At 44.8% G+C, this 576,716-nt stretch overlaps 13 protein-coding genes and 1 pseudogene across 26 annotated transcripts; 7 read left to right on the top strand and 7 right to left on the bottom strand.

Moving 5' to 3' along the window:
* Positions 1-3,776: 3,776 nt before the first annotated feature.
* On the bottom strand, positions 3,777-29,016 carry SHISA8 (shisa family member 8). Its single transcript, XM_090042913.1, has 4 exons — positions 27,849-29,016; positions 12,686-12,813; positions 9,182-9,331; positions 3,777-8,054 (listed from the first exon to the last, which is right to left on the bottom strand). Exons 1-4 carry the CDS (start codon positions 28,409-28,411, stop codon positions 7,669-7,671), a joined length of 1,227 nt encoding a protein of 408 aa, XP_089899039.1. The 5' UTR covers positions 28,412-29,016; the 3' UTR covers positions 3,777-7,668.
* Positions 29,017-82,183: 53,167 nt separating this feature from the next.
* TNFRSF13C (TNF receptor superfamily member 13C) lies at positions 82,184-95,792 on the bottom strand. 2 transcript variants are annotated; one of them, XM_090042912.1, is made up of 4 exons: positions 95,511-95,792; positions 94,737-94,934; positions 90,321-90,430; positions 89,165-89,401 (listed from the first exon to the last, which is right to left on the bottom strand). In XM_090042912.1, the coding sequence occupies exons 1-4, from the start codon at positions 95,635-95,637 to the stop codon at positions 89,303-89,305; spliced, it is 534 nt and encodes a 177-aa protein (XP_089899038.1). In that variant the 5' UTR covers positions 95,638-95,792; the 3' UTR covers positions 89,165-89,302. The 2 variants fall into 2 exon arrangements, with proteins under 2 accessions (XP_089899037.1, XP_089899038.1); XM_090042911.1 differs by lacking the exon at positions 90,321-90,430 and having other exon boundaries at positions 82,184-89,401.
* A 6,314-nt stretch (positions 95,793-102,106) lies between these two features.
* LOC149866096 (uncharacterized) lies at positions 102,107-103,310 on the top strand (annotated as a pseudogene).
* A 15,536-nt stretch (positions 103,311-118,846) lies between these two features.
* Positions 118,847-128,682, bottom strand: CENPM (centromere protein M). 2 transcript variants are annotated; one of them, XM_090042909.1, is made up of 6 exons: positions 128,524-128,681; positions 127,328-127,407; positions 123,319-123,417; positions 121,936-122,015; positions 121,375-121,466; positions 118,847-120,270 (listed from the first exon to the last, which is right to left on the bottom strand). In XM_090042909.1, exons 1-6 carry the CDS (start codon positions 128,626-128,628, stop codon positions 120,145-120,147), a joined length of 582 nt encoding a protein of 193 aa, XP_089899035.1. In that variant the 5' UTR covers positions 128,629-128,681; the 3' UTR covers positions 118,847-120,144. The 2 variants fall into 2 exon arrangements, with proteins under 2 accessions (XP_089899035.1, XP_089899036.1); XM_090042910.1 differs by lacking the exon at positions 121,375-121,466 and having other exon boundaries at positions 128,524-128,682.
* An 18,635-nt stretch (positions 128,683-147,317) lies between these two features.
* Positions 147,318-157,717, top strand: SMIM45 (small integral membrane protein 45). 2 transcript variants are annotated; one of them, XM_090042907.1, is made up of 3 exons: positions 147,318-147,662; positions 152,584-152,662; positions 153,148-157,717. In XM_090042907.1, exon 3 carries the CDS (start codon positions 153,150-153,152, stop codon positions 153,354-153,356), a length of 207 nt encoding a protein of 68 aa, XP_089899033.1. In that variant the 5' UTR covers positions 147,318-147,662; positions 152,584-152,662; positions 153,148-153,149; the 3' UTR covers positions 153,357-157,717. The 2 variants fall into 2 exon arrangements, with proteins under 2 accessions (XP_089899033.1, XP_089899034.1); XM_090042908.1 differs by lacking the exon at positions 152,584-152,662.
* An 8,168-nt stretch (positions 157,718-165,885) lies between these two features.
* Positions 165,886-188,812, top strand: SEPTIN3 (septin 3). Its single transcript, XM_090041058.1, has 10 exons — positions 165,886-166,197; positions 178,715-178,906; positions 179,470-179,598; positions 180,343-180,424; positions 182,145-182,282; positions 182,637-182,754; positions 184,986-185,081; positions 186,970-187,066; positions 187,507-187,558; positions 188,616-188,812. Exons 1-10 carry the CDS (start codon positions 166,188-166,190, stop codon positions 188,749-188,751), a joined length of 1,050 nt encoding a protein of 349 aa, XP_089897184.1. The 5' UTR covers positions 165,886-166,187; the 3' UTR covers positions 188,752-188,812.
* A 7,891-nt stretch (positions 188,813-196,703) lies between these two features.
* WBP2NL (WBP2 N-terminal like) lies at positions 196,704-209,133 on the top strand. 2 transcript variants are annotated; one of them, XM_090042905.1, is made up of 8 exons: positions 196,704-196,850; positions 200,553-200,661; positions 201,054-201,189; positions 202,983-203,075; positions 203,976-204,203; positions 204,793-204,900; positions 205,664-205,740; positions 207,163-209,133. In XM_090042905.1, the coding sequence occupies exons 1-8, from the start codon at positions 196,792-196,794 to the stop codon at positions 207,208-207,210; spliced, it is 858 nt and encodes a 285-aa protein (XP_089899031.1). In that variant the 5' UTR covers positions 196,704-196,791; the 3' UTR covers positions 207,211-209,133. The 2 variants fall into 2 exon arrangements, with proteins under 2 accessions (XP_089899031.1, XP_089899032.1); XM_090042906.1 differs by lacking the exon at positions 205,664-205,740.
* Positions 209,134-210,622: 1,489 nt separating this feature from the next.
* NAGA (alpha-N-acetylgalactosaminidase) lies at positions 210,623-230,114 on the bottom strand. Of its 3 annotated transcripts, XM_090042901.1 has the most exons (10): positions 229,912-229,955; positions 224,457-224,598; positions 223,895-224,072; positions 219,892-220,066; positions 219,419-219,596; positions 218,301-218,395; positions 216,270-216,431; positions 215,501-215,698; positions 214,727-214,870; positions 210,623-213,270 (listed from the first exon to the last, which is right to left on the bottom strand). In XM_090042901.1, the coding sequence occupies exons 3-10, from the start codon at positions 224,047-224,049 to the stop codon at positions 213,088-213,090; spliced, it is 1,290 nt and encodes a 429-aa protein (XP_089899027.1). In that variant the 5' UTR covers positions 224,050-224,072; positions 224,457-224,598; positions 229,912-229,955; the 3' UTR covers positions 210,623-213,087. The 3 variants fall into 3 exon arrangements, with proteins under 3 accessions (XP_089899027.1, XP_089899029.1, XP_089899028.1); XM_090042903.1 differs by lacking the exon at positions 224,457-224,598 and having other exon boundaries at positions 229,912-230,114; XM_090042902.1 differs by lacking the exons at positions 224,457-224,598; positions 229,912-229,955 and adding an exon at positions 228,594-228,892.
* A 3,282-nt stretch (positions 230,115-233,396) lies between these two features.
* On the top strand, positions 233,397-244,391 carry PHETA2 (PH domain containing endocytic trafficking adaptor 2). Its single transcript, XM_090042900.1, has 2 exons — positions 233,397-233,567; positions 239,432-244,391. The coding sequence occupies exon 2, from the start codon at positions 239,451-239,453 to the stop codon at positions 240,258-240,260; it is 810 nt and encodes a 269-aa protein (XP_089899026.1). The 5' UTR covers positions 233,397-233,567; positions 239,432-239,450; the 3' UTR covers positions 240,261-244,391.
* Positions 244,392-245,701: 1,310 nt separating this feature from the next.
* SMDT1 (single-pass membrane protein with aspartate rich tail 1) lies at positions 245,702-251,664 on the top strand. The gene is made up of 3 exons (XM_090042899.1): positions 245,702-245,940; positions 249,159-249,305; positions 251,351-251,664. Exons 1-2 carry the CDS (start codon positions 245,782-245,784, stop codon positions 249,294-249,296), a joined length of 297 nt encoding a protein of 98 aa, XP_089899025.1. The 5' UTR covers positions 245,702-245,781; the 3' UTR covers positions 249,297-249,305; positions 251,351-251,664.
* A 3,180-nt stretch (positions 251,665-254,844) lies between these two features.
* On the bottom strand, positions 254,845-259,626 carry NDUFA6 (NADH:ubiquinone oxidoreductase subunit A6). Its single transcript, XM_090042898.1, has 3 exons — positions 259,297-259,626; positions 256,643-256,758; positions 254,845-255,089 (listed from the first exon to the last, which is right to left on the bottom strand). Exons 1-3 carry the CDS (start codon positions 259,439-259,441, stop codon positions 254,958-254,960), a joined length of 393 nt encoding a protein of 130 aa, XP_089899024.1. The 5' UTR covers positions 259,442-259,626; the 3' UTR covers positions 254,845-254,957.
* A 2,623-nt stretch (positions 259,627-262,249) lies between these two features.
* Positions 262,250-354,429, bottom strand: NR2C1 (nuclear receptor subfamily 2 group C member 1). Of its 7 annotated transcripts, none has more exons than XM_090042892.1 (17): positions 354,210-354,420; positions 345,840-345,897; positions 322,273-322,348; positions 315,216-315,323; positions 308,153-308,383; positions 305,397-305,478; positions 303,103-303,282; positions 299,681-299,828; positions 298,306-298,396; positions 294,437-294,621; positions 293,586-293,693; positions 286,339-286,501; positions 284,657-284,778; positions 280,161-280,300; positions 276,232-276,369; positions 266,292-266,397; positions 262,250-265,272 (listed from the first exon to the last, which is right to left on the bottom strand). In XM_090042892.1, exons 3-17 carry the CDS (start codon positions 322,324-322,326, stop codon positions 265,098-265,100), a joined length of 2,031 nt encoding a protein of 676 aa, XP_089899018.1. In that variant the 5' UTR covers positions 322,327-322,348; positions 345,840-345,897; positions 354,210-354,420; the 3' UTR covers positions 262,250-265,097. The 7 variants fall into 7 exon arrangements, 6 of the variants coding, with proteins under 6 accessions (XP_089899018.1, XP_089899019.1, XP_089899020.1 ...); XM_090042893.1 differs by lacking the exon at positions 354,210-354,420 and adding an exon at positions 353,817-354,136; XR_016441828.1 differs by lacking the exon at positions 262,250-265,272 and adding an exon at positions 271,229-271,402 and having other exon boundaries at positions 354,210-354,425.
* Positions 354,430-365,071: 10,642 nt separating this feature from the next.
* FGD6 (FYVE, RhoGEF and PH domain containing 6) lies at positions 365,072-460,666 on the bottom strand. Its single transcript, XM_090042890.1, has 21 exons — positions 460,540-460,666; positions 451,042-453,466; positions 419,960-420,101; positions 414,601-414,668; positions 414,477-414,507; positions 401,165-401,316; positions 398,525-398,681; positions 396,733-396,820; positions 390,475-390,525; positions 389,259-389,317; positions 389,067-389,138; positions 387,636-387,704; positions 385,560-385,643; positions 383,982-384,061; positions 377,757-377,859; positions 377,100-377,246; positions 376,245-376,347; positions 374,858-374,985; positions 369,426-369,554; positions 367,185-367,333; positions 365,072-365,353 (listed from the first exon to the last, which is right to left on the bottom strand). Exons 1-21 carry the CDS (start codon positions 460,550-460,552, stop codon positions 365,317-365,319), a joined length of 4,287 nt encoding a protein of 1,428 aa, XP_089899016.1. The 5' UTR covers positions 460,553-460,666; the 3' UTR covers positions 365,072-365,316.
* Positions 460,667-460,816: 150 nt separating this feature from the next.
* Positions 460,817-568,429, top strand: VEZT (vezatin, adherens junctions transmembrane protein). Of its 2 annotated transcripts, none has more exons than XM_090042889.1 (12): positions 460,817-460,963; positions 494,224-494,358; positions 503,398-503,487; positions 505,672-505,847; positions 508,676-508,951; positions 516,776-516,913; positions 533,415-533,562; positions 539,363-539,694; positions 542,573-542,766; positions 549,990-550,090; positions 551,623-551,830; positions 565,289-568,429. In XM_090042889.1, exons 1-12 carry the CDS (start codon positions 460,928-460,930, stop codon positions 565,855-565,857), a joined length of 2,403 nt encoding a protein of 800 aa, XP_089899015.1. In that variant the 5' UTR covers positions 460,817-460,927; the 3' UTR covers positions 565,858-568,429. The 2 variants fall into 2 exon arrangements, with proteins under 2 accessions (XP_089899015.1, XP_089899014.1); XM_090042888.1 differs by having other exon boundaries at positions 516,764-516,913.
* The last annotated feature ends 8,287 nt before the right edge of the window (positions 568,430-576,716 follow it).

Below are 576,716 nucleotides of genomic sequence, written 5' to 3'. Positions count from 1 at the left end.
GCAACCCCCTCCATCCCCTGCCTCTCCTGCTCCCGACCTTGGAGACTACCTACGTGCCGCCTGCCTGACCAGCCTCACCTTCCAGCCCATGTCCAGTACAAACAGGTTTCCCGCACCTGTGGCCCTAGCGTCCCTGTCCGCTCCCACTTGGCCTCTGACTTCAGATGCTTTTTGGAAGTGCCTTGTTGTCACGATTGCTTCTGAAATGGGATAGCAGGCTGTGGTAGCGGTGTGGGAACAGCATCATGGGGCTGGCATGGAGGGAGGGGTGTGATGGGGGGCTGTGCAGACCTGTGGGGCCTGGAGAGCTTTTGCTCCTGCTCCCCTCTGCTTTCCACCTGCCCCCGTGCTGTACGTTTCAACAGGCGTTTCTCAGCGCCCCGGCAGTGTGCTGTCAGAGCTCAGCCCGGGTGCTGTGCCAAGACTGGTAGGGTGGAAGGTGCAGGTTCCCTCTGGGCCTTTCAGGACTTAATGATCAGGGCTCTGCCAAGTGCCTTGGAGGTGGGGTGGGTTTAGAGATGCCAGGGAGGGGATGCAGAGCAACCCTCCTGCAAGCTCAGGTTTTATATCATGCGTGTGGTGGTGGCACACAAGAGCGCGCGCGCGTGTGTGTGTGTGTGTGTGTGTTGCCCCTTACTCCAGGGGTGATGGACCGCCTCCTGGACTGTGGGGCAAGATGAGGGGCCTCCTGGACTGTGATCCAGACCCTCAAGCAAGGCAGGGTGAGATCTGCTCTTGTCCTGGATGGCAGAGCCTCATTGCAAGCCAGGTACTTCCCCGAGGACAGGGCCCATTCCCTGGAAGGCAAGCTTCCTTCTCCCCAGCTCAACAGAGAGCCGGCCATGGGTGCTGTGCTGTGGGGCAGGTGTATTTCAGTGGAGAAATGGAGCTTGGGCCCTGACGTCTGGCTCATTATTAAAGGCCTGGTATACTGCCGAACACTCCTCAGTTAGCTTCCACTGGAGAGGGTGTTCTCTGTTGTCCCCTTGACCCTGTGGGTCAGTATTGCCGTGCTGAGAAGGGCTGTGACCTGCCACCCCAGAGGTGGGCGCATCTTAGCAGGGGGCACCAGCCTTCCCTCTCAGAGGTCATGTGCGCTGGGAGCCTGAGGGAGGAACGGAGCTGATGAGAAATCACTTTCAGTTCATTTAGAAAAGCTGGGAGAGCTCCTCTGGGATTTGGCTGTGAGTCAGGCCCCCCCCAGTCAGCCCACAGCCCCCTTCTCAGGAAGTGAAATCAGGTTGGCAGCGACTTTCTCTCGCTCTTTCTCTCTGTGTGTTGTTAGTAGAGGGTCTGTGCCTGTGCTGCTATTAAAGATTAATACTCCAGCGGGACTCCTTGTTGGAAGACGCTCGAATGAGGACAGGAGACTGCTCTGGGGCTGGCTGCGCTCTGCCTCACGTTCCTGTGGCTGGTGTAAAATCCTTTGCTGCTCCCCAGTTCTGGCTGCGCAGCGAGGGGCAGCTTTTCTGCAGGAGAGGCTGGAACAGGCGCCTGCTCTCGTGCTCAGGGCAGCAGCAGGCTGGCAGCTGGTACCTGTGGGGGAATCCTCCCAAAGCGGGCTTTTAAGTCCTGCTTGAGAGGTGTGGACACATGTGCTGTGCCAGCAGGGACTGGCTGGGAGGAGTGGAGAGGGAGCAGGCTGGTTGGGGCAAACTGTGCCCTCCTCCCCTCTCCTCCGTCTAGGAATCAGCTGCCCGTGGGCCATACTGCAGCCCCACAAGGGAGCTGTGCAACACGGACCCTTTCCAGGAAACAGGGCCTGTTCTCCAGCAGTCCCCCCAAGGTAGACATGACTGGGGGGGTGGGATGGGAAGAAAGGGTCTACACCAGCCTCTGCTATCAATTCCCTTCAAGCTTTCTGGTCCAAGTGCATCACATCATGGCAGCTACAGTTTCCCTCTGCATTTAGGTGGTCTGACTGGACCCCCTTGGGGTGCTGTGAGATGCCCAGTGAGCGGCACATGGATTTGCAGTGAAGTTAGTCACACCGGCCTCCTGCCCCAGGTTTTCACGTAAGTGTAGGGAAGCCGCCTCTGAGGAGAGCCAGGAAGTCACCAATAAGGTGCCGTGGATGGTATATCCCAGAGTTTGGCAGAGAGGCTGAGGTGCTGAGCAGCCGGGATCTCAGGTTTGATAGGGACCTGGCTGTGGACAGGCGGGCAAGTGATCTCATGACTGCGAGGCCTAAGCAAGCACCTGTGCAGCCATGACGTGGGCGGTGGACTTGATGGTCCTCCACTGTCCCTGGCAGAAGCCAAAGTTTGGTCCTAAGATGCCTGTGCTATAATTGGTATTACTGCAGTGGTGCGCCAGCCTGGCAGGGTGGCTGTGAGGCAGGTTTGTGGGGAGAGGGGGAGCTGGGCTGTGTCTGGTTTGGGGCCTGAGCTGGTACTGGGCTGCCTATGGGACACGGTGGGCTGGTTCTGGCAGAGAGCATGGACAGGCTTGTGCCAGGCCCAGGGAAGTACAGTCCCTCCTGACCCACTTTGTACCCCACGTAGCCTGCGTAGTTTTATAAATGGCACAGAGCAGAGGCTGCCTCCCACCACAAAGCTAATGATGTCTCCTGAGCCCAGGGAGTTCGTCATCTTTCTTCCCCTTCTGCCACGAGCAGTTCCCGTCCCTGGGAACAGCTCTGGCAAGCAGGAAGACGGTGTCCCTTTGTGCCTGTCTCTGGTGCCGGGCAGCAGCATTGCCCCTTTGCACCTGGAGCCCTGCACCCCTTCACACCAGCACTCTGCTGCGTGGCCCTCACCTGTGGCCCGGGGCTGGTCAGACTGCCAGGAGCCTCGCAAAGGAAGCCGCTTGGGCAGATGGGCAGCATCAAGTGAGGAAAAGGCTTTTCTTCTTGCCACACCTGTTTCTAGGGCCTGCAGGTAAACAGTGTCAGGGTGAGTGCTTCCCATCAGGGCAGTTGCCCCAGGGCTGAGAGAGGTGCAGGGTGGGACAAGAGGAGTGGATTACTGCCATGCCTGCCTTGTCCTCATCACCGTTTGAAGCTCAGCGTTGCTGCGGCCAACCCAAGCGGTGGCCGTGGTAGGGCTAGGGCCAAGGCCAGGCTCCTTCCTAGGGCACCAGAGGGGGGCCCTGGCAGCCTCTTCTCCTCCCATGGCGGTCTGGAGGGGCTGCAGACACAGGCAGGAAGGTGTCTTAAATGCACATTTCCTCCTGCTTGACTTGCAACCAGAGCAAGAATTGATCCGCCCGCCAGAGGCCTTCGGTGACGCTGGGGTGGTTGTAGGGCAGTCTGCTCTGAACATAACATTGGCAGGGTGGCAGGAGTGTGGGGAGTGTCAGCAAGCCTGTGCCAGGGGGATGTGACATGTCTCCCTGTGTGAAGTTGGGGCCCGCTTTGTGCATGGGGGAGGTGGAGTCGGGGCTGATACCTCACCGCGCTTGCCTGTTGGGACGCTGAGCTCTCAAAGGGCTGCCGCAGCGCACTTGGCTGGTACCATCCTGGCACAGAAGGCAGGAAGGCCTTGAGGCTGTGTGAGCCTTTTTCCTTCAACCTTTCCACCCCCCTCACCACATGTGTCATGTGAAGGGTTTGTGATGCAGAGGGCACATGGCAGGTGTCTGCCTTGCCCCGTGACACAACCTGCCTAAGCATTTGAGCTCAGCTTTCAGCACCTGCAAGCCACGGCGTGGGCTGGTGCTTGTGCTCCTCTGTGATGCTGTCATGCCACTGCTTTGTGCCCCAGTGACACTGAGGTGGCCTCAGGGTGCTGGGATGTAGCTGTTCCCTTGAGCTGAGATGCTGTGAAGGACTGAAAGGAGAGCAGCCATGGGGGGCGGGGTGGGGGGAACCAGCGGCACCTCCCTGTGGGCTCAGGAAGGCAAGGGGAGGGCATGACCGTGTTGTGAAGCCTTGGTAGGGCTGAGCAGCTACATAAGAGTCTTCACCTAGGTTCCCCCCTCCCCGGGGCCCACCCCCAGCATCCAGCACTGGTGCCTAGTGGCTCTAGAGCTGGTGTGTCCCCTCTATCTGCAGGGCTGGGTTTTCCTGTTCTCGTCACCCCGCTGTGGTTGGACCTGAGCGTGCCCCTCAGCCAGACTGCTCCATCGATGCTTCTCTTCCCTCCATGCCACCCGGCTCAATGCCCTCCCAGGGGCTGTCAGGCCCCCAGTGTTGTAGGCGCACAAGTACAGCAGTGAGATGCGTGCCCAGTCTGGCAGTGGGTGGTGGTGGGGCACTTTTATTATTATTTTTTTCTTAGAACTGAAGAAAAATGTACAAATAACACTGACCCAGGCCTTGCAGGGCCTCTGGCATCAACCACCCATTGTCTGCACACCTGCCATGCCCCCCTGCCCCTCTCCCCGCCATTGCCACAGAGTCACATGTGTCCATGTGTTGTCTGCCCCTCTCCAGTCCTTGCTCGCTCAAGCCCTGTCACAGCCTGCAGCCTTCCTCATTCTCTGGGGCATAGTACCTGCATTTGTATGATTTCAGGGGCGTCCAAAGTCTCAAAGAAACTGAGGCTAGAGTGAAGATGTGAGGGAGCCTTGCCCTTTTTGGGCACTGGTTTGATGCCTTCGCTGCATGGGAGCAACTGAAAGTCATTGCCATCAGATTTCTGTTTGGGGGAGAAGGCAGGGTGAAATGAGTCGATGGCTTCATTCCAGCTCCTCTGGGGATGGATGGAGGGATAGGTAGCTGCTTGCAAGATACCCCTGAAAATACAAGTGCTCATGGAAGACCTAGTGTTGTGAGGGTAGGAGACGGAGAAGGTGACCAGCCTGCCCAGGCTTGGCTTGGCCTGTGTGTGCTGCCCTGTCTAGGAAGACCACATTGATGCTCTGCCATGGGTACCACTCACTGGGCAAGAAAGGGCCAGGAAGCAAATACTGTACAGCCCAGTCCAAGAACAGCTGGCCCAGCCCATGGCATTAGCGAGACCCCAGTTGCGCAGGAGAAGCTTTTCTGAGGAAGACAATGCGTAGTGTAAGGCATTCACACTACGCTGTAGGTGGTTGGTGGTTTGCATTGAATTCTAGCTCATCAGAGCCCTGCTGCCAGGCAGCACCTATTGAAGAGTAGGCAGCAGAGCTGGCAGGTGTTTCAGCTTGTGCACAGTCCTAAAGGGCTGAGCACTGCTGCCAAATCAGCAGTGGAGATGGGGAGAAAGCAAGCCAGGACCCAGGCCTTTCCTTTTCTTTTCTCCTCTCTAATGCTAATTCACTGTTTCTGACAGTTCTCTGAGGAGGGCGGGCTGGGGGGAGGTGAGGTGGATAAGAGGTAATTCATTGTTGACTGTGTGCATTACAGAGCTTCTGCTAGGGGCTGAGCCACAGAAACCACTGTTGAAGTGACTGCTGCTTTGAGCTAGAGGACTGACCTCTTAGCTCAAGCAGTAGTAGCTCCTGGTTTTAATGGTGATGCCCAGGTTCTCATGGGGTAAGGGCTCCTGAATCAACCCCACAACTCATATGTGTGGCTTGGAGCTGCTGTTGGCCAATCTTCCTGCCGTGTCCGTACAAAGAGCACATGTCAAGAGATGGCGGAGTAGATACCATTCTCTTCAGCATACCTTGTCCACACATGGGAACACACATTGACCCAGTACAAATAAAGCTCTGTTGAACAGGAGTGGGGTCAAGGAAAGGCGACTAAAATCAACAAGTGCAGGAAACAAATGATCAATGCAACAAAAAGTCCCAGACTCTTGAAGGGATGAGGGAAGCAGTTTCCAAGTGCCTAATTCCTCACTTGGCAGCGATTCTTGGGTGGGTGAGCCAGTGTCAGTGTAGCCCACTTCTGTCTCTCCACAAGGCAGGAGAGAGCTTAGAGTAGGTTTGCTCAGCTTCTCCCCTGCATCAGCAGCATAACACAGTAATTCCTGGCCTCAGGGGGCACGACCCCTCAAGGGCCAGGCTGCGTTCTACATGAGAGCCTCCATGTTGTCCTGGCAGGCATCTCCTTACGCAGGAGGTTTCTAAAAAGAGCCGGCCTGTTGATACCTCACGTACCTCCACACAGCGTGATGGAGAGATCCAGGGGGAAGAGGAAGGGGTAACGGGAATAGCAGAAGAGTGCCAAGAAGCAGGCTTGAGATGAAAAAGAGTGAGGCTCAGAGAGCCCTGCTGGATGGGCTGGGCTGAGTGGCGGCCACTTTCTGGCAGCATAGGACTGTTTATAGGTAGATGGTGGTCCCTGTCTGCCACTGTTCCCGGTGAGACTGGTTTCCCAACTGTTCAGTAAAGCCAGCCCTCCACAACAATATCAACTGAAGCAGCCAAAACCCCAGCTGCCACTTTGACATGGCACTGCTGGGGCTTGATGAGCAGTGCCATGCCCTTTTCTGGGGTTTCCTCTGGAAATGGGGAGCCACGTGGATGGCAGGAGAGGTGCATGAGAGCAAAGCTTCAGCTTCTGAGCGTCATGTCAGTGTCCTGCAGAGGCAGGGCCCCACAAGCAGCAGCATGTAGTGAAGAAGAAAGAACATGACACTGCAACTTCTCAGGAACAAGAAATGGCTGAGGGTGAGGAGCAAGCCTGATGAGTAATTGCATTCAGCATAGCATAGGTGGGTTGGGGCAGCACATGTCCTGGAGTGCACCCCTAGCTCCACAGCAAAGCCAGACTATGACCCACTGAGCTGGGACCTGGTGAGAGATAGCTTCAGGGCCTGGTGCTACAAGTAGCTGGAGACAGAAAGGGTCCACAGAAAGTGTGACAGAGGGGAGATACACAACTTTTGCATCCTTTACACTGTGACATCTTGATGTTCTGCTGGATTTGCAAAGCCAGTGATCATGAAATTATTATGCCTTATCAAGAGAGCCTCTCACAGGAACTTAAAACTCATCACTATCACCTCCCTAAGCCAGTGGTCACTGTTTACACAGGCGGTACTATGCCTTGCTTTGTTCCGTACTTCAAGAATAGCTTCTTCCCCAACCATTAAAACCACACCTAAGGTCCAAGGGTGCAGGATGCAAAAGGAGATACAGACTTAGTTAAGCTATTATTAGAAACATTCAAAAATGGGAGGGGAAAAAAGCCCCCAAACCCAGTACAGGATGTTTGCTAGAGGAATAAAGGGCTCAGCAGGAGATAAAGGGAGACGTCTAAAATTCGTCTCAAGCCCTTGACAGCTGCTTGTTTGTACAGTTTATTTATACTTTCGGTACTTGTGATTCTGTCGCCTGGTTTAAAAATGACATCAAGAGGAAGAGGGAGGGAACAGGGTAAGCAGGCAAACACCAAGGGACTTACTGGTTGTTGTTAGCTCCCATCTTCTAAGGGTTGTCCTTCCCCTAAGAGGTCTGTGCCTTCCTCTAGCAATGGTACAATGTGATTCCACGGGGAACCGCACTGGAGTCCCCTTGGCTTCCCCTCAGCACTGACCAGTCTGCTACACAAGTGACATGATGGACAGGTGAACTGGAAAAAAGAGCCGTGCATCAATCACAGGACAGCATGCATGCCTGTTTCACCATGCACGTTAACCAAGTACTCGGCGGGGGGGGGGGTGCACGGTGTGTCGGTTCTGGTGGGTTCTCCCACAACCCTTCTCTTGTCTCCTGCCGCACAACCTAGCAATGCCAGCTGTGACAGGCAAGCAGCTCTGGTACCTTGCCATCAGGTGTTCTCGACTGGCTAACTGCCAGCCCCAGAGGCTGCTGGGGTATTAAAAAAAAAAGAGAAGATGAAGGTCCTTTTTAGACGGTGACCTCAGTCTTGCTATTGGTGGAGAGGTGCCGCTGGGGAGGGACATAGTGGGATGGCGTCTGGCTGAAGACCTCAGGCAGCTTCTCAATGCTGAACTGGCGCTTGGTGGCATAGACCTGTCGGCGGATGTCAGGGTGGTGATGGTGGTGGCTAGGGTCCCAGCCTCCCTTGAAGGCAGGGCTGGCTGCCAGGGTGTGCGCGTTGGTTTTCACCACTTTTGCCTTCTGCCCAGGTGTGGCCAAGCCGACCAGGGGGTAGCCATCCTGCAGGGTAGATGTGTCTTTCTGATGCAGCCCCATGGGTGGGAAGGACAGCGTGCCTGGTGGCGGCATGTCCACGGCAGGAAACCGCTTGTAGAATTCCTCTGGGGCGCTTTCTGCAAAAGAGCCAGAAGATCCGATAAACCGGAGGACACCCAACCCTTCCTGGAACGACACGTTGTGATAGGCACGAAGGTAACCCCTCTGTCTGCCGGGATGACTTCTCCCCTTCCCCACCGCCTGACACGCTTGGTGCCAGCTCCCCATGGGGATGACTTTGGGAGGCTGGGTGCATCCCGGAGGCTGACTGCCTGGAAGAACAGGGTGTTGGAAACATGCAAAACTCCCAGCTTGTGATTGGCTCATACGAACATTCCGGAACCTTGTTAGGTTCCTGCCTGTTGATAGGTTCAGAGGAGGCTTTGGAATGTTGGGGAATTTGGGATGCTGATTGGGTGGTGACCACATGACCTCTCTCTAAGTCGTCCCCTGTTCCATGAAAGCAGCAGCCTTCCCTCCTTAAACTGCCCCTGCCCTTTGTCATCCCTGTGGGGCCCAGGGTGCAGCGCTCCCCCAGTAACGTCGCGATTTCGAAGCACAATTACGTCTGACTCGCGAGCTCACGCTAGAAGTCCCAAATCCCGGGATTCTTTCTCGCGGCCCCAACCGGGCTGGGGCCAGCTGCAAATTCCTGACAGCCCCGGGGGGGCCAGGCCGTGGGGGTGCAGGGAGCTCTGCCAGGTCAGCACCGAGCCAAGGCCACAAGGGGTGGGGGGGGCTGCTCAGGGCACATCTGCGATGAGTCAGAGGAAGGGGGCTTAAAACGGAGCATCTCATGATTCACATACCAAATCTCTTGATTTTTAAGAGTTTGTCTCTTGGTTTTTGACATGGTGGGGTTGGCAATACTGCTCCCCACAAACCTGTGCTAAGCTCTGACTGAGCCCAACTACACTTGCACTTCCTCCCACAAAAGTGTGCGTAAGAGCCATAGCTGGAGGCTGCATTGTTCTCCATCCTGTCACCAGTGCTGTCCCATTTCCTCCCCATCTCATCCCACTCCCACTGGCATTTGTGAAATCACAGTTGCTGCTGTCACTGGGGTGTGGGATGTCAGCAATATGGTGATGTCATGCAGTGAATTGGGTCAAAGAAAGGGGGAGGGAAAGCAGCACTTGAGGAAGCACAGTTGGATGAAGCAGTTCCACCCTGGCTCCGGACTTGCGGGTGTGGCAGCACCTACCTACAGCCTTGAGCGTGGCATACTTGGTGTAGTCTGGAGCCTGGAGGGGCATGGTGCTCGTCATTGGCAGGCGGTTGCTGTGGGAGTGTGGCAGGCCAATCTGGGGGATTATAGGGGTGCTGACCACAGCATTATTCAAATGCATCTTGTCTAGGAATGGAAAGAGAGACAGCAAAAGAGAGGGGCATAAGAGTCTTGTATTAGGTTTAAGGCTAGTCTGACATCCTGTGTAATACAGGCCATTACATTTCACCCAGTTGCTCCTAACTGAGCCAACATGCTTTAGTGGTCCAGAAACACATCTATGATATGAAGACTTTGAGAGAGGGAGAATCCACCATTTCCCTTGGTAGTATGGTTCAGTGAATACCATCATCCCTGTTAATGCCTTCTTTCTCATTTTGTTTTGTCTGGCTGCAGCTTCCCAACCTTGGCCCTCCTCATACTTTTCTCCACCAGATTCATAAGATCTTTAGTACCTGTTTTTCTTCTCCCTGCTGAGATCATGTTACCCCTCCCTCTTCTGTTTGACAGACTTAACAGATTAAGCTCTCTCTCTGTTTCTTTCTCTTTCTCCCTGTCTGAAAGGCATTTTCCCCAGTCCTCAAACCAGTTTTGTGGGTCTTTTTTGTACTTTGGATTTTGCAACATCCTTTAAAAATGTTGATACCAGTACCAGACACGATGTCCTAGCATGGTCACACAAAGGCTCAGTGCAGAGGGAAAAATCACCTCCCTGATCCTCCTTCCTTATTTATACATTGCATTAGCCTTTCTTTCACAGCATCACACTAGAAAGTCATATTGAAATGCTTGCCTGCTACAACCCTAAACCCTCTCCAGAGTCACTGCTTTCTAGGAGATATTTCTCCTTTCTCTGTAGGTATCGCCTGTGTTCCTTGTTACTTGATAAATAACTTTGCGTGAGGCTGTATAAAATGTTTTTGAATTTTAACAAGATTGGGCCTTCCCAACCATCAGTTTTGGGTAGTCCTTTCTACCAAGACAGCCCACATCTGTGCCTCTGCCTCCTGAGCCATCAGCAACCTGTTCTTATAGACAATATCATGTTTATATGCTCAACAAGACGGATGCCCCGGAGAATCAAAACCCGGCTCCAGAAGGTTTCGTGAATAGGGCTTTGGTTCTACCCTGGCTGCAAGTCACGAGCGACAGAAAGCCCTCTGTGACCAAGAGAGAACTGGCAGGCCTCATGAAAGGACTTCCAGTTCTCAGTCCAAGTAGGACACAGTCTCCCAGTACTGTAGCGACGACGTTTGGTGGCTGGGGGAAAGCCTGCAGCAGCAGCCTGCCCTTGCCCCATGCACAGATTTTGGGGGCACATGCCCCCCCCATGCTTGCCCAGGACTGCACTCAGCGGTGGGAGCCACCCTCCCCCCATCCCCATGCCACCCCAAATTAGCTCCCTGTGGCTCTGTCCCAGGCCCTGCTCCGGCTAGCCATCACCTGTTGGCACCGCTTTGCTTTGGTGCCTGGGGCAGTCACCCCGCTTGCCCCCACCCTTGCTACAGTATTGACCAGGCACCGGAGCAGCGGGGACAAGGGCTGCACAGCCCTCAGGCAATGTCTTTCATTCCTACAATAGCACCAGGGCTGAAGCAGGCCGGTGGGCAGCATGTGAGGGAAGCTGGCACTGTGGCTGCCTGGTGCACAGTTGTTCTCCAGGCCTCTCAGGCCAGCGCCATTCCCCAGCCCTGGCTCCAGAGCAGTGTGTTCACTCTCCTCCTTGAGCGTGGGACGAGTGTCACTGGCAGATTGACCAGACCCTCCTTCCCAGCCCCAGGCAGCTCAGTGTTGAAATAAAAGGGCCACTGGGTTAACAAGCAATTTCCCCGGGTCACACAGACTGGGAGCGCTATGCCACTGGTGCCACCTGGCCTCTCCATCCTCCTGCTGTCCAGATGGTTAACTGTAGAGATAAATCTGCTGCTCGGTGGCACAGGAGAGACACCTCCCACCTCTGCCTGGAGGCATATTGCCTACGGGCACCTCCTAGGAGTCACTCAGGCTCCATGTATACTGCAGTCTCTTCAGTGTTTGCGCAGACAGCCAGGGCTGGCTTTTAACTAGCTTGCTCAGGGAGTGGTAGTTGTCTAGCCATCACCTTACCGAGCACAGTGTGGGGAGCAAAACCCTCCTGAGGCTCTACCCTTGTCTCCTTGCTTTGTTTTGCAGACCACACTGAGTTCTGCTTGGCCAAAGCCACACAGCTATTGATCCCTGGGCCAGCTGGGTTCAAGCTGTGTCTGGTGCGTCCATCCTACCCAGCAGGGACTGTTGTGCAGAAGGACATGAACCTTGCCACCAATCTCACCGCAGCACTGGGGCTTGCTCCAGTTTCTGGGAGGCAGCCTGACACAAGCACTCCTGCTCTTAAATGACAAGAGGGAGGGAATGAGACCCTCCTGCCCCTTCTCCTCAAGTGATGGGTCCTACCCTTCTTGCTGCCTCATTGTGGTGTCTTCCCACCCTCCCTCCTCCATGCTGTGTTAGCCCCTCAGCTGGCATGGCTCTGGCAGCCTATCCGAGCCGGATAACTGCATTGAGTTCTGACCTGTGAGCCATGCATAGACGCAGGCTGCTGCCAGCGCAAGTGTCACTTCCTATCCTTCAGAGAAGCAAGCGGGGGCCTGTCTGCCTGCAGGCCAAGGCATCTCCCCTGAGGCTGTTGCATGGACAGCGGGGAGCATCCTGGGGAAGGAGCAGGGGCACACATGCCACCAATGCAGTCATCCAAAGCTGCCAGCCTGTAGCAGGGGCAGGCTCAAACAGAGGGAAGCAATGATGCTGCCCACCAGGCAGCTGCCTGCTCCAGCTCTTAGCAATGGTGGCTGTAGGACAGGCAGGGGCCTGACTGCCAGGGCTCTGCAGCCCCCTCAGTGGGCCCTCTTGGCTGCAGTGATGTCCATAGAGCAACAAAGAGAGTGGGCAGGGCAGGGAGATGCAGCTCTAGCTTCCAGGGTAGGAGGGGTCTATAAAGAGCAATTATAGGGGCCTAGGAAGAAAATCTGAGTCCTCCTGCAAAGGAAGAAACCTCCCATTTGAGACTAGGGCTTTGAAGAACAGGGAGCTACCTCACTCCCTAGGAGCCTCCTTGGCCCCCATGGTCCCGGCTGCAAGTGCCAGGAACTCTTTTCTGTAGTGCCTGGCATCAGGGATGAGCATTGCTCTCCTCAGGACCATTTTTGGGCTGGGGATGCCTTCTCCCCACTTCTCAACACAATACCCGACTCCCCCCCAAGCCCTTGAGCAGCACTTCATGCTCTACTTTCAATAAAATCACCCCAAAACACAGGAAACAAAGCCCTGGCGCTGAAACACGCTCTTCCCACACCTGTTCTGAGCTGACAGGCCTCTGAGCCACTGCCTGACCCTGACTGCTGTGCTCATGACATTGTGCCCTTCTCCCAAGCCCATTTGGAAAAGTAGAAAGAGATCGGAGGCCTTCTGCTGTCTCCAGGCTGGTCGGAGATGAGCGCTTACCTGTGCCGTTCCTGGGGGATCCCCGTGTGAGGCCCTCACCGAGTTGGAGCTGGACACTGCCTACGTGGCCGTCTGCCATGTGGTCGGAGGGGTTGTGGCCCGGCTGCTTCAGCAAGTCTGTGAGAGTCCTGGAGAAGACACAAGGGAAATTTGCCAGCCAGTGTCATAGGGACGGAGTCTCCCAGTCTCCCCACCCCCTGGTTTTGTGCTACCTCTGTTTCCCCCGTGCACCTTGATTTGACCCAAGGGAAAGCCTGGCTATTCCCACGCTGGGCTCAGTGCCCCTCTGCCCACGAGCCTCAGCTTGGCTCTGAAACACCTACTTCTCTTCTAGAAGTAGGGTACTGCATTGCTCTTCCCCGGCATCTCATCCCTATCCTGCTGAGCAGCCCTGGCTCTCTCCTGAACAGTGTTTCATGTTTCCTGAACCCAGCACCAGCCGCGGCAGAAGGGAGCCATCCTTTCTTTTTCAACTGAGTCTCCTTAGTGTGGCACACACTTGAGGCGCTTCCTCTGGAAAAACACAAACAGCTTGGAAAGGCCCAGTAATGACAGGAGGGAAGCTGCAGCCTCTGAGTATCAGGCAGACACTGCACACATGAATTACCTCGACACATGCGCACACACACGGGTTAGCTAGTGTAACCTGTGGGTTCATGAGAGCAGGGCACTCGTGCTGTCATTTCTCACACATGCACGTGTGCAGAACATGTTCTGAAAGGGGCTCGAAATCAAAGTTTAGAAAAACTGAACATGTGGAGGCCAGGCAAAAGGTAATGGCGTGAGGGACACAATAACTGAAACGCAGGAGTTTTGACGAGGGAGAGGAATTACGCAGGGTAATCCACGGGGATATAAATTCAGAAGTAAGGGGTGAAACTTAGGGGGAAACTGAAGCTGGAGGGCAGGGGCCGTTTCTTAAAAGCAATAGTTATCAGACTTCAGAAAAGGCTCCCAGGGGAAGCAATGGCAACCCCCTCACTTGAGTCATTTCAAACTGAAGTGGAGAAAGCTCTGGAGAACAGACTGCAGAGAACGGTGATGTGCCAGTAGGGCTGAGGATGAACTAATCATGACCTTTCCTGAGTATCCTACCCGTTTTTAATGATCACTTTATTAATAATGACATGAAACATTAAACAGCATTGCATAAGAACCGTCTCTAATTCCTTTAATATTCATGTTGGAAGACATCTCAGCAGCGTCATGGTGTCCAGGAGCTCCCAGAGCAAGGCACATACACAGAAACTGGTGCAGCTACAAACAGCGAGTCCCAGGATACAATATGGACAGCTCTATTTCCATTGAAATTAGCATAAAAAACCAGTTTATACTGCTAAAAATGGCCTTGTACTGGCTAGACAGTGAGTGGAGTAGAAAAGGGCTGTCCAGATAGATCTTCTCTGTCTCTAACCCCCACATGCCCCTCACCACTTCTTTTGGGCCAAACGCCATGCCTGGCTCTCTTATATGCACTGAGACCATCAGCTAAACCTCAGATATATTCAGGGTAACCTGGGACAGGGCACAGTGTGTGTTTTAAAAGCAAAAGCGTTGGCTAATGAACTTTTTGATGCCTGTGACTCGGGATAACCCTATAAGGGGCTTTCTTCCTCCCACCTGCTTCGGCAATAACTCAATATTGTATAAGTGGTTCTGAACACACTGCCCTATCCTATTCAGTTAACTGTGAATCTCCATCAATTGCCAGTACACTTTTTATAATTTAGCCACTAGGAGGTGGTATTAGCCCAACCACTACCTTGAGCAGGCCAGAGATTATAGCCGCATGAGGGCAGTAAGTGTGTGTTGGGGGGGGCATAATCACTAACACACCACTCTACCCTTTCCTCCTGAGCACAGATTCAATCCTTTTGCTCTCTATTTATCCATCTATTCCATTATGGACATTTCTGTTACAGCCTAGCCCAGCCCTCCTCTCTTGATGGACACCCACCAACCTGCTGTGAATGGATCCAATTGATGAATCCCAAGTGCTCCTACATCAGCTGCTCACTGCACTCTTCTAGTCTGGTACACCCCCTCCATGCTGGATCTCACCCATTCTGTCCCCCTGAGGTCTTGTCCATGGTTAGTGTCAGGCAGAGGCCCTCTGCTTTCCCTCTGTTCAGCCTGGTCATCTGACCTGCGGCTCCTCTTTGACAAAAATCATTCCCATTTTAAAGTCACTGACCTTTTTTGCCATGTTCCACCCTCCAGCCAGGCTTCTGTGTAGAGATTTCAGGCTCCACAGGGAACCTGAACTACCTCAACCAGTAGTCTAGACACAATCTCTTTGTGGGGTTTCTCAGTCTTAGGCTACTATCCCATGCCCTTAGCCAAGCAACTACACCCCTGCCAAGCATGGCACTAGCTGGAATTTAGCAGATCCGCCTTACCCAGGACAAGGTTAGATATGTTCAGCTCCTTACCCAAAATGAGTGTCCTAACCCCAAATGCAGGATAGAGTCTAAGAAGGGAAGTCCTAAAACCAAATGGAGTCCCCAGTTTGATACAGACATATTCCACAGTATTACAGGTAACACAAATGGGACATCAGTTCACCACTGTTCATTAAGTCCAAGCTGTCTGGGAACTCCTTAAATCCAAGAGCTGGGGAAACCCATTAGTGGAGTATAGAACCATGAGCTTTACTAGCCATATCTCCACTGCACAGGAAGTTTTACAACTGTGCCCAAGGAGCTTATGTCCTGTCCAAGCATATACACTACTCAACATAAAACCAGACACAGAGTCCTTGAAGCCAGTCCCCTTTTCAGTTGTCCCAGTCGGTCTGGAATATGGAAGGGCGGCCCTCAGGACATTCACATTTCATGCCAGCTTCTATCAGCCATCAATGAACTTTGACAACTAACCTTTAACAGAAGCCACAGAAGGCAATGCTAAAAAAGAGCATACCACTGGGCACTCATCCTGTACCATTCTCTGGGAGTTTATCAACCAAGATTTTTGCCTGTGTATTAATCTTGGAACGTGACAGGTCGATGATGGCTCTTCCAAGGGTATTTTTTCTGTTACTTCTCAGTCACCTTCTCTCGCTAGCTGGCTGTCCTTCTGCCATTTGGTTTTGGTCTCTAGTTGCATTTTGACTCACTTATCAATGCCAAAGGAGGGACGGTTTGCTGAGGAAGACTAACCTAACCACAAATCTACATGAGGTCTCCTTTGACTTGGCATCTTTCCATTGGCACAGCTGCTTACAACTTTCTTGGTCCTATCAGGCTTCTTTGTGGTTGGATCCACGTCTGTCATAACTGCTTTCATTTAGTCTTGCCTGACTTTTGTCTCTGGGTTCTCCTCTGCTTTAGAGCAGTCAGCAGTCTCTCTCGGTGGGGGTGGTTCACTTTCATTTTGCATCTGCAGACTGTTGGCAACAGCTACCTCCGTCCCATCCAGATGCTGAAATGTCTGGCCACGGGAAGCTTTAGCACAGCTCATGCACTGAGCCAGTCCCAAAGGGAAATTACTTGATCATAATGAAATGGTTTTAATTTCCTCCCTTTGTTAAAACATTGTCACCTTTTTAAAGAACTTAAGAATTGCCATTTCCTGGGTCAAACTGGCATATACCCACCTTGCCCAGTATCCTGTGCCACACAGGGAAAGAGAACGGATGCTGAAAGACAGAGTGAACTGGGAATGGCCAGGGTTTTTTTTTCCACTGGTCCTCTCTCAGTTTCAGCATCCAGGATTTAAGGGCTAGGAAGTTCTGATTCGGAGGCTGTGCCCCTCAGTCCCAGACTCAATAGTTAGTGATGTTCCTTTCCTCCAAGAATATGTCTATCCCCTTTTACAGCTAGAAGAGACCCATGGGTAACTTTCAATCAAGATCTCTCCACCTACAGGTGGGACAGGTTTCTCTTTTGTCCCAGGCAATGGGAAGACATAATTGTTCCCAAGGGCCATTCCACACTAGGTAGCTGTCATGCTCTGCACTCATCTTAGTAAATCAGCACTCAAACAGACCTGTTGCATCTGGAAGTTCAACATATTTGACCTACTTTTCCTTAGGTCTTTATGTGAGAGAGAAAAGGCACATGTAAAAAATTCAGCATTCTTTTTTTAAATAAAAACCAACATCCCCAAGACCCTACGAAGCAACGTAGGCAGCTGTTGGTAAGCAACAGTAAAACTGCAAAACCCAGCACCCATACAAGCAAAATTAAGCAGTTTGCAAAGCTCAGTGCTTACAAACAACCCACCAGGCACAAAACATTCTTGCAGCCTCACACTCCTGAACACCCCTGAAAAGCAAGCCGGGTGTGCAATTCAGAATTAGCTTAACCCTGTACCTTAGGATGGGCTGTCTGCTGCAAAGATTAAACCTACAAGTTCATCACATGAGCATCTCCTGAACTAAAGCATCCAGCTGTTAGCCCATGGGCACAGCAGCTCTTTGCCTTATGTGGCCAAGCCACCATCACAGTGGGAGAATGCCACATCCAGGCCATTTTACCCTTCCAAAAATCCTGAGCATTATAAGACAGCACAATGCAACTCAACAGCAAGCCTAGAATGCCATGCCAATGAGCATCCCTAGTAGTTGTGAGACTCCCACCCCTGACAGGCTGGCATAAGCATGTCAGCTTTGTAGGAAAACCAGCAACAACAAGCCAATCTCAGTAGGCCCTACATGGATAAGTCAGCGTGCATGGCCTCTTACCTGGCCAGAGCTCTATGAGAGCAAACCGGCATACATGGCCTGGTGGCCTAGTGCGCTTGAGTGAATGGAAAATGATCAGCCTGCATATGCATTGAAAGTAGTATATGTTTGGAAGAGTTGCTGAGCTGAAGAAGAAATTGGAGCCATGGCTCCAGTAATTCAGTTGACCCAAAGTCAAAACCAGCACCTGGCTTTTGGGGAGCTTTGGATCTCCCCAAAGAGTCACACTGGACTCTGCTGTTTGTGTCCATCTCTGAAAGGAAACATGGGCAATTCTTTTCTAAGCTATCAGCCAGAAGAGCAAGAGCAGAGGAATCTGGGTAAAGGAGACAGTATGGTCATCAAAGGACTGGAGCAGCAAATGAGTGACAGTCAGGGTGACATTGCCCAAAGCTGACAAGGATTCTTTGCCTCCATGCTCAGAGGGGAAGATGAAGGTCACAGGCTGCTGACTAAGAAGGCGGGGTGGTAGGCGAGTCAGTGGATCACTGGACAAGTAAGTAGCGTGGAGGCCCTCTGAGCAGGGACACACAGTACTTCAGGCCTGAGTGATGGATTGCCCTGGCCTGCAGGGTGCTGCAGAATTCAGGCAAGGCAGAGACTGGGGGACTGGGGGAAGGACTGGACTGAGGCATTGGGAAAGCCAGGTTTCTGCCAGACTTCTGGCGGTTCTTTTCTATTCTGGTGGTGCGTAGAGGACCATTGCACCAGATACCTCACAATCACTCTGTAAGAAATGGTCTCTGCTCTGCAGAGTTTATAATTCAAGGGCTGGGAAAGGAAACTGAGAAGAAGCAATTTGCCCAAGGCCACAGAGTAAATCAGTGGCAGAGCTGGAAATGAAACCGCTGTCTGTTAAGTCAGCACAGGGCCAGGTCCATTGGATCTCCCTGCCTGTCAAATCATATGGGCATCTCCTGGCCAATTAGGTAGGAACCACTGCTCTAGTTCAGGGTAGGCACCCTTAGGTGGATGGAGCAAGGGAGACAAGATGGCTGGCACTGAGCCATGACCCTGTCTATAAGTCTAAAGCAGGATCATTGAACCTGTTTGGCCCTCCTGGGCTGAATATGGACTGCAGGGCTCCTTGTGGGCTGCATTTGGACCATCCTTTGGCTGTTGAATCAGCCCAGGTTGCTGTGGGGGGTTAACACCATTATCAAGTTCTCAGCCCCTTCAGGAGCCCATGGCCTAGGCTGTAGTGACATTCCCGATCTAAAGCCTTCCTATGCCAGGAAATGTTACCCAGCATCAGCATAACAGGGTGACCAGGATTCCTGCAATGACTTTCATAGGAGCCCCTCTGTCCTGTTTTTTTCTTTGGCATTAGGAGTAATTCATTTTCTGGCAGGCTTTCAAATATTCCTCAGTTTGGAAGGAGCAATCTAAATCCCCACCCCCCGGACCTGGTTAGGGCTCCTTTCACCAATAAAGGAGGAAAAGCCCCTCCCCACCTGAGCTTTGCTCTTCCCCCTCCCCTCAGACTTGGCCAATTAACAGGATTTTACCTCTCTAGCGCCTTTGCCCACCCCACCCCACTTGGGTCTATCATCACCGCAAATGCCACTGGATAAATACACATCAGGAAATAGCATGCTGTCACTTCTGGCCTTTGGAAGGGAGAAACAGGAGCCACATTTAGAGCTCCCATCCTATACTTATGGAAGGAGAGATGGATGGAGAGAGACAGACAGATTGATGAAGCAGTGGGAGAAGAAAAGGAGGCGGAAAGGGCCCAATTCTGCTTTTGCACCAGTGTAAATCAGCAAGTCAGTGGGAGTCATAGCAGTCAGAGCCAGGGGAGACTCAGGCCCAGGCATGTGCAGGAGGAGCTCCAAGCACAGTGCTTCACAAACCATGCCCCAGTGCAGAGCACTCTTGGGCTAGGCTTTCTCCCACAGATGATTCCCAACAGCCAGTCCAGTCCAAACTGCACGTCTTCCTGACACCACAGTGCTGTGCAGTCAGAGGCAAACACAGGTTGAGGCCAGGAGGAGACAGGATGAAAATGGACTCCTTGTAATGTGATGGACGCAGCTGCCTGGTTTAGGGCTCTGAGACCATGGCAGGCTTGGATGCTGGTGTCCTTGCTCTTTCTTGGCAACTCTTGACACTGAGTAGCCTGCCAGGACCACAAGCACACACGGCCCTGCTCAGCATTACACAGAGGCAAAAACCCCACATCTACTTCCCCTGCCTCTCCCTTCCCCAGATCTGGTCTGTCTCCCCAGACCTAAGCCACTTTAGGGAGTGGGACTGGCCGTCTCCTTGTTGTCTTCAACCCCCAGGCTTTTCCCTCAGCTTTTTAGCTCACTCAGCAGTTGGTTCTTCCCTGCTGGGTCTCTGTTGCCTCTGCTACCACGGTGTCAGCCTCAGGGTGGGATCATGGTGGGATCTACCCTAAAGAACTGTCTGTCGCAGACCCACACACACAGAGTTGTGGGGCAGAGTTTAAGAGATGCAGTGGATCAGAAAAGCCCTAAGACATCTGGACAGGACTATGATTACCACTGCTTAAGAACTGATGGAAAACTTGCTTTTGCCTCAGGACCTGCACTGGCTGTTCTCGGGGTGCTCCATGAGCTGCTGCTCCAGCAGGTACCTAGCCCAGTTGTCCTTTGCAGTAAGCAGCTGGTCTGTGCCATAGAGGGTCCAAGATGCTGCTGGAGCTCACTATATAGACAGCTGTGCTATTCCATGAGTCCATGAGAATGTGGTGTAGAGCATGGGTGTCAAATTCACCTTGTGCCCTGGGCTGGATCTGGACTGCAGGGCTCCTCGCAGGCTGGATCCAGCCTGGACTATGCAGTGATGGCAGTGGCTCTGGCTGTGGCATGGAGCATGTGGTGCAGCTCTGGCTCCCACCTCACGTTCCATGCTGCAGCGGACACAGGGCACACGGTGGCACAGGGCACACGGTGGTAGTGGTGGTTGCAGGGCAGCCGTGGTGATGGGCAAAGTGGCTGAAGAGTGACAGGGCCGTATCAACCCTTGCTAGCCTGCCTGCTGCCAATTGCCATGTCCAGTGGTGCCCAAAGTCCCTGGTCTTCCCTAGTCTTCCCCCAGCCACTCTTCCCTGGTCACTTTCAATTTTTGGAGGCCCATTGGTAGCCCTGTGGTCCAGATAGAGCAGATCCACTGGCCAGATCCAGCCAGTCACTCCTATATTTGCCTCCCTCGGTGTAGAGCTTGGCCAATGCTCCCAGATCATAGAAAACTGGGCATGTGGCATGCTGACTGTGACCAGGAGAAGGGCATATGCTGCCTGCTTCCCCAAAGAAATGCAATTTAGAAAAGATCTCAAGAGTCAGGCTTCAAGACCCCTTCCACAGCTCTTGGCTAAGGACCTGGTTCCCCCCTCACAGCCTGACACCACCTCCTTCACCATATGCCCACCCACCTGGGTAAAACCAGAGCAAGGCTCTGTGCCTTCTGAAAGGGACTGGAGTTAAAGGGGAAGCCATGGAGAGCCACCACCTCTGGCCAGCAGTGGCTGTGGTGCGAGGTCACAGGAGACAGCCTCTTGCACCAAGCACAGAACTGCTAGGTTCATTGCTGGTTGCATGCAGCCTGTTGCGGCAGTGGTTGCTGTCCACATCTTTTTTACCAGGGATTGTCTCCAGCCATGGTTGCAGACAGTGCCATGGTGCCACTTAAGATCTCTTTGCACACAGACATACACAAACCAGACTTTGCTTTCCTTGTGCAGTCCAGACTCTGTTGTACCATTACCAATCTGAATCATCTGTCACTGCTAGGACACCTCATACACTCTCTCCTGGCCTGTACAATTTTCACATCAGCTATTACCTTCTCCCTCCAGTGTCTTTTGCTAGAGGCCCCTGTTCTGGGACTGGTTCCCAGACTAGACAGCTCTTGCTGTTGCGAATGAACTGCATGCTTCATCAGGCCACCTGAGTTTCTGCTCTGTGATGTGCATGCAGCTAGGCACCCTCCCCTCCGGTGCTGCACAGGAGTTTCCAGCCTATGTCAATGGGGTGAGCACCTACTGGTACTAGCACAACTGAAGAATTTCTCTCCCTTTTTTGGGGGACTAGCATGGTTTTAGAAAAAAACTGTAGGGAACTGGCTGGAATGTGTGTATGCTACTGGACCAAACTTTAGCCTGTTGACAGCCTGTCAGAGGCCCTTTGTCACTAGTAGAGATTCTCCTTTAGCTCTAGCTCTAGGAATGCTTTAGAAACCAGAGGATCCAGGTTCTGCCCTCACCTCCATTGCAAAAGTCCAAAGAGAATATGAAACTATAAAGAGTGCTAAGTGGCCAGAGATCAGCTGCAATGCTCTAGACACTGTTCAGCTGGATACGTGGCCCTACTTTTGATGCCCAGAAGCAGCACAAAGGAGAAAACAACTCTTTTCCCATTCCATTTGCTTCTGCCCCAAAACCTGGATCTTCTGGGGAAAAGATCTGTTTAGTGATGACCCACATATTTCAAAGAACAGTCTTGTGTGATCTCTGGGTGTGCTTTTGGGGAATGGGACCCCTACCAGGAGGTAGAATTAATTATCACTTTATTCTGTGAATGCTCTGATTTGCATTAGTGGAAAGAGAAATAAAAGCACACTCTCTGCTTTGGAATGGCAGAATTGAGGCTACGAGTCAAAATCAGGCTTCCCACCAGGACGGCTCACAACTTAAGCCAGAAATAGCAAGAAATGCTGGAGAACAAGCAGGACCCAAGATCATGTGCCTGGAGAAACATATGGTGGTTATTTACCTTCCATTCTCAGTACTGGCCTGTGAAGGCCTGATTCCCTCCAGCAGGCTAAGCATTTACATACCTGTTTATCACTGCTGGGTGTCACCGGCCAGAAATCTCTCTCTTTCCTACAAGACAACCCTGGTTGGCATTGTGCAGACATCAGGTACAGACCACAAGTGGAAAAATGGCCCCTGCCCTTTTATTATAAAACTAAAGAGACCATCGAAGGCCAGGCACGGGAAAAGCATGTAGTTCAAATCCCACCAGCTGATGCGGCAGTGTCCAGCTCTTGGGGTCTCACTGAAGAAGCTCCTAGGGCTCAGATGGCATCTAAGTTTAAGGGTGCAGTTAAGGTATTTCGGTCAGGGAGCCATACAGTTACTGAACACAATATCCACCAGAAGGTGCTTGCTCTACCTCTTGGGGTTTCTAAAACAACCCTTCCCTTCGCACACACATATGCATGCACACACGCTCCTTCCCCTATCCCAACCCCACAAAAAAAGCTCCTTTTCCATCTTAGAAACGGTAACAGGCTTTCTCCCTACGCGTGAGCAGAGCTGTGAAGGATGTGTTATGACAAGAGTAATTGTAGCACCCCTGGAGAAGGCCCATTTTCCATCCTCCCCATTGTCCCAGCCAGGGAAATGAGAGTGTACGGGTGTGTGCACTAACTAGCAACCCACTCAGCCACCCATCTGCCCTCGTGTGCACACCCCAACAGCTCAACAGTCTTCTCCCAAGGAGAAAAATAGCATCAGCAACTGAATGAAAGAGGAGTCGCAGTGGAGGGAGCTTGGCAGAGTTCGTATCGATTCTGTAGACCTGCCAGTGTTTCAGCAGACGACAGAGAAGGTGGAAGGGATGGGCACAGATACACAGAGACAGATATTTCCTTCCAGGGATGTGGATGGGTTGAGCTGAATCTGCACCCACCAAAATTTCAGGCTGCATGAACCAGTCAATCCATTGTAGCCACACCCAAGCCCCAGCAAGCTCCTGGCTTCTTCCTACTACTGAGGCCTTAGCCGTCCCTTAGAGACAGCTCTCATTTCAACAGGCAGCCGACCCGTGGCATTAAGGAAGGTGTCCCAGTCCTCTCAGCCTGCAGGGCTCAGTCCCCAAGAAACATCTTTGCCTGTTCCCGTCACCTCTTTAGCTTCTTGCGTCCTCCACTCCCTTTGTCTCTTCCCTCTCCCAGCTCTGCACTGCAGCTGCCTTTGAAAGGGTTTTGAAATCACTTTTCCACCCACCCCATCCTGCTCAACACCCATCACCTCCAGCTGCTCTGCTGAGTCAGCCCTTGCGGGGGGGGGGAGGGATTGGGAGGAGCCTGCCTGGCAGGGACTGGCAGGAGGCAGGGCTTCCACCCGTGCTGACTCACGGGCCACCAGTGATAGGGGCAGGGCTGGCCTTTGGGAAAATGGCGCCCTGGGTGAACTTATATTTTGGCAACCCCCCCACCCCACTGCCAAGCCAGTGGCACTGCTGAAGGCAGAGGCAGGCAGGCAGGGGTGTGGGGGTGGGGTAGTCTGGTGGGGAAGCAGAGTGGCATGGTGCACCAGGCAGGCTGGTGGGTGGGCACTGCTGCTCCTGTGCGGGGAGCAGGGCAGGTAGACTGGAGCAGGCATCACCCCACCTGCACGTGCCCAACCCAGCTCCTCCTGAGGCTGGAGGTGGGGGGCAGGTTGGGCTGCGCACCACTCCTCCTGCCTGGGGTGGGGATGGGACAGGCACAGGAGAAAGCACTGCTGTGAGTGTGTGCGCCTGTGTGTGTGGGGGGGGGGTGCGTGCGCCACGGCACCCTGGTGGTCACCCACGTTGCCCATCTCTACGGCTGGCTCTGGACAGGAGAGTAGGGGCTACTGTACTTTCGGACAGAAAACACCAGGCATTGAACTGCCACAAAAAATTACAAGCCAGAGAGCACAGGGTGCCAAGCCCTCTATCTCTTCCCTGCCCCCAAATGCAAAGGCTGAAGATGCCATCAGAGCCACCCATCTGGTGGTCCTACCTGTCCTGGTAGATCATTTCCTGGGGTGCTGGCTTTTTACCAAAGCCCTAATAAAACACCAACAACTAGATTTATTGCTGGATCTGGTTCCCTTGCCAGCAGTGCATGCTAGAACACATACCGTGCAGACTGGAAACTCATGGAAGCTCTGGGTCAACTCTGAGATGTCTCTCCTTCTTGGAGCCATCCCCTTTTCCCCATACCTCTCCACAGCCAGTTGCCTATACTTTGCCCTCATCTTTGTCTCCCACTTTGTTTCATATCACAAAGCTGCCCCAACAATTTGGCATAACTAGGGTTTTCTGCTGACAACAGCTCTTGCACTTAAATAGTAGGGGTGCAGCTGGTTTGGGCGGAGATGGCTTGGCACAACAGGGGCAGGTCCCAAGGCTTGAATAGTGGAAGGTGTTGCTCGTCAGGGAAGAGGGGCCCTGGCAGGGAGGACTGTGAGAGGGCCCAAGCGCAGATTAGGAGGGGCTGCTGCAGGTCAGTAATGTGATGCATTGGCAGGGCTGTATGTGTGAGCCTTGCCCTCTGCCTGGCTCCAGCTGCTTGTATTAGCTGCTCATGTTGAGAAGCACTGAACTCACTGACACGTTTTATTTAATGCAACAGTAAAAAACAAGCAAAAAATATCTACCCGAGGAGAAAATATCTACCTGAGGAGAGAAGCTGCAAAATGTGAAACAAAAAAATTTGTGTCAACTGCATTGTGCCTATTCCTGTTCTCTCTTCCCCTCTCACAGCTCTGCCAGTGCCACTGAGTCCTGACCGGCAGTGTGCCTTGCCACTCTGGTCACGTCCTACATCCTCTGCCAATACCCCTCCCTTCCAGCATAGAGCACCCATTGTTTTTCTGTTCCCTTTGCCAATGTGCCTCATCTCTGCCTTCTAACATCCATCCCCTGCTGCTCCAATCTGGCGAGACAAGGCCCCGTTGGGTGTGTGGCATCTCTGAGGAACCATTGTGATCATGTAGGGATTTGCCCAGTAAACACAATATGCCAGTGAGCAAAGACGGCACTGAGATACATCAATGGTAAAAACATTGTCTACTTCAACTTTCTTTTTCACACCAATGTGCTTTGCAAGGAATGCTTGGGGAAATCACTTGTCCAGAGAGGAAATGTAGCTGAGTCTACTCTTCACACCACAGAGCTCTGTGCTACCACGACATGACTAGTTCTGGGTCCCAGCTAACAGATTTAAAGTTAGTCTCTACACAACATTTCACCCGTCAGCGTAGATGTGTTCTGGAATACCACAGCCATATGAACTCAGCAGAAATACAACTGCCTCCAAACTACAGGGTGGAAAATCAGGATAGTTCCTTCCACCAAATCCAAGTATGTGGCCTGGGGGGAAAATATGGCTGAGGTGGCATTTGTAGCTGCTATATTATTGCAAAAAGGGTGGCAAGGTCCCTCCTGCCTGACTCTGTAGGCCTGATTCTCAGGGTGGTGTGAACTGAAGTTGGTGGAGCGGTGCTGTGCTGCTTTAGGCCAGAGGAGAATCTAGCCTCCACACATGGCCAAAGCAGAATTGGGATGTCCTGCTCCAGAGACGACACAAACATCACACGTGCTGCCTAGGGACGATTCACCATGCAGCTCCAGAGAGCACTCTCTGAAAGGCTCATCACACTAGCTTCTTGTTATTGCCCATGAGAGCAGCTCAGGACCCTTGGCATTGACCCTCCTGTCCCATCCCAACATACTTGGTGCACAGAAGCCAAGATCATTTTGGGTAGCTCTGCCCTGGAGCTGCTCTCCTTGACTTTAGCTCTCTTGCTGCTCTCTCCCTCCCTGCCACAGTGGACCAGGTGGTCAGAGAAACAAAGCTGAGCAGGTTCCCTTAGGTCACCATATGAGCTGGATGCTGGCAACCCAGTGAGCACATCACAAATGACACACTGTTGCCTTAACGGCATCTGAGTGGCCAAAGCAAACTGTGCCTCCCTGCCCATCCCCTCCTCTCACCGGCTCCACTGGTGTCATGAGCCAGGCTAGATCACATGGCCCCTATTCTGTCAGAGATGACAGTAATGGAGTGGTAGGGCACTGGCATTTCAAAGGGCTAGTACCTTGGGCGGCTTTGTCTTCCTGGGCTATTATGAGCATGTGAGTGCGTGGGCATGCACACACGCGCACGCACACACACACGCGCGCGCGCGCACACACACACACACACACACACACACTGCATTTCACCGTGGACAAGTCCCCGTGCTCATTCTGCACACAAACCAACAACTACTGCAAATGCTACGGTACAAAGCACGTTGTGCGCCTCGAGAGCTGTGGCTGGTACGTAATGCTGTGGCTGGAGGTGACAGAGCCCTGCCATAAACTGGGGGATTGAACCTTCCCTCCGTGCTTCTTGGGGGAACATTATCTCAGGGTGTGGGGGGGTGCTGAGTGCAAAGACTTCAAAACAAGCCGCCTTGCAAAATGTCAGTGACTCCGTGTGTGTGTGTGTGTGTGTGTGTGTGTGTGTGTGTATGGGAGGGGGCATGCGCCAGCAAGGGGGAGAGAGAGTGAGGGACAGAAATGGGACAAGAAGTATGTTTATTTAAAGTCAGAAACAGAAATAATAAGACAGAAAGTGCAGCAAAGAGAGAGAGAGACGTGCAGCCATACCGCAGCTGAGAGAAGGAGGGAGGGAAGGGTGTGGGGCATGATGTTGGGGGAGATTCAGTAACCCTTCCTCTCCCTGCTGCCCCTTCACTTAGCTGGGAAGTGAAACCTCTTGCACTTGCTGAACAAAACAGAGGAGATGCAGAGAAAAACAGAAGAGTAGTTTGGTCCCATCAATGCCGACTGGCTCTATCTCTTCCATCTGTAATCCTAATCCCCCTCTCCCCAGCTCCCAGGTAATAGCAGACCCATCCAGTCTGAGGTTGTAGGGAAAGGGGTGTCTAAACTTTCTCCCCAGGGCAAGATCAACTTCATTCCCAACAGGGTTTGTAGCCCCACTTCTCTGAGACTTGTGGGTCAGTGTGTGTGACGAGCATGTGGTCAGACACACACACACACACACACACACACACACACACACACACACACACACACACACACACACACACACACACACACACACACTCTTTCTCTCTCTCTTTGAGCTGTAACAAAGCTCCCTCCCAAAGCAGGTGAAAGCTGAGATACCTTCTGGTAGGAACTGTCCTACATGGAGCTGGACTCCCTTTGAAAGACCCCCAAAATGCAGGGCTGAAATGTGAGCTTTGCATTCAGAATCACAGAAATTAGGGCTGGAGAAGGTCTCTGCAGCAGATCATGTTGTGTCTGTCCCCACCACCCAGTGAGGGACTGTGGCCCTCAATGCACCCTCCAGTGATCTGCCCGGACCAGGGCTTTCCTCACTCCTCCCAGCAGACTGTTCCTTAGTTTAATAGCTCTCAGGTTCCTGATCACCAGCCCAATTTCCCCTTCGTTCAGCTTCTCCCCGTGTCTCAGATTTCTACCCACTCTGAGTCCTCGGTGTTCTGGATGCTAGACTCCCATCTTGATTTTCTCACGGCTCAGGGCCAAAGTCAAGAGGGCTCAGTGGGGGTGGGAGGCCCCTGCAGGGATTTGGCATTTGACTCGGGCTTGCCATCTGGTAGAGAAGGAGACAATGCAACCAAAAGGAGGCTATGGAGGCTATCACCTTCCCACCGCAGAGGGCGAGAGATGGTGTGGGGATGCAGAGGGTAAGAGAGGGAAGGAATAAGGCCCCTTTTACCTGGACATAGTCATCTCCGTCTGAGGGCTCTGCGATTTCTCCAGGCCCAGCTTGGTGAAGATGCCTATCAGTACCATGATGGCCACGACACCACAGATAATATACACAATCATGTTGGTCTTGTCCCGAGTGGGGTCCTCATGGGTCTCATCCACCCGGGATGGCGGCTGGCCTGTATTGACCCAGTCAGGTGTGTCGTAATTGGAGCATCCGCTCTGGTCCAGCCGTCCATGATTGAACTGACAGCAGAAGCGGTACCCACAGGTCCCACAGCAAAACCGATAGATCCCTGAATTACAATTAAATGGAGGGTCCCACTGCCCCATGACATCATAGTAACCAAGGCATCGGTCACCTCCTGGCATGACCTCGGTTGGGGCCACAGCAGTGTCTTCCAAGGTAGGACCCAAGCTGGTGTTGGCTTTGCCCCCCTTTTGTCCTTCCAACTCAGGATCCTTGGTGTTAGGAGCCCTGGTCCAAACTTGCCCGGGGTCCAAGAGAACCAGACAACAGAATCCAAAGATGTACCCACGCTCCATCCGTGCAGCGCTCCCACTCGCCATCCAAGTCACCTCGCCCCTTGGGTGGGTCACTAGCAAGCTCCACGCCCGCTGCCTCCAGGGAGGAAAATGCCGTCTCCTCCAGGTGCACAGCAAGGAAATCGTTCATAAATTCCCAGTCAGACACGAGGATGCAAACTGCATCGCGCCGTCTGCCCCTCTGGAGGGAACAGACAAGTCACCCCCCCTCACCACACAGGTTTCCTCGGGGCAAACCTCACGGGTGGAACAAGCCACTGTTTGAGGAAAGGTCTCGGGGACCTGGGGGGGTGGGGGTCGGGGGGGAGAAAGGAGGGAGGAGAGAAAAAAGCTATTCAGGACAAAAATAAAATAACATAAAATAAAAAGTATCACAGGAAAGTCAGCCCCACATCAGAACAACCCTCCCAAAATTCAGAGCCAGAGCCCGGACGCAAGGAAGCACAGACACCTCCTCTTCTCCTCGTCCTTAGGAGAGAATTTTGTATCTTTGTAACGCCAGGAGCAAGGCTTGGCTGGAAACCCCGCAGACCATTCCCATCTCGGCTGCTTTAGGCTGGGAGAGGATCCTGAAGGCAGGCAGGCAGCCAGTGCATCTCTCTCTCTCTCCCCCTTCCTCAGAGACACCGAGCTTCTGAAAAAAAAAAACCCTTCACACTAGAGAGGGAGGGGAGGAGGGAGCAACAGAGAGAGAGAGAGACACAGTGAGAGGGAGGGAGGGAGACAGAAAGAGAATGAAAAAGGAGAGAAATAGTCTTTATTCCTTACTAAAGCTAGGAGGGCTCCTGCTCTTCAACTGTCTGACAGTTTCCAAAGGAAATCAGAGAAGAAGCGTAGCCAAGTCCTCTAGCACATTTGCTGTCCTCTGTGCAGAGCCCTGGATGTCAGCCAGAGGTTGTCACTGGGCCAGAAAGGATGCAAGAGGACACTCACAGCTCCTTACTAGCTGTCCCCAGAGGCACCGGTGCACAAGTGGCACGAGTGAGAGAGACACCCATGCATGTGCACCCCGCTGCTGTCAAAGTGATGGAAGAAAGGGGTTGGAAGTGCCTGGATCTCCCTGCAGCTAATCCTGACATTGAATCATAGCCTCATAGAAAACTATGTTTGGCAGGGACCTCAGGAGGTCATCTAGTCCGACCCCCTGCTCAAAGCAGGACCATCTCCAACTAGATCATCCAAGCCAAAGCTTTGTCTAGCCAGGTCTTAAAAACTTCCAAGGATGGAGATCCCACCGCCTCTCTGGGTAACTCGTTCCAGTGCTTTACTACCCTCCTTGTGAGAAAGTTTTCCCTTATATCTAATCTAAATTTCTCTTGTTGCAACTTATGACCATTGCTCCTCATTCTTTCGTCTGCCACCACTGAGAACAGTCCAGCTCCCTTTCCAGACTAAATAAGCCCAGTTCCCACATCTTCCCCTGCCCTGCACAGGCTCTACTCTTCTCTGCTCTGGCAACTGCGGAGGGAGGTGGGCATGTGCCCCACCTTCCAGTTTGGAAACGGTGATCAGCCTACCTTCAGGTAGTTGAAGGCTGTTTTTAAATCTCCCCTTTCTGTAGTGGGGGGCCCAAGACTGCACACAGTTTGTCCAGTGTCTCCCACCCTCTCTTCCCCACCCCCCAGAGGAAAGTGTTGCCACCCATTGTTAAAAAGAAACACACTGGAGAAAGAGCACCAGCCCTACAGCACCACTTTTGCAGCCTGGCAGGTTTGGGGCTATTCCTAGAACACATTTCAGACACATCCCATTCAGGGCAATAGTCTCCCCCCACCATTTAGTTAGCTTGCACATGCCCTGGGGGGTTGGCATGCCTTCCAGGGGACTTGGAAGAACAAGCCATCAAGAGTGACAATAGCCCTCCATGGTCCTGACTCATTCAAAGTTTCCAGCTGAATGTTGTCTGAGTTGAACTCCAGGATCAACAAATCTCACCCTGCCCCCCTCGTACAGAAGGCATCCAAAAATGGATGTCTGCCAGGCGGCTCAGGAATCCATTTTTAGGCACCTCAATAAAAGGCTTTACTTCCAAGAGCACTGAGCTCCCAGCAGGATCTGATTCCCGAGGGAGCTACCAGCTGCTTAAAGACACGTATTTAGGCACCTACAACCAGATTTAGTCATCTCATTTTCAGTCACCTTGTTCTTGGAAATCTTGTTTTTGTTTAATAGGCTGAGGGCAACCTGTCACTGCTCTGGGGAGTCAGGGTTGTGGCATAGTGCCTTCCAGGGCAAAGCAAGAGGTTCAGGGCTCAGCCCTAGGTCACTAGAGACCAAATGCCCTTGCTATTGGGTTTTAGCCTGGCTCTTATACTATGCCCATGGCTCTGATTTGAATGTCAGTAAAGCTACAAGATTCGCCTCTTGCAACATCCTCTTCTTGATTCCTCTTTGTGGAAAGGAAAACCTGTGTGCACTGCTGTGGGGGAGGGCTGGTTTTTGCTTTCACATGCTACAGCAAAAGGCCCAGGGGGCACATATACTCCTTCCACTAGGAGCAGGGAGTGGCATGGTCTGAGGCAGGAGCAAACTGCCTAGTCCTGGATGAGTGTGCTGTCACCTTCTGGTGGTCCCTGGACAAATCCAGGCGTGTGCCAGTCTGTCTCCTTCTAGAGAGAGCCCAGGTGTCTCAGTGTAATCCTTAGGAAGTGATGACCCAGAACAAGGCACTGCCACACAGCGATGCCCCCAGCCAGTTCCATATGCCTTAGCCCTGGTGACAGTGTCCACATGCCATGCAGCATGGGCCCATTAACCCTTCCTAAAACCCTTTGCCAGCTCCAGCTAAATCCAGGATATTGACAGCCACCTTGTAGGTCACTGAGGAAATAGGGGATGAATTCAGCAGTGCACTTAAAACAGCATCGAAGCTACAGGAGCATCTGGCAGGCCACAGAGAAACATACAGGCGAGTGTATTGGCAGGACAAGGGATGTGTATTAGGAAAAGGCCTCTCTGTAGCCATTTCTTCTTCTATTTTGACCTTCCAGTTTTGCTTCTTTTACTTATTACTATTCTGGGACATGCTCTGGCCAGTGTGTAGCTTCCTCCATCACTACTTATTGCCAGAGGAGGAAGGAAAGCTTTGTGGTCAGAGACCTGGACTGCATCCTGAGAAGGCTGGACTGACTCTTACCTTTGCTATCGGTCTCTGGGGGTGAAATATTTACCCTTTTCTGCCTCAGTTCCTTGTCTGAAAAGTGAGGTTAATGCTTCCGCATTTCCTACTCCTGCATGTGCGTGCGTGTTGTCTATTTATATTGTCAGCTTCTCAGGGCAGGGGCTGTCTCTTGCTGTTTGTACAGTGCCCAGGACTAGGGAGCCCCAGGGTCCCCTACGCGCTGTGGTTGTATAAATAATTATAATAATAATATGAACAGAAAAGCAAAGGATTAAATGGGCCATGGAGACTCCGCTCCTCAATATTGAAGCCGAGCGGGGAGCTTGTCTTTACTGCCCTCATCCATCCTTGCAGATGAGGAGAGATCTGCACGGACAGGAACCTGGTTCTCTTCACCAGTGCCAAATTCACCATAAAATTGCCTGCCATAATTAGAAACTCAGTCCTTCCCAGAAACAGATCCTTCACCTGGGACATCCTGTACAGCAGCCAAATCACTCCCCCCCCCTTATGCTGTGAGGAGAGAGAGAGAAAGAGGGAGAGAGAAAGAGGGAGCTTCCCCACTCAGCTCACCTGACACAATCTACTCATCCTGCGTAAACCGCACAAAGCAGCATGACATGGAAGAACAGTGCCATACCATGCACTGCACAGGAAAAGTATCCCACTGGCCAAGGAGGGACAAAATACACACTTACCGTCCCCTTCATGAATGATAATGACATCCCCCCGCCTCTCATATAAGGCCAAAGCTTCTGGAAACCAGGCACAGGAATGGCTCCCTCCGCAGAAGGGGTGGGACGCGGCCGTGTTTCTGCGCAGGAGGAATTCAGTGCATAAAATACATAGGGAGAAGGGGATTAGGATAAACACTTGCAGCTTTGAATATCTACTTCACATTAGTGCCACATCAGCCTGTTTTGGCAGCATACAGCAACACAGGCATGACAGAATAATACTCAGTCTCTTCTTGTTTTGAGTTGGTTGAAATTACGGAAAAACATTAGGTAGGCAGAATTTAACCCCGGCCAAACAACTGACTGAACTTGCTACACTTAAACTAAATGCTATGGCATCTTTAATGACCATTAGAAAATGGGGCATCTTCTTTGACTCCTACCAGAGAAGGCCCAGCCGGCAGCTCTGGAACCACCACGAGGGATCACCGTTTCTTTGCTGCCTGTCTCGACAGCCAGACTGGCCGCCCTGCGGCAGGAGGGCCCCGAGTGGCATAGGTTGCCTCTGTGCATGGCGTGCAACAGATTAGGGAGGGAAGAGGCGGCAGTAGCAGATAGGGCAGGAAGCAGAAGGCGGAGCAGCAGGTCTGGCAGGGAGCGCAGGGCAGAAAGCATAACGCAGATGGGAAACGTGGACAGGGAGCACAGAGCAGGGAGCAGAAGCAGAGCAGAGAGAAGGAGGGAGCACTTGGGGCAGGTATGGGAGAAATTGGTGGCATGCCTGCCCAGAACGATTGGGCCCACTGCTCTATAGGAAGAGCCGCCCTTCCTGTAGCCTCCGGAGTTTTCTTTGGAAATCATACAGCCAAATAGTCACAAAACCCCAAATGACTTCTAGATACGTGTGTAGTATTACCAGGAGTTACCAGAGAACACCCTGGGCATACATTGCTCTGAACAGCCCCCTCGGAGGACAGACAGTTCAGGTTTTACAAGCAGAGCTGTGTTTGGTTCTGATACAGTTTTTCTTAACAGAAACTGTGCTAATCTCTAGGAAAGTTTGTTCGCTGTCTGAGTGCTGACTGCAATAATCTCTTAGCGTCAGGGCCGCAGTGACAGTCCCACACGCAAACAAAATCATCCCATGGCTCGGGCAGTGCACAAGCAGCCTAAGAAAGGAATTAGACAAAATGAAGGCGATTGCTGAAGTCTAGTTGCCTGGAATCAACTAGGAAAGAATGAATGTTTCTGAGGGCTGGTTGGATTTCATGCAGCTTGAAGCATTGATTTTCAAGGGTCCCCTTAAATCTGAAGAGGAGGAGGGAAAATGCTGCTAATCTGGGTTGGAGTGAAAGCTAGAGACATTTCTAATACTTGGATTAACAAGCCAGCTACAGGGGAGAAATGAGCCAATGGTGTGGTGGTCTGCCTTTGATTAATACTCCCTACCACTCTAACCCAAATGCTTGCAAATTTCACAGTCACAAGACCACAAGTGAACCCAAAGGATAGCATGGAGCAGGGTTCATGTTTCTATTTAGAAACTGCCTAGGATGCCCCAAAAGCATAGAGCCAGGTCCAGAGTCAGGGCACCACAGCCAAAACCTGGCTCAAGGTTCAAATGAGATGCCCAGCAAGTCTCTGCATTCCTCAAAATGAAGCAACTCATTACCAATGCAGGAGTATTGTGAAATAAATGACAAGGCGATATAATTAGGTGATGCTCCCAAGCAGGATGATCTATTTACTGTTTGAAGGAAAACCAGTAATCTGTGCATCCAAGCCCTAAACCTTCTTGCAAATAAACTGCCCAGAATGAGAAAGCAACGCCCTGTTTATGAGCACAGACAGGAAGGTGTATAGGGCAGAAGCAGACTCTGGACATAACCCTTTGAGGCCACTGTGAAGATAATCGGTTTTGTGCCAGCACCACCAAGACTACAAGAGGGTAATGTGCTTGCAGAAATGTGATCCTGTAGTTAAACAGAAACTAGGGAAGGATATACCAACTGCTGACACTATAAACAGATTGTTTATGGCAGGCCATAACAACATGGAGGTGTCACCTGAGGCCCTAGTCCTGGCCAGTTAACCTGAATCAGATAAGAAATCAGCCGAACTATGGGTGGTGACCAGGCTGGAGCCCTCAGTTATCCTCATAGCTGGAAACTTTCATTTCCAGAAAGAGAAAAGCATGAACTGCTGCCATTACAAACTAGTGAGGTGGGAGAACAAATAAAAAGGGACTACTTGCAGGCTGGGGACCCCACCAAACTATGGTATAATATCTCCTGCACACCCACTAAAGAAGCATTCTTTGTACCAACTTAGCCACTTATAAATTACCTGTTACTGCCGGAAGTCATCAGTTCAGATAAAGCTAAGAGAAACTTGAAGGCTAATGAAGGCTGTTAAACAGATATTATGGCAGCCACTTTAGAGCTATACCTCTTCTCCAGGAAGGACAGAAGGAGAATGCATTTGCAGAACCCTGAATATCAATGTTCCTGGTCATGCTACAGGCTCTGACAGCTTATTTGTGGTATCACCTGTGTCAGGTGCTGTTTAAATACATGTATCCAAGCCCTGGTTCTTCTCAAGTTTACACCAGTGTGAATCAAGGGAGTCACACCTGCACAATATGGGCATGAATAGCAAGGCAGGTGGTTCGTGCATGTAGGTTGGTGTGGATGGAATGCCCTTCCTCAGGGTAGTTGCATTATGGATTGCTTTCAGAGTAAAATGTAGCATTTTCTCAACAGTATATGAACATGTAAAAGTTGGTACCTCATAGTGCTGCCAGGTGTGGGATGCCACACTGGAGAGTCCTTGTCCTGAGGAGCTTATGAACTCAGTGGACCAGGTAATTGGGAAAAAGCATTAGTATCCTCATTGCACAGCTGGAGAACTGGGACAGAAAGGAACTGAGGATTTCCTCTGCCATTCATGGCACTCCCAGGCCATGGCTGATGCATGGTGTTTTTAGATGGCTTTCTTTCCTGCTCTGACTCCAATGGGCGTTCCCTTTGGCAACCACACGCCGGAAAATGGGCTGACATGTCCCTGTATAGGCTATACGTAGCCCTGTGCAACATGAGACATGGGTACATTGCTTACAGACCTGGCCATTTTCAAAGGGCCTGTGGCTAAGGGGCAAAAGCAGGCCTGAAGCCTGTCTTTGAGTGACGTACCATAATATGAATGGTTGCAGATGCTGTGGCTGGTTTGGTCAGCAGGTCAGAGAAACCCGTACATCTGTCTAACTGGACACAATCAGTAAGAACAAGGCAGCCTCATTAGACAGGGCTAGAACAGTTTCTGCTATGGGAAAAAAGGAGATAAGAAGCCCTCCCTATTGCCCTGTTACTTTCTCAGAGATATAACTAATTGGCACCATCTTGGCCCATAAAAAATCTAGTTTAATCTGGTTTGGGAAGTTTCAGTGAAACAAAAATAATTAAATAAAACTGATCAAGGATCATTTTTTTCAACTAGTAAGATTATTTACCAGCCATGTTTAACCTTCATACATTCCCATGGAGTAATTTCCTACCCCAGCTGCATATTTTGTGCAGTATCTTAAAGTTAATTAATTCTAAAAAATTTTCTTTTTAGGACATTGTCACTGGCACCGCAGTGCACAATATCCTAAAAGAACAGCCAGCTTACATGAATGGTTTGCTCTCTGTGGATGAAGAACTGCCCAGAGCAACATGTTACCCCAGGCATGAATGTGTTTTTCCATATGGGGTAACAACTTACCCTAAGCCCATGTTAATGTTAATTTCTGTATAAATGACACGCCTTGGTTTGGTCACTTTGGGTGGATGCATCTGAAAGGACAGCATGCATTCATTCACACCTCATTCTTGTCCACTTCAGTTATCCACAGTAGCTGATGGATGGCCATCCTCCACTCTGCTTTTGCTTTTGCTGGGGAACTCTCCTTATTTTCCTATGTTCCAAAGAAGTCCAAAGTTGTGCTGCTGTTGTCAAGCATGCACCATGAACTGTCAGTGGGTAGAGAGCAAAGAAAGCTGGACATTATCCATGACTACAATGAAAACAAGGGTGGGGTGGATAACCTTAACCACTTAATCTGTATGACCACCTGCAGATGGAAAATCAACAGGTGGCCAATGACACTATTTTTCAATATGCTGGATGTGGCTGCCATTGCCAGTCTCATCGTTTAGCTAGGCCACAAGGCAAACTGGAAGCAAAGAAGACGGCACTTTTTTTGCAGGAGCTGGAGAACAGTTCATTGACAGACAAAACAAAAAAGGATGGATACATTTAATCTGTCTAAGTCCATCAAGTCTGGTATGACTGCCCTAAATTACAAATTGCCATAGCACACCCCAGTAGAACCTTCTGCAAGTATGAGTGGACGTTGTGCTTTTTGTCCAAGGACAGATGACTGCAAAACCTGGAAACAATGCAAAGATTGTAAGCGATTTGCTTGTGTGCACCACAGTACATCACTGTTGCTTTGTGAGGAATGCAATATTTAGTTAAAACAGCTAGGAAATGTTTTTGGAAGTATTGCTAGTTTCAAAACAGTGTGAATTGCAGACTTGGAAAATTGTTCATTCACGTTTTGAAACTCTAAAACAAGTATAAATTTTGTTCATAGTTCTAGTTAAATAATATTTGCGGTTCAAATAATTATAAGTACTCTTTCACACAATCTGTATGTCTAATAAATAGTTTTTGGTACATTTATACTGTTGTCACTGGTTACATTTTGTTCATGTGGATGGGTTAACAAGTTACCCCATGAGACCAGCAATGGTTATGGTTTCATGAGAATGGATGAAGGTTAAATAGTGGGTACAGGCTGGGGGGAATATCTACATGATGCCTGCTGGACCATTTGCCTGCCTACAGGATTGTCTGGAGGACTCCCCTACTGTGGAGACCATAAGCCTGGCCAGCTTCACTTTGCAGCCGTCAAGACCCATCCAGTAAAATTACACTTCTTCATGGCACTAATCTTGCAATAACTCTGTTTGTCAATTAATCAATAAACTTCTCCTGTTGGTTAGAATGACCCAAGGGTCTGTGTTAGGTCTTTTTTACCTTCCACCCCATTTAAAAGTTATTAGCATCTGCCAACACTGAGGGTCACTCCTGTGGCTCCACAGTGTGTTAGCTGCTGCTGAGGGCTCTGCAGTGACCTGCCTGACCGGAGCCAGTGGATCCCAGAGTCCCGGATCCTTCTACATCAGCAACACAGTGATGGCAGAGAGGTTAAGCTGAGACCCTTAAGATCCAGGCCATGTGGACGGAGGGGGCCCAAACTTGGCAGCAAGTCAGAACAGCTGCCAGGCAGCTTCCTGCAGGCTGTCACCCAGGGGAGGGAGGGCAAGGACTTAGGAGTAGGGAGGGGGCAGCAAGAGGCTGGAAAGGTGGGTCTGTACAATGAAACTGAGAAGTGTTTTCAGAGCAGGGTCATAAACCTGGCATATGTGAAGGCTCCCTGGCATCTGGTACTCCCTGCCCCCAGCTCTTTTACATGCTCTTGCATAACTGCAATGGTATCCTTGCATGCACAGTTACAGACAAGTTATGGCCAGCTTGCAGTTACAAGTATTACAGACACTGACAGACAAGTGTCTGAGCACACCCAGCTGCAAACATAACTGCACTCTGGATCCACGTGAGCTTGGCACCTCCTTCGTGCCTGAAGAGCAGCTCTACTCTACCGTGCCTGAAGAGCTCCTGATGAGCTGTGGCGAAGGAAAGCCACATGCTGTTCTCTGCCATATGGTCTCCACCTCAGAAAGCTACCTCGGCAGACAGGAGCATTCAATGAAACTCACTATCGAGCAAATGTAAAACTGCAAAGCCACTGCACCACTTCCTGTTCCCTAAATCTGGGGAACCAGGCAGGCACACTGCTCTTGACTATGGCACTGCCACTCACATAAATACTGTTAAACCAGTCACAAACTTCATGGTGAGGAAGAACATTTCTCTCACTCGCTGAAACAGGCAATTTACTTTTTTTCTTGCCAAAAGCTGTTGGATAGGATCATGGAAAAATAGGGCTGACAGGGCCCCAAGAGGTCATTGAATTCATCCACAGTGACTACAGCCCCTTGGGAGTTAATTCCCTATACTACCAGGGTGGCATTGGGCATACAAGAGACTCAGGTCTTTCAGCCTTTGTACAGCATGTCCTGCCTGGCTGCTTTTCTATTATTTTTTTTCCAATAGCGCTTCGTGCTCTAAGCTGAGATCGGGGCATTATCATTCTGTAGGCTGCAGGAGCATGTAGATGAAGCAGTATGTGTGCCAGGGAGCCTGTGGCCACAGACAGGACAAACAAAGGATGGGGGAGAAATGGAGGCCCAAAAAGGTGGAGTCCAGGGCCACACAGCCAAGCCAGTATTAGGACCAAGGTTTTCTAAGTCTCAATACAGTGCTCTCCCCAGCAGGAAAGTACTGCTGTGCACGCCATGCCACATCCCTCCTTTCTGCAGACCATTGGCTTCACTGGGTCTGTCCATACTAACCTGGGCAAAATGCTGTTCCTCAGATACAGCTTTTTTCCTTCTGCGTCTCGTTTAACCTCACATCAGCAGGAACTGGACTGGCTGCAGGTCCCTGCAAAGAAGAGAGCAGGCAATGGTCAGTGCCAGGCTTGGTACGTTACTGAGTGCTGGATTCTTTTTCCCCTCATTGAATCTGACGCGTCACCCAATGTATTTGGCTGTTGCCTCTGTGCTGGCCCCATGTGCTACCTGTAGGCTCCTCTCCTCTGGTTCCAGATACGCTGCTGCACAAGGAAGCGCCCAGCCTCTCCTGGGATGGAGCTGGTGCCCAGAATCAGGCCAAGCGGGGCAGTGGGGGTAGCTGGGGAGAAGGGCAGAGCTGGAGAGGCCTAGGCTGGTTCTAGTGAAAGTGGAACAGACCCCATCTTTGTAAGAGCCTGCTGAAACATGGAGACTGTCCCACTCACCCCACCCATATGGTCCGAATCCCCGGACTCCAGAGCTCATGAAGGGATACGTGAAATGCAGCCTCCATCCTGCATCCCTTGTGCTACACAACAGTTCTCTGTGGGAGGGGAAGTGAAGAATAACTTCTCCAACTGCAACTGCATGAAGAATGCTAGGTCAGCACAATGCAATGAAGTGAGAGCTATTAATCCTCATGCTTCAGGGCCTACACTCATCACCAGATGGAGGCAGGGGGAAACGGCCCCCCACGGTACTGTATTGCACAGTGAGGTAAGGTGTGGAAGATTCGTGCCATCCGTTGAAGCATCAGGAACCGGCCATCAAGAGACAGACGAAATTCCAGTGGGATGGACCACTGGGCTGTTCTGCTGTTACAACTCCCATTTCAATTACCTCTCTGGAAATTAGTTAGGAGGCAGGACACAACAATTGCAACCCCCTGTTGGCACAAAATCCCCACGGAAACATTACTAGTCACAAGTAGTTGAGACCAGGACTGGGGAGCATATCCTCTGGAAAATGCTCTTTCCAGGAGCGTGGCACTGCAAGGCTCCCACAGATGAGACAATATGTCATTGGTGGGACCCTCCTGCAGCACTCAGGTTTCTTGGAGAGCTTCCACCCAGCACTGACCCAGCCTGGCGTGGCTGTCCCAGAGCCCAGGACAAAGTGGCATCACCAAGAAGCATGGAAAGGAGGTCAAGTGGAAGGACTACAGGATGTCAGGCCCCTCAGCTCACCTAGTATCCCCAGGTATAAAGGGCAGGGCAAGTGTCAGATCCCATTATCCTGTATAGGAATCTTGCAGACACTCCGACCCTCTCCAACCCTTCTCTGGGCCTCTGCAGTGTGAATCATATTGTACCTAGACCTGCCTCCTCCAGACCCCTGAGACTTTAGATGGGGTATTGTCATTCTCTCCACCTTTTATTCTCTTGTTTTGGGTATTTCTTGCTCTAAATTATTCACCATTTCTTAGCAGCTCCAGCTGTGGACGTTCACAGGAGAGTTTTAGCACTAGCTGTGAGTTTGCTTTCTTTTTCTGCAGTGCCAGTGCTTTGAGCTAGGATCTTTCTGTGTGAGGGGATCAGGGTGGGGGTGGGAGGGGCAGTGAGGGATGGATTCCCCTTTCAGCACTGCTCTACAGAAAGGTATCTCATATCAGAAAGCCTCTGCGACAGGCTTCCTACTCCATGACAGCTTGTGTCCCCTGTCTCATAGCACTGGGGTGAACGGCGATCGGAAAGGGACACGTGCAAATGCGCATGAGTCTCATAGTGTCATGGAGTTGTGGGTCAGGTGTGCAGCTTAGCAAGGCCCACCCTGTTGCAGAAACAGCCGTGGTTTGACTAGCGCTGTTGTTCCACCTGGCATTAGGCACGAGGAACCAAGGTGTGAAGAGGTCTCAACTCCTGTCTTAGACTCCCGTTCTCTTCTCATTGACTTCAGTGGGAGAAGAATTAAGCCCCAGATCAGCATCTCACATGAGATGTTCAGCATCTCACAAGTTCAGTAAAGGCTTCAGCCCTCTGCCCGTTAACTCTCAGGCTAGGTACAGACATTCAAAAATCCTGAGGCAGAATCCATCTAAGGTACACGGTTGTCTGTAAGTGGCGCAGTTTAGATTGGTAATGAATAACGTATCTTTGTCCCCTGATGCGGGGAGGCAGGGTGGGAATGGCAAATCTTAAATCGGGTTCTGCCATTTTTAAACCAGTTTGTGTGTGCTGAACTTCTGTCCTGTTATGGGTATAGACCAGTTGTGTGTGCCAAACATCTACTCTGTTATGGGTTTAGACTGGTTTCGGATCACTCTTACCAGTAAAGGTATAATGTCTGTACCTGACCTCAGGGGAAAGGTAAGTTCCCTCCATCCCACAAGATCAGGCCTAAAGCAACCTGTCCGGGGTGGCCTTCCTTCCCAGGTCATTGGAAAGGTTAGCCAGTGGCCAAAGTTTTAGTGGGGGCCTTAGAAATTGTGGGTTCATCTGCCCTGGGTAACATCGAGCAAGTCACTTAGCAGCAGATTTTAAATGTATTTATATGCCTGGCTCCTATGGAAACAATAGGTGCCTTATTTCCAAAGGCTCTTAAAAATCTCACCCCAGACCTCAGTGTGTCTCACTCATCCATCTGCAAAATGGGACTAGTAGTTTCATAGTTTCATAGTTTGTAGGGTCGGAAGGGACCTGAGCAGATCATCTAGTCCAACCTCCTGCCATGGCAGGAAAGAATACTGGGGTCAAATGACCCCAGCAAGATGTTCATCCAACCTCCTCTTAAACACCCCCAGGGTAGGAGCCTGCACCACTTCTCTTGGAAGTTGGTTCCAGACCCTAGCCGCCCTGACTGTGAAGTAGCGCCTCCTGATATCTAACCTAAACCTACCCTTTGCCAGCTTGTTATTCCTGGTCACTCCTGGCGGTGCTTGGGGAAACAGTGACTTCCCCAATGCCTCCTGATCCCCCCTGACTAGTTTATAACAGGCCACAAGATCCCCACTCAGCCTTTTCTTTTGGAGGCTGAACAGGTTCAGGTCCCGCAGCCTGTCCTCATAGAGCCTGCTCTGTTGTCCCCTGATCATACGAGTGGCCCTCCTCCGGACCCTCTCCATGCTGTCGACATCCCTCTTGAAGTGCGGCGCCCAGAACTGGACGCAGTACTCCAACTGCGGCCTGACCAGTGCCGCATAGAGGGGGAGGATCACCTCTTTGGACCTGCTTGAGATGCATCTGTGGATGCATGCCAAAGTGTGGTTGGCCTTCCTGACTGCCTCCCCACACTGCTGGCCCACATTCATCTTGGAGTCAATGATGACCCCCAGATCCCTTTCCGCCTCCGTGCTGACAAGAGGGGAGTTCCCCAACCTGTAGGTATGGTGCCGGTTGTTCCTCCCGAGGTGCATCACCTTACTCTTGTCTGTGTTGAAACCCATCCTATTCTCGTCCACCCACCCTTGTAACCTGTCGAGGTCTGATTGTAGCCTGTTGCATCCTTCCAATGTACCCACGTCCCCCTACATCTTAGTGTCATCAGCAAATTTGAACAGGGTGCTTTTTACCCCCTCGTCCAAATCACTGATGAAGATGTTGAACAGTGCGGGCCCGAGGACCGAGCCCTGCGGAGCCCCACTGCCCACGTCCTTCCAGGTTGAGAAGGACCCATCCACTACCACCCTCTGGGTGCGGCCCTCCAGCCAGTTGGCGACCCATTTGACTGTGTGGGTGTCTACACCACAGCCCCCCAGTTTCTTAATGAGAACAGGGTGAGAGACAGTGTCGAAGGCCTTCCGAAAGTCCAGGAAGACTATGTCCACTGCTACCCCTGCATCTAATGATCTGGTGATCTGATCGTAAAAGGCCACCAGGTTGGTCTGACAGGACCTGCCACTGATGAACCCATGTTGGTTGCCCCTAAGCATGCAGTCCCCTGCTGGCCCCTCCTGGATGTGTGCCAGCATAATTTTCTCGAACAGCTTGTCTAGGATCGAGGTAAGACTAACTGGCCTATAGTTTCCCGGGGCCTCCTTCCTGCCTTTTTTGAAGATGGGGACCACGTTGGCCCTCTTCCAGTCCTCCGGTACCTCACCAGAGCACCACGAATGCTCATAAAGTTGTGCCAGGGGACTTGCAATGACCCCGGCCAGTTCCTTTAGAACTCTAGCACTGCCCCATCTCACAAGAGATAGCATCAATATGTTACAGACGTTGAGGGGCCTGTAATGGAGGCAGGTAATGACCTTTAATGGATACAAGCAACACCTGGTATTTAAATATTGGCTAGGGATCTCCAGTTACCAGTGAGGCTCTGCTCAGGTTCCCATAATGACCCCCCTCCTGGGTTTTGTGTTTTCATAACTATGTGCAGTCTTCTCCTTTTTGCTGGAATTTTAATGTGCTTAGTCTCCATCTCCCACCCCTAGTCCACTCTTTTGGTTCTGTCACATCCCTGCAAAATCATTTTGTTGTGTGTGCAGTACGGGATTTCTAGTCTGTTCAGAGTTATGTTATTAACTGTTTTAAGGAATAGCAAAAATAGGGTCAAATTCTGCTGTCAGGGGCGCCAGTGCTAATCCAAAGTGATTTCACTACTTTCAGTGGGCTTATTTCAGATTTATGTCCAGGTAACTGAAAACAAGGTCTAGCTGAGAGTGTCCATGTTAGCTCTGTATACGGGGCTTAGTGTTGTGCTTTCACTGGGGAGCCTCACATTATTGTTATTTCTGTAGCACCATAAATTTCTGTCACACCAGCGGTGAGATGCTGTGAATGCTCTTCTCCCTCCCATCCCACCTCTCCCTGCTGGGCGCTCACACAACACTGAACAAAAGGAGACTTTTATTGCTGTTTTATTGGAATTTGCAACTTACAAGGGGTTTATGGAAGTTTCTTATGCAGAAATCGTGATGTCAAGATTTTAGCAGGCCCGTCATGGAAGGAAGGTCAGGACTGGCCGCTTCACTCTGCCTGCTTCTGCGCAATGCAACACCCCTGAAGTAAAAGTGGGAGGGGGGCTCTTCAATCCAGACATTGTGTAATTGCCCTGAGGTTGTGTTATGCTACTGCAGCAGAAAGGTCAGTAGCCAGCATCCTGCACTGATTTGCATTTGTCTCGCTCCCCTTTCAAACACCATTGCCCCTCTTTTACCTCCAGTGACTGGCAACGCTTGAGCTGCACTTCTATTGCAATAGTGCTGGACTTCCCTCAGGCACTCCAATGCTTTGAGCTTCTTCCTCATGTCTCCCTCACCCCGGACACCATCGCTCAACATGGTATCTTTGGGTTGGCTGAGATTGCTAGTTATACTATTAAATATAAACAGAATATGCAACCCGCCTCTTCTGCCTCTGGTGTTTGCACACAGCTCCCAATGTCTTCGGTAAGAGCTGCACAGACATATCTCTGGGTGAGACTGCTGCTCTTGCGTTTGCCATATACATAAGTCAAAGTTACAGGGCTGGATTCTGATCTTGGATATGGGAGAACAAATCTAGGTTAAATCCTCTGGTTTGATGGCCATATTCTTGATTTCTCCAGCTGTAACTGAGATCAGAATCTGACCTTCTGAATTTTCCATATCCCGACAAGGTTTGCATGCTGTACTCTTAATGTGAAATGTACAGGATTTTCTGTCACTAATCTCATCCTTTATGGGTATACACAGGCTCCAGTAGGATATTTTACAGCCAGAACTCTAAATGCAACATTGGCTATAACAGTCCAGTAAGGTGCTAGACTGGGACATGGGAACAGAACAACCTGTGTGACCTTGGATTAATCATTAAAAATTCTGAGACCTGATGGCACCTTTTGGGGTAATACCAACCCTCTGTTTTCCTCTCCACAGGGAGCCTCCTCTTGGGAAACAAAGCTATGAGGACCACAACCAAATCCACAGAGAAATGAATCTTGCAAAGCTGACAACCCAAACCTTCCCTTTGAATCCACAAGTTGCAATTCAACTGGAAGAGAGTGAAAGGATGAGATGGAGGCCAGAACTGCTCAAAGTTTGGATGTAGCATTCCCCCAGGGCTTAGGGACCACATTTTCTATCCCTAGAAAGGAGGCACCCACTCATTCATCTGTCCCTTTTAAGGAGGGCCACAGTGCAGGCTGAGGATGTGCTCTGTGAATAACAAAGCCATCACATGCTTCAAACTAGGGAGTACTCAGTTCAGTGTGTGACAAGAGAACAGGATCCTTACCAAGTCTGAAAGGGGGAAGAGTTAGAGGCAAGATAGCAATGGTATAGGAAACCCTGAATGGTGAAGACAAGGCCAGAAGGATGCTCCAATTTCCCCTTTCTGTGTTAGGCCACAAGGTAGAGCGGCACTAGCGAGGCAAATCAAAAGCACTGTGGGTTGGATAACAAGGAATCCCATTTTACCTTTGGAACTCATTGCTGCTGGATATTACCTGAGCAAATAACCCAGTGAGATGCTCAAAAGGGTCACATGCTTCTAGAAACACAAAGAGAATCTGCTTTGAAGATACAAATGAACCAGGTCTAACCTCTTGCTCCAGCTAATGGCAAGAAGTTTCATCCTCATCTTCTGGTACAACCTAGCAAACTCAAGTGCCCTGGGAGAGGGGCTGCTTCTGCCTAGTCACCAGCTGAGTTGAGACACTAAATTAGGGAGACCATTGGTCTGTAGCAGTGTTGCAAGGCAGATGGGGTGGCACAAGGAACTGGTGGAGAGAGCAGTCAGTCCTGCTTGGTTGAAGGAGTTAGGAATTGTTTGGGAGTCAGTGTGGTCCACACTCCTCCATGGGGTGCCACAGAGGGTTGTGCAGATGCCTCAGAGATGGCTTGGGGTGAGAGATGCACTCAGTCCCTTGAACCACTGAGTGCTCGTCCCCTTTGCTGAGACCATCAGAGGGGATCTCACAGCACCAAATGTGACAATGGAGGACAAGGGACAGATGACATGAGGAGAAGCTTGGGGTCAGAGACTGCTCTGCTCAAGCCCTCAGCTTCCTAAAAACTTGGTTTGGAATTCCTCCTTCTCAACTTCCTGCTTCTCTTTCTCTGAGGAGGGAAGATGCTCAGGAGAGGCTAAGTGGCAAGCGTAATGAGCCACCTAGCTCTGTGGCACACAGGGAAGAGAAGACAGTGACACTGGTTGCCCCTGAAGTGTTGGAGAACAGCAAGAGGCAGCAAAGCCCTGCTGGGCAGCGTGGAGCTCCCAGCAGGAAACTCTCTGTTCTGCAGCCCCAATGGTTCCTGCCAAGCTTGGGTGCCCGACTGCTTGCGTGTGTCACTTTTCCATCCGGATGCACAGAGCAGTGTGACAGATGCCTCAATCAGTTTCCCCCTCAGCATAATTGGCCATACGCACGTCCTGGAGCCCTCTGCCCCCTCACTCTGTGCCACACACACCCACATCCTCTTCTGTTTTGCTGCCCACCCAGGGCACTGTTTGTCCTTGGCTTGCAGAGGGCCATTCCCAGCTGGTAGAAGCACTTGCTGTTTTGTGTCTCACTTTCCTCTGGCTTTATGTATTGTAGAGGAGGGAAAAGGTCTTGCATGTAGGAAGCTAGGTGCAGATAGCCCTTCCCACCATTAGACTGTGGCCAATGCCCAGCAAATCATCTTAGATGATTTGCTAGGTGGTCTTTGGATGGGAGATTTGCTAGAGACACCATGATGCTACAGGTGGCAGCACCTGAAATTCACCAGCGTTCCCACAACAATGGTAATAGTAACAGTACATTGTCGTTTCTATGGCACCTCTTCCCTGAAGGTCCCAGAATGACTATAAAATGACATGCACATTTCTCATTCCTGTTTTACAGATGAAGAAACTGAGACATAGAAAGACCGACAGGTGACTTGCCCCTGTTCACACAGGAAATCTGGGGCAACCCTGGAATCAAAGTCCAGATGTCCTTGACCCTGACTCATGCGCCTGGGCACAGGAATGGTTTAATGACACCGAAATTAAATACAGCAGCTTGGATCCAGATTGATAGGTGGCCATGTTTCGAGCTGGGGAAGCATGACCAGTGGAATAGTATGGGAATCAGTTTAATCACAGGCCTTCCTTGCTTCACAGCTTCATTAATGACCTGGCATATGGAAGTAAACACCACACTGATGACGTTCACAGATGATACTGAGTTAAGATGCATGGGGCATGCCAAATGCAAGCTGTGTAAGAGAAATAAGACAGTGGACTAATCAACTTGAAAAGTAGGCTGCTGTGGAGACCACCATGCAAGGCACCAGACTAGCATTCAGGGGACTGAGGGTCTACCCTTACCTCAGCTATTAACCTGCTATAACTCATTGCCTCAGGTAACACTGCATTTCTCTATGTCCCTTCTATCTTTTTGATTGGAGGCTTTGCTGAGCAGGGACTGACTCTGAATGGTGTGTAAAGTGGTGATTGCAATGGGATCCTGAAGTTGTTTGGATCACTGAAGCACTGCTGTGACACTATTAGATCACAGAGAAACCGCTAGGGAAAATAAAGTGATGCTCAGCTTGGAAAAATTCAAGACAATACACCTGGGGGAAAAGCATCCCAAAAATGTCATATTGTGTGAGGCAAGGCGAAACCTAGAAACACTCAAAGTAGTTTAGGAGTCTGTTGTTGTTTGCCCTTCGAATTTCAAGATGACCGTGACATTGCTTTTTGGTTTGGTTTCTGTGAACATGTGAATGGCTAATCAGGCCAATTTGTGCTTTGAACTGTCTATGGCAGTGTCTTTGCGGCACAGAAGTGTGCTGTCAAAAGTGAACACAATTTTGCCATGGCAATGAGCTGCAATAGGTACGAGGATGGGGAATGTCTTAACAGGTGTACTGCAGAAAATTTGTATTAAAGTAAGTGTGCCTTGGGCTGGAAGAGGTTGGTAACCACTGGTCTGTGGCATGCTGTGCAAGAGATGCCACTTTGGGTTGTCTGATCAACAGCAGACATGCTGCTGTTGCGAGATTGGTGCTGTTTGCATTCTGCTCTGCCTCAGCAGGTCTGCTCTGCTCATACGGATGAGGCTTCACCAGCTGGAGTGATTATGAGTGAGATCTTTCCAGGACTTTGGCTCAATGTTGAAATGTTTCAGGGATGACTTGAGTGAGTTCTTGACATTTCTTCTAATCTCCCTGAGTGCACTTTCCCTCCATTAGCTCACCATAAAAGATCTTCTTTGGCAGTCGCTTATCTGACGTAGTGGTGACATGGCCTGCCCATCTCAACTGTGTCTACTCTGAGAGTGGACAGCAAATTAGACCATAGGTTTTGAATAAACATAGTTGTGTAAAGGCAAAGACTATGCTGCTTTCCATGGGGAAAAGCATTATACACTGCCTGGCTTCATAACTCAGGGTCGTAGCATACCAGAAGTCATGAATTCAGATGTCATTGGAGCTTTGAGTCAGAGGCATATCTGGGATGTCTGAGGAAAAGCCAATCTTGAATCTGTATGGGGTTAGATTTGAGGACACATTGTGCTGGTATGACTAAAAATTGTGTTCAGTTCTCAGCATCACACAACCTGAAAGATATTGATAAACAGGATGGAGATCAAGAATGATCAGTTTAAAATCTCCAGAATGGAGCAGAGGGAAAGTCTTCTGTGAACAGGACTTTTCCCCCCCACCCAAGCTAACTATATAAAGTGCTGCTGAGAGCTGAGAAGGACTATGATAATAGTCTGAAAATATCTGAAGGATGCAAACATGAAGGAGGGAGAGGAAGTTTTGAATGTGTGCTCACAGGGGTATAATAAAGAGAAACAGGATGAAATTATGAAAGGGAAAAAATAAGGAGAGCAGCAATAGAAATGTCCTGACAGGAAGAACTGTTTGGCTGTGAAAGAGTCTTAAACTGGAAGGAGCTAAACAAGTGAAAAATGCCCCAAAAGCAACAATCTCACTTCTGCTAGGATGGGCTGGAGGATCCAGGGACTGGGGCTCTCCCAAATTTGTATGAGTTACACATGCTAACAGCATGTGCTTGGACACCTGCCTTGCTCAAGTCAAGGAGCCCCTGCGTGCCATGGCTACGAGTGTACAGATGTAAATGTTAAGCCCACTGTGCATGTTCTTTTCGAATGCTGGCTAGGGCTAATATTGGGATTGTTAAACTTGGACCAAGAATGAGGGGAGTTCAAGATGAGCATGACACTTGTGCTGGCCAAAGCAGGCTAGGTTTTGTATAACATATTCTCCAATCCTTTATTCAATACAGCTTTAAAATAGTCTTCCAAAACATGTCATGGGAGTGTATTTCAAAACCCAGTAGATCCTGTCACTGGGAAACCTCCCCTGATATTCAATCTGATCTCAGTCACTGAGTTTCCCCTCATAATTATCTCCCCTGTGGACCATCCTGAACAAGTCTGCCTCCACACTGAAGCACACGCCCTCTGGGTATGTGGCTGGACACACCTGCTGTCAGCGAAGAAGCTCTGGGAACAGCTTTCAACTGTATGTATGAAGGCAATCACCTACCCAAAGGCTTTGGCTGTATACAACAGGCCCCCTCAAGAGGGGGTGTAGAGCACGAGGAGCGATCTGGGGAGCATAAAATGAAAGTGCTGCCTGGAAAAAACACTGTGGTTAATGAACTACAGCAGATCTCGTACAGCAGCTCCAGTCTGTTTCCTCCAAATGGCCACGGTGGGCCACTGTCAGCTTCTGTGGAAGGGTGGGAGAGGGAGAAACAGGAGTGCCTAGGGGGCTGGATAAATCTCCTCCCTCATCTTGAGCTCCCCACCACCCTCTTAAACCCTCTAGTACTAACTTCCATTCCCAAAGCACGTCACAAACACTCAGAAGACATCTCATTTGCCACTGCAAATGCTTGGATGGCAGGAGGGCAGCAGCCATTGTCCACAAGTAATGGCATACAGCAGTGTCCTAGGAGGAGGAGCAAAGGTCATCTGGCCAGTTGAAGCAGCAGCAGAGAGGAGTGGACCTTGGAAGCAGTCCTGAGTGTAGGAATCGGAGCAATCAACACACCAGACAAATAAAATCCACCCTACTGCAGCAGACACCAATTGTCCTAAATCAAATCACAGGGTGACTAGGAGGAGAGATTTTTCTTCTTCCTTCTCCATGATGGTGCTGGGGCCAGGGGGAGTCAGGCTTATTCAGCTGCTGCCCATGCTTCACCTGTTCTGGGGACAGAAAGGGCACATCAGCCTTCAGAGCCTTCCCCACTGTGAAGATTCACTGGGGATTGTCCTCAGCTGGTAGAAACTGAAGGACTGTGATTTGGGTAGGTGGGGGTGGGTGTGCAGGGGATTGGGTGCATTTCTTGTAACAGGAAGCATAGGTTTCTTAATGCAGTTTTAAGATGTGTGATGGAAAGCTTATGATAAAGGATGTATATATATATATAACTCTCTATATATAGAAATATATTTTAATAAAAAAACAACCTGCCCTAGATCCACAGTACAGTGATGGTGTTTTATACCAACTGAGGATCTGGCTTATTCACTTCAAAGCAAAGCAGAAAAACAGAGCTTCAAACCGAGAAGCAGTCTATGGAAAACAGCCTGTGAAAGGATGAATTGGAAATTATATGGTAAGCTGCATCACCTGCTCCCTCTCCCCTGCTGCTACACCCAGTGCAGGGTTGATCCTAGTGATCTCTGCTGCCTTGTTGTTCCCCAATATCAGGATTCAGATTCCCTCATTTCCTGCTCATATGCCTCCTTTGCTTTTTTCCTGTGATCATTTTTGTTGGCCAGCTCTCTTCTGGATTCCTGCTTTAGAATGGTTTTGAGCCCAGTTCTCTTGAGGAACGCTTCACAAAAGCCACTTGGAAGGAGACCATCTCCTTGCTCTATGACCTGATGCCAGGATGCAGTGGATGAAATACATTGGCTGTGTTTTGCTACTAGGTCACCATCCTATAGCATGTGGAAATGGTGCTGCTGAGATGCACACAAAACAGAACAGTATTTGCAGCCTGAAGTGGTGACTAGGACCTCCCTGAGTGAAGCTGTACACAAACCCATGGTATGGGATGACCCCTGCCCCAATATATTTACATCTAAGCAGACCAGACAAAAGGGAGAAGGGAAACAGAGAAGGGAAAAAGTGCTATGCCCAAGATTACACAGTAAATCAGTGGTATGGCAAGGGTTGGTGGACAACTAATCGTCCTTTTAAGTGCTCCAGTCTGTATTATGGATGATACTGGCAGGATTAATAACACGGCAATTTTAAAACTTATTTACTTTCATCACTGACATGGTTTTGATTTGCTGCCCTTTTTCAGTGTTTGTCAACCCCAAGAGTTCAAAAAATCAGGAATCAGACTTCCAAACTCAGGCCCATTTGTTATACACCAGATCTGTAGGCTAAGTCCTCTCAGAAACTGCAAGCCCTTCCCTGTTTCTGGAAGAAGGGCACTAAGTGTGTAATAAGTGTGAAAGCAGGGATGAGAGAGGAGGTCAAAAGCTCCAAGGGAAGACATGGAGCAGAGCACACTGGCTAGTTCCCACTGGTTCTCAAGCAAGTCTCCCAAAATCAGGAAGCTAGCTTAAAAATCCCAAGAATTTGTTAAATGATAATTATTGCTTCTCTTTTTTTGCCTGACTAATTTCAAGCTTGTGCATCACACCTGTGTGATATTTTCAAGCTTTCTCTTTCTCAGAAACAGCAAAACTTAAAAAAAAACCCCAAACTGGTTGACAAGCCTGCAAGGAGATCATGGCAGCAGCAGGGCCTGAGCTGAGACAGCAGAACTCAGCAGCTTTGCTTCAGTTTCTGTGTTTAGTTGTCTTGTATCCCCTCCCTGGCTTCTCATGTTTTGTGCTATCATCTTTTAATGCTGGGTACAGGAGAAGAAAGTTGTGATTCAGCAAGAAAACAATTTCTGTTTGAAAGGAAATTCCTCTTGAAAAGAAGTGAAACTTTTTTTGTTTTGTGTTAAAAAGATGAAGAAAAAGCCCTCAGAATTGTACTTAAAGTAGACAGGGCCCCCCCCTAAGCTGTGTGTGCATGTAGAGGGAGAGAGAACAGGAAAGGGCAGGGTGGCTAGTGGGGAAAACTCACAACTAAATGAGATCAGAGCTCTATTCCTGGCTCTGCCTCAGGGTACCTGTGTGACCTCAGGCAAGTCACTTAGGGTGACACTTCCAGAAATGCTCACTGACTTGTGCCTCAGGTGCTTAATTTGAGACACCTCAAACTTCACTGGCAGAGGGGATGAGTGCATACAGTTGCTCAGCACCTCAAAGATAATCAGATCCTGAGTGCCTTCAGTTGGGCACTGGAGACAGAGGACACCTGGCCCTTTTAGATGTATTTTCAAATACACCTACTTTTAGACATACTTGAATATCTGGGTCTTGGCCACTTTTTTTGCCTCAGTTTTTCCACCTTTAAAACTGAGATCAGAGGGATGTAATTAATGTGCATACAATCTGTTGAGATCCTTGGCAGAAGGGATGGTGGTCATGGGGTATTCTGCTGTTCTGCGGTGCCGAGATCCCACTGCGAGGAATGCATTAAGTCCTCCTCACATACACAGGATTTAGGGAGATTTTCTGTGATGTTTTTCCAGATCACTTTTCTATCTTAGCTAGGGGCCTTTCAGCCCATCTGCTTATGGAAACCCTTGCGTATCTCCCCCAGTCAGTTGGTGGCAGGGGTCAGTGGGTGAGGGGAGTGCACGAGTGTGTATGTGTGTGTGTGTCAGGAGAGGAGAGCTGCAAGGCGGGTGGTAGGAAATGGCATGCCTTGATGAGCAAAGTCAATTCATTTCTCTGCTGCCTTGTAAAGACAACAAGAAAGGGAAAAAAATAGTCTTAAAAATTAGCAACACCTGACCGGCCCCTCCGCTGTCTTCCACATCATCGCTGGAGACATTTTCTCGTTGCCTCTTTTTTCTGATTGTTTTACCTCCGGGGGATGAGACAGCGCGGTGGACTGCAGTGAACTCACCTCCTCTCTAATGCAGCTCACGCTTGCTGCCAGTCCTCCCCTCTCCACTCACACAATAGAGTCCTGGTAGCTTTTGAACTGGAGGCTTAATCTGCCGGAGCTTTTTGGAGGCTCCTGAGACACTTTATTTTTGTGTTCTCTGGTTGGTTCCCTCAAATTAAAAAAAAACCAACCCAAAAGAATAAAACAACACTGAGAGGAGCTGAGAAGAGGAATTTATTACTTGCTGAGGGGGAAGGAGGCAGCATGTGGTTTTTGCGGTCTGAGGATGGAATAAGGGCATGAGACAAAACAAGCAATATCCCCTCAAGTGTGAAAGGGAGGTACAGTGCAAGAGCACTGGGTTGGGATGAGCTGTCAGCTAGTACAGCCTCTTTTTCCAGGAACTCGTGTCCAGAAGAGTGAAGAGTAAGGGGCTTTGTGAGATTCAGGGCTGCACCAAGCACCGACGTTCTCCAGCAAGAATCGCTGTTAAGGGTAGTTTAGAACGGGGCTGGCCAAGCTGCAGCACAGGTACCACAAGCGGCATGGGCAGCCTCTGTGTGTGGCACATGGCAGACTGGGGAAGGGACAGGCAATGCAGTGGTAGATCAGGCAGGGAGCAGAAAACAGAGCATCAGATCAGGCAGGGAGCACAGGGCAGAAAACCAAAAGCAGAGTAGCAGCTTGGTCAGGGGGCACAGGGCAAGGTTTGGAAAGCTGAGCAGCAGATCAGGCAGTGGAAGGGGTTCAGAGTGACACTCTGGGACAGTGCAGGGCTAATTTGTGGCACACCTGCCAAAAAAGATGGCCCCCACTGGTCTAGCAGCACTGGCTATAAGGACTTTACAGCTGGGCTAGGCCTTATAGGGACTGCTGAGGGAACGTTGACTCTTGGGCCACTTTTCCAGACAAGAACCATGTGGGCACGTTCTCAACTAACTGCTGCATCCAGCTCTCTGCTGGCAGGAGGCGAAGTAGGCAATGGTGTAGTGAGCACCAATGGCAATGGTGCATGATGGTATGAAGCAAGTTGCTGATTGTTGCAAGGTCTGTAAGGGAGAGCATTACAAACTCTCCTTGGTTTATCAAGCATCTTATGAGAGCTGGTGATCTCCCTCGCCTCAGAGGTCAGAAGCAAAAATCTCAGCCTTCATTGAAAAAAGTAGGTTTTGAGTCTCCTTAGGGTTGCAGTGAGAAGCTTGCAAATGTGAAACCAGCATAGTATGAAGGCTTCAGCCCCATACTATGCTAGGGACAAACACAAGAACCCAAAACTTAAGGGGAAAAAATCTCATGGTTTCTAAGCCCCTCTCATGATTTTTGCAGGCCTTACTTACGAATTTCAAAGTGGGGTTAGCAGAACTGAGTGAGTTCACAGCTCGGTCTAGATGCTTCCCCTTCCAGCCTGCGATGTTGTGCTGATTAAGTGGAAGCTTCTCTACTCCCTTCTCCCAATCCTTTATGAATGATTTTTCCATGCTGGTTAGCAGCAGCCTTTAGTCCTTGGGAGAGGGAAGGAGGGGGAGTGCAAACCTGCAAATTAACTGTCAAAAATGTAGTGCTTTAAATGATTTGGAATTTGTTTCATGTGTTATTTCCTACCGGGGTGTTTTGCAGGTTTTAAGTGTTACACTTCTCAGCAAAAATCAAAACCCTGACACAGAGGATAGCTAAACTGACTGAGAAAAGGGGAAAAGGAGATGCGGCCGGTGGTGGGACTAAGCTCTGCCAGCTTCTTTCCAGATGCCTTAACAGTGTACTGGGAGCCAGATCCTGACTGATTCCCTGGCAGCAGTGTCCACAGAGGACCTCACTGTGAAGGGGTCATTCATAATGCAGAGTCAAAAAGTGTCTGGCTGCAATGCTGCCACATCACACCCCCTTGTGTGCTGCTGGGTACAAACCTGGGAGCCCTTACCAGTGTTAGCCCACTGGGCACCTAGGCTTGAGCAAACCTTTGACCCTGGAGTAGCTAAGTGGAAAGAAGAGCAGAATTTGGCCTTATGGCTGTGTGGGCCTAAGGATTCACTGTGGTAGAAAGCCATGAGTTGGCAGAGCTGTGAGTAGGACAGACAAACCAGGGCTGAAAAGGCAGGGTGGTGCAGTTGTATAGGACTATGGGTATATTCTGGCGGAGGAGTGAGCAGGGCAAGTCTGGGGCTGGAGTAGCAGAAGGGAGGCCACAGGCCACGATAAGGGGGTGGAGGGGAAAGGTGCAGTCCCAAAAGCATGGGGTGGACGTGCAGAGCTGCCTGCGGAGCCTGGTGCTGGGATGGGGGGATCACAGCAGCAGAGCAGCAGGGGAGCTGTAGGTTAGAGCTCTCAGAGGGACAGGAGGGGGCAGGACTGCTGGTGCAGCTTCTTCCTGTGCCCTGGCTGTCTTGACCCTGCTCCCCTGAGCACCACAAAGAAGAGACCACAGAAAGCCGCCTCCTTGGAGGGCTTGGGCAGGTTGTGTGCTCCATCAGGGTCTGTTATCTTCCACCTGCAGCCAGGGTGATGAATGTGCTGTGACACCAGCTGCCAGGACTAAGGAGAGCAGAGACAGCAGTGGGGAACGTACGCTGCCCCCAGCAGATGTCAGACCTGCCTGCCTCCCTGTCGCTGCCTTGTCCCCTGGCATTGTCAGTGATGGCATTGTCAGGGGGAAGCCAGTGCTGCTCCTTGGGATAAGGAGAGTATCCTGTGATGCTTGCTCGCATCTTCCCCTCCTCCCCCTCCCTGGGAACACCAGGCCCTGAGTCCCAGCCTCAGGTTATCCCCAGCCTTGCAATCTGTGGGGCTTACAGCCCAAGCCCTGTGCTGCCCCTCCCCCCACCCCAATTTTGCTGCAGGGGGAAGAGCCTGCCAATGAGCTGTTTCTTCCATGGCTGATACTCCTGCCAAAAAGGGAGATCGTTAATAACAGACCTTGCATTTGCCGGGGGTCTTCCAAACAGTAGATCCCCAGCTACCCACTTACTTTGTGGCTGGGAGACCCTTTAGCCGGCTGGGTCACTGGAAAGGAGGCTCAAAGCCATGGTGCTTTCAAAAGAAGCAAGGAAGTGGCTTCCTGCTTTGTGTCTCCAAAATGCAATACTGTATCTGTGTGTGTGTGTGTGTGTGTGTGTGTGCGCGCATGCGCGCGCGTGTGTGTAACATGATGGTTCTCAAGCTATTTCATTTTGTGAAGCACTTCTGCAGCTACAGCCCCTCTCATGGACATCTCCCAACCAGCCAATCTGATCCAAACCTCATATCTTCCCCGGGGCAACTGTATTGCTTGGTTACATGAAAGCACAGCATGAGGACAGATTTAAGGAGACAAGATGAAAATGAACTCCCTGTAACATGATGGAGGCAGCTGCCTGGATGTGCCCCCTCCCAGATTTTGTTTCGGCGCTATTTGTTCCCTCTCCCTGGGTATAAATTGTCACATTTATTAGGGCAGAATCTCCCCCTGCTGCCTGCAGCTCCCCCTACATTCATCTCTCAAGGTCACATTGCAGTTTGGTTTCTCCAAATTGGGAATCATTTGCAAATGCAACCACTGTTGAATTTATACCAACAGAATACTGGACAGGGACAGATGGAAGCTCCTACTCTGTGGGCAGAAAGGGGGCTGGTGTTAGTTGGCAGACTGTCAAAGAGTCCCGGCGTGGGCCAGCACCAGGGTCACTGCTTGAAGACTGACAGATGCTTCAGCGTTTTGACAGAACTGGGTGCACGTGCTTCCTGGGAGAGCCCTGTGGCCTACTGCTTGAGAGGCACATGTTGAGATGTGGTTAAAGCATGCTTTTCTCATCCAAGCACACCAGTTCAGTAAAGCAGGCACTGGATGGTACTTGGCTAGGAGGCTGGGTGCTATGGAATGGAGTAGCAATGGCTCAACAGATCGTTCTCTTTTCCTACTGACTCAGTGTTGGACCAGGAGCCCACCATGATGTGAGGGTGGGGGATAAGGTGCTGACTCTCCAGATGGGATGCTACAATAAAGGGCTGACTAGTAGCAAGTATTAACATCGTGAATGCAATTTTACAGGAACAAGCCTGCAGCATCAGTTCAAATGTCCATCCAAGCCAAGGTGGCCCATTGGGCTAGCATGGTTAAAACATGCCAGTTTTTGTAGCTAATGGTACCCAAATAGGAGATACAGATAGCATCATACCTCGCCCCTACTGTCTCCCCTCCTTGAATGACAAGGTACCCATTTACACATTGGCTGAGTGGAGTGGCTGGAATAAGGCTTGAAATCACACCTCTAGATCCTGGGTAAAGCATCTTCCTCCTCTGCTCAGGGTCAGACCAATGAATCGCCATACTGGGGGTCATGAAGGAATTTTACCCCATAGATTGGCATGGACTGTGGACGTTATTGCTTTCCTCTATAGAATGGGACATGGCCCTCTACCTGGGATTTCTTGAGTGTACATTAACAACCTTTTGTAGAAGCAGGATGCTGCCTACCATGGTTCCCCTGCTTTACTTGTGGCAGGTTAGGGTGTTATGTCTTGTGTTGTGTCAGGGTTGACTGTAATTTTATGAAGAGTTTAGATTTATGGATTTATGATTTGCATAGGGTGGTTTGGACAGGGATGATCCTGTCTCAGGCAGGGGGGTTGGACTAGAAGACCTCCGGAAGTCCTTTCCTGACCTGCTTCTTTGTGATCCCATGATCTGTGACTCGGTGCTGTAGCCACTCTGGCACCACAGCCCAGAGAAGTCCCTGCCGCTCTAGCCAAATTCAACTGCTGTAGGGTTAATTATTCTCTGCTTTGCTAAATTCCTCCTGAAGAGTCCTTTAGATTTTAATTTGCTTCCTGCCCCAAAGAGCTATGCAGTGCTGTCATGTCAGTTCCCATGCATTTCACTCCAGAAGTCGCTATGCTTCGCAGGCGGGTGATGTGATGCTCACAGACAGAGCATACATCTGGGCAGCAGCCATCCCTGTGGTGGCATTTCAGTTGAGGTATACCCAAGCCAACTTTAAAGCAGCTAGCTCAGGGACCACTAATCATGGTGCTCAATGCAGCAGCAAAAGCCACTCAAGAAGCTGAGTACAGTAGCCTGCACTACGCTACATGCTGCCACAGCTAGACAGTTACCAGTCCCTGAGCTTGCCAGTCCAAAGCTAACGCAGGTGTGTCTGTGTTATGTGGTGGTCACAGCTGGGATGACTGTGTAGCCATATCCCTAGTCTGCACAATCTGACAGTTAAGTGAGCGGAGACCCATTTGCATGAGTGATACTGTATTTCAGAAAGAGCAATACCACTTGGAGGTCATTAACGTCAAAAGCTGCAGCATGATGTTTCATCAGTTCTATTGTGCTCTGTCGTCTAACTAAGGTTTTGCATACATCTCAGGTGGGGTCCAGGCACAGCTCACAGAGCTTGAAAAGGGGCCAAGTAAGGACATGAGTTGCTCCACCCCACAAGCTGTAAGGGCCTTGCAGGGGCACTGAGCATCATCACCTTGCCTGGATGCTTCTATCCATGTGTCAGACAAAGCCAGTTATTGGGGAGCTCTTTCTTTTCCCCATTCTCCCCTTCCCTAAATCCTATTTCTGGCAGTGGGACACACTGCAGATGAGTTACATCTCACCTGTTCCTAAGGTTGAGAGGAGAACCTGGGACTTGTGCAAAGACTGTAAGCAGTAAAGTTAGTAGATGAGCTGAAATTGTGCCTCTGCCTGGCCTAGCTGGGGGGTGTGTTGAGCTATCTCAGCTGGGACCTGCTCTCTGCCTACTGGATGCCATGTTCCCTCCCAGCAGTCACAGGGGACAGCCTATCCTGTCCTGACATGTGGCACCTCTGCAGCAGGCTGCACCAGGGACCAGGCTTTTAATTGGAAGTTAATTGCCATTGACACAGCCCAACCAGAGGAGATGTCTCTGGGGTCTCTAACAGTCTGGGTCTGTGGCAGCATGAGGGCAAATCCACTGTGACAAAGCAGAGGACGAGGAGGGAAAGTCAGTGCTATTGATAAATGTGCTTTGAGACAGGCAGAAAAAATGAGTGAGCGAGCTACAGCATCTTTATTCCCTCTTGACCCATTTAAAGCAGAGATCAGTAACTGAGGGAGAGAGTGGCAGTGTGAAAATGCTTCCCACAGCCTGTTCCCCACTTAGTCTGGTACGGGGAGGTTGGCGCACACACTGGGGGCTGAAGCATGGAGGCCATCAGAGGGAGCATCTGCTTAGATACTGCTCCCCAGTCCTTCTCCTTCATCCACTGGACACTCTCAAAGACCTTTCTCTCCTCCTCCTAGCTTTCTCCCTCCCTCTCCATATTCTGCACCCCCTCTCTGGCAGTCCACATGTTGATAGGGCTTCCTGTGCTTCATTTCATGCAGCAAGCCAACCCCTGCACCTTTTTGTTTGCCCTGTCAGTTCAGGGTTTTCTCCTGGCTGATTTCCTTGACCTACCAGAGGTTGAAGGCCCTGTCTAGGCAATGGAAGAGCCTATTGTTTTTTGTACATGAAAAGAAAATGAGAACTCCAATTTTCTGCTCTGTCATGGCCAAACTGTGAGTCAGCGCTTTCATCCCTCTGGTCTGTCCAGAAACCGCTGCTAGCCACAATACGGCCTTTCCCAGGAAGGCTGGACAGGTAAGAGTAAAGATACAGATTTTATTTAGATTGTTTTTTTTTTAAATTTGTTTAATGAAGTCTGTTTTGTGGATCTGGCTATGGTGCCATAATCAGACCAGCACCCAATTTTAATGTTATTTCAAGTCAGGGAAGCCTTAGAGGATGTTAACCTGCTGGAGTTCCCTGAAAGGAAGAAGAAACAACATTTCCAGGCTAGTGGTCTGTCCCACCAATCTGTGATAAGGAGATTTGTCCACTGATTGAACAGCACATCAAGGAGTGGAGAGGATTTGCAAAGTATAGGGCAGCGATTGGAAATTTGCTTTGCCCAGATCTCATTGGTCCTGAGTTTTTCCTGTATGAAAAATTCTCAGGTACCAATTCCTGGGGGAGAGAGGGGGGAAATTTGGGGAAATTCTCTCCAGATGTTGAACCAGGATAGAAGGGATTGCCAGCCACAGAGAAGGGTCCTTTTTGCCTAGCCAGAGTGCTGTGAATAGAGAGCATTATTCCAGGTACTGCCATTCTCAAAAGGACCTTTTACTTAATGCAGCCACTGGGACTTATAACGCAGGCTGTCTGAAATATGTGCTCATGCTTGCTGAGCCTGTAATCTCATCTTTGATTCTTTAAAAAAAAAAGAATGCGTGCAAATGGATTATTAATCACATGTTTAAGTATTTTCTCACACTTGAAATTCATCTAGGATTGCATGTGGTGGTGGTGATGGACTTGTAGGAAGGGGCCAGGGAAATGGTGTGACTTCTGCCCACAACTGAAGGTAAAGGAATCTTGTACATCACACACCCTCCAGAAAAATCACTGCATTGGTTACAACCTATAAACTTCTCCCTTTTGGGCTGCAATTTTCCCTGTCACATCATAACATGATAATGACGTGGAGGATGCTGCAGCTCCTGCTTCTGCTCTGGTGCCACTTCCTGCAGAGGTTACTCCTCAGGCCCCTTCCCAAGTGGGATACATGCCCAGTCCATGTCTGCTCTGAGGCATGCTCCAAAGTGATGGTGTGCTCTGAGGACCTCCACCCCACCTGCCACCAGCGTTTGTAGTACTGCCACCATTGCCTCTCCTTCCAGTCTAAAAATCAGACTATCCCTGCTTCAGGCTCTGCCATACAGGACTGTGGGCTTCGTACTCAGGCAGCAGTGAGCACCCAGTCGACTTGTTGTAGCAGCAGGTAGATGGGGAGTGCTGGATTTGCAGTTGCTGTACTCTGCCTTGTGTTAGGGATCCTTTATGTTTTGAATGCTCTCCTTTAGTGCTGGGCAGCTGTCTGATCAATCCCTATCTCTGCCAGCCTCTTTGAGATGTTATTGTAACAGTACATATTTCATATGCTTGTTCCAAAGCCATGTTTTGTTGTAGTCATATGGAGGTTAGCCAGAACCCTTGCCTGCTCCTCTGTGAACAGCATCTGTTTGACTACATTGATCTGTGCAGCAAATGGAGCAAGCTATGTGGGATGAAGGGTAAAGCACCAACCAGGTATATATAAACTGGCAGATGGCTTCTGATGGATGGGAAGAAAGTAGGGAAGTTAATAGGTAGAAGGGCTGAAACACACATCCCTAGGGAATTGTGGGATGGGATTAGAGGTCTGTCAAAATCCATGTTGTCCACTCCTTGGGTTTTTGGTGCATCTTCTCTGCCTTGAAGTGAAACCTGGGCTCTAAGCTGGGCTTCCTGCTGCATGTATGAGCCCCAGTTCAAAGCATATGTAAACTCAGGCATAAAAGATTTGTATGAAGTTGACTATGGGGTTTGGCTAAAACTTAGGTACAAACTTTGTCAACATCTCCAAAGACAATGTTTTCCAAGAGCTTCTCAAAAGTGCAACATCACCGATCATTGAGTCACTAGTCCAACAGCGCTACACAGACACTGACCTAAAGAACCTTTGAGGTACATATTGTTATCTCCCTTCAGCAGATGGGAATGGTGGGACACAGAGGGTGCATCTACACATTAGCTTTACTGCAGAGATGACTAATGAGCTCCGCAGTAATGCATCACTCTCTACATGTGCGCCAACCTTAGGGCTCAGTAAATTAATTAACTCTACCATAAGATAGTACTGTTGGGGACAGTACTATCTTACAGCAGAGTCATTAAGTGCACTGCAATGCACATGTAGACAGTGACAGAGGCTGACTGGGGCACAAGGATGCTGAAGTATGGGGGCTGCCTGCCACCTAGCCCTGTGTTGTAGCACCCTTGTGCCCCAACCAGCCCCTTTGCTGCCCATCGCCACTATCCAGAGCCCAGGGCTGACCCCATGCCCCCTGTGAATCCAGGGCTGCTCTGTCGTGGCTCAAAGTGCTGCAGTCTCAGGCACACGTGCAGATGCTTCACCCAGGAGCAGGTGACTCCAGCACAAACTGCACTGATGTTTATTGTGTTGCGATAATTGCATGTGTAGATGCACACAGATGGTTTAAGCGACTCGCCCCAGGTAGCAGAAGAGTCAGAATTAGGTCTCAGTCCTGAAGACCACACCATCTTCTATTACTGGTGGAAGCTGCTTGGCTAAGTTCAGCTGCACTCTTGTTCTAGCCCATGGGCCTAGGACCGTACAGAAACCAGACTCTAGGTTTTACAGGAGCGACTGGCTGAATACTCTTCATGTCTGAAAGTGAAATGGTGTCCATAGCTGCCCTGGTTGCTTCCCCTTCCCCATTACCACAGGGAGAGTAGCAAAGGCAGATGGTGAATTGAGAAGCATAAAGAAAGATACTCGGTACCACCTCTGAGGGACATACACCTAGGAGACTGTGTGACACTGAGAGGGATGGAAGGAAAAGCAGGACCGGGCATGAAACAGGTCAGCAGTGGAAAGGCATGGGTGGAAAGTTAGCCAGTGATTCTGTCACTCGGATGTGTTTGGAGGGGGACTGGTGGGATGTTTCAGGCAGCAGGAAGGAGGTCAGGAATAGGTACCAGTGGGGTGGTTGCAGATGGTCAGACACAGGGAAAGGGTTGTTGGAAAACGGAGGCATTTGGTGGCGCTGAGCACTTCAGTAGCACCCACGCTGCGCTAGATGCTGTACATAAAACAAAGGCACGACCTTCCTCCTATAGAAGCTTTAAACTGGGATGGAGAAGATGGGTCTTTTGCCTGGAAGGGCCTGTGGGAGGGCCTATGTCTGCCTCTAGCGGTTCATGAAGGGGTATGGAGGGGGTACCACAAGGCTGAGCCCTGATCATTGGGCGATTCTCTTTCCCCCCCCCCCATGCAAAACCATTCACTTCCCTTGTGGGACGCTGCAGGACAGGCTGATGTGTGCCTGTTGGCTGCAGTGGGCCCCGTTGCTGTTACCAGGCAACAATCTCTCTTGTCAGCGAGCTGTCAGAGCCCTTTAGGCAGATACAGAGAGCCGCCACTGCTGCCACTGCAGAGAGGGGCGCTTTTCATTTCATGTTCCAGTTGCCATTTTGGATCCTGAGCCCCTTCGGTGCTCAGAGGAGAGCATGGGTGGGCTGGAGAGAGCCGGCGGGAAGCATTTGCAGGGCAGCATGGGGCGGGGGCGCTGGGGAGGGGCTTGTCCCCAGTGCCCAGCACATCCTCCCAGTGGATGGGTGCCTTACTTCTTTCCAAGTCACTTGAACCGCTTTACGATGTTGCCTCTAGCGAGAGGAACACGCGCACACACGTGCACGGATATAAACAGCACCTCCCACCCCCGCCACGCACATGGACGCACACGCTGAGCACGTGGAATGCCACACGCTCCAAACCAGCCAGCCAGAAACAATCACCAGGCAGCACTAAGGACTGCACTGCACTTCCTGCAGGCCTGACAGCACCCAGGAGGGAGCCGGCAGGACCCCAGGGGAAGGGCGATGCAGCTCCCGCTCCTGAGCACATACAGTCAGTTTCTTTCCTGCTCTGACAGGGCTGGGCTACAGTTGCCTGCCTGGGAGCAGGGGTTAAAAAAGCAAAATGCAGATAGCCCTTTGATGTGATGACAGGTGACCACTGCCTCTCTTCCCAGAGTCCCCGCAACTCAGCCTGACTCATGCATTGCTTGCTATGGAAATGCCCACAGCATTGGTGGTGCACTTGTCTCTCCTGTTTTCTTCCTGGAGCCCATTGCCAGTTCTTTTTTAGTGGGTGTTTTGTGGCAGCAGTGCACAAAGAGGGATGCAGCAGTTGTCATTCTGGGCTCTTTTGGTTTCTTGCAAATGTAGGGGCTGGGAACAAAGGCCCTGGAAGTCCCTCCTTACTCCTGCATTCCAAAGATGGATATTTAATACTTGTCCCAGACAAGCACTGCATTAAGGTGGGGTGAGAGAATGGATGATTAATCTGGGGCAAATGACATGATCTTGTCCTTAACTCCGTGCTGCGTTATAAACCTAGGAAAATCAGAGTAGAGGTTACAGCTAAAAGCAACCCTGAACAGGTTATGAGAAAGAAAGCACAGTCCAAGCACCCAACAACCTTAACTCTGCCCTCAGATGATGCTATAAATTAAGTAACCCTACTACATAGCAGTAGTTGTGATACCAAATTAAATTAAACTAAAGTTACTGATTGGCCTGATTTTTTCAGAGCTGTTCCAAATGTTGGGGCCATGTCTTAGTGTCTTCAGTAGTCCACTAAATATGCGTTTTGTCCTGAACTTGGAAAATTGGTCCTGAATCAGCTAATACCCCAGAGACTGCGCCTATGTACCAACTATCTGTATCTGTATTTGTATGCTGTATTTACTATGAGGTCGAGATGATTGACCCAGGTGCAGTGCTATGTGAAACCAGGTACACTGCTTTCATTTGGTAAGCAGCCTTCAGGATACCTCCAGAACCAGAAGTGCTTGTGTGATGTTATGCCCCAGCTAATTAGCTCAGTCTCTCAGCAGGACTAATTAGCCTGCTAATAGCACTGCACTGAAGTGGCCACACTACAGTCCCTTGGTTCTGGTGAAGTGATTTCTGGTTGCAGAAGGATGTAGTGGGCTCTTGTTCCGTGAAGTGTCCCAGATTTTGGATACAAAAAATTGGTTGTTTTAGATGCAATTGATTTTTAAAGACTCATGAGGTTGTTCCTCATAGCGTCAGTACAGACCAGAGTTGTTCGTTTTCTTGTTTCTTTCAGATTATCAATAATTTAATATGTTATTTAATAACAGGAAACCCAAAGGCAGTGTTACCATGGGACACTTTTAACGATTCCACGATCTATAGCCTTAAAGCTGTTTTTTAAATTAGTTTAACTTTTAGGGTCAGATTCCCTGGTATGTTCTGTCTATATTACTCCCATCAGAGGCAATACAAAGTCACCAAAGTATACTCTTCAATTATAATGGATTTACAACTTCTCTGCAGAGCAAAAACAGCATAAAGCAGCTGCAATGTATACCTCCATTCCCCTTTCCATTTTGTTTCCCTTGTTTCTATGGGCTCATCTTGCATACACACATGCACACAGACACATTCCTAGTCCTCCACCCCCAGCCACCCTCTTCTGTTCTCCTTAGTGAATACATCTGTAGCAATCAGCAATTTTTTGCAATGAAATATTTAGGAATAGTGGTTATTTTGTTGTTCTTTTTCTAACGGGATATTGCAGAGGTGCATGTATAACGTCACAGAACACTGCCCACTTCCAAAATGGCTGCCATCTTCTATTGTTCTGAGCAAGAATAGGCCACTTTTTACTCCCAGTTCACATATCCTCCTTCAAAATGACCCCTGGCTCCCATTTTTCTCAATAAGAGTAAAGTAAAGTTTTTCTCAGGGAAGACTGTGAACTCTGTTTTCAGGAGTTGAGGGGTGCCATGGGGAGCAGGTGAGCGGTGAATAGCAATGGCCATCTTTGGGGAGGAGAGCCTGTGTCCTCAATTCCACCGAGAGCAATAGGAGGGAGACAGCAGCCCATTTTGAACTAGGGCAGCTCTTTGTGGAATTTTCTGAAGAAGATTATTCCTCATCTGCTGCTGACAGAGAGCCTTTCAACAATGAATAACAACAAAAGATTACCAATAACCCTAACAAAAGTCTTGAAGTGTAGCCTGTGCACATGTTTTAAGGCAGAGGTATCAAACTCATTTGGCCCCTCAAGCCAGATAAGTGGTGTGGGGCTGGTCCACATTGAATCAGGTCCATGGATATCTGCCCCTGCCCACGTGCCTGGTCCTGAGTTGGTCTGGCCCATCGGCTAGAGTGGGAGGCATAGGCAGCATGGCATGGGACCTGGCCTAGGACCCAGCCCTAACAAGCATTGTGGGCAGCACAGCCCAGGACTCAGCCCCAATGAGTACCAAGTATGGGATCTGCCCCTGGCAAGTGCTGCAGGCAGTGTGGCCTGGGCACATTTCCTGGGCACTGTGTGCAGGGGTGGCCTGACACAGAAAAAGGGGCAGCACCAAGGGCTGAATTATGGGGCTCTGCAAGTCAGATCTGGCCCATAGGCTGTATGCTTGACACCCCTGCTTTAAGGAAGTGTAAGGTCCTCCATATGACAAAAGCCCCTTTTGCAGTATTTGCCCCCTTTTGGGGATGCTTTCTCTTTTTTACCTTTTCTTCCTTCCTCTCTTTTTCTTTTATTATATTATTATTATTTTTATATAGGGTGTACTTGTAGTGAAAATAGAGCTTGTAGATGCTTTTACAAATGTACTTTAGAAGTAAGTTGTACCACGTAATGATGTTAGCAAGGGCAGGAATCTCTATATGGAGTGGGTCCCGAACGAGTCATGGTTGATTGTGTAACACAGTAGCTAGTCTGGATAAACAAGTTAACAAGTGACAATTAACACCTACAAAACTACAGACCAAGAAGAGGAAAGGATCAATACAGAGCCAGGAACTCCCTGAAACAAAGCCCCCTTTGAACTAATCAACACTGGAAACAGACCCTTGGGGCTGAAATACCCCCAATCAACCACTTCCAGAGCTCTATTCATCATGGCAGTGAGTCAATCAAAATTCATCAACAGACTCCTGAGACTGCATGAACCTGCGGACTTGACCCCTAGGGCTGACAGCTGCCATCCAGCAGCTACCAAGAGGGATGTCCCTCGAGGTCAATGACTCCTGGATTGGGTAAGCCCAAGAATTGGGGAGTCACCAATGTCTGCCAGAGAGGGATAAAAGGTGGTGAACAATGACCCCCTAAGGGTGCCCTCTTTGACCTGACCAGCACCCTCCCTGTCCAGCCAGAAGGACCAGCTGGCGATCCCCTTCTGAAGCAATGTCACACTGAAAGAAGCCTCGACTGGCCATTGACGGTGGACTCCAGTGCTTGGGGATAGGTATATCTTGACACCAGTGCTTAGTGTTTATAGCTAGCTACTGTGAGTGTGTGTGTGTACATGAACGTGTATGTGTTTGAGGGGATCGGCACCAAGGTTTATGGTCTGACTTTTGCATCTGTCCAATAAACTAGAATTTTATGATGATCCTGTGAGTTGGTGCTTTGTAGCCAACATTATGACAAGTGTAAGGAGCCTGCACTATTCTTCTATTGCTAAATTTCTATGAGGACTTAAAATTATTTCATGAACTCATTAACATTGTTTTTAATTAAAAAATGAACTAACAGATTTGCTTGTTAAGTCTCAAAAAGTAATTTCTATTCTCAAAATTACCATAAGTATAGTAATTTAGGGGAAAAAGAATAGTATTTTCCTCTCCACACACAGCAAAGAGCTGAAGGTCCAAAATCAATTGAACTTTTGCTATGGAACAGTGACTTGTGCTTCCATCATAACCTGGTACTTTGATGCAAAGCCCCCTCACTTCCAGTGACTTTTTTTAGACTCTTTGCCACCAAATGAAGGTACTTACAGGTCAAAAAAGCAGCAGCTCTTTAATAGTACAAAGTCAAACTATCCCATAGTTACGGAAGGAAGTGAAGAAAACATTGATATGATTGAAACTTCACAGGAGAATTTAGGCTGGTAGAATCTCCTGAAAATCCCATGGGCTATTCACTGACCACAAATGGTCATTAGTTTTAGGTCTCGCCTGAAAGAGACTCCCACCAGTCACATGCACTGCTGCATTTGTACTGAGAAGGATGAGGCAAAAATTAGTAATACCTCTTTCTGCAACCTTTTGATTTCCCCTAGAGGCTTCCCATGCAAATGTCATGCTGTCCAGACCTGATCCAGTGCAGCCCAGGAGAGCTGACGATGTCACAGTCCAGGATAGTGTAGAACTGAAAAGCCATCTTGACCCCCCAACACCTCCCATTTTCTCCTCCCCTTCCCATTTGCTCCACTTTTGCTTTTATCATCCTGTACATTTTATAAGAGCAATACAAAATCAATCTTGCTGCTCTCATTCCCTTTCCCAAGTTCACACAGCCATCCCAGCTGCCTTGTATTCCACCCCCTGTCACTGAAAACCAGGCCCTGTACTGGGCCATTGATCTGTGCTTAAAATAGCTTCCAGGATTCAAGAACATCCAGTGAGCTGCTATTGGCAGACACCGGAGCCAGCAGGGGCAGGACATATTCCCACTGCCAGCATGAAGGGCACTATCTGCCACTCCCAGGAGGCACTGCTTTCATGAGTGTTTGGCGAAAAGGACAATTCAAGCATGGTTATGCCTGTATTCTTCACACTTTGCCCTCAAACCCACAATGGAGCAAAGGTCTCCCCAGCTGCACCTCTGTCCTACCATTTTCATTGCCCCATTATAAGGGCAAAATTTTCTTATACACATCTCCTGTGCAACCACCCTTTGCCGTTCCTGGCATACAGGTGACACAGCGCCAATGTCCCTTCTATTTTACATTACATCTGTTCTTGTCACTATCAGAAATGTTCTGTTTATGACCATTGCTCAGGAGATCTCTGTCAGGTTTGCAACCACTCATTCTTTGGGAATGAAGCAATAGTTCATCCTTCAGGGTTAACTTTTTACACCCAATCTTTTACATTACTTTCTCTCCCACCCACCTTTCATCAGCATGTATCTAAAACACATCTTGCTCTTGAGTTATCTCATGTGCTGGATTGGAAGTTGAAACTACATCTGGGAGCTCAGCATGATATTCCTTACACACACAAGCTCTAATTGTAAGTGTAATTAAATATCTCCTCTACAGGTGTTTTATTCTGACTCCGACTGTTACTTTCTATAAGACTTTCCTGTAAGGGAAGGTGGTGTGTACATGAAGTACACCAGAAGGATGGCAGCATTGTCTTTCTTTACCTGAAGAGCAATGGTCTCTGTGTACAACTCTTCCAAAAGAAGAACTGGATCTATAACTCTGCTGCCCATGAATAGGCTTTGGGGTGCAGAAGCTGAGGAGAGGAGACCCTGAGCTGTATTCCTTTGTCTACCTGAAGTAAATGCTGGAGTCAGCCCCTAAGAGGAAAGGAGCCTGAACTAGTTTTCTGCGCTCACCTGGTGCAGACTGTGGGATGGAGTGGTTCCTTCTGTTTTCAAGATTAATCCTGGTCTGAAGAGAGAAAAGAACACAGCCCATAATCTCATCCACACCCTCAGGGCCGGCTTTTCTACTCTGCCTTCTACCTCTCTCTAAACATTAGCTGACTTGCTGAAACAGGCCAATGTCCAGTATAGCCCAGCATTAGGCCTTCTAGGCAAGCATCCCGACTCCAATAGGCACCAGTGACAGATACCTCAAGCTATTTGAATGTGAATGAGTCATTTCATCAGCAGCTAAATCACCAGCTACAGTGGACAGTGGGAGCAGTTTTCATTGCTTCTGGGTGACAATCCATGCTGCCCCAGGTGGGAAAGGCTTAGTCCTGTGTTCATCCAATGCACTGGCACCAACCCAGACAGAATCTCTGCATAAGCTGCCTGTCCCCTTTAGTCATTTCAGGAGTCACGAAGCATTTGTGTTGCCCTAGAACAAGTTCCCCATATCATCTCCTTCAGAAAGGGCCCCACATCCTGTCTGATCCCTATATCCTTTGATCCTCATCCCCTGTCTGATCCTTATATTACCCCACAAAGCAAATTTTTTTTCCATACTGAGGGAGAGAGAGTCACCAGCTGGGGCAATGACAGAGAATGCAGAAGACGGATATAGGCTGACTTTGGATAAAATGAACCCTTAAATTCCAAAGGACAAGCAACGTTGTCCTTCTGCCCAGCTACTGATATGGCCCCTGGCCTCATTCTACTGGAGCAGCTCACAGCCAGGCAGGAATCTACACTCTCAGCGCTCCGGAGAAGTAGTGCCCTTGTTTCACAGAAGTGGAACAGACAGACACAGAGAAGAGGTAAGTACAGGATTCTTCCCCAACAGATTTCCTCCTTCTCAAGTGCTAGATGTGTGCTTTTCCTAAGATCCTGACAGCTAAGGTCCCACTGGAAACATACGGGTAATTAAAGAAGGAAATGTCCTCATGGGGAAGAAGGAATGTCTCAGGTGAATAGACTGACTCCTTTCAAGACTGGAGTAAAAGGATGGAGGGAAGTCCTTAGACAAATTCTAGTCCATCCAATTTGTAATCTTTTCTGACTGTCACAGAGCATTGGCATTAGGGTAACGTGCACTTTCATGGGATGCTGATATAGTCACAGGACTCTCAGAGTTGAAATGAGAAGACTGCAGAGGAAATATCAAGCTGATACTTAAAATACCCAGCTGCAGTTGATAGTGACTATGGGGGGCAACCAGGTAAGGCAGGAGTGGGCAATTATTTGGGCCACTTAAGAAGTTTTGGTGAGCTGTTGCAGGCCAGGGCAGGAGGGGGAGTGCTGACTAGGCCCAGCGTGGTGGGAAGAGAGGTGCTGACCCAGATGGTGTAGAGGTTTGGGGGCAAAGGGGAGTAAAAATCTTCTTATGTAGCCTCAGGCCCATCCACCCTACACTCACCGTCATGGGCACTGGATAGAGAAAGAGGGTGGGGTCTCCATGGAGACTGGCTTGGGACCCCCATACACTCAACCAAGCAGATGGGATGGGGCTGCAGGCAGGCAGGAAGTGGCATCCAGCAGCAGGAGTGGGGCTGGGATCACTGGGGGTGACAATGCGGGGCCAGGACCCAAGGCAGAGCCATGATCTGCTCCCTGCACATCCCTACAATGGGCACCAGTTCCATACCCGCCTGTCCTGCTCCTCGACACCCGCCCCTGCCCACCCACAGACCCATCCCACCCACCTCATGGAGCGCACCCTGCTCACAAGGGTCCTAAGCCAGTCTCCATGGACACCCTGCCTGCCCTCCCAGATGGGCCAGGGCCAGTTCTGGCGGCTGCAGTGGCAGAGATGCTGGCAGTGGCAACTGGGCAGAGTGAGCCACCTCACAGGACTAGCAAGAAACCAAGTCCAGCTGCTGCACCACCCTTGTCCCGCTGCATGCCCGGGGGTAGCAGGATTAGCCACATATGCCACAGCCCTGCCTGCTCCCTATGCGTGGACCAGACAGGGCCAAGTGACCTGCTGCAGGCCAGATAGAATCCCCTTGGTGGGTTGGATCCAGCTTATGGGCTATATTTTATCTACCCCTGAGCTAAGGGGAGATGTTTGGTTTCTTTGGGATAGATAACCCGTATACCTAGGTCTGCATGGTAAAGTGGGTGAGAATATACATGTTTGAGTCCATCCACAAGAAACTCTCTTTAGGTTAAGCTTTCCTAACCCTCCCCCTTCTGGTATCAGTGTTTTGATTGTGGAAGTGGTGAGGAAAGATCTGGAGCAAGCTGTCATACTGTCTAAGAGATTGATTCCCCTCTGCTATGTCACAATACCTCCATGCTTAGCTGTTATGTCTTATTATTTCTATAGCAACATTTGAGTGCTAGAAAGCAACAGATAAGGTCCATGTCCTGAGAAGCTTGCAGTCTAAAACAAAGAAAAGACCAAGGGGTGGACATTACAATCCTACCAATATGCATTGTGGGATTAGGTATCAGTTTTGTCACCCCCAGCATTTGTTGTAGGTTCATATGCAGACTGGTAAGATGATTCCTCTCTTGGAAACTCCTATGGCCATCTTCCAAAGGTAGAAATAATGAGGGGTGCTGTAGGCCAGGGGTAAGTAGAGTGGTGGGGCAGTTGCCACAGGCCAGATTGGAGAAGAGATGGCTATGGATGGGCAATGAAAGTGTGCGCAGCTCCAGGGGCTACTGTGTCACCTCTTAGTGTCACTTCCTCACTTTTCATCATGATTCACACTGAGGCACATGCTGGAGGGATGCATCCTCCTTGCAGACGGAAGCCACCCAGATCCAGCTCTAGCTTTAGCCAAGTTCTAAAGATGGTCTGGTGGGATGTTCCATCTCTCTCCATCCTTGGCTACTGGATGGCCTCACTGCAGCATCTGGAGACCACATGGCTGCTGATCAGGGAGCTGTGATCCACAGCTTCTTGAGCAATACAGTTCTTTACTTCTAAAGAAGTCTGATCGCTCATGTAGGTTCCTAGCCAAAATGCAGGACCTCCATCTAACCCAGGAGGTGCACAGCCCCACCAGGGGAGACACCTTGTTGGACCTGGTGCTGGCCACGGGTGACGACCTGGTGAGGGGGCTGTGGGTGCTCGACCACCTGGGTGGCAGCGATCATTGCCTGCTGGAATTCACCATCCAGCGCAAGGTGGCAAAGGCCTGCAGCAAGGCAGCAGCCCTAGATTTCAGGAGGGAGGACTTCAATGAGCTAAGGAGAATAGTCGGGGAAGCACTGAGGTCCGAGAGGGGAGGGGAGCCAGGTGTCCAAGAAAAGTGGTCACTCCTTAAGGAGATGATCCTCCAAGCCCAAAGGGAGGTAATCCCAACATGGATCAAAGGGAACAGGAGGGCACAAAAGCCCCCATGGCTCACCAAAAGCATCCGGGAATGTCTCCTAGCTAAAAGGGAGGCGCACACCTAATGGAAGGGAGGGTCCATCACCAGGGAGGACTATACTGCGGTTGCTCAAGGATGTAGGGGGGCAGCCAGGAAGGCCAAGGCGGAGATGGAACTGGGACTAGCAACCCGGATCAAGGACAACAAGAAGTCCTTTTTTAAATACATAGGGGCAAAAAGAAGGTACTGGGTAACATGGGGCCCCTGCAGGACATGGTAGGAAATTTGGTCCTCACACCAGACGACAAAGCTAACCTATTTAATGGCTTCTTTGCCTCCATTTTCCTGAGCAGGGACCAGATCAGCTCCCCCACTGGGCCCCCCTCAGGCCCCAGGAGGCACACCTAGGGAAAGAGTTAGTGAGGATCTAGTCAGGGAACTTCTGGAGAGACTGGATGTCTTTAAATCAGCTGGTCCAGACGAGCTCCACCCCAGAGTGCTGAAGGAATTAGCTGAGGTCATTGCGGGACCCCTGGCACGGCTTTATGAGCACTCGTGGTGCTCTGGTGTGGTGCCAAAGGACTGTAAGAGGGCCAGTGTGGTTCCCATCTTCAAAAAGGGGAAGAAGAAGGACCCGGGAAACTATAGGCCAGTTAGTCTTACCTCGATCCTAGGTAAGCTTTTTGAGAGAATTATCCTGGCGCATGTCCACGAGGAGCCAGCGGGGGAGGTTATGCTTAGGGGCAACCAACACGGGTTCATTAGCGGCCGGTCCTGTCAGACCAACCTGGGGGCCTTCTATGACCAGGTCACCAAATCCTTAGGTGCGGGGGTAGCAGTGGACATAGTCTTCCTGGACTTTCGGAAGCCCTTCAACACTGTCTTTCACCCTGTTCTCATTCAAAAAACTGGGGGACTGTGGTGTCGACACCTACACAGTCAAGTGGGTCGCCAACTGGCTGGAGGGCTGCACCCAGAGAGTGGTGGTGGACGGCTCATTTTCGACCTGAAGGGATGTGATCTGCTCAGGTCCCTTCCAACCCTACCAACTATGAAACTATAATGTAGGGAGAGTTTTGGAGAATCAATGTCTTGCAAATCTTAAGAGGCACCCAGCTACCTGTCATTATGAAGGTGGGACATTTTAGGCCTCTTGGGTAAAGGACTTTGTATTCTTTAGTTGCCCAGTGCAGAACAGAAAACAAGGAAAACTGAGATTAACCAGGAAGGATGACTGACTGTCTCACCCCCACAAGATAGTCTGAGCATCAGGAGCGCCATCTCCCTCCCTGCAGACATCCAAAGCCCAGAATAGACACCCATCTGTCAGCAGTAGTGGAAGGTAATGAGCCTTCATTCTCTGCTCTTGGGGTTCATTACCTCAGGCTTTTTGGGGCCCTGCACATGGCTGTCACAGACCTCCTAGGTCTGACCCACCTTTAGCCAGCTCTACCTGGGAGAACAGAGCTCATGAGGTCTGCCAAACAGGGCAGGGAGCAGGAGGTGGCTAGTGTGGGATCTGTCCGGTGCTCCTCTGAATGTGGGAGGAGGAAGGCAAAACAAAGCCTGCGTAGCCTTCCTTTTCCTAGCGGGATTTGGGAAGAACGACAGGGCCTTCCTTGCTCAAGCCATCTCTAGATAGCATAATTAGTGATGGGTTTAGTTCTCACCACTTCTGTGGAGAGGATCTGGAGTACTCTCCCAGTCAGTAAATGTTTCTTGACATCCAGCTTTCCCTGAGCTCCAGTTTTACTCCATAATGCCTGGTTAGAGCCCTGTGGGCTGCCTAGACCAGTTAATCTCCCTCCTCAGCTTCTGTTCTTACAGGTACTTTGTGGCACTGCCCATTTCCTTCCTTTTTTTCACTTTTGCAAAGGGAAAACTGCATGCGTCACTGCATAGCTCTCCTCTTTCTCAGAGGTCACCCCTCTCAGGACTAAGGAGTCCTTTCTTTCAAAGCACTCATAAGGACCTCTCACTAATTCATGGCAAGTCGTTTTGTTCTTTCCCTTGTTCTAGAATAACAGCAGCTCAGGCTCTGGGCCCCCTGCTTTTGCTCACAGTGGCACCTGTCCCCAAGTAGGACGGGGAAGCAATGGGGCTGTCCCTTTGCCTCCTGAAAGTGGATGCCTCTGACCTTTCAGAACCCCAGAAGCAATCCTTGCTCACTACAGCCCTTGACTGTGAGTCATCTCCTCTGCAGGGCACAGCTTGATGATAGGGGCTGTGAGTTTGTGGGCTGAGGGAGCCACAATGGCACATGGCATTAGAAAATGGGAGAGCTCTTCCTTCCAGAGACATCTCTGTGTTGGAGGAGTTACAGAGAGAGAGATAGGTTTTGAGAAGAAATGTGAGTGAAAGCAATACAGAGAGGAAGGCAGCAGCTGGCAATGCCACGAGTAGTGTAGGGCACAAGGGGCTGGGCAGTCCTGGCAGCACAAAGGCAACAGATAAATATCTCCTGTGGCAGAGGTTTGGATCCATCCCAGAGGCCTCCATCTGGCAGCCAGGGTGGCATTGTGTGGTCAAGGAAGTTGTACACCCCGTGACCATGGCGCCTGGTATGGACTGAATGGTGGAGAGGACCAAAGAGGCAGCTGCAAAGCTGGAACCTCCAGCCATGGGACAGCAGCATTGAATGTCCTACCCTTCCCACACATGGCCTGAAGCCCCTCATGATCCCCCCTCTCCTGTTCATTGACATTGTGGACCTGGCACAGCAGTAGCAGCAGCATGGCGGGTTCAGTTACATGATATGCCATTGCTCCCGACAACCATTTCCCGGGTAATAACTAGGTAAGAGACAGCCCATTGTTCCAGCAGACTCAAACGATGGAACCTGTTAATTATGGCTCTGGGATGACAGTGCAGCTCCTCCCTCACCAATGCATGGGCCAGACAGCCCCTTTTCTGCTCTCCAAGCCTCTCTTTTAATATCTTGCGAACGTGAGATGAAGGAGAAGGAAGGATATTTATATCACTGTTTTAGAAAGATAAATAATGGTTTCCCTGTCCCCTGGGGTGCAGGTCCTGGTACCACAGGGACTGCGTGGGCATGCACTCCAGCCCCTCTGTACACAGTGAAAGCCCACCTGCAGCACCAGGCCTTGGAAACAGCTCTGCCAAGTTGGGCTGGGCCTCAGTGGTTATCTCTGATTCATCTAAAAGAGGCCCAGGGCATCTCTTGCTTCCACCCAGGTGGGCTTCAGAGCTGGGCTGGAGGGAGCTTGGTTCAGAATGACGCAGCCCGCACCCTCCCCTCGTACTGCAGCATCAGCATATGAGCCCGCAGCCAATATGCCCATGGAGCAGTACTCTCTGAGCTGCGCTGATAGGCTGCAGCTCCTCTCCATGGATAAGCGGCTCCTTTCCTCAGCACCCAGGGCCAGCCTCCCACTGTCTTCCTTTGTGTCCCACCCCTCTCCTCTCTCCATGTTCGCACACCCAGTTCCCTCCCAAATCTTTCCTGCCCATTCAGTTTCCCTTCATTTTTCCACCTCTGCTCCTTTTCCCTGCATTCCCCAGCCTTCGTGGACTCATGGGGCATTAGGGTCTGATGGACAGACACGAGGTCCCTGGTATGTTGATCCAAAGACTAAGATGGTGGATTCAGGGCTACCGAGCTCTGGGTTGTCCTCTTTGGTCCTTGGGTGCTAAATTAGTCAGCACTGACACATTACAGGTCATACTTCTGCACGCACTGGGTGCTCTGCACACTGACCTGTGGAAATGTCAAGAGCTTTTGGAGGCTGTGCAGGGCCAAAGCGATTCTGACACTACAGAAATGGAAATGAAAGTGGAGTGTTGTGGTTTTTTTTGTTTAAATCTTTCCTTAAGTGCGAACACCATCTGGCTCCTCAAACTCCGTCAGCGCTTCCAGTCCTGAAGCAGTTTTGCTTTTCCTAATTACTGTCATTACGCAGTGGGTAGTGATTATGGACGGATGCTGCTGAGAGATACCAGGAAGGTCCTGTCCCTCCACAGGCTCTGCACATGGAACCAGCCAGCCTCTTCTTCCCAGCCGTTTAAGGAAGAGTAAAAAATAAAACAGGGCGGTTTAAGTTATGAAATGTTGCAGGTGGCAGAGGGTGGTGTCAGGCTGGGGTGGGGGCAAGCTGGCAGGTCAGACAATGGGATCTCTAGGGACAGCCAGAGCACTTCACTTGTATTTGCTCATAAGCACACAGGAGTAGGGGATAACACTGTAATTTTGTCAACATCAGGGCAAGGTCAAAAGAGACCAAACAGGAGCAATAACTAATGTTTGGTGCTTAGATGCCACGTCTCCTCACCAAAAACACATGCCAGTTCAAGCTCCCTGCCCTTGTACTGTTTGGGACTGGCCCTAACAATCCGAGAGATGCTTTCTCCCTTGGTGACCAGGAGTCCCTATGGCAGGATGCTTTACTGGCATGTGTATTCAGGAGACACAACTTTCTCAGGAGGCATTCAATCTGACAAGAGACAGGGAACTAGCCACCCTCTCAGCTGAATGCAAAAGGCATCTCCTCAGCTTCTCCTTCCCTCAGTAGCTTCTTCATGTGCTTAGCACGCTTCTGCTGTCTCTCATGCACTTCAGCCCAACAACTAATCTGGCCATTTTTCTGAGGAAGAGAAAGGTGTGGAAAGTGCCCTGATCCTGTGGGCATTATACAAAGACTTAGCTGGGCAGAAGGTAATACTGTGGACAAAAAGAAGTGCATAGAAGTAAGCCAGCTGTTACAATTTTCTTCTGCCCTGCTGTGCCAAAACTGGGCATCCTTATAATCCCAGCAGTGCACGTTTAGCCTGGGTGTGCAGCTCCTCTGGCTTCATTTCAGGACCGAATCTCAGAGGCTGACTGCTGTGCTACTTCTGTTTGCACAGACAGTACTGCATGGCCATCTAGTGGCATGAGGATGTGTCCTCCCTATTATCAATGTCAGACAGACCCTTGTTACATCCTTTTGCTACTAAGCAGGTTGAGAGAGATTTCACCAAACTGTCCTTCCCACAGCTTCCCTGCTTGTCTTCTAACTACTCTGTGGAGTTGGGTGGTAGAAGTGGGTGCTAGGGAGCCCCTCATTGAAGAAACCTGATGGCAGGATACTGAGCAGACAAGGAAACAGGGTGCCCATGGGGCGGTCCTCATGCTCTGTTAGCAGATGCTTGAAAAATGGTTATGCGTCAGAAAGATATCCACAGTATTTAGGACACGATGCTTGAAAAAAGTGCCCCCTGGACCAAAAGCCAGGCTTGTTGTTGTTAATAGCAAGGTATATGTAGTACATCAGAAGCTGAGGTGGGTCGAGTTTGCTCTACATCGAGAAGGATGTGGCAATTGGATGGGAGGGTTGAAATGTCCTTGGTGGGGAGTGAACAGATACTTGTTGTCCAAGATGCCAGTTTGCATTGGGTGCAGGTCACCTGGTGGGTGCAATCCCACAGCTGGGTGGAGATCACTTGGCGACCATAAGTGGGAAGTATCAAAGGTGGCTGGGAGGAGAACATTTTGGGGGCGGTTTGTGCTCAGGGTCTCTTTTAGAGGACTGAGGGCCAGGTAACTGGACAGATGACCTGACATGCTGGGGATTACTGAAGCATATCAGCAGCAAAGGTAGCAGTTTTTGTGGGGATTGGAGGAAAACTTAGCAGAAAGAACTGGTAGCTGCAGGTGAGGACCCTTAGCCTTGGCATCAGAAGAATGAAAGAAACCTGCAGTGTTTCAGGCTTCATAAGATCAAGGTGCTGCAACAGCATAGCCTTATGAGCTTTCTGGCCTCTTGTAAGCTAAGATCAAGGTCTGTTGCCCAGACTGAGATGGATTTGAATGGCACTGTGCAGTGGAGGGTGCACCCCTGTCCAATGCACTGTGGACAGGACACCCTACAAGAGTCTAGTAATTAGCTTCCTAGTGGCTAGCGTGTAGTGGGAGGATCTCAGCTACATGCCTACTTTATGGAAATGTGGGATTCCTCCCTAGCTTGCTCCTGTGGCCATTGGCTGAAAGCAAGTGAGACTCGGGAGCATCTGAACCCCAAGCCTCTGGGCTTGGGCCTGCAGGTAGGAGGCCCATGAATGGATTTAGGAATATCTGAAACCCCAGGCTGAAAAGTCTGGGGTGGAGGATACTTGCTGGGTGTAGTGCCACATATGGTGTTTGAACGATTGAGTTTTGCTCCATCAAAAGGATTTGGAACTGATTTGGCTAATTTGACCTGGAATTCAAAAAATCCCGCCCCCCCCATAAATAAATAAATACATAAAAAAATCAGCATAGAATGACGCGATGTCATAAGGTGGGAAGGCAGCATCCCCACAAACAGGCTGATGGAGCAGTTCGCTGCAGAGACTGTAGGGGCCCAGAGGGGGGGGTGTGAGAAAACATGCCTGGGTAATGGGTACTGTTTGTAGCCAAATTCTTCAGTGAGTCCCAAGGAAATAGGAAATTAAAAAACGATTGTGAATTATGCTCTGTGTGTTTGGCTTCATCTTGCAGTTGCCTTTGCTCTGAAGTAGCAGGGACTGAGGTATAACTTTGGGTTATTGTGTGGGTGGAATTTTCTTAGACCCTGGAGATGCTGCATCATTTGCTTTTTGCTTCTGTTTTGGGCTGGGCAGGGGGCTGTCATTGGCCAGAACCTGTTAAGGGGGGCTAAGGGACCGTACAGGCTGCTTCAAAGCTGAGGGACTTCAGCTTGGCAGACCAGTGGGGGTTCCTACTCTGCTTTAGACCTTCATGTAGTTAAACACTTGCTCCACCACTGTGAAGGGGTTCCCTTCCGGGAGTTCACTTTAATTAAAAGACTTAAACTAAGACAAAATCAGCTTCTCAGTTTCACTCAGGAATCCAGTTCTGCTTTGAAAGTTTAGCTCTTCTCAGAAGCGTGCTTTAGCCTCAGGGGGGATTATATGAGCTCAGAAAGTTACTTTGGTTTGAGGATCTTCCTGAATTCTGAAGAGCTGGTGGTTGGCAAGGTGGTTCAAGTAAAGGCTTCAGCTAGAAACTTTTCCTGTCAAAGTACAACCATGTGTGCACATGTGCACACACACACACACATGCACAGATCCATTATTTCCTGTGAAGCTGCTGCCAGAAATTTGTAACTCCAGTAGACATACTTCTTAGGAACTTCTGCATTTAAAATAATCTTTTTCTATATTTTTAATGTGTCCCAAGTTTTTTCCTAATGCACTCTTCTGGCTGTCTCTGATCAGCGGCTTGCATGCCGTGATTAGCAGGCCTCTGGGCTTTCCACTCTTGCAGAATGACGTCATGAGGATATGGTTCCCACGACGTCAAACTTTTGGTCAGATTCAGTGTACACAGAAGGCTGGTGCTCCCTTGTGTTTGGTAAAAACAAGGCAAAGAAGACGAGGTGAGGGGATGAGGTGGCTTCTCCTCTCATGGCTCTGCTTCCTCGGTAAATGTGGAAGGCAGGGGCAGATGCCACGTGGATATTCTGTACCTGAGCCCTGCAGAAGCGAGGAGTCTGCCAGCATGCAGAACTGGCTGATCATGTCACTAAGGTCCAGTGCCGTGCGTGAATGCTTTCATGAACCCTATAGCTGAGCCCCAGCTGCTTCCTGCCATGGAGGATGATGTCAACTCTGGGCCCAAGGGGTCGATCCTGGGACCACAGGCCTGCAGTAGGAGGCCTAGTGTTTGATGCCACCTCTGCACATTCTTAAGTTCAAAAGGCCTTGATTTCCCCTTGTGACCTGCCTTCCTGGAGCTGCCCCTGTCCACACCTGGCCGTGGAGAGGACTGTATTGGAACCACACTCCTGTTCCAGCAAGACCGAGAGGTTGCTTCTCAGCTGTATGATTAAAAATCCTCCTGCTTTTATTGTAAGGTGGGTTTCAGACCCCGCTCCATCAAACCTGTACTGGGGTTTCCACAGACTTTCCCCCCTACAACTCTGAAAAGCCCTCCCACACAAAACAGGTGAAGTCCCCCGACCTCCAGGCAGTTCAAGGTATATATACATGCTGAGGGGAAGGTCCTTGCAGCAGGGGGAGGAAGTGCACTTCCTGCTCAGGATGGGGAAGTGAAAAATTGCTGTGGAAACTCAGAGAGGGTGGGGAGGACAGTCAACTGTCAACACCCCCCACGTCTCCCCCCTCTCTGCCCTGTGCTCTTCACCGAGGAAAAGAAAGCTCTCATTAACTTCCCAAACTGCTGCACTGTTGCTGTGAAGGAAGGGTGCAACTTTCAGGAGCTCAGCCTTTCTATGTGACACCCTGCCCTTCTGTGTCAGGGAAAACAGAAACTTTAGCCTTATATCTATGTTGTGGCCAGGCCGCTGGAAGTGACGTGTTGAAAGGCACAAGAGCAGTTACATTTTTTAAGACTGTGTGGTAGTACCATATTATCTCACCCCCCCCCAAAGCTGATGGAAATCAGGGCGTGCATTATACATACAGAAATATGGTAAGAGCAGTTTCTGTCACTTAAGCTTCTGCAAGCAGAAGTGCAACTACATGCTTCACAGGGAGCAGAACAATGAGCAGGGATTTCCTACAGGGAAAGATCTTTTATTCTTCATTCTGCCTGTCGAAAAACAAGGTCTGTCCCTTACTCTAGGACATGTTGTATGCAAGAAAATGTGGTATTCATTGCTTGAGAAAGTGAGGGGCGGGAATTGTGCAGGACAGCAATAGAGCCGAAAGGATCCAAACCAGCCGCTGTCCTGTCTCCCCGGCCCTGACACCCCACTCAGGTCTCTTTCTGATCCTTTCCTCAGAGAACAGCATATTATCTGAACACAAGACAAAGCTTTTCCTGTGACCAAGGCAGGCTGCAGCCACTCAGAGGTGAGGGGACACCTAGGAGCCAAGCATTCCCTCTCCAGCTGAGTGCATTGGACCCTTTTTTAGGATGCACCCCTTACCTACCCAGATGGGTCTGACAGCTCAGGGTCTTGCTAGCCCCAGACCCATTGGGTCTGAAGGGGACAGAAGGCCCTGTTACAACCCTGGCCTGGAACAGCACACATAGGAAGAGGTGTTTTCTGCCCCGAAGAGTTCACTGTGTCAGCAGACAAGACCAGCAACAGGCTGGGTGAAAGTATTTTGTTCCAATTGTTACAACTGTGGCAGAGAGAGAGAGGAAGGGACTCAGCCCAGGTCCCACAGGGAGTCTTTGAAAGAGACGGGTTGGATCTGACTCCTGTGTCCTCATTTCCACTCCATGGCCTTACCTTGAGACCAGCTTTCTGCACAACTGTAGCTTATTTCATCATGATGGAGCTTAAGCTCCTTATCATTAGCCTATACGGAAGCCACACATACATTACATCATTGATGTGTAGCCATTTCAAACTTGCTCAGCATTTTTTTAAGAGCATGTGAGCAGTGTAGGACATCAGCTGAGGACAGAAAGTGAGGAGGAATGCTATGTTCATGTGGAACTGCAGGGACAATTTTAGGCAGGTGAGATATAGTAACCCTAACTAGGACTTGGACAGGGCATGGTGCTTAACACCCTGACTCTTACAATATGCCAGCAACAGGCAAGCATCCCTTATCCTTCATCATGGCAAGGATGGCCTCAGAAGCACACCTCACACCTGACCTTCAGCTACCTCCTAATCCAGTCTTTCCCAACTGTCCTTGCCAATGGTCTCTAACCCTGCCCTGTGCCAGACCCTGCTGTTTCCATCCTGTGCTCACAAATAGCTTTTGCCAGTGTAACTCAATGTTGGCTTACTACATGTCTTATGGTTCTTGCTCTTGCTCAGTATTAGTAGCTTTGTGTCATGGACAAGTGATAATTAAATGTGTGTCTGTTCAATCCACCACAGTTGTTTCTCGAGTGACTTAATCAAGATCACGAGATTAAAAAAAAACAGGCTGGCATATCTAAACCATATCATCACTGGCCTAGCACCATAGCAATTATACCACTACCACAGCTATCCACATCTCCTATCCATTTTTTCTATGGTGCTGATGCACAATTCAAGATGAAATGAACTGCTTGAAATAAGGAGGCAAGAAAAGGCATGTCTTTGGCTCATTTCAAATACTCTTCCCATTTGTCTACAGCCCTTTCTTCCCACAGTCCTGTCTTGAGGAGAACAAGAAGCTTGATGACAAAGTGATATGACAAGGACCTGGTGCTGAGGAACAGAAACCTCATCTTGTGGAGGAATCTCTTTAATCTCTCACTTTCCAGTATGACTCAAAGGCAGTGTGAGATGCTGCACCTGTTCCATGGAAAAAGGACTTGTGTACCAGACCTAGCTAAATTAGTAAGAACACCAGTATGAGAAGTGAGTATACCCTCCCCACATAAACCCCAGAAAGGCAGAAGAGGAGTTCACAGATTTGGGGCAGGTTCATTTTATTCTTCAATTCTACAGCTTTTTTCTTTGTTTTCCTTTCCCACTGTTCCCAATATACAATTAATAGACCCAGCCAGTCCCATGCCCTGGAAATAAAAGAGCAAGAAGCATCTACAATGGAATGGGCAGAGAGCAAACACCAGGAGGAAGAAACGCTGGGTCCTGGTGATCGGAGACTCCATCCTACGAGGACTGGAAGGTCCCATCTGCCAGCCCAACCCCTGGACACGACAGGTCTGCTTCATGCCTGGGGCTCGGGTCAGGGACACCATGGAAAGGATCCTGGCCTACATCCAACCTGCAGACCAGTACCCCATGGTTGTCGTCCATGTGGGTATGAACGACGCGGCCAGGGGCAACCCTGACCGCATTATGAAGGATTTCAAGGCTCTGGGAGACAAGCTAAAGGAGACGGGGGCACAGGTGGTATTTTCCTCTCTTCTGGAGTAGGCGGGGACGGTGACACGAGGCCTGCATTGCCGTGGTCAACCAGTTCTTATGCGGCTGGTGCCGCCAGGCAGGCTTTGGGTTCCTTGATAATGACCCATGCTTTCAGGTGGGGGACTTGCTGGGGTGGGATGGGGTTCATCTCTCTCCTAAAGGCAAGCATGTCTTCTCTTCCAGGTTGGCTGATCTCGTACGGTGAACTTTAAACTAGCCTTGCTGGGGGAGGGGACTGCAGGAAGACGAGGAGATGCCATCCGAGCAGGACAGGTGACAAAGGCAAGGAGTGCTAAGGTAAGAAACGGGGGTCCAGACAGTCTCCCTAAATGGGGGGTGGCACATGCAGTCTTGCAAGGCCTTAAATGCCTATATACCAATGCTTGCAGTATGGGGAATAAACAGGAGGAACTTGCCCTCAGAATAGCTAGTTCAAACCCAGATATCATACGGCTAACAGAAATGTGGTGGGATTCATCCCATGACTGGGCAGTTAGCATTAGGGGCTATAGGCTTTACAGGCGGGACAGAGAAGGAAGGAAAGGTGGGGGTGTGGCGCTCTATGTCAAGGAGCACTGCACATCCTCTGCCAGCAGAATGGGGTCAGAGGACGGGCAGGCTGAAGTGCTCTGGGTTAAGATTCAAGGGGACCGTGGGGAGAGTGATTTGACGGCGGGGGTCTACTACAGACCCCCCCAACCAAGCGGAGGAGCTGGACCGGGAATTTTCGGGCCAACTTGCAAAGGCACTTAGGGCAAGGGATGTAGTTGTCATGGGTGATTTTAATTACCCAGGCATCTGCTGGGAGGAACAGTCAGCCAGGACGGACCGTTCCAGGCGGTTCCTAGCTGAGATACAGGACCTCCACTTAATCCAGGAGGTGCACAGTCCCACCAGAGGAAACACCCTGTTGGACCTGGTCCTGGCCACAGGCAATGACCTGGTAAGGGGCCTCCAGGTTCTTGACCACCTGGGCGATAGCGATCATCGCTTGCTGGAATTCACCATCCAGCGCAGGGTGTCAAGGGCCTGCAGCAAGATGGTAGCCCTAGACTTTAGGAGGGCCAACTTCAACAAGTTGAGGAGACTAGCGGGTGAGGCGCTGGGGTCCTTGAGAGCAGGGGAACTCAGTGTCCAGGACGAGTGGTCGTTCCTTAAGGAGACGATACTCAGGGCCCAGGGGGAGTCCATCCCAACAAGAAGCAAGGGGGGCAAGAGTGCCCAGAAGCCCCGCTGGCTCACCAAGGGCGTCCAGAAATGCCTGCTTGCCAAAAAGGCGGCATACACCCAGTGGAAGGGGGGTGCTATCTCCAAAGAGGGGTATACTTCCCTGCTCGGGCCTGTAGGGGGGCTGTCAGGAAAGCTAAGGCAGACATAGAGCTAGGACTAGTGTCCAAGATCAAGGATAATAAAAAGTCCTTTTTCAAATACATAGGGAGGATGAAGAAGGCACCAGGTAACGTGGGGCCCCTGCAAGGTACGCTGGGCAATCTGGTGGTTGCGCCAGAGGAGAAAGCGGAACTCTTTAACCAATTCTTCTTAACCTGTTTTCTTGTGCACGGACCAGGACTTCCCTGCTGGGATGCCAGATGGACTCGAGGGGAACGCCTCCAGACCTCAGGTTGGGGAGGACCGGGTTAGAGAGCTTCTGGAGGGGCTGGACGTGTTCAAGTCAGCGGGTCCAGATGCTCTCCACCCCACGGTGTTGATGGAGCTAGCTGGGGTTATTGCAGGGCCCTTGGCACAGCTCTACGAGCACTCGTGGTGCTCGGGCCAGGTGCCAGATGACTGGAAGATAGCTAATGTGGTCCCCATCTTCAAAAAAGGGAAGAGGGAGGACCTGGGCAACTATAGGCCCGTCAGTCTTACCTCTATCCTTGGCAAACTCTTTGAGAAGATCCTCAAGGAGCACATCTGTGATGGGCCGGCTTCAGGGATGATGCTCAAGGGCAACCAGCATGGTTTCATTAGGGGCAGGTCATGTCAGACCAACCTGATTGCCTTTTATGATCAGGTCACAAAGGCAATGGATGCAGGTGTTGCCGTGGACGTAGTCTTTCTAGACTTCAGCAAGGCCTTTGACACTGTCTCCCACCACATCCTCATTAAAAAACTAGGCGACTCTGGCATTGATGCCTACACAGTCAGATGGATTGCAGATTGGCTCAAGGGTTGTACTCAGAGGGTGGTGGTGGATGGGTCATATTTGACCTGGGGGGAAGTGGGCAGCGGAGTCCCCCAGGGCTAGGTCCTGGGGCCTGCGCTGTTCAATTTCTTCATCAGCAATTTGGACGACGGGGTGAAATGCAACCTGTTTAAATTCACTGATGATACCAAAATTTGGGGTGAGGTGAGCATGCTAGTAGGGAGGGAAAGACTTCAACAAGACCTGAATAGGTTACAGGAGTGGGCTGACATAAACAAGATGCGTTTCAATACTGACAAGTGCAGGGTGCTGCACTTAGGCAGTAGAAACTAGCAGCACACTTACAGAATGGGAAACTCCCTTCTTGAGAGCACGGAGGCAGAAAGGGATCTTGGAGTCATTACTGACTCCAAGATGAACATGGGCCGACAATGCGAGGTCACGGTTGGCAGGGCTAACCGCACCTTGTTGTGCATCCACAGGTGCATCTCAAGTAGAGCCAGGGAGGTGATCCTCCCTCTCTATGCGACGCTGGTCAGGCCACAGCTGGAGTACTTCATTCAGTTCTGTGCACCTCATTTCAGGAGGGATGTGGACAACACTGAAAGGGTCCAGAGGAGGGCCACCCGCATGATCTGGGGACTACAGGGCAGACCCTACATTGAAAGACTGCGGGACCTAAACCTGTTCAGCCTTCACAAGAGAAGGCTGAGGGGGGACCTGGTGACTGTCTATAAACTCACTAGGGGGGACCAGAAGGATTTAGGGGAGATGCTGTTTCCCCTAGCGCCCCCTGGCATGACAAGGAACAATGGACACAAGTTATTAGAGAGTAGATTTAAATTAGACATCTGCAGAACTACTTCACAGTTAGGGCGGCTAGAAGTTGGAACCAACTTCCAAGGGAAGTGGTGCTGGCTCCTACCCTGGGGATCTTTAAGAAGAGGCTTGATGACTACCTGGCTGGACTCATTTGAGTCCAGTCTTTTTCTCCCGCCCAGGCGGGGGGTCGGGCTTGAAGATCTACAAGGTCCCTTCCGACCCTACTTCTATGATTCTATGATACAAAGAATGCTGCAGCAATGAGACAAATTGTCTCAATCTCCCTCATGGGCTTGCAGGGTGGAAAGGCTGAACTATTATTGGTGAATTATCCCTTATCATTGGCTCAGATGGTCAAGATAGTGAGCAAAAAAAGTGTATCCCAAAACAGATAGCAAGTGACTTGCCTCAGAATAATCCAATATGGATTGAAATGGTATGCAGGTATGGTCAAAGCTTAGTGATAGCTCACAAGGAAATTGTTTCACCGTGGTATTACAGGAGATGATGGAAGTTCCAGCACTTGCACCTTTTTGAACCACATAGGATGAACCCTGCAGAAGTGCACTGCAAGGAACAATTTTGCCATTACAAGCAGATGTGCTCATCCAATGTGCCTGTTCCATCACCACCTTCAGAGTTTGATTTAATTGCTCCTAAGAGAGAGTTTTTACATCCACAGTTCTCATCCTGGGAGTCAGAGGCAGTGGTCAGTGATGAAGTGGGGCTCAAGGGAGATATTTTGAATCCTGCTCCTGTTCTCTCTCTCCAGTTTTCCACTGAAGCAGATTTGCTCTAACCATGTATTATTTATATGTGCTAGGATTGCCCCATATATCATGATGTTAATTTCAATAGTGCTTCCCATGAAGCCACTATAGAAACTGGTGCAAAGGATACTGGGATAGCATGTGAAGAAAAGCTGCTGGGAATGGTTGATCACGGGGACCCTGGTACACAAAGATTATGAAGCTGTGTTTCATGGGGATGGTAGACTGTCCTTCAGTGGTAGCCAGTCCAGGAGCAGTACTAACTACAATAACCATGGTAGGGTGATATGAGGACTGCCTAGGAAGTGAGTGCCCATGCTTCCATTGCTCTTCTGGGCCACAGCAATGAAATGTAGAAGCAGGTGACCAAATCTGGTTTTCCTGTGAAGAAGCCGATCACTACTTAGCCCAGCTTGTGCGGCATTCTCTGTTGAGAGGCCATGGGAGATTGGGACTGGAATCCAGGTCACTTGCATGTTGCGACCATCCCAGTCAAAATGCATCTTGGTTAAAGCTCTTTGCTCTGTTGCTTTGTCATGGCTGCTGTGAGGAAGTTGGAGATACCAGTTGCAGTGAGTGGTTCAGCCCTTTGAGCCATATAGCAGCTTCTACAATTCTCCATACCAGGGCAATAAAACCAGCACTAATCCCCATGGTAAGCAAAAAGAGGGAGACAGCATCTTACAGTATAACCATGTAGGTGTCAGAGGTGCTGAAGGCAGATGAAGGCTTTGTCAAATCGAGTATAAGCAAGAGGGCATTTTGCTGTCACCACAGACAGATTCCCAGGCAAATGATGGCAAGGATAAACATACACAACTATAATTTTGCCTTTTCATGGCTGTTCCTAATCTACATTAAGTACCTTTAAAGCAGGCAAATGCCCTTTATAATGGAGCAATTTTTCAGCATTTCTATGGGGTTGGCTGTTTATGCATTATAAGTCTTCCCTTTCCATCCTATTGTCTGGATCACTGATATTGTCTCATAACCAGCCCCTTTAGCGCAGTAATGCTTGTCACCAGAGATACATTTGCCAAGCCTTGACTACACAAAGGGATTTGACTTGGATATTTATTCTGGAATAACTACTCTGCTGCAGCTATTCTGGTGTATTTTAGCCATGCTAGAAAAAGTCCCTCACGAGGATAACATTCAGGAATACAAGCAATATTATTCTGGGATAATTATGCCACTTCTAAAGCAGAGTAATGATTCCAGAGTCAAATCACATTTATTTTGCATAGAGCATCCCCAAGGGGAGTTATTCTGGAACAGCTATTTGTCCATTTCCACACATAGATGAGCCCTTAATGAAACAGCTATAAGCAAAACAGCCTATCCGGCACTCAAATCATGCTTAAGTCTTGTTTTACTTATCATGAAAATGTTCATTCCTATAAGCCTTGTATCAGGAGAGAGGCATGAAGAAATAGGAACTAAAGCAGTGGTGGCCTCAGGTGGATGTGATATGAAGTAACATAACAGATGAGTGAGCAGGGCACAAGCCTTGAGTGCTGCCTAAAGAGAAGGCACTGCAATGGAGTTAAGGGGGAGCCTCACCCTCCTGTCCCCCGTCCCCTTACTCTCCCCACACCTCACTGCTCTGGCTTCAGCAGTGGGAAGGGCAGAGTGGTGACAGCCATGTGTATTGCAGGAGCAGCAGCTGCAGATTTGGTGATGCTGCTGTGGGAGCTGTCACCTCCTTTTTTGCCACCCAGCACGCACATTGGCAGCCACTGCTCCTGCACTGCTGCCATTGCTCTTCTCTCCCCACTGTCAGACCTGGGAAGATTCAAGGTACAGGGGGTATAATATTGCCCAGGGTGCAGTACATCTCCAGAGGCAGGCGCATAGCTCCTGTTCCCTGTCCATGACCATCTGACACCAGTGTCACTTGGCCACATGAAAGAGAGATTTCCCCTCCTGCCTTCCCTTACTCCTTTCTTGGAAAGAGGCACTTCTCCATCTCTTGGCTTCCCACCCCTTGCAAGGAAATTCCCGGAGTCCTGCAAACAGATGGTAAAGTTCTGCCACTTGTGTGAGAGGCTTCTAGGAGGTGGATAACTGCATGTGCTGGTACACCAAAGCTCAAGGGGATCAGGAACATGATCATAAGGGAGACAGAAGTTGAATGTGGTCTGACAGACACCCTCCACACCTCCCCGGAACCTAAGACTGAATCTGCGTGAAGGGCTCAACTCTGTTCCCATGGACGTCAGTGATGAAACTCACTGAGGTCAATGGTGCAGGGTTTTGCCCTAATTTAACTCTCATGCTCCAGTTAAATGTTTATTCAATAGAAATTTTATCCTCCCCTTTGCAGTTCTCCGTCCCTCTTCTATAATATGCACCACCAACTTTAAAGTGCAATTACTAATTCATCCATGCCTGCTGATGCTGCAGTCACCTATGTGTTGGCTCTGAACAAAGTCTACATATGTTGGCTCTGAACAAAAATGCTTCTTCCCCAGACACAACTCTGCCCCAGCTAGACATGTCATGGGAACAAACAAGGGTAAGCTGGCTTTGTTCCACAGGGGTTCCTGATTTCAACGCGGCTGTGAAAGAGAATATATAGAAGGCAAAGAAGGCTGACCTTGCTTCAGACTAGTTCTGATTCAAGTCATTTCCATGCAACACCTTCTGCACTCCAATGAAGGCGATTTTCTCATCTGCACTGTGAGCCAGCTAGTGTCAGCCCAACTTTGCCAGTTCTCAGGGTCTCTCCTCATTTGGATAGCTGTTTTGAATGGTTTTGGTGGTCACCAGGACAGTGGCCCCCAGCTCAGTTGCTGGCAGTGGAAAGCCATGATCCCATTCTTCATTGCAGGGGGACAGGGCAGAGAGCTGAATGACCTCATTTCCCACACCTCCCTGGTAGGCTAGTTTCCACTTTGAGGTTTCTCCTCTTCCAGTTGGCCCAGCTGTCTTCAGGGAGCCATTCAGGTGCGGGCACATGGCCAGAACAAGATCATCTTCTTCTGGATGCTTTGGTCCTGTACAGGCCTGGCTTTCAAAGGAAATAACGCAGTCCTGATTTTCTACAGGGAAAGCAAAGAGATGGATTAGTAAGGTGTCATAAAGGTGAGGGTAGGAGCATAAAGGTGGGGGTAGACTGCATGGTACAGGGCACAAAGGCAGGAACCTTCTGCCACAATATCCTTATGTGAATCATGCAAAATGAGGCTGGAGTGGTGCCGTGAAGGAGGGGATTACAAACCTAGGGGATGTCATGAGCGGGCATTCCCCCTGCCTTCAATAGGCAGCTCCAAATGCCCTCTGGCTGTCGAATACTTCACCCCCAATATCTCATCCTTGCCTCTGCTGTCAAAATATCCTTGCACTTTCAGTGACAAATGGGAGATGTATGGCAAGGAAGAAATCCTGTCTTTCATCCCCACAAGAGGCATTAAAGAAGTTTTGCCAACAGATTCCAGTTCAGCCTCCAGACAGACACCTTACATCCACATCCTGAAGAGCTTCAGCAGTTGCCAGGCAGGCAGTGCATGTAATTTACCCCAATCCTTTAATAGGGGCATGAACTGGGATAGTCAGATTTGGAGTAGACTCAGACAATTGCATGCAAAGGAAAATGCAACATCCTGGCACAGTAGAAGCTTGGTGAGCCAACCAACAACTATACCAGCTTCTCCAGCAGACATGGGAGCGCTGCCTCAGCTCCCAGACCTGCTTCTTCAGAGACCTGCACCTCTCCAGAGAATCACTACAGAGGAAAGGAAATGAGAGACTAGCATATGCACTGGGGAGATAGGAGCATGTCTGAGGGAAGGGTATACTGAGGCAGGCTCTGGATGAAAACAGGTTATAGTCTCAGTGAGCAGGATACCCAGTGAGATTGCTGTTTGAGAGTCTGTGGAATACAGAAAGTGCATTTTGGGGGGTGGGATGGATGAAAGGTGTGGAGATGTAGAAGATGTTTCTGGGGAGGCTAGTACTTACGGGGGTGTAGGTGAAGGAGCAGAAAGGTGGACACTCAGTCAGCATATAAAGGAGCTTCATCACCTCAGAAATCTGTTTTCTGTCATAGATGACAACCACCTCCACTAAATCTATTTAAAACAATTAAAGGGTGAATGCAGAGGCAAACCTGCCACCAATTCAGAGGGCAATGACTGAACAACCAACTGCGTTAGCATTGACTGATACCTCTAATGTAGACAAGCCTCCAAGAGAGCCATCGGTCCTTCCAATGGTGCCATGACTATCCCTTACCAGCACGTCAAAGCCCATTGCTTTGCTGGACCTCCACATGCCCAGTGCCCTCTCAAAGACAGGAGGTAAAGAGGCAGATGGCTCTTTGGAGTTATGGCCTCAGCTGGGGTTCCCCTGCAACCTCAGTTTTCGCACCACTTCTTGCTTTGGAAAAGAAAAAAAAATATTTTTGCCTCAAATTATTTTTCGTTTGCTATTAGGGAAGAGAGATTTTCTTCTCTATAGTATTAGGAAGAGAGATTTTCTCCTGAAAGTATCACTTAAAAATAGAATTGTTTATGCACTCAAAGTAGGTGTTCTGGTGCTGAAACTTTTGGTTTGAAGTCATATGAAACTTTCTTTATGTGGTTAGGTCTTGGGCTCAGAGTCAAAGGTACATGCAAATGGAATACCTAATGCGTGGGGTCTCATTCAAGGATGTCTGAACACAGAATATTTGATTCTTCATGCTTATCGCCTCAACTTGTCATTTCCTAACTTGTTCATAGTTAGATTTCTTTTAGAAAATCTTTTAGATTTCTTTTAAGATTTTCCTAATTAAATTTGATAAATGTTCTGTCTCAAAATTGAAAGGACCCAAATGATTTTTCACCCTAGCTTTCACAAATACTCTGAGGAAGTTAGCTACATAACCAGCAACATCATATTGGGACCCACAGGGCTGGTTTAATCAATATGACTTTCACAGGGAATTTTCCTGTTCTTCCCCGACCACTCTCTCCCTCCATCTCCAAAACCTTGGCTTTGCAGAAACACACAAGCAGAAGCAGAAGGGTGAAAAACACAGGAAAGCACAGCTACATCTCTCTCCGGAAGACTCTGATATGCTCAGAGATGTGAAATGAAGCATAACAGTTTCCGAAATGAGAGCATGGGGTTGAGTCAGCGATGAGGCATGGGCTCCCTAGGGAAAAAAGACATGGCCACACCTTGCAATGGCCATGTCTTTCCATCAGGGAGCAGGACACCTGAGAAAAGCAGCAGGAAGGTCAGCTATGCCTCATCAGGAAGGGGGTGGGGAGGACGGAGCAGGACACCTATCCCCCTGAAAGTGGTGTCATGAACTTTTCATGGTGAAACAGATCTGCTGAATGGGGGATGGGGTGAGGTGGGGAGTTAGCAAATGAAATGAGGACAGAAGCCAAAGAAAGGAAAAAAGGGGGAGCAGGAAGCCTCACAGTAATGGCTGCTGATCCTCCCCCAGACACTAATATCCACGTAAGCTCTGTGCTGGGGGTCAAGAGTTCCTCCTGCTCCTCCATCCAAGCCCTCTTCAAAGACCCAGGAGTCAAAGGAGGAATGCAGGGGAGCGTGCCCTGTGTCCTCCTCATCCTCTAACCTGATGGCTGTTCACTCTCCTGCCCTTGGTTTCTGTTCCCCTTTCCCTGATGGCTCACTTTGGGCTGGCCCTGACCTATAGCCAGGGGTAATGAGAGAAAATAAAAAAAAAAGGAAAAGCATAGGGTGGGAAAAAAATCTGGGAACCCTTTCAGACTGTGAAGAGAATTTGCCTGTAGAGCGCCATCACAGGGGAAAAGCAGAGGTCGATGGCTTGGGACAAGGTTCTGGAGAACACATTGCAGGGAACGGCTCCCTGGGAAGGGAGAGACGGGCTGATGGGCACTTTTTTATTTCTAGTTTCTCTGATAAGCACAGAGCTGGAAGTTTCTGCAGAAATGATCATCAGCAAACCAGTGAATACTATTGATATATATTACCCCACTGAAAAAAGGTCTGAGGCCTATACAACTACCAGCTTTACTTACATATTTATAGTGCCTATATGCCTCCATTATTGTTTATTTTAAGATTAGACTCCACATTGTCATCTTCAAGTTTTAGAGCAGTGATTCTTAACCAGGATGCCACGACATCCTTTGGTACCTTGATATCCTTTCAGGGGTGCTGTGGGGTCCCTAACAAGGTTAGCACTGTTAGCTATGCACACATGATTCACAAGATAAACCCGGAGCTTTCAAATAGCAATCCATAGTGCCAAAAGCATTCTAATCGGCTGTAATCTTTCTGAGTTCTTTGCAACAGAAGAATGTATTTTCCTGTAGTCAAAAATCAAGTGAAAACTAAGAGCTGACATTTTCCGAGGGCTGCCTCAAGTCTAAAAATGTTGAGAACCATTGCTTTAGAGCCAACAGTCCATTGAGATGGAAGGAACAGCTCATGCCCCTGAGAGGGACTGATTCCTGTGCAGTGCTCAGAGCCCTGAACCCCCGCTGTGAATTGAGAGTTCCTAGCTTTTTAGAAGGCCAGCCTTGTAAACTATTTGTTTTTTTTATTTGCAGACCCAGGTCCATTTTGCTGCACTGAACACATTCAGAAATTTTTCTCTACAGAGAAAAAGTGCAAAAACTCAGGCCAGATTTTCAAATCCTGACATCCATTTGCACCAGTGCAGCTTTGAGAACATGAACACGTGTTGGCAAAAACGACAACTTTTCTATGGAGTTATGAGTCATTTTGTAGAATCAAATAGCAATTAATAACTCTGCAACCAAGTTTTGTAAGGCGTTTCACGAGACTGTGTATAAAAGATCTCCTTCTCTGTTCAAGTCTGTCAGTTTCTAGAGTATTTCCACATTTCCTACAGAACCCTACTGCATTTCCATGGAGCAGCCTGTGTAACAAGTAAGAGAACTCGTTACTCTGTGAATACAGATAAAAGTATGGAATATAGGAGTTGGACAACGTTTGTGCCCACAAAATTTCATCTGGGTTGAACCTGCTTTGGAAATATCACTCTTACTTTTTGAACAAAAGCTTTAAAACTTCTGCCTCAAATTGGCAGATCTGACAGAAGAAAGCTGGAATAGTATTTTGCCTTGACTTATCTCACCCAGAGTCCTGGAAGATCTTATCACCTTATGAATGGAGCCCAATTATTCACAGTAGTTTATGGAGGAGAAGGTTAAGAGTTAATTTAACCACTGCCTACAAGCAATTAGGCAGGAAGAAGTTATCAGATGGTGGAGGGTTCTAGAGCAGCGGGTCCCAATCTGTGGTACACGTGCCACTAGTGGTACACAGACAGCCTGTCAGTGGTACGCATTAACAGATTTAGTATAATGACTTTAGATGACAAAAATTTGCTGGTGGCACTTAAGGTTGTATCATTTTAAATTGGTGGTGCACAATCTGCCAGAGTTCGGGAACTGCTGTTCTAGAGTAAAGAACCCTCCAGCATCATAAATTTCATAGATTTTTAGGGTCAGAAGGGACCCTTAGTAGATCATTGAGTCCAACCCCTGCCCTAGGCAGGAAAGAGCACTGGGGTCAGATGACCCCAGCTAAGCCTATGACCTCTTAAAGACCTCCAGGGTAGGGGAGAGCACCACCTCCCTCAGAAGCCCATTCCAGATTTTGGCAACCCTCCCTGTAAAGAAATTTTTTGTAATGTCTAAACTATATCTACTCCCTGTCAGTTTATGGCCATTGTTCTTAGTAACCCCAAGGGGTGTCCTGGTGAACAGAGTGCCCCCTATTCCTTGCCGCCCCCCGATGAATTTGTAGATGGCCACAAGATCCCCTCTCAGCCTTCTTTTGCTGAGACTGAAGAGATTCAGGTCCCAATCTCTCGTTGTAGGATTTTACCTGCAGGCCCTTAACCATACAGGTAGCCCTCCTCTGGACCCTCTCAAGTTATCCAGATAACCTGTTCTTGCACAAGTTAACCAAGTTAACCAAAGCGGCCACTGGAAAGGGACTAAATCTGGACCACGTGCACCGTGAGAGAACCAGGGTGGAAACGGGTCTCAGATATCTTCTTTCTGTCTAGAAGACAAAGACCTAACAAAATCCAGTGGTTTGAAGAAAAAGTCAGCGGAGTGTATGCTGCAAGTAAGGCACAATATTTTAAGTGACAGTAATGAACCATTGGAAAGACTTCAGGGGATGTGAAAAACTGTCTTTCATGCTGAGTCTTTAGTCAATTAGGACAGAATATCTGTCCAGTGATAGCCCCTAATTCAGTTGCAAAGGGTTGGTCTTGACAAGGATACTACTGGTTGAGGTTCTAGGGCCTGTCATGTAGGAGATCAGGCTAGAGATGGTCCTGAAGGTCCTCTCCAGACCCTGAGTCTGTGTGTGGGAATACATATATGAGACAAGGGAGAGACAGGGGACACTTACCCTTGGATTCTTTGTTTGGTTTCTCCCTTTTCCTCCGCCTCCTTCTCATTTTCCAGGTAATAAATCCCCAAACTGATGCCAATACCAGGACTAGCCCCATGAGAACAGGGATGCCAAAGACCAAAACTGGGCTTGGCATGTTTCCTGAAGGATGTGGGGGTAGCTGAGTTGGCGTGGGGGCCATGCTGGTGAGGTCTCCTGTGGAAGGAAGCAAAGCAAGGCCAAAAACAGTCAGACTGAGGGGATCAGTGAGGACATAAAGGCAGCAGTCTTGCCACTTACTTTAGATGGGCTAGTGAGCTTTGAGGATGGGGGCTAGGGAGTTCAAACACATGGGGTAGCTCCAACATTTTCAAAGCAAGAAAGATAAACTGTTTTCCCGACACTTGCCCATCCACCACACACTGAAGTTCCTCATCTCCTTCATCTTCAAAAGGGTCCTTGCCAGGCTAACTCACATCCACAGCAAGAGGTGGGGAAACTTTCCCCTTACCAACTTTCCCATTTCCATGGGGGCAGGCATGGCAATCCTCTCATGTCTCCTTGAGTGTTAGGGCTATATACCCTTTTCTCCCCATCCCACTTCCCTGCCGGGGAATAACTGTCCTTTCCCTCCTACCAGGAGAAGCACCCCACCCCCTTAATTCTTTCCATCTCATTTCCACTTTTCCCATCCTCTGTGCAGTCCCTGGGATCCCTTTTGCTTTCAAATGGGGCCCAATCCCCACCACAGACCCCAATCAGGGGATACAGAGCCTGCTACCCTCCTCTCACTTGTGTCTGCGTTGGAGGTCCCATACAGATGGCAGCTGAGGCACTGCTTGATCAGCTTGTCGAAGCACAGGTCCTGGGGACAGTCAGAGCTGATGTCTGCATGTTTGTTTGTCCAGTCCAATGGCATCCTGGAGTCAGATTCAGAGCTGCGGTGCAGCGCAGCAAGTTAGGCAAGTGCCGCCCAAGTGTGAAATCACAAACCTGTGGCCCGTCAGAGGGAAATACAGTCTGTCAAGCTGGGTCCGTCCCTTGGGGCTTCTCTGCGCTTCCCCCAGGGCGTACTTTTATCTGTGGGAGGAGAAGAAACATGCATGCTGAAAACATCAGCCCAGCCTACCCATGTAACGCCCTGCAGCCAGTACTCCTCCCCTCTGGGCCTGTACTCCCTATGCCCAGCTCCTCCCCACTCTGCCTTTGCAACCCCATCTCAGCCTGAACCCTCTCCCGTCTTGCCAATGTGCCCCATAAACCTATCCTGCTCCCCAGGCTCAGTCCTGCAATGCCTTCTCAGCCTGCCCTCCCCACCCTTCAGCCCATTCTCCTCCACTGCCCTGCCCATGAAAAATTCCCTCAGACTAAAACTATCCCCCACCTTCATTTGCAATGCCCCATCATCTGTACCCCCCACCTGCTCAGCCTGGACAATGCCCCTCAGCTTGTACTGCCACCCCCCATCAGCCCCAGCAGTGCTCCTCTAACCCCATACCAGTGTCTCACCCAAGTCTCTCAGCCCCTTGCCTCCGGGAACGGAGTCTTAGTTGAATGTACATTTCATAAAATAATATGAAGTAAAACAAGCTGCAGAAACCCAGAGGCTTTTCCCTTCGAGTCTCCATCCCTTCCCTCTTCCCATCCCCAAACAAAAAGCTTTAGCAGAGTTTAAAGGAAAGATGTGCTAGGTGTTAAACAGCCAGCACTAAACCCTTTCTCACTCCTCCCACAACCCTCCAGGATGTGGTTCTGAACATCCTTTTCATCCAAGGGTCCTAACACTCAAGGAGACATGACAGGTGGGTGCTTCTCTTGGTAGGAGGGAAAGGACAGTTATTCCCCAGCAGGAAAGTGGGATGGGGGAAAAGGGGTATAGTATCACATACTAACTATACATTAGCTGGTAATGTTGCAGCATTTAGTAACATTTGTACCTCGCAGTAATTACAGTAGTTGCAAGCATTTGATCAGAAGATGTAAGACTTGGGCTAGTGAGGGAAAAATTCTAGCTGTCCCATGCTGGTCGACTTCAGCAGACCCAGCTAGTACTAGCAAAGATACCGTCCCTCCCTCTTGCTCTATTTTATTCTTTTTTCTAATTCTAAGCACATGCCACACTGACAACATTAGCAGTTTAACTCTCTTACTTTCTTTCTCATTACTTAATAAGCCAGGGCTTTCTGGAAATTTAGAGATTGTGTATGAGAGCAGGTACTTAGCAGATACAGGTATTTAGATATACCATTACCTCTTACATAAACTATGTTATATTTAGCTAACATATTATAACATCACCTTTGCATCCACTCCTGTGTTTTTTCTTACATGTTATTCTTCTCCCATTTGCAATGACAACCCATTTCCTGCTGTACTGGGAACAGACTTTTGAAATAAAGTAAAAAAGTCTGCTTCCATAAACCAACATGTTTTTCTTGTCTAAACCCACGTGCAACAAAATGCATTTCTCCCATGTCTGTTAGCATGCCAGGAGGTGCCAACAGTATTCTGATCTGATTGTAGGGGTCTAGTATATGATAAAAGCCTAGATCTGAAGACCAGGGTAGCCAAGGTTTACTCTCCCTTGGGGGTTGCAACCATGTCAGAGGTGTGTGCTTGGCAAGGAGTGGAAAAGGCAATAAATATCTAAAGAGACATTACCTAATTTATTGCTGAACACTCTGCACAACCAAATTATTCATCTTTGTGAGAAGGTGTATTCCCCTGAAGTGTAGCACAACTGCTCTTACTCTTCTACCTGCTGTGTGTGAGAGGATGATCCCAGGGCCCCATTCAGAGACATCTGTCTATAGCACAAACTCCATGGAGAAGTCTAGGCTACACAGCAGAGGATCCCTTTTGGTGTCCCAAAAAGCATCTGCATGAATAGAAAGTAAATGTATCTTCCATGGTTCCTAATTGGGCAGAGGACTTGTTAAGTGAGGTATTCCCAGGGAGAACTGAGGAATTAACCTTAAGAAGGATTTGACCTGTTATTTTGCAGGTAGGACCAAGGATTCTAGCAAGGCCAGAGACCTGACTGGTCTCTTCCCAGGGGAGCAACCTAACTTCTTGGGCCACATCCAGATGAGCACAGATGTGTGGTAAGTGGCACTGCAGACCTGTCTGTGGCACCACACACCACACATGCAGGTGTTCCCCACGCTGCTACCTTGCAGCATGAGGGGGTTTTTTTGACCCCGGAAGACCTTGTGTCTAATCTATTGCCCTGCAGGACTGTTGTACCTCTATAACCCTTCCACAGCTCTTTGGACTATACTCAAATAGGTTACGACCACCTCTTTGAGATAGACTTAATGATAGAAGTGTACCCAATCTACTAGCCACTCAAATAGAGCCAAAGTCAAAGAGCTGTGTCTGAAACTAGTATAATCCAAATGTGATAGCAAAGGTCATTATCTCCCTGGACTCTGGGATCAAGGGCAGTTGCTACTGTCTCTTGGCCAGGACCAGAGTGGTTATACATGTGACCTGTTTTTAGTCTCTCCAGTGTCTTGTCTATCTGAGGCATGTGACAGACATTCAAGTTGGATGTTGCATTTACTTTCTAAAGCCAATGCAGACTCAGATAATCTTACCTAGCTACAGAACCCATATAACTGGGCTGCTCTTAGGCTTCTCTGTTCTCCTAACTGGAGTGTACTCTTCAATTCCTTCTTCACTGTGTTGCACAGCAGCTCAGGGATTCAGAGCTGCCCCGTCTGAACTAGGTTCCCAAGCTTAAGGTGGATACAGAGGTCCAGCAAATGAGTCCTCTTTGGGAGGGCACTAAAGACGTCTGGTTCTGATGTCTGTGGCACCTGAATCCTGCTTTTATATCACTAGGTAGACAAACAAAGCTTCTGTCTTTCCCTGGTTTCAGTAGATTTACATGCTGTGTCTGCATAGTGCTTCCCTCAGCTATCATAATCCACTTTTCCTGTACAATGTAAGACCTCGGAGAGATATTGGCTTTTGGTAAACAGCTTGCTCTCAGCTAAGGGGAATTGTAGAAAAACCCTAACCCAGGGGTGGGCAAAATGCGGCCCGCGGGCCGAATGCAGCCCTTCAGTCCTGTGGGGTCCCTAAAAAAATTAGAAAACTAATATTAATCTGCCCTGGGCTGCCTGTCATGCAGCCCTGGATGGCTTGCCAAAACTCAGTAAGCGGCCCTCCACCCAAAATAATTGCCCACCCCTGCCCTAACACCAGGCTGCGCTTTTGGTACAGGACTAATCTTGGGAATGCTGGGCAGACTACAAGGTCTCCCAGGAAAGGCCCCTGCCGATGCCAGTACCTGTGGAATGAGATAGGGCGGGGAAAGGCAATGCCTTTGGGACCTTGGAATCTGGTTGTCCTAGGGGAATGAGTCTGGCTTTTGTTACTTTGCATTCAAATAATAAACTGTAACTTGAAGCAAGAGCTTGAAAGAGATTTGGATGTTGCTCTGGCTTGTTCTTGGGATAGTGAATGAATGAGTCCACCAGCTTGCCTGGGGATGTGATGGGATATGTGGCCTGCTTCCCCTGCCCTACCTCTGGAAAAAAGGACACATTTAATTCTTTTCCAGTCTGCTGACCCAGGTGACAGGCAAGTGCTGTTAACCCCTTCTAGGCTGTTTCATCTTCTCACAGTATCTTTCCTCCAATTTCTTCAGAGTGCCCGTCAGCCAGTACCCCTCTCTCAACCTATCCATGCATCACCCCCTTAGCCTCCACAGGTAACAGTCCTTTCAAGCCCCACTTGACATGTACACACATATATTCCCCAACACCAGCTTATCTCAAGCCACATACTCCCTGGCTTGACCAGACCTTCATTCAACATCACGTCCTGCCACTGAGTAACTCTTATTAAAATGTTCACCAACAGCAGTTATACAGGACCAGGCTGCCACACTGGAGAGTGCAGCCTCTCGTCACTAGTCAACAGTGGATAATTAAGATAATGCAAACAGTGACGTGGAAGGGGAGTCACTCATGGGAGGATGTGATGGGAACAAAGGAGCTTCCACATTGGATCAGACTATTAATCTTTCTTCTCCAGTATCCTACCAGGTTACATAAGCTGTCTCCAGCATGCTGTCTCTGGTCACCCTGACTCAGACCATGATCTGTCTTTTCTGGTATCCTGCTTCTGCCTGATGGGATGAAACAAGAAGGTCATTTTGTTGAGAAGACCCTTTGTTCATCCAGTTTGGTGTCTGACCATGCGGGGGAAGCATACAGGAGTATGATGTTCTATCCTAACCCTGCTGTGTGACCTGGGACTCTCATACTTGGTGCACCACTGCAGTGGAGTTAATAATGCCTTCTACCTGTCTCCATGAAAGGCTTTGGGTTACCTAGGATTATACACAGCATCAGACCACTAGTGTTATATCCCAGCACATGCCTTGTCTGAGCCAAGCATTCACTTCCTTTGTCCTCCTCTCCATTCTACCTCTGGAGAAGAGCATTGCGTGCTGAAGGAGTCCAGGCAAGTGAAAGTCGAGATTAAAACCCTCCTTTGGTCACTGTCCACTAGTCCCACATCTCATGCAATTTCACTTCCTTTTTCACTTGAAAATATATCATCTCATTCTCTGGGTTGCAGCTCTCACCGCCCCCTTCTCAGCTGGCTACTCACAGTTTCTGTTAAGCTTCTTGCTTTAGCTCACTCCGAATGGATTTCCTTACCAAATTAAGGTTTGTTTTCCCCTTAGAAGGGTCTGCAGATCTCCCTTTGGTATCTCAGTGGTGGTTTCTGTGCTTATGTTTCAATGCTGCACACAAGTATCGGGAAAACTAGAACTCTCGGAATGGGCCTGGGTTTACCAAACCCCTCCCCTCTCTGATCTTCAGAGCCACAGATGCCTCAGAACATAGTTGACTCATATGCAACATCACGTGTCTTTTATTTGTCTGTGTTGAACCAACTTATTTTGCTTCCCTTTTTCAGCTACCCAGCCTGTGTATTTAAACCACACTCTTCTCCTGGCCACAGAAGCACCTTCCTGCCTGTTACTTTGAATTTGCAACTTACTGGGCTGACAGCTAGAGTTAAAAAGGGGGCAAGAAGAGTGATACTTTCTGACCTTCATCTAGAGTTCCCTTTGGTCTCTCTCATCCATACAGCCCCAGCCTTATCTTCTCAGACCACTTGAAATAAAACCCCACAGCACTCAGAATTGTCCCACATGCAAGTTTGGTTTGGTTTAGTTGGAAAGAAAACAGCAGAAATATCTCTGCAGGCCTGAGGAAAGCTGGGAGGGATTCTTACATGGTTTCTCTTGCTCTGTTGCTTGGATATGAGGATATGCCCCTTTCCTGCCTTCTGCACTGTTCTCTGCTGCATGGCTATCCCTGCTGAAGGTCAGGACTATCAGGTGAAGCAAGGTGGGCGCATGCTTATTTCCAACAGCAGAGGGCATTGTGGGCATGCTTTTTATTGCCTTGATCCTACACTCTTAAAGGAGAGGGGTGAATGGATGTGGCGGAGAAAAAGGACTCCTCCAAAATCATGTGCTATAGTTATGAATGTAGGATTGGAAGGAGCCTGCCAGGCCATTAAGTCTAGTCCTCTGCACTCACCGACAACCTCTGTAATAGCAGGAAATGGTCAGATGATCTAAGAGGACCATATCTTGGGCTACAGAGGGGGCATGTCTACATGTGCTATTAAGGCAAAGCTTATCACGCTGGAGTTTATTGACACTGTTTGCACATGTGCCCGGGATTGCAACACGTTGAGCTGGGTTGGAGCAGCCCCAGCTGGCAGAGGACTTATGGAGTGGGGGAGGGGAAGGTCAGCTTGCTAGCCTGGGTCTGCTCCAACCCAGCTTAATGTGCTGCAGAGGGGCTGGCTGGTGCACAAGAGTGCTCCAGTGTAGGGCTAGCCAGCAGTCAGTCCCCACGCTGAATCACCCTTGTGGCCCAGCCAGCCCATATCAGCATCTACAAGTGAACTGCTGCAAAGTAAAAAAACCCTCTGCAGTAGGATAGTAGTTGTTTTTACAGGTACTACACTGCTGCAGAGCTAATTAGTTTTCTGCAGCACAATAGGGTTGCACATGTAGATGTGAGACATTTACTGCAGAGCTAATTAGTCTAATCCACAGTAAATGTGTTGTGTAGATATACCCAGGGAGGCCCAAAATCCCCTTCAATACACCCTGACCTGGTGGAAAAAAATTCCATCCTGACTCCAAACCTGGCAAATGGTTTGGCCCTGAGTCCATGAACAGAGCCATCTGGGAAGGTACCTGAGAGGCTGCTAAGTACCTGCAGAAGCACCAGTCAGCCCAGTTGTTCGGGCTGAGGGACATTAAAAAGAACCATTCTGACCTTATGCACTTCATCCTCACACACAACAATTTCACTTTTAATAATCAACACTTCCTCCAGACCATGGGAGCAGCTATGGACACCAAAATGGCCCCTCAGTATACCAAGCTTTTTATAAGCCACCTGGAAGAAGACTTCCTCAAGGACAGCATCATCAAACCCTTGCTATACTTAAGATATATCAATGACATCATCATTTGTACTGAAAACCTGCAATCTCTTATTGAGTTCCATCAGAAATTCAACAATCACCATCCCTCCATCTGACTATCTCTTGAATACTCCAGCACCAACATCTCCTTTTTAGACACGATGATCAGTATCCAGAATGATAAAATACAGACCACATTATACAAGAAACCCACAGACCAACATACATACCTGCACAGAACCAGCAATCACCCTAAACACATCAAAAAAGCTGTGATATGCAGCCAAGCCCTCAGATACCACCGAATTTGCACTGAGGAGAACACCCAGGATTGCCACCTCACCAATCTTAAAACGGCTTTCACCCAACAAGGACACTCCTCCGGAGAGATAGATCACACATTTGAAAGAGCCACCCGGATACCACGTGAAGAACTGCTGCAGTACAGAAGAAACCCCCCCCACAAATCGCACACCGTTGATTATGACATATCACCCCACCCTCGAACCCATATGGAAAATCCTCAAACAATTGCTACCCATACTAGAAAGAGACCCCCCTATTCTTAATGATATCTTCCCAGAGCCACCCATCCTAGCCTTCAAACAAGTACCAAACCTTGCTAACCTCATCACCAGAAGCAAACTTCCTCAGACCCAGAACACACCAAAAGGATCCAGACCATGCCATGACAAGAAATGTAAAATCTGCCAACACATATCCACCACCCCCACAATTACTACATCCGACAACAAAGCCATCAGCATTCCTGGATCTTACAGCTGCACCTCTAGAAATGTAATATATCTCATCCAATGCACCAAATACCCTGGTGGAAAATATGCAGGAGACACCAAACAACAACTGCGCACCAGAATGAACGCACACCGGAAATCTATCAAAGACTGGAATACCCAATTACCGGTGGGGGCACATTTCTCACAAGAAAACCACTCTCTCCCCAACCTCTCAGTCCTGATCCTCAAAGGAAACTTACTAAACACTTCCCAGAGATGAGCCTATGAACTCCGCTTCATCAACCTCCTGGATACTAAAACTCATGGACTAAATATAAACACTGGCTTTATGACACATTATAACCTGCCTGACATCTGACTCCCCAGGTACCTCTCCACTATTCATCCCCCTTCTCTCCCCACCACCTAGTCTGTTTCTCACCCACTGACTCCTCAGTTTACATCTTCACTGACTGCCTGTCTTGTATGCATACCAGCCCAGCCCCTGGCTTCTTTTCTTTTCATTCCATACTTTTCACTCATCCCCAGTACTGCCAATTCAGAGAATCCAGACATTGTAATCAATACCTCCCTGCCTCAGATCACACGTCTGAAAAATAATATTTAAATATATATATAATGGGTTTTTCCTTTGTTTTCTATTTGCTGAGGCTTTAGGGTTCTCCTGGGTTGTGTTTTCAAGCTTTTCTCCACACAAGGAGTGCTAGCAACTTAATCTAAGTATAACAGTGATTAAGCACTAGAGCACTGAGCTAGTATGGTTAAGATATGTCAGCTTGTAGAGTCAGCAGCACATAAAGCAGTGGTATGTTAAGAGCATCAGATCCAGCTATCTTTGACTCTCCAGCCTAAAAGACCAGGTCCCTACTTACAGCCAGTTTTACTGGCAAACTTTGGCATGGATCAAACCCATGCCTATGGAGCTGTAGTAAGATACCTAAACCACTCTGCTACCATGCACCAGCAAAGTTCAAAGACAGAGACTAGGAAATGAAAACCATTCCTGTGGCTGTGTGCAGCATGTCCAGGGCTGTAGTGTCAGCACACATTGTATGCCACATTTCAGAGAGCCAGGCAGAGATGGACTTACACAGGCCCCACTGATGCAATGGCTCTGTGAGAAGTCACAAATCTCTGCTACAGCCCTTTCAGAAAAAGAGTCTATTGCCAACAGCAGTAATCCAGCCCCAGCTTTTGTTGCTTCCAGAACACCAAGCCCAACATGTTTTCACTAAATAGTTACTCCAGCAGAGTTCCAGTGTCTCCATATACATGTATGTATAGACATATTGGTACAAATATATATGTATATATACATACATACACTGATTTAAATCCTGTTTCTCAAGCCCTTGGATGTGCACGTAGGGATCAGAAAAAAAAAAGATAATGCCTCGGTTCAGTTCGATGACACCATCACAGCCTTCATTAATAGTCATATCCCTGCCCCACCCACGGCTATGGGGTGATGCAGTGAGTCAGTTTAGTAGGCTGCTTACACCCATATAATGATTAACTACATTGGTTTTCAGACCCCCTTCTCTGAAAGTATGTATCAGCAGGCAAATAATTCAGAGTTCCTTTATCTTGCATTAATTATACTTCCTCTTGTCTTCACCAAGAGCAACATTTACCTACTACCAAGCTGGCTCTCTTTACCCTTATCCTCATACAGTCCATTTGTTTCTACTCTGTTCCAATTGTTTTTCTCTCAATGATCCCAAGCCCCCATTTTAGTATCTTCATTTCCCTCATCTCCCTCCACTCATCTCACCCTTCTCTTGTTCACAGATCTCGCTCTCCTCTGCTTCATTGCTCCTTTAGGAAGACAGGAATCCTGACTCCTAGTTTTATTTTCCCCGTGTATTAACTCTGGGACCTTGGACAACTCCCTCAGGGCCATATTTTCAAACTCAGGGGTCTAAATAAGGCATGTCAATCTGTATTTTGCCATGGGGTTTTTAATAGAGCTTGACTCCAAAATGTTCCTATTTGGGCACCTATATGAAAAAGAAGGGAATGATAATACTTAGTCCACAGCACAGGGATGCTGATTTGATGATGTTTGCAAATTGCTGCGAGATCCGACTGTGCTGAAAGATGCCACTGCCTAAGTATTAGTATTAGTGATTCTGATTAATTATTCTACTCTTTTCTGTCACTCTACAATTTTCCTTTCAGCTTCTGAGTCCTTTTATTTGCAGTTTCTCTTGCCATCTCCTTGCATGCTCCTTTCTCTGCCGCTAGAGAGCGAATTCTGTTTTCACATGGAGGAACACTTACTCAAGGAAAAAGCCTCAATGATTTTCTTGGAACTACTGGTAACTACCTATCACTGTGAGACTGGGGTTTACAGTTTGAGCCTGCATATGTGTCCCTTCCTCCATGGCCTCGCATATATCAATCTCTCTATATCCTGTAGGGACAATTGATCTTTTTGAATTGGCATAAGTTAAACGAGTAGTTAATGGCTGTAAAGTGTTTGCATCTAAATGTGCTATAATGAGAAGATATCTTGTTGATAATAACACAAATAAATAATTAAGTAGCAGAAAATGACTCACTGGATAGGGAGACTCACATTTATCTGAAAAGAACTGAATGTCCCGGGTGCTTTGTGGGGGGAAGGGGCGGGAGGAAGGGAAGGGGAGCAGATCTAGTTAACTGAGCAGTTTTATTAAACAAATAAAACAGCAAAATATCAAAACAACAATTAAAACCATGTTTCAGTACCAGATTGGCTAAATCACTCAAAATAATTGCCCCCAACATTCATTCGAATGAATCAACAAATGTATCTGCTTCAGCTGAGTTTCTATCTCAGGCAAGAGGCAAAATTGTAGGGGCGTCATATTTTTTATTGGACCAACTGCAAGATTGGGGGTCATTTTAGACAAGCTTTTAGGCTTCAAAGACCTGAGGAAGGGCACTCTGGGCATATCAACACATACCAATTTAAGGCACTTTAGCCTGACTTAAGGTGCATTAAGGGCACACATCGAGATGTGTGCACCCTTAATGTGCTTTAAAAATGGTGATTTTAAATTATTAATGTTTATATTTGATACATGCAAAAGCAGGTATCAAATTTATGTGTGAATAGCTGAAGTGCCTTAATGCACATGTAGACATGCTAAGGCACATTAATGATGTGTATGTTGACTGACTTGGGACTAACTTTAGTGCCAAGCTGGCCCCCACACTGCGTTAACACGCCTTAGCGTGTGCATGTGTGGACGTGCACTTAAATCGCCATAATGCACATTAGGAAAATGCGCATTAAGTTTAGGCATGCATAAAAGCACGTGTAGACATGCCCTCTGTGCTTAAAAGCTTGTCTAAAGTCTTACCCAATTACATAGTTGGTCCAATAAGAGATACAACACCCCCAAAAATCTGTGCCTCGCGTAGTTCCTGAACTATCACAATTACATCATTGTAACACCTTTGTATTCCATTGTGTTTGAGCCCTATAAATACTTAGCAAAGGACTCCATCAACAGGACTGTTCATGGAAACAGTGAGCAAAGAGCCTGATCCTAAAAAATGTTATACACAGGAGTAACTTGACACAGACAAGCAGTTCCTGTGATATCAGTGTAGAAGAATGTATCTACAGACCTCAGATACATGCCTGTATGCACAGGACACCTAATTCCTAAAACACTGGTTCCCAAATTAGGGTTGTAACCCCAAAGGATCAAGGTCATGATTCCAAAAGACATTTAATTAAAGTGAATAGGCTGTGATTGGAAGTAGGGTCCCAAGCACCGTGAGCTGCCTCAAAGTGGGATCACAAACTGACTAGAAGTGTCATCACAAGATTGGAAGTGGAGTCATGGCCCTAAAGATTTGGGAACTGCTAGTCTAAGTGGTCATTTACCTAGGGGAAAATGCACCAGTGGATCTAATCAGCTTAAAATGAATCTACTTATACCAGGGCAAACAAAAACCGAAAGCTGCTTTAAATGTGAATCTTGAGGTTTACACCAGTTTAGATGCATCTACATACATCTTTTCAGCCGATGTATTTTTAAATCATTTGGTTACACCTGGGTGGCTCTTCAAATGTAGCTGTAGCCTCAGACTCTAGGGCTTAGAGCAGTGATTCCCAGGGTACCCTGGGGTGCTGTGAAACCTTCTGAAGAGTGCCAAGAGATGTGAGGAGATAAACAGGTGTGAGGACATAAATGCAAGTTCTGGCTTTTCCATGCCTGCCCACTTCTCTGCACCCACTATTCAGCCCCCCTGCAAAGAGGTAAGAACTGTAATAAATACAGTTGCTTTTGAAATGGGGTATGGCTCAATTAATGAAATTTATGGAGATACCTCAAGTCTAAAAAGCTTGAGAACCACTGGTTTAGAGGCATGATTATTTAGCTTAATTTAAAGCCTGTTGGGATCAATGGGAAGCTTTCCTTTGATCTTAATGACCTTTGGAACAAGCCCCAAATCAGTGAACAGGAACACTCACTAAGGAGTCAAATCAACAAAACAGCTTAGGTTGAATTTTGCATATTAAATATCTGTAATGAAGTGCTTACAGGAAAATCACAGACAGAGGCCCATGCAGGGGATGGCCTGGTGAATATTTTTAAACAATGAGTAAATTTGAGAAAATAGTGGGCACATCTACACGAGACATTTACTTTGCACTAGACTGGTTAGCCCCATAGTAAACATTGCGTGTCTACATCTCATGTCTACATTGTATGTGCCCCTGTTAGACTGGAGTAACCTAATTAACTCTGCAGCAAGATAGTATTTACAAGTATTATTCTATGGCAGAGTTTTTTACTCCACAGCAAGTCAAGTGTAGATGCTGCTCCAGCTGGCTGGGGCCTGAGGGTGCTTCAGTGAGGGGGCTGCCTGCTGGCTAACAATGCCCTGAAGCACACTATGCCCTAGCCAGCCAAAATCCTGGGAACACATGCTAACAACGCACCTAAGAGCAATAAACTCTGGAGCAATTAGTTTTAGAGTTTATTCATGCTTATTAATTGCACGTGCAGATGTACCCAGTGAGATGTTTGTGGATAATTGTTGCCAGCTTTCGCCATTTTCAAGGGGCTTTGGCTAAGTTGCAGAACTGTTGCAGAAAGCCCAAAGCTTGTTTGTGAGTGACTATGGTGTGAACATTAGGAAATGAGACAACTAACTTGTTCAGCAAGTAAGGGAAACTATCAAACACAATTAAACAAAGCACGAGGCCTGAAAGGAGAGAAGGGAAGACCATACATTAAATAATCCATACACACTATATCATAACTTTATCTTTAAATAGTAATAATTGATGTAATCCAACGTATTAAATGTTATTTTGCTATAATAGATATTTTTGTTAAAACACTTAGATAATTTGTAAAAACAAAAAAACAGCCTTGCTAAGTTAGGTAAAGAAGAAACAGGAACAGCATTCCACAGTGGGGAAGGAAAAGAGATAAGAAACCCTCCTTTTTTCCCAAGGATATACATTCCAACTAATTGACACCTTCCAAGTCCACAAGACTGGTTCAGTCCAGTTCCAAAAGTTTCACTGAAACAAAGAAATTTAAATGCAACCAATCAGAGATCTTTTATTAGAACTAGCCATCTATAAATATTGGGCATAGACTAGAGGAGTATTTGGAGAACTCAGAAAATTCAAGAAAACCTGTTGTCAATCTGAGTGCCACCATCCTCCCACCTTTTAAGCCTCCCCAGCCAGTATAGGTGAGAATCTATGCAGGTACCTTGACAGATTTTGGGATAAACATTTGTTTTCATGTTTGAAGGTGCAAGCAAATTAATGGTTGAGCTGTAAACCTTTTTCTCCCTCTTTTATCAGTAGCCAACCCACAAGGCTACCTGTAATCTGGGTAACATAATTCCCACATAGAAAACAGGAGGCCACCTGTGTCAAAGAAATGATTTGCTGCAATTATTCACTCATTTCTCTGCAGTGTTGATGTCCCCAAGACATTGCTTGGAACTGTAGCCTGGTCACAGCTTGTCAGATTTTGCTTCATGTGAGCATGTGAACAGCTCCCCTGGAGACATTAGAATTACTCACATGATTCCAGTTAGACATGGGCTATAGTACTTTGCTGAACTGGGATCCATGTCAACAGCTAAATGGCAAACCAGCATTTCAGAGACAGATTTAAAGGTACAGGGGGGCAGCTAAACAGGAGCAAAAGCAACATGGACCTGTCTAGACAGCAGTAGTAAAGGCCCTCCAGCATCAGCCAGTGGTCTTAGGAAGGGAGTCTCTTGGGAACTCACCACCTGCCCATCCTGCTTCCACATGCCAAACCTGAAAATGCAGCTCCGAAGCTGCACTGAGGGTATCACCCTGCAGCTACTCCTAAGGCTTACTGGAGATGGAAAGCTGGAGGGTGGCCCTAGGTGCGGGTGCCATGGGAATCGGTTCCCTGATGCATTTCTCATATTGATGTGTCTGGGCATAGAGTGCCTTCCCTTAGTGTGCTGGGAAAGTGGTATAGCAGAGCTGTCAAACTCACCTGGGACTCTGGGTCAGATCCAGACTGCAGGGCTCCTCCTAGATCAAATCCAGCCCAGAGCACTGGTGTGACCACGGTGGCCATGGAGGCATGGGCAGGTGAGGCAGCAATGGCAAGGGGTCTAGAGGCAGCGAGGAATCTGGGGGAGGGGGTCCAAGTGTGCTGCAGCAGTCTAGGGGCAGCACCAGAGCCAAGCTTGCTGCCAATAGCCATGGTAAGCAAGGCCAAAGTACCCCAAATCCCAAGGCAGGCCATTCCCCCAACGTTCAGATCCATATACTTGACACCCCTATGGTATTGCCACCCCTGGAGGGTGTAAATCAGCATCGCTTTATTGGCTTGAACCTTAGAGATTTTCAAGGGACAAGACAGGTTCAGGGCTAGTTCAAGGAACAAAGGTGGGATGCCAAGTGAGACCATTTCCTTGGTATGCAAACTCACCCTATTGCTGGGTATGCCTCTCTGCAGGGCAGGCAGAGGGAAAATGCCATATCTCCAGAACCACATTTCTATCTACATGGAGCAGGGAGGCTGATTCTGCAAGCCACCACTTGGCTCTTTGCAAGTCCTCTGGAAAATTTTGATAATCATCTTCAAGCAAGTTAATTTCTAAAGCACCACCCTGTCTTTCCTTCTGCAGTGAAGGCTATCACTAGACAGGCCCTACTAGTTCAGCCATCAGTTAAAGCCAGGCAGCCCAAGTCCGAGCAGTCTGTCAAGTGAATACGTGTGACAACACAATTTTGCTTCAAATTCTTGAACCCAAACGAAGGGTGGCATCACATAGGCTAAGGCACTGTTTAGCAGAAGTGGTCATAAAGTAACTCAGAGATTCTGAGATAACTGAAAAATTCCAGCCACTTTGAATCAGAACTTTTCATTTGGCCTTTCCCTGCTCCTCCCAGTGGCTTTGGTGGGGTTTGTCCCCAAAGCAAATTTTCTGTGCATGTTTGCATGACTGCCTGACACCTTGTCATCTCCTCTAGGGCCCCTGCCAACACTTGGCTCTCCTAGCCAGTTTTAGCATAGAGAGTCATGAAAATGCAGACACAGCTGGATAGTTCACAGCCCCCTGCACACAGTTTTATGCAGAGAGGTCTGAGGGTGACCGCCAAATCTGACACTTTCAGGAAACCTCTAATTAGGGTATGGGGTAAGCCAGCATCCCTTTGCCCGGCTTTCTCTGCCCCCATTTTTTTTTGTGAATCACCCTGGGGCTTCATCTCCTTTTTTGCCTCTGTCCTATGTAGATTTATTGTCAAGTTCACTTCATTCAATATTCACTGCATTTTAGGTTCAATCAGTATCAAATTGGCCTTACTTGTTATTATTCACATCTTTGCTGTAATGTAAACCTGGCAACATTTCAACTATCACTTTGGGTACAATGAACATTGCAGCTTGGTCAAAGGATTTCCTCCTTACCAGACTGTATTAGAAACTCATTTAAAGGAGAAGCACACAGATTTTAGTGAAATTTGTACAGGGTTGTGCAGTGTGTGACCTACATAACTCTGAGCATTTAGCACAGAGCAGTTGGTAAAGGTACCTAACCATATTGTTATGTAGTACTGTCATTGTGTGTAAGCTATACAGCACAGGAGAATTGAGCCAAACATGTAACAGGTCCCTAGCCCACTGCAGGCAGAGAAGAAAAGCACATGTAGGTAAAGAACAGTGCAGCTTAGTGTGTAACACAGGCCAGAGGGCTCTGTTACAGGCTCTTAGACTTTATTGCCAGAGAAGACCATTTAGCTTGATCTCCTGTGGAGCACAGACCATATGGTTTTACCCAGTGATCTATGAAGATCCCCGCTACATAAGCAAATGTCCAGCCTTAATTTGCTATTGAACTAGATTGCCATTATGCAACCACCATACACAAATAGATCTCAGTGACTTCTTTAGAAGCAGCTCATACATAGGCAGTGGTTGCGTGATCAGATCCTGAGGGCTCCAATGCAATGGGTCCCATTGGGTCCTTCAAACTCAAGAACTACACTGGAATATCCCACAATGGAGCTTGGTACGACATTACAGCTGCAACGAAGCTTCACTTGAGAGGGCTTAGGTGTGGGAAAATGGCTGTTTCTTGAAGCTAAACAAGAAGCTGGAGAATTGAAGCCATCACATTCCAGACACTGCCGTAGTTCTCTTCCGTCTCCCCTCATCTTCATCCTCTGGCCTTACCCCTCCCCTATATATCCATGTGAATCATGTCTGTCCCTCAACCCAGTACTGAGAGACTGATGAAGGAAAACTGATAGGACCTGGTGGGTGCAGACGCAAGAGGTGAAATTGTGTAGGGTGCTTGCACCAGAGAGACTAAGGGAGCCACAGGATGGAAAACAGCAAAGTGAAACTTGGGGTAGTGGGAAAATTCCCTGTAGAAAGATAAAGTAGGCTCTGGAATAGTCTTTGAAGGTAACATGGATTCTGCCGCTTTTCCAAGTTGCTAAAAACTAGACTGGACAAAACCCTGGAGAACAGCATGCCAAGAACAACTGTGTTGCCCCAAGGCATGCCTTCATGGTGAATGCAATGGGAAACACTGCACTGTACCAGGACTTTTCCATCTTCCAAGCCTTTGATTCTCTGCTGCTCAGCATAACAACGCATGTTTCTTCATCACCTCTTTCCCCAGGGGTGCGGTGAAGATTAATTAGCTGATGTCTGCACAGTCAGTGCTTTGAAGACGAGAAGTGTTGTGCCGCAGTAAGAGCTACAGGTTGTGAGACACAGGATGAGGGCTGAGTTGAACGCAGCATGAGTGTCAGCTTTACTTGCCGCTTTTGAGAGCTATTACAAAGAGACATTAAAGAAGAAAACTATATGCAGGCATTTTAACTCTGGTTGTGTCTATACTGCAATGAAAGATTTCACTGCATTTCACGTAGACAGCATAGCAAAGCTCAACAGAGGCTGCAAAACCTTCCCAGTTCACCACTTAATACTCCAGCACCCAGCCTACACTGGGCTCCATTGCCACCAGGGCTACTAGCTGGCTAGTTTGAAGCTAGCTACAGATCTCTCTACACAGGCTGCAATTCACCCTTGGCTGCAAAGCAGACATACCCTTTGGCAAAACATAGTGAGGTCAAAGAGTTTTTGGGGAAGGACAGAGCTGAGAAACACCTAACATTGCCAAGAAATAGGAACATTTCCCACAAGTATGCTTGATGCATGCTACTATTCAGCTTTTTTAAATGCTTGCCATTGTCCACTGGCAGCACTCCGGGCTGGAAATTACCAGAGAGGGACTTTGGTGCTTTATAAATGAGAAGCGAAATCTACCACTTGAGTGTCTGTCTCTAATCCAAAACCAACTTGAATCGGGAAAAGGTTTGGGTTCAGGACTGGAGTCCAAACCCAGATGGCAACAGCCCAGCCATTGGACAGGGGAAGTTTGGGTTCAAAACCGGAGGCTTGTTTGAGCCCCATATGTACAAGACACAGAGGCCAAAGAAGTGTGAGGGACAGGGAGGCACAGGGAATACCACTACCCCCATGTTGGGGGAGGACTTCCCTGCAGGAGCTGGCTCTGCTTGCCTGCTTTTTTCTTTTCACCACCTTTCCTTTGGCTTCTCTTCTTGTGATGCAGAGCCCCCAAGAGCTCTTTCAACATGAATCACGGGTGCAGGTGTTGTCTACAGAGGAGGCAGCCAGCATGTATGTAAAATAAGGGTTTTCTTGTCACGCCCTGCTGACTCCACTGAGCCCTGAAAGGCTGAGAAAAGGACACCGGGGCAAGGAGGCCAGCTTTCCTGCCTTGTTTCATCTGTGGCTTACTATGATAACAACAGCGTAAGTAATATCCTGTAAAGCTGAGATTATCTTCCTTACACCCTCCACCGGGCATGGCTTACATGCAGAGGCTATGATGAAGGACAGTAAAAGGTACTAGACTGAGGGCATGGAAGTCTGGGTTCTGTTGCCACCTGTGCCACTGACCTATCATGTGATCCTGGATTAATTATAAGCTCTCTGGGGTAGAGATGGTCTCTTCCATGCCTAACCCATTGGGACCCCAACAACAACATGTTGCATCCTACATGCTGTACATGTATGATGCAGCATCTAGAGAGTTAAGATTTACCAGTAATGGAGGAACAGAAGCTGAGGCTTTACACTAGAACCAGCCAGAGAAAGGAAGTTCTGGCATGCGGAGGATTTCAGTGTTTTAAAATAGAAGAATGGAGAAACTTAGGGTTGGAAGGGACCTCAGGAGGTCATCTAGTCTAACCCCCTGCTCAAAGCAGGACCAGCCCCAACTAGATCATCCCATCCAAGGCTTTGTCTGGCTACATCTTACAAACCTCCAAGGACAGAAATTCTACAGCCTCTCTGGGTAGCCTGTTCCACTGCTCTGCTAGCCTCCAAGTGAGAAAATTTGTCCTGATATCTAAGCTTCCCTTGCTGCAACTTGAGTCCACTGCTCCTTGTTCTGTCATCTGCCACAACTGAAAACAATCTAGTTCCATCCTCTTTTGAACCCCCCTTCAGTAGTTGAAGGCTGCTATTAAATCCCCCCTCAGTCCTTTCTTCTCTAGACTAAGTAAGCCCAGTTCCCTTGGTCTTTCCTCAGAAGTCATGTCCTCCAGCCCCCTCACCATTTTTGCTACCCTTCACTGGACTCTCTCCAATTTGTCCACATCCTTTCTGTAGTGGGGTGCCCAAACCTGAACACAGTACTCCAGATGTTGCCCTGACCTAGTGATAACACACCAATGCAGCCCAGTATGCCATTATCCTTCTTGGCAATAAGGGCGCACTGCAGGCTCACATTCAGCTTATTAGCCACTGTAACCCCCAGGTCCTTTTCTGCAGAGCTGCTGCCCAGTCAGTCAGCCCCCAGCCTGTACTGGTGCATGGGATTGTTCTGTCCTAAGTGCAGGACTTTGCACTTGTCCCTGTTGGACCTCACGAAATTCCTTCTGGTCCAATCCCCCAATTTGTCTAGGTCATTATGAATCCTAGCCCTACCCTCCAGTGAATCTACTACTCCCCTCAGCAAACTTGCTGAGGGTGCACTCTATACCATCTTCCAGGTTGTTGATGAAGACACTGAACAAAACCAGTCCCAGGACTGACCCCTGGGGCACTCTACTTGACTCCAGCTGCCAATTAGACATTGAGCCATTGATTACTATCCTGTGTCCGATGCTCCAGCCAGTTTTCTCTCCACCTTACAGTTCATTCATCCAATACATACTTCCTTAGCTTACCTGCAAAAATGTTGTGGGAGACTACATCAAAAGCCTTGCTCAAATCAAGGTACACCACATCCACCGGCCTCCCCACATCCACAAAGCCAGTCACCCCTTTATAGAAGGCAATCAGGTTGGTCAGGCATGACTTGCCCCTGGTGAATCCATGCTGACTGTTCCTAATCACCTTTTTCTCCTTAAAGTGCTTAGAAATGGATTCCTTGAGGATCTGCTTCATTTTTCCAGGGACTGAGGTGAAGCTGACTGGTCTGTAGTTCCTTGGATCCTCCTTCTTCCCTTTCTTAAATATGAGCACTGTGCTTGCCCTTTTCCAATAATCTGGGACCTCTCCTGATCATTGTGAGTTTTCAAAGATGATGGCTAATGGCTCTGCAGACACATTAGCCAACTCCTTTACCACCCTCTGGTGCATCTCATCTGGCCCCATGAACTTGTACATGTCCAGCTTTTCTAAGCAGTCCCCATTGCACTTAAAAACCAGTTTTCTAACCTAGTGCTTTATGACTCGACACAACACTAGATTGATGAATAGCAGAAAGGTTTGCTTTAATAACTACCAACAAGTTAAAAAACTAAGTGACAGAAAAGATTCTTTCCCAATATAAAATAAGCTATTAGTCCTTAGTATTATCTTAGCTGCACTGAGATCTCTACCCAGTGCAGGCAGCAAGCAGTCCTTGTACAGCCTCAAAATATGGGTCCTTCGCTTGTTGGCTGGGTGGCAGGATGGCTTCTGGTTTGGACTGCACACACTTTGTTGACAAATCTGCTTAGTTTTTATAGTTTCTTCAAAGCATTTTCCTTGATGGTTGGTCAAGTAAAGTTCAAACAAAACAGGGAGGAAAAGGTTGATCGTCACATCATAACTGTTAATTGCCTGTCTCCTGTTCTCAATTATCTAGGTGTAAAGATTGTGCATTTCTGCAGACTGTGCAATTATAGGTTAATCACAGATGATGGGCCTCAAGTGTCAGACAGGATACTTAGGAGGTGTCATCAAACTTGTTTTTGGGTATTTATTTATCCATGAGGTACATTTATAGCAGCTCATAACTTTAGACATAAAAAAAATGTCTGAATCATTCAGTGTAACAACTTAGAGTGACATTGTTCTGCATGTGACATCCTCACATTTCTCAAAACAGGCATTCATTTGCCTTATAGTTAGTGCTCCTTGTACAGGTTTATTTTGAGATGGATAGTTAGTCTTTTTTTTTTTTTCTTTAGCTGCTAGGTCAATTGAACTGCATATGCAGTTTCCTTCCCTTCACTGGCTCAGCCTTTCTTTAAAGGGCTTTCTTAGGTATACATATGCATTGAGCGCATCAGGACTCTGCCAACAATTTAAACGACTTTTATTATGGCATGGATAGGGTATTGGGTACTGCAAGCACTCTGCTGTCTCAACACCCAACAGGTTGCAAGCCATTAGCAGTTTGATTTTCTTGTGGCAGTCTTGTTACCACAATCCAGTCTTGCCCCAGCCACTGTTCTACATTTTTATGCAAGAGACACTGTCCAAGCTTTCAGTTTTCATATGCAGCAGTCTCTAACCTGTTCTTTCAGCACTGAGGGCTGCTTACTTCCTCCCCAAACTGTGTTCCCCAGTGCAGCAGTCCGGGAGCCAACTATGCCTGTGAAGACTAAGGCAAAAAGGGAACTGAGTACTTCAGCCCTTTCTACATCCTGTCACTAGGTTACTGAATGGGGGAGGTAAGGGATCCACACGTTCCCTCATCCTCCTCTTACTACTGACATACTTGTAGAAACCCTTCTAGTTACCCTTCACATCCCTTGCTAGCTGCAACTCCGATTGCGCTTTGGCTTTCCTGCATGTCCAAGCAATGCTCTTATATTCTTCCCTAGTTATTTGTCCAAGTTTCCACTTCTTATAAGCTTCCTTTTTGTGGTTTAGTTTACTGAAGAGTTCTCTACTAATCCAAGCTGGTCTTCTGCCACACTTGCTAGTCTTCCTGCACATCAGGATGGTTTGTTCCTGTACTCTCAGTAAGGTTTCTTTGAAGTACAGCCAGCTCTCCCGGACTCCTCTCCCCCTCAGTCTGGCTTCCCAAGGGATCCTGCCCATGAGTTCCCCAAGTGAGTCAAAGTCTGCTTTTCTTAAGCCCAGGGTCCTTACTCTGCTGCTCCCCACCCTTCCTTTCCTCAGGATCCTGAGCTCATCTCATGGTCACTGCTGCCCAAGTTGTCATCCACTACTACATTCTCCACCAATTCTTCCTTGTTTTGTGAGCAACAGATAAAGAAGAGCATGGTCTCTAGCTGACCGCTTCAGCACTTGTACCAGGAAGTTGTCCCCAATATTCTCCCAGAACTTTCTGGATTGCCAGCGCACTGCTGTATTGCCCTCCCAGATGTCAGGGTGATTTGAAGTCCCCCATGAGAACCAGGGCCTGTGATCAGGAAGCTACCACTAGCTGTTTGAAGAAAGCCTCATCCACCACTTCCTCCTGGTCTAGTGGTCTATAGCAAAATGCAGTTTAAAAATGTTGCCGCTATTCTTAAAGGAATTGGATGTCATTCTAAACAGAAAATGTATCTGAAAGGAGACAGGACAAACAAGTTGCAGCATTCACACCCTTATTCCCCTTGACAGTAGTGGTGGGTATATTGTATTAAAAGCATATCTAATTCCAGATTTGAATCTGATGATACAACAGAAGTACTGGGCAAAGTAGTTCAAGTGGGAGATATGCTGGAAATATTTTAGGAAGCCTTAAAAGATCTCACTGGGGAATGTTTTTTCCCCTCCCACCAAGGACGCAATGGGTTTTAAATTACTTTCTGGCTTCAGTTGTCCAGCCCACTTCTAAATGAACTGGATTCGACAAAAGCACAGCAAACACAATAAGGATCCATCTTACATGAACCAGAAAAGGGAACAAGAACACTTAATTACCATTTTTCTATGACCCCTCCACTCCCTTCATCCTCCCTGCCCCCAACACAAGTTGCACCTGTGCTTCAAGAACAAATTGAAACCACTCAGTCTCTGAACTGTGCCCTGGTACGTGCTGAGAGACCCACAGGGAAGGCTAGCTCAGACAGCAAACTTAAAGCACTGGAAATATTTTCCCTCCCCACTTTCTGGCTTCACAATGCTGTCAGATAACAGGAAGGGCCTGAATTAGTGCAGCCAGGATCCACAAAGCAGGATATACCAACTGAGGCATTATAGGCTTCAAATCCTTTGTAGACACGGATACACTTGAGCTCCCCGTCATGGGCTGCAGCTAGAGTGGGTTTCTGCCTCCAGCAAAATGCAGTTTAAAAATGTTGCAGTTATTATTCTAGCTGACTGACAGAGTCCTCTTCATTCCCTTCACCTCAGTCCTACTGTCACAGTGAGAAGCCAGTTGTAGGTGGGATTTATGCAGCCCTTGAGCATGGATTTAGGACCCATGTCTTTTTGAGCCACCTGTGACCACTGCCAAAATGCATAGCTAATTAAGCCTGCATTGCTACTGTTGTTTTTTGCTGCTGAGAGAGAGAAAGAAAGGCTGGAGGCAAGCTATAGGGAAACTACAGCACTAGAAGCTGGGACTTCAAAGTTAGGAACATTAGAGCAGTCCAGATGTAAAGTAAACCCCCTAACAGTTTGACTTTTTATTCATTTCAAATAATGTCAAGCCTAAACCAAGACCTGTTTAGTAAGGACACTGCCTTTGCTTTGTACTGAGAGCAGTTTAGCACAGGGATATGTTTTAGCATATTGGTCTAAGAACACAGGCAGACAAGGTTGAGTAAATCCAATGTTTCTTATCAGACCAATTAAAATAGTGGGAAAAATTCTTCTTTGCGAGTGTTTGGGTACAAACACCCTTCACCAGGCTGAGGAAACACCTGCAGTTGGTCTGTGCTCTTCCTGGAGGATAGACCAACTGCAGAGGCTTCCTCAGCCTGACAAGGGTATTTGTACCCAAAAGATTAGCCGGGGAGATTTTCTACAATTAACAAGCTCTTGGCACCATCTCCTGGTTAAAGTGGAAATTGCAGTCCATTTCAAGTAACTGAAATTGCACTAAATCCTCAGTGTTACCGCACCACTGTCTATATCAGAACAGCGGCACCACTCATGAAAAGCAATCAGTTTTCCTTGCAAAGATACTCACAGCATGTAGCCATAATCAGAAAACAGCATGAGGTTGGATTAGTTTTTTTAATTATTGTACATTTTATTAAAATAAACTTCTAATCTCTGACATTAATTTGCATTGAGATTACTCCATTATTACTGCTATACAAGTCAAACCAGTCTGATCTAGAAAATTATTGACAGTGAAAATCTTGAGTCTGACTTGCAAGCAGCATGCACATTTTACACAGCACATTTCCAGCCAGGTTAGTCATATCCACCCCCATCCTCCCTTGGGAGATGCAGGGGTGGAATGCAAAGAAGTGCTAGGTCTGTGGAAGAGGGCGAGATAAAAGATCTCTCTCCAGATTTTACAGGCTTGAGTTGCAGAAGTGAATAAGAATTGGAGACAATCAACAAATTTGAGTTAGACCTTGAAAACAAAAGGTTTTTATGGGTCTTCATTCACAGGACTAAGACAAATTTCTACACACATTTTTAATAGCTGCACACTTTCCAAGCCTACTGGGCAAGTCTCAGTCCCTTCTAGACATCTTATCTATTCTTGAAATGCATGCAGTCCTGTGGGAGCTTTTGAGTTGTAGCATCCCAGCTATTCTTGCGACTCAGGAGCATAGTGAGGGTACAGTTTCCCCACCAAACACTGATTGCTGGTCCTGTCTCAGAGAATGTACTTTTTTCCTTGAAAGGAAACAAGCAAGCTAAGTTGCCAGACAGTCTCTTTTAATCCCTTCACAACCATCTTCTGTTAGATGTCAAAGCCTTAAAACAGCAGAGCCAGCTTGTCTTTGCTCACAAACACATCAGCAGCTGGTTTATTTTTGCCAACTGCTGCATGTCCGGCTCCTTCTAAACTTGGTTCCTTCCTTTCAGGCCATTGTTTGAGGAAGTGAATTTTTAATCCTAGTCAAGGGAGCCAAATTGTGATGAGGCAGTCAGTCAGATGCCAGGTGGGAGGGGAGCACTAGTACTCAAATGCTACTCTTCCTCACTGCAGTGCTTCTGAAGTACAGCTACCTGCTCCCGATATGCATTGACCTGATGAATTGTACCCCTCCTCCCTCAAAGCTCTGAGTGTTACATAGCTCCTGGTCACTAGAAAATAGTGGTGCTAACTGGAAAAAGGGGAACAGAGATTCAAAAGTAATAACAATGCATAAGGGCCTCCTTTCCGTAACTTTGGCCACTGAACAGGAACTCAGCCTTTTCCATAGGGGAAAAAATAGGCAGCTCTGGGCAAGGTGGCCTTATTACAGAACATAAGACACTTCCCAGCAGGGTACCTGTTTCAGTATCTTAACACCGAGTCAGAAAGGGGAAGAACATTACTGGACTGATGTTGGGAGGTTATTCATCATTGGAGCTTCTCATCAAGGAGCTGAAGAACAGGGCAGAAACTCCCGGTACATGACCAGCACAGATCTGCAACATCCGGAGCAGCCGCTGAGCTGTGGAGATTCTGATCCCTTCTAACTGGAAGAGAGAGGGGAGGAAACAAAGGGAGCAATAAGCCAAGCTTGCTGCTGTTGGGTTGAAGACAGAAACCCACATTAACTGTGGCCTGTACCAATTGGACAGAGCAGTTCCTAAGCCTGCCATTTATTTGCCTAGAGCCTACTAGAAGGCAGGGCAGGGTTACACAGTTTGAAGACATGATGGAGAACACCACCCACTTCTCTCTGATCAACAGGAGGGCAGAGTCAAAGTTGATCTCCTGAATGGAGGCCGAGAAGCATTCCACTCACCACAACCTCCCCCATTTTCAGAGCCCACCCCAAAACAAAAGTTGCCATTTGTATAACTCACTTGGCACTGTTGGTACTACATAATAAGTTTCTCTTTAAGCCCTATTTTATACTGTACTGTATCTCTACCCTTAAGTGATGCAGTAATTGTACAAACTAACTGCTCTCTCAAGTTTTACTGTATAGAATATGTGAGCCATTATATTCAGTATGGTATTCTATTATGCATCATGTGTAGTGCCCCACAAGATGCTGTGGTCACACTTATCCAGACAGTTTTTAGGGGCACCTTCCAAAAGGGTTTGGATAATCAAGGATATACCATAGGTTCACCAGTGACCACATGCAGAAGAAACAAGCCACGCTGAATTCTGAAGACTCTGTCCCTCAGACAAGTAATAAAAAAAAAATCAAAGTGACATGGCAGCCTGCAGAAGGAAGTTCCCTTCGGAAGCAGGACTGCCTCACTTCGCAGAGTCTGGGTGGTGAAAAGCGTCTTTCGTGGGCAGGGCAGAAGGGAATCTCATGACAGGTGGGGATGGTAGCTCAGGAGGGAGTCTGCTTTAGAGCTAGTGCACCCTTTAGCGGAGGAACTGGGTCTTCCTGTGCCTAACTTAAAGCAAGAACAAATTTCAAACCATGTATTGATTCCAGTATCCATCCTTCTAAAATGGACAAAGGAACTTAGCTTTTAGCAAAGATTTGGCTTAAGCTATATCCCTTGTCACGATTTGTTGCTGGCATACCAATACTGCTCTCAAGAAGAAAGTTTTGATCAACTCCCTTTCTCCCCACTCCATCCATTTGCAGCTACAAAATTAAGCATCCATACCTCTAACTCGCAGAATATGAGGGGGCTACAATAGACCTCTCCCAATTTCCGGACAGCACTCATCTCTACGCTGCAGCGATTCACCCGACCAACTATGGAGGGAAAGAGAGTTTGACCAGGTTTCAAGCCTCACTGCTGCTCTCCCATGGAATGTTCAGTTCCTCATAGAATCCAAAGCCAGTTTACACCATAGCCCTCATCATAGCAAAGTTAATTTAGGCAGTAACAAACAAAATGATGTTGATACCACCAGCGACGTAGGTCCATAGGGGGAGGAGCCCTCAAAAAATACCCCAAACAACCCCTCTTCAGCACCAAACAAATCAATATAGCAATTCAGATCTGAAGGGTGGGGATGCAAAGAGAAAAAGATCCAGGAGGAAGCAGCAAGACAGGATCCAAAGCAGCGGAAGTCAAAAGAAAACAACTATATCTAAAAAAAAGAGCTTGTGCTGCAAGCTGTAGGCTTTGCTTGTTTTAAAGAGAGGCTTTCCCACCTCTGATGCAGAGACTGAGCAAGACCAAAAGGGGAAACAGAAGTTGATACTTTGTTATACGTACCACCTGTAACGAGGAAGCAGACTTTCCCAAGGAAGAAGTTGGCATCAACATGGGCTAATGAAGCTTCAATATTCTTAAAGCTGTTGGAGAAAGGCACAACAAATCATCCAGTTAGACTAGGAGGCAAGACTAATGATAGTACCCTTATTACCACAACAGGAACCCAAGGCACAAATGACAGACCTAAGGATATCCATCTTCTACTGAGCATCAGTGGGGGCTGGGCAAATGCAAACTGCACAGCTGAAAATCATTCTTTTTTGCTTAGATAACAGTGCTGTTCATATAATAGGCAGGAAGAGATACACATGCAAAACAACATTGTCCAAACCAACCAACATCTTGGATGATATTTTCAGTAGTTAAGCGCTCAACTCCCACTGGGACTGAAGGAGAGAATTGGGTACCTAGCTCACTCAACCTCTGAAATTCCCAGCTTTTGTATATTTTAATACTTCCTTTCTTGATGGATGCTTGAAGCAACTCATTGTTTGCAAAGCCAAGTTTAAACCTGGAATCAGAGGTGACAAGTTTGGGAAACCAACATTTGCTAACTGAGTTGTTTTGCAAAACACATGTACCAGGGGAAACCGAAGACTGTAAGGCACTGGTGAAAAGGGAAGAGCAAGGGTGCAGAGAGAAGTAAATGGCAATTTCAGTTTGAGGTTCTGTTTTCAGGGCTAACTGAGAGAGCCCCCGTCCCATCGAGCAGACCTAGCTGGCAAATATCAAACAAAGGTGCACACACAACTACTGCCTCAAGTCCAATTAGACTGCCTAGCTTAAGCCTGCTTAACCACATATTACCAATACCTAAAAGAGGAAGCTACCCATCTTGGGTATACTACCTTTCCAGATTACAACCTGCATCCCTTCCACCACTGAGCACTACCTGGTATCAGGAAAAGTTCTGCTCTCCCCCATGATAGAGCAATTAGGTTTGTCGTTGAACAGCAGGTTCATCCATCTTCTCCACTTGCAGAGGAAAGATGACAGCTGTTTGTACTACAGGATTATTTTAGCACAGGGCTGCTCAATCCTCCCTGCCCCAGCTCACAGTGCCATGTCATCCAGCCCACGTCCAGAAACTTGGCAGTGGGGGAAATCAATGGGGAGGTCTGAGCTCTGTGCTGGGCTCCTGGGGCTCAATCCCAGCACAAGGGGTGGGGGTTTAACTCAGCCCACAGAACAGCCCCACAGGCCCAAAACATTGAGAACCACTGTTCTAGCCCAGTCAGTCTTGAATCCAGAAGTCAAATGGCTCTGGCTCTGTACTGCTGACCAACCCAATAGATTTTGCAGCTGGATCAGTTTCATTTCCAAGCTACACTCACTTCTTGCTTAACCCCTGCCTCCCCCCATTCCTACCCCTTCTGTATTTACCTGTATTTGCTTTGTACGTTAATCATAAACACAATAAGATCAATCCGGGGCCGAATGTGATCTCTCTCGGCAGGTAAAGGAAGAGAGGTTGCCAGATGGCTGAAAGACAAAAAGTTTTACAGGTTTAGTCAATTACTATGGATTGGTAAAGCAGATCCTGCTTTGCCAGCTAGCTGCTTGTCTAGGATAGCTACCAGGGAACATATTCACTGCTATGAGTTTTGGTGCCTAATCAGGTTAAAAGGAGACATTATCTGATGAAGCAACATAAGGGTCCCATGTTAGTCTGCTCACTACCATCAACAGCTACAATTGATATGCACCAGCATAAACTAGAGCTAGTAGCAAAGTGCTTAAGGAAGTCGTCTCACATGAAGAATTCTCTCCAAGGATTTTGGCTGTCCCCATTCTAATTGTTAAAGCAATTCTCAGTCCAATCAAACCTCCAATAATCAAATCCAAAGCTTTCATGGGCCATATTTCTTTTTCTGGCCATGTATGTCCTTTAAGAGGATCCCACCACATCCACTCCAATCCTGAATAGATTAGTCACATATCCCACTAGGGAAATTCACTTTATGTTCTGAACACACAGGTGCAAAGCGTAGTGTCATATCTAAGCTATGAGCCAGACATTAACTGCCAATGCAGCTTCACTAGCAGGATTCTGTAGCTTAGATAAAGCTCATACTGTTGCATTAAAGTCAGTATTTCCTTTTCTCCTACTGCCTCAGTGGTGATAAGATTAGCAGACAGTAGTCAAGAGACCAGGACTGAGTTTATGTCACAAACTTCCATTATTACCATCATTACTGAAGCTGCAGAAGGGAATTACATAATGTTCCTACTGTAAACAAAGTCAATGTAGCATGGCTCCCCATGATGTCTCTCAAGTTGCTGAAGGAGGGGGGGGGAAAGAGAGTGTGAAAGAGCCATTTTCCACCAATATGTAGAATAGAGATGGAACAAATCATGAACATAACCATCACTAAATGTGCCATAATACATCCATTATTACTGATTTCCTAGGGAAGTGGCAATATCTAGTCAATACATTGCAGTGACCTAGAATTCCCCCTGGAAAGAGAGCTGACTGGAGAATTTCCTTATCCTACTCAAAAGTAGCATCGCAGATGTCAGCAAACAGCATTCCACACCAGCCTACTTCAGTAACATGTGATCCAAGAAAGAAGAAAAACAACCAAAAACAAACCACAAAAAACAGTAACTATCATTTCACTACATAAACCGTAGAGTCTTCCATCCCTTCAGGTGGAATCAAATTGTGTAGGCAAACAGATGCTGCATGAAACCAAGCAGCACTAGCATCTAAGCTACATCAGAAGTAAGGTGAAGCAGAGACCAGAGAGATTAAGGGGTTGCTAGTTACTGGACACCATCCACAAGGAAGCCCTCACTGAATGAACTCTACAGGGTTTGCAAGGGATCAAAAGCATTTGGCTGCTGGAGTTAGCCAAGAACTTGCAAAAAAAGGATTTGCAAAGACAAAGCAGCAGAGGCTAAAAGCAGAAGAGTATGACTCTTTCTGTCCTGCACGAAGATCTAAGGTTGTCGGCATCTGGCCATACACTGGAAGTAAACAGATAAGGGGGCCTTCCTGTCCAAACCCAGGTCTGTCAACTTTGGCCAAGGCTAAAATTCATTCACAAGACCTCCCAGTTACAGGTAGACAGAGAAATGAAGGGAGTGCCTGAAATCCCAACCATATGCAACCAACATCTCTCGGAGATCACCCATGGTCAGCAGCTGGGCATAGCAAGTCGATAGGATTTTAGCTTGGCAGCTTTCAGTGACAGCGACAGAGACTGTCTAGGACAACCTCAATAACTAATGCATGTGTGTAAAGAATTCTCCTGGGGGCACTGCAGCTTGACAGGCACTTTGGGATGGCTCAGGAGGGCAAGGAGGAATATCCCAATTTCTGAAGGACTGAGCAAGTTCCAACAGCTTGGGAGACTCAGGAAAGTTTATAAGTGACACTGTGGATTCTGCACATGTGGCACTAGGAATGAGCAAACAAAAGAAACAGCAGCAGCACCAGCAATGCTGCAAACATGGTCCCTCCTTTGCTGGACAGAGCTGGAAAGGAAGGCATGCACCATGTTAAAGACTACACAGAAGTGGCAAACAGAGCTACAGAGTGCCTTGCCTCCTTCATGGAGAGGATTACCTCCTTGTTTATTTTAATAACAAACACACTTCAAATGCAGATTATTTTTGTATAACCTCTTTTGGGCAGAGGCTGTTCTACGTGTAGGATCAGTGTCAATGATGTTGCGAGTGATACAGTACTAATATGTAAAATAAAAACACCATCTTCTTAATGCCCATTTCACTGAAGGAAAATGGAAGCACTAGACAAGCCATAATTAGAACTTCTATAGGCCAGAGTGTGTAAGCATGTAAAATAATTCCTATTTCTGCAGTATACATGATCCAATAACCCCCCTAAAATTTCCTCTAAGACTACAAAGAAAATAATCCTGCAAACCTGAGAAATTCTCTACATTTCCAGAGTTCCTACCTAGGACTATCCTATAAAATATGAATATAGGAACTACTTTCTAACCTAAGATATTATCATTTACTTATATAAACCTGATCCTACACCAGAGCAAGAGGAGTGCGCTCAAGACCCCTTCCATCCCTATAGTTCTAAGGTCTATTATGGAAAGACATGTTTCTCTAGAAAGAGACAGATGTGTGGGGCCACTGAGATCTATGGACATCCATCCCCCAAACACTCAAAGGGATCTTTCTCCTTTAAGTAGAGGAAACAATGTATAGTTGGAAGAGAATTTTTGGCCAGATTTTGGGAAGGGGAGGGGGGGGCTGTAGAAGTTATTCTGAGATGTCAGAATTTAAAAGTTAAAGGCAAGTTATAAAATTAAATTTGAAACACTTTCCTTTGTAATCTCATTTGTAGAAGTGGTTAAAACAAGTGAGATTTACTGACAAGTCCAGGGAAAAGATCTAGTGTCTTTCGCCATGTTTAAGAATTGAAAGTATTCCATGGCTTAGCTATGAATGTCTCTCCAGCATCAAGTTCTACGGCTCCAGGAACAGAACAACATGTACTTTGAGTGCCAAGCTCCACTCACTCTTGGAGACAATTGACAAGGTCATCACATTAGCAACAAGCTAAGCAATCAGATTGCCAAGATAGAGTCATTCCATCTTGTAGCTGGAATTACAATTCCAAATGCTGCTCAGTGACCTGAAGAAGGCAAGCAACATGCATGCCCAGACGCTATGCTAGAAACTTTTGCCGAACAAGTACGAGATTCAGCTGACACCTTACAAAGAAACCTGAAATAAAGCAGTTTCAGGAAGCTATACTTGCCTTCAACTCCCTACCATTAATTTATGAGTCCGTATAGTGTTTTTTCCTCCTGCATGAAGGTGGAAATTAATTAATATGAATACACTACACCAGTGACAGTCAAATGCTCATACTACACATGGAGGACTGTCAAGCACTCATATTACTCAAAAAGAATGGGGTCAAGATCCCCCTTCCACACCTGCCCCCCAGCCTGAACTTTTGTTGCCTAAAGAAAAAGCTATTTGTGTCTTGTTCTACCTGTCAGTATCAGTCACAAAGACAAAGCAGGATAGAGCCTGCTCTGGGCACTCTGAAAAAGCAGTGAACTTAGCTGGGCTTTGCTGGCTCTCACTGTTACTACTAGCTTGCAAAAGTCAGCATTTAAGAAGCATGAGCCACAGTGCTTCCCACAACACCTCCACATTAACTCTGTCACCCATGCAAAGCAAGCCCAGGCTCTATACAACCTGCAAAGAGCTAACTGAGCAGACCTTGAGATGCGGGGCTCTGGGAACAGAGGGGATAGGAAGAAACCGTGACAAGGTGGGATTCTGGGAGCAGAGAGGATGTTGGGGGGTCTGAAAGCAGAGGGGAACTCTAAGAAGCCTCGAGGAGGCAGAACCAGGAAGGATTTCTGTCTCCTCTCCTTCCTTCATCACTCACATGCTGATCTTGAAGTCTTTTTTCTCCTTAAGAATAGTCTGTGCTAGCTGCTGCTGGAGATCTTCATCGGTGCCCACCAGCTGCTCAGCAAAAAAAAAGGCATTAGCATCTCTACCTAAAGACAAAGGGCAGCCAAGAGTAGAGTAAATGCACAGGCCTGGGGCACCAGGGGGAGCACGCAGACATCCTGGCCATGAGCATCTGGGGTGAGCAGTGCACGCTTCCTCCTTTCTAGCCTGGCCAGGGCCACACACAGGGCTCCCTGCCACTGGCAATGGCTTCCCCAGGCCATCTGCTGCCAGGTGGCCCCACTCCTGCTCCCTGCCGTCTGCAGGTAGCCACCAGCACCAGCACCATTGTGACAGGATGGGATATCCCCATCCCACCCTGCCCAGGCTAGCAGCAGGTCAGGTGAGCAGCCAGGGGCAGAGCTCATGCCTTCCACCCCATACCAGCCCTCGCCCATCCTTTGGTGCTGGGGGACCATAGCCCCAGCTGTATGATACACACTGGGCAGAGGAGCTGGGCTGGGGCTGCCTCCACCTCAGCAGTGCTTGCCCCCCGGCTTGCCCTAGACGCACTGAGGAGGCCAGGTAGGCCCAGCTGCAGCCCCCTGCAGGTGCAAAGAAAACCTGCCCTTGCCTCGTGGGAAGCCTCCAATTTTGTTTGCCCAACTCCCTGATAAATCTTAATCCACCCCCAAGGGCAGCCATAAACCAGTGTCCCGCACCTGGCCCTGGCAGAAGCCCCAGGCAGAGCCCAGGGACCAAGGCAAGAAGTGCAAGGGCGTGGGCAACAGAGCACAACAGACGGGAAGGGGCAGCCCCCGAGCCTTGCCCCTCAAGGCAGGATCATCTAGGCCTCGAGCCGGCCTGTCCCTCTGTCCCCGCGGGACGCCCGACACAGGCAACGGAGCCAACCCCGCGTCTGGACGCTCAGAGGAGCACGTGGCTCCTGACGCCAGCGCGCGCCCCACCCCGCAACAAGACCCGCCCACACCGCAAGGGGCGGGGCCAGGGAAAGGTATATTTGCATATTGAACGAAAGGCACCAACCGGGACCCTGGACGGGTCCCAGCGGCCGCCCGCGCTCGGCCGGGGCCAGGGAGCAGGGCTCGGGCTGGGGCTCGGGCCGGGGCCGGGGCCAGGAGCAGGAGCAGGGAGCAGGGAGCAGGGTTCGGGCCCCGCCAGGCTCACCAGGATGGCGGCGGAGTTGAGCACCGGCAGCTTGTCGAAGGGCCGCACCACAGACATTCCCGCGCGCTGGGATTCAAATTGCCGTCGCCGTCGCCGCCGCCGCATACAACGTCGTCGCTACGCAGCGTGCGTGGAGGCGGGGCCTGCGTCGGGAAGCGGAAGCGCTGCGGGCCAATGCGCATGCGTGCAGTCCACGGGCGTTTGGGAGGGTTTGTGGTCTTTTGGGTCGAAGAGATGGGGTAGGAGGCGGCTGCTGGGGCTGTGGCTGAGGCACTGGCCGCTCCTTGCGGGCGTCACGTGTTGCGACGCGCCGTGCACAGGCGATGGCGCCCTGCTCTTTTAGCGGTGCTTTCTGATGTCCTGCATCACCTGGCACCTCTGTCAGTCCTGGCCTCTCCACTGCGCTGGAGTTTTGAACTGATTGTGGCTTGGTGCTGGGACGATAACCCAGCTTTAGCACTGCACCTGAGTCTCCTCTCTCCTGATCATATTCCCTGATATTAGCTCAACATGTCTGAGGTAAAACGATGTGGAGATACTCCTTGTCAAAAAAGCCCTAACTGCTATACTACAATGGCACTTGGCACATGTTTTACTGCTTGAATGCTCCGATCCTACCATTTTAAATGCAGCTAAAGCACCCTAAACATAACGTGCGTCAAGGACCCTAGCAGTAGGAGTACACGACCACATAAAAACAGAATGCTATCCATGCATCTTCCTACTTCCCCTTCCTTACGACTTTGCAGCAATCTTTGGATGGGCCAGGATCATTAAGGGTCATCTAGGATCCTCCTGAAGATCATAGTATACCGTGTCTGAATCACAGCCTTTCTAGCTCAGCTCAGTTCAAACTTCTCTAACCTTAACTCATCCTACAGTTAGGACAGCCATCCATAAAACAAAAGCCTTTCTGTATCTTCCCCTTTCTGCCCTAAACCCCCAGTAAGCCTTGCCTTATTTATGCATCCTTTTTCACCACCTAGCTTCTTTGTTCTGCCTTCAGTAGTTTTATGCTGTTCCAGATCCATTTCCTACAGGGAGGTACACCTCCTAGGTTTCCTATCCTATTGGCAAACTAGTTTTTCAATCAATAGTCATTAGGTTAACTACTTCTCATTGTCCTTAGTTTGATGCATACATGTATCAGTAAAAACGAGGCAGACAAGGTTCTTTGGGTCGATCTGATATCTTTTATTAGACCAACTCAAATAGTTGGAAAAATTCTTCTTAGCAAGCTTTTGGGTTTAAATACCCTTCATCAGGCTGAGGAAGCATCTGCAGTTGGTGTGTGCTTTTCCTGGATACAATGATTAGTAAAGAAGCCAGAGGCTGGGCTGGTATGAATGCAAGACTGGCAGTCAGTAAAAATGAGTACACACAGAAAGAAAGATATTCCAAAAAGCAGCAATTTTTCCACAGAAACAAGTTCATAACATCAACCAGAATTTGTGAATTTGGGCAGATTCTTCCAATCATCATAGGACAAAAAGAAGACCAGGGCTATGATGGTTAGAGGAATCTGTTTCTGTACAGTTTATGAGTTCTGATTGGTACAGCAAAGTTACTATTATAAACACTGATCTACTTTTTGAATGCCCCTCAGTGTCTGTTCAGTACTGCCTGTTACCAGATTTGCCTACTACTTTGGGATGTACTCATTTATTAGGGCTAGGGTCTTGGTAATTCTATTAATGTGCTGCTTGTGTTACCTGTGTTTCTGTACGGAGCTGTATCTCTGCCCCTGCAAGCCCTCACCCCCAATGGAGCTATCTTGCAGGACTCAGTTCAGTGGGGCTGGGTTCCTCCAGTCCCCAAATCAGTGACACACACACACACACACACGCCTGACCTGGTGGGGTTGGTCAGCATGGACAGGCTGACACCCTCAAATGCCAAGAATCAGTTCATCAGAGCAACAATAACTGCAGTCAGACACAAGCACATAGTTAAACGAGAATCTGGCTGGGTGTCCAGATGACACCCTCATGGGCCAGCATTCAGTTCATTAGGGCACGTCTGAGCCAAACTGGGTCAATCAGCCTGTACAAGCTGATCCCCTTATGTGTTTCAAACTCAGCACATCCCAATCTTTTAGCCTCTTGATGAGCAGACCCTACAGTATTTTTGGGCTTCACAGGGATCTTTAGCTTAGGTAAAAGAAGCGTTGCTGCAGAGCAAGTGGGAAAGGAGAAATAAAGAAGGAAAAATATACCCAGTTACCACCAGTTTGACTATAGAAGTTATTTATTGCTAAGTATATGAAATATACAATGGCACTAGCAGTAATAGACATGCAAAGGAAAAACAAAAACAATCACAGTATACCCTGGTTTCACTAAGTATTTGGGGAAACCTTGCTCAAGCTTAACTAATACAGTTCAGGTTCAGAAATCTGTGCTTAGAGAGAGAGAAGAGAAAAGAGAGAGCGAGCTGTCATCTCACCAGCCCAAGGCACTTGGGTTGCAAAGGTGATAGGTTAAAGTTCTCAACAGAATCCTTGAAGGGAGATGATCTGCCTCCTGCAGCCTCTCGAGAAGAAAGTGGTGGTGTCAGCACACACACTGCTGCTTCTTTTACAGATTTTTATACCCTCAGTTCAGCTTCTTTCAAGCATTCTCAGTAGTGTAAATCAAATTGTCTTTTCTATTGACAAGGGGTTATCTGGTTGGAACATCTCAGGAAACTGATTGATACTCAGGAAACACATACTTGGGAGCCAGCTTGACATTCCAATGGATAGCAGATATACTTGATGGGACATCGCCTGGTGTCTTCAGCAACAATAGATAGCTTGCAGCATCAGGGTTTTGGATTTTTACTTGCTGTGAACAAGCCTCAGCTTAGCGTGACTTTTCCAGATCTTACTATAGCCTTTAACAGACTTAAGGCAATTATTGGAGTGTTCATAACTTGTTGTGGAGAGGACTTCCACCAGTCGTCCCGGGAAAAGTATGACAACACTTGCGGACAGAGCTCCAACGGGGTGGACACTGTGACGAACCCTGTACCATTGTTCAAATGTTGCCCATACCCCCTTCTGACTCGGTCTATTGCCTCAGCATTCCCTAACCCAGCAACTGAGTTTTAGCCAATTAAGTTTACACAGGCCTCCCATAGTGGGACCGGGGAATGTATGGCCCGAGATGCCTATTAAACTTACTTCTGCTTAGAGGTGTGTGTGTGTGGAAGGGAGTCCTTTGTAAATCCAGATTAGAACTGGTCTGATAAATGCTGAGCTGGGTGTGAGGGTTGATTAGCATCTGGAGCACAGACTCCCCATCATGCAGTGCTCCCCTGCTTCACTGGTCCCAGAATTCACTGCAGTCTCTGCTTCAGGCTTTCTGTTCTCCATCTCTCATGTAAATGAATGGTCATCTGGTCCCATCTCAGATGCAAATGAGACCTAGGGCAGTTGTTTCACTTTTGTCACCCTTATCCGGAGGGTTTTAGGTATGTGTCTCACTGCACTTTAATTAGTTTCTGTTTAGGTAGAGGGGCGGAGGGGGGAGGAATTCTTTGTGAGTCAGACAGTCTGCATTTGTGTCAGGGTTCCCCAAGAACATGGAGCTGAGAGGTAACAGCCAAGAAAGGCTTCATTATGTTTCTCTTGGACTACAGACAGTAGTGGTTAATTCTTAATGGTCAGCTCTTGAGATGGAAACACCATGAGATCAGGGATTATCTGTGTTGGACAGAGAAAAAGCTCAACCATAGCAGATTAGGTCAACCTGGTATTTATTAGCCAACACCAGAAACATAGGACACAGTCCTCTGAGTGGCAACCTCCACCCTTTCAGTTCTGATGTTCTGTCTATAGTCACTTCATAGTCTAGCTTCAGCAATCCTTTGTTAGGTTGGATCTTTATATCTTCCTTTTACATATGTATTAACTCCTAATTTCCCTTTCATCTGTCCTTCTGTGAGTACATGCTTACCACCTGATCAAACTGCATTTTCCCAGCTTTTTTGCTGTTTGTATCTTTTTTTCTCAATAAATATTTGCTTGCTATTTCTAATAAATGCACAGTCCTACTTGGGCTAAGCTGTCAGAAAGCTGTCAGCTGTTAGCTCACAGCAGGACCTGCTAACTTTTAATTTGTCTTTTTGCACCCAACAAGCTGAAATAAAAAAGTGGTATTACTGTATTAGAGAGACATCACCTAGCAATCAAGTTGCATGTTAAGGTTAATGAAGAGCTCTCTTTCAGGGGACTGGAAGATTATATAACAAGGCATGAGGACACTCTTGACAGGAACTGAAGCTCTACTTTCCGGAACACAAGCAAGCATAAGTAGCATTTTATTCAGGATGACTGAGTGTGCTTACACACCTGTCAGAGACATTGCTTGAACTTGATCAAGTATCTTAAAGCATAAATGATTGGGACCTACACTCTGGTGAATGCTCATGGGGGGAGCTTGACCAGCTCTATGATAGGGATAGGAAGTGGAAAAATGCACATGCTTGCTATAAAGGAGTCACATGGTCACTAAAACACAGCTGCTGTTAAAATAGAGTATGGAAGAGCCTAACAGTACCCATCAGCAGGAGTCAGCAACTAGGAGAAGGGAACAGAATAATATTTTCCGATCACCTGCCTCGGTTCCTGCAGCCTGGGGTTGCTTAGTACAATGCGCAGGTCTTGCTTGAGGAGTGAACCTGCGTAATCATCAACACCTAGAAAGAAACAATTTCATGAGAAAATGCAGAGCCAGGAATACCTTAATATTAAGCTTTGCTCTTGCACTGCTTCCCTCTGTGGCTGTCGGCAAGTTACTTGATGTTTTTGTGCCTCAGTTCCTCACCTGAGAAATGGGTTTAATAACACTAACCTGCCTCAGCAATTAAGCTGTGCAGATTCATGCATCAACATTTATGAGGACTTTTGAAGGTGAAGAGCAATGTAGGCACACCACATCTTATTGCCTGGATTTTTCTTGGAGCTCTCCCACTCCTATACTTACCAGACCACCAGGGGGCTTTACTGACAATATCTGTATTACTGACATAAAGTAGCACTTACACAGAATGCTTTGAAGTTGTAAAGCAAATGGAAATGTTTCATTTTATCACTGAATAGCTGACAAGCAAAATCTCTGGAAACTTCTCCAGGTCCCTGACCTCAGGGGGTAAAGCTGCGGTCTGTCTTTGCTCATTGCCTGCACCAGCTCTTTGCGGGGGGAGCTTTAATCTTGGATGCACAGTTAGCAGCCCGTTCTTGCTGTTTCTGCCAGCTCTTTAATCCTAGAGTTTCCAAATGGGGAGCATACTTGCCTGGGTTGGGGGCCCAGAAGGTAAAACTGGCTGTATATGGGATGATGTCATGGTCTAACAAAGACACCCCTCCCTTCGCAACCGAGCATTCGTGGTGGGGGCAGGGTGTGGGCTGGTGTTAATGTAGTCTGACATCATATGGCTCAAATGCTGTTTTTGATCCTGACAAAGGCAGACAGTTCAGTTCATTGCCAGCACTGGGCAAATTATAGGTGAAGCAGAAAAGATCAGAGAGTGTTTATGGTTCCCATCGTACTCATTTGGGGGCTGGGAGGATGAATTTAGGACAGGCATGTTTGGAAGGCTTGAGGCAGATACAAGCATTAAATAACCAGAGACTGCTGTAGCTGGAAATAGTTGGAACAATGGCTCTTTTATTGGCTGAAGAAACAGAAATGCACTAAAAGACACAGCACCAACTTGATCAAATAGATGGTTCTTTTCCTCCACACCCAACCCATTCCTCCCTTTTTCTGCTCTCTCCACTGGAAGACAGAGCTGCAGTTGGGATGAAGTCACTGCATGGTCTAAGACACACTTTTGCTAGCTCCATCCCATTTGTCACTGTAGGCATCCTAAATGTCCTCCCTAATGCGACAAGGATTTTTGCTGACACTTTGAGAGAGCTGGCATTGTACCCTGATTCCTCAGTTGTTTTTGTTTCTCATAGGCATTTCTGCTCCGCTCATTATCTTAAGGGTAGATGCTTCACCAATTCACTATTTCAGCCACAGAAAGATTTTCTCACATTTGTGTGTGGACAAGGAGGATTCTTTAAGTTCTTCCTCCATTTCCACCAATTTCCATTTTCATTCCATCTGGGCTGTCCCTTCATGGAAATCCTTTGCAGTGGGATCTCAACCCTGCCTTCACATGACATTATGAAAATTCACTCTCCGTTCTCCTCCTTCATGGATTTCTGTGCCTCTTCCTTGGTGACATTTAATTTAACCTTTTAAGTGGAGGCATTAACTCTCCTCAGCTGCCCACATATTTATACCTTGGAGCCTCTGTGGCAATTGCCAAGTAGTTCACAGAAAGGCAGGCATTTTCTCTCCAGTCCTGCTGCTGTAGGGCCCTTTCCCAAAGGATGTGCAAGGTAAGTTTCCTTTCTACCTGGGAGAAATTTTGCAATCTTTGAATTCTCCTTTGCCTGATGAAGGGCATGTGGGCCTGAAAACTTGCAAAAAAAAAAAAAAAAATTACAACCATTTAGCTGGTCTAATTAAATAAAAGATCACCTCTCCCCAAGAATTTTGTCTACCTCTCCAGACTGGCACTGGAGCAGCTACCTCTTCCTACTGAAGACTGAAGTGTTAATGACAATTATAAATGGCACAAAGAATAGAGACAAAAGCACATTTCATTTTCCTCTTAATTTCATTTTCATGAATGGGGGGCAGGGCAGTGCTCCATTAAAACCACTGCATGCTGAACCCCTTATTATGGATATAAAGAGGTACAAAGTTGGGCTAATTTTCCACTGCCTCACATTTTAGAGTGGCCACTTACCTGGGGCCAAAGAAACATGAAGCACATGCCTAAAATCAGCACGGCAGCATTTTATATCTGCATTTTTAGTGGTGTTAACAATGGCCTAAAGAGCAAGGCAATGCACTCGGGTTGCTACAAATCCTAGGTATTTGGTGGCTCTTGAAGGTCACTAAGGAGAGGAAGGCTTGATGTAAAAATCGCGGTTCGTTTCTCGGGAGGCGAAAAAAAACCTTCAGCCACAGACACACTCTATTAGCAACACAAAAGGTATATATTTGCAAATAGGGTCAGAGAGAGAGACAAAAGATCAAACACTCTGCTGCCCCCGAGGGAAGCTGCCCAGCTGGCTTTATCCCCTCTCTCCTGACCACGTGTGCAGAAGGAGGAACTTTTACAACTCATTTCCGATTCATACAAACATGTATGTGAATACGTCAAATCATACGTCGCATGTGTATTATAATTAACTACTTAAGTATGCGGGGCGGATAGGCTTATATCTCATTAGTTACTCATTGCGCATGGGTAGAAAGTATCTGAGGTTACAAGAGTTTGAATTTTCCTTGCTTCAAGGCTAGAATTGCAATTTACTCTTATCTGCATGAGAAAAGCTGAGGAGTATATGCTTTACTGTAACAAAGAGATAGTAACTTTGCAAAACAAAGAGAGAGTGATACCTTAATACAAAGAGCTCTCAGTAGCTCTCCCAGTTCTCTCACCAGGGAGGGCTGACAGCTGCGCTGTTTTAACAAGACTTATTGATAATGCATTTTTAATAATATTTCTAACAGGCTGGTCAGGGAGGAGGAGGTCAGGAGTACACAAAGCTCAGAGTCCGGATGGGGATTCTCTTCTCAGCTGTGTCACTGATTCACCATGTGAGCTGGGGCAAATCCCTGTACCTCTCATCCTGTACTCGGACAGGCATGAGACTGCCCCTGTGTGGAATTCTGTAGCTTAACTCATTAATGTTTGTAAAATGCTTTTGGATACTTGAGTGGAAGATAGGAATGCAAAGCATTTATAAAAGGGTCCGTTTCCTGGTTTTTACACTATAGGCCTTGCATAGTGTTTACACTCTGCCTATTTGGTTCAGTCATGCTAGCTAGAAGGAAGGACACTGCCCTGTAAAAAATAAGTTGTATGCCCTATTTTTCCCTCTGTACTGACACCCAAACCTGCACCCCCATTCAATTTGTCTTCTGTTTCATTCATCATTTTGGTGAATGACTCTCACAGATATATTTAAAATTAATTATTTCTCATTTTTTCCAAGCAACTATCTGGAGAAGTGCTGGAGATGGCTATTTGAATCACAGCATTTGGAACACAGCAAACTGTAAAAAGCACTCAGTCCAAATGATCTGAATACCATCAATTCAAGTCTCCCTATAAAAAAACCCCTCATAGCAATGGAAATGTGCACACAGGAGAATACTTACAAGAAGTGACAATAAAAGCTATAACAAACTGTGAAAAAATTCAAGTGTCTAGTACACAGCTTTGTCACAGACAAGGCTGCAAATGTATCAAAGATGAGAAGAAATCTAGAAGAACATGAAGAAAGCCCCAAGCTAATAACATATGGCTGCAGCGCTCATTTGGGATACCTCTTAGCCAAAGACTTCAGTGCTCCAGATATAAAAGCTAATGTTGCTGAAATTGCAAAATGCTCTTGTAACAACCACTTTGCAGCAGCTGCTCTGAAGGAAGCAGGAGGAACCAAACTAAGTCTCCAACAAGATATATGATGAAACTCAGTAGCAGGCTGTTTTGAGCAATATATTAAACACTAGCCTAATCTGATGATAATTGTAATTGTAATAAAATAAATGGAACTGTTATAGCCAAATTTTCAACATTGAGCTAAAGAGAAATGTAGAACATATGCTGACTATCCTGAAGCTTATTTCTGTAGCTTTGAAAAAAGTGCAGGGAAATCACTGTTTTATTGCTGATACTGTTGAAATTTGAAGTCATCCCTCCACAATACCAAATATAAATAAATTTCAGGGCTAAGGGTGAACCATTCAAGAAATATATGTTTGCTGATGAGGTTTTAAAGTCACACCAGTGTACTGGTGGAAGTCCAAGCACCTGGGTGCATCAGAGACTATTGAAGTGATAATCCAGTTTAACAGCAGTAGCTTCTGCAGGTGTAGGAAGAATATTGTCTTCCTTTGGACTAATTCATTCTAAATTGAGAAACTGCTTAGGAACTGAAAAAGCAGGAAAGCTTGTCTGTCTTTTTTTAGTCTATGAATAAACAGGAAGACGAAGGTGAAGACTGACTTTGCTGCATAACCCAGTATTTTACGTTTCTCATGTTGACTTGGCTGAAATAACCTATTTAATTTTTGTTAAAAACACATTTCACATTTATAACTAAAATAGTTTAAAAAAATAAAAAAATGCATATGCTTGTTATGTTAAAATAATTATACATGGTTGTTGTTGAAGAAAAATATCCAAAATATATAAGCTTGTTGCTTTACTTAAATAAAACAATTTAAATGTCTGTTGTTTTTGGTAATGGTTGTTATTGTCCTCCTGATACAGTATGGCAAAAATATCCCCCAAATATCCATGATTATTCTAGTGAATTGGAGATAGTTCACCTCCCAATGACTTTACAAGTGTCTGCTTCAATTAGCTTTGGTACATACAATAATCAGATCATAACTCAGTTTTGTAATGTAGCTGCAAAATTAATCTGAAAAAATATCAAAATAAATGTATACTGTGTACCTTCTAAAAGTGAAATCTACACCTATCTCTGAGTTGTTTATAATATGTATTAAGGTTATATCAAACAACAACAATGTGCATTTTTGTAGAAAACAATGATTAAATCAAGGCTTCCTGATCAGTTATTTAAATCATGATTTAAATCAAATCCACCCTGATGGGCAGCATCTCTTCTTCCCAAAAATTTCTGATTTTCCACAGATGTTGTAAGTCCCATCTACAGGCTATCACATTTTTTATGGGGAATTAGTTCCTTGATGACAAGCAGCTGCCCAAAAGTGAATTCAAGCAAAAATTAATGCTATCAGAAAAAGGAAACATATAGAAGAACTACCAGCAACACTGACCTCCCCTTCTGTTGAAGTTATCAGTCCCCCTTCATCAGAATGACTCTTAGACTCTTAAGTAGCCTTAAATGAGGAGGTAGTATCAGTTGGTAAATGTCTTCATCCACCTGAAGCTTGTGATGGACTAGTTCTTTCTTTCCATTTGAACATCTGACCACCTTGAGCCATCGTTGTTATCTAAGACAAAACTCCTTTAAGCTGTTTCTAGGACTGGAGTGGGAAGTAACATCAAGGCTACTGCTTTTGCAGAATGTGTCAGACCATGACTTCAGCAGGATGAACTGCTGAGAACTCTTCACTCCTCTTAAGGAGTTATGACCTGGTCATAATCAAGGTCATATAGCCTTGGTCTTGGTCCTGATCTTCTGAACTGTCCATTAATGAGGATACAGCCATAGTAGTGGCCATGTTTCTGTCTATGACCCATTAAAACATCCACACTCCACTGGAACAATACAAAGTACAGAATGCAGGATGAATTGCATTAAAGCTGGAGATAATGTGTAATTTGGGGGTGTGATTTAGCTCTGGAACAAACTGCTGGAAGAAGAGTTTAGGCCAGTGATTCTCAACCAGGTGCTACAACACCCTGGGTGCCTTGATACCCTTTTAAGGGTACTGCAGGGTCCCAGGGCTGGATCCAGGGGGTGCTGCAGAGCAGATGCACCACCCTTATGCTGCTGCCACTGCTGTCCCAGTGATCTGGATGCAGGGGGAGCTCCAAAGCAGCTTCTGCCCTGCTTCAGCCACAGGCTGCAGCTGTGTGGGCTGGTGGGCCAAGTAGGGGACGGTGCTGGCAGCGTATAGGTTTTTCCTCCCTGCACCTGCTCCTAGACAGCTGCAGGGGACCTGCAGGGGAGGGCAGGGCAGGGATCAGGCCCAGAAAGAAGGACCCTGTGCACTGCTGCCGCTGCCTCCGACTAAGCCTGGAACCCTGGGCAGCTGCTCCCTGCTCTGGCCCCCACCCCACCCTCAGGTCAGCTGGTGCCAGAGGCTGCAGTGTCAGGGGGGGAGGTCCCCACTTCGTGTGTCTGCTCCCTACCTGGCTCAGTATTTCTTAATGATCCGAGAGCTCCAGCCACACCTTGCCCCCATCCCCCATGGTCCGAGGGGCATTGTGCTGCACCCCCCTTTAGAGAATCCTGGATCCACCCATGTGGGATGCTACACAATGGTAGCACTGTTATGTGTATCCATATGATTCACAAGATGAAGCCAGAGATTTCAAATAGGAATCCATGGCCATTTGTACAGACCACAAAATTAACTTTTAAAGCAGCTTAATGCCCTTTTGCACCGCTTTAATGGTGCATCTGTTTGCACGTGTCGACAGTGTAAAGCATGTTAATGACATTGGGATGCACCAAAATAAAATAAAATATTTCTGAGGTGGTTTAATTTGCCACAGAGGGAAGCAGCAAGTCCCGTTCATCTCAGGGGCTGTGCAGGCAGCCTGGTGGCAACCTATACAGGCAGGCTCTACTGAAGGAAAAAAAAAAAATGGCGAGCCTGATCTTTTTTTTCCCTTCCTCAGAGCCTGCCTGAGCTGTGCAGGGGCCCAGTGCTTCCCTTCACAGCTGCGGTGCCCTCCGAGACTGCTCAGGCCAGATGCTTGCAGGCAGTTGCAACTTGGGGGGGCACCGCTGCTGCTGTGGAGGGAAGCACCAGCCCCCACAGCTCAGGGACCGCTGGGCCCACTGGCAGCTTGCCCTCCCCTACCCGCCGCCAGAGAAGCAGGTAAGGGTCCACCCAGCGCTTGTGCACACACCACGGGACTTTACTTTGCCCTAAACTGAAGCGGTATCTTTAAAGATCCACTGCTTCAATTTAGGGAGAATTAAATAGAAGTAACCCCCCTGTGGCATGTACAAATGTCCCATAGTGTTAAAAACATTCTGACCTATTGTGGTCTTCCGAGTCCTTTGCAACAGAAGAATTGCTTTATTACATTTCCATCAGTAATATAATGGAGGGAAGAGTGAAGCACCATCCCTGGGCACCAAACTATGAGGGAGCACCAGAATCCTGCCCCAGGAGTCCTTCCCAAGGTAGAGGCAGCCCTGTGTTGCCTAGCTATAGGAGCTGGGCAGTGCTGCCCTGCATCCCAAGCAGTGCATATTAGGGAGCGGAGCAAGTGGAGTGATGCATCTTCCCACCAGGGAGTTTTTCTTAAAGCAGACTTGAACCTAGAAGTATCTGGGGTGGAAGGGAGTAAATGGGGCCAAAAAACTCTACCACTGGGCTACTGCCAGAGGACTTTTGGTACTACTGTTGCTCAGGCTTTCTGCTCAGGGAAGGCAACTGTTAACAGCTACTGCTGCCACCGCTACAGAGTCCAGGCAGGTAAGAGTAATTCCTTGCCCAGGAGGGCCTTCCATCACCCATTCTACTGTGAAATATGAAACATCATAACAAGAAAGAAACATAACTCAACATCCTGCTTACCATCAGACAACTCTGAGGTAAATAGATTGTGTCAACTTTTACCTGAGCCTATTTTGCATAAAATGTACTTTTCCAACCAACAGATCTTGCACTACCTTTCAGCTCTCCTGTGAAATATGAACTTTCATTTTGACCTGGGAGAAATTTTACAATCCTTGCACTCTCCTATACCTGAGGAAAGGCACATGTGCCCAAAAGCTTGCAAATAAAGATTTTTTTTTTTTTTGCAATCAGCTAGTTGGTCTAATAAAAAATATCACCTCCCCAAGAGTTCTGCTTACTTTTCCTGGAGACCAGCACAGCTACAACCTGTATCCCTTGGCAGGTAAGACTTTCTTTTTCCTCTCCCCTACAGTGGTCAGCATATACCCTGCTCCCGTCTTGGCCATTGAATGAGCTTGCTACACCTTTGAGTCCTGTAATCAAAAAACAAGTGAAAACTAAGAGCTGGCATTTTCCAAGGGGTGTCTTGAATCTGAAAATGTTGAGAGCCACTGGTTTAAGCTAATGCAGACTGACCAAAGCACACTGCAAGACCTTCCTTTGAGAAAACATTTTCATCAGAGCAAGAATGAAGAGGGAAGAGAGGGAAGGAAAGAGAAAAACTACAAAGATATATCTCAAAAAGAACTCCTTGTACTAAATAATAGAGAATGTTTTATGAAGTGAAACAGAGAACTCTAAGCAGTTCAAATTTACATGTGAAACATATGATGGTGATGGGTATTACAGAAACTTACTCTTTTACAGATGATTAGTTAGACAAGTATTAAATATAATCATGACTAATTAAAAACTAAGATACATTTTTCGAAACAAATAGAAAAAAATACATTTTCAGATACAGTATCCCTCCTTCCTTTGTTGCAAGTTTTCACTTACTGATTTACAGAATGTAGTCATTTGCAGTGGGTGTTTGAGGCATTAGTAAAACCTAGCAATCTGTTTGGCACTTTGTGCATAAATTCAGTTTTTTTGGCAAATACCTTTTACAACAACAATCAAACCTAAGTCAGTTACTCCAGGTTTCTCAGATTAACTTCCTTAGATAAAACTGCAGTAGCATCCCAAAGTCAGATGGCTCCACATAAACACTGGAATATTGGATTTGTTATCCACTGCAGACATCCTGATCACTAGCTGTTCCTTGGGGAAAACAATTATATGCTGCAATAGGCCCATATGGCTATTTAAGCCTTAGTTTTAAGGGCAAGTATTTTTATGATTCTTGCTTGAGCTCCACCTGCTGGTAACTTGAGGCAAACCTTAGCTATGTAATCTAGTCAGTGCTGACTGTGATTTGATTTATAACAAATCCTGACTTTGGGTGACTGGATGAAGTTCACAGGGGTTGTTGCTACAAATTAACATTGATCGTTAGACCTAACTGGCTCAGGAACTTGCATTAGCAGCCACCTTTAGGTGAATTTTGGCAAACACGCTTCAGATCAAAAGAAAATGAGATCGTGCAGGTGCTAACTAATGCACTGTACCTCAGGGGAAATGCTTTAAAAGAAGTAAGTCTCTGTTATGTTTACTTAATGTATGTAGCAAAAAACCCCACCAACCCACCTCTGTGATAGCATTCTTGTCAAAGGGTGGGGGTGACAAGTCTGCAGAACAGAAGACTGAGGTGGGATTTGATAGTAGCTTTTAACTACCTGAAGGATGGTTACAAAGAAGCTGGAGCTAGACTGTTCTCAGTGGTGGCAGATGACAGAACAAGGAGCAATGGTCTCAAGTTGCAGCAAGGGAAGTTTAGGCTGGATATTAGGAAAAACTTTCTTGCTGGGAGGGTAGTAAAGCACTGGAATGGGTTACCTAGAAAGGTGATGGGATCACCATCCTTGGAGGTTTCTCAAGACAGGGCTTGACAAAATCTTGGGGATGGTTCTGCTTTGAGCAGGTTGGACTTAATGATTTCTTGAGGTCCCTTCCAGCCCTAACTTTCTATGATTTTAAGTTGAAGAGCCAAGTGTAGCGCAGAAGCTGTGGTCTCAGTGTCATTGCCCTATAGACTCTGCAAGTACACACAGCACCATCCTGGTTATGATGCTGCCTATGCTGAAAGCAGTACAGGTGACAAGACTGGTTGGCTAATCCTATTCTCTTCATCTATCATTTATCTTTTAGCAGCTCCTTGGATAAGGTAGGACTGGTCAGCATGGCATTTGTTCAGCCAGTACACTGTTTACTAGATCTCACCTACAGGCAAACCCATCAACGTGTTCCACAAAATCCTTTTCAACAGGGTGACAATTTGGGGCATCTGCCCATGTACAGCTCAGGACCTCTGCTTGATGAACTTGCTGTATTGCTGAATGATTCAGCGTGGGTAGAATCCACCAACTGCTGTTGGAGCTATGTCACATTTCTCCCAGACTGCAACAATGGAAAGACCTTGAACCTTAATTGCTTCTGTTCAAATGGGAGTGCCTTGGGATCATGGTACATCCCAGGTAAAGCTAGTTTTCTCCAACTTCACTGAAGGTGGCAGCAGGGGGTTAGAAAGCAAAAGAAATTTTGGTGTTAATGATGGGTCTTACAAATTACAAAGAGCCCGAGAGCTTCAGAAAGAACTCGGAGGGACTTGCAAAGATACCAGAAACAGAAGGGTCTGCTTTTGTAGAAAAGGTCTGACTGAAGGACTGTAACAGGGTGGTCCGGCCCTATAAGGGAGGCAGGCTCCTCTGGGATAGAAATCCAACTGTGCGTGATTTCCAGGCAGTTAAGAGCTCCAGGGAAAAAAGAGCTAGGAAAAAATGGTTTGCTGGTTGGTAGGATGCTGATGCCCAGAGGAGCTTCCATCTAGGAACGCCCTCTCCTACCACCTGGGAAAGGCTAAAGGTTTGCTAACTTATTTGTTTGGACCTAGGATTATTGTTTTATGTTATGAGGACTGGCTGAGGGGCTCCCAAGTGAGGCTGCCAGCACCCAAGCCTGCTTATGGACTATTGCTTGGACTTTTAGAAGCGTTTTCAAGAAGGAAAAGCCTGCCTACACTGCAGCAGGTGGATTGACCTGCTTGCAAGCAGCAGCCAGGGATGAAAGAAAATGGCTGTGTAGGACAGAGCACTGTAAATAAATTCTCTGTATTTTGTAGGATAAGTCATGTGCAGGAGAAGGCAGGTTGGACTTCCTAGGGGACTGTGAGCTAAGCCCAAAGAATGCTTTGGCTGGAAAAATGCATACAAGCGGACATCAACATCTGCATACTTCTTGTGCTAGTAAAGGCAAAGAGTGATTGGTTTTGGAATCCTTGCAAAGTCTGTGGCTGTGTTTGCCTTCTGTGCTGAGTCCCTGAAGAGGTGATTTGCACGCCTAGGTGCCTACCTGATTGGAACTTATATTACTGGAGGGCAGCTGCCCTGGGCCCTTTAACCAGCCTAATAACATTGCACAGTGGCATGTTAGCTAAAAATCATGCTAATAACCTACTGCACCGTAAGTTTCACAAAAAAACCATGTGCCGGTGCTACTGCACGGTAAATGTAGTTACTGCACATTCAGTTAGTATTTCATTAAGGAAGCACTAAATTAAATGCACAGTAACTATGGCACATTAATTAATGAATGTGTAGATGTGCCTATGGTGTGCTAGAATACATATAGCAGCCTGGTGTGTGCCCAGCAAAGGGAGCTCTACTTTGGACCAGTTTGGGCAAAAGGGCTTTATCCAACTGCATTCCAGTAATGATCAATCTGACTTCTTTGTTAAAAATCAGAAGTATATGTTAAAGAGCCAAAAAATTAAAATTCTTGGTTACTGGGTATGTATCTACATTATAGCCACTACAGCTCCCTTCCCATAGTTTCTCAGTCTCACTGGGACAGTATGTCCTGCTCACCTACTCCTACTCCTGCCTCAGCTGCATTAACTTGGGAGGCATTAAAGATGCTTCAAATTGCTGTTTCTCTTAAGCACATGGAAAACCCAGGTCTTGAGTGTGGTAACAGGAGCACCTCCAGGGCATCCTCTACCTCATGTCCAGGGTTGAATGAGTGGAGGGGGCTTGTTTCTTCAGAAATATGACTGAGCTGTCTGCTACGGTGGCATAGACACGTGCTTCATCTTGTCACTGCGAAAATGTAGCCTCTCGCTACTGCTGAAGCTAGTGTGAAGTCTTTCATATGTGCTACTTGGAACAAATGATCCTTTACGGTACAGGGTCTGCTAGCCACTGAAACGTGTCAAAAGAACTGCTATGTAATGCTTCACCTAGAAATGGCCCAAAGCTATGTTTGTTCCTGTCACTTCCTTTACATCTGTCAGGTATTTGGAAAGTGTTTTTTTTCCAGCTGACTTCTCAAGTGTACCTTGTACTGTTCTGCATTTAGATTTGTTCTAGGAACTTAATATCTCTACAATCTTGCAATTAAATCTCCCACTGCATTCCCCCTCTGCTCCCCCCTCACTTGCTTTAGTCTGTCTATGCATTTTTCTTCCTGGCATAATCAAAATTATGGCCTTGCAATGTATTCCCTCTGTAAACTGATTACTGAAGTGATAGCAATCCAAGTGATCAAGTATCAAGGGTCTTTCCAATGATGTTAAAGCCCTCAACCATATCTATAGTATGGTTTTTTCAAACCTTCTCTCCAGAAATAAACTGCCATCTCCTACGCAGCCAGTCTTCTTGGAACAAATTGGAAAGGAATTAACACTAACTGGTCCCTATTCTACATATTCTAAATATTCCCTCTTGTGTAAGAGAGAATCAGAAGCAGAAACTGAAAATGCCTTAACTAATGTTAACTTTTATTAAACATGGGAGAGGAAAACATGATGCGAAAGAAATCATACTTTCAACTGTAATAGCTCTCAGCATACCCCTTTCTCTGAACCAGGGGTGCTCAACCCCCAGCCTGCAGACCAGATCTGTCCCTGGTACCCTGTCAGCTAGCCCATGGGGCTTTCCAGGGGTCTGTGGGGAGCCCTACGAGCTGTTGCTCTGTGCACCACATCAGACATGTAGGATGACACAGGACCCCAATCCCAGTGGGCAGGAGTGGTGTGGGGCCCTGGGGCCCTGATCCCAGTGGCGCAGGGCCCAATCACAGCAGCGTTGGGGGAGCCCTGTGCCACTCATTTGGCCCATGAAAAATTAAGCACTGTTTCTTTTCTCCAGTTTTTTAGAAACGAATACAGACTAGAGATTGTTAACTGCTACAACATGTTAGTACCTTTCACTTTATTGTTAGACAGCTCTACCAGGAATAATTTGACTCTACTGGAGTCCATACACTTACTTTCTGAACTGATTAACTCTTTTGTTGCAGACACGTGAGGCTTATGTCTAAACATTGTTCTCCTTTTACATCTGTTGGCTTGGAGTGTTCGCAACCCACGTGACAAATTCATACAACTTCATCAACTTTGTTGGAGTTTCAACTAGTTGGACACGATCTAACTGCTACAACGTGTTAGTACCTTTTAAGCAAACTGAGACTGACTTGCAGGCCTCGGGGCTAGAGCTGACTGTTTGCTTGTGTATTGTCACCTTTTTTTCATGTGAAACCTGACTTGTTCCACAACATTTTCCACAGACTGTTCACGGTCATTGGATTTTTATTCCTGTTTTCAGTTTTTAAAAAAAATCATTTTTTGTTTTCAAAACCACTTTTATTGGACACTGAAACATTTTACCAAAAATGGGGGGAGGTTACGTTTCTTTTTAGGTTTCCTGCCAAACAAGCAAGCAAACAAACTCTATATTATATTTATGTATTTACCTATTGCAGGTAAATACATGCTTGTAAGTGGTATGTCTGTCTATGCTGGTAGTGCTACATTTTTGATCTGGGTCAAACCCTGTGACAAGTTGCCCCACCAAGAGTGCCGCATCTGTCCACACCCTTTGACTAGCTGTATTGAGAGCAGTGGAGTGAGGAAAGGCATGTGTGCAATGAGCATGACCACATGGTAAATGCTGATGACTTGCTCATACCCCACTCCCCAAATTCTTCCACAGTCCTCATGACAAGCTGCCAGGGGTAGCTGCCACCACTCAATACTCCCTGCATTTCCTACCCTGCTCTTGCATTTTGGTCACCCTCCATCCCAATACCCAAGTTACTCTAAAACCCAACATCTAGCTTCCCTCAAACTCACCCTTTTCTCCCCATTCTTTGCAGCCAGGTCCTCTGCCTCCTTGCTAAAACTCCCCTGGCACAAGGTAATAATCAGGAAGGATTGCTTTCAGATTTAAAAACAATCCCGGTCCAGCCCCAGGCTGTGCCCACCCCCTTGCCCTAGGCTGGGATCCAGGGGGAGGTTGAAACAACTCCCAGGGCTTCGGGGCTTAGAGCATCTCTCCCCCCCACAATTTCTCTCTGTACCACATGCACTGGTGATGAGCTCCCTGGGCTTGTTGCCATGGCAATAGCTGATATAAAGTGCTCAGCCTAAATGGCATTTTGATTGGTTGGTGAAGGTCCCTCCCCTCTGGAGAGGGTGAAGTGGGGGGGCTCCCTGAGCCCTGGGGAGGCTGGAGGGAAACCAGTTCAGAGTCATGTATGAGAGGGAGATGGGGGTCTTTTGCAGCAGCAGTGGTAGGTGAGGCAGAGTGCCTAGGTTCCTGCCCTCCTCGCGCACGTGCACAGCAGCAGCCGGCAGCAAGCTGCTCTTCTCTCCCTGCTCCCATCTCCTGGACTGCTTCATTGCCTCTCTTCTTTGGGTCTCTTCACCCGACACAAGCAGCAGTGTCATGAGAGAGGACAGCTCGGGATTTCTCTGTGGGAAATAAGACTTGTGCTCAGCTGCAACAGATACGGAAGGCAGCAGCAGCAGCAGCATCATCCCATAGGAGCTCACGTGTGGGGAGCGAGGTAGGTAGCATGTCCTAGGATGATTAGCAGTGCAGAGACCTTTCAAGTGGTGCTCAGGCTAGCAGCGCCCCGTCTGACACCCTGCGCCTGGTTTTGCTAGCTCATTGCTCCAAGTTGTAAGTTCCCCTGAATCTAAGATGTCCTAGACTGATGTCTGATGCTTCAGATGAGTCCGGCTCCCATTTTGGAACCACAGTTAGGAATCTGACCCCTACTGAACCTAGTCCTGGAAGGGTCAAGCTAATATTGCTTGCCGCTAATGGCATGTGCCAGTGTATCTAGCTCCTAGGGTCTTCCATAAACTAGTCTTCTGCATGTGCTCGCAAGCTGTCACTCACTCAAACTAAGCCGATGCAATGGAAGGCAGCTTGCTGCCGAGTGTGTGAGACCCTTGCGAGCTCATTCCCATTTTCTGCTCCAGGACTTCTGCCAAAATAGATTTTGCCCAGTCACTTGTGCCTGGTACTTGATGGGGGCACCCTTGCAATCTGCTATCAGGGGCATAGCTTGAGCTGCCTTAGTAACCAGCACAAAAGATACTGGGAGGAGTGGTGCAAGTGACTGGGTGTGATGGGTATTTAAAAGATTTGGAGCACCTTTGAGAGAAGGTAACTGGAATTTCAGCTGTAATGGGGCTGACTTTTTTCACCTTTAAGAAGGCACGAAAGTAACTAAAGTTAGAAAAAGAAGCTTTGGAAACATGAACACAGCAAGGCGTAGAGTGGGGTTCATATCAACACAGTCTTGGTTGAAACTGACACCTGCTCTAATCAGAATCCTGTTCTTCCAGTCAAATCTGTTTGTCCCTGATAAGTGCTGAACACTGTTGCCCCTGCAGAGCTGAGTGCTACCGGAGCAGGAGCTGGGTTCCAATCCACCTCATGTCTTGTCAGCAATATGTTCAGCTGGGATCCCTTTTCTAAGTCCTCAGTGTTATGTACCAAATGGAGAAGAAGCAGAGGGAATTTTAAAGTTGTGTTGGGCTGCACATGCCAAACAGATAGAAAAATCAATCTATTAATCAGTGAGCCTGGGATATATTGGGTCTTCAAGAACTGAGAGAGGGGAAATTGGGCATGGTGTGGGCCATTCATGCCGTGTCACTTTTTGGACTGTAACTTCACTTTCATATTTTGAAGGCAAATTAACGGGGGAGTTGCCCAACCATCCTATACCCACCCTCGGGATCTTGCAGTAGCTGCCGGTCAGGTTCTTCTGCTTTAGCTGCCATTCTGTTTGCCCGCTGGTGTCACTTCTTAGCATAAAATGCTCATGGCTCTATGCCATGCCTCCTGACACCTTTAGGAACTGGTCCTAGTGGGCATGTCCTCCCTTGGATTGCTCAGTTAAGTGGCTATGGCAGAGAATACAGGTGCATGTGTTATGCCTAAGAAGGGGTTTTAATGCCATAATCCATGTTTGAAAGCACTGGTATTGCTGAGAGAGGGTGGATAAAGAAGCAGCTAGTTTAGGGGAGTCTTCTTTCACATTTCAAGCCCCAGCCTGAGCTAGGTTTCCTAGCACAGAGGCCTGATTCCTTCCCCCACCATGAGGTGCTCTGTCATCCTTTACTGTAGGCTGGGGGACAGATGACAATCTGTTTTGAGCTGCAAGCTCTCTCCTCTCCACAAGAGATCTGCTGTCATCGTGCTGGTTTTTTTTTTTGGTCAAGTGATCTATATGAGGCATCCAGAAATTAGGCTGATGATAGCACTTCAGAGGCAGCATATTCTGTCCCAGGATATGAAGAGAGTCATGCCTCAGGCTGTTGAATGTTTTCTTGCATTGGCTGATGCTAAGAGGCTCTGCATGGGGTTCTGGCTAGTTTATTCTCAGTTAGAAGGAAAGTGGACCTAGCAAGGGGGAAGTGTCAATCATTTGAAAGCAAAGGAAGATCTCCTCAAGGACTTAACAAAGGAAAAGGGATGGCAAGGAAGCTGCACAAAGGTCAATTTATAGAAACATGACAGAAGACAATGGGCAGGACTAGAATCCAGGAGAGTCTATGTGAGATGAATCCATCTGCTTTCTCCCCACCTTGAACAAGGCTCTAGAGGGAAATAGATAAAATACCCAGGTCTCAGCCAATAAGCAGAAGGAGGAGAGATTCCTTCCCAGCCCCAGGTCTGACAATTCATTGTTTATCCCTGCGCAAACATGCAAGAATTGCGTGTAATTTGAGACCTAATCTTGTGAATCTGAGGTGACCAAAATTGTAATTGATAGGGTTGAAATGAATGCCATGTTCACTCTCACATTTCCTGCTGATAGTCTGTTAGCGGGCAAGTAGGAGGCTCTTTTTTTGCTGGGGGGATTCAGTAGGCAGACTGGGTGGGGAACAAACAGATTAGTTCCACATGCTTGCTTCTGATTAAATTTGATCGCATCCATTGCTTGAATATAAACAATCAGCAAGATCTGTATGAAATCAGCTAATCGGATACCAAACCAACTAACCCTTGTCATAGAAACTGGAGATGGAAGCAATCTGCCAGGTCATATCTTATCCCTTTCTCCGCTTGCAGCTGCTAGAGAATTGTTCAATACAGCACATTCTCTAGTGCTTTGTCTAATCAGTTTTGAGTAACTCGGTGATAAGGCTTCTGCCACCTTGCCATGGGAAACAATTATGTAGTCTAATACAGCAGAGCTCACTGTTACCAAAAATCACACTGATCTTCAGCTTCAATTTCTTTTAGATAGTCTCAGTTGCAACCTTATTCCTAAATTATCTGTAATAATTACTCACAACCCTGTGGTTACTGGCAACCAGATCCAGCAGAGAGAATAATTTTAGCATATCTTTGGGACTGGCTTCTCAGGAGGGGTTTTGTAAACGCTTTCATAAAATCCCAACGGTATGACATCTGGTTTTCAACCTACCTCCCTTCATGGGTAAGATCATTTAATACATCCATAGACTGAATGTGTTACAAGCAAAACAGTTAAAGAAGGCCTAACAGCGGGATCAGAGGATATGGATGACGCAACAGTGCAAGAGAGAGGGATTCTTGCTTCCTTTTCAGATACGAAGGATGCTGGGGAAATTCAGATGCTGTCCTTCTAGATTTCATAGATTTCATAGACATTTGGGCTGGAAGGGACCTCGGGAGATCATCGAGTCCAGCCCCCTGCCCAAAGGGCAGGAAGTCAGCTGGGGTCATAGGATCCCAGCAAGATAAGCATCCAATTTACTCCTGAAGGTGTTCAATGTAGGTGCTTGAACCACCTCCGCTGGCAGAGTGTTCCAGACCTTGGGGGCTCGGACAGTAAAGAAATTCTTCCTTATGTCCAGCCTGAAACGGTCTTGCAGGAGTTTGTGACCGTTCGACCTCGTCATCCCTTGGGGCACTCTGGTGAACAAACGTTCCCCCAGATCCTGGTGGTCACCCCTGATAAACTTATAGGTGGCCATCAGATCACCCCTGAGCCTGCGCTTTTCCAGGCTAAAGAGTCCCATGGCTCTCAGCCTGTCATCGTAAGATCTGTTTTCCTGACCTCTGATCATGCACGTGGCTCTCCTCTGGACTCTCTCAAGCTTCTCCACATCCTTTTTGAATTGTGGAGCCCAAAACTGGATGCAGTACTCCAGCTGCGGCTCACCAAGGCCGAGTACAAGGGGAGAATGACGTCCCGGGATTTGCTCGAGAAGCATCTATGGATGCAAGCCAGCGTTTTGGTCGCTTTACTAGCCGCCGCATAGCATTGCAGGCTCATGTTCATCTTGTGGTCAATGATGACCCCCAAGTCTTTTTCTTCTGTAGTGCTAACCAACGTAGCACTGCCAAGCCTATAAGGAAGCTGCAGGTTTTTCCTCCCAAGGTGGAGAACCTTGCATTTTTCGGTGTTAAACACCATGAGGTTCTCGTCTGCCCATTTGCTGAGCTTGTCCAGGTCAGCCTGGATCACCCGCCTATCTTCTGGCGTGGATGCTTTGCCCCAAAGTTTGGTGTCATCGGCGAACTTGGCCAGTCCACTCCTAACTCCAATGTCCACATCGTTAATGAAGAGTAACACATCGTTGAGTAGGGTGCAATGGTGTTACATCACTGTATCACAGGGCATGATATATGTTTGGAGGAGTACTAACAAACTAAGAAAAGGACAGGCAGCAGGCTGTTGGGCTAGGAACAGAGGATGTCTCAGGTGATTTGGTGTAGGGACATGAGAGATAATAATGGGCTGCAGTAGGTACAAGAGTAGAGGGCAACTTTCTCCCACCAACTAACAGTGAAGGGGTGAAGCTCATAGAATAGTAAGACTCTCTATTAGAGGTGGGATTTACACAAGTGCTCAACTTTGACTCCATGGGAGCTGTGTTCGGCCAGTGTGCAAGCATTTCACCACTGATTTTGGTGACTGCAGAAGGAGGGTGATGCTGGGTGCTCTTGAAAATCCATGCAAAATTGCCCTTTGCTGTGACTTGTGCCCAAATGCTGAACATTTCTCTGTTTGCCTTGTTTTCAAAGCCTCTTCTTCCAGGCCTGAGGGTTTTTGTTTTGGTCACCAAAGCCTACAGTAGTCAGAAGTGAAAACATAACCAAATGCTGTCTGTGCACAGCTCAGACCTGACATACATGCAGTTCCCATTGTTTTCAGGAAAAGTGGAGGTTGAACCTGTTTAGGAATTTGGGCTCCTGAATTTACACCTGTCTTTGAAACAGCAGGGAGGTATTTTGGGGAGGGCTGGAATCAAAAAGCCTGGACTGTGTTTTAAGCCTTGACACAAATGTCCCTTGGTAGCAGATAGTGGTCAAGCAGACATTTTCTCACCTTTTCCTGCCAACATGCATCACTCCAATGGGAAGGCAGAGAAGGAGGGTTTGGTCTCTGTCACCCAGTCAGCTCTTGGCCAAGAGAGAGGCCAAGGAGCTAATTTGTGCTGAAGGCCTGGGTAGGATTTTGCATCTGGCTTTCGCAGGGCTACACTGGTTTGAAAGAGAAGCATCACTCTTGGATTGTGTGTGAAGTCTGACGAGAAAAAAACCCAACTGTTCAAGGTAAGTCACTTTTGGGGCCTACTTTGTTGAAGGGCATTCTGTGAAATTTTTAAATAACTTTAGATGCAGTGCAGCTGGCAAAAGGTTTAACACCTGAGACCGCAGTCAAAAGGAACGAAAAGCAGACATTATAAACCTGAATAAAATAAAGGAAATTTGGCTTCTTTGGTGAAAAGTCTCAGTTCCATTTAGATGGGTCTAGGCCAGTGGTCTGGGGCATCAGTTGGCTCTGTACCCTCCAGGGTACAGTGCCAAATAGCATCTAAGGAGGGCATTGAACTAGGCTGGAGTGGAGCATTGCTAAGCATTAAACTAGGGCAACGCTGAGCTTTAAAGCTGATGCAATAAGAAATCAAGCAAAGCTGGAGAGGCATGGGACCCTTTTGGTGAAATAACAATTACATATCAGGAAGCATGGTAGAGATTTTCATATTGACACTGACCTTAATCCAACTACATTTGCTTCTCTCTCCTTCCTCTGGCAGTCATGCCTCATTTCTTGGATTGGTTCGTGCCGGTGTATCTAATGATCTCCATTCTCATCTTGGTGGGCTTCGGAGCTTGCATATACTACTTTGAGCCTGGGCTGCAGGAGGCCCACAAGTGGAGGACACAGAGGCCAATAATGGAACGAGACCTTCGGAAAACCCTGATGATTCGGGATAACCTCGCCTTTGGAGTGCCTGAGGTGTAATAATCTGCTTAGAAGGGCATGTGGAGTGTTTTGAGAAACTAAGTCAAGCAAACCCTTTTTTGTGCAGCCAGTAGCTAACAAGTCCTGGGCTGGATGTATGTTTCAATTCACTTAGGAGGATCTTCTGATGTACACTGACTGGAGTGGGGTGGTGAGCTCTCACATCATTCTTTGCTGACCTGGGTCTGTCACCTTTTTCCTCTTCTGCATTTCTAAAGCAAAGTGTGTGCACTACTGCTAACTCAGGATTTACAGGGTCAACCCTAAACAACATGTTCATGGTCCATTAGTCAGCAAAGGATGTCTTGCACCTTCCTTTGACTCAAATTTGTGGATCCATGAATGACAAAAGCTCTGTACTATTCTTTATTCAGTTAAGGATCCTCTGCACCTACTCATAACCTGTAAAATGAAAAGTCTCTGCAGGGGGACCCAGGGGTGACAGGACATGGAACCTTTTACTCCTAAATCACTGGATTAGATCTAGCTCTGTTTGGCCGAGTCTGAAAGTTATTCCCATCTGATGCCCCTGGTGATTTTACATGAATTGAACTTGGTGGGTCTCAGCCCACTTTCTCATGTAGAGAAGTGCATTTCAGAGAAATCACCACTGGCACTAAACTGGCAACTTTGCTGACTGTCTTGGCAGTCAGGCCAAGGGCTGACTGAGCCCTGGAGACTGAACCCCCTTCTCACTGCTAGCAGCAATCACGGGAGGTCAGGATTGAGACAGGGTGAGGGAAGATCATATGGCTGATGAGTATGTGGTATCTGTTTGTGGGACAGAGGGCTTCAGTCCCCAGGGCTGTACGTCTGGTATTTTCATGAGCGCTAAACTCATCTAAAAATTTCAGGTAAAGCAATCTGTATGGATCCATTGTCTAGCAGGGAATCCCTTGCATCTCTCCGTGACCTGCGACACTGGGATTTATCACAAAAGGTTGAGTGGATCCCTTAGCAGTCATTGAATCTTCTGCACCTGCTGAGGATGCAGGAGTCCAGGATTCTATGTTCTGAGTGCTCCTGCAGCCCTTGGTAGCGAGAGTGTTTTCTGAAGTGAATTGCTCAGTGCACTGGGTCTGGTGCTGCTCCGCCATGACTGCAGTCAGTGCTGGAAGCTGTGAAATATCTTTACAGCCTCACCCGCATGCATCTCCAATAAGGGACACTTAGCTGGACAGGTTGAGAAGGAACTGTTCCAATGACTAAGCTTTCTGAAGCCCACCTGTATTCTGTATACAGCAAACCGTGTTTATATTCTCTGTGCTTGCACTTGCCTCTGCTCCTCCCTCGGGTTGATGTGTTGCCAAACCACTATAAAAAAATGTGGGGAAGTGGAGCACCCAACACTTTTCCCCTTGTTGCTAGCTGCTGGCAAATCATAACAGATAACAATGTTGAATTCAGAGCCCTTAATGTGGGCTCTATTAGGGCACTGCTCAATATTACACAGAGTTTTCTATCCCTGTGGCTGTTATTACTTCTCACGTACTATGCTAACATGCAACTGCTTCCCCCACTGCATTCACTCCACATTATATAAAGTAACAAAACACCATGGCTGACCCATCAGAGTGTGTGCGCTCTGTGCAGCACCATTTCCCTACACAACCACTGCCAGTGTATTGTATGCCAGTGCAGCTCAGCCACTGCCATCCTCTGCTACACACACCTGTGAAGAGATAACACGCCACTGGTCCCCTAGCAGGCCCCTTCTGAACATTCCAGATTCTCGTAATGCGCACGTTGCTGTACACTTCAGATGCTCGGCACCCACCTTGTCCTGCCATTTTGCACATACTTCAATACATTCCATACTATCAGACTGCCCTTGTGGTGGTAGTTCAGTGCCATACTCCACTGGGCAGCTGAAGGCAATGGATTCAGGCTGGGGAAACTGGTTTCTTCCCTCATTTTGGCTCTGCAGCCAGCTCCCAGTGTGTATAGTCTCTAGGACATAGTGTGCTCTAATCCTTCATACAGTAACTGAGGGGGAAAAAAACTATGATGATTTAAGTGGGTGACAGGCCATTGATGGGTGTCTGGAGATAACGTTGATAGATGTCTGAGGATAGCATTAATATTAGCAGTAATAGCTTTGGTAGTCCCCACTGCCTTGTGGGTACTCCTTGGTTGGAGAAAGGCTAAGGGACATCACCCTGACAGGAACACGCCCTCGCTGATGCAGTAGGCAATCAGCAGCAGTTCTTATCTGTTGCTCTTTGGCAGAAGCTACAGCCATCAAGGCACTGAACATCTGGACTCAGTCTAGTCTTTGGATTCTGTTTCAATGGTTTAAAGGGGGGATGGTAGGTCTTGGGTGGCCTTCACTCCTCCACTCTTGCCTAGGCATACACGTTGAAGAACTTGGTGTGATGGTCGCAGTACTCCATACAAGCAGATTCATCGGGCACCTGAATAGACAGACCTCTTATGCATACCTTATGATCCAGAGGATTGACAGTTGCTTACTATGGGCTTTGGTGTAAGTTTTGAACGTGCGACAAATGTCTTTAGCCTTTATTGACCATTTGCATTTGCCTGCACCACAGTAAATGTCATCATCATGCACATCCAAATCAGTAGGACCCACTGGGGTCCATCTTCAACTCATGCATGGGATGAATTGAGGGTCCTTATAATGAACCAAAAACATAGTTATATGTTGCATAGGTGTCTTTGTCACAAACTGGGCCCTGATTCAGCAAAATGCTGAAGGACATGGGACTATTCACATGCTGCAAATTAGCCCCATTTTTAAGTACCTTGCTGCTTCAGGTCTCAAAGTAAAGATCTAAGTTCAAGCTTGTGAGTATTCCCATGTGCTTTGCTCCCTGGGTGGATTGTAGCTGTGAGGCTGCAGCTGTTACAAAGAAGCATCACATAGTATTGTGTGGCTGTTTTGTTTCTTAAGACAAATGCAGCCCTCTATCACATTGGCCACAGTTGTTGCCCATGAGTCACTCACTAAAATAGCCATAGTCTCTGAGTGTCAGCTTGGAGACCTGTTTCCTGGGCCTTGACTGTTCTAACTAATGGGTGGGCCAGCAATGCAAATAGACCCCAGGCTGAGCACCGGGATAGCAATAAAAGCTTTGTACTTGAGGACTGGAGCTCAGAGATGTCAGGGACAAGTTAAAATTTTTCTATAAAATCAAGGTTCCATGGTTTGGAAAGACCCAGAGAAGAACAAAATTTCTCTTATATGCATGTGCACATGCACTCACACAGACATACCTTTCTGATGTTCCCAGTTCCTTTCTCAAAGCATCGCCATTGCTCTGTGAAGTCTGGTTACCCCACAGGTCCAGCCTGTCCTTCCAAAATAGCTGGGTGTGGGTCCAGCCACCTATGTACATGTTGTCAGTGGTCTGACCTACCATAGAAACCAGACCCTCATCTTTTCCTGCTGGAGGTAATCCCTCCAGGCCAGGCAGAATGCCCCCAGCAGGACGTGATGGGACAGTGTCAAAGAGAAGTTTGTGCAATGCCATACCTGTCCTGAGGAAAGAATGGAGGATATTAGTCTGTGGGCCTGTCATCAGCATGAGCTCTGCTGTTTCTCTCATGTCTCCCCAGCACAAAATCTATTTTCATAAGCTGAGCCAAAAGGAGAAATAATGAAATGAGTGACTGCGATTTGTGCCAAGTCTCTGTGGGATGTGACAGGCAGAACGAATGTCTGTCACTGCCCCCACAGCATGTGGGGAAGCCCTACATGCATGCCCAGACTGGCTTGCAGAGGAATCCTCCCAAGCCCTACTCTCTAGGAAACTTTGCAAGATGCAAGGTCATAATGGGGTAGAGACTTGGCTGAATGATCTGTCCCCTCTGTCTCTGGACTTTTTTCCTGTTCTGTGGTGTTGTGTGTGTTCTTTCACAAGTGTTTAACTCCTTCCCCAGGCCCAGGATTCACTGAATGAAACTGAATGAAAGAAAATTGACTGAATGGGACTGAACAGAAAACATGTCCTAACAGTAGAATCTATCTGACTTTGGAATGATCTCACAAAAGAAATGGTGGGACATGTAAAGCTAGACCAGGCTGGGCATTGGAGGACAATGCCATACAGGAGAATCCTATGTGGGCAGGGGGATGTGACCTAGTAAGTATCTCTTGTCTCAAATATCTTTGATATTTGTGTGTGTTTGGTACCCCATCTTTATCCCCAGAGCCAAGGTGGGAACATACACAAGCTCTACAGCTTTATTTGACGTTTTGCAAACTATTTTTCCGTCAACTTATGTTTTGCACTGTCCTGTCTTGTTGGAATTGATGTTAACAGCCAGGTGTTTTCCACTGTGACTTAATACTTTATTGTCAATAGAGTCAAAATCCTACTGTATAGAAATAAAATGTGGATAGCAAGCTGAGTTTTCTAGTGCTTTATTGTTCTCCATAAGTTTTTTTTAACACTGTATATTGGGGTGTCTTTTATTCTCTTTGGAATCCTTCTGGGAGTTTAGGCAGACAGTTCAAAACAGCAGGCAAGTGCTCAGGGTGAATCTAAAGTGGGGTGGTTGCAGGCCTCTGCCCCCATTTCTGACTGGATCACCCCAGGGGAGCCTCTGGGGAATTTTTTTAAGCCCTAAAAGCAAGTGAGAATTCCCATCCCCACCCCTCTGCGCTCAGAGGTACATCTCTTTCCCTTCCCTGCTCCTTTGTGTGCTGTTGCTGCTGCTTGCCCTGCTGTCCCCAGGGTGGGGGAAACTTCAGAGCCACTGCATGAGGGTTGGGCTCAGCTGGGAAGACAACAGCAGCAATGGGTGGAAAGTTCCCCCTCCATGCATCTTCCTGTGGGGACCCAGCATCACTCTTGCTGCTGTTGCTGTCTCAGCTGAGCCCAGCTGTCTTGCAGCCTAGCTGGAGCAAGCAGGAACAGCTCTGAAGCTTCCTGAATCCTAGGACAGCAGGGAAAGGAGAATCAGCAGGCAGGGGAGCAGGGTTAGGAATGAGACGCACAATTTTCTGCATGGAGGGAAAGATGGGGGATTCTTACCTGCTTTTGGGACTTTAAAAAAGACCCAGAAACTCCATGGCACAGTCTGCTCACACTGGTAGGTAAGTGATGAAAACAGGCTGAGAGTAGCAGATGTCACCGCCCATGCCACACAGTTGCTGCTTCTGCATTGCCCTTTGCCAAATCCTAGATCTGTCCCTGCAAGGACTAGTCTGTAGATATATATATTCAAAGCAGCACCATTTGCTATCTTACTGGATTCAGTACCTTATCATAATTAAGCAAAAGGGAAATGCTAGCTGAATAGCAGGACATGTTTCCTCACAGTGGGATCTGTTCAACTAAAGAAGATTCTTCTAAGGGAAGGAGGAGTAAGCTGGACATTTGGAATACTTGTAACTAAACTGGATAAAACACCAGAGAAGATGACATAGTATTAGGAATAATCCTAGACCATCTACAAGTCTTTTCTGATTCTGAATTTCTATGATTCTGAGAGAAAGCCAGTGGTTTATACTAGTATTGTTTTATCTGTGGTCACCTTTTTCAAGTGGTAGTCTACTGTAAATTCAAATATTCAAGGCCTATCTCACTTTTAGGGCCAGATCCTATTCTACCTACTTGATGCTTAAGTGGATTGAAGCACCTGAGTGCAATCCTATTTGACCCTTCCTCCACATGTTATATCATTCTGACCCTAAGACCGAAGTCACAAAAAAAGTAGGGAGGAGGAGGAGAAGGACCCAAGCATCTTTTGTGTTAACAGATTTTCAGGGACTTCATTTTTCACTTTCCCTTTCCTCCTGTTTGCCAGTAAGTACACTAGAATGAATAGTGTCTGGGAGTTTTCCCCCACCATTTCCATTTTTTTTCTTACCACTTTGTAGTTTTTCAAAATTTCCTCCACTTTGGAAGTTATAGCAAAATGAAATTTTGTAACTCTGCTACTCTTCAATTTGTCCAAATTTGATGAAATGGCAAAAAATTATAAAGCAGCAAAGGAAAAGAAGGGGGACAAGTAAACAACACCCCCCCACACACACACACATTAAATTACCACTGGCATAATTCATTTTATTTGATATGATTTTAAAAAAGGAGCAGGAGAGAGGCTGACAATGAAATAGCAACGATTTTTTTGAAATGTTAAAATCATTTTTGCTAAAAAAGAACATTTTTGCAAAACTGCAAAATTGTTCCATTTTGACTCCTATGAAGCAGAAACAATTTGAACTTTTTCACCAAATTGTTCTTCTGTTTATTATAATTATTCCGTCAATTATTAGAAACCTGCCATCTCACTAATATAGCAAGCAGAGGCAAGTCTGTAGATGCATAGAAGTACAGCATGTCTTTTGTCATTTCACCTATCTCTGAAGACCCCAGACCTCTTGGGATAAGATGTGTGAGTGGACTCAGCCTTGTCTGGGAATGACAGGGTTAGGGAGGCAAGAATGTGCTGGGTCATAGGGCAGGAATGGATGTAATGCTAGGATTCTACGCCTTTCAGGCCTTCCACAGACAGCTCATTGTTCCACCCCCTGCTGCTCTTGTGTCCTGTAAACACTGGCTGTGGGTGGGAGAGGGGATAATGATGTTTCTCTTAATTACTGCAAGTAGGTTGAAGGCTGGAAATGGTTCAGGACTCTCAACTGAGACTTTAAGGCTACCCCCTAGCAAGACATAATGCTTGAAGGAGGAGCCAAGCCAACAGGAGCTGAAAAGCCAGACCAAGTCCAAGCTGAGCAGGATTATCCTCAAGGATAGGGAATATAGTTATGACCACCACCTGCACAGCTGCTGGATACCAAACCAGCTGCACTTGCTGCTGTTCCAGCAATGGGAATCTCACTACACATCTCAGTCAATCCACATGAATCCTGTCTTGCAGCACCTCCTCTTATGCATGTCAAGCTCAGCACACACAGCTCTGGCAATGCATGTCAACATTTCCTGCTAAACATATGCTAAGCATCATCTGGAACTTTTTCTGGGGTGCCTTCATACTGGTCTCCTATTCCAGTTCTGGGGAGCCTCCATTCATACAGGTATGCCAGTGCCTGGAGACCTCAGTCCTGGTCCCTAGCATCCCATGCCTTTTCAGTCCTGAGGTCCTGCTGACTTTGGGGGAAGTTGTTGTCAGTTCCCAGGAATGCTATGCAACCAGAGACAGGAAAGCCTGACCTTCCCCTTTGATGAAGAACCATGTCTCAGGTTCACACATTGAATCTGGCCATAACATTGCCAGAAAGAAGTCCCTATAACAGCAGTGGAGACCTTAACGCACCTTAAAAATGGCAATTTTAGGCTAATCCTGCTTAAGAGGGCCACATGTCGACAAGCCCAGTGAGAATTAGGGATGAAAGCCAATGCTTCTCTTACTTGTTAAGAGCATAGTTAGAGTTAGAAAGCATAACCCTGGACTTCTGGCGTGTGACATGCTCATAACTCAAGCAGGGCTGGGTCTGACCAGTTCTTGGCTAGAAAATCTTCAGATCTTCAAATATTCTTGGCCAGAAAACCCAAATGCAGCAGAAAGCAGTGCTAGGAGCTCAGCAGGTGACCTATGCTAGTACTTTAGCAATGTCCCACCATGTTTCTAGGTAATGCAGTGCTGACAGAGGCACCCATCTTTCAAAAGAGAGGTAAAGCCAAGGCCCTGAACTTCTCACACCCATTAAAGACCCTGTGACCAAATTTGTGCGAACAAGTGTCAACCCTGCTGTCCTGGCTCTGTTCTAACTTTGACCAGTACATTCTGATGCTCTAAAAATTCTCCTTTAGTCTCTGTTGAACCAGGTCCAATTCTAATTGCTGGACAGCACTGCTGCCAGAGAGGAGCTGCCATGTCCCTCCCTAGCAGAGGTGGAAGTAAGGGGAGTGCATGTGTGGTGAAGAAACATTGCTCCCCATTCTCTCCTTGGGCAGGGACTTGCAGTACTCCAAAACAGTGCCTTCTCCTTCAGAGCTGATACAGGAAGAATTCCTCTTCCTGTTTCAATGTATTTTACCTACTACACCCCAGAAGTGGTTGCAGTTAGTGGCTGAGCCAGCCTTATGAAGCTGGCCTATAAAAAGCTTTGTAGCCTGCAGCTGAAAGATGTTCTGTGGAAATGCCAGTCGCTAATATACTCATGTGACCCAAAGCCCTTTTGATTCCCTTGTCCTTGTTTTTCATTTCCTAGCCTGGCATTTCATGACTGTTCTCATTCACTCCCTGCCCACTCCCTCTGGCTGCTGGGGCCAGCTGTGTCCGTCTGGAGCTCTCCAACTCTCTTGCTCCCACTTCTGCCCTGAACAAAGCTGGGAAAAATCTCCTAGAATGAGGAGAGACAAGGAGAAGGTGCAGACATCAGGAGGGATGGGTAGAAAGTGGAAAGGGTCTGAACCCTTCTTTGTGCCTACTTCAGATAGAGAGGAAGCCAGGAGGCCTGGCTGCCTTCTGGTCAGTGCTCCCAGCAGGTGCTGATGTAGTTAAAGCCTCCCACCTGGAACCAACAGTCTGTGGGAGATTTGTGGATAGACTGCCGCCTCTTGTAGACGTGGAATAGACCTGACAAGCTGCCATCACAGTCACTGCTCTCCAAGAGCCAGGTAAGCTCTTACCTTTCTCCTTCATTGTACAATTCTCTTCTGAGAGCTGCATCAAGAGGCCAAAGAGTGGGGGAAATCTGAGACTTCCTTGAGCTGTTCAGGACTTTACATCTGAGGCTGTCCTTGCTCTGGCCAGCTAGTTCAGTATCCTGGGGAGATACTACAAAAAAGGCAAAGTAACCCCGAAGAACACTGCTGGATAATTCTGGTGGGCTTGGGGGAATTTCTTCCTGACCCTAGCTGCTGCTTAGTGCATGCCCAGAAGCAGGTCAGTTTACAGCCCCTGTAGTTGTCATTCTTCAAGGCAGGGTTGAGGTGTCCTGGTAGAGGGCAGTATGTGGAGGGATAAGTGATGACCTTGCCTATTTGGTCCAGCCAGCCCAGGCCTTGCCAGTAGCATTAATCTGCTCTGCTATGCAGATGGAGACTGATGCTTCCTTTGAATTTGTTTCTCTAGGAAACATAGAAGTACCAAGAGTTTGGGATGGACAAGGACTTGGCTTCCTCCCCTCACAGGGTCCGCAAATATAATCCCACTCTGGGAGCTGCTTCCAGCCCCAGTCGCATCCCAGGGTTGTCTGTCCGGCCCATGGGAAGTGGGGGACTGGTGCCTCTCAGTCCTGTGCTGAGGAAAGAAATCCGCCTGGACTCTTCCAGCCAGGATGCCACCCGGCCAATCCCCCTTGTGAAGGGGAGACCAAGCACCAAGCCCAGCTGCAGAGTTGGAAGCTCCAAGGAGCAGAGCAGAGTGGAGCTGCCCATCCCATGCCCTCTCCCTGCTGTCTCCAAAGCCCAACCATGGACAGCAGCCAATGGTTTGGCACCCAGGAAACTGACCGCCATCTCACTAACGCTTCGCCGCAGCAGCTGTGACCCTGCACCTGACCGGTGTCGCCTCTCACCAGGCACAATGAGGAGGGAGCTCCAGGCTCCGCTGGGGAAGGAAGCACTAGGAAGAGGGGAGGTGCCTTTGCCATGTCTGCAGCCATTACCAGGGTTACCAACACTGCCCCAGCGGATACCCCTTAGCTGCATGAAGATGAGAATGGACATCAGACAAAACAGTGCCCTAGCACCAGGCTCAGAGATGCCTACCGCTTTGCTACACTCTGGCCCACGCTTCCGGAGGTGTTTGGCCCCTATTTCTCCGCTTCCTCCTGTGCCACATCCCATGGACCCATCCATGACAGCAGTGGATAAAGAGGACCATGCGACTGCCATTCAGTACAGTGACCACCATAGCACAGAAGCTCCCCCAGGGCTTGCTGGCAGTGAGAGGATGCCAAGCCCTGTTTTTAAGTTGTGTCCGGAGAGGAAGGCTCTGAGGGGGCAGCTCTCTGCAGCAGATACCACAATGCCTAGTGTTATGGGCACAGCTGGGTCAGCATGTAAGTCCAAAGAAGGGAACTAGATTCAGTTGGGTTTGGAGGGAGAGTGGGGTGAGGGGGCCTTTCTTGAAACATGGGGACATATGAAGGAAATAAAAGGGAAGAGAGAACTGTTTGACATGTTCACAGTTCGTGGAATCATATCCTGACTTTATAATGTTTTGCATATTGATGTCCCAGCTACCACACAATCCTGCTGGAGCAAGAAATACTGCCGGCATGGGGCCAGTTGGTTGTTTCTTTGTCAGATTCTTCTGGAAGATTTTCCTTCCTTTGATATTTTTTAATCACACTTCATAATATTAACGGTACATTTATACATAGTACCTAAAGGGCTAATGAAGGATCAAAAGAGATAAACATGTTACTGGTATAAATAACATGTGAAACAGTACATCAGAAAAAAATGTTATAGATAGCTGCCTGCCTATCTATAACATGCAGTTGATGCTTCTTAGGTGTCACCTGGCTCCTGTTCTCTGCTCTTCCCTCCCTGTGCTAGTTATAGGGTCACAGTGATATGCTCTCTCAACACCCCTTAGTCTCTGAGACTGCCCAGGGACCTGATCTGCCCATCATATACCTCCTTGCCTATCACAGAGAGATCTAGTATCCTGTTAGATGCAAGAGCTATTGATTAACCATTTCATAACACATCCAGTATTCATTTATAAACAATTTATATTTTTCCCCTCAATATAAAGTAGATACAATCATGACTTGAAAAATAAGAGTTTTTTTTAAGCCTTATCAAGAAATAAGTCTGCTAGCACTTGTTGCCCACCCCTTCCTCCAAGGGGATTCCATCCCTGGTGCATGCCGGGATTTCACAGCAGGGATGGGCAAACTTTTTTTTGATTGTGCGTTGGTAACTTGAACAGAAAAGGCAGCTGATGCTTTTTAGGTGATTGTGTGACAAGCAGGGAAATAGCTAATTGAAATAACTAATGCTCCAGCTATCTCAGGCACCGCTCCTTCATCACGACACCTGCGCTTGATGAAACCAAGGGTGAATCTCTCGGGGGTTGGGGCCTGCGCACTTTCAGAGGAAAGCCCCTTTCCCAGGGAATTCCTGTCCACCAGATATGAGAAAAAGCATTTATGGTCAGGTTTCAAACTGATGTCTCTGAGCAGGCCCTTCCTGCAGGATGGTGATGCCACAGCAGCCTGGCAGAACTTCCCCTAGGCAATGAACAGTGGAATAATCCCACCCCTGAGAGTGGCAGATATTGTCGGAGGAACGGAGGGCATAGCCCTGTCAGGCAGAAATTAATTTCCTTAATCCTGTTTGTGGGGCCTAGGTAGCATGCTGCCAAGTGTAGTATAAATACGCAGACAGATGGGTGGACATTGTATGCTTGAAGCAGCAATTTGAGATCCGATTTGTAGTTAGACCCAAAATTCACTCTGACGTCAGGCAGACGCAAGCGGCCAGATTCGTGGGCAGCTGCTTACCCTCGTGGAAAATCCATGCGAAGTGCTGCCAGTCTGATTTAGCAGCGTTCTACACCCTGCCTTGTGCCAGCTGTCCCCCCGCTCTCTGCTCCTTCCTCCCTGTGCTAGACACAGGGTCATGGCCCTTTCAGCACCCCTTAGTCTCTGCTGCCTAAGGACCTAATGTGTCCCTTGTATAAGTGACAGAAGCTCACAGGCTCTTCTATGGCACTGCAGCCTGGAAAAGCAGGAAAGCAGTGTCCTCAGACTCCCTCCCACCTCATCTCTGCCCCCAGCACTTCTCTGCATCAGGGGCTGCAAGGAGGAGTGGCAGCACTGTGTCAGGTAGGTGAGGACCCTACATCAGATGGGAGAGGATTTCCCTGAGGGGTCAGTTTTGCCAATTCAGATGCCTTTTGTCTCCACCACTAGAGCAGCACAGAGTCAAAAAATCAAACCAGCTTTTCACAGGAGGAAGGCAAACCAGAATCTAGCCCAGCAATCCCCACAGAGATGCATGTTAGATCCATCCACCTCAATATTCATCCACAGACACAGGCAGGCTTGCACATGCACAAAGGCACAGACAGACACAGATGCCTACAGGCACACAAAGAGACATACTATATGCACAGTGACACAAAGACACAGATCTCCTTGCCCATGCTGACACACAGGTATTCGCCTGCAGACTCTGCTTCTCCATTGCCCTCCATACTCACATCCAGGGATGCGGGCTAACACTCTGCTTCTGTGTCTGGCCAGCATGGATAGCAACCAGATACCCTGGAGTGGTGGTGCCCAAGACAAAATCCCCAGGCTGGGATACCTGATTGGCTTCAGTTGAATTGCTCCTGATTTTCCATTGTGTCAGTGAGGCCAGAATCTAGCCTTGGGACTCAGATCCCCTACAGGATTCCCTGCCTATTCTTAGTGCTTTCTTAGCACAGCCCTCCAGCAGCCTGGGAAAGGGTTAAACATCCCTCTGAATAAACAAGTGGCTACATCTAGAGATGCTCTGCAGGCAGAAGCATATAAGAATCGCTTGGGAATAGGGAGGAGAAGAGGGAGGGAAAATGGGTGTGGGGGAAGCATTTTCAGGGCATGTCTAGCCCATTCATTACAGCACCTCCCTTCCCCACTCTCATCAGCAGCTGGGCTGAAGTCCTAGATCCTAGGAAAGGAGGGAGGCAGAGCCTAGGGGAGATTTTGCAGGGATGTTTAATATTCAGGTCACATGACCATGGCAGCAGCAGCAGCATCAGCAGCATCCTTGCTTATCTGAAATATCCAGTGGAGGAAAGGAAAAAAAAGAGCGAGAAGGAGAAAGAGAAAGAAAGAGAGAGAGAGAAAAGCAGAGCTTCTTAGCCAGCCAGGCTGCATCGGTGTCTGGATAAAGAAGTAGGGGGGAAATCCCACCCCTCAGGAGCAGATTCAAAGACAAAGAAAGATTCATGTTCAAAGGTAGGTGGTCCATGCGAATGCTGGCGTGGTTCTGGCAGGGCTCAGAGATGCTGGAGGGATACCCTGATGGTGCAACCTCGCACACATCACCACACACCTATACACCACCATGGGCACTCTGCATGCAGACTATGGGGGCTGGGGAAGGAGGGAAAAGCATTTCATTCATGCCTTTCTCTTTCAATGGCTAAATCTGGTATGAAGGAGAGAGCATAGGCAGTCGCGGCAGTGATGCTGAAGAGCGGTCACAGAAGCTGCTCCAAGGGAAGGAAATGATCCCAGCTGGTCTAGGGGTGGGAAAAAAATGCAAGCTGCTTTGTAACTGGCTTGGCCCTTGCCGTTCACTGGTGGTTGCTCTCTAGGCGATATGAATGTCACAGTCTAATCCCCAGGCGTCAGAGGGGACAGAGTGGGTGGGGCAGGGCTCCTAGACACACACATGGGCCCTGGGGGCTGATAGGGAATTAGAAGCTCATGATCCCAGGCCCCAGACTGGAGAGCACTCTCCGGGTTCCTGTGTCCCAAAGTGGGTGGTGGGATCCATTGACTGCAGGCTATCCATTGTCAGAGCCCTTTAAACCTAGGTTGGATGGGAGAACAAAGAGCAAGCCTAGAGCAGGAGTGGTGGACTGGGGAATGATGCCCTAGTAAGTCGCCTTTATTTCTGGTGTCTGTATCTTCACTGAGGCTCCAATATGCTCTGCCCTAAATTCACCACAGGTTGGGGAGATGGGTTTCTGTCCAGCATAGGCACAGCTGAATTCTGTGGAGGGCACAGCTGAAGAAGGTTGACTTTGGGGAGCAGCCTAAAGGAGGTGGAATAAGTTTCTCTTTCCCACTTGTAATGCCCTTGTCCTTAGTTGGTGGAGGAAAAAAAATTACTGCACTTATGACTATTCAATGTTGCTAGGTACTGGCTTGGACTGGAGTGACCTGCAGTGTAGACTGCACGATGATTATATGGAATAAACAGCTACTTTGAAATCCCAAGACCTGGGGGTTATTTTTCTAATGCATGGTCACATAAAGACAATGTTACATATACCACTTCTCTCTTTAAATTACTATTACTATAATACCTCTCTGTTTGAATAGTAAGGCCTGCAGGATGCATGGACATTTTGCTTTGATAGCAACCTTTTAGTTTCCCAGAGATGAAGATTAATGTATGTGGGGCTAAATCCTGTGACTGTGAAATCAAGGGGCCTCATTCTCATTTACAGACTGAGGCCTTTGAGCTATCTTGTCAGCAGAAAGGGCCTTCAAGAGCATGAGAGCTGCCAAGGCAGTGTATGGAGGACTTCATTTAAATGGGAATTTTGCCTCTGGCTTCAGTAAGGGCAGGCCTTTGCTGAATGGAAGGAGACAGACACTCTAGATGTATTACAGGAGGATTAAATAGTATTTCATTACCAGAAACTGGGTTTTTTGTGGGTGACTGGCTCTTCCTTTCCTTCTGTGATGCTACTCAGACACAGAACAGGAGGCAGAGGATGGCAATGGCGGGACTTTTTCATATCTAGGTTATTGGTTCTAATCTGCCCCTAGGACAAACTTAACTGAAAGTCATTTCCATCTGCTCTCCATTCAGCATCATGAGTTTGGGACTATCTTCAGGGCTAAGTGACTACTGTAAACGTAAGCGGTGGACACATTAGATGAATGAATGTTATTGATGCCGAACAGTAGGTGTGATGATGACTATTTATTATTTGGCAGCACTCACAGTGTTCTTATCCACAGACCTCAATGTACATGACTCAGTGTAAAGAACAGAGAGCCAGCTGTACCATTCTCTTTGAGCACATCCCCCCTGAGGCGTTAGACCCCTTGCTTTTACTTGCTTTGGGGTGAAATCTCACAATTCTCCTATTCTTAGGGCACAGACAATTTGCCATGAGGCAGAGGTGGGCAGGGTTTTACTATGTGTCAGCTGCTCTGCTGTAAGTTCCCATAGCCATCTGCTCACCCAGAAGTGTAACTAAGAATTTTGGCACCGGGGGGTTGGAGGTGCTGGGCTGGGGTGAGCTGGGGGTTGAAGTGCCACTAGAGAATCTCCCCTCATGTGAGTCACTGCCATGGCCATTGATGCTGTTGCCTTAGTGCAGGCTTCTGGCACACAGGCCACTGCTGCCATGCTGTGGGTTGCTTCTGTCACCCCAAGAGAGCCACTCTCCCGCCCCAGCTTGCCATTCTGGTGCCTCCTCTATATCAGTGTCCAGGGCTGGTGTCCCACTTGCCACCCCTATTTATGCTACTATGTTCACTTCATGATACATAAAAGTGAACCTGTGGTAGCTTAGCCCTCAAGTCAAGCCCAAAAGCCTTGAAACCACTGGCTTTATAGCTTTACTTACCTATGGGGAAGTGTGTTGAATTACCAGAAAGCATGTGCCCATTGTGTGCCAAAGCAACTGCTGGATGTGCATAAATGTCACACACTGAGATGTTTACTTGACTCTGACAGTCCAATACACTATCTTGGGAGTCAGATAAAGAAATACCACACTATATGAGATCAGTACTTGTTAGTGAACACCCCAACATTTGTCACAATACGGTAGTGCCATCCATGGGCAGATCTAAGATTTTGAAAAAGAGGGTAAAGGTGGTGTGGCACATCCTCACATAACACTACACACATATTTCTCCACTTAAAAAAAAGAACAAGCTTTACTAATATCGTAAGGGGCTAGACCTACATTTTTCAGTTTATGATCAAAGCAAAAAACAAACGTAATTATTGGAACATGTACTAATTTGCTACAGTATATATAAAGTTTTAAAAACCAGAACAAACTAGGCGAAAATAGGCAAAGGCTATTGTAACATTAGTCGTTTAGTCATTATAGTTACCCATACATCTCTTATTCAGATTGATAAAACAAAATCTAGCCTTCTTGAGTGTCTTGACAGTGCCCCCAATACTTTGCTATCAGTCATTTCTATACCTGAGTGACTATTACTACACCTGAGTTAAGGTTTTAGCTAGAGCTAAAAACAGCCTGCAGGGCTGGGAAACAGAAAAGACACATTAGCAGGAATAGCTAACAGTTGCAGAAGAAAGGACAGTTTGAACACTGAAACATCAAGACCATTAAAAAGGAGAGAGGGTTGTTAAAACCTGTGGAGCAGAGAGAGAATTACTGGAATTAGGAAGATGATAAATGCCATGAAGTGAACTGACTCAGCACTGCCTGACTAGAAATGCCACTGCCTCTCCCAAGCAGCTGGTTTTAAAGTTTAGGTCGGGGTTGGCAATGGTTTTGGGCAGAGCACCAAAAACACCCGCAACCACGACTTGTAAGATGCTGGCATGCCAGGGGCGGATGGCAGGGGAGCCGCAAGGGGCCTGAGCCTTCTTGTGGCAGTGCTGCTCTAGCTCCTTCCTTGCCATCTGCTCTGAGGTGCATGTGCACCTGCCACCAGCAAAGAGTCAGGCTGAGGCTCCGCAGACCCCAGTGCACCCACTTGCAGCCTCCTGGCTGCCTGCCACATCTGGCCCAGGCACTGGGCAGGCCCTTGCTGCCCGCCACAGTGTCTGAGCTGCTCACACTAGGCAGCAGGGAGGCTACAAGTAGCTGTACCAAACTCCTCAGAGCCCTGGCCCGGCTCATTGCCAGCAGCAGGTGCACGCGTACCTCGAAGCAGATGACAGGGAAGGGGCCAGGGCCACACTGCCACAACAAAGATTGGGCCTCTCACAGCTCCCCCGCTGTCTGCTCCAAGGCACACATGCCAGGCAAAATGCTTTCATGGCCATGCTCTGACACAGGTGCTGGGGGTTGTCTACCCCTGGTTTAGGTGAAGCAGGAATCAAAGGGGGCATTCAACTGCACCACTGTACCGCTCCTCCCCTCCCCACCCCTCCCCACTGCCCCAGATACGCTAATGGTACCACCCTTGTTTTACTGTTATAATGACAGTGGGACACATGTTCACGTCACAAAGACACCAGAGTAGGTCGCACTGTAGGCCCCACGCTGGCAATTTTATTACAAAGATCAAAGGTGGCTGGGTCATGGTAATTCTGCAAGCTCAGGGCTTCTGTATTGAATGGGATACAAGAAGGGAGAATAAGGAGCAATAGAGAGAGGCAATGAAGGATTGCCAAACTCAAACCCTATAAAATCATGAGCCAACCCCCACCCAAATCTTGAGATCTGTATAAAAGTCAGGAGATATGTTAAAAATTATAAGTGGGGAGATCTTTTCTTTTGATTTTGGGGTCTTTAGGGTGGAAGTCACTTTACAGTTTCAAACTTTCCTCAGCAACTGCAAGGATTAGAAACTTACAGTTTTAGATTGAGAAAGCTGAGATTCTCTCACAACCTTTTGACTCCAACAGGTTGGGCTGAAAGAAGAACACTAAATACATAAATAGACTCTCAGTTGAACCCCAAGAGCTGGCTTCCTTGGGGATGGGAGGACAAGGGCTCTAGCAATATGATGATAATACAGTTACTTGTGGCAAACTTCTTGGAGCCTTGTTTATGGCTTCCTCGTCACCAGCTAGAGTAGAAAAAAGGAAGATGATGAGTGAGTGACTCACTGGTGGTAGGCAGTGAAGGGCTCAAAGCCTGGAAGAGAGATGGGAACGCAATACACTTGTTTTCACGGATGTTCCCAGGCACTCCTGAGCTATACTTGTGCCTCAGCAAGATATGTCTGTTCAGCTTAGTGAGCTATATCATTAGAAACCAACCTTTTTGGCAGGCATGTCACAAATTGGCCCCACATACTCCCCAAATGTCATTTCAATGCCTTTCTCTTGCCCAATTTGCTGCTTTGCTTTCTGCTTCTTTCCCTCTGCTCCCTGCCCAATTTGTTTCTCTGTTTTCTGCTTCCTGCTCTGTCAGCCACTATTCTGCTTGTCCCCTGATCTGTTGTGTATCACATAAGAGAGGCTGCCCAATGCCCATGCCGCTTGTGGCACCTCTGCCATAAGTTGGCTGCCCCAGAGCTACATGGTAAGGACAAATATTGATTATTGAATATATTTCTCCCCATGCCTTGCTTTGATGGCCATGTATCTCAGGTATTTTCATGGCTCCCTTACATTCTTTAATAGTTTCAACCTTGAAGCACTCTGTGGGCTAGGGATGGGAAACAAAGGTACTAAGAGGCTAAGCAACTTGCCACATATCACCCAGGAGGTCAGTGACAGACAAGAGACATGACTCCCACCTCTTCTGAATCCCCAGTTTAGTCTCTAACCACTGGACCAGCTTTCTTTTTTCTTCTACTTCCTGTTGGAGGTAGGGGTATTTTCTAGTTTTTTTAAGGTCCTCCACTGCAGCCACCAACTTTCTAATGCAAATGCTTGCCCATTTCAGGATGCGGAGACTGACAGACGTTTCCCAGGGAGTGAGCAGGAGATGCCTCTGTGACTGTCATGTGGTGATGTCTCAAGGTGGAGAGCAGGAGGGAGCGCTGCTGGATGGTGCTGGCAGCAAACCATGGTGTAGAGGCCATCTGGCCACCAAGGGTCAGACAGGAGATGTTTCCACTTGGCTGGAAAAGTGGGGTCAGTTCAGGAGCACTTATGCCATGGGTCTGGGAGAAGTTTGTATGATTTAAGGGAGTGAATGAGTTGGACAACTAGGAGCAGTACAACGATCTGGTTTCTCTCATCTTTAGCCTTCCCTGTCCCTCTGCTTCCTTTCTCCTTATAGACCTCCTCTATGTCTTCATTCCTCTAAGGTCTCCCACCTTTCCCCTTCTTCCCCAGCCTTCCTGTTCCCTTCCATGTTGTTCTCGCTTCCCCAGGGCCAATATGCTTGCGTCTGTTAGGTCCTGATGAGACCCAGGATTTGAGCCAAAGGCTGGGACATCATCTGAGATCCTATCCATGTGCCTCAGCAGGAACAAGGCAAGTGACATTTCTCCATAGTCCAGCAGATGCAGCGGACTCCCCAATTCTGTTGAAGTCAGGTGTGGGCACAGATGGAGGTGAAGGCAGTCACAACAGGGAGAAGGGAGGGGCAGATTAAACTGAAACTAAGACAAAACTGGTTGAAATAGTAATGTAGGACTGGAAGGTGCTTCCCAAGCTATAGAGTCCAGTCCTCAGGCAATAACTAGTCCAAAGGGTCTGCAAGGACTTCCATGACCTTTCTTGAATATCACAACCACAAATCCCCAGGAAAAAACAAGCTAGCATGGGCTACAGGAAGACAGCAAAAGAGAGGGAAAGGCACTACCATGTGGAAGTTGTTAAGCAAAATGACATAAAATAGGTTGGGACACTGCTAGTCAAAACTAAGACAGTGAGCAAAGCTGTTTACTCACCCTAGAAAGGCTGCATTCAGGAACAATGTGTATCCACATTATTTTTGAATATTGTATCCACATAGCTGCAAGGCCTCAGACACAATGGTAGAAAATGGAAGAACTGCTGGGCCCAGCCTGAAGGTCACTGGTATTCCCACGTATGGGATGTCAAGGGGAAGGCGGTGAGTCAGGAGAGGAAGAGGAGGTTGATCAAACAGAGCGAGAGAGTTGGCTGGTTGAGTTCTTCCTGTTTTCTCTGATATCAGGGTTTCCTAGCTGGCAGCAGCTTTGAGAAAGCTGGGAAAAGGCAACCCGAGCCTCCAGGGATGGTCTGTCAGCATGAAAATCACAAACCAGTTGTGATGGGCGTACGAGTGAATTCCAGATGGGAAAAGCCCAGCTTGGCAGCTACTGCCACAACACAGCAGCTGTGGTAGGGAGGACAGGGAGTTCAGAGTTGCCCTAGTGGATATGACTGGGGGTCTTTCTAGCCTCTGTGTTCCCCAGCCAAGCTAAAGCCAAATGCTGTGGACAAGGGTAAAAACACCTGCTTGATTTGTAAATGCAGAAAGGGAGATTTGTTCCTGCCCCTCTTTCTTTCAACAAGCAAGGGTGGATTAAGGTTAAATGGAGTTGGATTAAGGCTAAATGGGGCCAGGAGGCCTCCTGAGTCAGGAGGCCCTGAGCCGTAATCTGCCTCAGCCACTACTTACAATGCAGCCCCGGGCAAGAACTGAGCCAGGGGGTTCTCAAAGGGCTCCAGGGAGGGCTTTGGAGAAAGTTGAAGCCCTTTGGTAAAAAAAGGTTTGTTTTTTCAGTCTTCTTCTCATTTCATAGATTTCATAGACATTAAGGCTGGAAGGGCCTCGGAAGATCATTGAGTCCAGTCCCCTGCCCAAAGGGCAGGAAGTCAGCTGGGGTCATAGGATCCCAGCAAGATAAGCATCCAATTTGCTCTTGAAGGTGTTCAATGTAGGTGCTTGAACCACCTCTGATGGCAGCCTGTTCCAGACCTTGGGGGCTCAGACAGTAAAGAAATTCTTCCTTATGTCCAGCCTGAAATGGTCTCGCAGTAGTTTATGACTGTTCGACCTCGTCATCCCTTGGGGCGCTCTGGTGAACAAACGTTTCCCCAGATCCTGATAAACTTATAGGTGGCCATCAGATCACCCCTGAGCCTGCGCTTTTCCAGGCTAAAGAGCCCCGTGGCTCTCAGCCTGTCATCATAAGGTCTGTCTTCCTGATCTCTTATCATGCGCGTGGCTCTTCTCTGGACTCTCTCAAGCTTCTCCACATCCTTTTTGAATCGTGGGGCCCAAAACTGGACGCAGTACTCCAGCTGTGGCCTCACCAAGGCTGAGTACAAGGGGAGAATGACGTCCCGGGATTTGCTTGAGAAGCATCTATGGATGCAAGCCAGTGTTTTGCTTGCTTTACTAGCCACAGCATCGCATTGCAGGCTCATGTTCATGTTGTGGTCAATGATGACCCCCAAGTCTCTTTCTTCTGTAGTGCTAACCAACGTAGCACTGCCGAGCCTATAAGGATGCTGCAGGTTTTTCTTCCCAAGGTGGAGAACCTTGCATTTTTCGGTGTTAAACACCATCAAGTTCTCGTCTGCCCATTTGCTGAGCCTGTCCAGGTCAGCCTGGATCACCCGTCTGTCTTCTGGTGTGGATGCTTTGCCCCAAAGTTTGGTGTCATTGGCAAACTTGGCCAGTCCGCTCCTGACTCCAATGTCTGCATCATTAACGAAGATGTTGAACAATATGGGTCCAAGGACAGAGCCTTGGGGGACCCCACTGGTCACAGGGCACCATGATGAGTGACTGCCATCAATTACAACCCTCTGGGTCCGACCACGGAGCCAATTTTCCAGCCAGTGGATTGTAGTAGACCCAAGGCTGCAATTGGCCAGTTTGGCCAAGAGGTGATCATGGGATACCAGACTGAAGGCTTTTTTGAAGTCAAGACATATAACACCAATCTCTTCTCCCTTGTCCAGGTGATAGGTCACCTGGTCGTAGAAGGAAATGAGATTGGTCAAGCAAGACCTACCCACAACAGACCCGTGCTGGCTATCCCTTAGGATGTTGGCATCGGCCAGTCCATTAAGGATGGCCTCTTTAATAAACTTTTCTAAGATCTTCCCCGGGATAGAAGTCAGGCTGATAGGCCTATAGTTAGCGGGATCCACTTTCCTCCCTTTCTTGAAGATAGGCACCACGTTGGCCTTCTTCCAGTCTTCGGGCACTACACCAGAGTGCCAGGAGTTTTCCATGCCAGAGACTGGACTATGATACTGGCCAGCTCCTTGAGTACCCTGGGGTGCAGATTGTCAGGGCTGGCTGACTTGAAGGTATCCAGCTTCTCAAGGTGTTCCTTCACGAGGTCAGCATTAATGGAGGGCAGGGGATCTCCCTCACCTGGACCTCCCTATCCCATAGTGGGCATGGGCATCTCATAGGACTGATGAAAGACTGATGCAAAGTACCCATTTAATAGGTTGGCTTTTTCCTGGGTGTCAGTTGTCAGTTGCCCCATCTGGTTCAGCAGGGGTCCAATGTTGCCCTTGCTTTTCCTCTGGCTCCCCACATATCTGAAAAAGGACTTTTTATTGTCCTTGATGCTCGAAGCTAGTTGGAGTTCAGTTGCAGCCTCGGCTTTCCTGCTTTGCTCCCTGCAGGACTGGACTAGCGCAAAATAATCCTCCCTGGAGGTGAATCCCATCCTCCATCCTTTGTAGGCCTTTCTTTTTAGCCTCAGGAGGTCTGCTAGGTCCCTGGAGAGCCAGCGGGGGCTGCTGTGCCCTCTTGCTGCCTTTCCTCCGAGATGGAATAGACTTAGCTTGTGCATTGAGGATCGCTCCCTTGAGGAGCAACCACTCTTCTTGAACTCCCCTCTCCCTGGGGTCATGGTCCCTTAGGGCCTCACTGACAAGCCTCCTGAGCTTGTTAAAGTCAGCTTTCCTGAAGTCAAGGACTTCTGTGTTGCTGACTGACTTGCCAGCTTTATGGCGGATGATGAAGATGATCAGCTCGTGGTCGCTGTCACCCAGCTTCCCATCGATCACTAGGTCGCCGATTAGGTCATCCCCAGTACCAGTACCAGGTCGAGCAGTGCTTTGCCTCTCATTGGCCCGTAGACTTCTTGAGTTAGGTAGAGATCATCCAAGCACAAGAGGAAGCTTTGCGACCGCTTGGATTTTGCTGAGTGATCCTCCCATGAGATATCGGGGTAATTAATGTAAACTGCTTCTGAAGTGCCTTAAACTGAAGTGGGAAAAGGGACTCTGATTCTGGGATAAGGCAGCTCACACTGGGCATTATACTTGCAGATTGATACGGGTTTATTTAAAGCAGGGGTGTTCAACTCATTTGGCTCAGCAGACCAGATGCAAGCTGTGGGGCTTCTTGCGAGGTGGATAACCCGCCTCTGGCAGTGGGGCAGCAGCTGGTCAGTTTGACTGTTGGAGCCACTGCACTGGCATGGCCCTAGAGCTCAGGGGATGAACACTGCTGCCAGTTGTCCCCACTTTTTCTCTGCTGCTGATTTTAGTCACCAATGACAACCAAAACCCTGAATTCAGCTGGTGGGGGGGAAAGTAGTGGTGGGATTCATTCCCTGGGTCATGGAGTCGTGCCAACACACTGATTCCAGCAAACATGCCAACAGCCCCGCCGGACAGCCTGGGCTTAAGGCATAGACCTATAAATAATTCACTGCAAGGAAAAGAAAGTAAGACTTTATAGCATATCAGCTACACCATGGTAACTGCTCATGTGCACACCCTTTGATAAGTGGTTGATAAAGCTCATTGGCTTGTCCTTTTCAATGAGGGCTAAGCTACTGTGAGTTTGCTTCCATTTTTTGTGAGGTGAGAATAAGTAAATAGGCAGTTTCTACAGAATGGCTAATGGTAAGTAAAGCCCCGTCCCTTTGTACCAGTGCCAATGGTTAACTATTTGTATGCCCATCCCCTTATAATGGCAAACTCGTGGTGGTAAATTCTTCCATGTAGACAAGTCCTGATTGTCTGCAGAGGGCTTTGAGAAGGGAAATGCCATTGTAAGTTCTTCAATCACCCAGAAAAACCCTTCCTCCTGGCTTAAGAATACCTCGAAACACTCCCTAAACTTCCTTCCACCCAACGCTCCTTCCATACCCTAGAAATGTATTACTGCTACAGCTTCTTCCCTAGATTTTTGTAATTGGTACCTCTAGTACAGAACAGGGGGAAACCTGCAGCAGAGGTGCCACAAGTGGCATGGGGAGCCTCTGTATATGGTACAGGGAGGGGACAGACAGCTGCAGGTAGGGCAGGAAGCAGAAAACAGAGCAGACAAGAAGCACAGAGCAGGGAGCAGAAAGCAGAGCAGCAGATTGGGCAGAGAAAGGGACTCAGAATGACACTTGGGAAGGCCACTCCTGCCAAAAAGGTTGACCTCCCTTGTTCTAGGCCTGCAATCTTGGCTGTCTGTTCCTCCAAAGGCAGTGCATATCATACACCAACCGGCAGTCACAGCACAGGATTGTCCAACTGCTGCTCTGGATTTCTGGCTGCTGACAGGTGCGTTAGGGGGGAGCAAGTGAACACATGGGAGGGACTGACCGAAAGGGATAATTTATCGTGTATCATTTTGACTGCAGTAGCATCCCAAATCTGCCAAGTGGTTTCTGATCAAAGACAGTCACTGTTCTCATACTGAAAAACTGACTACAAAAAGTTGGGGGGAAAGGGTCAATGTGTAGGATCAGAGTGACAATAGCCCTATGTCTCACTAGGTCATGCCTGCATTGTTTTCCTAAGTTTAAAACATTGTATTTCCTCACTTCAGCTTCTTTCCAGTTTCAGGCTTGGTGCCTTCCCTCACAACTAATTTCCAGCTTGAGTTCCAGTGTTCTCACACCCACTCTGTCCCAGCACTAGCCCGCTCCCTCTGAAGATATGAGCTACTCATTAATTGATGGAGATAAGTAAATGATTGATGACCCCAAGCAGAATCTGTTATAACCCAATAAAGGGAAAGAACCTCAGGCTCCATGAAGCCCATTTGGGAGAGATTTTGCTGTTGTCTATCTATTTTACAGAAGACCCTGCGAGACAGGGAAGGGGCGGCAAGAGAGAGATGGAGTCACTAAGTTTCTTTGTAGGCACTTCCAAGTATGTGGGTCTTCAGAAGAAATGTAAACAAGAAGGAGCTGGCCTTGTGAATCAGCTTGGAGAAGGTCTGCCTTGTAGACAGGCATGTAGAAGAAAGCATGGAGATTGTATGTGAGAGAAGCAGACAAATGGGTCCTCCCAGTGGGAGTGATGGAGCCAGGGGAGACATGAAAAGAGGCAAAAATAGATAAGCAGAGTGTGACCAGACTGCCTGGGGCCTTGATGGCAATTGAAAGAAGCTTAAATTCAGTATGGTAGCAAAGGGAAAGTGTTCAAAGGGGAGCTGAAGATCAGAGTGGCTGTGTTTAGGGTGGTCTGAGAGACTACAGTGCACGTACCAGGCTGGCTAAGAAGAGAGAGGTTGCAGTTATCAAGATAGAAAACAAGGGCACGTACAGAAGTTGTGCCTCAGCGTACAGAAAGACAAACTCAGCTATTACACACATATGGAAAAAAACCAGAAAGTTTGGGGTTCTGCCTGGATTTATGAGGTGAGACACAGAAGGGATGAATTAATAATGACACTTTGGTCTCCTGGTTTCAAGTTTGTCTAAGGCTTCCAAAGCTGAGTGAGGTGCTATCATTTATATTTGTTGCCAAATTTCCAAACCCAGTTGGGATGCTTTGGATGTACAGATGCAATATTAAATTCTGAACATGCCCTCCAGTCAACTGCAGTTTTTCAGAGAACACTCTAAGCACCAGTGAGCAGAAATCACTGTTGGTGAAAACTGGAAAAGTTGAAAGGGGAAAATGAGGGACACATTTGCTAAGTAGATACTACTAGCTTCAACTGCTAGTGTAATTGTTGGTCAATGGTAGCCACTGATACATTCCAGCCTCTGAGAACCTCAACCATAGGACCTCATAGGCTGTGATGGTGAAGAACAGTAAGTCAGAAAACTCAGATAGGTGCCAGTCCATAAAGGGCCCCAATGATAAAATCATGACCCTAATTCATGTCCAGCAAATGAATATTTAATACTACCCTCAACCTTACTGACCAGTAATATAGAAGGGCAGAGGGACTTTATAGAGCTGTCTCTTGAATAACAATTCCTTCCGCTGTCTCCTGTATAGGGCCAGCAGACACCAGGACTGACGCAGCTATGTCTGACCTGGTGCCGGAGCCCCGGCAAAAACCAGTAGTGCCGATGAAACCTGTTAGCATTAATTCCAACCTGCTGGGCTACATTGGGATTGACACCATCATTGAGCAAATGCGCAAGAAGACCATGAAGACAGGATTTGACTTCAACATCATGGTTGTAGGTAGGAAGGGTTATGGAGACTTATAGAGGTCTGTGGGGGAGTGTAAGCAATGCTTCACCCTGGCTTGGGGGGCAATCAATCCCAAAGGTACAGGCTGGAGGGATGATCAGGCACAGGGTGTTTTTGTGGATATGGGTGAAGAGATGCTTTAACATGAGACCAAGCCTAGTTCAAGTAGATCTCTAGTTCACTTTCAGTAATTCTCTTTAACATACATGTTTAGAGGGAAAAGTTCTCACCACACTGAACTGACATCTTCCATGGGGTTAAGTTCCTAGGCCTATTGTTATCATCACACAGCTGTGGTATATGCAGGATCACTTGTTCTCAACCTTTTAAGACTCAAGCCCCCCTTGGAAATTGCCAGCTCAGTTTTCAGTCATTTTTTGACTACAGAAAAATAATAGAGCAATTTTTCTGTTGCAAAGAACTCAGAAAGACTAAAACAGGTCAGAATTGTTTTAATACTATGGATTCCTACTAGAAATCTCAAGGCATGCAGGGTGCTATGGTACTCTAGTTGAGAACCACCGTGCTAGGTGCTTCCTCTTTCCCTTTACCAGGTCAAAGTGGGCTGGGGAAATCAACACTGGTGAATACTCTCTTCAAATCCCAGGTGAGCCGCAAGTCTTCAGGCTGGAACCGTGAGGAGAAGATCCCTAAGACAGTGGAGATTAAAGCTATAGGGCATGGTAAGAGCCAGGAGATCTATTGTGAAGGTGACCAGTAACAACCACAAAAGGATAGATGTGGCTTTTGCAACGTCTTGCAGAAGATCCCTACATTATGCATTTCTTGCTGAGTTGGGGTTCCCTAGGACAGGTTTGCTATGGTAAACCCTCCCCTTTCCAATGCAAACCTGTCAGCTCTAGAGGATAGTTCTTCAGAACTGGCAAGGTTCTGGGGACTGCATTGCTTAGAGCATGAGATTAGAGAAAGGCATAGACCTTGCCACTTGTAAGTCATCTGTTCAATTGTGTAGATGTGTTGAAACATGGCCCCAAGATCATCTGGGGTGAAAGTCGTTTCCATCTCTCGCTGTTTGGTGGCCTCTATGAACCAAGATGGCCAGTCTCAGCCAAGTACCTAGTAAGAGCACTCTCGTAATCCCAAGTGGGACTAATTGGCGGCAGCCTCAGCAACAGGAATAGGCTGACAGGGCTACTGGGGAGAGGACAGCCTCCTTTCAGACTTAGGCTGTAGATAAACAGAAAACTTCAGCAATACTGAGGCAGATTCTCATCAAGGTCTGTTTAGGCATTAAAGTGAGAGCAAATGTAATTTACTCTTACTTTACTTCAGGGCCCCTTTATGTTGCCAGAGTACTGTAAAGAGGCCTTAGCCTGTATTCTTGTAGTGAGTACCATAGAGCTGCACGCTGAGAGCAGATCGTGAGGAAGGGGGATATTGACATCATTTTTGCTTCTTTTCTTCAGTCATCGAAGAAGGTGGTGTCAAAATGAAGCTGACGGTAATTGATACCCCAGGATTTGGTGACCAGATCAACAATGAGAACTGGTGAGTGTTTCTGTATCCACCTCCTTCCTTCTATATTCTGTCCCCAGCTTTGTCTCTAGGGTGACTGCCAGGCCCTGGGGATGGGGACAAGGGGAAAGCCAGCACTAGAGCATCTATGCTTCAGGACAGACCCACAGAACACAGTGAAGAGGAGAGTATGGGCATGTCCACACCATGTCTCTGGTGTGTCCAGGCAGGGGTGATGGATCTTGGTGTTACCTCCAAGATCTCTTTCCAAAGTGCTTAAGAATGGCTCCAAGGACACCCCCAAAGCCACTTTATTGATATGTATCCATGTCTGGCACCTGTGAGTCAGGGTGTTTGGGTGAATGTTCTCCTAGATTTCTTCCCAGGTACACTGTGGATAGAGGGTAAATAGACCCTACAAGTGCCCATGCTGCAGATAGGTCAGCACTGCAAAAGGTGAGGGCTAGTGTTCTTCCTTATTTAGTCCTAAACTAATGCCCCAGCATGGTGCCAGAGGGATTTAGGATCAAAGTTGCTGCTTGTATCCAACATACAAGTCCAGTCCATGCTCACCTGCTTGTAGTCATTAAAGATCTCACAGTAAATTGGGTTGATATAGAGGTGTCAGCACTGTCATCCCTGCCAAATTCCAGTCTGGCTACCTTCGTTCTGGCCCCTGAAAAGGCAGCCTGGGGTTCCAAATGGACGTGGAATTCTTCTTCAGTTTCTTCTTATGGCCTGAGCCAGAGCCCACTGAAGTCAATGGAAAACTGTTGTATGACGTTACTGGGAATAGTTAAACGGCCAATGTGTTGTTCTCCAGAGGAGGCTGTACTTCACTGTTAGGTAGAATATGTAGTTTGTTAAGAGTTTGGTAGTCTACTAAAGCAGTGGTACCTGGCCTCTTGGTCCTGTCGGCCAGATAAGTGGCATGGGACTGGACCCCAGGCTGGAGTCAGCACATGGGGTCAGTCCATGGGCCTGATCCCATGTCAGCCTGATTAAGCCGTGCACCCAGATCAGGCTGAATGCCAGCCTAAACCTGTGCGGCTGGATCTGGCTCCGCAGCAGTGCAATCTGGCATGCAGGGCCATGTTATCTGGCCTGCAAGGCTCCCCACAGGTCCAGAAATTTGGCATCAGAGGACTAGCAATTAACAATGCCACTGCTCCCTCCCACCGAACTTCCAGAACCTTAAAGAACCCTATGAGGCGGATGACAGCACCACGGGCTGGATCTGTGAGCACAGTTTATTGGAGGAAAAGGAAAAGGGCCAGGAAATAGAATATTACTACAGTTATTGTTTGTTTAATTGGTTTGAATGTAGCACAGTTGGTACAACCCATTTCTAACAAATTAGGTAACCCTAAATCTTTCCTGGGCTAAGAGTTCAGAGGCCACCCTTACAGCCTTCCTGCTGTCTAAAGATCAGAAGATTCAGGCTATTTCAGACCAAAGTGGAGCAAAATCCAAAGACCAAGAGCCCTCACAGAACACCCTCCCAGCAGCACCTCACCCTGATTACCATAGAGGCTTTGGCTTGAGCACATCTGCTGATCTCAGATGTGGTGCATGCAAGAGTGAGTGCACAAATGTTTAAACACAGATGTCAGTAGCACTGGAAGGATCTGTTCCAGCTAATGGAGATGTCTTTCCTATCCAAAACCTTCCTCCTCCGTCAGTGCCAGCGACATTGCATATGTGATGCTGAGAAGGTAATGTGCTTCTCTCTCCCTCTTTCTGCTGCTCACAGTTGGGAGCCAATTGAGAAATACATCAATGAGCAATATGAAAAGTTTCTGAAGGAGGAAGTGAATATTGCGAGGAAGAAACGAATCCCAGACACGAGAGTCCACTGCTGCCTCTACTTCATTTCTCCCACAGGTCACTCGTATGTATCCCAGTGATGCCTCCCTTATGGGTCATTTTGTTGATCTGTCTCATTCATCCTTTCTCTATACCATCACATCCTGGTCTGCCTTTGTTTTATCCCCCCATGGGATATCCTGATACTGAAAGTTCAAAAGAAAAGGTCTTGGATGAGATAGCCAGGACAGGTGCCATCCCTTAGGTTTTCTAAGCAAAGAGCAAAAGAAAATTTGAAGAGCTCTAGCAGTGGGGTCTAGTTGAGGGTATTAAAAAAAGCTTTCATCCCTCAGTCCAGGAAGGGCGAAGAGTTGATGTCCTGCCATTATAGGTAATGTAATAAAATAACTCTTCCAGTTTTCTTTCTCATGGGTTACAGCTTGCGACCTTTGGACCTGGAGTTCATGAAGCATCTTAGCAAAGTAGTAAACATCATCCCTGTTATTGCCAAGGCAGACACCATGACCCTGGAAGAAAAGATTGAATTCAAGCAAAGGGTGAGTACCACTTCCTCCATGCAAAACATCCGAGGCAGAGCCTCCCTCTGTCCTTTTATGAAGGTGGAAGAGGTGGGATGTATTCCTTCTGCTGATCTCTGAGACACACTGGCTGCAACTACACATGCACTTTACTGCAGAGTAGACTAGCTGCAGAGTAAAGTGTAGCCATCTACATATGCAGTGGTACTAGGCCACAGTAAACTAATTTACACTGATCAGGAACAGTACTATCTTACATTGGGATAATTTTACTGTGATTAAACACATGTGTAGACACTGACCACAGGCATAAATTGTGTCTGGACAGCCCAGCCAGTAGGGTCCAGGCTCCTGCCTGCTGCCTAGCCACATGACTATGTACTTTCAGCAGCCTTGTGCCCCAGCCAGCTCCTTGGCTGCCTAACACCACCACGCAGAGCCTGGGGCTGACCCTTATGTCCCCTGACAGCCTGGGCTTGCTCTGCCCTGGCTCAAATTGTTGCTGTCTTGGGTGCACGTGTAGACGCTGCACCTGGGATTAGTTTACTCCACCTCAAACTGCTCCAGAGTGTATTGTTGTGCATTAATTGCATGTGTAGATGCACCCATTGATACTTTCCTTCATGCTTCAGCACCCCTCTCAGCTGATGTCACAGTGCTGGATTCACTGACTCAGACTTCAGTTATGCTGTAACTGTAACAAAACCTGATCATAGCTCTGTAGTGTGTTACAGTGTGGGGTGTGATGCTGTGTGGTAACTATGACAGTGCTTAGGCAGCAGTGGATGGCCCAGGTCACTCAGACTTGTATGGGAAAAGCCAGCTTGGCTGTTGGAAAAATCACAGCAACACAGCTGTTTCCAAGGTACCATGTGTCAGGGTTTCAGGACTAGCTCAAAGCCAAAGTCTGCCTTAGCTGGGGCTAATGAGATAAGAGCAGGCTGAGCTAGCCTTTTCTGCCATGCCTGGGGAAGCATGGGATTGGCTACTGGGAACTGCACCAAATATTGAATCCCTCTGTTGTTTGTAGGACTCAGGAAACACATCATGTAGTTCTCCTTGCTCCTGGTGCTAGCTGGTCTCTATCCACAGTGTTGTTGGGGAAGGACCTTCCAAAGCACAACCTGACCACTTGCTCCCATTTGCACATACCAAACCTGGAAATGCAGCTGTGAAACTGCTCCATGGGTGCTCCTTGAAGCTACTTTCGAGCCTGCTAGAGGCAGAGGCTTTGAAAAAGCTAGGGGGTGGTATGCATGACACTCACAGATTTCTGGATTTGGTATATGCAAGTGGAAGCAAGTGGGTGAGGTGTACTCAGGAGCTAGGGACACAGTGTAGGCATTCCCTATGCTATTCTTGCTCCAGACATTTGCTTGTTTCCGTGGTTCTTGTTCTAGGTCCTGGTTTTCAGCTTGCTTTCTGGTTCGGACCTTTGATTTGCTCCTGGCCCTCAATATGGACCCAAATTAGTGGTCAGGAGTGCCCGTGCTGGGGCAGTTACACCCTGCACATGTTACAAGATGGTCATTTCAAGAATGTGCTTCTCCTTTAAATCAGTGGTGGCCAACCTGTGGCACAAGTGCCATGAACAGCTTGGGCAGCCTTTGTGTGTCACCCAGCAGATCAGGAGAGGACAGGCAGCACAGCAGCCAGCAGGGCAGGAAGCAGAAAACAGAAGAGGAAATTAGTCAGGGAGTACAGAGCAGGGAGCGAAAAGCAGAGCAGATCATGCAGAAGAAAGGGATCAGAGTAGCACATGGGGAGGGCACGAGGCTAACTTGTGGCATGCCTGCCCAAAAGTTTGGCTCCCACTGCTTTAAATGAACTTTTGCAAAACATCAGCTAGCCATAGCAAACCTGTCCTAGGGAACCCCAACTCAGCTCTGACTAGGGTAAAGGAGAGTGTAGTGACCCACTCTGATCCCCTTCTGCTGACTTCTGTCATGTTACTAAGTTACTAATTCTTTGTGATCATGACGTATGTCTAGTAATTGGGTTAGGGCATAAACCCAGTGCACTGGTGGGGGGGGAAGCACCCACATGTCCACTGTAGCAGGGAGTGCCCGCATATTCTGTGCAATGGGAGTATGCTCAGGGGGCCCATGGCCCTTTCTGGTGCAGCCTCAGTGGCACATGGCCCCCTCTGGTGTGACCCATGGGATGTGCAACCCCTGGCCTTTAAAAAGTTGGGCAGCCCTGATTTAATGCTTCTGTTGCTTTTCACCTTAAAACGTTTCCCTGGACAGGTGCGCAAAGAACTAGAGGTGAATGGGATCGAGTTTTACCCTCAGAAGGAGTTTGATGAGGACCTGGAGGATAAAACAGAGAATGACAAAATCAGGGTAGGATGTCCTTTGGCATGGCTGTGGGCTGGGAGGTATTGGAATTTATGGAGTTCAAACTAGTGACAGATCACTCCAGTTTCTAAAGTGCGAGCCAGGGGAAAACTGGCTGTGAATGTAAAGTATTCTCACTGATGCTTCACAACCAGCAGGGAGGATGGGTCATTTCATCTTTTGTTCTTTAATTTGCTTTGTCCCCATTTCTCTTATCACCATGGTTCACTGTGATGGCTGAGCTGACAGGGATATTTGCTCCCCTCCATCTTGCTTGAACATAGCTTTGTTTTGGGTTGGATGAAGGAAGACAGGACTAGAAGGGACCTCATGGGTCAGAGAGTCCAGTCTCCCTCCATTCCAGGAAACCACGTCATAATACCCTTTTCACAAACTGATCAAATCCATCTAAAAAGTTGGTAGTTTTATTGTCCTCCACTACCCCTTTTGGGTGACTGTTCCAGAACCTCACTGATCTGATGGTTCCAAAACCTCCTAATTTCCAGCCTAATTTTTTTGTAAGGTCCTTTTATACCCATTTATTTTTATGGCAACACTGACTTTACTTTAAAGAGCTCTTTCCCTTCCCTGGTGTTATATCCCCCCACAATGTATTTAGAGAGAGCAGTCATAACCCTTCTCCACCTTCACTTTGCTAAGCTAAACAACCCAAGCTTTTTTAGATGTATCTTTTACAATAAGGTCTCCATTCCCCCCCCATCATCCAAGTAGTCATTCTTTATACTTCTTCCTGTTTGAATTCATTCTTGCTGAGTATGGGTGACTAGAGCTGTACATGGTATTCCAGATGAGGTCTCATGGGGTGTCAGTGCTTCCACATCTCTCCTGTCAGTGATGCCAAACTCATCTGGCCCTGTGAGCTGGAGGAGTAGTGCATGGCTAGTCCACAGGCTGAACAATTTGTGGGACTCATCCATGAGCTGGATTTAGAGTATGGGGCCATGTCATTTGTCTCCTAGGGCTGTCTGCGGGGCCAGAAATTTGGCAGCAGCAGTGTGACTCACCCTGGTTTCTAGAACTGCAGCAGGCACTACTCCTTCCACCATTGACTTTCCAGCTACTCAGGCAGTCCAGTGAGCCAGATGACACATCTCCATGCTCCAGATCTAGCTTGCAAGGCACCCCAGAGGGGCAGAAACTGGGCAGTGGAATGAACACTGGCAGTGTTAATGCCATCAAGTGCCTGCCTGGGGAGCCTGTGACCAAATTCTACATGTGGACAAGCTCTGAGTGCCTGTTGAATCTGGCTCCCCTGCCTGGCAGTTCAAAACAAAGTCCTTGTTAAACACTGTCAGCATTCTTTGTCCTGCAGGAGGCTTATTTTAGCACTGACATGATTTTACTCTTCATAGTCAGAGCAGGAGAATGAACTAGAACCACTCTGGTATTGTTAATAGCGCTCATATTATTCCTATTTTGAGCTATCTCCTCCTCCTTCTGGCCAGGAATGATTCTGACAGACCTTAGGGGAGGATGGAATACATCAAATTACTGCTATGAAGAACATGGGACCACCATGAAGTATAACACGTTATTACAGCTCCATATTCCTCATGCCTGCCATTCAGAAATGCTAGTTGTGCATGCAGACTGATCTAGAGAAGCACAGCACGTCTACTGAATTCATGGAACCACTGACAGCATCTGCAGACTGAACTATAGAAATAGTAGGAACATCTTCAAACCCAAGGACTGAAATGCAGGGAAAATGGCTTGTTTTGAAAGGGACAGTCATTGGATGTTTCTGTGTAAGAGCTGGGTGATGGGGGAGGAGATGAAAGAGTAGTAGCAGCATCTACCATCTCGGTCTTATTACTGGTAAATGTTCAGAGGAGTGGATTGATTACGTCTCTCCCCTGTCTCTCACCAGCAGGAAAGCATGCCATTTGCAGTGGTGGGCAGTGACAAGGAATACCAAGTGAATGGCAAAAGAGTCTTGGGAAGGAAAACACCCTGGGGAATCATTGAAGGTAAAAAGGTCCATCCTTTCATGTACTTGCCTAGGCTTGCTAAACACCATCTAAAGGTCTTAGTATATTTCCCAGCACTACCCTTAGTGCCTACACTTCCATGGGTTTTTTAACCAACACAAAAAGGATTTTCAAATTACTCCCTTTAGAGAAGCTGTAGCTCCCAGTGCTCAGTCACTGACAGCCGGGGTCCCGCTGTCCCTCTGGAACACTGATGCCAAGCAGAGACCCAGGAGGGCACCTCACTCCTCACAGGAAAGCATCCATACTGCTTCCTCCTATTTTTGACAACTGGCAAGCATGACAGCCTACTGGCAATCCACATATACCACTCTACAGTTCCTGCCCTTGCACCCCAGTCTTAACAACCATGCCCTAGACTGTGCTAACGAAGGCTTTAAAAGGAAACAAACAAACAAACACTTTTTTTGTCTTTTCAGTGGAAAACCTTAATCACTGCGAATTTGCCCTCCTTCGAGACTTTGTCATAAGGTGAGGCCAGGGGTTACACACTGGTTATTTCATGGTGAGGAATGCTTTTTCATGCAATGAATTTACAGATAGAATTTCCTACAGGTGTGATCACCTTAGATGGAAATATTCTTTGAAGGAAGGAGTGACAGCATGTTCTTGGAGGCAGACAGAACAGGACTGAATACTCCAAGGAAAAATCTAGGCTTAACTGATGGACAGCAGATCTTTAATCTGTGGGATCACTGTGCCAACAAGAAGCGAGTTGTAATCATAGCTTATGTGAAATAGGTGGCCTGTGTGGCAAGGGACTAGACTGGCATCTTCCCTGGGCCCCATGACACATGCAGCTGGAGAAAGCATATGAGACAGTAATTTCTGTCCCTTTAGGATTTTAAGAAAACCACAAGGAATTATTCCTCAAAGCAAGAAACAGATCCTCTGCATGCCTCCTCAGGGCATGATGTTTTGGCATTTGTGTTCGTTGTGACACAGTGTCATGACACGATAATGCTCTGCTTTTCTGTCCATTATGGCAAAGTCCTCTGGGTGGTCAGAAACAGGTTAATGACTGACTGAGAGGTGTTCATCAAGGGAGGCAACTGTTGATAGCAGGGCTACATGGGTTATGCTACCCATGTTGATCAGATGCATCCTGCAGAGATTTAATCTTCTTCTGGGTCATTACATTCTGGGCAAGGCAAGAAGTAGAATACAGGGCTTGAGGAATGAGTTGTCTGAACTGAGATGGCAGCACACCATGAGAGCTGACACCATGACCACAGCTTTGACCTAGAGGTAGGATATTGGACTGGCAAGGCTAATGACCTGATCAGTGTGACTTATCCTGCCTGACCCTTTTCTTTAGTTGCGTGATGCCACTTTAGCTGATCAACATGTTATGGCACCCATACAAAATGAATACCTGGCTTGTTAGCCAGCTTCAAGGGAAGACCCATCCCATTCAAGTTAGAAGATAAAATAGACCAGGAAGAGTAATTGTTGATACAAGACATGCTAATGTTTTCTTTCTTCACCCTCCTCCTCTCTATATCTTTCATCTCCTTATCTCATACAGGACCCACCTCCAAGACCTAAAAGAAGTGACACACAACATCCACTATGAGACTTACAGGGCCAAACGACTAAATGACAATGGGGGCCTCCCCCCAATGACCGTTGAGACAGAGGAAAACCATGAAAGTAACCCATGAATTACCCTCTTCTTGTCACCCACTGTCTCTGGATATTACCACCCACCCTGACTGCCCTTGTTTTTACTGTGGGCCTGTCTTTGAAGCATGTGGAACATCCTCTGTGTGTGTGTGTGTGTGTGTGTGTGTGTGCGTGCACGTGCGCACATGTGTGTGTAAGGGGTATGGACAAAGAGCGTTTCCTCTGTCCTCCCCAGAATGTGCTCCTTTCTGATTTTGCACAGTGGACTTTGTCACCTTTCTCTCTTTTCCGTACCATGGGTCAGTTATATGTCTTGGCTGTGGGAAGTCACAGAGAGAACTCTGGGAGGTGTAGTTTCTGGCGTTTGGGGTTCACTTTTTTGTCAGGGGCCCTGAGGGTCCTGTGCTTGCCCATATAAAAGCCATGGACTTACTGCAAGGACAGTGGAGTCCGTGTACCCAGTGTCTTCAAGATGGTGGTGGCAACCGTGAGCTTCATTCCGGGCAGAAGAGTAATTCCATGGTGGAGGTGAAGGGGGGTTTAATGGTCAGTCTGGGGGAAGTGATAAGTGGTGGTGTTGTATCCTCGCTTCTCATTGTGGCCATCAGAGGAGTTAGTTGTAAAAACATGGATGGGATGGAAAGAATATTATTGCCATGTTTTCCAGTCTGGCCACTGAATGGGAACATGTGGTGGTGGGAGGAAATAGCCAGTTAGATTAAGGACATTCAGATTTGATTTGAGAAGAATCCAAGTACGTTGAGGAACAGGAATATTTTCTAAGGAGCAAACCCTTGTAAACCATGCTGGAAAGAATCCATTTTTAAAAACATTTTAAAATCTATTTCCATGTGATGCCCAAAAGCTGCCTTTGATTGTCACGTAGTCTTGACCGTGCTTAGCCTCTGGCTTGCTCTGCTGTGACTACCCTCTTTGGCCTGTTGCAGCAGCCAAGAATAGTTGGAGTGCAGCATGTTCTGGTCCTGCTTGTCCCTTCCTTAGTGGATTCTTATGGTGAGAGGAGTCAGGAAGCTACTCTGTGCCAAGCAATAAGCTTCTACTTCACTGGGAGTATTTTCTGGGGACAAGTCCTGTCTATTATCCAGCCTCCATGCTGGCAGAGGAGCACTCATAGATTGCAGAGGAAAAGAGCAGAGGGTTAAAGTGTTTCTGCCTTTGATCTCTTGCATTGGAACCCAAGAGATACTTTCTGTTTGTGAAAGCATTTAATGTTTGCCGCCCAGAGGTCCCACTCTCTCTGCAGCTCCTTCCATCCGTGTTGTCCTTTACCTATATTTTTCTGCTTTTCTGTCTTTCTCCTGTGTTTGCTCTCCTCCTCCCTCTCATCTCCCTCTCTCTTCTTTCTTTCCCCTCATTCTTTCTGTCGTCGCTCTTCTGTGCCTCCCCCTTACTTTCCCAAACTGCTTTAGTTCTCCTTTCTCTTGATCTCTTCTCACATTACCTTACTTCCTTTTTGGCTGCCTATTCTTCTTCTGTAGCTGATATCTCCCAAAAGATCCTGTATGTATTACTGGTGTGAGTTCATTACATAACATCTAAAAGCTATTGTTTTACTTTCCCATCACAGGAGTGGGGTGGGGGAGAAGATAAAAACAATGAATATTAATTGAGGGACAAATACTGAGGCCTTTACTAAGGACCAGATTGTGGCATTTACCCACCGGCCAAAGGTAGACATGTAACAAATCAGCCAGGTGCCTGGGGCAGTGGGATGCCTGGGGACAGAGATGACTTCTAGCTGCTGCTGTGGTGCCAACATGGTGCCAACTGATATTTTTCTTCCCTTTACAAATCAGCACCTAAGGTAACTCCCCAAGTTGCCCCGACCTAGTAGTTACACTACTGGCCAAAGAACTGCTAAGGAATTCACTTTCCCCACTTTCCCAGTGGGCAGGGGGACTGTGCAGGCTCCACTATTTCCTCAGATACTTCTGCTTGCCCATCAGTCCTTGCCACACCCCACTAGGTTCCTGCTGAGACTGTTAGAGCAGGGGTTCCTGCCCTAACAGAAACAGTTCCTGATCCCGGGATCAATAGAGTACTGACAATCAACAGATACTCTTATGGACTACTGTGCACCAATTTTTCATTAGAAACTCTCTGAAGGTGCATGGGGGCTGGTGTGATCTCTGGGCTGTTGTCATGGCCTCATGAAAGTCCAGCAATCCATGGACCCTGGCCTGGGGACCATGCGTTAGAACATTCATAGAGGAAGAAGAGGATGTGTAAAGGAGTACTGATGGGAAGGGAAAAGGAGTTCTGTAAAGGAGAGGAACCCACTTTCCCAGGACTAGAATGAGTTCCCATATGACAGCAGTTCTCAGTTCTCTTTTGGAGCAGTATGGCATCCCTTTTATGCTGTAAAGGCTAGTGGTTTTAGGGAAGGGAGGTGAGAAAAAATAGACACTACCATCAGCTGCTCCATCTACTCCCTAGACTGGCCAGGACTACCTTGTTTGGGGTTGTGTTTTCTGGACCCACTGCCCTGAGGGAGTGAAGATTGTGGATATCTTGTGACCTTCCAGAGAGATACCCTGGGGAACCTCCTACTGGAATCTTCCACTGACATGCCACGTGGCCACTGGCATCCATTGCCCTGGGATCCTTTGGGATGAAAGACGGATGTCATAGGAATGTAAAATTGTTCTCTTTCTTATTAATTTATGAAGAAATGCTTTTTTATTTTTAATTCCAGGCTCCCTTGCATTAGTTATCTTCCTCCCTAGTCCTCCCCAGGCTCAGCCATTTTTATTATCTTTCTTCATATGCCAAACAAATGCAGAGGTTTAAGAGTAGGTTAGAAAAAATAACACTTGACTGGGATACTTTGGTCAGAAATTATCCTGTCTTGAGCAGGCGGTTGGACTAGAAGATTTCCTGAGGTCTCTGCCAGCCCTAATTTTCTATTATTAGTCGTCCCACAGCTTCCACACATGAATAGCTGTATTGGTTTTCCTTTCTTATCTTCAGGGAGATGACCTGGTTTATGATGTAAGGGCTGATCTTCTCAGCACTGAGACCAAGCCATGGGTTAAGAGTATATTTTATCATCAGGAGGTTATATGGTTTCTTTAACACCAATGCCTCTATATTCTAATACTTCTTTTCTACTACCACCTAACACTTTATAGTCTACCAATGGAGGGCTAGCATTGTTTCTTCTATTCAGTATCAAAAACAGTCATTTGGAATGCAGCAAGAATGAGAGGAAAATAAAAAAGAAGTGAAGCAGTCAATCAAACCTGATGTAAATCACAAGTGCAATGAGTTTAAGAATCTCTGCCTTATCCCAGGAGGATTCTCATCATATATCTGACAATCATCCCTTACTGCTCAAATAGCAGTAGGTCACACCTGAGGAGGATTAATGGAGCAGTGTGGATCATCCAGCTCTGCAACAAGCAGGAAATGTTGTGTGTCAAGACTGAGGTGCTTTGGAAGAGCTGTGTATGAGCATGCCAGCAACTGAATAAGCAGAGAGCGTTGTGGATCAAGACTGAGACATACTGACAGAACTGTATGGAGTCCAGGACTGGAAAAGCAGAGAGCAATTGAAGTGCTGTTCATTAGCAGAGCTGTGTAAGGGAATCTTGCATGGTGCCTGCCTATGGCCTTAGCTAGTGCCATCACTGCAGGGCAAAGGTCTCTTTAGCACATCTTTTGTCTATCCAAGCAAATCTTTTGTCTATTCTCAGCATCACTGGTGTGTGAAGGTCTCAGTAATGCAGTCCTGTCCTCCCACCCACTTCTGTAACTCTTAGTACTAATGAAGTTCTTGCATCCATACCAGATATTCTTGAACAGGATATAGGACAAAAGCCTTTGGCAGGGGTGGGCAATTATTTTGGGCAGAAGGCTGCTTACTGAGTTTTGGCAAGACATCGAGGGCCACATGACAAACAGATAGGGGAAGATTAATATTAATTTTCTAAATGTTTTAGGGGCCCTGAGGGCTGGATAAAATGTCCTGGCAGGCTGCATCCAGCCTGCAGGCTGCATTTTGCCCACCCCTGCTATTCAGTGTGCTGCAAGCTTCCATGTCATCTGTTCTCAGCTCCAGTGGGGGCTGAAAAACATCTTCTGTAAGGCTGTCTATCCATTTGTATCAGCTATTCACATGTCTAATGCAGGGTGAATGCTGCCACAGAACTACTTTTGTCCAGCCAATCATATCAGTCAGCCTCACCCCACTGCAGAGTGTAGGTCTGTTGATAATGGTGCCACACACAAACATTCATCTCACCTGCTGTGAGGTGAAGGGTCTTTCAGAAGCTGCTACTGTTCATAACAATATGTACCCTTTTAAGCCTGCAGCAGTGCAAAGACTTCATCAGTGCTTCTGCTGCCATTGTGCTGAAGGATGAAGCTGAAAATGGACATCTTTAGCCAGTTCACAGTGGGGAGGTTCTGAGACAATTACACTTGCTGTCCCGGTGGTATCACCCCTTGATGTGGACTGTGGCAGAGTATTATCAGTTCCAGTGAAATCAGAGTATTTTTGTGTCAGCAATAGGGTCCTGTACATGACTTGTACATGTAAGCCTGAACAATGAGTGCTACAGAATGCTGATACTTCCTTGCTAGAAAGACCTCATGCTCAAAAATGGGGTTTCCCTTTTTCCATATCTATCATTTGAATCACAGATATTGGGTGATGCACTGTGCTCAGTGGGGCTTGTCTATGTGGAATGTGAGTAATAGATACTGTCCTCGGGGAAGGAAGCTGGGCGTGGTGGTCCAACCTGGAAGAAGTCTTGATGGATTCCTGTTCACTCAGGTTATTCACTGACTTCCTGTATGATCCTGAGCCAGTAAAATCACCTTCCTTATCAGTCAGTATTTTAATAGGCCCCACAATATGCCAAACATTTGCCAGACAAACTAGGACAGAGTGCTCAAATTGTGCTCAAGGAGCTGTTTGTTTCTACAGAGTTCCACTGACTTCAAAGCCTCATTGACTACACACTACTGTAGATGTTCACCAGTATGAGCTGCAACAGTACAATCTATTAGGCTTTATACTGGAAAAATTATAGTTTCGTACTTGTTAGGGGCTTGATGGGACCTTACGGATCATTGGGTCCAGCCCCTCTGTACCTGAGCAGGAAATACTGCTGGAATCAGATGACCCCAGCAAGATGGGGCATCAAGACGCTTTTTAAAGATCACCAGGGTGGGTGACTGTATCATATTGGGGGAGGGGGGAGGGAGCCTGTTCCATGATGTTATCTATCATGTCCTGATTTTGCCTTGCACAGTGTGTTTAAAAGCATGTTAGCGCATTACAGTTAGTGATCAGCTAACACTGGCGATTGGTGGGGGGTGCACATGGGTACACATTCACCCCCTGAGTTCCACTGTGCACCCCCTGCAAGCGCCAGCCACAAAACCGGAAGTGCCAGTGGAAGTGCATTTCAAGTTTTGCTGCTGGCTCGGTGATCGGCCACAGGGGGGACACCCATGTCAGTGATCTGGTGCCTGCCCAGACTTAGGAAGCAACAGTTGCCCATGCCAGCTAACATTTTCACACACTAATATCTAATCTATCATGTTAGCCACTACATTTTTAATGGGATGCTTTTCTTTCCATAACAGACAAAACAAAAAAGAGTTTGGAAGGAGGTGTATACAGAAGTGAAGCACTGACCATGCTATTTAGCCATATCTTTTAATAGCACAGTGAATTGAAGTTTTTGGTAAAAAAGATAGATTTTCCTTTAAGTATGATTAACACTGTCTATCATAAATCCATCTGGGAAAATATTTGAACCTCACTGGAAATATGATGTGCTTTATCTGAATTTAGTTCTTCCCTGATGAAAATATACTATTTAATAAGATAATAAATAAGTTACAGTAATAACACTGTGCAAATATTTAGTGCTTGTTGTCCAGGGACCTCCTGATACTTTCAAAAGTGAGTAACTATAATTTGTCCCATTTTACAGAGGCAAACTGAGGTAAACAGATGACTTGACTTGCCTAGGGTCACACAGGAAATCAGGGGCAGAGTTGTGAATAGAATCCGTGCTGCCTTATTACCACTTCTCTGCTATAGCAACTAGACTTGCTGCCTTCCCTCTGTCCGTATGTGTTTTGAACAGTCAAGTCCATGTGGAAGGAACCAAATGTTGGTAGTGGTACAAAGAGTAAAGGGCCCAGGGTCATTTCCTAACAGATTACTTCTTCCTACCAAATGCAGCCTGTCCTTTGATGCTGGCCAGCATACCCACAGTTGTCTCACCTTTTTTCCCCTTTCCACTTTTGTTTATACTGCAACTCCATCAGCAGCACTAGGCTGAAGACAGGCCTGTTGCTTTCAGAGCAAATCCTGAAGCAGTGCAGGGGGTGAATTAATGATTCCCAAAAGCAGAACAGGCAACTGCCTCATTAAAGCTGAAGATCCAGTACAATTTTCATCACCAGCACAATACATACTACCAAATAGTAGGGAACAAAACACCCTGAGTTTTCCTTTCCCTCCAGTTCCAAGTGAAAACCATCAAATGCATCCTAAATTCTGATATTCTTTATTGTACTATAAAGAAGAAAGAAAATTTCCCTTAGAAATAAGGAGACATCTATTCACCTTCACCCTTTCAAAGTTACTTATGAATCCATGCAGAAGCTTTAGGGCACCAAGGCTTACACAGCACAGAGAAAAGAAAGAAAGATGATCCCCTGCCTTGCCTCTGACAATGACATTCCCACCATCACATATCCAGGAGCACCCAAAGGTTTTCAGAAACCTAGATCTGTCTCTTACCTGAAAGCAAGTGCACTAGAATTCAGTCTCACTGAGATCTGATGGAGCAAGAAATGAAAGCATGCATGAGTGAATGACACCTGGTTCCTGTCATTCCCTACCCCACGACAGTATCATGGTGGAGTCTTCTTGTATCAGTCCAGCACTGACTGAAAACCCCCCCAGAAACACACAACCTTAGTGGTGTAAAAGTTGCTAGACTTAACTTTCTATCTGTATTGTATCATTAAACAAAACAGTGCTGTTTGAACAAATGCCTGGCTTGTTTCTTTTTTATTCTTTGTACTTCATTCCCTCCTTCCCTTAACAGTTAGGATTCCTCCGGTCCTGCATTCAGTACCCTCCCAACACTATCCTTAGGTAGTACAACCCTGCACCTACAGGCAGCAAAGCTCCCATGCAGAGGAAATCTGTTCTCCTCTGCATGCTTAGTAGCTTGTATCTTACTGTGGGCTTTATCCAATGTGATGTTATAGGACTCTGGCAATGAGCTTCTTGGAAGATCATTTCTCTGGCTAATGCACTTCCTTGCTAGGCAGATCTCCTGAAATTGAGCCTAAATATTCCTTTCTTTCACAAAAATCACAGAGGTTAGCCACAAAAAAGACTCAGAGTTCCCAGACAGAGGGTGCATCGGACACCAAAACAGTAACACGGTATTATTCCTACATATATTTCCTTGACCACCTTGGACAGTTCCTCCCTCTCACTGCTTGGCGCTCGCACTTTTCAAGTACATTTGCAGTCTCAGTTATTTAGCCAAACCATTGCTCTCTCTTTATTTTACTTCACAAGACATGTTGGTTGCTTTTGCCCCTCAGTGTTTCAACTGCTCTCTGAAATCTGGTGATGTCACGAAGACCAAAATGAGCACAGCAAATCAAGGATGCGAGGTGGGATCAACTCTTCTGCCTGTCAGAAATCCCCGTACCCCCCTCCTCACAGCCAGCGCCGGGCAACAGCACTCCGAGCTCCCCCGAGGAGAGGGCGGGGCCTGATGAGGTCACGGGGAAGGGGCGGGGCCCGCGGCACAAGGCTGGGAGGGGTGGGGCGGGGCCCGATACGGTCACTGAAAGGGGCGGGGTCTGAAGGTAAGGGCGGGGGCGGGGCCCGATGAGGTCACGAGGAGGGGTGGGGCCTGAGGATATTGCTGGGGGAGGGGCCGATGGGGTCACGGGGCGGGGCCCGCTGCACAAGGCCGAGGGGTGGGGCGGGGCGAGGCGAGGCGAGGCGCGGTGCGGTCCGGTCCGGTCACGGGGAGGGGCGGGGCGTTGTCAGTTCGGGCTGGAAGATGGCACTGAACCGGAGCCATGCGCCGGGCGGTGGCGTCCTGTTGCCCCCGGGCGAGAGGTACTGGGCATGGCGGGGCGGGAACAGCGCTGCGCGTCCGTGTGTCCGCCCTTCGGCGCTGGGGGGTCCGGGAGGGGGTGGGGGGAGAAACACAAACAAGTCCCGACTGCGTCACGCGCGCAGCTGCGTCACAAAGCGTGACGTGCCCTTTCATGACGCGGCCCCATTCGATGTCAGATCAGCGGTGACGTCTGTGGGGGGCGTGTGGCGGGGCAGCGCCTGTGCCGGGAGCACCTGGCAGGCCCGGGGGCTGGTCCGGGCGGGGCGGGCTGAGCCCTGGTCCCCCCTCAGCTGGCTGGGAATGGAGCCTGAGCGCGGGGCGGGCACTGGGGCTCCAAGGTGCTTTTCAAGGCGGTGGGTGGTGTCCTGGGCCTGGGGCAAGATCCAGGTTCCCAGTAAGGTCCAGCGTCCCCCGTTGAGTCTGATCAGCCCGCTGGCTTCCCGGCCTTGCTCCCGGGACTGTGCTGGGCTGGGCGGGGAGTTGGCTTGCTGTCCATAGAGTTCAAGGCAGGGGAAGATTGTCCACAGGGATCAGAAGAGGGAGGAGGGGACGCTGCACCCTGGGATGCTGGAGGACTGAAATGTGGTGGCCTTACCTCCCCCCCTCCCCCCCAGTTAGCAGGGAGACAAGTCCTGGATAAACCAGCCCCAGGGGGTGTAGCTTTGAGACAGCAGAAGGGCGCTTGCAACTAGATTTCACCTTGTCACGTGGGGACAGTCAAGCACGTAGCCTAAAAATGAGGAGTAACACGGCCCTTTCACCAGCTGCAGGAGAGTAATTGGGAGGAGCCAGTTGTTTTCCTGGTTGGCTTCTGCGAGAAGGCCCGAGTGCTGGGAAGGGCTGTGCAATCCTCTGTGCAAAGCAACTGTTGGCAAAAAGCCTCACCCAACAAGATTTTACTTAGATTAACTCCTTGCTTGAGATTTCCTAGACTATCAAACCTCTCTTTTTTTTTTTTTTCTCTCCATCCTGCCTCACTGGGTTCAGAGGTAATCTTCATGCACGATCAGTTTAGTAAGAAGCACTGTCCCTGTCCCGTCTTGATTGTTGTTCATCAGAGCAGTGCAAAAGAGTTCTGAGTTTGGGAATAAGTCCATAGGAATTTCACCCCATGGTCAGATTGGTATGGACTGAAGGTTTTTGCCTTGCTCCGTAGCAGGGGACACTGCCCTCTGCCCTGGACCCTGTCAGCATATATTGACAGCATTTCACAAAAGCAGGACATTGGCTGCTGTGGTTCCCCTGGGGCAGATTAAGGCGTTAAGTCTGTATTGTGTCATGGCAGACTTATGTGGAGTTCAGATGATCGTTTGTATGGGATGGTTTGGATAGGGAAGATCCTGTCTCGGGCAGGGGGTTGGACTAGATGACCTCTAGAAGTCCCTTCCGGCCCTGCTTCTCTACGATTCTACGAGTAGGCAAGACCAGTGACAGTGTTATGTGAGGCTAGCGGCTTTTTAGAGTTTTAACTAAAGGTCAGTGTCTGGTCTTTAGTTATGATCTGTTGAGTACTAATTTAGGCCTTCTGTTTTATTTTGAAAAGGGAGTCTTCCCAAACCTGATGCAAACACTGTTGTCTGTACAATTTTAAAAAGAGTGTAGATGGTTTATACAGAGTTTGTTTTTACAAAACGTTTCTGTGCAGCATTAAAGCCCAAGTCCACTGTGTTTGCGCACAAAGAAGGAAGTTAATTTAGCTAAAGATTATGAAATGGCCCAGCCTAGTTTCATTGCTTAAGCTGGGTGTTTGCTTGTTGCATTTCAAGACCTGTCAAGATGGTAACTTCTGTGCAGAATACTTCAGTTGTAATAGATGAGGGTTGACTTATGCAGAGTTTAGATTATGGATTGTATAGGATGGTTTAGATATTGATGTTCCTGCCTGAGGCAGGGGGTTGGACTACACCTTTGGAGGTCCCTTCAGAGCCCTACTTCTCTATAATTTGAGTCTATGATAAAACATTTGCTTTTGATGTCCTGTACTGTTAATAGAAGCCACTAGAGAAGGTGTGAAAAAAGGCTTTTGTTCAGGGTTCTTTTAAGCTGGGTGACAGCTTGGTAAAGCCAGCTCTCGTTGGAGTTGGACTACCCGATGGCATCCCAGGTTGGTATGCAAAATTAAAACTGTTCAACAAACCTTAATTACAACATGCTGACTGCTGTTAATTGGCTTTTGTATATACTGTAGAAATAAATGAAGCTTTTTTAAAAAGGCAGACCTTAAAGTGGACCTGTAGGAATTCTTAATTTAAAACTGCCTTATGGAAGTTGCTGTCCCAGAACATTGTGGAGGCAAATGAATAGCTCTGTAGGATTCAGAACCAGAGCATAGCTATACATGACCTAGCTAGGAAGAAATGGCTCCCCACAGCATCCTAGAAGTGGCAAAGACCTGTTGCATCATTCACGCCATTCTTCCCAGCCATGGCAGAGAGGCTGGTTTTCTGTGGGAGACTATTAGACAGCCTGTTAGATTCATGGTTAGTTTTCTTTTTTCTTTAAGCTGAGTTTTTTTCTTTTAAATTTTAATGCCAGTAGTTTTAATGAATACCCTAAAGAATTCCCTCCTGGTGTGTCTCCCTCCCTAATGCCTGGGTCTTGTGGATTGTTATCCTTTTTTTTTATTCTTGCATAACTCACAGCAAGCCTACTTCATTTTCACTCTCTTCTCGTAAGACCCAGATTCTCTAACTTCTTTTCGCCAGTAGTTTTACTGGTCCCTGAATTCCTAGTAACTTCCCCAGGTGGGGCCATGTAATAGTATGGGTATATGTGTATGTAGCTACCTTCATCTGTGGTTCCTCTATGCTGCCAAAATGTGTACCATTCTACAAATCTGTCATTCCTAAATCTCTTTCAGTATTTCTGCTTCCCCAGCTTTTCTTTCTTCAAGATCTTTGTGGGCTCACTTACCCAGATTCACTGACATGCATTTTCCTAAGCTGGCTCTATCTTCTCACTATGTTTCTTACCTCTCCATGTACCTGTTTTTGTGTACTTATTAGTGCTCACAGTTCCTATCAGTTTAGTGCCCATAGCAAATGTTATTAAGACATTACTACCTGTCTTGTTCAGCAGTAATCTAGAACAGTCTTGTCACTGTACTCCGTGGTTCCTCAATTCATCATTTTCCATGCAGTTTTCTGAGTCATTAGCTTGCAGTTCTTACAAGTTTACACGTAACATCTGCACTTAGTCTAGCTGTAAAGTTACTTCCCCAGTAATATAGCTTACTTGGTGGGAATCGAATTATTGAAGATACTCATTTCCCTGTAGCATCTAAAATTGGACACTGGATATCAGGGTACTGGACTAATCAGGATAGTGGCGTGTTCTGAGAGAATTATTTTATTTCAAAAGAAAAGTTGCAGAAAATCCTGCTGCTTCCAATGAGAAGAGCACTGTTCCTCCCACAACTTCCCCTGCTGGTTTTGGAGATGTAGGGAGAAGCCAGTTGTCATGCAAAGTAAGGGGCTTCCTTTTTTCAGGGCCAGGTTGGCATCTGTGGTGGTTGAGGAGAGTTTTCAGATCTTCATAAACCATGCAGACATACTTGTGGGTCCAGTCTACTCTCCCCCATCAGAGCTGAGCCTTTCAGAGAAAGTTCAGAATTCGTGGTTACTTGTGGGATTGTTCATAGCTCAGGAATTTCACTTAGTTTGTGCACCTCTAATTTGTCTCTTCCCCACCCCTTCCTGCAGTATTCTTAAGCATTGTAAAGATGTGGAGCTCTCCTTCAGCGATGTGTCTGACAAGGCTGATCTGTTCAGAGGCACCAAGAAAGGAATGCTGTACCTTACTCCCTACAGGGTAAGTCTTGAGTCAGTGGGTTTCCCCTCTTTCCTCCAATGATTCCACAGGCCTCTAGTCCAGCAGACTTTCAAATGAAGCATGTGTCTTTTAGGAGAGAGAATTTCCAAAAGTATAATGTCTCAAACTGCACATTTGTTGTGGGAGGTAAGGGTGTGCTTCAGGTGGGTAAGCCTTGCATATAGTCAGCAAAGTATTTGAGGATGCTTCTGAGTGATAGAGATGGTAGCTATGCAAACTTGCACTTAAGCATATCACAGCTTTAGTTCTTCTCTCTAATAGCCTTCAGAACAGAACTGTCTTGAACATTTTAAAGTGTTTCTTTCACTGTAGGTATTTATAGACTGACTGATTGTAAATCAATTACTTCAATCTTCTTTCCTGTCTTGCAGATGATCTTTGTGTCAAAGGGCAAGGACCCCATGCTGTCCTTCATGATGCCATTCTACTTGGTAAAAGGGTGCTCCATTGAGCAGCCTGTCTTCTCTGCCAACTTCATCAAAGGAGTGATCCAGGCTGAGGCAGGAGGTAAGGCATTGCAGCTCCCAATAGCCTTACCGCCTTTGAGCTTCCCATGTGTCCTCTTTTCTTGGCCTATGTTTCTAATAAAAAGCTTGTTTACATGGGGAAGAATGACTGACAGAGCGATTGCATTATAATTGTGCTGGTGTGACTATGGATGTAGTATTCTGAAATAAGTGGCTTTACTTCTAGAATGGAGTAATAGTAGAATAATTGATTTGGCACAGGATATTTTTGTTAAAACTCTTAACTTCCTTGTTAACATCTAGGTCATAACTGTTCTCTGAATTTCTGTTTCTGTTGCCCTCATAGGTGTTATAGCTGTGGGGTAGGAGGGGCTGACATCAGTCACTGATTCTAGCAGTGGCTTGTAGTTTGCCTATACAAAGAGAGCTTGCTTTCCTGAAAATCATCAGATGCTTCCATGCTATACTGCCTGTATGTACCTCTTGCATAGGATGGTACAGCAGTGATTTGGATTTGATCCTGAGTTTTAATTTCTGAATGTAGTGATCATGTGATGGCTACATGATGTTGTGGTCTTGATCTGGTTCCTAGTAGGTGTCTACATCATAGAAACCACAGTTAGCACTTGGCAGTCACAGAGGTAAAAACTGACACACAACAACCATTGGGACAGCTCCCCCTCAGTTCTAGGTCTTGCCCCTGCCAGTGTGAAGTAGGTGGGTGGAATGAGGGATAGGAGTACACTACTACCACCTGCCTCTGTTCTAGCATGGCTAGGTTTTCAGGGTTGTGAATTTGGCACCTTTCACTGGCATCAAATTCCAGTTTGGGGAGATGCTCCTGTAGTAGTCATGATACCTTAGCACTGTAAGAAGCAGAATTGTAAGCATGCTTTGCACCTTTTACTGTGCCCTTCACTTGCTACATTCCTTTAACTTGTGAGCTCCCTGGACACCCACACCCACACCCACACCCACACTTTGACTTCCTCTAGTTTTTTCAGAGGAAAAATCCCCCCCTTCCAATTTCTTGAAGAGATTTTTGGGACAATTTCTGTTGTGTTTACTGGACAAAGGGGGTTGAAACTGAGCTATTATTAAGTCTAAGTAATTAATCCCCCATCTGAAAGCTTTTAAAAAAACTTGTACTGTTTTACTCAGTTGACCTCCAGTAAGATCAGTATTTTATCAAGAAGATGGACTTCTTTTTGGCCAGTCAGGTGGCTTATATTGGATTTCTTATTATATACTCAGAATTTCTGAAAAATCCCCTGAGACCAAAGATTTCATAATCTGTCTGAGCTCCTGTGGGTCAAAGGAGTTGGAGCCTGCTGATGAAGTATTTAATTCAGATCCTAACTTGAGTTTTAGGCCCTGATTCAAAGTCCATTGAGATCATCAGTAGTCTCCCATTCAAGAGGTTTTTTGTTTTGTTTTGTTTTTCAATCCAACCCCTTTAAATTCTATTAGCCTAACAAAAGATGACCTGGATCAGATCTATATCAACACTTTTACATATGCATGTAGCAGAAATTCCTTTTTTTTTAAAACTGAGGACATTTCCAGATAAGTCCTTCTGTTGGTTTTCTTAGTTGTGCACAGTAAGATGGGGGTGGAGGGGAACCCTGGTACTTTTTATGCTGTTGTTCTGCAGCCACAACAAGACTCTACTTAAACTTTTAAGTTTGTGACGTTCTGCAAACAGATTCAGCCAATATGACTGTACCTGCACCCTTATCTGAATTCATGTTTGTTGGTTGCTTCTTTGCTGTAACAATCACTTAAGAGCCTGGTATTATAAGGGCCTACTTTAATTCTAGCTTTCTCTCCTAGGTGGCTGGGAAGGGCAAGCTTCATTTAAACTGACCTTCAACAGCGGAGGAGCCATTGAGTTCGGGCAAATGATGTTCAAAGTTGCCACTAATGGTAAGGGATCTTCAGAGGCTTATGTGCTTTGTTGCTGAGCTGGTTAGACAACAGTAACTTTCATGGTGGCAAATTCCTCTGGAAAAATAGCCTCTTTAAACTTTTCAAGTTTGGATTTTCCACAGTGAGCCTTTGTTTTGGTTTTAAATGAGACAAAAATGAAACAAACATGGGAAGTTTGTTTTGGTTTGGGAAAATGTGTTTTAGATTTGGCTTATTTAAGAGATCCAATTAGGAGAGACTGCCTAACTGGAACAAATTAGAAAATATGAAGTTGTGTGGAAACCATGCTCATTTTCCCAATTGAGGAGAAAGTGTTAAAAGAGTTAAGGGTTACAGGGAGAAAAACAATGCTGGGGAGGGACAGTGACTGAAGCTTGGCTTCCAAAATATGAGTATATGGTCTTAAGTGGGGGAAAAAAGTTATGCTCCACTCAAACTAAAATGACTGTTTAGATTTTCCTGAATATTCTTTTTTAAGAAACTTTTTAATGGTATTTTGCTATGGGAAATGCTGATGTGTGAGGAGTGGGTTTTTGATTTAAAAACTACACTTTCCAAAAGAGAACTCTTTTTTTTTTTTAACTCAAATCTAGCTAGCAAAGGTGGGTACATAAATATGAAGAAGTTGCAGATTATTCAGTTTATTTCCATAGCCTCCACATTGCAGACTCTGCTTTTTGTTGTCAGCTGGGAGCTAGAGTGTAAAGTTGAGAGGAGAAAATAATTGCTAGATGTTTTTGGGCAGAGCAATTGCAGCAGGACTCAGTAGGTCACAATCCTGGATCCCAGGCAGATGGGACTAAATTCATGGGTTGTTTTTCCTTTACACACATTGCTACATTTTAAACTTAACTGCAATAGAGAAGAGTCTGACTTGCTCACCTTTGTCCTCATCAGCTTCCAGAGGGGCTCCTGTTCAGAATCCTAGCTATGGCTATATGCCAGCCTGTGGAGGCTATTCGCCTGCTCCCAGCGGCTATTCACCTGCCCCAGGCAGCTATTCACTTGCCCCAGGCGGCTATGCACCTCCACCAGCTAATGGACCATATCCTTATGTGCCTCCACCAATGAATGGATATGGACCTGTTTCACAACCGATGGGCTACCCATATCCACCACCTGCAGGTAATGCTTTTGTCAAATCAGTGTGCAGTATGCTAGTATAGTCTGAGAGAGTGTGCAGCATGAGATGTAAAAGGGCTGTGTTGGCAGAATGAAGAAGACTGTAATCTTCTGTCTGACTTTTTCTTTAAAATCCTGGGGATGTCTGACCACTGCCCTAGGCTTGATGATGTTGCAGCAGTCCTTCAGCAGAGAAATGCCTTCATCTCTGACCGGCACTGATAGATCTATGAGAACTTTGACTGCACGTGGCTTTTTTTTCCTGGGATTTTCTGGCAAGGAGTGACCCAAGGAAATCCAGATGGAATTGTATTGCATCTCCTTATTATGTCTCTCCAACCCTAGCAAGACAGGGAGGGAAGTCTGCAGTATTGCAAATCACGTCCATATTTGGAACATGAGCACTGCTGTCTGCAAAGTCCTTAAGGCTGTAGAGAAGTAGAAAGTCACTGATGTTGAACTCTTGTTCTCCAAACTTACGAGACTTCACCTTTGTCCTGTCAAGAGATGAAACACAACAGGGAGGGTTTACAGGAAGACTATAACACACAAGAATAGTTTGAAATGTAATTTTACTTTTGTGTTTCTTTAGGGATGAACCCTGTGTATATGCCGCCTCCTCCACCATATACTGGGCCTTCTCCTGCAGGACCATCAGCCCCCTCAGCCCCTGCAGCCTGGGTAGAACCTGGAATGTCAGGTACGGGGAAGGTCTGACTAGCTATGAACAGTGGAGTTGCTGTTGTTGCAGTAGTTGTGAAACATCCATTTCTTAGTCTCGTATATGAGCTGTTGGTAAGGGATGGAGAGGAAAGTTTCAGATTGCTGCTACTACTAGGAAAAGCTGTGCAGATTTCTTGCTTTTATGAACCAGTCCAAATAAAAGCTGGGAAAACTGGCTGCACTGAAATCTGTTTGTCCTTCATTTAGATACAGAAAGGTGAATACCTGGGAAGTGTGCAGAATGGCTTCTGTGCCATGACTTTTAATATAGCTACTAAAAGGGTTGAGGGAGTGTTTGAGTATTTTTGCAAAGGAAATGGGAGGTCTGGGTCAGTTTAATATAGATTGAATAGTAGCTTGTTATGGGCATATCCTTAGATTCCAGTGCTACTTTGTACAGTGTTATGCCAGGCTTACTGCACACATCTGGTATGCTCGTTAATCTCTTGGGTGAGAGGTGGGGAGGGCCTGGGAGCCTGGCCTTTCTCTCAGGGAGCTGTCAAACCCTAGATATTAATGAGGAAACAAGGTCTGGTAGGTAAAATCCAGAGCTGGGAGGTTTGCCACAGATTTGCCTTGATGTTGGGCCAATCTGTTAACCTTTCTGGGTGTGTCTTTTTTTTTCTTTTCCCCGCTATGTAAAGTAGAAATGTATTACAAATGTACATTGAGCCTCATGCTTTGAGATGTAGAACAACTTAGGAAGACACTTCTACCAATTTTCTTGCCTTATTCTGTAGGTGACAGTAAAGCAGCAGAAGCGGCTTCAAGTGCATATTATAACCCAGCCAACCCCCACAATGTTTACATGCCTATGGTAAGCATCTGGCTGTGTGGTCCTGTTGGGTCAGGAACTCTGCTTCTCTTGCTTGCATGCTGTTTGCTGTTCAGATTTGTTAGATCATAGCTTATAGCACAAGCCAGTTTTGCACTGGGAAGCAGGACACTTGGCTTGTTTTAGCAGAGCATGTTACTGACCCATACTTCCTGAGTCCCACAGGCAGTTGGTTTGCCTTTCACAGCAGTAGGTTGGCGTCACTTGACGTTTTAAGTTGAATGGCTAGGGACGTTGAGGGTAACAGAATGATCCTTATCTAGTGTTTAATGTTAGTTACCTTCCTCCTTGATTAAAACTGAGATGACACTAAGACATGTGCGACAGTGCCTTCTGTCTAGAAAATGTAGCATTCTCAACTTATTCTGGAATGGAAGGAGATGAAGACTAGATTTTTATAAAGGGAAAAGATGATACAGGTTTAGATTCTTTTGGTACTCTCTGGAGATGGCTAAGCATTCTTGTGGCTTTAGGAGCCTAGAACAGTGATCTACAGGTATAGAGCTTGATTCCACATATCTTGGGGTAGCCACAATCTTCTGCCTAGTCTTATTCCACCACAGCAGATCTACTTGAAAAAATGTTCACTTTTGTTTTTGTTTTTTTATAATGCACTGAGAGGAATAAGAAGACTGAGACTGGGGCCTGGGACTAAAGATCTTGTGTAACTGCTATGGGAAACACAAATTGTCCCCATGGCCTTAGGGAAGAGAAAGCAAGGATTAATGCAATTAATTAATGTCCAGTCACATTGCTTCGTGAGTACAAATGTTCATCTCTTCTTGGTGAAGCCTCATTTGAAGCATTGTTAAAATTGACACAAAGGGTTGAAGGGATGTAACTTAAGCCAGGGAGGTTAGAGTGTAACAATAACATAGAACAGTGTTTCTCAACCAGTGGTGTGTGTACCCCTGGGAGTACACAAGACACAGGCAGGGGGTACGCATTCTGGTCTTTGCCTGCTCAGGCTGGAAGTTCTGGCCACTGACCCTCCAGCCGTGTCCAGTGTGCTGGGGCTTTCACTCTCCAGCATCGGTGTGCCAGAGGATAGGGAGGGAGGCCCTGCGCAGGCTGCATTGCCCCAGGCTGTGGTGGATAAAGTGGGCCTTGGCTCACAGCAGTGAAATTGGAAGTGTCACAGTGGGACTTCCAGTTGCGCTTTTGCCTTGTCAGTCAGCAGAGGGCACATAAGGTACGAAAGGTTGAGAATCACTGGCCTAGAATATTGAATGCAAATCTGTTGCGAATTCAAAAGCTGCGAGTATATCTGTAAAGGTGTAACAGACAGGGAGGACTGGATATGTGAACTCACCCTGCAAATCCTTGGAAAGTGGAGCAGTTTCTAAAACCAGCAGTGCCTCGTGCTAGGCAGACTTGTTGACTGGCTATCCTCTTTGTTTTCAGGACCCACCACCTCCTTACGCTCCTCCCGAGGAGAAAAAGAACAACTAACAGAAGGCACCCAGCAAGCAACCTCCCACGATCTTCCTCCATGAAGACACTTTTGTCATCACCACCACCCCCTCAGTTTAGTGCATCTCTAGTTTGTGTGTACATTACATACCTAGTACTGAGTGGCATAAACACCCACTCTCCTTAAACATGCAGTATGGCAATACAAAGCAGAGCAGCAGTACTTTCTGCCTGTTGGCTCTATACTCCAGGTCTGAACAGAGTCCTTTTTAGGATGGCTTCTGTTCTCTTGCTTGAGAGGAGAGACACATTCTTCTCGATGCATTTCTTAGACCAACAGACAGAGCATGTACCTAATTTTAGGAATAAAGTATTAAGGCTTTCTGACTGAAGTGGAAACAACTTGAGGCAGAAGCTGCTGAACACTCTCTGAGGCAGCATTTGGAGGGAGCATGCTGCCACATTTCCCCCACAGCAGTCTATGCCTGGAACCTGTTGCAGTCTGGCACAGAAGATGAGACTGTAGAAGTGATGGGATATGCTAAATATGCATTGCCTTCCTGGTTCTGTTGAAGTGATGCAACTTTTTTAATTCAGGAAATGTCTCCTGAGAGACTTGGCTAGTTCAGAAGTATTTAGTAGCATATGTGCCAGGGGGGATGAGCGTTGTAGCACAGAGGCAGGCCTAACAGCTCTGCAGCAATGAAGACTGTGAACAGGCTTTGAGTAAATCAGTTTATATATAAATCCCTAAGGGTGAAAGAGGCAAACAGCAGTGCAATTGTATCTCTGTCAGTAAAATCCTCTGTGCATGGGTCTCTCTTCCCAGTCAACCCCCCCTTTCCCCCCCAAATCACAAAATGGTGGTTGAGGGACATACTGAGGTTCTCCACTCACTGGGGCATGTAGAGAACCAGTGGTGCCTGCCACCCTTCCTTTACTTTTCCTTTATTGAGAGCATGCTCTTGTATATGGAAGATATGTCCTTGAAGACGTGGCAACATATGCTAGCCTGGTGATAGACAAGACAATGGAGGGATCTTGGGGTTTGAACTGGAAATGGGCAAAGGCTTTATAAAGCCCACCTGCCTTTGTAAATAAAGTAAAACAACTAACGGGGTTGGGTAGAGGTGACTGGAATTTGGGCTGCACGTAGCACAAGCGTGGTGGCAGTGGGAATGAATCCAAGGCTTCCTTAGAGGCTCCCAGAAATTGGCTCTGCCTCTACACACTGATGCTATGTTTGGCAACAACCTACATTACCAGCTAGAGCTTGTTCCCTCTGATAAGGGGGGTGGGCACAGAGTCCTTTGTTCCACCCCAAGTGTGCTAGCTGAGTGAGACTTGGATCGTGGAGGACAGACTAGTTCACTTCACTGTGCTCCTCTTGCATTCACCCCTTGGCTCAAGTTATATGTGCATCCTAGTAGTGGTGAGGTGTGACACTGGAGTTCCACTGCACAGGGTTCATTCTGCTTCCTAAATGGAGCTGGTATCTTCATGCTTGCCCCTGGTAATGCAGCATCCTTTCAATAAGCAGATTTTTTTTTTTTTTGTGATATGGCTGTAATGCCCTCCCTTCTGTTACCAAAAATATAATGATACAGCTATGCCCTCTGCTCCCCTAGGAACCTTTGACCTTGCTCCAAGGGGCATATCTCACTTGTTTAATAGAAAACCATGTGATTCCTTGTGGGGTCTGATCACCCTTCTTCCCTTCAACAGTGAGTAAGGAATATTTTCCTGCCCCCTTTCCTCCCTGTGTAGCAGGGCTACTTTACAAGGCTTCCAATGTTACATAGATTTCTTGACAGCCCTTTGCAAAGGACTGATTTTCCTTTTCCTAAGAGACCTTTTTAATCGGAGTCTGAAATGCTCTAATCACTTTCTAGAACTAAGTGTTTAGCTATGAATGTTTGTAACTTTTGCATTGCACTTTAATACAGAAGCATTTAATCTTTAGCTGTGTGCCTCCATTCATTGTTTTATATGCTCATAGAGTGCAGCCCCTGCCCTTCCCTTGGTGGCTATGTAGTCCCTGTTCCCTTTTGTGCTACTTTTTATGACTGCATTTTACCCCTTGCCACCTGGGGAGAGGGAAGCTGCTTTAGGTAGTCTTGTGATCACAACTGCCACAGTCTCCTTCCCTGTGGTGTACCAAGCACCACAGCTGAGTGACTGCCACGTTGCAACTGCTAGTGCAGTAGTTGGGACTGTCTCCAATAAGCAGCTCCTTTTGAGGGGGAGGCCTATTTTCTCTGATTGCAGAGTTAGCACTGAATTCTTCCTTGCTTAAGATCAAAAGCAGGCCTGGATTTCTCTTGCTGCCATCATGCTTGGCTGTTCCATCTTCTGTGGTTACATATATAAGAAGAGAAGTTTTAAATTTCTTCCACATCACATTTAGCTGCTCTCAGCTGGTTTGTCTTGGATATCCCACACTTGCTTCAGAGGAAGATGTGGTGGATCAAAGTACACAAAAGAAATTGGGAAGAAGCAGTTGCATATAACTTGACTTAGCTGCTGCCACAAAAGAGGAGATAAGATAGTTTGCCAGCAAGTCTGCTGTCAGTCTAATATTCCAGGTTGGGAATTGCAATCTGTACTACAGCTGTTGAGCAATGTGGGTACACCACTCACTTGTAGTGGGAAAGACAGACTCCTGGCCACATCTATAGCTTGGTTGAAAGGCTAAAGCTGCCATAATCTAGCTATGCTTATAGGAAACCCTCACTATTTGTGGTTTCAAATATTCATGAATGGCAAACACACTTCTTAAATGCACATAAAGGAGCAACTCAGGAGCTCTGTACTTACTGCTGCCACTGGGCTCCCAGTCACCAGAACAGCTGCACCACTCCCCACCACAGGCCACTGAGTTCATGAACACAGTGCCTCCTTATTTGTGGATTTCACCATTTGCAGGAAATATCAGAATGTATCCCCACAAATGATGAAGGTTGCCTGTAGAAGGTCCCAGGTCCCATCTGTCCTAAAACTGGAACAACATAGGATTAACACAGCCTGTCACTCATCTATGATTTGCCTCACCGCAGCCAGAAATACTTTCTACAGAAGAGGAAGAACTGGCCGTCTGCAGCCCTGCTCCTTTCATACGAAAACTTTGGTCAGGAGCTAGCTATTGGGACAAAGATGGGCAGCAGCAACTATTATGCCTGGGTCCTGAGTGTATCTATTCAACGTAGTCAAAGGTTCCAGTCCAAAAAGAAAAAGTCTTAGATGCCCTTTGAAACTAAAAACAGGAGAGAGGAACCAGACTGATACTGCTCTGGGAATATCACCTAGGTAGCCAAGGTGGCACAAAAATAACTCTTAACATGCATCTCCTTCCCTCCATAAAAGCACTGACATTCAAACAGACTCCATCCTTCCATAACATTCTGAAACTGCAGATTCTTCCTTTGATTGTGAGTGAAAGACAGCAGGAAAATTAAGTGGCTGATTTTTTTTAATTAGAAAAGAATAACAAATCTGCTTGAATTCATAGTTATATTCTAGATAAAACTTTGAGATGAGAATTTACTTGCAAATGCCAAAGTTAGATTGTAGCAGTGAAAGCAGAAGCCTTCTTAAGCATTAATCTTCATGTAATAGCTTGAAAACTAGCCCTAGGTCTGTATCAACTAACCTCTGAAAGGTATACAGTTCTCTTTCCTAGTGTGGGAATTATGCATATATCCTGAGAAGGTGAAGTACAAGAGCACGTGAAAGATCAATTGACAGCTGGCAATGGATGTTTTACACAGCATACTTATCCAACAGTCACAGCAAGGTCTGAGACTTGCTTCCATTTTATTTAAGGAATTTCCAATTTAAAAAAAAAGAAACTAATCTGTCAGAGTTGCTTAGAAAGCAAAACTAATCCCTGTAGGATGTCAGGAAGTTTGACTTGTTTCAGTGTAAAGTGCAATGGCTGAGGATTTTTCTTGACAGCCAAAGCTGCCCTCTAATGCTTTGAGGCCACCACCTCCTGCTGATCTCAGGAAACTATAAGTGGAAGGCAGAACACTTTGCCTACTTAAGTGTCCAGTCCTTTTCCTAGCCTGGAAAATGCAAAGAGAAGTCCATATAAGTCACTAAGGTGGAAAGGAACAACCAGTGCTCTCCACCTCTGTAGTAAGCGGCCACCTCCAGCCTGTCTGCATTCTTTTTTAAGGTTTGGTAAGTGATTTTGAGAGGCTCAAGGAATAACCATGTCTGGGCAGGATTTAACACTACTTGGGCCTGTTCTGTGTGTATGGTTGTAGGGGCAAAGAAACCCAGAAGAACCTTGTTGTGGTTCTACCTAAAAGGTCAAGGCTAACTCTGGCAGTAGAATTTTCTAGGAATTACAGTAGTACTGCTCTCCTCTGCAGTGGTGTTACCTGATCAGGTGATGGTGATGATGGGAGCCATAGAGGCCTCATTTTGTTTTGGCACTGGACAGATGCAAAAGCCTGACTTAGACTATGGACAAATGTACATTTGAAGCAGCCTCAAAAGGGGAATGCAAACTGCTGCTCTGGACCATGTAGCTTGTAGTAGATGTCACACTGACTGTTACTTGTGCATGAGTCTGTAGCCATACAAAGTGTAGCAAAACTGCTCCAACTTCAATCCTGCTTTGTCCAGGGTCAAAACTGAGGCAGTCTAACTTATTTGTGTTGGTATGGGATCATGCACCTTTCTCCCCTTTTGAAGCTGCTGCAAGTCTAGATTTATTTTGAAAAGTTCTTTCACCAGCCATTTAGCACCCAGCGTTCTACACACTCCCACGCACCTCCAAAACAGCTTCCATCTTTCCTGCTAATCTATCACAATGTCTCCCTCTGGATCGCTACCTGTAAGAATCCCCTTTAGGAATGCCTTTCAGGGCTACTGTGTGCACTTGCTGGGATGGAAGATTCCAACAGGAGTATCCCATTTTGCCAATACAAATTAATTATTCAAACCAGGATAGAGACATGGATGTTCCTGTTCTAACCTTTGTACTGCCACTGCTGTATGGCAAAGTCTCTCAGTGCCTTACTGTTGGGACAAAATGAATGTTTAGCAGATGTGAGATTATAAGCAATGGATGAGCACACTGGTAGTTGAGATCACGTCTCATGCATCTGAGACATTATGTATCCGTTACAATTAATCCTCACAGAACCCATGTCCGGTAAGTAGAACTGTCCTCCCTTTATGGCTGCTGTATAATGAGAAGTTTGATAAAGGTGATAGATGGAGACTGGATTGAATGTCAGGAGCTGAATACCCAGTCATATGCTCTGAGGACAGCTCCATACTCCCAAAGGAGTGCTGTTGTCTCTGGAAGAGAGTAAGTCTCAGTTGGAAGTGGATGAGTCCTGCTGACTTTTTTTATATGTCATTCTGATCTAAAGAATATATTTTTTTTGGAGGCAGGAAGAGAAGAGAAAAAAAAGGTACCCCATATAGTATGTGTGTCTGCCTGTTCAGCACCTGTATGGAACTTAGGTCCTCATGATACTGAGATCAGATCTAAGGCCTTACTGAAAATCTATCCAAAAGAGCCTTTCCAGTGACTTGTGGTGATAATCCTTATCTAGAGAGGAATTAAGGCCAAATGGTTGAATAGTACTTAGCTCGTTCTTATCGCAGCTTTGCTCTGTGCTTGTGTGGCATCTGCCATAGGAGGGTCCCACAGCACTTTACAGTCATTAATGAATTAAGCTGGACATTATCCCCATGAGGTAGGCAACAGTTATTACTGCTTTACAGAGAGATTTAAGTATAAAATCACAGGCTTGAACAATATGAACAATTTAAACATCAGTTCCCTGTACGTGAAAAGTGTCAGCAAGAAGCTAATGGGTGCCAAAAAGAAGCCTGCACTCCAGCATCTTGCTGCTAAAACCTGAGCTGGCCCCCATCACCTTTCTTCAGTTGGTTTCACAGGACCAATGGATGAAAGCCCTTCATAGGGGATTGCTGTCTGACAAAGTTCAAGGGCTGTTCAAGGTACATGGTGGGATAGAGGTACCACATGACCACTCCTGAGGGGTTGACGATGACTGTGAAGTTGTGTTCGGGTGCCAAGCCACTGAGGATGTTTCCGCTGTACACATCTTGTGCCTGGAAAAGACATGGCTGTTACCAGTACTTCTACACACACTTCAATATGAAGTACTTGAAAGGCTCATCTATGCACAAGGCCCTGTTGTCACTGCTGATGTGCAGTCGTCTCTGGCAGGCTAAACAAAGCCATCTGGCAAGGCCTGAAGTATGGGATTACCAGACCCTTCCTGCACAGAGACTGAGTTTTCTGTCTTGATTCTCCTAGAAGCATGAATCCTTATTCCGTCACTGAGGAATAATGAATCTATTTGAGTGAATGGATATCCCTGCCCTCATATATGATTCCATTTTTCCTACTCCTTTCCACAGGACAAACACAACTTCCTGTGCACACCCCACACTTCCTTTTGGGCTTGGATCATCATGATGGATCCAAAAAAACACCCCCCCCAAAACAACTAATTGATTGTCAGGGTTAGTTCAAAATTTTAAACCAAGGCTCCAAGAGGCAGAACTGACTGATTAAAATGCAGAGTTGAGTTGGCCCTGAAATACATAGGACATGTGACCTCCTCTACTTCTAGGTCAGTGGTTCTCAATCTTTTTAGATGCTAGGCAACCCTTAGGAAAAAAAAAAAGTTTTGAGCTTTCACTCTCTTGTTTTGTCTATTAAAAAAAAAAAAATAATAGAGCAATTCTTCTGTTGCAAAAAGCTCAAAGACCACAGCAGGTCAAAATGTTTTGGACACTGTAGATTCCTATTTGGTATCTCTGAGTTTATCTTGTGAATCAATATTCCACATCTAACAGTGCTTACATTGCATGGCACCTGTAAAAGGATCTCAAGGCACCCAGGGTACTGCAGCACCATGGTTGAAAATCACTGCTGTAGGTTAAAGCACGCTCAGATGACACTAGGAAGAGGACAAACACCCACATAAAGGAAGGAAATTTCTCCCCCCTTACCAAGGTGACCTAGACTTAGGGACTGGTTTGACCATAAGCACATGGGTAAGACCCTCTGGCCACATACCAGACAGGTTTGTAAGTAACAGCAATGCCACCAGCACACCACAGGCAAGCTTCCACCCATAAATATAGTCAAAGTACAAGGCTTCAGAAGGTGAAAAGAACCCTCAGGTACCAAATAAAGCATTTGTTGGTGATTGGGATTTCTTTTTGGTCCCTAAAGGTGATGAGCACAATCCCTGAAATATGGGATTACCAGACTCTTCCTGCACAGAGACTGAGTTTTCTGTCTTGATTCTCCTAGAAGCATGAATCCATGTCCCAGTGGTGAATGTGAGTGGCTTGGGGCTGTAATCTCGAATGCTACCATACAATGCAAAAAGTTGAGAGCAGAGAGGTAGGCCAAACAGCATAGTGAGGGGTTGGTACCTGTTCTGCACTGAAATACCTGGAATGGAAGGATTCCCAGATGATCTTAGAACTGTACAGCAGATTATGGGGATAGAGCATGCAGTGCAGAGCTGACATGGCTTTTGTGTCTCACCTCATACACGGCATTCTCTGTGAAGTTGAGCCTGGCCAGGGAGGTAGTGTATCGGTATGGCATATCCGTCCGCCGACTGAAGAAAACCAGGGCACTGGCTGAGTGGGAAAGTGGGCGCAGGAACACCTCGATGTAAGATTTTTCCTAGGGAAGAAAAAGTGAGGTGTTTAGGTGTCACTGACAGGAACCACTTCTCCCTTCGTCGCTCTGGGAATGAGACAACCTCCCAGCTCCTCCCCAATACACTTGTTGGTTTTCAGGATGGCTCGTGAACCTGTATCTTCAGGACTGAAAAGCAGTGCTGAATACTCCTCTCTGTTGCACATGAGGTTTACAGCAGCAAACAGCAGGCAGAAATGGGCTGCGATTTCTCTATGGAAGGGGTCGGCAACCCCTGGCATGCATGCTGAGCATGGCACATGAAGCCATTTTGCTTGGCTCCGGGAAGCTGCTGCCAGCAATGGAGCCCAGGCTGCTCCGAGCAGGGCTTGCAATGTCCCAGCTGCCTGCTGGGAGCAGTGCGGGATCCCAGCTGGCAGCAGCTCCCCAGAGCTGGGGCAGCTGCAGCCGGGAGGCTCCAAACAGTTGCGCCGAGCTCTGGCACCGGCTCCACACCGGTGTGAGCAGGCGCACCTTGGAGTGGTCACCTTCTCCCTGATGCCCAGCCAGAACCTCTCAAATGTTGTTCCTCCATCTAGTTCCCCATTCCCAGCCTCATGTTCTCCAGCTCCTGGCCTCTAACCCACCCATGCACACGCACATTCCCTCGGATACCTTGAGGATCCTGCGTCCCTGGATTCCCAAGGGGTCTTGGTTGATTTTGATCATCAGCTGGTTCTGCAGGATCTCCTTGGCACTTTGGGAGAGCGTGCGGAGGTCATTGGACATTAAAAGGGGGGCAGCCAGCACTGTCCACAATGCCATCTGGGATCGAGACTGTTCAAAGCTGAGGCCAAAGTTCCCAATGATCAACTGTGGGACAAAGAAGGGAGCAGCGGGGAAGGGACAGTGAGATAAAAAGGGAAAGGTGTGGAAGAGCAGAAGGGTAAAACCAATCAGTGAGACAGCAATTCTACCCCAGGGCAGGATCCAACCCACCAGGTGGCAAGTGAGCACAGGAACCTGGTACGTCTTTCTGCTCCTTTTCAAGCAGGCTGAGACTAGGTAATGCAGCGGGTAAAAGTCTAGCACCTCACACAGGGAGGTTCAAAGTGATGTTCAGTGTGATGTGATGTTTACCCAATGCAAATCTATTAGCTAAAGCAACTAACTCCCTTTTCCCATTCCAGACTCTTTCAACATGTGGCAGGGTGATAAAGGAAGATCGGGACAGCTAGGCAGTGGGAGGGGTATGTGGAATGATTCTCTATGATTCTGTGAATGCAGATCAGGGCTGAACAGGGAGCAAGGCAGCTCTGTTGATCTGCAGATTTGAATCATGTTCCCTTGGACCCTTCCACCAACAATCACCAGCCCTGCATCTAGGAAGAAGGTCCTGAAGACCCTCACTACCTGCATCTCCATATCCGCAGCCCAAAGTTACCATGTCTGGGTCATTCCAGTGGCCAGGACCAGCCACTGCCTGCAGCACATCTTGATTTTCTGAATACCAGTCCAGAATGGCAAGGACACTGTCCCAGGAGTCCTGAATATCACCATAGTTACGCCAGAGGTTGCAGATGTTTGTCAGGAGAGTGTAGTTCACCTGGAAAGGAACAAGAAAAAAAGCAAGGGGGTATTAAGGGGAATGTCTGACAGACTGGTGGAGCATATCATCAGTTTCATAGTTGGTAGGGTTGGAAGGGACCTCGTCAGATCATCAAGTCTGACCCCATGCCATGGGCAGGAAAGAATGCAGGGGTCAAACGACCCCGGCTAGGTGAATGTCTAGCCTCCTTTTAAAGACCCCCAGGTTAGGAGTGTGCACCACTTCCCTTGGAAGTTGGTTCCAGCTCCTGGCCACGCTGACTGAAGTAGTGCTTCCTGACGTCTAGCCTGAATCTACTCTCAGTCAACTTATGGCCATTATTCCTTGTTACTCCTGGTGGTGCTCGGGGGAACAGGGACTCTCCCATTGCCTGCTTGTCCCCCTTGGCCAGTTTGCAGATGGCCACCAGATCCCCCCTCAGCCTTCTCTTGTGGAGGCTGAACAGGTTCGGATCCCATAGCCTCTCTTCATAAAGCCTACCCTGCTGCCCCCAATCACACGAGTGGCCCTCCTCTGGACCCTCTCAATGCTGTCCATGTCCCTCCTGAGGTGCGGCGCCCAGAACTGGACACAGTACTCCAGCTGCGGCCCTGACCAGTGTCGCATAGAGGGGGAGGATCACCTCCTTGGACCTGCTCATGATGTATCTACGGATACATGACAAGGTGCGGTTGGCCTTCCTGGCTGCGTCCCCACATTGGCGGCCCATGTTCATCTTGGAATCAATAGCGACTCCAAGATCCTTTTCTGCCTCTGTGCTGACGAGTTCCCTAGCCTGTAGGTACGGTGCTGGTTCTTCCTCCCCAGGTGCATCACCTTGCACTTGTCCGTATTGAAACCCATCCTATTCTCATCCGCCCACCTCTGTAACCTGTCTAGGTCTAGTTATAGCCTGTTCCTCACTTCTATCGTGCCCACTTCTCCCCAGGTCTTAGTTTCATCCGCGAATTTGAACAAGGTACTTTTCATCCCTCGTCCAAGTCGCTGATGAAGATGTTGAACAGCGCAGGCCCGAGGACTGAGCCCTGGGGGACCCCACTGCCCACATTCCTCCAGGTCAAAAATGACCCATCCACCACCACCCTCTGGGTGCGGCCCTCCAGCCAGTTTGTGACCCATCTGACTGTGTAGGCATCGACACCACAGTCACCAAATTTTTTAATCATGGAGGGCTGCTGGGAGAACTATTCTGGGAGCTTCAATGTCCGAAAGGTAATAGCAGATGCAATGGTCTTTTGAGAAGTGCAAATGGGTAATGGTCCGGGGAAATAGCTTGAGGAAAGAGCTGTAACTAAATAAACACAGTTTTGAGCTACAGAGGTGACGGAGAATACAGAAGTTGTACACCAGGTGGGGATATAGGGACAGTTTGGGGAGATGTAAAGGACTAGAGCAGGGGTCAGCAACTTGCAGGGCCTCTGCCTCTGGTTTGTGGAGTCATGGATCTGGCAACATTCAGCAGGGAAGGTGGGTAGGAGGGGGCTACACCCCGTCAGCAATTTAAGCTGTCACAGCCAGACACCAGGGACTTTGGTGACGGGGGAATTTCATGGCTCCCCACCCCCACAGAAAACACTGCTGACACCTGGACTACAGTATCAGGGATGATGTAAAAGCAAGCTCAAGGAAAACTCACCTGGGTATCATGAAATATTTAACAGTGAGCTCTGTCCCACCTGACATTCCCTTTCAGAGACTGGTGCCCACAAGCCCACCCTGACATGTGGAGTGAGGGAGCGGTGGAAAAAAGAGGCATAATGTATGGATCTGCATAACTCCAAATGGAAACCCTCCCAGGAGAATCAAGGCAGGACACTGATCAAGGAAAATCCAACAAGTCCTAGTGTGTGCCATGCTGTGCTTTACCTTGGGTGGAAGCCCTCCTCGGTAGGCTGGCCAGCTGCAGGAATAGGCAATGGGACGGCCCGTCATATTCAAGGCCTTTGTCATTCTAGGGTAGCCTTTGAGAGACAAAAAATCCGGCAAGTCAAGGAGATGGCTGGCACTGACCTAGATAAACAGATTTCCAAGCCAGAAGGGAAATTTGTGATCCTCTACTCTGACATTGGACATCCCTGGATGAATTCGTGTTTGAAGGAGAGCCTCCCTTATTGCTCCATCACCCCGTAGCTACAACCCATATACTATACCTCAGGAGAAAACTAAAACATTTGCTGAGGAACCTTTTCATATGTACTTCTTGTGAGATATTATAAATGACTCGTAAACAGAAGGGGAGGAGCAGGGGGCACCAGAGGAGAAAAACAAAAGCTGCCTCCTTAAGGATCAAATATTTGAGGCCCTCCCTACTCGTGTGCAGATCCCAAGGCTGGAACATGATCCCCATGGTCTAGACTCCTCACCCAAATACAAAGCCATAACACATTCATATTCTACTATTAATAGGATTTCTGAGGAAAGCGGTGCCACCTTATGGCCAGTAAGACAACTGCCTGCTCTGTACAGTCACCTCTCCCTTTGCAGTCACCTCTCCCTTTGCTGAGAAAGTATTTCATGCATCAGTCTCATCATCTCAGAGGGCTTGGATAATCTTCGAAAAGCCCAAGCAGGCAGAGGCCTAGAATGGAAGTCATTAGGACATGACCTCACAAAGCTTCAACATGAGCACAGCAGGGAACGCTAGCCTTTTGTCATGGCACAGCTCCATACTCAGCCATTTATGCACATCCGTTCTGAAATGTACCACCAGAGCCCTTTGAGGGTGCTCCTGTTTCCAAGGGCAGCATGTGGAGTCTCAGTGCCACGCGTTAACAGATGGAGACCAGAAGCAAAGTGGTCATGTCTCCCTTTACTGTGATACACAGAGCACCTACTGATTATAACCCACAGACTGAGACGGTGCCTGCTGTAGCACAGGGGAAGACCTTTGCCTCAGTCTCTCTGCCTTTAGTGAGAGGTGTGACTCCAAATCTAGGCAAGTTGGAGAAGAGATGGAAAGACAGACAGAGAACTACAGACATTACCCTGGGCCTGCTCATCCTCTGATGAGTAGCAGCCATCCAGCTTCAGCATGTCCACACCCCAGTGTGCAAAGGTTAAGGCATCCTGTTCGATCCGATCTAGTGTGGTTCCCGGGTAGCCACCACACGTGTAGGTGCCAAGGTCACCATAAATGCCCATTTTCAGTCCCCGGGAGTGCACCTGCAGGAGGGGGAAAGGCTATGAAAGCGAGACTGAAAGCCCTTGGGTTTTCATGAGGGGAAGTGTGAGCGTGAGAGAGAGCATGAGAGCAAGCAAGAATTCCAGGGGCTGGCACTTCACCAGCTCTCATAGTTTGAGACCATCACCTCCCATATGTCTTGGGGTTGGAGCCACTCAGCACCATGTCACAGACCTCACATCTTGAGGACATGACCTGAAATGCAGCTGATAGAAAAGGCACGTCCTCCTCTCCCCTCCTTTGGGCTCAAACTTTCCAGCAGAAGCAGATGCTCACATAATCTGCCAAGGCTTTGATCCCTCTGGGGAACCTCTCAGGATCTGGGACCAGTTGCCCTGATGCATCCCGGTGCTTTGCCATCCAGCAGTCATCGATGTTCACATACACATAGCCCAGCTCCTTCCAGCCATCGTCTGCCAGGCGGTCTGCCATGTCCATGAAGAGCCTCTCACTCAAGGAAGAGAAAAGAGACTCAGAAGAGGCAGAGGTAACAGGGCAATCCATTATATACTGTTCTACCAACAAAACTTAGTACCCTGCTACTCCTTACCCCAAATGTGGATTGAAAAATCAACTGACATTGATTTGTGTAAATCTTGAACAAAAACAAGAAAAAAAAAAACTTTGAGGCGCTACCTCTTCCCTGCCATTACCTGTGGCCTGGGCTCTGTACCAGACTCTCAAGGACTTTGTCCAGCCCTGTTTTAAAGCAACATGTGCTTTTCTTGGAAGACTACTCCACCACCCAGCAGAGCTTGACAACAGTAAAGGTTTCCCATCACTCCTACCCATGCCTCTCAAAACCTCAGTGATTCTATCTATCTAGGGTACCAACATGGCTGCATTACTGGAGTACTTCACAGGACAGTTGGGAGGATCAGTGCATGAAAAACTGTGAAGCACAGCAGTCCTATTATCCCCACTGTACAGATAGGAAACTGAGATACAAGGAGTCTAAGTTACTTGCCTATCAGCATGCGAGTACTCTGGGTGGGAGCAGGCTAGTACCCTAACTTCCCTAGCATCTTTGATCTCCTAACTCTACTTGCTATTCACACCCTTCAAATGTATGTTGGCAATTACCACCTGCCTCCCTTAGTCACGGCAAGGCCAGTGCAGATATCCATAGTTCATTCACTTTTCTAGGCCACAACTTCCTACCCCTACAGCAGTTTTGTTTTTTAAATTCCCTCCCATTTCTTACCCTCTTTGGGCTCCTGAGGTCCCAGAACTGAATCAGAGATTCTCACCAAGGTCTTAGGAGGGGCTCTGTGTTGAGGGCCCATCTCCTCCCTCATCAGCTATTAATACTACCTATTTGTTACATGAGCATCCAGTTTCTCATGTGGGGTATTATAAAAGTATAGAAACAATACTGGCCATCCATCAGAGCTTATGGTCTACGTATATTTGATTCTGAGTCTTTGTAGAGCCAGTAGAAAGGAGGATCTCTTGAGGTCCTGTTGCCCTATGATTTCCCCCAGACTATGACAATAAGTGGGTGCAAGGCAATTACGAGAGGGAGTGACAGGGTGGTTATGTAAGGGTAGCAGTGATGAGAACATACCTGCGTGGATCCAGGATTTCCTTAAAGGGGGTTCAACTCTCCCCTCAGACCATAAGGATGGGGGTGAGGCAGAGCTGGAGTCCCCAAGTTGACAGGGGACATCAGGGAGCAGGGCACAGATCAGTGAATCAGCAGTGAAGCTGGGGGGTGAGGGGCATAAAGGAGGACAGGGAAGGGGAAATGCTCCACCCCCTGCTGACACTGCTGCTACTACCCCCGGATGGCCTGAGGCCAGGGTCAAGGTCACAGAGCCACTCCTGTCCCACTTCAACCACGGGCTATGGAGGTCACTGCTCAGAGTGCCCGGCTCAGCTGTGGACGGAGGTAGTAGCACACAGTTTCCTCCTTCCAGTCCCTTCTCCCTGTCCCCTTTCCCTCCCAGTGTCCCCTACTGGCAGGGAGCTGGTGGTAGAGAGAGGAACCTGCATGCTACAGCACTGTCCCCAGCTGAACCAGACAACCCGCACAGCTCTTTCCTGCAGCACAGGGCAGGAGTAACTCTAGGTCCCCTTCCTAGTGCCTGCATCAGCTGGGGACAGCAACAACAGTGCATAGGTTCCTCCTTCCAGCACCTGCTCCCAACCAGTGGGAGACCCTGAGTGGGGGCTGAAGCAGGGGAGGGAGGGCAGGGAGCAGGCACTGGAGGGAGGAACCTGTTCACCATTACTGCTGTCCCCTGCTGAGCCTGATACCCTGCACAGCTGCAGCCTGTGGTTGGAGGAGGGCAGGAGCAGTTCTGGAGGTCCCCCTGTACCCAGATCAGCTGGGCACAGCAGCAGAAGAGGGTGTGCTCACACCACTGCACCTCCCCTGAATGCCCCCTGGGAACCCACAGTTACAGAAGCTAACCAAGCAGACAATTACATGTGTTGGGCTTAATTAAACTGATGTCATTTTGCCACCTGTCTTCACACTGGGAGTATTTATATAGAATCATAGAAAATTCAGGTTGGAAGGGACCTCAGGAGGTCATCTAGTCCAACCCCCTGCTCAAAGCAGGACCATCCCCAACTAGATCATTCCAACCAAGGCTTTGTCTGGCTGGGTCTTGAAAACCTCCAAGGATGGAGATTGCACAGCCTCTCTGGGTAACTTGTTCCAGTGCTTTACTACCCTCCTAGCGAGAACATTTTTCCTAATATCTAATGCAAGCTTCCTTTGCTGCGACGTGAGACCACTGCTCCTCGTTCTGTCATCTGCCACCACTGAAAACAGTCTGGCTCCATCTTCTTTTGAATCTCCCTTCAGGTAGTTGAAGGCTGCTATTAAGTCCCCTCTTAGTCTTCTCTAAACTAAAAAAAGCCCAGTTCCCTCAGTCTTTCCTCATAAGTCATGTCCCTCACCATTTTTGCTGTCCTCCACTGGACTCTAAAATTTGTTCACATCCTTTCTGTAGTGGAGGGCCCAAAACTGAACATAGTACTCCAAATGTGGCCTCACCAGTGCTGAATAGAGGGAAATTATCACTTCCTTGCACCTATTGGCAACACTGCTACCAATGCAACCCAGTATGCTGTTAGCCTTTTTGGCAACTAGGGCACACTGCCAGTTCATATTCAGCTTATTATCCACTTATCTACTATTTTCCTTGACAGTCAGTAGTGAGAGAAGACATTATATTAACATTTGTCTTGCGCACTTCACAATGGGATGGGCAGATCATATTTTTCAGATGCGTTTCTGCTGCTACAGAACATTTTTCTTGCTTTTGCTCTAAGCCCCCTTGCTTTTCATGCCTCAGCTTAGAAATGGCCAGCACGCCAATCCAGAATCCTGCGAGTTTCTGCTGGTGAGAGATGAAACAGGGCTCAATTTCTTCAAAAAGTATTTTGGTGCTACAGGAGGGGGGTCAAATCTTCTAGGATGGGTCAGGAGATCTCAAAACAGGATCTGTCATTTCTGTCACCAGAAAGAACAAAGGCACACCCCAGCCAAAATGAAATTGTAAATAAACCTGAGGCTTCAGTTGAAAAACTGCAGATTCATCTCATGGGTGGGAGGCCAGGAAGACATTTCTTTCCACAAAACATGTGTGTCTATTACTGCATGCTAGTGCAATCTTAAGTCTTTTTCTGGAGCATGAGATTTTGGTGCTGTGAGAGTTGGGAGACTGGCCTGGACTGCCTAGCATCTTAACTCAGGACAGCAGTCTTCCAGTTCAGGGTCTGGGTTCTTTGCCTTGTGGTGAACTTTGAGTCACGAGTGAAATGAGTTTGGGTGGTTATCTTGCCTCAGACCCCTCTAGGTGGGATTTCGCATCGCAGCCTACACCTTGCTCCTCCACACAATTAGTAGGCAAACTCTGGCACAACATGCCCACTCCTTCAGAGGTCTCTGCTCTTAACACCTCTACTCCTTTTACCCCTCCAGCTATCGAGTAGCTGTAGATGGAGGGAGGAAAAGGCTTGCTACCCAAGGACTGGGGTGGAGTGGGAGAGGGAAGGAAAGGAGGAGATACTGGCTCTGTTCAGGGTGTCCATGTGATGGGTTAGGGGATGATGACTCAGATTGGGTACCACCCTACCTTCCCTGGCACTGAAGGCAGCAGCTATCCAATCAAAACTTAACACTAAGCTGATGCTTTAGCTCTGGACATCTAGAGGGGAGCATGGCATTTCTCTGTGGCTCCCTCATTGGAAAAAGGAGCCAAATGGGTCTGAACTATTTAGGTAGACTGCCTTTTTGTCCTCATAAAGCACCTTCCCCACTCACCTAATGCAGTTCTGGGGGTCTGTTTTGCAGTCAATGTTGCAGCGAAATCTCTCCCAAGCCAGCCAGCCCATTGGGGGTGTCCGCATGAGCCCATTCTCTAGTGCTAGGGCACAGGCCACCAGGGCCAGGCCACAGACACAGGCCACCAACTTCATTGCCCTGGAGCAAGGGGTGAACACTAGGAGAGAGAGAGACACACACAAACCTGTCATTGGAAGGAGTCCCTTGCTGTCGCAGGGATCAGCAGGGTTGACTGGGGGAGTCCCCCTCTGCGGCAGGTCACCAGCAGGTAGCAAAACCTCCTGTGTCCCCTCATATAGGCCAGTTGCGAAGATAAAAATGAGGTACAGCATGTCCTACCCTACATAGCAGGACAAGATCCTCCAACTCTTCCCCGTGCAAATTATGGCCCTTTTGGCATATAAGAATTTGACTGTGTTAGGCCACCACAGGTCACGTGCATGCCAGATCCTGTGCCAGGATCCAGGTGGTCAGTCACTTCCTCTCAGCTAAAATAAACAATGTAGTAACACAGTAGGTGCCCTGCCTCTTGTAAACTCACCTAACACAGATGTGGCTTGGCCAGTCAGGTATGGAGCCCGAGAGCAGGCAGCCTGTCAGCAATTTAAGTATCACAACATCCAACTTGCTCTCAGCATAGAGATGGCATGGTACTCACAGCAAGGAAAGCATTGCTAAAGAGCCTGGGTGGGAATGCAGATGTTTAACATGTGGTTGGAGTTAGAAAAATGTTAACTCTTGCCCTTCTATTTGGGCTGTCATAGGATATCTGATAATCCCTACAGGACCCAGCTCCAGGAGTCATGTGAGTAAGACTTCCTTTTTTTTAAATCAGTTTCTAGCCCTGAGGGTCAAAGAGAAAAGTCCTTGTTTCAAATGCTGCAGCACCAGAAGACAAAAGGAACCCAAAAATTATTACTTAAAAAAATCCTGATATGTACGCTACTCTCAGGCCTGCTTTTTGAATGCCCGGAGTAGGCAATATCGAATACAGCTCTGTATAAATGGTACCTGCCCACTGTGGACCTCCCATTGCTGCCTGCTTAGGTTATAGACAAAGACAAATTGTGAGCACCATTCGCCAGGAGTCAGAACAGGGTTTGGCAGTGAAGGTGGGGAATACCCACAGTGTACAAACATTTCTATGGCAGGCTCAGATGGCTACGCTGGCTCTGCACCGCCCCAGCTTCACAGGAACTCCTGAGGCAGGAAACTGGTGGGAGGAACTCCTACATCCAGTACACTTACCAGCTGCCACAAGGCTCTTGGGATCCAGGGCAAGAGTTAAGACTGTCCCAAGGGCTGCTAGACCTCACATCACATGCCAAACCAGCCCCTGGCAACTCCAGCACAGGGGAGATCTTCCCTTCATCCCAGCACTGGGATCTGCACTAGTTTAGGGATGTATTAGGGCAGTAGTTCTCAATCTTTTTAGACTTGAGGCATCCCAAGAGAGACTCAAGGCACCCCTTGGAAAATGCCATCTCTTATTTTTCATACTTTTTTTGAGTGCAGAAAAATAATAGAGTAGTTTTTCTATTGCAAAGAATTCAGAAAGACCACAGCTATGGATGTTTACTTGAAATTCCTGGGGTCATCCCATGAATCATGTCTGTACACCTAACAGCCGACATTGTGCATCACCCTGTCACACCCCTGAAAGGATCTCCAGGCCCCCCTCAAGGCTGTGGCACCCTGGTTGAAATATAGTTAGAGCCTATTTGGCTGACCGAGAGCAACATCTTGAACACCACTAGGGAAATATTCATCCTAGAAGAAGGAGAGAGGTAGTCAAACAAGAGGTCACACCCTGTTGGTCCTATAGGCCCAGCAATATCTGAATAGAGACCTTGGTGGAGCTGTGGGAGCTAGAGAAGGGAGGCTGCCTTTATTGGGACCAGTATCCCCATTGGGTGTATGACTACAAGCATAAGCAACAAAGCAGCCAGCTCAAAGCTGCTGCCTACAACATGTGCAGGCAGAAGCGGAAGACATGCAGTCTGGGGTATCGCTTCACACAGTCATCTAAAAAGAGGAGTGTAGGTCACTGCAAAGCAGACTGAGGAAGTTGTGACAGGGGTGCAGGCAACTCTCAGCTTCTTCTTTTCTCTTTAACCAAATGTAAATCTTGGTCTCAAAACTGGGCGTCAAAGCCTGAAACGGTCATGAGTGCAGACAGACAGAAAACAGGGAGATTACTGTTGCTCAGACTGACTCTTCGCTTTTCTGCAATGTTAGCTGCAGATATCAAGGCAAAAGCTGCAGTCTATGGGTACTTTTATATGTGTTGTGGTGTGAGGGGGGACAGAGGTGCTTTAGTTATACCAGCTCCAAGAGCTGCTCTAATTAAAGCACTGCAGTGTCTCTTGTACCAGCATCCCTACACTTCAAAATGGCAGTAAGGGTGCTTGAACTAAAGCTTGTTTGACAACCACTGGTTCAAGCACACCGCCACCATTCTGAAGTGTGAGGATGCCGACACATGAGATGCAGAAGGCTGTTGGAACACAGTAATTACCACGATCCAGCAGATTCAATTAATTACAGCACATAAGAGCAGTAATTACAGTGCATCGGAGCAGCCTCCAAGCTCGTGTACAGGCACTAATAGGCATTTCTAGGTAAGATGATGAGTAGTAGGTGATGAGATTTGGGGGGGGGAAGGTCTCATTCAGTAGCTCAGGAGAGGCATCAGGGGGGGCTTCTTAAATGGTATGCAACTATTTCATCAAATAACCCCAGTACTGAATTATCTACCTGGCAGTCTGCCCCAGTCAGAAACATCTCCTAGAACCCTCCTGCAGCCTGCCCAGTCTTAGAGAACATAGTTGTTCTCATGGTCACCTGATCATAAATCATGCATGCTGCTCTAGTCTGCGAGGGGATGTATAACATGTTAATGAAAAAATATGTACTTATTGCACTGGGGGGCAAGGCCCTGCTTGGAATCATCTCCTAGCCTTGATCTGCATGCTTCTATTTAGATCTCAACAGGATCACAGACGGAGCAGTAAATCTGCTGTCTAGGATCACAATTCCACCCTACTAGCCCACTCCAGTGCTGGCTGGGGGGGAAATTAACAGAAGAATTTTAATTTTCATTGACTTCAATGGACACTCGATTTTGCACTCTCCCTTCACATAAAATTGGGGAAGATCCTCAGAAATCCATAGAGAGCTTAAGACCATCACTGTGGAAGCAAAACTTTGAGTAGATGCAGACTATGTCTAGAGGAGTGGGGAACGGGGTACAGAGCCTCCTATCCAGCTCATTTGTTCCAAACCAGCCCCAGGATAACAGTGACTGCAAGCCCATGAGCTGCACAGAAAATGCCTGGTTCAGTTCATAATGGGACAAATTCTCACATGGTAAAGATCAGCCCCGTAATTTGCACAAACTGCCTGTTTGTCAGCCGTCTCAACAGATGCCAAGAAGTCAGGGGACCTCAAGCCTAGCATGCTGTTCACAGCAAATGGTGTAGGTCATGCCAGGCATCAGTCTGGGATGCATCTGTGCAGGGGTAGAATTAGGTGACCATCTAACCTTAGGATTTTACAAACTTAATCCTGATTTCAAGAACGGTCCACAAGCAGTTACTGATTTTACTTCATCTTTGTTACTTATAACTGTGAACGTATTACAACCCACAGGGCATTCATTATTCAAGTTGTGACTGGATGTTTGAAACTTTAGTAACGAAAAGGCAGGCCCTGGATGCCATACTTAAGGCCGACTGTCTGTCTGCCCATGAAGCAGCAACTCTGCAGTTCCAGAAAGTGACATCAAAAACAGGGGGAGGGGGATCCTACTTTTTATATAGATAAAGCAGAGAGGTTTGGGTCACAAACCAACGGGCCAAAAAGAGGGAACAGATAAAAAGTAAAGGAACATCAACTGTGGTAATACACACTCAGCACCTTACTTTCCACCATACTTGTAGAGGTGTCTCTAGTCCAGCCTTTAGTCCCAGAGCACTCAAACAGCAGCAGTGTGCAGCTGCTTCCCCTCAGTCTGGGCCCTGCTCCTTCAGTCCACACAGTCTTAGCTGACCAAGCCAGTGGGACCCCCAGCTCAACTGTGCACTCCTCCTATACAGGGCCGACTAGTCTCCCTGGGCAGGGGCTGCACTGTACCCATCTCGCTGCAGCCACACATACCTCTCCAGCTTGTCTGCCTCCTCTCCACTGCTCCGCAGGTTGCATCCTGGTTCCACCTGCTCTCACCCACATCACTCATTATAAAGTGTTCAAACAAAGAGCAGCCACTCCCCAACTTTTGTGCTAACTAAAACCTACATGCAAGAACTTCCACAGGCAAAAACAGTGCATGGATGGACAGACTGAGGAACAATACAAGACTGGAGTCAGTATTTCTGAACAAGCACTTGCACCCATTCACAAATGGGAGCTCCAGGATAAGCAGGAAGTACACCCAGACCTAGATCACCTATTTTGTACCAGATCTTCGTAGTCTCCAAGCATATTCTAGTAGTGTTTTACAGGACATGACAACTAACATGTGATTATGTTTGTTCTCTCCAGTGGAAAGATATCCCATAGAGGGTTTTATTTTGGAATAAATGTCTACACCCAAAGAGCTATACATTTATGCTAGGAAAGGAAAGATTAGACATGTACCCCACATTTAAGAGTTCAGGGAAACAAAATAGTCTTTTACCTGAAGAGACAGTCCTGCCTCACAAGACTTGAGGAACATTTCTGGAAAGCAGGTGGGGCAGGTGAAGGGCACAAGTAAAGACTGCACTGCTGCCATCTGCACTTCATGTATTTTAGAAGACTATGCAGAGCGTGTTGGCTCATTTACTAATCATCTGGTACAATCTTCACCATGAAACAGCTGAACAACCCCAAGACAGAGTGACAGCTTCACACCAGATCAGCGGGAGAGCAGCCTCCAAACAGAAAACAATCCCAGCCCTGTACAGGGTGGAAAAGGGAACTTCCACATGAACAGAATAATCCCCCGTTAGTAGCCACGCTTCCCAGGGGAAACTCCACGCACACGCACCAGCATGGGACTCAGATCTGACTGCAACAGTGATTTTCAACCAGGGTCTTTTCAAGGGTGCTCGGACATGCCACACAACATTAGCACTATTAGGTGTGCAAACATGATTCATAGAGAAGCAGGGCTGGAAGGGACCTCCAGAGGTCATCTAGTCCAACCCCCTGCCTCAGGCAGGATCATCCCTCTTCAAACCAAGATAAGCCCAGATATTTCAAATAGGAATCCAAGGTGTTAAAAACATGCTGACCTGCTGCTATCTTCCTGAGCATTTTGCTACAGAATAAAGGCTCTAGTATCTGTCTGTGGACAAAATATAAGTAAAAACTAAGAGCTGGCATTTTCCAAGGGGTGCCCGGTGGCTAACAAGGGGTGCGCTGAATCTAATCAGGTGCGTCTAAAAAAGGCTGGGGATCGCTGCTCTACATAGAGCCTTTTATCCAACCAGTTCCAAAGCCCTTGGTTTGGCCATGTGGTGGGCTACACCACCCTGGTGCTGCAAATGAAAGAGCAGTGACTTAAATGTATAGCACATTATATATGCATACATGAGATACACGGGAGGGTATATATAATGTGCTATATGTTTAACACAACAAAAGAGCAGCAATTAAACATACACCACACACATACATATACGCCCACGCAAACAAATATGCATATACACACACATGCATATACACCAAGGGAAGGCCGCTTACTGAGTTTTGGCAAGCCATCGAGGGTCGCATGACAGGCAGCCCAGGGCAGATAAATATTAATTTTCTAAATATTTTAGGGGCCCTGTGGGCCAGATTTGGCCCATGGGCCACATTTTGCCCACCCCGACACACACACACACACACACACGCACGCACGCGCGCGCGGAGGAAGCTCCCGCGCCCTGGCCGGGGCTGGCTCCCTCCCTATCCCGCGCCATGGGAGGGGAAGCCCCGGGGTCCCGCCGCCCCCCGGCCCCGGCCGCACTCACCGCGCCGGAGCTCCGCGAGCCCCTGCCACCTCCCTTCCCTACTGATCGGCGGCTCCGCCCCGGCGCCGGTCACGTGCCCCGCCCCGGCCCGCCCCCGCCCCCGCGGAGGAGCAGAGCGGGAGGCGGCCGGGGTCTCGGGTTGCTGTGGGTCACGAGTCGAGCGGTGGCTGCAGAGCTGAGGTAGCGGGCGGGGACACCGCGGCTGGGAGAGCAGTGCTTCTTCCCTAAGGGGCGCCTCGTCTTCCTGCCTGTCCTCGGGCGGCCCCAGAGCCGTGCGCCTTGCGCCAGGCGGCGCCTCGCAACCTGGGCAGCCTCAAGGCCCCCCCAGCTCCAAGGTTCGCTCCGGTTTCTGCCTGTGGAGGAGTGCTAGAGCCGCTCAGCTGTGGCGCATCCCCCAGAGAGGCCACACAGGGGGCGATGGGGTCGGCAGGGTCCAACCCCTGCTCCGAGCAGCCCCAGCCCCAGCCGCCTCATCCTAGCCAAGGCTTCGCCTAACTCTAGCTTGAAAAAGGCCCCCGGTGCTAGAGATTCCACCACCACTCCGGGTAACCTGCTCCCTGCCTTTACCACCCAGCAGTGGGAAAGTGTTTCCTTTTATCTGAAGTAAACTTCCCTTACTTGCTCCTTGTCCTGACATCCACCACTACTGAGAGCAGTCTTTGGAGCCCCCTTCAGGCAGAGTGACCACCCATCCATCCACCCGTAATGGGGCAGGACAGTCCCGAAATGGGAACATCCTAGTCCTGGGCTACATGACTCTGGGTACAGCATTTGTCCCAGATTTGCTGTGTCATTCAGGGATCCGGGTTTTCCGTTCCATGTCCTGTCTTCCAGTTTGGAAAAGGTGGTTACCTGACCTCCAGGTGGTTGAACGCTGCTATTAATCCCCTTTTAGTCTTCTCTTCTCCAGATTAAATAAGTCGGGTCCCATCAGCCTCTTCTCACAAGTCATGTGCCCCAGCCCCCAAACCATTTTCGTTGCCCTCCACTGGACTCTCCAATTTGCCCACATCCTTTCTGTAGTGGGGGACCCAAAACTTGGACATACTCCAGATGTGGCCTCACCATTGCTGAATAGAGGGGAATAATCACTTCCTTCAATTGCTGGCAATCCTGCTAACGCAGCCCTGTATGCTGTTAGCCACCTTTGCAACAAGGGCACACTTGAAGCACCCACAGATCTAGGATTCTGATGGAGGTGGGGTGGATCAGAGAGTAAGGTGCATCTTCTCATATCGCACATATGTTTCACCATTTAAAAATAAACTAGAAGCTTTACTGACAGGCTGGGGCTGAGGGCTGGATGATTCTGTTTAAGATAGAAGCAAAAATAACTAACTTCATTGGAATAAATTCCAAACCATCTGCAGGGCTGTGAAATCAGAGCTTCCTTACCAGGAGCAGCGAAGAGGCAGCAGAATAGCAGAACAAAGGCCCACTTGAGGAGTGGAACATCAAGCCTGTTAAAAAGAAGAGGGTGATTAACTCCTATGGAATGAAGAGCTGAGAAAGGAGCAGGTAGATGATAATGAGCCATGAAGTCAATTGATTCCCTCAGCACTACCTGACTAGAAATACTGCTGCTGCTGCTGCCAGGCAGTTGGTTTTAACTATGGGTACAACAGGATTCAAAGTGGGGGGTTGCATGTGCATCAGTGCATCTTCCCTGGATCTGCCCCTGGTCAGAGTGGTTCCAACATTGTGGTTCAGATTCCTGTTTGAAATCTCTTGGTTTGTTTCATGAATCATATTCACACCCCTAGCACTGCTTACATTGTGCAGCATGGTCCAGCACCCTTGAAAGGATGTCAGGCCACTCTCTAATTGAAAATCACTGTATTAGCCAGTGTATAAACTTAAGGAGAATGGTCCAGTGGTTATGGTGCTAGGCTAGCCAGAGACCTGCATTCAATTCCCTGGTCCGTTCAGTGTTGGTCAAATCACTTGCCTTCCCTGGGCCTCAGTTCTCTGTCCATCAATCAGAAATAAAAGCACACCCTTAACTCATAGCAGTTCTGGGAGGATAACTGCCTTCCAGAGCATGAGATGTTCCTGTACTGCAGTAACAGCATTCATACCTTACATATGTATAAACAAGTCAGTCTCTGTTCTGAAGATCATATGTTCAAAGGTTACAGGCAAGAGGATAAATCAGGCAGCTGGAGCACAGGGAAATAATGGGACTGTGCTGTTGGCACAAAAGAGACCTGCTTACCTGCTGTTGGTGGATGCATGGGATATAACATATGTATGACATCAGCCATTTTGTAGTTCTGGCCTGTATTCCCAAGAATAGAAAATTCCACAATTTCTTTGGGGGCTTACCCCATTCCCCCATCAATACAATAATCATCAGGTTGTTCCCTCTGTGGTATATTTCTAGGTCACTTATTAGAGTAGCACGTAAAAGCCAAACAATGATTAAAATTTGTAAAATAATAATGATGTTATCATAGGGAAGAAAAATACTGAGTGTGTAATTATTGTGCGCCACAAGAGAACTACAAGGTGCGGTGCCTCCCAGTGTGTAGACGCATGGGATTGTTGGCTATCAGGCAAAGTTTCAGTTTGTTTGGAGTCTCAGAAGAAAAAAGGCAGATCAAGGATTATAAGACTTACTCCTTGCCTAAAGCTGGCTACTCCTTGTTATGACAGATGTGTTAGTGGGAAATGTGGGATGCTTGTACTGCTGATATCTTTGTCATATCTGTTCTGCAGATAAAGACAGGACTTTAGCCTCCAGCAGTGCCCAGAAAATGTTTTCTATGAGTTGTAAAATCAGACTGAACGATGTATCATGAAAGATGGCAGTTATGCTGAAAAATGTGAGCTGTATGGTGTTAAACCGTAATTAATTATGCTTCCCATCCCTGTTTACAGTTTGCTTCTATCATGTGTACATCCAAAATTATTAAGGTTTAAATTTGCACAAGGACTTCATAAACACCCTGTAGGGGTGTGTGTATATACATGCACACATGTATATGTGTGTGTATATATGCATATGTGTATATATATATGTGTGTGTGTATACAGACAAAGTTCTTTGGAAAATCTTTGATTAGACCAGCTCAAATAGTTGGAAAAATTATTTTCAGCAAGCTTTTTGGGCACTGCTGAGTGATTTCACGAATCGCATTCATGATCCTTACCCTCCGCACAGTGTAGGCTATGCTTAAAAAAAAACCTTAATGAAATATGATTCTAATAGCCGTTTAGGGTTTGCTTCTGTCCAGCGTGCATCCAAAGTTATTAAAGTTGCACGAGGACTTGATAAAGCTCCTGTATATACGGATGCATGTATACACGCACATGCACACATGTGCACATACACGTGACGCATGTCTTGTCTACATGGGCACGCAAGCCTGGTCGCTGCGTACCTCGGGCAGCACCCGGCAGGACCTGGCGCGGGCCGGCGCTGGAGAGGGCGGGGCGGGGCCAAAGGCAGCCAAGTCCCGCAGCAGCCGGCGCGCGGCGGAGTGGGGATTAGAGGTGGCTCCTCCCAGTAAGGGCGGAGAGGGGCCGGCGGAGGTGCTCGGGGCGGCCCGGCCAGCTCAGCCACTTGGGCGCCCTGGGGAGTAGCAGCCGGAGGCGGGCTAGGATGAACGCGCTGGCTGCCCCGGGCGGGCTCCCGGCGGGTCGGAGCTAGCGCGGTACGAACACCCCGGGCCGGGCCCCTGCTGGGCGCGGCTGGCGGGCGCGGGGGGGCCGGGCCGGGCCGGGCCGGGCCGGGCCGGGCCGGAGAGGACTACAGTTCACTTCAGCAGCACTGAAACCGCGGGGGAGCTGGGCTCTGGGGTCTCCCCGTGATGTCACAATGCTCCGTGTGTGACGTCGCAGTCTGCTCTGTAGCGCCGGTTCCGCCAGCTGGCTTCTGCCGGGCGCTGCCCGCAGGAGGCTGCTTCTGGCTCTCTGGCGTCAACAGCAGCTGGCGGGTGGTGATCATTTGGTGACGGGGCACAAGTCTGGTTTGCAAGTGGCTTTCCAGAGGTGGCTAAGAGTGTGCCAAGGAAGCAGGAATATAGTCTGGGCACGGGGGGGCGGGGGGCTGTGGGGAGTAGCAAGAAACTCATGTCCACCCCCAAGTGTGTGGGCCAGCTTGTTATAAGGCAGCTCGGGGTGAATGTGCTAGGTTGTGGTTGCAAGGTTGCTGTCAAAGCTTGCGCTGGTTTGCTGCTGAAAGACGGCTCCCTCACTGTAGGGCCCAGCACGAGCCTGCTGTGAGCTCCCCACCTTCTTTGTTGTGGTAGGAATGTTCCTGAGCACTGGGGCTGCAGGCGCTGATTTGTGCTTTCAGTCACGAGGGCTGGAGAGCCTGTGCTGGCTTGTTTTGGAAGGAGAAAGGTGAAGGCACTCTTTTTGGGACAGGGGCACTGGTTCCTGCCAAATGAGCCGCACAAGTACTGATGCTTTAAAATTGTTTTAATAGCTGGGCCGCAAGAGCTGGCAGGTTTTAAGGGAACTGGAATGTGCAAGTGGCTTGGCTGTCACAAATGCTGCTCTGTTTGGGTACTAATTCTAACTCTGTCTGTCTTGGGTACTCCTGTAGCTCTGTTAACCATAGTATCTGAGCAGGTAGCAATGTGTATAATGTGTTTGTTAGGCATTTGGCTTCTTACCTGAATTGTTTCAAAATATTTGGAATGAGCTTACCTCAGACGGCCTATGTAGTTGGCTCTGAAACACAGTCCTGCTCAAAGCCGATCAGTGTCTTTGCCCTGGAACAAAGAGCATGTATTGTTTGCAGCTCTTTCAGGCCAAACTCTGATTTTACTTTCCTTCTGTAGTATCTTAAGTTTGTAGAGTCGTAGAAAATTTGGGTTGGAAGCACTCAGGCCACAAAGGAGCAGAATCCTAGAATCACAGAAAATGAAGGCTGGAAGGGACCTCAGGAGGCTATCTAGTCTAACCCCTGCTCAAAGCAGGACCAGCCCCAACTATTTTACCCAGCCAAGGCTTTGCCTGTCTGCGTCTTAAAAATGTGCAAGGATGGAGATTTCACCACCTCTCAGGGTAACCTGTTCCAGTGTCTTACTACCCTCATGAGAGTTTTTCGTAATATCTAACTTAAACTTCCCTTGCTGCAACTTGAGACCATTGCTCCTTGTTTTGTCATCTGCCACCACTGGGAACAGTCCAGCTCCATCCTCTTTGGATCCCCCCTTTTGGTAGTTGAAGGCTGTTATCAAATCCCCCCTCAGTCTTCTCTCTTGCAGACTAAATAAGCACACTTCTCTCATCCTGTCCTCATAAGCCATGTGGCCCAGCCCCTGAACCGTTTTCATTGCTCTCCAGCTTGCACACATCCTTTCTATAGTGGGGGCCTAAAACTGGACACGGTACTCCAGATGTGGTCTCATTAGTACTTAATACAGGGGAAGAATCACTTCCCTCCATCTGTTATAGATTTCATTTGGTTGGCAACAGACCTCCTGCCAGAAGGCCCAATCCTTGAAGTCAAGGAGATGTGCATTGTCACCTATGTCTATTGTTAAATCAGGTTTGACGTGTATTCTGATTCTTTATGTCATTGTGCCATCAGAAAACCAGTGCAACTTCAGTGACACTGATGTTGTTTCCCATGGAACTGGCAGGCCAGATCCACAGCTGCTGTAAAGCTGGAATAGGTCATGTTGCAAGGCAAATCGAATCTGGTCATGTCAAGTTGACCAAACTCCCAGAAGTCTTTTCGAGATGACCCAAAATTGGCAGTGATTGTGGCCTAAAGTTAACCCCAGTAAAATGCCAGGGAACATGGAATATTTAAAACAATGGAACAATATAACCTTAAAATAAAATGGTAATGTGGTGATTTTTGGTAGTAGTTCATTTGGGGCTGGGAAAATAACTGGAAAATATTCTCAAGGTTCAAGGATGCGCTACTGTATTTTTAGGATCTGTGAGCCAAAATATTATATAACAGACTTGGCTAGCATTGATAATAGTGACATCACTAAAGGGTTAAATAGCCTAAATAAGTAAAGTCAGTGTTCCCTGTTTGCTATCTGAACCATTTGCATGGATTTCTGAGGGAGATATCTGCATGGATCTCTAAAGGAGGACCAAGTCTTTGGACTTGGAACAACAGCGCAACCCAGGAAGCTCTCCCAGAATGGCTGGCTGAGGGAAGTAACTCCTGCGTAACAGCTCTAGACGGACTATGAAGCGGTGAAGAGTCGTGTTAATGCGCTCAGTCTTTGGTAACCATCTGCTTATATTCTGGCAATCCCAGTAAAGTTGACTACTTGTATTCTGGCAACCCCAGTTGATGAAGTGCTTTGTGCTTAGTAGATATTTTGTAGTCAGTAAAGCTTCTGACTGTTTATTGGATGAGTGCCGGTGGTTAATCACAGAGTTCTTGCTCACAGAGAAGTAGGGCTTGAATGAGTTTAAGCCCAACAGCTCTAAGGGCTTCAGTGGGGTTATGATGGGTTGCATTAGCTGAGGCTGTGACCCAAGGTATTTCCTTTGTTTATTGGCTTTATCTCTCCTTTCCTGCATGGGAATTGCATGTCTTCTAGATTTTTATTTTTGCTGTGGGAGAGTATTGCCACAGTAGATGCTCCCTTTCCGGGAACCTGCTTAACAACATTCAGAGCCATGGGCTATTAAAATCAGTCACCACTGCCAGCCACTCAGAGGTAACAGCATCCTTTATGTTAGAAGGGATGTTGCTGTTGTGGTGTGCATAGCATTCAAAAAGTTGCCAGGTCACTTACAAAGCCCTTGCAATCCCCAGCGTTTCTGCCATGGCACAGCCTCCTGCAGTCAGCAGCAGGCTCCCTTTAATGGTTAGCAGTGTGGACTTGTGAAAGAGCTGGAAAGGATGCTAGGGGTTCTGGCCTATGTATTGTGAGGAAGAGCAAGGGATAGTCTTAATCCCGAAGGAGGCTTATTGCACCAAATCTAGGAGGATTGTGTAAATGATGTTGTTGAAAGGAAAATCTTACCCTTGGTATTCTCAGTGCTACATCAGTGGGGGCCAGCCTTTTGGGCCAGCATGCCACAAATGAGCTGTACCTCCCCAGATACCACTGATCCTCTTCCCTTGTCTGCTCTGCTTTCTCCTTCTTGTCTTGTGCCCCCTGCTTGATCTGCTGCTCCACTTTCTGCTCCCTGCCTTATCTACTGTTGTGCTTCCTATCTCATCCCCAATTTGCTGCGTGCCACTTGTGGAACGTGTGCATCAGGTTGGCCAGTCTTGTGCTAGATGTTACTGTGAGCAAATAAAGGACTTCAGGGGTGTAGGTTGTAGCTGTGTTGATCTAAGGACATAGGCAGACAAGGTTCTTTGGGTGAATCTGATATCTTTTATTAGACCAACTAAACAGTTGGAGAATATGCATACCAGCACAGCCTCTGGCTTTTTTACTTTTCACTCCATCCAGGAAGAGCACACATCAACTGCTGAAACTTCCTTAGTCTGACGAAGGGTTTTTGAACCCTAAAGCTTGCTTAAAATTTTTTCGCCAACTATTTAGTTGGTCTATTAAAAGATATCAGATTCACCCAAAGCACATTGTCTGCCTAAAGGACTTCAGGACACTTGGGAAATGGGGACTCATATAGGCTTATGTGCTAATGTATGTGTTCCTGTGATCCCTGCACTTCATGTGCTGACTGCTTGCTTACAAACACCCAGGACTTGACTCTCTTACTCTACACTAGTTAATGGAACTAAGTGGGCAGAGGATTACCCTATGTCCTGCCTGGAGAAGGGGGTATTGGTGCCTGATTGGCAGTGGAGTAGCACTTAAGAATGAGGAAGGATACTGTTTGGATGGCATGATGTATTGATTTCTAATGCAGTTCCCCCCTGTTGAACTGTATATGCAATTCCATACTTCCATTAGGTAGCTGGAGGTGGCTATATCATGCCATGCAGGGGCTGAGTTGAGAATCAGGTTCAGTGTTCCTATGCACAGCATTGCTCCCTTTCCACTCAAGTGACTGATGGCATGCCTATATTATGGGATTGCTACTGCCATTGTAGTTTTGGTGGCAGAAATATATCAGCAAATGTACCACACATAGCAGCAGAAGGGGGTTGCAATAGCAAATGTGCAATAGTGAAAAAAATGGCTGCTTGCTGGCAGCTGTGCATTTACTATTGCAGTGGCAACCAGAATCACCCCTTCTGCTTTGCCCTGGGTGCCTGGGCACATCTTTACACTACTGATGTCAGAAAAGGGGTGTGATTCTTTTTCTTCTACACTGGCAAACTTTCACTGTGTTGAGCAGACCAAGCCTAAGAGTCCAAGCTGTGCTCTCCACCAAGTTCTGCTACACAGCTGTTGACAGTGTGGTTCAGGGTAGGCCTTGTGGAGATGCGTTCAGCCCTGTTATCAGTGTGGAGTCTCTGTCCAGCTCCATTCTGTTGATTTCATGCTGGAAACGTACATGTGAGTGATTCAACATTGCATTTCACTTCCAAGCTGCCCTGAGTTTTGTTGCCCTGCTTTTGGTGGCTTCCTTCTGGTTGAACATGGAGGGCAGAAGGGTGAAGTACAGACGGCACATCTTTTGTGACACCATTAACCAGAGGAACTCACTGCTGTAGGATATTACTGAAGTACTGGTACATGGTTAGCAAAAGTCAAAAGAAGATCAGTTGTTCTTCAGATTAAGAGGCTGGGCCCTCAGCTGTGTAAATTCATGTAGCTCCATCGACTTCAGTGGCCCATTTTCTAGAATGAGTTGTTAGGGTAAACATTTCACAGCAGGCCTCAATGTGAGAAGTTGCTAGAGTTAGGGTAAAGTTTTTCTGTATCATACTGCTCCAGGAAAGGTAATGTGGGGATTTTATGCCTTACTCAACAGTGGTGGTGATCTCAGATAGGATATTTGGTCTGTTCCAAAGTGTGATTTTGAAAATGAAACTGATACCACATACTCAGGACCATTTGGCCTTCAGAGAGACAAGATTATAGCTGGTCTGTGATCAGGACCTCTTTTGCAAGCTTAGACACAGAATTAAGGTACAGTTACAATTCCCTTAATGATTACCCTTCCCAAACTTTAGCTTCTTTTCTACCTTGGAGAACTCATAATAGCAGCAGTCTCCCTATGCCTGAAGAAGGGTGTTTGTGCCTGAAAGCTTGCAAAGGACTTTTTTCCAACTATTTTAGTTGGTCTAATAAAAGATATCAGATTTACCAAAATAACTTTGCCTGCCTATACCTTTCCCAATGACCTTCCATTCTCTCCAGTAGGCAGGGTATTATTACCACCAAGCCAGATGCTCCTGTAAGTGGGGGAGAGGGAAAAAGGGGTATTTAATTAACATGTGTGCTGCCAGCATATCTTTAAAGCTGATAAAACGTAAGTTAACCAGTTAGTTGAATAGGCAGATTACTTTGCTGTCCAGGCTAATTGTAATGTCTGCAACACAGAAACAGGTTTTGAGGCCTTCTGCTTTAGCTACACTTTTGTAGCTTGTCCCAGGCCCCTTGAAAGTGGCCAAGGTGGGCAACAAGACCTAGAACTGACTCACTTGTGTTCTTCTTTTGTCCCTCAGGGAGAAGCTTGCCAAGAAGATGAAGCTGAATGAGCGCAGCGTGGTGCACTACGCCACATGCAGTTCTCCAGCAGACCATGCTGGCTTCCTACGGAAGCGTGTTGAGAAGCACCACCATCACCACCACCACCACCACACAACCTCCTACCACCGTCGCTGGTTCATCCTCAAGGGCAACCTGCTATTTTATTTTGAGGACCGAGACAGTCGGGAGCCCCTAGGGCTGGTTGTGCTGGAGGGCTGCACTGTGGAATTGTGTGAATCTGCCGAGGAGTTTGCCTTTGCCATACGCTTTGAAGATGCAGGTGCCAAAGCCTACGTGCTGGTCGCTGACTGCCATGCTGCCATGGAGGCCTGGGTGAAGGCGCTTTCCCGGGCCAGCTTTGACTACATGCGGCTGGTGGTGAAGGAGCTGGAGAGGCAGCTGGAGGATGCTCACAAAAGTTTGGCTGCTTGCCACAAATTGCCAAGGAAATCGTCATCTGGTAGGAAAAGGCATCTGTCCAATCCTGCTTTGTCACCTGTCCAGGAAAAGCCTCCCATCTTGGAGAATGGCTATTCCACCTGGGGCAGCAGTTGCATCCCTGCAGGAGCCTCTTGCTATGACCAGGATGGAGGGTTTTCAAAGCCTCCACCCCTCCCTCCACGCCGGCGCTCAGCAGGTGGCAGTCTGTACATAGCACCCACCTCTGGCCTCTCTTTGACTCTGCTGGAAAGCCCTGTGTCTCCAGAGACGGCTTGCTTTTCCAAACTGCACCACTGGTATGGTCAGGAGATTGTGGAGGTGAGAAGGGAGTGGCTGGAGAGCAAGAAAAGTGGAGAACTGTGAACATGGGAAAGAGAGGCACAAAGAGGCAAGCCGATTTGGACAGAAGTTTTGCTGCTGTTGGCCACACCTCTTCCATCCAAGAAACTGAGAAACATGGATTTTCCTCCTTTCTGCCTGGAGAGCAAGAGAGGGTGGATGCACACACAGGCAATGTAGGAGAAGTGTGGATAATCCTGAGACCTTGTTTTTTCACTTTATTTACTTTGGCATCCTTGTTTCCCTGAGGGATTCTGCAGTGGGCCCGTGTGAAATGGCAGGGGCACTAGAGACTGAATCTGGTCTGCAAGCTGTGAGAGGAGGAGTGACTAGACTTGCCTGCACAAAACAGGCATCACCCTACTTCCATTCAAGTGCTTGTTTTTTCTTCTCCATCAGTCTAGGGTAGTGGGTGGAATGGCATGTTTTATTGTCTCAGTTTTCTAATTAATCCCTTTGCTCTGATTTTTGGGGCTGAAAGTTTGCTTACATTTGAGGGAGGAAGAATCAATTCCCTGCTAGTTTTTAAAGCCGGTTTTAGCAAGACTCTTCTGAAGTGCCACATGATTGGTAGCAGACTAACAGCATGTTGCACAGAGTAGCCAAATTGAGCCCTTTGCTGTGCCTGATGTTTTGCAGTTGTGCTTCTGCTCACTAGCCTAAGTGCAAGCAGATTTGGGACCCTATAGCTTTGGCTGGTCCAGGGACTGTGGTTCACTCATTCCTGATGGTGCTTTACTCCAGTCCAGTGGCTGGTTGGATGCTTAATGCTTGGATTTCTCTGAATTGATGAGGCTCAGATTTATGAACCTAGGACTCCTACCCTTCAAAACTTGGCCTGGGTTCCTATAAAATCTACTCCATGATGCACTATATTGTGTGGGGCTGGGAGAAGAAAGGAAATGCGAGTGGCCACCTAAGGATTCTGGGTGTTTTGGTGTATCAGGCATGGGGACACAGCACATTACAGGAGGAATAATTGGGTATGGGAAAGTAGCTTCTTGCCAGGGTGAAGGAGGCTGGGATTTGTGCATCACTGCCTGCTTTGGTGTAAGTTCTACAATGTGCATATCAGTGCATGTATTTCAGGTGCCTTTGTGTTCATGGATATGGGGGTGGGGTGAGGAATAGTGTGATGGGTGGGTAGATCACGCTGGTTTTCATGTACATTAGAAACTCTTCCTTGCTAAGTCCCCTCTCCAGTTCTAAGTGCATTATGGAGACTCCACAAACTCATGCCTCTTCCAAACTAAGTATAAGCCTGACAACAAGTCTTCCATAAGGACAGCATGATCTAGACTCAGCCAAAGGTGGGGAGTCAGGAACTCCCAGATTCCAATCCAGGCTCTAACTCTGTGGCCTTCTCTGTCATCTAATTGCTCTGAGCGTGAGTTTCCCCTTTTGACAAATGGGGTAGATAATGTCTAGCTACCTCCCAAAGGCATAATTTGTCTGCCTCACTATAGCACATTGATTGTGGAAAGATTATATATGGTACGTGCTAACTGTTGCTTGAAGACCTTATCCAGAGCTGCTTTTTCATTGGGCCCTTTGGCTATAGAGCTCTGCCTTGGCTGCCAGATGTGCACAACAGGGGTGCCCTCCCTGAACTACCCTCTGCAAAAATGCAGGAAGTGGAGGAAGATCCCTTGAGGAAGAACATGGGTAACTGCACGTGGTAGGAATGGAGCATAACAGAGAGGGGCTGAAGGTGTGAACATGGGTTTTGTACTGCTCCCTGCCCCCACAATCCCAGGCTGCTCTTTTAGCAGCAGTTTTAACTTCTGCTAATGCAAAAGTTAAATTTCTGAGTCTTTCTTCCCCATTCTTCCCTCCAGCTGCTGATCTTCATGGTGTTTCACCAACTTAGAAGTGGAGGAACACAGTGCTGGATCAAGACCCTAGTGTTGAAATTGCTTGCTTGGCCACGAGCTGTTGCTAAAAGGATAGCTGGGTTTCTGGGGAATAAAGGTACATGGGCCAGGAGTCCAAGTAGCCCAGGGACTTGATGCAAAGGTATTCAGCGCAGAGCAGAGGCAGCACTTATCACTTTTGCTTACTCTTTTCTTCTGTACGCTTGCTAGGAATTGCATCTCATAGCAGGAGATTACATTGTGCAGACCTCTGTCACTTGCCACCCAAAACATTTTAAAATATAGTTTCTTGTGACTTGTACAGTCCTGCTATAAGAGCAATGAGCCACTCCACGTTGAGCATTAATAGGCTACTGGTGCATTTCTTGGTGGATAATGGAACTCCCCTTTTGCCTTGTGCTTTTCTAATATGCCAGGGAGGTTTTCAAAGGCACAAGTGGGAGGAGCTAGGCATCCAACATTCATTGACTTTGAATTCACCTTTGAAAAACCTTCCTGGAGGGGTGTAGCAATAGCATGCCTTCATACAGTGTAAGAATATACTAGAGGAACTTGGATCCTAAAAGAAACCACTTTGGACAATCAAATGGAGGGACCTTGAACTGTGAAAAATGTGATGTGTACATCTCTAGCTAACTTTTGCACTTCTGTTTCTTAATAGTAATCTCTGGCTGGTACTCTTTATCTGTACTGGATCTCCTATCCCAGTCATTTTTATTTGGTATGGTCAATTAATGAATCATCAGATTTTATTTTCTGTTGAGGTATTTGTGGCAGGAGCACTTTTCAGGGAAAGAGAGAGAAGCCAAAAGCACATTTCAGAAAGAAACCAAAAGCTTGAATGGTAGTTGCACCTGCTCTATGAGTCAGTCTATTCTGTGCTTCTGTTATATTTTGGAGTGCAGATGACTCCATTTTTTTTGGGGGGGGTGGGGGGAACGACTTTCATCTATCCCATCTATTTTGACAAGATATTGGCAACTAAAAAAATCACAGTTGGGTCTTTGTAATTAGTGTAGTCAGTTCTGTCCACTGACTGAGCAAAGGTTGTGGCTGTATTAGGCATGGGATCAATTGGCTAATGCCTTGTGTGTGTGACTTTTGTTGGATGGAATGTATCAGGCCTGCTCATCTGTGTATCAGTGCCCTTAAGATGCCTGCCCCCTGGGCTGACAGGCAGGATTTCTGTTCCTTGATATTGTGTGTTCATTTGGTTAACGTACTTGCAGGCCCAGGTAAGGAAGTTCAATGGTTTTCACTGCCTGCTACAGCATTTGCCCTACAGCAAAAAGAGGAGGATTGCTTAGAGCCAGACTTTCTTCTCCATGTCATTCAGGATTGCCTTTTTTTCCCATTATTCTAAGATGAAAATCTCAGTCCAGAACAGAACAGGATTCCTGATAAAAGGGGATTGACTACTTCACATTTGAATCATTGCCACTTCAAAGATACCTTTGCCATCTTTCTTTGGGACAATATAAAAAACTGGCACACAGTTGAGGGAAATGCTTGATTTAGAAATGTGACATTATGAAGAGAAAGAGATGTTCTGGTACGTATTTTTATTTCTTTCATGAACTCTGACAGAAAACGGATCTGATCCTACAAACCTAATCACAGAAGGCATTGTACTCTTTTCAGGAAAGGTTCAATCCATAGTTCTACTGTTTTGCACTTGGCATTTTTTTAAACCACTATGCTGTTTACCACTTGGTTTGAATCTAGGTTTGGGGTGCATGTAACTAGAAGACAGTCATATGATAGTCCTTTGTTGGACTTACTTGAGCTTTGGCTTGCAAACCATTTTCAAGATAGCTGTTGCTGTCTTTCTCACACACACAAGTCTAGTAACACTGCAGTTGGCTTGTTTAGCAGAGACCAAAGATATAAATAACAGTTGAAAAGTTCTCTCACTACATTTTCAAGGGAAGTGAAAGGAAATGGTGGTGGCTGTGGCTGTTGTGTGTGAAGCTTATGTTACTGCTGCTGCCTGGAACTAGTAATTTGGTCTCCAGTACTCTTACTCTGGTATCTTTCACCAGCACCTAATTTGCTCCTAAAATCTGTACAAATAACAAAGAACACTAAGCGTAATTTGAAGTATCACTCCTTTGTTTTGAAGTACTTTTACATGTAAGTAGGTATTGTCTTCCCCTTTTTAAAAGACAATTTTGCATGTGACTTTATTTTACATACAGAGCCAATATATATTTTGCGTTTCATTAAGTTAACAGTTGTATTTTTAGTTAGTGTTGCTGAATAAATCTTTTTGAGTTTGTAACTCCTGTGTGTTGATGTAAATTGAATAAGAGAGATGTTCCAAATTGCGAAAGGTTGCTTCCAGCAAGGTGAACAGTTCTTGCCATTGATGATCTGTTGCAGATTCAGCATCAGTTTTCCCTGGCTTAACTTCATGCTGCTTTCAAAACATTAGCACACTGTTTATGATAACAATAATGTAGTATCCACTGCTACAATTTTTTGTTCAGCTTTTTCCTTTGTACAGTAACCTGACAATGAAAAAGGATTTAAACAAGCTGAATGAAGGGATCACAGGAGCCAAATTTGTTATATAATGTTTCTCAGTATCTTCTAACGAGATTTGTGAAATGCTTATGCTTGATTCTTCTTTGTTCTGAGCCTGCTTTGGTTTCAAACAGGGGTGCTGTGGACTCAGGGCAGGAACATGCCACCTTTGCTGTACTCCCATGGGCACTGCTTTCAAGGATAGCTCAGCTACCCTCTCTGCTCTGCATGTCCCAATCCCAGAAATGAGGTAGTGAAGTTATGCTGGGGGAACCCACTCTCATGTCCCCCTCTGGCCCTCAAACACACCAGAGATGGAGATCAACAGAGCTGCAGTGAGGGGGCATCCTCAGTCAGCTCAGAGCAGGTTGGCAAGAACGCAGCCCTCCTGGGAGCAGAGGTGGTAGAAAGTCAATCCAGGTGTCTTTAATGTTTGGGGCTCTGTATTATAGCACAGCGGAGGTGGAATGCTAGCGATGGTGTGTAGAAGGGGCTGAGACCAGGCACTGCAGAGAAGCGGGTAGTCCTTCCAGTCTGCCATCAGGCAGGGCAGGGCTGGCACCTCAGGGCCCTGCCACATGGTTCATATGAAAACTGGATAGAAGCAAGCTCTGCAGTGGCTGTGCATTTTCAAGCAGTAAGTTTGTGGCAGGCTGGCTCTTTTCATAGCTGGACAGCCTTTTTTATAGCGTGGTAACTACTCTGCATGCCTGGCCTGTCTGCCTTTATTGCATGATGCATCTGTCAGTTGTGCCACGATCGTAATGTGTTTCTGGGGCCTTCCAGACCAGCTTGTTTCCAGAAGCAGGGCAGCCTGAGGAAACAGGCTGTGCCCAAGGAAAGCTGGTGCCCCTGAAAGTGTGGCACACAAGAGGAGGCGAGGAAGCACAGCCCCCCGAAGTCAATCGCCCAGCCCAGGCCTACGTGCTCTCTGTGCGCAGGCGCGGCAATGGGCAGCGCTGACGCAGCACTTCCCGACGTCCCCGGGTTTGCCTAGGAACACTCAGCAGCCCGGCCCCACCCTTCCCACCCGCGCATGCGCACTGGAAACTACACTCCCCTTTAACATCGCGAGATTTGACCTGACGCCGCTGCAAAAGCTCAGGCGCGTCGCCATAGCAACGCTGGGAGGGACAGCGAGGAAGATGGCGGCCGCGGCTGGGCGCTTGTTGGCGGCAGCGACTGGCTCCTGGGTGCGGGTGATGCCCAGCGGCGGGCTCCACAGAGGCCCCGCGCTGACCCTGGTGCCCTCGCGCAGCCTCACTGCCACCCGCAGCGGCGCCATTTTGCCCAAGCCCATTAAAGTGAGTGGGGGGGGCTAAGGGGGTGGCCGGCCGGGACAGCAACCAATCGCAAGGCGCTGCACGACGCCTGCTCTTTTCACGAGAGGGAGCATTGGCCAATCGAGAGAGAAGCGTTGTAGGGGTGGGAGCCGAGTGACAGGTGTTGGGTTATTGAGGCGCGGCAGAGCGCTCGGAACGCGGAAGTGCCCGCTGGCCGGGTCCAAGTCTCCCGTGCGGTGGCGCGGGGACGGGGGACTGTCAAGCGGGAATGGTCCCGCCCCGCGGGAGGCAAGGTGGCCCGGCCCGGCCCGGCTCAGCCCCTGCGGGGCAGTTGGGGGGTGCAGGGCGCGGCCCCAGGGTGCCTCTGCCAGACGGCGCTGCGCCTGCAGGTGGGGGCCAGGGCCCTCCTGGCCCTTGGTGCTGTGGGGGCACCAAGGAGGCCGCGACCCGCTCAGCTTTCCCCTTGCCAACTCTGTAGGCAGGGCCTGCGTTGGCAGCCTGTTGGCTTTGCTCTTTTCTGATGGGCAGCTGGGCCTTGGCGGGCATGAGCTGGCAGGAAAGGGGCTCTGTGGGAGTTGCACCAGGAAGAGGCAAGAGGTTGTCACATAAACTGTGGTGGGTTTTTGACATTGTTTCTTTGAAAATAAGGTCTTTTATAAAGAGAGGGTCCATGGCTTGGGGTAGCTTTTACAAGACACGTCACTGCTGCCATTGTGTTGTAAAGTAGGCCTGGCACAAAGTAGCCCTGCCCCTCTCCAAACACCAGTCCGATCCCCTCCCCCCTCTGCTGCTCTGCTTTCTGCTCTCATCTGCTGCCTGTCTCCTTGATCTGCCACATGCGCCACACACATGTTGCCGGTGCCACTTGTGCCACTCACACCACAGATTTGTCACCCCTGTTGTAAACAGCGATCTAGTGCTAAATTAAACTGCATCAGCTCAGGCTTGACAAATTCCATAAGCCAAAGGTGCTCAATCTCCGACCTGCAGGCCAAATGCGGCCTGCAGAGCCATTGCATCTGGCCTGCAGGGCTCCTCATGGGTCGGGAAATTTGGCAGCAGAGGAGCAGTAGCCATTAATACTGCCACCCTCCCACCTGCCAAATTCCCAAACCCCAAGCCCTGTGTGTCCAGTTGGAGCCAGGCCGTGTTCTCTTCCCCCCTCGGGGGCCAGGTTGGGGCTGGGCCATGCCTCTTTTGCCTTGTGAGGCCAGGCCATGCCTCCTTGGGGCCAGGTTAGGGCTGGGTCATGCCCCCTTATTGCTCACAGGAAAATTAGGGCTGGTAGGGACCTCAGGAGGTCATCTAGTCCAACCGCCTTCTCCAAGCAGGACCATCCACAACTGGATCATCCCAGCCAAGGCTTTGTCTAGTTGGGTCTTAAAAACCTCCAAGGATGGAGAGTCTACCACTTCTCTGGGTAACCTGTTCAGTGTTTTACTACCTTCCTCATGAGACAGTTTTTCCTAATATCCAACCTAAACTTCCCTTGCTGCAACTTGAGACCATTGCTCCCTGTTCTGTCATCTGCTGTCACTGAGAACAGCCTGCCTCCATCCTCTTTGGATCTTCCCTTCAGGTAGCTGAAGGCTACTATTAAGTCTCCCCATAATCTTGTCTTCTCCACACTATATAAACCCAGTTTCCTCAGCCTTTCCTCACAAGTCATGTTCCCCAAGCCATTTTTGTTGCCCTCCACTGAACTCCCTCCAATTTGTCCGCATCCATTCTGCAGCAGGGGGCCCAAAACTGAACACATCTGGGTACCCCAGATGTTGCCCCACCAGTGCCAAATAGAAGGGAAGACTCACTTCCCTCAGTCTGCTAGCAACACTTGTACTAATGCAGCCCTGTATGGTGTTAGCCTTCTCCACAACAAAGGCACACTGTTTCCTCATGTTCAGTGTATTGTCCAGTGTAACCCCTGGATCCTTTTCTACAGAGCTCCTGCTTAGCCAGTTGGTCTCCAGCCTGTACTGGTACATGGGATTGTTCTGACCTATGTGCAGGACTTTGCGCTTGTCCTTACTAAACTGCATGAGATTTCTTTTGGCCCAGTTCTCCAATTTGTCTAGGTCTCTCTGACTCCTAACCCTACCCTCCAATGTATCTACCTTGCCCCGCAACTTGGTGTTGTTTGCAAACTTGCTGAGGGTGTACTCTATGCCATCTTCCAGGTCATTCATGAAGATATTGAAGAAAACCAGCCCCAGGATTGACCCTTGGGGCACTCCATTTGATACTGATTGCCAACTAGATATCAAGGCATTGATTACTACACTCTGAGCCTGGAAATCCAGACAGTTTTCTATTCACCTTACAGTCCATTCATCCAACCCGTACTTCCTTAGCTTGCCTGCGAGAATGTTGTGAGAGACTGTATCAAAACCCTTGCTAAAGTCAAAGTATATCATGTCCACTGCTCTCCCTGCATCCACAGAGCTAGTTACCTCATCATAGAAGGTATTCAGGTTGGTGAGGCATGACTTGCCCCTGGTGAATCTATGCTGACTGTTCTTAATCACCTTTTTCTCCTCCAAGTGCTTAGAAATGGATTCCTTGGGAACCTGGTTCATGATTTTTCCAGGGACTGAGGTGAAGCTGACTGGTCTGTAGTTACCTGGATCCTCCTTCCCTTTCTTAAAGATGGGCACTATATTTGCCCTTTTCTAATCGCCTAGGACCTCTCCCAATTGCCATGATTTTTCAAAGATAATGGGCAGTTGCTTTGCAGTCACATTGGCTAATTTTCTTGGTCCTATATCCTTGCAAAGTTAAATAGTATAGTTCAGATGCATGGTTAAAATAAAGATAAGTCCCCTCTAACCTACCAGACTGATGTGAGTATCTGGAAATAGAATTACTATAGTTGAATCCATTAATTTAGCAGCTTTTTAGATGACGATTCCTGATTATTCAGTCTGCACCTCACCCCAAACTGTATCCCTTTGGGTGACGGTTACCACCCAAACTATTTCTTCCTTTCCCTCGCACATTTTTTTTTTCCCTTCCAGTCTTTAATTGATTTTATTTCTCTTCTCTGCAATTCCTGCAAATTAGCAATATCTTTATGGTACAGACATGAACAAAACAGCACGATGTTGTATTTATATTCTTGGCTTTCTGTGACATGAACTATCCTTCTGTGAGATGTCTCTGCCTATGGAGCCTGTATGTAAGTTGATCCAAAATTTAACATGCTGCTAGAGTTGAATTTGTTTTGATTTGACCCCATGTAGATGCCCTTTGGCCTCCTCCGAGTGTTTAGTGTTGTGATCCCTTTCCTGTACCTCGGGACTCAGATCAGTAAAAACTTTGCAGCGTTGCTGGAGGAGCATGATATCTTTGTTCCAGAAGACGACGATGATGATGATTAAGGACATGAGGTAAGTGCCACCAGTGATTTAATTGCTCCTGTTTCTTTTTCGGTTCAGGACAGGGAGGGCAGTTTATAATTTGCAAATAGCAACTCCTGGTTTTGGAAAGCTGCTCCACCTTCGATATTGGTGCTTGATCCCATAATCCCCTTGCAGGTGTACCACTATCACTGGGGAATGCACAAGCATTACTGATATATATCCAATACTCAGCTGTATTCTATGCTCTGTGGGTCATAGAAAGGAGACCTGAGGGATGGGCTTCTATAGAGTGCTCACTGGGCCCAGAATCCTCCAGCAGAAAGGGGAAGCCTGTGGGGAAGAAGAAACAAGTGAGTGTTTTTCAGATAAGCCAGCCACTCCTCAGTACCAAATGGTTTTCTGCATCAGTTCTCTGTGTACTGCCATATCCGTGCCAGTCCCACATCTTGACATCATAAGCAAGTAAAGAAAAAATTGTGGGGAGGAGGAAGGACAACCTCTAAGGAAAATACTAGGGCGTATGGATGGGTGGCTTCCACCACTGTGTGCACCCAGGGGATACATGGGGCGGGGGGAGTGCCTCCTGGATTTGTGTGCAGGGTGAGGGGGCCTGTGCCAGCCTCTTCCCAGCAGTGGGGCTGGGCAGGGACTGTGTTTGGGCAGGCAGTGCTGGTGCTGGGAGGAAGGGCGACGGGGAGTTTTGGGATGGCTATAACCCATCCCACAGCCACCCCTCCCAGCACCACCCGCCCTGAGTGCAGCCCTGGCCCAGCCTGTTGGGAAGAGGCCAACGCAGCCCCTGGCCCCCAAGCCTGCAGTGGGCAGCCAGCCCTCACCCCACGCACAAATCTGGGGGGCCGCATGCCCTCCATGCCTCCCCAAGGGGTGTGTGCAGTGTCAGGAGCCACCCCTGTGACCCCCAGACAAGCTGCCCGCAGCTCTGCCCTGTGCCCTGCCCTAGCTGAGCAGCATCTGCCCCAGCCCCACTCACTCCCTTACTCTGGGTGCCTCAATCTGCCCCCTATGCCTCTTTCCTCCCCACCCCCTCAGACTTACCAGCTGGACCCTGCTCTCCAAGCTGCAGGGCTGCATTTCTGGGTGTGTGCATGCTGTAGCTGCACTCATGCACATGGCATTTATCAGTGACATTATCAGCTACACTGGCCAAAAAATGTTGATTGCCAATACTGTCAATTTTCCTTTTATCAGTGCCAATCTGATATGGACTGATACATCAGAGCACCTCTAAAAAACAAATGCTGTAAATGACACTTCCTTCTGACATAGAACTAAATCGATGCTGTATTTTAAGTCTTGTCATTTGCATCAGATATGAAATAAGCAAAGATTCTTTGGTGTCACCATAGGATTTGATAGCTCATATTGCATGCATAGTGAGGGTGGCTTGGGGGTCCAGAGGTAATTCCAATATTAGTACATTCTACCTACTTAAAACCCCCGTTCCTTGAATGACTATTGTCTAGCATGCCAGAGCCTGTTTCACAGGTGGCAGTTGATCTGTATCGATACTATCTTGAGTACTCTGATCCTTCAAATCAAAGAATGCTATGTAAATTTTGTTATAATGACAGAAAGTGAGAGTTAGTCAACTATATGTTGCTTGCTCCTAGGCTTATATTACTCCAACCCTCTCATTTTCTTTGCTGCACCAAGTTGCAATGAGGACAGGACAAAATGGAAAAAATTTATTTTAGGCGAAGCATGTGTCATTCCTGTGGGGAGTCCAGCAGTGTGGACACCCTGCATGTGTCCCATATCTAGCTGGTGAATATGTTCTTTGCTAAACATGTCTGCCATAATCTCACTGGCCATATTTTTTTTCCCAAAGTTTGCTTTTGCTACCAAATTATGTAGCTGAAATCACGGTATGAAGCCAGGAGTTCAGGTTGCATGCTTTTAGAAGCATAGCACTGTATAGAAAAGTTGTTCGTTATGACTGTTTATGTTCTTTGCCCAAAACCTTTATGGACTGGAATCCATCCAGCATGACTGCAGAGTAATAGCACTGTTTTGTAGTGCAGGATAACATTATTTTTTCCACATCTTTGCAGGACTGTAATAGAAGCACAGAAAGGAGAAAGGCAAAGACAAGATGATTTTGACATCGCTGCCTCATGTTACACCATCTTTTTAAAGAGGAAGGGAAGGGTAGTTGGACCTTCTACTCTACCATTGACTGTTCTCTGCCTTTCTATAAGAGGAAAAGTGTAGATCGGGTGTGAAGTTTATACATACCATAGGTCTTGGTACCCTTGCATACTGTACCTTTCACCTCCTGAGAGACTGCTTGGGGTTCCTTTCATAATCAGCATGGGAAATTTAAGTGATTAGATCCCAAATAAAACAGGGAAAGACTACGACAAAGCTTCGTTGTTTATTGTCTTGCTTGTTAACTAAGTTCCTGTTATCTAGTATGGTTGTCTTGATCTATCCTTATTTCTCTGTAGATAATACATCAATCTTTACTTACTGTAAATGACAGGACCAAGTATACTGAAATTTTAACACTTGACTTAAAAGCTGTCAGCAGTCAATATACAAAAACAATTCAAGTAAGAATATAGAACGTCATTGCAGGTTGAAAAACATTCTTTGCGAGCTTTCGGGCACAAGCACCCTTCTTCAGGCATTGGGAAACTGTTCTGAGATCTCCAAGGTAGGAAAGGAGCTAAAAGTGTGACAGGAAGTCAGTGAAAATATAAATAGGTGGACGTCTGGAAAACAATGAGTAGAGAAGGAAGGGGGAGAGGGAGAAATAATGGGTGAAGGGAGTGATAATGGGGGGAAGCATGTTTCATTTTACACAGTGATGTGGCTGTACTTCCAAATGAAAAATATTTTAAAAAGAAATTGCATACCATGCAGACGGACAAATTGGGCTTGATGAATCCAAGCTTTTTTCCTGTATGTAGCTGTGAGAGTTTATTGTGTGCAACTTCTTTTAAACATGCAGGAAGTATTGTATGTTATCTCTTGTGCCTTTTTTTTTAAGGCAAGTAGTAACCTCCATGAGCACACAGAGATTTCTGTTTTACTGGGGGACAATGTTCAAACCTTCAATGGCTTTTATGCCTTCTTGAGAAGCCATCTATTGTGCTAAGGCCTATGGTGTGTTCTCAGGTGGTTTCTTGCTGCTGTCACTTTTACTGTGCAGGCTGTTGTTGCTGGTGTGTTCTGGAAGGTTAGTGCTGGCAAACAGCCTTCCAGATTCCAGAGGCAACACAGAAAGAATGACTTGAAGTATTCAGTGTCAAATCTCAGAGAGGTTTATTGTCACATGGAGTATCTACCAGCCGGTCTTGTTGACAGTGAAACTTGCCTGTAATAAGCAGGTCACTTACACTCCTTGGGGTCACTGTGAAAAACAAGTCTTGCAGCACCAGTTTTTATACCTGAAATGCCATAATTTTGTTCTGATTTTCCTCTCTAGGTTGAGATGTTTATGTCTACTTGTTTCTTTTGCTGAGTTTGCACACCTGCATCTCAGGTTCTTTCTATCTCTACCTCATTAGTGGGTTCTTTTGCTTCTTGAGTTATTCAGCTACTGCCTTTGCTACTTCTTTGGATCAACTTTTTCAATTATTCACGTTTTTTATTTTTGACTTTTATCAGGTCATTCAGCGGTCATGAGGCTTGTTCTTCTCAAGCTCTTTTTCAGAGCCTTAGGTACACCAGGCTATAGTTAAGCTATGGCTTACCATAACTGGAACTCTTACACCATCTCCTGAAGGAAGGACTGGATGATGATGCTTAGGTTAACAAGTCATTTAAACTTGTTTTGGGATTTTTGTAGTGCTGATGTGAAACTTCAGGGAGAAATCCATAGGTTATATTAGTCTGAAGAGCGCAATTGGAAAGGTACTTTAAGAGGGAAAATTGATGTAGTAAGGATCGGTGCTCTTTAAAGCATTGTTCATTCAATCTGAAGCCTTACATATGTTGAAAAGGGAGACTAAGTATGATCTGGCCAGAGAAGCTTACAGGAGAGACACCTCCCCATTTGAAATCATACCTGATTTCAAATCTAATGCTATACCTACCCAGAGGGGGTTTGTAGGCACCTCTACCTTACATGTTCTTAGCTGCTGTAGCAGAGCCTAAGTTAAACGTTCTCAGAGCAGAGAACTGGATAGAGGGATGAAAAAGTATGGACTGTCTCAACTGTTTACAGGCTGTCCTCTTAAGGAAGAGCAGATTTTTATGCTAACTATAAATTTGAATTAACGTGCTGGTGAAACTAGGTGAAAAGTGATAGCAAAGGGAGAAAACCTCTGTTAGTCCAGAAGAGCATCCAGTGGGGAGAGGATGGTAAAGTAGAAAAGTTGTATAGACCAGCATCCACTCCTAATGGAGCTGCATTCCAATTACCAGGGATGCAGATTTTCCATTTGTCACGGAAAAACTCAGATTTTCTCATTTTAAGGAGAAAAATGTGGGAAACAGTGCGTTTCCCCTTGAAGGTTAGCACAGTTCCAGCCTGCAAGGGGCTAGGAGGAGGGCGGTCAGGCAGGGGGTGCTATGTGCATGCACACACATATGCACATGGCCACTAGGCAGCCTGGAGAGCAGCTCCTGCAGGTAAATGTGGGCAGGGGGGCAGGGAATTGAGGCCACCATAGCGGAGGAGTTGGGAAGGGCTGGAGCTCCTGCCTAGCCTGGGTAGTGCTTGGGGCCTGGGGATAGAATACATGGCTGCAGGGTCTGGGTAGGGAGTAGAATGGAGCCACAGGCAGTTTGTCGGGGGGCCGCAGGGCAGGGCAGACTTCCCCCCGCCCCATGCACTCTGGGATGTGTCCCCATGATTTGTGCACAGGGCAGGGACAGGGGTGGGTTAGCTGCTGTGGGCTTGGGCTCCCCACTCTGCTGCCCTCTCCCTGGGGTCTCTGCAGCCTAGCCTGAACCCACAATGGGGAACCTGCTCTTGCCCTACCCACAGACTCCGCTCAGGCTGTGTGACTCATTGACAAGGGCTCTGTTTTCCATTGCACCATAGTAGCATCCAGGGCTCCAGCAGCAAGTGAGGGATTTTGGGGGGTTTAATTCAAATTTCTTCAACAGCGAAAACCAGGCTCCTTGATGACCATCTAGCTCTTACTCATGCATCTAGAGACCCCCAACTCCCATAGCTCCAGCTTAGGCTGAAGTCTATACCCCTAACATTTTCTTTGCTCTCACCAAAACATCCATCCAGCTTTCTGGTACTTCTAGAACAGCTAAGCTTTGAATGACTGAAATAAAATGACCAACATTACCTACTATAATAGTTACATTTTTTTCCTGTCATTGTGCTGGATTCTGCCTATTAATCAACTGCCTTCCAGGAAAGCTGTTCTCACTCCAGCATGGAATTCCAGTTATAGCTGCATGCAAAAGATTTTCCCAGCTTCTGAGGCAGTCTGTAATTAGGTGTCTTCTGTCTACATCAAGGATTTTACTTGTCTGAAGTACAGTTGAAGTAGGATGAGAAAGCATGATACTTCAAAGGAAGTTAGGAGCACAGAACAGTTTGTACACTCAGAAGATTCAGACTCAATGAACAAGACACTACACGTAACGCTGAAAGGAGGGTTACTTTCCTTCTTAAGAGCCTCTCTTCAGCATAGAGTTTTATTTGCAACAAGACAGTGAAATACATGTTCAGTTTTAAGTCAGTTTGTTTCAGGGATCATTGCCTGCATAGAACTTTGACAAAAAATCCGTGGGTCGCGGTGTTTCTGTCTCATGGAAATATCTCATGACATGTGTCCGCTGCTTCCATACATTAATAGTTTCCTGTAGCTCAATTTTCCCCTACACACACAAAAAAAATCAGAGACAAAATTCCAGTTACAGATCAGCTGTAGTTGCTTAAACTTTGGACTACTGGTTTTAAGTTTCTGAGAGGCACTGTTTTGCATCTCTTAGCATTAGGGAGGGGTGTCAGTGGCCTCTGTAGTTATTTACTGCTTTTAGTGAGTGACCTCACTCTTACAGCATTCTAGGCTCTACTACTGTCTCCTAACATCTGGTGCTAACAAGTTTAGACAACCTAACAACTTTGCTGGTCTTGACCCACTTTTGCAATGAGCAGGAAATCCATCCTTCTCTGTGACCTGCATGCCTAATATCCATCCACTCCTATATAGCCTGGCAGCAGAAGCAGCACGGAAAAGAAATGCCAAAACTAGCCTTTCTGCCAATCCCCCCTCCCCAAACAACAAAATGCCACACAATTTCTGAACTAACAGCTCCCCTTCTCCCCCCATTGTTTTTGGTTTCCAGGCACCTTCATCTTAAAAAGCCTCTTGCAATTCCAGATCAATCAGTAGATTTAGATATAGAATATTAACTGATAGCAAAAAAATAAAAAATAGCAGGTTTGTCATACTGAATACCATAACCTTATGTGTAGCGACGCCATGCAATAGCAATACAAGACAGACAAAGTAGTCTGGGTATCACAATTGTGCATTCTCCTACTTAACATGTTTGATTTGAGCAAATCTTTGAAGTATGATTTATTTTAGCTTTATAAATCTGGTTAAATTTTCAGGGATGGGGGAAAGAGATAGGAAGAAGAATCCCTATATTAATAACTTTTTTCTGCTTAAAGTAAACTCAATTCCATATTCATGTTTGCTTTTAATGCCATATTGACCTGTAGCAACTTGCAGTTATTTTTTTTCTGTTGCTTAACAACTTTACAGTTCAACTAAACTTGCATTAACAACCAATTCTAAAATGCAATGTTACTCCAGATGGAATGTACACACTCTTTGTTACCATTCGATATAGATAAAGCATAAAGCTTAATGTACACATCTGCAAACTTAGCTGTAAAAAATGAGCTAGTGTTATGCTAGACTTTTAAGCCCAAAGCTGTTTGTAACATGGGTTTCTTCTGGTTCAGGGACAAGAAGATAACAAGAGTGGGTAAGCTATGATATGAAATGGTAAATTCCATACTGAAAGCAGCCTTTCCGTGAGTCTTACAACACATCGTTTCTTAAAGAAGATGCACAGGAAGCTAGAGGCAATGTTTTTACATGCTTGACAATTCCTATTTGCAATTGCAGAACAAGGGAAGACTAGTTACCTGTGTTCCTCCAGTTTAGCAAGAAGTCCATTATAAAAGGAACTGGCCCCTTTAGTAGGGAAAAGCACAAGGTATTTTTACATCTAGTCATCATGACTGACGTATGTATTCAAGGAAGCCTGTTACTCCCAATCTAACGGGTTTATTTCTATTATCTTAGTTTGTTCTGTAGAACTCTGCTGAGCAAAGAATCTGCATCTCCACTCATTGCATGCCAAATTACTTGCTTCCTCTGCTACACAAAAACACTGTTTGTCATTTGTTTTACCTTGATAACCAGCAGGTCTATCACCCTTGGGTCTGTAACATGGGCATTCTTCATAAACATCTCCCGTACCTTGTCACGTCCCTGTTTCACTGTGATGTCCAGCTGGAACAAGTGTACTAGAAAGAGAAGAGAATACTCAAGAAGTCATTATCTGTGCTCTGAAGTTTCTAACCAAAGACTCAATTTTGACCTTATAAAATACTGCAAGGAAAAATTTGTTCTTGGGGTATTTGCCAGGTCAGCTGATAACAGCACTAAAAAGCTCTATTTGTTCTAATGGGATTTTGGAAGCCCAATTTTCCAGCAGCAGACAGTTAGGATAAATCTTTATGGTTTAGAATTAAACTAGCTTTATCCATCACTTGTCTGAAAAGATCAAAAATGCATGCAGTATCTGGTTCATTTCCCTTCTGTCTGTCTGAAGCACTAGGTTGGCACAGACACATTGAAAACTGCACTAAATAGCAACAAAAAAATGGCATGCAGCATTGTAAAGCAGAAGACAATGGCACATGGCATCCACACATTTTACCACCAAGGGGAAACAAGTACCACTTCCTGCCAGAGAGGAGCAGGCATTTGTACAGGTACGTGCATCTCTGGACACTAGCAGAGGCAAGATACTTAACTAGATCCTTCCAACAGCCTACCCAGCAGGTCTGACCTCACTGTTTTGAAGTGGGTATTCTAAAAAAGACAGAGCACCAGTCAGTGCCTGGACCTTGTTGGATACTTTTCTGTGCCACTTGACTGCTTTTCATGCCCCTGTTTTGAAGTCAAAAGACAGCAGGCCATGCTTAGAGCTGTGGTTCCCAGCTTCCATTGGACCAATGACCTTGATGATAGGCAGATCTAGGATTTTGAAGGGGGGGGCATGGTGTGGTGCATCATTGCATTTAAACACAAGATACCTTTTTGCTCCAGATAAAAGAAAGTAGAAGTATTAGTATTATGTGAGGGGCCCATGGCTATGTTACTCAGTTCAAGACTGAAGCAAAAGAAAAAAAAATACTGGAATATGCATTAAATTTGCTATATTATATATTACCTATAAAAGCCACAGCCACACAAAAGTAAGAGCCATGGTTTCATTAATCCTGTAGTCGTGATTAAATTCACATCTTTTTCAGACTCAGAACAAAATCCAGCCTTCTTGGGCATCTTGAAAATGCATCCAGTGCTTCACTGAAAGTTATTTTTGCACCAAAGTCAATGGTTTTATTTAGCCTTAAAAACAGCCTGTAGGGCTGTGAAACAGGAGCCACATTATCAGAAGCAGCACACAGAGAGCAGCATTGTACAAAGACTAGCTTGGTTAGTGAACATGAGAAATACCACACAAGGCTAGTCCGAGTAGCCCAATAGCCTGGGTTTTTTTTATACGCCCCTTTTCCACCTCCTCCTGAACCTTCTCCTGAGGTTCTGGCTGTACTTCTCCCCACATTTTATGCACTCTGCATCCATGGCCCCACCAGGTGCTGGGACCTCCTGGCCAACCTCCTCCAGGCCCTAGCCAAGCAGGCCATCATCTGACCAGGAAGGAGGCTCTGGGCAGGAGGACCCCTGAGGACTGCAAGGCTGTTTTCTGTCCCTTGTTTGCTCATATCTCCAGGCAGAGCTTCCCTGGGCAGTGTCTGGTGTGCTCTGCTCGGGGTTCCCCCTCAGCACACTTATTATTAACCTATGACCTCACTCCCAACCCTGTATTATTTCTCATTTGTCCCAAGGAATCTGCTGGGCACCTGTAGTGGCCTCCTTGCAAGGGAAGCTTATATTTTGCTTTGGTGGGCCTAGGCCCATGTTCCCTGGAACAACAAATAGGCGTGTGTCTGACAGGCCACTTTTCTACCTCAGGACCTCTCCTGAGAGTCTGGCTGCACTTCTCCCCACACCTCTTCTTTCATTCACTGCCCACCAGTCACCCCAGGACCTCTTGGCCCTGGCCAAGCTGCCCATCTATACAACCAGGGAGGAGGCTCTGGGCAGAGGAAGACAGGAGAGCACAGGGCCATCTTCCTGTAACTCCTCCACACATGTCTTGGGGCAGAGTTTTGTTGGGTTGTGCCCACTGGCTCCTTGCACTCATTTGGGGGCAGCAGGTGCTAGCCAGTGTGACCTGACCCAAGCCCCTCCTGGCTGCCTCGGTGCTCTTTGCTCCCTTCCCTCTCCCCAGTTGTGCCAAGCACACGTGCATCGCACCCCCAATGCGATACAGCAAACCAGCTGACGCACCCTTCATGACCTCCCTTAAAAGAGCCTCATCGTTTCTTTGACAGGCATTGGCTGACGTCTCCCCAGAGCGCATCCAACCAGGATGTCTGCCCATTGCCGGAGCAGACACTGGACAGGAAGGACATGGAAGCAGATCTCTGGTGGGTCCGGACACTTGGCAGTGGGAAAGAAGAGGCGTCAGGAGCCCAGGCCCCGTGCACTGGAGCTGGTGGCCAGCCCTGGCTGGGTGGGAGCAGGCCCCGGGGCAGCTGGGAGCTGCCAGGGTCGTTAACACCGGAGAGCAGAGTCGGGTCGGGTCACGTGATCCCCAGCGCTGCCAGAGTAGAAGCGCCGCAACCGCTCCCGGGCGCCAGGCGGAGGCGCGGTAGGGAGGGACGCGGAGCCGCCCTCGCCCATGACCTTGACTCCGCCCCGCCCCTCACCGGTGTTGGGCACCTCGCGGTACCAGGCTCGGTAAAGCTCCCGCACCCGCCGCCGCGCCTCGCCGAGGTCCCGGCTGAAGATGGGCTTCACCGCCGCGCCCACGGCCGGCGCCACTTTTCCGGCCCCAGCCCTGGCCGCCGCCATGTCGGTGCCGGAACTGCAACACCCCTCACGCCGCCTCAGCCACTGCGCAGGGTTCGAGTACGTCCGCGACGTCTTAATTGGCTTGGAGAGCTGCCGCTCCCCGGTTGCTGGGCAGGGCCCGCCACGCCCCGCCCCGCCGGGCAGTTGATTGGGAGGAAGTCCGAGGGCTTGCTCACTGATTGGGCGCAAGCCGCTGTCCATCTTCCCGCCCGCCCGCACGACTGTGGGGAGGAGGCGGTGGTGGTGGTGGTGATGCTCAGTGTAGGCTGCCCCCTCCCCCCCGGCCAAGGTCCGCACCTCCAGGAGCTTGCGGAGGCCTCGGGAGATGAACTGGGGGACATTTGTTGCAATCGCTAGTAAACGCTGCATCCCATTTGTGCAGCAGTCCAGCGGGGGTTTCAACTGTACTAGTGAGTCACCGGCACTTGCCTTCCTGAGGTAAAGCCCACGCCCCCTCGACCCTAATTGACCAGCACCACCACTTCGGATGTCATTACGTCATGGGATGAACTCCCCCCGCCCCCCATTAGACTCATGCAGAGCTGATCCGACACCCTTGAATGCATCCTGTGGCTCCCAACGGAGGAGTACCCTGCTAGATACCTCAGAGCAAAGCAACAAGTACAAACGCAGCTTCACCCAACAAGAAAGAAAAAAATGTTGGTGGGAGAAAAACGCTCTGGAGCCACAAGCTACAGCAGAGACATGCCAGCACACCCTTTCCAAACCATGTTTAGTTTGAAAACCAGTGGCACGATGCTGCCATGCCTGGCTGAGAGGTGGCACCTTCAAAATGCAAAGGAGAGGAATCCTGCTGTGATAAACATCTTGGCATCTTACTACTTGCCACTGTAGGAAGACTTGGGGGAATCCAACCAAGCAGATCTCATTTTCCGTCTTGCCACGCCATGGTTTCCCTTTGGGGGAGAGTGCCAGCAACATGGCATTGCCAAGTCTGGTAGCTATAAGAAAAATGCAGAGAACAAAACCAAGACTTATTCATGGTGTTTGGATTTCACGATGAGAATCTGTAGGCACTTCTGTGCAGATCTGGCTGCCCAGCTGAGCTGATCCCTGCAGTTCTTTTTTTTGATTGCACTTACAGTTGTTTCTCTGTTTTTTCCCTCTCCCCCCTTTTCTCAGTCTAGCAAAGAGAAGACTGAGGGGGGCTATAATAGTCTTCAACTAAAAACCCTGTCATAAAAGAGTGGCGATGGATTATTCCTTATGTCCCCAGAGGGAAGGACAGGTAGTAGTGAGCTTGCAAAATGTGTGCAGCCTTTGATGCTTGGTAGCTCAGCTTTGCAGCTGATGGAGGAAAGAGCATGGGGTCAAGGCTGCCCATGCCTGCTTGTTGAGCAAAGTGCCTACTGTTGAATGTACCAGTTGTAGCTAAATAGATATGAGGTTAGAAGGGCCTCACATGTGAGTGCTAATAGAAGGGAAAGGTATCAATGTTTTCATGTCTTGAGAGAAATTAAAGGGGCAGGACGAGGAAGGAATGAGTTAAAAAGGATGGATGGATGGCGAGTTAAAAATATGCTAAAAGTACAGGGGGAGAGTAGGAAAGAACAGGGGGAAAGTATGGAGGGAAAATGGATGCATGTGGAAGCAAACAATGGTGGAAGAAATAGTGCTTTTGCTGTGGCAGAAAGAAGCCAAAGCTGGAAGGGAGCTGTGCTCCAGCTGTTTTCTGTTATTCACCAGGGAAGCACTCCTGTCACAACCTCTCTTCTTCAGCCCTCCATTTAAAGTTGCATGTGTTGGAGGGATGTGGGAAGGAACATGGATTGAGAAGCAGGGCGGAGAGAGAGGAAGCACTGCAGCTGGTGAGGTAGCTGGAGAACAGGGCTCTGTGACAAGGTTGAGAAGAACCTAGCTTTGGCAGCTAGCAGACAGTTGGTCCAACTCTATTCCCTGCTCTTGCAACCAGTCACCCAGATCTCTCTCTACACTCAACACTGACTGGATGCATCTGCCATGAAGAAAACAGGTGGCAGATAGGTCATACAGGTATTTATATTGGGACATGTATTTCAGGCTTAAGAGCTTCTTGAAACAGATGGAATTTCACTTGGAGTTTTATTGCAGGTTTTCTGCAGTCTCAGGCAGACACTGAATTAGCTTACATTCAAAAACTTGTCCTTTGACTGAAAAAAACCTAAAGATAATGTTTTTATTTAAAGTATTTAGGCTACCAGTATGAAGCCTACCAGCAATTCTGGGTGGAGAAGGATCCTAGGGACTTTATAACATTAAACACGGAGCCCAGAGTAGATCAGGAATTTCTTCAATCACACTTAAAATCAATATAAACCAAGACCAGAATCAAAACTGCTGAAAATTGCATTTGTATCTCCTATCCAAACTAAGACTGATCCTTACTCTTTTAGCTCTAGAAGCACTGAATAAACATCCTTAAAACATACATCAACAGAACATGTGACCTGAAAATCCATTATTAGAATTCACTGCAGCAAGTAGTGTATTAGCCATCGATGCATTAGCCATTTTGCGCTGCTAAGTCAAAGTTTTATTATAAAGCAGCAAATCTATTATGTACCCAAACTCAGTGGTTAAAAAATAGGAACCATTGAAGCCAAAGGTTAATTAGAAAAGAAAGGTTATAAAACTGAGGGATAACGGTGAGATACCAGCAACAGTTAAAATACCAGTATTGTACATGACAATATTACACCGCCTAATAAGAGTCTGAACGTCATTGGACAGCCCTTCTACAATTGAATGCGCTGCTCTGGTCAATGTCTGTTTTCATTAAAAACTAACAAACTGATGGGTTATGTAGTCTATAATAAAAAGTTACAATTTATTTTAAAAAATACAGCCAAAATAGAATTTACAATCTTAGACAAGTTTCAGGACATTTACAGTAGCTTTTATACAACAACAAGACGATTACTGTGACATTCCAATGCTTACATTAAAACTCAACTACCAGTTAAGTTGTAGAAATGGAACAAAATGACCAAGCTAATGACTTCCACTGACACTCAAGATCAAAGACAGAACAAGTGTAGTGACAGGACAGGTTTGTTGTTGCAGTTGACAGTGCAATAAAATTCTTCTGAAATAGCTGAAAATGTAACTATAAGCTGTAGGAGTAAATACCCTCAGTAAAAAATACACTAACTAGTTATATGTAGATATGTCCAATATACATTTTTAAGAAAAAAAAGTTTTGTTTTAACTACTCAGTTCATTATTTAGAACAGTGCTCCCACCTTTAATAGATGGGATTCTGAAATGTATAAAACTATTAATTTTTCCATTCAAATAATTTTTTTTTTTTTTTACTAAAAATCATTTTTCTTGCTCTGTAAATCAAAAATTATAAAGCTGTTGAAAATAATCCTACCCCTCAACTGACAAAAGGACCATCTTTATTGGCTAATCAAACGCTAGAGTTTGGTAAGTGTAGACAGGCTACAAGCCAGTCAGATTTGTGAAGACTCAACACTGAAAATAAATTAATGTACTGGGAGAGAAGAAGGGTGGGGAAAAGTCTTATCCAGCTAGACTTTAAGAAAAATGCCTCTAAGTGTTCATGGAACAGCAACTTTCCATGTTTTAATTTTTGGTAATCGGTGCAGTGATGCTATTGGACAGTACAATTCAAGAATGAAAATGGCTAGTCTTTCTCCAACATCAGAGTGGCTCAGAAAAAATATTCACTAGAATGGAACTGAAAACAAATCGGACTGGCAGTAACGAGAGATTATCTGGTCATTTTTGGTCAGCAGGTTTTTAGAAAAGCAGAGGGCTTGAGTTGGAAGGTGGTCCGTTTATCTGAGCAGCAGTAGGTTTAAAACCTAACCTGCAATCTTAACTTGCAGATTTCTAGAAGTTAAAATAACTGCAAATAAGTGAACAATACTGATGTAAGAATTAAACAATCCCTATATTCCTGGATCTGTTTTAAGAGTTTAGGATTATCCATCTTACTAAACAAATCAATTGTCTGAAAGCTCCTTTTCAGAAGCATGAATCTGTATTCTAAGAACTGGAAATGATTTATGCAGAGGTAGATCTAGAGGGGATATCATGGTGCCATTGCACCTCCTGCCCCTCCCCATTTCAAGCCAGACTGCAGGAGCAGCAGCCAGGGATTCTTTAAGTCCCTGAAGCAGAAAAGGATCTTTCTCTCTTCCAGCACTCCTCTCTTCCTGTGCTCAGTGTCACTTCCCTTTCCTTCCCAACCCCCTCTCCCTACTCCCACTGAGGTTGTTCCCAGCTGAGTTGGGGGAAGGGGACCTTCAGAGGCCCCCAGGTGTTTCCTGGCAGCTGGGGCACGGAGCAGGAATGCACTCACCACTGCCCGTCTGAGGCCATGCAGCTGCTTTCCTGCAGCCTTGCTGATGCAGAGCAGGAACAGCTGGGATAGCTGTAGCAGCAGGTGGCACCCCCCTTCGCACAGCCACAGGCCTAAGTGTGGGGTGGGGGGAATGGAAGGGGAGGTGAAGTGCTGCTGAGCATGAAAGGGAAGGGGGATGCTGCTGACAGCGGGGCACGGTAGGATCAAGATACACGATTTGGGGACTTCAAAAATGTCCCTGGCTGTTGCTCTTGTGGGGTGGTCTGGAAGTAGGAGATGCAGTCACCCCTGCTATACTGACTGCGATCCCCTTTTCAAAATCCTGGATCTGCCTATGGATTTTATGCAAATCTTAGGAGAGGCAAACATCGGTGAAGAGACCAAAACCTGCATTTCTGGGACCCAGGTTTCAGATCAGGATGAACAGCAGCGTGATGGCCTGCCAGTCCGTGTTCTACGCTCAAACAATAGTGAATGTATTCAGTTAGAAAAATACAACTGGAAATTGGCATCATAAACGACCTCGGGGAAAGAGTTTATTCTTACGTTAGTTTTCCACAGTATAAAACAACTAGCTGCTACGCACCACTATACAACATTAAAATGTATTAGCCCCCTGATATCCAGAAAACCAGTAGTCATCAATATGGATCTCACTGCTGGCAACAGAGGTGCACTTTAACCAACTGTATCGAGGTATAAACAGAACGTTTAAAAAAGCAGTGAGCTTTCTATGATTTCCCTGTACTTTTAATGATATCAACTGTTTCATTCAACAAGAACTTCAGCTCTTCCCAAAGTTGCTAAAAAAGTGAATTTTATTAAAAAGGATTCATTTCAACAGAAATACTTTGGCCTTTTCAAGATTTCTGGCCAGCCTGTTTCATTCAGTCAGTGAGAATGGACTAGTAGCAAAACACTGAAAACACAATTCCAAGAAAGTTCATTTATTTAGCTTAACACATCAGACTAGGTTGTGACATTTTAGTTCAGTCAAGGTTTTGTGTTTCTTCTTCAGGGGGCTGGAGTTTTCTGTTTTGGGATTCATAAACAAATATGTTGGGTTCCTCTATCTACAAAAATAGGATGAACAATTCTTGATTTTCTTTAGATGCCAAATAATTTACAGGTCCTTGAAAACCAGATGCATAAAGGAAGCCGTCCTACATTCCTTAAGACACTCCACTGCATTTCCCATGTGGGCTGAAAAGGAAAAATTTTAGCCTTCTTTTAAAGTTGCATGGGAAGGCTTCTTGCCATCTCTTGGAGACAGAGTATGCATATACCATGACTGCCATGGTATAAAATCCTTGGTTTCCACTTTTATACAGCATGACCAATTATTTGAGAGTTGTAGTCTGCTGTCTCCATTCTAAGAATATATGGGATGATGCTGTCAATTTGAACGTTTCCAATTAATCCTGCAAAGAACAGTTCTTCTGTGATGGCTGCACTCATCAATCTCAGTGCAGGCAGTCTGAGAAGAAGTCTAGACAGCCTGAAAAACATGTTTGGCAGAAGAAGGTTATACAAGTTGTACAGGCAGAGGGGCTTCATTTTTATGTTAGCTTGTGTTATCAGCAAGAAAAGAAACAAAAAACTTGCTGGGTTATGCTGTTGGTAAAAGTTCAATAAAAAGGTCAGTTTCAGGGAGATCAAATATTAGCTTGTGGAAACATGGAAGATACAGTTTTATTTCACTGTGATCATATTGCACTCTGACAGTCCAAAGGTATTAGTAGGCATTTCACCATTTATAGATTGCATGTTAGGGTCTATAGCACACAAAATAAAACTAGAGGGGGAACCAAGCCTACAAATAATCCAGTAATTACAGTTCAGTTTTAAACTTCAACAAATAAACACTTTTTATCACTGAAAATGCATCAAGACATTTCTAAATTTGTGGAAGTAAGTAACATACATGCATCTGACAAGGACTGTTTCATAGGTTGCTGCCTATGAAAGCTCATGCCCCTCTGAACCAGTTAAGCCCTTGGCCTTCAGTTAAAGGCACAATGCACCCCTGACTGATGCTCTGTTTTTGGGGTGCACTGGGGCCAAGGGCTCTGGTATGTCCTTGAGGCTGAGAGCAGTAATCCTCACTCCTAGCACTGAGAGTGCACTAGAGTTCTTGACTCTGATGTGTTCCCCAAGCTGAGAGCCCCAATCAGCTGCTCAGCCTGGCTACACATTCAATTTAGGCACGATGGGAACCAACCACAAAGATCTTACATGTACTTTGTATAATAACTTTGTGGCTTATTCCATTTTAACCCACCATTAATTGAATTAATGTGCAGCCAGAGTTACTACTGAAGACACATTTAACTTGTTAATCCTGTCTTAAATGTAACATGTACCAGGGGCCTAAGGTGCGACCCTGGCCTGCCTTCAGGTATCTAACTACCCCCTGATTCCTTAAAACTGAAGTACTTTACAAATTGGGGTCACTGATGCTATGAAGAACAAAAACAAAAAGGATAATCAAGCAAATGATTACACAGATTTACATACCTGTAAGTATCATCTGGATATGCTTTTGTTACATAGTCCTGGAACTCCATGTAAGCCTTTTCTTGAAACTTCTCAATCTGTATTACGTTTTCTAGACCTGGATGATCTGAAAAACAGTCTACCTTGTTATACCTGCTGTGGACAAGATGCAAAAATACCTACAAAACCCACTCAAGCTATCCAAGGCAAATATCCTCTGTTAATTCTTTAGCAACTGTAGCAACTTCTGCTTTTTATATAATTCTAGAATTATAACAGATTCTATTGCTGGACCTCTCCCCTTATTTGTTTTTTTTTTTTCAGATGAAGTTGGTATATTTTATTCAAGGTGCTCAGATAAATATACCAGACAGCCCCAAAAGTTCCAGCAAATGCAGCACCTACAGTGTTTATGCCACCCTCATCCACAGCTGATCAGGTCTCCTGTCTCTGTGTTGCACTGGATTATGCCATTATTCTGACAGGCTGACAGTTCATTAGAAGCTGAGTGCTAAAGCATTCCAAGTCAAAACTGAAAGGGTTATAATTAACATAATTTTAAAAGCTGAAAAAGCTGTGGGGTAATTCTGGCTAATAATATAAAGCAGATACTTCTTTATCAATATTCTGATCTACATTTTTTTGAAAGCACATAAAATTACAATTCCAGGTATAACTTAGGTACTTCAGAATACAAGTGTTATTAAAAACAAAGACTCCTTAAGTTCTTAAATCTCTTTTGAAAATGAGACTTCGGTATCTTTGAACATTGTCGCTCTAGCCATAATCCCCACATGGTATCATGGGTGTTTCTTATTGAGAAAAAAATCATAAATGGGAGAATGGGGGCAGGCAATCTTGTGACAGAGGATGCAGAAAAGGCTGAAGTGCTCAATGCCTTTTTTTGCTTCAGTCTTCACAGGCAAGATCAGCTCCCAGACTACTGCACCAGGCAGCACAGCTTGGGGAGGAGGGGGAGCAGCCCTCAGTGCTGACAGAACAGGTTAGGGACTACTTAGAAAAGCTGGACATGTACAAGTCCATGGGACTGGATGGGATGCACCCAAGGGTGCTGAGGGAGTTGGCTCATGTGATTGCAGAGCCATTGGCCATCATCTCTGAAAACTCATGGCAATCAGGAGAGGTCCAAGATGATTGGAAAAGGAAAAACAGTGCCCATATTTAAGAAAGGGAAGGAGGAACCAGGGAACTACAGACCAGTTAGCCTCACCTCAGTCCCTGGAAAAATCATGGAGCAGATCCTCAAGGAATACACTTCTAAGCACTTGGAGGGAACAAGGTATTTAGGACCAGTCAGCATGGATTCACCAGGGGCAATTCACGCCTGACCAACCTGATCGCCTTCTATGACAAAGATGACTGGATCTGTGGATGTGGGGAGGCTGGTGGATGTGGTGTACCTTGATTTTAGCAAGGCTTTTGATATGGTCTCTCACAGCATTCTTGCAGGCAAGCTAAGGAAGTACAGGCTGGATGAATGGATAGAAAACTGGATGGAGCATCGGGCTCAGAGATTAGTAATCAATGGCTCTCTGTCTAGTTGGCAGCCAGTATCAAGTGGAGTGCCCCAGGGGTCAGTTTTGTTCAATGTCTTCATCAACAACCTGGAAGATGGCATAGAGATGGAAGATGGCCTCAGCATGTTTGCAGATGACACCGAGCTGAGGGGAGTAGTAGATATGCTGGAAGGTAGGCCTAGGATTCAGAGTGGCCTCGGCAAATTGGAGGATTGGGTCAAAAGGAATCTCATGAGGTTCAACAAGCAATGTTCCCTCTAAGGTCTGATGGTCCGTGAGCCGCTTAGAGGGAACACTGATGCCTGCTGTGTTTGCTGGAGGTCCCAGAGCTAGGCACGTCCAGAAAGAAAGGCTGTCCAGGAAGCCAGCTACTGGGCTTCTTCTCCTAAGGGATGGGACTTACAGTTCAGGCGCCTTGCTGCATGCACCACTGCTGCCTTTCAGTCATCTTGCGGCTGCTTTCCTGGGCTCCCAGGATCAGGTGCAGGGAGGAGGAAGAAAATGTGCAGCAGCCTGGGAAGCTGGGGAATCTTTTGTCTGGCTTCTGCCCATGCTCAGGCAGGTTTCTCTCTCTCTAGCACAGCATCGGAGAGAAAGCAGCTGCAAAGCCAACCTATTAAATAGGTACTTTGAGTCAGTCTTTCATCAGTCCCATGGGATGCCCATGCCTGCTATGGGACAGGGAGATCCGGGTGATGGGGATTCCCTACCCTCCATAAATGCTGACCTCGTGAAGGAACACCTTGAGAAGCTGGATACCTTCAAGTCAGCCGGCTCTGACAATCCCCAGGGTACTCAAGGAGCTGGCGAGCGTCATAGCCCAGCCCCTGGCACGGATCTTTGATAACTCCTGGCGCCCTGGTGTAGTGCCCGAAGACTGGAAGAAGGCCAATGTGGTGCTGATCTTCAAGAAAGGGAGGAGAGTGGATCCGGCTAACTACAGGCCCATTAGCCTGACTTCTATCCTGGGGAAGATCTTAGAAAAGTTTATTAAGGAGGCCATCCTTGAGGGACTGGCCCAGGCTAACATTCTAAGGGATAGCCAGCACGGGTTTGTTGTGCGTAGGTCTTGTTTGACCAATCTCATTTCCTTCTATGACCAGGTGACCTATCACCTGGACAAGGGAGAAGAGATGGATGTCATATATCTTGACTTCAAAAAAGCTTTTGATCTGGTATCCCATGATCACCTCTTGGCCAAACGGGCCAGTTGTGGCCTTGGCTCCATCGCGATCCGCTGGCTGGGAAACTGGCTCCGTGGTCGGGCCCAGAGGGTTGTAATTGATGGCAGTCACTCATCGTGGTGCCCTGTGACCAGTGGGGTCCCTCAAGGCTCTGTCCTTGGACCCATACTGTACAACATCTTCATTAATGATGTGGACATTGGAGTCAGGAGTGGACTGGCCAAGTTTGCCAATGACACCAAACTTTGGGGCAAAGCATCCACGCCAGAAGATAGGCGGGTGATCCAGGCTGACCTGGACAAGCTCAGCAAATGGGCAGACGAGAACCTGATGGTGTTTAACACCGAAAAATGCAAGGTTCTCCACCTTGGGAGGAAAAACCTGCAGCTTCCTTATAGGCTTGGCAGTGCTACGTTGGATAGCACTACAGAAGAAAGAGACTGGGGGGGTCATCACTGACCACAAGATGAACATGAGCCTGCAATGCGATGCTGCAGCTAGTAAAGCGACCAAAATGCTGGCTTGCATCCATAGATGCTTCTCGAGCAAATCCCGGGACGTCGTTCTCCCCTTGTACTCGGCCTTGGTGAGGCCGCAGCTGGAGTACTGCGTCCAGTTTTGGGCTCCACAATTCAAAAAGGATGTGGAGAAGCTTGAGAGAGTCCAGAGGAGAGCCACGCGCATGATCAGAGGTCAGGAAAACAGATCTTACGATGACAGGCTGAGAGCCATGGGACTCTTTAGCCTGGAAAAGCTCAGGCTCAGGGGTGATCTGATGGCCACCTATAAGTTTATCAAGGGTGACCACCAGGATCTGGGGGAACGTTTGTTCACCAGAGTGCCCCAAGGGATGACGAGGTCGAACGGTCACAAACTCCTGCAAGACCGTTTCAGGCTGGACATAAGGAAGAATTTCTTTACTGTCCGAGCCCCCAAGGTCTGGAACAGTCTGCCAGCGGAGGTGGTTCAAGCACCTACATTGAACACCTTCAAGAGTAAATTGGATGCTTATCTTGCTGGGATCCTATGACCCCAGCTGACTTCCTGCCCTTTGGGCAGGGGGCTGGACTCGATGATCTCCCGAGGTCCCTTCCAGCCCTAATGTCTATGAAGTCTATGAAAGATCCACCCCTTCCCCTCTCCTGTCCTCCCAGAGAGCCTAGAGCCAATGATGAATGTTACAGCCCTGGCAAGTCAGCCAGTGGGCTCGGGGCACCTCTGAGGCAGTGCTCATGTGAGCTTTTTAAAACACAACTCTGTCCTCAGAGAGCTGCCTCCTACCTCCCTGGGACCAGCTGCACGTGGCCATGCCTCCGCCATCACATTCTGTTCAGCACAGGCTGCCTGGGCTCCTGTCTTGCTCCATCTGGAGCAGCCGGGCAGTCCCCTGAACCAAACCCCACCAAGACAGTTCACAGCTCCCCACTGTGACTATCAGAAACCCATAGCCATCACCCTTAGCTCCCCACAAAAAGATCAGGCACCTTCATGCTGGTGATCTGGATTGGGAATGCACAGGTATCTCAGTGTGCCTGCCCTGCCACACTTCTGAAGCAGCCTGTGGCTGGGTTGGGGCAGGTGCGCAGCATTAAATAGTGTGCGGCAAGACTTCTTCTTGTGTGCAGCTGTGCATGCACACAGTTTATAGGGAACCTTGTCAACAAGGACAAGTGCAAAGTCCTTGCAGTTAGGATGGAATAATCCCATGCATCAGTGCAAGCTGTGGGCTGACTGGCTGGGCAGCAGCTCTGCAGAAAAGTTGATGGTGGACAATAAACTGAATATGAGCTAGCAGCATGCCCTAGTTGCCAAGAAGGCTAATGACCTACTGGGAACACTCCTACCAGTGCAGCCCAGTATGCCAAGGGAAGTGATTATTCCCTTCTATTTAGAACTGGTGAGGCCACATCTGGAGTAGCGTGTTCAGTTTTGGGCCCTCCACTACACATGGGGATGTGGAGATATTGGAGAAATCCAGTGGAGGGCAACAAAAATGGTGAGGCTGGGGGACATGACTTATGAGGAAAGACTGGGCTTATTTAATCTAGAGAAGAGAAGATTGAGGGGGCCTCAATAGCATCCTGAGGGCGGGGGGGTTGAAAGAGGATGCAGCTAGCCAGTTCTCAGTGGTGGCAGAAAAAGAAGCAACAGTCTTAAGTTGCAGCAAGGGAACTTTACGTTAGATATTAGGAAGAATTTTCTCACTGGAAGGTAGTAAAGCACTGGAACAGGTTACCCAAAGAGGTTGTGGAATCTGCATCCTTGGAGGTTTTCAGGTCTGGGTAGACAAAACGTTGGCTGGGATGATCTAGTTGGGGCTGGTCTTGCTCTGGGCAGGGGTATGGACTAGATGACTTCCTGAGGTCCCTTCCAATCCTTACTTTCTATGATTCTATAAAAAGTAGATGACCTGAAGGAATGCGGTCATAAATAAGCAGCTGAATTATATCAGAAAAAAAGTTATCAATAGCAATACTCATTCTCCAAATATACTGCCTGCATAACCTTACAACTGGGATTGCTGGTCTACCATATAGCCACAGAACTTTAAGCAACAAGATGGTATATGCAATTCTTTCAAACCCAACACATCATAGACCAATAACTTAAATATTCTGTTCTGTCTAGTCATTCCTTAACTTCAGAAACTGTATGAGCATGGCCTGAAAGTGAAGTATATCAGTGTAGTTGTGTAGGACCAGTTTATTCTGAGCATACTAATGCATTACATTGAACTCTACACGCTATTTGTAAAGGAATTAACTGAATTCATTTGCATCTGCTGGGACCTGACACACCTGAACTTGACAACTCTGGCCAAAGCCCTTGCTGTAGCATTCAAAGTATCAAAGAAAAGCCTTCAGGAAATTCTTAAATGTTTCCAAGCCCTCTGATACACTTTGCATGAGACACATATACATTGCCACTGAACAGGACACATCAGTAGGTAAACAAGCGTCACAATATTTAAGTCCTCAGCTAATACATGATGGATTCAGTCTTTTCCAGAGATACAGTTGACAACACAAGTCACTGTAAAAAAAAAAAAAAAGCATTTAAAATTTAAGAAACTTAAAAAAACCTGTGTTTCATTAAGTGGTAAAACTTCCTAGCAAAACGTTTTCTGGCCTCCAATAGAACAGGGCTCGATCTCTTCATACAGGAGAAAACATCCTGTCCTAAACCCTAGCACACACGTTGCTGGATCAAGGGATTTGAGGTATGCTTACATCATCTGGTTCTTCTACTGGAGAAAGCTGAGCCAACTAAGGACAGGCAAATGGACTATTTAAGGGAGACCAGAAATCTGAAAAAGCATCAAATCTGCTGCATGGCATGATCTATTCCCCCACTGTAAATTGAACTCCTCTGAGTCAACAGCTGTTGGCTTTCGGGCTATTACCTCATCTAACTAATGGCTGCTGCATCAGGTACTGGCACTGCTTGTACTTATTGAAATGTGGAGGTAAGAAAATTAACAGATTAAAAAACCGAACCAGTCTTAAGGGTTAAGAACAGAGGCAAAATTCAATTTAAGAGATCAAGAACAGAGTGAAGACCCTTCCTCCCTCTATTGTAAGATTCTGACACTACCTGAATGACACTTATTTCCAATATGTCCTTTTATCCCTATAGCTTTTCGTGAGGGGGACACTAAACCCCCCCCCCCAAAACATCTAGAAGCAGAGGTAGGCAAGATAACCAGGTTTTCAATTGCAGACAGTTACCCCACTGATGAGCTACAGGACTTACCTACCCTAAGAAATGGCCTGTCACTACAGGACTTACCTACCCTAAGAAATGGCCTGTCACAACTGAAAACACCAACAAGAGTCCAGAGTAGAGGAATCATTCCAGGTCTTCTCTCCCACCTGTGTAAGTAGGGAGTAAAGCCACAGGACCAATAGCCCAAGTAATGAAGTACAGGTAGAGAAAAAAGGCTAGATAAAACTTCATTTTGGCAATGTCTGCATTGACAACCAAAGCTCCAAAAGTCTTCCTGTGCCTGAAACCAAAGTTTCCCTTGAAGGGGAGCTGCAGCAAAGTGGGAAAGAAACCACTTTTCTCAGTTCTGAGAAACTTACAGCATCAAGCTTAGAACCGACAGGAACCGTGTTTCCCAGAGGTGTCAATCACATCTGACCCTCCCCTATGCTGGACCCAGCACAAGCAGTCCCCACACCTAGACTGTGCTGCACATGTCCAAGATGGGCCCTGCTCAGGCATTGCGTGCAGCACAGTGTCCACTCCAGCTGGTTCAGGATTTGCGTGCCACATGGCCCCCGTCCTGGCCTGCCCAGGGTGGGCACTACATGCAGCACAGGTCCTAGGCTGGCCAGAATGAGCACTGTGTGCATGGCCAGTCTGACATGTGCCACTTGCTGTATGTGGGTCAACTCTGAGACCCAGAGGCAGCACTGGGGACCGGATGATGGCACTCCGCAGACTGGATCCATCCCGTGGGCCATATCTTTGGCACCCCTGTTGTATCCAGTTGCACCACTGAAGACTTTTGCACATGACAAACCAGACCAGATCCTTTCTTTATTTCTCAGTGCAGCTTTTTAGAATGACCAGACTTGCATGAGCATTATCTTTAAATGGGGCTTATCTCCTTCATCAGCTCAAGATTCTGGCACAGGCTTCAACACTAAGGCAATCTCTACTGGCATATTACCTCACCTGGGAAGACGTTAGGTAAAGATCTCTCAGGTTCTTGCCCTATAATGTTGCTACCAAAGATTTTTTTCTGGAGCTGCCTATTGGGACATGTTCATACTTCCCTGAAGCAGAGAACTTTGTGGGGCAAAACAAACAGCCCATAAGTGTCCTTCTTTTAGACCACTGGTCCCCAACCTGTTTGCCTGGTGAGCTGGTTTGGCAGTGCCCAGTCTGTCCATGGGCCAGATTCAGCTGGTGGTCCCAATCTGGTGCCCAGGGTGGGCAAGGCAGGACCCCATCTGGCCACACAGGGAGGAAGGGGGAGAAGACAGGGGGTGTGGCCCAGCTCCACTGGTTGAGTGGGGAGGGAGTATGGCCTAGGCCCAACCTGGCTCTGTAGAGAGGGGAGAATAGGGGGTGGCCAGGCCCCAACCCACCCCAGTGGAGGGAAAGGGGGAATGGCTTGGCTTGGACCCTGTCCTGCAGCACTTGGTGGGGAGGGGGAATAGAATTTGAAAAGGGGTTGGGGAGGGTGGTGGTATTGCCACTGCATCCCTGCTCCCAAATTTATGACCTGTGGGGAGCTCCGCAGGCCACATGCCATAGCTCTGCAGGAATGGCCCATGGGCTGGACACTGAGCAACCCATGTTTTAGATAGATCTACCATTATATGCAAGGCCAAAAGTGACATAATACAGATTAATACTGAAAAGCAGAATATAAAACTTCCACTAAATTTGACTCTAATAATTCAGCTACTTATAACTAGCCTAAGACCAGAGGGAAAGAAGAGGTTCTTTCACTGTTTCATATGTGGCAGACTAAGGAAATATGAAGAGGCAGGGTGTTCATATTGTGGTCTATATCAAAGGCTGGTTGTGAGGAAATTGTGTGTTCCCCATAATTGCCATCTCTTACCCAAGAAACATCTGTGGTTAGGCATGTGACTCGTGAGGTGGGGCTCTGGTTTGATGCTGTCATGAAAAAACTAAAAGGCAGAGGCTGAAGGTAACTAAAACACGTTTGGCCTGCTACCCCTGCTCATTATCTACCTTCCAACTTCTGAAACAGATAAGGCAGGGTCCCTATAGATACCAGTATCATTACAGAACCTCGATTCATTCCCACAGCACATTCACTCTATACAAAGAAACATTAACTACTAGGGACAGGTATATTTTTTCTGTATCTTTTAGAACATCTTTTTACTTTGTTACAGTTAGAAATCAAAGCTGTAGTCTCTTTATTTTGTAGAAGTGTTTCTAAAGACAGCAATAATTATGCTGTGTTTTACAGAGCCTAGCACAATGGGGCCCTGCTTAGGGCTCCTACATTTTATGATAATACAAAGACATAATAATGATGCATATGTACAAAATAATTTGATTAAGGTTGTATAAGCAACTGTAATGCTAGCATTGGCTAACTTTTCAGTGCTTGACTTACTTTTGAACATGCTCTTTGGCTTGTCTGCCACCCCCAATCCCATCCCAGTTTTCCCCACACCGAAGCTTGTCATCTTAGTTTGCTTTCTCAACCAGTCCAACCCCAACACTTCACTTGCTCATCTGATTTCAGCTCCTGGCTGTCTGAATTGTCCCCCAAGTCTTCTCTTCTGCCACATCTCCCCACAACAGACAGATCAGACAGCACAATATAATAACACAGTAGAGGTTAATCTACATTTTCACTTTTTCCATTGATGGCAATGACTGAACTGCACTGGTGCTACAGCAATTGTGAGGAAGATGGTTAAAAACTTCTGTAAATCAGGGGTGTTAAACTTATCAGACCTAGCAGGCTGGATGAGTGGCACAGGGATAGTACACAGGTCAGATGAGTGGTATGGGACCGCTCTGTGGGCTGGACTGGCCCCACAGACTGCCCCACACATAGTGCACTGGGTCAGTCCACTGCATGTGCCACAAACATCCCATAACAGCCCTGTTCTCTGCACTGGATAAAATACTATATGCCAAATGAAGCACGTGCACTATTCCTGGCCCCACAAGCACCATGCAGTGCACCTATGGGTCCGTGCATGGTGTGCAGTGCGCTAGGTTGGTCAGGTGTGAACCAAATTAAGCATGTGGGTCCAGTGCAAGACCCATAGGTGACAGTGGGCTGGAAGACAGAGCGCTGTGGCCAGATCTGGCCTGTGAGCCATAAACTTTGACACCCCTGCTGTAAATGACCTAAAACTGTGATAGACTGACATTTATGTTTGAAACCAGAGTAACTAAACACTTAAAAATCACCTTCCAACCTAGAGTCTGAAAAATACAGCAACAAACAGTAAATACATCTGAGTATTTACTACTTGTTGCTGTATTTTCCAGACTCTAAACCAGTGGTTCCCAACCTTTTTTTTCCTGCACCCCAGTGCTGGGAGCAGAGTGTGGTGGCGGCAACAGCGGCCCAGGGGTGGGAGAGCTTCCACCACGGGGTGCAGCTCATCTTTTCTGTGCAGTGCTACTAGGATTGCCCCCACAACCCTCATTTGGGTTGGAAACCACTGCTCTAGATGTTTTTCTAGACATTGTCACAGCAAAAGTACATTTAAAATAATTACATACCAGGACTGAAGAGGACAATTGCTTTCAGATAAGCGTATTCATATCCATCTAGGCAAAGCTTAACCATGCTGTTACAGAACTCCTGCAGTTTAAAGATATGCTCCATCACTAGCTTTCCTCTGTCGGACGACAACTTATCTAGATTAATACAAGAAATAAATGCAGAATGGAGGTTTGTTTTTGGATTTTTTCTCTTTTTTTTTTTGCATAAATGTATTCCTGATTCATTCATTTGGAAATACATGCCTCTTCTGAAAAAACCCCAAGGCTCTAAATGATTTGAGACTAGTTGAAAATTGCTATGCTTTATGATTAGTTTGTTCATGTCATTAACATATCCAGTAATGAGAGGTGGACTGGAGCCTGATATAACCATCAAAGGTGTATGCAGGGAGAAGCTTATTTACCAGTAAAAGGAATTCCACAAATGCGCTGTACCTGCACTCGCTAAGAATCAGAGTGGTGCCAAACTCATTCAGTTTATCAGAGCTACTAGAAGCAGCAAACCCATACAAGCATTATGGATATTCTCAAACCAGAATCTGAATAAAGGATTCTTACTCCATGCCCATCTTAGGCAAATCATCAGATCAGACACACTAAAATGTTCACTTAAATGACAGGATACACGATTATTTTCTTGAAAGTGAGATAATTCAGTCCCCAGGGAATTCCAACCAACTTGCCTGGTGGCAAGATGCAAAACTCCCAAAATCTGAACTGGGGAATCTTTCCATGTTTAGAGAAAGATGAAATTAATACTATTAGCAGGATTATGGGGGTCCGCTGAAGAAATGTAAGAGTTTAATATCACAACAGCTTGTCATAGTTAACACTATATGATCCCCAAATTACAAAATAAAACTTTAATAACTTTCTGTATGCCTAAAAATCCATGACAGTTAAATGTCAATAAGAACAAGAGAGGGCAAAGTATGGAACTAAAGACTGAGATGCAAAGTACAGCTCACAAGTAAATTCAGTCCTACTAATAATTTTTTTACCAAAGTAATGTTATACAATCTGACATTTCAATAACAGGTATAAGGAGGCTTATACCTGTTAGTAGAGGACACATTTCTACAGATAAAGCAAAGGTGTATTTCAACAAACACAGATAGCTTATCAGAGTCCAGAACATAATAATGAGCCAGCAATTAGAAATTTTGAACTGAACAAGCCTCCTGGAAAATGGTTTTTATAGTGAAATAAATCAAGAACCATCACTTCATATTTTTTGGTGTTGTTCTCTCTTGTTTCATTTTGATAAAGGACACACAAAATCATGCAAATGATCCTGGCATTAGGTATGTATTAAAAAAAATCTACTCCTACAGACTGGGCATAATTCTTTCCTTTTTTGGTGTACAGGCAACGGTCAAAGGTGTTTGCCATACCTTCTGGTAGAATCCATCAAAATTTCACTAACTGTCAGGGCTGAAAGATACATGCTGACCAATCTGCCTTGTCCATCCTGGAATATGCTGAGACTCCAGCACCTTTTCTATAGAAACCTTGAAACTTTGCATAAAGGAGACTACAGTTTTTATTTGGAGAAGAAGGTGATAAGACTATAGGTTAAGCTATGTCTGCAGTTTCATTAAGTTCTTTTTTAAAATAAGCAAACTCCTGCAAATCAACTCAGAAGGACCACGTTGTAGAGCTGTATCAGAGGCTGACTTCTGAGAGGCAGTAAAAAAAAGACATGGCAAACTGGTCTGTATACACAGACTTCATAAAGACCATGATGTAGTATTACAGAGTAAGAGACTGAAGACCCCAGAGCTGGATACCAATACAAAGAACTATGCTGAAAATCTTGCATTATCTCCCTACACGGGGAATATAAGAACAGTCAGATTCGGGGGTATCTGTAGGAATAAAAAAATACTGCAGGTCCCAGTAACAAATGGAGTTTTTGCAATAGATGACAAAGAAAGGAGATTCAAGCTCCTCCAAACTTGCAAGTCTCCTGGTATCAAAGAATATAGTGTCACAAATCTCAGATCTCAGCTGGAGAACACTGGAGTTCACTGTGCCAAGGCAGCTAGCAAGAATACACTTGCTATCAAAGGGAGCCTCATGATCTTTGTCAGAACTAATAAGTATGACAATCCTGAAGGTGACCACAGAAAATCTTGGAAATGTCATTTAAGCTTTGTCCATAGCAAGGAACCAGCCAGTCCCCATTCAGCTTAGCATGCCAATGCAGTTCCATGCCCCCTCCAAGATCCTAAGTCATCTGTATTGGGCCATAAGGCCTTGTTAGAATGGAAGTAATGAAGAAAGACATTTTTTCCTAGTGAACTCTTCTATGCAAGATCAACTTCACTGTTTTAAAAAGGAGTAATGTTTTTTTTTCCCCTCATAAAATTGTCCTGCTACAGACAGAAGCTGGAGCTTTGGACAAGAGAGAAGTCTGTGCATCCTGCAACACTTCTCAAAAGCAGGTCTCATCCGATAAAAATGTCTGCAAACATTCTTCCTTGGCTTCTAAAATACTTTTTAATGATAATTTACCCATGGTATGGGACACCCTTAACCAAAATAGGTTCCTAGCTTGCCTGTCATTTTTAGGTGAGAGAGGCAGTAATTGAATCCCAGAGTCTTGAAGTTAACAAGTCTTTGGGAAAAGTGTATCTGTAAAAAATAAAACACAGTGAAGTGAAAAAGACCAGAACCTATTAAATGAATAGGCCAAAGGGCAATGAAATTGGTATTTAACAAAACTTGAATCTAATCCAGCAATAATATATACCAGCAAGTAAATTAACAAGGAAAGTGCATCAAGATGTGGACTCTAAGTTGCATTATTTCACAGCCAGGAGAGGTGAAGAGGAACTGAGGGGCAGACAGTTGCTGCTTTTTATGTCCCAGATGCACAGTACAAGGTCACCTAAAAGCATATATATGTCCTCCATAGACAATGCTGGCAAAGAGATACTAATATTGAATGGATGCGCACCAAGAATGAAACAATGGGTAAAGAATACAGATGTGTCTTACTGTTCCTCTAGTGCCTAACTTAAAAGGAGACTAATGATTGAATGGAAGCCACAGGCCAATCTTCACAGCACACGTATTATAATACTATAAAAGCCTAAGTCTGTTTGTCTGTCCATAATGCTTTGTTCACACTCCGATTAGCTGATGGGAAAAGCCAATTAGAGTGCTCCAAGTGTGGGGGAGTGCTGCCGTGACTCCAAAGCTGTGCCAAGGACTGGACAGAGGGTGGGGGAGCTGAGGCCAGCAGCTCTGGCCTCGGGTCCCCGACCTCGCTCCCTGCAAGCGGCATGGAGGACCAGCTGGCCTTTGCTCCCCCACCCCGCTCCCTGCAAACCACGCAGGCACCAGACCTAAACAAAAGCCACGTGAGATAGGGAGAGGGGGCGCAGTGGGAGAAAACAGCCTGGTTCTGAAGCGGCGACAGGAAGTTGGGGGAGGCCGGCTCCAAATCGGGGCAAAGAGGTGAGGGGGAGGTTGGGGGGAGACCAGCCCCAGAACTGGGGTGCTGGTGTGGCAGTGGTGGCCTTGCTCCCCCCTACCAACAAAAGCAAAAAAAAGTGAGAAAAGACAGAACAGTGACAGCATGGTGCGTTGTGTGGCAGCACTCCATCCTAACCACTCCCTCCCCCGTCATTCTTGATGGGCAATTGACTAGTTCCTTGAGAACAGTTAGTGTATCTTATTGAAGTGTCTATTTTTAGCAAGGGAGAACATTATTTTATGTACATTTTTGCTGGAGGTAGAAGGGGAGGGAATGGAAGAAACACAACGAAATAAAAACTAATGTGACTGACTTCTGCAGGTTTGCTAAAATTTACCATTTTTTAAAATGGACCTTATATTATACTTGCAATGGTGTGTAAATTCATAGACAAGTAGTTAATTAAATGCTTAATGCATCTGAAACACTTAATGCATCTTACCTTGCTGTAAACTACCATGAAGGTGATTAACAAATGCAGTTAATATAGTTGCCACATTCATCACTTGTGAACACTGTGCAAGACCAAGAGTAAAAAGTTCATTCCAGCAGGCTTTTACTAACGATATGCTGTTATCTTGCCTATTTAAAGGAACAAAATATTTTTTAGTTAATGGAATTGTCACTGGCATTTACAGAGTACTTCAAATGTACTGGGAAAACAGTATAAATTGTAATTATTCATCTAGTTCAACCATCTAGTACAACCACTTCCAGCAAAACAAGAACCAGATCAAACATTTTTTTAATTGCTAGAATTGAAATTTTAAGCTTTGTGTTAAGAGCCATTTATGTAAAAGTTGATATTTTTTTAAAAAGGGAATTAAAAAAATAGATACATCTCTAATGTAAGCAAGCTGATAGTCATCAGTGGATGCAGGTTCCATCATGTTAGTTGACTTAGGATTTACATTTCTTTTAAAATATTTACATACAGTAGCAAAGTTCAAATGGTTCCTATATTGCAGGTAGTCTATAACCAGTTGAAGGCTTTATTTTACTTTTGTTTTTCACCATTTTTGTTTTTTGTTGACTTTTTTTTTAAGGAAAAGTAAACATAGCAAAAATTCAACACTGAAATCAAGTCACTGGCATTCTTCATATCCCTTCCTTGTTAAGTCACCATTTTGAAATCTGGAAACTAGATTATGTAGAGAAATTAATTTTTGGCTGGTAAGCCCTAAACGAAATCTGTTATGCAAAAAATATATTTCCAAATGTATGCATCTAAAATTAGGTATCTAAATTCACACAGCTCAATAAAAGTAACCTGGTTTACTGCAGTGCTAAACATCTACAATTTAAGAAATGGCACCTCTGTGCCATTAATGAAAGCACAGCACCTCTGAAAAAAGTACTGCATTGAGGTGCCAGTTTCAGGTGCCCACGTTTCAAAATTCTGGAAAAACACAAATACTAGCAATGGAAAAAAAAACCCTCTTACGATCTGAAATATTTTAAAGCTAAGCTTTCGGTTTCAAAAACGTGATGGACACAACCTTTGCATGAAGGTTAATAAAATCCTAGCCCCCACAACAATTATGATTTATATTTACAAGCATATGCGAATTTATATTTACAAGCATGCATGAATAATTACTTAATGGAGAACTACCCTATACTGGATATAGGCTTACTAGGCCAAATCTTCTGGTTTGATCCACTGTACTTCAGACTATAACCTTTCAGTGGCCCTATGGCTGGAAGAAACTCCTATACCGCTTGCATTTCCCTGAAGCCCCCTCCTACCACCCACCTACCAGGACAGGTGGCATAGACAAGGTACACTGTGCCACTCTTTACTTAATATCTGCTTCTGCAGCATTTTAGCTCCCTAGAACACAACAGTTAAGGAGTTTTTAAACTGACTTCAATTAAATCAACACAGGGAGCTTGCAAGGCATGCAAAGCTGTAACCAACTTGATGAAGGCTCTACTTCCAACCTCTCCTGATGCCAGAAAGAATCTGGACCACTAATATTATATTAACCAACTCAGAACACCAAAACAATAAGCCAGGCTTGTTTTGGGTAAGGAGTCCAAACCAAGCTCCTTAAAACTCATAAATGGAGTTTAGGGGTATTGCTGCTGGGGAGAGGTGGGGATGGAGGACAGGAAGGCAGAAAAAGCAAACATGCTGAAGATGGTGCTGCTCTGAATGGGAAAACAGGCTGGATATGTTGTCTGTCTTCCTCAGTAACAAATGATCTTTGGCCTTGTTCTGGACCATCAGCTCCTCCCAAACAAGTAGCCACCAGGAATTTTTCTGCATTTTGATTATTGTTGCTTAACATGAAAAATAGAAAATGAAATATGATGTCAATTAAGACACAAGTCCCGGTCTTAAAACATTTTTCAGATACAGTACAAAAATGATGCTCAAAATAAAGATGTATTAACTTGTGATGACCTGCCTTCAAAAAAATACTGTCAAATCTTTCAGGAGAAAAAGTACAACTCAAGATAGCCTCCAACTCTGACCCGGGGGGGTGGGGGACAGAGAAGGAAAAGTTCCCTGATAAAAAAAAAGAAGGGAATACTTGTATTTGTTTATCTAATATATTTCCTTTCCTCACCGAAACATCCAAACATTTGAATAAAGGGTTACTGCTGAATAATTAAATGACAAGTTTTATGTTCGTTTCCTGTCAACTCTTTTGCAAAAATTCAGCTTCTATACTTTAGATAGCTTTTAAGCATGCTATACTTTGATTTTATTTTTGCACAGTTTTTATTATAAACCCTTTCCATTTACTGTATTAATGTGTAAACTGCTTTGAAATTCTGCTGGATGAAGAGTGCTATTTAAAAATCATCACTTTTAGACTTTATTCCATTTCTTTATCTTTTATATTATTTCATTTTATTGCATTTCAGGGCTTTTCTTTGTTAGGAAGGGAATTATTTAATTTTTTCTTTCCCCTTCAAAATGGAAGGTTTGCTACGTGAAATGTATCTTTCTTTATGATTATATTCTGTAGAAATCACCTTTATTCAAACACTTGAGCAAACACACATGACAATTACAAGTCATCTGTCCTTACAGCTAATTGACAATTCAAAAGCAATGCTCCTTGATACCACAGAAACATAAATTATTTTAACAGTACAGATGCCTCTAGCATTTACAGTCACAAAACATCTTCCTCCCAGTGCTCAGATGGATATCAGCAGGTATGTGAGACTACTTGCAATATTACCTATTGCCTTTCCATTCTCTCACGAAGTGCTTCATTATGTGATTTAGTCACAAAGAAGAAACAAAAACACCAATCAAGATAATCACACAGAATTTATCAAAGACATTATATACAAGAGCAGAGACCAGCATGAATTATGTCTGGCAGAAAGCACATTTTTTTTATTTCATTTTAATCATGGGTGCTCTAATACCACAGTTGCTCTAAGATCTGGGAAAATTCCAGAGAAATGGTTCCTTCTATTTAGGAACTAAGTATGCTCCCCCTCATATGAAAGGGAATTAAAACATAGGAAAAATAAATTTAAGAAATAATGTATTCTATTAGTGACAGTGGAAACTTTATCAAGCATGTCAACTGTTTTTAGTGAGCAGATGCAATTTAGTTCTCACAACTCCCATCCTCTTAAAAAACAAAACAAAACAAAACAACAACCCCTCCTTCAGTGCTTGCTAAACCTTGCTAACCCATCTCACATCTTCTGTAATAGGCTAATTGTATTAGTAGTAGTCCCACTAAATGATTTCCAAAAACAGAACAATATACATCCCAGAAATACAGTGAACCCCACTGCCTAGCTTTCTTTGATAAATCGGGATAAGCATCCTCATTGTGAATGCAGGCTGAGTGCAATCTCACCACATACAATTCAAGAACAACAGGAAGTCATGACTTGCCAGAAATTCACTAATCGAAAAAAGTGATATTATAAATATACAAGGTTAGTTCCCTGCCAACAGTCAAACATATATTTTCCTTTTCTGAAGTGACACAGCATAAATTCTGAAGCAGTTCTTCACTTTTTCACTTCCTGAATACAACTAGTAGGGTGGTATGAATAAACTGATTGTTTTGGTTTGCCAGCCAAAGTTAAAAAAAAAGTGAAGAAAAAAAGCCTGTTTGGATTGACTACATTTATTTTTTTGGACTGAATTTAATTGGGGGGGGGGATGTGGGTTCAAATTCCTTTCCTGAAATAGGCAGGACGTGATTTCAACTTGTGTCTTCCATCTCCCAGAAAAACATAAGAACTTCCAAGCTGGAAAGTATTCTCAGAGGGTTATTCTTCAACCTCTTCTGCTGAAGTTGTTATTCTTTGTATACGATCATGTATGTATTAAGAAACATGGCAAAATACAAACATGACTCTTCAACTGAGTGATAAAGAGTAAGCCTACCCCTGCATTCTAGTCCCTGGTCTAAAAAAATAATTATGCAAAGTAGACTATGCAAAGGAGGCAATGAGAGTGCCCTGCACCAGAATAATTTCTAGCCTGGTGCTTAGGACATTCACCTAAGCTGGGAGGTGGACGTAATGGTTCAAATTCTTTCAGGCAGCTGTGGGAATTGAACCCAGGCCTGCCACATCCTGGGTGAGTGTCTTAGCCACTGGGATATTGGATCAAAAAGGACACTGCCATGCCCGATACCTTTCCAACAGTTTTGTCAAACAAGGCTGAGAAAACTGGCTTGAACTTGTGAATACTTTTTTAATAAACCCGAATGGCATTTTTCACCAATTTTACTATTTGTTAGAGAATTTCCACAAAGCTCTACAAAACAATTCTAACAAATGTGTTAAATTTTTTTAAAAAAATTGCTGACAATACTTTTGAACAGAAAAATAGTGATTTTTTTCAAATGTGAAATTCAAACTGTTAAAACTTCTTGATGTAAAAATACGTATTTCAGAATAAGTGATTCATTTTAGTCATTTAAAGAATTTTGGAATACTCACCCTAGGGCTTGGAAGGAAGGAATGGAACGTGCCCAGTGCATGGACAAGAAGAGCAGTCTGGAAGCTGATTCACAGATATAATGAACATTCAGGTATTCAGGCATAGGAGAAGGCATGGTGAGCTGGTAGCAAAAGGAGTTGTACAGTTAGCTTTCTGCCTTCATATACTTTTAAATCAGAAAAAAAACTGAGGATCTTTCACATGGAAAAGTTTGATCATTTAAAAAAATAAAAATAATACAAGACACAATCTCAAAATAAATTTTATGACTGCCTTTGTTCAATATTAGCCACAATTGTTAAATTCATATATAATTACAAGCAACAAAAAATAGGGCAAATGTAATTGAATTCCATACATTAAACAAGTGATCATATCTAGGAAACTCAGAGATAAAAGATCCAAATTATGTTATAATGAAAACTTTTGAGACATTTTTAATAGAATTCTTTTTAGAAGATATGCCTTAAGTATATTTTGATCAAGTTCCTTACATTTTACAGAGATAGATAGATATATATATATACACACATATATGTATATTAAAAAAATTGGGAGGCATCATACCTTTCCATAGCTTTCCCCAGAGGAGTGGAATAAATGGCCTGAAAAATTAGGTGAATTGCCAAAATTACTAGTTTTAGGAAGAAAAGATATTTTAAAAGTTCTTTGGTTTGCAATTTTTAATTATTTACTTTACAAATATATATACTGTTCTCAGGTCTGAATACGATACACATGATGCTCAGCACATACAAGATGCCTGATGCTCTAGAACTGCTCAAGAAAATAAGGTTTTTACAACAACCAGCAATGGCTAAAAATCTCTTACAAGTAATTATACTAAAAAACAATGGGCTCACCTGCATGATTAAGGGAAGCAGGATTTGACCCAAAGTTACAAATTGCCCTCAGAGATTAACTTTTGGCTCTGTTATATAAACTAATGCAATTAAAACCACATGGATAAATGCAGTTTTTTAAGAAGAGAAAATTTTGTTCTAGGATTTACACTAAATTTGTGATTACCAGGCAACAAAACAAGGGCTGATTGTAAGGGACAAAAAGTCCAATGTAAGATTAGCATTGAAGAACCTTTCATGTGGTCATGTGGTCTGCACATGTTAATAAAAGGACAAACAGAGAAAGTTCTGTAGGCTCACAGAGTGGAAATAAAAATGTGTAGTATTTGGCGCCTTCTGGGGAAAAAAAAGGGTGTCGTTTTGTTGCCATTTTCCATAATGGTCAAAGTCAATGCCATATGGCAACTGGATATGCAAGCAAAGGAGAATCACTAAATACAAAGGCACCTCTGGGCCACAGATCTAACCAAGGAGCAAATGTAACTCATTTGTCTAGGATTAAACCATATAATATTTGTAAAATTTGACATTCTCTGCTGCTCTGCAACAACACAGAGGTTTAAAACCCCTAGTATTAGTTTGCCATCTGATTTTGAAGGAAATATAAGCTACATAATGAACTGTGCTACCAAAACAGTCAGGAGGCAAGTTAGTTTTCCTGAACAAGTAGCAGCTAACCATTGAACAAAAGCAGTGCATTCATCAGAACATGAATGCTAATAAAGTCAAACAACAAATATGCATCAAGTTCTTGAACTTCTAATATTGATAGGAATTTTGTTATAATATTTATAAATTGTTAAAAAGTATAAAAATACCCTGAAAGCTACATGTGCATCGCTGAGAAGTGGCCCCTCTATTTCAACAATATTCATGCTTGCTTCTCCGCCAAGCAAATGTACGCTGGCTTCAATACTTTCTGAATTTTGACATGTTGCATTCTCTCCAGGGTTTAATGCTTTTGCAAGAGTATCAAATGCCCTATGAGAAGACAAGAGAGAGAAAAATCTCAGTTTCATGTAGTCCTCAGCATAGACAGTCTGTATCAGCTTATCACTTATATTTAGATGTACACTTTGTTCCCCAGTCTTAACATGTTTGCTTTCCCTCCCCACTTTTTTTTTGTTTAACACAGGGGTTTTCAATCCCCAATCTGTGAGCCACATCTGGCCCACTGCACTTGTCATCCAGGCTGTGACACTCCCCAGCAGTCTGGAAATTTGCCAGCAGGAGAGCACTGATACTGTTCCCCAGTGCCAGGCTCGAGGGCCTGATCCTGGTGAACAGACTCCATGTGGTCCACAGACTAACCGTGAGCCACTAATCTGGACCCGCAGGGCCAAAAGGTTGAGCTCTTTTGGTCCAATAGAGGCATCATTTAAGAAAGACAGAGTAGAAAAGAAAGAGAATGAAATCTGTGGTCACAGGGTCCTTGAATCATAGAAAAGTAGGGCTGGACGAGACCTGCAAAGGTCATCTCGTAGTTCAACTCCCTGCCTGAAACAGGATCATTCCTATCTAAACCATCCCATACAAACCATAGTCTAAACTCTACATAATAGGCTATCATCAATTCTGACACAAAACAGACCTAATGCCCTAACCTGCCACAGGTAAAACAGGGAAACCATGGCAACCAACATCCTGCTTCCATAAAATGTTGTTAACATAGGCTCAAGAGATCCTGGGTAAAGGGCCACACCCCCTGCTACAGAACAAAGGAAAAAACCCCATAGTCTATACCAATCTGACCCTAAACATGGTGATCGGTCTGACCCCTAGTGGAGAAGCAAGACTCTAGCCAGGAACCTCCGCAGGTTTGGTCCCAGGAACGCTGGCACACCCCAGGAAGAGTCCCCAGCCTTTGCTGTAGCCAATACCCAATGGCTCCGAGGGAGGCTTAAAAACATCCTGACATGTAGTAAAATGATGGGGTAGGAGCAACCAGCAAAGCCCAGAAGCATGAGAAATCCCCATAGTAGAATATAGGAATAGCTACGCCTAGATCATCCCTGACCAGTGGCTGTCCAATCTTGCCTTGAACACCTCCAGTGATGGAAAGTCCACAGCTTCCCTAGGTGGTCTACTGCACTGGACTTACTATTTTATCAGTGAAGAAGTTTTTCCAGATGTCCAATCTCACCTTACTTTTCTGCAACTTCAAGCCATAAGTCTGTGCTCTCCTTTCTGCAGCAAAAAAGAAAAGGAGCTCTCCCTCTTCTTTATGGAAGCCCTTGAAGTGTTTGTAGACAGCTATCATGATCCCTCTTAAGCATCTTCCCACAAGCTGAACAAAACTAGCTTCTTCAGTCTCTCCTCATACAACTTGCTTTCCAAGCCCTTTACTGTCTTTGTTCCCACCTCTGGACCCTCTCTAACTTCTCCACGTCCTTTTTAAAATGTGGAACCCAGAACAGCACACAATACTCCAGACAAGGCCTAACTAGTGCCGAATAGAGAGGCACTATCACCTCCCATGTCCTGTACCTAATGCTTCTATTGAGGTACCCCAAAACTGCATTTGTCTTCCATGCGGCTGCATTACATTGCAGACTCATACCAAGTCTTGTGATCTACCAAGACCCCAAGTCCTTTTCCATAGCGCTGCCAACTACACAAGTGTCACTCATTTTATATTTGATTTTGATTGTTCTTCCCAAGGTGTAGCACCCTGCTTTTGTCTGTATCAAACTTCATCCTGTTAGCCCTAGCCTAACTTTCCAATCTGTCAAGATCCTTCCAATTGTGCTTGCATCCTCCAATGTTTGCAATCTTTCCCAATTTCACGTCATCTACAGACTTGCTCGGTAAGTTTTCTATGCCAGCATCGAAATCATTAATAATTGCATTGAACAGCACTGGGCCCAAGACAGACCTCTGTGGGATTTCACTTGATACCTCCTGCCATTCTGACACTGACCTGTTAATAATTACCCTTTGCTTGAGATTATTAAGCCAGTTATCTTTCCACCTTATAGCAGTTTTTGTCCAACCCACATTTCTCCAGTTACTTTGTGAGAATGTCATGTGGCACCTCATCAGAAGCCTTGCTGAAGTCCAGATACACTATATCCACACCACTCCCTTCATCCACCCAGCAGTTCCTTGGTTAAGGAGATCAAGTTTGTTGACACAATTTGTTTTTCATAAATCCATGCTGGCTGATGTTTTTTTTCTTAGGGTATTCTCCCAGAATTTCTCAAGTACTGAGGTGACGCTAAGCAGTCTGCAGTTCCCCAGGAACTCCTTTTTGGCTTTTTAAAAGAGGGGACATATACTGGCATTTTTCCAGTCCTCTGGAATCTGGCCCATCTCCCACAACTTCATAAAGATTACTGCCAACGGATCTCCTCTGCTAGTGCCTGCAGTACCCTGGGACAGAGTTCATTTGGCCCTGCTAACCTGAATTCACCCGGCCCCTTCAAAACCCCTCTGATTGTCTCCTTTGTTATCTCCTTCCTCAGCTTGTCCCCTTCCTTACCCAGATAATCCTTATCAGGTATCTGGCTGCAGCTTGCTTTGCCTCAATCTTTACAAAAAAACCCTAACTGTTAAGTAGATCCACTTCCTTTGTATTTTCTGTTAAGAGTCCCCCCCAGCTTGTTAACAGAGGACCCATAGGTTCTTGGTCTTTCTTTTCTGGCCGACATACATAGTACCTCTTCTTGTTGTTCTTAACTCCTTTCCCAGGCGCAACTTTTTTTTTTTTTTTTTTAACTTTGCCTTCCTGAGTTTGGCCCTGCAGGTTTTTGCTATTTCCTGGTATCCTTCCTTGGTGACCTGCCCATTCTTCCATTGCCTCCATGTTTTCCTGTTGCATTTGAGGCAATTTAGAAGCTCCTTCTGCAGCCACATTGGTCTCTTGCCACCATTATTCTTGTGCATCCACCATATTGGGACAGTTTCTCAGTGGGATTTCAATACTGTACCTTTTAGAGCCTCCAAGCCCTTCTGGGTGCCTTTACCCTTCAGTCCATTTTCCCACGGCCCCATGCCTATTAGTTCCCTCAGTCTGGTTAAAAACTGCTTTTTTGATATCTAGCATCTTAGTTTTGCTGACCTCAAGCTTTCCCTGCCTCAGGATCTGGAATTCTATCATATCATGATCACTTCCTCACAAGTTACCAATCATCTTCACATCCTCCACAAGTTCTTCCCTGCTTGTAGGACAAGAGCCAAGATAGATAATCCCCTAGTTGTATCCTCTGCTTTCTAGAACAGAGTTGTCCTCCACGCAAATTAGGAACTGGCTGGACATTTTATTTTCCAGCAGATGTCCAGAAAATTGATGTCTCCCATCAGTACCATCCCATGGCTCTTGGACAGATTTGTCACCTGCTTGAAGACTGCCTCATCCACCTTCTGATCCCTCAGTGCGACTGAAACAACCTCATGCACTGAACCAAAGGCCTAAAGGAGGATACATGACCAACCGCCACTCTTGTTCTTGCCATATTATGAGTCTCCACTTACCTATAGCATGGAAACCCAAAAACCAGGCAAAGGACGGCAGAAAGTGGAATGGACACTTATTGAAAAACTCCAGTTACTGAATGGCAAAAGTACCCTTTTTTCAAGTACTTGCCTCCACATGCATTCCCTAGGGAGAGACTCCCCAGCAGCGCACCAAGTAGGAGAATGGTGAATGCAGCTTTTATGAAGAACTAACTGCAACATTACCTTACTGTAGCTCCAGTCTGCTTTCCTGCACACATCTTAGGTTTGATATCTTTAGGCAGGCCACAAAGACTGCAATGGCTCTGAGTGAGCATTACCATTATCAGGAACTGGACAGAAGTTTGGAGAAGGAAACAAGAATTTCCATGGCCACAGAGAAGTTACTAGACTGAGCTTTACTCTATCCTGTTCAGCTTTCCTTTGGATCCTTAGTATTAATAGCATTGGCAAAAATGCGTAACCGCTGACTTGACCATTTGATCACAAAAGCCTCTCCCAAACAGCCTTGACTTGTGCCATTCCTGAAACAAAGTTTTTTAATAGTTCTTCCTCATACTGGTTGCAAACCAGTTACCCTAACTCTGAAACACCAGTTGTGCCACTAAATCAAGAACTACCTTTCATAATCTCCGTGATGCCTACAGGGACTGCTGACGACAATGTTCTATTAGGAAAGCATTAAGAAGGTAAATGGATGGTGCATACACCAATACAAGAGTCTTATTGCTCAGGTATGCGCCTGGGAGGACTGGGTTTCCTCAGATTTGTTTGTTTATCTGATAAGCTATGGCAGGGGTCAGCAACCCCTGGCATGCGTGCCCAGCGTGGCGCGCGAGGCCATTTTGCTTGGCACGCTGTGGCACAGCTGTTTGGAGCCTCCCGGCTGCAGCCGGCCCCAGCTCCAGGTAGCTGCTGCCAGCAACAGAGCCCAGGCTGCTCCCAGCAGGGCTTGCAGCGTCCCAGCTGCCTGCCCCAAGGTGCCCACGCAGTCATTCCCAGCACAGAGCAGAGGCCACAGCTGTGCAGCCTGGCAGAGCTGTTTGTACTCTGCCCACTGCAGCTGCCCAGAGCCCGGGCTGGCTCCAAACAGCTGTGCCGGGCTCATCACCTCCATGCTGGGAGCAGGGGAAAGACTGGGGCTGTGCTGCCTCAGGCCCCTCCCCCACCACCTGCTCCAAAGCATGCCTACACGCACTGGTGCGGAGCTGATGCCAGAGCCCAGCACAGCTGTTTGGAGCCTCCTGGCTGCAGCTGGCCCTGGCTCTGGGGAGCTGCTGGTAGCCACAGAGCCCGGGCTGTGGGGTAGGGGCACAAGCAGGGCATCCTGCCACGTACCCCTTGCCCTCATTTTGTTTTTCTTCCATGCTGGTACTCCAGCACCTTCCGAGGTAGGCGTTGTAGAGTTTTTCAGCACACTGGCCAAAAAACATTGCCTACCCAAGCTATATATATGTTGTCCAATAAGCTTGAACAGAAGTGCTTCTGCTTGAACAGGAATAAGTGTCCCTTGCATACCCCAGATACTGCTCTCAGTTCTTGTAAGGTGATGCGAAATAGTGTCTTCTGTGAAATGTAAGTACCCAGTAAAATTTGTACACTGCCTATGCACATTGGCTCAGTGGTTAAAACTGATTGTTTCCTACTGTTCTGGTTGGTACTGAGGGGTTAAAAGGGAACTCCTATGCATGCTATTCTCATAGCCAAATCTCAGCATTTAGAGGAACTAGGAACATCATACACATGCTGTGTGCACCAAAAATGTATATTAAGCTGATCCCTGTTTGTAGACAGAGGAGAGGTAATTCTGCATATGATGTCACATGCCTAGATGTTATGCGATGTAGAAAGAAAAGGCAACAGCATGAAACAGAAGACAACAAACACATCAAGGTACGAGCAATCAACTGACATGGATCCATCAGCATGGACACTGTGTTGTCTCTCTCCAGGAGCAAGGATGCATTTTATGCCATAGAAACCAAAATTGCTTCACAAAGTCTTGAAGTATAACCACACAGTTCTATTCTTCAGAATCCAGTCTCTCATGTTGGTGAACTGGGGCATTTGATGAAAGCTAGGGGTTTTCAACCTTTTTAAAAGAAGTGTACCCCTTCTGGTGCCAGTGGCCAGATATGGGGGGTGGGGAGGAGGGGGCAGAGAGAATGCATGAGGCAGCCACCGCACCCACCCACCATCCCATGCTGCCGCTGCCATGCCCCACTTTTCCACAGCCGGTCACACATGCAGCTCCGTAGGCTGTTGACAGCCCTTGCACCCAGCCCATCACACGCCGCCCATCAGCAGCCCACAGAACCGCACGTGCGACTGGCTGCAGGAAAGCGGCACGCCAGGTGGTGGATGGTGGCCGCTGCCCTTGCTCCCCACCCCCCCCGGCTCTGATCCCGGGAGGCAGTGGCACAGGGTGGTGGGTGGCGGTGCTCTGTCCCTGCCTGCCCAGGCGTACCCCCCAGGACCTTCCCAAGTACTCCTAGGGGTACATGTACCCTCAGTTGACAACCCTCGAGCTAGGGCTCACAAAAGCTTATAGACTAACTGAATCAGAGCTGCATAAGGTGCACCTCTATGCTGCCTACTTCATAAGTAGAAGTTGCAAGGTAACATTTGAAAGAAAGGAACATCTAGAGCAGGGGTTATCAACCAAGGGTATGTGCATCTCCAGGGGTACTTAGAAAGGTCTTTGGGGGTACGCCCGGGGCAGGTGGAGATGAAGAGCGCCTCAGGGTGCTGCGGCAGCATCTCCTCCAGAGCGTTTGCCTGTTACCTGGGGGAGGGGTGCACCAGGTGCCGCCAGCACACCGCGGCACCTCCCCACCCCAGCTCGCTCTCCTGAATGGTTGCTGTGAGGGTCTCAATGGCAGGGGGTTAGTGTGTTTCTATGCCCACTCCAAGGAGCAGGGCTGGAGGTTGGTTCAAGGGCAGCAGCAACCCTCTGCAGGCCATATAGGGGCCACCCAGCCTGATGGGGTGGGGGAAAAGGGGGGTTGCATGCGGCAGAGGCCACCGCCACCACCACCTCATGGCGGTTTCTCATGGCTGGTTGTGCATGCGACACTGCTGATGGGGGGCGCACAACTGGCCGGATGTGAAGCTTGTAAGCAGCCCATGGAGCTGCACGTGGAACTGGGTGTGGGAAAGCAGGGTGCAGTGGTGGCACAGTGGACATTTGTAGTGGCATGGAGCAGTGGACGGCAGTTGCATGCAAGTACCAACCCCCACCCTACATCCGGCCTCCGACACCAAAAGGGGTACACTTGCTAAAAAAGGTTGAAAACCCCTGATCTAGAATAACTGCCTGGCTAGAAGAAATTAAATCTGAGGTCATGAAATGAGAAAAAGGTCTACTCAGATTTGTTATGCATATCATAGCCTTCCTTTATTAAGGATAACTCTATTTTTCTTTTTATCTATCCGACTTATTGATAAGTATATACAGATCTGCCGAATACCCATAAAGAATGTATACGGACAATTGGGCTATTAGTTAGCTACAGACAACACAACAGATCTAACTGAAATATAAAGAGAATTAGATACAGTGAGGCTTAGATCAGTTTTGATTTTTGTGAAAAGTGAAGGCGAAGTTTACCTGTGCAACCTTATGTCTGGGTTCTTATAAGCATTCATCACAGAGTCTTGAAGTACATAATCACACACTGTTATAGTCTTCAGTATCCTCTCTCTCTCTTTTGGTGCACTGGTTGGACAAAGAATAGTAAAGGGCCAATCCAGCTCCTACTGAAGTCAATGGAAAAGACTCTCACTGACTTCAGTGGGGATTGTGTAAGACCCTGAGTGAGGTAGAGACACATAACACAAGAAAGTGCCAAAATCCACTTGCATTTATACTGTACAAAGTAAATTCACTAAATGTATAAGGCCAGACCATCTCCTGAAGTCAGAGCTGTGCTGGTTTACAGCAATCCTTGTCCCAGTGGATTTAGTCCAAATCTGCATTGGTATAATATAGCAGATTTTTGGTTCTCATAGAATGAAAAGTATGTAGTGAATGAATACTGCCTTGGTTACTCTTGGACCACTGCATGAGCTGCTGATAAAAGGGTGGGCAGGACGAGGACAGAAAAATTAACTGGATTAGTGCTGCTGTAATGCCAATTATCTTACTTACACCTACACCACCACTTACATGATTCAGATGAAAATAAATACAAAGGTTTGTACAATGTCTGCCACGTGAATGCCGTTGTTCAACCATAAATATGCTAGTATTTATTTCTACAAGGGAACTTAATTACCAAGTTACTTTATTGAGAACACAAGTAACAACCTTTGTATTATTATTCTTCAAGTTGTTCAGTTTGCCATTGTAATGATTTTTCCTAAAGATAAACTGCATTGTTTTGTGTAAAATGTAAGTACTGTACTGAAGTGGCAAGGAGACCATAAAAAATAACTATTTAAAGATGTAGTATGCCTTACCTTGTGACATCACTGCTCGCTTGTTCTTCTTGCTGGAGTTCAGACAATGACGTATCTCCATTGCTTAAACTTTCAATCATAGATAGCTCAGTACTACTTTGAGACATGTCTTTGGATTTACTGAGATTTGCTAATGAAGTTACCACATTTGCCAGCGTGCTTAAATCTCCTTGACACGCATCAACCTAAGAAAAAAATAGTTTTAATTCTTTCACATTAGTATCATATGGGAATGGAAAAATCCAGCTTTCACACTAAGGAATGAAGACGTAATCTTACATACAGAACATATTAAAATAATTATTTTCAGTAGCGGGTATAATATAACGCCTGTAATGCCATAAATAGAGACTGCAATCTAATTTTCAAAGTTTTTCCCCATTAGCTTTTTACCAGTAGTTAACATACACTTCTCACAATGGTGGTACTCGCAAAAACCAGAACAAGGTAAAAAAAAAAAAAAAAAAGTAAAAAAAGCTTACTGCTCCTTTGAAAAATTCTTATTGTGCAGTCATACACAGCATAGCTTGTATGGACTGAGCTCATTTCTGCACACCAGGGGCTCCTTGCACTCCATGTCCACTACAGGGATCTTGAGTGCCATCTCCTGCAATTTCAAGGACTTGTGCAATCTGTAATCCTCTTCTCTATCCCTATCTCCCTCCAAAACCAGTGGCTTAAGGATTTCTATTCACCCACACTTGTGGGTGGGTAGGGATTGGTCTGGGTGCTTCATATGTCCCCTCTTCCCCCCCGCCCCCAGGTCACAGATCACACGGCTTTCAAGGGAAGCTCTGCCTCGGACTCTGCAAGAAGAGGCCTTATTCAGTCTCCCTCTTCTGAAAGATCCCCTGAATCCAGCCCTGGTATGGCTTTACAAAGGCAAGCCTCTGGCTTTGAGACTCTGGCTCTTCTCTGGTGATCTGTAGCAGCTGTATCTCAGAGAGCTCCTTCTTTTTGGTCAGCTCCCAAGGAAGTCTTTTAAAGCGGAGAGGGCTTAAGAGTTCCTGTGTCCCACAGCACAGCAGACTGCTCAGCTTCAAATGGTTTTTTATTATGCCACTCAAGTTCCCTCTGTCCTCTCTGGGATTAATTCTTTCTTTCTACTCTCTATTCTCCTTTTTGGGGAAGATCCATGACACCCACCATTATTGCTGTTTCTTTCTATCTTGGAGATAAATCAATCTAGAGTGACAATCCATTAAACTCTACTGGAAGGAAATGGCAGGAGTTTTTGTTATGCTGTAAGGCATTAATGGGTGCCATTAACTGGCTGGAATTATTGATAATTAGACATGGCTCAAACTGATTTGTCTCCAAACACAATGCCAGATGCTCCCTCTTTCCCTTTCCAGTTTGTTGATAAATTGGATTCTGCCTACTAATGTCTTAAATGTTCCATAACATTTTGACATCAGTTTGACTCAGTGTTCAGCATTGTTACATAACAGGTGCCAAACATCTAAACAGATGGTAATATCAAACTGACTGTGGAGAGGTGGGCTCCTCTCAGGCCAGCCGTTGCCGCCCTCCCACCTGCCTCTGGGCATGCTGCCCACCTGTCTCGCCCACCACGACTTGTTGGAAGATCAGTAAGTTGTTAAATAAGGCAGGAGGCCGCTCATTTTTCTTTGCACCCCAATATAAGGGGGTGTCTGCAGCGCCGTACCACTCCTACAACGCAGCCCAAACCTCGCAGAGGGCATCCAGATGTTAACAGTCACACCAGCCACACAATAGGCTCCAGAATTCTCCTGGTAGGACCCTCCCTTTGATCCCTCCACTCAGGCGGCCTACATGGCCTTCATCTGGGCTGCCAAGTTCCCTGTAGCTGGCTCCCCTCTCGGGCATGGTCCCCACTTGGGACCTTCAGCCCTACACAGGCCCTGGCCTTACCTCCAAGGCCAGGCGGGGTCCCAGATCCACAACTCTGAGTGCCCCTCATGGCAGACACCTAACCCGTTGACCATCTTGGTCCTGGCCCCAGCACGGACCAGTTGAGAGGGCACTCTACTTCTGGCCTAAATAGCCCCACGTTCTCTCCGGGTCCACCTTCTTGGATGTAGGGAGCTGGGGTACCTCATACCACGACTGCTGCCCCAGGGTCTCACAGGAGACTTTCACTCCCCCCTGGGGCAGCAGGTCGTGGTGTTACTACAGATGTTACATTCAACCCACACTCAGCCTCCCAGCAGTGGAGGACTTACAGGGTCAGGACTCGCCTCTCTCACTCTGGGGTCGAGCCCCCTTCACTCAGCCTCTGGCCCAAACCTTGGCCTCAGGCTTCCGAAGACTTACCTGGGCCCCCTACCCTTGTTTGGGGCTCCACATCGCCCCCCTCACTTGGGGCTCTAGATCTCCACCCCTTACTTGCTGCTACCCCCTCAATGGGGCTCCGCAACTCTGCCCCCTCACTTAGGGCTACCACACCGCCCCTCGCTTGGGGCTACAGATCTCAGCCCCCTTCACTGGGGCTATTCCTCCCCTCACTGGGGTCCTAATTTCCGTCCCCTCTCACTTGGGGCTCCAGACCGCCCCCTCACTGGGGGGCCACAGGGTTTGCTCCCTGGTGGGCTCAGGTGGCCACAACCGTGCCTGGCCCCAACTACCTCTGATGGTACATAAACCCGCTCAAAGGCGAGGGCTAGGGTTAAGGCACACCTACCCACCTTTCACCGGGGTGATAACTGGCCTGGCATTTCCTGGGGGCTTCCGCGCCACTGAGAGCCCCACCAGGCCACCCACTCCCGGCAAGGTGCAGTTTTAGGTCATGACCAGGAGCCTTTTGACCATCCCCTACAGCTCCTGCCTTACCTCCAAACGATACCAGCAGCCCTGCAGCCAGGTGATGATGTTGCCTGGCCTTCAGCAGCAAAAATGCCCTGTTTATATGGGCAGCACCAGATCCAAAATGGCTGCCCCCATCAGGCACCTGCCAGCTGCTAGTTTCTCGCCCTTAAAGTGGTAGGCACCTACAGTGCCCTGCCATACGGACTTTGTATTAACACCTCATATCACTCAACCAATTCTACTATTTGGCACAGTAAAGTGGCCTGAATTTATGTTTTATTTCTTCCAGATTCTCAACTTGCAAAAATTGGAGCAAACTTTCACAAGACCAAATTTTTTAGCATACCTGCAGTACACATTCATGAGAACTGCATGTTGGGTTTGTTCCATTCAGGTTGGTAGTAGAAGGGGACAAAGTCTTAACCCTCCCTCCACTCCCAAACATTTTTTAGTATTAATTTAACTTGTTAGAGTGCATGCTCATCAGCCATCTCCATATTGGCACTGGAATTCTTCATTCTTTCTTACTGAGAAATTTGTGTGAGCCCAGATACATTTTCTCCCAATGGTTCTTTTTCTGCAATTCCTGTGTTCATGGCAGACATCTGCTTTTAGTTTTTTCTCCTAATCAAAGCTGGTATTTTAACTCTCTGATAATGTATAGGGTCCATATTCCCTAACAAATTTGAACGTGATACTCAACTATTTTTAGACCTACAAAATTCACTTGGTTTAATCTCTGAGCACCTCAAACATTAAAATTTACTAGTAAAAAGTACAAGAAAAGATCTAGCCATCAGTTTAAGCAATGTAAAATAGTCAAGCCCAGGACATGCTTTTCTAAAAAGAAGAGTGGACATATTTTTCAAAAAAGTATTTAGTACTTTTGTTAAGCAGGGCTATAGTCAGTTTTCAAAAAAAGGAAATATCTATAACAGTGGGTAACCTTGTAAAAGTTGGTCAATATTTCTAAAAGGAATCTTTTGACAACGGACACATCAGAACAACAAAACAAACAAAAAGCCCCTAATTGGTTGTATTCAAAGTTCATTTGGTATTTTAGGTATGTAATCATATACCTTATCTGGTGACATCAGCACAGTAGGCTCATTTTTTATTCCAGACTGATGAATATTAACAAACATTCCTGACTCTAGTAGGCCTGTTGACCTGAAAAACAAAAAAGGCATATATTTTACTCTTATGATGTCAAATCTTACTTTATTTAATGGCCCCTCTATATGTGCAGATAAAGGCATGTTGGGCTTTAATACACAATCCACACAACAGTGCCTCCTGCCAAACCACACATGCATGGCAGGAGGCATGACTAGGACTGTGAATTAGATCCCATCTCACTTTATTGCTAGTGCAGGAGGAGCCCAATCCCAGGCTCTCACTATGCTGGGAAGAAGCTACATCCTGCATCTGGGAGCCCCCTCAGCTGACGTGGCTCCCAGCTGTGTGGGTACCCCATGCACCCTTGTGACTGGGATATCGCAGTTGCTTCAATCTCTCAGCTGTGCAGGTGGTGGTGCATACTTACAGCTGGGAGATTGCAGCAGTCAAGGTCTCCCAGTCACAGGGGTGTATGGGAGCCCCCCTGAAGCTAGCAGCTCAGGTTGCACATGGGCCTCTCGGCTAAGATTTCAATCAACTGACAGGGCTCCCAGGCACAGGGGCCCCATGCCACACATTCAAATAATGGCATAATAGGAAGCAGCTACAAAGTTATTACATGTATTTTGTGGAATAATTTTATAGCTTATTCCTCGTTTATCACACCATTAACTGCTTGAACATGTGGTTGGGTGACCACTTAAGGCATGACTAACTGATTAATCATGCCTTAAAATGTAATGTGCAGAGGGGGTCTAAAACATGAAGCAAGATTTCCACTAAACTCAGGACTAGTAAGTTGTAATACTATGTCCAGTTTTAACATCATACTTCATGAAAGATGCCAACCAATAGACATGGTTCTGGGAAGAACAACACAAATAAGCAGAAGTCTAGAAAACATGGCATACAAGTAAATACTGAAATAACTAGTTTTGTTAAGGCCAGATAAAAGACTACCAAAGAGGGACAAAGTTATATTCCTCAAATATGTAAAAAGATACTGCAAATACGAAGGTAACAAACTGTTCTCCAGATCCACGGATGATAGGACAAGGAGTAATGGGCCTAAACTGCAACAACAGATTTACACTGGATATTAGGAAAAAAAACCTTTCTAGAAGCAGGGATTCTTAAGTACTGGAACAGATTAGCTAGGGAGGATGTAGTCTCCACCACCAGGTATTAAGATCAAACTGGAAAAGTATCAATTAGGAATGCTTCAGAGATTGCTGATTTCTTTGGAGCAAATGGCTGGGCTAGATGACCACTTAAGGACCCTTTTAACTCTAGGCCCCATGAATAACCCTATAATATCATACATGTTAAATGTACCTTGCTGTTTCATTGTCTGTTACAAAAGTTGGAGTTGCAGCTAATGGACTGCGCAGATCTTTCCGTATGTAGATCTTTTCCGTAGAAGCTGCACAATTTGAAGATTTTTCTCGTGATACTTCAATAGGCTTCCTCTCACACTGAACAGCTAACAAAATGGTGCATTAACTGTTAGGTGACAACTCAAAATTTAACAGATGTAACATCACAAACAACAGCCTAAGAAGTAACGCACTGTTTCCAATTACAGCAGAGAACCCTGCAGTTTAAAATACATCTTTGGAAATGCATCTTATACAGAAGTTAAAGCAATTAATAAAGACTTTAGGTAAACACATACATTTTGTTATGGCTACTAGAATGGCAAAGGTGTTAAATTCCCTACGCCAAACAACTTAAAGGGGCAATAATTTTTACATTTAAGATTAAATTTAAAAAAAAAAGAGGTGCACCAATAGAGATTTTTTTGGCTGATTCCAATGGCTGATTATTAACCAGCCATATCAGCTGATACCGATCCAATTGTCGATATGCAGCCTGGCATCTGGTCAGTAAGTCTGTGGCCGGGAGGGCAGATTGAGGCCCCCCACCATGGTGAAGGAGGGAGTAAGACAGCAGGCAGACACAGGTGCTGCCCAGCCGGTGCAGGGTGCAGGACAGAGCTGCAGGAGGTTTGTCTGGGGTACATGGGAGATGGGGAGGGAGTGGCAGCTCCTGGCTGCTGCATGCATCCCAAGGGAAGCGTGGTGGGCATGGTCCCCTCAGATCTGAGCAAAGGGAGAAGATGGGCTGCCTGTTGTGGGCTCGGGGCCAGCAGATGTGCTGGCCTCTTCCTGGTGGTGGGGAGGGGGCTGGGCAGGGGTTGTGTTTGGGGCGGGGGGGCAGCAAAAGCACTGGGAAGGGTGACTATGGGGTGGGCTACAGCCACCCCAAAAATTTCACTGTAGCCCTCCTCCCAGTGCTGCTGCTACCCTCCCCAAGTGCAGCTCTGGCCCAGGCCCCCCTGCCCAGAAGAGGCCAGTACAGTCCCCAGCCCCGAACCACATCAAGCAGCCAGCCCTCACCCTGCGCACAAATCCAGGGGGCACATGTCCCCCATACCTCCCCTGGGAGTTCATGCAATGGCTGGAAACGGCCCCCCCTACCCCCGCCCTTTGTGCCCCCTGGACAAGCCACCTATGGCTCCGTGTCCTGGCAGTGCCTGCCCCTGCCCAAGTCCTATTTCCTCCCTCACCGTGGGAACCTCTATCTACTCCCCCATACCCCATACCCCTTCCTCCCCACAGACTTACTGGCCAGATACTGCTCTCCAAGCTGCCGGGCGGCATTCCTGGTCGTATGCCTGTGCACATCTGCACGTAGCATTTATCAGTGATATCATTGGGTACACCGGCAAAAAAAGCCGATTGTCAATAACGTCAATTTTCCTTTTATCGATACCAAACATAGACTGCTTAAAAGAAAAGAAAAAGGGTGTTTTCTCCTGTCTGGATCCCTTCCTGGAAGCTGCTCCTTTCATTTGCAAAAGGGTACCACCATCTCCTTCTTTGTGCTGCCTATGGAAATTTGGTCTACTCGGGCTGGCCTCAAAGCTCAAAGTAGCAAGTCTGATTCTATGGGCTCTCATGGAAAATTTCTCTTAAGAAAAAATAGCTAGAAACAAACTATTAATGTAAGTATAGGTTTTTGTCATTGTAAAACAAAAATGCTGACTAAAAGTGTGGAACTTTTAAAAGTATTTGGAACTTATTTTTTCCTCTGTTAGAGCAGTTTTAAAATAATCTAACTCCACTTTCATTAATGGAACCACCACAGAAAAGTGCCATGAATCAGGCTTGTAAACTATAGTCTCAACAAATACATAATTTTAAATAGGCCTCAATCTACTTAGCTTATTTAAAGACATTAAAAAAGTTAGGAACCACTGGATAATACTCTATGAATAATCTGTCTTTATGGCTCCATTTGTGGAACTGTTTTAGGGCTCAGCCTGTACAGCCATGTCACCTGGCCTTTAGGGCTTCTCATTGGGTCTGGAAGTAGACAGTCAGCATGGATTCACCATGCCTGATCAACCTGATTGCCTTCTATGATGAGATAACTGGCTCTGTGGACGCAGGGAGACTAGTGGATGTGGTGTACCTTGACTTAAGTCTTTTGATACAATTTCCCACAACATTCTTGCACGGAAGCTAAGGAAATATGGGCTGGATAAACAGACTGGCTGAATAGAAAACTGGCTGGAGCACTGGGAAAGGGTAGCAATCAATGGCTCAATGTCTAGTTGGCAGTATTAAGTGGGGTGTCCCAGGGGTTGGTCCTGGGCTGCTTTTGTTCAATGTTGTTATCAATGACCTGGAAGATGGACTGGCTGGGCACCAGCTCTGCAGAAAAGGACCTGGGGGTTACAGTGGACAAGAAGCTGAATATGAGCCAATAGCGTGCCCTTGTTGCTAAGTCGGCTAATGGCAGACTGGGCTGCATTTGTAGGAGTGTCGCCAGTAGGTCAAGGGAAGTGATTATTCCCCTCTATTCAACACTGGTGAGGCCACTTCTGGAGTACTGTATTCAGTTTTGGGCCCCTCACTACAGAAAAGATGTGGACAATTTGGAGAGAGTCCAGTGGAGGGCAACAAAATGGTTAGGGGGCTGGGGCACATGACATATAAGGAGAGGCAGAGAGAACTGGGCTTATTTAGTTTGGAGAAGAGAAGATTGAGTCGGGATTTAATAGCAGCCTTCAATTACCTGAAGGGAGGTTTGAAAGAGGATGGAGCTGGACTGTTCTCAGTGACGGCAGATGACAGAATGAGGAGCAATGTTCTCAAGTTGCAGCAAGGGAAGTTTAGGTTAGATATTAAGAAAAAGATCCTCACTGGTGGTGGAATCTCCATTCTTGCAGGTTTTTAAGACCCAGATACACAAAGCTTTGGCTGGAATGCTCTAGTTGGGGATGATCCTGCTTTGAACAGGGGGTTGGACTAGATTACCTCCTGAGGTCCCTTCCAACCCTTATTTTCTATGATTCTATGACCGGCAGAGAGGCCCAGGGAGGGAGAAGAAAGGCAAGGCAGTCAGCATCTTGTCTGCTGCCCCCTTTGTGCCACTCTACCAGCCAGTGCCTTCCCCTCCAGGGCAGGTTGTGAGGCCCGCCAGGGAAGGGAAGACTTAATAAGAACTTATTAAGGTTTTTTCACTGGTTTCATGGGCAACCCTGGATTTTGTGGGCAACCGCAGATTTCATGGTTTGCACAAAATTCGTGAAACTATTTAGGTAGGCCTCTTATAGTACGTAATCCTGGGTACACCCCAATTTGATTTTAATATAATTAAGTATATGTTTTATAGCTCAAACCTTCCTAAGACTTGTTAAATGTAACATAATAAATCCATATCCTTTTACAATTCTTCTTCATACTTACAATCTTGTTTCATTCCAAAAGCAATACATCGTTGCAGCCTACAGTACTGACATCTGTTCCTGTGATGTTTGTTAATAACACAGTCTTTTGTTCCTCGGCATGAATAAACTAAATTTTTTCGTATACTTCTTTTAAAGAATCCTTTGCATCCCTCACATGTTACTGCTCCATAATGACGTCCTAGTCACAGAACAATATAAGACAAGACACTGCTATCATTCTCTCTCTTTATACTTGATATTTACTTAAATACATTTTCAGTTTTACAGACTTAAGTCTGAAAATATTGGTGATTTACACAGATCAGTCCTTGCAAAAGGCAAAGTATAGGCAACTATCAGACATGTCTCAAAAGTGGATTACTTCAAGATTTCAAGGAAAACACATTTTAATTTTCTATGTATTTTTCTTTCTTTACAAATTTCTGCTTCAGTATCTAAAATTCACAGCGTTTACCATTTGTTCAAAATGCTGTTAACCATTTCAAATGGCACAAGAATGTCATTTCACACGGCACAAGAATGTCATTTCACACAATGCTTAAAAAAAGAGAAAAGAAAAAGAGAGAATGCTTTTATGCAGTTTGAAATTAATGACTTAAAAATAAAACACTTGTTTGGTTTGGTTTATTTTCCAAAACACTTATTTTTCAACTTGAGTGCATCAAAAACAGCTCTACGTAGAGTACCTCCATTCTTTTATTCAAACTCACTGATAACAGAACTTGCTTAAAAAACCAACACCACCCCCCGAAAAAACAAACAAACAAAACCCCACACAATCTGGCTTTCCAGTCTGCAGGGTATTGATAAAAGCTAGTTTCAAACACTTGGCAAGCCAACAGCCATTTGGATCATGCAGCTGCTTTCCAAAAAATTTGGTGCTCTTGTAAATTTCAATATAAATGTCAGACAAGAATGCCAGTTTCACTGAGCAGTCCAAGACGGTCGCTAGGTTCCTTGGATGTGGGGTCAACCAGCTGGGAATCCAGGCATTTAGCAAAAGTTTGTCAAAAGTCTGTCAAACTTATGTTCTGAACGAAAGCTTTAGGCTCAACAAACCATCATTTTTTTGATGAAACTGTTTTACCAGCCCAAGTCCAAGTATTTTACTCCAACTCTTCCTTTCCTTTCCAGGAGAAACACTTTAGCAGCCCCTTAATGTTTGTCACCTCTATGTTCGCATCTTATCCATTCTCTTTCAGCCTCCCTCAGATATGGAAACTTTAATGGAAAGTGCCAGTGAAGGTACAGCTAAGGTCTGATGTACTAACTAAGGTCTATCATAGAGACTTCATAAAGACTGTTGGATGGGACAAATTACTTCCCCATAAGCTAAAATCTAGCCTTTTTTTTTTTAATATATAAACACTCAGCTAAGTCGTGTGTGTCCCCCACACACACGTCCTTTCGTGCAGAGTGTGCACAGACAGGATGAAAGTTTCAGCCAAACAATGCTGGAGAAGCAGAGATTGCAGCTCTGTGTAAGTGGCAGATTCTATTTTCCTGTTCTAACTGGGTTCAAATTCTGGCAGACTTTGGTTATGACAGAGCTGGCAAAAAGTCAGGATGGATACCAGAGCTCTCCATGGACTCCTCAGCCACCAGTGCATTCTTGACATTGGCTTTTTTCATACTGCTTGTCCATATTTTAAGCTCTCTGATAACACTGAGCAGAGCACTTCTTGTTTTTCCCTGTTTATCTTAACAGTTCATATGCACATTTTACTCTCCTGATTGTTAATTCAATTATAAAGTGTTCTTATAACTTCAGCTATTTCAAGGACCATGAATCAAACTACCTAGATCAAATAACTTGTAAGAACACTTTATAAAGTCTTCCTTTCCTGTTACACATTATGAGTAACCAACAACATTTTTTCACTGATACTTTTTCCTTTAAATTTTAAAGTCTTTCAGAAAACAGTAAAAATGAAACAGTTCATTTTACTTTTTTTTTTAATGTAGGTGCCTGAATGACTTGTCAACTTATTAATTTGAATGTTGCCCATTATGTCACGTGAACATGAAAAGGCTTTCATAAAAATACAAGCGAAAATAATTTTAAATCAAAAGTTTGAACAAATGCTAATTTATTAAAGCTACAGTTAAAAGCTCTCATTTCTGGACAGTTTTAGCTATGCTTGGTATGTTTTTATATGAAAGGACAATTCAATCAAATTATGTATTAAAGCATTCTAATGGAGAAAAGAATATACCTATGTATATAATCATGCAGTCTCTAAAGAATAACCTTAAATTGCTTCCAAAAAGTGTCAATGTAGAAGAAGTTACCTGATGCCTTGTCTCCACATACAACACAGAGATCAAATATTTTATTTAGGGTCTGTTCTGCAGAAGAGTTGTCTGTTAAAATCTGGAAAAAATATTACATTATTTTTCTTCTCTTTCTTACTTAAAAGAAGAAAAAATAAAAAGCAAATCTCATCCTTAAGAAGCCCCTTTCTAAAATGCAGATGTACAACGTGCCAAGTCCCCTCAATTACCATATATGACTTTGATAGCTGCCTGTGTTTAGACATACTAGTATGCTAAGGAAAAACAACAATCAGGGTAAGGTGAAAATTTTCAAGGGCCAAACTAAAACCTATCCAGATACTTTTTTTGCAGAAAGTATTTGTATTTTGAAAAACGTTTGTCATCTGAGCATGTTGCTTTCTGTGCTATATTGCATGCAAGGAAAATTAAGAATATTCCAATGACTAAATGTAATAATAAAGGCATCTATACACCTGTGCCGAGGTATGAGAAGGGGCGCTTGAAGTAAAGGAGCTCCAAGAGTCACTCTAAAGTGCCTGCAGTGTCATCTGTATTCAACGTCCCCAGCTTCAAAATGGTGGCTTTAGTTCAAGCGCCCCCACTGTTGTTTTGAAGCATGAGAATGCTGAATGGATGTGACATGGAGGCTGCTGGAGTGTGTTAATTAACATGCTCCAGGAGACTCTATTTGAGTATGCTCTGACCCGTGTTAATTAGCATATGTTAGAGCAGATGTCTGGCGCATGCATAGGTGTCCATAGGGATTAAGCTATTCACAGCAATAGTACCAGTAGATCATTAGCTCTACAACTTCAAATACTTCAAATATTATAACTAATGAAGCACACTGCATAATAAAAAGGACCATGTAACTGCATAATTAGCAAACATCAACTTGATGGTAAGAACTATGCAAAACAGAAATGAATAAAAATGGAAATCCCATTAGAAAGAGCTAAACACTGGGACACTTCAAAAGCATGTCTCATTTCCAATGCTTTCTTGTGGGACTGTTGAGTCTTTCACTCTTGTGTTGCCCAAATCAAAACAAGACCCTTCGGTGGGAAATTTTGATTAAAATAGGAACTTGGGCTGAAGCATTAACTTTAGTCAGTGAAGAGGGATAAGAGTTACAGGTATTTCTAAAACAGTTTTAAAATTCAATTCTTGGTAATGCTCATATAGATCAAAACATACACACATTCATTTCCGGTATAGTTAAACAAGCACTTACTATTTCAGGTACTACATCTGATTGCTAATATTTTTTGGTTATTTTTTTAAATAAATCACTTAAATAACAACTTATCTTAATGATAAAGCATAGAAAATGACCCTTTAATTTCACCACAGTTCCTATAATTCAGTACTATATATGATCATGACACTATATAGATCATGCAAGAAGTTCCTTGAGTCCTTCCATAGGCCAAACAAACTGAAATCAGGAGTTTTATTTAAGCAAGGTCAACAGGATTTGTCCCATGAGGAGGTCAAGTCCATACCTCCAAGAGTTCACAACCTATCTTGGATAACTGACAGACCAAACCAGCGTTGCCATGTGAGATGATGCAGAGTCACTTTGAGTAAAAAGATGAATGGAGAAAGGCTTTGAATAAAACATACATTTCAAAGTAGGATTTCAAAGATAGGAAGAGATTTTTGTGCACAGGACACGGTAGGTTGTTTCAAATGAAGGATGCAAAACCAAAGGAGGCATAAAACTACAGATGCAGGAACAAGTTAGGAGAAAAGATAGGAAAGAACATGAGGAGAATGTAGGATTAAATGAAAGCCTTGTGTTTTATGAAGGGAAAATTAGAAAGTAAATTGCCATTAAAAATAGTAATTACTGAAAAATTCATCAACAGAAAACAGAGTATGACTGCAAATACTCCAGAGGCCTTACCTCAGTGGCTGTCAACCTTTTTAGACTCAAGGACCCCTTGTTAAACTTAAGGCACCTTTCAGAAAATGCTAGCTCTTAATTTTCACTGGGTTTTTTTGACTACAGAAAAACAACAGAGCAATTCTTCTGTTGGAAAGAACTCCGAAGGACCACAGTAGGGCAGGGCGTTTTTAACACTATGGATTTCTAGTTGAAATTTCTGGGTTTATCTTGTGAATTGTATCTGTATACTTAACAGTACTAACATTGCATGATAACCTGGTTGAGAATCACTGCCTTGCATGATAACTTCTGAAAGTACAACAAATATTAAATACAGCCTTTCCATCTTCCCCCAAATTCTTTGCTTTACCCAACTTACACGGGGGCTGGGGTGGTGAGGGTGTCAAGGCTCATGGTTGACAGACCAGAGGTTGCAAGTTTGAGGCTACAGCAGAAGAACTTGTGACACAGCTTGTCAGATTTGAAAGACACGAGAAAAAAAAAGGAAAGGACACAACTACATTCACCTTTTTTGTCCTTCCATGCTTTCCATACATTTGGATCGGGCATCCCAACCCAATCTGACAGGCCTTCAATGTCTTCTCCCTCAAGCCTTCTTTTCAAAATAATTTATGCAACAAGCACTGTAAATGTTATCCCACTGACCCTTATACTTTTTGAGTTTTACTTAAAAGAGTACAAAAAAACATGACACTACAACACACACTGAAGAAGAAATCACTTCCTTCATTCTCAAATTCTATCAGGGATTATATACACTAAAAAGACTGAAAAGACAAAACCAGCACAGACAATATTTGAAAACAAACATCTCTTCTTATCCTATTTGAATATTATAAAATAAAAGTGGACGCTTTACCTGGATGTGTTGCGCAGATATATCAGGAGAGGCAAAAAACAGCTGATTGACACCTGCAGCATCTGGAGTTGCTAGGAAAACTTTTCCAGGAGTAGATTCTTGTCTGGCAAGGATCACCTTGCTTGGGGTAGAGCCATCATGATTTGTTAAGATGAACTGCTTGCCTGTTGTGCTGTGATCAAGTGCTGTAACAATCTGTATCTTCTGGCCCGTCTGCTGATCTGTGACTATCTGATAAATGCATTATCTCAAATTGTTATGGTATGTTAAGTTCATTTTGGGGCCCTAACTTGCACCAAAAAGAAAGGGACTTTTGTGTTTGATTTCTATGTACAGGACTGCCCTCTCCCAGTGAGTTAAGCTCAAGCAAAAAACCACTGAAAATAAAACATATCCATAAACAAACTTTAGAGGTGTTTGAAATCTTGATCTAAAACCACATTCAAATTTTGTAAATGGTCCACATTTTTTTTACAGATCACTGAACAAACTCAATACTCTCACTCCCATGAATTTTAGAACATTAGAAAACCTACTCTAAGTTCTAATGCTCATTCAATCACTCCTCTAGTAGCTCTAGTCCTCTAGCAACCACCAATGAACAGTAGAGCAAGCAAAAATGTTATTCTCAATTGAATATACCAGGGGTAACCAAGATCCAGTCCCTGGACCTGTGTATTCTGGGCCTATGTGGAGTTGGATATTTGGCAACAGGACAAATGGCAATAGTGTTACCAGGGAGTCATTTGAGTTGGGCACCACTGGAATACATGCATTTATTTAACATCCTTGCACATATGCCCCTGCTAAAGAAGATGAACTAAATATTATATTTCTCCCTGCCACCTTTTCTTTCTTTTAAGGAATGTTTCTGGCAATAAGTTTCCTTTAATAATCAAGAATATAATTTTTAAGGATAAAAATAAATATTTTTTCATTTATTTCTTATTTTCAAATAAAAATAAAGCGGGTCCATATTCATTTACGTTTTGCTAACTGTACATTTTGCCAACATGTCAGAAGATATGAATCTTAAAGATTTGGGTACAACAGTTAAGGCTGAAGCCAATTTCTATTATAAAACCTATTTCTAATTACTGCCAGTCTCTCTCTCAACTCTGTCCAGCAAAACAAGTCTTTGATGAAGGATGCTCAATTTATTTTAAAAAAAAAATCAAAGAGAATCTTTCTAAACAGAAATCCTCAGCCTATTGATGAGTTATAGGACAGTAGAAATAACCCTAATTTGAAGTTTTTACTTAAAGTTAACTTTAATGCCCACCTGTTCCTTGCAGATCCTTGTATGTTCTCTATTACTACAGGCAGTCCTCAGACTTACAACACAACTGGTTCCTGAAATTGCATCTTTAAGTTGTAACTCAGAACCAATTTTTCCCATAGGAACTATGTTATAAATTGGGGATTGGTTCCTTTACTACAGTCAACACAGCCAAATCCAGTTGGTAAGTCTGTTGTGGTGGGGGAGGGAAGGTGCTTGTGGGGGCAGATCAACACCTCCACAGAGGGAGGGACTGGGGCTGGGACATGGGTTGGGGCAAGCACTGCGCAGGGAGGGGGTGGGGTGGCTTGTGCTGCTGTGCGCCACCTGTCTGGGAGCTGCTTGTGTGGTGGCTTGTCCAGTGGCTCTCACCGCTGCTCCCACTGCCAGCCCCCTCCTCGCTCTCCTTCCTTCCCCACGAACACAACAGACTTACCAGCTGGATGCAGCTGTGTTGACCATTGTAAAGGCAAAACCGGAGTGGGAACCTCGAAACAGGGTGTCAATTTACAAATGTTGTAAATGCCGTTTGTCTTAACTCGAAAAGCCGTAAGTCGAGGACTGCCTGGTATAGTATTTTGAGCAGGGGTGTCAAACTCATCTGGCCCACAGATGAGTGGTTCAGAGCCAGTCTGACTGAACTGGACCCACAGACCAGCCCATTATTCTGGTCCTGCTCTGACTGCCACGTGGCTAGGTCATACAGCCCTGGAGACACCGCTGCGGCTGGCACAGAGCTGTGCTGCTTGGCCTAAGACCCACCCCTGCAAGCTGCACGTAACTACTCTGGGGCTGTGCTATACATAGTAGCCACTCCACAGGCATCATGCAGGGCCATCTAGTGCACACTGCATGCTACTTGTGGGTCACTGAGACCCACAGGCAGCACCAGGGGCTCTATCTTTGACACCCTTGATTTAGACACTTCAGTCTTTCACATGCTTATTACTCACAAGCCCCCTGGTGGCATGAGGTAGAAATAATGGGTGCCGCCAGATGGGGGTGGGGAATATGCTCTGTCGGGAGCAGAAGCCAGCAGTGTATTACTTCAAAGTGGCTCTGCAGCATCTGTATAGATCAGGTGCTTAAGTGGGGCTTCTTGGTGCTTTTATCTAATAGCTGATTCAATCAGCTATTACATAAAATTGCCAAAAAAAGACCACTAAAGCACCCAATCTTTACACATGCTGAGAAAGCCAGGTGCAACTAACACGCTACCTTTTCTGGGCATGTGCTGGGTTTGGCATGGGAGCATGCTGAGTCTAAAGTAAAGCACCATTTTTGGTTCTTTTGACATCTGCAAGCAGCCGATATTCCCATTCATGGGTTGGGAAAAAAGGGCATAAAAACTAGAGTGAAGCTCAAAGAGGACCAAGAAATCTCTGACTCACATGAAAACTGAAAAATAAGTCTCTCCCTGGCCCAGGCTAGCACATTTATTATTGCTTCCTCCTTTAAATTTTCACCCTGGTTAAAAATACATGCATAGTTTATATCAGTGGAGCCAACCTTTTTGACAAGAAGTGCCACACATTAGCCCTGCATCCTTCCTGAGTAACATTCCAATCTCCTCTTACCCAAGCAGCTGCTTTGCTTTCTGCTCCCTGCCCTATCTGCCACGGTGTTGCCTGTATCCTCCTCAATCTGACATTTTCCACACACATAGGCTGCCTGTCCCCTAGGCTGGCCACTTCTGATTTTTTTTAGGAAAACAAAGTGTACATATTATAATAAAGAATCACTTTCTCCAGTTCAATAGATGCTTTACATTATAGTTTATTTACCTGTACACTATAAAACCTGTACACTATAAAACTCAAAGAACTCCTTCCTGGAATTTTAGCAATCATTCAGACATATTTGACTGCTTATTTTTAATAGATTTCTACTGTATGTTATTTTTGTATGTCTATCAAATCTAGATAAACCCCCCCAAAATACACTGCAGTCAATAGGGTTCTGTGCAAAAGTACACAAATCCATCTAAGCAGACAACTTGAGGCTAAAAATCTATTAACTAGAAAAAAAGAAGAAAAATCGCTTATAAAGCCACCCTCCACTGTGAATATCTCAGAGTTCAATAAGGTATTGCATTTCTTAGTAATCTGAAGCTGAATTTTGCCACAGGATGCATTTGATTAAACAGGGAAATTAGTTCATTGCTTTGAGTAATGAATGCATGATTTTTCAGTTGTTATTTCATTTACAAAACTCTGTAGTACTCCAGGATAAGTTTCTTCTCACTGCTTTTCAAGTGGTATTTTTTTTTTTTTTATATTCAGAAGCCTTAGCTTCCAATTGGGCAGCTCTTTAATACATCTGTGAAACTGCTCCATGCATAAATTAGAGAAATATGAAGTTATTCAGTGTTTTGTTTTACTATGTTCAGGTATACAGAACCATAATTACAATATACTCCATGTAAACAGAGCCAGGTGGGAGCAAGTATTATCATCTAGTAGTAAAATGACATTTGAGGGGGTTTCTTTCCTGAAAAAAAAAATATCAAACACTTTCCACAAATTAAACTCCCAAAGTATTCTAATTTGGAACCACTGAAATATTTTGTTTCAACATTGCCAAAATGTTTTGTTCAGAATATTATCATTTTAAAATTAAATAAGTATAAATATATATATTAAATCAAAATTTAAAAAAATTAAATAAACTCGAAGTTAAACATTCTGAACATTTCCTATTGAAATTGTCTTTGAAACAGAAGTGCATTTTTCAATGGAAGACTACTAGAAAAATCTAGTAAATTTCTACCAGGTCTCTCTATTTATTATTGCTAAACATGATCTGTATTACTGTAGTGCCTGGAGACCCAATTCAGGATTTGGGTTCCATTCTGCTATGGTACATACTTTCACAGGATGGGGTCCTGCAGGATGGCCGTGATCTCCCCAAGGCTCCCTTACCGTGCCAAGTTGGCTCAATGGGCACCCTCTATTCACACCCACCACGTCTTTGATGGTATGAATGACAGGGAGGTTGCCTTTAAGTCCTCTTGGACACGGTCTTGATCAAGTCTCTGGACCCCGTGGGTTTTTTGGACCTCTGGTGAATCCCACTCCAGAAAACAGATGTCACAGGTGTTTCGGGGCACCCTAGCCTTATGGGCTATAAGTGGCTCCAACTACCCCTTTACTGTGCCCCAAGCCTCGCAGATGGTACTGACATTGTTTGGTCTGAGCCTTGTTGTAATTTGGCCCCCTTATCCTCCCTGGGCTCTCCGCAGCCCTGTCTCAGTCTGTGCCTCCCTGGCACTTGGCTTTCTGCAGCCCTGCAGAGTGCTGCGCCCTCTGGCACCTAGGCTTTCTCAGCCCTGCAAAGTGCTGCCCCCTCTCTGGCGCTGGGGTCTGTGACCCCAAATGCCGCAACCCCTCTGGCACCAGGGTCCCCATACTGCCATGGGCCCCCTATGAGGCCTTCTCCATCCCCCAATAGCCTCACCCAAACCACCAGTCTTGTAAACAAAAATCAACCTGCAAGCCCCAAGGCTATAACATAAATTCAAGCCGGCTGGCTTCATTCAAACTCTACCGGGGAATGCTCTGCCCCTCAACAGTATCAGAAGCCATTCCTGCAGTAAGGCCTCTCCCCTTTGCTTGCTCTGGGAGAGCTCCTTCCCCTTTGGCTACTGGCAGGGAACTACCTTTCTGGCCTCAGCCCTGGGGCTTATATGTGAGCCAGGCCCTGCCCCTTCTGGTCAGCTGACCGCTGGCAGGTGTGGGCCACTAGCTCGTTCTGGCTGCCCTGGTAACCAGCAGGCTTCCAACTCACTGCTAGGGCTCTTCCCCTAGCGGTTTCAGCTCTTTAAAGGAGCAGAGCACACTAGTGTTTTTTGTCTATTTTGAAACAATAGGCAATGAGTGACTGAGATGGGACAGAAAAGTAGACAGGAAAAGAAGACCATTCAGCTACCTTCAGTAGTAACTGCATGATTTGAGAATTCTTGAAAATACCAGTCCCTTTAGACACCAAACCCATCCCAAAATCTCCAATTGATACACAAGCAAATATTCAATTTAACAAATTCATTGTATGTGTACTCCCCACTTACAAAATATGTGCTTCCCCCTCCAGTGACTGGTTTACATGATGGTTTATGACTCTCTAGTGTTTTTATGCTAACTGAGCTGCATCATTTGGCTCAGGCAGTTTAGAGGCTTATGGTTTTACATCAAGAGGTCTATGTACAATCTTGATGTTGAGAGCACACAGGCACTGAGAAGGGATTTGGAAGATGACGATGAAGTGCCCTCATGGATAAAAAAAAGGGCTGGCAGTCCATAAATAATACCTAGGATAGAAGAAAGCATGGAGACAGTGAAAGAGAAGGGGACAAGAACAGATACAACTGATAATTCATATTGGTGGAGCAAAAAGGCAAGGGAGATATAGTAAGAGGCACAAGAAGAGAGGGGCTGAATCATGAAAGGCCTTGAAAGAGGAAAAAGCTTGCACACAAAGCAATGAATTAGGGAGCACTGCAAAAATAAGTGAAGGATGAAGTGAAAACCACAAGCAGTGACGATGACCTTAACAGCTGTATTTTGATTAGCGTGTTTATATGCAATCATAAATAAAAAATCATTTGCAAGACAAAGTGAAAAAGAATTTACAATGAGATCAGAATAGGACCCCTACCTCCCACTTGCAGGGCTTCAAATATACTTTTTTAAAGAAAGGTTTCTTTCCTAAAGTGCTCTAATCCACCTAAACATGGCAATGGCCTATACTAATATGTTAAATATCTACTGAATATTGTCTGTTGATAGAAAGTTGGGAAAAAAATAACCCTGATACCTAAGGTGTGATTTCTGATGAGAGTGCTAGGGTGAGTGATGTTTGTTAGTACATCCAAACAATATCCATATGGAGACTCTATCAAGGAGTTCAGAAAAGTTAGTAACACATTTTCGTCACACACATCCTCAACTATGATCCATACAGAATTTTCTAAAATACACTGCAAAACCTTTCAAACACTGCAATTGAATTATAAAAATATAAACATAATTAATCCTTTAAACAATATTATTTCTGTGACTATGCATAAAAACATCTTTGGTAATCAACAGGTATTTTCTTGGAATTCAGTGTTTTGTTCAGTTTTAAAGAAACAAGGCACTTACAAGAGTGCAGGCTGTGCAACCCTTCAACAGAAAGCAAGTGACAACATGAAGTCCAGTCACTATATACCACAGAGGAATTTGTCATCAAGGGTATATTTCTCTTTACATTGAAGTTACATTGAAGAAAAGATCAGGAAGTAATTAAAAAGGAAGGACATGTGAAAAAAAGAAAGAGGTAGGTAGGGACCTACCAAATTCATGGCGGAAGTGGCATGCACAGCATCTCCTTTAATTTTTAATGTTCCTCCACATGCCATCCCCCATCCCCAGCCGTTAATTGGCAGAGGTGTCCACCACTCCCCCCTGATTGGTAGGGAAGCAAAAACCATGGTTTTAAACATGGTACGGTTTTTGCCTCCTCGCCAGTCAGCAACAAACTTCAGGGCCTCCAGGGCCCCTCAGCCAATCAGTGGCAAGAGGTAAAAATGGCGCCATATTTAAAACCACAGTTTTTGTCTCCCTGTTGATTGGGAGCAAGGTGCAAGCACATGGCCTCTCCACCAGTCAGCTGGGTGGAGAAGTGTAAAGGGAAACCTGCAAAATTAAAGGTGATTCCACGCACCCCACTTCCACCATGAAGTAAGGGTAGGTCCCTAAAGATAAGTGTATCGTATTACTGCAAGATATTTTAGCTAACACACACCTGTATGCGTTGTGGTAAAGACAGTCCTGAATCACCTGGGACAATCTGTATTCTTTGTGCTGTTCCATCCATTAGTGTTTGTGTAGCACCTCCTTGGGAATGCGTAATCTAGAAAAAAAACAAATAAATAATCAGAATGACAGCTATGTGAACTTACTGATGCATCACCTTCAGATTCGGCCTATGTCAGCTACGGCAACAAAAGAGCTCTCAAAGTATGAAGGCAGCAGCCCACAACTTAATTTTACTAGTTAAATTCTGACAGCTAAAAAAAAATCTACTGGTTCTACAATATTAAAGTAATTCCAAATAACTTTGAATACAACATTTGGAATATGTTTTTTATGTAAAGCCTAACTGGGAGAATAATCAAGCCACATGGGTTAATCAGGCTGCTTATGTTCTGATTCACTTCAACTGTTACTGATGGAATAAATGCCCGGGTGTGATTTCAATCATTATTTGCTGTTTGATAGTGATGGCACTACTTCTATTGCTTCTGATAGCACAGACTATTCAGGAACAAGACTTCAGCTTTTTCCCCTCAAAGTTTTAAATAACTGCTGTTCTGTCTCAAAGGTGGGCAGAAAGGGAGGCATCCCTCTCTCAATTCCAAAGTATTTAGCTGCACTCTTTTATTTATTTATTTTTTGGAAGTCCACCTTTCCCTTCCCAGCTGTCAAAACATTCCGCTTCCCCTCTGGCAAATTTTACAAGGCAGTTACTCATTTACAATACAAAAAATATGTAGTGTATTAAGTGGGGAAGCAATGGAAAATAATTAGTAATTTTAAGCAATTGAAAATCATTCAAATTTGAATGTAAAAACCAAAACAAGCGATACTGCACTGAGCAATGCTGGCCCCTTCCCTACCATCCACCCCAAGGTGCAAGTGCAGCCCGTTCCACCACAGAGCCCAGCCGGGGTTCCAGGGCCTGGCCGGAGCCTGCTGTAACTGTTGGCAGCCTCCCAGCTACCTGTTGCAGTCAGCCGAGGCTTTGGCAGTTGCAGCAGGCAGCCAGGAGGCTGCCATTGTCTGCACTGTGGTCCAGAGCCCCAGCACTGGCTCCATGGTGGTGGTGGCTACACATGTACCTTGGGATGCACAGTGGAGGTGGGGCCAGGTTTGCTCTGCCCCAGTTCCCTTCCCAGCGGTGTGCCCCAAGGTGCACGTGCAGCTGCTGCTGCCACAGAGCGTAACTGGGGCTCCAAAGGTACGCAGTATTTGTATGCAGCTATTTGTAGCCTCCTGGCTGCCTGCCATAGCCAACCTGGACTTTGTGCAGCTGCTGCCTGCCACAGAGCCCAGGCTGCTCGCAGCAGGACTTGTAGCCCCTTGCCACCTGCTGTGAGCAGCCCAGGTTCCATGGCCAGCAGTAGCTGCCCAGAGCCCAGGCCAGCTGTGGTGCACCGAGCAAACTGGCCTCATGTGCTGCATGCCGGGGGTTTCTGAACTCTGGTTTAAGTTATGGTGGTATGCGATAATCCTGCCTCAGGCATGGGGTTGGATTAGATGACCTCTGGAGGTCTCTTCCAGCCCTACTTCTCTCTCACCCTGTGACTCCACATCAAAATCACTCTTAGTATGCTGATTTGGTAGAACACAATAAGAGAGACTGGTTAGAATACTTTGGACTTTGTAGCTTATATTGATAGAAGAGGCTTGCGTCTTTGGAGTAAGTTACCTAAAACATTTTTACACACCAATGAACTAAATGTACGACCTAATTCTTAGGCTAAGGATCATAAAGAAAGAAGACATGGGCTCATCATTGATACAATTGTACTTGTAAAGTACTTGTTAAAAAAAAAAAAAAAGATCCCTTCAGGGAATATATGATAACTCTCAAAATGACCTGTCCTGTTAGTACTTTACATAGTAGTTGTTGTTACTTCTATAATTGTATTTTATTTCAGACTTTTCTTTTTCACATTTTGCAGTACATATACATATTAATATGCATGAATGTCTTGCATTCAAAAGCTTGCCCAACTCTCCTATCTATGCAGCTGGTAGAATAAAAAGACATTGCCCTAAGAGATCCTTGCTTCTCACATAATTCTTGGACCATAAAAGCTACATAAACCTAATACTATATTAATTCATTCATGCATATATGTATGTAGGCAAGTGTGTGTGTATAAAATATACACACACATATATGTATGTATATATGCATACATACATACATATATGTGTGTGTGACTGCGTATGCGTATTTTACACACACGTGTGTATAGCTATCGATAGATATATACATATACACACATACAGTCTGTATATGAAGTTAGTTTTTTAATACTCCTGATTTCTTGTAGTTTATCCCACAGTCTTGAGATGATATCACCTCCCCACCCCGATCCCGCAAGAAAATCCTGTTTGGGGCAGAGATTAGCTTGTTAACTTTATCCTTGCAATAGACTGATTCTGCTCCAGAGGTTGAGTTTTTGACCAGTCTTCATCCAGGAGCTTTAAATCATCCTTTTTAATATCATAGGCCCCAGCCTTTCAACACTTTATGGATATATATAATGGACTGTGCAATGTGAAAAAAAGTCTTGAACTCTTGAACCAGAAGTAATGAAATGCTGAAAACACAAAATTACTTATGTATACCAGGATTAAATTGCAGCTGTTCTTTAAAGCTCTCTGCCTCAAACCTTTGCAGCAGAAGGAAAAGTGCTAATTATCCTCATAAAACAGTGCCCATTCCACACTTTTTTAGAACCATGTACTATATATGCATCTATTACTTCTGTTATAAAACCTTATTCTTGGTCACAATATAACCAGTGCATTTGTTAAAAATTGTGTTTTGAACAGAAGCTAATCTTTCTTATGAAATTGGAATTTGGCAGTACGTGCAAATGAATTGCTATGTAATTATACAGATTGACAGATTACAGACTGCTGCAGGCTTTTGATGGACAGAATTGCTTTACTAGACTTGAAGATGACCCTGGGGTGGGGATAAGAATTCCCATATGCTCAACAGGAGGTAGCTCAAGTTTTATGGAAAGTCCATTCTGTACAACAACTTCATACATGTTAATCTTCTTAAGATCCAGCTACAAAGTACTCTTTTTCTTTAAAAGAGCTTCAGTTTTTAAAGGATTTTACAAAAACACATACATCTTAGTGAACTGTTCCACTTATTTGATCAAGTATGATTAGAATCATGACTGTTATTTTGCAAATGTTTTATAAACAATACCTAGAAATTCAAACTCTAAGGGAGTTCTTGCTATGTTCTCTCATTTTCTTAAAAGCAAAAAATAAAATAAATCCTCTTTTGGGTTTATATGCCCTAAGCTGGATTTTGTTTCTGAACATAATAAAGACTGCCAATGTTCCAGAGAATTCTGAAAGCTATTGGAAAGAGTGGTTCAGCTTCCAAGCAACTTGAAACTGATCTTCAGTGGTGAAACTTGCATCAGATATGAGCACAAGCAGACAGAAGAATAATTTCATCCTGTAGGTCAATTACAGAAGAAAAATGTTTACAAACACAAGTTGATACCTGAAAATACTGGATCGTACCCCCAAGTTGCAAACAATATTGGCAAGGACTGAGCATATACTCAAATAGAAGGTATATCTGCCACCCAGTTAATTCTTCAAAATAAACCCTTCTGCTTATGACCATTGACCTTAAGTCAGCTTGAACTTTCCACTTCATTTCTTTCAAATGGTGAAAAAGGAAAGATACTCCTGCATTTGGAGGTAACAAGAGTATGCAAGTGTTATATGAATCAGGATGAAATTTTGACTAAAAATCACACTCTTGGTAACCATAAATACATATAGAATCAGAAAGACAGCAACTTATTGATAGTGCCAGAATTCCAAGAGAAAACACAACTTAGTGGTAGTGTTGGTAGTCTGCCAAATATAACAGGAGTCTCTGCACTACTGATACTGGTACAAGTTGGAGACACCCGTGAGTCAAGACAAAACTTAACTGCTCCAAACTAGACTTTTGCATCTGCTCCAGCATCCTTTTTTCAATAACAAAATCTAGCAATGGTAAATAAAAGCCTGAGCAATAAGAAATGAAAATATTCAATTAAGCAACATTTTTACCACTGCCTGGTTATTATGCTAGAAGTCTGCCATCACAAAGGGAAGCTGTAACAATAGTATGCAAGTCTAGTTGGACTTATTAGCAATCTGTTACATACCAGAAGCACTCTCCTACTTTTCACACACCAAAACAATCAAATCCACAAAGATGCAAGACACAAAACTAGCCACTGTGAAGAGTGTGCAGCTGTTCTCTCACTCTAGTTTAACTGTGTGATAAAGGAAGACAACTTTACTATTACTGAACAGTGACAGGTAAAATACAATAACTTAAACAACACTGCTTGCTGAGACACTGTCAGGGAGAGCAGATGGGCACTGTTACTCCAATAAAAGTGGCCTCTTCTCAATAGAAAAAAAAGATGTAGTTAAAGGCAGCTTGGCTGGCCCATCAGCTGAAGAATTTGGCTTATTTCTCTTTGTTTTGCTTTGTTTCTGATTTTGAAGTAAATTTGACTACTGTGAAAAGGATGAATTGGTACTGAATTTTTTTTTTTAAGTTATGTGCATCTGAAATTAGCCAAAGATAGATTGAATTCTAGAGTCATGCTTGACGTCTTGGGTCTGTATTCATACTGTGTTGAATGGATGGGGTCCATTATATTAAAAAGGATGATCTACAGGTTTTGGACAAGACTGTGGTCAAAAACTCAACCTTTCAGGCACAGTCAATCTATTGGAATAGCCGAGCTAACAACCTAATCTCTGCCTCAAACAGGATTTTTTGCACGTTGGGGGTGGCAGCCATTCAAGGCTCTAGAATGGACTATAAGAAGTCAAGAGTACTGAAAGCCTAACCTCTTATTGTCAGCCACCACAAGCCTTATTAGGAGTGGAATATAAATCAAATAAATAAATAACTTCCCATTCAAATGCAAACGGCACTTCAACCTGCTTTCTCTAATACACTGCTGCGCGCACGCACACACACACACACACACACGCACACGCACTTACCTGCAAACAAAGTGAAAGCAAAGAAAAGCCAGCCTCACTGCAATTTTTATGCATCTGAAAGCTGTGCTACCAAAACAAAACACTATCATCCATACACAGTTCTTGCCTGGGAACAGGATGAAACCCAAAATAAATCACATGGGAAAGAAGTTTGTGATGTCATTTACTGCACCACTGCAAAGTGCTCAGATGCTACTGTAATGATGGCAGTATAAGATCCCATACAGAACAAAACTAAGTCAGGAGAGGAAAGCTTTCTATTCAGCAGCATTAGAATCAATGGGAACCTGAAGCCTAGAGAAAACCTGACAATAAAGCAGGAAACCCTAAAATATACCAAAGAGCAAAGATTTCAAGTACAACTGTACCATTTTCATGAACCACATTTATCTGTATACAACACCCATTTCCTCCCAAAATCAGCTCTCTGAAACTCGGGAGTGTGTCTTAAGCAGGGAAGATAATTTAACTTTGCAAGAACAGAAGCAGGGAGACACTGTGGTCTAATGGCTGCCAAGACAGCTGTGGTTTCTGGCCCAGCAGGCAGAGGGGGTGAAGCCCTGTGTTAACCCTTTCATAGGTGCTACTGGCAGAGCTTTGTAGCTTGTCTCTGAGGCAGAAATGAGCTGGCTCTTGGCAAGTGAGCTGCAGTATGCTGTTTGTTGTATCTTAAATTTTGTGGTATGAAAATAACACTTTATTTTTTACAGAAACTTATATAAAGAACTATTTGCAGTAAAGAAGTAATGGTCTTGCTCTTGCAAGGGTTTGGGGCCTAGCCTTATTGCTGTCTTGCCACACCAGGACGCTCCTGTTGCCTCACTCAAAATGTCTCCTAGGAAGCCACATTCCTATACAGGACATATTTCCAGGGGACTTATTCTATATCAAAGTAATCCACGACTCCAGAAAAAAATCTTTTTTTTTTTTCCTAAATTCAGCCTTCCAAAAACAAGGTGCCATTCTTATTTGGAGGAGTGTGGTATGTGGGAAAATACAGTCTAGTCTTTTTTTTCTATTCATGCCTTAAATATTATCAGATTCATTATAATAGAGACTGCTCAAAACTAAGTGTTCTTCACTTGCTCTCTAATCTGTTCACGCAGTTCTAAAAGTGCTTATTTTAGACACTATTTAGTATTAAAGGATCTATAACAAGTGCTTCTCAGGAAGGAAAACTAACTTTCCATCCTCTTCTTTGCTTATGCCAAGCATTCCTGAAGACTTCTAAAGATGTGAACCACTGCCACTTCCAGTAGCATAATATAACATAATGGTAGCAATTACAGCAATTGCTTACACGGAAAAAGAGTAATGTATTTTTAAAGGTCTTCAATTCATTATTATAGGCAGAAGTGAGGAAAATCAGTACCATTTCAGTGGACAGATGGCTGATGACAAGTGGTCCATAGTACACAGCTGGAGAACCACTGGCTGAGAAGTTGGACAGTCCTGGACTAAGTGGTTTGGGTTCACATGCCCAGCAGATCACACCAGCAGGGAAGTACAGCAGACAGGCCAAACCAGTGCAAGCCCTAGCGCCTTCCCCATGCCACTCTTGCACAATGCACCCATATGGATCCATCCTCACCTTCCGCTCACCACACTGTACTGACCTGCTGCCTGGAGCAGGGACAGGAAGCGAAAGCCAGAAGGAGCTTGGAGATTCAGGCTGCTATTGTAGCCAGAGCAATGGGAGGGAGTGGTGATGATTGGGTGGGAGCCCAAGGGCTACAATTTAATGCCTTGTGGCCTGCATGTGGTCAGTGGTCCACCAGATGGCCAGCCATAACATAGCAACTTCTATCTTTAGGAAAGTTCTGGGGTTTCTTGGGGAGAAGCCATGGCCAATGTTTTACTCACAACCTGGAGATGCCAAGAACTCTCCTATGGGAGGCTTTGCTAGAGCTTTAGGCCAACTGAGATTATGGTTTCATGACTTTGGACTTTAGATAGCAAAGTACAAATGTTTTTGTGTTAATTCATCTCACACAGGTCTAAAAAAAATTAGGTACCTCTCCCATTTGCTGTTCAATAATTTGATGGGCCAGTTCCTCTATGGTTGCCATGATCTTTAATCACCAGAATTTCCTGTCAAAGAAAGAAGAAGATACTTAACAACTATAACCTTAGTTCTGAAAACATCTAGGTAATACAGAAAATATAGTTTATATAAAAATAAGTTATATGCACTAGCTTGGGGTGAGTCAACTAAAGAATTTAAAGTGTAAAAAAGCGTAAATGTGCTCTGAAAGTGATCCTACATTAGTGGTGCTATATAAGTTCTGTATTTATGTTAAAATCGCATCCATAACATTGTACCCGGCTGAGAAGTAGAGACTTAAGTCCTAAGAGCAGAACTGTATACTCACTATAAGATGTCAAAGGAGAATGTTGCTTTTTGACTATAATAATTACCAATAACACTGATCCAGGGAAGATGTAAATAAAGTTTTCGTAATTGCCAAAAATTGTGTTGAGGCACAAGTTAAAAAAAAAGTTTGACTTGTTCTCCTAAAGTTGTACTGGTCTGGTTGAACAATAAGGAACAATTTAAACTATTTTTGTCAATAACATGAAGAATTTCTTGGAAGTCAGGAAACAGATCAATTTAATTTCACAGTCATAGCATAATTTTAAGAGAAGAAATTTGGCATAGGTTGAGATTAGTTCCCCTCAAATATGAAGTGTGTAATGAATTATAGAATAGACTTTTACAGAGTTTATTTTAAAACATTTTATGTAGTATTACACTTTTGTATCTAAGCTATGTTTGTTTAGACATGTGTCTATATTTTCATCAGGCAAGTATATAAGAGGGATATAAGACTGCAATGAAGCTCCATAAATACACACTTAAAATCATAACAGAAAACTGTATTCTAGAGCTATATAAAGGTGCTTAATACTGGTATGGTTATTCCTATACAGAAAGAGGAAGAACCTGGCAGAATAAAAAGCAAGTTTCTAACTGTGTCCAAAAAGTGGATGGTAACAAGTAACTATGCTGGTTTCAAAAAAAACAAACCAAGCCAAGCAAATTCTACTACTACAAAATCTGTAAAAGACTAAACTTAAAATATGTAGGTTATTTCTTTTCTGTCTCTTTGATTCTTACAAAATCTCATCATCTCACACCTGCCATGTCAGAGGCCCTGGAAAGTGCCAACAACAAGTAAAGTGATAGAAGTGTTTTATTTTGGAGCTCAATCTGCTCTTAAAATTACCTGGAGTGGCCTTTATGAGTAAAAAGAGAAGTCCAGTCCCTAGCATTATAGTATGCTTAACTGGTACAGAGAGAAAGAGAAACAGCATGGAACAGCACTTCGTTATCCCACCAGAAAATCCAGTAATAAAGAACTTGTTAGCACAAAAGAGAGCAAGAACTAAAGCAAAACATCAGATGTTTAAGTAAAAGAAATTCTCACTCTATAAAGTTCAACAAACAGCACAGCAACAACACTATAGAAGCATGCTACTGTTCAAAAAAGAAACAGTGAAACTGAAACAATTACAAAATATCCTCAACAGCAGAATAGGGCTTTACTTCTTCTCTTACGGGCATGCACACAAACCATGATTTTAGAGGACTGTCTGAAGTAGTATAGACTGATCTATAGATGTTGCTTGAGATTATGGAACTGAGTTCAGTGGTAGATAACAACTCTGGCTAGATTTTGTTAATAAATGTCTTTTATTAATACAAAGACAAGGGTTCATTGTCTGAATCCTACTCATAATCTATATATTATTTGATCTGACACCGTGTGACTGAAACACTGAAAGAAACATATTCACTGCAAATGTAAAGGATATTCCCATTAGATTCTATAAATAAATATACTTAAATTGCAGTCAAGCAATTTATTTAAAATCAAGCTTTTGCCTTCAAGTAACTGACATAACTTTGCTACTGTAGCAAAACAAAAAAACCCAAAACATAAAAAACTGACCCAATTTGATTTTTTTTCCCTAGAAGATCATTCATTTCCTTCTCCTTTCTTTATGGTTAATGGTCTCTCTGCAAGAGAGAAGCTGTGCAAAATTTTAAACTTATTAGAAATAAAATTCTGTCAAATGCACAGAACAAACAAACAGAAACCCATTTCTAGGTATAATCACCTCAAGGGTAACTTGCTTGAAAAAGGAACAAAACTTTTGAAGCAGGTTAACCTGCAAATTAATTGTTCCCTTTAAATAGCTGAGTGTGCTTTCACATGCCTTAGTATAAGGCCTCTTACATGGATATTTTCCAGTAGGCATAAAATAAAAGATCACATAATTTTAAGCAATAGTTTTATTTCACTGAATTTCTATTTTAACAAGCAATATACATGAGAAGCTCATGCTAAGGAGTTCAGAGAGATTTTCCCCATCAGATAACTTGGTACAAGAAGATATTTTTTCTGAAGATAATTTTTTTATTTAATGTATAACAGGAAACCGGCTCCAGTCCGTTCCAAGTGATGAACGCCAGCAGGACGGGGTCAGAGAACAAACTTACCCTACAAGGACTGGTGGGGTTACAAGGTCACCACAGTGGCCAGAGAAGGGGTCCATATACAGTCCATGGAGAGGAAGCAAAATCCTGGCTGCACACTGTCACATGCATAGGGAGTAAGCCCTCAGGCTAGAAAAAGGAGACACAGACATCTCCTGGAGAGGGGAACACATAGCAGGCTTCGAGTGCCATGCACACTACATGGAGACATGAAGCTGGAACTTCCAGCAGCAACCTGGGGACATGGCAGCGTTGCCTGTTAAGCTGAGGAGACGGGACTTGGACCAGTGAGTGAGACCTGGCGAGTGAAGAGGAACTCGACCAGTGGAAGGGAAAATGCAGCTCCCAGGGAGGTAATGCATTAAGGGTGAGTGATTCCAGATAGCTGAAGAACTGATGGAATGATCCTGCAAGTTTGGAGCATTATTTATCCGTTAGAAGAAGAGAAAATTAATTGAGTTTGTAAAATGTCCTGAGACCGATGAGTCTGGGGATAACTATTTTATCTTCTATGAATTATGGGAGGCTGTTGAATTCATTGGTAATTAATTGATCTTCTATGGCATTATGAAACGAAGCAGCTAGAGGCAGGCCTACCTGACTAGACCAGGAACTAACTTAGGTACATCAGGTAAGGCTTGATGAGCTAATTGTGGCCAGCCCTGAAGGGAGAATTAGCCTGGACATGCCCAACTGGGAACTCAGTGGAAGTGCCTACTGAGTCCATGGAGAGGTGGGTGACTGGATAGTTCACTAGGCAGCAAAGGGGACTTCAAGTCTTGTTTATCCAGAGATGTCCAGTGGCCCTGCAACTGAACGATAGGGCTAATGAATTAAGGTGCTCGCCTTTCCAGGTACAAAAGGGAAGACACCTAACTGAAAACCCATAAAAGTTGGATATGTAATTTTGTAGAACATGGGAATGGGTGTATCCTGGACAGTGGACCCAGGGGAAATCACTGTCTGAAAGGCGACAGGAGCCCAGAGTTAAAGCCACAGATCTTGGCCCCAGTTGGGAGCTGTAAAGAGCAGGGGTTAGGGGGAGAGGAGCCCCCTGAGCTAGCAAAAAAAGAAGGTGGTGATGGAGGAGACCCAGTAGATCCGGAAAAGAGAAGCAGTCTCTGCTGCACCTTTGTACAGCATGATAATGCTGTATTTCAGGATCATTATCTTTTGCATCATCGCTATTCTTTTTCCTAAAGAAATTCAGGTAGTGCCAGTGCTATTATTTCTCTATCAGAAAGACTATGATTACAACCATTCCTATAACGAAGCCTACTACTTTGGTCATGTTCTTAGCAGGAAAGTTTTTCTTCTAGACTCACTCTCTCATGCTTCTGCAAATCGTTATAGGATTTGACCCTTGATTTATGAAGTACTCTCTTTTGGATCTTGACTTGCCAGGTGAATTTGAATGAGGAAACAGAAAAGAGACAATATACAGCCATGTGCGAAAAAAGCAGAAGGCTCTCCCCTTATACCAGCAAAAAGATGCTGAAGGAGAAGAGTATTCCATTCCCAGAAGGTATGAGGTTCTATAATGAGGACAAAAATAAAGCTTTCCCTTCCAGAGACTGGAGAGGGGGGAAGGAGGAGAAGGGTGAAGCTTCCAATTTACCAGACTCTTACTAGCAGGAAACTGTTATGATAGACTATTTTCAAGTAATAACTATTGACAGGAGCCTGAAAGAATATGTAGCATCCTTCTACCTTCGAATCATTTCAAGACTGATATAGATTTGGACGCTACACCAAGGTCTGACATTTACTCAACTCCAGGAACCTCCTTTCTTCCTCAGGTAATATCTGCAATGCACTGCAGTGTACAGTGCAGACAATGTTTAGAGTGGTTGATTTGGTCCTTCAACTAGGGGACAAATTTTTCAAGTGCAATCACAAAACAAAATGACAGGTTTTCATTTTGAAAGTATTTTTTGTTCCATGTAGCAATACAAGCTTTGCATACTAAGGTAAATGTACAATGATTAAAAGGAACTTCTATGCATTATTACTCTTCCCAGTGTTCACTAAACAGGTTGACTTTTACTGATTTCTAAGGTAAAAACCACAGGTAGAGTAATTAAATGCTGGTTTGTTTTTACATACTATTTGTTTTCCACAAACAGGATATTTTCCTTATACTAATCCCTTTTTAAAAAACAACAACAAATAATATCTGTTTTATATTCTTTTATGAAGGAAAAATCTCAGATTTTCTTCATTAACTAATCTTCATGGGAAATATATATAACAATGCTTTTTATTGCTGTGGTTGACTGCAGGAAGAAAACCATTGTTTCATTTGCCCACTAAATCCTGACCACCATAAACTAGTGGTTATGATGGAGAATGAAGTGAAAGTATTGATGGGTTAGGACAGTGATTCTCAACCAGGGCATGATGACACCCTGGGGTATTATGAGACTCTTCTGAGGGTGCTGCATGGTGCCATGCAGTATTAGCACTGATAGGTATGCAAACACATGATTCAAAAGGAATCCATAGTGTCAACAGCAGACCTCTTGTGGTCTTTTTTTACAAGTTCTTTGAAAGAAAAGAATTGTTCTGTTATTTTTCCATAGTCAAAAAAATGAGTGAAAGCTAAGAGCAGGCATTTTCTGAGGGGTGCTGAGTCTGACATTGGCTGCTTTGAGTCTAAAAAAGGTGAGAAGCACTCACTGGTTTAGGGTATATTACTTTGTCTCAGGGTGCATTGATTTAAATCAGGGCAATTTAAATCATGATTTAAATCACCAAGGGAAAAACCCTGATATAACAATTGATTTAAATCAAGTTTCCTACTGATACTTCTTCACGTATTTCTTATATAATGGCACAAATCTGATCACTAAAACATGTTAATTTACAACTCAAAACACAGCATTTTACAACATCTGTCCTTAAACTTTTCTTTAATTTTCAAATTTTATTAACTCCTATAGAAACGTCATCACAACACTAAACACACGCTGTCCTTAAAACTTCTATAATTAGATTTCATCTTCCCTGCTCCCACTATCATTTTTATTCATAGACTAAAACAGAAATACAAGTTTTCCTGCTTTTTCAACTCCCCGTTGATTTATCAGTTTTGAGTGAATACCAAATTATGAAAATAGTCTCTCTGTGCTTGCAGAGGAAACTACGGTTGTGAAAAGTTGGCTTAGCCACTGAAGGAACTCTGTTTCAAGGTGCCTGGCTAATGACTTCCACCTACTCAGGGGAGTGACTTTGTTCAAAACATCATCAGTAACCATGTACTGTTTAAATGGCTCCCCTCCAGCCCTGAAATTTATTATGACTGGCATAACTGAGGAGTGATTTTGAGATGCCCATGCCATGGCAGCAGCAGCATCTTCAGAAGTTATGCATCTACCTTTATATCTGAGGTTGAGAATGTTTGCAAGAAAATGAGGTAGAGTTAGCACTTGATCCATTCGTTTCTTTATTGCCTGCAGTTTAACTTTCTGGTTAGGTATTTCTTTCTTCGATGTCTCTTGAAGCGCTTTCCAAATTTCGACAGCATCAGCAATGCAACAACAATCTCTTTGAAGTTTGTTTAAGGCTATGGATATAGATTCCAGTATACTGAGCATATCCTCTACATTCCTTTTTAATCCAATGTGAGATACTTTGGATGAGATGCTTCCATCTATTTTATCACTGTTTTCTTCACAAATCTTTCTGAGAATAGGCCAGTTCTTAATAAATTGTTCCAAACAATCAGCCACAGAATTCCATCTAACGTCTTGGGGGAGAATTAGTTTGGAACCTCCTACTCTCTTCAGTGAAGATGAAGCAAAATGGTTGTTACAGAAGTATTTTGCAACTTCAACAACATTTTCTTTGATTCCTGGAGAAGTACTTAAGTCTTTGGCTAAAAGATACATTAAATGATCACTGCAGTCATGTTATTAAGGAGCATCCTTTCATTTCTTCTTCTAAGTACCTTCTCATCTTTGCCATGTTTGCAGCATTGTCTGTGACAAAACTGTGCATGCAACAGTCGAATTTTTGTTTACAGTTTATAACAGCTTTCACTGCCACTTTTTAAAATATTCTGCTGTGTGGGCATTTCTTGATGTAGCTATTGTTTCTGAAAGATATGCAACCCCATCTTCTGTGGTCACGCAAGCACATATAACTGAATCATTGTGTACATTGATCCACCCATCAAAACTTAAACTGGCAAATTTCCTTCCCCTCGGTATTTCTTGCACACTGCTCAAGTTCTTTCTTATACACTGTATGTAGCAACCCTCCACTGCTGTCTGCTCTACCAGATGGAGTGTAGCCTGGTCATAAGGACTCAACCATGTCAGTGAACTGTTTATTGTTAATGTGAAAAGCAGAATTTGTGGCATAAGTGAACTGAGCAATCTTTTCATCTACAGTGTCTTGCTGGTATTTGCTGGTCCTTACTACAAACCCATCCATGGTGGTGGTTTTACTGAATGACTGAAATCTTTTGCTTGTTACTGATACTCTGTTGTCTGAAATACTTTTAGCAGCAGTGCTGCAACTAAATGTACCAACAGATAACTCTGAAGTTGTCACACACAGACAGTCAAAGTCTGTTATGCTTAAACAGGATCCTGAAACAAAAATTATTTTTGAATAGTCATTCTTCTCAGTTCTTCTCACTCTATTATTCAGTTAATCATTTACATTTTTCAGCAAGGATGCAGATCCAATTCTAAATTACGAAAAATGCTAAGACTGACTGCACTTAGAGCACACTTAATTTTGGAGTAAGCCCTGTTGAACTCACTGGCACTTCTGTTTTTTGAGAAAACAAGTGTAGGATGGGGTTCCTTTGGGAAAGCTGAGTTATGCTGAAGTAAAATAGGGAATAGACTTATGGCATCACCATTATGATCTGGGGCCATGATGTTCCAAAATAAGGGGCATGCATTATGTAATATAAAATAAGAAAATGACACCCAGTGGTAACACCTTTCTGTACTGTAAACTTGGGTGACAGATTCTAAACCTAGTTAACTAATTAAACAAGCCGTAAGAATAAGCTAAATTTTTTTTTCTAGCAACATCCAACATAGCAAACAGCTTGGGAATGTACTTGTTAAAACACACTTATACTAAAAGGCACAGAGAGAGTCTTGAAGAACAAGGCATTGCAAAGTGAATTATTTAATTTACTAACCAGTTGATCCACATTGTTCTTCAGACATATCCATATCTTCATCCACATCATTTTCTCCCAATAAGCAGTTTTCATTATGATGTTTCATTGTTGCAACTAAACTCTGCATCTCCTTCTTGCACTACTTACACTTGACATGTTTTCCTTTTTTACCCACAGAAGGAATTTCTTCAAAATATTCTCAGATAGGGTCTCTCTTATACCCAGAAGCCATGACAGTTTTCTGTGGCAAAAGTGTGGGGGAAAGAGGAAGCTGTATGTACTAGTGAATAATGTCTTCCCATTTTTTCCCAGTCCACTCCACTATTCCTTTCTACTCTGCCTCCGTCCTTCCCTATATCGTGTCTCTGTCTTTAAGATAGCATCTTAACTAACTCCTCCACCTTGCTTGGCCCAGCTCCACCACCACATAAGCACGGAACAACAATCTTATCCAGCCTGTGTCTTTACATGTGACTTTAGTCTGCTGAGAAACAGAAACTGAAAGCCGAGAACTTTCAAGAAGCAAGAGCTGGTAGTTAGGCTGGACAAACAGACTAGAGCCATTTTCATGAGATGAAAAACTGAAATGCATGCCCATGTTAGACTGGTAGGTAACTTAATGTGCGCAAGTGCGACAGAGCCATCAATTCATTTTTATGAGACTGTAAGTGTAGGTTTAACATGTTTGTGATGAGATTTAACTATAACTGTTATTTTTTAAATGAGAGAAATTTAGTATTTTATTGATGATTAAAAAATAAAAAACACCAATAAATAAAAAAATCCATTTTTTTATTTAAAAAATTTATTTTTATCCACCCTGTTTTGTCTGCATGTGAAAAAACAAAAGCAAATTAGTTTACCCACAGACACCTGTGTGTATTTTTTCTCTTCAGACGTTCCCTTGGATAAATTATTTGGAAACTGCTGATTTGTTTTGTTTTCTAAAGCAAATCATGAATATTTTCACCATATACATTGTTCAAGAAGTAGACATACAAGGTGAACTGCACACACAAAACAAATCACAACAGGACCTGGATAGCAAACTTTATTCTCCAGAGCAGAGCCACCCAACTTATGGCCAGTGTAAGAGAGATGTGGACCCTGAAGGATAAGCATGAGGCGCACAGGGTCCTGCTGTGTTGCCACTTCCCTGCCCCACTCCTGACACAGCAGCTGGAAGGGGGCGGGGGTAGGGGGGAAAGTGTTCAAACTGTGCCCATGGCAAAGAAGGGAGTTTGTGTGCACTGCAGGTGGGAAATGTGGCCTGCATATGGGGTATTTGCATGTGACAGTGGAGAGCTAAGCTGCCTGTGCTGGGCAGGGGGGAAATGGGGGAGGGGACAGTTGCATGGTGCACACACCTAGGTGTGGGGAGATGCGCTGGGCTTCCAGGCTGCCTGTGCTATGAAGCTGCCTCTGTAGCATGCATGGCTAGGGGTGAGGAGCCAGCTGCCCAGTGTGCCCCAGCTCTGCATGGACAGCACTGGACAGCCTGGCTTCTGCCTTTCCCAGCAACCCTGTCAATTTTAGCCACACAGGCTAGAGCCAAGGTTGCCTGTTACAGTGGTGCATAGCAGGGCAGGAGTGCTGGGAAGCCCTGCTCCCCTTCCAGCTGTACATGCCACATGAACAGCATACCCTGCTCCCAGATGTGCTTATCACATAAGTGAAGCCAGGCTGCTTGTGCAGGGTGGGTGGAGGGAGGGGGTGGCCTGCAAGGTATGTGCAGCTCAGAGTCAGGGCAGGGGGCATGCTGCCCTCATGTGGGGAGGGAAGAAGGGGAGGGGGGTGCAAAAAGGAAGGAGAATAACTGGACAGCCCATACAGCATACTTTGAGAAAAAGAGGAAGACAGGCAGCCTGTGCTGCGCAGGGCACCCACACAGCATGTGGCTCCCAGGTTTGTGGTGTGTGCACAGCTTATGCCTGCTGCCTGGAAGTTGGACAGCCCTGCTCTGGAGGATAAATGTGGAGGGGAGGTGTGTGCATGCATGAATGCAACTGATTACTTTTATCTCCAGCTTAACAACTATTTGATAGGAGTGAACTGATGGAGATTTTCTTGGGCAATACCAATAGCTGATTATTCAAGAGGGATATATCAATCCAATAGCCGATTTACAGGAGCACAGCTGGGTAGTGTACAGAGCAGCCCCCTGCAGGCAAGTGTAGGGAGAGGAAGAGGTGGCGGGGGTGCAGATAGAGGCCCCCACAGTAAGGAAGGCAGTGGGGTGGGGACTGGAGCTGGGGGCACTGCCTACCCAGGGTGGTGAATAGGACCCCAGAGCTGGAATGGGGAACAGGATGGAGATGCAGGTGGGTCATCCAGGGATCAGCGTTCTGGTGCTTAAAAATGGTGGTGGGTGCACTTGAACTAAAGTTCATCAAGTGAGCTTTAGTTAAAGCACCACCTCTATCATTCTGAAGTGTGGGGACACTTTTAGGAGCAAAGTGAGGGCAGAGGCAGGCTGCCTGCTGCAGGCTTGGGGTTCCCCACCCTGTTGCCTTTGCTTCAGTAGCTGTATGCTGGCTGCACCACATCCCCTGGCTGCCCAGCAGTGGGAGGCACAACTTGCTGCCCCCACTGACAACGGATGGGCAGGGGATGCACGGCCAGTCCACAGATCCCAGGGCAAAGGTAGCCGGGCAGAAAGCCCCAAGCCCACAGTGAGCAGCCTGCCTCTGCCTCAAACAGAAATCTGGTGAGAGCACATGACCACCTGCCTCTCCCAGGGGTGTGCAATGACAGGGAGCCACCTTCTTCCACACCCACTCCCCTGCACCTCCTGGACAAGCCATCCACAGCTGTCCCACTCCCTGCCTGGGGTCCCATTCACTGCCCTGGCTGGGCAGTGCCCCTCGCCACAGCCCCTGCCCCACGCCATCCCTCACTGCAGAATCTGTACCACCCACACTTCTTCCCCTCCACAGACTTACCCACAGGGTGCTGCTCTCCATACTGGCTGGCTGTGCTCCTGAGCACATGTATGTATGTGGCTGTGCACATGCATATGGTGTCCAGGGGCTCCAGCCAGAACACATTTTATTTATCAATACAGTATCAGCTACACTGGCCAAAAAGGCTGATAACTGATTATTTTAATTTCCCTTTTATCAATGCTGATCCGATATGGCACTGAGATGTAGATGTACTTCTACTATTTAATCATTATTTGAGCCTTGCAGATTCCGTAATTGTGAGTGATATGGATACGGAATAGTTTTAAATATGCAAACATTTATTACTGTTGGGTAAGGCCAAAACACATTTTGAGCAGACGCTTCTTACTTATTCCAAATGGGTTGTGATATGAAATGTGGACAAGTGTTCCTTAAACCTATAAAATGAGATTTTTTGGGACCTAACCTGATGACAAATGCAGGACAGGATGGATGGATGGATGGATAACTACAGTTAATTGTTTCAGGTCACTACTTCAAAAACATTACATCTAAATAAAAAATGAAAAAGATGAACTGTGTTCCTGACAACTATAAAAGCAGGTGTAGACAAGGAGCTCATAATTATATTCATCTACACACAAAAGTTTGGTTCAAATTTGTGAATTCAGCTTTATGCTAGTAAAAAATTCTACAACAGCCTACAGAGTAGCATTACAGATTCATTGTAATTACAGTACATTTGCTTATAGTATAATTTGCCACTGTGGTTAATTTGATAGTCTTTTAACTTCCTGACAATTATTAATTCCTGATAATGGGTCACTAATGGATAATTTACCATTTTTTGTATTCCCCTTGGACCTTAACCACAATTTACTGCATTAACTTTCATAGCACTCTACTACACAAAAAGTTTGTTTTCTCGATGCGATTACTAAACCTAATTGCCTATAAGACAAAAGAAGTGCAGCAGAATAAAGGGCTCCTGGGATATGGGTTTTCCATTTCCCACAGAAAAAACAAAGTAAACCGCAGAGGCAAACACAGATTTCTTGTTCTGCCAGGCAAACCCGTGGATTTTGCAGTTTTGCAATGAGCTCCCTGCAGGCTGGCAGAGTTCCAGCCTACAGGAAGCTGAGAGGGACCGGGAGGAAGGCAGTGAGACGGGGCACCACATGCATGTACATGCACATAGCCTGAGGCAGCCTGCAGAGCAGCTCCAGCAGGTAAGTGGGGAGAGGAGATGGGGATTGAGGCCACTGTAGTAGGGAAGGGAGGGAGCTGGGCAGGTCTGGGCTACCGCCCAGCTGGGTGGTGTTTGGGGCCCAGGGCCACAGTCCATGGCTACAAGACCCTGGTGGGAAGCAGGACAGGGCCATGGGTGGCTCGTCTAGGGGAGGGCTGGCTCCGCGCTCCTGTGCACACTTCTGAGGGGTAGGGGGGGACCAGCACCCCCCAGATCTGTATGCAAGGCAGGCACAGGCTGCAGGATCGTGCAGTGAGAGCAGCAGCATGGGGTTGCACCCCCCAAAGCAGCAGCATGCTTAGATAATGACCACCTGCCTCTCCCAGGGGTGTGCAATAACAGGGAGCCACATGCATGCGGAGCTTGCAGTGACAAGCAGCTTCTCCACGCGGCCCCACTCTTCCCTGCCATGCCGAGTTGTGCCCGCTGGGTTACAGAGGCCCTGAATGAGGGAAACAGAGTAGGAGCCTGAGCCTCCCCCACGTACAGATCTGGGGGTCACGGGTCCCCCTGCCTGAGCCCACAGCAGGTGGTAGTGGGGGCAAGGGGCTGCAGGCTGAGGTCCATAGACCTGGCAGGGCTGGGGGAGCAGGGGCACCAGCAAAGCTGTGAGGGTTATGGGGGGGCAGGGAGGGAGTGAGAGGCATGAGCAGGGCTGGAAGGGCTATGGGGTGGCCTTTAATTTTAATAATGGATTTTGAGTTTTTTTTATTAGAAAATTTGTGATTTCTTTTTTAATAAGGGAAAAACATCCCTGGTGATAACACTTCTCCACTCCTAGTTCACAGCCATCCTCCATCCCTCCAGACAGATTTTTTGCATTTATATGGAGTCTTCTCTCTGGTATTTAGCTCAGCCTGTGTCTGCCTCTTAGACTTGAGGAAGGACATTTGATGCCCAAAAGCTTGTCCAACAGCTCTTGCACCTAGACAGTTGGCCCAATACACAACATATAAAAAAAAAAATCCTTGCCTTCCATACATTTCCCAGACCATCATGGCTACAACAACACTCCAACATTACTATACCCATGAGTTTCCATAAATGTAAATTTAAATTATAGATTTGACAGCATGGCTAAAGGAAAACCAGAATAATTTAAATAAAAAGCCATTTCACATGCTTGGTTAATGATATTACTTTCTTTCACTCTTCTTTAAATTACTATCCTTTCCTGCTGCTGTACCAACTTTCTTTCTTAAGTCTCTTCAAATATTTCACATTGTAGTTCTCACCTTAAAAGTCTCGTTCTAATTTTTTATTCCATTTCTCCTCCTGGTCACAATAGTCTTCCCAGTTCTAACAACCTTCTTCTGTTAGTTTTGTCAGCTTAGCTCCTTTTTTCATATCAATAGGGCACTTGACAAGAAAGATTTCTTCAATTACCTCCTTTCACAAGAAAGATTTCTTCAATGCTAATACAGCTGCATAAAGAATCGAGGTGTATTAGTGGTTTTATGGTCACTCAGGGTGGAATAGGATTGTGTTTAACAACTTACCTAGAGCCTGCATTACTACTACTTATGCTTGACAAACTATGTCTTGCATTCAAAAACCTAACTTTATCCCAACTATATAGTTGGTGTAATAAAAGATACCACCCTAAAAAATCCTTGCCTTCTGCGTAAGAACCACTTAAGCATCTTATAGGTGGAACAGAATCTAAAGCTACAAAAGCTGAAAATTGAGTCATCAACTCCGCTTGGCTAGTGGCATTTGACTCTGTTACAGCCAGGAGAGAGGAACTGAGGGACTGTCTTGTACTGTTAACTTGAGGTATAATTTCAGTTCTCCCCAATCTGACACTGGTCCACAGATAAAAAACAAAAAAACACTAACTCAAATTAAGCAGCGCTTTAAATTCAAACAGGTTGATTCATTAGAGGGAATGGGGTTAGATCATCTATCCAACCCCCTGCCTGAGACCAGATCATTCCTGTCTGAACCATCCTATACAAACCCATAAATTAACTTCTTAGTAAAACCAGTCAACCCTGACAAAAAAAACTGACAAGCCATAACACCCTAATCTGCCACAGGTAAAGCAAGAGGACCATGGCAACTAATGTCTTGCTTCTCTAAAAGGTTAATACACATTCAAGAGACCACAGGTAGAAGCCATGCCCTCACTACAAAAGCCTCATGGTCCATAGCAATCTGATCATCAAGTAAAACTCCTTCCTGATGCAAATATGATGACTGGTCTGACCCTGAGCAGAGGGACAAGACTCTCTAGGCAAGAATCTCTAGCTTTAAGTACCAGCACGAGCACTGGCACACCCCAGTCAAAATCCCTAACTTTGGCTGCCACCAATACTCAGTGCCTTGGAGGAAGGCTTAAAGCCTCCCTGTTGTCCATTCCCCCCCGCCCCCATGTAGTATCGGGGGGGGGGGGTGTGAAATTCCCTCTCAGACCCATGAGGCAACCAGCAAAGCCCAGAAGCATGAAAAATACCCATAGTCAGGGTTACCGTATTTCCAGTTCCAAAAAAAGATGACAGCTGTTGCAGGGAGCAGGAGGGAAGGCAAGTGCCCATCAGTCCAGACTCTCAGCCCCCTGGCGCTGCCAGTGCCCATCACTCCCAAACCCAGTTCCCCACCCCCCCGGGCAATGCTGGTGCCCCTCACTCCCAACCCACAGCCCCCCATCCCTGCTGGTGCCCCTCAATCCCAACTTGCAGCCCCCTAGTGCTACCAGTGCCATGCACTCCAAACCCACAGCCCCCTGCTCCCCACAGCCTTGCCAGAGGGGGCCCCCAGCTGCCCCCATCCTGACTGGGCTGGAGCATGGCAACTGCAGCTCATGCAGACAGCAGTGGAGCGAGTCTGGCCCTGGCGCAGGCTGGAGGGAGGAGGGGAGTCCTGTGGCCAGAGATGACCCAAGCAGGGTGTGGGGTGACAAGCAGCTGGAGGCAGCGAATTCAGCCGGGGGAAGAGGTGCCAAGCAGCCGGATCTGAAGCCCATGGGTGGCAGTGCAGAGTCACCGCGGCTGCACCACCCAGCTCCGTGGGCCCCCCACAAAGCATGGGGCCCAGGCTGCTCATCCCGATTTGTGCCCCCAAATGGCAGCCCTGCCTGCAGCACTCCCTGCCCTAGGCTGGGGCTCCCATACTGTGCCAGGAAGCCTGACCACAACTCCCACCCTCCCCAACCCCTGGGCAGCATCTCCCAGCTGCCCCGCCTCTGTGAGCATGGGCACTGACCCCAGTGCCACCAGCCCAGCCACGCAGCTCCCTGGCCCCCTTGCCCTGCCAGAGGGGCAGACACTTCCCCCAACCCCTGCCACACCCTCAGTACTTAGACACCATACCCCCGTGCTGGCAGGCATCTGCCCCCACCCCAGACAACAGTTCCCAAACCCTTGCCCTCCAATCCTCAACCCCATAGATTTACCTGCAGCCAGCTGCTGGGGCTGCTCCCACCACCATGCCTGGCTGCATGCTGGCCATGAGACTGTGCATGTGCAGATGCAGGTGGTGCCTCTTGCCTACAAATCGCCCCAAGCAGCTCCTTGCAAGCTGGAACGCTACCGGCCGGCAAGGGGAAACCCCTGGTTTCCTCCTTCATAGAGAAAATTTCCATTTTCCCACAGCAAATGGAAAACCCAGATCCCTGGTAAACAAGGATGCCTCCAAGGCAAACCAGGAAATGCATTTCCACCAGCAAAATCCCAGAGATTTGTTCATGTTTCAAAAAACTACCTGGAGAGCGATCCAAGGACCCAAAAAGACGACATGTCAAGGAAAACATGGATGTATGTTAATGCTACTCAGAGTATCACATAGACATATTTGCACCTAAATAATCTCCAATCCAACCTCATCTTTGAACACTGCCAGTGATGGAGAGTCCACAACTTTCCTAGGCAGCCTTTTGTTGCCTCACTGTTGTAACAAGGAAGAAGTTTAGAGTCTGGACCTACTTTGCTGCAACTTCAAGCCACTGCTCTGCATCTTACTCTCTGCATCAAAAGAGAAAATGTGTTCTCTCTCTTCTTTATGGCAGGCCTTCAAGTATTTGAAGACTGCTATCATGTACCCTCTTGAAAGCACCTTTTCCACAAACTGAACATGCTTAGTCCCTTCAGCCTCTTGTAGGACTTGCTTTCCAAGCCCTTTATCAGCTTTGTTGCCCACCTCTGGACCCTCTCTAACTTCTCCATGTCCTTTTTACAATGTGGAGCCCAAAACCACATGCAGTATTAGATGGGGCCTAAGCAATGCCAAGCGGAGAGGGACTATCACCTCCCACAACTTACCTACTGCATCTTCATCACACTGTATCCATATTGAGTCTGTTTTCTACCAAAACTCCTAGATCCTTCTCCACTGTGTCACCCATTTTGTAGTTGTATTTTTTGCTCATTCTTCCTGAGGCGCAGCCACTTTGCATCTGTTGAGACCCCTCTGAATTGCATTCCCATCTTACAACACGTTTGCAATTTTCCCAGTTTCACATCATCTACAAACTTTCTCAGGAAGCTTTCTATGCCAGCATCCAAATAATTACAAACACATTGAACAAAACTGGGTCCAGGACAGACCTGTGTATGACTTCATTAGAATCCTCCTGCCATTTTGAAGCTTGCTGTTGCATGAACTAATAACATAATGGAAATACACTAGCTCCAGTTCCAGTTCTTGTCAGCTGCTACTTTAACCAATCATACTGCTGGTCAAATTACTGTATGGCTGCAATGCAGTTCCTTTTGGGGTACTTTTGCAATATTTACGGTTACAACTAAAGGTCTACTTACATCACAGTTTCACAGTTTTTACAGAAACCACAAAAAAAAAAGGTAATTTTTCATGTGATCACTGTGAAAAATGTTTCTTGTGATTTTGTGAGACGTTGCCTGAAAAGAAAAAGCTTACCAGAATACAAAGAAAGCATGTCAATCCCTGCAGCCATACAGCATGTGGTTTGAGGGAGAGCTACTGAGAGGCTGAGCCAGTAACGTAGACTCAGAGGTACCAGTCAGGAAGGCGAAAGACTTTTGGCGCATCTTTTAAGAAACCAGATGCAATGCTGCGGCAATGCTGTAGTCTGAAGATGAGTGAAAAGAAATCCAAGAAAGCTAAATACATTTTAATTCAGGATCATGTAAGGCAGTTCCCCTGTAGGAACCTTGTATGCAGTTGGTGGTAAATTGTTTTGTTCATTGTGCAACGTGACTCTGGATGTTTTGAGGAAAAATAGCACTGCTTGGCACTTCAGGTTTGAATCGGATATAAAGTGAAAGGTTACTGTAGAGGCTGAAGGTCAGAACAAGAAAAAAGCGAGTATGTTCTCAACCTTTAAAAGAACCACTGAAAGCAGTTTGATAAGAAGAGAGGCTACATTTGTGCTACTGAAAGAATTAACAGCTGGCAACATTCTTCTGGAGAAAATTGATAGGACAAAATTAAGGGACTACTTGAACAAACACGTGCCAAATGCTGGCAGTTTCCCACATGCATACAAGTTTTGCCTGGGTTACCTACCAGGAGTAATTGCTTCACATGTTCAGTCTACAAAATCTGCATTGGCAGAATATGAATCAATCTTGATTCTAGAAGACAAAGCAACAGATGCCCAAAACAGCTGGACAAACCACAACCTGCCTGTTTTTCCAACTGAGCTGGTTTACCTTGTGTCTGTCAATTATTCCATCATGGCAAAAGCTATAGAGAAAGAAGGCTGTTGTCAACTACAGGTTAGAATTTAACAAGATCTCAGCATTTCTGTCTTATAATGCAACGTATGTACGCAAAACTTTTTGATGTGCTCCAGAGAATGATGCCTAATGCAATTCAAGTCACCTGCAATGCACACATCCTTTTTCTAGTAAGTGACATCTGGTGCACAAGTTTTCATGAGGTGCATAGCCTGGTTTCCTCTTCTAAAAAGGCATTCAAACATTGTCCAGGCTGTAAACTTTGATGCAGGGAGTACATCACCAATCAAAGCGGGGATCTACATGTGACTGTGTCACTTCAACCGGAGCTAGTGCTTACAAGGTGGAATCTGTGGTTTAACATAGTCTGTTACCACACAAAAAATAAGAAGTACTCCCAGCAATGTGTGCAAGGAGCTTGAAATCACATCTGGTACACAGTGCATGCTTAAGCTATGTGATCTTTTAAGACAGGATGACATTGAAGATCAAGTTTTGTGGCTAAAAATGTGATCCAGTTCACGGAGCTTCTAATGCGGTTTGAAGGCTGGCAAGCTGTGATCCACCAATAAAGCACACCATAAACTGATAGATTTGATAAACTGACTGAAAACATGGCATCACAGCAACTTTCAAACTGTCAACACAAAAACCAGCAGAGACAAGGACTGTTACAGGCAATAGCTGCAGAAGTTGAATCAGTACTACAAGTACAATCAAGTCACTACCACTGCAGTTTAAACAGTTGGCTGCCTCCTTTTTTAATGCTGTTTGCTTTTCTTACCTCAATCGGGTGCCTTTTCTGAGTTTTGATACTCAGCTACTGGAATCAATCCCTGAATGGCAGAAAGAATATGACAAGTAACATGCTGCTTACATAAACTTTGTCGAAGAGTGCCAGATGCCTTTGACTGACTGCATTTTGGGAGTCTGTTTCTCATTGGTTTCCATCTCTCTACAGCTTGGCAAAATGCTGCCTCACCATTCCAACCAATTCAGTGGATGCAGAACATGCAATTTCTGTGTATGGACAAGTGTTCATGTTGCAGTGACAGAGGATCTCAGTGGCAACTGCCAAAAGACGCTGCATGCTAGCATTTAACAACTAACATGAATAGTTTCAAATCAAGGTTAGCACTATTTAGTATCACTAAACTTTTTGTAGAACACCAATAATTAATTATGATATTAGATACAATTCATATGGTATACAAATTTATATTTGTAATATATTACCAGTTAGATTCAAATATAACACTTAGATTTACAATAATGCAATAATGTATTTGATATTTCCAGACTGCTATTTAATTATGCCACAGTTTTTGCCTCAGCCAATCAGCAGCAAAGGGTGGAGCCACAGAGCCCCTCAGCCAATCAGCAAAGGGGGCTCCACTGCAAAAATAAGGCAAAATTCGCTCAGTGTGCCACAAGCAGCCCACAAAAATCCCTTTGTCCTGCCATGATTTAGGTAGGTCCTTAGTCATAATCAATCAGAGATCACAATCAACCAGTTCATCCACCCTTCCATGGGTACATTTTTAGTCAACACAAAAGCCATCCACACTATTTTTCATAATCAAATCAGCAGACTACCCATCTCTCCTTTCAGACCTGTCCCTTATAAGCAGGAATAGAGAATTGCAGGACTATTGCTGGAAGAATTCCTGTTCTTGAGGCCTGTGCACATGGGCATGTTCCAACTATATTGCAGAGAGGGGCAGGCTAGGAGGCAAGCAGTGTCAAGGTAGATTTCATAAATAGAAATTCAAAATTGCCAGTACTGGGTTAGACATTCACTAAAAAGTTGAGCTCAAGGATTCACAAAACAGATCAGATCTGCAACCTTTTAAACAGAGGCAAGCTGAATTAAGGGAGCTTGGTCAGAAAGTGAACTACTCTTTCTGACCTAACTGCTGCTGCCACCAAAGTTCACCCTTCCTTTGCTGCATGCTGCCAACAATTCAGCTCACTGATAATGTCCCAGCTCTGTAGGTCAGATAACATTGCTTGGTGGGTTAGACCTGGCCTGTGGACTACAGGTTGTCAAGCCCTCGTATAAAAGGTCAGTAGGCATGGACTTTAGGATGAACATGACTTAATATAAGCATGTTTTACTCAACAGAAATCTGAGTGCACTGTCTCGAGTTAACTGCAGTAAAGAATCTTGCTCCCATACGCTGTGACCTTTGGTGAAAGATGCAAGCAGATTTCATCAGTAACCTCTCACCCAGTCAAGCAGCACTGTGATGAAACACGCTGCTGCATAGCTCTGCCTGGATTACCTCCTGCACCAAAAGAAGTATAACCACATTTTCATGGTGCCACTCCTGAGCTTCTTAGCTCACCCACAGAACTAAGGCAGCTTATGGTCCAGGAGGCAGTGTTCACACAGCAGCATGCATGTTTCAGCCAGGCACCGTCTGGTTCAAGTGCAGCCCCAGCAGGACATGTTCTGAACTCAGGCATGTAGGGAACATTCTTATGGTATATCAAGTCTAGGCAAAGGCAAATATTTACAAAGGCAACAAGTATTAAAAAGAAAGAATATTTTAAAGAGCCTGTAAGAGCCGTTGGCAAGCTGACATTGTAGCTCAGCCTAATCTGGTTAAAATGATAGAAGTTACCGCAGTTATGTGTATTAGGGCACCTGCTATTAGGCCTGGATTGCTGTTACTACCAACAGGAAATTTCAGGTGATAACATGCTACTGCAAGCAAGACTTCTGATTGCAAGTTTCTTAGGGCAGGAATTCAGTATCATGATAGCATTATTCTCAGGACTGTATAACAGTCAGGAAAAATAATAAAAATGTATCAGCCCTTTCACTGGGGCAATTAATACCAGTCAACAAATATTACGATACTCCAAAGTGATGGAAACTATTTTATAGAGAATGATAACAAGAGTCTGAGCCAAAGCTTACGTTTAGATACCTGGCAGGGGGGTGGGGTTTCATATACTACTACAGGGGCAGGTAATTATTTCAGGCGGAGGACCGCTTACCCAGTTTTGGCAAGTTGTTGAGGGCCGCATGGGTAGCCCCACCCCTTGACAGGTGCCCCACCCCCTGGTCACCATCTTGGGACCAATGTCCTAGGGTCTGCAAAGCAGCCCCTCACCCCTCCCCATGGCCGGTGCTTCCTGCTGCAGCTACTTGCAGCCTGCATGTGGCTGCCCTGAACAGGCACAGGCAGCTCCATGCGGGCTGAGTGGCTGCAGTACAGGGCGCCAGCCAAGGAGCAGGTGAGGGGCTGCTTTTCCCATGCTTAGCACCAGCTTGTAACCCAGGCCCTGCATGGGATCTGTGACGCAGCCCCAACGGGCGAGCCCAGTGGCAGCAGCTACAGTCCCTCTGCTTGCTGTGCTGGGGGCAAGCCCAAGGGCGGCGGTGGCAGCCTCACCGCAGCCCACCACAGCGCAAGCTCTGGGTGGACAGCAGCAGCAAATACTGCCTGGCGCAGCAAGTGGTGGGGCTGCAGCTGCTGCCACTGCAGCGCGGCCCCGATGGGCGAGCCCAGAGCAGGCGCAGGGCCAGATTACAAGCTGGTGCTGAGTGCAAGGGAAAAACAGCTTCTCGCCTGCCCTGTGGCCGGCAACCTATGCTGCAGCCACTCACAGCCCACATGGGGCTGCTTGTGCCTACTCAGGACAGCCCCACACAGGCTGCAAGCGGCTGCAGCAGGGAGCTCTGGCCACAGGGCAGGCTAGAGTCTGCTTTTCCCCGTGCTCTGCACCAGCTCCTTCCCTCCCCTCCCCTTTAACCTGAGGTTCCCGCACCAGGGCAGCCACATGGTTCCAGGCCAAAAGCTCCAGCTGGGGGGGCAGGACCAGGCAGGCCCTGCTGTTGCAGGAACTCACCAAGGACTCCCCTGGGTCCTACTGCCTTTGGTTCCTGTCATTTTTGACAGGAACCAAGAACAGAAATTTTAATTTTCAAAATTTTTTTAGGGGCCCCATGGTCCAGATAGAATGGCTTCATGGGCTGGATCCGACCCACGGGCCATATTTTGCCTACCCCTGTACTAGAATATGACAGCTTGCTGCCTGTTTATACATGGCTTTTATTGAAAAAGCTCACTGAGATTTGAAAAAAAAGGAAAAGGCATGGAAAAGCTTCTCGAAGCCATCACTGGAAAATAAAGTACATTGTTGTTTTAGTTTAGTCTCACGCCTAAACACTCAGGAGGTGCCTTTTTGGTAAAGCTTTAAAACTTTGTTTTCACTGTGGCTGTGATATACCTTCTCAGAAGCCTGGAAAGCCAGTCTTCTAATGTTTCATGTTTTATCAAATGCAGACATACTTCTCCACTCCTCCCTCCTAGCCATTTATCTTATAACTTGAAACACCTTTTCCTGTTGATGTAACCTCTAAATAAAAGTAAAAGGTGAACTGCTGAACAAAACTGTGTTTGTGACCCCTCTTTAAGCTACCTGCTGAATTAGAACAAAGGTCTGAATGATTTTCCTTTTCTCTAATGAGGTTTTTTTAATATATATTCAAAAACCGCTGGAACTTAAAAATAGGAAGCAGTCTGTGACTTTGTGCTTTCCTGAGTGAACCCAAGAAGCTGAAAGCTTTCTTGGCCTCAACTGAGTGGGGGACCTAGCAAAGAGCTTCTCTCTCAACTGCCTGTTAGATGTCTGAGTGAACAGATACCAAAGATTTAAGTAAGTCCACTCTATATGGACGCTATCCGAGGATAAACTTATGTTCTACATAAGAAGTTCCCCTGATGCACCTGATCTGTTGCAACATTACACCTTTGAACTTTTACCAAAAAAAAATCTTTACCCCAAAACTGAGCCAAGACAGTTTTAAGCTATTGTAAGTCCAAGAGAGGGATGTGGCTTAATCAAACAAAATAATTTGTAAACCTGACTTGACTTAGGCTTAATCCACAAAGTTACCCCAGTCAAACCAGGGACATAATCTTGTTCTGATTTTATTTAAACCAATAAAACTTCTTTGTGTAGAGACAAACTCTCAACTGTGGAAGTTTAAGTCCTCCCTTGTAGCCAGTGCTTCAACCCTATCGATTCTCTTACCACTCAGAAAAAAAAAAAAAAAAAAAAATGAGGCTTCTACATTAAAAATTAAAATTCTTGTCTAAGAAATACAATTACAACAAGTGCTATGGGGAAGAAGTTTTGTTTATTTTGTTTTTAAACAGGACCAATCAACAGGACCAATCTATTTTCACCTTCTTTCTGACATGGTCATCTTAGCAATTTGTGCATAAGCAACAAGAATATCAAAAGGTGTTGCCTGTCTTACAGAAATGGGGGCTGTTTTGTGAATTCACCAATGAGTGAATTTTAAGTTAAAAAATTACCCCCAGATTAAAAATTAAAATAATTTCAAAATGTATAATACTTATGTACACAGATTTCCAAATGTAACTCAAAAATCAGAGCTAGGCTTGAAAATCTGTTCTTAAAAAGAATGTGTCAATAGTTTAAGTTGAACTATAGACTACTAGTTTGATTTACCCAAAAAAAAAAAAAATCCTACTACCTGTAAAGTTCTTATTGACTTCAATGGACTTGTGGATTCCTAAAGACTTTGAAGTGGATAGATGCTGAATTCAGTTATATTCCAAACTATGCTTTTGTTTGAGCAAAATTTTGTATGTTGTTAGAATAGAATTACTCACTAAACAGACTGCTTCTAGTACATAAAGCATTATATAAAAGATACTTTACAAATACCTACACAGAAAACACTTTCCAATCTAGCATACAATGAATTTAAACAGTTTAATTATACTGATGCAATTCTCTTTGTATACACTATTTTTCAGAGTAAGCGGGGGTTTTTAGTTTAGTTTATGTGACTTGGAAAAGGGATTAAGAACTGAAGAAAGCTACTCTTATCTGGAAACAAGATCATCTACATGAACAGTACAACGGCACAGCTATGTTTCAGAAAGATTAAGCTTTACCATATCACGGCCAATTTACTCGCCTGAATGTGTTTTAATTCAAGCATATTAATTTTACACCTTTAGTTGATTCACCTTACCTCCCCATTTAGAAAAGTCCAACATATATGTGCACATGTATGTGGAGGGCGACGTAGCTGGGATTTATATAACAAGCTTTATGTTCATTTTTGCTTACCTATGGTATATACGTTATAACTTCACATCAGGGATCCATAATCACTCTCTGAAGACCCCTGCAGTTAAATAAACAAAAAGGAGACACTTTCAGTTGCACTGCCTAAAAAACAAAACAAAAAATTAACACAAGTTTAAAAAACTTTAAACCAAAACATTATGATTGTGCCTCTATAACTTCTTATTCCTGAATTAATCTGAACCATATTATTTTATTTCAACAATTTTTTCAACATGACATCCTCAACTAAAATAATTTTTTTTACCTGAGGTGTCTTCTGAAAGCACTTAATATAATAGCTGACATGAGAGAGAAAGGGCCACTCTAAAGAACATTACTTTCCTCACATGTACTACTAGGCTACATACGGTATGGTATTAGAAGAGAAAATAATGTACTACTCCAGGCATCAGCCAAGATAACCCAAAAGAAGACTGATCTTGGAAGCCCTCCAGTTGCTGAGCTCCTAGTTTTTCCACCTTCACATGAACGATTGATTGAAGCAAACAGAAGCAAGTCAGCCAGATCCCTGTGATAACATATGCACTGGTTTCCTTAGACATCATAAGAATTAGAAATGCTTTTCAACCATAAAGCTTTGCTACTCTACCATGTGCATAGCAATCCAAATCCCTGTATATCATACCTTACATACGTATTTTCTAGACTGGTAATAAAAAATTGGATTATTTTAAAATCGACGATGGTTTTTTATGACAATGACAGCTCCCCACCGCTCCTCCTAGCACTCAGTAAACTTTGTAGGCTGTGGGCCAGTGACACAGTTCAGGTCACAGAAAGGAGCTCCATTCTACAGTGGTGTGGGAAAACTGCTGAAGGCCTCTACTGCTAAAGCCCCACATCCACAAGACAGATCAAATGGCTCTGTGGGATAGATCCAGTCTACAGGTCACAGGTTGCTGACCCCTGGCACAGGTCAAAATATTACATGGCTAATACCAGTCAATGGCTTCTAAATTTCTTTTTTAACTATATCTGTCAGAAAGGAATAGGTAAGATCTGAAAACATAAGCTGCATCTGAGGAGTGCGAATGCAGCATTTTAATTAAGTTAATTAGAATACAGCATTTTACAAACTAAGCTTAGTTTTCTGAATTCTATTTAAAATATCTTAGACTGAATATAAATCACATGGTGGAATAACTACCTCTTGAAATGCTGTTACCATAAAAAATGCTATTCTCTGATGCAATCCTGTCCTGGTCACAGTTATTCCAAATACTGCTACAGAGATCCCTTTCCTACTCTAGTACTTTTGGCCCCATCAACACTTTTTCATTCTACTGCCTTCCTCTTTCACTGGAGCATCAAGCAACTTGCTTTGACATTCAAGGCCTTTCTTCATCAGTCCCTTCTCATTCACTACCAACACACTGACTACCAACCTTCAAGTAGCTACTGATGCTGCCTTCCATCTGAATTTTCAAACAAGGTCAAACAAGTTCCACATAAATATCTCCAAACCTAATGTGCTATCCTCCTTCAAATTTCACTTCAAACGCTCCTTCGCTCTGAAATCTATAGAAGAGTTGACAAAGGCTTAGGCTAGTGTTGCTCAGCCTCCTGTTTGCAGGCTAAATCCAATCCATGGAGCCAGGTTATCTGACCTGTGGGACTTTGTACAGGTCTAGAAAATTTAGTGGAAGAGGACGGGTGGCAGTGTTAACTGCTGCAGCTTCCAGTCACCACATTTCCTGACCTGTGAGGACCCTGAAGACCAGATGACATGGCTTCTGCCCTCTGAGCATCAACCTCACACTGGATCCAGCTTGTGGATTGGCTCCACACTACTCATCTGGCACATGGGACAGGAAGGCTGAGCACCACTAGTTTAGATTGCTGGCCACCACACTGACCAAGTCTATCCTCACTACTTCCCTTCTCCAACTGCTTGTAACCATTTGCCGTCTCTTGTCTCTGACTGCAGTCTCTGGAGCAGTGTTCACGTTTTTGTTCTGTGCCTCCATTTGGGGTGGACGGCAGGAGGGCTGTGCTGCCTCAGGTCCTATTCCCACTGTCTACCCTGAGGTGCACATGCACCCACTAGTATGGAGCCGATGCCAGAGCCTGGAGCAGCTGTTTGCAGCTTCCCGGCTCCAGCCAGCCCAGGCTCTGGTAGATGCTGCCAACCAGAGAGGCCAGGCTACTCACAGCAAGGCTTACAGCTGAGCCCACCTGATGCCCACCCGCCCCACACCAGGATGAGGTTGGTATTGCCCCTTGCCAGGAACACCGCACATTTCCAGGCTTAGCTGTGCGGGGTGGGTGGTTAGGCTGATGGGCAGGCTCCAGGCTGGGGCCTTGGCCAGCTGTGCTGCAGCCTGGGGCCTGGCTCCCCGGGGAAGCACAGGGGCTCTGGTGGGACCAGGGCATTGTTGGGTCAGACCTTGTCCAGTGGCCCAGGAGCCTGGCGCTGTGCACCTGCGCAACTGGTTCTGTGAGTTTGTCTGCCTCCGTCTGGTTCTGCGTGTCTGTGTGCACACACATATCTGGTTCTGGATGTGTGTGCATGTGTCTGTTCTGGGTATGTTTTGGTTCTCTGTGTTTGTGCACATGGTTCTCTGTGTGCATGTGTCTGGTTCTCTCTCTGATCTCCTTTTTCCTCTCTCTTCCGCTCTCTCTCGCTCCTGTTTCTCTTAGTCTCTTTTTGTCTCTCTCACTCTCTCATTGCAACATGCTCAAACAAAAGGAATACACAAAAAAAGGTAACACTTATAATTATTAATTATTATTAATATACAGTGCATCCTGCCATGTAATCCTCCCCCCGTTTTGTTTTTCTGGCATGCCGGCACTCCGGCATTTTCCAAGGTAGACATTGCGATTTCTTCAGCACTCCAGCCAAAAAACGTTGGCTACCCATGGGTTAGATATTTGTCTAAACCAATTTAAAAAACAAACAAACAAAAAAAATCAAGCTGCTTGTCTTGGTTCTTTTCAAACTTTGGAAAATGTAAAATCTGAAACGAAATTCTAAGAAGTTAAAGAACAATTTCTTAAGCAGCCTTGAAATAGTATTTAAAATACAAGGATTGTTTAAGACTGAACTGTAACAAAAGGAAAAATCTGCAGTTAAAAGAGGAATAAAAGCACAGCAAAACCAAAACCAAACAAAAACAAGTCCTCAGTGTATGCTCCAAGGCAAGGGGTGCTAAATTCCTGGCCAGGCTTCTACCTAGTGAGGCTGTCTGCATGCAGCTCCAATCCTGTGGCCATCTGCAGACCAGACAGCAAACCCATGGCAAGTTGAAGCTCAGGTAAGGATTTTCCCACTGGAGATGGGAGGAGTGCAGGGAGGAAGAAACCCACAGTTCCTGGCTCATCTGGGCTTCCTGGGCCAGGGCCAGGGCCTGGTAGAGGCACGGATGCCACTAAATGCAATGCTGCACTGTGTTCCCCCACACAGCTTTGGTTTCTGCCACATGGGCACAGCTGGAGCAGCTCCTGCCCAACCCCAAGTCCCCAGCACACGACCAGGTCGGGCAGGACTTATGCCAGCTGCATAAACCACATGGCCTGAAGCAGAAACCAGTGCAGCACTGGCCCAGCACTGAGTGCTGGGAACTCAGGGTGGGGGAAGGGAAGAAACAAAGGTTAGGTTTCCCTAACCTTTGTCCCACTCACCTTTCCGCCCTTAGATCAGAGGTGGGTGATTATTTGGGCTAGAGGGCCACTTAGGGAGTCTTGGTGAGCTGTTGTGGACTAGGGGACAGAAGGTGCTGACCTAGCCCATGACAGCTCACCAAAAACTCCCCAAGTGGTCCTCTGGCCCAAATAATTGCCAAGTCCCAATTTGGAGGATGGGACTAAGCACATGCTTAGCAAATCTGCAGACAATACCAAACTTCGTGAAGTAACAGATACTCCAGAGGGTATGGCTAGGATCCACAATGATCCAGATAGACTGCAGAAATGGTCTGCAATCAATCAAATGATTTTCAACAAAGAACAAATGCAAAGTCTTCTATTTAGGATAGAATAATTGCATGCACAAATACAGACAGGGGAATAACTGGCAAAGGTTCAGGATTGCAAAGTAAGACCTGGGGGCTACATAAGCTGAATACGAGCCAACAATGCACTCATTACAAAAAAAGCCCCAAAACCCACTGCACTGCATTAACAGGAATATCACTTGTAAATCAGGGGAAGTGATTCTTCCGCTATATTCAGCACTGGCGAGGGCTCACCTGGAGTTTTGCATCCAGTTTTGGGCCCCACACTTCAGGAAGGATCTGAACAGCTTGGAAAAGGTTCCCACATAACAATAAAAATCATTAGGGCCCTTGGAGGCAAGACTTAAAAGGAAAGGCTAAAAGAACTAGGGTTATTTGGTCTGGGAAAGAGAAAACTGAGGCAGGAGGGATATGATAACAGCCTTCAAATACCTGAAGCCCAATTATAGAGGACAGAGATGGTTTTTTTTCCCCATGGCCTCAAGCTTCAGATGGGGAAATTTAGGTCAGAGATTAGGAAGAACTGTCTATGACAGCGGTCAGACATTGGGACAGGCTACCTAGGTAAGTTGCTGTATCTTCATCCTTGGAAGCTTTCAAGAGTAGGCTAGACAGACACTTGGCAGGATGGTCTAGTCACACCCAGAAACCATGAAATAATAGCATTAAAGATTCTGAAGGAAGAAAACAAGAAGAGAATAAAGACAGTGGTGCTAAACAACTTAAAGAAACTGGTGGGCAGGATCTTACAAGTCTAAGGAGAAAAGGAGTCCAGGAGAGTTGGTTGTACCTTAAAGAGGCTATATTAACCAGGATAAACACAGGCTATTGCGATGCAAAGATAAACTAGAAAGTGAAGCAAGAGACTGGCCTGGATAAATACTGAACTTTTCAATGAAGTTGAAACTAAAATAGAAATATTTGAAAAAGTAAAAACTTGACCATATAATTAGGGATAAATAAAAAGCATCAGTATGCGGGGTGAAGAATCAGGTAGGCCACGACATAAGATGCAATTGGCAAGTCAACAACAAAAACACCATTCAATAGATATTTTAGAAGAAGACGACCAAGAAAAGTGTAGGTCCCTGAACAAATCAGGAGATGATTTAATAATGAATGATGCAGAGAAGGCTGAAGTATTTAATACCTTTTTTACTTCAGTCTTCATGAATCAGGTCAGCTACCAGGTGACAAACACAGCTAACAGCAAGGAAGAAAATAAGGTAAGTGCCTGTCATAGGGAAATAATAAGTTAAATTAAATCAAGAAGCTGAGTGTTTTAGAGTCTGCAAGGCCAAACACGATACAACCCAGAGTACTAAAGGAACTGGCAGAAATCATTTCAGCCACTGGCTTTTCTCTTTGAAAACTCACTGAGGATGGATGCTTGGATAACTGAAGAAGTGGGGACAGATACATCACCCTTTAAAAAAAAAAAAGAATAAGGATACAAGAGATTATAGACTAGTAATCTAACTTTGATATCCAGAATGATTTTTGAGCATGTTTTTAAAGAACTTTTAATGAACTTGTTTCTAGGCACCTAGAAGAAAACAAGGGCAATCAGGAACAGCCAACATGGATTTGTCAACTCAACCAACCTCATTTCCTTCTATAAAAGGCAACAGATTTTGTAGACAGTTGGAGGGGGAAGGGATAGAAAGAGTAGTATACATCATACTGTATATGTTTTTACCATCTATAATGTTCCCTGACCCTGAGGAAGGGCATGTGTGCCTAAAAGCTTGCAGAAAAAGATAATTTTTTTTCCAATTTCTTAGTTGGTCTAATAAAAGGTATTGCTGAACCTAGAATTCCAGAGTTTTGCATTTATTTTAGAGTAAGGCTTTTAATACTGTTGTCTCCCTATGACACTCTTTAGTGAACTGAAAAAGTACAGTCTAGATAAAAATATTGTAAAGTGGAATATGACTGTCTGCTCAAGAAGTAATCATCAATGGCTCAATGACACATTAGGAGGGGGGTATTGAATGGGGGCCTCCAGGGGTATATCCCGAGTCCAGTACTGCTCAGTATTTTCACTAATGACTTGAACAATAGGACTGCATGCACAGTCAGCAGATTTTCAAATGACATCAGATGGATGGAGCTGCATATGCTTAAAGATAGTATTTGGATGAGGAGTCAGAATGACCTTAAAGAACTAGAAAAATGGTCTAAAATAATTCAATTAAATTTAGTAAGGACACACACAAAGAGAGGAAGGTTAGATTGCCATCTATCATGATTTTTGCCCTCTTGAATATTATGGATGCATTTGGATATGGTGACATGTCATTTTAAGATGACAAAGTACAGGGAAAAAATACCTACTCCTTTCAGACAGGAAATATACTGCCTTCTGAAAAGCCATTTAGAAGCACAAGGATGTTACAGAAAGGAGGGAGGATGGGGGGGAAGAGGGGAATGTTAATTTGGTTACCGTAGGACAAAAAAGCCTTACAAAAATGAAACACAGGACACCAGAATAGCAACAGTCTCTTTTTGCACTGCAGTATTTACATATTGCAGCTCTTAAATTTATGTTAAGATTAACATAAGATTTGACACTCTTCCCATGACAAAAAAAAATTAACTCTCCATCTTCTAAGAAACAGCAACAAGAGCAATGCCAGTACATACAATACCATGTCCCCACCTGCCTTTAATGATATAACCACTACCACTTGCAGACTTGAGTTTGAACAAGGTTTTGAATGAAGTGTACTGCATTTGAAAACCTATTCAAGTTTATCCTAACCATACAGGGGACCTAATAAGTGTCACCCATGAACAAAAATATGTAGTTAGCCACATAAGCTGAAGCCAAGTAGAAGGCAGGGTAGATTTGTACCTTACAGAGCAGTGGCTCTTAACCTTTTTAGATTCAAGTTCCCCTTCCATAATGTTTCTGAACTGAGTACCACCCTATTTACAAAAAGAGAAAAAAAAAACCCAAAACTTATTTATTACAGAGTTTATTCTCCTTCCAGAGGAGCCAGTCATTAAGTTAGGGGACTGGGCCCGAGCTTATTTTTTCACACTTCTTTATACCCTTCAAAGGATCTCCCACCACCCTGGTTGAGAACCACTGTTACAGATTAACAAAAATAGGACACACACACACACACTCTCGTTCATGTAAGTGAGATTCAGCTCATGAAAGCTTGTACTACATATATGAAGTAAGCTTCAGCTCATGAAAACTTGTGCCATACACATGCATATGAAACCTACTTTGGTTAGTCTGCAAGGTGCACATCTACCCTGCCCTCCAATAAAAGGCATGACCCACAAAAAATCCTTACCTTTATTTCCTGAACCATCATGACTAACAACAACAATCCAATACCACCAGCAAATTAATTGGCTTATCAAGAATCCTAGCTACCAGTGCCCTGTAAAACCAAAACCAACTTCAGCAAGTTTATTTCTGCAAAGATCCTTTCTCCTCTCAAGCTCAGCCTCACTTGCTTCAAGGCTGAGAAATACTTCTGCACGTGAGCTCAGCTCAGCAAAGCTCGCGCTCCTCAGCTCCCACTAGTTGGTTTGTAACAAGAGCTTTTTTTTTTCTGCACCGATCCTGGAAGCACTGTTATACCAGGTCAATGCATGGAGTGGATGGAGCACACTCCGGTTCCAGCACCCAATACCAAAAAGAATCTGCTCAATATAAACCTCCTGTGGAGGACATATCAGCAGGCCAAAAGCCCCACATGAGCGGAATGCAGGGAGAGGCTGCGGGGCCAAGAGCTGTTAACCTTTGGAGGTGCCTGGCCTCTAGAAAACTCACAGAATCCTACAACAGGAGGGATCCCACCAGGGCACTTAAACCAACCCTCGTCTCCAGGTAGGACCAGCCCTAAATGCATCATCCCAGCCAAACCTGTGTCTAGCCAGATGCTAAAAGCCTCCAAGAATGGAGGCCACACCACCTCTCTGGGTCTCCTGTTCTAGTGCTTCACCACCCCCCGGGGGAGAAAGTTCTTCCAAATACCTGACCCAACTCCCCCTGGCCGCCACCCAGGCAGACGAGAGGCTCCCGACGCTGTCACTGCACCCGCAGCGCAGGACGAGCCGGGCCGCCCATCCGGACCGAGCGCTCGGGCACCGCCTGCCCCCGGGGCAGTCTGGGGCCTGTCTTGCAGGCGTCTCCCGTGCTCCGGCCGGGCCGAGCTACGGGGAGGAGCCGGCTCCAGCTCCTGGGGCAGCCGGGGTCTGGCCCCACTCCCACCACACCGGAGCCGCATAGGCCAAGCCCCGCGCGGGCAGGCCCCGGCCGGCCGGACACAAAGCGGGGCCGGGGCCGGGCCTCTCGCCCCCCGCGTCACACACAAAATGGCGGCTGCGGGGGAAAGGGGACAGATAAGGGCGGCGGCGAGCGCCTCACCTGAGCCCCGGCAGTAGCGGCAGCGGCTTCTGCAGGTTTATTTGGCGGCGGCGGCAGCTCCGGGAGGTCAGAGTTCGTGACCCCACCCCACCCCACCGGCGCATGCGCGGAGCGAACCCACGGCGCCGCCCTGTACTCGGAGCCAGAGGAGACAAGAACAGCGCCAGGCCCGCGGGGGGTGGGGCGGAACGCGCAGCTACTTGCAGGAAGGGGCGGAGCCTGAGACGGGCCGAGCGTGTGCAGCCGAGGGGCGGGGCCCAGCGGTCTCCCCGCCCCTGCGCCTGGCTCCGCCCACTTCTGCGTCGCTGTCACGTGCGAGGTGAGTGGTGCTGCCGCGGCCAGTGGGCGGGGCGAGAGCATGAGCTCACGTCAGGTCCCCGCTCTAGTCCGCCCGGGGCTAGCACTAGCCCCGTCCCTCTGGGACTGCTCCGTATCCCCCGGACGCAGAAGAGGAGGCAGCCTTCAAATAGAAATCCCATTCCAGCGCTTTATTAAAATATAAAAGGAGCTTCATTTCCGACACGAGCGGCTGCGGGGAGGGGAACGACAAATGGCCACAAAGCAGCGTGTTCAGATAAACCCGTCCGCGCTGCGGAGGCGCCCTCGCAGCACTTCCTGGTTCCAGACTCATGCCGGGTAGCTACTTACTGCAGCCGAGCCCGGCAGTCCCGCCCCCCGCTTTTGGCATTGGTCACAGTCTTGGGACCAGAAGCCCCGCCCCAACCCCTGGTCTCTGCCACCATAAGTCCTCCCCTTACGCCGGAAGTACTCCGTTTAGGAAGGAGCGTTGCTGTCCTGAAACTCGGGGGGTGGGGAAAGATTATACACTAAAAACAAAAATCAAACATCCACAATAACATAATTTTCTTTTTAAAAAATATTTTTGTCCTGATGTGTGAGGTTGTGTCGTATATACAGGTGATTGCTTAATAGCTCAACATTAAGCCTTACTCGTGTTGTGGGGATGTGTGTGGGGGATAGATGTGGGTGGGTATGGGGGGGGTTGTGGGGTGTGGACTGGGAGGGTGGCTGGGGGGCGTGTACCAGTGTGTGTGGGGGGGTGCACGTGTAGCTGTGAGCAGGGCTCCCCACCAGAGGCATGTGGAGGGCGGGGGGAGTGGTGGGATGTGTATGGGAGCCCACCTGCATGTGCCCCCCGAGCTGGTCTGCATCTGCCCCACAACAGCCCAGAGCCCATATGCCATGTGGCACCTCCCTGCCACTACCAGCAGCACCAACCCCAGCCCTGTCCTGCACCCTCTCTGGACTGACTCTGGCAGGAGTGGACCAGCTGGAACCCATGCCACAGCCAGCAGTAGCTTCCTCCACGTGCTGCTGCAGCTGGTGGACCCAGCTCCACAGTACTGGTGGGGACTTGCACCCCAGCCCCAACTCAGCCTGCCCTGCACCTGCACCTGCTCACAGTCAACAGCAGCAGCACTGGCTAAGCAGAAACTTGCTCAGCGCAGGGGGAAAAGCAGCTCCTCCCCCTTGCCGCTACTGAGTGCTTCCTTCAGCCTCGTGGAGCTTGTGCTTGGGCTGCCCAGTGGCTCCACAGCTGTCACCAGGCTGCCCTTGTGGCAGCACAGAGGAGCCGCAGGGCAGCCTATGCACGGGCTCTGGGCAGCTGCAGCAAGAAGCATCAGGCAGCAGCAAAGGGGAGGGGCTGTTTTTTCCTCACACTGAGCAATAGTTTCTGCCTGGCCGGCACTGCTGCTACCCCCGTTTAGTGTGAGCAAGTGAGCCTGGACCAAGCAGGGCAGGCCAGGCTGGGGCTGTGGTGTGGGTCCCCCCTGGACTGGGGCCACTGGTGGCAGCAGATAGAAGCTGCTGCTACCTGGTCTGCCTAGAAAGGGGGTGGCTGGACATGCAATGGCCAGACAGTGCCTGGGCCAGGTGGGACTGAGGGACCTGCTGCAGGCCTGACAAAGACCAGCCACCCTGCCCTAAATGGTGGACAAAGCCAGTATGTCTTGCCCCAAGCTGTCTGTCTGTTTCCAGCCTGGAGTACCCACTCAACCAACAGTCATTTTAGGACTGTGTTTCTTACCTGGTAAGGGCCAATGGGAAAGAACTAGTTTGGATAGTCAGCGATTCCCTTAAAGTGCAGCAAGGCTATATCCATGGCAGTTGCACAGAAAAGCAACACGCAATAGATAACCCAGGCAATTATTGTGATATATCACACACTTTATCATTGGATAACACTATGGTTGAGGTTGTAGCAAGATGATTCCCTAGTATTTTGATGTCTCATGTTTCCATGATCCCCACCATCAGCTTGGTTGTTTGGATAAAATTTAGCCTCATTGTTTCAGCATCCTAAATTTTCCACTTAACTTTAAACTCTTAAGTGGAAAGTTTCATTTGAAAATATGTGCCATCTTCTCTTTGCTGGCTTTCACTTCTCAGTTAAGCGGACTGTACATCCATACTTATCAACCAACTGGAACTTTTATACATGTAATTATATTATCTGAGATTTTTAAAACACTTAAACCAGGTTATACAATTAATCACTCAACTGAATAACATCAGCACTAATGCCCAGAAAATAGAAGTATGTGAAAATAACAGAAGAATGAGCAATTTTTTTCATGTTCTCTTTAAATTAAAACCTTTCAGAGTTTCTTATTTGCCTCCTAAATAGCTACAGCCCCACACAGCAAAGCGATATCTCAATGTTATCATCAAGATAGCTATTCATGTCACTGTTTCCATGCGAGTATCCTTGCAGGCATCATGTCTTGTTGTCTGATTGATCACACATGCACATTGTCCATAAAGCTAAATGCATTGTTTGTTTTAACATGTTAATAATGTTATGGAAAGAAATTAGTGTTAAAGACTCCTGAAAGTCATCAAGTTAGTTACATTCTCAGCTTAGTATTGACACTTCTGGAACTATGCTTGGATGCATATCCTTTTTCCAAAACAGTAGAGCTAATGTCATTATAACTCCAAAAATATCAAGGAAACAAATAGTTAGAACGCAACAACTTTTACATAAAGATTTTTGATGTACAACATTAGTCAGAAATAGCATGCTTATAAAACTTGTGAACTCACAACTTGTCTTTTTATAATTGGTTTTTGGTAACAGCTCCAATCCCATTTTGGCTTGTTCTATACTGTACTGCTAAATTCTCTAACCATGGTTGCAAGTTAGTAGCATGAAGGAAAAAAAACCAGGCTGCTTTGCCTACAGAAAACTCTGGTGGAGCAGCTGCTGTGCCGGCAGGAGGGTGATTCTGCTGGCTCTGTATGAGACAGCAAAATGGCTCTAAGGTGTCACTATGCTGGCAGAAAAAACAATCTTCTGCTACATATACTGTTTTCAGATGGGGCCTTAGCAGCATGACTGGGTAAACGTAACTTTATCATTAGAGGCTCTGTAGCACAGCTGTGCCCTTGTTTTGCATGTGAAAACAGGCAATGTCCTCTATGTTCATGTACTACATTTCTATTAAATGTTTTATTTCCCATCTGCTACACAGGTATCTCTATGGCTTGGGTGAACATTCACAGGTGCAAAATTTGTCCATTTTCTACCTTGATATCTTTTAAGGATGCTTTCATTCACATTTGTATGCCTTTGTGATAAAACGTAGTTCCACTGAAAGATAACCAAGCTAGTACAGCTACCATGATGCTGTCCTGGGCTAGATGCTGCCCTGACTGGCTGAGGCACAGGGTGTTTCAGTGCGGGGCTAGCTGGCAGCACATGGAACCCCATTCAGGGCAGTCAGCCTAGGGGTGCTCCAACTGGGCTCCATGTATTGCAGATGGGCTGGCTGAGGCACAAGGGGGCTCCAACTGGACTCCCTATGCTGCACATCAATAAACTCCAGAGGAATAAGCTCCAGCATTTATTTGTGTGCATTAATCAGATGTGTAGACATGCCCTGCTTGTCTTAATTTATGCAGGTGGACTGTATGGCTCTATGAGTACTTGTGGGGCACTGGCCAAGTACCAGAGGATTGGAAAAGGGCCAGTGTTGTCCCCATTTTCAGGAAGGCCAACCCTACCTTGTCATGCATCCACAGATGCATCTCAAGCAGGTCCAGGGAGGTGATCCTCCCCCTTTATGTGGCACTGGTCAGGCCACAGCTGGAGTACTGTGTCCAGGTCTGGGCGCCACACTTCAAGAGGGATGTGGACAACATGGAGAGGGTCCAGAGGAGGGCCACTCGCATGATCAGGGGGCAGCAGGGCAGGCCATATGAGGAGAGACGACGGGACCTGAACCTGTTTAGCCTCCACAAGAGAAGGCTGAGGGGGGATCTTGTGGCCTGTTATAAACTAGTCGGGGGGATCAGGAGGCATTGGGGGAGTCACTGTTCCCCTGAGCACCGCCAGGAGTGACCAGGAATAACGGTCACAAGCTGGCAGAGGGGAGATTCAGACTAGACATCAGGAGGCGCGACTTCATGGTCAGGGCGGCTAGGGTCTGGAACCAGCTTCCAAGAGAAGTGGTGCTGGCTCCTACCCTGGGGGTCTTTAAGAGGAGGTTAGATGAACATCTTGCTGGGGTCATTTGACCCCAGTACTCTTTCCTGCCATGGCAGGGGGTCGGACTAGATGATCTGCTCAGGTCCCTTCCAACCCTAGAAACTATGAAACTATAAGGGGAGAAAGGAGGACCCCAGCAATTATAGTCCACTTAGTCTTACCTTGGTCCTTGGGAAGACCTTTGAGAAAATTATCAAGGAGCACATCTGCAAGAACCCAGCAGGGGAGGTAATACTCAGGAGCAACCAATATCAGTTCACTGAGGGCAGGTCCTGCCCAATTAACCTGGTTTCTTTTTATAATCATGTCACAATGTCCCTGGACGAGGGTGTCAGGTTGGAAGTTGTCTTCCTGGACTTTAAGGCCTTTGGCATGGTTTCCTACCACATTCTCTTAAAAAAAATTAGGTGACTGCAGCATTGATGCCTACACAGTCAAATGGGTGACAAATTGGCTAGATGGCTGCACACACAGAGTGGTGGTGGATGGGCCGTTTTCAACGTGGAGGGATGTGGGCAGTGGAGTCCCCCAGGGCTCAGTCCTGCAGCCTGTACTGTTCAACATCTTTATCAGCAATCTGGACATGGAATGCATGCTGTGCAAATTCACTGATGACACCAAGTTGTGGGGCGAGGTGGGCACGCTGGAGGGGAGGGACAGAATCTAGCTAGATCTAAACAAATTACAGTGGTGGGCAGATGAGAATAGGATGGAATTCAACACTGACAAGTGCAAGGTGCTGCATCTAGGGAGAAGGAACCAGCAACCCATGTATAGGCTGGGGAACACCCTTCTTGTCAACACGGTGGCAGAAAGGGATCTTGGAGTCATTGTTGACTCCAGGATGAACATGAGCCACCAATGCGAGGAAGTGGTCAGAAAGGCTAACTGCACCTTGTCATGCATCTACAGATGCATCACAAATAGGTCCAGGGAGGTGATCCTCTCCTCTATGCGGCATCGCTTAGGCCACAGTTGGAGTTCTGGGTGCTGCACTTCAAGAGGGATGTGGCTAGCATTGAGAGGGTCCAGCGGAGGGCCACTCACATGTTCAAGGGGCAGCAGGGCAGGCCCTACAACAAGAGGCTAAAGGGCCTGAACCTATTCAGCCTCCACAAGAGAAGGCTGAGAGGGAATCTGGTGGTTGTTTACAAACTCACCAGGGGGACCAGCAGGAATTGAAGGAGGCTCTGTTCCCCCAGGCACCACGTGAGGTTACTAGGAATAATGGCCACAAATTGTTAGAGAAGGTTCAGGCTGGACATCAGGAGACACTACTTTACAGTTAGAGCTGCCAGGCTCTGGAATGGACTCCCAAGTGAGGTGGTGCTCTCTCCTACCTTGGGGGTCTTCAAGAGGAGGCTGGACAGATTTGGCTGGGATGATATGACCCTGGCACCTGTTCCTGCCCGAGGCAGGGGGTCGGATCTGATGATCTGTTTAGATCCCTTCCAACCCTAAGCGCTATAATACTGAGTAGTCAAACTAGCTTATTTAGTTGATCTCAGTTATCTTTACATGGCACTACACTGTATCATGTTAACACACTCATATGTCACCTAGAGCAGTGGTTTCCAACCTTTTTAGATCATGGACCAGCAAACTGCAGACTGGAAGTGACTGCGGATCGGTAAACTGCAGTCCAGAAGTGACTGATGTACTATTGAGCGGCAGCCAACCCTTTTTTTATACTCAGCACTCAGATGAGTAATATAGCTACATTAATGTATTCGTATTGTAAATAGCAATCATATTGGTTTGGAAGGACTTCTTTGAGGTGACTTTGCTGGACTTTTTGAAGGGCCCTTGTGGGGAGTCTTCTCAGGAGTCTTGGCTGCAGGCTTTTTTGGAGTCTTTTCTGCTTTTTTAAAGAAAGTGCCCAAGGAAGTTTGGACAGAAGGTCTCTAGGGAGATGGGCGATGCACTGAACCTGTTCACTGGTGTGCCATCGCATCAGATAAGCATTGTAAAGTTGAAACTGACATCAGAAAGTTGAAACAGGGTATCAATTTATAAACCTTGCAAGTGCAAAACATTGCAACTTGAAAAACTAAGTCAAGGACTGCCTGCATCAGGCAGTAGGATGGGAACCTTTGACTTAGACAGCCATGCTTCATTACTTATACCTTAGTTCTTGCAGAGCTCTCTGAAGGGACCAACTCAGAACAACTTCCCCTACTGTGTGCCATGAAAAGGCAGTTTGTAGATGGTTTCATTAATTCATGTTCCCTCCTGCTTGCTGTTCTAGAGGCAGACCAGCCAAGTACACCAGCCTATACCTTCAGCCTGTTCCATTTCTTTCTGCAGCCCAGCACTACCTACCAGCAGATTTGAGAGAGAACAGAAGGAGCATGACGTGTAATCCAGTTACGCTTGTTTGTGGGGGAAACTGAACAAAAAGCAGTCACAGACAAATCTCTCAGGGCAAGGAGATGGAAAACCAAAATATAAGACATTTGGTTGCAACAAAATAGCAAATATTACAGCTGCATAATTACACTGCACTGCACCCTGAATGAGATGGATGGAATAATTCATATTTCTTAGAGGTGTGAGTGAACCCAGGCAGACACAGCATTAGTTTACACACAGTTCATCACTTCCAGATTTTCTTGGCAACTCTAAGAATCAGAGCACTTAAAAAAAATTAAAAAATGAAACCAGTGATTCTGAAGGACAAGTCTTCAGCAAATTCTAGAACTGGAGAAATAAATAAATACACAAGATTCAGGTGACTGTAAAAATGCATAAAGAAAAAAGTTTACTATTAACTTTCAGGAATTTATTTTGTACACACATAATACATATCCACAACAACTATTTACAGTGACTTTCAACTCTTAATTTACAAAATAAAAGATTTTATTCTTTCATTTAGACCATACAGTACAGTCTAGGACTCTCCAAATAAAGTATATTTGGAAAACAAGTATAAATGAACAGCAGATATGGCAAACAAATGTACTAAATGCCTGTCTCTAACCCTGACAGATTTACTTACTAAAACACTTTTTGATAGATACTTTCCACAAAATTGCTTAATCTAGTTTACTAAAGTGTTGTTCATTGATAGTTAATCAATCCTTTTTTATAGTAAGTGTATTGTAGCAAATTTTTAAAAAGTTTTCAGCTTAGTTTTCTTATAAAACAGTAGAATTCTGCAATCTATTATCTTTACTTACCCAGCAAAAAAGATGTTCTAACTAATTTTTAATGCCAATGCTTATCAGACATTCTACTAATGAATCTTAAACATTAACTGTGGTTTCCAATACAGAGGTAGCCAGTTGTTTTAAAAACTGCTGGTTTACAAGTATTGCTTGATTGGCTGGTATGAGAATCAGATGAAAACCTGAACGTAGGACTTTGATCGTATTGGATCAAAGATGTGCTAAATCAACATATTAGCATGGATATTAAAACCTTTAAAACTTCAAGAGATATTGCCAGGTTCAAATGATATTTTTAGAAGGGAACATGCTAAATTTCATTACTATTATGTTTACAATTAATATCCTAACCTGCTATTATTTTTTTAATTATTAAAACAAAAAAGTGGTAATATAGTAATTATGTACTTTATGACTTTATTTTGATTTGTCAGTGAAAATAATACTAATCAGTTTCACTTTCTGGTCACTTACAATATGAATACAAAAATGACCATATTAGCTTGAAAAAACTGCAGAGGATTGTTTAACCAAACACTTGTTGTCTCTAACCATTGCCCATCATGTGCATCTTTTAAGTTTTCTTCACACATGACAGAAGGACAAATGTTGAGAAAGTTTGATAGCATTTAGACTGTCAAAATCTCATCTGTTTTACTTCATAAAGAAATTGTTTTATTTGTATGGGTGTTTTAGAGATACATATATACACACATTACTGAAGCAGTCAATTGAATCTAGAGCCAGTTTCTGTAGTATTTTTTATATAATTATATTATATATGCCATTACAGAATATTATAATATAATATATTACAGAAACTGGTTCTGGATTCAATCAACTGCCTCAGCAAGAACTCATGGAAGATGTTCTTTTACTTTGCATCAAGTCAGAGGTATATAGCAGATCAGGTGATACTGCCAGCTGTAAAACCCTATCAAGCAGGATACGTGCACCATATTCCTTGCTGGGTATTGACTTCATTGGGTTGGTTGTTTTGTAGTGAGGGAGTGACATAAAAACACACTGAAACTTAATAAGCTTCCTTTGTGTAGTGGATTTATTTTAGTTTTCAGTTCTGTTGAAGTCAGTGGAACTATTCATGCACTGAAATCAATGAAATTACTTGTGCACTAAAAGTTAGGAATATATTCAAGTACATTGCTGAATTATTACTCTAAACCTTTTACCAACAGAAGAAGAAATGTAACAACGCGAACATCCCTACAGTTGCCCAATGCATACATCTTAGTCTTAATCCTGAGGGACTACTACCAAGAAGGAAGAAATTATATTAGCTTCCATGTTTCTAGCTCCTCTGTTAAGACCACTGGCTGCTATTTCTGGTCCTGTATTGTGTGACGTTATCCACATACTGGGAACCGGAGCAAATCCACCAGTTCATTTCACAGAGAAAACCTTTGGATATAAACTGTTTTATAATATGGGATCTCTGCAAAGACAAAATTTCCACTGGCACTGCCATCAGTTCATCTTCATCAAGTAGAAGCTATAGGACAGATAAAAAGCTTCTAGCATTTTACCATTAAATCAGTGAAATCCAGTTAAGTCCTTGGCTCATCAAGATACTTAAATATGGGCCTATCTTCAAGCATGTGATCAATCCTATTAAAATTGGTTGGGGAGGTAGTGCTCAGATTCTTAAAATTAGTCACAACTTTAAAAACTGTCCTGAACTGGAGCTTTAATCAACACATCGGTAATAACATCAGGAGTTTACAAAGCCATGTCTATACTAGGACTCCCACTGCTACAGGAGAACTGATAAACCAAGGGAGAAGGTTTTTCTAAAATTCCCTTTTGTAGATAAGGACACAATTGGTAACATCCATCAACTACCTATTGGCATGGATTTGAATCAACAACCAAGAGGACAGTTCTTAATACCATTACCAAAACCCACACTCACCCAGATCTTTTCTTTTTAGATTTACACACAGTAAAAATGAACTGGACGGCTATACACAAGCTTCCTATTTTATATGTAAATACTGTTCCCCTGGGCTTTTCTTGATTTTTCATAGTGTTAGTTCCATTCATGATATACAGTTTAAAAAAAATAAATAGCATATATGCACCATAAAAAAAACCAAAACAAAACAAAAATCCCCAACCCCCCCAGTATAACGGTTTCCTAATGAGGTGTACTGACAATTTAAAAAAAACAAACAAACACACCCAAACAACAAAACTACCCATCGCACACACACAAAGCTGGAAGACTGGAGTTTAAAGTGTCAAGCAGAAGTTACCCAATAGTGTGAACAAAGGGCACTAAAATGAATGGTACACATTTTTAAAGTCACTTTCACTGAAATTATTGTGCTTTCTTGATATGATGATTCCAGTTTAAATAGTTAAATGTATAATATTTTCAGTTTTCAAAATATTCAGACCCTTCATTTCAAAATGGAACTGGCAATGGCATCAAATGACTTTTGAAACAATTGGTGGTAAGAGGTTTCATCTTTTAGCCACATACCAACAAAAATGAATATTTGGCTGTGCTTTATAATCCTACTGAAATTTGAACGAATTTCCCCTGCCATTTCTTGTTAGACAATATATTAATATACCTTTGGCATCCACAATTTGATAACAGCTGTGGTACATAATTTCTAGAACTGTAGGCTACATAAAGAACGATGCATTGATTTTTTTCCTTCTTTCCACTTCCTTTAATAACTAACTCAATACCTTGTTAGAAATGTTTGCTTTTGTTACAGAAGCTTCTACGAAGTAGCAGCCTTAATATTCAGGGCATACATGATGTAGAAAGTGTCTGTATGGATCAACAGCAGTGTCCCATGGGACTGGGGCTCTTAAACAGCAGCATCTCAGTTAAATGACTTCTTGTCAAAGGAGTTAACGTAACTCAACAAGCGTCCACATCTAACCTCTTTTGGAATGTTGGGGTTTTTTTGGTTTGTTTTTTTTGTTTTTAACTTTTATTGTTAAATTGCAAATGTGTATCAGCAATTCAAGAACTGCACAAAAGACATGCTGCAGCAAAGAGTGTAGTACATGTGTGTTCATGCATGGGTTTGTGTGGTTTTTTTGTTACAAACTTACTAACAGTTTTCTGACAAAGCTATCCACTATTCTAAACACAAGGGCACTTTGGAATTTCATATGAATCTCAGAAATGATTCTGACCATTAAGTAAACATTGGAATTTAATAAATAGCACATTGTATGAAAAACAAATACACACATTTCTTTAATAAAATATGACCTTACACCTAAAAAAGGCAACAACTTCCCTAATTTTGATAAATATACAATTTTGTTTAGGCTGATTCTAGCAGAATTCCATATTATTTTTAAACAGAGTTGCTATACTCTGTTTATTACCATACTTCAACATTTTGCTCCTTTAGACCGTGAGATGGGATTGAAGTCACTACAATACAGTGCCTTCTTGAAAAGCTTCTATCCACCTGTTAGAAAGAAAAACATTGTCAGGTTTGACTTGCATTTCTGTATTTTTAAAAATTACTTCATTTACATATTTTTCAATAAATTGTTGATTATGAAATCATTCAAAACATTACTAATCCACTGCAGAGCTAATGGTCATTTGGTATTAAAACAGTTTTAAAATTCCTGTACACTATTCAAATGAGTTGAGTGGTAGTGTAGCTACAAGCACTACTGTGCATTTTGGACGTTCTTTCCACTTTAGTCTTTAACCTCATAAAAATACATCTTCCTTTGTGCTTGGTAAACACCAGGCATTTTTTGAACATTATGCAATAACAAAATTTAAAAGTAAGTGCATTTTAACCAAACAAAAATATAAAAGCAAATCTTGTATTTTATAGGCAGCTTGAGTAAATATGTGAATTAGGGCTGTCAATCAATTTAAAAAATTGATCACAATTAGTTGTGCTATTAAAAAACATTGGTCTCAAGCGCAATTTTAATCACACCGTGAAAAACTGAAAATTATGCACAAAAAACTTCAAAACTATGCTGGAACTTTGTATGGTTGGGGGGGGTGGGGATTTGCGAAGGTGTGGGGATTGTAGATGTGTGTGGGGCTTGGAGCCAGGGAAGGGGGGTTGCCTGCAGGACTGGGGGGGTCTGGAGCTCAGAGGGAGGGCATCTCTGCATGCCCCGGCAGGATGCACAATGTGAGCTGGACCTCTGGAGCTTCTCCAGGCCTGGGGCACGGCCCCAGCAGCGGTCGGCTCACCCCGCCCGCCCTTGCCCCAGCAGTGGCAGCCACAGGCAGACCGGACTGGGGGCAGCTGCTCCGGCCCCAGCCCGGGTCCAAACTTCCCTGCTTATTTGCTCAGCGGGTCTCAGGTGGGCCTGAGGATGTCAGGCAGCCCTGAACCCCCAGTACTGCCAGGCCAGCTGCTCAGGGCCCTAGATATGGGTTGTGGGTTAATGTACCCCCCACCCGCTTCCTGCTGCAGCCATCTGGAGACCACATCCCACCAGCACCTGAATGAAGCTACCTCAGCAAGGCTGCCTGGCACCCTTGGGCCCATGGTTCAGGATCAAGGAGGGTCAGAAATTGCCTGGGAGCTCTGACACAAGCTGCCTCTGAGGCCATGGTTCCCTGTGCATCCTCAGTCCAGGGCCCCGGGCAGCAGTGGTGATGGTGGTCCTGTGCTCCCATGGAGGCAGCTGTTGCCAGCAGGCAGAAGCAGGATTCCCATGGAACCCACCCTGCAGTGCCACATGTCTGGCCCCAGCTTAGTGCTGCCGAAGCCTGAGCTGTGCCCAGTGCCACCAATGAGCCAGACAGAGCCACCATTCTCCTTCCTGCACTGCGTAGACTCCCACCAGGACCTGGCGGGTCTGTGAAGGTCCAGTGGAAGCACAGGCAGTGCAGGGAAGAGAGTGGTGGCTCTGCCTGGTGTGGTGGCAGTGGCAGCACTGGGCATGGCTTGGGCTCTGGTGGTGCTGGGCTAGGGCCAGGTGTGCAGTGCTGCGCGAGGGGCTACAGGAGGTGGTTCCGCAGGAATCCTGCTCCTTCCCACTGGCAGCAGCTGCCTCCACGGGGGGCTTGGGGCACACAGCCACCATCGATGCTGCTCCCTGGAGGCCCAGACTGGGGATACGCAGGGACCTGCATACAGCACATGCCAGAGCTCTCAGGCAGTCCCAACCCACCCCAAACCCAAGCTATGGGGCCCAAGGGTGCCAGGCAGCTGAGTTATTTCATGCAAGCACTATGACTCAAAACATTAATGAAATGACACCTGAAACATGTTCTATAGGGAAGAAAACAACAGAAAGGTTAAAATGGTTACTTACTTTTGAGCTGAATGGGGATCATCAGCTTTGAATATATAAAATAAAGTGTTTTTGTGCAGCAAATGGAAGACTTTAGAATCTGAGTTCTCATCCTTTACTTCAGTGACTGTGAATCCCAGTAAAGGCTGACTCTCTAATGCAGCTACATCCTAGTTTAACACACAAACATAACAGTAGAGCTGATATTAGTCTCAGTGTGGTAGTTTAGCTATCTAAACATTACACTATTTCATTGTTACCTGAACTGTAAGGGGATGAGCACACCAATTAATTACCATGAGGTAAATGAGGGTAGTGATTTACTTGTGTGTCAGCTGTTCCATTCCATCCGTCTGTGTACATGCTGTTCCCCCACAGAATGAAAGGTAAGTGGAAATAACTTAGCCCTCTTTCATTTCTATTATGATGTTCTTACTACTTCCTTTGATGAAGAATCTGATCTTGGAGACTACATGAACTTTTGGCCTGATCCATTATGACAATTCTTAAATTTTTAGATTGGGATACAAGTACAGTCTATCCAAGATTGAGAACACAAAACCACTCAAAGACAAACAAACAAACCAGTTTCACATAACTAAGTTTGTTGCACTGGTCTGTCTGTACCTCTATGCTTTTGTGTTACAGACAATAAAAAAAATAATATGTCACTACAAAAACATTGTAATATTTCCAATACCTTAATATATTCATTTTTTCAATTTTTCTTTTTCTTCCTTTTTGCTCCATTTATGTCCACTTGTTACACACATGCTGCAGGTTAGCCACCCCTACTCTAGAAATTTCTGTATACACTGGACTAGCTCAAAACTTTCGAAGTTACCATCTTTGTATATAATTTCTAAACAGTCTATTTTATTAGCTTAGGTTTGAAAGGATCTGGAAACCACTCAACTGGGGAGTACAATCCATTGCGGCTCCCCATACTGCAGATTGGCTGACAGACCTTGGTGGCCCAGCTGCTTGGTATTGACTGGCCAGGAGGCAAAAATGATACCATATTTATAACTCTGGTTTTCGCCTCCCTGCCAATCAGGAGTGAGCAGTGGGGCCTCTCTGCCACCTGGTGGGAGGAGGCACATGGGGGAACCTGCCAAATTAAAAGGAGCTGCTGTGCAGCCCACTTCCACTGTGAATTTGGTAGATCCCTAGTCACGTGTAAAGCAGAAGTGGATGGGTGGCATAGGTTTGAGAGTGGTATCCCCAACACTGCTAGGGAAGCAACATCAACATACCCCAAGAAGATGTGGAAGAATCTATAGGGAGGTTAGTTCTTATAGGAATCCAAGTAGAAAAAAGGTTAAACAAGTGACAGCATGCTTATATTCTGCTTTATCCTTTAATACCAATTTTCTCTAAAGTGCTTTTGTGTAAATAAATTATATGGGGTTTTAAGGATGTTATTATAACACTAATTGCCCTGGTATGACAGAATTTCAGGGTTCTGAGAAGCTAGGTCTGCTGAGGTAGTCATGGTTAGTACCAGGGACTACAACCCAGGTCTGAAAAATGCCCGATTCCAAGGCCAGAGACCTGAAGAGGTATACTTGAAAGTATCAGGAGAGGAGAGACATACCATTCCCTTAGTAACTGCAAGGGACTAAAGCATCTGTTAACAGATGCTTTGCATTTTCTGCTCAACATATGACTTATGAGAAAGAATACAAGCAGTATAAAAAAAAATAACTGCTGGCTTTCTGGTTTGTCCTGTATTGTAAAGCAGTACAACAAATTGAGGTTTATGGTGTTCACATCTACTGGCTATATAATACTATATTCTTCACTAATTTTAAACACTATTAAACAGAAAGGGACTGGGGTAGGGGACAATACATTTCTCCTTTTTAAGTAAGGGCATTGAACATTATGAAACTGTGGCAGGGTGTAGATAAAGAACAAGCCAAGAGATTCAATATGCTTTTCTACAGCCAGAGGGGTAAACCTAGCAGAAGAGCAAGCAAAGTTACTCCTAAAGGTTTTCACACTTTGGCAGCTACTATTATTGAAAGCTGATCCATAAAAACAGAAACTTACTTTAAAAGGTTACTACTGATTTGTTTAGTTCAAAAAAGGAAGACCATCTACCTAACAGATTAACACAAAGATTTTTCTGCTTCCTTCAAAGAAAACTCAAAATACTATATTAGAGTTACATGAACTAGTTTGCAATCTGGTAATATTATAAAGTATTTAAAAAACAAACATTCTCCCATGCTCATTTAGCTTTCAACACTGTCTTACCTCACTGGCAGCATACGTGTATAGCACCTTATTCTTAATGACAAACCAAAGATGTTTCCATGGTTTCTTGCTGCCCTTAGATCTATACAAATAACCACTCATTGTGGAGTCTTCTGTATTTGCTGAAACCTAAAAAGTAGAATATGAATATGACTTTGAATGCTTGCAATTTTTGGCTGGAATTTAAAGTAATATGAGTAACATCTAAAGCTTCAAACAGGCGCCTATACCTTCCACACAGTTTCTTCTGAAAAGCAGAACATGCAATTTTTCTGTAGCACAGATCATGACAAATTAACATATACAAGGAAAAGAAGTTATATTCAGCACTAAATTCCAAGCTTCCATATACTAAAGAGTCTTTGCTGTTGTAAATGTTGAGATATGGGTAATTTTTCAGTAGTATAAAATAGTTCAATAAGCTACAAAAACATTTTATATTATACATACCACATATACGTGTACATAGATTCAACTCCATACTCCAACAAATTAACTTTCTGCACTCTGCTACATGGCTTTCAGACAGCAGCTACCCATTTTCATCTTTGGACTACACTTTAAGAAGGTAAGACACCTATAATTGAAGACCTTCAGAAACATTTGGATCTTTTTAAAAATAGGTAATCTGCCAAGGGGAACAAAAGGGCAGAAACTTTTTAGAAATTAAAGTGTTGTTTTTAAATAGATCAATGAAAGTGAGCCCAAACTTACAATCTGTACCTGAGAGCAAAATTGTAAAAAGGTAGATCCTATTTGCAAAAGATTTAGCAGTTTAAAGCTAAACCTTTGTTTTTTATTGGCAGGTAGGAAACTTTCTTAGGAAAACATCTATATTCAAAGATCTCTGATCTTTTAGTGATGAGGTTTGTCAATTAAAAGCAATTAAGTAAACCCATGGCTTATTTTATTTATTTATTTACTTACTTCAGGAGAAACACCCTTTCACCAGTGACCATGTTTCACTTAAACTGTGAACATCATGACACTGTTAAAAGCCAAACTGCTGAGTATCAAAAGAGCAATTAAAGCAGGAACAACTAGAAAGGGAAACAGTTCTCTGTGGGTAAAAGAGGAACAACTGCTGTTTTTCTTGGATTTAAGTTTCAACATCTTGCTAACTTTGCATTTTTTAAAATTATTTTTGCACTTGACCTTTTTTTTTGGCAGTGGGGAATCGCTTCTCCTGGCATCCCCACTCCCCAGCTGGCACCCTTGGGGGGGGGGGGGGCACCAGCTCTCGCCTGTCCTCACTGCCCATCACCTAAGCAGGGAACATTGGCTTTCAGGGGGTGCACCAGTCCTCTCAGGGGGTGCACATGCACCCCTGTGCACCCCCTATGGGTCACCCCCAGAACTTGAAATAACGTCTGCAGGCCAATGATGGCATCAAATGTTAAAATACTGAATCTGCTGACTGACTGGCTACATACATTTGGATCTATGGACTTAAGCAGCCTGAAATAAAATGCGACTTGATTTAGCTCTACTGGGCAATGCCAGTGACTTCAGAAGGGGATTGCCCTATTCAAGGAAAAACCTCACATAATCCACTATATTTCAAAGTTCTTGTCTCCTCCGTATTTTATTCTAAGATTGCTTACCATAGCAGAATCCCAGACAACACCAGATACATTCATAAAAATAAGGACTACAGATAATTGGAATCAACAGGTAGAAATAGGATATAGAAATATACTGCCAGGTCACTGTATACAAAGAGGTTCAGAATACTGAAGTTTAAACAATAGAAGTTCACTGCACATCAACCGATACAACTGGCACATGAAAAAACTTGGGGAAAACTTACATTCTTAACAGTAAACAGCAGTTTCACAATTCTACCATAAAGATGTAGCTTGATATTAGACTGTGAATCAAGAATACAACTTGTGTGTCTAGGAAACAGGTAGCCACAGGGTGCAATTTTAAAATTAATGTTCATTACACTCCAATTAGAACAATTATCTTTGCAAATGACACACCTTTCATGGCTGACCATTACTATCTGTAAAGTGCATTTACAGAGCTCAAAAAAGTTCAAGCCCGAGTAGAAAACTTCTGTGGTTTTTCCTATGATTTTCCAGAAAAGGGCCCTTCAATTAGGAAAAAAGGAACAAGTTTCAAGGGAGGCCCTAGCTGTTTGCTCATGCCTCATGAAATGTCGACATGGCAGAGTCATATAGCAAAATTCAATATTGCTGCATACAGACATTGAGTTTTTACTGGGAGAATCACTGTTTTCCCAGTAGAAACCACGTGGGCAGACATTCAAGCTTTTTCTCCTGGAACAAAAACAGTCACACTGGGAGAAAAATAACTTAGGAACAAGCAGAGTGAAGTTGTTCCCAGGACAGTTCTGGGCTGACTGAACATCTGCACACTGGCCCCTGCCTTAACTCCTCTTGGGGACCAGGACGAGTTAAGTGAAAGGCTTCTGTGCCTTCCAGAGACCAGGGTCACAAGTCTGGACAAGGCATGGGGAGGCAGCTGCTCCCACCTGTTCTGCAGTCTAGGAGGGGAGTGGAGAAGCAGTGCCCAGCTACACCCTGCCTACTTCTCATGCTAGAATTCCCAGTGTAAAGAGCAGGCAGGGGCTTTGCCCTGCTGCTCCCTTTCAGAGCTGTCCCCTGCCAGCTCTTCCCACCTCCTCCCTGTTCAGCTGAGGAGGAGAGGTGCACAAGTGGAAGCTGGCCAGGGAGGAACTGGGCTCAGGGAGGCTCTCTGTAGGATAGCAGGGCAAGGCCCCTGCCCACTCCTCACAGATGCACTGGGTTAGGGAGCTTTGCCCCTGGTGCTCCTCTCCCTGCGTACAGCACTGGTCCCTACACTTGGCTCCCACAGACTGAGTAGAATGAAAGAGACTGCTCCCCACCCATTTCCCCAGAACTCAGTGGCTGACCAGAGGGAGGTGGGGGGCCAGTGGCTGATTGCTGAGCCCAGAAACACTGCTGGAGCTTCTCGAGGCCGGGGGGGGGGACGGGACGGGACACGACACTAGCTGGTGCTCCTCATTCCTCAGCCAGTGAAGGCCAATTTCAGGGAGGGGCACATGCTCCCCCATGCCTGCCCTATGCATTGCCTATGCATCTGTTTGTGGCCTATGTTACTGGTAGCACTGAAGGCCTGGTGTGTAACATTTTTCACACCAGATACATACAAAGGAATACATCAAAATATTCAAAGCTCGGGGAGCAAAGCTTTAATATGAAAGCAGATACCTCCTGATGTCCGCCTGAGTGTCAAAGAAAAACTGAAAATAAAAATCCTATTAATAAATCATGTCTGTGCAAGGACTAATGCATAAAATGACACGAGTGCACAACTTTGAAATTCATTTCCCAGACATTGGTTGGTGGGAGGTTAGTCTACAGAGAGCTGACACAAGTTGCCATTCACCAATGTTTTAGAAGTACTCTTATTTTTGAAAACAGCATTGCTTTCATTTGATATCAGAGCAAAGAACTTAGAATACTGTTAGTTTCAATAATGGTTAATTTTTTAAAATTTTATATGATCCTTCTTGAAACAATTAATGGACCTAAATGACATTATTAGTAGCAGAATGGGGAAAAAAAATCATTTAACCACGTATCAAAACTCTGTCTGAAAAAGAACACTATTTTACCAGTTGTTACACATGCATATTAATAACAACAGCTTTTAAGCAGTGCTTTTCTATTTTATATCAGTTCCACTGATGCACATCTCCTGTCACAAGCCTGTCCACAGAGTACCCACAGTGCCCCGAGTTTCTCTCCACTGTACCACTGCTTGTCCCAAGGAACAGACCAAGTTTTTCCCTGGGATAACTTATCTTCAAAAGCCTCAGCTCCACTGCCTTTATACCAGACCTCAGAGCTGCAGGGGAATCTTTGCTAGCTCCAGATGGCCTCCACTTTGGCTTGCGAAAGAAATTTTAGGTTCCCCTTTCTACAGAAAGAGCTAGCCTGGAATACCACTCACCCAGAGTTCACTCTTTCCATAGGCAATAAGGAGACAAAGCAATAAAAGAATTTTGCATCTAGGAAACAAGACTTATATAAGCAAAACTGACTATAAGTTTGGAAACAGAACAAAAAAAAAGATAGGTAAAGTTTCTTAACCTCTTCTCTGGCTACCCCCTAGCCTCCTGGGAGTACCACCAATGTTTCTAGAGAATCATCAGGAAGACTCACCTAATGGCCCTGACTGCCAGGACCTGGATCATCCAAAGCCTGGGTTGCAAAGAACACAATTCTAACCTGGCTAGGCTTTCTAGATATAAAAAAAAAAACAAACCAACCCCCACCACCAAAACAAAAACATAATAAACCTCAAAGTCAGTCTTTGCATCCCCCCCACCTCCAATCAGCATTCTTCTCATTGCTCATGAATCATCAGAATTCCATCCATCAATCCTCCCTCCCTTTCTGTGGCTGATGGGCCATTTCTTTTTTCTCCCATTACAGGGAAAAAAATTAGTTGGGTCTAATAATGGCTCTGTCTGTATGTAGAAGTGGCAATAGTTCTTACATATGTATCTCCAAGTCCCTTAGCTAAAACATTTCCAAAATCATCATGATAGACAGCACAACATAATCGATACAGTAATAAGTGACATAAATGGATACAGCATAACATGAGTTTTCCAGTGAGACCACATATACCATATCAGCACAACAAAACATCAGAAAACATTCAAGACACCTCACAAACACACAAAACATAAAAAGGTTTGACATCTCCCCATTTCTTCTTTAATGCTTTTCCAGAGCTCAGAGGATTTCACTTTTTTATTGCCATGCTCTCTCAGACTCTGACCTGATCCTAAGTTCTCTGTTAACTCACCCTCCTCCACATGATTTATTATGCCTAAATAAAAAATTACATGGACTGTGCCCATTCATTGGGCCTGCAAGTGAGTCTTGGCTCACAACTTGGATATAGATTTGAGCAACAGAAGAGGAGGAAGTTGAAACTACATTGCATGGGGTTTGGTGCTTATTTTTATATTTTCCTATACTGAAGCACATCCCATTTAGTGCAAGCAGGCTGCATTTTTAGCTCCACTTTCTGCATTTACTAGCCTGTACAACTGAACTGTTGTGACGTCATTGTAATTTGCCATTTCTCTCAGTCAGAAGTAAAATTGCTACATTCCTAGATGGTGGGGGGAAGCAGGGGAGGAAGAATTCTGACTCTGAAGTGTATGCATCCCATCTGTTACTGTGGACCAGCTTACACAAATTTTCAGTGTGGCTATATTCAAATCAAAACTGATCCCAGGTCAGTACTAAAGCTAAGCTTTAGTTGTCAGACTGAGTCAGCAGAAATATTTTAGATTCACTGAGAAAAGAACTAGGACATTATATAAGAGCTATATTTATTTTTATTGTTATTAACATGGACAATTTCACACCAATGAGATAAAGCATGAGGAAAACACTCACTTCTTTGAGAGCAGCAGGAATTTTTTTCTGTTTTCTTCCAGATGGAATACTATGCAATACTGTTGACAAGGCACTGGATGGAGATTTATGGGTCACTGGAGATCCACTCTTTGGAGTGCACTGGTTATCTAAAATGGATATAACATGTAGAGGGCTTTAATTTTGCAGATGATTAAGATATTTACAGAGGTCCTTAAAAAAAGTTTAAAACAAGAACTGACTTTCTGGTCAATGCATGTCAACTATCCTTTTAAAACAGAATACCTCTCTGACACTGCATAAAACACAGCTGAATTAAATTGAATTGCCTAAATATATGAAATTTAATAGGAATTTTGCTTCTCAGCAGTCAACTCTATCAATTCTAGAGGTTAAAAAAAAAGGTGTCAGAATCCACAAAAAAATCATGACTAAAAAGCCATGGTTTTTAAAAAAGCTCAAGTCATGGTTTTGTTGTATTGTCTTTGAACTCCCTTTGCCCACACACAGCACTATCAGACAACTACAGGGAGATCTACAGTCTTAAATGCAAAGAAAACATTCATTATGTGCAAAATGCAAACTCAATTTTCGTTGAACATCTGCTGTTCACACTCCCCAAACCAGTCTTCCCTACCTATCAGTTTCCCACTGGGTAGACTTCTAAGTTCCCTTCTCCTCACCAACCAAACTGATGGCTAGCAATTTAACCCTCGAGTTTAACTCAACTCCCTGAGAAAGTTTTTCTTCCCCCCATCACCCTGGGCATCTTCTCCATACCCCCCCTCTTCTCTAGCAGGCTTCCACAGCACTTCATGCCCCACTGTGTAGTCTCCTAGCAGCATCCACTGCTATTCCTTGTGTCTAACCTACAGCGAAGAAGGCTGTACTCGGCTCCCTCCGATTCGATTCGGAGAGATTAAAGGGTCTCCTGGTTTGATTTGGGTTCGGAGATTCAGCCACCAAAATGGGCCGAATCTCTGCCAAATCAAATCAGCAACCGAAGCTTTGCACAGCCCTAATAGGCACCAAAATCTTAGTCCAACCAAGATGATGGAATGACAACAGAACTTTAAGCACCTAAGTTAACTAGGGAAAATGTAGATGGCTGACAGTTTATAGGGTTGGTTCTACATGGTTAAGTGAGGTTTTGCAGATCTCTCTCTCCTAGACTTAAACACGCAAGTTCTACATAAGCTGCACATTAGGTACTCAAGCACTTTTTGGCTCTAAATCTTAGTGTCTATGCCTCAGAACCCCATTTGTAAAACAGGATAACAGTACCTTCTTACCTAACAAGCATGTTATAAAAAAAATGCAGTAGACACAGATGCATACATGCAGTAATAACAGGAGCTATAGAAGTGAGGGAAGAGAGGGGGATGGGTTAGGTAAAATTTTAATTTACCTTGTTTCTGTAGTTCTCTGAAGCAATGATCACATACTCTTGCTGGTTGGTTTTTCATATAGTCTAAGCCATGTTTATTTAATGAACAGGCCTGACAAACGATCTGGAAACATGTAAAGCATTACTGTATATGATGTGCACCTATAAAACTCCCAACCCCTTGAAGTCTGACATTTTAGCATCGTTATAATGATAAACAGCCTTCAAACAATTATGTTATATCGTAAAGGGTTTAAGGTATATCTATTCTAACCCAAAAGGGGAGTGCCACATACGTTACTTCTAGAACTGGTGTCATGTGACCAAAATTTTCTATAGTTCTTTAAAATATTCTTTACAAAATCATAATATAGAATAACTCAAAAGGACAATGATAAAAAGATTGAAAAGTGGAGTGAGGCTATATGAATCGGTAAAAACTACTGAATTTCTAGATTAGCAAACTGTAAATTAGCAAATTGTTACTGTATTGTCAAGCCTTTCATTCAGAATTTTCAATAAGTTCTTTCAAACAGAATGCTTTATTTTTAGATGTTCACAATACATTTCTAGTTATATTATCCTCTTGACAATTTCTCCATTATACAGAAATATCTTTACTATACTGAATACTAAATAATCACTTGATCAAACAAAGGTTTATTAGAGTAGCCATGTTTTACAGCAAGTAAATATAAAATAGTACTGCTTCAACCATGTTTCCTATGCTGAGTGTTCTTGTTTTTTAGCTAAAGTATCATACCAGAATACCAGTAGCCTCTCAGCATAGGTATAATAACAAAACTCTACCTCTACCGGAACATAAAAGTCTTAAATGACTAACAGAAAAGGAGAAAGTTATAAAAAATATCCAACCTTTCCACATGCTCTGCAGTGATGCCTTCTCCAGGTCAATGTGAATTCACTTGTACAGATCATGCACATAGTGGCTCTGGTATCTGGAATCCAGATAGGAGCCTTTGATCCAAGAGGACTATCCTCCTCCTCTTTCTCTGGATCCGTCTGAGAATGTAGTCATAATTCCATTAAAGTAGTAATGGATTTTCACCCCCAAATAAAACACAATTACAGACAAGAATGCAGTTTCTTGAGAATTATTCTTTGTTGCAACTGCTCCATGTTTTAATATATATTATCTTACTGATTTACCAATGATGCTATCATAATTCAGTTCTAAAGGAAGATGGTGGCATCATTTAATTAGATCATGTAAGTTTTGACAAATCTTATCTCTACTTATTGGCTACCAAGATATTTCAATTTGTTTAAATCAATTCCCTACCTATAATAATAGGTAAATCATTAGTAAAAGGATATTGAATATTTCCCTGTTCCTCCCAAATTTGTTCAGGATTAAGACCACAAATAATTTTAAGAATGAAGTTTTAATTTTATTAATCAAATGACATTATTATTCTATTATGTTCCAAATTCTGTTATATTACTACCACTTGCCATTTTCTACCAAACTATTGCAAAGAGAGAAAGAAGATCAATAAAAATCTGGTATACCTCTTCAAGACTTCTGCTAGGGTTAAAAGTGATTCTCTTCTTTGTATATTCTTCAATTGACCTGGAAATGGCTTCTAACCATTCATCTCTTTCTGTAGCAGAACTGTTGGTGTCAAAGACGTCAGGTTATAGTTAACATTCAAAATGGCTAAAAAGCTGATCCTATTATATTTTAGTCAAATTTCTATAGCATCAAATGTAAAAGTCTTTGCCACTATCCTTTTGTGACTCAAACGTGATCTGATGCACAGGATGACCTAGGCTTACTTAACTTTTGTTGTTCCTTCCTTTTCTCTATGTCAAGACAAAAGAAAAATGGTAGCTCTAATCTTTGGTTGCACCTGACAAATTAGTAGTTAAACTGGAGAAGATTAGTATAAGCAACACGAAGTGGGGAAGGAACTGGTGGAAGAAGAGAGAACAATGGCTTCTGCTGTAAGGGGCAATACTGCACTGGAGATGCATACTAGCAGAATAAGTATCAAGTGAGGTATTTCCATTATGGAAAGGAAATACAGTAGTAATGCAATTGTACAAGGTCTAATTTAGAATACTGCACATAACTTTGAATATGCATGTTCAAGAAAGATTAAGTCAAGCTGGAATGGGTACAGAGAAGGAAGACTAGTATGATTAGAGTTTATTTTACAAGGAAAAGGTTAAAGCAGCTTGGCTAATTCAGGCCAGTAAAATGAAGGCCTTGAGCAGGACTATAACTGACATTTAGATATTAATCAAAATAACCACCACCAGGGAGGGAGAAGAGTAATTTAACTGACAGGACAACACTTGCTCAGTAACAAAGGGATATAGGTCAGCCATGAATAAATGTAGGTTGGAAACTAGAAGATTCCTAACCATTAGAGCAGGGGTGGGCAAAATGTGGCCCGCAGGCCGCATCTGGCCCACCAGGCCATTCTATCCAGCACATGGGGCCCCTAAAAAAAATTAAAAAATTAATAGTTATCTGCCCCCGACTGCCTGTCATGTGGTCCACAATGGCTTGCCAAAAGTAAGTGGCCCTCCACCTGAAATAATTACCCATTTCTACTTTAGAGCCATGAGGTTCTGGGACAGCCTTCCAATAAGAGTAGTGGAGACAGGAACTTAATTAGTTTTAACGTAGACCTTGATCTGCTCATGAAAGAAACTGAGACACACGAGTACTATAAAAAGTTGAGGCTTGAACTTTCCTACGTTGCTATGAAGTTACTTTCAAGGAAGTCTTAAGGAAAAATAAATTCCTCCAAGATCCAGTTCTGAATTTAATTTCCATTATTACATTTTACCTTCCTAACTCAGTGTGTTTTACGTGATATCTTCACTTCCTGTCTTAAGAAATAGCAGCATGACAATTAGTTAACCAGCAGCATAGTGCTGATATGTGTTGATAAATGGATATCATATTCCTACTAAATTACTATGTTCCCCTTTCAGTGTAATGGATACTATATATTTTACTACTTGTGTGTAACAAAAGGTCAGTAACTTTTTTGGACAGACTGCCAAAAAACGGTGCAACCTTGACTTGTAAGATGTTGGTGTGCCAGTGACAGATGGCAGGGAGCTGCAAGGGGCCCAATCCTTGTTGCCCTGTGGAGCCCTGGGCCCCTTCCCTGCCGTCCACCCACCTCCAGCAACAAGCTGGGCTGGGCTTGCAGCCTCTCAGCCACCTGCTGTGAACAGCCTGGGCTCCATGGCTAGCAGAAGGGGCCTGCCCAAACCCCAAGCCAGCTATGGTTTAATGAGCACAATGGCTTCACATACCATGCACTGGAATGCATGCTGGGGGTTGCCGGCCCCTTGTGTATAGTATCGTTGGTACACATGACACTTTACAGAGAATAAAGACACTATAAAGAACCTACTGCTGACCTGAATAGGTTCTCTTAAACTCTTGTGTATGTCACCTGTCAGTACCGGCTGGCAAGGGAAGAGTCCTGTATTACTTACATTCTGACTATTCCCTTTAAATACAAAACATTTAGTCTAACTCATGATTATTTTTTACTTCATTGCCTAATAAGAACAGCTGTACTACATTAGTTCTGAAACATTCACTTCTCATTTGGCTGGGAGACTCTGGATAATGTATTCAAAACTTGGTTGCTGAACTCCATATATAAGCAACTAAGCAGTCACAGCTCACATTGTCTTTTGTGGGACCATCAGTAAAAAACATCCCTAATGCTTTCATTTAGTTTAGGAGTAAAGCTTCCTTATTTTTCCACATATTTAGCAGTTACTCACTTAGCAGCCCCTCTGAAATTAAGGCACTAAGTGCTCATAGCAATAGGTTCTTAGTGGTCTTTCTATTCATCTGTTAGAAATATTAGAAACGCATAATGAATAGAGTGTTGTTAGAACTGCACAGTTTGCATCTCGTACCTGATAAGAAGCAACACCACCAAGGACATTCCCCCCCCTCTTGGCCAATTTACTATCTCTTTCTTATACTAAATCACACACTCCCCCAGCCTCCCTCTAGCCTTTTCTCATGCAGATTACAGAAGCTGGAATTCAACTGACTGTGTCCTTGAAAGTGGGGGTGGGATTTCAACTCTTGGTGACCTAGAGAGCTTTCTGAGCGTGCGTAATTAGCTGATACATATATGCCTATCCGCCCCACATACTTAAGTAGTTAATTATAATGCACATGCGACGGATGACGTGACGTAATCACATGTATGTTTGTATGAACCGGAAATGAGTTGTAAGAGTTCCTGTTTCTGCACACGTGCCCAGGAGAAAAGAGATAAAAAGTCAGCTAAGAGTTTTCCTCGGTGGCAGAGTAATCTGAGATTTTCTGTCTCTGCTCTGACCCTATTTGCAAATACACCTTTTGTTCTGCTAATAGTGTGTGTCTGAGAGTTCTTCGCCTCCCGAGAAACGAACCGCAACATTTTGCAACACATCTATATATAAAAAGAAGTATTCTCCATATACCAAGCAAAGTCCTGTACACTAAACTGGTAATTAGATTAAGTTGGAACTCCTTCTCCCTCTTTGAATTGGGGAAAAAAATTGAGGGGTAAGGATTTTTGTGAGTGATGCCCTCTATTGACCCAGCTATATACGTGGGAGGGGTACAGACAAGATTTTCGGGACCAAGTACCCTTTTTCAAGGATCCCTCCTTTGGAAAAAAGGAAGTGCATTAGTTTTAAATTTTTAACCCCAAGAAAAATTTCCCTCCTTTGGAGTCACCTCAGAATCTGTATACAACCGCTTTTGTGTACAATGAATATACTGATTAAGGTTGTCAGCAAGAAGAGCAGAAAAAAGCACATTTCTCTGTAGCCAGGTAAGAGTAAATTCAAACAGTTTTGTAATATGGCATAAGCGTATATAATATAGTATGTCAGATGATTCTCTACACATCCATTGTCTATACTGTATCTCTTTGAGAGGGATAGACATTTGTATTTTCCCTTCAGCTTGCATATGCCTCTTCATCATAACACATGGGCATTTCCTGAGGATTAAATACAAGCTGGAGATTTTCAGCTGCACCTGGAGACCTCAGCTCCACCCAAACTGTCATTAATCCTCAGTAAATACCTTATGCCTCCACTACTGTTTAAATGATCCCTCTTGAAACAATAGTTTCCCATGATTTTTAAAAAGGGAAGGAGAATTGAAGGTTCTTGAAAGGTATATTGACAGTACTAGAAAATAGTCTTCTAAAAACACAGAATAGTAAAGGTAGCAGCAGTGCAAGTATCAATATGCTTTAAATTTTGACATTTGGGGCCCCTTCCTCCCCAGCTGTTAAATTTCAAATGATTTACCCAACCCCTGGCCTCTAACTAGACCAATGATTCTCAACCAGGGTGCTAAGGCATCCCAGGGTACCACGAGATCCTTTGAAGAGTGCCACAAGGTGTAGGAAATTAGCCAGGTGTGAGAAGATAAGCGGATAAGTGAAGGCTCAGTCCCCGTCAGACTATTCCCTCGCCCCCTCTGCCTGATCCCTCTGGAAGGAGGTAAGCCATGTAATAAATAAGTTATTTTTTAGATGGGATGCTGCTTAGTTCACAAAAGTTATGGAGAGGTGCTTCACATCTAACAAGGTAGAGAACCACTGGACTAGACTGTCCAAGAAGCATGCCACAAACAGCAGCATATAGTTTTTTTGAGTTCACTCTTTTTTCCATGTAAAGTAGATCAAAAGGTTTGATGGCAACAATTTTCAGGCACTCTAAATAAAATTGGAAGAAACAAATGTCATCCACTTATGCTTTAGAGATTATGATTTATTTTATATAGTATCTTATAAATAAAATCATCACAACACCACATTAGCCAAGGTCAGTCTGCATATGCAGTGGGATCAGTCACTTCAAAATGACTGTGCCCACACATCAGCATGAAACAGTTTTTTTCTTGTATAATAAAAAACAGACAAATCCAAATGTATGGGATTCACTACCTGATAACGCTAAGGATAAGTTACTATCTTTTCCAAAACCCTGAAGTGTCATACTAACAAATACAGGGAGGGCAAAGTAATATCTTGTATTTTTGCAAATGCTGTTTGCATGCCTTTAAGAGCTCTATCATCAGTGTATCTAAGTACTGCAGGTCCCATCCTGTGCCTACTGGGTGTAGAATCAAGCCCATGTTGTATGTAGTACATCTTTCCCGAAGATACAAAATTCCTATAAGACTTTTATCTAAAATCTAGTGTAAAGACAAAAAACTTCAATCTTCCATTATAAATAACAGTCATTACTCAGACAACTGTGATACTTGCTTTCACTACTCTGACAAGCAAATGTTGATTCCTCTCTGCTAGAGAGTATGGGTGCCTAAACATGAGTGTGGAGGCTGCTCCAACGCACTGTAATTACAATGCATTGAAGCAGACTTGATTAACTGAGCCTGCTGGAGCATGGTAATCACTGTACTCCAGTCAATATTCGCGTCTGGTGTATCAGTGTCCCCACGCTTCAAAATGGAGATGAAGGCATTTTAACTAAAGTCTCCACCCACTCCCAGAGCACATGTAAAAATGCCCTATGTTTGTGTTGTGCAAACATCCTGATGTCAGTTAATGCAAGGTCATCCAGTACACATAGCAGCCCATTCTAATTCTGCTTTAGTAAGGGAGGAGGAAATGTGTCCTCTTTTATTGACGTCAGGATTGTCACAAATGACACAATGTATAAAATTCACGGCTCAAATGCTTTAAGAACAGCATTGCCTTTGGCAAATGCAGCTTTGTAAAGGCAGACAAAAACTGTTCAAAGATGATTTATACTCTGAATGCTACCTTGGAAAATTTAGACAAGCACAATATCTGGGGGTTTTTTTATATATCTATAATTTAATGCCAATTTTAAGTTTGGCTTCAGTACTGCTCCACACTGTTTCCTGTTTCAATTACATCTGTATTAAAGCTAGATGACTCATAAAAACACCCTCAAATGTATATCATAAGCCCGGTTATCAAATCAGTTTATTATACAATTCACATCTCCCCTTATTAGTGATAAAGTAAACTAGTAGAGAAATGTGGTCACATATTGGTAACTTTGGAAGAGACAGAAGAGTCTAAATTAAAAAACTATATTTTCCTCTATCAAAACCCAAATTAAGACTACTGAAGTAAATCATTTTAAAAAGGAGTAATGTTTTTCCTTTCAACAAGTTACAAGAAATAAGATTTCAACTTACTTAAATATCAGTTTTTACAGGATATGGCCGACTTGAGGGAAACTCTCTCTTTCCACCTCAATTTGGTTAACAGTTCAGTGTTGTGATTATAGCAGCATCCCTATACAAGTGCAGTCATTGTCCAGTTCAAAAAGTAACCAATTAGTATAGAATCTGAGCTTTTCCCACCAGTGGCAAGGAAAGACAGAAGTTTTCCTTAAAAGTTAAGATGAGCTATATGTTGGTGGCAGTGGATACATATACAAACTAAGTGCACATAGTGCCTGGGACCCACTGCCTATGACTCCATCTTGTCTCACTCAATCAATGGCAATCTCATTTTGAAATTGGGTTTTAAGCAACTTTTAGATAGGAATTTAAACTAGTCCGTATTCATTGCAAACACTCCTTATACTCCTACAGTTACTATTCCAACCAAAAAGTGAAATTTGTTGCATTAATACAAAACAACGAGCACAATATTAACAAATATGCAGTTCCATATTGGATGGAATACTTTTGATAATGTAAGCTTTAAATATTCATTATTCACTTATGATATTATTTACCTCGCTGACAGAATAAAGGATCGCTCTACACTTTCTATGTTCAACTCATTCTGGTAAGCTTCATGGGTTGGTTTTCTAACCTACAGTGGGGACCAAGGAAACAAAAATACAAACTGAGTTAATGAGTCTTAAGAGTTATCTGTAACTATAGTCAAACTGAATCAATGCAATATCCCTTGCAGAAGGTGACAAAAGTGAAAAGAAGAACTCTTCAGTAGTTCATGCATTATCACATCACCTGCTTTACCTGTGACTAATTAAAGGGCATTTTTAATGTTTTTGAGCATTTTGCCTGGAAGATGAGTCTGAGGGATGATCCTGAAGTTTTTAATAACAGGTTAGAAAAATACTTGCCAAGGATAGTTTTGACGGGGATGAACCTGCCTTGAACAGGGGAATGGATTAGATGACCTCCTGAATTTCCCTTCTAGTCCCATTTTTCTACGATTCCAAATCACAAGGTTCAAATTTAACTGACTCTGCAAAATGGAAGAGTGAGATTCTCCTGACTTTAGCTTAGGGCAAATAGGTTCCTTGACACAATTCACAGGGGACATTGCTGAACTAAATCCACTGTTAGCCCTCAGAGATTTAGGAGGTAGAAGTCAGGTGTAAAATCCATATAGTATTGGTTGCTAATCGAAAAGCTACTGATGTGCACACTATCAATCCTTTCAACTCACCTCAACTGCTGTCAGCATTGTGCTAGCAGCAGCCCAGAACTGACCAATTACTGCTGAGGCAAGATGCTCCCAGTAATAATATGAGGAGACTTGCACTGAAGTGTAAACCCCTGAGAAGAAGCTAAGCACACACTCTGAATAATGCTAGTAAGTATTAATAAGGTGCCAAAGGTTGAGAAGCAGGCTGGTCAAGTGTGAATTAGTTTAAGTGGTGCCTTACTATCAATGCACATGAAATCAACGGAATCTGAAAAATAAGTACCATCCTCATGGTTTAAATGGCTGCCCACTTTGCCCACATGAATATTTTAATGAAACAAGAAAAACAGGTTCAACTCTGGTGCTTCTCTTGGAGGCACCATTTTAAATCCCCCTCTCCCTGCTTAATGCTTGCATTTCTCCCCCGCTAAGGATCAGCAGTCTTTGGAGCCTCAGTCACAGAGGATTTGGCCAATCAGGAAGTAATCAGACTGTCATAACTCTATGCGTTTTGGGGACAGACAAAAAGTTCAATGGCTGCTGGACAGGGGGAAGGGCGATTTAAAACTATACTCAAGAAATAGGAAGGTTTTCAGGGAAGCTCAATATTGAGCCAAATGGCAGTTAAAACTAACTTGTGATAACAGAACTGATTGAAGGGCCTGAAGAGCCTGGCACGTTAACAGCATATCTAGACCATGCTCTATACTGCTCACCTTTAGTCACATACCCCAAAGTAAGTTCTCTCTTAGCTGACTGCCCCTGTCCCCTAGTATTAACTGTACTCTTTAGTAGTCCAAGAACCACAGAAAACAAAAACTATGAATTTTAATATTTATGTTCAATAATGAACTTGTCTATGAGTTAAAGTAATTTTTGGCAGCAAGCTTCTCTAGCAGATACCTCAGTGACTCACCTTCATTCCAGTCAATGAAAGCATATTGTTGAGTTTATACATGCCAGATTGTACTGGAGTTGTATACAACAGGGCGTCATTAAACTGCAATGAAAAACACCATTTTTCAGTGACTAAAGGGTGCTTAAAGATGGACAGATTATTTCTGGTATACTGTATTAACAATACATGAAATATATAAAAAAATGACACACATATATTGAAAGATTAGACTAACAGGGTGTAATGGATACATTCCTGGACTACTGTTCTAGCAGGATCTGAGAAGAGGAGTCTATTTACTTGTAAATGAAGGTTACTTGTACTTACATTCTGACTATCTAAACATATTGGTCATATTTTTAAAGGCATTTTGAAGTGACTGAAGATACAGATAGTGGGATTTTCAGGAGTGCCAGAATATCTCTCTGTATTTTTAAGTACATAAATATCATTAAAAATCTAGCCCAATGAGATCAGAATCAAAGTTATCTACTAATTTTGGGTGCCCAATCTGAGTGCCTGATTTTTCAGAATACATGACAGTATGCACTTTATTCTGTCAAACCACAGCTCCCACTGACTTCACCTGCAACTACAAGAGCTCGGTACTTCTGCAAGTCAGGCCCCAGCATCTCAAACCAGGCACCCAGAAATGGGAAACACCTGATTGGTGTCCATTTGTGAAAAGTTCGCTTTATGTGAATTATTCAGCATTTGAGGCAAAGGCAGGTAAAGAATCCAATTCTCTCAGAGCAGCATTCAACTGTTTTAGCCCAAAGGCCCTGCTTCTTCCTGTAGTCCCATCTCACTGGCTATACCCCTTTCAATTTCTGCAAAAAGTGAGATCAATTGTCCTACAGACAGCAGCTTCAGGTACTACAAGCCTATGATTCTTTCCTAGAGCAGATAAACCTTGTGCACCGGATGAGACTGTGGTTTTATGAGAAAAAGTAGTATGGGATCTTAGAATTGTAACTGAAGACCTACCAACATACATATGCACAAGGTGGCCAATTTAAAGTTGCACAGACAATTTAACTAAATAGAAAATAAGGAAATTGTTTATTGAAGTCAAAATTATTTTCCTGCAATGGGAAAACTCAAAAGCTCACAAATGGAGAAAAACAGGCTCATACCAGCAGAGAGACCATTCCACTTGTGGAAGTGTTTGGGTATTTCCAAGTAAGTAGCAGATAGAACTTTTGCTGGGAGGCCAATTGTGAATGTGGCAGTAATGCTCAGGCAATTTCATATTTTTCAAATGAAGATGAACAATATCTCAAGTGAAAATTAAATCTTATAAAACTTATATAAACAGCTGTTGTGATCGTCTATAATCTTTTATTGCAACAACCTTTGTTAAAAAAACAAACACAAAAATACTGACCAAAGGCAGACATGTAAATACCTATACTCAGTAGATATGATCTTTAAATACTGAGTGAAATACCAATCTTTAAAATACTTTCGATGTTGAAAGGGGAAAACAAATACAAGTTACATTTACTGATATAACATATTACTAAGTTATTAATATTATTTGTTTGGCAGTAGCATCTCAGGTACCAGCTAAGACGGCAGCCTTATCGTGCTGAACACTGCATGAACAGTGAGGCGATCTCTACCTTAAAGTGTATGCAATTTGAAAGAAGTGCCAGACAGAAGGAAGTGGTGGTCTTCCACGAAGGAAAGGAGAAGGCCCAGAGAAGAAGTGACTTGTCTAAAGCCAAGAACATGTCAGCAGAACAGCCAAGACTAAAACCTTGAAATCAATCCCTACCCAATACTCCATCCAAAGATGTAAATATGTATTTTAAAAGATTGAGAAGTAATCCCTCAACCACCCAAACTTTAGGTTTCAAAATCTATTAATATTCAAGGAAGTAGAGGTGTTCTAAGTTTTTCAAGATTATGCTTTCTCCCGCAACAGTTATTAAAAAACCAGTAGCTGAGCCTTGTTCAAACAGTGGGAATGCTTGTTTGTTCTTTTTTTAGTGTACATGATACAGAATCTTGTTTAACTGTACTAAGAAGGCAAAACAGTGCTCAATTTACTCTGGCATTAGGCTTGCAGATATATACATGGCATCTCACCAGAAAAAACATTCGTGGCTGCATGACCTTCCTGGACAGCTTCATCAATGTTCCTTCTTTCAGGAAGACCTGGCAAGTCAAAGCAGATAAACAAATTGATTTAAAACTCAGCTGCTGAGGACTCAAACTGAACAAATAAGCTTCCTCTTTCTTTAAAGTTATTATTCACATAATGTATAAGTGCCCTTTTTACAGACAGAAATAATACACATAAAGCCCAAATGAGAAAAATTTGCTGTTCTGAAACAGAGTTTCTAACAATTTATTGTAAAAAAAACCACACTCCTGAATAAAACGTCCCTAATATCCTTAGGGGCTTAAGCCAATATAAAGATATGAATATGGGAAGACAACTATTTAGTCAAAATGTGCCTGTTTGTCACAATACACGAATCATACTTCAACAAATGAAAAAGATAGCTCCTATCAAAAGTGAATAACCAGACCTATCAACTAACCTAGTTTCCTGTGACAGGCTGAGTCTTCAATGCAAGATAAAATGCAACATCCAAACTGAATGGATCAATATCCAATTCAAATAAAATTGCTATCTTATTATGTATATGGCTGCTCATACAAACTCCAAAGACTGGGTTATGGGCTCATTTCTGCAAACATACAGATATGTAACTTCCTTCCTGTGAGAGTTGAAGTGTTGTTGTAGCAGTGAGGGTCCGGGAAACATGCTAGAGATGAAGAGTTCTGTGGATGTCCTTTTACTGGAGCAACAACATGGTTGGAATAGATTTAGACAAGCTTTCAAATACAATGTAACCTGAAGAAAGCATTGTATTCAAAGGCTTGTCTAAGTCTATTGCAACCATGCAGCTGGTCCAATAAAAGATCATCTGCAGACATTTTTGCCCCTCTCATTCTTCCTGCAAGTGCTTTCACCGAAATGAACAGAACTGCAACTGATAAGGCAGATCACAAGAATAAAGCCTCCCACATCTGCAACTCACTTAAGTCACAGTATGAACCAGTACAGTTCTTCAACAATGCACAGAAACTACCAAGCTCATACTATTCAAGTGTAACTATGACAAGGATAGAAAGGTTAGGAAATCCAGGCCGTCTTCAACTCAGCTGTTGCTGCTGATCCCCAGGTCTCATTAAAGTCAACACGAATGGTGTGCTCCAGCTTATCTTTAAGTCTTGAAGCAGAAGCAAGACTGGCAAGCACAGCTGGCAACAAAACACATGTATATGTGTAGGGCTTTATGTATTAAAACTGGTAGGTTCTCATAAGAACATTTTTTCCTCAGAAAGTTAAAACAACACTTGAGAAAAAACATGTGTTCTACAATCAGCAATTAAGCAAGGAATCATTTTTCTCTGCACTTTAAGAGTGGACTTCTATGCTTTGTACTACCACAGTTTGTACTGCAGTTTCCTTGCTGCTGTCTACTGACTGCTATGTGGGGCACTTACCCTTCCTGGTTGTACAATCTCATGGTGTCCATTTAAACTGTACTGAATCTGCATAAGCTTTTGAAAGTTATCCTACAAGGGGGAAAAAAAACACATGCACAAACAATTAGAACTGTTTTTAAAATTTAATTACAAAATCATTTTGTGATGACATGACTTCAATTAGTCACTTTCCACACACAGGATACTTACTCCTTGTTTCATGATGTCATTAGCATGGTTGGCTACTTCTATGACAACAGCCAAAGCATCTGAAGTATGAAGAAACAATACTTTCGTTATACAGCCTTGTCAGCGGTTCCTCCTTCAAAAATACATTGCTTTTTTTGAATTTCTCTCTAAACTAGTTTTCCAGTTTGCTCCTTTCACACATTTGACAGCTCTGTACATATGCTCCTTTTCACTGCTATATTGTTTAGTCTCCCTGGTTGACATAGCAAGTGGGGAGAGAACAACATTAGTTGACTTGGGAACCTGAAAAGTGTGTACAGAGTTCCAAATTACTTTCAACTCTTTTTTCTTAATGAACCAGTTTTTCCAGACTTGTTATTGATGGAAGACCACCACTGGACCTTTTGTCACTGAAAAAAAAAATTTCCACACAAAACAATCTAAACCTACTTTCCATCTGCTTACTTTAATAAAAAATGTGTGCTCCAATTTATTTCTGCTGCACAGCCAGACAAGTTTGAATGCGAGTTAGGTTCTCAAACACTCTTCTTTATTAAGATCTTATGTCCACGCAACCCTTCTGAAGATGGCAGGATTACAAGGGTGTCAGAGGGACAACACAACTGGGGATTTGCATGAAAATAACCAAGGGACCAATTTAGAGTCTTTACAATCAGTTATGATGCAAACAAAGGAAAAAAATCTTAGATTTCAGATTCTCAATTTTCTAGGGAAAGTGGATTTTATTTGTCAACTTTTAATATTCTCCAAGGGGGACAAACAATTATTTTTCAGATAAACTTGAAACTGAACAGATAACACCTCCATTTACCATACATTAATAGGGATCTACCCAATTTACAGGGGCTGCCCTCCTGCAAATTCATGGACAGAATGGAAGGCCTGGCAGCTATTTCGTGGGCAGAGTGCAGCACCTGCCTCTTACCATGGATTGGTGGAGGGCATGGGGTCACATAACAGCCAAAGAGCAGTGAGGGACAGGGGTGGCAGCCATCTTGCCAACAGCCTTTTTAGTGGTCAGCTGCCATCTTCCCCGCCCCAGCAGGCTCAGAACTGCTGGCTCCCTCTGTTTTTCCCCCCATGGATTTCCTGGGCACTGACCAGATTTCATGGAATCATGAATTCAGCAGGTCCCTATGCATCAAATGCTTAGAAATATTTTTGTTTCCCATATATTAGCAGTCTTTATGTCTTCAATCAAAATAAATACATTTACCTTGAGTATCCCTATAGTCTGCAGATTCCTCTAAAAGATTCTTTAAATAATCTGCATAAAAAATAGAAGGAAAATATATTAGAAACAAATCAAGCAGTACTAGAGAAAGGAGTAAAAGCATACAAATTTTGTTCAAGGAACTTACTTTTTATTAAACACATACTACAAGTAGCCCACACACTAGATTTTTTTTAAATCTCTTCAAATCCAAAAACCCAAGAAATTTTGTAACAGAAAAAACATGTTCTTAGCAGAAGCACAGGTAGTCAATATCTGCACACCACACATCTGCTATTTAAGTCTACTTTGGGGAATCAGGTATAAAAAGCATGAACAAACTATGAAATAAATAATGCATGCTTTCACAAACACAGTTTTCCCCTTTATGATATACTTTGAGGTCATCCAGAATAAGATCAACAAGCAGAAACTGTTCATTAAATAAATGCTGAGTGTAATAACATGCATCTATACCAAATTAGTATATGTGCTGCCGAAGCGAGCACAGAATCATTTACACTCAATTTTATGTGGGTAGATTTTAACAGTTACAAATAACAGTTCAGCTTTCATGTTAGCCTGATTATAATTATTTAACAGTATTTGACAACAACAGTTATGGTATGCTTAAGTTTTTTTTCAGTAAAAGGAAAAATAAAAAGAAACATGCTACAATTTTGTACTTTGTTCATTAGTGAGAAAAATCAGTACTTAACCACTAGGTGGCAGACTTGATCAACAGCATATTTGTAGCTTGGAGGTTTACAATCTTCTTTCCTGAAAGACCATCCAATCTGCAGTGCTGTTGGAGGGTCTTAGGATGGCACGTTTCATGCAGCACATGCTGGCCCTAGCCCCACCTGCTGCATGTGATGCACAGAGTCTATATGCAAGGATGCAAGCTGCGCACTGTAGAAGGGCTAGAGCTAGCACAAGACTGGCCCTGCACACCAGATCTATGGCTAGTCCAGATCAGGCACACGGTTCACCCCCATGTGCTATAACTGCTCTAGTTGGGCCAGAGGAATAGCCATATTTTATGAGATTTGGCACTCTCCCAATGTTCTTTTACTATTGTGCCTATCATGACACCAAACTTTCTCTCCCCCAGAATGGGGATTTACTTCTTCACCTTGAAGAAAACCTTTTCTGTACCAAAGATTAAGAAATTGTCAACTAAATCTAGTGTTCTTAAAAACAAATTTAAACAACTGCATGCACAAATGTTGAATGGGGAATGACTGGCTTGGCTATGAGGGGGCTACATACAGTGAGTTTCAGGGTAGCTACAGCCCCCACTGTAGCCCCCTCCCAGCAGTGCTATGCTACCCCCCACCATACCTGGCCCAGGCTCTGCTGGGAACAGGCCCTGGATCTATACGGCGTGGACTGGGGCCAGGGTAGTTCCCACTGGAGCCTGGGCCAGGCAGGGGGTGGGGGTGGGTGGGTGTACCACTGGGAGGGAGCTACAGCTACCTTGAATTTGCTGTAACCCCCTTATAGCCCCCTGCAGTACCACCACCTGCCCTGTGCCCTGCTTGGGCGGCCAAGGCTTCATGAGGAACAGCTTGGCCCCAGCCTGCCCCACCCAGCACAGATCCAGGGCCCACAAGCCTTCCTGTGCCCTCCTGGACAAGTGACAGCAGCAGTGTTGGAAGCCACTGGATGAGTCGCTGGACCAGCCACCTCCCCCTTCACCCGTACCTCCCAAATGAGCCCTTCTCTATCCCAAACCCCCAGAAGAGCTGTGGCTTCATCCCCAATCCCTCCCTGACTTGGCAGGGCTTGCCCCTGCCCCAGCCCCTGCCTGCCTCCCTCACGGTGTATTGATGAAATCTACATTTATAGCTTGCAACTTATGAGCCTATGTAAAGAATTTAAAAATGATGCAAATAATTACTTCAGTGCAAGTAGTATTGTCTCTAGCCTTGGGGTGATGTAACATTTCAGCAAGACATTTACAAAAACAATATAGTAAGATAAATAGACGATCTATGCAGAAGAGAAGCAACAGCGTCTACCATAACCAACATGCTCCCTTCCCTGTTCTGTATGCTGGACAGTTGAAGCATGGACTATGAAAGGGTTAGCACATGGAGAAGAGAAAGTTCATTCTGGTATACCACCAATGCAGTGAATCATGACTGCAATTTTATAATCCTCTGCCTCTTCCTCAGGCTTTGTGACTACAAGGTATAAATCGAAGCTTCTGTTCCCATCACGTCCCATTTTCCCCAAGACTTCCAGTAAAGGCTAATGCTGGTGGAGATTTGAAATGTTCCATTTTTTTTTCTTTGAATGAACGCTGTAACTGCCTTAAATCAAGACGAGCCCATGATCTCCCATGAGATCCCAGACCTGCTTTGGCTAAAACTGGCAACAGACATTTTTGACCTACAGGGACAGTCTTATTTGATCATAGTCAACTATTACTCCAAGTACTCTGAAGTTTTGCACCTGCCAGACAAAACAGCTGGCATGGCAGTAGCCAAAATGAAGTCTGTGTCTGTATACCTAAAGAGGTTGTTTGTGATCATGTGCCATTTGCAAGTCACAGGATGAAACAATTGTGCCTGACTGGGGCATAACCGTCACCCATTCTAGCCCAGGTTACCCACAATCCAATGGTCAGGCTGAACGCACAGTTCAGACGATTAAATCAATGTTTAAGAAGACTTTGCAAGATGGCTCTGATCTATATCTGGCTTTACTCAATCTGGGGAACATGCCCACTACCAGTCTTGAGTATGCTCCAGCACAGCTTCTGATGGGGAGACTTTTGCGCATTACCCTCCCTGCTACAACAGCAGTACTAACTCCTAAACTACTGTCAAATGCCACCCACAAGTTGCGGAAACTTCAAAGGCGCCAAAAGGAGCACTATGACCGCATGGCTGCATTCTTGCCACCTCTACAAGAGGGGGAGAAAGTAATGATGCAAACAAGTACAGGTTGGACACCAGCATCCGTCATGACAAAAAGGGATGAACCGTGCTCCTATGTAACAACAACCCTGAGCACTAATGTCTACGGGAGGAACAGGGACACTGAAGAAAGGATTACTCATCAGTACCAGCAGAACATGTCAATGTACCTCAAGAGATGGCAGCAAAACAAACTTCAGAAGAAGAACCAGACCACCATGAGCAAGAGTTTCATCAGATTCCACAGAGTCCACCAGTACCCACGTAAACTAAGTATGGACATGTGATGAGACTGCCTGTGAAGTACAAGAACTATATAATGGGATAGCGGTAAAGGCTAAACCCCACTGATGAGCCAAGTGCTAGCAACCTTTGGCTCCATGATCCTGAAACGTTTTGTGTTAAAGTAGCACCTGATGAACATCCAATTATTTAAAAGAGAGCTCCCAGAGTAAAGAAGGGAGATGTGGTATATGGAATGTACCTTTAAGGGGCCAGCAGTGGGATGATCCAGTCTCTCCCCCTGATGCCCTGTGGGTGTTGTTTGTGGTGATGGGTAGTTGTAGTGCTTCCCTGCATGATGGGAGCATGCGAGTTGCTGAATCCTGTTCTTAATAAAGATAAAGCTGTTTACCACCCCATCAGTCTCTGCTGAATGGTGACTCGAGGACAGAACCCCAAAGGCATAGAGGTGTGAGTGAGTACCCTATCCCTGGAACCCAATGGCATAGAGCAAACATTATATCCATGAGATGTAATGGAGGATCCATGTAGTTTGACAGGAATTCCACTAAACTGCTTCTCTCCTCTGCTGATCTACAAGCCCACTTGCTTTTGCTACTGACAGCTCAGAAGTAACAAACAGCATCTCCAAGCAGCAGCAAACTATCACTGCTGCAAGTATATGTATCATATGAAATGTGTCATAGATACAAGGCTAGCCTACTGAAACAGATCACATCCAAGAGGAAATTAGTAGTTGACAGAGCCCTGGCATCTACCGTTGAACTGATGTATTTTCTCCCCCTCTTTCTACTCTTCAGTTCTCCCACATTCCTTGCTAATTCATTTGCAGAACAGGAAAAGTTTCCATTGGCTTTGTCCGCAGCAGATTAATTTATCACTGAAGTTACCTACATTCTTGTTCTCTTGCTGCCCTACCCATTTTGATGCTGGATCCAAATGCTTTGCATGTATTTTGAAGACTCAGCAGTGCAGACCTGTCAAGACTTCCCAATATTAGGCAGAAGGTACTTTAAGTTGATTGAGCAAATGGACTATTGAGATAAAGAGGGAAGAAGGCGGTGGTCTCATGTTACCAAAGATAATATAATGCAATGTGAAAAGGCACTGTAGACTGAGCAATAGTAAGGAAGGTATGTACCTTGAGGAGCTATTTCACTGCTATTTCCCACTACTATATATATAGATACACAGTGCGTATGCAGGAAATAGCAGTGAAACGGCTCAAGGATACACGCACACAGACACACCCACCCCCGCACAGAAGCAATTCTTATTTTTTGTACTTTTCACCCCTCCCACAGAACAAAAAAAATTCTGTTTAGAAACCAAACTCCCAGTCTCACAATGCAAAGCATGAACTAGTGGCCACTTAAGATGGCTCAGAGTCACTAAAGTCTGCCTGCACAGATTCAATTAATGGACTGGAATCTTACACAGAACACAGATATCTTACATGAAATCTCCCTGCAATCCATAAACATCAGTAATTAGGAACACTTTTTTTCCCACCCCCACTCAGCTATAACATCTTTCAACTGCAGTCCCTGGCAAGGCCTTTTCCCTGCGCTGCTTTTGGCTCCATCTTTTTAATTAGGCATTGGACTATTTTAGAAACAAGGGCCTCTCCAATGAGGTTGGAATTAATAGCTGTCTCCCTGCTGTGCTTTCAGTAAGTGTCCTTTTAAAGTAAAGGAAAGGAAAACAAATCACAAAGCTTTTTATAGTCTGACTTTATCTTGTAAGAGACATGCATATTACCCCTACCAAATAATTCATTTTTATACAGGTTCCATCCCTGTCCCCCCAGTTCCCTGTAAACTTTTAAGGTAGTTGACAATAAAAGATTTTTTTTTAAAGTCGCCTAGTGACTGCAAAGTAACACTTCAATGTGTTGCATAAAGCAGCATCACTAATATAAGCACTGTGGGGGAAATAGCAGTTAGCTGCTACAGAGCCAGAATTGGGTCATGGAGCATTTTATTTTTGTGCTTACTAAATAACCATAGGTTATTTTTAAAAATTCTCAGCAAGTAGTAGTAGCTTTAAAAACAGAAGCCTAAATATTTAGAAGTCAAGAGAATTATATATTTGTGACTGTGTACTTTATAAAGGAAAATAATACTGACTAGCTATTTCCATCACTATTTTCAGCCTACAGAAGGAGAAATAGAGGCCCCAGCATGATTTGGAGGCAGCAATTTTCCCAATGTCATGCAACAGGGCAACAGCAGAACCAAGAAAAGAACCCAGGTCTTCTGAAACCTAGTTCAGTCCAGGCAGCACTGCTTCTGTAAGAAGTCTATTACATGGATCAAAAGTTTTGTCTTATAATGCAAATTTAAGTTTATACCCCCTGTTGCTTCCCAGCTGTGGCATCCATGTGGGGGCAGCAAGGATGCAGCTTCCATCTGCCTAGCCCCAGCACAGGTCCCCACTGGCTGGAAGCTGCACCTGCATTCCTGATAAGGAGTGGGGGACTGGGAAAAGCAGCAGTGGTGGAGGTACAACTTCCAGATGCCTGGTGCCAGCCCAGATAAAGGGATTGCTGACATGTGACAGAAGCCACCCTAGCCTACATCAGACTAGAGATGGGCTGTCAGAGCCTGAGACTTGAAAAGGTTGCCAGACACTGCTTTAGATGCAAAACATTTTTTTTAAATAAGACTAACTTCAGAAATAAAACCAGAACTAAAATTTAGTATTTGGATCAGCCCTTCCTTTAAAAGGAAAAATATTTTATATTGAGTTGTCATTACTTCTTTTCTTCCTCATTTTTTAAAGTTCTTCCCTTGACAACCTCAACAAATGGATTCCACAGCTGTGGACACAGAACAAATCACCACAAGCTTGAGATGTGCAAGATGTCTTGTTAGAAAACACACTCCCCATTACTGACTGAAAACAGCAGTACATTTCTTAACGCTCCCAGCATTAATGTATAAAACTTGTAAATGCACAGCACATTAAGAAAGCTTCATACACCAGTAGTTAAATGCACGTTCTTTGCAGAGAGTTGCAATTGCCTGAGTATCAGTTTTCTGGGACATGTGAAAACTTGCTTTTAAACTTGTAAACAGCTCAGCTGTACCTGTCAATAGCAGCCTGTACTGGGGAATCCTTTGAACTGGCTTGAGGAGATAGTGCTTGAGTGCTAGACTAGCACAGCGAGGGCTCATCTGAAAGATAAACACACATAAACAACAACAATCTCCCAACTGTGAGCAAAAGATTCCCTGTTGGCAAATGAAATACATCCCCTAATTACTGATTGATTCTATGAGCTGCAGTGGCACACTTTGTGCTATCCTAACTTAATTTTACAGAAGAACACAGATGTCTGCTATACCAGGGTAAGGTTAATCTTTCAGATGTGTTATCAGCACTGCAATTCTAATCACTCCCCCACATGGAAGAAAACATGAAAAAACCAGTCATATGCCATAAAATTAGGAAGACAGAAGTATATATTGTATGCATGAATTCAACATATTTTCATTTCTTTTAAAAGGAAAAGAATATGATAACTCTCCTTAGCAATAAGAGAGATCAGACAACCAACAGTAAAGGCATCAGTGAGACAGGCTCATTTATGATCAGTTGTTAACAACTGGGTGGATCAGAGAAAGACTGCAGTGTTCTTTACAGAAGTTTGTGATGAAAAGCACAAAGACAACAAAAGTAAACATTTTTAGAGTCATGCTCCAACAGGTTTAATTGCCACCTTGGTTTCATCTAAAGATAATGCTACCTGTATCAGCAAAAGCCACCTTCATTAAGAAGATATATTTTATCATTTTGCTATTTTAGGTCTTGGGTTTTTTTGTCCTGCCTCTTGCCTCGCTGGTCTAACTTCAACCTGCTTCTCCACTTACAATAAGTAGCCTATCTAACCTTGTGTGCACATATACAAACAAAACAGAAGCCATTCAATATGATGCATGTATGAAGTGGGCATATATCTGTGAGCACATGTATGCAGAGCAACAGGTCCTATGTGGTTTCATGGTTAAATTACTGCACTTCTGCTTGGAAAGACAAAAGCATTGTGTTGATCTGAGCAGTTCCTTACATGTCCATTTCAACAATACTTTCATGATGGAATTAGGTTGGTCATCTTGGCAAAGACAAGTGTTCTCTGATGTTTATTCTAGATCATGGGTTGTCAACTGGGGCTACACGTACCCCTAGGGGTACTTGACAAGGCCCTAGGGGGTACGCACAGACAGGTGGGGACACAGCACCATCCTGCACTGCCATGCAGGCACCACCCACCTGGCCAATGGGGAAGGGAAAGCTCGCATGCAGCAGCTGCCACCACTCCGCATCCAGCCATGCACTATCCCCCACTCTGTGTCTGACTGCCAGTGGTACACTGATCCATGTCCAGCCACCAGCGGTACACTGATCCAAAAAGGTTGAAAACCCCTGTTCTAGATCATGCATTTAGAGCTTATGTATCTTCTTTGATCTGTTGTAAGGGGATTAAGTAAGAGCCTGGCACTGGTTCATGATGACAATCTGTTTCTGCATGACTATGGCATCTGCTAGGTTTAAATAAGTACAACATTTTACCCAGTCTTGAAGTGTTATGAGTGACTAGTTATTTTGTTTACCCGCCTTTATTTTTTCTTTTTTTAGCAACAGTTGAGTCTTCTGAAAAACCAAGATCCTTTACTGCATCTCAACTTGGGCATGCAAAATCACTAGCTGCTCTTGGAAAACTAGATCCAATACTTAAATACATTCCAGCTCCCCCTCCCACCACTCATTCTCAACTGGAACCTAGAAACAAAGAAGAAATACCAAGTCAAAAGATAATCCTTGCAGTCTTACAAAAGGTCACTAGGACTAAACAGCCACAAGAACAGATTAAAAGATACCTCAAAATCTTTAACAGCAGCAGCAAAACTAGGGTTCCTCTTGCATTGTTCATCTAGCAATGCAATGTTCTTATCAAATTCTTTGATGTAAGTTGAATACATTTTCAAGTAGGGTCCTTTTTTCACAAATATATCAGCAATTCTCTGATGAGCAATCCTAGAAATAAAAACTGAGCAATGAAAACACTACAAATAGATTTTTCCTCAAAGCCTTATCTACAGCAAAACATTAATATCTCACTTTAATCTACTGTGATTAATGACCTGAGGGGCAAAGCGACCCAATGTTTAAGGACCTTTCCTGGAAGTCTTCCTGTGTCACCTACAGCTGGGGCTGGCAACCTTTCACACATTGCAGGCCAGTACACTCCAGTGTTGGTCCAACATGGTCCACATGGCTTCAGTGGCACATGAGCAGTAAGAAGGCTTTCCCTGTGCCATGGACAAGGCCAGGTAACTGGGAGGTGTGCCTACACTGCCGCCACTTCTTCCAGCCCTCTGCTCCCTTGATGCAACATGAGTCCAGCTTCTAGTTCATGTGGAGCTACACTGGGACCAGGCATCTGCAAACTGAGTCCACACTGCCATGCTTCTTCCCATCTCTGGCTGTGGCACAAGCCCAGGTGGAAGCTGCCTGGCCCCAATACAGCTTCCCACTGGCTAGAAGCTGTACCCACACTGCAATTTCTAGAGTGGGGAAGAAGCGGCAGTACCATAAGCAGAACTAGAAACTATGCGTCTGGGATCAGATTTTTAAAATGTAGTTAAGGATCCTTATGCTTTAAGGATGCTTAAAATGAGGCCTAAGTCATAGGTGCCTTGTGGGATTTTTAAGAGCACCTAAACACTAAGTTGAATCTATTCAAATCAGTTAGTGCCCAAGCCCTTAAGAAAATCCACCAAGGACTTTTATTTACATCTTTATGTAACCCAGTACACCCTTAAAAATCATGAAGGTCTCGCCTGTATGCTTGCCTCAATTTTCTCATTTGTATCAGTGGAAAGGAATGTATGAGACCAAGATCCTAGTTCATACTTTTCTTGGAGCAGAGCTTAGAAGCAAAGACTCCACTGGTGCCAAGGAGGTAGTTACTGTCAAATAAAAGGGTCTCAAACTGAAAGTGTTTGGTTTCATGACTGTTCCCATGGGAGTGATGGTGTCATCACTTTGATGCCAAAGACCGCATGTTCAGTTTCTCCTGGGAGTCACTGCTCTCCCAGGAGAAACAATGAGAATTCAGATGTTCAAGCTTTCTCCCAGAGGAAAAAACAGCTCCGAAAGAAAAATAACCTAGGAACAACTACGGTTTAAATCACTCCCAGGACAGTTTATTTTAGGGCAGCAAATGTACATGCTGTGGCTTCTTTCAGTAGAGAATACAGTCCTCCAGCATCGCACCCTAGGAAACAGTGCATCACTCATAGGGAGCAGAGCACCTCCTTCAAAATCCCCACATCGTGCTGCAGGGATAGACAGGCTGTCCATGGGCAGTCTGGGTCAGCCAATCAGGGCTGTCCTATGCACTGCTACCATCCATTGCTTAAGCAGACAAAGGGAATCTGCAGAGTGTGCTGAGATGTGTACACTAGGCCTGCCACACTCCACACCCCTACACCCCACTTCACAGGACAGTGGCAGCACTGCAAGTTCTCTGCTCTTCAGGGCCACAGCATTTGACTGTCTGTACATGCAGCTGTGGGTAAGTTTTTCTACTAGGAGAACAAACCTGGGAAAATCCTCCCAAATTATATGAAGGTATATAAACAGCCAAAGAGAGTCCTCCTATTGGAACTGGAAGGGATTCAATCACTGCTAAACATACAGCAACAGCAACATGGAACTCAGCTCAGGCAGACCAAGCATTTGCTGGGTTCTTAGGCAGATTTTACAGTCCATGCTAAACACCATAGCTATTATCCACATCCAAGTGATATAGCTTAAGGCTGAATCAGATGAGTCTTAATGGGCTATGGTTACTGCAATGTAGACCTAACCATACTAGCTCAATATTGGATTTGCTGCAGAGCTGGAATAAACTGCTTATCTCATGGGCCACAGATTAATTGCTCATGGGTCACATATGGGCTGCAGGCAGCCAGCTGGACAGCCCTGGGGTAACTTACATATGCATGTCATTTTTGTTGCCAAGTTCTTTGCTGCTTTATTTTTTAAATGAGAGTAGTATTAATGGATTGATGCTTTGCTTTAAAGAGTAGAAAAGGAACAGAATTTTCAAGGGAATATACATCTATAAAAGAACTTAGTTAGGTTGCTAAAATTTCACTCAATGAAGGTCAATGAAGTTTGAGCACTTGGCACTTAAAACAGACCTTTTTGTGGGGGGAGGGGGGGAAGGATGCTAAATACAGATCCATGGGCCTAATTTTAGGCTCCTATTTTTGAAATTTTAGCTTTAGTCCGTAATGTGGTTATACAAGCAGGGAGATGTGTGCATGTGTGCACATGTAATACCCCCAAGTACCAAATAAACCTTTTAATACACATTGCCTCCATTCAAAAATCAGTTCTGGAGTCAAAAAAGTCATATAAAATACAAAACATTTGTGACTATGCTAAGATTTGCTTATCTCCCATAAATATTAAAATTAAAGAACATTGCATTCCTCATTAATAGTTACCAGTGAGACAGTCTCTCTTCCAATTCTCTTAAAAGATCCCGATTGAGTTCATACAGCTGAGGTAGGTAGTAAAGGATCTGATTCAGGATCCTGTCCTCAATTACTGGTTTTCCAGATTGCCTGGAGGCATGTGCCACTGCGTCTCGGAAATCCTGTTACAGCACAAAGATGATAGAAAACTCCTGTTAGAGGCTGGCTTTCAAGCAACAACAGCATTTCTTTGCAGTGCTTCCTATTACAGAAGTCAGGATGATACTATCTGCCTTATACTACTATGTGGCTTTAATTTAACTCAACCTCATGGGATATCCTTAAGCCCTTTCAGTTTGATACTAGAACTTTACATTCTCATCCCTTGTGTATGCTTATACAGAAGTCACATTTAAAATACAGGCTTAAATAAAATAGTGCAGACACTATATACAAGAAAGGCACAAGATAATTATTAGTATTAAGGGGCATGTCTACATGTTAGTTAACGCACTTTTACTAATGCACATTAAACTTATCAGCTCCATAGTGAGGTACTAGAAAAAGGCACATTGGCCTATTTTAATCCACATTAGCGAAAGAGCACTTTGTGACACTTAATGTGTATTAAAATAGGCTAGTACACATTAAAGCCCATGTGTAGATGCACTCATTATATACCAACTACTAATATTTAGTATTTAACAAGTCTTTCAGAGTATTAAGTAATTTCATGTCAAGGTTACAGCTAATACCATTTTCTGTAAGGGATAATATTATACCAGCTGACAAAAGGATGATAGAATATTTTTTAACTGAGTTGTTTATGAAAACAGGCACATTTTGAATTCAATATAGCAAAAATATTGCTTAGGGACATTAAAAAAATCTATTAGAGCAAAATGTAGTCTCATAAAACTACTGCACATCTAGTCTCCCATTTACAGCAATTTGTTTATACGTGTCAGTTTACTATAAGTAACTGAGAACCCTGGAGCTATCAGATTATTTTTTATTATAAAAAACATTTTACACTCATATTAGCTTACTTGAGAAAGTCTCCACTGTCTCAACCAAGAGTTGGTACACCTTCTGTGTTAAAATAAACTCCTGATTGGAGGGAGCATCGTATTTATTAGTCCTCTCAAAAAAATGGAGGAAAATCATGGCTCTGTTAAAGCAGGAGTTTTGGCTTCATTGGGGGAAGGATTTTACTGATGAGAAATACCATTAGCTAGATATGTTTTCCACCACTTACAAACAAAATTTCAGGGATCTTTAAGACCACTGAAATGCTGGTATACCTTCCTTGAATAGCTGTATATAAAACATGAGCTAAAGCAGGGGTAGGCAATGTTTTTGGCTGGAGTGCTGAAAAAAATGCAATGTCTACCTTGCAAGGTGCCAGAGTGCTGGCATGCCAGAAAAACAAGACCAGGGCAGGGGTTACATGGCAGGACGCACTGCATATCAATATAGCTAATAATAAATGGGGTTTTTTTGTTTGTTTTTACAGTAACCTTTGTTCTGGTGTATTTTTCTGGTTAAGCATGTTGTGATAGGAGAGAAAAAAGAAAAAGGAGACAGAAAAAAGAGGTGAAGAAAAAGAAAAAGGAGAGAAAAAAAGAAATAGATAAAAGGAGAGAAAAAAAGAAGAGGAGAAAAAGAAAGGAGGGAGAGAAAGAATAAAGAAAAAAGAAAGAAGAGAAAAAAGAAAAGAAAAAAGAGGTGACGAGAAAAAAAGAGACAAAGAGGGGAGAGAAAAAAAGGAGAGAAAAGAAAAAGAAAAAAGGAGAGAAAAATAAAAAGAGGAGAGAGAAGCAAAGAAAAGAAAGAGAGAGAAAGGGAAAGAGAAAGAAAAGAGAAAAAAGGATGAAGAGAGTATATCCCTCGCCACCTACGACTCCCAACGCTACCAGCTGTGGCTCAGGCCTGCTGGTCCAGGGCAGTGTCCGGTAGAGGCAGTGACATCCCAGAAGCAGCCACTAGGGTCAGGGCACTTAGGCCTCCCCAATGGTCCTGGAGCAGGGGGAGCCTGGGTCCAGGGCTTGGGCAGACAGATGCCCCATCCCACCTGGGTGAGGGCAGCACCAGGGTGCTGAGTGCCAGGGCTGGGTGCTCAGGGCAGGGTCTGGGTGGCAAAGGGAGAAGCAGGTGCAAGGGGAGGCACTGTAGGTAGGCCAGCCCTGCCAGGCCCTTGACAAGGTGGCAGCTGGAGGAGAGCAGGGGCCAGGTGGGAAGCAGGGGCTCCCCCGGGGCTCTGCAGACTTGGGCCACGGCAGGTGGGCAGGCAGGGGCACCCAGCAGCACCTAAGATGGGGCATGGCCCACACAGCTCTGTGGGGATGGGCCGCAGCTGCCCTGCCTGTGAGGAGATGCTGCCTGGCCAGGGCAGTTTGCCAGGCTCAGGGGGCTCCCAGCTTGGCCTACCTGCATACTAGGCACAGCACAGCTGGGGCAGAGTCCACCCCCCAGGTGCAAGAGCTAGGCCACAGGAGCCTTCTGTGTCCCTGGAACAGCTGCTGCAGGCAACGCTTGGGGCCAAGCTGGCCAGAAGCCTCCAGCATAGCAGCCCTCCACAGCATCTGCCTGGGCCCTGGCCTCACCCTCCCACAGCTCCCCTCCAGGGGCTGGGTGGGCTGGAGGGCACAGCCCAGGGACAGGGGGTGGGGTCAGCAGAACACAGGTCAGCATCCCTGACCCTGCCCGAGTTCTCCTAACTCCACCCATATATAAAAAACAAATTTCCTCGTACACCACCAGGCATGCCGAGGAAGAATGTCTGTGCACCGCTAATTGGCATGCATGCCACGGATTCCCTATCCCCGAGCTAAACTGATGTTTAAAATGACAAGAAGTAAAAGCTGTCAAGAAAGCAGCAGCCTCTATGGCAGTAATTATATATATTTTTAGATGAGGCAGCCCTCCATAACTTTTATGGACTTGAGTAGCACCCTATTTCAGAAACTAAATTATTTATTATATGGCTGGCTTACCTACTTGGAGGGACTGGGAAGGAGGCAGAGCAGCTAGCAGGGATGAGCCTGCACTGCGGTGAGGGGTGGGGAGAAAGGAGTAGAGGTAGTGGTGAAGGAGGACGAGGTGGCAGCAGCACTAGGCCTTGCAAGGCTTATAGATGCAAGCTGCATCTCTTCATTAATACAGACCACATCACTAGACCAAACAACAAGGGTTATAAATATCCGAAGTTCATTCACCTGCACTTCTACCAATGTCATATGTCAGTGAGGGCCAACCTACTTGGCAGGCATGCCACAAATTAGCCCTGCACCTTCCTTATGGGTCACACCAATTCCCTTCCACTGCTTGACTTGCTGCTTTGCCTTCTGCTCCCTGCCCTATCTGCTACTGTGCTTCCTCCCCGATCTGCCACATACTAAGGCTGCCCTGGCCACTTATAGTACCTGTACTGCAGGTTGGCCACCCCTGATATATATGTGCTTATGATTCCCCTCTGCTGCCTACATTGGACAGTCAGGCCAATCTATACATGGATAAATGAATGAATGAACACTGATCGGACACCAGTTGCAGAAAGGCACACAAGTCTCTGGCAAAACGGTTTATCCTCGCTGGATAGTCCATTGCTGACCTCAGAGGAGCTGTTCTAAAACAAAAAAACTTTAAAAACCAACTTGAATGCACAATAGTGAAACAAGAAATCATTTGCAGACTGCATTGTTTTTATTAAGTATGGTCTTGACTACGGGACTATGGATTTTATGGGACTACAGATTTTTATCCCAATAGCTGGATATGTTTTTATGACCCCTTTGTCTGTATGAGTGTATTACTTTGCCTCTCCCAGGACTGACCCCCTCTTCCTTCCCTCCCTCCCCTCTCTTTTATGGTCAAATCACTCTCTCTCTTTGATAAAACTTCTCTGTGCGTGTCATTTCACCGCATCTGATGAAGTAAGCTCAGGCTCATAAAATGTTATGAATCTCTGCTTTAATTAGTCTGTAAGGTGCATTTCTACCCCGTCACCTTCTGGAAGGAAAGAGCCTACATTTACTCCTCACTAGAGCCTGTACTTATCTTGCTTATCTCCTCTTCTAGGTGGTACCCTTCAAAGGCTGTTATGGCACCCCAGGGTACTGCAGCACCCTGGCTGAGATTCGCTGCTCTATGGCCTCCCCAAACAGGAGCCAAGTGCTTTTGGAGGAAAGGAGAATATGCCTGACAGCCATCTTTATGGCTACATCAGTCTAGCACCCTTCTCTAGGACCCAGCTCCCATTTTTTTGGGCTTATCCACCTAATTTCTGATCCTTTCATCATCTCCCAGCAACAGCCGTATAAAAACTCTGGCACACAGCATACTTTCTTGCCTTGACCTAATTCTGTGGTCACTGGGGTAACAAACTCTGAAATGGGGTATGGATGCAGCAAAAAAAACCTGCAGGTGTTTTTTGAGGTCAGTGAATGGGGGAAGGAAATAAGTTGAGAACTACTGTGCTAGTGTTGAAAACAGATGGCCTTATTCACATGGAAATGTTTCATTTTACATCTTCTGCGCAGACTAGTGACACAGTCTAACTACCAGCTGCATCTTATCGGGTTTCCTGACCCCAGGGAATTGCTTACACTGAAATGAGACATGGAATTACAATGACTAAAAACTTCAAATGAGGAATCCTGAAGAGTTTCAGAGAAAATGCATTATGTTTAGTACCAATAACTGCAACACTTAACATAAAAAAATAGACAGTACTATTTTAACTCACACATACTCTACCATAGGAATAATACATGCTTGATATATGCTTTTTTTTTAAGCTTAGCTGATAAATGCTCCTTTTTTAGCTTGGCCAACAGAACAAGTTTTTTCACTTCCCACAAATATACCTTGTGTCTTAGGACAAAAAAGAATTTTTAAATCAGGCACAGAACAAAAAAGCTAGTTTGTATACAATGTAATCAGCAGACTAGGTTCTTCCCTGACAAGACAATGGAAGAGGAACAGAGTCAGACTTATCCAGCAGTTAAGACAGAAGTTTTAATTGTGGTTAAAGACCATTTATATCCCTTACTAGTATAACATGCAAAGCTTGTGGGGTAGGGGATCTCAGTATTCTGCACAGGCCTGATCTAGACTCCCTTAAATATAATGGGCTCTGGATCATGCATCATGTGATGTAAAATAAATCATGAAGAGGCAAGTGTATTTTTCTGTGATACCTTTTACTGAACCAATTGTATAGTTGGAAAAGATGTGGGACAAGCTTTGGATGCTCTTCTTCAGGGAACCTTGCATATACAAGCTTGTTCTAATATCTCTCCGTCACCTACACACTGGTCCAGTAAAAGATATCACAAAAAATCCTTTCCTCTTGCACACTTCCTTTAACATCATGGCAACAACAACACTCCAACTCAGCCCATCAAGATATCCAACCATCAGTCCCCCTCCATGACTAAGTAAACTGACAGCACCACAGAAAGAAAACAAGAGAAAATAAAATAAAAATGAAGCCTGCAAACAATGCAGAACCAGATTGCTAATCAAACAAATAAAGATGTAAAGTTTCAACAACATCCCCCACAATGATCTAATAACCATTATTAGTAATGTGCAGGTGTTATAATATGCATATTATAATGTATTTATGACCTAGCACTTGCACACTAGTTCAGTTTGAATTTAGCTTAAGTTTGCAGGCATAAAATCTGTGCCCGACGGCTGAATAGGATGAGAAAAACAGGAAAGTTAAAAGGGTGAGAAGAATGTGGTTACTGGATCTGTTGTCAGAACCATTTATCCAACAAGCACCAATTTGTTAACATTATGTACATGTGCACAGAGCCTGGAAAAATGTGAAGCTTCCTTTCCAAAACAATGGAAGTTATTCAGGACAAAGACAATTTTTCATTTAACTAAAGCATTAATTCAGGAATAAGAGAAAAAGTAACTGGATGTGTTAGCTCATTTCCTTCTAAATTAATCTGCACATTATTCAAAGAAAAGCAGGCACAACTTTCACAACATAAATCATTATTAATGTGCGCATAAATGGACAGCAGGTATTCAGTGATCAGTATCAGATATGCTCACATACAAATCACAGGAGAAAACTCACTTGACAATCACCTTTTCAAGTACATTAGAATATATGGCTACTGAAATATCTGTTTTCACTGAACTCTATCAAAGCAGTTATCTTAAATGCCACAGAAATGAATTTTGTTTGAAGCAAAACAGCAACAATGTTAAAGTGATTTCTAAGACTCATTCTTTGTATTTTAAAAGATTTTTCAATATGTAACACATATATGGCCATCTCAGTTTAACAGGATTATTTTTCCTTTCAAGAAGAATAAAATAGTTATGGTCCAGAGGCCAGAAACTGCTCCCTGAAGCAGACTGCATTCACTCTATGGTGAAATGAAGACATCTCTCACTGTCATCAGTAGGTGAATTTAATGACATCCATTTCTCTTAGAGATAGCAGAAATGATATTATTCAATAGGGTAACCAATACATCACAAGAAAGCTCAGTTACTTCAAGTAGTTTAATTCCTTACAAATACTTTGTTGCTGTACTGTTGTCTGGTCAAGTATTCCTAACTTAATGTGTCTGGGCTTTTTTGGTCTATATTTATTACCGTATGTTCTTGCCACATCTACCATTTTGTAGGGATGCCTGAGCCCAGCACCTTCATTTGCTTTCCCTTTCCCTTTCCACCTCTCCTTTGTTCCCTCTCATATACATGTGACTGGCTTGGGTACAGCGTGCCTCAGCGCAGGGGCTCCGCAGTATGCAGAGATGGGGGAGAAATGAGAAAGCCTAGGCTGCCTGCTCCCCTGTTTCCATGTGCCGCTCCCCAGACAGCCCTCCCCATAGCACAGAGCCCTGCCAGGAGCTGGGAGGAGCTAGGTACAGGCAAATTGCCCAAGGTGGGACAAACAATAACAAAAGCACGCATGCAGGGGTGTGTAGTGCGGCACAAATTTATGCTGCTACTATTTGTGCTGCTGCAAGCACACACCTCTGCTTGCCTGGACACAGCCCTCGACTCTGTTTAAAAGATTTCTTTGTTCATCTGAACAGGCACAGGACTGAACAAAGTCTCAAAAGCAAGAAGCATACCTGCACCCACTGATTCCTGCAGAGGGAGCTATTTTGCCAGTGCAAAAGAACTCCACCATACTAGATAGTGAAAGATGCATGTTGAGCTGTGTCCCTGCCCTGCTGGTAGACAGGAAGTATGTGGCTTAGACTCCCTGCGATAGGGAACAGTTCAGGCAGTAGTTGGCTAGCTTGCTTACTCCTTGGGCCAGATGACAGCTGTTTTTTGGGCAAGTGCCCTAGGGGAAGGAAAATCACTTCCTGCATCCTCTCCTCACTTACACACACCCCTCTACAAACCAGCTACAAACTGACCCACAAAGATGCATATTGCCAAGCTGCTCACTCATTTGGCCTAAATATTTTATGATGGGAGAAAAAGAGAGAGACAGGAGCTGGGATTACAATTCATGGTTCATTCATCCCCAGAACAACTCCACTGACTGAGTATGCACTAGAGAATGTCAGTGTGCAGTCAGTACAGGGCATTATTTCGAGAAGTACCCTTTATAACAGTAGCAATGCTTAGATTAATTTGTAAGATTATGTAAATGCCTCAAACCCAAGCATTTTTTTTTTTTTTTTTATAATATCACAAACATTTTTTCTTAAGCACTTATAGTTTGTTCTGGAGAGCTCAGATGGGCTCTACAATTGCTTGGAGAAGCAGTACCATCTGAAGCAATGTGGGTGATATAAGCAACAAAATGTGCAAAATTAGCCTCATCAGCACCTGATCATCAGCTTTTACCTACATTTCAGTTCTTCAGTTACTGGTTCTTTCACATTAAGGGATCCAAAAAGCACCAGTTTTAAAATGGCACCTCCTTAACCAGCAAGCCTGCTCCCTGCGCACATTCAGTTGTAATTGTTGACTACAGTGACAGAAATATGTTTTTAACACCTGTTATTCCTAAACATGCTGCTGGGCCAGCTTTGTTAAGTCTGAGTGGACTGGAGAATGGGCCATTCTGTGCATTCACAATACTTCTTATTGAATTCCAAACAGGTAAAAGGCAGAAGGATTACATAGGTGTAACCGAGGCCTCACTTGGTGTACAAAGCCTTTATTATGGGTGATGATGATTCACAGGGATACCAGTTTTCTCTTTTTTTTTTTTTTAAACAATCACAGATTCTCTGATTAACCTCCCCCAACAATTCTTAGATTTAAAAAAAGCCAAAATTCATGTTTTCCCACAATTCAAATGAAACAGAATTCTGTGTGTGTGTGTGTGTGTGTGTGTGTATATACACACACACATATATGTATATGTATCAGCTGAACACAGTGTTTTATTGATATATTTACAATTTTAAAGCAATCTGGAAGCTTATCAGTGCCTCAATCATTATAATAAAATCAATTTTAAATACCTATATATTTTGGCATTTGATTTTGGTTTTTTAATCATAGAAAACCAGAGCTCCCCCTGCCCCCTTTGCTCACCACAACATGAGTCCAGCTACTCTGTGGCACTGAGCAGCCCTGATATGCTGGTGCCCCTCATTCCCAAGCCACAGCCCCCACCCCTGGCCCTGCCAGTGCCCCTCACTTCCAACCCTCAGTTCCTCCCCCTCCTCCCACAGCCCTGCTGGTGCCCCTCACTCCTGACCCACAGCCCCTTGCCCCCACCCCAGCCCTGCCAGAGGGGGTCCTTAGCTGTCCCCCATCCTAGCCAGCCCCATGCGGACTGACAGGACGCCAGTGGGGGAAGGGAGTAGGGGGTGTCCTTTGGGGATGGCAGGGAGCTGTGTAGCCGAGCCACTGGGGGGAGGTACCCATGCTCTCAGGGGCAGGGGTGGCCACGTGCAACTGGGAGACGCTGCCCTGGGGTGGGGGGGGGGGAGGGGTGCTGCTCATGGCCAGTATGTTTGGCACAGTGAAAAAGCCCCAGGCTGGGGCAAGGCGGTGCCACTGCTGTCTCCTCTTTTTCCTTCCAACCTGTGCCAGAGTTGGACTCACTCTGCTGCTGTCTCCATGAGCAGGGGTTGCCACAGTCACTGCGGGCAGGAGATTGCCTGGAGCCCCTCACACTCCTCCAGCTGCCAACAACGTGGCCCGGGCCAGAACCACACTTCTGGCCCTCTCTGCCATGCTGCATCCTCAGCTCCAGCCCCACCTAGTGGTAGGGCAGTGTGGTGCCCTGGCCACTGCCTGTGCTTCTGGCCACACAGCTTCCCACCACCCCCTTCCCTGCTAGAGGGGCAGGCACCTCCAAGCAGATCCCCCTAGCAACAATGCTGATCTGGGCTCACTGGCCAAGCTGAACACTATGTCAGACCCCACCCTGCCCTGCCACAGCCCCAGCCCTAGCATCTAGACTCTTTCCCCCAGTGCCAGCAGGTACCCACAGGCACACACACACACATCCTCCCCTTCTCCCCCACCCCCAACAGTCCCCAAGCTCCAGCCCTCCACCCCTACCCCCATTCCATAGACTTGTCTGTATCCAACTACTGGAACTTCTCCCACTGTCCTGCCTGGCTGTATCTCAGCCACGTGCATATGCACAGGCTCGTGCCACCCCCTGCCTCCATTCACTCTTCCCCCATTCTCCTGAGGCCCAAAGAGCTCCTTGCAGGCCGGAAAGCTGGCAGTCTGCAAGAGAAAACCTGCTGTTTCCTGCGTCAATGAAGAAAATTTGTGTTTCTCTCCTTCAAAGGAAAAAAATCTGTGATTTTCTCCTTTAAAAAGGAAAACCAGCATTTTTCTACAGAAAACAAAAAAACCGGATCCCTGGTGATGAGGTAGAGAGGATCAAGGCTTTAACTACTAGCCTAGCACTCTCAGCCTGGGCTCTGAAAGTCTGAAACAGGAACCAATGGAGCGTGTCAGAACTGGAATGGCATGCCAAAGTTCTATGAACATGTTTTCTGAATTATTTTTTAAGAGCTTACTATCTTTGGAATATACACCATATATTCTCATGTATACCATGCCCCTGGATATAATACACACCCTAAGCCAAGCACCAGGTCTGATTCCGCATGCTGGCTCTAAAGCTGGTTGAACCCAACACACCGAATTTGGGACCACATGCTGGATCCATAACCATGTTGGACTGGACTTGGCATGTCCAGTCCAGGGCCATGTACCAAATCTGATTCTACATATCAGCTCCAGGGGCATATGCTGGGACTGACCTTATGTACCAGCTCTGACCTCACATGCCAAGTCCAAGGCCACACACTGGCTCCAGTCATGTACTTGGCTCTGCAGTTGTGTGCCAGATCCAACCCAGCACAGAGCCCCAGAACCAAAATGTGTTGTCATGGACTCCAGCATGCCAGGTTCAGGCCATGGACCAACCCTGTGCATCAGCCCAATTCAGTGCACAGGTGGTGGTGGGATCCCCATGAGTATGGAAATTTGGTATGAAAGGGGAGGAAGGAAAGGAACAGTGGCAGCACTAATTCCCAGAACTACTCCCCTCCACCAAATTTCCTGACCCATGCAAATCCATTTTCCTTGCATATAATGTGCACCCCCAATTTTCCCCAGCTGGTTTTGGGGAAAAAGGTGCAGGTGATATACAAGAAATAAAAGTATTCAAAACCTTCAGGAGTACTCTTCTACTTAAACACAATACCAGTTCCCATAAACTCTGCCAAGAGGAATGATGGCTCTCTTTTTAATGATTAAAAATTTAAAAAAAAAGTTTCCCAGAGAGCCCTGTTCTGAGTGCAGATTTTCCAGATTAAATTGCACGTTTTTCTATATTACAATCAATCAGAGCTAAACTCCATTAAGATCACAGCACCCCTGTGCAAGGCACAGTACAATCAATCACAACCTCAAATAGTTTATGGGTTAAGCGAGACAGAGACGGACAGTAGTGATCACCGTAAAGTGTACTTAACAGCTGGCAAACAATTAAAAACTGATAACTGAAGGTTCGGCTATTTTAAACACTCTCAGCCCATAACTCAGTCTGTCCAACTCTTCTGTTCCAATCAGTACTTAATATTATTGAGGCTTGTACTAAAGTACAGTGGCAAGTACAATTTATAAATTAACCATCATTGCCTGCTATGACTTTTTAAAATTCAAATCCTAATATTATAAGAAGAAAATTACTCAAGAGGGAAAGAAAAAAATGTCAACAGGTATTCTAGTAATACTTCCATTTCCTGTATTCAAGGGGATGCATGGAAAAAATGCATCTGTGTCTGATCTGGTAGAATGTGCTGCACAAGATAATCATTAGTTAAAGACTACTTCTCCTCCGTGGGAAATAAACTGTACTCAACATGCTGACTGGAAAAACATGAAGGTAAGGATAATGTAATGATGATAAGAAACTGTATTATCAGTACACTGCTCTGATTTAAAACATTTTATTCATCAATGTACTTGCTTACACAATCTATTCTTAACACTTTGGCTATATGGTCTTCCAATGCGTTAGACACCCAAATCATATGCCAATGGAAATATAAACTCCTCATTAGGTACTACTATTCCTTTCATCTTTTGTCGTTGTTTTTACAATACCCAATTGTTTTGCTGGCAGACCAGGTTATTTGGGTAACTGTGATATCTTTTATTAAACCAACTGAATAGTTGGAAAAAAAAAATTATTTGCAAGCTTTCAGGAACAGGCACCCTTCTTCAGGCATAGGGAGAGTCTGCCATTGTTCTCTCTATAGTTAAATAGAAGCTTAAGCCAATAGGCAAAATGCAGGCTGTGAAAATGCAACTGCATGGCCAGGAAGATCAGAGGGGATAGGAGTTAATGGGGGAGAGACAGATAGCTTGGGGGGGGAGGGGGAGCAGGGGAAGCAGGAAACAAAAGAAGGGACTGTAACCAGTAAAATGTAGAGAGGTTACCTGGGATTACTGGATGGCTGGCAGGTTTATAATGTGATATAATTCCAGTTACTGGAATAAGAAATGTAAAGCCTGCCAACACATCTCTACCACTCCCACAACAGAATCATCACTAGACCTGGATCTTACCCCTGCACCTCCAGAAATGTAATACATCTAATCCAGTGCACTGAATGCTCTGATAGAAACTACATAGGAAAAAACGAACCACTGTGTACCAGAACGAATGCACACCAAAAATCTATCAAATAAAAATACTCTATTACCTGTGAGTGCATATTTCTCACAAGACAACCACTCTCCCCAATCTCTCAGTTTTAATCCTCAAAGGGAATTTACAAAATACCTTTCCTAGACAAGCCTACAAACTTCACTTCATAAATCTACCAGACACAAAAAATCATGGACTAAATATAGACACTGGACTTATGGCACATTACAATCTGCCTGCCATCCAATAACCAAGTAACCTCTCTACATTTTACCAGTTAACATTTCATCACCTGTGGACAGTCTCCTCTTTTATTCCCCCCCCCCACCTACCTGTCTTACACCCATTAACTCGTATCCCCTCCGATCTTCCCTGCCATGTATTTGCATTTTCACAGACTTGCATTTGGCATATTGGCTTAAGTTTCTATTTGACCCCCGAGAGAACACCAGCAGACTCTCCAAATGCCTGAAGAAGGATACCTGTGCCCAAGAGCTTTCAAAGAACATTTTTTCCAACTATTCAGTTGGTCTAATAAAAGATATCACAGTTACCCACTTAATCTTGTCTGCCTATGTGCTTAGATCAATACGGCTACAACAGACACCCCTAAAATATGATTGTTTCATATCTGGCATACAAGGTAAAGATTATACACAATGGCACTAGCTGGACTTGAATAAATATTAATTTGCACATCTCCATCCTTGGACATTGGTACTATATAGACTTCTGTTATACCCAGGTAAGGCAATTTGAATACCTGGAGTTCTAAACATACAATTTGACAGTAGCAAATGAAGTATAAAAGCCTAGGGAAAATAATCTAATGAATAAGTAATTTTATATATGGAGTATATAATAAAAGCTATTGAGTTTTATGAAACATTCTTACAAAAGAAAAATGTTTATTGCCATACTACCCAAAATTAAAATGATTAACTATATATTATTATTCAGTCAGACTTCTATTAAATTAAAATCTGCATTTGCATCATGGCACGGGGGAGTAGGGAGAGGAACATTAATATATTTATCTAGTCTACTTATGGAAAAGTGCTAGGAATTTTTCAGTAATTCTTACACTACCATGTAATATGTTTTAATAGGTTGCTTTACATGAGGAAATGTTAAGGGAAATGAAGTTCACTAGACTACAACATACAGGTTTAACATTAAACAGAACAAATGTTGCTAGATACTCACAATGTGCAAGAGCTTTAGCACATCCACAAACCTGTTTGAAAAGCAACAAAAAGCAAACCATTACATTTGAACTGTTGTACTGAAATAAATCAAAATAAGTATCAAGTTCAGAACTGACACTTACACTTTTTCTGAGCTCATGATCTCTTTAGCGATATGGTAAACTTTTGTTTTCTTTTCAGCTGCCTTACTCTGCAAATAAAACGATAACATTATTCTGTGCTCACAACACACATGTAACAAAGATCAGTTTCAAGCAAGTAACGCCTCAAATTCAATGTTTTTACCCCCAACTCCCAAATCTCCTACTAAAAAAAATTCGCAGCATAAAGGCCATGGGTGGGAAACCAGTACTATAAGCCATGCAAGCTACAGCACAAAGATGGACCCTGAATTTCCATGGAGCCCCAAAGAAGCTACATAAGTGAAGATATCCATTTGAACAAAGCAATTTATTGGATTAGGGCCAAAATTTTAACATGGTGCAGGACATAGGTATAGTAAACAAATAGATGGGAAGGGCGAAATGACAGAACGATGTTTATATGCAACCTAATTGTGTGTGTCATATAAAAAAAGAAATTAGCAGTTCTAGTTTGCCAAGTGCCAGTCCCAGTTACTGGCTGGGACTATATCTATTATATATTCAGGTTCAATTAAAATAGGGTGTGGAGGAAGAAGTGATGTGGATTAATAAATCATAAATAATCAAATATGTAACCTATAGAACAAACAGCCATCTGAAGTTCTGGTGGAATCATATTCACTGTTGCAATAAAGTACAGGTAATAAATTCTTGTTAACCTTAGATATCATTCCACTGATATAAATTTGCTAATTGTTTTAAAAATAAGATGGCAACATTATTTCTTTTTTTTCCTGCTTCAGCACTATGCCAAAGAAAGGATAGTAATGTGATTATCATGCTGTACATTTTTATTCCAGGCTATGTACTTTCAACATCATACGGCATTAAAACCATATACTACACATTTATTATTCTGGTGTCACAAGGCATTACCTAATGCAGTAAGCAAGCAGAAGAGATAGAACAGGGGATTCACAACCAGAGTGTCATGGCACTCTGGGGTACTAGGAGACACTTTTCAGAATGAGGAGATAAAGAGAAAAGGTATGAGGAAATAAATGGAGGTTCAGGCTCCTCAGCCTCTGCTGCCTAGACCCTCTGCAAGGAGGTTAGCGTTATAATACATAAATTAGTGTTTGAAATGGGGTGCTGCCCAATTCATAAATCTATGGAGGGGTGCCTTGAGTCTAAAAAGGTTGAGAACCACTGAAATAACAGGTAACAAAACTGTGACTATCTGAGGGGTTAAATTTTGAACCTCCAAGCAATTTTTGCAAGTTACAATGGGCAGGTCTACACTTTGCCCTACAGCAACACTGCGCCATGCTTTAGTACTTTTTTTGGAAGTACCAAAGGAAGGTGCAGTAACTACCTGTATTGCATCGTATGTGCAGCGCACAGGTTTTTTTTGCAGCCACTTTGCCATAGCAGCATGCTATAATGGGGGAGCACGCCATTATGGTGAAGTAATGTTAGTCATGTGCAGACAACTATGGGTGCTACATCGTTGTAGAGCATTGCTATGGCGATGTAGAGTCACATGTAGATGTGCCCAATGCAGATGTGGTTCAACATCTTGCATAACACAACAATTTCTTCTCCAGGTAAAAAGCAACTAGAAGTTTTATTACTATGTTAGGGACTGAGAGTATACTATTCAGTTAAAAATATAGTCTGCAGGGCTGTGAAATAGGAGCTACATTATCAGAAGCAGCTAACTGGCAGCTAAATTGCAGAAGAAAGGCTAGCTTGATTAGTGGAACGTTAAAACTATTAAAAAGGAGGGTTGTTAACACTTGTGGAATGAATTTAGAAGAAATCAGGTAGATTTTCATGAGCCAGGAAGTCTATTCGTGTTCTCACTGCTGCCCAGCTAGAAATGCTACTGCTGCCAAGCAGCTCAGAAATCAAAGGGGCATCCAACTGCGCCAGTGCGCTCCCCCTGGCTCCACACTTCATTGGAATCAGTAGCATTGTATGTAGACCATTGTTCCACAGGTATAAACTATCTGAACACTACCACCTCATGCCTAGCTCTCCTTTAAACAGAAACCAGCATATAGTTCTTGAGAGCTTAAAATCAAATTGTAGCATCCATGATACTGACAGGCAGGCCTAAAAATGAAATACCCCTTTGAAAGAAGACATTAAGGCTCTGGACGGATGTAATGCTTGAAGTGCTCCAAACTGCAAGCATGCAGACATGCTGTAATACTTCGAAGTGATCCTTAAAAAAAATGAGGAACATCTTTGCAGTGCTTTTTAAAATTTTTTTTAAACACTTCCTGGAATGTCTGGACAGTCAGAGTGCAACAGGAGAGCTGATGGGTCCCTCAGCATCCCACAGTGCTCTGCCCTTCCCCCTGCATACAGGGGGAGGGGCTGAAGCCAGGTCAGGTGAACAGCCAATGAGTGCTGTCCTGTGCACTCTGTCATCCTTGACAATCTCACGCAAGGAATCATTCAAGGAATTCCTTTCTCCAACACCGGGGCTGGAGAGAAGTAACCTGACCTGCCTCTAATCTCCTGGTTTGATAGGGGACAAAAGAACAGTAGAGACTAAACAGGATCTCCCAGTTCTAGTGGGAAGCATACTGCCATCCTTAGCAATCTCTGGAGTCCAAGACCCATGCAACTGAACCCCTCTCCAGTTTCGGGGTTGGAGAGTATGACCCTGTATATGGCACTTTATGCTTGGAACTGGGAGACCAGAGCCTGAATGCACAAGAAAGCATGCATCGGCTGTAAATCTGACTCTTCCTCCCAACTGCCTGGGTCTGGGGGCAGACCTAAATAACCAAGCAACACTTTTGTCACCCTCCCCCGACCAAAGAGCACATCACTGCAGGCCACTGCAGCGATTCAAAAGCACTCTGGCTGAATGTTTGTCCATATCCTGAAGCATTCCGAATTTGAAGCACACCAAACCGGAGCAGAATTCGGAGTGTCTCAAATGTACATCTGTCCATGGGCTAAGAGTGAAATTCTAGGTCTGTCTGCCATTGATACAAGTTATATGTGTATTTGCCATAAGGCCAGTTCATCATTAAAACTACATTAGTTCAGACAAGACGATGGTACAAAACTTTCTATATCTTGATGGAAAAGAGAATCAACAAAGCATGTGTTGCCAACACTAGGTAACTAACAAATGAAATATAATTTTTTTTTAAATGATGCAACTGTAAAATACCAACGCAAATTAAAGTTCAAAATAAGATACCACTGCCCATCATTTCTGACCCCATTTGGAATAAAGCTTCTCATGACAACTAATGCTGAAGTCCCCCTTGGTGTTTTTTTAGTCAAGCATAGGATTCAAAGTTTTGACTCTTGATTTTTCTCAACTGAAAAGTGAGGCATTCTTCCTCAGTCATTGTATTTGAAGAAACATTTAGTGTACCCACTATACTGGATAAAAAGCATAAACTTAAGTCTGGATGTCTGCAAAGAAAAACAAAAATAACTAAACAGCTGATCACTGATGTAAAGATAATTTCCTTTTCCTCTACAGCTGCAAAAATTGTGAGCAAAATTTTAGGTGAGCAGCAGATTGCTAGTAAAGTTAATCTCCAGCTGTCAAATCCATGTGCCATAGGCCAGCATAGGCCAGCTGAAGCAAGTTAAAAAACAGATGGTTCAGCCACCCGTTCTGAGCTGCACCACAGCCAGCTAACATTCAATGAAATATGAGAAGTCTCATAACAAATACGTGCTCCAACTCTGCATTCCTAGAAATCTCTCTCAAACTTTTGCAAAAGATTTTTTATCAAGAAGAGTTAGCTTATACAAATGCACTTAATTCTAATCATTTCCATCAAAACAAACTGTTCCTCTTTCTCCCTTCCCAAACATTTCTCCAGAGAAATGTTGATTCCCTAAAATCAGAGTTCAGAGCACTAGTAGGAAATTCAAACTTGTTACAAGGTTTTACCTACTTAAACTTTTTTCTTCTAACAACATAAAATCTGTATCAATCCTGTCCCATAATATTCCACTGTGGAGCAAAGGGATAGTTCACTTGGAAGGTGGTGAAGAAACAGTAATCCCAGCAGGTCAGAAGGCAAACAGAGGCCAGACTACACTGGAAGGCTGAAGGGAGCTTCTAATGCTTATGAGAGAAGATAAAGGTCATCCACAAAAGGGTGAGAGATGGACAATACCCCAGATGCTCATTTGATTTAAAGAGAGAGTAATTACACTACCAGAACACCTTCGGCTTGAAGGAGGAACAACAGACAAGAACTATATGGGACTGAAGTGCAGGGAGGGGTCTTGTAAACTATCCTATCCAGTACACAGAGAAGCTAGGAGAAACCAGGCCCTTGATGCAAATTAGTGGCTTACACTAGGACACTTAAAGCAGAACAGGCCCACTAGAATGCCTACAAATAAAATGCCTCCAAAAAGTTCTTCTAATGAATCCACAAAATAAACACTGTACTGCGCCAGTGAATTGAGAAGTTTAAATGAATAATAATCCAGCAAAATAAAATCAGTAGACAAGTAAAAACCTCTTTAATGTCATCTGCTTCATGAGGAGTAGATACAAGCAGGAAAGGCTATGACTGAGGGCCAAAGCTTGCTGTTAGAACCGAGAAATAGGGATTCAACACTAATTCCAATACAGGGAGCTGGTGTTTCAAGCTACAGGAAAGCACAAGCTGAAAACCAGTTAAGAGGCAGGATGCTTTATTCCCTCAGTGCCAGAAAGACAGTGTCTACACTACACATGCAGCAAAAACAGTTAACTTATTTGAAAAATACATGTGGCAGGACATATTAATTTAAGTGTTGCCTGGAAAAACAGAAGTTATTAAAGTAGCCATTTTCTCAACACAGTGTAGAAGTGTTTCAGCTCTATAATAGTTTTATTTACCCCTACCCCTTCAAATTGCTGAGCTGCTTTTGGACTGGCCATAGCAGGTCTAGCCCCCCATTCACTGGTTCCCCCCAATCTTGGTCAGCAGTTTCAAGTGTTTTCCAGTGCACCAAGCAGAATCCTGAAGGCCCATGAAATTGATATTTTATTAATGGTGCAATTTGATACATGCAAATAAAGCCAGTCAAGCCTGCCTGTTTCACACAGACTTAAAGAGGTATCAAGAATGAACTAATAGACCAGGCAGTGCACACTCTTTTATGACCTTATGAAGAAAGCACACGTTAACACATCCAAGACTTGCAAATCCAGAGCAAATTTGAAGTTTTAAAAAGATAAATATTGCTAACTTATCAAAAGGAAAAAAAAAAAGAAGAGAAAAGAAAAAATCCTTATATTTAAACAGAAATATATTTCTTAAGCATCTTACATAGCGATATCAAACAAAGCCTTTTCAAGCTCTGGGAAACTAAAAAATAGTAAATACAGATAGTTTTAAAAAAAATCAGACACCTGCTTATCTTGAGGATCAAGTTCCCCTTTGCTGGAATCAGAGTTCGTGTCATCATCTTCATCAGAGCTGTTCATGATCTCATCATCTGACTGAAGATCTCCCATTGTCACACTGGGATCATCATGATGTTCTTCTGAGGGCCTGCAAGAAGATATTCATAGTAGTTTTATAACAGCATAATTTTAGACCAATTTTTATTTGAAGAATTCTCCATTATCATAGCAATTGGCAGGGGCAATTTTAGAGGTGCACTAGTGCGTTTGCACTCCCCTTTGATTTCTCCTCCATCCAAAGTTTGAAAAAAAAAAGACCTGCTCATCAGTGGTGCAAGAGCATCAGTTGAATTAACGACTCATTAATTCTACCAGATTCCTTCTCAACTCTTCATTCCATAGGTGTTAGTGACTCTCTCTCCTTTTTAATGGTCTTGATGTTCTACTAATTAAGCTAGCCTTTTCCTGCAATTCTGCTGCCAATTAGCTGCTCCTACTAATGTAGTCCTCTCTCATACCCAGGGATCCTGGTTTTCCCTGATAAAAAATCATCACAAATTCTCTGATTAAAAAATCCAAAATCTGTGATAAAAATTAAAGGCCCTCTATGCCTCCCCCCCAACTTTGCTAGTGCCCCTCACTCCCCCCCAGTCCTGCTCATACCCCTTACTCCCCCCACAACAGCCCCCCCAGCACCCCCCCACAGGCACAGACAAACACACGCCCCAGCAGGTAGGTGTGTCGGGGGGGATGCGGGGAAGGGGTTGGTGGGGCAGATTGAGAATGGGGGAGGAGTGCATCTCTGTGCCTGCTCTCAGGAGGGAGTGGGGGGGGGGGGTGAGGGCAGTGGTGCCCCTCTGAGGGTCACACACATGCTGGCCAGCCGGGGAGGGGGGAAGCCCTCAATGCCACTGTGGAGGAAGCTGGCTGGGGGCTGAGTGAGAGAGAATGTGTTGAGAGAAGACATGGAGTACCTGACAGCCAGCAGGCACGCCTCGTGGGGCTTTCCCTAACACTTTCCCCTCCCTCAGCTCAGGCAGGTGGGTGGGTGGGCAGGCAGGGAGAAGGGGGAAACAGAGCACACCCTGGGGTGCAGTGGTGGAGGGGCGAGGGGCACTGCCAGCTTCCAACCTCAGCTCACTCCATGCCCACTTCCAGGAGCAGGGCCAGGGGGTCAAGGGCAGCGGTGCCCCTCTGCAGGCTACGCATGTGCTGCCCAGCTGGGGGGGAGCTCACACACAGCAGCCACTGCCACCACTGCACTGCTGCCACTGCACCTCGCGCCACTTGCTGGCAGCAGGAAAGCCACATGGAATGCAGGGTGTGGTGGCAGCCACCGCATGCAAGCCCCTGCCCCTCTGGCCCTGCTCTGGGCAAGCAGCATGGGGCACGGTAGCAGGGTGGAGTGGTGCTGGCATGCAGTGGCCACCACCGTTACCACACTACCACTGCCAGCTACCACCTTACCACCACCGGCAGCTGCACCCACACCACACCTCTGCTCACGTGGCAGTAACGGTCACCAGCACCACTGCTGTGTCTCGCATTACTTGCACAGAGTAGGGATGAGGGCAACAGTGCCCCTCTGCGGGCCTCATGTGCCTGCTTGGCTGAGGGGGGCTCACACGCAGCAGCCACCACACCCCACATCCCGTGTGGCTTTTCCGCCACCGGCCACAGGCAAGTGGCACAAGATGCAGTGGCGGCTGCCACGTGCGACATCCCCCTCCCCCCTGGAATGGGAAGCATACATGTGGCCTGCAGAAGTGCACTGCCGCCCTTGCCCCCCGCAGCCCCTGCTCCTGGGAGTGGGCACAGAGTGAGCTAAGGTGGGAGGCCGGCAGTGCCCCTCGCTTCTCTGCCACCACACTCTGGGGCGCGCTCTGCTCTCCACCCCCTCCTCCTGCCTGCCCACCTGCTGGCCCAGGCTGATGGAGGGCAAAGCTTTGGGGAAAGCCCCACCAGGAGTATCAGCCAGGTGGCTGACACTCCATGTCTTCCCCCAACACGTCCTCACTCACTCAGCCCCCAGCCAGCTTCCCTCCCCAGCCCTGCCCCAACCCTCAAGCCCCACTTAACTCCAGGAACAAAGAAGACTGATCCTCCTCCTGCAGCAGCCTCCAATAAGTGATTGTGTCAGATCCTACCCTTTCCCCCTCTCCCTTCCCCTCCAGGCAGGGCTGGGGCTCTCTCTCGCCCCTTCTGCAAACAGCACTTGCAGGCTAGAACTCGGCCAGCCTGCAGAGCTCTTTGCAAAAGGGGGAAATCCATGGGTTTTCCTGCTAAAAAGGAAAAATCCATGTTTTTTCCAGTTAAAATGGGAAATCCATAGTTTTCTCCTTTTTTTCCTGTGGGAAACAGAAAACCCAGATCCCTGCTCATAGCCATGCATATTGTTTTTAACTCGTTCCAATGACATTATGTTTGTTTTTGCTTTAACGTTAAATTGAATAATATAGCCCTAGCATATGAGTAAAGCTTCAAGATTCTTTTTACCTTGAGAAAAATGTGTTGTATTGTATAGGATGATTCCAAAACACCATCAGCACCTGCTTTTTGCAATCCTAGATCCACCTATAGTAACTAGGCTAATTGTTACTAGAGCCTTAGAGCCCTAAAGTATGATCTAAAGAAAATCGTAGAGGATAGAGGATTCAGGACTCCCTAATGCTTTATCTATACAGATACACAATGCTCACTGCCATAGCCGAGCGCCTTTCAAATTACAAACCCTTGGACTATTTATGTTCTTCTCATTCTGCAACTATGCCAGGGTTTATCTGTGTCATAATTCCAGGCAAAGCTCAACATGTCTTTGTTCCCTTGATAGAGTATGTGTGTGTATCCACATGCACGCACATGTGCTATGTAATAACTCTTTTTCATGTACTAGTGGGACACAGAGATTGTGGCTGGTGGTTTTGCTGTGTTCTCTTTGATGACACAGGGGCTTGGTCTAGACATGATGTCAATTTAAAAAAGGTGGAGGGAGAGTGAGGCCTTTGTTTTTCTAAGTAAAGTCATGAAAGATATTTCTATCAGGCACACAAAAATTCAAGTTTGTTTAGTAAGGTGTGAACTAATTTAAAACAGATATCAGGGTGACATTCATGTTACTTAATTATTTTTTTCACTAAAAACTTTTTTTTTAAATGAAATTGTAGGCATTTTTGAGGAGTGGTCTATAAAAATGAAAGTGGTGACAGATATCCTTTCAGGCAGCTATCAAAGCTATACACAGAACAATCAAGGTCCTATTGCTGCAGAGTGTAAAGGACTTCATTTTCATTTGCTTCCACTTCAAGATTGTGCGACAACCTCACTGACATATAAGCACCCTCTCTCTTCTAGCCAACTTGGCAGTTTCAAAGAATGGACAAAGAATGACCACTAATTCTACAGTAACTACAATTCTTCCAGATGTTGTAGTCAGTGTGGGCACAGCTGGAACTAACACCTGAACCTTATGTGCAAGATCAAAACATTTTTTACTAGCAATCTGTCACGGTTATACGTGTACCCTTTCACTCCTATACAAGGGGCTAAGACTCTTGCAATCCTCTCACTTCTCTCATGATTCAAAATCAGAGCCTCAAAAGTGAGGAAATGGAAAGTGGGTCACAGCATGCACTTTGACGGTAGGGCCAGTAAACATTCTCTCTGAAAATGGGTCAGTGTGGATCCCACTAAAGGTAACAATATCATCCCTAGATGGCAAGCATATAGAATACTAGCTTTATTTTTCAAACAGTAATTCTAGTACTGCTCATCCAAATGTAATGTCTATCCCAGCAGCCATAACAGCAGCATACTATTCCATGGGAATCAGTAGCTTATTCTACATTCTGACCCTTGCATATCTCACAAACAGGGAACCTCTTGGAAGCCGATACTAGATGTGGCCTGCATTCTCTTGGAGCGTGCATCAATGTTCAAAGTTAGAAGCTCACCAACCAATAACAGCAACTGGAAATGCACTTGGAGATCCTGCAGTGAGAAACTAAACAGCCACAAAAGCAGGGTAATGACCAAGATGGCATGATCCTAGTAGAATACTATGTAGTTTTTTTTCTCTGAGCACTGAATGCATCTTCTGAAAGACAACTTGAAAAGTAACAAATGGTTCAGGTGACAAAGTAAAACCATCTTAGGGTGGAACTTGGGAGTGCAGCTCATAGAGGTCATCAATTGTACAAGCTGAAGTGATGGTTAGAAGATGGTGTGTTAGAGCATTCCAACAGTGGCACAAAAGAAAGACCCGTGAACTGTGCAAAGTTAGCAGCAAGATCCCATCAGGGAAGCTACGCCCATAAGCATGAAATATATTAAGTAATATTGCTGATACTGTTGTGAGTGGAAAGATCATGAATGGCTGAACAAACATGCCAATATCATGGCAAGATGAGACTTGAGAGACCCAAATACCAACCCTGCCTGTCTGAAAAACACCATACATTACACCTCAAATGAGTGTAAATTTGTTTGTGTGATCCATATTGAAATTTTCTTTCACTTTGAGTACGTCTTCCTGGAGAAGGACCTCTTACTCCATATGACAGCAAGTCTCCTCCAGTACCATTTACCAGCCAACTGGTACAAGTACTGATCTTTATTTTGAAGTATTATACTCATATATACCAGGAGGCATTTGGCAAATTGTATGGAAATCTATATCAGATGCAAGAGCCAGACCTATCCCAGTAAAATGTTATCAAAATTAGTGTAGCTTTGTCCTTCCTAATATTGGGCTATATTCCTAGGGGTCAGGGAAATCTGTAGGAAGACAAAGAGGAAGAGTTAGTAAGACCTCTGGAAAAGAATGTTGTCTGGCAGCCATCTCAGGTTAATATTTCCTCAGAAGTCTGGGTACCATATTATCCTTTATAATGAACACATTTAATATTTCCAAGGTTTGGGTCAGAAGAGACAACTCTATCATTCAGTCTGATCATTTGCATATCACAAACCATTATGTTTCATCCAAATATCCCCACATTACAACCAAAGCTTTTGGTTAGATAAATAATGTTAGTGATTAAACTGTGAAAACAAGAGAGGTTAAGTTGTCATACAATATCTGAAGCTCCTCCAGTGGCAAGAATTGGATCATATCTCAATGGTCCCAGCAGACAAAGCTCACACCACACTGAGAAGACAACCCCCCCATGGTTCCTGCTAATCTGATCTGGGTGAAAATTCTTACTGACCCCCAAATTTGGCAATCAGAATGATGCTGACCAAACTAGCATAACATACCATCTGATACACCTCAGATCACTAGTCCAGTGTCCTGGACCCATCTAGCATCCCATCTCCACATGTGGACAATTTCTGACATTCCAGAGGAAGGTAAAAAACCTACATTACTTCTAGACAGTTGTACACGGAGGTAAAAATTCTCTCTTCCACGCAACCAGCTAGTTGGTGTCTTGAAGTATGACAGCTAATTACAATATCATTATAGAATCATAGAAAAATAGGGCTGGAAGGAAACTTAAGAGGTCAGATGACCAATTTCCTGCTAAAGGAAGGATCGCCATTCTCCCTGCTAATCTCCAAAAAGCCTAAACCCTTTTTTTCTTTTCAGGAACAACCCTCATGCACAACTACCAAGCATAATGCCTAAAACATTAAAAAAAAAGACCCTTTAAGTTGCCACAGGTAAAGCATGGGGATGAGGGCACTTTCAAAGTCCTGCCACTGCAAAGACAGGAATGACTCGGTAAAATACACTCTCGAGATCCAGGGAAAAGGACCCAGCATTACAACGAATCAGCTGCAAGTGTTCCAACTTTGAGCAGGCCAATACAGGCAAACCTATTTTCCCCAACGCTCTCGAGCAAGGAATCTCTATTCCAGGCCAGAAGGGACCCTAACTCTCCAGCTTGATATCTGCCTCATAGAGATGATACAATCTCTCTTGGAAATTGAATTAGAGCATCATACACAAAGAGGGGTTCATTAATCATATTCTAAGGAGATGAAAATGATGAAATCTCATTTAAACTCTTGCCACGATCTCTGCATCCTTCTAGAAGCATGGACCTCATAACTAGCATCGTATTCTGTCTTACCAATACTATCTATACAAAGGAGCGAAATTAGCTTTCCTACTTCTACCTCAGACCTCAGTGCAGCTGTCCTTAAATGAAAACAAACAAACAAACAAACAAAAAAAAACCCTTTCAAAACCAACTTGAACACGCACACAAATCACAGAACAAGAAATCATCCACACACTGGATTGTATTAACCAGGGTCTCAACAAGGACTAGGGTAGGGGTGGGCAAAATATAGCCTGCGGACCAGATTCAGCCTGCCAAGGGATCTCGTCCAGCCTGCAGCAGGTCTCTTGGTCCTCCCTGGCCCAGGCGCAGGGCACAGCCCGGGCCATAGCATATGCAGCCAGCCCCACCACTCCCAGGCATGCAGCAGCGCTGGAACAGTGCAGTAGCCAGACTCGCTTCCCAGCAGCCCCGGTGGTGGTGGCTCTTTCTGGCTGCCACACCCAGCCCCACTGCCTGGATACGCCAGCTTGTCTGCCCCACACCCACTGCCAGGGATGGGATGGGGCCACAGGTGGGCGGGGAGCAGCATCTGGGACCAGAACAGGAGGCCAGGGCTGGGGCATAGGGGGCTCTACCTTAGGCCTGCAATTCTAGCCCTGGTCCTGCTTGCCCATTTTGCTCCCACATGCCACTCCCCACCCAACTGCAGCCCAACATGGAACAGAGCCACTTACAGAGTTCTGGTGAGCTGCTGGGGGGTAAGAGGTGCTGACCCAGCCCACAACTATCCTAAACTCCCTAAGTGGCCCTCTGGCCAAAGTAACTGCCCACCCCGGAACCAGGAATTCTCATCCCATTACCTAGACACCTACAGTGTCCATCCAGGTGTTGACTGCCTTTTTGTTTTAATCAACCCAAACTCAATCAACACCAAATTCTGGGGTAAAGCATCCACACCTGAGGACAGGAAGGTGATCCATATGGATCTTGACAGGCTCAGGAAATGGGTGGATGAAAACCTGATGGTGTTCAACACCGAAAAATGCAAGGTTCTCCACCTTGGGAGGAAAAACCTGTGCCATGCTTATAGGCTTGGCAGTGCTATGCTGGCTAGCACCACAGATGAAAGGGACTTGGGGGTCATGATTGACCACAAGATGAACAGGAGCCTTCAGTGTGATGCTGCGGCTAGTAAAGCGAGCAAAACGTTGGCTTGCATCAATAGATGCTTCTCAAGTAAATCTGGGGATGTCATTCTCCCCTTGTACTCGCCCTTGGTGAGGCTGCAGCTGGGAGTACTGCATCCAGTTTTGGGCTCTGCAGTTCAAAAAGGATGTGGGGAAGCTTGACAGGATGCAGAGGAGAGCCACACACATGATCAGAGGTCAGGAAAACAGACTTTAGGATGAGAGGCTGAGAGCCACGGTGCTCTTCAGCCTGGAAAAGCGCAGGCTCAGGGGTGATCTGGTGGCCACCTATAAATTTATCAGGGGTGCTCATCAGGATCTGGGGGAACGTCTGTTCACCAGAGAGCCCGAAGGGATGACAAGATTGAATGGTCACAAACTCCGCCGCGACCAATTCAGGCTGGACATAAGAAAGAACTTCTTCACTGTCTGAGCCTCCAAGGTTTGGAATGGACTGCCGCCGGAAGCAGTTCAAGCACCCACTTTGAACGCCTTCAAGACCTAGTTGGATGCTTATCTTGCTGGGATCCTATGATCCCTGCTGACTTCCTGCCCCCGGGGCAGGGGGCTGGACTCAATGATCCTCTGGGGTCCCTTCCAGCCCAAATGTCTATGAAATCTATGAAACCCACTTATTGCCTCTCTTAGCAGCATCCCCTTCTTCCTGTGCCTTTCCCATTCCCTTCTATATGTCATCTTATCTTTCTGCAAGCTCCCTCAATAACATCTGACAAAGTAGGTTGTTGCCTACAACAGCAGGTCTCTCTAAACCAGGTAGTCTCTAAAGTGCCACTCTACTCTTCCTTCTGCCTTGTCTTCAGACTAACACAGCAAACCATCTCCCTGCTTCTACTTGATATTCTCCTGTTTTTACATTGAAGGACTACTGTTGCTCTTTTTACTACTTCACTGCACTGATGGGCCATGTTGAGGCAATTTTAGATGATGATCCCCACAAATATATTTAGATAAAGATCCCAATATGGACAGATATTTGGCTGGGGTGATATGATCGCAGCACCCGTTCCTGCCCAGGGCAGGGGGTTGGACCCGATGATCTGTTTAGGTTGCTTCTGACCCTAAGCACTATAAAACTACGAAAATATTCTTCTGAGTCACTGTCCTCCAAGATATACAGTACCTCCTTTTAGTAGGTACAACCTACTTTCTTGGTTTTCAGATATATTACCATCCATTTGGCTGAATTACACATTTTGTTGTATTGTGACCACTTAACTCAGCTATTCATGTCACTAACAGCAACCCACTGCAACATGATTTCGTATGCCACCAAGCTTTGTCATATTCAAACTTTGCCATAAAAAAAATCGTAAGCTACCATGAACATAATTTATAAAAATTAGTTTGGGACCAAGAGAAAGAGGGATCGCTGAGGGAACTTACTGGAAATAGCACTGATCATTGACCCCTCCCTTTTAACAGCTATGCTTGAGATCTATCAGTAAGCCAATTTGCACTTTAGCATATGCTTTGCCAATTACATATAACAAGACTTTTAAAACTACACAATAGTTTTAATTAAGTCAAATGGGGAAATTTAAGTATACTACATCACATTTACCTTCCAACAGATTTTTTTGGATAGGATTATAATGGTTTGTTTGACAACACTTGTGTTCCATTAAGCCATGCTGACCAGCATTATTTTTTAGGCCCAATTCTTTGTTGAGAATAGTCTGCTAAGTAACAATTTATTACTTTACCAGGCTTTGGCAGTGACAGTCTCCAAATCAACTTTTTAAATATTAGAACTAGACTGGGGACTTGATAAAGAATGCCTTGCATTCAGTCTTGTCTAACGTTATCCCAACCCTACAACTGGTCCAATAAAAAGATTATTACTCACAAAGTGCTTGCCTTTTGCATCCTTTAATATACTAAATTTTCACTGTTGTTTCTATATCTCCCTGTAACCAGGATGGCTTCTCACCCTCTGTAACCTTTTTCCATATCTATGGAATCATGGATTTTGGACATCCTGTAGGATATCCTTGGACAATCCCGTTTTTGTTAACACTTCCCACTTTAATGTTCCCAGTCAATTAAGCTGAGAATGGCTTTAACCTTTGAAAAAAAATTAGCCCTTTGCAAAGGGCTGCCTATATTACCAGTTAATGCCCTTTTCCATTTGCAAAAAGTAAATATTACCAGTTTATAAGCAGTAGTATAACAGTTAATATTTAGGTCTGTGATCAATTATTTGCCTAAAGAAGAATGAAAACCCATATTAAAGTTATCCTATACAAAGGATGAGCTTTTCTATATTAAAAAGTTCCTAAAGATAAATTATGATGATTTAGTTACTAACTGTGCAAATTCTCCAGCAAAGGTCTCCCAGCATAGTTTTTCTTCCTACACATTACAGAAAGAATTTTAAGGACCAGCTCATTTTGTTTGTTAACAAGATTAGATGGTCTGTAAGAGAGCCACCAGACTCTTTCAATCATTAGACTTTTAAACCACAGACTTTCAAAATCCTGTGATCTAAATTCTCTCCCTCACTTACCTTTTAAATGTCACCTTCACTGCCCCTATTTTTCCATTTTATCCTACACTACATGCTGTAGTCACAGATTAGTGTGTCTAGCATAAAATATATCCCATCAAGTTTCTACAATAGCCAGATCGTTCTTGTATTATCTATTTGTAAATACTTTCCTCTTGGTTCTGGCAACAGTTTTCTTCAGATGTTATATTCAGCACCTAGCAGTAATATGACACTTCCAGCCTGTGTTCTACTTTCAGCAGTGACTTAATTTCCAAACTTTTTTTTTTTTTAAACTTTTTTGTCTGCCCTACCACTTAACTCCATTGCTTCCACTTGTGGGATCTGCTGTGATATTGATGGGAGAACAGTATTATTAAGCTTTCTGACATGCCACAGAAGCACTGAGAGGAAAAGGAATGCAGATGCCTCCTCCTGCATCACACTGCCTTTCTTTTAGGCCCTATTCATAAAAGTGAAAAGGAGAAAATTCCCACAAGCTCTTTGACATCCTTACAGGTTTTGTTGAACCAGGGTCAGCTTCCCTGTGACTGACTGTTGGAGTCAGCCAAGACCTTGTAGCAGACAGCAAGTTATAACACCCATAGCACTACCATAGCACTTGAGAAGCACCACCAACTGCATTTATGCAAGTACTGAAATGCCTTAACTGCAGATGTACCTGGCAATTAAGTACAGCCCCTTCCTTCATACTGCTTTGTTTATTAAAAGTGACCCAAACAGGACCAATATTTGCTTACTCGTTTGCTTTGGGACAAATTGGGAGGTTTCTTTCATCGTAAGAACTGTTTTTGTATCAGCACAAAACACCAAAAAGTTTGTGTTTGGTTTAATCTCAAGCTTTCCAATTTTTTAGTTTGCCCACTACGCCAAAAATCTCAAATTTGCACAGTTCAAATGCATCAGGGTGAAAGAGAAGAGATGTCAAGCTGTCAAAACTCAACACAGAAGAGTTGATAAAAAAATTACAGCAGTTGAAGATGAAAGTAATCAAAATGAAATCTGAAACATTCATAGAGTCTGAAGAAAACATAGCCAAGGCCATGAATCAGGAGGTCAGACAAACTGCCAGGTTCAGGCTCTCTGCCATGGACAATAAAACATTTTTTTAAAATCACAGAGGGACAGCAGCTGCCCTTATCCTCTTATACAGAACCATGCACTATCCTGACATTGCTACTCAAGAAATACTGGTTTCTCACATAAGCCACAGCTGAATCCTCTCCGACGCGCACTCAAAACACCACTGCTTAGAACTAGAACATTTTACCTCTGAAAGACAAACTTTGTGCTCAGCTAAGTAGAACAGTATTTCTGTTCACAGGTCTTAGAACGTGGCCTCTCATGCTGCACTGAAATAAGACAGTATGGAGCTCAAGAGAACAAAGAATAAGAAAAATCTTCACTAGGCACTTCACTCATGTAAGTATCAAAAATACCATCAGCAGTCCTGCATATGTCAGAATGTGCTGAACTAGCAAATTTGTACAAAAATATTTTGCTTTATTCCTTGGATGAGACTTACAACTCTGCATTGGAGATGTGGGTACTTAATTCCTATGATTTTAATGGAAACCAGAGGCCTGAAAACCCTTTAGGAAGCTTGAAAAGTCTCAGTCCTCATACTGTTAGCATAATTTTGGCAGAATCTTTCACAACAAAATTACAAAAGCATTGATACCAAACAATAAACCCTGAGATTTAAGCTGTAAAACAGGATACATAAAATTATTAGGAAAATGTTTCCTTTTTGTCATCAGCTGGTATCTGGTATCTGTCAGACTGTCAACATGCCTTGGCTTAAGTCTACAGACAAGTCAAGAGCATTAGTTATCATTTTGAAATGCTTCTCAGAACCAGAGTGGAGTGCTCCAGTGGTTTCTTAATGTTACCTTATTCATAAGTAGGCAATATCCGCTCCAGCAGCCATGGTATCTGAGTCACTCCTATTCACTTTAAGTCATGCTGCTCCTATTTCCACACTCAGTTGGTCACTATACAACGTATTTCCTCTAATGCACTTTTACTTCCTATCCAATTAATATTTTAATCATGCTCATATTCATTGATGAATCACAAATCTCAATCCTTAGTTAGCTACATATGTGGAACCAACCGTTTTGGCTGTCCTTTGACCTTGTCAAAGACCACTGATGTTAATGGAAACATTTTCACTCACATTACTGGGCTTTGAATCACTTTCTTAAAGAAAGGCATCTGACAGTTTCAGTATTTCATTTAACAAATTCAGTAGCTTAATCGCATGTTAAAGAGGCAATGACGCCCTTGTACCATATGCCTCAATCTGTCTCTAATGCCCATTTTACTTTGGCTTTTCTGTCCAAGTGTCACATTTTATAACTTAACATATTTTTTAAAAATTTTTCTACCATATATCAATTCTTCTCTCTCATAATAGTCCAACTTCCTATATAACTCTTAATATAATAGCTGCTAAATTCACGCCCCTGTACTTCGTGTAATTCTCCTGCCCCCCCCAAATATCTATCTTACTCTTATTTTCTCTTTGTCTGGCATTATTTGTCCTTCCCATACCATTAATAAGTCTTTTCTTATAAGAGAAACTTCTGCATTATCAGTCATGTGAGACATTTCAATGCTAACTCACCATGCTATCCATTGAGTAAGAATATCCTGTCCTACCATGTGAGTAAGATTTCTATATATAGGTGTAGTTATACTTATTATGCCTATTTACACAAGCTTCAAGTCTGATAATGTAGCATTTCACTGGTTATAATTTAAATGCTGTACTACACTTTTTCTTACCCCTTGCTATGCAACAATTCTACTATACACATCCTCTTCGGAAAAGGCCGTATTTTGCCAACACCTTAAGTCGTGACAGGTATTCTGGTGAGAAACAAAAATAGCTCGTATCAACGTGGAACTTCTACGGACTTCTTAAAATTTAAATGCAACTATGGAGAAGGATCTGAGAGTCTTGGTAGATCACAGACGCAGTGTGATGCAACTGCACAAAAGGTAGATTCATCAAAAGAAATTTTAGGTGCAACACATGGAAGGTGACAGTACCTCTCTGCTTGGCACTGGTTAGGCATCATCTAAAGTAAAATGTGGAGCCCAACACTGAACACAATAAAAAGGACATGGAGAAGTTAGAGAAGGTCTAGAGGTAGGCAAAGATGATAAAGGGCTTAGAAAACAAGTCATATGAGGATAGGGTAAAGGAGCAAAGCATGTTCAGTTAGCAGAATAAAGCACTTAAGAGGGGACACGACAGCTTATGCAAATACCTAAAGGGCTTCCCTAAAGAGGAGGAACACCTTTTCTTTCTTGCTGAAGGATATGGACCAATGGCTTGAAGTTGCAGCAAAGTAGGACTAGACTGAATATAAGGAAACAATTCTTCACTGTCAGAACAATGAGACAGTGGAACAGACTGCCTAGGGAAGTTGTGGAGTTTCCATCACTGGAGGTGTTCAGGAAGAGTTTGGACAGCCACTGGTCAGGGACTATGTAGGTATAGCAATGCCTCATATTCTACTATGAGTATTTCCCATGCTTCTGGGCTTTGCTAGTTGCTGCATGGGGGTCGGAGGTAATTCTGCCCCCTACTTCCCTTTCTGCTACCCATCAGGGGGTTTTTTCTTAAGCCTTCCTCTGAGGTATTGGGTGTGGGCTGCAGCCAAAGCTGGGGATTTTAACTGGAGTGTGCCAGTGCATCTGCTGGGACTTAAAGCCAAAGGTTTTGGGCTAGAGGGCTTTGTCCCTCCATTCAGTCAGATGGACTGCCATATTTGGGGTCAGGAGGGAATTTTACCCCATGCTCATACTAGAATGGACTCTGGGGGCTTCTGCCTTCCTCTATAGCAGAGGAAGTGGCTCTTTAGCTGGGATATCTTGAATATATATTAATAACTGTTTACAGGAACAGGATGTTGGCTCTTGTGGTCCTCCTGCTTTATCTGTGGCAGGTTACGGTGTTATGTCTTGTATTGTGTTAGCCTTACTAAGAAGTTAGATTATGGATTTATATAGGATGGTTTGGATAGGGATGACCCTACCTCAGATAGGAGGGTGGACTGGATGACCTATGGAAGTCACTTCCAGTCCTTCTTCTCCATGGTTTTCACATATGTTCTGTGCCCAAAAAAGGCATGCAAAACTCAAACTGTCTTCAATTGATATCAGTTAAAGTTACTACGCTATATTGCTGGTTTAGCATTTCAAAACACTTTTTTGTAGCAAAAAGACTACAAAAATTGAAACAGATGAGAACCACTGTGCTACAGTGACACACAACCTTTTTAGGGAAGTCATGGAGACATATACTGAATCTAAATTTGGCAGTACCCTGGTTAAAACCACTATTTCAAAATCGCAGTTTACCTACTTTATCTCCAGATTGCTGCACTGCCACAGCCAGGTGCAACTTCCCTGTGCACCTGTGTTTCCAGAATGTGTCTACAGGAATTGGAAAGGGGCTGTGGCAGCCTGCATTAGGCTTGCTGCAGCTGCTTTCTGGTCCAGCTGCATATGTACCTCCTGGAAAGAGAGACAGGCAGGGCAGTTTCACCTGGTTGAGGTGGCAATAGCAGTGGTAGTGCCTGAGCCAATGCCACAGCACCCATGAAAGTGTCTTGAGGAACAGCACAGTACTGTAATACTGCTCTAGCACTTAGAATATCCAACCAAGATTAAAGCCTCATGTTTAGGCATTGTACAAAGCTAACAGTGGGACATGAATTAAGGGTTAAAGGAGATTACAAGTCCCATTTAAAAAATGGGGAATGGAGGCACAGAAAATTTTGCAATATTTCACTAGGTCACAAAAATTAGGGGCAGAATGGAAACTGAACCCATATCTTGAGTTCCAGACACTGACTTAATTCTTCTTCTCTTACAACTCTGTTCTTCTGTTTCCTACCAAACACTCTTCAGTTCTTTAATACACTGGTCATACTATATCAACACACCAATTTCTCTGCAACACTTTGGAAAGGAGGCTTGCTATGCTTTGTTTTTGAAGGAATGTTTCAATGGCTACTTTACCAAAAGTTTTGAAGCCTGAAGATAGAAATTTACTCTCAAAAGAAAAAGGCTCTCTCAATATGGATATCTGGGACCAGGCAAATAACCCCACTTTAGAGGATGTCTCAAAGCAAATAAAGAAAAACTCCATAAATAAAAACTAGGTAAAATATAAGCTTAGCTGCACTAACATTGCTATTACTCTTTACTTAACATTAAAAAAATACATACCAAAACATATTAAGGCCTCAAATGATAACAAATCCTTGGTTTCGTCTCCCAATTTACACAGAATCTCAAGCCTATCATTTTCTAAATTTGAGACAGATGATTTCAAGTTATATTCCAGGTCATCTTTATTTGTGTGTCCCCTTTCCTATATAGTGTTCCAGCATTAAAAATTTTTATTAGTGTGTTGAATATTATCTTACCTTTTGGCTCTGATACAATTAGGTCAGTGGCAGTTGATCTCAACACGTACCTTAATTTTTTAATAGATTTGTTATGATCTGCTCATTTAAATGGATTATTTTCTAATCTGTACTTTCTTATTTCCAAGAATTATTTTGAAATTATGCAAGGTATACATGCACCTTGCACACAATAACTCTATAAAGAATTTCATACATATTATTAGTACCTCTTCGCAATTCTCAAAACAGAGCTCACTCAGTCATGCTTTTGAATAGATAACTTCTTCTGGAACAGGGCCCCCTATCATATTACTAGTTATCCTCCATTGTCTTGTTGACTTGCAAGTTGGCATACAAACACAGAATATTAATTAGATTAACATGAACCAAAAAACCACATATCAAAGGCTTAAGGCACCAATTAACATAGTTTGGTACGGTATTTCAATTCAAGATATTTTTTTCTACTTCTATAACAAGTCACAGTTACCACTGGTAAATAATTATTACCTTCCCATAAACTAGTAAAGACTCCTAGTTTTGTAATGCTCATGTATTCTTTCTATATACAGGGATATTATTTGCAAGGTTAAGAGAGATCTTTTCGGTTTGTACTGAAGATGCACAGAATCCGTTTGAAAGAAATCCCATATGCATTTTCAACAATCATTTCACAGCTCACAAGTGACACTTGCAACAGCTACAGCCAAGCAAACATACTTCATCAACACCTGTGATGCCTTTAAAATTTACTTATTTCAAGTTCAGAGGCTATTCAAGAGCTAGAACAAGAAAAAAATGTTTGATTCTAACATCCAAGGTTTTAACTACTCTTAAACATCTCTCAGTTACCATAGCTGAGGGTCAAAACTCAGCAACGGCACCCAATTGGGATAAAAATTGGGGGGGAGGGGGGGAAGAAGCACCAAGCTGAAGCACAGTAGACAGAAGTAGAGGAGTAGATATGGGGCTTTTGGCTTGCCCCTGGACCCACCCACAAATTGTGCCCCCACCCAGACTCAGGAGGCACCAGTCACCCTTGCCAGGATATCACATAGCTTAAGCATGCATTGTGTACCAGGTGTGATTTCCAGCTCCTCAGATACAAATTTGTGGTAGTACTGGAAATTCTTGGCATGATAGCAGACTGCACTGAACTACAAACTCTACCTTGTGAGCACAGGCTCTGGTGGCAGTCACACAGTTGCATGCAAGTTCCCACTTTGACTGGTAAAGGATCCTTTTACCAGAGCTTATGGCCTAGACTGGTGGTCTCCAACCTTTTTATGATGAAGATAATTTTTTGGAAATAAAGGGCACCCCCCTCACCTGCCCCATCCCCAGCCCAGCAGCAGCAGAGAACTAGGGTCGGGCCCAGGTTGGTGACCACTGGACTAGACAGTGCTTACAAGGTTTTCTTAAAAGGAGGAAACCAAGCCATCCAAATCAGGGAACTGCATGTGCCAGATGTCACTTATCCAAGACAGAATGTGTGCATTGCAAGTAACAAATTTGTTGGGCATCATTCCACAGAGCAAAAAAAAAAAAAAAAGTGTTACACACAGCACTGTTGAATATAAATGCTGGGATCTTGTTAAATTCTAAATTCGCTACAGCCTGAGCCATGATAAAAAGATTGGCTAACCTGAGGTGGACTGGCTCTGTTTGAAAAACAGGCAGATCCCAGGCTGTCCAACTCCCAGGTACACATAAAATGTGCAAGACAATTACCTAGGGTCAGCAGCTTCATCAGCTGTAATGGAGATGGATTCATATACTGCCAGTGCAGACTTTGTGGACTGTACATGCAAAGCAATCACTGCAGTGAGATAGTCTTGGCAAAGTTTGTTTCCACATGGGAAATATCTAGCATTTGGCATTTAGTTGGCATGTTCAGGTAGTCCCTTAACGTAAGGTGATCCGTTTTCTCAAATGGGATGTTCACTGCTGCAAAAACCTTCACAATGGAAAATATCACCACTTGCTTTGCTAAACTGTTTTCTGTGGTCCTTTTAAAGAGTGAGGACATGGTCACTTGTTTCTTGTTCTGACCTTCAGACTCTGCAGCAGCCTTTTGCTTCATGTTCACCTAAGATGCTAAGTGTCAATCTATAGTTTTTCCTCGACACTTCCAAAGTCACAGTACTGAACAATTTACCTGCATCTGTGTGCAAGGTCCCTGCAGGATACTGCCTTACACAGTCCAGAGAAGCAGCATATTTTGTCTTCTTGGAGGATTTCTTCTCACTATTCATTATCCTCAGGCTGCAGCATACTGCAGCATCACCCCTCTGGCTGCCTCAAAGATGGCACTGTAGCCCTTTCACCCTTTTCACTTCCTCAACTAGCACCCAACTGCAGCCTGTACTGAGCCTAAGACACAAGCTCAGCCACTCAGTTGATTCTCTCACCCCATGTGCTCCAAGGCTGCAGGGCTTCCCACTCTTATTTGTTTGCTGGTATGTTTTGTTTTGGGTTTTTTTCTGGGCAATCCCTACAGAATCACAGAAACCATTTTTTTTGGCAGAAAGTGACTGATTTCCCATTTTTCACAGAAAATGTGAAACTGTGATTGTGGCAGGTCCCTACACGTTATAAACACACACACACACACACACACACAAACAACTTAGGAGCTATTCAGGTGTACAGTAGGACAAAACAAACTCAGTGAAGCCTTAAATACAGAGTATCGGAGTGCACAAACTGAGGATTTTCCTGTTCTTTCCTTTTCTTTTTAAAAGTTTCCTTTTTTGTTAAAGGTCTCTTTTGGGATCCTCTATCAAATTCATCTGATCTTAGCATGTAAAACTCTGGGTCTAATTTAAGCCTCTTCTACATCTTAGCTTGGTGGTGGGATAACTAGACCATATCTCAGAAACAGGGAATACTCCTGCTGAGAGGCAAAAGTAACGAGGTCAAAAGTTTTGGAGTTTTTTTGTTTGAGGCACTTGGCCAAACATGATATCAAATGCTGACTGGGAGCATTACGGTGTACAGGGAAAGCTTAAGGAGTCCACTGAGGAACAGGTGTCAGGTAACACAAGATGATAGGATTAATAAAAAGGGAATGCATTAGGTTTGCTCACTAACCCTGTGCATCTGAAGACACTAGTTTTTGATTAAACAAACAGCAATACCACAAGCTTCAAATCTACTTTATAACATTCCAAAAGTAATAGGAGTTTCCTCTGGCAAGCCAGACTGGAAAGTATGGCCTGGGGAAACTTTGTTATGCAAGGAGCACCTGAACACTGCCCCCACATATTAACTGCACCACTAAATTTCACATATTCTCCTATTATTGCCAGATCTGCTCACAATTAGCAGCTGCTGAAATTCCTTCAACTTGCAGTCCTCTCTTGTCTTCAATCCCCTTATCTGTCATTCAGACACAACTGACTCTTAAAAAAAAAAAATTGGGAGGAGTCATCATGTTCTGAATAACATGACTTATTTATCTTTAGCATTAACAGTAGATGAAGAGATCAAATGAGCTCACCTTGGAACTCCTATATTCCACTCTAGGTGCAACCGATAGCATCTGAGGTCCTAAAGGGTATTGCCATGGCTTTATTTATTTTAAGTCTAGGTCTCTGCCAGAACTGGAGATCAGTTGTATCACTGGAGACAAGCTCTTTAAGATCCATCTTCTATGCCAAAAAGGTGCATTTTTTCCACAAAATAGCACAACATTGCCTGAAACAAGACTTTACAGCAAGATAGCTGCAAAGTTGTTAGTTAGCTTGGCATAAAATATCAAACTTGCCAAAGAACAGGCCCTTCATGTTAGTAGGACTATCACCAGCACAAAGGGCAAGAGGTGAACTGATTTTGCTAGTTTGGCACTATGGAAAGATATAAACAGAGGCAACACTCAAATGTTGATCTTTTTTGTTAGATATCTGTTGTAAGCTCTGTGTTTGTAGTTACTAAGATACAATAGTGCAATTAAGTGAGGGGGAGGGCACAAAAACAGCCACTCCTACAAATCGACATGGCAGCAGCCCATACTGCCCTGCTTAGGCTGCCAAAGGAAAAAGGACACTCTGCAGAAGTCTCTTCATTAAGAAATAAGCCATGGGAGAAATGAGGATTTACATCTTGCATATTTCTTAAACCAGTGGTGCTCAATCTTCTAGCTCCATGGGCCAAATGAGTGGTGTGGGGCTGGTCTGCAGACCTGATCAGGCCCTGAGCTGCCCCTGCCTAGCCCCCACATGCTGGTACTGGGCCCTCTACCATCCAGCTCCTCCACTGCCAAGTTTTCAGAACTGGTGGAACTCCACAGGCTGGACAACAAGGCCTGTGGTCAGATCTGGCCCACAGGCCAAGGGGTGAGCATCCCTGTCTGACACCATCATGGCTACTGCAATCCTACTCCTGTAGGAAACATACTTCTGATAATGGCATGTTTAGAAAAAAAACCCGTAATGAATCCTAAAAGACTAGAAGAACTAGATGATCATTTTAGAAAAATACATAAAAAAGTCAGAACTTTGGGTCTTCAAGATAAAACTTCTGGAGGAAAGCTGGAGATATACAAGGGATGTTTGTATTATGAGCCCCATATATTTTGAAAGGTGTCTGTTGACTTATGAGCAAATAACAGTCTTCTGAAGGAGGTCAAGAATGAGCCCCTGGAATTTACTCCTGCTGAGAATACCCATACACTCAGCACCAAGCCATGTTTATAAAGATTAGCAAGAATCATCCCTTTTGTCCCACCCATTATGCTTTTATGAACTGTACTCACAACTTGGATTTCCAAGACTATAATTTTATAATAATGAACACTACTGACTTAACTATAACCAAATTTAATTTAATGCCACTGGCATTTAAGTCTATATTTGGCCGAGTGTGTACTATGCTGAAATACCTAACTTGCTAGAACAATAAGTTAGTCTTGTGCCTTTCGGCTAGTAAAATTCATTTTTACCTTGAGTCAGGACACTGCCTGTCCTTTTCTCGCAGCAAAGAGGCAGCCTTTGATACTCCCATTCTAAGTTCAAAGTTCTGTATTTGTTGGTTAAATAGCTTTGCACTATTAGCCATATTACCTCAGTAACATTCACTTCTGTTCAAGATTGACTGTAATTTTGATGAAGAATAGTTTTAAAAAACAAAGGCGTGGGAGGCGGGAAGGGGGGGGGAAGGAGGAAGAGAAGGGGGAAAACTAAAACCAGCCTATACCTAGCATTTATCTTGGACATTAAACAAGAGCTGTGGCTGCCTGAGGTGCATAAAACTGCTCTTATAGCAAGATGACATCTTCCTGTTCCTGCAGAAGCATTTCTTGGTTTTAATTCAGTTAGCATATTCAGTGAAGATTCCTCTGTTCTTAGGAAAATTAATATATATATAAGGCATACTTCAGACATTTCCATCCTCTACATGTAAAAAAGAACTGCATTTTAAATAGATTCTTCATTTTTAAAATCTCACTAGTGAAAGCTGTTTTCTGACAGGATTTTTTAAAATGTATATCTTCTCAAACAGGATGTTAAGTATGGTAAATGAATGCTGCCAAACTGTAAATCCAAGACATGCTGCATACCCCAATGCATGCCAGTTTAATCCCACACATCATGTTACAGCCTGTAATCATGAAAAACGGGATATACAGCTCTACTATATTGCAACAGCTCCACAGGAGGCATTATAATGTACTATGCCAAAATATATTATGCAGATTTAATAGCTAATCTGGCATGACATGCTGTTACCGTGTCAAGCACAATTACTGTAAGTAAAGTGCAGTGTCAAACTATATTGACCTACATCATTCCCTGAGACTTGCAGTCTTCCACATCCAGAAATGTCCTTTACTACACAGAGTTTTGGGGCCAACCACTTCTACCAAGAACAAATTAAGACAATTTCTAGGATGACCTCTCTTGCAAGGACTATAGACCTATAGCCATCCTTTGCCTGGATTTTAAAAAAAAGATCTTGATGCCACCTTCTGAACAGCTGTTGGCTAAAGCACATTACTTCTCCATTTGGGCCAAGCTAGCGGTCTCCTATTTCAACAGGTTGCCATAGTCATTAGTATGAGATGTATAAGGTTAGAAATTAAGTCAGGCCCCCACAGAAAGTATTCCAACAACGATTGTTTTGTTTTGTTTTTCCTCTACCAATAGCTTGCTTAGTAAGGTTCATTCTACTTTTCATAAGGTCCCTATTTCATAAATAGAAATTTACTGTACATGAACATTATTTAGGGCATAGATCACAAACCCTTAAATAGGATCGGAGTGGAAAATGATGACAACTGCAAACAAAGAAACACAAAACGTGGCCTTTAAAATACAGAAGTAATATACAACCAGTTCCATGCCTACCAGACAAAACTCTAAGGGTCACGAACATTCGTCAGCTGCCATACAAAACACATTTATCTACCCATACGGGAAGAGAGGCCACAAATGTTTTATTTGCCAGTGACCAAACAAAACACCACCTCAAAACTAGTTACCTTAGGTAGAATTTGGGAAGGCTGTAATATACTGTGCTGTAATCTCAAATCAAGCACTTGCAGATGTGAAAGGAAGAACCCTGCAAAATAAGAATAAAAGTTCCTAACTATATCCAGTTCAAACTTCAAACTACTTTACAACCTCAATAATGTCACAAAGACCTGGTGCTCACCAGCTCCCCATCTGCTAAAATCAAAAGTTACCACTAATCCCAAATACTGGACCACAAGCTATTTCACATTTGCTGATTGCTATTTTTATGGCTTTATTTGATGGTTTTGTGGGAGAAGCATCTCTCTTCAAGGAATTTTCTGCACAGTTTGGAAGCAACTTGAGACCTGTGCCCTTTTTCCACTTTTAAATTTCAGACAACAAAAACCCAATAAAAATATAGTGAAACAGCAGCATACTGGAAAAATAAATAAGTTACTCCATGTTTATTTTGGACTTAAATTGTCTGTATACATATTAGCTGTTTCTTGAATGGCACAATAAAATATAGCAGATGAAGTACACTTCGGCTCAGGCCGAATGTACCAATTTAGAGCAAAATCCTCAATTATTCCTTAAGCTGCTGGATTTCTCATGCTTTTCTTCTTCTCCCCCCAAAGAAAACTTTTGACAGTTTTAGTTCCCAGATGCACAACTACAGATATCCAATGAAAAACTTCACTGAAGCTAGTGGAAGGCTCTGTGGAGCTGCATCACTGTGCCATGGATTATGGGTACGATGTACAATTCCTGTTACTAAGTACATTGTTGAGCAGTGGTGCTCAACTCCTTTGGCCCACAGGCTGGATGAACATTGCCAGGTCCATCCATGAGCCAGATCTAGTGTGCAGTGTTAGCACAGCCAAGGCCCAACACAGCTGAGTGAAAACAGTCCACCTCAGGCCCAATCCAGCCAACCGGGAACATGGCCCAATCCCTGCATGCTGGGGTAGCCCAACTAGGGCTAATTCAGCTGGGTGGGGTTTGAAATTTGGTGGCAGGGAAGTGTTAAATTGCCATTGCTTCCACAACACCAGATTTCCAGACCTGTGGGCAGCCCCACAGGCCAGTTTATATGGCTTTCAGGACCAGGGGTTAAACCCCCCAGTTTTAGAGACTTTTATCCATTTTTCATTTTTTCAATAAAAATGTGATTTTTCACATATATACATGAAACATTTCTTCAATTTAAGGGAAATTAAATCATTCTTTAAAAAAATAAATAAATCAGAGGTTCATTAAGCACACTGGAAATCAAATAAATAAGGCAAAACAAGTTCCTTACTGTTACTTGTCTGTTACTTTACATACAGTCACATTGTATTCTAATACTTTAGTTAGCTATATATAATGAAGTAAGCAACCAAGTACATGTGAAAATCTTGATACCAATGCTTGTTAATACTACTTTTTGCATTTAACTAAGAATTTTTCCTATTAAAAATTGAAATCTTGGCCTTACTATTTCTTTCCTAATATTTTCAAACACATTCTTATGCCAGAAAACCAAGGCCTTTAATTTTACATACAGAATATGACTAACTAGATCAAGCATTGCTGTGGTTCAGATTTCTCCATAAGAAACAGTATTAAGGAGCTTTTCAAATACATTTCCCGAGCCACTGCTGAAAATAACCCACAGGAAAAGGCTGTTGTTCAGCTATATAAATGAGCCTTTCATCAATTCTCATTTCATAGCTGATTTTCCGTTCCACATATAAGCTGCGATACTCTTCTGTATTAATTTGGAAGATTTGTGGTTTACACCACTGTTGGCAAGGCTGAAACAGGATGTGTCAAGGGAAAAAAAAAAGAAAACAAATACTTTGACAATAAATAACCCTATTTTGCATTTACTAAAACAGGCCAGGATGGATGTGTGTAAAAAGAATGTTGAAGCAAACAAAAGGAAGGGGTTGGGAGGCAGGATGGTGGGGGGGCAGGGGCAGAGAAGGGGAAGAATTTATAGGTTAAAGTGCAGGAGGATCAGATTCCATAATTAACTATGAAGCCCCAAAAGGATGCTTGTAATGTAAACAGGGAATTATTAACCAAGCTAAAGGAGAAGGCTTTTCAGTCATTTCCTTCTTTGTCAGTAGCAATCTGGATCTCTGGGAAGAACTTTGAGTTAAGATCCTAAGATCATTTTGTAGTGCTCAAACAAATCTAGATCTTTTAAATGTATCTGCATAGTTAACATTTGCACAATACACTCACAGCAGGTTATAATAAAAAGGTATGTCAAATTTCAAACCCTATATTATGTCTTGCTAACTTTAATGGATTTTATGGAATTTGGACACAACTTAAGGATGAATTATTGAATGGTCCAGCCTTTATGTCTAACAACAGTGATTCTCAACCTGTGAGTTACATATACCCAGGACTCCTCATCTTGATAATGCTGCAGATGCAAGGAAGTTATATGAAAGGACACTGCAGTATGGAGAAGGATGCAAAACCATAATCAAGATATATGCAGATTATATTAACTGCAAGCCCTCTAAGGCAAGGTTGTGTGCTTCTGTATAGTTTAGAGCCCCGGGATATTTAGAAACGAAAATAAAAAACCCAAATATGTAATAGTAAAATGATTATTAAAGAGGGCTTTCTTTAATAAAAAAGGTATTTTACCTAGCACACAAAAATAAAACAAAGCAAGTCCTGGGTAGAAGTGCAGATATGAGATTCTGTCTATTGTGCCTTCTCTGCTTCCTAAATTATAAGTGAATTAATTACAATATGTGAGAGCATAGGGTGAAAAAGAGTAGCACAATATATAAAGGGTGACTGCACGGAATCCAGTAAAAGCACATTATATTTTTAAGGGACAAAGTCGTAACATGCAACATTTAGCAACATTTAACAGCTTTATGGCAGACCCTTCTTTCCTCTAGAGTTCTAGTGAGGAAAAGGTCCCCGAGATAAGCTTAGAGCACATGCAAGTTTTCCGTGAAGAAACTAGTTAACAATTTATCCAGTGCACACAGAGGGCACTTCATTGGTAGTAAATGGACGTCTCCCAGTAGCATTAAATATCATCTACTCAGTGGCATCTGATATACATTTCACCAATACTTACACACACACATACTATATACACCACACACTTAAGAAGACAGCATCAAAATCTTAATTTGCATGCACCATTTACAATACCATTAGAGAACTTTCATTTCCTTTCTAATTTTGTCAGTTTCTTCTCTCATCAAAGAACAGTAAAATTATCAAAACCCTTAAAAAGAAAAAGTGACAAAAGTATCAAAGTAGAGTTTTCCAGAGGAATGAAACTCTTTTTCTGATCACCTTTGAGGTTTTGAAATTTGTTTTCAGTGTACACTGGGAAAAAAAGATTTTTTTTGACAAACTGAATCATGTGTTGAGACTGAGTTTTAGACTGAAACTACCAGAGGTATTTAATTTCAGTTTGTCCATCTCTCAAAGCTGACTAGAAAATCTTGGACTTCAACATTTTTTCTAAATTAAATCATAGTGAGAATGAATGCATGCATCTATATGAAACATTTTTGTACACATTTTGACAGAATTTGTTGTAATCCAAAATGTTCCGATAAATTCTGATTAGGTATTCTTTAAAAAAAAAAAAGTTTCTTTTTTCTTTTTCCCCTGGAGCATGATAAATGATTAATTTAAAAGCTCTCGGTAGGGACATTCTCCATTTCAGAATGTATAACAGGTTAATTTTACTTTACAGTATTCCTCTCCTTGAAGGTGAACATATATTTTGGGAAAGCTTATCATCAAGAAAAAAAAACTGCAGGAGTCCTCCAAAAGTGAAAAAAATATAACCCCTGCCCCCATAAAAACCAAAACAAAACAACACAAAGAGTCATCTGGCTAGAATGCCATTCATATGCTACTCCCCCATTACATACTTCAATTACGTAGGTCTCATACAGAGATGTTCCACCGTGCTAGGAGAAAAGTCCCAGCACAAGGAGCTGTACAGACATTCAAGAGATTCCTTACTGAAGAGAACTGGCTCTTCCGCAAGAAGTTAAGAATTCCCTGTTTTTGATTTAATTTGAACATGTGTACACCTCTCAGGTGTGGAAGACACCCAATATCCCATAGCCCTCTGCTTATCCTCCCTTCAGGGGAAAAAGAGCACTGGCTCCAAGATAGCCTACCCATAGGTAAGCTGTCAGGAAGCCGAGTGGGGATACTGCACAAGAAAGTTATCCCCACTCTCACTAATCAGCAGGTAGTAGTGGTAGAGATTCTCCTATGGAGGGGTACCTTCTAGAAATATGTCTCCCCAGCCACTGCTGATCAGCAGGGATCCTGGTTTTCCGTTTCCCACAGAAAAACAGAGAAAACCATGGATTTCCCCCTTTTGCAAAGATCTCTGCAGGCTGGCTGAGTTCCTGATCAGCACTGTTTATCTTGGGATCCAATCATGTATTATTCAGGGAGTGTAATGTTACTCAAATGAATCAGGACCCATTCAGCTGGAGTAACAGGTTGGAAGAGCAATCCCATACCAAAAAGTATGCTGAACCCTAAAGAGTTCAAGGGCTTAGTGTTAGGGACACTAGCAGGGCTGCATGAAGCTTCGGTCGCTGATTCAATTCGGAGGAGATTCAGCGGCTGAATCTCTGAATCCGAATGGAACCAGAAGACCCATTAATCTCTCTGAATTGAATCGGAAGCCTCCGATTTGGCCATAGACACAGCTTAATGTTTTTTTCTACATATCTCAAGGTACCCGGCGTGGCTCGTGAATGCTGAGGTGGTAGGGTGGATGGGGCATCCCACAGGAGCACATGCTCGGCAGCAGACCCAGAAGTGGACCAGAAGTACTTCTGGTTCACCTCTGGGTCCGCCACAGAGCACACAGGGGACTCCCCACTGCAGCTCGGCAAGTAGCACCTCTTGGGTCTGGGGGGACACCCAGGGTCCCCCTGTGGCTAATCACTGAGCAGAATAAAGTCTTCAGATTTGGTCAAACCAAATCGGGGAAGTGATCAGAATCAGCAATTCAAATCACTGTCCCCCAAATTGTGTTGAATCCAAATCTGAATCAAATACTGCCCGCTTTGCACACCCTTACAAAGCAGGCATTATTTAGCACTCAGTATTCTGACAAGGTATCTATAAAGGGGTATGTAACCTCACAACTCAATCAATAAAGTTAAGCTTTAAGTAGGACTGATGTGGGATTTTATTAACTATATTTTAATTTATTTATACTTTAGCTCTAGAAAACACATTCTAAAATCAGAGCTTAAGAGAAAGTAAAGGGCATTATTAAATTCATGCAGAGCTTTTGAAATTTCTTTCAAAAGAGAAATCCTATCAGGCAATGGGTTGTAGTGGGGGCAATGCAATGAAAATTTACACTAATGACTAAATTTAGAGCTGTCCATAGTCAAAACAAATCAAAGAGTATGTATGGTTACAGAAACTCAGTAAAAATGCTGTCAAAATATCCAGGAAATATAGTGCACTATTTCTTCAGCCCTTCAGGGAATAGAGAGCAGGGGTGGGCAAAGTATGGCCCGCAAGGCTATTCTATCTGGCCTGCAGGGCCCATAAAACAAATTTAGAAAATGAATATTAATCTATCAAAAATGACAGAAACCAAGGGCGGTAGGACCCAGGGGAAGCCCGGTAAGCTCCCACAACAGTAGGGCCTGCCTGGTCCCACTGGAAGCACCAGGTCGGGCTTTTGGCCTGGGACCACATGGCTGCCCTGGTACGGGAAGCCAACCACGGGCTGCAACTGGCTGCAGCAGGGATTGCCGGCCATGGGGTTGGGGAATGGCCGCTTTTCCCCACCCCCGTGCTCAGCTTTTCCCCAGGCTCCTTCCCAACGCAGGGAAAAACAGCATCTCGCCCACCCTGTGGCTGGCACCCCGCACTGCAGCTGCTCGCAGCCTGTGCAGGGCTGTCCAGAGCAGGGACAGGCAGCCCCACGTGGGCTGCGAGCAGCTGCAGTGTGAGGCGCCGGCCACAGGGCAGGCAAGGGGCCACTTCCCCACCCCCGTGCTCAGCACCAGCTTGTAACCCAGCCCTGCTACCAGCCTGGGCCCTGCGTGGCTCCAGGCTTGCCCCGTAGGGGCTGTGTGTGGCGACTGCAGCTGTGGCCCCCTGCTTGCCATGCCAGGCAGTGTTTCCCATTGTTGCCTCTGGGTTGCCCTGCACGTGAGCTCTGGGCAGGAAGCAGCAGCCAACACTGCCTGGCGCAGCAAGTGGGGGGGCTGCAGCTGCCGCCGCCACGTGCAGCCCTGACGAGCAAGTCCGGAGCCGGTGCAGGGCCCAGGCTGGCAGTGGGGCCGGGTTACAAGCTGGTCCTGAGTGTGGGAAAAAGCGGCCCCCTCACTTGTCCTGTGGCTAGCGCCCCACGCTGCAGCCACTTGTAGCCCGCACGGGGCTGCCTGTGCCTGCTCCAGACAGCCCTGCGTGGGCTGTGAGCGCTGGCCATGGGGTGGGTGAGGGGCCACTTTTCCCCGCACTCCGCACCAGCTTCTTCCCTGCCAGAGAGCAGGGGGTCGGGGCTGTGCGCTGCCCCCTGCCTGTACTGCGGGGCTGGGGGGAACTGGGAGTGGGTAGAGAGCCAGTGGGAGCACGGGGCCCACACCAGTGCCCCAGGGCCAGTGCCAGTGGGGGCCAGAGCAGGGTGGCAGGAGCACAGGGTCCCAGCCAGCAGGCTCTATGGAGCCGGGCCAGCTCCCCTCTCTCCCTGCTGGTGCAGCCCAGCCCAGCTCCACAGACCCCTGCCAGCCTTTGCCCTACTTTGGGCCCCATTGGTGCTGACCCTGGGACATTGGTCCCAAGATGGTAACCAGGGAGCGGGGCTCCTGTCAAGGGGCAGGGCTCCCTATGCAGCCCTCGACAGCCTGGCAAAACTGGGTAAGCGGCTCTCTGCCTGAAATAATTGCCTGCCCCTGGACTAGAGTAACTAACCCTGAAGTATAATTCCCTTGCCTCAGACAACAACCTTTCAAAAAAGTAAAAAAAGTCCCCATAGATGCAGGAATGTTTAAATCTTTGCTCTATGTCATATGACATGTTCTGAGTCATGCTGAATTTTCCTTTGTATCTTTAGGTTGTTGGTAGGTTTCCACTTGATTTTTAACTTTAATTTTCAGACAGCTTTGCCTTTCTTCCCCTCCCTTTCTCTCGTTTTGTACAAAAATATTTTATTACTATCAAAAGAAGGAAATAGAAAATTACAATTTCTCCGTCATTTGGAGAAATAAAACAAGTGCTATTCCTTTGAAAGTCCACAGTTGAATTACAAACCTGCTACAGTAATATAAAAAAACCCGGACTGAAGACTGCCACTGCAACATAATAAGCACTTACTTAGCAATTTATTCAAGTCTGCACATGCACTTCTTAGAAAATAAGGAGGAATGCAATAATTGTAATATGGTATAACCAGCTAATTGGAATAATCAAAACTTGTCATGCACTTTTATATGCAATTTCCATTCCCCCGGCACTTCTCTTCACTCTTATATAAAACAAAGGCAATAAGTCTTCTTTACTCCCATTTAAAACTGTTTTTAAACTGATACTGACCAAGGAAATATCCCTTAAGTCTTTGACCCAGCTCCCTTCATTGGTCCAACCCACAGAACAAATGTCAAGGTACCTTCATTTCTCAGTTTCTCTCAAAATTTTCCTTGATCACACCCTTTTTTCCAAAGCAATGAACAAGTTTGATACAAATAGCACATTAGCTTTGTAAGCAAACACAGAAGACAACACAACCCTAGTGGTTTATAAACTGCCTTAGAACCCTACAGGTCTAACTCCATTCCCTTTCCTAGTGAAGGGAAGGGGAAACTTCAATCAGAGTGAAGTTAGGCTGGTACGAAATACTTTTGAAAATTCCAGTGCAGGACATTTTAAAACTCTAGGTGTAAATAAAAACTTAAAGAAATGGAGCATAGCTGTAAAAAGAGCAGGAACTCTATTAGAACTAGCTAAAAAGGCAAGATAAATGCATTAGGAAGCATCCAACATCTTTCCCAACTATGCTGCTGGTCCAACAATGGATATCACAAAAACCCATGCCTTTTGTTATATTTCATGAACCATCATGACTATACCTGATCTCACACCTAAAATGCAAATAAGCCAAGACAGAATCAGTCACCTTATTTCAGTAAACAAACAAACAAAAAATAATACTGTAAATCATATCAAAACTTGAACAAATTGCTAAATATATAGAAATGTAACGCCCAAGACTATGGCATTGTGGAATCTGGAGATGTAACTTTTCCCAATTCCCCCCACCTTTCTAAAATAGGCAAGTAATCTAATGCAAATGAGGAATCTAATTCACCAAGCAAGTTGATGCTTAAAGTTGATTAAAAAAACATTATAGAAACACACTTACATTGTAAAACACTAAGTCCTTGAACTACTTAGAGCACATGTTAGCCATTTAAAAAAATGTAAAGGTATTTGTATTAGCTACATGTAAAGTAAGGGCAAGTTCAACAATTAAACTGCTATTGCTTATGAAAACAGTATATATCAGTGGTTCTTAATCTTTTTTAAACTCAAAGCAACCTTTGACAGACTAAAGGATCCCCCTTGGAAAGTACTACCTCTTGGTTTTCACTCTATTTTTGAACACAGAAAAATAATAGACAAAGTCTTCTGTTGCAAAGAACTCGGGAAAACCACAACAGGAAAGAATCTTTTTAACACTATGGATTCCTATTTGGAATCTCTGGGCTTATCTTGTGAATCATGTTTGTATGCCAAACGGTGCTAACATTGCATGACTCTCCATAGCACCCTAGTTAAGAAACACTGGCCCACACACTTGCCCCACAGTTCCTCTCCATAAATGCTACTTCTACCAGGCTAATATCCTGTCATTCTTTGCACTAGTTTCACATTTTTATTATTATTATTTTTATTATTTTTTACAGGGCACTAAGTTAAAAATAGCTGTCTAATTCCATTTAAAATCCAACCCACCAAATCCTAAAATGACCTTTGATTATAAAGTCACAGAAACATAAACTTTAAATAACATTCTACACAAGTTGCACAGAAAATTTCCCATTTAACTGCTTAGCCCCTGAACATTTAAATGTGTTCATTCTTGGTCTTAGCTCTTTTTCACAACTAATTTAAGCACCAGTTAAACATTACCATCAAATTGTTTAATAATACTCTAAACTTCAGAGTGAACTTGTAAGCACATCTAACTGCAATTCTGGAGGCATATTAGGAGTGATGAAATTTAGCTTTTTAATTGACCAAAAAAAAAAAAAAATCTACAAGCAAACCCACAAGCTGTTTCACCAGGAAGAAGCCTTTCAGGCCCACAAATAGCTACCATATTAAATTATGTAGGAAAAATCCACAGGACTTCAGACTGTATTGCTGTTATGCAATAACAAAGCTGCATATGTGCCAACAAAGTATTTTTAGATTATTTTATCTCCATTTCCTTCCTCCTACATTACCTGTGACATCTTGAATGGTTGTTTGTAGTTTCGTATGGTTCTTCCACCTCATATACATGTGTTCTATGGTATTCTACACTGCTGGAGTTCTGCCATTCAAAACATGGACTTTTAACATAACCTGCAGCAAAAGGTAGGTTCTCATACTCTGGGATATCTTCATAGTGAGGCACATTTCCATATTCTGGTGCACAACTGCTTGCTGGACAATTTGAGCATGTTTGAGATAACTGCTCCACAGAGAATATTTGCTCATCTAAAGACGCTGTCCTTTGACTACTTGCTGTCTCATGCTGACTCCTGTGTCTATGTCTTTTCTTTTGTGATGCTGGGCTGCCCGTTTCTACAGAATGTGCCTTAGCAGATTTAGTTTTCCTTTCATTTGCTGTGAATGTTACATTCTGGCTGTTTCCAACCCTGTTCCCTTCCCCCATAGAAAGGCTGGATATAGCACCATCCAGGGACTGACTTCCTTTGGACAAAAATTTATGGAAGTCACTTTTCATAATGCAAACTGACAGTTTCATATTGAGGAACTTCTTCAAAGAATTTTTCTTCTGAGGGTCTTTGGAAGGCTTATGTATTCTGTCCATATCCACAGAGGACAGAGATTTGGCTCTGGGCTTAGTCACAGCAGTTGGAAGTTCGTAGCCTGTGGCAATATTGGCCATTTTTAATGACTCTGGATTGCCTGAAAAAGGCAGAATAGGACGAGGTAATTTCCAGACCGGTTTCTCTGAAGCACGTTTGGGTACATCACAGGAAGATGACAGGTCTTGTTCTTTGGCTGATGTGTGCCTTATGCAAGTTCCTTCTAGAATGCTTTCAAATTTTTTGTCTTCACTAGAAACGTAAGAACTTTTCTCAATAAGCTCCTCTGACGCAGCTTTCTTCAGCAGTCCAGCAGCGGGTAAACTGTGTCTTTGTGGCTTTTTCGGAGCAATCCTTGGTGAACTTTCATCTTTTACATTAATCTCTCTATCTTCTGTTTTTTGTGCAGAAATATCAAGGCTATTGGAGGCTGAAAAGTGTTGATTGCAAGCCAATTTGAGTTGCTTAGGCAAACTCATGGACAGGGTATTAGTCCTTATAAAATTAGTCCTTTTGTCTATAGCAGCCAGCATACTAGAATCATCTGTTATTTTATCTGCAGGATTTATTAAATTAAGGTCCTTGTCTAAGGAATGTCCAACATTTTCTACCAGGTTAGAAGTTTCATGCAGAACCTGAGGAACAAGATTTTGTGAAGCTAACTCTTCAGTGTCAGTAGGTTCCTTCCCTGGATGCACTCTCTCAGATTTATCAGCCTGATGTACATTGTCCAGATGATCATTATATGAAACACTCTGACTAATAACATTTATTTTTGCAGTTTTCTTAAAGTTGTGTTCAGGAGGGCCAAAGGAATTACCCTCTGAACACACTGGTTCTCTTGTTCCTTCTCCTATCGCATCTATGCCATCTTGACGTACAAGACATGCAGCCCGTGTTTTTCTTGGTTTTGGAACTGGAAGCACTTTTAAGCTAGGCGTCAAACATATCTCTGGGGAAGATGCATGTTTATCACCATCTGTTTTCATACCAACTCCACCCGAAAGTGCGATATTACTATTTACTTTGACATTCTCCAGGTTTTCTTGGTCCATCGGGCAAGAGAAATTGTAGTTGTTTTGAGTCAAATGAGGACAGGTTTCAGTCATTTGAAACTCATCAGCAGCTCTCTTATTGTGGTTATTTCGTTGTTTACCTGTGGCTTCTTCGCACTCAGAAGATTGTACAAGATCCGTAATTTCTATTCTAACTTCACTGTTATTGCCTCTTTCAAGTTTATCTGTATACCTGTGCCTCAAAGGACTGGTATTAGGAAATACACTTTGTGTCAAAACATCTTTAAGTTTCTCTTCCAGGAAACTGGCCTTTAAAACTACATGATTTCTATTTGCCAGTTTTTCACTCTGTGCCCTGTTTCTCATAGGCGATGCATTTTGTTCACCCAGTTTGATGTTCTCTAAATGTTCCAATTGTTCAAGTGTTATCTGAGTTTTACATGTACTTTCACCATTCCCAAGCTTATGAAGGCATTCAAAATCGCATGAAGACACTGGTATGATGTAAGTAGTATTTCTGGTATCTTCTCCTGGGGCTCCATTCTTATAGTTTAGGTGATCTAGAGTTTCAGAAGAATCTCCTTTGTGCTCTTCTAAGCTTTTGGTGCTTTTTCTTAAAGATAATGGAGGCCTCACTTCTGGAATGGACGAGCTCTTGAGAACCTTTGGTTTTGGTGCTATCGCTGGTTTCGTTTTCCTTGTTGTTTGCATAACACCAGAAAGTCCAATATCCGGCTTAGGGGCAACAGGGGGGGGAGGTGTTGCTTTGTGTCCTAGCACAAATTTTGGTTTGGGGGCCACTGGTGGCTTCTTGATTTCTAAAAGAGACAAAAAAACAAAGGTTAAATCATAGGAAGCCTACAAAAAGAAAATCTAATCTTGCATCACCACTGTGCAGGAGGTTACTAAAATAATTTCCCACTATATCCAAGACTCTTATCTGTCTTGATGTATGAAAGGCAATTTATATAAGGCAATTGCAATGCTTCCCGTTTAGTGCACATTCTCTACACACCACATCACTTAATCATCCCTGTTATTTAGCATGTATCACCATGTGGAGGCTTGGAGTCCTTCACCACATGGAGGCCTGGAATATTCCTTATACATTTTTAAGGGAAGTCTCAGATAGTTTGATCCAGTGTGGCCTCTACACTGATTTTGGGGCCAAGGAAATTGCAATACTTTTACAGAAATATGTGCTCCTTAATTTTTGAATGATTAAGTATAATCTCTACCTCTACTCCAGAAAAGCGAGGAGTATGACTAAGTGCTACGAGATAGACAACTTATACAGACTCACTCAGATGCAAGGATTTCTATAAAGCTTGGCTGCTGATCTGAGAGCAACAGAAGCAACATCTCTGCCACAGAAAGTTAAGTTTTTCCTGGACAGTGAATCACTAATCTAAATGAAGACTGACTCCATTCAACTCCAGAAAACAGTACTCCTTCCCACAACAAGTAATTTCATTAGTTTCACAAGCAAGGCTCAATAGGCAAGTCAGATACCAAGCAAACTCAGGGAAGGCACAGAGGCGATAACCTAAGGAATTTCTAGGGGAGTGTACAAGGTTCAGAAGGTACAGCTCAATGTACCCAGGCCAACATCCAGAAATAGAACAGCCACCATGATCTAGAAAGGATGCGTTATGTTCCTTCTCCTGCGTGAAGACAGAAACTTCCAGTACATAAAGTGCAATTTGATGAGAAAAAGAGAAAAGGATACAAGGTCTGAAAAAGGCAGTTTGGAACGCAATGTAGCAACAGAGTTCTTCAGCAATGAGATTTTGGCATCAGCATTTTGGATCCAGATGGAGAATTAGCTGATTTTAAGAGAGCAAGAGTGGAAGAGACAGAAGTGGAACCATGTATCAAAGCAGAGAGAAGCAGGAGACATTCTACACCACTGGAAACAAAACATCCCGTGACCACAGAAATTTACTTTCTTTGATATGGCTGCTGCAAAACCTATTGGAAAACTCAATAGAAAGAAACGTGTGCTAAGGGACATACTCAAGGTTGGATATTCAGCCAAACCCTTGAGAAGGTCAAACACAAACAAAGAGTGAAAGAGACCATCTTCACCAGGGACTCCTCATAAAAGAGCACATTAAGAAAGCATTCTATAGGGGACAAAGTAATACCAAGACTGAGTCTGGCTGTTCTGGAGCAACAGCAACATGATGCTGACAGACTGGTTACAAGTAAAAGGATTGCAGACAAGCATCCATTGCATGTGTTACATACAGGCTTAAGTCATACTGCCTAAGAAGATATTTCAGAAGATTTCCAAAAGCTGAAGGAATCCTAAAGAAAGAAAAGAACTTTTGGTCATCTCAGGAATCATGCCTGTGACTAGACTGAGATGCAAACAGCACAAGATACTGAAGCTAAATTAATTTACTCTGTTAAAAAGTTTTGATTTGTAGAATACTAGAGGCCACCTGTAGGGAAAGGAAGATATACAGCTTGGATCATTTCCACCCCAACAGTAGGAAAACCAACATTCTGAATAGCAGATGACATACAGCAGCCTGAAGGAATTTAAACAAGCATCAACAAGGGAGGATGCTAAGGGAGCAGAACATAATATGCAAGCTCAAACATAAAACACAAGGCTTGAGGTAGAAGAAATGTAAAAAAGAATGTGAATAAAATAATTTTGGATGCTTAAAATACCACTGCTAGAGGTGTAAATAAAGAACAAAATTAAACATAAAATGACAAATGCACACTAAAACCTATTGGGAATGATGCATATTACTGAAATGTTAAAGTAGCTGGATACAACTACTTAAGAGTGGGAAGAGGAGACAGGTAAGATGCACTCTACATTGAGCAACCTACCTGTTTTAAAATTAGTAACTATTTGGGGTGGAGGAGGGAGGAGGTAGGACTGGAAACTTTCATGGATCAGTTAACTAATGGATAAATCCCAAGATGGGATACAGATGAATATCTCCATTTCTGACAAGGGCTGCATACAAGCATTACATAGCTACTGGAAGAATCACAGTTTTCCTTGTAGACACCTTGAGTGGACAAATGTCCACATTGTTGTCCCATGAAAATCTCCTAGGAGCTGCTTCTACCTCATTGGAATTGAGTTAATTTTCCCCTGGAACCGCCAGCTCTGGTCTGGAAGAGACTAACACATGTACACTTAACCTTCCAGTTGCAGCTGCAGTGCCATCCTCTAGCATCTCAACATGCATTGCTCTAGGCCCCTCTGCCTTCCTCCCCACTCCAGGGAGAAGTTGTGACTTGGGCTGCACTCTGTTTCAAATGAGCATGGACCAAACCCCTCCCTCTGATTACTCTGGGACAAGGAAAGCCAGCCCCTTTTATCAGCCCTGCACTGCACTCCAGGACTTCAGGAAGACACAGGGTGCCAAGGCAGCTGTGTCCCCTTGCATGTGATCCAGAAACCCAGACCCACCCTTATTATACCTGACTCCGGCTTGACTTTGCCCAGTTTTGACATTTGGCACACCTGCAACTGACCAGAGAAATACAAACCTCTTCTTTTCATCTTGCCTTCTCACAATACACGCTTCACACATTCTGTGTGTCCATTCACATGAAGGGCTCAATTCTGCTACCTTTCTCTGGAGAGAAAAGGGTAGCAGAACCTCACTTAAGTAATTTATCACAAGCCCGCAAACTACTCTTGGGCTAGAGTACTACTAATCACAAGCAGGAGTACAAAAATTGACACCAAACAAAGACCCCACTATAAACTGTCCAGCTCCTACAGGCTAGATAGAAAAATAAACTATTGCTATACCAATATTCCTTGGAAGCGCTCCAAAATCTTTATGATGGGAGCTAATATGATACCAAGACAGAGTCCAAATTGTTTGGAATGATTTTAATGATTTGGAACAAAGGTCATTCTAGTCTGATCACTGTCTTGAATCAATTACTTTAAAATTATAAGTCTCCAGTAACAGCTCGGCATCTAAAAACCACACACTACACTCACAAAAACCGTCCGAGTTCAGGACCTTGTTTCCTGCTAGTTGTTTTTTATTATTATTATGAATTTGTTCTGTTTTATACATATGCAGAGGCTGTGATATTTCAGGTGTCACAATGTTAAAAGTAAACAAAAAGGGAAATGAGTCATGACTTCCCAGAAGATAATACACATAGCTTTTAAAATGCAAGGAAAAAACAACAGTTTAAGTCAACGAATTTTAGAAAACAACCTAAACAAATTAAAAGGAATGTTTTCCCAAACAAAGGAAAACCTTAATTTAAAACTGAAGTTTGTTTTATGATTTACTGAAGAAAAACAAGAGTTGGGAAAAACTTTAGACTGAATACAAGAGAGATAAACAAATAATGTCTTTAAACTTGATATTGTGGAAATAAAGCTGAGTAAATATAACGTGACTTGACATGTTATAGGGTTAAACAGGCAGTAAACCCTGTAGGCCTCATTTTTTTCAGTCTTTAAGAGTAATGCAGTTTGATAGGAAAAGTCATTCTGATTTTGTTGATTTAGTTTCTGCTGTGTTTGTCCCCCTGAATTACAATTTATGCTAAAACACACACTATACATTCTTTCATTGATGTAACCAAACTAAATCTCAGTTCCAGATTTCCCTTCCGCTGCATAGGATCCATATACCACTTACTCTTTGCTGAAAAAAATGCCACAAACCAACGTATCTTCTTTTTCTCCCTTTTAAAATAAAGCCTACTTTTCAATATTGTAATATTATTCGAGGCAGGGACTGAGTGATCAAAGGCAACTGTGCATTTATCAGGATCATATATGTGCTTTTTAAGAAAGCAATGAGAGCCCACAGCTATAAAACAGAAGCTAAGTTTTAACATAAGCACTGTAAAAAGCAAACTATTGGTTTTAACTAATTCTCAATAATCCATTCATTAAATAGCTCCTTTAATTCTGAACAAGCCCAAAGGGCTTTATAAACAAACTAGTATATAACCATATATGGATTGCTTCGCTGTCTCACTGAAATACAGCCAACTCTTTATGTTGATGAATTTTACTATAAAGTACTTCAAAATATGTTAATACAGGAAAGAAAAAATAGCAAATTGATATTGCACTGAGTATTTAAGAAGGCAGATGTGAGTTTTAACACTGGGCTTCTGGCTGAATTAACTGCTTTATTCTGGCAAAAGCTGCCAGTTCTAATGACCGCAAGTGGTTAGAACCTCTGTTTTATAGCTTTCTCCATAATGTAGCTCCCTCCACCAGCACAGTGCCTCATTCAGAACTAGTTCAGAAGGAAGCATTCTACATACTGAGTCACTTATACTCATTTCCCACATTGCCATTTCAATCTACTCCTTCTACAACTAAAACGTGCCAAACAAATCAATACCTCTAATTCTCTATCAAATATAAATTACAACGATGCCCAAGTTTAAGTTAGGATGAATCCAAAGCAGGATACATTTAGAGTTCAAAGTTTCTTTACACTTTAAACAGTCTTTAATGAGAAATGCTGCTTGTCAGCAGTTGAATGATGCCATGTAAGTTTTAAATTGTAGAAAGCAATTCCGACTAAAATGGCAGCTGAATTTTTTATATTATCTTAACATTCAGGAGTTCATTGGAGTAAAACTGTGCAAAAAATTAAGTAAATAACATGTTTTTATGTGAACAGCAGATTTACAAGTTATGTGTAAATTTTGGCTCCTAGATTTTAAGAGGATGCAGGAATTATAATGCACATAGATATAAACGCTAAGGTTTTTAAAGTTACCTTCTTCCCACTCCTAACTCTGTCTTATCACAATGAGTTAAAGCTCCTCATTTGCACTGTCACAGCTCCTCATTTTGTCTCACATCTCGCTGTTCTGGTTATACATGGTCCCCACATTTTGCATTAATGCTCTCTTTGTCCCTTTCTGTTCACCCAGGGCTCCCTTTAACACCTCTTCCTTCAAAAGCCCTCCATAAACCCTGCATTTTCCAGGAATTCCTTCTTCCTTGTCTTAATCAGTATTTCCTTATGCTCCTCTCTTGTTTTGTGTTTTGCTTGACTTTGGCCCACTAGAAATATCTCCCTAAATGACAGACAATGGCTTTAGTCCTGGAACTGGATTCACATGCACAGGTCCCACATTAACACAGAGCTCAGTCTAAGATGCTTGGAATAAGTGCAATATCAAATTCACTTGAACCTTACTGTTCAAGTTTCAAGCTATTCAACACTTCCTAATAAAGTTATTTTATATTCATATCTGTTGAACTGCAGCAAAAAGATAAAGGTAGCAAACTGCATTACATGGAATACTGCTAAATAATGAGGTCATACTATTCAGTTGTTAAATAGAGATGCTCTGCTTCATCTTTAATGCACCAGCTCTACACTGAGACACCAAAGTGTATCAATTAGAGGAACAATGCATTACAACGTATTTAAAACTTAGGAGAATAGTAAATGGAGCAGAAAGATGAATTCTTATTTATAAAATAGCATTGTTTTCAAGTACTTATGCTTAATTATAGGATTATTAGAAGATTCTAATATGAGGCAATCAAACATTTATTATGTGAAAGTACAATAACTAGTTTAGTGTTATTATTTAAGAATAGGTGTGTATTTTTTTTAAAAAGGAACCCCACTCCAATTAGATCCTGTAACACCTTTTTTTTTTTATTCAGGAAATATGCCAAGGTTTTCATTACATTTGACTGCTTCCCCCCCACAAAGTAACATAAAGCAGCAGATCAGCATAATTTAAGTGATTTTATTCAATGGAAAAAACCCAGCTCTCATCCCTGTTGTTCATGCAGGCATAAGAAAGGAAGCCCACTAATCTAACAGATGGGAGAACAAAAGTACTGACAATGCTCCTCTGTGTGAGCAAACAAACAAAAATCTGAGTAACTCCCTCAAACACAGGAAGCTCCCTTGTTTTACACTGAGAATTTGCCTTGAAGCTTTCCTAACCATAAAATTGACAATACTTTTAAAAAAATGAAAAAGAATAATGTAGGTCAGTTTGGACTTTCCAGCTTTCCAGCATTTGCTTTTACACAACAGTGATCGAGCTTGCAAGACCCTTCATGAAGACAGGTACGCTCTTGAAGGAAAACTGATAGATGGCTGCCTATTTCATGCAAATGACTAAGTTATAGGAAGAGGGTTGTTGGTTGTAGCCGTGTTGGTCTAAAGACACAGGCAGACAAGGCTCTTTGGATAGATGGGACTCTCCCTATGCCTGAAGAAGCGTGTGTGTACCCAAAAGTTTGCAAAGAGCAATTTTTCCAACTATTTAGTTGGTTTAATAAAAGATATCACATCTCCCTAAAGAACCTCGCCTGCCTCAGCTATATGAAGCAGCAGGTACAGTCCATGTTAAATCTTTACTGGAAGTCCCCAGCGTTCAGCATTGTTTCCTTACAGAAAGGCTGGAGGGGGGGGGGGCGGCAAGTGACAATAACCAGAGCTCAGCGAGATGCTTTTATGTCACTAAAAATACAGCTGATAAGACTTGCCTGCAGGAGGGCGAAGGACGTTTTTTCAGAGTGAGAAGGGAAGGGAAAAGAAGGGAAGGGCGGGGGAGTGAGGCGTGCTAAGAAACCTCCTAGAGGCCCTTGGGAGAAAGGAGAAATATAAACAGGGAAAAGTCAAAGAATAACAGGGTGACTAAAAAGAGACCTCATCCCGTGGCGCCCTGCTGCTGACCCCGACTAGGAACTCAAAAAGATAGAGCTTTTCTTTTTTTCCCGTCAGCAGAGGAGAGAAGGAGAAGAGGGAGAGGAGTCCGTCGGGGGGGGCGCGGTGTCCGGAGCGGCGCGAGGCGGTGGTTGAAACCAACAGCCGGGACAAGCAAGGGGCAGCGCACCCACCCTCCACTCTGAGCCGCCGCCCCACTCCGCTCCCCACTCACTCACCGGCCGAGCTCATGGTGCTCCCCCGCGCCCTACGCCATGACTCCGCTCAGCCCCAACTACCGCTCCGCGCCCCTTCCCACGCCTGCATGCCGTCCCACAGCTCAGCGCCGACTGAGCCCCCTGCCGCGTACCTCTGCAGCTGGGACAGCGCAGCGACCCCTCCCGGCCGCGCCCCACCAGCGCAGGCGGGCTGCACCACGCCCCCTTGCTGGCCTCCTCCAATCAGCGAGGCCCAGCTTTGCGTGCGGGCCCTGGCCGGAAGCGGTCGGCCGTGGGGTTTGTCGGGAGTCGTAGTTCGCGCTGTGCTGCTCGTGGGCTGGGCCGGGCCGGGCAGGGAGGCGGACTGTGTTTCCCGGCGTGCCCGCGGGGGGTGGCATGGCGGAGAAGGATGACACCGGATTTTGACGAAGAAGTGGTGTTTGAGGTGGGTGCTGGGTTGGCCCCGCCGGCTCGGGCCTGGTTGGGCGGCGGGGGGCGGAGCGGGCCAGGGCATGGGGGCGGTGAGGGGCGCCGGTTGGTCGTGGGGGGGCGGCTGTTGACCGGTGGTTATGGGGGGGGCTGCGATTGGCCGGCGTTTGGGGTGGGGGGCGCTGATTGGCTGGCGGGTGGCGGGGTGCAGCGCGCGGCTGGCAGCGGTTGGCATTCGAGGGGCCCAAGGGCCGGGGCCGGGGCCGGGGCCGAGCGCACCTGGGGCCTCGGGGCCCGCCTGGGGCCCAAGTGCTGGGAGCTGCACTGGGGTAGCTACTGCATGGTAGCTGTGACCCGGAGCGAGTGGCGTTGGCAGGGGCGCGGGCCCACAGCGCTCTTCTGTGGGAATGGGGCTGTGCATGGTGCCTATGTTGTATCTGGTCATGAGCGGAGCATCAGGGATAGCCAAGGAGTGTATTTAAAAGGCCTGAAGAAGGGTGTTTGTACCCGAAAGCTTGTAAAGAACAATTTTTCCAACTAATAATTCGTCTAATAAAGGAGATCACATCTATCCATAGAACCTTGTCTGCCTTTAAAAGGGCAGTTGAGGGGCTGGGTCCACTGGGGGCTCTCTGTGAACCTTGCCCAGAGCCACCAGAGTGGGGGAAAGCAAGGAGTCAACTGTGTGGTTTTTGGGTCCCTTGGCAGAACAGATCCTTGCATTTGAGTTATGGGGATGCAGAAAAACTAAGTGTGGGTGCATGCAACTGTTGCCATTGTCATCTGTGAATCACTTCTGAATTGCGTGATCGGGGCTCAAGACAGCAAATCCTCTGATGAAGTCCTATTTATAAGTCAGTGTGGTTCTTGTAAAAGCATCCATGTAAAAGCTGTGCATAAGTTTGCACCTCCTCCTGGAAGCTGCTTTGTGTTTTCTGCTGGTTCAGGTAAAAGAGAACGTAAATGAGGATCCATGGAAATATTGTCTTTATGTAACTGCATTTTTAATTAGCTAATGGGGTTCAGTGTGCTGGCATAGACTTGGTATACAAAGTAATGGTGAACTGTATCTGCTGAGATAGCTCAGCAGTAAATCGCATGTGTTTTTCAAAGCTAAATATTCTGGTATCTGCATTTAAGTCACTAGCAGGCACACAAAGAAAAACATGGGTAATGTACAGAAGTTGCGTTATTTTTAAAGGAAACAAATCATTTATGTTCCTAAAGCTATTGGTTTCTTGTGGATGGAAGGAACTCGCTATCTAAGAATGCTTTGCATTTGAAAGCTTGTCTAAGTCTATCCCAGCCATAGAGTTGCTCTAATAAAAAGTATCTCCCACAAAAATCATTGCCTATTGCAAAATTCCTGGACCATCATGACTACATGACTCAAGTGCTACCTAGGTACTGTCTTATCAGGCTGTGGATATGCTGATTTTTCATAGGCTTATCATATTATGGTTAAAAATTGCTTTTGTTTTTGTGGGCATTTTCTTTCAATGTTGAGTCGTGTAACTAAAACCCCAGTCAAGTTAAATACTGAACTGACCTGGCAGTGTTCAATTGGTGCAATGCCTGTGTGGATACTCCATTACCTTTTCCAGTCCAAACTGTCTTTTAACTGCAGTTCCGCCATGTCCTTGTCATCATAACTGTGACCAGAGATCATTGTGACTGGAAGTCAGACCCTGTTGATATCCAAATGTCTTTGTGGAATTCCTCACTTCATACTCACGAATACACTTGCTGCCATAGTGCTCTGCTTGAGCACTAGGTAATAATATAGCTAAGAAGGGTTTGGGCAAACCTGATGCAGGAGAGAGGTGCTTTATTTTCTCAGTCTGGAAAAGGGCAGTTCAGAACCAACTGCAAGAACAAAGATGTGTTTTCAGACATTTTTAAAAAGAGCACAAGTTATAGTATGATGGGGCAAGAAGTAATGCCAGGTTAAGGGGAAGGAAACACACGAGGGCAAAGGAGGGCTACAGAAAATCTGGGGCTTCAAAAACTCTGGAACACCCAGAAGACGGAACCTCAAGCAATGTGAACAACATGGTCGCTGAGAAAGTGGACTCAGAACATGCAGACTCTGTGGAGAGCAAAGTACTTTTTGAGACCTTGTGATCCTGTTGAACACAGCTCAGTGTCATCCAGTGCACCTACAGAAGGAAACCACTGTGGGAAGGAAAAGGAGCTCAGGTAGTTGTATTACTGCATGTTTTATTATTTATTTACTCTGTTCAAAGGCCCTGACTCTCCATTACTCCCTTCCATGTCCCCTGTCCAAATGGTGGGTTAACTTATATGGGCAACGATGAAAGAAATTGCCTTTTGAATTAGCTTGTTTACTTTAATAACATTTTCTGGCAGCCACAATTTAAAAAATAAGAGAAAATTCTCTATGCAGTCCAGAAATATTCCCACTTGCATGCTTTTTGCAGGTCAGACGGGTAGAATTTCTAGCAAATACATTCATCCTTTGCAAGCAGAAAACTAAAGATATATGAGCATTTTAAATAATACATTGAAAATAATTTTTGTAAACAGTGCAGTAACTGGTCATTCAGCCAATTCGATTTTTTGCGAATAACAGTGTAAAGTAAACAGTTATAAATGCAGTGGCATGGTTGGTGGTCTGAATATCCAAGTCCAAAGCAAATGTATCCATGCTATGCTTGGATTGATGGGTACAAAATGGGACAGATGGTTTGCTGGTTCTGGGGGAATGGGTTTGTAGTACTAGGCTCTGGTGACCCCTTTGCTGGTCTGTGAAATTCCAAGTTTCATAGATTTCATAGACTTTAGGGCTGGAAGGGACCTCGGAAGATCATCAAGTTCAGCCCCCTGCCCCAGGGACAGGAAGTCACTTGGGGTCAAAGGATCCCAGCAAGATAAACATCAAAATGTCTCTTAAAGGAGTCCAAAGTAGGTGCTTGGACTACCTCTGGCGACAGTCTGTTCCAGGCCTTGGGGGCTTGGACAGTAAAGAACTTCCTCCTTATGTCCAGCCTGAAACAGTCTTGGAGGAGTTTGTGACTGTTTGATCTTGTCATCCCTTGGGGTGCTCTGGTGAACAGGCGGTTGATCTTAAGTTAATCTTAGCCTAGGTATCATTTCTGTCACCTGGCATGATCTCGATAAAATTTTTGAGCAGGCAGTCTTTAAACTTTGCCCCCAATTTCTCCTCCAAGTGTAGGATCGCTCTCCACAGTTCTTTACATCAGGGCTGTCCAGCTCCCCTCACTAATCCAGCTGCAGCAGTACGTGGAGTTTCTGGGCTCCCCCTCCTCCCACCATCTTCCACTTCCTGTCCCTGTTCCAGGTAGCAGGGCTGTGCAGTGTGGCAAAGCTTGCCATACTGAAAATCCTGTAGCCTGGGTTGCCCATATGATGCAGTGCATTGGGTCCTCCCTGCTGTTACAGGCTTTGTGTGGGAAGTATGGGGTGGCATCCTTGTGTACATGTGGTACAGTGGGGGGTAGGTGGCATGTGTAGTGCAGTGAGATTGAGGGGGCATGTGAAGAATACTATGGACCCTGCTGGTACAGTCTGCAGGACATGTGGACCCAGCTGCTTAGAAGCTAGGTAGTCCTGCTTTATAGTAAACTTTTGTGGCACCACTGCTCTGAAGAGGCCAACAGCATTCAGTCTGTGTAACCTCAAGTAGATGCTTCTCTTAGGCCTTTTGTATGTTCATGAGCAAGATCTCAGACACTGTTACCAGTCCTATAATAATCTGAGCAAAACTGAGCAGACTTTTCATATACCTATTACCCAAGGCACCCTACACTTCATGTCCACACCCCTCAAACCACAGACTTTGAAAGATATCTCCATAATTGTGTTGGGAATTGTTGAACCCACCCCAGGCAAGTTAATATCATTTAATATCTTTATGGGAACTTTTTTAGGGTACTCCCTCACTTATCTTTTCCTCTGCTAACCTTTTAAATCTAACTTGTTTTTGTCTTGCTGTTTATTGGTGGCTCTGCAAACATATCCTTGAGAGGCAGTCTCTCCACACCAAGTGAAAGACTGATGTTGATCAAAATAAAGGAGGAAAAAAACAAGGACTAGCACAGGGGTGGGCAAAATGCGGCCCGGTCTGCCAGGCCTTTATGTCTGGCCCACAGGTCCTCTAAAAAATTTAGAAAATGAATATTCATCTGCCCCTGGCTGCCAGGCATGCAGTCCTCAATGGCTTTCCAAAACTCAGTAAGCGGCCCTCCATCCAAAATAATTTCCCGCCTCTGGACTAGCATGTTCTCTGATATTCTCAAGAATGTTAGTCTGGAGCATAAAGGCAGAAGAGCTGAGGGGTGTAGGGGAGTGCACTAAAATAATATCATCCAAGTCTTGAGGCATCAAACATAGATTCCACAAAGCATTATGACCTATACCTAGCAGCTTTTATGTTCCATGTGCTCCATGTGTTTTGTGCCTTTGGGACCATATCCAGCTAAGGTGCCAACAGAGCATGCCACAATATTCTGTGGACTCAGTAGGAAATAAGGGGAGCTGTTATACCCTGTGCTGTGGTTGGGGTAAGAGCAATCAGCTCCTGCCCTTAGTTTTATGAGATTTTAAATACTTTAAAAGTATTTATGTTGTATTAGTAGTAGTAGTATTGTTCAATAAAACTTGATTTTGTGAAAAATCCGGATTTATTTACTTTGTTTTATAAAACAGACATGTGAGACCAAGATCAGTGCTTCCTGACCAGATGCCTACACCATGTTACAAATTCATTGAGTTCATTGGAATCTGATCCCTGATCTCAAAATCATGCCTCCTGCCATGTATGTGTGCCATAGCAGGGGGCACGATTGTTGGGGTTAGGAATCGGATCCCATCATGCCATTAAATGATTGCATACCAGTCATGGGGCAAAAAAGTGTGAAAAGACAGAGTAAGCAAGGAAGGAAGGACCTGACTGCGGCCTTCATGGGAATGTCCAGACAAGCATGCATGTGTGGTCTGTGGCACTGCAAACCTATCTGCAGCACTGCAAATGATATGTGCCGCACATCTACACATTCACTGCCCTGAAAATTAGCAGTGCGTTGGTTTGGGGGGTTTTTGTTGTTTTGTTTTTTTTGTCAGAAAAAATGGGGTGGTACATGTAGTGGCAGCACACACCACCTGAAATGAGCCCGGCTGACTAGAGCCTTGCTCCAGGTGCTGGTTGGGTTCATTGTGCCCAGATTGCTGCCACTGTAGATCTGGGAGGCCCCCCGGACCCCAGGTAAGGCTGCTGGGGCCAGACCAGGTCCTGGCCTCAGCCTCCCATACCCTTCAGAGGGGAACATGTCATGCACCAGAGCACATGTGCAGGGGCATGCCTCAGGGACAGCTAGCAACGGCACAGATATGTGCTGCTCCCACTTGTGGGGACGCGCCCCATGAAAGTACTCCCCTGGAAATGGGAAGTTATGAGTGTAAACCTTGCTCCGAGGAGCATTAAGGGATTTTAGCTAATGACTCTTTATTCCTAGGTCTGCTTATGCATTTTGTATTAGAGTCCAAAACTTCTGAATTCCAGCACCTCTGGGTGAAGGTTCTTGTAATTTCCCTTGTGTCTGGATGTTGAGAATCCAGCAGATACTTCTCCCTTCCACCATGCTGGTAAACATTTTCCCCTTTGTTTCACAAATATATAAGATGCACAGCAGCCCTGGTAGGAATATACTATAATCTGCTTAGTCATACGGCATTGCTGGCATCTTTTCAGCCAATCAGCTGTACATTCAGCAGATATCCTGGACCTGCTCAGTGGGTTGTTACATCTTTCCATGTCTCCTTCCAGGTCTTAGTGGATGCCTCTATTGACTGGGAAAGATGGCAGGCTCAGTTTCTGAAAATCATAGTTGATATGAATAGTGTTGATCAGGGTAAAATGTCTGTCCTTACAACTTTTCAAACAGTCCTGTATTCCTACAGATACCCATTTTGTATTAAAGATACCAGCATCACACAATTTCCCTGATCACCCTGTACCAATATTGGTGAAATATTTCTTTTGACCTACCAATATGCCTAATAAAGGAGGTTTTATACCCAGAAAGGAAGCCAGCAGATTCGGGATGTTTCCCATCTGTTGCCATTCCCATAAGGGGGTGCATTGAATACTTCTCGTTCCTGCATGTTACTTATAAGCAAAGTTCTGTAAAGTGAGACATGCTGGAATAGAACATGGAATAGAATGGAATGACATGTAGGAACTTGACTCTAAACTCCCACGCTTCTTGAATTGAGTGATAGCATCTCACACTGATGATACCTTCTAACTTTGTGTCACTAACTGGTTCCATTGGCACACTCTTTTTGTGCCAGGGTCATTAAAAAAAATACTAAGAGAGAATGGTCTGAGGATCAGCTCATGAGGACTAGTAACTTCCCTCCTTTCAATACTATTGTCCTTCCTTTAGTACATCCCTTACCCATCTTTTTCATCTTAAACAGTAATTTTTCAAGGAGGACCATATCAAATGCTTTACTGAGGTCCAGATAGATTAGGTCAACTGTGTTTCCTTCCCTGGAAAATCAGTCAGCAGGCTGGCCTGGAGCAATCCACCCTGAGTAAAATGGCATTGCATTTGTTCCTGTTTTCCATTTATGTCCACGTTTCTGAATCTGATGTGTACAACTTTATTTACATTGGCATATAAGTTAAAGCCCTGATTTTTCCTTCAGATCAACACAGGCAGCTGCTTGATCCAAACCCCAGTAATTCTGTATAAGGGTCTATGCCCACCATTAGGGATCTAATTGTAGGATTGAGACTCTAGATTCAGCTTTCCATTCTAACAGTCAATTTACAGAAGAAACTTTAGTAAAGGCCACAAATTCAAAGGAGCTCATCACCCGCCAGTTCCCAAATCTGGCAGCAGAGCAATATTGAAGCCAAGACCCACAATATCAAATTAAGCTAATTTAGGTCCATTTTTAAAGGTCTTGCTTCCAGGTCATTTAGGCACAACATTTAGGTTTTGTGAGACTCTTATTGTTAAGCAGTAAAAACTGTGATATTGAATGTAATTGTTGAAAATGCTTCCATTTAAAACCTACTTGTTTAACTGACCAGAAAGTAAATTGAGAAAATGGCTCCTTCAGTTTCATTGTTCCTGCTGTGTAAAATTCAGTAAATAAATAAACAGCCTTAAAGAGCGGGAAAGAAACTATTTTAAAATTGTCAGTTGGAAGTTTGTTTATCAAGGGCAACAAAGCAAACAAATTCCTTGCAGTTGTGAAAAAACAATGCTTTTCTTTAGGGATGTAGGTTATAGCTGTGTTGGTCTAATCTAAGGACATAGGCAGACACAGTTCCTTGGGTAAATCCATTGTCTTTTATTAGACCAACTAAAAGACTTTCCTTTACAAATTAATCTTGATTTCCTCCCCTATGCTTCAGGTTTTTATTCTATCCATGAAAAAGTATTGTTAACTTGTCATTTTAATTTATTACAGAATAGTATCGCAGCACTCCATTGCTTTTTTAAAAATCAAAGTTCATTACATTTATAAAAAATCTATTTTGTATATAAAATATGATGCACCTCAGAAGGCACATAGCTGTTTTGCTGTTTCTACATGCCACCGTTGATTCATTACTCTTTGCCAGATATGTATAGAACCTGCTGATTTTTCACTATTTCAGTAATGTTACTGAGGAGGGTGTCAGCTGCTGTATTTAAAGTTGCATCACAGTATCTATTTTAACACCATTTTCATAAGTTTGAGAATTTCACTTTTCATATTGGTATGTTTGGTCTCTAGAGGTTACTGTTTTTTGGAACAGCTGTATGGGACAAAAAAATACCCTGGGGGAAAAAAAACCTTTGTTCTCAAATTAAAAAAAAAAAAAAACCTTGTGAAGTTTCATGAAAGAGCTTTGAAACAAAAAGCTAATGATTAAAAGTTAGAATTTGTAATGGATGTGTCACTTGCTGAGGGAAATGCCTTTGCTTGGTCTGGAGAAAACTGGTTTTGCTTTGTGTGAATGAGTCTGAAAAATCCTTGAATATAAATACGTAGGGATTATTCATGCTACATGCATGTGTGGCTCATTTAGCCATGTGATGAAATATATTACTGTGAATTGATAGGCACTGTGGGATGGAGACTTATTCTGTTGCACACTAGGAGTTGTGCAACTCATGGGGTTTTTCAGGACTGGGCCTGGATACAATCCCAGGGTCTATCTGAGGCATGAGGGAGAGGGTGTTTTAATGATGTCAGCATATTTGCTCTGCCTGTGTTAAGATTATACTAGCATTCATCACCGTAATAGCTGAGCACCTTCCTTGTAAAATTGGTAGTCTTTATGAAGGCCATGATGGACAGTCAAACAGTCCAGATAATAGCATAACCAAATCATTCCAGATTTTTAATACAGCACAGTTTAAAAGTCCTGATCTTTAATACGCCTTGAACTTGACCCTGTGCTCCCTTTGGTTACTAGAAAGGAAAAATATCTTTCTCTTGTTCTCCCTTCTCTAAGATTCCTGGGTGTAGTGAGGGAGAACAATGTTACTTCCTTTACCTTCCACCTAATTTTTGCATTCTTTCCTCTTTAGTTCCTCCCTCCCCTGCCTTCCTCAGTTGTTGCTCATGGATTTTTTTTTCAAGACTGAAACTAACATAATTTTCAATGTTGATAATTTGGATCTGACTGTGGAACCGGGGAAACCAACCAGGGATGTTAATTTCATTCGGCAAGAGATTAGAAAAACTGTGAGCTGTGGCAGACACTGTAACTCCCTGTTGTGGGCTTGGGTAGAGGATACTGCATGCATTTACATTTGGTTTGTGTTTAAAATACTCTTAGAGATATGAAGTCCAGACATTTTATTTTAAATGAAAGCTTATTTTTATATATATTAATAATAGCTCCCTCTTTTAGCTCCTAAAGCAACTGGTCTTTTAAAGCCCCAAATCCAGTTAATGAGGTTAGAACAAAAGATACCCTCTTATTAGAATAACATTTTTTACAACACCCTATTAATTGTATCATGTTTTTAAACTAATATTACAGCTACATAATAACTCATACTAGAGGTGATAGATTTCATAGACATTTGGGCTGGAAGGGACCCCAGAGGATCATCGAGTCCAGCCCCAGGGGCAGGAAGTCAGCAGGGATCATAGGATCCCAGCAAAATAAGCATCTGACTAGGTCTTGAAGGCATTCAAAGTGAGTGCTTGAACCGCCTCCGGCGGCAGTCTGTTCCAAACCTTGGCGGGGCTCGGACAGTGAAGAAGTTCTTTCTTATGTCCAGCCTGAATTGGTCACAGGGGAGTTTGTAACCGTTCGATCTTGTCATCCCTTGGAGGGCTCTGGTGAACATATGTTCCCCCAGATCCTGATGAGCACCCCTGATAAACTTATAGGTGGCCACCAGATCACCCCTGAGCTTATGCTTTTGCGGGCTGAATAGCCCCATTGCTCTCAGCTTCTCATCGTAAGGTCTGTTTTCCTGACCTCTGATCGTGCGTGTGGCTGTCGTCTGCACCCTCTCAAGCTTCATGATGTATAGTTGTCCAAAAACAATAATACTATAGCAAGAAACATGACTAAAATAGATATTTTAAAACTTTTGTAGTCTATGGCTCCCTCTGCATATTACATGTATTGCTCAATTACCAGATTAATTGTGCGGTGAACTAAAGCAGCTACACATGCAAATTAACTATTGCAGTTTAAAAAGGTCCAGCCAGCTCTATCCTTAGAGCTGCAAAATGTGTAATAACTTTATATATGGTTTCTATCCAGCTTTAATTTGTGTAGCATAGATATGCCCCTGTGGCTGAGAGCCCTGTCACCTGCTGGGGCTCTCAGTGGTGGGGGTGCACCATCCGCTCCTGCAGCTAGAATCCTGTGGCTGACTTCTAGCCATGGCACTGCCCCATGGGCTGCTGTGGGTAGAAGTCCCATCAGCTGAAGGGTTCTGATGCTGCAGCATCATCCTACATAAGGTTTCTACTTGTGTGCTGGTATTCTCCCTGCCCCAGCAATAAGTTGTAATAGGATCTACTGCTGGATCCCACAGTCATGCCTTCTGCCATGCATGTGTGCATGGCAAAAAGTGATTGGGTAGATTGCGCATCAAATCCTATCATGCCTTTACCTGAACATCTAGAGGGGCCCTATCAGATTCCCAGACACTTTATAACAAGCAGCTTTCTGTAGCTTCTTCATAATTAAGATCCATTTCCTTTGTCTTTCTATCCTAATTTCCTCAGATTTTTTTTTAACTAGATACTTGACACTGCTTTGAAACCCCAGCATCCTTTCTCTCTAGTCTTCTACAAGTCCTCCCTTCTAAAGTAACGCAGTTTATTCATGCAATTCATTTTTGGTGTGGTAGAAGGCTACAGTGAATAGAAAGGAAATAAAACATGGTAGGCATCCAGGTTTGTGCACTTAGTAGGGTACAAAATGATCTTTCTGCTTATTTTGAGTAAAGGATCCCTAAATGGACATAATAAAAGGTCATTAACTTCAAGAAACATCAAGATTTCCTTACTGGAAGAAAGCTCTACCTTTTTATTCTTATCTTCTTGTAATTTATTCATGAAGGTTGTACCATTGCTAGAAACATTAGTGTTCACATACTTCCATGGATAGTTTCTTTAATGTAATTATTCATTGGATATTTTAGAACTAATGGAAGTATACGGCAAGGAATGCTCATACTAAAAGCTGCCTATCATGACATTTGTGCTATAGTCAAAACTGATTTCCTGTTCTAGATTGAGTGGAAATTATGTGACCAAATGTATAACTTTCAACCCCTAATATTCAGAATGCCCCAACTGAATTATACTATGTTGTACCAGACTTAATTGTTTCATGTAATTTATATCCCATCCTATCCTACCCTATCCTAGCCTGTCCTCTTTATTTTGCGAGAGAGTAAAATGTCAAAACTATTAGTATCTTTTGTTCCTATGGCAACTCACAATCCCAGAGGTCTGAGTAGTTTTTATCAAAAAAGCAGTTTTGGGGGCTGGGGCCGGAGGACAGAGGCCCAGACAATCAAAATTCCAGATCAAAATTCACAGATTGCACCAACTTTATACTATACTGAATAAAAATCCCCTGGAGAAGGAATCTCCTTGGCAGAAGCTTGGTTATAAATTAAGATTTTGAACCCTCAAGTTCAGAAGTCTTGATAGCTAGAACTATATCCATTAAAGACTAACCTGAGTTTGAATTGGATGTTTGGTTTAAAGCCCACTGCTAATACAGACAGTCATATTTTTCAGAAAGGGAGATCCTCTCTTTAAGATTTTTTGGGGGTATTGTGTTGTTTGTCCTTTCTTCCAGCAGTGGAAGAAACTTGCTGCCAGAAATGAATCTTGAAAGTGCCAGGAAAAAAGATATCTCATAAAATCCAAATATCCTAGGCTCAGAAAGAACATTGTAATGGCTTCATTTTCAGGCATGCAGCCAGGAAACTATGTGGTGTTGATTGGCATAAGAAAAACATATTTTGACAATTTGATATATGGATGTCATGGAAAGTTTTTGGGATCTGTATGAAGTTAAGAATGATGCCTGTACAAGGCACTACCTGTCTAATATAAGAAACCTATTTTTATATATACTTAAGGAAATGTTCATGTTTTCTATTTAACTAAAATGGCCATCCATTTGCAGAAAGTGTTGTTAAACAGTGCTAAAATATTGTAACCAGTGCCCAGTGAGATTGTCAAACATTTGTTTGTTTGTTTTTTGCATAAAAAACAATTTTTACCAAAATACTCAAAGACCATTCCTACTGCAGGTTACTTCCCCACCCAGTTTCAGCTATGCCAGGACAGTTGTTTCTTCCTTCTCCTCATTGTGTCAAGAAAAGTTTATAACCACCCTCCCTTCATTCAGGAACACCTGAACTCTCTTGAGATCAGTTCTTAGGAAGATCTTATTTTTCTGACCAATCTGGCCCAGAAGCTATCAGCCAGAAAAATGAATGACTCAATGATCTTAAATAATAGAAAAAAGGAGGTTTGGAAGGGAACTCCCATACAACCTTAACAATAGTTGTTACTATTGCTGTAGATATAACACGCTTAAGACATCACCCTGAGGATAACTCTAAATATCGGATAGATTAAAGATGTTCTACCCCATTTCATAACCCTGTTGCAAGACTCCATATGTGAAGTAAAGCCAATTCAGAATTTACATTTCTCTACAAAAATAGTGCTGGGGGGGTGGGAATCGCTATTGGGCAATTGTTCATTTTCTCCTTTACCCTCAAAAAAGGTCAGTCATAATATAAGATGACCTCTTCCTGTATTATTTGTAGTCAGAATTACACACTGTGCAGTTAACTAGAATACTATGATATCTGGGGTTGTATATGTTAGCAGTTTGCTAGATTCTATTTATTGCAAAGTTAGATATTTCATCACACAGTTCTGCCACTTTGTTACACCTTTGGAATTCAGATAGTTACAAAATGGTTCATATTACCTTAGTAAGCTGAAGTTCAGAAACATCCTAAAAACATCCATGTTCTTAAAGCAGGTGGTTTAGAATTCATTCTTCATTGCTTGGCTAAAGATTGGCTAAACCAATGGTTTTCAAACTTTTTTTCATTTGCAGACCCTAAAAAATTTGGAATGGAGGTGTGGACCCTGTTGAAATATTAGCATAGGTATTCCCATACCTTTGATTGACCCTAGTCATTTTTGCAGACCCCTTAGACATAGTCTGCAGACTCCCAGGGGCCTACAGACCACAGATTGAAAACCACTGGGCTAAACCAATGGCTAACCAAGCTGAAATTTGATTTCTCATTAGGCTTCAAACTTAGCCCAAATGAGATGGATAAGGGAAATTCTCCCATCAATGCTATTGTTTTAAGCTCTCTGTAGACTCATTCAGAAAATGTTTTATTGGTTTAAGATGACTTTTATTGTTTGTTTGTTTGTTTTAAAGAAGATAATTCATTAAGTTGATGGAAACTAACCACATTTGGCCCTTTTCTTCACACAGTTGAGTTTTGCTTGTATAAGCAACATGCAAAAGCTGCATGTACATACAGATTTTGAAGCAAGCAGCAATCTTTGTCTGCCTATTTGCCTTCCTACTGCTCTCCAGTGATGATAAACTGATCTTCTTTTTGTGTTAGTTGATGATTGGTCTCCACCTGTGTCTGTCGGGAAGGTATTTGGGCCATTCTGAGTGTTTTGAACATGGAAATAATGTAATGCTTTAATCACAAATGAGACTCCTATTTGTTTACAGCTGCACAAATGCACATTATAATCTGACCATTTCTTCGTATGGCTGTTCTGTGGTGGCAGCTACATGCAGCAACCTGCAGAACCTGTGTCAGGAAATATTGCAAGAGCTTTATCTTCTGTGATGTGAAACAAAGCACAGCCATGAGCCTGTAGTCAGCCCTTTCAGCACGCTTTAATGCAGATGGTAACTGAGATGCACTGCATATCAGTAAATTGTTAAGGATAATGAGAGGAGAGGTAAATATTAGGGCTGTGCGAAGCTTCAGTCCCTGATTCCATTCAGTGGAGATATGTTCCAATTCAGTGACCAAATCCAAGTCAAATCAGGAGACCCTTTAATCTCTCTGAATTGAACTGGAACCCTCTGAGTCGATTCAGAAAGAACTCAACCAGGTGTAGGACCTGCCCAGGTAAGAGCTCAGGTATATACCAAGGGAACAGTTGTCTCAGGAAGGAGGGGTGCCCAGGGCTCTCTCGAGGGGATTAAGGTATCTCTTCACTAATGCAAGAAGCATAGGGAACAAGCAGAAGGAGCTTGCTTTCCTGCTTGCAAGTAGTAAAATCGACCTGGTTGGCCTAGTGGAGACATGGTGGGATGAAACTTTTGACTGGGCAGTAGACATAGAGGGCTATAGGTTTAGAAGAGATAGGAAGGGGGAAAAAGGTGTGTGTGGGGGTAGCGCTCTATGTTAGGGAACAGTGTACCAGTTCTACCTTCCAAATGGGACCAGAAGAAGGCTTAACTGAGACCTTGTGGGTCAAACTTCAAGGAGGACAGGGATCTGGTGGTAGGGGTTTACTACAGGCCACCACATCAGGAGGAAGAGCTGGATCTGGAATTTTTCAGGCAGCCTGGGGAAGCCGTGCATGCAGAGGATGTTGTGGTCATGGGTGGTATGAACTACCCTGACATCAACTGGGAGGAGCAGTCGGCCAGGTCTAGCCACTCATGAAGGTTCCTGACGTGTGTACAGGACCTACACCTTGTGCAGGAGGTACTCGTCTCCACTAGGGGAAACGCCATACTGGATCTGGTGTTAGTCTCCAAGGACAACCTGGTGGGTGAGGTGCTAATACAAGGGAGGCTAGGGGACAGTGATCATGAAATGATCCAGTTTGCTATTCAGAGAAAGGTGGGGAGGGTAACTAGCACAGCGCAAATGCTTGACTTTAGGAAAGCCAACTTCGATGTTGGCGGGCTTTAAACTAAGCTCATTGGGGGAAGGGGAAGACGAGGGTGGAGGAATCATCGGACTGCCAGACCAAGCAACACCCACAAGTACAGCTCAGCCTAGACCGACGCACGAAGCATATACACAGGTAAGCGATAGGGGCCAGGGCAATGCTGTGATTAGGGGGCCAGTATACACATCTACAGGAGGCCTCAAATGCCTCTATGCTCGTAGTATGGGAAACAAGCAGGAGGAACTCACCCTCCTGCTAGCTGACACCAACCGGGACATAGTGGGGATCACTGAAACGTGGTGGGACCCAACTCATGACTGGGTGGTGAATATCAAGGGCTATAGGCTGTACACGAGGGACAGGATAGGAAGGAAAGGTGGGGGCGTGGCACTCTACATTAAGGAGGAATACCCGTCCTCGTCAATTAACAAAGAATCAGTGGCAGGGCACTCTGAAGTGCTCTGGGTTAGAATACAAGGCAGTCAAGGGGAGAGACTTAATGGTGGGGGTCTACTACAGACCTCCCAACCAAGGGGAAGAGCTCGACCAGGAATTCTTAGATCAGCTCACGGAGGTAGTGAAGGCTAAGGATGTGGTAGTCATGGGGGACCTGAACTTCTCAGACATCTGCTGGGAAGAGCAGTCAGCCAGCTGTGACCGCTCATGTAGGTTCTTAGCCAGAATACAGGACCTCCATCTAACCCAGGAGGTGCACAGGCCCACCAGGGGAGATGCCTTGTTGGACCTGGTGCCAGCCATGGGAGACGACCTGGTGAGGGGGCTGCGGGTGCTCGACCACCTGGGCGACAGTGATCATCGCCTGCTGGAATTCATCATCCAGTGCAAGGTGGCAAAGGCCTGCAGCAGGGCAACAGCCCTAGATTTCAGGAGGATGAACTTCAATGAGCTAAGAAGAATAGTTGGGGAAGCACTGAGGTCCTAGAGGGGAGGGGAGGGGAGCCAGATGTCCAAGGGGAGTGGTCGCTCCTTAAGGAGACGATCCTCCAAGCCCAAAGGGAGGTAATCCCAACACGGATCAAAGGGAGCAGGAGGGCACACAAGCCCCCATGGCTCACCAAAAGCCTCCGGGAATGTCTCCTAGCTAAAAGAGAGGCGTACACCCAATGGAAGGGAGGGGCCATCACCAGGGATGACTATACTGCAGTTGCTCGGAGATGTAGGGGGGCAGTCAGGAAGGCCAAGGCGGAGATGGAACTGGGACTAGCTTCCCAGATTAAGGACAATAAGAAGTCCTTTTTTAAATACATAGGGGGTTAAAAAAAGATACTGGGTAATGTGGGGCCCCTGCAGAACATGTTAAGAAATTTGGTCACCACACCAGATGACAAAGCTCACCTATTTAATGATTTTCTTTGCTTCCGTTTTCCTAAGCAGGGACCGGAACAGTCACCCCCCCCCGCTGGGCCCCCTTCAGGCCCCAGGGGAGGCACACCTAGGCCAAGGGTTAGTTAGGAACTAGTTAGGGAACTTCTGGAGGGACTGGATGTATTCAAGGCAGCTGGTCTGGACGATCTCCACTCTAGAGTACTGAGGGAATTGGCTGAAGTCATTGCAGGACCCCTGGCATGGCTTTACGAGCACTCGTGGTGCTCTGGTATGGTGCCAGAGGACTGGAAGAGGACCAACGTGGTTCCCATCTTCAAAAAGGGGAAGAAGAAGGACCCGGGAAACTATAGGCCAGTTAGTCTTACCTTGATCCTGGGCAAGCTTTTTGAGAAAATTATTCTGGCATATATCCACAAGGGGCCAGCAGGGGAGGTTATGCTTAGGGGCAACCAACACGGTTCATTAGTGGCAGGTCCTGTCAGACCAACGTGGTGGCCTTCTATGATCAGATCACCAAATCATTAAATGCAGGGGTAGCAGTGGACATAGTCTTCCTGGACTTTCGGAAGGCCTTCGACACTGTCTCTCACCCTGTTCTTATTAAGAAACTGCGGGACTGTGGTGTCAGCACCCACACAGTCAAATGGGTCACCAACTGGCTGGAGGGCCGCACCCAGAGAGTGGTGGTGGATGGGTCATTTTCGACCTGGAGCGATGTAGGCAGTGGGGTTCCGCAGGGCTCGGTCCTCGGGCCCGCACTATTCAACATCTTCATCAGTGACTTGGACGAGGAGGTAAAAAGCACCCTGTTCAAATTTGCTGATGACACTAAGATGTGGGGGGATGTGGGCATGCTAGAAGGGAGGAATAGGCTGCAATCGGACCTAGACAGGTTACAGGGGTGGGCAGATGAGAATAGGATAGGATTCAACACTGACGAGTGCAAAGTGATGCACCTGGGGAGGAACAACTGACACCATACCTACAGGTTGGGGAACTCCATTCTTGTCAGTACAGAGGCGGAAAAGGATCTTGGGGTCATCATTGACTCCAAGATGAACATGGGCCGGCAGTGTGGGAATGCAGCCAGGAAGGCTAACCATACCTTGTCATGCATCCACAGATGCATCTCAAGCAGGTCCAAGGAGGTGATCCTCCCCCTCTATGCGGCACTGGTCAGGCCGCAGCTGGAGTACTGTGTCCAGTTCTGGGCGCTGCACTCAAGAGGGATGTAGACAACATGGAGAGGGTCCAGAGGAGGGCCACTCACATGATCGGGGGCAGCAGGGTAGGCCCTATGAGGAGAGCTACAGGACCTGAACCTGTTCAGCCTCCACAAGAGAAGGCTGAGGGGGGATCTAGTGGCCTGTTACAAACTAGTCAGAGGGGACCAGCAGGCACTGGGGAAGTCCCTGTTCCCCCAAGCATTGCCAGAAGTGACCAGGAATAACAGTCACAAGCTGGCAGAGGCTAGATTTAGGCTAGATATGAGGAGGTGCTACTTCACGGTCAGGGCAGCTAGGATCTGGAACCAACTTCCAAGAGAAGTGGTGCTGGCTCCTACCCTGGGGGTCTTTAAGAGGAGGCTAGATGTACACCTTGCTGGGGTTGTTTGACCCCAGCACTCTTTCCTGCCATGGCAGGGAGTCGGACTAGATGATCTACTTGGGTTCCTTCCGACCCTAGAAACTTTGAAACTCTGATGTGCTTGGGGCAGTAGTCAGGGAGGCACTTGGAGCCCAGGGGGTACCTAGTATGGGGGTCCAGGAAAGGTGGTCCTTCCTCAAGGAGGCTATCCTTGGGGCGCAGCAGGATGCAATTCCTCTGCGCAGGAAGGCTAGAAAAGGGTCCAAGAAAACTTCATGGCTGAGCGCAGATATCCAGGCTTTCCTGAAGGCAAAGAAAAAAGTGTACTGGAGGTGGAAGCAGGGGGCAGGGACAAAGGAGGGGTACACCTCCCTGACCTGAGCTTGTAGAGATTTGGTAAGGAAGGCTAAAGCAGCACTGGAGCTTAGATTAGCTTCTGGAATTAAGGATAACAAAAAGTCCTTCTTCAAGTATATAGGTAGCAAGGAGAAGTCTCGGGGTAACGTTAGACCCCTACGAGCCAGGGCAGGCCAGGGCAGTTGGTGATGGACACACGAGAGAAGGCAGAACTCTTCAACAAGTTCTTTGCCTCTGTGTTCCTGTCCGCTGACAATGGGGTGCTCTTGGGTGATAGTGTAGAGAGGCCCGGGAAGAATGCGAGTCCCCCAACTGTTAGTTCAGACCTAGTTCAGGATTACCTGGAGGGGTTAGATGTGTCCAAGTTGGCGGGCCCAGAAGACCTTCATGCACAGGTGCTGAGGGAATTGGCTGGTGTCGTTGCGGAGCCATTGGCATGGGTGTTCGAGGACTCCTGGTGCTCGGGCCAAGTCCCTGAGGACTGGAAAAGAGCCAATGTGGTCCCTATTTTCAAGAAGGGGATGAAGGAAGAGCCTGGCAACTACAGGCCAGTCAGCCTCACTTCAGTCCTGGGGAAGGTCTTTGAAAAAATTATCAAGGGCCACTTTTGTGAGAATCCTGCAGGGGAAGTGATGTTGAGGGGTAACCAACATGGGTTCGTGCAAGGCCGATCCTGCCCGACTAACCTGGTCTCTTTCTATGACCAGGTAACAAAGAGCTTAGATGGGAAGGAGGAAGTCGATGTCATCTTCTTGGACTTCCAGAAGGCCTTTGACACAGTGTCCCACCCAGTTCTGGTGGGCAAGCTGAGGGACTGCAGCATTGACAAATGCGCAGTCACATGGGTGGCAAACTGGCTCCAGGGGTGCACCCAGAGGGTGGTGGTGGATGGGTTGATGTCGACCTGGGAGGTTGTGGGCAGCGGAGTCCCCCAGGGCTCGGTCCTTGGGCCGGTGCTGTTCAACATCTTCATTAACGACCTGGACGAGGGTGTGGAGAGCACCCTGTTCAAGTTCGCTGATGACACCAAGCTGTGGGGTAAAATGAATACACCGGCAGGCAGGAACCGCATCCAGGCAGACCTGGATAGGTTGGAGAAGTGGGCGGATCTAAACAGGATGCGGTTCAACAAGGATAAGTGCAGGGTGCTGCACCTGGGGAGAGGGAACCAGCATTATGGTAATAGGTTAGGGGCTGACCCTCTCGGCAGCACAGAGGCAGAGAGAGATCTTGGAGTCAGGATTGACTCCAGGATGAATATGAGTTGCCAATGCGACAAGGCAATAGGCAGAGCCAACCGCACCCTGTCATGCATCAACAGGGGCATCACTAACAGGTCCAGAGAAATCTTGCTCCCCCCTCTGTGCAACACTGGTCAGGCAGCAGCTGGAGTACTGTGTCCAGTTCTGGGGGCCGCACTTCAAGAGGGACGTGGAGAACCTGGAGAGGGTCCAGAGGAGGCCAGTCGTATGGTTGAGGGCCTCCGTGGCCAGCCCTATGAGGAGAGGCTGAGGGACCTGAATCTCTTCAGTCTCCGCAAGAGGAGACTGAGGGGGGATCTTGTGGCTGCCTACAACTTTATCAGGGCTACCAGCAGGGACTCGGGGAAAATCTGTTCACCAAGGTCCTCCTTGGAGTCACCAGGAACAATGGCCACAAGCTGAGGGAGGAGAGGTTTAGGTTAGATATTAGGAAGAACTACTTCATGGTAAGGGTGGCCAGAGCCTGGAATAGGCTGCCCAGAGAGGTGGTGCTCTCACCTCCCCTGGAAATCTTCAAGAGGAGACTGGATAGGCACCTGGCTGGGGTCTTATGACCCCTGCCACCCCCAGTGCTCCTTCCTGCCCATGGCAGGGGGTCGGACTAGAAGATCTGTCTAGGTCCCTTCCGACTTATTGATTCTGTGATTTGGAGATTTGGACATAAACATGGCTTTAAATGTTTTTTCTACATACCTCTAGGTAGCAGGCGGCTTGTGAATCCTGCGATGCTGGGGCACATAGAGTGTTCCACAGAAGCACAGGAGGGATCCCCAGCACACTTGGCAGCAGACCTGGAAGTGGAGCAGCAGCACTTTTGTTCCATTTCTGGGTCTACTGGAGAGTGCACAGAGGGGGCCCTCTGCGCCCTCGTGGCTCAGCGACTGGTGCCTCCTGGGTCTGGGAGGGATACCCAGGGTCCCCTAGTGGCTGACTGCTGAGCCAGGGAGGTGCAGGGAGGCCCCCCTGTGTGCTCCCCAGCAGATCTGGAAGTGGACTGGAAGTACTTCTGGTCCACTTCCGGGTTCACTACTGAGCACGTGGAGGGTCCCTCTCTCACTCCTATGGGATGTGTCATGCGCCCCAGCATCAGAGTGTTCACAAGTCGTGCTGGTACCTTGAGGTATGTAAAAAACAAAACAAAACAAAAACAAAACAAAACAAAAAAAACATTTAAAGCTGTGTCTGGGTCCAAATTGCTGATTCTTTGAATCAGCATTGACTCTTCAGATTTGGATTTGGCCAAATTGAATCGGGGACAATGATCTGAATTAACGAATTGAATCACTGTCCCTGATTCGGGCTGAATCCAAACCCGAATCAAATAGGGCCCGCTTCATACACCCCTAGTAAATATCTGAGAACTGCTGCTTATTGCTGTAGCTTTTCTAAGTTCTGAATAAACTAAGTTTGCCATACTAGTAGTTGCAGACAAAATGGAGTAGAAGATTTAAGTGCCACTCTTTTACTGTCTTGAAATCATTGTCTAATATTAGCCTTAGAAGCGATTGGCTGGATGACAGTCAAATCAAATGAAGAGATGGTTACTGGCCAGAAGAATAAGATCATGGCTTTTAAATACTGTTGCTTCAAAAGTCTTATTAATGGCTTTTATATAATATTGATATGCAATAATTCTCTTAAGCAGCATCCTTTTAAAAGCCTTTGACAATCCGTCATCTCCTCCTTCCTCCCCCCCCCCCGCCCCCGTTATATAGCAACATTAGTCAGGAGACATTGCACAGTGCTAGTAAGTTTCAAGCTGCTTCTACTGATGCTGTCAGGAAAATGCTACTGTGCTGGAGCGCAGGTGTAATTACAGACTAGTAACTGTTAAATTTCGTCTTCTGCTCGGGTCATCCTGGAGGGACAAGTGGAAAGAAACGGGGAGGTGGGAGAGATTTTTACGGACACATGGGAACAAAACAAGAGAGAGAAATGGAATTCTCTTTTCCAGGAGACGAAAATTGCATTATCTGTGAGTTATAACTTCTGAGTTAAATGTTCAGAACATTTCAGAATTAATTGTTTTGCTTTGGTTTTGGTTACTTGTTAAGACAGAACTTGGCTTTTGCTGTTATTATGGGAGGGAAAGCTTTGCTGTTTTTATTGAGGCTAAAGGTGTATTGGATGCAATTTAACCTCACAGAGTGCTCTGTTTGCATCTTCAGCTTTGGGAGGAGACATTCCAGTGTTTTAAGAAAAGATATTAAAACACGTTATTTTTCTAGAAAGCTTTAAATGTTACTCTTAAGGTTACATTATTTGGTTAGTTAAGATCTTTAAGTTTAAGAGCTCGTAGGGAATTTTATTGGGTAGTGAATTCGTGGCAGCAAAAGATATTAGTTATTGGGAGCCCCCATCTTTTATAAATTTAATGGAGAAATCCTGAGTCATTTGCTTCATGATGCATCAGCACAAATAATTTAGGCGTGGCTCTGATTGTGGTTGCTTTTGTAATAAGTAAATGAAAGCTGTTGGTATTTAGCCTTATTTATTATTATCATGTTCCTTCTCATGTTTTGCAAAGAACATTGTAGGGCTGTGTGATCATGAAAATCTGCAATAGACAATCAGTCAAAGGTGAGCTGATTATTTTCTGAAACTAGGAAATTTCCTCTTTGTGACATCTTTCCTGTCAAACAGCATTGCACTTTTTTTTTAATGTCTCATCACCTATCTTTAATGTTGTTTATCATTTCCTTACTTTCATTTCAATATTAAGTTGTGCACAAGACATTTGGTCTTCTCATCAGTTTAGACTGAGTTTTATTTAACCTGTTCATTGCTCTCTGGAGCCAAAATTAAAACAAGCAAATATATAGAGAGAGTGGGACTGAGGATGAGGCAAGAGGGAGAAAAATATTGCTTTTGACAGGTTTATGTTAAATAGACTTATCGACTGTTTAAATCCCAGGGCACATGTAAATGTTTTCCATTAGATTTTGAATATGATTCTCACTTTAAACAGTGAAACTGTAAAGAAAGTTGTAATTAAAGAACATCTATAGTTTAGTTAAACCATTGTAAGCAATGTGGATTTAAAGTGAGCATTTGTATGTGTGTGGGCTTTTCTTTCTTGACCCTCAAAATTGAAATTATAGTAACCTGTACTGTGAAGCAACTGAGTAAAAGATGCAGCCAAATGGCTTGCATGCGACTGAAGTGAATTAAAGTAGAAAGATATGATTTTTGTGGGGTCTAATCAAAACTTTTTTTTGAGCTTTTAAAAAGATTTGACTTGCTGACTTTGGCAGATTCTTCTCACTTAGCGTTTTCTTCCCTGTGAGAGTTATGTCTGTTTGCATCTCAGAAAGATAAAGTTTAGTCTTTTGGTAATCTTTGAATTATTTTCAGTTTCCAATACAATCAGCAGAGAAATACTTGTGTGCAATACAGTGGTTCTCAACCTTTTTGGACTCGAGGCATATTTTGTTAGACTCAAGGCAGCTCCAAAAATGCCAGCTCTGAGCTTTCACTTATTCTTTGACTATGGAAAAGTAATATAGCAATTCTTCTGCTTCAAAGCCTTCGTAAAGACTGCAGCAGGTCAGAATGATTTTTGACACCGTGGATTCCTATTCAAAATCCCTGGGTTTATCTTATAAATCAAGTGTAGGTGTTTGGATACCTAACAATGCTAATAGTACACCTGGTTGATAATCACTGGTGTAACACTTGTCTCTCATACTTATAGAATGTATACTCACAGAAAATTGACATGAAGTGACAGTTAGAAGACTGATTATTCATAAAATAAGTGTAAAATAATGTTTCCCTTAGTTTTGGGGAATAGGAAAGGAGTAGGTGAGTAGATAGTATCAGTAAGTAATCTAGGAACTGCATATTTAAGGACCCTATTATGGTAGCTGTACTCACTAAATAATACCTTACTTCATACACACTTCAGTTGGGCACTAGTGTTGGTGTGGCAACTGTAATGCATCGAGTGAATAGTTGAAATGTATTTCTCCAGTTGTTTCTTAACCAAGAATTGTTTCATCCTGCTATCTTTGGTAATAGATAAATAAAACAGAGAGGAGACTTAAATGTTTATGACTAAAGATCAAGTGAAGACTTGATCATGTACCTGCCTTGACATTTTTACTTTACTTTTGACAATGGTTGAGAGAAATACCAAAAATGAATAGTTTAATTATGAAAAAATAAGATATTTTTAAAATGCTTTCCTTTTTGATAATCTAAGAATGTATTAGCCTTAAGAAATGGTTTTTATAATGTTAATTTTATATTTCTCTGCTAAATTGCCCCATTCAACACAAACGTCTCGCCCTATTATCTGGCAGACTGACATGAAGAATGCTATCTTCCAAAAATCCTATTAAATGTCCATAATTACCACTTGTTAAACATAGCGTTGGAGTGGCATTGTAATCATAATGGTCCTAAAATTATGTGAGGCAAGGATTTTTGTGAGTGATATCTTTTATTGAACTAACTGCATGGTTGGGATAAAGTTAGACAACCTTTTAAATGCAAGGCATTTTTCATTAGACCACACGCCTAAGAATTTTGGACCAACTGCAAGATATTTCATTTAAGCATAGCAATTGTAAGGGAAAACACCAGAAGCATAGAAACAGACTCCCTACACCTTTTCCAGAATGCACATGCACACGTGTGTGTGTGTGTGTGTGTGTGTGTGTGTGTGTGTGTGTAAACTTTGTTTTTCTCTCTTCAATAAAATTACACGAGTGAGGTAGTGGTTGGAGGTCTGAACAAGAATTTCTGAGGTCTAATTCACAGTGAAGTACTGTGCAGTTTAATTACTGCTTTTAGTAACTACATACAAGTGAAAAGTGCTATGTAAGTAATTAAGGGAGAACATTTATCTCTCCCTTACAGGAATACAATTGATGTAATTGGGTAGCAAGGATTTTTTTTAGTGGGATCACATTCTAATTGTGAAGTTGTATAATTAATAGCTCTTGGAGTTTTTTAGTCATCATGCCGAAAGCTTTGCATGGATGTTCTCACACTGGAGATCTGTTCCATAGCCTTATAATCAGGGGAGCACTGATAGAGACTTTTTGGTCCGATACCAATGACTGATTTTTAACGAGGTATATTGGCTGATACTGATCCGATTCCAACATGCAGCTGGGCATCATGGAGAGCAGCATCCGGCTGGTAAGTCTGTTGTGGGGGAAGGGGTTAGAGGGGAGGAAAGGGGTGTTGGGAGTGCAGATTGAGGCTCTGCAGTGAGGGAGGGAGTTGGGCTGGAGCAGGGGCAGGCACTGTACAACTGGGGTGGGGTGCAGGATGGAGCCATGGCTTATCCAGGGAGGGTGGTGGGGTGGCTGCCACTGCTGCATGCACCCTCAGAAGGCTTGGGAGCATGTGTTGCTGGATCTGCGTGTGGGGCAAGGCTGGGCTCCCACTGTGGGCTGGGGCCAGGGCTGGCATCCAGCTCTTCCCAGCTGAGGCTGGGCCAGGCAGTGGTGATGTTGGGAGCAGGGCTACGGCAGGGGCTGCAGCCACCCCAAAATTTGCTGTAGCCTCCCAACCCCTCCCAGCTCCATCCCATGCCCCTCCCCGGCTGTACAGTGCCTGACCCTGCCTCAGCCTCGCTCCCTCCCTCACCGTGAGGGCTCAGTCTGCTACCCCCCCACTCCCCCTGTGTCTTCCCTCACAACAGACTTGCCAGACAGATCCAGCTGCTCTTCACATGGCCGGGCTGCGCTTCTGGCCACCTGCATGCTGTGCTGTGGCTGCGCATGTGCATGAGGCATTTATTGGTGGCATTATTGGCCACATCAGCCAAAAAAAGCTGATTGCCAGTACAGTCAATTTTCCTTATATTGGTGCCAATCTGATATGAGACTGATGTATTGATGCACCTCACCTTGTAATTTATTTACTGAATTTTCTAGCTGTTATCTACTGCAAATGTATCTGCAGAGGAGGAATTTTCTATACACTGCTATATAAATCCCTGAAGATTTTTATACAAACCATATAACTGTCCAAGTGATGGTTTGGTCATTATTATTAAAGCTAAGGCATTATGTAAGTCATGTATTTTTCTATAAACTAATGTGCCAGCAGTAGTATTTCTTATAGCACAATTTTGTCATCTTGAAATGGTACAAGCGAGAAGAATGAGAAACTGAATGTTTTTGTCATCCGTGCTGTGGTTGAGAGAACTCTGTTATAACAAGAGAGGTTCTTTGGTGAGCCTGTATTAACTAATTAGGATTTGTCCCACACTTTTTCCCAGAGGCCTCAGCTGCATGCCTTTCAGGTGCTTGTGATTTAACACAGCCTGTTACTTTTTGATGGTACTATAGAGTAGTGCAAAATTGTTTTTACTTATGGAACCTGCTTAGCTTCTGGTTGTCCCGTTAAAACCAACAGATCCACTCATAATGGAAACACTAGGTGCATCTACACATGAAATAAAGTCAATATTTATTTCAAGGCGGAGCAATAAAGTCCAGCATAGTTCATTCCAGACACAAGTGCTTCTGGGCACAGTGTTTACACGTGTGCCTGGGACTGCAGCACTTTGAACCAGGGCACAGCAGCCCCAGATTGGCACGGGATGCTGGGAAGTCAGCTCCAGGTGCTGGGTGGTGGCGTTGAGCAGTGGAGGAGCTGGCTGGGGCACAAGGGTACTACAGAGCAGGGCTAGACAGAGGGCAGCCCCTTCACTTTAATACCATCGTGCCTCAGCCAGCCCCTGTCACTGTCTCTCAGCCAGCCCCTATCTACATGCACATTGCAGTGGACTTAATGACTCTGACATAAGATTGTACTGTCCTGGACAGTACAATCTTACAGCAGAGTTAGTTAATGTACCACACTCTAATACCGGCACATGTGTAGACAGTGATGCTTTGCTGCAGAGCTAATTAGTCAACTCCATAATAAAGCACACGTGTAGATGCACTCACTGTGTTAGAGAACCTTCAAGAGGTGCAGCAAAAGGATTGTTTATGAAATGCCGTGCAAAGATGAGAGCTGTATTTGATACTACTTACAATATCAAAACATATAATAGTTGACTGAATTTTCAGAAATAACTGATGCATTTAGAAGGCAAAGTCTCATTAAAATTCAAAGTGGCAATTTTATTTTTTTCAAAAGCAGATGATTGTACAGGAAAATATATCACTTTAACATAGTTACAAGGTTCTGATGTTGCAGTAAACTAGTACAAAGGAAAAATTCAAGTGTTCACTTACCCTTTATGTAGTACCTTGTAACTAAATATGGAGCAAAGGGTGTATCCAGAGGGGGTGGAGTGGCATGGACACACCTCGTCCATTCAGTTGACACTGCAGGAGCAGCAGCCAGAGGCTTCTTTTAAGTCTCCGAATTGGTTAAGAATTCCTTTTTCCCTTCCATTCTATGCTCAGGAGCACTGGTTCTCCCCTTCTTTTCACTTCTCTTCTCCCTGCTCACCGCTGCTACTGTTTCTGGCTGCTGCAGGGCAGGGGTTGGGAGATGCTCCAGAGCTGCTCCAGCCATTCTCCATAGGGAGTTGGGTTCAGCTGGAGACAGCAGCAGTCATGGGTGAGTTCCTCCTCCCTGTCCAGTCCCCTTGGGTGTTCCCTGCCAGTCCAGGGAGCAGGCACACAGTAGAAGAGAATCCACCTGCTGCCTCCACTGTTGTCTCTTGCCAACCCTGAGTCCATGTGCAGTCCAGCTGGAGCAGGACAGGAATGGCTCTGGAGCCTCCTCCTCTATCTGCCTCTGGATGGGTTGGGGGCAGCAGCAGTAGCTGACAGGGGAGCAGGGGGATGGGAGGGGTGGGGAGATGCTGCTGCGCATGGAGGGAAAGGGAGAGGGGAGGGAAGATGGTTACCTGATTGAGGGATTTAGAAAAAAATCCTGGCTGCTGTTCCTGTGATGTGGTCTGCCTGCTCAGGAGTGGGGGGAGGCTGGGAGCAGGGGGTGCAGCACCAGTCACTGCTCCCACACACCCTTTATAAAATCCTGGATCCACCCCTGTGTACAGGCAGTACTTTATCTAGTTCTTTCTTTATGAATAGGACATATGAAAGCTACGTAGACAACATTTTTATGCAGTTGACCACTTTGCTTTGCTTTCCTCCTTTTTTGTGGCAATGCCAACTACTCCAAGAAGCATCAGACTATCTTCTCAGATTTTAAACTGCCTGATCACAAGATCATTCCATTTTACTCTGTGCATTTCTGAAGTGATTCCACACAGTTGTGAAGAATATCTCCTCTTCCTGAAAATATAAGCAGATTGCAGCCTTGTGCTTTACACTGAAAACTTGATTAATTTATAGATTTGGATCAATAAAATTAAAAATTGAGTTGTTTCCCTTCAGTTCATTTCTTCATTCCCACCCTAAGTTCCTTTATTGTAGCCATGTCTACACTAGAGAAATCTAACAACCAGTTTGGTGCTATTTTTGAGACCAGGTAAACAAGATTCCAGCAGCTTGCATTTACCACAGTATCACAGAACTACAGATAATAGTCATCTATGATGGAAATAGGACATAATTGACCTTTACCAGCTTGTGCAGTATTATTTGTAGTGGTACATGTAGATGGGTTTGGCTAACCATACCTCTGTGCAGTGTAATGAAGAATATAGACCACACAGGCCACCTAGGCAGGGATATGCATATCGTGGGATGATAGTGGAAAAACTGCTTATGCAGATTGGCAGTGCACAGAGGAAACAGGAATGGTGTTGTGGTAGCCCTGTTTGAAACAAGATTACTCAAAAAGATGGTTAGAGCTGGCCAAAAATTGGATTGAATTTCTGATTCACCAAAAAATTCATTTTTAAATCTGTTTTTGGGTTAGATTGAACTGAAGAAGGCACAAACCCCCAGCCTACAGGCCACTTTTGGCTTCTAGCTGCATGTCATTTGGCCCACAGGGTTCCCTATGAATCCAAAAATGTGGCAGCAGGGGAGCAGTGGACCTCTGGCGAGCCCTGTAGGCCAGATAATGTTGCCCTGTGCGCTGGATTGGGAACTCAGTCCTGGCCAGTAGTGCTGTATGGGAGCAGTGCAGGGCTCAAACCTGGCACATGGTGGCCAGCTGAAGCTGCATGTGGCCTGATCCAGGGATGTGGGCCAGGCAGATGCAATGTAGGACCCAATCCAACCCACAGACCAGCCCTGCCCAGCTCATTTGGCCTGCAGAGCTAAAAAGTCAACCACCACTGAACTAAAGCCATAATTCTTTGAAATTTTGGGGAAGCTGGAAGCTCTCTAATTGTGGCTACTTAGTGAAATTGACACCAGTTTTAGTTCTGTTAACACTTCTAGTGATATCTGTTTTACTGAGCAACTCCAAGGGACTCCTGGGCAGACTCAACTGGTGTGCCTGCTTCTTTGTCATAGATCAGCGACTTTTCCTCCTCCTCCTCTGCTCCACACACATACACACTCTGGAGCAGACCCACCAAGTTTTGCTACCCTTGGGTCCAGCCTTGGATTCAGTGAAAGTTGTCAACCCTAAGATTTTTTTTAAGCAATACATTTTAGATTTGACAAATCATTCCTAATTCATGGATGAAAATCCCTGACCAGCTCTGGTTGAAATGCTCCTGTGTCCTGTTAGGAGCCCTAGGCGGTAGAGATTATTAGCTATGTTAAGGGTGAGCTGGAAGACTGTGAAGAAGAGGCCTAAGCTTAAGTTTTTAACTATTTCTCTTCCAAATGTTAATGCTTATAGGACAGGGGTGGGCAAAATGCGGCCCGCCAGGCCATTCTATCCAGTCCACAGGGCCCCTAAAAAATTTAGAAAATTAATATATATCTGTCCCTGGCTGCCTGTCGTGCGGCCCTTGATGGCTTGCCAAAACTCAATAAGCGGCCTTCCGCCTGAAATAGTTGCCTGCCCCTGTCATAGGATGTTATTTAAGCAATTTAACATTATGTTAAAAATGATGAAAGATCATACTCTACCTTGTTGTATTTTCTCTGTCCTTTTAATTTAAATGCTTCTTGTGGGAAGAGAATGTGCTTTACTACCACCCAGTCTATGACCCATGACAGTGATTAATGAGACATTCCAGACTTACCTGCATTTGAAGCTGTACCCTACTTTCAAGGGAAGAATGTTTGAATAACAGTGTGAGTGAGCTGTCTTCCTGGAAAGTTCCTATGAAAAGCTGAATCATTAGTCTGTTCCAGAGTGGTTGATCATCATGAATGAAGGGGGTTGCCTACCCAGTGCTTTGAGTTAAGATGGCTTAGAGTGGTCTGTTGGAAAGCATGTTTGAGTTTCAGATAGTGAATGAATGGTGAGTCAGTGCTGAGAATAATTCAAGAGTAGCATGCCACAATATGCATTTGTTATGATTTTAAATTGTTGCAATACTTAAAAAATTGATGTAAAAGTTATAGTACCCACTAGGTTATGGAACTGTACTGTATAACCACAACTGACTGAGCTGTTGGTTTAGAAACAGTAGTTGAAGTACATTTTTGGTAAATGTCACCAATCTACCTATTGTGGTAACAGTATTTTGATCTTGTTCTTCTTAATTTGAATTGTTATAATTATGTTAGTAGTAGTTAGTAGCACTTACTATGGCCATTTCTTTTAAATATTTAATTGCAGCTTGGGTCAGTTTCCTGTATCTCATGTAGAGATTGATTAATATTGCTAGCCTAGGTAATTAATCCAAAATTACTTTTCTTTTAGAGTAGTATATTGAAAAGAACCCAAGGCAGGTTTAGGTCTAATGAAGTCTTGGGTATTCTACATTTCCTTTTTTCTCAAACTGTCTCAGATAGGGAGAAAGAACAATTGTACTGATGATTTTGAAGATCAAAGCAATGAAATTTTAATTTTCTTTCATATTGAAACATGCCTAACTGAAATCCAGGAAATGTCATATTCTCATGTACCTGTGTAGATGGGTATGTCTAATTCAGAGGTGTTAAATGTACTCACTCAAGAAGAATCCTCTTGGGTCATAGAATCATAGGAAAGTCAGGCTGGAAGGGACCTCAGGAAGGCATCTAGTCCAACCTCTTGCTCAAGGCAGGATCATCCATGATTAAACTATCCCTATCAGGTGTTTGTCATACAATCAAGTGTTGGTCATGTAGCCGTATACTTACCTCTCCATTGGTATATTTTTATTAATAAAAGGTGAAAATCTTAAATATTAAATCAAAGATTTAAAGTATTTTGTTTAGTTTAAATTCATCTGTGTCTCTTAAGAAATGCTTCCTCTACCCACATGACCACTATAAGCATAAAGGATTATTAACCAATATAGAGATTTCCTAATTCATAAATGTTGAGAAGGGGCAATAATTCAGGACTCCCTGCAAAAGAGGGAGTGGTGTAAAGTATTATTAGCTAAACTAACTTCACTATTTCACTGACAGCTTTTCTTTGTGTTCAGCTAATTAACATTACTTAACATAATTCATTTCAGTTTGTACAGGAATTTATGTGTTTGTCCTGACCATTTTAATTGCCAAATAGGGAGTATTAGCAAGCAAATAAGAAGTCATCTAGTTTTATGGTATAAATGATACAGATGTGCTCCTATTTTTTTTTTAGTCTCAAATGAATTATGAGTCAGCAGTGTACTCTTGTTGCCAAGAAGGCTAACAACATACTGAGCTACATTAGAAGGAACATTGCCAGTGGATTGAGGGAAGTAGTTAATCTCCACTATTCAGCACTTGAGGCCACATCTGGAGTACTGTGTCTAGTTTTGTGTCCCGTACTACAAAAAGGATGTGGACAAGTTGGAGAGAGTCCAGCGGAAGGCAACAGAATGGTTCAGGGGCTAGGCATGTGGCTTGTGAGGGTTGCCTGAGGGAACTGGACCTATTTAGTCTGCAGAAGAGAAGACTGAGGGGGAGGGATTTAATAGCAGCCTTCAGCTACCTGAAGGGGAGATCCAAAAAGGATGGAGCTAGACTGTTCTGAGTGGTGGCAGATGACAGAACAAGGAACAATAGCGTCAAGTTGCAGAAAGCAAAGTTTAAGTTGGATATTAGGAAAACTTTCTTACTAGTAGGGTGGTGAAGCAATGGAAGGGTTACCTAGAGAGGTGGTGGAATCTCCATCCTTGGAGGTTTTTAAGTCCCAGCTTGACAAAGCCTTGGCTGGAATCATCTAGTTGGGAATAGTCGTGCTTTGAGCAGGGGGTTGAACTAGATGACCTCCTGAGGTCCCTTCCAACATGAATTTTCTATGATTTTATGATTGTATAATGGACTGTCTTGAACTATCTAGGCCAAGGGTGCCTATGTAGCCTGCAGAACTGTTTCAGCTGGCCCCCAGTAGTCTGATGGACTACTGGAAATTGGGTGTGGCCTACCACAGGCCTCAGGGCCCCTGGACCCTTGTGGATGTGGCCAGCAGCAGCAGCCCTTTGGCTCTGTGTTGCTGCCCAAATGCAGCCTGCTGCTGCCACACTTCTCAAGACCTGAACTGCTGTCTGGACACAGCCCTGTACCACTGTATGCCTCCTGCTCTGCACTGCAGCCCAATCCAAGCCCGGTGCTACAGCACACCCCGAGCTCCATGCTGCTGCTCAACCAGAGCACCATACCCCCACACACCTCCAGTTCTACCTGCTGCACAGCCCAAGCTCTGTACCACTATGTGTCCGCAGCTCTATGCTGATACCTGGCCAGGTTCCCATGCTCCTGCCCAGATGTGGCCCACAGCTGCTGCCTGCCCCCAGACTCACATTGCAGATCAGCCCTGAACCTACTCTGCCATTTGTATGTGGCCACAGCGCTGTCACTGCTTGCCCAGGAAGAGCCCCTGCGGTCCAGTTCCAGCCTGAGATGACTTTGACTCCCCTGGTCTAGCCTGCCTTACTGCAGATTTTTCATAGAAATATTTCTTTGAATTTTTCATAGAAATAGAGATCTTATTTCTTTAAGAGAGATCATCATGTTTAACAACTCATAACTGTTTCTTTAAATAGTTTTAAATAATTGGTTGGAGTTTTTTGCCAGAAGTGCTAAGACCCTGCAGGGATGCTTGAGGAAACTTGGCTTTGTTTCACTTTGTAGTGAAGTACAGGGTTGAAAGATAAGCAATCTACATTATATTTCTGGTTCTGCCACAGCTGTTCCATGTGGCTTAGAAGTCAGCTTTCTCTACTTCAGTCTCTTGCTTGGTAATATATTCCCATTCTGTAAAATTGTTATGAAGTTTCATTCATTTAGGCTTAGAAAGTATTTGATTTGGGTTTTGTTTTAGATGGAGACAATACCTAGAGGACCTTTGCAGAAATGTGCTAATAAACAGACTCACCTGTTCCCCATGATTAAATTACCCCATGAAAAACATAACTGTTACAGAAATTAATTGACTATGTGCTTGGTTCCCATCAGTGTCTCATATTGCTACCCACCCCTATCTAATACCTATCTCCTTGTGATGTTCTGATTCACATGTAGGACTCATAACTTAACAGTTGGATGAGCTTAAATGGATAAGTTCAAAAAATTTCTCGTTCTCTTTTTATATGGTTATGTACCATCCCATAAATCTGCTTGCATATTTTTCTTTCCACAGAGCAGGAATAAGCACTTAGTAGTGTAGACTCCTTTTGACTTGAAACTCATACTGTACAAATAGCCTTTTGTTACATCGTAATGTATTTGTTGCATGTATAAAAATACACAGGCATATAGGTGAAATTCACTAATTTGCCAATGATGCATGGAAAACGTATTATAAATGAAGAGCACACATCAACTGCAGAAACTTCCTCAGCCTGACAAAGGGTTTTGAAACCCAGAAGCTTGCCTAAAATTTTTTTCCCCCAACTATTTAAGTTGGTCTAATAAAAGATATCTGATTTACCCAAAGAACCTTGCCTGCCATTACAAATGAATGAATTTATGAATTGGCAAGTAAATATTATGCAGTATAGTGCTTATTCTTGTTGCCTGTTGCTTCAATAATGTTGTGTGTGCATGTATGAAGTAGCAGTATAGGACCTCTCTACAGCTCATTGCAAACAATCTTCAAGAGTTAGAGAAAACAGATACTTTTGTGAGTATTTGTGCAAATATTAAAGTATTGAAATTAGAAAACTTCTACTCAATATTAAACGTGTTAGCACTCATTTTATAGGATATCTACCTCTTACTCCTGACTCCTAATTTAATATGAGGGTAGTGATCCTGACTGGGGGGAAAAAATATTTCGGTGGCGCACTTCACAGAGGTTTAACTGTATGTTGTAGGGTAGGCACGTTGTAATCATGACGGTTGTTTCTTGCAAGTGAATAGGAAAGAATTCATCCTGACTTTCTTTTCTAACTCTCTTTCAGAACTCTCCTCTTTACCAGTATTTGCAGGATTTGGGACATACCGATTTTGAAGTATGTTCAGCTGTGTCACAGAAGACAGAACAATGCACAGCAGAGGAGGGACAACAAGGACAGACTGCCCAGACCACCCAGAAAGTGAGTGTTCCCCTTGCCCCTCCATGTATACATCTATCCTTTAAAAGAAAAACTGCACTTCAATCTAATGTCATAAGTTAAGAATAAGTTAAGCTAGTTTTATGTGTCATTGTGTGTAAATAGTAAATACAATTAATAACTGCCACATCTTGTATGCTAGTGTAGTTTGACACCTAAGGAAATGCTCCTTTGCATTTAAATTCATTAGAGAAGCCAGGGACTTTCAGACAGGAGCCAAATTTTAAAAAGCTGTACTGGTAAGCTGTGTAATTTACCAAATACTGTTATAGTAATTTGACATGGGAGTATGGGAACAAAACCTATAATTTTCTGGAACATAATATAGCCTGAGAGTTTCCAGCCTTTCTCATGCTTTCTGTTGCCAAACACCATTTAGAATGTGATCAAGTATGTCAACAGAGAGGGTTTTATTGCTGGGAAGAATAAGTGAAATGACAATTCTCACTGAGCTACCAGAACCACCCTGGGTTACAGAGATGACATAACAATGATGGGTATTACTATTCCAGGCACAGACAGCCTGGCTCACTCTGAGTAAATTATGAGTTAAGTACACTTTGCTATGAGTAAACTGCACTTTCTGTAGTGCAGGCTAACCCATTTTCAGTCCCATTTGACAGTAGGTCATGGAGGCTCAGTGCCTGCCACTGGCCATGTGTCTTTTCAGTATGTAGAGAGAAGGTAACATTTTACTATATCTTTTACTGTCTCCGATGTCATTTAAAACATTCCAAGGCCTTGAAGAGCTTAACCCATGTTTATGTAGAATGGCTTGAAACTGAGATTTTCAGAGGAAAACAAAGTCAGGCATCCAAATTCCAGTGAATTTCAGTGAGATTTAGGTGTCTAACTCCCTTAGGGTTGTCTGAAAAACCTGAGCCTGCAGTTATGTCTTTTGCAGTACCTAAGGCTGTTTAGTTGAGGAACTCTGATATAAAGATATTGGAGGCCATGAGGATAAAGAGTTAAGCATTATGTTACATATGTTCTTTGCTGGAGACTGTAGAACTGATAAGTACCATGAGCTGAACATCTCAGACCTTTTTATTCCTAACGAATAAGGAGATAGTTTTTTTTTTTTTAAATTCATATTGATAGGATTATTTGAAATTCAAGAAATTCTGAAACTTAACTCTGTTTTCACATTACCTTGAGCATGTGATATACATATAGCATTGTGCATTTTGATTTTCCTTGTTAAATGTAAAATGCAGCGTGTTCTTGCTTGACAGTATATATCCAGACCCTGCCAACTCCATGAAACCTCAACTGTTGAGTTGGCCATGGGATTCCTTTTTTGAACAGCTGCTAAAGAAATCCATCTTGTGGCCACAGAAACGACCATCTTATTAGAAATGTGGTAGTTATGTTGTCTTCTCCTTAGCACCTAGTTGGAGCATGCTCAGTGCAGTTATTTTCTGCCTGCCTCTTTCTCTTCCACAGTGGAGAGTTCTGTTTTCAATGGACATGCTCCAGCTATGTGTTAAGCCAAAGCCTGGAAAAAGAGGTCTCCATGTAGACTTCTGTGCCCATACCACTACTGGCTGGGAACAACCCCAGCATCCCAAAGGTAAGAAATTGAACAAATTGCCTCTGGGAATATCCCTGTTTCTTTCTTATCCTTCTTGGCATTAAGCAGGGTGACTAACATTGACTATATGACATCTGTTATACGTTTGTTTTCTTGTCCTCTGACCAGGGATAGTTGAGAATTTTTATATTATGATGGAACCCAAATAAGTTATATTCAGGTTGTTCACAGTGGGTTGTTGTATGTAGGACAGGCTGCACAGCTAATTTCTGCCAGTTCTGCTTCAAGCGGTGCTGCTTCTCCACTCAGCTAGAGTACAGCAGCAGTTCTTTGCAGCTAGTTGGAGAAGTGGCACCCTTTGAAAATAAAAGCTGCAGCAGCAGTCAGCTGGAGTATTTCAGTGATCCTATGCAACTTTTTGCTGTATCTGATCTCTGACTGGTTCACAAACCCTTCTCATCTTCACAAGGGCCATGGAACCTACCCCCTGCAAACTATATGGACTCTACAGCAATGTGTCATCATATGTTTGTTAGAGAAGGCAAGGTCATAAAATCACAGAGAAATAGGGGACCTTGAGAGGTCATTTAGTCCAATCCCTGGCCCAAGACAGGATCATCCCTGTCCAAACCACCCTAAACAAATCCATACTGTAACCTCATAGCAAAAATACAAAGTCAATTCTGACACAACACAAGGCATTACACCCTAACAGGCCACAGGTAAAGCAGGGCAGCCAACATCGAAGTCAAAGTAGTGTACCTTGCTGAAGAGAATCCTTTGTTCCTATGGGGTCTTCAGTGTGAATAGATCTTAGTATACTCTGGCTGCTTGCAGATATAAAAAAAACCAAAACAAAACAAAACAACAACCCACACTTTATCAGAAGAAGCAGCTCATTACTTTGACCCAGCTCTGCAGCGTCTGTATAGATTGGGCGCTTCACGCAGGGCTTTTTGTCTCTCTTCTCTAATAGCTGAGTCAATCAACTATTAGATAAAAACACCCAAAAAACTCCATCTATACATATGTTAGGTGAGCCAGGTTCAGCTAACACACTGCCTCTTATGGACATGTGCTAGGCTGGGCGTGGGAATCCTCTGAGTTTAAAGTGAAGCATCTTTTTTTTTAAACGTGCAAACAAATTGTGCTACCTTATAAAAGTAATAAATCTAAATACAATAACAAATATTTCTCTCTCAAAGCAAAAGCTAGATTGGCCATTAGGCATCTGTCTCAGGCATCTCAACCGCTAAATATTACAAGCGGGGTGGTCCAAAAAAACAAGGTTGGGCACTTAGGGCTTCTTTACTTATAGGGGGAGGGCTAAACAGCTCCAAAGGGGACTCACAGACACTGGTTCCCAAATGTAAAACCATCTAGAACTAATCAAAAGGAAACACTAAGCACAGGGGTATGTCTAAACTCCCTCCCTGCTCCAGAGCTGGCACACTTGGCACTGGGTCACATATTAAGTGCCTCTGTTCATGCGGGATCCAGAGCACTGCATCTTCTTTTTGGGGTAGGTGTCTACTGAGAAGAACATGGTAGCAGTGATGATAGTGCCTCTACTGCCACCCAGGAGATTAGAATGCTCATCTTGGGTGAGCTCAGAGAGACCTGACTTATATACCTACCTCATCCTGAATCAGTTAAAAGTCACATTTCCTGTCTCCCCAGGGCATGCTCTGAACACTAAATCATAATATAGACTGGGTGGAGATATTGTCCTTTGAGTAGACAAAAAAGCAAAAGGCCTGGGGCTAAAAGAAGGCTCTGTAGCTTAATGGGTAGTGCATTCAGTGGGAGCAGAAGAGGTGGGAGGGGCAGGATGTGGATTCCTGGGATGTACTTTTTGTCATTCAGACACCAAAATTCTGCCTAGGTCTCTTGCAGGTACCCAGTTTACCAGTTGGGACCTGCTATTCTCCTCAACCTGAATGTCATTAAAACAACTTTTGTACTTAATATGTAACCTGACTTCTGGTAAATACTCAATTGGTTAGCTAATGTGTTAGAAGTAATCACTGCTGGCTTCGTCCAGTTGCTTTGACCAATTTTATTCCAGGACTTTTAGTTAACTCAGCACTGAAAGGATTCATGTATATTTTGTGTCTACTTCCACTAGTTTTCAAAGTTGTCAGCTGACACTAGCTGTGATCAGTTTGTTCCTCTAGAAGCCTGCCAGGAGTAATATTTTCTCTTTAAAGCTGCTGGCAAGTCAAAGTGCACCTGCAGTCAAAAGGCCTATTTCTGCACTGGAGCAGGAAAATATATATATATTTTTTAAAGCTGTATTAATTGAAAAATAGGTTAAGTAAATGACTCATTTGATTTGCTGATACCTGTGTATTATTATGAAGTAATGCATAGACAGGAGTTATATACATTACTTTTCCCTTATAAGAGTATGAATATGAAAGACTGGAAAGCTGTATAGTCTGTTGCCATGTATATATGTAATTTCCATTTACCTTAACACAAGAAAAACTGTAGCTTTAGGACCTTTCAGGAATTTACATGCATGTGGTTTTAAAATCCCCAAGTATGTTTCTTTCCGTCTCCTTTCCTGAAGCATAGGAGCTCCTCCTTTTGGCACTGTCAGCAGTAGAATTAATTGATCTTGGGTTTTTGGTAGTTACAGGTAGAGGGTGTACAAATATCAGATGTCTGGAACACAGACACTTGAATTATGTGCACTTTGTTTCAACTCAGTCTTCAGATAAGGGAGTGCAAGCAATAAAAGAAGAAACTCAGATGTTGATCTGCTGGAGTTGCAAGATATCAGGAATATAAGTCAGTCTAATTCTTCATCATTAGTACTTGCTTTGAAACTTCAGTTGCCCTCAGACACCAGAAAGTCTGTGATTTTTGCTTCTGCTTCCTACTTTAGTAAAATCTTGGGAGAATTGGCTTTTTGTCAGTCTGTGAAGTAAGAGGAAGGCTGATTTTTATGGTTAAGGCACTGGACTAAGGAAACAAGTCTCTAAGACCCTGATTTCTGTGTGATGTGGAGCAAGTCACTTAATTTCTCTGAGAGTCAGTTCATCATTTATAAAATGGAACCATAAAACCTTTCTTTCTCTCATCCTTTGCCTGTGTAGCCTGTGGCGATTGCAAGTAAGGACTGTCTCGAAGAAAGTATAGCATTTCACTTACAAGAGTCCTGATCTTATTTGAAAGCTATTGAGACACAAATAACGTACATATGAAAGGAGGAGCAAATGTGGGGAGTAATGCCCATTATATGCATTCTGTTCTGTCCAAGCCCTGGGGGTACACTTGTCTTGCATGTGGTGCAAAAGCAGATGTCTGTGTCTCTTAAATTTAAAAAAAATCATCTGATGACAAGCCAGATCAGCTATTTGGTGACACGGTGATGTCACCAAAACTGGAATGGCAGATGGGCCAAGGTATTCCATCTGTGTGATGCCAACTGACTCCTTCAAAACACCCAGACACCAGAAATAGGTTTGTGTTCCAACTGCTTGATTCTTTCTTCAAGAGGCTACAGTAACTCTTACAAGGGCCTCTGAAATTGGCTTTCTGCCACCTACTATGTGATGCACCGAATGCATGACTAACTGTCTGCAAAAGGAGAATATTAAATTCTTCATGGGGAGGACAACAGCACTCTCTGCAAAATACTGCCACCTGTCTGGCTGATCAACAAAGGGAAGATCCCTTTCAAAAACTATAGTATTACTGAGCCCAGTAGAAAAGAACTAAAAGTTAAGAATTTCTCTCCTGTGCTATTCAATCAGATGGAAGCACTGATCTAATGTGACCTGGTAGGATAGATTTCCCCAAAACAGGCATCTAGAAAAGGTGACTCATATTGGGGGGGGGGAACTTTTTTTTTTTTTGGTTGATTAAAAATCTGCAGGCAACACTGCCTTATCCCTTATTTCTTTCAAGCATGGTCAAGAGCCGCAATTCAGCCTATGTTTAATTTTCAGCCGACATTTAAATACTTTGTTAAACTGGTACATGAGTAAGTACCTAGATTAAATTCAGATTCCAGTAAATTCCTAGGTGCTTCAGGAAATAGTATATTAAATAAAATAAATGCTACTACTCTTGTTTCTGAGTCAACACTAGGCCGTTTTGTCTCAAACTTATGGGCACAGTGCACCTTGCCCATTCATTCTTTGAAGGGATTTAAATAAAAAATCCTGATTCTCTAGTTATTTGAAATACAAAGGCACTTTCCAGATTCCTATCCCCGGTTTTCTGGCTTAATTCTAATTTGGGTAAACACATTTGGTCTATAGCTCATTTAAATTTCCTCTAATGTAAATTAATTTCTACTTCTTTTCCTGAATTGTTTTGTATGTTGCTGAGCGCTTTTAAAGTGCAGCATCACGTTTTACCTCCAATATGATACTGTTCTGGTAGTAGGCAGTAGTAACCTATCCAGAGCTTCACTTGTTATTTGAACGAAAGACACTATATTAATGCAAGGTATTCTGAATGCGTGATAGTTTGTCATCTTCAATTCATAGAAAAAGAAAACTGTAAATATTTTATTTGGATTTAAATGAATACACATGAAAGCATGCCTATGCTGGACTGTAGGCAATAGGTACCCATGTCACTAGTAAAAATAGAGGGGGTATATATTTTGTTACACAGTTTACAAAGAGTCTGTGAACGACTTTGTTCTAAAGTAGTTAAAAGAGTACTCAAGAGGCATCAAAGGCAACATGACCTGACTTGTATGTTAATGAAAACTGTTTTACTTGTCAGTAACACCCCCTGTGGGAATAAAAGCTATAAGACATCATGCCAAGATGCATGAATAATTTAATGTGTTACTGCATACCACTGGTTCATAGTCCAAAGCAGTGGGTTGTCTTGTTTTGTATTTTCAGGCATTGGCATGTCTGTCTTATGTTTTTGTAAGTTCACATTTTTCCATAAAACCAAAATATGACACACAAATCGAAAAATCACTAGTGTTGCATGTTAAGCTGGTTTTGTCAGTAGCTCAACAGATTACATTAGTCAGCAGGTAGCAGTTTAAAATTGTCCTTAGTATTGATTTAAGTGTCTACAAGCAATAACTGACAACAGAAAAAGATGAAAGTTTTAAATTTAATAAGTTGTTGTCCTTAAAGCACAAATTTAAGTAATAAATAAGTTGCACTAGAATTGTAGTGAATAAAGGAACATCCACTCTAACTTAAATCTCCATTGTACTACTAAATGCAGTGAAAATATCTTCATGTACTCCCCACCAATTATTAACCCTTTGTAGAGAGGATACTTTTAGTTTTCATCCCTTCATGCTTTGTTTTCAATACAGTATTGAAAGCATCTAGCTTTATTTTTTTTATAATTAAATGGTTGCAAGGTCAAGCAAGATCCTGCATCCATTTAATTATGATATTTTGGGGTCATGTTTTAAATGAATACTTGTTATTTAAAATCCATGATGACAGAGAAAGGCTTTGTCTAATTAGAGGTGTTCAAGTTATGTTTGTTTACAGCTCAACTAAAATCCTGTCTTAGTTTACATATGATATAGCATAGTGATAAGAGTGTATCATTCCTAATGCTACTATGACATGGAGCTTCTGGAACAGTTATTGCAAATGTGGTCACTGTGTCACAGCACCTCTCCCAGTATTCATTAGAACACACTTGATCCCCCTTCTTTTAGATATGGTATTTGAATTGCTCCTCTTACCCAATTTTTTTATTTCCCTTGTGTTCCTCTTAGCCAGAGCTGGGTAAAATATAGCCCATGGGCTGGGTCCAGCCCACCAAGTGATTTCATCCAGCCTGTGGATGGGCACCCACCAATTAATTGTATCCAACCCAGGCTGTGACTGCCCCTGCTGTACTCCGCATGGGGACAAGCTCCACCCACTTCTCCTAGGACAGCAGGCTACACTCCCACCCTTGCCCATGGGAGGGCCCCAAACCCAGCCTCAGTCCCAGCCAGCATGCACAGCTTCCAGGTGGGATGCTGCTGCCACTGCTGCAGCCACCCAGGAAACTGCTCAGCTCCCCTGGCCTCCAGTGGCTCCTCCTTCTGTCCCTGCTGCAGTGTTCTGGGCTGCAGATGGGGTAGAAGCTGCAGCTGGGCAGGAGCCTGGGGAGGGGTGGTGGGAGTGCAGACCCTGGGGCAGCGAAAGCACAGGACCCAGGCTCAGGAATGCAGGGCCAGCCCAGCTCCATCATGTAGGACTCCGCTGAGAGTGGTGGGAAGCCCTCCACACAGTGGACCTGAGCCAGCTTGGCCCTTCTCCTTGCTGCCCTGGCCAATTCCTGGGAGCTGCATGTGGCATCAGGGAGTGGGGCCAGGCCACCAGCTCCATTGTGTGAAACTCCTCCAATGGCAAGCGGCTCCAGCTGAGTCCTGGGAACTGCATAGGAGCCCCAGGGAGCCCCCATGCGATGGAACCAGACTGGTCCTTGCCACCATGTGCAGGTCCCAGGGCTCAAACAGAGCTGTGTGCCTCTATGGGGCTCTGCCTGGTAAGGGCTGTGAATGCTCCAAGGGCCCACTGTCTGCTGCTGCCTCTGGTGGCAGGGACCATGCGTGATGGGGGGAGGCATGTGGGGGAGGACTCACATGCACACCCCACCATACCCACACACATCCCTGTACCCACCCACACATCCCCCACATACACACCCACACTTTTGCCCACATGCACACACCCACACCCACCGACACACATACCCCACATGAATCCCACACCCATACCCTACATGCTCCCCCCCACACACCCACACAATATACAACAGTGAGACTTTATTTTGACCAATTATGCAATTGCCTTTATATACACTACACAAACACACAAATCGGGACAAAAGTATTTTTTTAAAATAAAATTAAAATATGTTATAGCAGTTATTTGAATTGTATTATATGATTTGTTCTTTTTCCAGATCCAAGATAGCAAACCCCTCTCCCAAAAGAGGTACCTTTCGGGGATAGGGGAAGGACTTCTGGTGACAAAGGGCAGGGGTTAGGGTAGGACATAGTGTCCCAGGATGATGATGTGGGGTGGGGCACCTCTCAAGGAGCGGGGTTACCCTTGTGGACCTTGAGAGCTCATTAAAGCTCATTAAGCAGCCATCCAGCCAAAATAATTGCTCACCCCTGCTCTCTGCTATTTAATTCTACTTGGTTCATTTTTAACCTCAAGGATAGAGAGAATCTTTCAGGCTCAGGCAGCAGCAGCAGCCCCTAGATCAGATTAATTCTAATTATATTTGCTTTCAACAATGCAACATTTATATTACTCTGAAAAGATGAGGTTAATGAAGACTTTGTCACCATTCTGCATGCAGACAAAAATTTCAGTGAGCAGAAGCAGATGTCCCTTTAAGCATACACAGCAGTTCAGCCAGATGATAGTTTTCACTCACTCTCAGGTTCTTGGCACTCAGAGATAGCAATAGAAGAAAATACAGGAATTGTTGTGTGTTTGTTGTTTTAATTGCAGTTGTATTCTATTCCTTTTTAGCAAGGCACCCTCTCAAAACTACCTGAACTCTTTAGAAGCTGGTTTCCTTTTTCACCATGTAAGAAAAAAGATGACATACTCTACCGACTGGTAAGTAATTAATTTTATTTTTTTTTCTTCACCAGGCCTCATATCACGTTCCCTACCCCTCTTTCTTGGGCCCCTCCATGATCTCTCTTTTGTTGGATTCAGTGCCAGTCAGCAGTCCTGATCACTGCAGACATAATTATCAGTTTATGTTTTGAACTCAACAGTTTGAAGCTACATCATTTTGGGGGAACAATGCCAAGCTAGCTAGGTACAAAAGGGAGGGTGTCAAAATACCAGAATTATTGTTTAAAGGCTAAAGAAAGTGATTGTATTGCCCAGTCTTTTTTGTTGCAGTTTGGCTGTAAAAAGAGGTAAGGACAGCTTATTATATCACTTATACACTGCGTCCAGACAATTTAGATCTGGTTTTAGATGTAACGTCACTTGTCACATCAGAAATGACTCTGCTTCTCATTTACAAGAATAGGTCTTCAAATTTGTCTCTCAATTAGCAAACATCTTTTCCAACATAGAAACTGAAAAAACATGTAGGTCATGCGTTATCCGCTTGCCATAACTGAGCATGGCATACAGACTGGGAGGGTAGTTGAACAGTATCTTTATGCCCCATTTGTATCTTTTTTATCTTGAAGTATATTATAATTTGTGACAAGCTGTGGCCCCTAACCTTGTTTGTGGCAGCTGGAGTGCAAAAGCACCCAAAAAACCCCACTGCACATGTCCTGTGCACTGTGAGTTTTTGTAGGAGGTAAGTGCATGTGTGGGTTTATACTAAACCACAGGAGGACTTCTGTGCAAGTTAAATTTGTTTGCCATTTTGGCCTACTGCATAATGCCAAATGGTAAAGGAGTTTGTAAGGGGCTAAGAAAAAGTGATGGATCTGGTGTGTTTTTCTTTCACTGATTTGGTGCTTGACCACCAAATCAAACTGGTGCCCATTGCAGGGACATGCAGGAAGCAGATTGTGGCTCCATCCCGGGCCCTGACCCTGCACTGCCACCACCCTGCAATCCCAGCCCAGTCCTGTTTGCCTGTCTTGCTCCTGGGTGCTGCTCCTAGCCAATTGTGCCTGGCCTGTGGGGGTCCCAGGCAAGGTGGGATCTCCATGGAGCCCACCCACTCTGTCCAGCACCCCCAGTGGTGGGTGCAGGACCTTTCACAGGTGTTACACTACCCATTGCAGGGTGTGTGTGTGTTGGGGGGTGCGGGGAAGAGTCAAGGCTGCCTAGGCCCCTGCTTTAGGCTATAGAGGGTATAATTGATTTTCAGAATTAAGGTCTTTGACTAGCTAGTTTCCTGATGCCTGAAAATTCCACACTCTCAATGTGAAATTTTGCCAATTAGCTTAAAAACTAGGAAGCTTTTACTAATGCGAAGGACAAAATCCTCAAGGTTTGTTAACGTTTCTAACTGAGGAAGCTGCAAAATAGAAGCATTTTCTCCTTTTGAATTTATAATCTGACATAGAGACATGTTGACATTAAATTTTCATTATGTTGTATCTGAACACTCCCTTAACTGTAAAACTTGTGACATTATTACTTAGTCCAGTGTATGAATTAGAATTTTAGAGCTACTTTTGTAGGTAGTGTAGACATAGATTTGTCATAACGTTCTGGTTACAGGTAAGAAAGTACAAATGGCATTAAATCACTGGGATCACCCAAAATGCTGTTTCACTTTTACAAAGTTCCCTTTTGAAAGGCTGTGCATTTCTCTCCTGGAGCATCCCAGTGCTCTGGGTGAGGAAATCTGATTCCAGCATATTGACCCTGCCATTGTCAGCTGGTCTACAGCCATTTTTTAAAACTGACTGATGTGTACATCACCATCTAAATCTCTTTAATTTGTTTATTAAAACAAGACATTGTAGATTGCAGTTTAATTCAGTCTCTCTTCTGATAATTTCTAGTGCCTGAACTCATTTCTGTGAAAATACTACCTGTGGCATATTTCCAATTCAGCCACATTTTCCATGTTTAAGGCCAGTACACAAATTCAGTGCAATGCATCTTGCAAAATCAGACCATTCAGATGGCAGAAGAGGTTTTTAGAAGGAAAGACCATTAAAGATAGCCAGTTGAGCTGTTTCTAAAACCCTGGAGTCTTCAAGACAGGACAGCAAGCAGTGGAAAAAAAAAAGGTGTGTGTTTGTTTTTCTTTCAAAAAATAAATCTTAGAGTGTCTGTTCCCTCTTATTTCTCTTGCCCATTCCTGGTAAGGATGTTGGATTTCGACTTGATGCACTCCGGACTATCCTGCAACAGGAAGTTCTGCTACAGGAGGATGTGGAACTAATTGAGCTGCTCGACCCCAGTATCCTGTCTGGAGGGCAGAGCAAGCAACAGGAAAATGGACACCTTCCAACTCTGCGCTCCCTAGCAACTCCTAATATTTGGTACAATTCAGAAAATTCCTATGACTACTTACACATACTGTCAGGGGATACTATCAGCCTGCTCTTAGTGCAACAGACATCACAAAAAAATGCTTTTTTAAAGTTCTTGACTTCTGCATCTTGACTCCCCTTTGGTTTGCCAGATCTAGGTTTATTAATTTCCTGAACACTCCGAAAAGCCTGTTTTTTTAGGCTTTTTAGGTGAGAGCCTTGGTTGAAGATTAGTCAAGAGTCAAAGGAAGTCCTTTATATCAAATGGTGTATTTTAAATTAGGCCCCTACAGCAGAGGTGCCCAACCTTTAAGCAGTGACAGGTCTATCTGTAGGCCAGAACTGGCCCATGGATCCTTTCCAGTATGTAGTGCTGGACTGCATGGGGTCTAGTGAAGCAGCCTGGGGCTGGGACATGATGCATCTATGTGGGAATGGCCCAGCTGGGGCCCAATCCTACTTGACTGCAGTGGAGGGGAGCTTTGCCCTGCTGTTTCAGTCTCCTCCCAGACCAGAGAGGGAGGGGAGCATACAAACATTCATTCTTACAAGAGAGTTTCTCTCGCAGGGGAGATCTGAATTGACACCTGGAAGATCTTTCTCCTAAGAGGAGCATGTTTCTCCCAGCAGAAATTAAATGAACACTTGTACATTTCAGGGGTGTAGGTTATAGCCATGTTGGTCTAAGGACATAGGCAGACAAGGTTATTTGGGTGAATCTGATATCTTTTATTAGACCAACTTAAATAGTTGGGGAGGGAAAATTTTTTTTTTAGGAATTTAAATCTGCTTTATGCAGATAAGCAGCCTGCATGTTGGGGAGCTCAAGTCTTTTGGCTCCCATCTTCTCTGGCTTGTCAGCTGCTTACTGGATGGGCTTCACTGAACCTAGGATGTCAAATCTCCCAATTGCCAAGGAGCTGGGAGTTTGGAGGTAATATTTATTTTGGAAACACCAAAACTTTACCAGCATGCGTTTCTGAAACAAACTATAGCTCACATCCCATTCTGGGAGAGAAACTCTAAAAACTTACAACATTTTGCAGAAATTGAGCTCCATTTTCTGGCCAGCTCTAATAAATACTTTGAAGTGGTTTTGGAGCTTGAACTATTTATAATACTACAAAATTTCAAAAGCTCACATTGTGTTTTTCTAATAGAGATTCATACTTCTGCCAAAACTTCGTAGGAAAATGGCAATTTTTCAGAATTCAAAAATTGATTTGGGATGTACTTGAAGTGAGAGTTCAGCCACTGCTCTCCATGTAATTAAAAAAATGTCATGGCTGCATAAAATGTTTTACATATCCAGGACTTGTTGAGACTTTTCAGTGTATAGTGTCCAGTTTAAATGAGTCAGAATCTGCAACAGTAAAACTATTGTTACTTTGAGGGTTTGGTTACCTAAAGAAAAATGCCCTTCCTTCTGTCCTGTTGAACCTGAAAGTACAGATATTACAATTCCCACCCATCCTTTCTCTTAATACTGAGCAATCACTTATTTCTAAATCAGGTTTAAAATATTAACCCTTCAAAATGATGTGTTACTTTTCCACTTAGTTCTACGGACAAAATAAATTCATGCAAAAAACCCTCAAATCTAATCTGCCATTTAGTGATCTTGTCCCTGTTTACACCTGTCCTTAGAGCCCATGTAAAAGGTCTTTAATGAAATCATAGTATCGTAGTACTTAGGGACCTAAACAGATCATTAGGTCTGACCCCCTACCCTGGGCTGGAACAGGTGCCAGGATCATATCAACCCAGCCAAATATCTGTCCAGCCTTCTCTTGAAGACCCCCGAAGTAGGAGAAAGTACCACCTCACTTGGGAGTCCATTCCAGAGCCTGGCAGCCCTAACTATAAAGTAATGTCTCCTGATGTCCGGCTTGATCCTTCTCTCTAACAATTTGTGCCCATTATTGCTAGTAACCCTGGGTGGTGCCCAGGGAAACAGAGGCTCACACAATTCCCACTGCCTCCCCCCGATGAGTTTGTCAGCAGATCCCCTCTCAAATTTCTCTTGTGGAAGAAGAATAGGTTCAGGCCCTTTAGCTTCTTTCGTAGGGCTGCTCTGCAGCCCCTTGACCATGCGAGTGGCCATCCTCTGAACCCTCTCACTGCTAGCCACATCCCTCTTGAAGTGCAGTGCCCAGAACTGGATGCAGTACTCCAACTGTGGCCTGACCAATGCCACATAGAGGGGAAGGATCACCTCCCTGGACCTGCTTGTGATGCATCTGTAGATGCATGACAAGGTGCAGTTAGCCTTACTAACCACTTCCTTGCATTGGTGGCTCATGTTCATCCTGGAGTCAACAATGACTCCAAGATCCCTTTCTGCCACCATATTGACAAGAAGGGTGTTCCCCAGCATATACATGTGTTTCACAGTACTTAGGATCAGAAGGGACCTAAACAGATCATCAGGTCTGACCCCCCGCCCCAGGCAGGATTGGGTGTCATGGTCATATCACCCCAGCCAAATATCTGTCCAGCCTCCTCTTGAAGACCCCCAATGTAGGAGAGAGTGCCACCTCACTTGGGAGCCCATTCGAGTGCCTGGCAGCCCTAACTGTGAAGTAATGTCTCCTGATGTCCAGCCTGTACCTTCTCCCTCGATACAGTACCTTGCACTTGTCTGTGTTGAATTCTATTCTATTGTCAATCGCCCACCTCTGTAACCTGTCTAGATCTAGCTGGATTCTGTCCCTCCCCTCCAGCATGACCACCTCGCCCTATGTAAACACTTGTAGTCAAGAGCCTCATGATTTTCCCAGTTGCTTAACTCCAGGAATCTATGATAGATGGCACTTTCTCTGTTTTTCTGTTTTCAGGGATGTCTCATTGCTGCTTGCCTTTGTCAGTGCATACATTGTGCTTCCTTCTTGGTGGAGTTGGTCATTTTGGCTGGTGTGGGGACTCATTCTTTCAGTCTATGTGGTCGTACGAGTGTGGGGCACTTGGAGGACAGCAAAACTACAAATGTCCCTGCGAAAATACAGTCTCCAGCTGGAAGACACAGTGGCACACAGCCGAGCTTTTACTAATCTTGTGAGAAAAGCTCTGCGACTCATTCAGGAGACAGAAGTTATTTCCAGAGGATTTACCCTGTGAGTCTATATTTTGGTTTATTTTTTTATATAGATTAATTCAATCCAGTTAGGTATTAAAATAATTTTATAATACTGTTTCCCTTGGCAGGCAAAATTGAGAAGCGTTATAGTTTTAGTTAAGATTTGAATTTGGACAAACAAAATAATATAATTGCCATTATAATGTTCCAGGTGTCCAATATCTAACTGCCATAGGTTAAAATTGTACATTATGGTGAAGATTTTCAAATGCCTAATAAGTCTGGAAGGTGGGCACTTAACTAAGGTTGGTGCCGTTGAATATCTCTTCCTACATTCAGAATGATATAAATGGGGCACTTTTTCTGGGGAAAGTGAGAGAAACAAAGAAGCTCCAAGTGACTCTAGTTATCAGTCCTGGAAGGCCATGTAATTTTTATTTTCTATTTTGTTTTAGTATTTGGTGAATGCATTTTTACATTTTAGATTGCCAGGGAAATGTCTAACTTTACCTGCACTACGGGTAATAATTAGTATTTTATTATACATGTTTATTTGGAAGTTTAATTTGGCTTGTCTGACATGTAACAATTTTAGGTCACATGATGAGAAATAACCAAAGGAGATGGTCATCGATCTTTTTTTTTAGGTTTAAAACATTTTTTCACATGTACTGAATTTCAGATGATTTAAACCAAGAATTATTTGCCAAAATAATCCATTTTTCCACTTAAGGAATATGATACCTTGTTCTAAGTTATTTGGCTTTTGCAATTAAATTGGCTGCTGGTGGTTTTACTTCCTGCAAAATTTAATTTTATGGCATACTTGGCATACGCACTGACCTAGAAGCCAGCATGCACATGCCTGTGCATTTTCCTTTCCTCTCATTGTTTCTAATCTGTCTAAGTTCTAGCAAGGCATTGTTATAAAATATATGCATGCTAGTAGGACTTCAGGTGGGAAAAGGAAGATAATGCCAAACAAATCTAGTTGGTTTCTTTTTAAACCCAATAAAGTACCCTTTTTGTTTCCTTTCCATTTATTGGTTCTCTGTACAGTTCTGACTTGGTAATGTGCTCCAGTGTGCATGCAAGACTTTTGTCTGTATTTGTAGAGATTATTCCTGTTTCTACTAGATCAACTGCTCTGCTCATGAGCACATGCTGCAACATGAAAAGCTGAAACTGTACCATACATATTTTGTACCTGTGATACATTATGAATTTCCCAAAGATAGATAATGAGATCCCTGCATTATGCTTTGCTGAAGAAATATTTTATTCTGTTTCTGGAATGTTTAAGCATGTCTTAAGTCAGCCTACATATATTTTTGTTGAGACAACATACAGTTAAGCAATATTCAGTCTTAGCTTCAGAAACAGATACTTAAAAAGAATTTACTGTTAGTACTTTCCCAGATTACAGTTGAGAAAAACTTTAATTTTATTTGGATTTTATTTTTAATTTCCAGCAAATGAACTTGTGGCCTGACTGATTAAATAGTCAACGTCTGATTCTTTATCTACGTATCTTAAAGCTGGCACAGTTAAATAAAATGGACCTCAATTTGACTTTTTATCTAATGACCCTTTTATTAAATAACATTTTATAGGGGATGTTTGGGTTTGTATTGGTAGGGGAAAGGTAAATGTGCCAATGCAGTAAACGAGCACTGAAGTCATGGTTCAAAATGGGCAAATCTGTAACCTCTCTCTCCCTTTTTTTTTTTTTTTTTTAAAAAAAAAGCAAACAAAAAAACCCCCTTTGCTAATTTGGTAATGCTTTTCTCAGCATGTTAATATGTATAAGATGCTGTACTAAAAGACCCAAAAACTTATTTGCTTGAGATGGCAGGTTGGGCTGCGTGGGTCATATTTATTGCCCACAGCTTTTGCTTTGACCTGTTTGTTACATAGTCCCCAGCCTATAAACCTTAGTTTCATAGTTTCTAGAAGGGACCTGAGTAGATCATCTAGTCTGACCCCTTGCCATGGCAGGAAAGAGTACTGGGGTCAAACAACTCCAGCAAGGTGATTGTCTAGCCTTGTCTTAAAGACCCCCAGGGTAGGAGCCAGCACCACTTCTCTTGGAAGTAGGTTCCAGATTCTAGCTGCCCTGACCATGAAGTAGCGCCTCCTGATATCTAGCCTAAACCTACCCTCTGCCAGCTTGTGACCGTTATTCCTGGTCACTCCTGGCAGTGCTCCGGGGAACAGGGACTTCCCCAGTGCCTGCTGGTCCCCTCTGACTAGTTTGTAACAGGCCACTAGATCCCCCCTCAGCCTTCTCTTGTAGAGGCTGAACAGGTTCAGGTCCTGTAGCCTCTCCTCGTAAGGCCTGCCCTGCTGCCCCCTGATCATGCGAGTGGCCCTCCTCTGGACCCTCTCCATGTTGTCCACATCCCTCTTGAAGTGCGGCGCCCAGAACTGGACGCAGTACTTCAGCTGCGGCCTGACCAGTGCCGCATAGAGGGGGAGGATCACCTCCTTGGACCTGCTTGAGATGCATCTGTGGATGCATGACAAGGTACGGTTGGCCTTCCTGACTGCATCCCCACATCCCCACCTTGGAAGAAGGAAGCTTAATATATGTCCCTATGGCCTATGGTAATAATATTAAATCTTCTTAATATGCTTAGTTAAGGCAAGTCAGATGTTAATGGTCACACCTCAGACGTTAAGGAAAGTCTTCCTGTGTCATGTTTCTATTTCTATTTCTGAAACTTAGTCATTTTCCCTGTGATTTCAGGCAGGCCCTAAATTCTCCCTGTAAATTGATAAGGGGTACTTCTGTGTCACATAGTAAGTGCTAAGATTTTCTGGAGACAACATTTTGGTCATTTTTCATTGTCTGGGCTGTTGGATTTTTTATTTTGTAAATATATCCTCTCACTTCATGCCCTCTTCTTCAACGAGAACATCATGTTTGCCTTTTAAGCAGAAATTAAAACCTTACCCCTTAAGTACTGTCAAATGCATTGGTTTATTCTACATCAGCTAGAAATTGTGAAAAGAAATACTGCCAGTACCCTAATTTTTCAAGCCAGCTAGGTGTTGGATATATCTTTTTTGCTGTGTTTGGGGGTTTTTTTGTTTTGTTTGTAGGATAGTGAATCTCAACCAGAGATCGCTGCTTTGAATTCCTACTAGCTAGTGAAAATGCTTCCATTGCCCTGATCATTAGAAAATAAAAATTACAGAAATACGTAGTGAAATTCTGTGGTTTTCAGAATAAGCAAGGTCTTTATTGACATGACAGCCAAGTAAATTATTAGTTTTTTTCCTGATAATGCTTTTGTCCCTGCATATTTCAAACTGTTGTCTAGTGTGTATTGGCTCAACTGAGTGCTTTTTAAAACTCCTATTGTGCTGGTAAGCCAGGGGTGGGCAAAATATGGCCTGCAGGCCAGATCTGGCCCACAGGGCCCCTAAAAAATTTAGAAAATTAATATTTATCTACCTGTCAAAAATGACCCAGGGGAAGCCCGGCGGACTCCAACAACCACACAGCCCCGCCCCTCCAGCCAGAAGCCCGAGCTGGGGCTTCTGGTCTAGGAGCACGTGGCTGCCCCACGCTGGAACCGCAGGTAAGTATGTGGGGGGGAGAAGGGCGGGGGGGACCCGGGAAGGGAAGGAGCGTGGGGGAAGCCACCCCTTCCCCACCCCATGGCCAGTGCCCCTTGCTGCAACTGCTCACAGCCTGCATGGGGCTTCCTGTGCCCGCTCTTGACAGCCCTGTGCAGGCTGCAAGTAGCTGCAGCAGGGAGCGCCGGCCATGGGGCGGGGGAAGAGCTGCTTTTCCCCCCGCGCTCAGCTTTTCCCTGGGCTCCTTCCCTGCACGGAGAAAAGGGGCCCCTCACCTGCCCCATGGATGGCGCTCCCTGCTGCAGGCACTTGCAGCCCACACAGCTGTCCGGAGCAGGCACAGGCAGCCCCAGGCTGGCTGCAAGTGGCTGTAGCGTTGGTCACTGGGCATTGGGTGGGCGAGGGGCTGCTTTTCCCCTCACTGTGCTCAGCACCAGCTTGTAACCTGGCCCACTGCCAGCCTGGTAGGGATGAGCGGCCCTTCACTTGCCGTGTGGCCAGTGCCCTGTGCTGCAGTCACTTGCAGCCAGCCTGGGACTGCCTGTGCCTGCTCAGGACAGCCCCACACAGGCTGAAAGCACCTGCAGCAGGGAGCTCCAGCCATGGGTTGGGCAAGGGGCTGCTTTTCCCTGCGCTCAGCACCAGCTTCTTCCTTGCTGGTAAGCAGCAGATCGGGGCTGTGTGCTGCCCCCCACCTGTACTGCGGGGTTGGGGGGCAGTGGGTGTGAGTAGGCAGAGAAGAAGTGGGAGCACGGGGGGCCCGCACTGATGTCCCGGGGTCAGTGCTGGCGGGGCCCAGAGCAGGATGGCAGGAGCACAGGGTCCCAGCTGGCAGGGGCTCTATGGAGCCGGCCCAGCTCCTCCCTCTCCCTGCTGGTGCAGCCCAGCCCAGCTCCTCGGGCCCCACCGGTGCTGGCCATGGGACATTGGTCCCAAGATGGCCAGGGGGCAGGGCACCTGTCAAGGGGCAGGGCTACCCATGCAGCCCTCAGCAGCCTGGCGAAACCAGGGAAGTGGCCCTTTGACTGAAATAATTGCCTGCCCCTGTGGTAAGCAGTAACCAGGTTGATTAATATGAGATAATATACACCTGAGGTGCTGAGAGCCTATTTAAAATGCAGCTTGTGAGTGAGAGAGAGCATTGTTTTTCAATTCTTTACAGCCAAGATGGATTTTGGTGCTGTACTGATTTCTTCGTTCATCTTTCTTCTTCTTTCCTTTTACTCCTGATACTCAAGATAGTCCAGTAACATTTAATAGATTGCTGACAGAATATAAGGATATGAGGGGTGCTGCTCCTCTAGCTCTTAGAAAACAAGGAAATAAGACTGGGTTGATGTTTCTGAAGAAGAAAGTAAGGAGTAGCCATCGAACTTATATAAACTGCTCAGATTTAACATCTGACACTGAAACAAGTGTCACAAATTGCAAAATAAACCTGTTCTGTAGTATGTTGGCAGTATGTTCAGTGCATGAGTGATGAGAGGATGCCCTATAATAGAGTTTTCTTTCTTAATATAAGCACAACCACTGTACTTTTCACCTTCTCCAGATATGCTTTCTAGAAGTCATTCAAGTGCGTGGACTTAAGTATAAAAGACTGACATGAGAAATCATCCATAAATGATAACGGTTAAGTGCAAATAGTCATGGACATTGTAAGAGTGAACATATAACATGTTAAATTCAGTATTTCTGTGCGAATATTACAGGACATGACTAACATTTTTTATTATTATTTTAAATATGTGGTAGTGGCATTTGTATTGCTTCTCTAAAAATGTTTACCATAACAATATTGCACCTAAATGAGATTTTATTTGAACATGTTTAGCTATTACTGGTATATTTTAATATGATATGAAGTTGCAGCTAGTATCTTCAATATGTCTCTCTGAATAAATGCCTTTCACATTAAGTGATATTCAAGGCTGTACACTCACAAAAGACAAGTGAGTAGTAAACTTCCGCTTTTATCAAATTAATTTTATATACAAATATTTAAATGTGCCCAACTGCCCATCAGTTTATTTACATAGTAATTTTAATAGTGACACTTAAAGCCAGGGGTGAGCAAATTACGGCCAGTGGGCCAGATGCAGCTCGCCAGCCTGTTCTATCTGGCCTGCAGAGCCTTTGAAAATTTTAGAAAATTAATTTATATCTGCCTGTGGCCACCTGTCAAAGATGACAGGTTACCAACGGGAGCCTGTGGCTGAGCAACAAGGCTAGCCCAGCTCTACCCAAACCCCCACCCCCTTCCTGCCCTCAGCCCCCAACCAGAAGCCTCTGCGGCTTCTGGCCCCTGCCCCTGGAGCTGTTCCCTCTCCCTCTGATTGGAAAATGAGGTAAGAGTAGCTGGAAGTGGTGGTTGCGGGGACCGGTGGGGGCTGCAGGGAGTGGCGCAGTGGCAGGGGGGCTCTGGGGAGCAGCGTGGGGAGTGGCAGGACCCACGTGGTGTGCAGCAGGTGGTGGAGCCACAGTGGGCAGCGGAGCCACAGTGGTCCCCAGCAAGCAGTGGGGCCGCAGCAGGCCCCCGCAGGCAGTACGGTGGGTCCTGACAGATGGCAGAGCCGTGGCCAGGCCCCAGCGAGTGGTGGGGCTGCAGTGGGCCCCAGGAGGCAGTGGAGCCATGGTGGGCAACAGAACCATTGCAGGCCCTGGCAGTTGGTGCTGGGGCTCCGGCAGATGACAGAGCCACGGTGAGTGGTGGGGCTGTGGTAGGCAGTGGAGTTGCAGCAGGGCTGCGGCAAGTGGTGGGCCCTGGCGGGGGCCACAGGGAGGACTGCAGGAAGCGGGGAGCTGCAAGGAGCAGTGGGCAAGCCTGCAGGAGGGAACGCAGAAAGGTGGTGGTGGGTGGAAACACGGAGCCTGTGCAAGTGCCCCGGGGCTGGCAGAGACCCAGGGTGGGGTTGTAGAAATAGAGCCTGGGCATGGGGTCTGCCTGTCTGCATCGTGTGAGGCTCACATGCAGTGTGTTAGAGCTGCATACTGTGAAGCTGGCAGCCCACCGCTGGCTCTCTCTCAGCACACACTCAACCACCATACCTGCACCCCACCACGTGCGCACGCGCACACACACTCAAACTCATACACACTCTTCCCAACCACACTGCCACTTATACCTTTTGCTGCCCACACAGAACACACAGTAGGACTATATTTTAAGCTATGATGCAGCCGCCTCTAGATACGCTTTTTGTAAACACATAAATCAGTAGAACAATATTTTTAAATAAAATTAAAATAGGTTATAGTAGACGTGTTTTGTGTGTGTGAGAGTGGGTGTATACATATATTTTTTTTTTCAGTTTCCAGATCACAGCACCTTTCCTCCCAAAAGGAGTACTTCTAGGGCAAGGGGAGGGACTTTCAATGGCAAAGGTCAGGGGCTAGGAGGCCGGACTTCCGGTCCCAATGTGGCAACTGGGGGTGGGGCAGCTGTCAAGGGGCGGGGCTACCCATGCAGCCCTCAACAGCTTCCCAAAACTTGGTAAGTGGCTCTCTGCCCAAAATAATTGCCCGCCCCTGTTTAAAGCCCTGCTGCAATGTGTTCACCATAAGTACATGACATGAAGTAATTCCACAAAAATGTGCTTGTGTGTATCTTGAGTACAAATGTGTTTAAGAATATGCTAGTATACACAATTGCATGCATTTCAGAAACTGTGCCATGCTTGGGATTCCTAGCAATGACAGTGCCACGGGAACTTCTACAACTGTTGTTTGTATGATAAAATCCCTGTCCTGCCACTCAAATATACATACATACTTACCAAGCTAGAAAAGATTAGTTTTAGGCTGTAAGATTGGAGAAGATCATTTATTCAACAAAAAATGTGTAGTAGCATATCCTTTCTGCAAAAAATATTCTTAGAACTAAGGAATATTTTGCATGTTAAATTTTATGAGTGCAATATTTGAAACTACAGTGAACTTCTGATTTATGTTCAAATTAGAGTTAATTGACTTTACAGCATGTCCTAACATCTGATAATCTACTGTGGATATTCATAGGAATTTTGCCATTAACTTCAATGGGAACAGGATCAGGCTCTTTACTGAGTTTTCAAACGTTGCATATATTTTTTTAAAATAAATTGATCATTCACATAGTAAACCATTGCTTAACTTATATCTCTTGGCTCATTATTAAAAATTATTTTCTTTTGGAAATAATGGAGTGTAAAAATAGAATTGATGTGCTGTCTTTTTAAAATTCTTTAGGACATCTGTACAGTTGTATCACATTTTACTTTTCAAGTTTGCTTGACAGGGTCAGTGCTGCTTGCCCATTTAATAAAGCTGGACAGCATCCTAGTCAGCATCTCATTGGTCTTCGGAAAGCTGTTTACAGATCTGTCAGAGCGAACTTCCGAGCTTCAAGACTGGCTACTCTGTACATGCTGAAAAAATATCCTTTTGGTAAAAATCCCCAATGCAAATACATATTTATGTTACTTTTTAATATTATCACTTAACTATAATAAACAGCTGTTAGCAGTATCCAGTTAACTTTATGCAAGACGGAAAGACTGTTTTTAAATTGGCCTTGAGACAACACATTTTTTAAATGGTTTTCTCATTTTTGTAGCTGTACAGTCCAAGATAAGAATCCTATGCTGTGTTTTGAAAATATGTGCCCTGGATATTAATGTCTAAACCTTTTGTCTGCATGTTGATAAGCGAGTTTCAATTCTTTCCATTTCATTTCATGTCATTATTCCTCTTACCTCTCTTTTTTCCTTGTTCCAAAACAACTTTCTTTGCAACAACCTGCTGTCATACCTGGTATCTCTGTTATCAACCCCAGCTTTCAGGTCAAGAGATAAATCAATTCCTGCTTTTATGAATGTTGGATGGGACTTCTGCTATATAAATTAGCCAAACTTCACACTTCATGATGAAGACTGTGGAGGTTTCTTGGTTGGACATAAGCAACTATGACTTTAGGGACTGGATATGGGTTAATGTATGTGGCCTTTCTAGGGATTCCCCTTATGGCAGCATGAAAAGAAAAAGTCTAAGATTGGTTCCTAATACATGCATAGGTTGTTGTGGTAAAGAGAAGTGAAGTAGATTCACTGAATTTTGTGGTTTTGTGTCTTTTTTTTAATTTGGATAAGATTGGGTCCACATAAGCAGAAGGGCGGCAACCTACTGGCTTCAAAACTGACAGTACTACAGAAGTAGGCTTTTAAATTAGGCACTGATGGAAAGGAAAGGCTTGATTGTTTAACTCAGAAAATTTGTCATTTGTTTTTGCCTTGCTTTGTAAGATTTTAACACTGAGTTTATCCTGTAATAAAAGATAAATAGATACCGTAGCAGGGAAAATCCAGGAGAAATATTTTTTGAGGAAGTGGCACGTGAGGATGCATGACACAGAAAGAGGTGTGGTATAGGCATAGTAAATGGAGTCAAAGAAGCACAAATGTGCTATATGAGTTGGTATAAGTAGGATCAGATCTATGGTTTATGAAAGAAGCAAAACAAGGCATCTGACTTTTAAGCAGTAGGGGGGTTTTGCCTCCACCTCCATCTTAGAATAATTACTGCAGCCTTGGGGTTGTTCCAAGTTAACACTGTTAGAAATGTACCCTGACAGCTGTTTATTGCTGAAATAGAGCTTATTTCATATATGCCCAACTCGTCATGTTCTTTGCATGTCCTGTGCTCAGGGGGTATAGAGCTTGTGCTGTTACATTGGGAAAATTCTCACCTTTCCAATAAGGAGAGCTTTAAGATTCTTTTAATGCTACCAGAATCTGGCCTGTAGCAAAGACAGTAACGATTTAGAGCAGGGATTTGCATCCCTCATGCTGGAAGATCCCTTTAAGGCTGCTCTACCATCCAGCTTCTGTGAGAGAACGTAAGTGCTCTTCTGCTGCCTGAAACCCTGAACCTGCCTTAGCTACCCAAGTGACCCCTGTGTCTACTACCCTGAAGACGGCAACTGTTGCTGCCCTCCCCTCCTCCCTGACAATCCTTCTGCCAGTTGCCTTATGCTCCCAGCAGCACACTCTGCTGTAGGTGTATGGATGGCTGGTTGTTGGGCCACAGTTGTGCTTTGTAGCCCAGCTCATCCCCTGCTCCTCTGACACTACGAGGAATGGTGAGAAAGGGCTGCAGTCACCAGTATACGAAATCCTGAAGGAGTAGCTTTGGTGGTGAGGGCTTCCCTTACTTCCTTAGGTACAAACTGGTTGCAGGGAGAGGGCAAAGAGTGGAAAGAGCAGCCCACAGCAGTGTTAGGTCCTGTCCCATCACCCTTACCTGGCACTAGCTAAATCTGTGTTCTCAACCTTTTTAGTGTCAAGACCTCCCTTTGTATCTTTTCTGAATTTAGATTCTAGCTCGGTGATTCTCAACTGGAGGGACATTCAGAAAAGTTATGGAGGGGCTGAGGCAAAAAAGGTTGAGAACTACTGATTTGGAGGGATAAAAGAAAATCTAAGAAGGCAATGATGTGATGAACTTGGACTGTCTGGAAAAGCTTCCAGATTCTCACTGTTGTGAAAAATAGAAATGTTGTTTATTTTTTTAACTCTCTGTAGAAAATCAGAATATCCACTAGACATCAATTCATATGTTGTCTGAGTATAATGTAACTATTAACCACTATTTAAAAGTTGCCATTGTGAACACTATGGAAGACATAAAATTGGAAGCACTATTAATGACATTCTATACCAGCAATATTGTATAGGGCAATAAAAAGTCATTTATTTCCTTTAGAAAAAGAATAACTTTGGAATTAAGGTCTAAAAAAAAATTGAAACGTTTTTGCTTTTCCGAAGTGTCAGGAGAGAAAACTAGCATCATTTCAGAATTTGTTTTTTTTGCATTTGCTACAGTTTTGAATCTTTTTTGTCAGAGGACAAGTAAATGCATCCATCCAAATAGTAGAAAAACTGAATGCCTTTTGCTCAGCGTGGTGTTCTGAAAACTTAATACTCAGAAATGCCTCTAGACTGAAGGAAAATGAAACTCGGTGTTTCAGCTGATACAGTGAAAATAAAAGCTTAATCCCATTTTAATTGATGGCCTTATTGTCCCTCTGGGTTCTCAAGCTTAGAGTCATTTTTCTTCTCTTTGAAGAACAAGGACATGGTAATTTAAGACTGAGAACAAAACAAATGAAATTTCATATTTGAATTAATGACACCTGCTGGAAGGCACCATGTTGAGATGTTCTCAGCTGATTGACTACCTCTATGAGGGAGTGACTCACCTGATGTACTGTAGATGTATACAGCTTCATTTGACTAGTGAGAAGTTGCCCCATGACATTTTATTTTTTCAGCTTTTATTGTCATGAAAGTGATATGTTGAAATAAAATGTTTACTTGAAATATATATACCATTCTAGGAATCTTAACTGCTTCCTGATTATTTATACTTTTGTCCATGTATACATCAGAAATTAATGCTGTCTGAAAACAAGATTTTTTTTGTTACCTTTGGCTTTCCTCAGTTCAAGGTGTCCACTTTGTTAATACCATCTGTTGTGTCTTGTTTTATACGTAAAGCTTGTAGGACTATGACAATCTCTCTCTCTCTTTTTTCCCCCTGAGCCTGTTTAACATCTAAGACCATAAGGTCCTGTGCATGACTAGGGCTCCTTGGCACTAAATCAATACAAATAAATATTGGGGGGAAAAAGGAAACAGTGTATCAATTTTTGTATATCAATTTATTACTCCTAATGGAAACTTTGAGATTGCTATGTGATGAAAAATTAGTACATCTTTACCTTTAGATGCAAGATCTATAATACAACGCAGATAATATGTGCCTTGATGTTGTATTACATGCATTTTAATCTGAACTGCAGTCATTGTTATACATAATACACATGAACACTCTGATATATATTTCATTAGTGGTAAAGACTATAGCTAAGATTACGTTAGAGACAGAGCTAAGACTCGGCTGCGGCTGGGATGATTTAGTAAGAGATGATCCTGCCTTGAGCAAGGGCTGTATTAGATGATCTTATGAGGTCCCTTCCACCCCTGCTTTCCTATGATCGTCTAAAAAGTTTGATTTATATCGGCTTAATATAAGTAACCACACAAATTTTTTCTGTTAGGCACTGGACTCCCAATTAATGTGTGTATATGGAAGAGAGTTGAGCAAGGTGTATGGAATTATAATTAATTAAAAACACATCAAGCCAAATGAACAGAGTTATAAGCAAGTATAAAGCCAATTTTCACAAGCAGCTAAGCAAAATTGCTATTAAATTTCATGTTAAATGATTTTATGGAGTTGTTTACTTTAGAGAAAGTTATACACTTTTTTGTCAAAAAGTTTTTTCATTGGAAAATGAAAATTGTATCAACTTTGATAAATGTGCTTATGAAAGATTGATCACTATATCAGAATAACAAAGATATTAAAATTAAACCATAATTTTTGTTTTAAAATTTACTTTGATTTGAACTGAGATTTTACTTTTTGCAGGGACATTTTCAAAAAATGAGAAATTATATCATGGAAAAACTTGAAAATAATGGTTTTATTTGGATTCAGCACAAAAAGAAATTTTAACATCTCAGCATTTCACACACAAGAAAAACTCAGTATTTCATGTGGCTCTAATGTACATACGTATGTGTAGATTTGTTCTGGTATTACAGTGAATTTCTGTATTTGCATTTTATTTTACAATAATATAATTATGCAGTGAAATAGAGGTAACACTGTTACATTTCTGAACACTTATCAAGATATGCATCTTTTAGAGTTCTTTTATGTTACTCGTGTTACTCGGGTACCGTACTTACCAGCATACCACATATACCTTTCTTTCTGAAAAGTAGATACTGGAAATTGTGCATGTCATATGTGAAAAAATGTGGTCAGGGCAGATCCAGTGCTGTAGTTGTACCCTTTTGCAATTCCTCTTCCAGTCTTGCTGTCTATGAGACGAGGGCCTGATCTTGCCAGAGCGAGTTCCTCTTCTAAAGCTGGGCTGGCAGGTGGGAGTACCCACTAAGTCAGCTGAAAGCACAGTCTTGCTACAGCTGAGTTACCTGGCCACTCCTCCCAAACTGGGTGAGCAGCCCAGTGTCTGCTGCAACCTGCTAGCCCCAGAGGCTAGCAGGGTTGGGGGGAGTTAACAAAGCAGCCACAGGTCCCTCCCCCCCGTACCTGCTGCCTGTATTCTCCCTGTAAAAATATATTTTCAGGGGGAAATCTTGTTTTTTTTCATTCCAGCTTATGAAAAAAGACTTATCTTATTTGGAGGTGTGGTACATGAAAGAATACAGTAGTTATTTTTATTACTAATGTAGTTTGACTGCCACATATATACCTTGTTATATTAGGCAGCAGTGTAGGGATGCAGCTGGGCATCTGGACAAAATGGAAGTGGCAACTTCTTGTCTAGCTTGGAAACGCAAACATGCAGCTGCCAGCAGCAGCTGATTTTTTTTTTTTAATTTTTTTTTGTACCTCCCCACTGAAGCTGACGCCCCTGGCAGATGCCCCTATTGCCTCCCCGCCGCCCCCCCCCCAAGTTATGGCACTGATATTAGGTTTATTTCTGTGATGCAGAGATATGCTTGTCTGAAATTCAGTTCAATAAGAATGGCTATTTTGATAGACAAATTTGGGTCCTTCAATATATGTAACATAACTGCTTTAAACTTTAGACACTTGGGTCGGATCCTACTCCAGTTATTTGATGCGTAAGTGAGATTCTGTTCTCCCTTGCTGAATCCCTAACACACTGTCATCTTAGCCTTAAACCTAAGTCCCAAAGAACAGTGAGGAAAAAGTGGATCTGTTCTCTTCAAGCAGGGTAAGATTGGATCACATTTAGCTTATATTTTGACAGACTTATGTTTAAAAACTGTCAGTGTTTTTTAAATGCTATTATCAACCATGTGGAGATAGATTAGAGAATAGTGAGTTTGCTAATAGTGAATGATTATGTAAATCATACAGGCATGGGATATATTTGTCAGGATTTTTACTTTTTCATAGCTTTCTGTTTTATATTGTTAAATGCTTGTTTTCTAATTCAAAATATTTTCCTCTATCAAAATGAGTTAACAACTTAGGCTCTTTGAAGAAAAGAAAAGCCTCCTGGGTCACAGACAGATCTGCCTGACTCAGGTTAAACCACATGTTGCAGACACTGTCTGACTTTTTCCTAATTTTTATTGTATGTGACTTCTTTTTTCTGTGGAAATCCCTACAACATCCACCCATACCTACAGAGAGTTAAACATTTTAATACACCGCTTTGCTCATAGCAACATGGATTACACAAACCTGATATTGTATCATAATTCATTTCAATGAGACTGAAGATTTACCCATATGCCTAAGGCTAGCATGTCACCTTTGTAGCTAGGCAACTCGCTTCCATTATACTGCAGTTACTAATGTAAATAAATAAATATTGAGGTAATTAACATTTGTTTTAGTATAAAATATAAATGTGTATTGTTGAAGTTCAGTTAAACATTTCATTATATTTTTAACTTCCAGGAAGCTTTGATCTCAGACTCGAAGGACCAGTAACCTTTAACAAGATGAAAAACCTTATCTTACGTTTGTTATATTAAATGTCAGCCTTCAATTATAGGATAAAAATATTGCTGTATCCTGTTATGTCATTCTTCTTTTTTGTTGCTAACACTGAGGGTCCATTAATGTTCTAGAAGTTATAAAAGAAAGAGGATGGGAGGATTTCTCTTTAATGTGGCAAGTGAAGGCACAACAGGATGCAGTGTTTGAAGTTGAGGCTAGATAAATATAGGCTAGAAGTGAGGTGCAGTTTCTTGACAGTGAGGTTAATACAGTGTATCCTTGGTTATTGATTCTCCCAACACCACTATTAGCTGTCCCTGTCGTATAACAAATTGTTCTCTTTCTAGGTTTATTTAACATAGTGCTGTATCTCTGCTCTTACTGTTCTCTTTTAAGCTTTATATAATACAGTACTGCATCTCTACTCTTCAGTTTGATACAACAACTTATAACTATTAGATTTGTTTAACAAACTGTTCTCTTCTTAGTTTTTGTGTATTTATTTTTACTGTTAAGTTTAGTATTGTTTTGCATTATTCATCATGTGTTAGCATGCATAATTTCTCGCAAGGAATATGCTGTGGTTTCTCTTATCTGAATTAATTCAGCTATCCTAACATGTTTTTGGCAGAGGTTTTTCAAAAGAATTTGGGTAACTAAGCATGTACTATAACAGTTTGCCAAGGTATATGAGTTTTCCATCACTCAGTCTTGAAGAACTGGATCCTGCACAATTGGAATAAGTTGGAGTTTTTTCACTGATTTCACTGTAGCAGTCATGCACTAAATCAAGACTGGATAGGTGAAATTTGTTGGTCTGTGTTAAGGTGGAGGTCAGATTTAGGGACGTGCAAGGTTAAATGTTTAAACAAGTATATTTATCCTGGTTAACATTTAGCGCAGGGCACAGCCTGGCAGGGAAGGGAAGTAGCATGGTGCCTCAGGCACAAGGTGGCAGGGCATGCAGGAGGGAGGAGGAGTCAGGGTGAGGGGAAGGGGAAGGACGAGAGGTAACTAGTACTCATAGCTAGTCTACTCCCTCTCTACAAGTACACTGGCAGCTGCAGTGGGCTGGGAAAATCCCCCACCTGCTGCTGCCACCAACAGCTTCACTTGGGCTGTGTTGTCTGGCAGGGCTTGCTGCCACCTTGTCAAAGGCCGCAGGGAGTGGCTCCCAACCCTATCCCCATAGGGCTAAAAGAGCATTATTCAATATAATTGCTGTTTATTTGTATCCCTCTTTCCCCCTCCTACCACCTCCACAGGCAATTTAAATGAGTGTGTCAAGGTGATCCATTATGCAGCCAAATTGTAGCTATAAATGAGGGTAGAAAATATACCGATTAAGTCCACAGGCTCCTAGGAGAAATTCTGTAGTCTTGGTATCCTACAGATGGACAAGTCTGTTGTCCTGCTTTAATTACCTATGTAGTATGCAAGATAAAATATGCTAACACTTTCTCCTTGGGACACTGCTGCTGTGTGTAAGTTAAGTGCAGCTCATTCTAGCTAACTGCAAGCCATTCCAACAACAGGCCTGTCAGGCTGTGTTTTCACTGGCCATCTACTAGCTAAGAAGCAGCAATATCTCTTGTAAATGGCTGTGCAACTACTGTTTTGATCCAGGCAAAACATAGGACAACCAGGACCGCCTCAAATGAGATGTGTGGTACTGTTGTAGGGATATTGAGAGGCTTTTGCTATTAACATTTGTGAAGATCCTTTGATGGAAATTTGTTTGAAGTGCAAAAAAAAAATGGTTATTTACAAGGTAGACATGACACTCTGTTGTCTGTACTCTATGAGCAAATAAGGTCAGGGTTCCTATCAAGAGAATTGCTTAGAGATTTTTTACTGAGTTTGTGTTTTGCTTTAAAAGAAAATTTGCTTTCTCTTACTTCAAAATTGTTCAGAAAGTTGGTAAGTACAAGGAACGGCATAATGAAATGAAAATGTACAGATGCATAGAAAACTGAAAATGAGGGACTATCTAATGTAGCTACTGTATTTTCTTTGGCTCTTAGATTAACAACAAACAATTGATTAATGAATATAAACGTGTATGTTTTAAAAATGTATTCAAGGACCATATTTAGTCATGCCAATTGATTATGTTTAGAGTAATCAGCTCTGCTTTTCTAGGTTATATAAAAGGTAATATTTAGCAATTTTTATTAAAATTCTCACATCTTAGAAAATGGGCAGGGAAGTGAAGGTTTAGCATTGTTTAAATGAAACTTCCTTGGCATGCTTTGGTTGCTCCCACACACATCTGTGTTTGAGTGTTTGTCTCAGAGCTATGTACTTTCTGGCAGCATGTACTGAAGAGAAACATTTATGTTAATTAGGAGAGTGTGATTATAGATTTCCCTGATGCTGAATCTCCCTGAAGTTGATGTGGTAGCTATAACATTTTTGGATTCCTTCATGGCTGTTTCAAGAATTACTTCCATCTTTTTGTGTTGATACGTTAAAGCAGAGCTGTCCAACTGGCCGCCCACAGACTGCATGCAGTCCTCAAGGGGTTAATATGCAGTCCGCAGGCTCCTATTTAGCCATCACTCCCCTCCATTGTTCTGGCTGCTATGGTGGCTGGAGGCGCTGGGCTCCCCCATTTTCCTATTTCTGCTTCCTGCCCCATTCCTGGGGGTAAGGCAGCACAGGGGTGGGCAGGGGAAGGAAAGGTCTGTGCTCTGCACACAGCCAGGGGGAGAAGAGCCAGGGGGACCCCTGCAGTGTACAGCCCAAGTAGCATACAGCCCCCAGGAGCCTGCAGGCCATGGGGTATGTGGCCCCATGGGCTGCAACCACCTGGAAGTTGTATCGCCCTTTTTAAAGTGGAATACCTTGAGCAGAGGTTCCCAACCACCAAGCCATGGCCCAGTGTCAGGCCCCGACAGGTTGGCTGCTGGGTCGTAGCTTCTGCCACCAACAGTCATATGCAGGGTTAAAGCTGGCTGGCAGGTCGGCCGTGGGAGGGAGGCAGCTGGCTCTGTGTGTCCTGTCCTGCTCCTGCCACCATGGACACATCTAGCAAGGCACTGCCTGTGCAGCAGGTACAGGGCCCACACATGGCAGGACCACCCAGCCCCACCTACGACTGGGAGTGGGAGATGCAGGCAGGGAAATGCCTGGGGCAGAGGACGGGCAAGCAGCTCTGCTGCTTGCTGCTAGGAAAGTCAGCAGAGTCCCTTCTTCCCAGGCAGCCCCATCTGGGTCCCCTGTGGCACCACCTGTGCAACCTCCCCTTCAGGGTCCCCCTGGTGCCCATGGCTGCAGTGCTTCAACCTGATCCAACCTTTGGAAACCCCCCATGTAAAAATGAAATTTACATATTTAAATGTAATTTACATATTTAAATTAAATCATTTGCCAGTCCACAGTATAAAAGGGTTGGGAACCACTGCTCTACAGAGTTCTAGTTACAGTATTTCTGATTTTCAACTGTTAAGTTTATACTTAAGCCTCATAGCTTTCATACTTCCTTTTACAGTGCTTCATTATTGATATTTTAAAATTGGCAATAACAGCTGTATGGTCAAATTGATATTGGCTGCCAGTAACTTACTGGTATTGGAAACATCATTTGAAAATGATTTGTCCTAGCAGAGATTCCAACCTCTTTAGTTAGTTTTTTTTTAATTTAAAGTTTTGGTATTTAAAAAAATCTAGAACTAGTAGGCAAGCCTGTGTACAGCCCTAGTGTTACAAATGCTTGAAACTTGCCATATTTTCAGTAACATGATTTTGAAATTCATACTTGCTCCTAGGCTGAATGTATTGAACCAGTGGAGGATGTAGAACTGCAGATGAACTGAAAATGAAATATATTGTTAAAACTGCTTCACAAAGTGCTTATGCTGTTGGAAAACTTTTTTGTTGCAGAGAAAAATAAGAAAGAACTTATCTAGACTGTCAGGCATCTGATCTCAAAGGACCATGGCCTATTTTTTTCCATCTTAGGAGAGGATAAACATGTTAATCCATGTGCTCTATCCTATTAGGTTAATTTTAAAACATCTGATCCTACTAGCACCTGCTAGTTTACATGAGTCAGTAACCAATTGCAACACTTATGAATAGTTTCATTAGAGGCCTTTGCTTTGCACTGATGCTGGGAGGTCTAAAAAGCTGTAATTAGGCTTTTGCCAGCTTAGGTTATTGGAAAATTTTAAGAGGAGTGTTGCCATCTGTTTGGAGGTTGCACACTCAGTACTAGTTTCTGCTGGGCCACTAAGACATCATTGAAGGCATTGCTTTTTTGCTAAAGTGGCAAAACTTTTGTGGAGAAGATTTTTTCAATCCCATGAAAATTAAACAGGTGGAAAATATGAGAGTGAAAGGGTGGAGCCTGTAATTTACTCTCCCGGAAAATAGTTTAGCCAGCTGGGCAAGAGATCAGTGCCTCTAATGAGCCGTGTGTGAACTAGGGAAAGGAAGCATAGAGTTCACAAATCTAAATCAAAATAGAAATTGAAGAAACATGGTTTGAATTAAGGGGCTTTTTTCCCTTAATACTTTAAAAATGTTTCAGAGTTCTGCCTGGCAGAGGTTGCTGTAGGTGTGGATGATCTCTATTAAGTGTTTTGACAAAATGCCTATTTTGTGACTTAAATACCTTAAGTGTACAAAAATCAGAAGTAAAATCAAGTGTAAAATCAGAGATACTGAAAAGTGAATAATAGATATATGGAGCCTTTTGGCACCTTTTATTTGTCTTTTGGTTTCTGGCCTTTAGTTTATACTTGTTAATGGTTTTTCAGACATTTCTCCACAACCACAAAGGCTAGAAACAGAATTTTTAATGGAAATTGAGATTCTCTTAATGTGATCTCTTAATTCCATCAACTGAGGCTTTAAGAAAAACACCAAATATTGTGTGAGTTGGCAGTACTGGATACCTACCACAAAAACGAAATGATTGGAAAGCATGAGTTAAGCAGAGAAATGTGGCACATGGAATATACACAGCATTTTCAGGAAAAAGCAAGCATTCATTAAAGACTGATGAAGTTCAAGCCCTCTGCTTTAAAACTCTCAAAATATTGAAACACAGGACACAGACAGAAGTGTAGCTCCTCACTGTAACTCATGGTGCTTTTCAGGAAACAGCATGAATTACAGTAATCCTTCAGACACAACTGAAGTTCACTGTTGGTTCCTGGGGTTTGGGGGATCCAGCTGCAATTTTGAGTGGCTGCAAGTCTGCCACCTCGGGGAGGCTCCAATTCACCTGCTCCACCCTCCGGCACCTGCTAAAAAAACCTCAGTTTGCTCTCCCTCCACTCCTTTTCCCCCCTCGTATTCCAAAGACAGCACTGGGAGCAGGGCCAACCTGTGTCAACCTACCCTGCTCCCAGCACACATGGAAACAAGTTAATGAAGGCATTCACTTTGGAGTGCCTTCATCTGAATCCTAATTACATGCAGGATTGGGCCCTTTTGAAGTGCTCTTCAGCTGTATTCTTCTGTAAGGGGACAGCTGAAGAGCGTTTTCAAGGGGCCGATTGTGCGACAAATATAACTTCTGTGTGAGTCTTCAGAGCGGCAGACATTGGGGATACAACAAATACAATATTTTTAGTTATCACAAAATGTGAAATGGAGCTGGTTAATAGGAGTGGTGTAGATTCCTATTATTTGCATTACCATTTTTCCCAGTAAAATTCTAATAAATGGAAAAGGGAGAAAAAAAAATTCTGAAGCTGGTAATCTCCATAATGTGGCAATACACTGCAATATGCATCACATATCTTTTTGTCAATTCTTAGTTGTTGGTAAATATGCATAAAATTATGGCGGTCACTGTTCAAACTCCTTACCTGTGTTCTCGCACTTGAAAACATGAGCATGCACAATCAATAAGGAAATGCCATTCTTACCAGATCAGTTTTCTTTCTCGTAGATATATTGCTGCATGAGTGATTGTAATATAGCTGATACAGCTGTTAAAGACAAGAAACATGTTAAATAAATATACCTCAAAAAAGTAAATTGTGCTTATTAATTTAAAACAACAGAAAGGCATATGTAATCATCACCAAACTACAAATATGAGACATGATACCTGTCTGCTTACAAGAGATAATATCTTTCCATGTACTTCTCAATCTTTGCACTATATGATTAATTGATCCTTGGCTTTCTTTGTCTAGTTTCAGTTTATGTAGTAAACTATAACATTATAAAAGCTGATATGGGATTAACTAGACAAAATGTAATTGAATAGAGAGCAAATGTTTTTATTATTCTATAGGAAAAATGCAAATCACTGTCCTGTGCAAATCACCAGTACACGATAAAGTAGAATCTGTGCTTTGGTACTGATTTGATAGCACCAAACTAATACAGGAGGCCTTGGAACTGTGTTAGAAGGAACTGAGGTACTGGAAAAGGAAGGCAAGGAAATGTGAAACTGGTGATGTGTCGAAAGGAGAGTGCGAGGGGGGGAAAAAACCAACAGCTAGAATGCACCTAAAGTGGCTACAGCTCTTGGTAATGGCAGTTATCTGAAGTATACATAAACCAAAATATGCATTTTTTTCTGGGTTTGGGTAGATGGTGAGAAGAAGAAAAAGATTTTAGTTGATGACAGCCAGCTTTTAGACCTCCTTAAGCATGTACAACCATACCTCTACCAGCAAGACTGCCCAAGCTTTTTGATAAGATCTCATGAATGAAGAAGATAGCTGGTTGAAGATGAATGCAAGCAAGGTAGAAGTTAATGCTAGTGGATGGAAGAAATCATTTTGAAGAGTTTGCAGCCAAAATGTCTTCTTTTTTTTTTAACGAGAAGCATAGCTTTCTTTGGGTGATCAGTTTTATTGGGCTACCATGCAGCAGCCCCAAACCTACTACCAAAAGTACCTGATGACTGTTATCCAATAACAGATATCACCCAAAGTAATCCTTGCCTCTTGCATAATTCCTGGATAATCTCAGCTGTGACATCACTTTTTTTTTTTTTCAAAAGAAGGTACAAAGCCAGGAAGTTGGTTCATTCTGTCAGTTAGGGGTGCTTCTGGATTCCTGATAAAGTTCTTGCTTAGCATGAGTAACACTTTTTCTGTTATGTCAAATTGGCTAGGACTATAGCCAATATCTCTGTCAGTTTATAACCTGGGCCCCAGTTAAACAAGATTCCATCACCTTTCATCTGGATTATAGAAAGGCGGTATACCTGGGCGCAGAGCCATCAGCCATTAGGGAACTCCAATTATCCAGATAGCTGTTGCTTGCCTGGTCAGAAATATCGTAAGATGTCACCTCTCCTTCATCCTCTGTAGTAGGGTGACCACCTGTCTCTAATTGGGTGGGACAGTCCCAAAATCTAAACATCAAGTCCTGGTCTTGGGCCAGATGACTCTGGGACACCATTTGTCCCGGATTCACCTTAACACAGTCCCCATGTGTCATCCCCCACTCCCACCCTCATTCAGAGGTGTCACAAGGTCTGTGACCCTACTCCCCAGTGCACTCAAGGCAAACCCACCCTTATAATGTCCCCCCGCAGTGGAAAGCACCGTTTGCTCCCTCCTACTGGGTGCGCATGTTTGGGGCTCAGGAGGAGGGGTGGCAGCTGGCACTCATCATCCCTCCCTCACTCCTCCAGCTGCCCCCCACCAGTGCCCTACGTCGCCCCCTTCCCACACTCACTTCTTGTTGTAGAGCTCCTTTAGGTGCTGCCAGCGATACTATACCTCTCCCCCCAATTGTTTTGTTTTTTCTTTAATGGTCTGTGTCCCCTGTTTTTGCATTTTCATAAATATTGAGTTAAGGTCTTTTCATAAATATTGAGTTAAGGTATTTGATCCTATCATCAAAGCATTTAAAAAATCCTCTGTGGTATAAACAGTAGTTGACACTTCTAGTTAGGCATCGTTGTCTACCACTCCTCCCCCCAGGCTGGATTTGTATGTAGCGACAGCAGGGGTTATTACAGCTATTCTTCACCCTCCACCACCAACACACATCACTGTGCCCCACATTTTGGTAGTGGGGCCCACCCTCACCTGCCCTGCCCAGCCCTTGTACGAGCCCCACAGACTGCATGACAGCTCTGCAGGCCAGATCCAGCCTGCAGACTGAAAGTTTGACTCCCTGGTCTATAAGTCTCATTTATACAGAGTCTGAATTTTCTTGGAGGCTGGTCTCAGACAATGGAATAAACTCTCATGTGAACTTAAAGCTGTTGCAGATCTCACCACCTCTAAAACAAGTGCATAGCAGCATGGGTATTTGAAAGACAGACACACGCGCAAAGCAAAACTGTGCCGTAATAGGATTATGCTGCCCGTGTGCTTCTTTCCCTTGGCAAAGGATGAAAGAGAACCACGTGTGACATACGTTGCCTTGTTGTTTAGGGTATGTCCACTGAGAAACCCCAGCTAGTTCTAGTGTGTGTATGAGAAGTTATATTGCTGCATTAGTGTGATTCTTGTCCTAAGCTAACATACTCTGCTTCTCAGTATCACCAGTCTAGGTGGAAGTGCTGTGCTAACACCTATACTGCTTCTGGTACCTGGACTAGCTTGTCCAGAGCTAACTTGGGCATCTCAATAGAGCACTGCATTGTGCTATATAGATATAGCCTTAAAACACTACTGGAAGACGCTCAGATGCTGTGGTGACAAGGACAGCATCGAGCTAGGCTTTGTGTAGAATGGAATTTGAACACAGTCAAGTTTCCCATATTTCTGTACAAATTTATATACAAATGTTATGTGGATAGGGTGTTTATTCCATCTCTAAAAATACTTTAGCCTCAGCAATAAGTGCTAAATTTACTTAAAAATAAGATTCTCTAGTGTCAACCAAAATAATATTCCTTTGCTCTGATGTACTACTCTAACATCTATGTGTTGTTTTGATAGTATTGAAGTTTGCAGCATGTAGCACAACAGAAGGCTGTTTCCATGTTGGAGTTATGATATGGAAGAGTTTAGATCTGAAGTGTTACATTAATATTATCTTGCTTGTGTCATTGTTTATCTGTTTATATTCTAGCAAAGCTTAAGCCAGTTTTCTACCTGTTTCTAAATGTCATATGTTAATGAAGTAATTGGTATATGAAAAAAGTTATTTACTCCAGATTACAATATAGTTGACCCTACCAAAGGTTTCATTGTGTTCTCTAACACTCTAATTTGTTACTTTAAAAATCTTCTGTATATTCACATTAAATTAAGTGTCTTTGTCTATGAGATGAAAATTGAGTAATTGCTTTTCAAACAGGTCACCTAAAGAGTTGAAGTTTGGTTGGAGAAATTTACAGTAGACCTAATTCTGAAGCTCAGTGAAGTCAATAGAAAGATTTCCATTGATTTCAGTGAGTTTTGGGTTACTCCTTAAGGCCTCAGCTAGAAAAACATTTTGCTATGCACTTTTTTTCTTGTGAGTAGTCCCATTCATGCAGCTTTTACACTGGCACTGCTCATATGGCTGAAGTTTAAAAATATGCTTAAGCATTTTCAATATCAGTTCCCAAAAATATAGGTAACTAGGAAAATAAGCTAATTAGGAGAACACTTCTAAATTATTGTGTAAATGAACAGCATGAAGTAAAGATACTCCTTCACAAAATGTGTTTTGTTCATTTATTTTGATGAAAAGTTTGAAAGTATATCATAGGAGCTACAGTGATAGGTCTCAAGGTAGTTAGTATTTTAGTACATTACTTGCACACAATTCATTACAACAAATTTTAATTAACATGAAATCTTACTACATATGATGTTGTTCAAGTTTTGAAAGTTTGATTTTGAGGATTAGAGATTTTCTGTTATGCATGTTAAGAAATATTAAAGAACCTTCAAAACCAGCAAGTGTGGAATTTAATATTGTTTAATCCTACAAACACATGCGTGCATACATAATAGGGAATCTACTTACCCTGGTTATTCAAATTTACCCTGCAATATGCACAAACTGCAACTTGCATTAACCAAAATGTTGTCTTCTCCCTGACAACATTGCTCTGTTTTAGACCATCACTGAATTAAATTTTTCTTTTTTTTTCTTTTCTGTCTGTCATGGTAGTTTATTCTGAATTAACTATTTAAAGATTCAGCAGCAATTTCCTCACTTAATTCAGGGATTCAGGGATTTTTTTATTAACTTATTTTATTAATTTCTTTTTTGTTATTGCATTGCAGTTTGTAGCTTGTAGTGTTCTCAGTATAGGGCATTAAAACCCATTTTTCAAGTATGATTTTTGCTACACTCACTTTAATTTAAATTGGGACTGCACATATTCTCAAATGATTACCATAAACAAAAGCCTGTATTAATGGTAAGCTACTCTACTTTGTGTTTTCTCCCATTTAATACAAAGATTTCTTTGTTAATGGCCTTAACTCTGACTAAACCTACCCTCTAAACTCAGAGACTGACAATGTGACCAACTACATCTGTGTAGTTCCTTTTAAAGAGCTGGGTCTTGGACTGAGTGAAGAGCAGGTGTCTGAAGAGGAGGCACACAACCTCACAGATGGCTTCAGCCTGCCTGCACTCAAGGTAATCTGTCCTGGAGGGGTGCATACATACTTTCAAACACAGATTCATCACAAATCCATTTCAGCTGTAATAATAACCTGTTAATCTTAGCTTCTGACATCTGTTTCCCCCTACTTATCAGTCTGTAGCAGTAGCATAATTGGAAAGATTTCTGAGAGAAATTGATGAAGCTTCATTGAGAGCTTGGTCACATGTATTTTTATACTTATTTGCTTTTAGGTGGTTTTCATTTAACATTTAAACATTCACTGCAAGACATGGTGTTGATTTGTATTAAATCATACTTATCCTTTGAAAAACAATCAAACTAGAATTTACAAATCTGTCTCTTCCTAAATGTTGCTGTAATTTCATTATATCTTTGCTGAGAAAAGAGTTGTTGAAGTATTCTCCAGTTTCTTTGTCTTTTGGCTACTCATCTTGGCTTGAATAAAGAGAGGCATTCCAAAGACATAAATTGGCTGGTAATTGCAAAAAGGAATAGCTACATTTTGCTGTGTAGTAGAATGGAATTCATAAGCTTGACTCCACTGTCATGAATCAGAACTGTTGTTTGATCGCTTAAAATATTTAATTAAACAAAATAGCGGTCATTACCTAGTCTTTTAAACTATTTAATTTTGAGATGTCAAATAACCTGAATTCGAGTAAATGTTTGTTATTGAAAAGAAAATCTCATTTGAGTTCAAACCCTTCAAAAGACCAGTGGTTCTCTGTTTCAAGTGTTTGTTTGTTTTTACTTAGGAAAGTTATTGTTTGAATTGTATACAGCTACTTGCTTAATGTCATAATTATTTTTTTGAAAAATGCAACTTTAAGCGAAACTGTTAAGCAGATCCAGTTACGTCACAATAATTGCCTACTAGCAGATGGTGGCCAAACAACATTATAACCGAACATTGTGCAACTTTGAATGAGTATGTTCTCTAATAGATCAGCAATGTAATAACGTAACAACATTAACCGGGAAGATGTTAAGTGAGGAGTACCTGTATTAGTTTTATGGTGGTGACTTTTTTTGGGAGGTATTACATTTTATTTAGTAATCCCTCCTATTTGATTTCTTTTGTTCTGGAAGCGTCTGTAGTCAGGAGTCAGTTTGATAAGCTTTAGGCTTTATTCCAGTTAATTTTGAGCACAGTCTCTAAATTGCAGCATTTAAAGGGTTTTCCTCATAGGTACCTTGCAGACTCAATTGGTTTTCCATGTTTTTCCATGTAGGGAGAAAGGGAACGGAGCAAGGGGGAAGGGGCAGTAGAAGCCATGCTCATAAGTGGTGAAGATTTCCAAACTAAGGCTTTGCTTACGCACTGATTTAACTGAAACCAGTTTTTAAATTGATTTAGTTAAACCAGTTGAAATCCCTTTCTTGACATAGGCTATAAACAGACATAGCCAAATGAAGCAGATCAGCTGTGCTAGGATGTGTCCCTGGACCGCTGTTCTGCTTCGTTGGGCAAAAAAGACATCGCCCATTGTCCCATAAGTTTGGGCCTCTGCCCCTCCCAGGTTTTCCCACGTGCAGAAGACTGCCGCAAATCGGAACTACTAGGTACACCTCTGCAATTATGGAAATGGGGTTCCGTACTTACAGAGGCATGCCCAGGGACTCCAATTCTGGGTGCACCTCTGCGAATAGAGCAGCCCAGCCAGGCACTCCCCAGGTTTGAGGGGTCCTAACCTGCATTCCCCAAGAACTTCCCTGCAGGGATTAGTCCCTGAAACCCTGGGAGTGCCTGCCTAGAGTGGCTGCAGAGCATGGGCAGCTCCAGGCTGCCTGCGCTCTGCTACCTTAAAACAAACAAATGTCTATTGTAAAATACCACAGATTAATACTACCTTTTGTGATGGCCTCACATTTGGGCATTTGTCTCACAACAAAAGGCATGGACATCTCTTGGCTTGCGCTTTGTACCACCATAAAAATTCTTACGGCAGCTCAAAGGCAACATCTTTTTCCAGTCATACATAAACCAGCTAACAACTATCTTATGCCATTTTTGAAAGCATGGTGGCAGAATGGTTAAACCTTTCTATGAAGACAGCCCCCTGGTGACCTACCTCATCATCAAAATTGGGGAACAAAAGGTAGTCAGATGCAATTCTGACTGCACTGTTGCCTTGCATGCCCTTGCCTGTAAACCCTGTTATCCTACCCTATCATCCAAACCCTCCCTTTAATCACATTAGCCCAATGAGCCAACTGGCCTCAAGATGGACACTGGATTTTGGCATATATCAGTTTAACTTAATTCCATAACCGATTGTGATGTTTGATATACATGATGGAAGCTAAGTCAATACTCTATAACCAGTTTGTTTTTACCTGTGGATTTAAATAACTTAAACTATTTTACTTAATCAATATAAAATCTGTGTTGTAAGACCTAAATTCATTTATAATTCTTCTTAGGAACTTACCTCCTCAAAAAAACCTTCCTGTTTATCACATTTCAGCATTATACAAATATACATCAACATTTGCAGCAGTGTTATATTTTTAATTGAAATACATTTATGTATGCCTATATAAACTATATAGCTTTGTGTGTTGTGCCTTAGCCTGTAAGTGAAGGAAACCTTCTCCTCAAACAAAAACACTGTGTAGCAGGGGACAGCAACCTTTTCAGAGCAGCAGGCCAAAATTAGTGCAGCTTGGTCCAAGGTGGGCCAGTGCTTTTCCCTGGTATCAAGTTGCCATCAAGTTGTGTGCTACTTTGCTCTCTCCAAACTGCAGAATTCCCCCTACTGCCAAAATACTGCCAATATCTAGGCTTTGAAATTGCTTGCCTGGCCAAATCCAACCATAGGTTACTGATCCTTGATCTATAGAATAAAACACTTGGCTGGATGCAATAGGATCTTGTGTTATTTGAGTAAAGTAAAAGTAGCCAAACCTGTTGGTGATTAGAAAAGCCAGCTAGTCTAAATATGTTTTGGATTTCTTTTTCTCTGATCCACATGCCTTTTTTTCAGGTAGGTTTTGGATCACACTTTTTTCTCTTTGCAAAGTTCTCTATTTCTGTGTGTTGCCTCTAAACCATTCATTGCTTTCTCTTCATATCCTGGTTGTAAGGACTTCTCTTATGTTTTATAAAGTCCTAAGCTCTTTACTTATGTCCTGCTGTTCTTTCCTTGTGGTTACTTAGCTAACAGCTACCTTTTTTGTTGCTTTTTCCTTTGGCTTTCTTTTTAATAGCAAGCTAAATCCCAATTTTGCATGTAGGGACTGTGGGAAGTTTGTACTATGTAGAGTGCTTGACCTGTGTTTCCACTTCATGCCATTCTGAATGTTTTCTTTAGATAACTGGAAGTCATCTTCTTGAAGTCTTTATAATAGAGAGCAGCAGTGTAGGGACACAGCTGAGCAGCTGGGGCAAAGCAGAAGCAGCTACTTCTGGTTCATGATCACACCCATGAACAGCCACTTTTTTTTTTTTGCATCTCCTCCCTAAAGTTGTCACCAGGAGTAGTTGCCCATTACTCACCACCCCTCCCCACTTAGTTGCACCACTGATAGAGAGGAGTAATCTGTTTTCTGCGTGAATATGTTGCTTGGAGGTTTTGGGGAAGGTGTCACACACTTTTGAAATGATCAGTTATGAGTCAATCCTTCTAGGTACTTATAATTAGGGATCTACTCAATTAGCAATTTCACGGATTTGGCAGAAACTGGAATTGGCCATTTTCCGCCAAATCCACGAAAAAACAAAATTACTAAAAATAAAGTGCTGGCACCCAAGTTGGAACCAGTGGTCTTCCTGGCTGCTGTGGTGGGGCCTCGCAGCCCACTGGGGTGGGAGAGAAGCTGCCAGTGCAAAGGAGAGCAGCTAAGATGATGGCTGTCCTGCCCCTCACTGCTGATTGGCTGAGAGGGCTGCCCATTGCATGGCCCTGCCCCTTTCCACCAATCAGTAGTGAGGGGTAGGGACACATGATGGACAGCCCTCTTAGCTAATCAGCAACATGGGGTGGGGCCACTGGGCCCCTTGGCCAATCCGAGGCTGGTGGGGGAGCCCGCTACAATAAGACCATGAAAATGGCAGCTGGCCCTGTGATCAAGCCATGAAATCAGCTTCCTGCCTCCTTGATTTCAGTAGGTCCCTAATTATAATGGTTCTCCTCACTATGGTAACCTGAACGCCATTCTGTGATCATATACCAAATACCGGTTGCATATACTGAAGTATACTCATATCATGAAGTTCCTTTTAACTGTTCACATACTGTAGTCACCACCAACCATCTGTAGCAGTTCAACATTACTGTTATTAGACATTGTTGCACTTGTGAGTCCTTCCAGCACAGAATCTCCGACACCTCAAACATTCATTAGGAGCTAAGCAATATCACTGCTTTGCAGATGGAGAAATAAGGCCCAGTACACTTAAGTGACTTGATTTGATCAGTCTGTGGTACTTGGGTATAGATCTCTGCCCACAACCCTTACTAGACCAATTTTTCTCTCTTTTTGAGTAGAGACTGCTGTCATTAGAAAAAATACATTTTATTTCTTTTAAAGAGAGGTGGGACTCTATTGGGAAAGTTACTACTGTTCTGCTTCAGATTTCTGAGACATCACAACAGGCTTTGTCTAAACTAAGAAAAAAAGATATTTTTTTCATCAAGGTAGTTAACAAAATGTGAGCTCTTCATTAGCATTTTCTGTAAAATCACGTTATCTGCTCTTGGTGTACTTTAAGCTGTTCCCCTTCAGGATCCTGGTTTTCTCTGTTTAAAAATTGCAAATGTTCTGAATGTAAAAAATAAAAAAATAAAATGGCAAATTCACATTTTTCCATGATTAAAATGAAACACCACTATATATGTAGGTATCAGTTGAGCACAATGTTTTATTGATACGTTTACAAATTTAAAGCAATTTGGAAGCCTACCAGTGCCTCAGTTACTATAATAAAACACATTCTAAATACCTATAAATTTTGTTATTTTAATTTTGGGCTTTTTATCTTGGAAAATCAGAGCTCCCCCTGCCCCGTCCAGCTCCTTAAAATGAGAAAATCCAAGTTTTACTATTTTTTTCCACGGCACAGGGAAAACCTGGATCCCTGCTTATTATAAATAGGAGTACAACAGAGCATAGCAAACTTCAGCTTTATATCTGAAGTTTAGGTTCCAGAGTAACCCTACAGGATTCATCACTACCAGATCTTCCTTGTACCATAAGTAGAGGGTTTTAAAAGATTCTATCTTTGTAAATCGGTATAATTTTCTTTTTTAATGGTATTTGTGAAGTTACTCATTTTGGTATAAGTGAGTCAGCAGTTCATGTTTCTTAGCACCTTGAGTAATTTTTTTATTTATGCCAGTGGATTTGTATTTCAAGATAGGGGAGAGGTATGCCAGTCAGAAACTTAAGTTCTATAAATGATAGTTTGACATTTTGAGTGAAGTCACTCAAAAAGTATCCTGCTATTGGAAGCTTCAGCTATTTTAGTGCCCTAGGGTAGGCAGAAACTGTACTAGTATCTACTCAGACTTGCAGATGGACAAAAGTGATCTCTTCTAAAGGGTAGATGTGGTACCCAGGACCGCGAAGAGCCTTTTGTACATAAGTAGGAACATAAGACCCTCTGTGAAAGACTTGACAGTCATATAAAGCATGCAAGATACAAACTAATGTGATCTGTGATATTCTTAAAAGATGTTCTGCATATGTTCTTAATTTTTCGTGATTCTTGTGTTGTGCTGTGAAGTTGGATTGCAGTATGTGTAGGTATATTTTGGAGGTAGGCTGTGCTTTCCAGGCACACAGTGCTAACCTTTCAATATCTTGTAGGTTCTGTTTCAGCTCTGGGTAGGACAGAGTTCAGAATTCTTCAGACGACTAGTACTGCTGCTGTCTTCAACTAATGCATCCCCTAAGCCCTTGATCACCCCAGAACATTTGCCTCATCATATTTTGTCTGACGTGACTCAAGGTCTACCTCACACTCATGCTGCCTGCTTAGAAGAGCTTAAGCGAAGCTATGAATTTTATCGGTACTTTGAAACACAACATCAGTCTGGATTGGAACGTTCAACCAAAAGGAAACAAAAGTCAAGAGAGCTGAACAGCCTTCATATAGCAGTGCGCAGTTTGCAGCTTCATCTCAAGGCCCTGCTAAATGAGTAAGTATACACGCTGATTGCAAGAAGATGCCCTTAGTGGTAAATATTCAGTCCTATGCCTTTTTAGGTTTTGGTTTACATAGAAGAGCTAAATGTTGTCTGAACCATATTGCTGCTGTTTCTGTATATGCCATAACTCAGCTGTGGTGGATGGGTCGGTTTCGACCTGGAAGAGTGGGCAGTGGGGTCCCGCAGGGCTCGGTGCTTGGACCGATACTCTTTAATGTCTTCATCAGCGACTTGGACAAGGGGGTGAAATGTACTCTGTCCAAGTTTGCAGATGACACTAAGCTATGGGGCGAAGTGGACACGCCGGAGGGCAGGGAACAGCTGCAAGCAGACCTGGACAGGTTAGACAAGTGGGCAGAAAACAACAGAATGCAGTTCAACAAGGAGAAATGCAAAGTGCTGCATCTAGGGAGGAAAAATGTCCAGCACACCTACAGCCTAGGAAATGACCTGCTGGGTGGCACGGAAGTGGAAAGGGATCTTGGAGTCCTAGTGGACTCCAAGATGAACATGAGTCGGCAGTGTGACAAAACCATCAGAAAAGCCAATGGCACTTTATCGTGCATCAGCAGATGCATGACAAATAGGTCCAAGGAGGTGATACTTCCCCTCTATCGGGCGCTGGTCAGACCGCAGCTGGAGTACTGCGTGCAATTCTGGGCGCCGCACTTCAAGAAGGATGCGGATAACCTGGAGAGGGTCCAGAGAAGGGCCACTCGTATGGTTAAGGGCCTGCAGGCCAAGCCCTACGAGGAGAGATTAGAGAAACTGGACCTTTTCAGCCTCCGCAAGAGAAGGTTGAGAGGTGACCTGGTGGCTGCCTATAAGTTCGTCAGGGGGGCACAGAAGGGAATTGGTGAGTATTTATTCACCAAGGCGCCCCTGGGGGTTACAAGAAATAATGGCCACAAGCTAGAGGAGAGCAGATTTAGATTGGATATTAGGAGGAACTTCTTCACAGTTCGAGTGGCCAAGCTCTGGAACGGGCTCCCAAGGGAGGTGGTGCTCTCCCCTACCCTGGGGGTATTCAAGAGAAGGTTGGATGTGTATCTAGCTGGGGTAATGTAGGCCCAGCACTCTTTCCTGCTTATGCAGGGGGTCGGACTCGATGATCTATTGAGGTCCCTTCCGACCCTAGCATCTATGAATCTATGAACAGTTAGCTAAACAAATCTGATTTACATTCCACCATTGGAGGAAGCCAGTTAAGTATAGCATCTCTTGTTTAGTGGGGACAATGTGGGGGGGGGGAGTACAATTCTGTAAATTGCACATTTTGAAAAATTATGGAATGAAGTCATTATTAGGAGGTGTTTGGAAACCTCTAGAGGGATCTGACCAGTTAACTTATCTTTTAGTTTAAGTGACTGTAGATATAACAAGTCTGTTCTTTCATAATTTATTGATTGAGATGAATGTTTATCAGGGCATACCATATCTGTCTTCAGAGGAGGAAATGAGTGGAATTAGAAGTTTTCATTTGGGAGTGAAAGGTTCTATTTTGTACACATTTTGATACGGTGCCCATCCCTGTGGAATCAGCACTCTACAGCTTGATAGCCATCTATATTTTCATGTTTTGAAGCCAGAGTGTATCTGTCCTAGGTGAAATCTGATATTGTTACATTACTAATCTTCAGATATTTTCTTCCCCCTTGGTAATAGTGAACTTACAAAGCAAGATTCAGGAAAACCCTCCATCTCTTTATTCACTCCCTTTGAAAACACCTGAAAGCATGCTTGTCTTTTGTCTATTTTGCAACAATACTCCAGTTATTTTAGATGAAAATTCAACTCATAATAATTATATGTTAAATATTTTTTAATGCATTAATCAAGCAAGGTTCTTCAGGTACATGTGAGATCTTTTATTAGACCAAATGAGTAGTTGGAAAACAAGTGTTTGCAAGCTTTTGGGTGCAATCACCCTTCTTCAGGAATAGGAAGTCTCTGCTGTTCTGAGACTCAAAGGAATGAAAGAAGCTAAAAGTATGACAGGATGTCAGTGAGAATGTAAATAGGTGGAAATTAGGAAGACAACTGGCAGAGCAAGGAAGGAAGAGGAGAAATGGGTTGGGGGGAGGATCCAAAAGGTAGTAAGGGAGACTGTACTGTAGTAGTTAATAAACACAGAGCATCTTAAATGTAATAATTACCATAATCAAATTGAGGTAAGCCATACATCTCTTCATGTGGAAGTTTTGCTTAAAAATATTGGGACAGCATTATGAATCTATCTGTACCAGCGGTGCTCAACCTGTGGCCCACAGACCAGATCTGGCCCATGAAGCCATGTCATTCAGCCCCTGAAGTTCCCTACAGGTGCATCAATTTGGCATTGGGGGAACAGTGACAGCATTCATTGAGCTTCCACTCCTCGAATTATGGTAATTAATGATGCCACCACTCCACCAGTACCACATTTCCAGTAGCATAACTGAAGGAGGGTAACCAGGGCTGCATGCCACCGCCATTGGAGGTAGTTGATGCTGCCCTGTGCATCATGGCTGCCTCTGGCATGGAGCTTCCCTGCTCCTGTTATGGGTAGGGGCAGTCCATGGCTGGATCCAACATGGGGGGGTTGGTAAGTGGTATCAATCCATGGTCAAATTTAGCACTCAGAGTTGGTCCATGGGCATGATTTAGCTGTGAACCAACCCTGGGAGCCAACGTGATCTGGCCTGTGAATCAGCACCATGCATCCAGCCTGTGGGGCTGGATGGGGTGGGTACCATAGGTCTACACCTCAGTTCAGTAATGTGGTGGAAATAAACATAAAGCAGGGCATAAATTAACTTAAAACTTGAAGAAATCTTAAAACACAGATTCAGATATGTTAGTATGATATTTTCCCATCCTTTTCACTTAGGGTAATAATTCTTGAGGATGAACTCGAAAAACTCGTTAGCTCTAAGGAGACGCAAGAACTACCAACAGAGGCATGTCAAGTTCTTGAACAAAAACTAAAATTGATTCAGCCACACGTCCAAGCGAGCAACAGCTGCTGGGAAGAGGCCATTTCTCAGGTGGAAAAAATGGGTCGAAGAAACCCAGACATAAAAGGTACTTTAAGAGGTCTTCTAGTAACCATTTAATTTACCTGGTTAACTAAATATGTGAGTTTTGTTTGCTGAAGTTCTTGTTGCTTATAGTTTTACAAAGTGTCCAACTGAAATTAACTCTATTTAACATTATTAATAATTATTATTTCTGAGGGCTGTAAAGTTTGTTAGGCTCTTAAATTCAGGTGGCACCAAATTGATAATATAGCTCATATTGTTTATTAGTGAGCTGCTTTTTTCCCAAGGAAGGATGAAAGATCAAGATTTTGATCAGTGCACCCACAGATTTTTTTAATATTAAGTCATAGATTAATTTCTTTAATTGCCTAAAATAGCTTAAGTTGGAGAAATGACTTGCTTGTCTTTCCCCAAAATATTTGAAATTGTACAAGATGAAAGAGATCAACATATGGTAACCATTCATCTACTTTCCCAGAAAAGCAAAAAGACTATTTTGGGAAGGAAAAGATGATATAAAATAATATGTAAAAAATAATGTGTAAAATAATATGCGACAGGCTCCATAGAAAGTATCAGAGTTAGCCACTGGAATCTGATGCCTAGGATTTTGTCATGCTTCCAGTCCACTTTTGTGAATGCAGCTTGTTTAGATGCAGGGGTAGGGAGAGAGTTTTATTTCAAGGCATTTTTATTTAAAATTTGGAGAGAGAATGGTTGACTTAACTGACAGCAAAGTTGTTGACGGTATGGCTAGTTTATAGATGAGTAAATCAAATTGATTTCTGTAAAGAAATAGAGGGTTTCAATAGGACGAGCTTTAGAACCCTGCTTCTAAGTTTTAATAGCCTATTCTAATGCAGGACCCCTTGTATTTTGGGGGGGCTCCTATTTTAAATCCAATTTTAGCAAAACTCAAGATGTAATTTTGGGGGGGATCTAGTATGTTATATTTCACTTTCAGTTACTATCCTGGAACTTTTCTGGAAATCTGTTAGTTTTCCGTGTGTTTTGTAATAAATACTCTGATTTAGTTTTTTGGAAGCTGTTTAAAAAAAATAATGATGTGTTTTGACTTTTTTTAGACTTTGTTGGTATATTCCTGCTTGGTTTAACTTATGTGAACTAAGAACCTATCAGCCATGCATGTAGGCATGTCCTTGTTTCCATTTCCTCTTTACTTTATTGCTCTTTAAAGGTAATATGACTTTGGCTTATTACAGGTTAGCATAAACTGTGTTTTTAATGTCTCTTGTACGTTTTAGAAAGGTGATTCCTGTATAGATAGATATTTGCTTGCTGAAATTATTTAAATTGTATTTTGTTTTTAATATCCTTTGTGGAATGCCAAATGAGCCTTTTTTGGTAATGGTAGTGGAGAGAACTCCATGGTAAAATAACTTGTTGAAAAGAATACCTTGTTGAATTTTGATGTCTAGCACTTTTTCCTGCAATAGATGTTAAACTACATCTGTCCCTGTTAGGAGCAGTGAGACATTTTCAACATCAGTTTATGGGGGGTTTTAGAAGAAGAACCATTTTTGACACTTGAGATCCAGCCCTTGGGGACAAACTCTATAATTTATATACTGTGCATAAGTGGCAAACATCTATGTATTGTAAAGTTCTGCCATGTTTTGTTATATAAATTTAGTTTTTTGCTTCTCCATCTTTAAATGTAAATTGTAATCAACATTTCAATTTATTTTTTCCATGGGTCCAGTCCTAGATAGATTGATGCCCTAGGCAGCAATAGTGCTTGGGTTCTCTTCCTGCATCCCTGTTTTGCCTGGCTAGCATATGAGCATGTGGTTGTCTCTTCTCTGGTTTCGTAATGAGTACAGTGTTTAAAGGAGACTGCTGGTTGACTGCTGTGGAGGAGAGGGTCCCATGTTAACCTGGAACATAGTGAAGAGTGTTATACACTTAGTCTCAGCCAATTATGAAAATGCCATGTGGGGCTCTCTATTATCTTAAATATGGAACCCTAGATGGCTGCCTTTCATCTGTCTAGTTCTGCATATCCTTATGTTTGGTATTTAACTGTATGGATTCCTGTGTCAACACATAGGGCCTTGTTACATGGTAGTTTTGGGCAGCTCCTAGAGCTCTTAACCCCTGGATTGTCTTCCCAGTAACACTTTAAAGTGGTGTTAAGCAATCATGGGCTAGGGACAGACATGACACAAACTGGTGTAAGTGATCAGAAACTAGTTTAAACCTGTAACAGAACAGATGTTCAGTGCACATAAACCAGTTTGAAAATGGCTGAAACAGATTTGAAATAAACCTGGTTGAATGTAGTATCAGACTTAGCTGATTTGGCTCAAACCAGTTTATGCAATGTTTATCCCAGACCCCTTGCTGGTTTAAAATAAACCAGACACCCCCAGCATCCTGGCATGCTCTCTGAGTTGGGTGGGGCTTTCTGCTCCACAGCAGGGCTGCCCCCCCCGCCTCTTCACTCCCTGGCTGGAGCTCTGGCAGAGACTGCAGGCACACCAGGGTGTGCCTGGCTTCTCCCTGCCCTACTTCCCCACCCCCCTTGCTGCTGAAGTAGGAATACCCCCTTCCTTCCTCCCATGTCCCACAGCATGGACCCCAGCCCTACAGACCCTAGGCATGTGGTATGCTAGGTGTCTGTGTGTGTGTCTTCAGTTTCACTGGGACAGGCAGAGACAGAACAAGAACAGTGACCACTTAAGCTTTTTGGAGATAATCAACAGGTTATTTGGAAAGCTGTTTAAGAAGAGTTTTAACTAATGAAGAGAGGCTGTTATTTTGCTGATGGGGTGATAAACACTACTATCAGCTCTGCTGGCTCGCTTGCCTGTCAGTTTGCTACAGACACTGTAAAGAAGTCAAGGGAGATTGAAAAGCTCTGTATCATCAACAGATGCATGCACTGCACACACACCCTTGCTTCAGAGTGCTAGCAGGGGGCTGGGGGCTGGCAACACTCCCACTCCTTGAGCAGTGAGTGAGGAAAAGCCTGGGATGGTGCAGGCAGACCTTTCTAATCAGAATGTCCTACCGGGGCCTAGTCATGGCCCCTTCAGCTCAGTGGGGTTGCTCTAGCACCCCCGGCTTCTAGCTCGAGCCACTGCAGGCATGTGTCCAGTTACAAACCAGTTAAGCCTAACCAAGTTACAATAACTTGCAAAGATTGAATCAATTCAGGCTCAGGCTTTTTGAATGTCTGTCCCTGGCTATTATGCAGCTCAAAGTTACACCACACCAGAGCAGGATTATCTCTGATCCCTACCACCCAACTCCTGTTTCATTAAGGTGTGGCTATTCCCTACAGATGTGCTGCCTAAGTTGAAGTCCTCCAGTATCCCAGGATCTCCTCCTGCCTTCCCTCTCCTCCATAGAGCAGAGACAGAAGCTTGTCCTGGCTCACCAGCCCTCTAGTGGCAACTCACAGCTACAGCTTCTAATTCTGACCCTTCTCACCAGCTCTCTAGTGACAAGCCACATCTGTGCAGGTGGGGGGCAGTCAGAGGTTTGTAAATAAGGGCATTTATATACATGCTTGCTTGCAGCACTTTTATGTGTATAAATAATGAAATGCATGTCAGCACTGAAAAAATGGCAGCAGCGCACTTTCGAACTAAAACACATTGAAGACGTTTTAGTTCAAAAGTGCAGATGCATCAGCTTGTGTGCGGAGGATATTCAGTTAATCGGCCCTTGCTAGATATCGTTGAACTGACTAGATGTTTCCTGTCCTAAATACATACTATATTTCCTATACTTGTATATGGTACCTACTAAGTTTTATCCTTCTCATCAATGTGTCTGTTGTTAAACCTGTCTGATTGAATATCAGTCATCATATGTATTCTTATCAGCTCTGTATGGATGCTGATGCCAATGTAAGTTATCTTGTGTGATAATTATTACAAAAATTCTCCAGCTTCTTCTCTGATCATTTCTGCTGGTCTTTTTATAGGACTAGTTCTATTAATCACCGATACTGTCAGGAGAGGAAGTGGTTTTTTATTACCCGCAGGAAAATTCATTTCTACTAAAATATATCACAGTGATTGATTCATTGAAACTCATGGGCTTATTCTTACTCTAAAGCTTGTTCTAAACCTTTTAATGGACTGCTCTCTCCCCATATCCCTTTCTTATACAACAGATTCAGTACTTGAGTCTTCACATTCTGGACCTCCAATCATCTGCTTTTCCTTGTACAAGATGGAATAGCTTATTTAGGGTTAGCTAAGGCACTGCATGAACTTTGTTTCTCTGGATTCTTGCAGATATATACATCTGTTTTAGGTATTTATAAGCAAGACCATAATGCTTTGCTGTTAACTTCCTGGATTTTGCAATGTTTTAATCCATCAGACAGGAAATTCAGCAACTGTAGCAGTTTAAAAATAAAATTTAACCCCTACATTTTTTAAATAAATTGGCTACAAAGCTATATTATACAGCAGGTACAGTGACCACTGCTGTTTGTTGATGCATATTCCTATTTGGTTTTATGCCCCACCCACAGTTTTAGTTTTTCAGCATATAGATTTATAAATTTAGAGAAGTAGTTAGCCATGTTAATCCAAAATCAGGCAGAAGGCAAGGCAGGATGGCACCCTGTGCCCCTGACAAATGTCCTTTCCATCAAGCAACTGGTAATATCACTCACTGGAAACATTGTGCCATGTGCCCTGCTTCACATTCACAAGGTAAGTTATCCAGAGAGGAAGATGTGCCTTAGGAATTTGCTCTGTCAGCTCTCTCCAGCAAGTGGAGCTGGAGAGCTGCTGACAGGGGCTATCATCCATGCCTTTAGCTGTGCTGAGATTGAGAAGTCAGCTAGGTTCCTTCTGCGGGAAGGAGCTGCTCACCTGGCCCTTGTGCAGGTCTAGGAGATCTATGAAAAGTGCAAGCAGTGAAGGGCAGGAACCCCAGGGCTTGAACTCTCCAGCAACCTCATGAGGTGCTTTTTCCCATCTCTTACCTGTCAGACAAGTTAGATATGTTACTTGAATGTTTGTTTACACTCTGGCTTTCATGGAGAGGTGCTAAATGGCTTCTTAAAGAAGCAGTCTTGAAAGCTGGTTGGAGAAAGGGAGGAAGGGGGTGAGTCAAGACATCTCTTGCCGCTGTGGTCTGTGGCAGCAGAATTATGTCCCTTGCAGAAAGTGGGGGAAGGGGCAGGGAGCAGTCCATCCTGGGATGCTGGAGGATCTGCTTAAGCACTGTCATCTTAATAACCTGCCACAAGTTCAAATTAAAGTGTGATACAAACAAGCTGCAAAGATGGTGTATATTTTACAAATAGCATCTTTGAGGCTGGATCACCATTTTTTCAGCTTTGTTATCAGGTGGTATATTGTTTTAACATTGTGACATGTTACAGTTTATTGCATGATTAACAGTTGTAACACTTGCCAAGGGCTTTAGAGGCTAGCTGATTTAGAGAAGCATAAACTTTTGTAGGGGACAGCTAACTTCATCATATAAACTGAGAATGTGTTACTATATCACATAAGAGGTCCAGGGAACAAATTGATGCTTTTAGCAACTGACTAGATGGTAGTAGCATCAACCCTAGCCCCCACTGTCTTGTGAGTACTCCTTGGTTGGAAAAAGGCTAACAGGCATCACTCTGACAGAAGTCTGCCCTTGCTTAGGCATTAGGCAGTCAGCAGCGGTTCTCATCTGTTGCTCTCTGGCAGAAGCTACAGCTATTGAGGCACTGACTATCTGGACTCAGTCTGGCCTTTGGATTCTGTGTCAGTGGTCATAAGAGGGGATGGTACATCTTGGGCAGTCTCCACTCCTCCATACTCTTTCCTTGGCATATGTGTTGAAGGTCTTGGTGTGATGATCACAGGACTTGGTACAAGCAGGTTTATCAGGGACCTGACTAGACCTCTTACATGTACGCCAAGATCCAAAGGATTGACCGTGGCCTGCTAGATGGTAGCAGCAGCTTTTGGTGCTTGAAGAGGTACAAGAAGCATTTTCAGGGTTTTTTGGCATAAGCATTTAGCATAATTTCTTTCTAAACTGATCAGCAATGAAGTAGCTAACACTGTTGTCATTTATGTTGTCATGCGTTAAACTTCAGCAATAGCTTCCCATTGACATGAAAAAAACCAGCTGTCATCTTAGTTCTCTTGGTCCACACTGCAGACTCAGGAGGTTGGAATTACATTGATTACATTCACAAATTTCATAGACATTAGGACTGGAAGGGACCTCAGAAGATCTTTTGAGTCCAGCTGTCTGCCCCAGGGGCAGGAAGTCTGCAGGACTCATAGGATCCCAGCAAGATAAACATCCAAGTGTCTCTTGAAGGCATTCAAAGTAGGTCATTGAACCACCTCTGTCGGCAGTCTATTCCAAATCTTGGTGGTTCAGGCAGTAAAGAAGTTCTTCCTTATGTCCAGCCTGAAACGGTCATGGTGGAGTTTGTGGCCATTCTATTTTGTCATCTCTTGGGGCGAAAATCGCATCTCACTCTTCAGGTTATCTTCTAAACTTAAAGGAATAGGAATGTAATTATTTTTTTTCAAGAGAACATGATTAGTTGTGGGACAAAAAGGCCTTATGATTTACCACAGTGGCCACTTCTATAAATTAATTCTGCTATCGTAGGCATTTCTATTCCGTTCATCTTTAGAATGTCTAGGCCCCAAATTTACTCCAATCCCATTGCTAGAGGAAATGCAGTGAATTGAAGTTAACGTGAAAATGTATTTTTCTTTCTACTGACTGTCATAAGTCAAGTTAAACACATTAATTGATGTATTCAAGTGCAAAAGAATCTCACTGTATTTGTAAAAGTGCATTCTGCATACCTGTGCAGTGGTAATACATTAAGTGCAGAACTGTGGGCACATCTAAGGAGTGTCATCTGCTTTGGACCAGCACTCCTATTGGGCAAGCATTCCAAATATAAAGGATATAGAAGAAATTCTTGTTAACCTCTACATGTATTTCATTTCAAACTTTGTCAATTCTTATGATTTGGATAACTGGAAAAAAAAAACGTGGCAAACCCCCCAATGCTCTGAACTTAATGTAAAGTAATGTAAAATGTCTGCCAAGTTCCTAATCATTCTTGAAAGGTATCGTCAAACTTTTAGTAAGCTAGTTCTTATAAGTTGCTCAGAAAAGTAAAAGTGTGTTTTTTGTTTAAGTTGCATTTGAGTTATTCTGCAGCAAGCAGTACCACACTGAACTGCTGAAGTTCAGTTGCTTATTCATTTCAGCACTTCATCCATCTTTATTTATTTCCTCAAGGTAAACCTGAAGTATCTTTTGATAACACACACTGTACCATGCTACCTTTACTACAGTCAACCCTGCACATAGAGGACAAAGACCCAGTCCCTGAAGAGCAGGTAAGAATAAATAGAAGCTTTCAAAATATTATGTATGGGGTTTTCTTAGTACTGATGTTTTTCTTGTCCATTTCATTTTCAGCTGCTCAGGCACTGATCTTACCTTACTCAATAAGGCAGGCATGGTGGGCAGCTAATGATACATTTCTTAAGTGGACTTGTGAGAGATTCCATCAGCATATGCGGTGAATAGAACTAGTATTGAAATATATGCTGGAACTCCCTGCCCCAGAACAAAGAACTTAACAAAGAAATTCATTTGGAATCTAGCTGCTTCATGTGCCAGCCAGGAAACAAATAAAGGCAACCAAAGAAAAGGAAAGTGATAAAGGATTCTTATTTGTTCTACCCCAAGTCATAGCTGTCCAACTGGTGGGCCACAGGCCACATACAGCCAATAGAAGTTAACATGCTGGCTCCTTCCTGGCCACCACTCCCCCCATTGCTCCTGCTGCTTCAGTGGCTGGGATCTCCAGGCTCCAGCTCCCTCTTCTGGCTTCTGGGGCAGAGCAGAATTGTGTGAGGGATCTCAGGGAGGAGATCAAGCTGCCTACATTGCATGTGCAGCAGGGACAGCCATTCCGCCTGTACAACACACGTCAGGGAGCAGCTACACACATGGCAAGTAGCCCGCACAGCATACATCCCTTAGATCTGCACAGGGCTGGATTTAGGCATAAGCTAAGAAAACTTCAGCTTGGGGCCTCTAAGCGGAAGTGACCACGGACCGGCAAACTGGGGCTCTGCAGAGCTGGCCAGAGAGGCTGTGACTCCTCCCACAGGGCCTGCAGCAGCTGCAATTGAGGTTTGGGCACACCCCCTCCCGCTGCGGGGTGGAGGTATCTTTACCTGTGTTCCAGCTGGAAATTCCAGCCATGGGCCTTCATGTGGTGGTCCACAGTTTGCCGGGCTGCAGCCGCTTCCAGTCCACAATTTGCTGGGCCGTGGTATAGAAAGGTTGGGAACCCCTAGCTTAGGGCCCCACCAGCCCTTGATTTGCAGCTTGCATAGCATGCAGCCCCTGGCCACCCAGAAGTTGGACAGCCCTGTCCTAAGTAGTCTTAGAGGGTTTATATAATCTCTTCACTTTGGGACAATTAAGTTATGCTTTACCAAAACCAATTTTGGGTTGTTTTCTTTCACCTTAAAGACATGACTGTTTTGCATACACAGGGTTCTTGAGAGCACTGGAGCAAAGCGCAGCCCACCCATCCACTCCTGCTCCACTAAACCCAGAAATGAGGCTGTAAAACCATTCTGAGTGCACCCCTGCATCTGGTCTCAGGATGTTTGTCTCCAGCATGCCTGGGAGTGGCTCCAGGGGGTGCTCTCAGGACATCTTCTGTACCTCATTTCTGAGTTTGGGATAGCAGGAGCAGATAAGCAGAGTGCTACCTTGGAAATACTGCAGAAGCAGATTAGACTTGTCTAGCACGACCTCATCTGGAAGCTAAAGATTGTACAGCAACTCTTAGAACTAGGCCATGGGGACTCTTCAGGTGAAAAAAAAAACTTTATTCTTTTTCCTCCAGGAATTGGAAGCATATGTTGAAGATACAGATATGGACAGTGAATACAGAACAGATGACTTTTACTGCTTTTCCCAGGAAGAGAGGGAGAGACAAAGACATGAGAGGGAAGAGTCTAAAAGAGTATTACAAGAACTGAAATCTGTGTTGGGTTTTAAGGCTTCAGAGGCAGAAAGGCAAAAATGGAAGCAGCTGCTATTTAGTGACCATGGTAAGCATTATTCTTGGTAAATTAATGGCACTCGAAGGAAGGGTGTATGTCTATTTGCAGTCAACTTCTGACTGTGTTGCTAGAATGCAAACTGTGTTCAACTGTAGTAGAGCCTTTGATAGATAGATTTCATAGACATTCAGGCTGGAAAGGACCCCAGAGGATCATCGAGTCTAGCCCCTTGCCCCAGGGGCAAGAAGTCAGCAGGGATCATAGGATCCCAGCAACATAAGCATCCAAATGTGTCTTCAAGGTGCTCAAAGTGGGTGCTTGAACTGCCTCTGGCGGCAGTCTATTCCAAACCTTGGGGGCTCAGACAGTAAAGAAGTTCTTCTATACGTCCAGCCTGAATCGGTCATGGTGGAGTTTGTGACCGTTTGATCTTGTCATCCCTTGGGGCACTCTGGTGAACAGACATTCCCCCAGATCCTGATGAACACCCCTGATAAATTTATAGGTGGCCACCAGATCACCCCTGAGCCTGCACTTTTCCAGGCTAAAGAGTCCCATGGCTCTCAGCCTCTCATCATAAGGGGAGAATGACATCCTGGGATTTGCTTGAGAAGCATCTATGGATGCAAGCCAGCGTTTTGCTTGCTTTATTATCTGCAGCATCACATTGAAGGCTCATGTTCATCTTGTGGTCAATCATGACCCCCAAGTCCCTTTCATCTGTAGTGCTAACCACTATAGCACTGCCGAGCCTATAAGGATGCTGCAGGTTTTTCCTCCCTAGGTGGAGAACCGTGCATTTTTCAGTGTTGAATACCATCAGGTTCTCATATGCCCTTTCATGAGCCTGTCAAGTTCTGCCTGGATCACCCTCCTATCCTCAGGTGTAGATGCTTTACCCCAGAATTTGGTGTCATCAGCAAGCTTGGCCAGCCCGCTTCTGACACCAATGTCCACATGATTGATGAGGATGTTAAATAGTATAGGCCTCGAGGGACCCCATTGGTGACCGTGCACCAAGACGATTGACTTCCATTCAACCACCACCCTCTGGCTCCTGCTGCGGAGCCCGTTCCCCAGCCAGCAGATCGCAGTGAGGTCAAGGCCACAGTTAGCCAGTTTTGCCAAAAGGCGATCATGGGATACCAGATCGAAGGCTTTTTTGAAGTGAAGATATACGACATCAATCTCTTCCCCCTTGTCCAGGGGATATAGGTCACCTGGTCGTAAAAGGAAATGGGATTGGTCAAGCAAGACCTACCCACAACAAACCCGTGCTGAGTATCCCTCAGGATATTGCCATCAACTAGTCTGTTAAGGATGGCCTCTTTAATCTTTTCCAAGACCTTCCCCAGGATAGAGGTCAGGCTGATGGGCCTGTAGTTTGTCGCATCCACTTTCCTCCCTTTTTTGAAGATAGGTACCACATTGGCCTTTTTCCAGTCTTTGGACACTTCACCAGAGCACCAGGAGTTCTCAAAGATATGTGCCAGGGGCTGAGCTATGATGCTTGCCAGGTCCTTGAATACCCGTGGATATAAACCGTCAGGACTGGTTGACTTGAAGGTGTCCAGCCTGTCTAGGTGTTCCTTCACGTAGTCAGCTTTGATGGAAGGCAAGGAATCTCCCTCACTCGGGCCACCCTGAGCCACAGTGGGCAGGGGCGTCCCATGGGACTGGTGGAAAAACTGATGCAAAGTACCCATTAAGCAAGTTTCCTTTTTCATGGGTGTCAGTTGTCAGTTGTCCCATCTGGTTTAGCAGGGGTCCAACATTGCCCCTGTTTTTCCTCCTGCTCCCCACATATCTAAAAAAGGACTTTTTATTGTCCTTGATATTTGTACCTAGCTGGAGTTCCATCGCAGCCTTGGCTTTCCTGGTTTGCTCTCTGCAGGTCTGTACCAGAGCAGAGTATTCTTCCTTGGTGGTGGTTCCAGTCCTCCATTCTTTGTAGGTCTTCCTTTTAAGATGCAGGAGGTCCACCAGTTCCCTGGAGAGCCAATGGGGCTGCTGTGCCCTTTTGTTGCCTTTCCTCTGAGACGGGATGAACTTTGCTTGCGCATCCAGGATTGCTCCCTTGAGGAGCAACCACTCGTCCTGAACTCCCCTCCTGTTTGGGTTGTGGCCTTTTAGGACCTCGCTGACAAGCCTCCTTAGCTTGTCAAAGTCAGCTTTCCTGAAGTCGAGGACTTCTGTCTTACTGACTGACTTGCCAGCTTTACAGCAGATGGTGAAGGTGATCAGCTCATGGTCACTGTCACCCACCTTCCCTTCCATCATTAGGTCGCTGATTAGGTCATTCCTGGTTGCCAGAATGAGGTCAAGCAGCATCTTACCTGTCGTCGGCCCGTAGACTTCCTGCATTAGATAGAGGTCATCCACACACGAGAGAAAGTTTTGTGACCGCTTGGATTTGACTGAGCACTGCTCCCACGAGATGTCTGGGTAGTTAAAGTCTCCCATGACAATCATGCACTGGGAGTGCGTGGCCTTGGGTAATTCCCTGGCAAACTCCTGGTCAAGGTCTTGACCCTGGGTAGGGGGTCTGTAGAAGACTCCCACTATAGTATCCCCTGTGCCGTGTTCCCCACGGATTTTAACCCAGGGGGTCTCAAGTCACCCACTGTGGGTGCCAATGTCGGCTTGCAGGGATGCGTAGCTTTCCTTGGCATAGAGAGCTATACCTCCACCACGTTGGTCTACTTGATCCCTCCTGTACAGGGTATAGCTGTCTATACCCGTGGTCCAGTCATGGATGGAGTCCCACCAGCTCTCTGTTATCCCTATGACATCATAGTTATTTGCATTTAGCAGGAGGACAAGTTCCTCCTGTTTATTCCCCAAGCTCCTGGCATTTGTGTATAGGCATGCAAGTGTCCCCTTGGGGCCCTGGCCTTGCCTACAGATAGTTCCAGGGCTGGGGCAGGGGTGGGCTCCCTCAAATGACTTGACCTGCTGCTTTGCAAGGGTTGCTCAGTGGGCTAGCAGTGGCAGTAGTCCCCCCCCATCCCCTGGCAAGCTTAGCTTAAAGCCCGGTGGAGCAGGTCAGCCAGTCTGGCTGAGAAGAGCCTCCTCTCCAGCGGAGAGAGGTGGAGGCCGTCCCTTCCCAGCAGCTCGCTGCCTCTCTCACCAAAGAGCAGACTGTGGTCATGGAAGCCAAAGCCTTCCCAGTGACTTTATTTGCTACTCTATGACTCTAAATTTGCTACTCTCCATCTTCCTGTGTGGCTTTTTAGCATCATTACACTTCCTGATTAAAGAACCAAAGAAACTCTGAGATGAGAACAAGGCTATTTACTTCAGCATGCTAAGAATTTGATTGTTGGCCCATAGATGGTTTTAAGCATAGCATAGAGAGATCTGTCACCAAATGAAGTATGCAGCCCAAGCTGACTTTCTTTCATTGCTCATCACCAAATCTGTGCTTGAGGTGGAGAGCAAATTGTAAAAGTTGTACATCTTTGTTAATGAAAAATTATTTTTATTGGTTAAAATAATCCTTTGGAATTTTACCCCGATTCACAGAGATCTGTAGATTAAAATGAAAGGCTAGACCTTCATGTACTTTTCCATAAATTTAAGTCCCAGTAAAATTCTAAAACAGAAAATATATACTGGTGGGTATTGGTTCCCATAAAAGTGAGAGAGAATATATATATTAAATGAGTTGGGTTTCTTTAATATGCATTTTGTATATATAATACACAAACATTATAGTATATAATATTATAATACACACACACACACACACACACACACACACACACACACACGTATTATAATACACACACACACACGCTAACTGCCCATCAAGAATGACAGATTTCACGAGTGTTCACATGGCCCCCCCTTGCCCTTGCTCACCTTTTTGGGCCGGCCATCTAAAGACTTCCTCCACTGCCACCGCTGTGTCCTCCAGCCTCTGGTGTGGGGGCTCCCTCCCCCGCCTGCCTCTGCCTCACACCAGGGCTTCCCCCTGCTGCTCCTCCCCACCATCTTCCACTCCCTGCTGGCTGATGTCAGGGTTGGGTGGCGGGGGGGTGCTGCCACCATGAACCCCTTCCTCTCCCCACTTCCCTCCCTCCCCACCGCCTGGCTCTGACAACAGATGCCCCTGTGAGTACCCCTTTGCCTCTCCCCACCCTGTTCCCCTCCCTCCCTCCCTGCCTGCCACCTTCTCCTCCCTGTCAGCTGTTCGGGGGGGGGGGAGGCGGTGGGCACCACCACCCTGACCCCACGCTTTGCCCTCAGGCAGGGAGGCAGCAGCTCAAACTTGGGCTCATGGAGCCAATTGCCAGCTGCCCTCTTGGTGGCACATGGACAGTTGGCCAAAAGTGTTACGGACAGACCGACACACTCACATACAGATGTCACGGAGTCACGGAAATGCCCCGTGACTGTGAGGGTGATTGGCAGAGCTGCCAATCACCTGGGCAGCTCAGGTGCTGGTTATCAGGGCGACCAGGCGGGTCACATGGCCAGAAGGGGGCAGGGCCAGGCCTTTATAAACAGCTTAGGCCGGAGCCTGATTCACAGTTCCCTTCTGGCTGCTGCAGGAGCAGGAGCTCGGCGGCTGAGCTGAGTGGCCTGAGTTAGTGGTCGCAGCCTTACCACACTCACAGGCTGCGATGATGCGGGGAACAGGATCACCCTGAAGGGAGGTAGGACTGAGAGCCCTGGCGGGGCTTGGAGTTATGGTTAGGCATACGGAGCCTCTGTGTTTATGTTGCAGCCAGATGGCTTGAGGTTATGTTACAGTTTGCACCGGAGGACCGGGTGAGGCTGTAGGGGAGTGAGGAGGCCTCACGGGGGCTCCCCAACAGCTTGGGGGTTCCCAGTGCCCAGTAGGGGCACAGTGGCCAGCAGGGCACTACTGTCAGTGCCGAAGAGGCACCGTATTGCACCAGGGAGGCGCGGTATGAGGGGTTGCAGACCCCAGCCCATAAGGGCGGCATTTGCCCAGTTGGGCAAACGGACCCAGAGAAGGGTCAAGGGGACAGGCACGGCGGCGAGCGCCTGTGCCCCTAGCACGAGGCACGCTAGGTGTCAGCCCTAGAGAGGGCAAGGCCCCAGAGTGGGGCAGAGACAGAGCGTGCGGCGCTAGGCGTCGGCCCTAGAGAGGGCAAGGCCCCAGAGCGGGGCAGAAACAGAGCGCGCGGCGCTAGGTGTCGGCCCTAGAGAGGGCAAGGCCCCAGAGCGGGGCAGAGACAGAGCGCGAGGCGCGCAGTGTCGGCCCTAGAGAGGGCAAGGCCCCAGAGCGGGGCAGAGACAGCGCGAGGCGCGCGGTGTCAGCCCTAGGGAGGGCAAGGCCCCAGAGCGGGGCAGAGACAGAGCGCGAGGCACGCGGTGTCGGCCCTAGAGAGGGCAAGGCCCCAGAACTGGGCAGAGACAGAGCGCGGGGCGCACGGTGTCAGCCCTAGGGAGGGCAAGGCCCCAGAGCGGGGCAGAACAAGCAGCGAAAGCGAGCCACCCAATGGCGCCGAGACTAGGGCAGCGATAGCGCCGGCCCGAGGGCGCCGGTAGAGAGGGCGGCGGGAGCGAGCCGGCCCGAGGGCGCCGGTAGAGAGGGCGGCGGGAGCGAGCCGGCCCGAGGGCTCCGGTAGAGAGGGCGGCGGGAGCGAGCCGGCCCGAGGGCTCCGGTAGAGAGGGCGGCGGGAGCGAGCCGGCCCGAGGGCGCCGGTAGAGAGGGCGGCGGGAGCGAGCCGGCCCGAGGGCGCCGGTAGAGAGGGCGGCGGGAGCGAGCCGGCCCGAGGGCGCCGGTAGAGAGGGCGGCGGGAGCGAGCCGGCCCGAGGGCGCCGGTAGAGAGGGCGGCGGGAGCGAGCCGGCCCGAGGGCGCCGGTAGAGAGGGCGGCGGGAGCGAGCCGGCCCGAGGGCGCCGGTAGAGAGGGCGGCGGGAGCGAGCCGGCCCGAGGGCGCCGGTAGAGAGGGCGGCGGGAGCGAGCCGGCCCGAGGGCGCCGGTAGAGAGGGCGGCGGGAGCGAGCCGGCCCGAGGGCGCCGGTAGAGAGGGCGGCGGGAGCGAGCCGGCCCGAGGGCGCCGGTAGAGAGGGCGGCGGGAGCGAGCCGGCCCGAGGGCGCCGGTAGAGAGGGCGGCGGGAGCGAGCCGGCCCGAGGGCGCCGGTAGAGAGGGCGGCGGGAGCGAGCCGGCCCGAGGGCGCCGGTAGAGAGGGCGGCGGGAGCGAGCCGGCCCGAGGGCGCCGGTAGAGAGGGCGGCGGGAGCGAGCCGGCCCGAGGGCGCCGGTAGAGAGGGCGGCGGGAGCGAGCCGGCCCGAGGGCGCCGGTAGAGAGGGCGGCGGGAGCGAGCCGGCCCGAGGGCGCCGGTAGAGAGGGCGGCGGGAGCGAGCCGGCCCGAGGGCGCCGGTAGAGAGGGCGGCAGTAACGATCTAGACCCAAGGGGGAGCTGGCGATTAGCTGGATGCCGGTGAGAACCCGGCCCAGGGGGCGCCGGTATTAGGCAGCGCTAGCGAGCCGGACCCAGGGGGCGCCAGCGATTGGCGGAATGCGAGTGAGACAGGCCCACGGCGCAGGGAGCGGGCTGGAGATAGGAGCCCGGCCCAAGGGGGCGCCAGGTGGGCGAGGAGCCCAGGGGCCCGAGAGAGAGAACGAGGGCACCCGAGGGGCAAGGGACCATACAAACATCCCCCAGAACAGCTGCGAGGCTTGGGGCATGCTGAGGGGGAGGTTTGGAGGCACGCATAGCCCTTAAGGCGGGACACATATAGATACCCCATTCTGGAGTAGGGACAGGAACACCAGTACCGTCCACTAGGGAAACAGGCAGCCTCCCATATTACTTATTGGTCATCAAAGTCGTGGCGGGCGAGATTCTGAGGGTGCTACGTTCACCCTAACATGACGGTAGGGGGCGCTAGGGAGTTCACGGCCGCCCCTAGGCCCCGCTCCCTCACAACAGACAAATACACAGACAGACGGACTAAGCCTTATATATATAAAACCCAACTCATTTTGTAGGCAGAAAGATTGTCCTATCTTGTTCCTCTCTCATTCTGGAGAGCACACTTCTGGAGGCAGATGCATGCAAATTTCTCTGAACAGATGACATCTATGAGGCAGGTTTAATACACCATATCCTTAGCTTCAGCAAGAAAACCAGCAACTTGGTGCAGTTTCTCTCTGTCTTCATAGGAAACATTTTTATTTCTTGTTCCCTTTTTCCCCCTGTCAACCTCTCCCACTCTTTCCCCTTCATAAAAGAATACCAAGTAAAAGCACTATAAAAATACAGAAAACATGCATCTGTAACACTAAGGAGGTCTCTTTTAGAAGAAGGTAAAATCCGAAAAATTACACTTTCACATCATGGACACGGATACTGTGAAAAGTCTAATGTGAAGGCCCATATCTCTTAGGAGTGATTTATTTTTTTTTTTTTAGGGGCAAAGAAGTCTAGGGAAACTGGCTTCCCTGTTCAAAAGTTTGTGTGAAAGACTGCCAGTTTCATAGATTTCATAGACATTTGGGCTGGAAGGGACCCTGGAGGATCATCAAGTCCAGCCCCCTGCCCCAGGGGCAGGAAGTCAGCAGGGATCATAGGATCCCAGCACGATAAGCATCCAAATGTGTCTTGAAGGTGTTCAAAGTGGGTGCTTGAACCGCCTCCAGCGGCAGTCTGTTCCAAACCTTCGGATGATCCTGTTTAGTGCAGAAGAAAGCCACATCTGCCACAAACCATATAATATCCAAAAGCAACCAATGTTTGACTGTATATTTCATGTGGCTGCCTCTGCTTCCATGCTAGCCAGAAATGGAGGGACCCTTGGATTGCCTCCGTAAAGGACTGAGTGGACAAGCACATAAAGTAATAAAGCAAACTCAGCTATGAGACTTCAGTCTGTTTTCAAAGCCATAAAATGTGTGAGAGTCACAGCCTATTTCTCTTTCTTAAATCCATCAAGCTACAACCTTAGTTGAGTGCAAAAACTAAGATATAAAAAGTCCGCAGACTGTCTTTAAGAGCAGTCTCTTCTTCTGTGCTTCCTCTGATGCCTCATGTGACATCTCGTGGTTTGGTTCTCACATTCACTTTAGCTCTGCTTCTAGTGGTTCTCATAATCTCCTTGGTAGGCCCATTACCATAGATTGTCTCTGAGATGGATAGTATCTCTCCATTTAGAGAAAAAACATGGGGAAGTCTGGGTTTCTAAGATGATCACATTTCTAGCTTGAGCCTAAAGGTTGTAGGGATAGTGCTCTTTGCAAAAGAAGAGGAATCAGGAGATCCTGTACTGCATATGCCCTAGACTAGAATAGCAACAGATACGACTTACATTGATGACACATTTGCATGAACCTGTCAGGTCCTGCAGAGAGGTCTAGAGGTGAATTCAGTCTGATTACTGGCCAGCTTGAAGTAATGTCATTTGATGCCTATACACATGTTCACTCCCTTAGCTGTAATTACAGCACATTGGAGCAGACTCAAGTCTGCTGGAACGTGGTAATTACTATGCTCCAGCAGACTCCAGCATCTCGTGTATTAGTGTCTGTGCACTGAAAAATGACAGCATGGGCACTTTAAGTAAAGCTTGTTCAATGAGCTTTAGTTAAAGGATCCCTGCCGCCACTTTCCAGCATGGGGATACTGATGCATGAGATGCTCCAGGCACTTTAATTAGAGCAGCTCCAGAGAACATGTATAAATGCCCACTGAGCCTACCACTCAAACCTTCTCCCTTTCACTTTTAATGTAGTGGTTCAGGTAGACTGTAACAGTTGGACATCTGCTTTCTAATGTAAACCAGTAGGATGGCACACAAGATGGAGATTCTAAACATTTTTTATAAAGTGGTGAAGGGGAAGGTCTGTTGTCCCAGTTTTTTCCAGGGAAAGCTGAAAACAGATAGACTGACTCAGCAGAGCATTCCACAACCAGAGGAAAAAGCAGCTGCATCCTGTAATTTTCAACAACATATTCTCAACTTGGGACCTCCTTCAGGTTGGTCTGTCCCCATTTACATTGCAATTCATCCAGAAACAGAGCTTCTTCAGTATGGTGCAACAGATGTTTTCATTCAGCTGGTTGGGATTATGGGAGTCCTCAGACAGGCTCAGTAAAAGTCATTTTCCTTGCCTCATTTTCGCCCAGAAATTCAATTTACCCATTGTGTTTCCACGTATGTCAGTGAGAGGACCTGCTGCTTCCCATTCTCTGAGGACCTTCAGAAGTCATTGTATAATCAGACTAATTCAAAATTTTTTTAGAACTCAGGTAAGCTTAACATCCTGCATGCTGACAGATAACAACAGTCTTCGATCTATTCCCTTATGTAATAGAGCTGTTCCTACCATCTAGAAAACCCTCAAGAATCTGAAAAATGTGAGGAATATTGCTTTAATGATCCAAGGCCAAAAAACTTTTATTCTCTTGAGGTCTTTCCTCTGTCATTATAGCATTTCTTCTAGATGTGTGCCCTATGCAGCTCAATTACAATTCCTCACTGATCCAGTTTTTTAGCCCTTAAATGATTTGTTATCAGAACACTTCAGAAGTTAATCGTGTCTCTTACTTCTACAGTAGTCAAACATTTTTTATTAGCTCTTGAATACCAATAGCTAACTGGAATTTTACCATGCTCCTTTGTTCTCTATGTTTGACCTTCTTCCTTTCTTTTGCCCTAAACCATTTTTGACTTACTAGTAAGAGCTCTCAAATTCTCCTGAGACAAAACAATCCTATTTTCATAGATTTCATAGACATTAGGGCTGGAAGGGACCTCGGAAGATCATCAAGTCCAGCCCCCCACCTGAAGGGCAGGAAGTCAGCTGAGGTCATAGGATCCCAGCAAGATAAGCATCTAACTTACTCTTGAAGGTGTTCAATGTAGGTGCTTGAACCACCTCTGGTGGCAGGCTGTTTCAGACTTTGGGGGCTCAGACAGTAAAGAAATTCTTCCTTATGTCCAGCCTGAAATGGTCTTGCAGTAGTTTATAACCATTCGACCTTGTCATCCCTTGGGGCACTCTGGTGAACAAACATTCCCTCAGGTACTGGTGGTCACCCCCGATAAACTTATAGGTGGCCACCAGATCACCCCTGAACCTGCACTTTTCCAGGCTAAAGAGCCCCATGGCTCTCAGCCTGTTGTAGTAAGGTCTGTTTTCTTGACCTCTGATCATGCACTTGGCTCTTCTCTGGACTCTCTCAAGCTTCTCCACATCCTTTTTGAATTGTGGGGTCCAAAACTGGACACAGTACTCCAGCTGTGGCCTCACCAGGGCCGAGTACATGGGGAGAATGACATCCTATGCTTGAGAAGCATCTATGGATACAAGCCAGCATTTTGCTTGCTTTAGTAGCCGCAGCATCATATTGAAGGCTCATGTTCATCTTGTGGTCAGTCATGACCCCCAAGTCCCTTTCATCTGTAGTGCTAACCATCATAGCACTGCCGAGCCTATAAGGAAGCTGCAGGTTTTTCCTCCCTAGGTGGAGAACCTTGCATTTTTCAGTGTTAAACACCATCAGGTTCTTGTCCGCCCATTTCCCGAGCCTGTCAAGATCTGCCTGGATAACCCTCCTATCCTAAGGTGTGGATGCTTTGACCCAGAGTTTGGTGTCATCAGCAAACTTGGCCAGTCCACCAATTTTAAAAGTCTTGTGCTCTTTTCATAGTCTGTGCTTAATTATAAAAAAAATAGAAATGATCTGACACAACTACTAAGGAATCCTAGACTGGACATTTTTTAAACAGTCCTTGTGGTGTCTACATTCGCTCCCATAGCATTACTGTGGGCTAGAGAAACAGAGGCTTCTCTGTTTGGGTTGAGTTTCATTCATCAAATGGTACAGAGTCACCTCCTTCCAGTGCCCATCTCTTTTGTTTATATTCTGTCCAAACAATAAAATATTCAACCTGCTAATTATGACTACTGCTACTTCTCATGTCTTGCCACCAGTTATAGATATGTCCAGTATCAGCCACATAGTATGGCCTGGTTTGTAGTTTTGGCAAGGTTTTCCATGGTGCATGGTTCCTCCAGGAGCCAGCAGGCCAATAGATGTTCTATGATCTATATTTCACCATAGTCAACACATGTCTAGATTGTTAGAGTTATCCCCACTTTCTCATGTTGTCTTTTACATGATTTTTGTTCAAAGATGATGTAGTCAGTCAGCCCTGTAGGGAGGCATTCATTGATGCCTTCATGCACTGTGATATCTTTGTTAAGTGTGTTGAATATTGTATACCATAATTCAAATCATTCAACCATTAGTAACTTTTTTAAAGCAATTCCATAGCAGCTAGAAAGCTTTTCTGAGTTTTCAGGGAGCTGATAACTGCAGTGTCACCCTAGACTAGATGTCTTATGTCTTTGACCCGCCATGATCATTCCATTTTCTTTGTGACCACTTTCCTGATGTCTGAAGAAGTAATTCCAGTAAGCCATCCAGGATGTTCTTATTTGTTGATTTTAGCTATCCTGTAATGCAGTGGCAGTGATCATTCAGCCCAGAGTCCACCATCTTTGCATAAGCCAATCTTTTCGGCACCAGAAAGGCAGATTCAGCTATGGAACAGAAAAGTGTGAGTGCAGTGGCTTTTAGCATGGATGGGCTGGATCCTCACTTTGAGTTTGTAAATTCCCTACATATGTTGTTTAGGACACTATCTTTACTTTTTGTCTTCTCCACAAGTGTCTTGATGCAGATGTGTGGCTTAGTATCATTCCTACATATCGAGGAGTCCAAGAGTGGTCAAGTGGTACCTTGTGACAGATGATACTAATTTTTGTGGCCTCACAGTTCTGGATATGTAAGATTTCTCCCCAAAAACAAAACCAGTAAGCACTCAGAACAACAAAGAAGCATCTTGCATATAACATGCACTTTTTCCCCCAAAAAACAGCAGCTGGAGTGCAAAGTGTGAGAAATAGGGTAAGAGCTTACTAGTGAAACCAAAAGTAAAATCTGTATATGATCCACAGGGAGCAGAACAATGAGCAGGCTCAGCAACCTAGCTGTTCCTACTCACTCACTTTCTAAAAGGAAAGCTTTTTTTCCCTTCATATTGCCTGTCAAAAACAAGATGTGTATCACATTCTGGGGAGTGTTGTATGTGAGAAACTATAGTACTTGTGTTTTAGCTGAATTCATATGCAATTACTATTGGTTGTTGTCAATTACTGCATAGTTGTTTTGAGTGTTTGATGGTTTTATTTTTGAGGGGTTTTAATTGTTTTATTTTGGGATTTTCTGGAATTTGGAGGTTTTTTTCTGTCTCTTTCCATCTGTTCTTCTACATTTGCTATTTTCTAATAATTAGTTCTGTGTTGGAACAGGAACATTCTGGGAAAATAGACCAATTCTATATTGCCTCAGGTACTTGACTGTCTATAAAGTAGAATATCCTTTTCTAGTTATCTTTCCATTCTTTTCCAGTTTTGGAAGTATTCTTTGGGAATTTAAGCACCAAAATTAAGTCTTAAAGTGCTTCCATGGAGAAAGAAATTTGCATAACCTGCCTCCAGAAGGAAATGGTCAGAAATATACAGAAATTAATTTAAAAATAATGAAAGACTATTCCATTAGAACAATTGACCTGTGAGATTTGTTTGGTTTGGTTGAGTACTGTGATGTGTTTAAAAAAAAAAAAGTGGAAAAGAGCAATGCAATTCCTAAAACAGTATTCCAGTATATTTAATAAAAATAACTGATGTAACTGACCTACTGACACTGCCATGTTCAGCTACCTAAAATAATTATTACCAAGATAAAATGCACCATAAAACTTACTACCTTAAATGTGTTTCCCATGAAAAGTTTGTGTATTTTCCAGAGTTATTTTCATCTCTGCTTACAGGGGTAAAGTCAGAATGGAATTAGGAAGGGAAATGCCACAAGGGGACCTGCTGTTGCTGCTCTTATGTATGTTCGTGCTGCTACTCTAATGGAGCTACTGCAGTTTAGGGATCTGTTTCTTGGAAATGGACACTATCGTTTTGTTAAAAAGAAAGATGCCTGTTCTTCAAGAAGTGATTGTATCGTGTTGTACTAACACCTAACACTGGGTGGAGAGACTTTCTGGCAAGCATCCCATTGCTGGCAATGGGAATCACTGTTGCTACTAACATCAAGAAAGGATAAATTAAACCATGTTTATTTGCATGAACAACTTACCCTTCTGTATGGATACATGTCTTATTTATATGTTGTGATGTATAAAATAAGTTACTGCATATGAGATCCTTTTTATTATGTATAGTTATCTTAATTAGATACCTGCTGTTTATGGAAGAAAGTTCAAATTTGTGTGCAGTGCAGCAACTGATTTTGCTTGTAACTTCCATAACATATATCATCTCTATGCAAGGCCATTTTTACATGCATCTTGTGATATTTAAAGGGTAGTCCATACTAGAAGCCATCACATTGCGTCTTCAGCATTCTGGTCAGAAAACACAGATTTTACACATAAAACACAAATAGTTGAATTGTGTGTGACAGGTTACTTTTAGTTATCTTTTAATTTTTTTTCCCCTTTTTAAGCTGCGGTGAAACCGTTGTCTCCTGTAGAACCAGTGGAACCCATAAATAATTTGGAATCACCTGTGAATTCAGATATAGGAAAACAGGATGGCATCCAAGGTAGTGATGATTCTGAAGAAAGAGACTCAAATGCAAAACCACATGCCACTGAGAAAAGGAGGACTGAATATTTGTTTGAAGATCCAGTAATGGTCGAAAACAAAGACATTGCTCCTGGGGAAGGTGCATCTCCAGTGGCTGAAAAAAGAACATGTTATCAATGTGAAGGTGAAGGTGAAGAATCCATACTACCCATTGTGGATGGACTGGAGACTTCACAGACACCTCTGAGAGATGCATTACAATCCTCCATCAAACATAGGCTGGCTCAGCTCCATATATCAACAGATTTCAACTTTACATCTGGTCTAGCTGCACAGGTTGCTGCCAGATCACTTACTTTTACTACAATGCAAGAACAAACTTTTGGAGATGAGGAGGCGGCGGAAGAGGAGATGCAGGACAGTGAAAATCATATGCAAGAGAACAAAGATGAAGGCACAGTCTCTGAAAATGGAGAAGCATTATAAGTCCCTGATGAACTTGGTTAAACAATGCATTGCCTACTTGAATTCCATAAAAAGCAGGTGTTGGGAATAGCCAAGGCTTGGGCTAAGAGAAAAACATACCGGCTGGCAGAAACAGAGACAGAAATGTAATATGTACTGTTCCCTGTATTTGACATGCTCAGTAGGGTTTGCCAAGTACTTTGATGATATGCAGGTAAGCTAAGGAGTTATAGTGTGTGGACCCAAAGAATAGTTGTATATCTCCTCCTGATGATACTAATGGGTTTTGGAACATAAATATTTTATGTTTATTTATTTATGATTCTTTTTTTCCTAAAAAGAAGAGAACATTCTTGCTTTCATTTTTAGCAGACTCCATTTTTCATTTCATGATTTTACTTGTCATAGCATCATCAGTTATAACAGAAATAGTCAAAGTGATTCTGTCTGAAGAATGTAAACTGTACTGTGTGATCCTCCCCACCACCTTTCCTTCATCTTTATTGTCTTCTGTATTTGGGTTAACTATATTAGGTATTTGTAACTTCATGACTAAGAATGCTCCCGAAGCTAAATTTTAAATAAAAACATGAAAAACCTAATAATGTATATGTCCTGGGATATTGGGAGAAAGTAGTATGAAGTTAGCTGCATATCATATAAAGATTCCAAATATAGTTAATAAAGGATGAATAGATGATTGATAAGAGTTTATAATTGCATTATAGAAAGTTTTAGTATGTGTTATAGAAAATTATAAATACATTAGTAGAAAGTACTGTAGATGGTTAGAAGTAGCTTGTTGGACTTGATTAGCAGTTGATTATTGATTTATTAAAACCCCTATTAATTGTTCATTGGCCCTTTGTAAATTGAATCTTAATATAATGTTTAACTTAGATTATTTGCACAGGGTTACAAAACACAGTGCTGTATATGTTTTGTTGTACATCTCTATTCATGTCCTGGAGTAAATTCTTAGGCTAAGTTAAATGAGCAGTTTCATTAAGGTTATACAGTAATTTTGTTTAGGTGTCATAGCTGCTATTTTCTAATGTTGTTTCTCTTTTCTTTTGATAACATCTATAACGTGTTTGATAAAGAAATCAGCAGAGACCATGAACTTATTCCATTCTAGTTAAGCTGTATCTTGTAACCCAGTTGAAATCTAAATTGAAACATTCAATATAGGCCTGTATTAGTTCTTTGATGTGAAAAGTAGCTCTGCCCTGGAAAAAGGCACCCCTCTAGAGAAGGGGAGAGCCATGGTTTCAGTGGGTGCTTTGATACAGCCCTCTGATGCATCTCCCAAGTAAGGGTTCCATGGCTCAGTCAGAAATCACCCCATTAACAGCTCTTGTTAATTCTTCTCTACACTGGCTGACAGCTTGTGGTAGGAGTATGAAGCAGTGTGGACTCAAAGGCAGCACCATTTCTGAGGGTATTGTGCTCCCACAACGGAAGGGGGAGACAAGGGAACTCAATGAATGCCTCTGTTCCTGAAACAGAACTTCTTGACCATTATGTGGCAAGACAAATCCTGCCATGCACCATTTCTGCTACTCTGGTAGTGATTAGGAGAAAAGACTGTGAATATAAAAGTATATGACATTTCACAACCCCTAAATAAGGATAATATAAATAGAGGGAGCATGTGGGTTTGAATTATTGTTTGCACAATATAAACTCTGTTTTCTTCTTGGTTTTGTACTTCTCTTGCACAAAGACTGTGGGAGGAGGATGTATTAACATGATTCATTAGCCTGTGATTCTGTTTTCTATGCCGTTATGTATATGTAGGTAGGTAGAAGTTATGTAGAATGAATTGTATCTGGGGAGGATTTGCAGAAATGTGGTATTTGCTCAACTATGATGTTTGCAGCAGCCAAGCATCCTGTCAGGTAGTAGAGTTTGTTCTACTCAAGGCCAGAGAGAGATCTACTGAGAAAATGGAGTTCTTGATATCATTTTCAATATAATGGTTCTTTAGAACAACTGAATAGATAGAGTTGGGAGATTGTCAGTGCTAATTAAAAAGGTGTCTTCCTTGTCCTTGACTTGAGAAACTTGACTTCACCAAGTGCCCTGTTTTTTTTGTTTTTAGCTAGTTGTTCATATGATCTAGTTTTATTTTGTAACTGACTTTATCCCACCAATGCAATTTTGTGACCTGCTGTGTATCTCAGTGTTATTTTTTTCCCAAATTTGAATCATGGGATCCAATATCCTTCAAATTGACTGTAAGCTGTTGTGATTTGATTCTTGCAAAATTTTCTGTCGTCTGATTTGTCACTATTCTCAGATGATTTAAATGGGAGCTACAGATGCTTAGCCTTACAGCAAAAGTAGACCCAAATCTCTATATTGAGGCAGTAGCTTTTACATTTTCTTTGTTGCAAGCCTGGCAAACAACCCAAAGAATGAACAATTGCTGGTCATTTGGTGTTAGCAGTTTGTGTGAGAAAATAATGGATCTTTGGAGCTCGTCATTTTAGATGTTTTTTTCCTTCAAACCAATATGTTTTGTGTGAGCAAATGAACTGGCTATTAAATACAAATAAAATGGACAAACTTTGTGTGTTCTTGAAAATAACACATTCCTTTTCTGTGTGGCTACCCATTTCTAACATTGCATCCATTTAGGATTCCATACAAAGCTGACCTGTTGAGTAATTTATTTGAATTGATATTGATGTAATTCCTCCCTGCAAACGAATCTTGTTAAAAATCTACTTCAGATAAAGAATGGGATTTGATTTGATAATCAGTTACTTTGATAACTTTATTTGATTTGATAACCAGTTTCCAGCTACATATAAATAGATTCTGTTGTAATCCAGATTTCCTCATGATGATGTCTGTGGAAAGGTCTGTGTGTCCAAGTGTAGTTTCAAAAAATTTGCTAGGTGTCCTATCCATTTTCATTTATTTCTATAGTTAAAAAAAAAAAAAAAAAGTATATGAAAGAGTCTGCTGTAGAACTCAAGACCTAGGTTAGTATATTGTGACTGTTGAGGTCCTGTGCCCCTGTGTCCTTTGGCTTAAGGATTGGAGAATGAAAACTAAATAAGAAATGAGCTCTTACTTTTTAGGATTTGTTTTTAATTTTGAAATATTTTAGTATTAATTTTACACTGAATAATGAACCAATGATACATATTTGAATATAAGTAACCCATAACCCATTTTAGTTCATCACTTTGTAGAATTGTAAAACAGTGCACAGTTATGTACTATTAAATAAAGTCAAAGATCTTTCTTTTCTCCCTGTCCTAACCAGTAGGAACCCTAAAGACACAACTCATTTCCCTAAATAGAATTGCAATCTGACACCACATCTGATTTATGCCTTTACATTTGCCAGGTATGTAAGCAAGTACATATTTGAATACAGCTAGATACCTGTGTTAGAACTATTTCTTGCTAAAGAATACTGTTTCCTTGATTTCCATAACCCAATGATACAGCAAAAACTATAAGCTAATAGACATAGGTTGAATCCATTACAGACAATGCCCATCCTTAAGTAGAATAGTAGAATGCCTTTTCTGGTATATCAGTAATAAACAAGATCACCAATTGTCAAACTTTCTGTTGTTATTACATGAATAAGATAATTATGCTTCTGATAGATCGTGTCTAGTCCTTGTTCCATCCTGAGATCCATATCAAAGGAAAGGGTAGACTGACTAGGTCACTATTCACTGGTTTTATTGATTTTTTTTTTTTTCCAAACTGTGGCCTGAATACCCTTTCTATATCCAAATCTTTTGCTGGTTTCACTGAAAGTGTTATGTGGATGAGAATAGCAGATTTGGGTCATAGTTTTCTTAATTTCTTAGCAAATATTCTAAATCGGGTTGGCAACCTTTCACTAACAGGCTTGAATTAATGCAGATGGTGCATCTGATTACATAAGGCACTACTTACAAAAGCTTGTGTATCTATGATCTAGTTAGTTTGTAGGAAAAAATAATACCACTTTTTGGCGAGCTTGTCAGCAGCAGTGTGGGAATGCAGTACAGGGCACTTGGAACAAAGCAGAAGGGGCAACTTTTGGTTCAGTCACAAATGTCAATGCGAACATGCAGCTGCCAGCAGCAGCCACTTTCTTTGGTTTACCTCCCCCACAACTTGACACCTAGGGTGGTTGCCAGGGTGGCTAAAAATCTCTTTGCAGGCTAGATCCAGCCCGTGGAATATAGGTTGCCAACCCCTGTGCTAAATCGCCAGCACTGGAGAAACGTAGGCCTGGAAAGCTCAGAAGTCATCTATTTCATCCTCTTGCCCCATCAAGTCTATCTAAACCATTCTGACAGTTGTTATTTAAACTTTGGTAACCTTTTAAACTAGCCTTGTAGTTAAAAAGTTTTCTTTACATCTAATCAGAATTTTCTATACAGTGAGGTTATCCTACCCTTCTCATTGCACCTAGAGGACAATTGATCATATATTGAAGACTATTGTTATAGCCCTCTTGGGTGTTTTCTTTTTGAAACTGAAGAAACAACTTGTGTGCCAACTTTTCCTCCTATGTTGTCTCCTTAAACCTTACTGTGGCTCTCCTCAAGACTCTTTCCAATTTGCCTACATCTTTCTTGAAGTTTGCAGCAGAAAACAAGACACAGTACTCCAGAGGAGGCTTTACCTGATTCAAATTCAACAGAATAATTTCTTCCCATAATGCTGAATTATTACACTTTTTATTTACTTCAATTAGGACTAGAACCTATTCATGTTCTTTATGGCCAGCTGCTAAAATGATAGACTAAAATATTTTGTTTGGTGGGGAAAAATGTTGAGCAGAATTTCCTTGCTAAATGTTTTTCTTTGCTATGCAAACAAGAAGTTATTAAAACTTTGATTAATCTTCCAACAGTTGCCACCTGGTGTAATCTATACCAAACATGCCAAACCACATTTATTTAAATAACAGGTGAATGTTGAAGATCTCAGCTCTAACTGTTGATGCAACATATTTTGCATGATCAGTTACTATATACAAGTTGAGTATGTAACTTAAGTAGTAACAAACACATGGGTATCAAAGATCAAAGCAAGCCCTGAGCTGTTCATTTAAAAAAAAAACGCATCCTCATTCACAATTTTTAATTTTCTCTTTGTTTTTAGGATTGTGCTTTCAGTTTAAATATCCAAACATCCACTTTGATTTGAATAAGTGCAATGAATCAGTATGACACATACAGTCTGAACAAAAGTGGCTGATTTTTCACGTGTTCTCTCTTGCCCTTCATCCTGGCTTCTTTAAGTTACAGGAAGGTTTGTCATAGTAAAACTTGACCTTACAATAAGAGTATACTGTGAGCCAGTGTTGCACTCCCTATCTGTTTGAAATTGATATGAGTCTTGGAGAGAAATCTCTAGTACATGAGGAGGGAGGGATTTCTGCTCTGTTCCAGAGCAAGTGGATTCTTCAAACGTTGAATGGGACCAAATCGTGAATACTTTCACCCCTACAAAAACAGATAGAATGTCAGACAAGAACAGAGAGGAAGTGCCCATAAAAACATTAACCATTTTGGCATGAGAATATTTTGTCTTTCCTTTAATATTTTGAAGAGGTTGTAACTGTATGAGTTTTAGTTACCTATGCAGAGCTTGACAGTTAGCCTTATTAGTTTTTTAAGAAATATTTCAAATTCAAAGAAAAAAATCTCTGTGGAAAAAACACTAGATGACTTTTTAGTCTAAAAATTGTTGTATATTCCACGTTTCTTACAAGTATACAAGGCTTAAAATGTGCCAGTTACTGTACAAACATGAGAATGCAAGGTCCTTTTCTTAAAGAAGCTTACTCCCCAGACAGACAGTGTGATCAGCGGTGTCTAGGTGGCTAATGCCTTCAGCCTGCTGTTTATCATACCACATGTAGTTAATTCCAGTTTCATTGCATCTTCCCTCCCCCAGCCTCATTTATTTTCCCCTTAATAGTTATAAAAGACTTTAAACACTTTGGAATAAAGACTAATTTTTTATAAGTGGGCACCAGATCAAGCAAAACGGAGGGCCCTGATTAGGGCCTCAAGGTGCAACAGTGAAACACATGTAAAGTATGTAACTAGGGCAGGGAATGGGGCTTAAACTGTGTGAATGGTGGGAGATGGTGATGGTCTTTTAATTCCTTTAATTATTTTGTTCTTCTCCTCTCCTTTATTGCTTTGTTGTTGAGAGGAAGAAAGAACTGAAATTGAAGGAACTTTAAGGAAAAAATTGGAGGAGTAGAGAGTGTGGATGTGTCAGAGCAGGTTAGAGAAGGAATTCCTTTTGCAAGGACCTCATGAAGGATGCAGAGATAAGCCATTACTGAAAGGTATGATGAATTACATGGCTTGAAAGGTTTTTATGTTTAGTTTCTGAAAGAAACACTGGCTGCTTAATTCCACCTTAATTCATATTCTTGTTTAATTCATTCATGTATTCAGAGTGTAAGCCCTTTGGAGCAAGCACCATGCTGTTATTTTTTGTTTGCTCAGCACCTGACATTCATTGACTCAAACAATAATACACTTTACTAATTCAGTAGGGGTGTGCAAAATGGGCTATATTCGATTCAGATTCAGCCCGAATTGGGGAGCAGTGACTTCGATTCATTGATTCAGATCACTGTCCCTGATTTGATTCAGCCAAATCTGAATCTGAAGATTTGATGTTGATTCAAAGAATCCAGCGATTTGGCTATAGACACAGCTCTTAGATGTTTTTTCTACATACCTTGGTAGATACTAGGTACCAGGTGCGGCTTGTGGATGCTGGCAATGCTGGGGTGGATGGAGCATCCCCACAGGAGTGTACACGGCCCCCCTGTGTGCTCAGTGGCAATGAACCCAGAAGTGGACTGGAAGTACTTTCAGTCCACTTTCTGGGTCTGCTGCCAAGCATGCTGGGGGGGTCCCCCCATGCACCCCTGGCTCGGTGATCAGCCATGGGGGGACACCAGGTGCACCACCTCCCAGACCCAGGATGCACCAGTCATGCTGAGCCAGGGGTTGAGGTAGCAGGTGGTCCCCCCCATGCACACAACCCAGTAGACCCAGAAGCAGACCAGAATTGTTTCTGGTCCACTTCCAAGTTTGCTGCCTGAGCATGCTGGAGGACCCGCCCCCACTGCACTCCTGTGGGACTGCTTGATCTCCCCTAGCATCGCAGCATTTACGAACCACCTAGCTACCTTCAAGGTATGTAAAGAAAAAAGCATTCAAAGCTGTGTCTATAGTCCAAATTGTTGAATCTTTCCTAATATCTCCAAAGTCATTCAGAGGGTTCCAAGTCAATTCAGAGAGACTGAAGGGTCTCCTGATTTGATTCAGATCTAGGAGATTCGGCCATCGAATTTGGGCTGGAATCTTTGCCACTGAATCGAATCAGGGACCGAAGCTTTGCACAGACCTATCATTCAGCCCAAACCTGTATACTTTCTCTTTCCTGTTTTGCCTCCCTGACAAATTTTACAAGAATTACATATGCTTCAGGAAAGCTAAACTTTATGTTACTAGAAAGATTAAATAAAAGCCTCCTAGTCACTGTGCTGTGCTTATTTATAAATGTCTTAAGATCCAGTTAAATATTTATGGAAAAGAATCAAAATAAACCTAGAAAAAATGCAACCAAGGCTTTCAGACTTTAAAACATACTACAGTACCATTTTAAATGTTTATGTAACTCGTTTTCCATACCTGTTTGTGTCCAAATGGAGGAGTTCAGAAATGTGTTTTGAATTTCCCAGTTCGTGTGATTTAGTATGATGGGGGTGATTTTTGCAAGCTATCCTGTAGGGAGCTGAAATGTAAGACAGTGACTATAATGAAACTATTGTAGTCAAAATAACATTATAGCACTTCTTAAGTATATGGCTTTTACAAGTAATTTTGATGTTTCGGAAAACACTGTATAGTCTAAGCAATTTGGGGGTGAAGGTCTCAAAATAAGCATGTTGCTTGGCACCCGTTTCCTGCAGATCCTAGGATTTAAACATGGGTCCCTGATCTCAACTGCATGCAAAAGGACTGAAACTACATTAGGATGGAAAATGTTCTAATGGAAAATTACCAACCATTTCCTGCACTCTTTCTTGTTAAGAACAAGCTCATTCTTAAAAAAAAAACAAAACCCCAAAAACAAAAAAAAAACCCGGAGAGAGACACTGCCTAAAAGCACTCTTAAGTCTTCACTTATAATGTAGGATGAATTGTTGTCAGGGCTGTTTCTATTGCCTAATGTGCGTTTCTAAAGTAACAGATAGATTTCTGCGTGTCATTGCACATTTTATTTGAGCCCTAGGATGAGTACTTAGCCATGGATGGCCCTGTGGTCTCATCCAAAACTCGAGTTAATGCTATTGAAGCTAGCTCATAGCTGTCAAGTTTTATGCTGTTTCATGTGACACTTTCTTCAATTTATTTAATGATAAAATTTGCATGTTTACAGCTGATTTCCACAGAACAGTATACTTCAGTTCTAAATAAAGTATGTAGATTCAATGTGCATGCATCTCTTAAATGAATGAAGTCCTCTTTACAGCAACATACAACTAGAATGGATCAACTGGGTCACTGAGTCTACTTCTCAGCTACTGAAGACAAACACTTCATATAAACTGATGAAGCTTCACCTTGAAACCATCAGAGTTTTAGTCTCTGCTACTTCTACAAAAAGGCTTTTCCAAAACCTTACTGGTCTGATGGTGAGAAACCTTCTAATGATTTCCAGTATACATTTATTTATATTTATTTATGGCTGGTTCATGCTCATTTGTTCTATTGTTCTGTTGCTATCTATGTAGCTTAAGTTGTCTTTTTTCCCCTTCTTGATATTAACTGCCAGGTGTACTAATAGAGAGCAATCATAGTTCCTTTCAGTCTTTGTGTTGCTAAGCTAAACAAGCTGAGTTTTTTTAGCGTCTTCTCATAAGACTGGCTCTCTCTTCACCAGATCATCCTCAGTAGGCCTTCTCTGCACCAGTTTCAATTTGAATTACTTCTTCTTTGAATATGGGTGACCAGAATGTGCTTTTAAGAGTAGCATTAATACTTTCCTGTTATACACCCTAGAATTGCCTTTTCCATGACTCATCATATTGGTTGTTCCTAGTCATTGTTTGGTCAGTACAGCCAGGTCTGTCTTCTCCTCCTCAGTATTTTCGACTACTGAGGTACCAGTTTATAGCAGAACTTTTTGTTGTTGATCCATATGCGTACAACCTTGAATTTGTACTCTTGAAAATCATCTCACTTTTATTAGTCCAGTCCTCAAGATCTATCAAGGCTATTCTTTTTCCTAAACAGCATTTAAATACCTGTGCCCCAGTCCTGATTGCTATTCTCCCATGGTTCTGTTATAGGTGTGATGCCCAGCTATGTGTCCAGGTCTCTCTCTTGCTGCCTAGGATTCTGGCAGGTAAACATATCATTGGACCTCCAGCATGGGAAATGAGAACCAGAGCCCTATGCCAGTGCTTCCTAAACTTTTCCTCACCATGACCCCATTCATGACTCCATTTCTTCTGTATGGCCCCTCACTCCAAACTGGCAGCCTCCCACCCCCACCAGGTGCCTCTTATTCCAAATTCTCAGCCCCCACTCTCTCTAGGGCTAGGGCTTGCAGCCCCCTGCCTCCCCACCCCAGCAGTGCCTGAGCCCTGGCTGCCACACACACAAAGCAGCAGCTGCTGAGGCCAGAGCACAGAGCCTGGCTCCCTGCCCCTGCCCCTGCCCCTTCCCAGGGAGAGGATGCAGGTTGCCCACTGTGGGCTTGGGGCAGCCTGTCCTACTGCCCTTCCCACGGGGCTCTACAACCCAGGAGGTAGGACCTCGCACAAGAGAGAGCACTGCACTGCAACCCCATCTGCTGATATTGCAACCCCATTTGGAGTCATGACCCACAGTTTGGGAACTGTTGCCCTATGCCATCAGCCTAGCTTTTCTTTAAAAGGTACAGCAGCAGAACAAATTCCCAGGACATAATGTTCTGTCTGCATGCCCCAAGAATTGATCTGATCTGATCTGATGGGGTGTCCACTAGGCACAATAGGGTAGTTCAGACCCCAAAGCCCTTGAAGTTTTCAGCTTCTCAAAATCTGATATTTAGACATACAGTACCTGGCAGGAGGGGGTTATGTATGCCTGTGCCAAACTACAACAGTCTCCACAAGACTTCTGAAGTTTCCATATGGTAAATGAAAGAATATTTGTACTTTACCCAGCATCAGTCTTGTAGGTACAGCTTTAAACTACAGAAAAAAAATCTTGTGCCACCTGGATTTGAAGAACATGTTACAAAATACCTTGCTTCTACTTGATCAGGCTCTCTGATTAGATAAGGCTGAACATTACTAGAATAAGAACCCTACTTATATCAATATCACCATACAGTTCTCTCTCATCAGGACATTTGATAGGTTTTTGTATACTATTTTCCATGCAACTCATTTTAAACAAATGTACTGGTGGCGAAAGGAGTCAGTCAGGTTGATAGCCCTGGAAACTGGTATAATTTCTTTTTTCTAGAGATAAGACTCAGCAATACTTACCACTATACTGCCTTCACAGTTCATTTCAACAGCAAATCTGGAGAAAGAACACATCTTGGGTTGAGAGGGAATTACAGTCTCTCTGGCCATTCACTCTTTGGCATCTTCACAACTCATTTCTTTTAGTATTTGGAACAGCAGTAAAATGATCTTGGGTTGGAACTGAAATAAGGAAAAAGGTTTGCTATCCTTTTTCCAATGTAATAAGCTATCCAGTTCTCTTGAGTGACCGTAAAGAATCTGTCTATTTAATTTTGACCATCTTTATTTCCTCTTATTTGGTAGCTTCTCTGTGACCAAGCATTCAATAACATTTATATCTAAACTTTATAGT

Source organism: Crocodylus siamensis, chromosome 4 (assembly GCF_052110815.1).
Source record: "Crocodylus siamensis isolate JL-2025a chromosome 4, ASM5211081v1, whole genome shotgun sequence".
NCBI classification, from domain to species: domain Eukaryota; kingdom Metazoa; phylum Chordata; order Crocodylia; family Crocodylidae; genus Crocodylus; species Crocodylus siamensis.
The sequence above is the reverse complement of the archived record's forward strand: the minus strand, read 5'-3'. Positions and strand labels throughout refer to the sequence as shown.

Coding starts and splice junctions, on each gene's coding strand:
- SHISA8 (XM_090042913.1), bottom strand. CDS start 28,411: ATGGCGAGTGGGAGCGCTGCACGGATGGAGCGTGGGTACATCTTTGGA. Junction 9,332..12,685: donor ATCCCCCAGGAACGGCACAG/GTAAGCGCTCAT, acceptor TTCCATTCCTAG/ACAAGATGCATTTGAATAAT. Junction 8,055..9,181: donor TGCCACGCTCAAGGCTGTAG/GTAGGTGCTGCC, acceptor GCTCTTTTGCAG/AAAGCGCCCCAGAGGAATTC.
- TNFRSF13C (XM_090042911.1), bottom strand. CDS start 95,637: ATGCCATTGGACTGGACAAACAAACATGCAGACATCAGCTCTGACTGT. Junction 94,935..95,510: donor GACCTCCAACGCAGACACAA/GTGAGAGGAGGG, acceptor TTCCTTCCACAG/GAGACCTCACCAGCATGGCC. Junction 89,402..94,736: donor ACCAAACAAAGAATCCAAGG/GTAAGTGTCCCC, acceptor CTTTCCCTGTAG/AAAATCAGGACTGCGTTATT.
- CENPM (XM_090042909.1), bottom strand. CDS start 128,628: ATGCGGCGGCGGCGACGGCGACGGCAATTTGAATCCCAGCGCGCGGGA. Junction 127,408..128,523: donor TCAACTCCGCCGCCATCCTG/GTGAGCCTGGCG, acceptor TTTGCTGAGCAG/CTGGTGGGCACCGATGAAGA. Junction 122,016..123,318: donor AACGTACAAAGCAAATACAG/GTAAATACAGAA, acceptor TTTCTCCAACAG/CTTTAAGAATATTGAAGCTT.
- SMIM45 (XM_090042908.1), top strand. CDS start 153,150: ATGCCTCATTTCTTGGATTGGTTCGTGCCGGTGTATCTAATGATCTCC.
- SEPTIN3 (XM_090041058.1), top strand. Junction 180,425..182,144: donor CAGATCAACAATGAGAACTG/GTGAGTGTTTCT, acceptor TGCTGCTCACAG/TTGGGAGCCAATTGAGAAAT. Junction 187,559..188,615: donor CTTCGAGACTTTGTCATAAG/GTGAGGCCAGGG, acceptor TATCTCATACAG/GACCCACCTCCAAGACCTAA.
- WBP2NL (XM_090042905.1), top strand. CDS start 196,792: ATGGCACTGAACCGGAGCCATGCGCCGGGCGGTGGCGTCCTGTTGCCC. Junction 196,851..200,552: donor CTGTTGCCCCCGGGCGAGAG/GTACTGGGCATG, acceptor CCCTTCCTGCAG/TATTCTTAAGCATTGTAAAG. Junction 205,741..207,162: donor ACAATGTTTACATGCCTATG/GTAAGCATCTGG, acceptor CTTTGTTTTCAG/GACCCACCACCTCCTTACGC.
- NAGA (XM_090042903.1), bottom strand. CDS start 224,049: ATGAAGTTGGTGGCCTGTGTCTGTGGCCTGGCCCTGGTGGCCTGTGCC. Junction 218,396..219,418: donor AGAGGATGAGCAGGCCCAGG/GTAATGTCTGTA, acceptor TGTCTCTCAAAG/GCTACCCTAGAATGACAAAG. Junction 215,699..216,269: donor ACTGGAATGACCCAGACATG/GTAACTTTGGGC, acceptor TTTGTCCCACAG/TTGATCATTGGGAACTTTGG.
- PHETA2 (XM_090042900.1), top strand. CDS start 239,451: ATGAAGCTGAATGAGCGCAGCGTGGTGCACTACGCCACATGCAGTTCT.
- SMDT1 (XM_090042899.1), top strand. CDS start 245,782: ATGGCGGCCGCGGCTGGGCGCTTGTTGGCGGCAGCGACTGGCTCCTGG. Junction 245,941..249,158: donor TTTTGCCCAAGCCCATTAAA/GTGAGTGGGGGG, acceptor GACCCCATGTAG/ATGCCCTTTGGCCTCCTCCG.
- NDUFA6 (XM_090042898.1), bottom strand. CDS start 259,441: ATGGCGGCGGCCAGGGCTGGGGCCGGAAAAGTGGCGCCGGCCGTGGGC. Junction 256,759..259,296: donor CCGCGAGGTGCCCAACACCG/GTGAGGGGCGGG, acceptor TTCTCTTTCTAG/TACACTTGTTCCAGCTGGAC. Junction 255,090..256,642: donor TAGACCTGCTGGTTATCAAG/GTAAAACAAATG, acceptor TTGTGTGTGTAG/GGGAAAATTGAGCTACAGGA.
- NR2C1 (XM_090042892.1), bottom strand. CDS start 322,326: ATGGCAACCATAGAGGAACTGGCCCATCAAATTATTGAACAGCAAATG. Junction 299,829..303,102: donor TTTTGGAATGAAACAAGATT/GTAAGTATGAAG, acceptor CCATTTTGTTAG/CTGTTCAGTGTGAGAGGAAG. Junction 276,370..280,160: donor TCATGGTAGTTTACAGCAAG/GTAAGATGCATT, acceptor GTATTAATCTAG/ATAAGTTGTCGTCCGACAGA.
- FGD6 (XM_090042890.1), bottom strand. Junction 420,102..451,041: donor AACCATTCAAGATGTCACAG/GTAATGTAGGAG, acceptor ATCTTCTTGCAG/GCCCTCAGAAGAACATCATG. Junction 401,317..414,476: donor TGCTAAAGCTCTTGCACATT/GTGAGTATCTAG, acceptor GTGCTGTAACAG/GATTTCCGAGACGCAGTGGC.
- VEZT (XM_090042888.1), top strand. CDS start 460,928: ATGACACCGGATTTTGACGAAGAAGTGGTGTTTGAG. Junction 494,359..503,397: donor CTGCCCAGACCACCCAGAAA/GTGAGTGTTCCC, acceptor ATTCCTTTTTAG/CAAGGCACCCTCTCAAAACT. Junction 551,831..565,288: donor GCTGCTATTTAGTGACCATG/GTAAGCATTATT, acceptor CCCCTTTTTAAG/CTGCGGTGAAACCGTTGTCT.